This window comes from Plecotus auritus, assembly GCF_963455305.1.
Source record: "Plecotus auritus genome assembly, chromosome: 3".
Lineage (NCBI taxonomy): Eukaryota > Metazoa > Chordata > Mammalia > Chiroptera > Vespertilionidae > Plecotus > Plecotus auritus.
Window position 1 is genome coordinate 201198868 of NC_137772.1, and position 576716 is coordinate 201775583.

Genomic DNA, 576716 nt, shown 5'->3' on the forward strand with positions numbered 1-576716 from the left:
AAAATATATATTTTATTGATTTTTTTACGGAGAGGAAGGGAGAGGGAGATAGAGTTAGAAACACCGATGAGAGAGAAACATCAATCAGCTGCCTCCTGCACACCCCCTACTGGGGATGTCCCCGCAACCAAGGTACATGCCCTTGACCAGAATCGAACCCGGGGCCCTTGAGTTTGCAGGTTGACGCTCTATCCACTGAGCCAAACCGGCCAGGGCTCAAACAGACATTTATTACTGCCTACTAAGTGGCGTTCTAGGTACCGAGGATATAGCAATGAAGAAAAGAAGCAAAAGCTCTGTTCTGTAGAACTGATTTGTTAGCGGAGAGCATAGATGTTAATCATGTGAAAACATTATATAATTTTAGGAAATGTTGAGATCCTCAAATAAAATAAAGGGGGGGTATGCTCAGGGTTCTTTTGGGTAATGTAATCATGGAAGACCTCTTGGAGGAGGTGGCGTTTGCATAGATACCTGCCAAATCAGAGGGAGTGGTCCATGAGGGAACAGATAGCAAGAGCAAATGCTTAGCATCTTTGAGTAGTAGCAAGAAGGTCAATGTGACTGGAGTGAAATGAACATAGAAAATTAAAAGTTGAGATTGGAGAGGTAGATGGGGACCAAATAATGTGGAACCTTCTAGGCTATGGTAAGAGGCGTAGATTTTTGTTCTGTGTGATGCAAAGTCATTGGAGGATAAGCCTTACAGGCTTAAGGGGCAAGAGACATTTAGGTGGCTGTTTCAAAGCTTAGGTGAGAAATGATGGGGATTAATATAGTAGATGTGGAGATGGTGGGCAGTGTTGGACTCTAGATATATATTCATTATAGAGCTGACTTAACTTGCAAAGGGATTGCATATGGAGGGGGTGTGGGAAAGAGAGGAGTTGTGGATGACGTCGCAGTTGGGGAAATGGTGGTGCTATTTACTGAGATACGGAAGCCTGAAGGAGAGTAGTAAATCTGGTGTAGAAAAAAATGCAATATTTTTTTGTTCAAATTATTTTGAGGTATTTCTGATTTAGAAATCTATTTGTGTCTGGAGGTTGGAAGAGGTCAGGACTAGAGATATAAATTTGAGAACCATCAGCATAAAAAGATGGTATTTAAAGCAAGGAATCTGAATGTGATCATTTAAGGAGTGAGCCTAAGTAGCTGGGAAAAAAATGTTAGGTAGTAAATCCTGGTGCATGATACTTGTAGAAGTTATGGAAAGGAGGAGTGGCAGAAAGGAGACAGCAAAGGCTGACCGTAAGGGAGGAGGAAACCAGGATACTGCAGTGTTATTGAAGATAGCAACAAAAGTGTTTCACAAATATGAGGGTAGTCAACACTGTTGAATGCAGATGAGAGGGGAAGATGAAATGGTAAACTGACCATTGGATCTGGTGATATGGGGGAATCATTGGTGACCTTTAAACAAGCAGTTTCAGTAGAGGGTTAAAGGAAGAATGGAATGTGAGTAAGTAGTTCTGCAAGTATTAAGATACTAGAGGCCTGGTGCATGAAATTCGTGCAGGGGTTTGTGTGTCCCTCAGCCCAGCCTGCACCCTCTTCAATCTGGGACCCCTCGAGGGATGTCCAACTGCCCGTTTAGGTAGGATTGGGCCTAAACGGGCAGTCGGACATCCCTCTCACAATCCAGGACTGCTGGCTCCCAACTGCTCACCTGCCTGCCTTCCTGATTGCCCCTAACCGCTTCTGCCTGCCAGCCTGATCACCCCCTAACCACTCCCCTGCCAGCCTGATTGATGCCTAACTGCTCCCTTGCCAGCCTGTTTGCCCCTAACTGCCCTCCCCTGCAGGCCTGCTCACCCCTAACTGCCCTCTCCTACAGGCCTGGTCCCCCCCAACTGCTCCCCCCTGAAGGCCTGAGTCCCCCCCAACTGCCCTTCCCTGCAGGCCAGGTCACCCCCAACTTCCCTCCTCTGCCAGCCTGGTCACCCCTAACAGCCCTCCCCTGCAGACTTGATCACCCCCAATTGCCCTCCCTTGCAGACCTGGTCCCTCCCAACTGCCCTCCCCTGCTGGCCATCTTGTGGCAGCCATCTTGTGTCCACATGGGGGCAGCCATATTGTGTGTTGGAGTGACAGTCAATTTGCATATTACTCTTTTATTAGATAGGATAGAGGCCTGGTGCACGGGGCCGGCTGGTTTTCCCTGAAGGGTGTCCCCGATCAGGGTGGAGGTGTCCTTGGGGTGTGGGGCGGCCAGGGCAAGGGGCCTGTGGTGGTTTTCAGGCCGGCCACACCCCCCGGCGACCCAAGCAGAGGCCCTGGTATCTGGGATTTATTTATCTTCTATAATTGAAACTTTGTAGCCTTGAGTGGAGTCCAGTGCTGGCCAGGGTGTGCAGGAAGCTTGGCTTCCTCCATTGTCGGGGAAACCCAAGCCTCCTGCTCACTCCGTGGCCACAGCCATCTTGGTTGGGTTAATTTGCATACTCGCTCCTGATTGGCTGGTGGGTATGGCTGGTGGGTGTAGCGGAGGTACGGTCAATTTGCATATTACTCTTTTATTAGAAAGGATGAATGCTGCAGTCCCCATCCTCTTTTGTACATACTATATAAACTGGGTCTTTCTCCCTGCCTTCCTCCCCCACTCCCTCCCTCCCTCCCTCCTTCACTCTTTCCCCCTTCCTTCCTTCCTTCCTTCCCTCTCTCTCTCCCTCCCTCCCTCCCTCCCTCCCTCCCTCCCTCCTTCCTTCCTTCCGTCCTTCCTTCCTTTCTCCCTCCCTTCCTTCCTCCTTCCCTCCCTCCCTTAATCCTCACTGAGGATATTTTTCTCATTGATTTTTTAGAGAGTGGGAGGGAGGAAGGGAGGAGGGGGAGAGAGAGAAACATTGATGTGAGAGAGACACATAAATTGGTGGCCTCCTGCATGCGCTCTTACAGGGGTGGGTGATCAAACCTGCAACCCAGTTATGTGCCCTTGACCAGGAATCAAACCAGTGACCTTTTGGTGTATGGGCTGATATTCTAACCACTGAGAACACTGGCTAGGGCCATACAGGTTCTTTCACCTGTTCTTAACATAGTATACTTTTTGGGGGAGGGTGGATTTAATATTTTTTAAAAATTCTTTATTGTTGAAAGTATCACATATGTCTCCTTTTTCCCTCATTGACCTCTCCCAGCCTGCCCCTGCCCCCCAGTACAGGCCCTCCCCCACCAGCCCCTGCTTGTCTGTGTCCATTGGTTATTCTTATATGAATGCATACAAGTCCTTTGGTTGATCTTTTACTCCCCTGCTCGTCCCCTGCCTTTCTTCAGGTTTGACATTCTGTTCGATGCTTCTATGCTCTGAATCTATTTTTGTTCATTAGTTTATATTGTTCATTATATTCTACAAATGAGTGAGATCATGTGATACTTATCTTCCTCCGACTGGCTTATTTTGCTTAGCATAAGGCTCTCCATGTCCATCCATGCTGTTACAAATGAGTTCTTTTTTTTTTTATAGCACTGTAGTATTCCATTGTGTAGATGTACCACAGGTTTTTAATCCACTCATCTGCTGATGGGCATTTAGACTATTTCCAAATCTTAGCTATTGTACATTGTGTTGCTATGAACATAGGGGTGCATACATCCTTTCTGATTGGTGTTTCTGATTTCTTGGGTTATATTCTTAGAAGTGGGATCACTGGGTCAAATGGGAGTTCCATTTTTAATTTTTTTTGTTGTTTAAGATATTACATGTATTAGTACATATATCTCCTTTTTTTCCCCCCATTGACCTTCCCCCAGCCTCCCTTACCCCCTGTTGCATGCCCTCATCCCACCCCCCGCCCCCCAGTGTCTTGTGTCCATTGGTGTGCTTATATGTATGCATACAAGTCCTTTGGTTTATCTATTTCCCTCCTTCCCCAACACTCCCCAGCCTTCCCGCTGTAATTTGACAGTCTGTTCCGTGCTTTACTGCCTCTGTATCTATCTTTTTATTCATCAGGCTATAGTGTTCTTTATTTTCCATAAATTAGTGAGATCACGTGGTATTTTTCTTTCATTGCCTGGCTTATTTCACTTAACATAATGCTCTCCAGGTCCATCCATGCTGCTGCAAATGGTAAGAATTCTTTTTTATTGCAGCGTAGTATTCCATTGTGTAGATGTACTATAGTTTTCTAATCCACTCATCTGCTGATGGGCACTTAGGCTGTTTCCAAATCTTAGCAATGGTGAATTGTGCTGCTATGAACATAGGGGTGCATATATCCTTTCTGATTAGTTTCTTGGGATATAATCCTAGAAGTTTGATTACTGGGTCAAATGGGAGCTCCATTTTTAGTTTTTTGAGGAAACTCCATAGTGGTTGCACCAGTCTGCTTTCCCACCAGCAGTGCACGAGGGTTCCTTTTTCTCCACATCCTCACCAGCACTTGTCGTTTGTTGATTTGTTGATGATAGTCATTCTGACAGGTGTAAGGTGGTACCTCATTGTTGTTGATTTGCATCTCTCAGATGATTAGTGACTTTGAGCATTTTTTCATATGCCTCTTGTCCTAACATAGTATACTTTTTATATATTTTTAAATTCCTCCTGGTCTAAATGAGCTCAAGTGTTTCTTGGTAATGCCCAGATTGGATATAGTACTCTGCATGTGGTCTGTCTCATGTAGAGTATATCAGGAAGATGTGCATTTCTTTTTTTGATGGCCACATTGAACTTTTGATTGATATGAAGTTATCATCTAAGCGCTCTAAATTTTTAACATGTGTACTATTTCAAAACTATTTCTCTATTCTATTATTATATAGACTTAAAAAAAATCCAAGTACTGGACCTGATGGTTGTCACTTAGTAGCACTTTATTGTGTTTGATTAGCTTTCTTTGGTCTACTTTGAGTCCAAATTCTGTCACTCATGGGTTGATGTCATCCTTTTTTAAAAATATATTTTATTAATTTTTTACAGAGAGGAAGGGAGAGGGATAGAGAGTTAGAAACATCGATGAGAGGGAAACATTGATCAGCTGCCTCCTGCGTACTCTGCACTGGGGATGTGCTCGCAACCAAGGTACATGCCCTTGACTGGAATCGAACCTGTGAGTCTTCGGTCCGCTGATGTTCTCCACTGAGCCGAACTGGTCTGGGCTGATGTCATCCTTTTATAAGCAGGTTCCTTTGCCTTCATACAAATCATTAATAAACATGTTAGTTGTTTCACATATTTTGTAGAAGTGGATGGATATAATTATGTTACTAATAAGTATAAATGTTGAAAGGCCAAAGGCTGTTTTTAAATACAATTCAACACTGAGCAAGGCCCCACAGAGTCAGAGGGTCCAGTTCTTAAGATCTGAGTCAGGTGGATGCTGTTGTCACCTGGATGTGTCTGCACCAGTTCCCCAAAGCTCTCTCCAAGGTGCATGGGTTCGTTCTTCTGATCCAGATGTGAACCTCCCTGACTGCACCATTATTTTGTCCACCATTCTCTGTCATCGCCTCATCGATCCCAGGGGAACTTGGTCAAATGGCCCCTTGAAATAAAAATTCCTTATAGTTTCATTCCTCTGAATCAACAGTGAAGCAATCTTATTAATAAGGGTTATAAAGTTGTATTAAAAATAAGGTTAATAATAATTTATAATCATTAATATGTATTTACCATATTCTGGTGTTCCGAGTGCTTTAATGTATGTTTTCTCAATTAACCTTTATAATAATCTAGTGTTACCTAGGAGGCTTCATTTTGCAGATAAAGAAATTGGTCATCAAAGAAGTTAAATAGTTTATTCTAGTTTTATGAGTGCTTATAATGGCAACACTAGGATGCAGACCACTGACATGGGAGCCTGGAAATTGGGACCTAGGCAGGTCATTGAAGCAGTCTGTTGATCATAGGTGATGGAAGTAGAGGAAAGCTGAAGTTTGATTCTTCTGTGGATACCCAGCTTTGTTCAGGCCTAGCATAGTCTCACCACGTATGTGGCAGAACACTGCTTTCAGGTATCCATCCCTAGTGGAGAATCTCTTCTTTAGCATGTCATGGACCTGACTTTCCCAGACTCAGAGTTGGAGCCTCAGAGGTTATGTTGTTATGGTGCTGTTATTACTGGCAAATGGGTGGGGCTAGGGCCAAAATAGACCAATGGTGAATTTGGGATCATTTCTTCCTCCCTCCCCTCCCTCCCTCCCTCCCTCCCTCCCTCCTTCCCTCCTTTCCTTCCTTCTTTTTCAAAGCAACTACACTATTTGTGTAACAATCTGTTTTAGAGCTTTTCTATGAATCTGTGCAAGTTAGAGTTGGTCATATTCCAGTGTCCAATTTAGATGTTCAGTCCTCTGAAGAATTAGTGATAGTGATTCTTAAATAAATATTCAGGTTATTTAAATATCCTTAAAATCAAGACTTTAGTATTAGTCAGACTTGAGTTCAAGACCTAACTCTGTATTTACTAACTGGAAATGTGGACAAGTTGTTTAACCTCCTATTTATTCACTCATCCATAAAAATGGGGAAAAATGATAAGGCATACTATATATAACATTGTCATGGGGACTAAAATAGTTCACACACAGCAAATATTTAGCACAGGGTTGACAGATCCTAAGAAATTAATAGACATTAGCTATTGTTGTTGAGTTGTTCTGGGTCAGTACCTCATGTATTAGTTTAAATCATTGACTGCTTCTTTACTGTCCCACCCCCCTTCCCTTCTCCATACAAGGATTCAGTTTCATCTTAGCTATGCTTGCCTTACCCTTTTCAGTTTAAAGATCCTTGATGGAGGAGATAAAACGCAAGATAAAAGTTGAGTTCCTCGGCCTTCTCTCTGTCATCTTTTAACTTTCCATCATCATACAAAGTTATTTCTATCACTTCCTGGATCGTTCTCTTTTTAACACAGCCTTGACAAGTCTTTTACTATTTTTTTTTTATCAACCTTAGGTACTTCTCTTACAAGTTTATTCTTATGTTTTTTATAACTGTCATGTTTTTATATATTATGAGTACAGCCTTATCTTCTATACATTTTGTTATGTAATCTGATTTAATCACAGGACTCTCTGGGTATCCATATGTCTCTTTGAAATATATTCTGCATTGGGATTACTAGCTATTATGCAGTCAGAAGCAAATCATTTAAAGCAGCACATTTCTTTTGAATCACATTGATGTTTTAGAAACGTCCATAGTTTTAAATTGGTCACTTTCAACTTTTAATTTTTCTTCAGAAATCATGTTACTAAATTACACATCTTACTCTCCACAGCATCCTCTTTCTAAGCTAGTATAAACCCCAGTGGGATGTGGTCATTTTCTCACAGGAATATCATCAGTTTTATCTACATCGCTATGACAAGGACAGACAAATTACATCCTACAGGCCAAGTTGGTCTGCTATTTGTTTTTGTAAATAAAGTTTTATTGGAACACAGCCATATTCATTTGTTTACATATTACATATTGCCTATGGCTGTTTTTGCACTGCAAGGACAAAATGGAATAACAGTGACCCAGGCAGAGACCATGGGACCCACAAAGTGTAAAATATTTACTACAGTATCTGTCCCTTTACAAAAAGAAAATTGGCTGGCCCATTACTAGGGCTTCCTGGAGGAGGAACATTAAACCCCCTGTGGTAGCTCTCCTCAAAGATTTCTAACCTTCTGGGAAATACTGCTGTCAGAAGGAAAAATCAGGTGCCACATTTTAAAAGAACTTATCTACTGGCATGTCTAAGTAATTGAAATCTCGTATCGCGAACGTATCATGCCTTTCTGCCAGTTTTGTGATCTCTTCCAGGAAATAGCTTCAGTATCCTCTGTCAGGCTGCGGTGCTCAGTGGTCTGCTCTTGTTGTGACATTATTTTCTGTCTTTTAAAATCTCCCATCCAAATGCTCTCAGCCATGTATCCTGGTTTGTGGGTTTCCATACAAGTCTACACTTCTTTAAACGCCTTCTGTTCAATTTTGTCTTTTTTTTGTGTGTGTGAATCCTCACCCAAGGATATTTTTCCATTGATTTTTAGAGAGCGTGGAAGGGAAGGGGGAGAGACAGAGAGGAACATTGACGTGAGAGAGACACATTGATTGGTTGCCTCCTTCACGTTTCCTTGACTGGAATCGAACCTGTGACTTTTCAGTCTGCAGGCTGACTCTCTAACCACTGAACAAACCGGCTAGGGCAAGTTTGTCTTATTTTAAATGCAAGCAGAGCCAGGTAGGAGGTAAAGTCCTTGACTTTGTTCATTTGCCACAGCCTTGCTCTGCTCCTTGTTGCTTCAGTTGTTGGACAGTTCCCTGTTCTCATCCAGGTTCCAGCCATGGGGCAGGATGGTATTGGGGAGGAGCTGGAGCAAGAGGGTCCTTGCACAGGGTGGTCTCTGAGTGTATCAGCTGGAGAAGGAACAAACTAGCTAGGAGAGCATCTGCGTTTGCTACCTGGAAAGAAAGGGTAGGGTACACTGTTGAAGTGGCTTAAGAGAACATCAACAGGTAGGGGTCAGTAGTCTAAGCCAGTGGTTGGCAAACTGCGGCTCCGTGAGCCACATGCGGCTCTTTGGCTCCTTGAGTGTGGCTCTTCCACAAAATACCATGGCCTGGGCGAGTCTATTTTTTTTTCTTATTAAGGTATTATATGTGTACATATCTTACCATTGTGGGCGAGTCTATTTTGAAGAAGTGGCGTTAGAAGAAGTTTAAGATTAAAAAATTTGGCTCTCAAAAGAAATTTCAATTATTGTACTGTGGATATTTGGCTCTGTTGACAAATGAGTTTGCTGACCACTGGTCTAAGCATTAAGCAAGGTCCAGAACAAGAGAGATGACCCTGGAAGTTAACACATGTAAACCAGGGTTGGATATTGCTTTTAGCAGTTGACATGGCTTCTTAAAAATGCTAGATCCTAGCTGTTCTCTGACCCAGTTGTTCTATCCCATCAGCTCCCACTTTCTGCCTTCTCTTCACACACCTCCCTCTCCCATTGCCCTCCAAAGGTGCCCTAGCTGGATTTGTCTCCTATCAAACAGGAAGCCGGGAGCTTGCTTATTCTTGCCTCTTTTTCATCACCTCCTCTGATTCTCAGTGATTAAAATTTATTCTTTTTGTGTACCTCGGTTTTCTTTATCCATGAACCTTCAAACTGAGAGAAGAAAATATTTGAGTCAGGAAAAGAATGATGAGGAAAAAAGAGTTAATGGATTAATGGCAAAGCCAGTCATTCTGTATTTAACAATAGGTCGTTCATTCACAGTACTTATTGTAAGAACCATTAAAGTCATCAACAGGTCATTAGTGCTGAAGTTGAACCAGCTCATCAAAATCTCACTATTAATAGCTTTCAGAGTGCTCTCCTCAGTCAGGAATTAAAGGTGGAGCAAATGGCTATTGGGGTCCCTTGGTTTTAAGGTACCAAGGGAAGTTTGGGGTCCTTCCCAAAAGTGGGAGGCTAATGTTGTGAAGGGCGGTGAATTGAGTTTGCTCATAAAACAGCTCCTGGTGCCGCTGTCAGGGCAGAACAAAGTGGATGAAATATGACCCACTGAGCCATGAACATGCTCCTTTTAAGAATGGTGGGAATCAGAAAGGAGCCTTGCTTTGAAGATTCTGTCAGCAAATACCTCAAAAATGACAGCTGTCCTACTTTCTTTTGCAGTCCTTTTATGACGCAACAGCTCTCATTTTGTTAGAGCCTTTTCTAACAACATACTCCTAAATTACCCCTAAATTTCTTCTCCTTATGCCTACTCTATCATAGGCTGTGTAGAGGGTTTTGCAGAAGCCAGAATTCTGGATGGGTAAGTCACACAGGAGGCCTTGAACTTAGTTTATAGTCAGAGACTAGGAGGTGCTGAGTGCTGTGGCTAAGGTGGAACCAGGCAGAAAAACTGGGGTACACTAGTCGAAGGCATTGCTGCTGTTTTGGCCATTACACAAAAATGTCCTCTTAGTGTAGGGGTGGGCTTGCTTCAGGTGTACATTGGAGGAAACCTGGATTCTGCCCTTCATATGTTGTTAAAGCAAAGATTTCTATTTTACTTTGAGGTATTAGGGTGGGGAGTTAGCATTTCTATTATTATCTTCATTTTCCTTGATCATTATCATTTTAAGGAAGGTTTTGTACCATCTATGGATGGAAATAGTACTTTTGTACCCTTGCCCCTAGCTCTGTAAAACTGAGAAAATTGAGAAAAATGTAGGTTAGCATTTAGAGAGGGTAAGAAGACTTTCCACAGAAATAGAAGGGTTAGGGGGAACATCATGTGCTTTGGAGGAATATGTGGAAAATTGTCACGATGTGAGAGATTACATGTAGATAGCAGTAGAGATACAGAGCTGGATATACTCTCTGTTTGCCCCTCCCGATGCATTTCTTATCCTTTCACTCTGCTTGGACCATTATGAGGCTGAACCTAGTTTACCAGAGCAGTGGGCTCCCTGCGGATCTGGTTAGGATTGGCCTATGGGATGCATGGCAAGAGAGAGCATCAGGAGGGTGAGGCTGAATGACAATTCCCCCAGTTTCCTTCGTTCCTTCTGTGCTGTGGGTTGAGAATGGTTACATTCTTCTCCCAAAGACCACAGCTCCTTTAGGCGGGTCCCCTCTCACAGGTCCAACTCCTGCTGGGTTCCATTATTAGCTCCCTTACTTTGCCTCTGCAGGGATCCAGGGCTAGTTGCCAAACCCAGGGTGTTTCCGCACCCCTGTTTGATTTTCCTTGACCCCACGCCTTGGAAAATCTCTTTGCTAAACTCTCCTCAATTTCCCATTTGGGATTTCCATCTCTTTTCTATTGGGACACTGACTAATACAATACTAGATACCTTATAACATACCTACTGCCATGTACCCCTTTTATATGCTGTATGCAGTGTATACCTGAAGTCTTTCTAAAACATTAACCGTGATATGGCACCAGCAAGCTTTCTCAGAGGCATTGCTCGGAGATTCTGGGAGGAAAGAAAAATAGGGGTTGATTTCCCATTCTTTGTAGGCGGGCAGCAGATCTTAATTCTCTCCAATACTGAGAAGGAAATTCCACCTTCTTTTCCAAATTCTCCCTGCAAGAGAGTGGCCTTTTTAGTTGTTGACAGGGCAGCTTCCTCTCCTGGCCCCAAAGCAGTGTAGGCAAGTTGTCACGGAGGCAGTGTGAAGTTTTTGGGGTGACAGAGAACATCCAGTTTGGCCAAGGTTAAACTGACATCACTTTGGTCTTCACTTCCTCTTTTGAGCCTGGGCAGTTGAGGTATGGCACTGAAGAGGCTCTTAGCCTCAAGCAAAGACAGAGGTCTCTGTACACACCCTTCCCTCAGGAGAGCAGGGCTGTTAGAAAACAAAGCTAGTGTATCTTTAACATTCATCATCCCTTGCCCTGGATAGTCTGATTCATTTTTATTACACCTCTCCAAACTCCATTGGGTTTATTCTTTCCCTACTCTCGCTCTTTAAAGCAAGTATGTACCGAATCATTTAGACAATGTACCATAGAGGTCACTGAACATGGTTATACTTTGGTAATGTCTAATGTGTGTACTTTAAGCAATACAGAACTTTAATGGCATGAAAAGTGCCTCATCTCATTGCAGTCTCATGTCTGATTCTCTGCTCTCACTTCAGTTCTAAGATTAGGTAACTTGTTCTATTGTGTGAGTATTAGAATCATTTCTTTTTTCTCGGAAAAAATGTTAATGTATATTTTATTCAAGTTGAATCAAAACACTGTGATTTTTAGATTACTTGCTTTGTTTCTTACACTATTGTCTAAAAGTATTTTGAGAATTGCTGAAGAGTCAGGTAAATAATGTGTGCTCCAGACTTAGTAGAAACTGCATCTCTATCGGTTGGGCTTTTTGATTGCGGTCCACAGGAGATGATACTGTCTAATTTATGGGGGAAAGAAAAATAAATATATTAGATTTGAAGGGAAAGGAAAAGGCAAAAAAAGCCACAGTGCTTCCAAGGATCTGGTAGCAGGAATTAATAAATACTCTTTTTCTCTCCCAGGGATATACTACTGGAGCAAATGATGCTGGATGGTGCTTTGGTTTTTAAAGTCTTCATGATACTCTGCTTAAGATTCAAATTACAGGAAGAGGGCACCTATATGGTCTAGCATGAGCCACCTTGTTTGACAGTCCCTTGGAGAGTTTATCTACCGGGAGATGGGAGGGGCTGTTTCTCAGAACACCACATGGGTGTTGTTACCATGCACAGGAGAATGGGTGCCTGGCAGGCAAAGCCAACAGATGTCCACTTTAGCATCCCTCCTTAGTCTTCTGTTTATCTCTCTTCCAGATCATTAATTAAGATGTTAAATAAAACTGGACTTACCACGGGTGCCACAGGCTCCCCACCGGGCATTCCTCTGACTATGTACATTATCATCGAGAATTGTTCATTTGCCTTCAGTCAGGTTTTAGCTCTGTGACCAGCTTCACACTCTTGCCAGTTTGAATTTCATGTAAAGGGCTAAACTTTCATGAGCTGCTGTATCAGTTTTCTTTCTAGAGTCAAAATGTATTATTTCATTGATTGTGTGCTCCTCTCTACTAATCTTGTAATCCTACCCCAAATAACAGTTCAGTTTGGAAGACTGCCACATGGCCCAAACATCACCTTTTCCTAGCCAGCTTCCATTGTATGAGTGAGGACCTGAGCTAGGGCTAGCAGGGCACCCTCCTACCTGCCATTCTGGCTAATGAACTGGAGGCACAGTTTCTATTTCAGATGATCTGCTGAACCACTGAGGAAAGACTGAATTAGACTCAGTATGGTTGTATAATCTAAGCATGTTTTAGGCTATTCAAATCCAGGGAAAATTGGTAAAGATAACAGCTAATATTTATGGGGCATTTATTATGTGCCAGGCAATTTGTGCTTTGCCTGTATCATCTCTCTCGAACCTGCATCCTAACAACCCTTCGAAGTAAGTACAATTATCCTCATTTTCCTGATGCACAACCTGAGGCTTAGAGGCAAAATAACTTGTCCAAGGTTACACCTTTACTAATATATATTTTATATATTTTAACTTCTATGCTATGATGCGCTCGTGCTTGGTAAATACTTACCCACCTATCCATCTAGTCACTGATTTTTCAATTGAGCAAATAAGGTATGAATTCTGTGGGCCAGGCACTAGGGAAGGCATGTGGTGCAGAAGACACAGCTGATTAGACATGTTACTTTCCTGCCATGTGGGGGCTTGCCTTCTAGTAGGTAAGACACGGTGTCTGTGGAAACTGTTCATTGAGCACTGCATCCCCTGACTGTCCTGTTCACAGGGGGTGTGGACTTTCAACCTGCCCAGCTTCTGTGCCATCTACAATCCCTTTTGGAACAGGAACACAGGAGAGACTTAGGTGTTCTAAGGAGGGAGATAGATAGATAAATATATAGACAGATGTGCCTTGTGTCTCTAACTCTTCCACCAAGATACTCATAATTGCAGAGGATGGAAACATCCGCAGGTTCTGAGAGTGCTGTGTAAAGTTCTGCAAGAGTTACTTGCTCATAAGTTTTGTATTTTATACTAAAATTTTGTTTTAAAAATGTCCTTTTCCCAATAATATTCCAATGATTATTTTAAATAAATTCCTAAAAGTAGATACTCTAAAAGGATGGCTCAAGTAGTATGGCTCAAGCTTATGTACCAGGTTTCTCTGTGCTTTTATAAACCCAGTGTCCTCAGGGGTTGGGACATGTCCTCTGATTGAGAAGCATAGAATAAACCAATGGATCAGTGAGAAGTCACAGAAGTCACCACAGGTATTTTGAATAGGAAGTGGTTTAATAGGAAGAATTCGAGGCTTTCAAAACCTTTGGAAAGCTGGGGGGAGTGAAGGCCAAGGAAGCCCTGTTCAGGAAAAAAAATAAGTGCAGGGACTGCAGTGAAGCAAAGTGGGTGATTCTCAGGAGAGGCGTGAGGGGTCTTTCTATCATCCTAAGCATCTTCAGAGATAAGCTCTTTAGGGGAGACTCAGGGTGGAAAGCTGAATTGACTGAAAGGATTTGTAACATTTCCTCTGCGGGAATGTGATCTTTCTCTGTTGGTAGAAGGAATTAAAAGCTCCAGCCAGTTCATCTGCTACATCACTGATCTCATTTATAAGATTGCTTCTGATATGAACACAAAGAAGGTCTTCTATTTATTTTTTTTTAGTTCCTGAATTCCCATCAGCCCTCAGAGTGGGGGACCTTTTCCCAAGAAGACTCTCTTCTTCAGCTCCCAGTTTTCAAGCAAGATTTTGGCTCAAAGCTTTCTTTGGTTCATTTTGGTATATCCCTACCTTTTTGTAAATGGACATCACCACTTTTTACTCAAATGAATTAGTTTCAGTTGATGGACCATCTTAAAAGATTGTATCACATGCTTTTTGTTATTGTTAGGGTTGTCATTAAGCCTGTAAGAAAAAAAAAATGGCCTTCATGTCAGACAAAGCTATTATTTCCAGAATGTTGGAACCATTCCAAAAGTGTGTACTAGGGAATATTAGTTTATAAAAGGGTGTGAATTTTAGAAAAGTTGTGAGAGGAAAAAAGTGACTGAATTTACATGGGTGATTTATTATAATACTTGGAATAGAACCTATGAAGAATAGTTTAGCCCAGCCGGTGTGGCTCAGTGGTTGAGTGTCAACCCATGAACCAGGAGGTCATGGATCGATTCCCTGTCAGGGCACATGCCCAGGTTTCAGGCTCGATCTCCAGTAGGGGGCATACAGGAGGCAGCCGCTCAATGATGTTTCTCTCTCATCATTGATGTTTCTATCCCTCTCTCCTTCTGCTAAGTACCAAACTTAGACACTCTGACTCAGAAGATTGGAGGCCAGGACATCCAGGTCTACATGCCCATTTGTCTGAAGATTTGTTTATTTGTGTGTCAATACATTAAAATCAGGGAGATGTAGATCTTTTGGGTTTTGCTTGTGGAGGGAAAGGTCTTAGGCTCATTCTAGGAATTCCCCAGAATGGAGATTTGAAAGCAGGCGAATCTCTGTTATCAGCTGGAGTTATCTGCATATTTGCATAACCCATGGACATAGATAATAGTGTGGTGAAGGCGGGGCCGACGGTGGGGGGGGGTGGTGGTGGGTGAGGGGGGAGGCAGGTGCAGGCTAGAAGGGGTCAATGGGGAGAAAGGGAGCATCTGTAATACTTCCAAAAATAAAGATAAATAAAAAAATAAAAACACTTCCCAGGAACAACCAAAAATGTCTTTAACTTTGAATTGCATAACAATTGAGAGGTTATAATATGAGAGGTTAATATAATTTATGTGACATCTACATCAATCTAATTTTCTAAATAAAAACTTGGCATGTGTGAAAAAAAGAAGTCTTTATTCCTTTTGAGAATAAGTGAAGTATTAAGGAAGTGAAATAAATAAAAATAAGTTGGTCGGACAACCGATAGCTTTGAGTGGGTAGAGAGATTGAGAAGGATCCTGGAGAAAGAAAGCTGACTTTCAAGCCTCTGGTTCTAAAAATATACCACAGGAAGGGGGACCTAAGGAATCCTCTTCCAGCTTTATTTTGATAAAGTCAGTCATTTTGGAACTACAAATCCTGTATATAAAAGGAGAACCCAACTTTATAATAGGTGGCCTGTCAATCCATTACACATAGGCGTTTAGGGGAGGGAGTAAGGTAACCATTCTTTAAATACATTTCCTTTCCCCTTAATCAGCGTCTCAAATGTGAAATGAAGAGAAAATGAAAGGGAACTGGGGTTGGTCAGTGTTGAAAGCTGTGTGGACATTTTACTTAACATGTTCAGATTTCAGTCCATCAAACTCTTACTAATGAATAAAGGCATGATATTTATCAGTTTAATTTAAACTAAGGTTTATGAACTACTCTTTTTCATATGTGATCATTTATATCATTGTATTTAATCTTCCCAGCAATCCCCTGACGTATTGCTATACCCCTTTTACAGATTAGAAAACTGAGGTCCAGAGGAGTTAACATATATGTCTTTTTAAGTGCACACAAGGAGAAAAGGGTAGACCTGATATCAAAAGCTAAATCTGACGATGTCTGGTGGCAAGTCCAATACTGTTTTCAAAGTGCCGCCCTACTTGGTTCCAATTTCTGGGACCTTGAATTCTATCATTGATATTGCCAGCTGACCACTTTGATGTCTTTATTTGAGAAAATCCACCCAGCATGTCCAAAAAAGCCTGGTGAGGTGACCTAATTTAAAAGAAGATATAAAAAACTTTACCAGAAATCTGGTATTTTTCTAGCATCCTATATAATAAAGAGGTAATATGCAAATTGACCATCACTCCAACACACAAGATGGCCGCCCCCATGTGGACACAAGATGGCCAGCAGGGGAGGGCAGTTGTGGGTGATCAGGCCTGCAGGGGAGGGCAGTTAGGGGTGACCGGGCCGACAGAGGGCAGTTGGGAGGGACCAGGCCTACAAGGGAGGGCAGTTGGGGGCGATCAGACCTGCAGGAAAGGGCAGTTAGGGGTGACTGGGCCGGCAGAGGAGGGCAGATCGGGGTGACCAGCCCTGCAGGGGAGGGCAGTTGGGAGTGACCAGGCCTGCAGGAGAGGGCAGTTGGTGGGGGGGGACCAGCCCTGCAGGGGAGGGCAGTTGGGGGTGACCAGCCCTGCAGGAGAGAGCAGTAAGGGGTGACCAGGCCAGCAGGGGAAGATAGTTGGGAGGGACAAGGCCTATAGGGGAGGGCAGTTGGGGGTGACCAGGCCTGCAGAGGAGGACAGTTAGGGGTGACCAGCCTGGCAGGGGAGAGCAGTTAGGGGCAATCAGGCTGGAAGGGGAGCAGTTAGGCATCGATCAGGCTGGCAGGGGAATGTTTAGGCAGTGATCAGGCTGGCAGGCAGAAGCAGTTAGGGGCAATCAGGCAGGCAGGCTGGCGAGCAGTTGGGAGCCAGCAGTCCTGGATTGTGAGAGGGCAGTTGGACATCCCTCGAGGGGTCCCAGATTGGAGAGGGTGCAGGCTGGACTGAGGGACACAACCCCCCATGCACAAATTTCGTGCACCGGGCCTCTAGTCTATACACTGAGTGGCCAGATTATTATGACCACCTGACGTTTCTAGCCAAACTAGCCAAACACAGCATCGTATGGGATATGGAAGCTGAAGGCCTGTTCAAACACCTTTGCTGTCCGCAGTTACCAAGATAACATGTCTCCAATTCACACAGGAACACAAGGATTGGACAGTCGAGCATTGGAAAAAAAGTCATATGGTCCAATGAATCACATTTCCAGTTGCATCATGCACTTTTGGCAGAGTTAGAATTTCATAGAAACAGCATGAAAGCATGCACCCCACATGCATGAGTACAACCTTCAAGCTGGTGGGGGCAGTGTTATGGTTTGGGGCATGTTTTTCTGGCATGATCTGGGCCCTTTAATTCGTGTGGAACAACGTCTGTATAGGACAACATACCTAAGTATCATTGCCTCTCAAGTTCATCCTATCATGTTGATGGCGTATCCCAATGGAGATGGCTTCTTCCAACAAGACAGTGCGTCATGCCACGGTGCTCGTATTGTGCAGGAGTGGTTTCAAGAACATGAGGGAGACTTTACCTTGCTTAGGTGGCCCCCATAATCACCAGATCTCAATCCAATTGAGCATTTGTGGGACAAAGTTAAAAGAGCCATCAGGCAGCTGGTTCCACAACCATCAAATCTCACAGAACTGGACAGTGCTATTCATCAGGCATGGTGTCAGATTCCTCACATCACCTTTCCACATCTCGTGGAGTCAATGCCAAGAAGAATTGCTGCAGCATTGAAGGCAAAAGGTGGCCCACCGAAGTACTGATGGGGTGGTCATAATAATCTGGCCACTCAGTGTATATATAAAAGCCTAAGTGACTGGCCAACTGGCTGACCGGCCAGTAGCTATGATGTGCACTGACCACCACGGGGCAGATGCTCAACACAGGAGCTGCCAAGTGACAGCAACTTTGTATAATGTCCTCTTGCACTCTGGGACCCCTGGAGGATGTTGGACTGCCGGTTTTGGCCCAATCCCCGCAGGCCAGGCCGAGGGACCCCACCTGCTGGAGGGACCCCGCTCACTCCGCAGGTGCCCTTCAAGCCCCAGCCCTGCCCCAGGTGTAGCTGGCCAGGGAGAGACCGCTGGAGGTTGGCTCCAGGGAGTGTCCAGCCTCTCTCATCCAGTCCTGTCCCGTCGGCCACCTTCTAATTAATTTACTTTCAGTGTGCATGAATCTGTGCACTGGGACTCTAGTATCCTATCTAATAAAAGAGTAATATGCAAAATTGACCATCACCCCAACACACAAGATGGCCACCCCCATGTGGTCAAAGATGGCTGCCCTCATGTGGACACAAGATGACCCCCACAAGATGGCCTGCAGGGGAGGGCAGTTGTGGGTGATCAGGCCAGCAGGGAAGGGCAGTTGGGAGGGACTAGGCCTGCAAGGGAGGGCAGTTTGGGGGCAATCAAGCCTGCAGGGGGGACAGTAGGGGGGGACCCAGGCCTGCAGGGGAGGGCAGTTGGGGGGGACCAGGTGAGCAGGGGAGAGCAGTTAGGGACGACCAGGCTGGCAGGGGAGGGCAGTAAGGGGTGATCAGGCCTGCAGGGGCTGGCAGTTGGGGGGGACCAGGCTTGTAGGGGAGGGCAGTTGGGGTGACCAGGCCTGCAGGGGAGGGCAGTTGGGGGGTACCAGGCCTGTAGGGGAGGTCAGTTAAGGGTTACCAGGCCGGCGGGGGAGGGCAGTTAGGGGGAATCGGGCTGGCAGGGGAGCAGTTAGGCATCGATCAGACTGGCAGGGGAGTAGTTAGGGGGTGATGAGGCTGGCAGGCAGAAGTGGTTAGGGGCAATCAGGTAGGCAGGCAGGCAAGTGGTTGGGAGCCAGCAGTCCTGGATTGTGAGAAGGATGTCTGACTGCCCGTTTAGGCCTGATCCCAGTGGGCAGTCAGACATCCCTCGAGGGGTCCCAGATTGGAGAGGGTGCAGGCTTAGTTCAGGGACACCCCCGCTCCCCATGCATGAATTTCGTGCACTGGGCCTCTAGTAGAATAATAAGAAAGCAGAAAGAAGCATTTTTGTATTTTTACAGTTGTCACTTAAAATGAGATATTTTCACATGACAGAACAAATGTTTTTTTATCCAACAAATATAGGCTAGTTTTGAATATATTTTTATCTGGAATATTAGTTTCCCATGAATATTCTAGCTTCTTTCTGCACTTTTGGATAAAAGTAGCTTCTTAAAACTTGATCCCCTAAGCATAGCCTAGAATAGGGGTGGGAAATGTCTGGCCTGTGGGCCATATAAAGCCCACAAAATCATTTGATCTGGCCCTGCCAAGGCAATCGGGGTGAGTTAATTAAATGCTTGACCAAATATAGCAGGCTGATTTTTAAGTTGATAATTTTGTATGGCCCGAGGATGACATTATAAATATCCAAATGGCCCTCGGCAGAATAATGGTTCCCCACCCTGGGCTTAGAAGATCAATGTTAAGAGTCTAATGGCATGTCAGAAAAACTTCCGCCAGCCCACATTTACCTTGATCATTCCTGTCTCCTTTTTCTTCTGCATCACTCTATTGTACTGTACTTTACAGCCGCTTTTAGCCTCCCGACATTCCTCTCATTAAATTAACTGTCATTTAGCATCTCTTCTCTTTTTTAAGTACTGCAACAATTCCCAGCACAGCCAGCCCATTCTAATGGCCACCAGCTCCCTCTGAAATCTTTCCATCATCATCCAATGATGAGTTGGCTACCGGCAGTAGCATCGTAGGGTCTCTTCCAAGAAACAGCCAACGCTGTTCACATACATGGTGGGTTGCTGGGCCTTTGTAAAGGAAGCAGCAGCCTCCATTAGTAGGATCATGGGATTTTGTTTACAGGGTCTGATTTGGAGCCTTTTAATAATGGGTGTGACTCAGAGGAACATGACGTTCTCAGCTTGGCTGCATGGATTGGGAAGAGGACGAAGGGGGTCAGGAAAGACCAGGAGACTGAGAGGCTCCAAAATGAGATGGGGCCAGTTTTCAGGCTTGCCCCCAGGGTAGAAGGCTAATTTCACCTTTTGGGCTTTTGCCCACCCCCCTTTCCCATTCTCACCTGACATAGTTATGTCTATTCTTTAGTCTCAGCTCAGAAGCTTTCCTTGGAAAGACTTCCTTTTAAAAAAAAAATACATTTTTATTGATTTCAGAGAGAAAAGGAGAGGGAGAGAGAAATATAAACATCAATGATGAGAGAGGATAATTGATTGGCTGCCTCCTATATGCCTGCCCCTCTCCGCGCGCCCCCCCCCCCCACAGGAATTCAACCATAACCTTTTGGTTCATAGGTTGATGCTCAACCACTGAGCCACGCTAGCCAGGCTCCTTGACTTTCTTGTGGCACATGCTGCTCCATTCTCTGTGTTCCCAGACAGTTTTTGTGGACTGTGTACCTTGTATGTAGTAATTACTTGTTTATAGATTTGTCTCTGAGCTTGAAGCCCCATTGTCATCTGTGCCTTGCTGGAGCGTAGTAAAGACTTGATATATAGTTATCAAATGAGCAGATGGGGTTCCCTCCGGTCCCCAATGTTCTCCTACTTGGGTCAGGGTTGTTTGTTGTTGTTGTTTTTGTCTAGGGTACATGGCTGAGAACAATCCACACAGCACATTTTATATCCTGGGATAAAAGTCATAAAACTACGTAAGACTCAGGAATATCAAACAAGAGGATGAGTCTTCTCTCTCAGTCCCTTCGGGCCAGTTTCAGTTTGGCAAAGACGATAATTTGTGTATGATTTCAAACCTAATGAACTTTATGATTTAAAGTAAAAGCTAACTTAATATTCTTTATTGCTTCTTGGAATCTGATCTTGGCAAGATTACTGTACAAAATATTGTGAAGTAAGGTAATTCTTGTGGAATTTTGACTGAACGAAATTGAAATGCCAGGGATCTCATTTTCCAAAAGGTCCCCGGCGTCTTGCCCCTCATCGTCAGTCAGTGCACAGGCTTTTAGTTGATGGCTTGAAAGCTCTGCCCTTTGGTGAGATATCCCACAAAGTATTCCCACCACTGGGAAAAACCCTCACAGACTGTTAAAAAAAATACTTGCAATGTACATGCATTTCCCCCAATGCAGTGAGCCAGAGGAAATGTTGATTTCACCTGTATGATAAGAACGAGTCTTCTAGTTGCCTAGTGACTGAAGGGACAATGGACCAGCCTTTGCATGACCTCCTTTTCCTGCTCCACCAAGCTGGCCTGGATGGAAGTCGCAACGCAGACACTAGCCAGCTGGTTGGAAGTTCAGGTGTCTTGCTCTGAGGAGTGGCTGGAGTGAGCACTTTGGCAACAACTGGGGGTGGCTCTAAAGCTGTGTTGTTCGATACAGGATACAGTAGCCACAGGTCATATTTGGCTATTTGCATTTAAATTAATTAAAATGAAATGGAATACAAATTCAGTCTTTTAGTGGCTGAGCTGCATTTCAAGTGCTCCGTGGCTACATGTGTTGGACACCGCAGACATAAATTGCCATCACTGCAGAAAAGTCCTCTTGGGTTGTGCTGCTCCAAGGACCTGGAAGCCTCTAACATTATGTCTGCAAGATGCCCGACTTTTCCAGAATGGCCAGGAACAGTCTGGGAGGCACAGCTTAAAACAGAGAGGGAGGTGAGGAGTAGTATTGGTTTGCCTGTGGCCAGGGGTTGAGTGATGCCCTTGGGTACAACTAGCAGATTTGAAACATGGCTATTGGAGAGGGAGGAAATGGTGTGGTTTAGACTCAAGTTGAAATCTAAGTTATTGTGTGACGAATGTGTGCCAGGACCTATGCTGGTTGCTTTAACCTTTGTTACTTTATTTCTGTCTCTAGGATGTGACTACTTGCCTGCTTTTTACAGATTAGAAAACTGAGGCTCAGAGGCATCAAGTACTAGTAAAAGGAAAAGGCCACACAGTGGCATGGCTCAAATTGGGACCTCGTGCTTCTGAACTTCAGTGCTTCTGTGGCTTTAAGGGGAGGGGAGGGAGCAGAGTGCAGGTGGGCAAAGGGCCAGTGGTTAAAAGAGGAGGTGTTAATTTGAAGAAACCAACCTGGTTGCCTTACCCAGCAGTCCCTTGGAGCCTGGTTAGTGCTCAGCTACCTGCTAAGGGTCTGTTGTCCTGGGCTGATGCTGCGTGGATTTTTTTTCCCTGGCAAGTGTAATGAATCGAATAAAGATCTGCTGAATGTAGATTTGAAGATTAAAATATAATAACAATAATGATAATAATTATTACATGGTAGGTACTGTTAATTATGTCAGATATTGTTCTAAGCATTTTGTATGAGTTAACTGATTTAATCCCCCTAACTACCCTATGAGGTAGATGCTGTTTATTACCTCATTTTATAGATGAAGAAACTGAAGTCTGGAGAAATAAAGTAAATTGTCCAAGATCACACAGTGAGGAAGTGGCACCTTAGAAATCATTATGTCCACTTGTGGCTGACTCAGATGGCTCTGGGGCAAGGTGGGGATAGACATGCCCCAAGTCACTGAATGTAATGCTGTAGGGACAGTGGCAAGTTGGCGTGTATGTTCAGACTAGTGTTTCATATTCACATTATGCAGCAACAGCAGCACCTCTATGGGGCCCAGCCAGCACTCCCCTGCAGGTGGCATACTGCGGACAGGCAGTGAGTCTGCAACTGTTTGTCCCACGTCGAAGCAGAGGCCTAAAGGGATGCAATGTGCCTTGCGGAATGAGGGCAGCACCAGCCGTCCAGTACCTTTGTAAACCCTCCCCTGCCACTGCAGTTCCCACCCCTTCCCGGGACAGCTGGTTCTGAAAGGGGACACTGCTTAGAAGTCTCTAAGGCACTCGTGTGGGTCAGAGTCTGAACACCGTCTCCTGTCCTCCATTTCATGTGTGTCTCGGGCGGTGTGGAAGTAGGGTTGCCATAAGAAGGGCATCGAGGGTATTGACTAAGAGAATCTACTCTTTAAAACCACGTCTTCATGCTGGTTTCTTCCTGTGCTTGAGTGAGGCATTTGTGTTAGAAAAGAAAAGGATATGTGGTAAACAGGGCTCCCTCAGGACTAAAGCTATAGCTGGGATCCTCCATCCAGGCTGTGGGCTCTGGGAATTGAGTTTGTACTCCTTTTACATGGGCTCTTTGACACCCACTGCCACTGCTGCTCTCAGCTCCGGTGGAAAGCGGAGGGCTGGTTTGGAGGGCTGTCATTTCTTTCTGATGGGAGGATTGAGGAGCGAGGTGAATATCAAACCCACCAAGCATAGGGCTTCAATTCAGCCGAGACGAGCGGGAGCCTGCCTGCCTCCTCTGCTAAGCAGAGGCCAGGAGGAGGGACCCCGGGATTTTTAATGCCCATCCTGACCCTCTTTCTCTTCTGCCTTTTGCTTCCCCATCTTGGGAGACACCCAAACTGACACTTAGATTGCACTTTACAAAATGTACATGCATTGATTCCTCCCAAATAAGTTTGGGCAGGATATTATAGTCAGCATATTTCACAGGTGAGGAAACAGAGACTCTTAGATGCCACGTCATGTAGCAAAAAGTAGTTTGAACCCAGTACCCCCAAATCTTAAGGCCATGATCCTTCTACCCTGTAGTCACCTTCACTCTTATGGAGGGAAGTGTGAATTCAGACAGATCTGGGCTACCTTAATTTGGCCACGTCCTCATCCTGTGCCCACGAGTTCGAGTTCGTAGTCTGAGCAGGAGGCTCAGGCGAGCCTGTTCCTCTCAGAGACTTGCTGTACTCTCTGAAACCTGAAAGGTGGTTTCCTTCGATAGGATTATTAATTCCTACACACCATTTCCTGTATATGCTAAACATGTGAAAAGTAACTCACTGCCCCTCCCACTTCATATACCACTCATTTCCTCCTTTCTCCTTCATATACCACTCATTTCTCCTTTCTGATGATATCCCTCTTTTTTGCTTTTCTCTTTCTCTGGTTTCTCTGTAAGTGGCAAGAGACCCCAGGTGGTTATTATTTGCCACATGCAGTTGTTAAATTGTATCCAGAGTGAACATCAGCCTGTGATGGAAGAGCTGCAGCATCAGCTCCATGTTCATGACACTCATGCTTCCCAGGAGCCCTCCATGGCAGGTGCCCTCCCAGGTCAGGTGCAGCTGCTGAAGGGAGAGGTGGGCAGCAGACCATGTGGGTTGTGGTACATCCCTACCCCCTTAGTGGCCCTTGCCCTGGCCTTGCATGCAGGGCTGTTTTCCTCTCTGCCTGACTGCCCTGCAAGTAATGGCCGAGCTTCCTCACCGAGCTCCCCCCCCGCCCCCGCCACACCCCCCGCCGTGCCAACATGGGCAGTCAAGTCTGCCACTTTCTAGCTACAAGCTTTCTTCATGAGGAGATGGAAGGAAACAGAGAAGGAGGAGAATGAAGGAGCCTGAAGTGAACAGGTACTTGAATACCTTCCTCTGTGTGTCTGCAGCTCCCCTACCTCCTGGGAGGGAGAGACCACAGCGATGACCCCCGCCATCCCATGGGAAATTTCTGCCACCCTCCTGTCATTGTGTGTGAGCCCTGGGCGGGGGTGGGGAATGAGGAGCCTCAGGCCCAGACTCAGAATCCTGACAAAGGGAGAGAGAAAAGGTCATCTTTTTTCAATGCCAGGAAGGCAAGGGACCCTCCAGGAAGCAGGAGATAGGATTTTGATTTATTGTCTGAGGTGAGCAAGTAGCCAAGGAGAACTGTAAAAAATAATAAATATTGACACAAACTCCACTAAGGTTGTGGGTCGGTTCCTGTTTTCCACGCTGTGAGGTCAGGGCAGACTTTTGGGAAGAATTCACTTTCCTGGCTGAGGTCGCCTTGTAACTCACTTCTCGGGGTTCTCCCCCTCCCTCCCTCCAATGTCTACTAGAGAATCTGATCCTTTCTTAAGGCCCCCTTGAAGCTGGATCACCTATGTGATCCTCCATCATTCCTTTATTCAAAAATATCATTTTATTTTGGCTCATTATCTCTTAATTTTTTTTCTAATAAATTCTGTGCTAAATGCTAGAGATAGAAAAAGGAATGGGACACAGTTGTTTTTTGGAGTTGTTCCTGGTCTAGTTGAGGAGACAAGGCTCAACACGGTACCATGTGTCATAGCAGTGTCACAATTCCATTTTCATCCGCGCCTAATACCAAGGCATTAGAATTGCATTGACTTTTGTAAACACTCTCTGAAAGAAATTCGAGGTGTGTGTCCTGTCAGCTTTATAAGACTCTAAGCTCTTCCAGGGAGGAAACACAATGTAATTTATCCATCTATAGGGGCCGGGAGGAGGGCCAGCCCAGAGAAGTGCAGGGCAGGTTGGAATTGCCAGTTGGGTAAAGGGGATGCTTATACAGGCTAGACAGGGAGAGAAGGGAAATATGAGTTAAGGCATGGAGATGTCAGAGTACACAACAAATTTGGGAATCTTCAAGTAAGGGGTGATGGGTGAGGAGTGGATAGGTTCCTGGGGGGTCATGCTGTGAGAGGGAAGTGAAAATCTATGAAAGATGCAAATCACCAAGATCATTTTCTGTCATGCTAAGGGATTACTTCGAACTACATCCTGGAGAGCTGCGGGACTCCACTGAAGAATCCTGAAACAGAGGAGTGACACAGTGAGGTGTACATTTTACAGAAACACTTCCTTGGGAATCAGCGTGCAGGAGGGTTGCTCAGAGCGGTGTGAACAACTGGCCGAGCTCATTGAGAGGCCTTCCCAGTGATCCCAGACACAGAAACACGAAGGTGTGAGCCAGAGCTGCAGCAGGGAGATGAGGTCGAGGGAGGACTTGGGTAAAGGGACTAGCTGTGGGCAGAGAGAAGGAAGAGAAGAGACTGCATTTGCTAGAAAAATTGTGTCCACACGTTTTTCCCATTTCATCCAATTCAATTCTCATCCTTGCACCTAATACCAAGCCATTATAATGGCATTGACTCTTGTAAACACTCTCTGGAAGAAATTCGAGGTGTTTATTTGTGTGTCCTGTCAGCTTTATAAGACTCCAAGATCTTCCAGGGAGAGCACACAATGTAATTTATCCATCTGTTATGTGCAGCATTCAGCACACCAGGGATGCTTAATAAGTATTTAATAATAATAAGATCTGAGCCCCAGGAGCATTTTTATATTTGTCAGTGAAGGAATAAGTAGGTTTGGAAGCTGTTTGTGTAAGTTTAACTTTTATAAGAAAAAAATCTCCATTATTTGAACTGTTGAACCTATTAAAGCCCATTCCTGAAATATAATATAAAATGGCACCTGCTCTTCGTTTTTCTAGGTTAATATTTTAGTTGGATTCATTGCAGATTGTTTCTTAAAATATAGGAGGTGGTTTTCTTTGTTGCTCTGTAATCTCTGACAGCCAATCAACGTGTCTTTAGAAACAGAGCTTTTTACAAAGATGGCTGATATTTTCTAATTCAGGTAACTTTATTCTTTTTGGATATTTATATAAATCAGAATAGCCACCATCAGTTTGTCTTTTATTTGCAACATCCTTCGTACTCACTTCGTTGTCACATTTACCTTTATTCCTCCTGGGTATTCCTCCACACCAGACGACCCTCTTCTCCTTTTTTTTCCTGAGTCTTTCTAGTCTCCATTCCAATTTAATGACCAGGAAGGTGTATTTTTTTCACCGAGTCATTGCTGGGCACCTGATTGTGCCAAGCCCCTGTCTGTTACGATGCATCCAATTCCTATCCTTTCCCAATACTTGTTTTAAAAAATATATTTTTATTGATTTCAGGAGGAAGGGAGAGTTAGAGAGAGCTGGAAACATTAGTGATGAGGAAGAGTCATTGATCGGTTGCCTCCTGCACACCCTCCATTGGGGGACTGAGCCCATAACCCGGGCCTGTGCCCTGACCGGGACTCGAACCGTGACCTCCTGGTTCATAGGTCAATGCTCAACCACTGAGCCATGCTGGTCAGGCTCCTCAAGACTTTGATAAACTTGATCAGAAAGTTTTACTGGATTTAAGAACAAAAGCTCAATTTTTCCTGCTCTCTCCTGCATTTGGGCACCATATCTCTAGGACTTACAACATATCCAGCGTGTAACACATAAATGGGGGGTTATTATTACTAAGCATTGCCATATGAAAAATGTGCTTTGGCATCTCTGTGTTGAATCCAGGTAGTCCTTATCAAAAATAAGTGCTCATGAGTGTGCAGTGTCCATTTTTATGTACGTGGGTTGTTCTCACAGCCAGTCCACGGTTTTCATATGGACTTCTACACCTACCAGAAGCTGTAAGTCAAGTTTATATGAAGCATTATTTACCATGGCCTGCCTGTGCCATGGCATTTGGAGCTCCAACATTTATTTTTAAAATATATTTTGATTTATTTCAGAGAAGAAGGGAAAGGGGGAGAGAGAGATTGAAACATCAATTATGAGAGAGAATCATTGATCAGCTGCCTCCCACAAGCTTCCCAAGCCTGCAACCTGGGCATGTGCCCTTGGCTGGAATCGAACCCAGGACCCCTCAGGCTGACGCTCTATCCACTGAGCCAAACTGGCCAGGGCTGGAGCTCCAACATTTTGCCTTTTGTGCTGCCCGAAGGTCAGTGCTTGGATCCAGCTTCTAGAAGAGGGAAGGAGAGAAGGCCCTGGTGCCCATGACTGTTTATCCTAAGCACTGTGTGCACAGGATCCCAGGGCTCCTCATCCTGATCACTCCCACTGCTTGTCTAGTGTTTCCTGACTCCATAAGAGTGGCCTTTCTCCTTTGGAGCCATCCAGGGTGCTTTGTGTTGCTTAGTTATCAGACCACTTTGAATGCACTTTCTTCAATTCCAGGCAGTCACTAAGTAGACTGGGGTGCATTTTGTGAGAAGTCTCATGCAAGAGGGAATGACTTAAAACCAGTCATATAAAAAACTGTAGAAGGAAGTGGGGGTATTTAATGTGTAGGAGAGAAGGTCAGGGCAGGACATGACAGTTTACTTTATGCATTTGATATGTTGTCATATGGCAGAGGGTTAAAGTTGTTTTATGTTTCCCCAAGGACAGAACTAAGTACAAGGTAAAGAAAGACAGAGTTCAGGTCATTATATGGAAGGACTTTGAGGGTGATAGTTAAGAATTTTTGCATTGGATATGTTCATAGCTGCACAATTTACAATAGCTAAGATTTGGAAACAGCCTAAGTGCCCATCAGCAGATGAGTGGATTAAAAACCTGTGGTACATCTACACAATGTAATACTATACTGCTATAAAAAAAGAAGGAACTTTTACCATTTGCAACAGCATGGATGGAACTGGAGAGTATTATGCCAAGCGAAATAAGCCAGTCGGAGAAAGATAAATATCACATGATCTCACTCATTTGTGGAATATAATGATTAACATAAACTGATGAACAAAAAGATCCAGAGACAAGGGGCAGGGGAGGGAGGGTTAGAGATCAACCAAAGGACTTGTATGCATGCATATTAGCATAACCAATGGACATGGACACTGGGGCGGTGGGGGCTTGCCCTTGGGGTGGGAGTGGATGGGGGAAGGGGTCAATTGGGAAAAAGGAGATATATGTAATACTTTAAACAATAATAAAAAAAAGAACTTTTGCATTGGAATCAAACTTCTTGAGTTGAAATCCACCACCTGCCAGTTACTAGCCATAGCAATTTGGGTAAAAATTTTAACCTTTCTAATCCTTAGTTTCCTCATCCATAAGATGGGAGTAATATTCATATCTATCTCATAAATTGTTTTGGTTATGCCAGTGAGTGCTCGAAAATGCTGGCAAGTAGTGACAGTCTCAACTGCCTCAAGATAGTATGTGGGTATAATACAGTTTCCAGCATTTCCTGTTATAATTGAGCATTAAAGCTTGCTTTTTCAGATTTGGAATTCTTTGGAATATTTGTGTGGTTTTCTTATTTTTCCCTTGGCTGAGGAGGGTTGGTGGAGAACTGGGAAGGTTTAGTTTCCAGAACAATTTAAATGGTATAGATATTCCTGTGATATTTAGGAAAAAGAAAGTATATAGCATCATGAATTCAAAATAACTGGAACATGGGTAAGATGCGTTAGAATGCCATTCTGACCTGGTGAAAGTTGAAATAAGATTTTTTTTTTTAAATAAGTTTTAGGATTTTTAAATGTCATACACATTTTCAACACAGGCATTCATAAACAGTGATATGTAAAATGCCATTCATGCACACTGTTTTAAAGAAAAGGAAGAATTATTTGATCTTGAATTTTAAGAAATATTGAAATAATAAAGTATCATTTAAAACTAGGGGCCCAGTGCATGAATTCGTGCACCTTGAAAGGAACTGTGGACCACAAGGCTGCGGTGGGCACAGGGGTGGGTCTCGGCCCATCCTCTGCACCCCTGCCCAGCCCCTCCTGCCGTGACCCCCGGTCCCCTCACTACTGACAGCCCTGCTCCTGCTGTCGCTGCTCCCATGTGTTGAGCCCCGCTCACACCTGCTGATGGTGCCAGAGCCACCGCTGGCACCCACTGTCAGTGTCAGCCCCGCTCGCATCTGCAGCTGGTGCTGGAGGCGCCACTTGCACCCACTGCCGGCACCTGGCGCCAGTCCCAATCGCTCGGTGCCGGCAGTGGGTGCAAGAGGCGGCTGCCAGCCCCAATCGCCCCTCAGGAGCAGGTTGAGGTGGAGAAGCCCTGAGGAGTGATCAGGGCCAGCAGCTGCCTCTCTCATCTGCTGATGGCGCCGAGTGATCGTGACCAGCGCCAGTGCCAGCAGTGGGTGTGAGCAGCGGGTGCAAGTGGCAGCTCTGGTGCTGGCTCGCGGGTGCGAGCAGGGCCAGCGCTGGCAATGGGTGCAAGAGGCAGCTCCAGTGCCAGCAGCAGGTGCAAGCGCTGGGTGGGACCGCGGTGTGTAGGAGCAAAGAATTTTCAGTAACCACCAGAAGCTTACCCTGATGATAGCAACTGGCACCCCGCCTTAGTCTGGTGCCCCTGCTCATCTGCTCCACCATCCTGCTGTGGCTGACGCCCACCATGTTCCGTGCATGCCCCCTGGTGGTCAGCGCACGTTATAGCGACCGGTTGTTCGGTTGCTTGGCTGTTTCGGTTGTTTGCCGTTCGGTCTATTTGCAGATTAGCCTTTTATTATATAGGATATTATATAGGATTGTTTGATTCCTTGTTTATCCTCTTAAAAATGAGGTTTAACACACAGTAAAGTGAACAAATCTGAATAAAGTATACAGCTTAATGAATTTTTACATATGTATACACCCACACAACCACCACAGATAAAGATATAAAACATTTTCAACAAGCCAGAGAGTTCCCTCATGTCCCCTTCTAGTCCCACCCTGTCTGATGTAACCACTATTCAGACTTCTGTCAACCTTAGATAAGTTTTGCTTAACATCTTGTCTGTGAGATTCTTTTGTGTTGTTGCATGTAACTAGTATATGCAAAAAGCTTCTCATTTTAAAATGGTTTTCCATGTTACAATAAATCTTTGGGAGAAATGTGAAGCTGGAAGAAGTCTTACTCAGCTTTATGTCCATGTGCTTTGATTTACAAATGAAGCATCTGACACTAAAATATATTAACTTATTAACTTGCAAAGTTAACTAACGGTCAAGTACCATGGACAGCAATATCTTTGTGGAGACAGATCTATTGAAAACATTATTCTCAGTAAGAGCCATAAACATAGTGTCTGAATTATAGATACAAAATGTAAATTATTTAAAATTACAAATTACTGAATACAAATTAATCCTATTCATTATTGGACTGGCTTCTTGGGTTGTATATACATTTTGACAATGACATTTTTCAAACAGTTTATTCTGACAGTCTAGATAAGGAAATTATTGCCATCATGTCACTTTATACAAGTCATAAAGCCCTATGTTTAACAAAATGGAATTGATTTTGCCAGACTAAATCTTTTTTAAATGTGTTTTTATTGATTTTTAGATTTTTAGAGAGAGGAAGAGAGAGGGATTGAGTTAGAAACATCAATGAGAAACATCATTGATTGGCTGAATCACAAATAAGTAGAAAACCTTAATATTATGATAACCTTTAATATATTTAATTGGAAGTTAAAGAAATTATTAAAGAAAATGCCAGGCTTAGATGGCTTCATTGGCAATTTTGTCAACACTTAAGGGAAGTAAAATTTCACTCTGGAGAATATAAAAAGAGATGACAATCCCTAATTTTGCGTGTGATCATATAAACTTCTCACTTAAACTGCTAATATTGAGAATTAAGTAATTGATGTTATACTATTGAAGCACCTTTCTTTTCTGGGGAAATGCATGGTCATAATACAGAAGTGATAACAAAGATGGTTGGATTTGATTTTCTACTATATATATAACTAGAGGTCCGGTGCATGGATTCATGCACTGGTGGGGTCCCTCAGCTTGGCTTGTGCCCTCTTGCAATCTGGGACCCCTCGGGGGATGTAGGACTGCTGGTTTCAGCCCTGTGGGGATCAGGTGGCAGAGGCAGGAGAGGCTCGCTCCATCGCAGCTGTGCTTGCTAGCTGTGAGCCCAGCGTCTGGTTCCTGTCAGTCAGCTGAGCGGCACTCCCACTGTGGGAGCAGACTGACTACTAGGGGGCAGCTCCTTCATTAAGCATCTGCTCCCTGGTGGTCAGTGTGCATCATAGCGACTGGCCAAACTGTTGATGGGTCGAACAGTTGACCTGTCACTTAGGGTTTTATATATATAGACTAGAAGCCCAGCACACAAAATCGTGCTGCCCCGCCCACCTGCGCCCGTCTTTGGTCATTACAGCATTAGGGTCACAGGCCTTTTATAATATAGATAGGGGATATATATATATATATATATATATATATATATACACATCCACAATAAATCCCACATGTAGGTAAAGATCTTGAAGAACTTCATGCATTTTTGTACCAAGGTTCTTGGATAAGAATTGACATAACAGAATAATTTGGAATCAAATTGGAATCAACTCAAAGGTTTTATCTACATTCTAATGTAGATAAATAAATAGAAATATATTCATAGAAAGGAACAGTAAATAGCAATTAGGGTCAATGTATCACAACAGCACCCAACAATGTGGCTAAGTCTCCCAACTGTGATAGAGCAAAAGAAGCAAAATATGAAATGATACATATGTTATTCTATTTAAGTAATGATATAAAACAAACAAGTAAACCATACTACTTAGGGATTGTAATTAAGTGAAAATTATAAGGAAAAGGAAGAACATGATTATTATAATACTCAGTAGGCTGATGTTTCCATCATTGGTTAGGGAGAAGGTTATAACAAGGGAAGGGTACCTGGGGGCCTTTTGGGGTAGTTATAATATGCATGATATATGATTTTTTGATCTGGGTGATGGTTATAGGAGGTGTTTGCTCTAGACTTATTTGGAATAGTGTACATAAACATTATGTGAACTTTTTATATGTGCATTCCACAATAATAAAGAAAGGAAGCCCTAGGCTGTTAGCATGTTTAGTATATATGAAAATAAATAGTGAAATGATATTTAAGAGTGGTATGAATTAATTCAACAAACAGAGACAGGGAAAGATCATTCTGGGGTTGGAACATCATGAAATCAGCATGAAAGTGGGGAGACATGCCTGTTTGAGTCCCATCAGTAGTACCTGTATTCTTTAGGAGATGGTCAGGAATTGGAGGAAAATAAGGCAATTGTATAGGTTAGGGATATATCATGTGAGATCGTCCTAGATTCAGAACTGTTTTGAAATTATTTTTCAATTTAAAAAAAGAAACCTCTTTGCAGATGCATCATTTTGTACAAAGCACATCTGTGGATTTCTTGAAACAAAACATGATGATAGTTATATCCCCATTACCATCAGATAGCATAAGAGATGTTTTCAGTATCTTAAAATGCTATTCTTTTAGACCACCTAACAGGAAGTGGGTAGTTGGCAGTTTCCCTATTTGATTTATTTAATTATATATGAATTACTTTGATATAGAAAAGAATCATATCAAATACTTATAGATTTGTAAATGTGTATCTGATACTTTTAAACATTATGCTATGTTGCCTAGTAGAGCAGCTTGGAGCAAAAGAAGTAAATTTTCATTTGGATTGAACATGGCTTACGTAAGACACCTCCCCATTGTCCTGTGACTAAATGCTCTTCAACTTGACTTTGATCCACTTACTTCTATGAGGTCATAGTGTCTTGTCTTATTTCTACTGAACATTATTCACACTTTTTTTTTTTTCTTTTTTAGGGCTGTTTATCCATTTTAAAGAACTACTATTTTATTTATATTATCTTATCATTATTATTTTTTTACTTTGAAAGAGTTAGGGGCCCTGCATAAGGTAGTCATATATTAATTTAATTAATGTGGTCTTGATTCCAGCATCCAAATCTTTGATAACATATTTTAGGTTGAGTCAGACTATGTTGGTTCTAAATTTTTCTCCGCCATATAAGCGAATTTAACCCGAGGCAAATTATTGACTTCTCTGAATTTTAAGTTTTCTCATCTATAAAATGAAGAAAAATAATTCGTACATAAGCCTGGCACAGTATTTCACAAAACATAATTATCAGTAAGTGGTGGTAGTAGTAATAAGTAGTGCTAATAGTGGCTGCTATTGTTTGCATCAGGGAATATGCGAGGGAATGCAAGGGGCAGTTAAGGAAGGACTCCCGTTGTGCTCTGTGTGGTGACTCCTCCCCACCTCCAGCAAACAGGATGATCTGGCCACACTGTGACTATAAAATGACAACAAAGAGAAGTTCTCCTCTGTTGGTAAAAGCACCAGCCTAGGAATCAGACAGGCTTTGTTTCAAATCCTTACTCTGACTTTTATTAGCTGTGCAACTTTTGGCTAGTAACCTAATTTATCTCTAAAAAGCTTTGACTATTAAATGAATATCTTATGCATAAATGACACATCATAGTGGCTGGCATATTCAATAAATGTTTATTTATTATTATTTTCCCTGGAAATAGTTCTATTAATCAAGAATATAAGGAACTAGGAATAATAATCTGGAAAATCCCTCTGTTTCAGTATCTGACCTTAATGGATGGTCCCATTTGCAGCCTGTGGGTTTGGTTAGCTCAGAAAGGAGATAAGAGTAACATAAGTAACATCCTATACAATAAAAGCGTAATATGCAAATAGACCGAATGGCCGAATAGTGAACGACCATCTGGGACCATGCTATGACACCCACTAGCGCCAGGCCAGCCAAGGTGGGTGTGATACAATTGGTTGGGGGCCTGGCCATCACCCCATGATCGCCCTGCAGAGGGAGGCCCAGGCCACCAACCGGTGGGGCGATCAATCGGGGAGTTCCATGATCACCCCAAAGAGGGAGGCCCAGGCCACCAACCGGCATGCTGTGGTAGGTGGGTGGGGCCTCTCTCTGTGAGGGAAGCCCAGGTCCCGGGTGCTGGCGGCCAGAGGGAAGCCCCAGTCCCAGGTGCTGGAGGGAAGCCAGTGCCAGCAGCTGGGGGAAGGAAGGCCTACTCTTGTACCAATTTTGTGCATTGGGCCTCTAGTCTGTGTATTCTTATTGTCTTTGTTTCTTTCCCATCTCTCTTTTCTCCTTATTAAAAACAAGCCTTGTTGGCGAGGCCAGTGCTGGTTTAAGGTAACTCTTTGTTTAATATGAAGAGGATAGCAGTGAGAGGTGGAAGGTAGGAGAATGGACAATAAGGATCAAGTTATATTGTGAAATTTATCATCTTCATCATTTTTAAGTTTGTGCTACTGTAGTGTTAACCATATGACATAGTGTGCAACAGATCTCTACAACTTTTCTTGTAAAAATGAAACTATACCCATTAAACAACTCTCCTTTCTTCACACCCCTCAACCCATGGCAACTACCATTCTATTTTCTGTTTCTAAGAGTCTCATTACTTTAGATACCTCTTATAAGTGGAATCATGCAATATTTGCCTTTTTTCAACTGGCTTATTGTCCTTAACATCTTACCTAATAATAGACAAACATGTACATTGACCGTACCTCCGCCATGCCCACAGCCAATCAGGAGTGAGTATACAAATTAACCCGACAAAGATGGAAGGCCTGTGGGCAGCCTGCCCAGGCACAGACACCAAGCGGCCAGGAGTGGGGCGGGATGCTGGCGTTGTCACCTGGACAACGAGGTCTGATGGTTTGCCCACTGTATCTGCCTCCTAGGGGCGTGCCTGCGCTGGTGGCTCCTACACTCCGTTCCAACCACTGAGGAGTGGTCAGACCCCAGGGCCACCGTCTCTGCTGAGAACCAGGAGGCCTCTGTCCTGAGGCCCAGGTGAGAGCACGGTTCTGCCTCCTGCTTTCAGACCCACCAGGACACAGGAGCAGAGCCTGGCCTTCATGGTCTCTCTGGAAACAGCCTCCCTGGGCAGGTGAGCGGGCTGGAAATCATGCCTTGGGCTCCACGCCTTCTGGCAGGCGGGGAAAAGGCAGCTCAGCTCCTCCTCCTCTCCCCAGTCCCCTCGCTTTCTAACCAGGGGCCTCACTGGGAACTTAACTTTCTTTGTTAAACAAGGGAATTCTGGACAACAATTGTCCGACCTCTGCGAACCCAGCGGGAAAACATGTCCGGGCCGGGGTGTCCCCGCAGGCCCAGGACCAGGCAGTGACTATGCACAAGCACACACCTTTCTTCCTGTGGAAGATGGACGGCTGCTCAGAGAACTCTGTCGAACAGCAGGGATTCGCTGAGCAGTTCCCCGGGCATCTGGCGACCAGTCCACCTGCGAAGAGGTTACAGGAGAAGGGTGTCTCTCTGCCGCAGGCGCAGGCGCAGGCACTCCTGGCCAACCCCTCTGACACACCCAACTGCGAGGTTTCCCATGGAAACTGCAACGCAGGGTGAGACCTGCATTTCCTCACCATGGAGCTCTCTGAGAAACTAAGAAAGAGGCTTCCAAAGCTGTGACTGTGAGCGCTTCACGCAAACCCACACGACCGCCTCCCCAGCCAGCACCCAGCACCTGCTATCACCCATGGGTCTTCCATGTTCTCTTCACCCAAACCTATGATTGCACAACTCCATCGCTGTGAACTTAGGGGACCGTGATGGAAGAAGGCACCATGACTGCTCCAGGGACGCAATAGTGGGGCAACTCAGGGTGCAGAGAACTGGCCGCATTCCCAATGCCTGGATCTGGTTACTGTGCGGGATCAAGGCTCCGACTCCCCAGGCCGTGCCTTCCCTGTAAGCTACGCACAGCCCCAACAGGCACCGCACTGCTGGGCAGCACGGAGCAGATGTATGAAACCCCCCAACCAAGGAACGAGCCATTCTCAGGCAGCTGGTCATGAACTGGCCACTGTAGGGATGGCCCTGCTGGCCATCCCCATACTCAGTTGCCTGCTGAAGTCTTGACCCTATGGTTTGGTTCACTCCTCTTCCTCCCCAGCCCCTTCTAGAGACCTGAACTTACATATAGATGATCATCTGAAGAAAGAATGATTAAAAATTTCCAAATTTAGCAAAATATAGTAAAAAATATAAACCCACAGATCAAAGAAGCTCAGTGAATAACAAGCACAGGACATAAAGAAAGCTACATCAAGACACATAAAAATCACATTACTCAACTCCAATGATGAAAAGAAAAATCTTATAAGTAGTCAGAAGAAAAGAGACACACTATACACAGGAATAAACATAAAGATTACAAAAGATTTCTCATCAGAAACAGTGTAAGGGAGAAGATAGTAGAGCAACATCATTAAAGTACTCATAAGGGGGAAATTCTCTCAATTTATAATCTAGACTGAGTGAAAATATTTTAAAAAATAATTAAAATATATTTTTCATATATAAAAGATTGAATTTTTAAAATCACCAGCAGATTTTTAGTGTAAGAAATGTTAAAAGAAGTCCTGCAAGCAGAAATAAAAATTTTCCAGATACAAATAACAATCTATGCCAAGAAATGGGAAACGCTAAAGACAGTAAATGCATAGGAAAAAATATAATAGAAGTTTCTTATTATTTAAATATATTTAAAGATAATTAACTATTTAAACAAATAATAATGTAATATCAGTTTTATAACATCTGTGAAAGTAAAATACATGACAACAATAGCACAAAGATTGCCCGGGAAAAATGAAATTTTGTTATAGTGAAGTTTCTATACAAGATGTGAAGTGGTACAATATCCACTTGAAGACAGACCATGACAAGTTAAAATCCTATATAATCCTATATAATAAAGAGCTAATATGCAAATAGTCATCACGCCCTCATGCCATCACACCATAATGGCTCAGACACTCAACACTGGAAAGAGAGGAATGGGGACCAGCCAGGCTGCAGCCTGGGAGAGGGACAAGCCACCCGCTCCAGGGTCCTGGGTGCCAGCAGATGCGCCTGCACCTCTGGCCCAGGAGAGGGACAAGCCGCCCGCCCCGCAGTCCTGGGCGCCAGCACAGGGATCGGGCCTAATCCGGTGGTTGGACATCCCCGAAGGCATCCCCGATTGGAGACCATGCAGGCTGGGCTGAGGGAACCCCCCCTCCATGCACGAATTTCGTGCACCGGGCCTCTAGTTCATCTATAATGTCCTCAAGGTTCATCCATATTACAGTATATGATAGGACTAGAGGCTCAGTGCACTGTTAGGATCCCTAGCAGCTGCTGGCTGGGGCCTCCCTCCCTTCCCCCAGCTGCCTGCCACCGCTGACTGGGGCCTCCTGCCGCTGCCACCACCAGCTGGAGCCTTCCCCCCTTCCCCTGGCCAGCTCTGCCCCCTCGTTGGACTTCTGGATGAACTCCCAGTTGAGGGGATAATTTCCATACTACCATTTTATTATATAGGATTTTCTTAGTTTGGTAGGTCTATTTTTAATTTTTTGAGGAACTTATGTACTGTTTTCCATAGGGGCTACACCATTTTACATTCTTACCAAAAGTGCTCAGCAGTGCATAAGGGTCCTAATTTCTCCACATGCTTGCCAACACTACTTATATTCTATCTATATCTATCTATCTATCTATCTATCTATCTATCTATCATCTATCATCTCTTAATTTTTGTAATGGCTATCCCAGTGGGTGTGAGGTAATATCTCATAGATTTGAATTCTACTTCCCTGAGGATTAGTGATGTTGAGCATTTTTTCTTATGCTGTTGGTCATTTTTATATCTTCTTTGGAGAAGTATCTATTCAAACGCTTTCTGCATTCTTTGGGTTATTTTTTGTTTTTGTTTTTGAATTTAAGGGATTCTACTTATTCACCCTTTTATGATATATACTATAGGCCTGGTTCACGGATTCATGCACCAGTGGGGTCCCTTGGCCTGGCCTGTGGGAATCAGGCTGAAACCGGCTCTCTGACATCCCCTGAGGGGTCCTGGATTGTGAGAGGGGCGGGAGAGATCGTGGGAGGGCTCCAGGACTTGTCTGCCCTGTCTCGCCCAGTCCTGATCTGCCAGACCCCAAGCAGCAAGCTTACCTACTGGTCAGAGTGTCTGCCCCCTGGTGGTCAGTGCGGGTCATAGTGACTGATCAAATGCTTGAACGAACGGTTGGACACTTAGCATATTAGGCTTTTATTATACAGGACTAATAAGTATTTTCTCCATTTCATAGGTTGCCATTCATTTTGTTGATTATTTCCTTTGTTGCACAGAAGTTTTTTTAAGTTTCATGTAATCTCATTTACTCTTTGTTGACTGTACTATTGGTGTCATATCCAAAAAATCACTGCTAAATGTAATGATGTAAAGTTTTCTACCTATGTTTTTTTTTTTTAAATAAGAGTTTTATGGTTTCATGTCTTGTATTTAGGTCTTTAATCCATTTTGAGTTAATTTTTGTATATGGTGTAAGGTAAGGGTATAACTTTGTTCTTTTGCATGTAAATATTTAGTTTCCCTAGTATTTGTTGAAGAGACTATCCTTTCTCCATTGTGTAGTGTTGGCACCCTTGTCCGAGATCATTTGGACATCTATGTGAGGATTTACATCTAGGGTCTCTATTCTGTTTTTGGGGTCTATACTATATGTCTTTCTTTATGCCAGTGGCATACTGTTTTGGTTACTGTAGCTGTGTAATGTGTTTCAAAATCATGAATTATGAGGCCTTCAGCTTTTTTTTCTTCCTCTTAAGATTTTTTTGGCTATTTAGAGTCATTTGAAATTCCATATGGATTTTAGGATGGTTTTCCTATTTCTGCAAAAACAAATAACACCATTGGGATTCTAATAGGGATTGCATTGAATCTGTGGATTGCTTTGTATGGTATGGATAGTTTCACAATATTAAATCTCCCAATTCATGAACATGGATGTTTTTCCTTTACTTGTTTTTTTCTTTAATTTCTTTTATCAATATTTTGTAGTTTTCAGTGTATAGGTCTTTTTGCCTCCTTGGTTATTTATTCCCTAGTATTTTAATATTTTTTAAATTTTATTTTATTGTTTAAAGTATTACAAATAGTAGTACATATATCTCCTTTTTTCCCCCCATTGACTTTCCCCCAACTTCCCCCACCTCCCATCGCATGCCATCATCCCACCCCCCCAGTGTCTTGTGTCCATTGGTGTGCTTATATGCATGCATACAAGTCCTTCAGTCGATCTCTTTCCACTCTCCTCAACACTCCCCAGCCTTCCCACTGTTATTCGATTGTCTGTTGTATGCTTTACTGCCTCTGTATCTATCTTTTTGTTCATCAGGTTATAGTGTTCTTTATTTTCCATAAATGAGTGAGATCATGTGGTATTTTTCTTTCACTGCCTGGCTTATTTCACTTAACATAATGCTCTCCAGGTCCATCCATGCTACTGCAAATGGTAAGAACGCCTTCTTTTATACCACAGCGTAGTATTCCATTGTGTAGATGTATCATAGTTTTTTAATCCACTTATCTACTTTTGGGCACATGGGCTGTTTCCAAATCTTAGGAACAGTGAATTGTGCTGCTATGAACATAGGGGTACATATATCCTTTCTGATTGGTGTTTCTAGTTTCTTGGGATATATTCCTAGAAGTGGGATCACTGGGTCAAATGGGAGTTCCATTTTTAGTTTTTTGAGGAAAATCCATACTGTTCTCCACAGTGGTTGCACCAGTCTGCATTCCCATCAGCAGTGCACAAGGGTTCCTTTTTTTCCGCATCCTCACCAGCACTTGTCGTTTGTTGATTTGTTGATGATAGCCATTCTGATGGGTGTGAGATGGTACCGCATTGTTATTTTGATTTGCATCTCCCAGATAGTGACTTTGAGCATGTTTTCATACGTCTCTTGGCCTTCCTTCTGTATTCTTTCAAAAAGTTTCTATTTAGGTCTGTTGCCCATTTTGTTTTTTTTAATGTTTTATTGATTTTTTACAGAGAGGAAGGGAGAGGGATAGAGAGTTAGAAACATCGATGAGAGAGAAGCATCTATCAGCTGCCTCCTGCACACCCCCTACTGGGGATGTGCCTGCAACCAAGGTACATGCCCTTGACCGGAATCGAACCTGGGACCTTTCAGTCCACAGGCCGATGCTCTATCCACTGAGCCAAACCGGTTAGGGCGCCCATTTTTTTTTTTTATTGGATCATTTATCTTCCTTTTATTAAGTTGTATGAGTTCCCTGTAAATGTTGGAGATTAAGCCTTTATCAGTGATAACATTTGCAAATATGTTCTCCCATACAGTGGGCTTTCTTGTTGTTTTGTTGATGGTTTCTTTTGCTGTGCAAAAGCTTTTTATTTTGATGTAGTCCCATTTGTTTATTTTCTCTCTCTTTTTTTTTAATATATTTTATTGATTTTTTACAGAGAGGAAGGGAGAGGGAGAGAGAATTAGAAACATCGATGAGAGAGAAACATCGATCAGCTGCCTCCTGCACACCTCCCACTGGGGATGTGCCCACAACCAAAGGTACATGCCCTTGACCGGAATCGAACCCGGGACCCTCCAGTCTGCAGGCCGACGCTCTATCCACTGAGCCAAACCGGTTTCGGCTGTTTATTTTCTCTTTAGTTTCCATTGCCCTAAGAGCGGTATCGGTGAAGAAATTGCTTCGGCATATGTCTGAGATTTCGCTGCCTGTGGATTCCTCTAGTATTTTTATGGTTTCCTGTCTTATGTTTAAGTCCTTTATCCATTTTGAGTTTATTTTTGTGTATGGTGTAAGTTGGTAGTCTAGTTTCATTTTTTTTGCATGTATCTGTCCAATTTTCCCAACACCATTTGTTGAAGAGACTGTCTTAACTCCATTGTATGTTCATGCCTCCTTTGTCGAATATTAATTGAGTATAGTGGCTTGGGTCGATATCTGGATTCACTATTCTATTCCATTGGTCTATATGTCTGTTCTTGTGCCAGTACCAGGCTGTTTTGAGAATAGTGGCTTTGTGATACAGCTTGAAATCTGGTATTGAGATCCCACCTACTTTGTTCTTCTTTCTCAGGATTGCTATGGCTATTCGGGGTCTTTTTTTATTCCAGATGAATTTTTGGAGAGTACTTTCTAGGTCTGTGAAATAAGCCGTTGGTATTTTAATGGGGAGTGTATTAAATCTGTAGATTGCTTTGGGTAGTATAGACATTTTAATGATGTTGATTCTACCAATCCCTGAACATGGTATGTTCTTCCATCTGTTTACGTCTTCCTCTATCGCTTTTTTCAGTGTCCTGTAGTTTTCCACATATAGGACTTTTACCTCCTTAGTTAAGTTTATTCCTAGGTATCTTAATTTTTTTGGTGCGATGGTAAATGGGATTGCTTTTCTAGTCTCTCTTTCTGTAAGTTCACTATTGGTGTATAGAAATGCCATAGATTTCTTGGAGTTAATTTTGTATCCTGCTACATTGCCGAATTCATTTATTAAGTCTGTTAGTTTTTTGATGGAGTCTTCCGGGTTTTTTATGTACAATATCATGTCATCTGCAAATAAGGACAGTTTTACTTCTTCTTTTCCAATTTGGATGCCTTTTATTTCTTCCTCTTGTCTAATTGCAATGGTTAATATTTCCAGTACTATGTCAAACAGGAGTGGTGAGAGTAGGCATCCCTGTCTTGTTCCTGTACTTAGGGGAAATGGTTTTAGTTTTTGCCCATTGAGTATGATGTTGGCTGTGGGTTTGTCATATATGGCTTTTATTATGTTGAGGTATGATCCTTCTATTCCCACCTTGCTGAGAGTTTTTATCAAAATTGGGTGTTGGATTTTGTCAAATGCTTTTTCTGCATCAATTGATATGACTATGTGGTTTTTATCTCTGTTTGTTAATGTGATTTATCACGTTTATTGATTTGCGGATATTGTACCATCCTTGCATCCCTGCAAGGGGTTACTTGGTCATGGTGTATGATCTTTCTGATGTAGTGCTGGATCCTATTTGCTAGAATTTTGTTGAGGATTTTGGCATCTATGTTCATGAGGGATATTGGCCTGTAATTCTCTTTCATTGTGTTGTCTTTATCTGGTTTTGGTATTAGGGTGATGCTGGTTTTATAGAAGGAGCTTGGAAGTGTTCCTTCCTCTTGAATTCTTTGGAATAGTCTGAGGAGGATAGGTTTTAGTTCTTCCTTGAATGTTTGGTAAAACTCCCCTGTGAAGCCGTTTGGCCCCGGGCTTTTGTTTGCTGGGAGCTTTTTGATGACTGCTTCAATTTCTTGCAGAGTTATTGGCCTATTGAGATGTTTAGATTCTTCCTGATTGAGTTTTGGACGGTTATATTTTTCTAGGAATATGCCCATTTCCTCCAGGTTGTCCAGTTTGTTGGAATAGAGTTGTTCATAGTATTTTTTAACAATCCTTTTATTTCTGTGGGGTCTGTTGTTATTTCTTCTCTTTCATTTCTGATTTTGTTTATTTGTGTCCTCTCTCTTTGCTTTTTGGTGAGCCTGGCTAGAGGTTCATCAATTTTGTTTATCCTTTCAAAGAACCAGCTCTTGGTTTTGTTGATCTTTTGGATTTTTTTTTTTGTCTGTATGTCATTTATCTCTGCTCTGATCTTTATTATTTCCTTCCTTCTGCTTACACTGGGCTTTTCTTGTTGCTCTCTTTCTAACTCTTTGAGTTGTAGGGTTAGGTAATTTATTACCATTGTTTCTTGTTTTTTGCAGTAGTCTTGTAGAGCTATGAACTTCCCTCTCAAGACTGCTTTCGCTGTGTCCCATAGATTTTGGATTGTTGTGTTTTCATTGTTGCTTGTTGCCATGATCTTTTTTATTTCTTCTTTGATCTCTCTGGTAACCCAGTCATTGTTTAATAGCCTGCTATTTAGTCTCCATGTGTTTGATTTTTTTGGATTGTTTTTATTGTAGTTGACTTCCGGTTTTATAACATTGTGATCCGAGAAGATGCTTGATATGATTTCTATATTCTTGAATTTGAAGAGACATTGCCTATGACCCAATATATGGTCTTTCTTTGAAAATTACCCATGTGCACTTGAGAAGAATGTATATTCTGTGGCTTTGGGGTGAAATGTTCTGAAGATGTCAATTAATTCCATCTGATCTAATGAGTCATTTAGGATTGATGTTTCTTTGCTGATTTTTTGTTTAGAGGATTTGTCCAGTGGTGATAGTGGGGTATTAAAGTCCCCTACTTTGATTGTATTGCTGTCAATCTCTCCCTTGATATCCTCCAGGAGTTTTTTTATGTATTTGGGTGCTCCTGTATTGGGTGTGTTTATGTTTACCAGAGTTATTTCTTCTTGTTGGATCGCTCCCTTTAATATTATGGAGTGGCCTTCCTTATCTCTTTTTATGTCCTTCACTTTGAGATCTAATTTGTCAAATATAAGTATTGCTACCCCAGTTTTTTATTCATTTCCATTTGCCTGAAAAACCTTTTTCCATCCCTTCACCCTCAGTCTGTGTGCATCTTTTTTTCTGAGGTCAGTTTCCTGTAGACAGCAGATATATGGGTCATGTTTTCTTATCCACTCAGTTACCCTATGTCTTTTTTTTGGGACATTTAATCCATTTACATTTAAAGTTATTATTGATAGGTACTTGTTTATTCTTTACCTCTGTGTTCCTTCTTCGCTTCCTATTTCTTCTTTTTACAGCAGACCCTTTAGCATTTCTAGCATTGCTGGTTTGGTGATAATAAACTCCCTTAGTCCTTTTTTTTCTGAAGCTCTTGATTTCACCCTCAATTTTGATTGATAGCCTTGCTGGGTATAGTATTCTTGGATTCAGACCCTTCCTTTGCATGACTTTGTATATTTCATTCCATTCCCTTCTTGCCTGATGTGTTTCTGTTGAGAAATCAGTCACTAGTCTGATGGGGGATCCTTTGTAGGTAACTTTCTTTCTCTCTCTGGCCGTTTTTAAGATTCTTACTTTGTCGTTGGTGTTTGCCAACTTAATTATAATGTGCCTTGGCATTGGTCTTTTGTGATTCATTTTGTTTGGGACTCTGAGCTTCTTGGATTTGTGTGAGTTTTTTATTCCCTATATCAGGGAAGTTTTCTGTCATTATTTCTTCAAATAGGTTTTCTATTCCTTGCTCAGTTTCCTCTCCTGCTGGCACCCCTATTATGCGGATGTTGTTTCATTTTGTGTTGTCCCAAAGTTCCCTTACGCTCTCCTCCTGATTTTTAATTTTTTTTTCTAGAAGCTGCTCTGCTTTGGTATTTTTTCCTACCTTGTCTTCCAGCTCACTGATGCCGTCCTCTGCTTCTTCAAGTCTACTGTTGATGCTTTCTATTGAGTTTTTTATAGCAGTGATGTCATTTTTCATTTCTTCTTGGTTCTTCTTCATTTCCTCTTGGTTCTTACACATATTGTTGAATTTGTTTTCCATTCTTTTCAGCCACCTTATGACCATTTCTCTGAATTCTTTCTCTGACAGGTTGCTTGCCTCCATTTTGTTTACTTCCTTTTCTAGTGATGCCTGCTTTTCTTTCATATGCGGGCTGTTGCTTTGTCTCCCCGTGATCTCTATTCTCTGGGTGTCTGGTTATGTAGTTCTTTCTCTCCTGCATTGATTTAAAGGCACAAAATACAACACAACATGGCACAACACACAAGGCACTGAACACAAATGTATTCACGATATTTATAACCTCAAATAAAGGTGACCACCAGAGAAAAGAGAATTAGGGCATAAAAAAGAAAGAAGAAGAGAAAAAAAAAGGAGTGCAAAAATGAAATTGGGAAAAGGAAAAAACAAGAGTTAAAAGAAAGAGAATAAAAAAGAAGCGGGAAAAGAACTATTTATATGGGGAGAAAACTCCAATAGAACAGCCTCTAATACCAACAAATGCCAGCAACAAATACCTAGAGATGAATGCAAACTACAAACAACAGCTAATATCAAGCAAGGCGAGGGAAAACAGAAGCAAAAAACAAAACAAACCAAAACGAAAAAGTGAAATAATCTCACAAACAAGCATAAAAAAAACAATATAATCAACAATCAAGCAAACAACAAAAGGACAGAAAAAAAATTTGGTTAGTGAAGAAAGAGAAAAGAGAGGTGTGTATGGACTTAGAGCAGGGGATTGGAAATTAGATATATAAGTAGGGTGAATTTTTCTTACAGGTGGTAAAAAGAAGGAAAGAAGGAATAGGGAAAATCTAAAGCAGGAATAGGGTAAGAGAAACAGGACAACAAAAGGGGAAAAGTGAGGAAGAGAGTGTTGGCATAAAGGTAAAGTTGAGAGAGAGTAAAATGATGCTAAAGGAAAGATGAAAACAGAATGTAGAACACTAATCCCAAAATAAAATAAAAAGAAAAGAAAATGACCCTTTTATAAAAAAGGTATAATAGTAGTAGTAATAATACTGATTATAAATAAAAATGTAAAAATTAAAAAGGTAAAATCAAGTGAGGAAAAAAGAAAAAAAATTTAGTTTCTTAAGTAAAAGTTGAAAAAAAAAATAAAAATGTTCAGTAGTGAAGGTCATTCACTTTCTCTACTGTTCTGTTTGGTTAACTACTTCCTAGTCAGGACAGTATTGAAGTTCCCTGCGTTCCACTGCTCCTCAGCGTTGTAGGCCACAGTCCTGATTTTCAAGCAGGCAGTACTTCTTTGTTTCTTATACTCCTTTATTTGTGTTTACACAAGAGTCAATTTGTGATTCAACCCCTAGGTGGCAATGTTTCTGGATTGACCTCTGGGTTTATAGGTCCTCTCTAGCTAGTGTTTAGATTTTGTTTTCCCTGTGGCACTTAATACCCGTTTGGCTGCCCCAGAGCTGGTTCTCTGATTGTTATTCCCAGCTCTGATCCCCAGGTTCCACAAAAACAACTTTCCCCTGCAGTCTCTTAGAGTGTCCCCAATTGTCAAAAGCAAGGATTTAAAGAGGAAAAAAAAAAAAAGAGAGAGAAAAAAGAGCCAGAGTAAGTGCGTGAACTCTGGCACTGCAGCGCAAGTCTGTGCAGTCTTTTTTCCCCTTGGTTCTAAGCAGCCGGCACACTTAAAATTTTTAGGCTGCCCTTTTGAGCCCAGTTCAGCTATGGGTTGCTTTTTAGAGTTCCCTTCTGTTAGCAGCCCTGCAGATCCTCTTCCACATTCGTGGATCACACCATCCCCAACGGCCATGGACTTTTCTGGGCACAGACTTCCCTGGATCCTCCAGCTCCTGCTGTGCGCATTTCTCTCTCCTGCCCAGACCACAGACCTTACCCTATCCCAGGCGAAATCTGACCTTTCCGTGAGGAGGCGCAGAGCTTCTCCGAATCCACATGCTCGTGCCACTTAGGGACCAGTGTTCCCAGGTTTGCAGCTGTTTACTGGGTGTTGTTGTTGTATATTCTCAGGATTTTCAGGCTTCCGACAACATCCACTTGCCCCTTCAAGATGGTGCGGTCTCCATGTCAGAGCTAGTCGCTCCTGGAGGGATCCCAGCAGCAGTGGAGGCTGCCCGGTCAGGGGAACCCTGTCTGGCAATCCCCCACAGTCTCCTGAAGTATAGCTGTCCCTCAACTCACAAACACTCCCTGTGGGACCACAAACTCTCCCTTCGTTCTCTCACTCATGCACTATCTTGTAGTCTGCCTTCCCATTGGCAGCCATCTTCCTTCTTATTTTAATATTTTTGATGCTAATATAAATGGGATGGTTTTCTTGATTTTTTTTTCAGATTATTCATTGTTAGTATATGGAAAAATGTTTTTTTTGTGTGTGTGTGTGTGTTGAGTTTGTATCCTGAAACTTTGTTTAATTCACTTAATAGTTGTAATAGTTTTTCTGTGGAATCTTTAGGGTTTTCTATTTATAAGATCATGTCACTGAGAACATGGATAATTTTACTTCCTTTTACCCCATTTTGGATGTCTTTTATTTCTTTTTCTTGCTTAATTGCTCTGACTAGAACTTCTAGTACTGTATTGAATAGAAGTGGTAGGAGTGGGCATCCTTGCCCTATTCTTTATCTTAGAAGAAAAGCTTCCAGTTGTTTTTTTTTTTTTTTTACCATTGAGTTTAAAGTTAGCTGTGTGTTTTCTATATATGCTTTTATTATGTTGAAATACTTTTTATCTCTATATTTATTGAGTATGTTTATCATGAAAGAATATTGAATTTTGTCAAATGCATTTCTGCATCAGTTAAGATGATCAGATGGTTTTTGTCCTTTATTCTGTTAATGTGTTGAGTACATTTATTGACTTTTGTATGTTTAACCATTCTTGAATTACAGGAATAAACCCTACTTGATCATGGTGTATTTTCCCTTTAACGTGCTAAATCAGTTTGCTAGTATTTTGTTAAAGATTTTTACATCAATATTTATCAGGGATATTGGTCTGTAGATTTCTTGCAGTATCTCTGTCTGATATTGGCCTCACAAAATGAGTTTGGAAGTGTTCCATATTCAGGTTTTTGGAAGAATTTGAGAAGTATTGGTATTAGTTCTTCTTTAAATGTTTGGTGGAATTCTCCAGTGAAGCCATCTGGCTTTGTTCAGAGGTTTTTCACTTCTTCTTCTTCTTTTTTTTTAAATTTAATAAATCTTTATTGTTCAGATTATTACAATTGTTCCTCTTTTTTTTTTTCATCCCATAGCTCCCCTCCACCAGGTTCCTACCCCACCCTCTGCCCTTACCTCCCCCCCACTGTCCTCATCCATAGGTGTACGCTTTTTGTCCAGTCTCTTCCTGCACCCCCACTCCACTTTTCCCTCAAGAATTGTCAGTCCACTCCCTTTCTATGCCCCTGATTCTATTATATTCACCAGTTAATACTGTTTCATCAGATTTTTTATTCCCTTGGTTTTTAGATTCACTTGTTGATAGATACGTATTTGTTGTTCATAATTTTTATCTTTATCTTTTTCTTCTTCCTCTTCTTAAAGAATACCTTTCAGCATTTCATATAATTCTGGTTTGGTGTTGATGAACTCATTTAGCTTTTTCTTATCTGTGAAGCTCTTTACCTGACCTTCAATTCTGAATGATAGCTTTGCTGGGTAGAGTAATCTTGGTTGTAGTTTCTTGCTATTCATCACTTCGAATATTTCTTGCCACTCCCGTCTGGCCTCCATAGTTTCTGTTGAGAAATCAGCTGACAATCGTATGGGTGCTCCCTTGTAGGTAACTAACTGTTTTTCTCTTGCTGCTTTTAATATTCTCTCTTTGTCTTTTGCTCTTGGCATTCTAATTATGATGTGTCTTGGTGTGGTCCTCTTTGGATTCCTTTTGTTTGGGGTTCTGTGCGCTTCCTGGATTTGTAAGTCTATTTCTTTCACCAGGTGGGGGAAGTTTTCAGTCACTATTTCTTCAAGTAGGTTTTGAGTATCTTGCTCTCTCTCTTCTTCTGGCACCCCCATAATTCTGATGTTGGTACATTTGAAGTTGTCCCAGAGGCTTCTTACACTATCTTCAACTTTTTGGATTCTTTTTTCTTTTTGCTTTTCTGGTTGAGTGTTTTTTGCTTCTTTGTATTCCAAATCTTTGACTTGGTTCTTGCAATCCTCTAGTCTGCTTTTAGGTCTCTGTATAATATTTTTTATTTCAGTCAGTGTATGCTTAATTTCTAGTTGATCCTTTTTCATATCCTCGAGGGTCTTGTTAAATTTATCAGCCTTTTCTAGGAAATTCTTGAAAAACCTTATAATCGTGGTTTTGAACTCTATATCCAGTCATTTACTTTCCTCCATTTCCTTCATTTGTGACCTGCCTCTTTGTCTCCGCATTTTGGCTGCTTCCCTCAGTTGATGGAGTGGCTTTGTGTGCTAGGTGTCCTAGCAGGGCCCAGTGGCTCAGTCTCCCCAGTTATCTGAGGTGGACACTCTTGGTGGGCCCCTTTGTGGGCTGTGTGTGCAGTCTTGTTGTAGTTAAGCCTCGATTGTTGTTAGTATCACTGGGGGGAGTTGACCTCCAGGACAATTGGCTGTGAGGATCAGCTGTGTCTCCGCTGGGAGAGCTTCTGTGCTCAGCTTGGATGGGGGGGAGTCTCAGGTTGAAGCAGACAGCCTTGGTTTCCCGTCAGCCCTGCCCTATGAGCCCCCTGTGTCTCAGTGTCCTGCGGCAATGGCTGCACGCACCTCTGAGAGAAGGCTGCCCTTGAGTTTCGCCCGCTGCCAGACAGTCCAGTGTCTCCCCGAATGAGTCTGGGTACCCAAAGTCTCACCCGGAACTGGATTTCAGTGCAGTTGGGAGGTTTTGTTTCTTTCCCGAACGAGAAAGCTAGTTGTGTGCTTGCTGCCTTCCCTCTCTGCGCCCGCCCTTTCCACGCGCGGGTCTCCGCAACTCTGTCCTCCACAGCTCCTCTGGGTCTTAGTGTCCTTTTATCTTTCCTTCTAGTTGTAGAATTTCCACTCAGCCAGCTTTCCAGTGGTTCTGGACGATGTCTGCTCTGTCTTCCAGTTGCAGTTTTGAAATAGTTGTGCAAGGCAACATTATAGGTGTTTACCTATGCCGCCATCTTGGTTTCTCGGTTTTTCACTTCTGATTCAGTCTCATTACTAGTTATAGGTCTGTTCAGATTATTTTATTTCTTTATTATTCAGTCTTGGTAAGTTGTATGTTACTAGTAATTTACCCATTTTTTTCTAGATTGTCCAATTTGTTAGTGTACAATTATTCATAGTCTTTAAATATTATTTTTATTTCTCTGATATCAGTTATAATGTCACCTCTTTCATTTGATTTTTGTTATTTTATATTTTAATTTTCTCTCTTTTTTCTTAGGCTAGCTAAGGGTTTCTCAATTTTATTCATCTTTAAAAAAAAACCTTAGTTTTATTGATTTTTCCCCCCTGTTTTTATATCCTCTATTTCATTAGTTTCTGCTCCAGTTTTTATTACTTTCTTTTTTTAAAATTTCTTTATTGATTAAGGCATTACATATGTGTCCTTATCCCCCCATTACCCCCCAGCCCCCCCCACTCATGCCCTCACCCCCCTGTGTCTGTGTCCATTGGTTAGGCTTATATGCATGCATACAAGTCCTTTGGTTGATCTCTCCCCCTTACCCCCACCCTCCCCTACCTTCCCTCTGAGGTTTGACATTCTTTCTTTTGTTTGCTAACTTTGGGTTTAGTTTGTTCTTTTCTAGTTCCTGAAGGTATAACATTGGGTTGTTTATATCTTTTTTCCTTTTTAATCTAAGTGTTTATAACAATAAACTTAACTTTTAGTACTGCTTTTGCTGCATCCTGTAAGTTTTTGCATGTGGTATTTTCATTTCCAATAAGGACAAAATTATTAAAATAAACTGGGTGGGCCCAGGACGGATTCTCTAGTAGAACTAAAACAATAATAATAACAAAAAAACAACAACAAAAAAACCCCCATACTCAATTGTAGTGATTTTCCCATGAAAAAGTGCTCATTATATATCTATCATCTATCTAAATATCTATCTATCTACCTATCTATCTATCTTGGTCCTTTAAAATTACCCAATACTACATTCTTGTTTTCTTGAGGGGTATTCCAAGGCCCAGAGATATTAGTGTCTTAATGGTATCTCATAGCCAGTTACTTGCAAGGGGCTAAAGGCTCCTGACTTAATGGGTGAGCCTATGAATGCTATAGACTGAAAACAGAATTAGAATGCAGAAGGCATTAGGAGACCTTTCTTGGGAAATGATAGGTAAGGAGATTCATATTCTAATTTGTACTCTTGTCAAATATTCAAGATTTGGGGGTCTTCTAGTTGTACTCTTCACAATGGTGTTTCTCTCCTCCATGCTTGCTCATTTGTAACTTTTGGCTTTACCAGGGCACTGGGATTAGGGGTAGGGAGTCTTTTAAAAATTTCAGCTGGTCTGCAACTGTGATTTGCCTGTATGAGAGAGATGTGAATGCGGCTATGTGAGAAGCTCTCAGGAAACATGCTCTGGCAATCAGGCACTTAAACACATCAGGCTTTTCCTAGTTCTTGTTCATATCTCAGAGAGTTTGGGGGAGGAGGAGAGGCAGCAAAATTATGCCTCTTTTTAGGGCAATTGAGAAGAATGTGAAGAACATGGGAAGGAAAAATTTAAATGTCTGTAATATCTTAAATAACTAACACTCTCATGATCATAATCATTAACATAAATAGTATATGTTATGGCCCTGACTGGTTTGGCTTAGTGGATAGAGCGTTGGCCTGTGGACTGAAGGCCAATGCTCTATCCAGTAATGGCTTGTACCTTGGTTGCGGGCACATCCCCAATAGGGGGTGTGCAGGTGGCAGCTGATAGATGTTTCTCTGTCATCGATATTTCTAACTCTCTATCCCTCTCCCTTCCTCTCTGTAAAAAAAATCAATAAAATATATTAAAAAAATAGTATATGTTATGGGGCAGAGGTGCCAGACATCTTTTTGGGTGGTTTACATACATTTCTCATTTAAATCTCACACGAGTTCTACAAGGTAGGTATTATTATCTCCATTTAAGAGATGATCAAACTTTGGCTCTGAAGGTTTAAACAGCTTACTCAGGGTAACTCAGCTAGTGTATGTCAAAGCCAGGCTAGCTCTGTTCATAGTCCTTGCTAAATAGTGAAATATCCTATATAATAAAAGCCTAGGTGGCGTCGCGCCCTCGTGCAGTGCTGTCGCCGAAGTCATCATAAGATGGCTGCCACAAGATGGCTGCACACACAGCGGAGGTGGGGCCCGGTGGTCACTCTGTGCGGTGAGGCCTGGGGGGTCCCACGGCTCTGCGTGGCACAGGGGAGGCCGGTCCCGGTGTCTCTGTTGCCTCGCGTGGAGGAGGCGGGTCCCGGCAGAGGAGGCGGGTTGTGACAGAGGAGGGCAGTGTGGGGTATCAGGCCGGCAGGGGAGGGCAGTTGTGGGTGATTGGGCTGGCAGGGGAGAGCAGTTGGGGGCAATCAGGCCAGCAGGGGAGCAGTTAGGCGTCAATCAGGCTGGCAGGGGAGTGGTTAGGGGGCGATCAGGCTGGCAGGCAGAAGCAGTGAGGGCCATTCAGTTAGGCAGGCAGGTGAGCGTTTAGGAGCCAGCAGTCCAGGATTGTGAGAGGGATGTCCGATTGATCGGGCCTAAACCGGCAGTCGGACATCCCCTGAGGGGTTCCAGATGGGAGAGGGTGCAGGCCGGGTTGAGGGACACCCCCACCTCTAGTGTGGTATATAACTCAACTTGCCCATAAAGCACTAATAGCCCCCCAAAACACATTTTGTATTCTGGACTTTTCTTTTTCAAGGACTTCACTTGTCCACAGAGCCATGAGATCACCGTGTAAGTATAATAAAGTAATGGAATGGCTTTTTTTAGTATGACATGGAAATCATTGCCATGTACTTTTACATTACATTTATTTTGGAGGTGTGTTTCAAATTTTACACATGTTACTACTGCTGTAATGATAGTTCTCTAAAATCATTCGTATTTTCATACCTTTGGATTCTTTGCATGCCCTCACTTGTCTCTGGTAATACTGCGGACCTTCTGAAGGAATAACTCCATTGCTTTGCTTTTCTGATTGAACACGCTATCCTCTTCTTGATTCTGTTCCAAATGTCTGCCCTGATCTTAGGTACAGTCCTCCATGGACTTGCCATAGCCAAACTCATCCTGCACCATACTTCATCAGTTCTGTACTTCTGTCCCAATATTCCTCACTATTACTCATTTCCCTTGGCAAGATCCTGCTGTTCTCAGCTCTGAGTTTATTGCCAGTTAAAAGAGCCTTTGCACTGGTAGAACCCTCTGTTACAAACTTCACCTGTCCTCTGAAATCACACTATGATCCTCTGTTTGCATACATTACTTTCTATTGTGTTATCAATATTGAGTTTCTATATGTAGAAAATATTGGCATGTGAAATATGCCTATATAGTATAGATGAAATATAGAATATGTACCATAATTTGCATACATATCTATATATATAAAAGGCTAATATGCAAAGTGTCCCCTTGGGAATTCGACTGGGAGACAGGCAGTTTGATTGCTCGCTGTGATGTGCAGTGATCACCAGGGGGTGGTGTGGAATGAAGGAAGGTCCTGGCCGGCAGCTGGAAGGCCCCAATTGGCCCTGATCTCTGGCCAGGCCTAGGGACCCTACCTGTGCATGAATTTTGTGCACCGGGCCTCTAGTATTTAATAAATGCCTATTGGATACAAAGGGAGCTTAGATGTCCTGCCAAAGAGTTTTAAGTAATGATTTAGTCTACCTCTGCTACATACAGTTATACCCTGATTAATAGGCACAAGGACCTTAAGCCAAAAGACACCTCCTTCCAAAGTTAGAGGAACTGAGAGTGCATAAAAAGATCTAAAGATCTACATTTTTCTGAAGCCCTCAGATAACAAGCTTAATAAGTGACCTTGAAACACTTTACTTATGCTAATTGTAGCCACCAAGAATCACAAAGCAGGGATAGTAAAATATTAATTATCTGCAGAGTTCAGTTTACATTATTAACCCACTTTTCTCTCATTTCTCAAGAACTACTGAAATTTTTGACCTTTCAGATTTGGAAAGAGCTGCTTTGATATTAGAATACCAACAAAGCAAACACTGCTTTAGCCTCTACTTTCAATTTCTTCTGCTAATTGAGCGATTAGCGACCAATCAGGACAATTATATACAAATCGAAGAGCTCAGCCACACACTTCCAACAGCTTTTGAAGTCCCTTCATATTGCAAAATTGTTAAAGTTGGAGTGATCATTTCCTGAATAGGGTAAGGGTGGAGTGTTAATTCAACTTTATTTGATACAGACAATAGGGTGGTGAAGGCCTGGGGCAGGGGAGAGGGGACAGGTGCAGGCTAGAAGGGGTCAATGGGAAAAAGGCGGGACATATGTAATACTTTCAACAATAAAGATTAAAAAAAAACACCAACTTCCCAGTTTCTTACAGTCATAGCTTGGAGGTATAAACTTGGCAATGAAAATTAGTGGAAAATCTCCAAACAGGTATTCCGGCCATACTGGCGTTGCTACTGGCTGGCTAAGTGACCCTGAGCATATTTTTTAGCCTTCTAATTTCTTTGGGCCTCACTTTCTTCATCAGGCAAGAGAGAGGATTAAACTAAGCCAACCTAAACAAATCTTAGTTACTCTTATATTCTTTAGTATGTGTCTACATGAGGTACATGCATTCATGATACACAGTATACACATGCCTTTATATGCACACAAATGAGGGCACAGCACTTTAAATAAACTTGATAACTCAGAATTAGATCATGACTCTCACTTTACAGAAATGAGGCTTTCCAAAATGATTCATTGTGAGTTCTTTAAGTCAGAAATAGGAAACATGTAACTCTAGATAAGATTTATGCATGTAACTTAATTTTATTCAGCTAATGGAGTAAATATTTCATATTCTTGCAATCGCTAAATCACAACATGGCCTTAAAAATTTAGTGGCAATACCTAAAAGGGGACAGGGAGAGACTGATACTCCATTAATCTGTTTCTCTGCCTTAGTTCATTTTTAAAAAAATCTTTTTCTATAAACTACTGGTATAAATACTTGAAATATATGTAATATATAACTTTGATAAATTTTTCTGATTATTAAAGTAATATGCTCACTGTGGAATTTTTGGAAAGAAATGGAAAAGTTAGCAGAAGGAAGAAAAAAAAATCACTCAAATACTAACAGTAACTGCTGTTAATAATTTGGTATATTTCTTTCCAGCATTTTTCTATGCATTTTTATATAGATGGGATCATACCATTCTTTGTGTTGCTTTTTTTATTGAACATTACAGCATAAGAGTGTTTCCATGTTATTAAAATTATTGGTAAACATAATTTTTTAGATTATGTAGCATTCTGTCATGTAACTATAACATAATTTACTTAACCACCTTCTTACTGTCAGCCACTTAATTAATTTTAATTTTTCACATTATAAATGATTCTGCAGTGAATATTCTGGTATATAAAGCATTTCTGTCTGTATTTTACATAATTTCTTTAGGATAGATTTCCAGAAATTGAATTACAGGGTCAAAGGTATCAATATTTTTAAGGCTCTTGATCTATAATGCCAAATGGCTTTTCTAAAATGTTTTTTTTAATCACTTTACACTCCCTATAGCAATATGTGAGAGTGCCTTTTTCTACCATATCCTTGGCTATTCCTCTTTAAACACTAAATAAAAAACTCTTCTTGGTAGGTAAAAATTGTACCCTACTGCAGCGTTAATTTTTATATCTGTAATTACTGGTGATATTGAGCAAATTTTCATGCTTGTTAATCATCTGTAGCCTCTCTTTTGTGAAATTTGTGCTCACATCTGTAGTATATTTTAAGTTTATTATATTTATGAACATAATTTTGTGTTATCAGTATATAAATCAGATAATGCAAACTTCATTCTTCCTTTAAAAATGTCATATTAAGCTGCTTTTTTTGTTCTTATTGATTTTTTTCAATTGATCATAGTTTCTCAAAATTATAGTTTTTAAATAGCAAGCTGTCATGATGTGGAATAAATTATAGAAATGAGTTTTATGTGCAGCTTTCCAGGTATATGTCTATTAAATAAAGTGAGATATGTTTATGCAGCTCATTTCACAGATTTCCAGGTAGGCTCATGTGTGGAGTCTGAAACTTCCTTAAGTTTTTGCAAGTTGGCATTAATTACTAATGATTAAACAAAGAATTTAATTATCTACTAATTTGGTATATTTATTTTTATGGATTATTTGATTTGGAATTTCATGTTGCTTCTTTCATTAACATCACAAGTTAAGGATTTTTCCATGTTACTAAACACTCTTTGGAAATATATTTTTAAATGGTTCTGTTACCACTTTTTATCTTCCACCACCTTTTTTTCTGTACATTCTTCACCAGCATAGGAAAAACAGAAACACACATTTCTTTGGTAGTTGGCCATGTGATTAGAAATTCAGGCCCCATGAATATTTTATTGATAATAGTGGTGAATAGAATGTATTTGCTCTTTTAAAATATGGCTGCTCAGATGTAATTCAAAAGCTGTTTGAAACAATTTCATCAAATTTATTTGTACAAAAGCACTTAGATATGGTCCAAGTGCTAGTCATTGATCAAGGTTGATCAGGTAATTTGAATATTGAACAGAGCCTAGAACCAACTGAATGATTCTCAGGGGATGGGGTTGGGGTGTTTTTGGTCAGGTCATAGCTCAACTCACTGGTCCCTAATGGCTGTTCTCTCCTTGATGGCTGTTGCTCTGAGTGTTGAATCCACTAGTTCCACGAAAGAGAATATACTTTCAGAATGCTAAGTGAACAGTTTGGATCAAGTTTTAGGGTTCATCCTCTTAAATTTTAGCCATATTATGTCTTCCTGGAGATCTAATTAGATAACTTCACTCACATAGGGTCTTCAAGATGACTAACTATGTGATTAGTGTGGGCCATAGTTGGAACTCTTGTTGCAAGTCTGGTGCCCCACTATATTTTCATGTACCACAAGGCTTTTGAGAGTGTTTTGTGTTTACTAAGAGAAATACCATCCAATGTGGTGCTCTCTGCCTGCCTCTACCACTTCTGCAGAACCAAGAGGGATGAAAAAATTGTTGGAGAGTAGAGAGAATGGGAGGTATGGCTTCCTTCTGGCCTGGGTGCTGTTTTGGCTCACAGTGCTTGGGAATCTTGGGCTCCCACCAGCCCGCTGGATCACATAGAGAATTTCATTTTTTTTTATTCCCAATATAGGAGGGATAATCCAGCTCATGTGATATTTCATTGGGAGAATTTGAAATAGTTTTTAAAAATAGTGTTCTTTAAAAAAAAGGGACTAGGACTAGAGAACCATGAGGATATTTTATTGAATTTGACATATAAGCATAAAATGCAAATTAGAACTGGGCTATTGGGAGATGGAACTTCTGATTCCCTTCTTCTCCTGTGTTAGTATAGCCCCAAATGAAAACCTTTCTGAGTGTTAATTTAAGGATCTCACCTTGGTTCTTTGGGACAGTTGTGTTTAGCCTACGAAATTTCAGTTCAGTTCATTTAACAATTATTTGTATGTGAGTCACTAGGATGGTTTCTTTGGGTTTGAATCTGGTCTCTATCATTTTTAACTGTAAGATCTGGGACAAGCATGGTTGTCATGAGGAACCAGTGATGTGCTCATGCTGAGTACTAAACATGGTGCCTGGTGCTAAATAAGTGCTAAGTGAATATTAGTTACTAGTGGTCTGGTGCATGGATTCATGCACATTGAAAATAAATTAATTAGAAGGTGACAGGCAGGGCAGGACTGGGTGAGACGGGCTGGACACGGCCTGCGGTCCCTCCCTGGCTGGCCGTACCTGGGGTGGCGCCATGGCTCGAAGGGCGTCTGTGGAGTCAGTGGGGTCCCTCCGGCAGGTGGGGTCCCTCAGACTGGCTTGCGGGGATCGGGCCGGAACTGGCTCTCCAACATCCCCCAAGGGGTCCCGGAGTGCGAGAGGGCACTCTGCAAAGTTGCTGTTGTACAGGTTGTGGAATGCAAATGCCAAGTGTGCAGTAAACCAGATTCAGGGCCTACAGTGCCCCAGCAACAACATAACCCATGGCTGAAGGTGGAATCGTGTGACCCCGCGAGGAATTGGACTCCCTCCTCTCTGGTTTCGGGGTGCATCACCTGAGAACCGCCGCTGCCAAAGTCACCTCAGCTCGGCAGCTCCTGCGTTGAGCATCTGCCCCCTATTGGTCAGTGTGCGTCATACCTATTGGCCAGTTGGATGGTTGCTTATAAGGCTTATCTTACCTTTATATTTTTGATAACTTAAAAGAGTGCATTGTACATGGTAGGCCAATAATTGTTGGCTTTGATTAGTTTCTTCAGTAGGTTGTCTTGGGTCCAAGTATGTTTTTCCTTGTAGCGTTGATGGTTATGGTGATGATGGTGGTGGCTCTGGCCACATGTGTAAGATATACGTAATTCACTATTCTGAGGCTAAATAGAGGATTTTGTTTTTCAGGAGACAGTCTGATACCTTTTACCAGCACAATTGTAAATTTTACTTTACAAAGCTTCATAAACTGCATTTATTTTTCTTTAGAAAGGGTGTGTGGCTACATCTATCTGCACAGTACATGATAACATTTACATTTAGAATTACTAAAGAGACTGTCAGATTCCATGAGCTTAAGGATAAAATTTCAAATTGGCAGTGAAGTAGTGCGACCCTCATTGTATTTGTAGCACACCTGTCGAAAGGCACTATATAATGTTTTGGAATGACCATTGTAAGTTTAAATGTAATTCGGTGGAGTCCATAATTTTCTCAGGGCTTTGAAGCTTAGTGAAGTTACAAGCTGGTCAAGACCTTGAAGGGAAGAAGGGGAGAGCATTGATGCAGGGGGATGCAAGGAAGATGCTCTTCCTTCTTGAATAGGAATCACAGTCCCATTAAAAGAAAAATGCCAGCCCTAGCCGGTTTGGCTCAGTGGATGGATCATCGGCCTGTGGACTGAAGGGTCCTGGGTTCCATTCTGGTCAAGGGCACATGCCCAGGTTGCGACCTGATCCCCAGTTGGGGGGGGGGTGCGGTGTGTGCAAGAGGCAGCTGATCAAAGATTCTTTCTCATCATTGATGTTTCTATCTCTTTCTGCCTCTTCTTTCCTCTCTGTAATCAATAAAAATATGTTAAAAAAGAAGAAAAGAAAAATGTCAGAGTCTTGGCAGAAAACACTGATTTGCATATTATTCACATGCATTTGCATATTGAGTTCAAGAGGCTCTGTCTTCAAGTATGTAAAATAAATAGTGTAATCTGCCGCAACTGTGTGGTTCCAATCCAGTCTCCAGGGCATTGCATAAGTCAGTGGTCGGCAAACTCATTAGTTAACAGAGCGGCAAACCGCGGCTTGCGAGCCGCATGTGGCTCGCAAGCCGAAATTTGCCAACCACTGGCATAAGTGAAATACATAACGTGTTTAAAGTCACATTTCAGAAGATAAAAGATGTCAATCAGCTACAGGTGGCTGCATATCAGTAATATTGACAGGAAGCAGAGATTATCTGGCTTGGCTACAGTGCAAGACTGGGAAAGCCATGCCCTCAAGTGTCCTCATCTACAGAGGAAGCCTGCTTGGGTTGGGGCTAGACCCAGGGAGTTTGCAGCTTTAGAGACGATGGTGCCCAGGGTACTGACCAGGGCACTACCTCCCTGCCATATTGGAAAGTCTTCATGGTGCCTAAATGGCACTGCCTTCTCTTAAATACTAATTGAGCTGGGTAGGGGTCACATTGTGTATAGGGTATTGGTGAGCAGGGCTGTGCACCAGACACCTGCCATTCACTGGATTTCACCAGCTCTTCCAGTTTAGTTAGAGAGACCTAAATAGTTAAGCTGATTCAGGTGACACCAATGAGATAGGGAGTGATGTGAAGGAAACAAAATCCCGTATTATCTACAAGCCTTTCTACAGCTCCCCACTCTTCAGTAAACATATACTCTAGGTCAGTGGTCGGCAAACTGAGGCTTGCGAGCCACATGCGGCTCGCGAGCAGCGGTTTGCCACTCTGTTGACTAATGAGTTTGCCGACCACTGACCTAGACTCTCGACTCCAATAATTATAGGCTGTTGTGCCGCAGTTTGCCGACCACTGCTCTAGGTAAAACACTAAGCACGCCAGTGTTTGCTATGTAAATGTTTCTTAATGACAAGTTCCCTTAGATTATTTCCCAACCAGATTGGTGCCCCTCAGCTTCTCTTAAATGGACATTCCAGTGCTGCCACTGGGCAGATGGAGTGGCAGTGATGGCACCAACCAACTAGTTAGCGGCAGATAGTTAGATTTCAAGACCCAGTTTAGGCTCTGCAATTTACAAATCCCCAATAAGGCTTTCATCAGCCAAAGAGTAAGTAGGAGCCTGGTGCACAAAATTTGTGCACTGGAGGGGGGGGGGTCCCTCAGCCCAGCCTGCCCCCTCTCACAGTCTGGGATCCCACAGGGGATGTCCTACTGATGGCTTAGGCCCGCTCTCCTTGAGCCACAGCTGCCAAGGTGTTTTCATGAACACAGACTCCAGTCCCTTCACCACGAAAAAATGTCTGTGTCCGCTCTGGGCCTGCTCAAGCTGCGCTGCAGTGGCTCGGGCATGACCCCTTGTCTGTGTACGCTCTAAGCGTGCTCCAGCCGTGCCATGGTGGCTCGGGCATGCCCCCCTGTCTGTGTCCGCTCCGGGCCTGCTCAAGCCACGCTGCGGTGGCTTAGGCACACCCCCTGTCTGTGTCCCCTCCCACCAGCTCCTGTGCGCATGCAGCCTGTTGACCATCTGGTTGTGACTGGATCACTGTTAGGACCAATTAGCATATTACCTCTTTATATATATATAGATGTGTAGGAGATTCAGAGTTCACAAGTTCCTGACATATTTTGCTTTCTAGAAGTGACAGGCAGGTGGGCAAACTTTACAGGATGTTAAAATCAAAAGGGTCTGAACAGACAAATGGGACAAGAGGAAGTTACTGAAAGAGGCAGGGATATACTGGTGACAAGGAATGCCAAAATATCCAGGAAAGGACATCCATTCTTAATCAGTATTGAAACAATGTCTTTAATGTTTAATGTCCATAGTCCTTGAAGATTGACTTTAAGATGTCATGGGATATTAGTGGAGTAGGCATTGAGTAAAATGGGGGATGCAGATGGTGGGTAAGGTCAGGGAAAGTAGAACCAATCCAGCAGTAGAGATAGTTTCATAAAGAGATGGGTTGGAGGATGCACCAAATCATAGGATCCAAATAAGTAACAAGGAACTCAAGTCTGGACCCATCCCTTACTGAGAATTTGGAGAGCCTTGTGTTCTCTTAGAAGGAATAAACTGGCAAGAGTCAAGCAGAGGGTCAGGGATCTAGTTGGTGGACTGGAGTTTAAGGCAAGCTTCCAGTTGTAGTAGGAGAATGTAGATCAGAGAGGCAAGGTAGGCCAGCTATATGGTCAGGATCAGCCCAGCAGGGGCTGCTGGTGGGCCACAGGGTCTCAGTTCCTGCCAGGCTATGAGTACAGAGTTAGGGTAGGAAGACCATTTTAGTCCTAAATGGAGAGTCCCAGACTATTGCCTTAATCAGGCTTTACTTAGGAGGTTGGAAAGGATGAAGTCTGCTGACCAACAAGGCTGAAGAATGACAGTGAGTGATGGTGAGCTTTGTTCTCCTGATTGTACATCTTTGTGCCTGTTACTCCTGAGTGTTTTAGCTTCCCAGGCTCATAATGTGAGAAATGCACTTCTTTTTTGTCCTGTGAATGAAAGCTAGGTGTATGCCCATTTTATTAGTGTCCAAATCCATCCTTGGTGCCATTCCATAAGCTCCAGGAGGTTGATAACATAAGCAATTTGGAAAATATGGGTTTGGCATGGTTTTGGGGAACAGAAGTACTTCACTGCTATTCACATTCCAATTTCACATTCCAGCCTCTCTCTTCATTTTTAGCTAAGTCACTTACCCTATTCTCTTGGTTTGTCCATTTATAAAATGGGTGTTTAATATATGTATATTTTACGCAGTTTTGTGAAAATTAATTAGGTAAAGGTTATAAAGTAGTTGGAAGATACACGAAATCTTAAGTTGGCTAATTACATTGTGCTTACCTAAAATTTCTTCAGCAGACTCAAATACCAAAGGTTTTTTATACCTTTTTTTTTTTTTTTTTTTTTTTTTTTTTAGCTAGAGACGTTATATAGATTCATTTTGGAACTCCTTTTATACTCATTTTACTTATTTCCTCTTCCTCTCTCTTTTGTCTGCCTTCTCTTTCCAATGCCAATTCAGCTGTTTTATTGTTTGCTCAACTGACTTGAAATTGGGACAATGGAGTTAACAGGCTTGTAAAAGTGAATGAAGATGGACTGTGAACTTCATCAGTCAGAGGCTAAGTCCACAGTCACTCAGAGGGCCATTGACACCAGGCATTTGAGGACATGACATGATTTCCTTCACTTTTCAGAGAGAAGGTGCTATATAAATACCACAAAGCAGGCTTCAGAAGTAAATGCCTAAGAGCTATTGGCCCAGGGAAGCTATTGGCCCTCTCTCCTTTTCAAGATTGTTCCAAAGATATAAAATACATGAGTTCTACAAACCCCCAGTCTTCGTTACTCACTTTGATAATCATTACTCACTTTGCATAATTATTACTTGTCCTAGATGAGTGGGTAAGTGTAAGTAAGACTGAAATAAATCCCCAAAGTGTTCTGAAAACAGGTCACATTAACTAAGAGTTGAATTACTCTTTTTATTTAATTATTTTTTCTGCTTCCATTCATGCTATCTTTTGCTGATATTTTTAGAGGGTTTTTTTTTTTAAATTCTATGCCTTATGCCCTTATATGTTATTTTATTTAAAAAATTAGTTTTAGAGAAAATAAGCATTCTTTTTATTTTCATGAAGATTTCTCTGTACTTAATTATGAAGACATTTAAAAACATCAGTAATGATTTATTTTATCAAAGTTCATTGAGCTACATAAACACTTATAATGTATGTATGTATGTATGTGTCTGTGTAAATGTTACCTGTTTTTTAAAATAGTTTTTAAAAAGTGACTTATTCAAATTTTTAAATGTTTTCTTCTCTATTCGTATTTTTGTTTCTTCTGTAGCCCTGAAAGTTTTTTCAAATGCATTTCAACTTTGTTGGTAATAATTTTCAAAGTTTGAATATTTTTTTCTGTTCATCAGATTTTTTATTTGTTTGATTTTTAGATACAGTTGTTGATAGATATGTATTTGTTGCCACTTTTGTTGTTCATATTTTTTTATCTTTACCTTTTTCATTTTCTTCCTCTTCTTAAAGAATACCCTTCAGCATTTCATATAATACTGGTTTGGTGGTGATGAAATCCTTTAGCTTTTTCTTGTTTGTGAAACTCTTTATCTGACCTTCAATTCTAAATGATAGAAGCTTGGTTGTAGATTCTTGCTATTCATCACTTTGAATATTTCTTGCCACTCCCTTCTTGCCTGCATAGTTTCTGTTATGAAATTATCAGACAGTTATATGGGCACTCCCTTGTAGGTAACTAACTGCTTTTCTCTTACTGCTTTTAAGATTCTCTCTTTGTCTTTTGCCTTAAGGCAGTTTTCATAATTTTACATGTCTTGGTGTGGTTCTCTTTGGGTTCCCCTTGTTTGAGGTTCGCTGTGCTTCCAGGTAGGGGAAGTTTTCTGTCATTATTTCTTCAAATAGTTTTTCAATATCTTCTCTCTCTCTTCTTCTGGCACCTCCATAATTTGGATGTTGGAATGCTTGAAGTTGTACCAGAGGCTCCTTACAAAAAGAATTTTTGGATTCTTTTTTTTCTTTTTGCTCTTCTGGTTGGGTGTTTTTTGCTTCCTCATATTTCAAATCATTGATTTGATTCTCGGGATCCTCTAGTCCAGTGGTCACCAACCTTTTGGACCTCAAAGACCACCAGTGGTCTGCAGACCACCGGTTGGTGACCGCTGCTCTAGTCTACTGTTGCATCCCTGTATATTATTTTTTATTTCAGTCATGTATGCTTAATTTCTGACTGGTCCTTTTCAATTTTTTTTGCATTCTTACTAAGATCCTTGAAAGTCTCACTAAGTCCCTTGGAGGTTTCTAGAAGATTCTTGAGTAACCTTATAACTGCCATTTTGAACTCTATATCCAGTAGTTTGCTTTCTTCCATTTCTTTCATTTGTGACATGTTTCTTTGTCTCTGCATTTTGGTTGCTTCCCTGTGTTTGTTTCTATGTATTGGGTGTGTGCTAAGTCTCCTTGAGTTGATAGAGTGGCCTTGCATAGTAGGTGTTCTATTGGGCCCAGTGGCTCAGCCTCCCCAATCACTTGAGGTGAACACCTTGGAACACCCTTTGTGGGCTGTGTGCACAGTCTTGTTGTAGTTGAGCCTTGATTGCTGTTGATGTCACTGGGAGGAATTGACCTCCAGGCCAATTGGCTGTGGGGACCAGCTGTGACTACAGTGGGAGAGCTGCTGTGCAGGAGACACCCCTATAGAGCAGGACTTGCTTCAGTGGAGCTTTGGTGCTCACTGAGTCTGCCCCTTGAGAGTGTCACTTAGGGATGTGAAGAGTTATAATCTGGTATGGTCTGACACTGACCACTGGCTACCCTGGCTCTTGGGTCTCCAGGGATGTGCAAAGCCAGCCACTGTCTGGAGTCATCCAGCAGGAGCTACAGAGAGATCTGCAGATTCCTCCTCTTTGCATTGGGTTTGGAAGTGCCCAGAGGACTCCCAGCTGTGAAGCAGGGCAGGCTAGTGCTGGTGCTGAGTCTTGGGCCTTTTATTGATAGGTTTGGGGCTCCCTGATTCATCTGCAGCTTGTTTGACAGGTTTTTAGCCTGAGAAAGGACAGGCCATTCATATGCAAAAGCCACTACACACAGCTTGGGTGGGATCGTAAATTGGGTGGGGTGGGGTCTCAAGGAATCACCAGGGCGGAGCAAACAGAAGTGGCTGCCAGTCAGCCCTGCAACCAGGGAAGTCCTAGCATGGGAACAATGCGAGCACCTCCATCTGGAAGAAAGCTGCCCCCAAGTTCCTGCCCTGGAAGAAAGCTGCCCTCAAGTTCCTGCCCCAGTGCTAGACAGTACAGTTTCTCCTCACATGTGCCTGGGTCCCCCAGAGCCTCGCCTGGCACAGGAGCTCAGAGGAAGTGGGAGCTTGTAAATTCAGTTTGAGGTGCTGGCCTTTGAAGAGGAGCATCTGGGACTCCAGCAGCCTGTGTGACACTCTGTCCCAATCTGCACTGGTTTTTACAGTCCGTAGTTCTTTCTGTTTGTACGGACTTCTTTTCCCAGCTCTGGGACCCTGGGCTGGGTGTCTGGTGTGGGTCTGAGACTCCTTGCTCCTCTGGGCAGCTTCCGCAGAGGCAATCTCCCTCCTGATTAAAAAAGTGGCACACCTGGTTGCCGACAGCCCGTTCTGGGCTTCCACAGCTCCTACCAGTCTCAGTGTGCTTTCTTCTTTACTTCTCTAGTTGTAGGACTTCCATTCAGCCAGCTTTCCAGCAGTTCTGGATGATGGTTGTTCTATATTTTAGTTGTAATTTTGATGTGGTTGTGGAAGGCAGCAAGTACAGGCACTTACCTATGCCGCCATCTTGGTTCTCTCCAGGTTGAAATTTAATTGCTTTCCTATGCTGGCATTTGAGAGGCTGTGTAGGGTTGAGATTAAGAGCCTATATGCTAGAGACATCTGCCTAGGTTTTATCCCAGCTCCTCCATCTAAAAGCAGTGTAACCTTGGGTTAGTTACTTAACTTTTCTATATCTCACTTTATTCATCTGTTAAATGGGATTAATAATAGTGTCTGCCTCCTCAGCTTGGGTAAGATTAAGGGACTTGATACCTATAAAGCACTAGAACATGCATATCACACAGTGACTACTGTGTAAGTGTCAAGGAGTTAGGATTTCATCTGTGCACTTCTATTATGGTACTGTAATGCCTTAAATTATTTGGTTGAGAAACACGGAAGCTTCTGGAGTTGGCTTGGGGTGAAAGGGATGTATTATAGGGCAAGGAGTATGGGCTTCAAAGCGAACCTGATTGGGGTTGGGGGAGGATATTAGACAGCCTGTAGGAACAAAGGCAACTACTCCCCTTGTCTCCTTTCCCCATTGGTTGTAGGAACTCTTAGACTTCTTGTCTCTGCTTCCCTGTCTCTCCCAATCTTCTGTTTCTTTTTGCCAGCTGGATCTCCCTACTTGCTCAACAGCACCCCTCAGCTCAAAATCACTTTCCCCAAATGATAGCCTTATCATAAGGCCAGTCTATGCAACCTTGCAAGTCCATTGCCTACAGATAACTTATTTAGCTTCTCTGCATTCAAATTCCAGTTTTTCTAATTGATCAGGGACCCAGCCCTGGTCCAGTGAGCAGAATAAGCATGGTGATGTGGCGCTGTGAAAAGATGTATATTGTGTATTTCTTCTGAGGCAACGTCAATATGAATTTCTCTGTGGCTTTTCAAAGCCATGAGATGAACTGATTTCAAAGAGTTCTGCATGAAAAAACAAAACAAAACCAAACTTCCATTTATAGGAAGCAGAGATATGTAAAACATAAAAATTTAGTGCTGTAAGTTACAACCTATCCTTGTTTTGATCAGAACATACAGTTCATTAGGCTTTGTTAGAGTAGAAGTCTTTTAGTTCTTAGGGCAGAATATATAAACTAAGCTGATGTTGTTATTCATATGGAAGTAAAAAGTTAGATTTAAAATATAATAAAATTGAACATGTCTAAAAAGAAGAGTTGTGCATGAGATGAACTGATCTATTCAGTTTTATTCCCTTAAAATATGCTAGTTGTGACCATGGTTTGGAAAATACTGCTCTGAGATATTTGTGTACTGGGGATTGGGCTGGGGAGCAGTTGGCTTTTCTGCACTCCTCCAATCCAGGCTTCTCCATCTTTAGTGCACAGCAGCATCACTTAGGCATTTGTGGAAAAATTCAGATTCCCAAATTTTATCTCCAGAGACTGCATCACCTGACCTGGGTATCTACAGATTTTACCAGGTGATCAGATATTTCTCAGGCAAGTTGCTTTTAGATCATACTTGGAGAAACACTTAAGTAGGCATGAATTCTTTAATAAACAGTATACCTTTCCTGCCCTAACAGGTTTGGCTCAGTGGATAGAGTGTTGGCCTGTGGACTGAAGAGTCCCAGGTTCGATTCCAGTCAAGGGCATGTACCCCGGGTGTGGGCACATCCCCAGGAGGGGGTGTTCAGGAGGCAGCTGATCAATGTTTCTCTTTCATCGATGTTTCTAGCTCTCTATCCCTCTCCCTTCCTCTCTGTAAAAAATCAATAAAATATATTAAAAAAACAAAACAGTATACCTTTCCCTTCTTCTCCGCCCTCGCCCCCCCGGTGCATGAATACTTTATCTTATGAACAAATTCTATTCCAAAAGTCAGTTTCTGAAACTCCTGTTTAAAACTTAAGACTATCACCTCTTTTAGGAAGGTTGGTAGATTTCTAAGCCAACATATATCAAAGCCTATTTAAACTAGATTTTATTGTCAGCACTTCTCAGACCCTATAGCTGGCAGCCCTGGTGACTGAGGTTGGACTCAGCAGGTGGGTCATAGGCAAGGGACAGTGATGGAGGCCCCCACCATAGTAAAAGAGAATATATGTGGAGAATGAAGTGGACATGAAATAAAAGGAGTGAACTTTCTCACAATTATGGGAAGAAAAAGTCAGTTTGGGGGAATTTCTAACCACACCCAAGTAGAGAGGAAGATCTTAGGTATGCATATTTGTGCTTTCAGTGTAGAGAGAGATTTCATGCTTATTTAGTTGACACTTAAATCAATTTTTTGGCCCTGACTGTTCCATTTCTATGGGGAAGGAAATTGACTACAAAGGGATACAGGGAACTTTTAGGGTGATCGAAACATTCTGTAAAAACTTATAGAATTGTATAGTTAAAAGGGTGAATTCTATTTTAATGTATGTAAATGATACCTGTAAACTAGACAAAAAAAAGAATTTTGTTATTAAAGTTTACATACTGATGTATGCATGCATGAATAATTTGCTAGTTTTGCTTAGTAATAACAAACCTCTACATTTGCATAGTACCTTTCAATTTATAAGCTACGTTCACATCTATTTTCTCATATTAGTCTCATAACCCTGTGAAATAGGCGTTCTTGTTCACATTTTAGAGATGAGCTACCTCTGAGGTTTAGAGAGGCTAAGTAAGTGATGTTAAGAAGGTCTCATAAGAAATCTTTTTAGAAATCCGTGGCTTTTCCCACTGTTAACACCTTTAAAAAATAGATTATATTTGCCAGTTTTGAAAAAAATTGTTGGTTTTGCTTATGGCTGACTTGGGTGCTCTTTCTTCCCCTTGATTAGCAGGGAATTCCTGCTATGGTCCAGAACAATTCCTTGGAGCTTCCTGGTGCTTCACGCAGTCCCTGCCCTCTCACACATCCTCTGCCAGAACTCTTCCATTTTCTCCAAAGTATAGCTCTCCTGGGAAAATGCTCTTGACAAGCCCAGACTCACCTAGGGTACTTATTATGTCTTCTTCCTCTTGGCAAATGTTATACATACTATAGTTTGTGTTGTGTGTAACTAGTTGATCTCTACATTATTTTTTCATCAAACTGTTGGAGAGATTTGTGTAAGAAAACATTGACTTTGGATGAGGAGATAAATGGAAATTTGTGGAATTGGTATGGGAATCAAGGAGAGCGTGGCTGGTAGATGAATTAGTGAATATCAAGTGTGAATGATTAATTAGGTGCAGAGGTAAAGGTTTAGCATCTCCTTTCATTAAACTCTATGGAGCTCAGAGTGGATCAGTTATGTTTCTATCAAATTACATCACTAATGTGCAAGAGAGAAACATGGATTGGTTGCCTTCTATATGCACCCTAACCAGGGATCAAACCCACAACCCAGGTATGTGCCCTGACTGGAAATTGAACCACCAACCCTTTGGTGCATAGGTTGACACTCAACCAAATGAGCCACTCCCACCAGGCTCTATGTAGATACTTTTTTAAAAATATATATTTTATTGATTTTTTTACAGCGAGGAAGGGAGAGGGATAGAGAGCTAGAAACATCGATGAGAGAGAAACATTGATCAGCTGCCTCCTGCACACCCCCTACTGGGAATGTGCCTACAACCAAGGTACATGCCCTTGACCGGAAGTGAACCTGGGACCCTTCAGTCCGCAGGCCAACGCTCTATCCACTGAGCCAAACCAGTTAGGACTCTATGTAGATTCTTAAGGAAAGAGGAGACTAGGAATGAATATGTCATCTTTTAAAGAAAAAAAATGTAGTTTGGTGCAGGAGAAGAAATTTCTGATGGGGAATATTTTGATGTGGGAATCAGAGAAGAAGCCAGAGGGAAGTTGGTTGTATAAAAACATTAGGACTTTGCATCAATTGATACAGAAAGAATTTGGTGCTAAAATAGAGGGAGTAGTGGGTTTGACTTAGACCTGAATATATATTAGACAAAGGAAAATGACAAGGGCACATGAAGAGCTGTGAAAATGTTCAGACATGTTAACCTTGAAGTGACACCAGGCAACTAAACAGATGCAAAAAAGTGTAAAACTAGGCCTTTCTTTAAAGGTTAGGGATGAATAAGATTTGAATCACTGGCTCAGTTGGGGGACAGGAAAGTGTAGGGGTTGTGGTTAAATTCTTGGCAGAAATGAAACCCTCTGAAGAGACAAGATGAGGAAAGAAAAAGAGTGGTCCAGAGAAAGTGAGAGAATAGATGAAGAGGCCCCAAGACCAAGGAAATGCAGAGAGGTTAAGCTTTGAGAGAGATAGTGAAATAGAGAAGAAATAGGTGATAAATCTTGTCAAGCACAGCCAGGAAAGATTAGAGCAGCAGAAAAAGGGAGGCAACTGGAGCTGTTCATGAACATATTGTTAGTGACTTGTGTCAAGGTAGTTTGAGTAAGATGGCATGGATAAAAGTGTGAAGTCACTCAAAGGGAATTCTAGAAGAGGAAATTTTCAGGAAAGGAGAAGATAGGTTTAAGAAGCAAGGTGAGGAATGGAATGAAGAGGATAGAGTACAAAAGGCAAAATGAATGAAAATGAGATACGTTCTCTCTGTCTTTAATACACACACACACACACACACACACACACGCACACACATGAACACATGCACGTGTGTACCCATCCATATTCACACAAAACCTTATACCTATACATTAGGCAAAGTGAGGCAAGGAAGAATTTGAAAATTGGAAAAAGGCTACCTAAGGATGAAGGGTGTTTCAATGAGGCTTTGGTATAACCTTTGTTTTCTTAAAAAAAAAAAATTATTGAATTTAGTATTGGGGTTGCATCCTATCTAATAAAAGAGTAATATGCAAATTGACCACACCTCTGCCTCACCCACAAGCCATGCCCACCAGCCAATCAGGAGTGAGCATGAAAATTAACCCAACCAAGATGCCTGCAGCCATGGAGCAAGCAGGAGGCTTGGGTTTCCCTGGCAATGGAGGAAGCCAAGCTTCCCGCACACCCTGGCTGGGCCTGGATTCCAGTCAAGGCTACAAAATTTCAATTATAGAAGATAAATAAATCCCAACAAAAATGGTGGCAGCCACAGAGCTGGAGAGAGCAGGAGGCTTGGGTTGCCCCCGGCGATGGAGGAAGCCAAGCTTCCTGGCCTGCCTTGGCCTCCACTCAAGGCTACAAAGTTTCAATTATAGAAGATAAATAAATCCCAACAAAAATGGCTGCGGCCATGGAGCCAGCAGGAGGCTTGGGTTTATCCGGTGATGAAGGAAGCCAAGCCTTCTGCCCGCCCTAACCTGCCCTGGCCTCTGCTCATGGCTACAAAGTTTCAATTATAGAAGATAAATAAATCTCAGATACCAGGGCCTCCACTTGGGCCACCGGGGGGCGTGGCTGGCCTGAAAACCACCACAGGACCCTCGCCCAGCCCACCCCATGCTCCAAGGGAACCCCCACCCTGATCCAGGACACCCTTCAGGGCAAACCAGCCGGCCCCCACCCATGCACCAGGCCTCTATACTATCTAATAAAAAGAGTAATATGCAAATTGACCATCACTCCAACACACAAGATGGCTGCCCCCATGTGGACACAAGATGGCCAGTAAGGGAGGGCAGTTGGGAGGGACCAGGTCTGGAAGGGAGGGCAGTTGTGGGCGATCAGGCCAGCAAGGGAGGGCAGTTGGGAGGGACCAGCCCTGCAAGGGAGGGCAGTTGGGGGTGATCAAGCCTGCAGGGGAGGGCAGTTAGGGGCAATCAGGCTGGCAGGGGAGCAGTTAGGTATCAATCAGGCTGGCAGGGGAGTGGTTAGGGGGTGATCAGGCTGTCAGGCAGAAGTGGTTAGGGGCAATCAGGAAGGCAGGCAGGCGAGCAGTTGGGAGCCAGCAGTCCTGGATTGTGAGAGGGATGTCTGACTGCCTGTTTAGGCCCGATCCTACTGGGATTAGGCCTAAATGGGCAGTCGGACATCCCTCGAGGGGTCCCAGATTGGAGAGGTTGCAGGCTGGGCTGAGAGACACCCCCCCCCCTGCCCCATGCATGAATTTCATGCACCGGGCCTCTAGTTGGTTAATAACATTATATAGGTTTCAAGTGTATAATGCTATAATACATCATCCATATATTTTATTGTGAGCTCACAACCCAAAGTCTAGTCTCTCATACAGAGAACAGACTGACCGCTGTCAGAAGGGAAAACCTTTAAATGAGCAAATGAAAGTAATAAACAGGAAGAGTCGAGGGAGTAGACTTAAGATAGAGATGAGAGGAGAAAGGCAGGACTCTGGGATCATTGTATTTAGGTTCATCTTACCACTGGGAAATGTTCACATTGTGAAGAGAACAGTCTCCATGAATACTATTTCAATCAAAAACACTTCAGTGAATGGTATTTCATAAGCACTTCTGTTTCTTAATCATTATAAAACTGGGGTCTTAACTTCCCAACAGTGGCAGTTTTATCGGGAGGCAGACAAGGAATTTCCCTGCTGTAATTAGCTAGCCTCCTTGATTTTCCAAACAGCTTTTGAAGGCAGCTGCCATCTCATTCACCTTGGAAGTTTAAAATAAATGGAATTTAGTGGTCAGAGATCTGTTCCTTCTCCTCCCGCCCTCCCATCATTTCTTGTCACCACTCGCTGCCAAGTGCCTTAGCTGAGCACCCAGATTTCTCTGTGTATCTTTTCAGCTTTATCTCACAGCTATCCTTTTCATGAACTCTTACTTGGCACGGGCCATGCTGTGTACCATTTTTTATCAACTTTGTGCCTCACTGCTTTTCTACCTTAGTGCTGTCACTTCTGAGCCTCTGCTCGAACCAGCGCCTTCACCTTAGATGCCCTCAGAGCTTTTAGCCCAGATAAAGTTGTCCTCACTTTCAAGCTCATAGCAGTTTCTCTCTGAGTGTCTTCATACCCTGGAGCACCTTCATGCCATCTGAAGGTCCAGTGTTGGGTGCGGATGTCCTCTCTCCATGCTGAGTGGACAGTCTTGTGGACAGATGCCTGACCTTCACTCCCTGAAACACTTGGCTGTGATTTCCTGATGGGACCTCAATAAGGATTTGGACTTCTGAGAGGAAAGGGATAGGAGCTGGTATGAGGTTGTAGCTTGGGTTTTTGCTTTCAAAATATAATTTTTTCCCAGGTTTATTGACATAATTGACATACAGCCCTGTATACATTTAAGGTGTATAGCATAATGACTTCACTTATATTGCAAAATGATTACCACATAAGTTAACGTCCATCATTTCATATATCAGACTCTAACTTCAAGTGGGAAAGTTGCCGAGTCCCTGAGTGTACTCCCTGCAGCTGGAAGTGCATATCCCTGCCCTGTGTGCTGGCCTGGCCTGGGGCTGAGCTGAGCCAGGGAGGAGCTTATCTGGACCCCAAGGGGCATGGGAAGGAGGTGCAGGTTGTGCTGGCTGCCCCCTGCCCTGCCATTTCTATGGTGACGTGAACATGGCAATTTAGGCCTGATGTACATTCTCTTCTAACAGTGTAAGCATGCTGGATTCAGAGAGCAGCTACTTGCTTTTTAAAAACAATATAAAATGTGAAGGATGGCCAAACTGTAACTATATTATTATCACTACAGCAAGGGATTCACAAATATTTTTTTTCATTCTTTTTCACTACTTTTTTTTTGTTGTTAATCCTCGCCTGAGGACTTTTTTATTGCTTTTTAGAGAGAGAATGAAAGGGAGAGAGGGGGAGAGAGAGAAACATCGATGTGAGAGAGACATTGATTGGTTGCCTCCCCCATGTGCCCCGACCAGAGGCCTAGAGTTGAGGATGGAACCTGCAACCCAGATATGTGCCATTGACCAGGAATCAAACCAGAGACCCCTCGGTGTGAGGGTTGGTGCTCTAACCACTGAGAACACTAGCCAGGGCATAATTTTTCCCACATATTAAAAAAAAATACAAATACAAAAATACAAAAAATACAAATAATAATTGGCATATTATTTCCTAGAAATATAACCTTTATGCTTTCTTGCACTGCTGTATTTCTTTGTTTATACGTTGGCTTATAATTTGACAGTGAAAATTGATTCTAAAACTTTATTTTTTCCTGAAGTGGGTTTTGACCATATCAAAGAGAAAAGAGAAAGGAAATAAGGGCTTTGTTGCCAGTTTGTTTCTTTGGCCATATAAAGTCCTATTTAACGAACACATTTCCTTCATGAAATATTCTGCCTTTTCTAGATTGTGCTTTGTAGTCATTCTGATAATTGCTTGGTGTATTTTTCTGATCCCCAATCCTTCTACATTCCTCACTCTCAAAATGCTGGCTTCCCAAGGCTTTTCTCTTGAAGTATGCTACCGATGTTCATTTCTTCTTTGCAGAGGGCCAGGCACCTGGAGAGCACCACTCCTCATAATGCTGCTCACCAGGATCTGTGCACAAGAAGAGAGCATTGTCAGGAAGGGCCATACCTTATTCAGTGGCGCCTGGTGGTGGAATTCAGGTCCTGCTTTTGCTATTTGGAACCCGAGAGGTTCCTAGGCATTATTGTGGAATGCAGGAGGAATCTGTATCATTCATGATCAGAGCAGGAAACAGATGGCACCCTCAATTTGTTTAACTTGAAGAGGGTTTAGAAAAAAGACTGCCAGGTTGTGGGCAATGCACAAGTAGAGGTGTCCTGGAGCTAGAAGCAACTTGGTGGATTCACCACCACCTGTGGTAACAGAGGAGGAAAGTGGGAGCAATTTTTGGAATCTGTAGGCAGAGCTCTTTGGAGAGAGCAAGGAGAGGGATGTTTCATGGAAGCTATGATCTTTAGTCAAGCGATACATCCAACCTATAGTGGACCCACAGGGAGGAAGCACGGAGAGTAGGTACCCCAGTCTCAGCCTTCTTGTTCCCTCTGAGCTCCTTCTTATGCTCTTTATTAGTCAAACCCACCTGGAGGCCAAAGGACTAGGAAGTCCATTGATGTGCTCCAAACAGGCCTGACTCCGGCATTCAGAGTAGAGGAGAGAGGTGATCTGAAGTGGGGAATGGAAGACAGAAAGATTCACAGAATTTTAAAGTTGGAAGAGACTTTGAGAACAACCAGTTCATTTCTCTTATTTCACAGCAAAGAGACTGAGCCACAGAGAGGTTGAGTAATTCTGAGTCCTGTGGCTTGTCGGTGCTGGGATGTAATAGGGCCTGAGGTTTCCTGGCCCTCAGCTCTGTCTCTTGTCTTCTTATATAGTAATTTGAGAGAAAGGGGGAGAGAGGAGGAAGGGCAAGTGAATTAAAGAGCTTATGTTTCAACTTGTGATTAATACTCTGAGTAGGTGCTCAATTTCACACGTGTTATTAGCGGGGTTTAATCGAGTTCAGAATTTAGGTAGGATTGGTTGTGTGATGAACAGATGTGTATATTGATGGCAATAATAAAGATGGCATTTTATTAGCAAGGAATGCATGACTGCATCTAGACTTGGCCTGATAACCAGGCAACTCAAATGGTGTGGCTTTTGTACCCTATTGATTCTGGCCTTGCTACCATGCTCTCTGTGATGTCTCTTATGGCCTCAGAATCTTGTTTTAGATCTAGGCTCTGAGTTGAAGACTGAATCATGTTTATGCTTCATCATCAGAACCTCCTTAGAACTCAGAGACCAAGGAAAAGAGGGCTAATTTGTACACATTAACATATGTCACTTGTATAGGCATTGTTTTATACATACATGTACAGGTACAAATAAATACTCAGATATACAGGCAATTATCAGCTAACAACATTGACCTAGGAATGATCCCTACATAATATCAAGAAATTGGAAATGGCATTGCTACTAGTATTTATGGTATTTCCCTTTATGTTATAACCCTTGGGAGTGAAGGACCTAAAACAATGCCTTCATTTATGTGTCAACGGAGATGGAGAGAGGTAGCTCATTATTGGTCTTCTGAGGTACTTAATCATTGGTTCATTCATTAATGTCACCAACAAATGCTCATTGAGCGCCTACCATATGCCAGACACTCTGCTAAGTACTGGAGATAAAGAAAACAGATATAATCCTTGCCCTTACTTCATCAAAGTTTCCAAGAAAAGCTATCTTACTAACCAATGTAGTGAGGGTGGGTTCTTTCTTATATTCCATGCAGGGAGAATCACAATTGGTGAGTAAAGATACGGATTTCTTTTTTCTTTTCTTTTTTTTTTTTTGGCGACCACGGCAGGACACGAAAAATACGGATTTCAAAGATAATAAATGACTATTTTGATGGAATTGAAGTTGTCATATTACTTTGCACAACATTACTAAAATATATTTTAAATCCTAAAGCCAGCCAGCACCTACTATTTTTTTTGTTTGTTAATCCTCCCCTGAGGATATTTTTTCCATTGATTTTTTTTTTTTTTTTTTAGAGAGAGTGGAAGGGAGGGAGGGAAGCAAAGGGAGAGAGAGAGAGAGGGAAGAGAGAGAGAGAAGAGAGACAGAGAGAAACATCGATGTGAGAGAGACCCATCAATTGGTTGCCTCCTGCTCACACCCCAACTGGGTCAGGGATCAAACCTGCAGCCCAGATATGTGCCCTTGACTGGGAATTGAACCTGGGACCCTTCCAGACACTCTAACCATTGAGCACACTGTCCAGGGCAAATTTGGTGGCTATTTGGCAGCTGGTAGGGAAGGGAGGGGGGATTTAAAATCTATTTTAATAATTGTTTATATTGAATATCAGGTTGTTACTTATAGACTAATTTTTTAAAACAACTAATTTCTAAGATCAGTAGAATGGTACTAAAGTTAGAGATGGAGGTGAGAGGGAAGGAGTCTGACTCTTGTAAGTAATTCGAGGCAAGAGAAGCTCCTTATCTGCCTCTGGACAAAGTCTATTAAAATTCAATGAAAAATATCAGGTGCCTGCTATTTGCTAGATGCTTTCAAATAAATTGTTTAATTCTGTGAGGTGAGGATAATAATCCCCATTTTATAATGAAGAAAATGAGGTCCAAATAATTTAAGTTACTGCCTCCCCTCTCCTCAAGGGAAGTAAGTGTTAAAGTCAAGTTTCAAGCCTAGGTCTTTTGACTTCTAGGTCCTTGCCTCCTTTACTGTATCATAATCCACTTCTAATTAATATTTTATCATTGTGACAATTTCAGTCTATCGTTTTCATTACATTTCCTGCTCATCTATTAGCACTTACTTGTTACTCTCCTTCTCTCCCAGACAGGATTAGGGGGCCTCCTATGGAGCACTGGGCATGCTCTATTATAACTCATCACATTGTACTGTAATTTCCTGTTTGTCTGCCTTGGCCACTAGGTTAAAGGCTGCTTGTAGATTGGATCCCATTCAGTGTTGGAACCCACCTCCTATCACATTCCCTGGCACATGGAAAACATTCAATAAACATTTATCAAGTGAGTCAATCTTCACAGCAATCCCATGAAAGCAGTTACTATCTCCTGTTTTACAGTAGAGGGGCCTGAAGGTCAGAGAAATAAAGAAACTGATTTAACATCACACAGCAAATTAAGAGTAAATATAAAGCCCATGTTTTCAACTCCAACGATTACCATTGCTCTGTCTGCAGAAGAAGTTTTGTGGAGGGTTGCAGTGGCTTGGAGTATACTCAGGCAGTAGAGCAGATTACTTGGGGGGACTTGGACATGGCCTTTTTCAACACCCCAACTTTACTGGTAAATCTATTTTAGCACAGGCTGTTTCTACTCAGAACACCATCCCTGGCTTACTGTTGTCCTCCCAGTATCTTCCTTGTGCCTCTTCCCCAGGTGAGATTTTCCTGCTGCTCTGTTCCTGTGCTTCTCTTTTTCTGACCCACCGCCCATTTTCACTGCTCACCCTCTCCCCCCGCCCCCTTAGTAATCAGTGACAAGCCAATAATTTTTGTTAACACTTGAAAATGCTATTTTGCTGTTAAACCAATAAATTTCCCTAATCTGCTGCCAAAGGGTAATAATCAGAATCTGGTTTCAAAAGGTTTGGATTTCAGCAGGGCTGCCCACACTGTCCTTTGAGGCATATAAATTAATTATAATTAAGAACCGTGTGCAGATGTTAGGAGAGAAACTTTGAACAATTTTGGTGTCTGCTCTTGCAGAATATTAAGGAAAACATGAGTGGCTGTTGCTGGTGAGAATACAGATAATCATCCATGTTTGTATTGAAAACCTCTATTAAAGTGTACACATATGAAGTGATTCATAATCCTTTACTAGTTATCTGTACAGCTCTTGTATCAGGAACTTGGGTGACTGTAGAAGTGATACTTCTGCTTTGCACAGACGGCAGGAAAGAACAGCTCAGAGAGAACAGCCTGCTTTTACCACTGGAAGTGTTGTAGAACAAGGAAGAAGTTCAGGTCTGCATGGACCCAGTATGAACAGAAGGCTCTTATTTCAGCAGAAGAATTTATCTGTCAAGAAATTAAATGCCCCATTGACCTTTGCAATGATGAGGCCAGCTTCATCTAGGCCTCTAAAGGACTGTGGTCATTGGAAGTGCATCCCTACCTGCACCACATAGGAGGACTTGATGGTCAAGGGTTTGGATCATTTTTACCTGTATCTTTTCCCTCTCTCCCATCTCTCCTGCTCTTCTCTGATCAGATACTTTGCCATAAGTGCCTTAACTAAGCCTCTCTTTTCTTTGACTTTGTCTTGACATTATTTGTTGTGGCTGTGGTATGTTGGAATGCATTTGTGGTTGGCTCTGCATAAGAGTGCATTTAGATAAGTAAATGCCCCAGCAGGACCAAGGAGCACTGTTTATTGCCATGTCAAACACTACATTAAAAATGGAGTCAGCATGTTCGTAAGATGTCTAGGTAGACTTTTCTTTCTTTACTGGTTTTATAGGTACACAGTCTCAGCACCTGCGTCTACTCCCCACACTACCAGGATTTCTTTGTTCCTTTCTGAAGAAAGAGTAGGGGCAAGGAAGCTCAGAGCTCTAAAAGAGTAATGAATGATGATAATAGTGTGAGAAGGAGAATAACAACAGTGCAGAGAGAAGTCTTAGGTTCTAAGTAAACTGAAATGAAAGGTTGGTACCTTTTATATGTTATTTTTACAGATTTAGATGATGTTTAGCAGACCCTCAATGCATTTGGAGGATTGAAATTGGGTTTCCAAAAATCCTGCATGTATCAATGTATTTCATTTGCTAGAAATAGATATTGGTCTTGTACATCAAAATGACATTTAAATAGATGTTTGACATCTGTAATACACTCCAGCTTCAAGTGGTTGGTGAACACATGCGTTGCCCAAGCTAAGCATTATGACTCAAAAGCACTTCTTTGGTTCAACATTTGCTCTGTGCCTATACATTTTAATTTAGAAAATATAACTTAAAACCCAAAATTGACATGGAACTTAAAATTTAAAAAATATGTTAATTAAAAAATGTACTTTGGATCTGTTATGCGGAGTTGAGTTCATCATACTTCTTAGTTCATGGCACATTTTCATTATTGGTTCACATAAGGACATCTTGTTTATTTATTTAGTTCTTTGTGTACCTTTATTCTTCTGTATGCATTTTAGAATAAGTTAATAAAATTCTTGCCGTAACCGGTTTGGCTAAGTGGACAGAGCGTCGGCCTGTGGACTGAAGGGTCCCAGGTTTGATTCCGGTCAAGGGCATGTACTTGGTTGCAGGCACATCCCCAGTGGGGGGTGTGCAGGAGGCAGCTGATCGATGTTTCTAACTTTCTATCCCTCTCCCTTCCTCTCTGTAAAAAATCAATAAAATATATCTTTAAAAAAAAGAAAATTCTTTTAAAAATCCTATTATCAATAATAGCAATTGCCTTGAAGTTATAGATGAATTCAGGGGAAAACAACTCTAAAATACTATGTTATCAAACCTGTAAATATGGTATACTAGAGGCCTGGTGCATGGATTCGTGTACCAATGGGGTCCCTCGGCTTGGCCTGTGGAGAGCAGGCCAAAACCGATCTCTGGGTCCAGAGTGTGGGTGAAGTAGATTCGGGGCTGGCAGTGCCCCAGCACAACCTAACCCACAGCCGATTCCACGAGGAATCGGCTTCCGTCCTCTACTGGTTGGAGTGTCTGCTCCCTGGTGGTCATTGCGTATCATAGCTACCAGGCGAACAGTCGAATGGTCTGAGAGTCACTTAGGTTTTCATATATATAGATAGATGATTACATCGTTCAGGTCTTCTTTCATAGCCTTTAATGGAGTTTCACATTTTCTCTGTTAGATGTCTTATGCATTCTTTAGTTGCTTGTGCTATTATGACTATTATATTTTTTAGTTGGTTAAAAGAGAGCTATGAATGTTTTCTAAGAGTATCATTTATCTAGCAACCTTGCTCCACTCATATTAATACTAATTGTTTTTAAATTCTATTGGATTTTTTAAGTAGATAACCATATTATCTTCATATAATGCTAGTTGTTTTCTCTTTCCTTCCCATTATTAAAACTTTTATTTTCTTGACTTATTTTATTTACCATAATCTCCAATAGCAGTGACAGTACTAACCTTGCCTTTTTCTCAATGTCAAAAAGAGTGTGATCAAGAGTTTTTGGTATATACTCTTAACCAGGTAAAGATTGATGATCTCCTTCATTTCCTGTTATTGCATTTTGTTTTGTTTTGTTTTTTTAAAAAAACATGTCTTAACATTTATATCATGAATAGATTTTTCCTTAATTAAATATGTTTCTGTCATTTTTTTGAGATATTTGTGTAAATATCTCCTTTGGTTCATTAATGTGGTGAATTATTTTGATGTATAGTCTATAGTTAAGCCATCCTTGCATTCCTGGTATATCATGCTTGATCATGTTATTTTTAAAAGATACTGTTTATTTTGGTTAGCCAATATTTTTTTTAGGTTTCCCTCCTCTTTATGTTCATAAGTGAAGGGGAACTATGATAATCTCTTATTGTACTATAATTATCTGGATTTTCTTCTTTTTCTATTTTGTTCAACTTGTATGAGCAAGGCTTATTTATTCTCTTAAAAGTTCAGTAGATTTCCTTTATGAAATCATGTGCACTTGTTTTACTTCCTTTTATTTTGACAGAGGTGGGTTGGTTGAGTGGGGAGTAGAGGTGGGAGATGGTTATTTGTGGATTAAGATTGGCGACCTTGAATAACCATTTTATTTTCTTTAATGGTTAATGTTATATTCAAATTTTCGTTTGAACCTCTTTTTGCTATTTTTATTACATATTTACACATAACTTTAAAAAGCAACCATTTTCATAATATTATTTTATTATTTTGAAATTTTTATTGTATGTTGTTCTTTTTCCATTTTTATTATGAATTTCATTTGTAGTTTCTCTGTTTTACCTTGAGTGGTCTTGTCAGAACTTTATTGTAGTCTTTTAAAGAATCAGCTTTTTTCTTCCTTTCTTTGCCATCTGTTTCATTAATTTCTGCACTTTATTATTTAATTCCTTCTTAGGGTTGACTCTGTTAATTGTTCAATAAGTGAAAATTTAGTTACAATTAATTATTTTGTATTTTAAATTTTTCTTATAAGTGAATTTAAAGGCATAGGTTTCTCTTTAAACTCTTTTAGTTGTACACTAGACATTTTCATATTTAATATTTTTATTGTCATTCTGTCCAAAGGATGTTTTAGTTTCTCTTTTGATTTCCTTCTTAACCTTTGTTATTTAATAGAAAGTTTTTAAAAATTGTTGGACATGTGATATTTTTAGCTACTTTAAAAAATTTATTTGTGATTTAATTACATTATAGAAAAATGGCAGTTCTTTTATATTGATTCTTTGGAATTTATTGAGGCATTTTTGTAGATACAATATTTTTTACATACTTAAAAGAATATGTAGTCTGTGTTGTATGCAAATTTCTAGATATCTGAACTAGTTCAAACTTATTACTCATGCTTTTTTTTTAATTATTTATTTCTTTGTTTATATTTTGTCTATTGGATTTATTTGTTACTCCCCATGGTGATTTTAAGTATTGCTTTACACACATTAAGCCTACATTTTTATATTCATATATGTTCATGATTTTTGTGTCTTCTGGGTACTAATATGTGTAATATGTGACATCTTTCATTGTCACTTTTGATGTTTTCACTTATATTGTCTTCATATTAAAAATTTGGTAGATATTCCTACATTGCCCTCCAAAAAGGTTATGCTCTTTCTACTTCACTTGACATATACTGTATGAGACTCCTTGTTTTCCCATATTTTCTAAAGTGACAAATTTTAGGCCTGGGGAACTGGACCTGATACATAGTTCTGGCACTTTTAATCTTCATTTTACTCACTGCCTATCATATCTTAACCACAATCTCCTTAATTGTGTTACTCCAAATAGTGTCCTGACTGCATTAAAAGGTAGTACTTGGAAAATTTGACTTAATCATCTATTTAAATCACATTTTATTCTTTCTGTTGGGGTTGCCCAAGGACTCAGTTTTTTTTTTCTGAGGACAGGGTTGGTCCAGATTCTCATTCAGATGTGTCTTCCTTTGGAATCTACTGTGGACAGCAAAGTGTAGACTGCTTCCTGCTATAGTTACCATGCACCAACTATAGGCATGAATGCAGGCTAGTGTGGTCTTTTGCTTGCTCTAGGTCTGGGGACCACTCAGCTCAAGCCTCAAGGAGGCAGAGGGCCAGGAGGTGAACAGCTGATTCTCTGATCCAGCAGCTTTGTTCTTGGCTCTGTTTGTACACCCTAATGCCTGAATTCAAGGCCTGGTTTGGGGGTCTTGAGCTTCACTGGTTCCCATTATCAACCCTGGCCTGAATGACTATTGAATTCTGCTACACAACTCGTAAACTGTCAGTGGAGTTCGCTGCTACTCTGAGGCCATTATATGACATACTAGTGACCTGGTGCATGAAATTCGTGTGCATTAATAGGTGATTAATTAGAGGAAATAATTTAATATTGCTGTTTGCCCTTTCTCTATAATAGAAGTGTCAGAGATGAAAGAAAATTAGTAAAATGTATATGAAAACCTTCCTCCTGTCAGAGTCTGGGCCTCACCACGGGACCCAGAGTCAAGTCCCCACCAACCCACATGTGCCTCAAAATTGCATGAGACCCAGACCCAACCAGCACCCCCGCATTGGGCTAGATCCAAACCCGGCCAGTCCCACCCTTGTCAAGCCCTACCGAGCAGGGGGTGTAGCCTCAGGTCCCCTGGCCCGGCGCCAGGATGGGGGGGCGTGGCCTGAGGTCCTCTGTCAAGTCCCGCCAGGTGGGGGGGCGCAGCCTCAGGTCCTGTGGCCCGGTGCTGGGGCGGGGGGGGGGGCGCGGCTGAGGTCCCCTGTCAAGCCCTGCCAAGTGGGGGGTGCAGCCTGAGGTCCCCTGTCAAGCCTTGCTGGGTGGGGGGGCGAGGCCCGAGGTCCCCTGTCAAGCCCCATGGGGGCGGGGGAGGGCATAGCCTCAGGTCCCTGCTGATTGCTTGTTAAGGCTCCTTAAGGGAACTTGGCCTCAGCTGTGGGTGCAGTCATCTTTGTGATGGAGTGATGGTCAATTTGCATATTCCCTCTTCATTATATAGGATTCTCCAGGGCATTATAACCATCAGGCTCTATCCTCCTGTGAGGCTCCTCTTTACATTCCTCTTAGCCTCTGTCTACCATTCCATTACCCCCACCTCCCACATGCTGACTTTGTGCTTTCATAAATAGCTAGGATCCTTGAACAACTTAACTTCTATAGAAGCTTAAAGGTAACATCCTTTTCTTCAAAGCACTTCCATATTATTATTTGATCCTCACAAAAACTTTTTCAGGTATGTAGGTTAGTACATTATCCTGATTTCACCAGTGAAGAGATAGAGACAGTGATTAAGTGATTTGCCCATCCTCAGGCACTTAGGTAATATGGAACTGGTATTAGAACACAGTTTGTTTTTGTTGGTGATTTCATTCATTCTTTTCTTAATTTTTTTGTTCATTCATTTATATACTCAGTAGAGGCCTGGTGCACAAAATTCGTGCACGGGTAGGGTCCCTATGCCTGGCCGGTGATCAGGGCTGATCAGGTTCCCCGCCCCCCCACCTCCTCCTTCCTTTGCTGCCCACATGCCACCACCGCATGGTTCCCCCACCCCCCTGCTTCCCTGCCTCACTTTCCCCCCGACCTCCCCACCTCCTCCTTCCCTTGCTCCTTTAGCACCCCACCTCCACAGCTGGTCGCCCGCCATGTTCCTCACTGCCCCCCTGGTGATCAGCACACATCATAGCAAGCGATCGAACTGCTGGTCTCTCAGTAGAACTCCCGAGGGTACACTTTGCATATTAGCCTTTTATATATATATATATATATATATATATATATATATATATATATATATATATATATATATATATATAGTGAGAGGCAGCAAAATGGAAAGAGCAAGGGTTTTGGAGATAGACAAACTTTGGTTTGAAACTTGATGACATCTCTTATTAGCTGGGTGAACTTGGTCATATACTTACCCTCTCAAAAGTTGTTTTATTTGTAATGTAAGGAAAAATTATGACTTATAATGTTTATATGTGATTTGACACTACATGAAAATTACCTAGCAATAATGGTATGTGGCATATGGTAGTCTATAGGTAAAATGTTACTATAAGTATATAATATGTAAAATAGGTTATTATAGTTTAAAAATGGTCAAATATTAACAATTTAATAATGGTAGAAACTCAGTGGCTACCATTTATTGAGTCCTTCCCTATTGTATATGAGGCCCAGCTATACCCCAAAAATGCAAATAGGAATGAGACAAGGTCTTCTTTGTGTTTCTGTATCTTCTACTAGACCAGTGGTCGGCAAACTCATTAGTCAACAGAGGCTGTGGAGGGTAGAGCCTGTCTTAGTAGCATCCCCAACACTAACAACAATGTCTGCTAGGTAGTGGGTGTTCAATATGCTTTCTTAACTGAAAAGTTCCCTGCCCACCAGGAGATCACCAACTAGTTAATTACATAGCCATATAATTGTAGTAAACTTTTACAGGTATTTAGATAGACACATACAGGCTATGGTGATAGTGAAAATGAAACAATGCTCAATTCTACTGGGGGAGTGTGAACCACAGTGGAGAGGAGGGGGCAAAGCATCATAGAGCAGGTGCATTAAGATTAACCATGGTCTGTCTGTGGAAAAGTGCAAAACCAATTTGCTTATCTTGAACTACGTGCTTTCTCTCAAGGAAGCCCCTTCTAATGTGTGAAATTGAGTTTGTATTCAAAGAAGCTTCTTTGTTTGTCTCACAGTCCCTCTCTTACTGGTATCTCCCATAATGTATTGCTTTGTAAAGTGCTTTGCTCTATTCTGAGTATAAAAGAGATGCTCAGGAAAACCTGATTCTATTCTTTGAGTGTCACAACTAGCCATTGCATAACGAAGTGCAATATATTGTGTGAAAAGAAATAGAGGAACACAAGAGATATTTTAAAGAGAGTAAATAAAACATCAAAATGGGAGCATGTAGAGTGCATTAAAGTTAATGAACTGTCATGGCAAAGTGGACCACTTTTCAGTGTGAAGGAAGCTGATTTAGCGACTGGTATCTAAATGATTAGAATCCATTGCAACGAAGTTAGCTGCTGGTCTTGCCAAATTCTAAATCTTTTGGTTCTCCTTGAGAACCAGTCCTTGAAATTGAACAGATTATTATTATTATTATTTTGTCAATAGCTCTTTGAGATGCTAAACCCATTGGTCTTTGAATATTCAGTGCTGCTCAACTGTGGTTAGCACTGCTTTGCTATATAGAGTTGAGGAGGAGGAATTCAGGCCCTGGCTCTAATGCTTGATTGGGACTAGTTAATCAGCATAGGCTTCCAGGGCTCCTGTGGTCATTCCCTGTTTCCACAGAGACACATAGACCAGAAAATTGTCAGGAGTCAACTTTGCTCAGGTGTGAACCACTGAGCTACTCATCCTATTTGTAAGAGATAGACAAGGCGATTGATACAGGTCTCCTTCTTGGCAGTGTGGAAGGATGCCTACAATGGCAAGAGTTCCAAGGTGCTTTCTGCCAAGAACTGGATTGGATTTTGTGCTTCTTCAGCCACAAAATGTCCCCAGCATCTTACTCCCATATCATTAATGCCCTTTGCAGTCAGTCTGCTCAGCCTGAACATCCTTATCTCTCTTTACTCAGCACCATCATTATTGTTTTATTTTGCTAGCTAAACTCTCAAAGTTTATAGATCCCTAATATATTAATGTTTTTTTTTTTCAAACATGCAGGTGATATTAGGTGGCATTTTCATCCTTGATTATGCTCTCTCTCTCTCTTTGGAGAAGAATGAGAATTGCTGATTCTGGTTTTGGGTGCAGTTTGTAGAATATTTCCTTGGTGTATAAAAATGCTAAGTTTATATTGGCATGCTGGCATTTATTGACCTTGGGAACATTACGTAAGAGTTTTAAGCTTCAGTTTCTCCATTTGATAAATGGGGATAAAATGACTAATTTATAGGGTTTCAATGAGGACCAAAGAGACTCCAAATGAGGAAATGCCTAGCACAGTACACAGCACATAATAGAGGTACAATAAATTACTACTTAAAACAAAGCAGAACAACTGAAGCAGGACCAGTTCTACTTAAATAAAAGGAGCTGTTGGGAAACAGTGAGGAATAGGAAGAGAAATCACAGAGCTCTATAAAGAACCATGTCCTCAGTCTTGTGCACAGTGTAAGGTTTAGAGGCATGGAGGGAAGTAAAAAGTACGAGTTTGTTGTAAGTAAAAGATGGTGAATTGTATGGAAACATGGAAAGTCATTTCAGAGAAGTCACTGCTATAGGATGCCACGAAAAATTTTCCAAAGTGCTTCTAACATGCCCTGAGCCTGGTGCTTCAGTTGGTTGGAGTGTTGTCCCATACACCAAAAGGTTGGGTGTTCAATTTTTGGTCAGGGCACATACTTAGGTTATGTGTATGGGAGGCAACTGATCATTATTTCTCTCTCTCTTTCTACCTTTCCCTTCCTCTCTCTCTAAAATATACCCCCTCCCAAATATCCTTGGGTGAAGAAAAAAAATAGTGGCTCTAACACTATCATGGTTATCAGTAGTATTTGTTGAAACCATCATACTTTGATGCATGAACTAATCAAAATAAGATGACTCCTTGTGGTAATGGGTGATTTGAGAAGCAGTGTGATGTAATACAATGGAATACAAATTGGCCTAAAAGTCAAAAGTTCTGGATTCATATTTGTTTCACGGAAGTGATTCATGATTTTGGATTTCTGAGCTTCTTTGAGACTTAGCTTTAGCATCTATAAAATGGAGGTAACAGTACCTTTCTTATTTTCCTCCTACTGGTTTATTGTAAGGACCAACTGAGATTTTTTTAAGTACTGCCTACATATTGGCTGTTTTTATTATTATTATTATTTAGTATTAAGAGCCCGATACTGAAAGGGCTGCTGAAGAATTTTCAGGCTCTTGTCCTCTTTGAGGTGAACATGAAGTAAAGGCAGCAAGAATATGGGGCTTATGTATCTGTAGCTCTCTATATCTAGCTTATCCAGACCATGTTTTGCTGCTAGCCTCTGCTAAGCCCATTTTACTGCTCCCTTTGCCTGGCCTACACCATCCCCTCAGCCCAAGAGCAGTTCAAGGATGAATTGTGATAGGAGTGCCAAGGATCATGTAGCAACAGCAAGACCCCCCTCTTGGAGACTCCTGCGTTTGTGCACTTGGCATTACTGCCTGGACCACTTGCATCCTCGTTGCCTCATTTGTCTCTGTCTGTTTGCTGCTAATGGCTCTAGCAATAGCATCTTTTATTTTCTTGCTCAAGGATGTTGATGCTTCTGAAAGCTTTTTTCTCTCACGCTGCTGAGAAAACACGGGATTTTAAGAGACTAGGCTAAAGGTCCTGTAGTGTAGGTTGTGATTTAACCACTCTGTCTTTGCGTTTTCAGGGAGTCGACGAGTTGAAGATGAAGCCCAGAGCAGAGTGCTGTTCTCCCAAGTTCTGGTTGGTGTTGGCTGTCTTGGCTGTGTCAGGCAGCAGAGCTCGTTCTCAGAAGAGCCCCCCCAGCATTGGCATCGCTGTCATCCTCGTGGGCACTTCAGACGAGGTGGCCATCAAGGATGCCCACGAGAAAGATGACTTCCATCATCTCTCTGTGGTGCCCCGTGTGGAGCTAGTAGCCATGAATGAGACCGATCCAAAGAGCATCATCACCCGTATCTGTGACCTCATGTCGGACCGGAAGATCCAGGGGGTGGTGTTTGCTGACGACACTGACCAGGAAGCCATTGCCCAGATCCTTGACTTCATTTCAGCCCAGACTCTCACCCCCATCCTGGGCATCCACGGGGGATCCTCTATGATCATGGCAGACAAGGTAAAAGCAGGCTGCAGCGAGAAGAGTCTCGTTGGTTTGAATCAAGAACTAAATGATCCATTTGTTTTGATGCAAAACTGAATTATGAAAGATGGAAGGTTGTTAACCAGAATGCACTGAGTGGATAGACCAGGGATTAGTCTAATATCTTGGAGATGAAAGGGAGGGAAAGATGATGTCATCTAGTTATGCACAGAGTTTTGCACAGCTTTGTGTGTCCATTTCTTTGTAAATGGATTACCTGAAATGACTAAGAGATAGAGAAGCTTGTGATCCATTTTCTTCAAATACACATATGAATAGCTCCTTCAAAATTTTGTTTTCTTAATTTATTTTTTTAAATCTTCACCTGAGGATGTTTTTTCCATTGATTTTTAGAAAGAGTGGAAGAGGAGAGGGAAAGACAGAGGGAAATATCAATGTGAGAGAAATGCATCAATTGGTTGCCTCCTGCATGTGCCCCGACCAGGGCCTGGGCTGGGGAGGAGCCTGCAACTGAGGTACGTGCCCTTTACCGGAAATGAACCCAGGACCCTTGGGTCTGCAGGCTGACACTGTCTACTGAGCCAAACCGGCTATAGTGCTCCTTCAAATTTTTAAAATAAGGTGTGCTCCATTCTTCCTTCTTAATACATATTGTTTACCCATATCAGTTTCAAGAATATGCAACAAAAACTCCATTGAGGTGGGTAATATTTCTCCTTGAGGATACAAACATCACAGAGAAGTACTTCTTGCTAAGGTGTCCATGCTCATCACACATCAGTCTATATATTTGAGTGTATTTTAACCCATAGAACCAGTAGCAGCTTCATTTCCTCATGCTTACATTTGAAGGCAATGGTCTGTAACCTTGTTTGCACGTTGGAATCACCTAAACAGCCTTAAACACTACCAATGCCTGGTTCCGCCCCCAAAGATTCTGATTATTGGCCTAGGGCAGTGGTTGGCAAACTGCAGCTCTGTTGACTAATGAGTTTGCCGACCACTGGCCTAGGGTACTGCCTGAGGTATAGGATTTTTAAAAGCTCCCTGTTGATTCTAGTGTGCAATTAAGGCTGAGGACCTCTGCTTTTAGGCCTCAAATACATCCTAGTCACTCCTACATTAATATTGGATTGTCTTATGAATAGATGCTTATTCTCTAACCACAGAAAGTTTTGTTGTGGTTATGTTTTGTTTTCACATTTTAAACTTATTCAGTTATTTTTCCCTTGCTTGATTGCTTAGGTACAGCACTTCTCAATACATATTGTCCTTCACAGTTATTTCTATCTCAGATGGATTCATTTCACAAGTACAATACTTTTTTTCTTTTCTTTTTTTTTTTATCACTTTGAGTTTTTAAAATTGTTTCTACCTTTTCATTGTCATCTTATACTTCTTAAAAAATCCCTTTCAAAACTGCCTTTTACTTAAAAGACATGCTGTAGGGTTAAAGATATTTGCGAATACCTCAAAACCTAGCACAGACACCACAAGCATGCTCCTTGGCCAGTTGAGACCCATTACAATGCAGGGCTTACCAGAGTAAAGTAACCTTGCTTGATCACTATTGCCATCTGTTGGCAGCAGGCAGAGATGATGAAGTGGAGGAAGTTCGGTAGTATCTGAGAAAGATATTGAAAGGGAAAAATGTTAGAATCAAATGCTGGCAAGAGAAGCCCTTGCTAAGAGAATGGAGATAAACTTAAGCAGAATGGAAAATATAGACCGACTATGGCAAAACCTACTGAGTGTTTTGTTAACATTTTCCTAAGCAAGTTATATTTTAGCAGCGGTATTTCATCTTCTTTTTTTAAATTAAATCTTTATTGTGAAAGTATTACATCCTATCTAATAAAAGAGTACTATGCAAATCACTCTGCTACACCCACAAGCCACGCCCACTCTGCCACACCCACAAGCCACGCCCACTCTGCCAGAACCACAAGCCAATCAGGAATGAGTATGCAAATTAACCCCAACCAACATGGCTGCGGCCACAGAGCGAGCAGGAGGGAGGCTTGGGTTTCCCCGGCGATGGAGGAAGCCAAGCTTTCCACACACCCTGGCAGGCCCAGGCCTCCACTTAAGGCTACAAAGTTTCAAGTATAGAAGATAAATAAATCCCAACAGAAATGGCTGCCACCACGGAGCCAGCAGGAGGCTTGGCTCTACTCCAGGCTACAAAGTTTCAATTGTAGAAGATAAATAAACCCCAGATACCAGGGCCTCCGTTTGGGTTGCTGGGGGGCGTGGCCAGCCTGCAAGCCACCACAGGCCCCTCGCCCAGACCGCCCCACGCCCCAAGGGAACCCCCACCCTGATCTAGGACACCCTTCATGGCAAACCAGCCAGTCCCCACCCATGCACCAGGCCTCTATCCTATCTAATAAAAGAGTAATATGCAGATTGATCATCACTCCAACACACAAGATGGCTGCCCCCATGTGGTCAAAGATCCTGCCCCCATGTGGACACAAGATGGCCACCACAAGATGGCCAGCAGGGGAGGGCATTTGGGAGGGACTAGGCCTGCAAGGGAGGGCAGTTGTGGGCGATCAGGTCAGCAAGGGAGGGCAGTTGGGAGGGACCCAGGCCTGCAGTGGAGGGCAGTTAGGGGTGACCAGGCCTGCAGGGGAGGCCAGTTAGGGGTAACCAGGCCTGCAGGGGAGGGCAGTTAGGGGCAAACAGGCTGGCAGTGTAGCAGTTATATATCAATCAGGCTGGCAAGGGAGTGGTTAGGGGTGATCAGGCTGGCAGGCAGAAGCAGTTAGGGGTAATCAGGAAGGCATGCAGGTGAGCAGTTGGGAGCCAGCAGTCCTGGTAATCAGGAAGGCATGCAGGTGAGCAGTTGGGAGCCAGCAGTGGGATCGGGCCTAAACGGGCAGTTGGACATCCCTCGAGGGGTCCCAGATTGGAGAGGGTGCAGGCTGGGCTGAGGGACACCCCTCCCCCCATGCACGAATTTCATGCACTAGGCCTCTAGTAAGTAATAAACTATTAGCAGTGGTATTTTGAGGGCACAATATGGCACTGAAAAATGCCAAGGTGGATGAGCCAAAATTTTGAAACAAATAAGAGCCCATTTATTTTGAGAGCAAGAAGGTAAAAATGATTTTTTTTTCTTATATGGGCTATTGTGCAACCTATGCTATTTTAGATCCACCCCACCTCACCCCCAGCCCTAGTAAAAGTGGTTATTGGTTAAATCAATTGGTTGCTTCTCTGTTATGTCTCTTACAAATGTTTAATAATGATATCATAATATGAACTAAGATACAGATCACGTGGACAGACTGGGCTCTTTTGTCCACTGATGTATCGTAGGTGCTTTAGAGTATCTATCATATGCTGGGCACACAGTGTTTTGCACGCATTGTTTTATATAATACTAGAGGCCCGATGCATGAAAATTCGTGCAAGAATGTGCCTTCCTTCCCCTGGCAGCCAGAATCACCTTTGCTCCGGCCCGGAGCCACCTTTCCGCCTTCCCACGCTGCCCAGAGGCCCGGAGCAGCTGGGGCGGTGTGGAACACCTGCGTCCCGCCATGCCCCCAGCTGTCCCTGTGTATGCAAATTAACCCGCCATCTTTGTTGGGTTAATTTGCATACTCACTTTTGATTGGCTGGTGGGCATTGTGAAGGTATGGTCAATTTGCATCTTACTCTTTTATTAGTGTAGATTCTTATAACCCAGTGAGGTGAGCTAAATGGTATTTTTAATCCCCATTTGACATGTGGGGAAACTGAGGCTCAGAGAGGTTACTTAAGATATCCAAAATGACTTAGCTAGTAACTGGCAGCCAGGACTATAACATTGGTTGCTGGCTCCATGTGCTCCATCTCCTCTCAAGAAAATGGAGAGGCTGGTTAGCATCTCACATAACTTCCTACTCTTTACTTTCTCTTCTGTGGTGGACATTATCTGCCTACATGTAATTCTCCCCTTGTTTCATAATGGCAATAGTGGAATCTGACTAGAGGAGAGAATGAGTGAGAATGTGACTAGCACTTAGGGGTAGCACACTTCCATCGAGGGCCCATTGGTTACCCCTTCTAGGGGGAAAGGGGGATTGAGGCCAGAAAGGTGGATTCTTCTAGGTCACTGTAGTGAGATCCCCCTCTGATCTCTTTCCCCTGAGCACTCCCACCATTGCAACCAACCCAAATATACCGCCTTATCTTTTTTCTCCATTATAAAAGGAAGATAGGCAATGATTTTTAGGCAGTTTCCTAAAAGAGCCTAAATAATATCTGATTTTTGACCTAAAAAGAAGAGTTTCTGAAAAATAGGTAGGAAGAGGAAAAGGAAGGGAGAAGGTCCTGATAGCATGGAAGCCAGAAAGCTAATGGCTCAATCACAAGGGGTCAGATGCTTGACAGGGTAGCTGGTGGCTGCAGAGAAGGGCACAGCAGGAACCCCCGGCCCGAGAAGGGTGGGGCCATGATTCCAGGGAACTGTGCAGAGGAACGTTCTCAGGCTTAAACGATTTGCATGAAGGTAATAAAAAGAATCTTCTAGATTTCAGAGAAATAAGGTTTTGGGTCAAGTTTCAAAAATGGAACACCTCAAATTCTAAGGTTAGTTTTTAAAAATAGAAGTTTATTTTTAAGTACCGTGACCACATTCCACAAACATAGAATGAGGACACAGAGTTCCACGACTATGAATCAACTATGATGCAACAGGACAAAACATTTGAAAGTGGAACTGATGCAGAAATTCTGAGAAACACAATTCGCTTTAAGGTATGGTTGCCATCCAAAAGATGAGAAATTAGCCTTCCATTTTGCTTCCCCCTTCTAGAAGATAGCTAATTGCCTCTCAATTTTTTTGTTGTTAATCCTTACCAGCAGATATTTTTCCATTGCTTTTCAGAGAGAGTGGAAAAGAGGGAGGGGGGAAAGAGACAGGAGAGAGAGAGAGAAGAGAAACATCAGTGTGAGAGAGACATCAATTGGTTTCCTCACACATGCACCCTGATAAGGCTGGGCTCTAACCTGCAACCAAGGTGTGTGCCCTTGAATGGCAGTCGAACCTGTGACCCTTCAGTGTGTGGGTCGGCACTCTAAACTGCTGAGTCACACTGGCCAAGGCTTACCTCTCCATTTTAACTTAGCTTTTGTTTTGTCTGTTTGTTTGTCTGAGGTAGAATGCACTTATTAAGTGTCCTTGTGAAAGACTGCATTATAGGGATGAAGTCCCTGATTCAAGGGATTGGTGATGGAAGAAAGACAGCATGATTATAAAACTTTTTGACAAAAATAGTGAGACACAGATGCAGCATCTGGTCAAATGGCATGTGCTCACTTTTTGTATATGTTGATGAATCAGTACAAACATTAATTAGTGCTCTGCTTTCCCAGTGAGGAAGTGCACCTTCTACTGTGGCCAAAAGAAGCATGGGAACCAGAGAGCAGAGCTGTTCAAAGATCAGAATTTGGAGTCAGGGGGTTTCAACCATCACTTCCTAGATGTGGGGATCTGGACTATTCACCTATCACTGTAAACGGTTTCTTTGCCTGTATAATGGGGATAATAACATATTCATCATAGGATTTGTGAAGATTAAATAAGATAATACATAGTAAATGCATAGTAAATGCTTCACTAAGTATCCAGCATAACATTCAGCAGGCTAAGCTGAAGGTTCTATGGAGCAGTTTGAAGAAAGGGAGGTTTCATGATACAGGAAAATAATGGGAATTGAACAGCATCACAGCCAACTGTAGAGACATTTCTGAACTGGAGACCAACTACCTGTCTCCTACAATGGCTGTGAAGTATGGGTGGGAGCCATGGCCTGCCCCACCAAGGCAGCCGAGGCTCATCAGTGATACAGCCACACGGGCATGTTCGGTTAGAGACGAGCTCTAATAAAGAACGAACTGCTGGCACTTGTAATGGAAAGACTGCTTACAATAGTAACAGAGATGGTTTAAAAATGAATGAGGTGATTTTTGGCAGTTCCTCACCTGAATATAGGGAGTACGTTTTATTTTTTCTTGTTATAATTGTTTTTATTCTCCCTGAAATTCTGGACTTAGGATGCCCATCTGAATCCAAATAAGAAACTAAAGCTGGATGTATTTCCATTTCTTTCCAGGAGGTTCCTTGCTGACTTGCTGAAGTTTTTCCTGGGTTTTCATATTTTAGCACAGAGAGGTTAAGTAACTAATTTGGGATATCACAGCTTATGAGCAATGGGACTGGGAATCGAATCACAGAAGTACCCATTTTGAAGCCTGTGCTTTTTATGTATACAATTCTGCCTCAAAAACATTATAATAAGAATTATAAATTATAAGTTCTGAGTTTTAGATTCCAATTTCATGAGCTTTGGAAATTTCGGTAAACAAAGCACTTAAGCTACATGATACTCAGTTTACAGTTTATAAGATTTAAATTTTGTTTTCTGCTCTACCCACTTGACAACATTTTGAAGAGAAAATGAAATAAAATATGTGAAAAATTATGGAGAAACACTGTTCAAACATATACTTTCGATGAGAGAAATAAGGAATGGTGATGGAGAAAGGTCGGTTTATTGACCTTTCTTTGTTACTGGCATTAGGACCAATGAAAATTGCTTGGGCAGGAGGTGGGCAGGAAAACAGAAAGTGGAAGGTACAGTGAGATTGGACAACAGGATATAAGAACCATTCTTTAAAGAGGGCCTGGGGGTGGGGGTGGGGTGGGAGAGGGCTAGAAAAGTTTAATTGGCGGGGGGAGGAGGACCTATGTAATACTTTCAACAATAAAGATTAAAAGAAAAATAACCTGCAAGAATGGGAGAGGAAAAGGTATGCTGAGTAAGAGTCAGGGCCTGGAAATAGATGGCTTGCTCAGAGTGCAGTACAGTAGCTAAAATACGCACCAGACTCCAAACCTTGTTTCTCATTGACGGACATGTTAAAATAACCTTACTCTAGAATCTATTGCTCTGTTTCTCACTTGCTTGACTGAGACTTGCTGCTTTGAATAGCACTGTGCAGAGAGCCACATTTTGGAATCCAACTGACCCCCTCTTTTCCTGATCTCCCCATATCTCTCTCCCCACCCTTCAACTGAACACACCAAGTGGCAAAGTATTTGGAGAGAGTAGATGAGCTAGCAGTAGTGTGTGACACTGTAAATAGTCTCTGGCCTTCCCATTGCTCATGTGGGTTTCCATATCCAACACAATCTTGAAACCAAGAGACCTGTAATACTCATACATTACTCTGTACCTCATGGCCAATTTTGGTGTTTTTAGTTTTACCATGCTTTTAGTTGTTTGTCAGATGGTATTCTCAGGGACAGAGCAAACTGGTATTTGGGTATTTCTTGGATGAAGAGGATTAAGTCATAGAGGTGGGAAAGGCAAGAGGATAAAGAAGCTAATAAAGTATGCCAACTTGAAACACTTATTCTCAAATTGTGCCAGGCATGATGTTAATGACCATTTTAATTCTTATGCAATGCTGTGAAGTAAGTAGTATTATTTCTTTGGTTGATGGGAAAACTAAATCAGAGAGTTTATGTACCTGGTCAAAGTCACATAGCTAGAGATAGAGTGGGACTAGGATCTGATTCCAGGGATGTTTGACCTTAAAAAACTTTTTTGGTTGACTTTTCACGTCCCAGTCCACACCCTGAGGCAATCAGAAAAAGCTAGGATAGAATGGCCTGCCTGGAGGTCTGGTACTCCTCACCCATTGTCCCTACTTCCCTGAACTGTACTTTGGGGGAAGATGGGTGGGCAGTTCTCTCTAACAGGCTGTAGACATTGCAGTGATGCAGCCCTTAAGTCTGTTTGAATTTCAGCCTTTCCACCTGCTTCTGTGGAATGTGTTTCTCCTTGGCCAACATAACCTTTCTTTTAAAATTGCAGCCAGGGTTTGCTTTTAAGGGACTGGCTACTTGAAGTTCAGGTACAGTTTTAATACTTAAAAAAACTAAGGCCCCAGAAATTGCTTTAGGCATTCGTAGAAATAAGGATGCTTGGTGCTAGAAAGTAACACATGAGCCGTCACTTTTCATGCATCCCCCAGGAAGGTGAAGAGGAAGGTTGTGGCACAGTGCGAAGAACAGGCAGCCCTTGAAGCCAATAGGCTTGAGCTACATGCATTCCCAGCCATGTGACCTTAGTTTTGCTTTTAAACATTTAGCCTCAAATTTTTCATTTGTAAAACGGGGACAAAATAACACCTGGAGCCTTATGAAACACTGTCTCCAGAGCTTGGTAAGCAGTAGGCCCTCGGTACACACTATCTTGTATTTTCATATACCAGACCTTATGTAAATCACTGAGGAAAATGGCATCTTAATGTTTTCCTGTTGACTGAAAGAAGAGTTTGTGATGATAATACCCATATATTAGGCCTGATGCACGAATAGCGGCTCAGTGGGTTCCACCTCTATGGTGATGCAATTACTGATGGTCACATGATCAGGTCTTATGGAGGTTCTCAAAGCAGAGACATACAGTGATTTCAATAAACAGATACACATAGGATATAAGCAATGAAGATAAGTCTAGAGGATTAGCAAAGAAAGCATAGCAAAGTAAAATAGTGTCTGAATCCAGGGTCACTCATAGATTTGGAAGTGTTGATATATAAGAAGAAGTGAACTATTAAATGAGAGAGATATGAAAGTATTAGGTAAGAAGTGGTACTATATTATAGGCACAGGAATGCAGTTAATTTGTTAAATGTCATCAGATGATTTTTAATTAATGACACTGATGTTGCTGAAAAACTCGTTGGATTATGATTTCTATACCACAAGTATATTTTTATTCCCCTTTCTGAGACTTCTGTGATTCTTTTGCCTTATTTATAGATATTAGATCTATAATTTATTCAAAATTATATTTTGACTAGAGGTGCAGTGCATGAAATTTGTGCATGGGGGTGTGTGTGTGTCCCTCAGCCCAGCCTGCACCCTCTCCAATCTGGGACATCCCTCTCACCATCCAGGACTGCTAGCTCCCAACTGCTCGCCTGCCTGCCTGCCTGATTGCCTCTAACTGCTTCTGCCTGCCAGCCTGATCACCCCCTAACCACTCCCCTGTCAGCCTGATCACCCCCTAACCACTCCCCTGCCAGCCTGATCGACGCCTAACTGCTCCCCTGCCAGCCCAATTATCCCCAACTGCCCTCCCCTGCAGGCCTGGTTGCCCCTAACTGTCCTCTCCTGCTGTCCTGGTCCCCCCAATTGCCCTCTCCTGCTGGCCTGGTCACCCCCAACTGCCCTCCCCTACTGGCCCAGTCACCCCTAACTGCTCTCCCCTGCAGGCCTGGTCACCACTAACTGTCCTTCCCTGAAGGCCTGGTCATCCCTAAGTGCCCTCCCCTGCTGGCCTGGTTGCCCCCAACTGCCTCCCCTGCTGGCTCGGTCACCCCTAACTGCCCTCCCTTGACAGCCTGGTCACCGCTAACTGCCCTCCCCTGCTGCCCTGGTCGCCCCCCACTGCTCTCCCCTGCAGGCCTGGGTCCCCCCCCCCCCAACTGCCCTCCCTTGCAGGCCTGGTCATCCCTAACTGCCCTCCCTTGCCGGTCTTGTCCCTCCCAACTGCCCTCCCCTGCTGGCCATCTTGTGGTGGCCATCTTGTGTCCACATGGGGGCAGCCATCTTTGTCCACATGGGGGCGGCCATCTTGTGTATTGGAGTGACAGTCAATTTGCATATTACCCTTTTATTAGATAGGATTTTATGGTTTAGAATAAAATGTTATATATTGTTATTTTATTCAAAATTATATTTTTATTTTGTGATAGACTTAAAAATATGACATCACAATTATATTTGAACACAGTGGTGCATATATTTTTTTGAATTAGTGTTTTGGGTTTTTTGGATAAGTTCCCAGAAGTGGAATGAATTGCTGGGTCATAAGACAGTTCCATTTTTAATATTTTGAGGTAATTCCTTACCTTTTTCCATAGTGGCTGCACCAGTCTGCATTCCCTATGTTCATTGTAGCATTATTTACAATAGCCAAGATTTGGAAGCAGCCCAAATGTCCATCAGTAGATGAGTGGATAAAAAGCTGTGGTACATTTGTAAAAAAGAAGGAAATCTTTCCCTTTGTGATAGCATGGATGGACCTGGAGAACATTATGCTAAGTGAAATATGCAAGTCAGACAAAGATACATGCCATATGATTTCACTCAGATGTGGAATCTAATGAACAAAATGAACTAACAAGCAAAATAGTGACAGACTCTTAGATAGAGTAGGCTGACAGCTGTCGGGGGGAGAGGAGCTAGGTGGGCGGGGTAGAGGGACTGAGCAAAGAAGAAAAAATAGAGAAAAAACTCATGGGCACAGACAACACTTGATTGCCAGAGGCAGAGGTGGTGAACGGAGGTGGAAGAGGGTATAGAGGGGATAAATGGTGTTGGAAGGAAATGGGACTTCAAGTGGTGAACACACAATACAGTGCACAGATGATGTGTTATAAAATTGTGCACCTGAAACCTGTATAATTTTGTTAACCAAGTCACCTCAATAAATTTGATCAAAAGGAAACAAAATCTCAAAAATATATTTGATTCTAAGGATCCAGTATGCATGAGAGTAATATTGAAGCCAATTTTTATTTCACTTTTTTTTTTTAAAATATATTTTATTGATTTTTTACAGAGAGGAAGAAAGAGTGATAGATAGTCAGAAACATTGATGAGAGAGAAACATCGACCAGCTGCCTCCTGCACACCTCCCACCGGGGATGTGCCCGCAACCAAGTTACATGCCCTTGACCGGAATCGAACCCGGGACCCCCCACCCAGTCCGCAGGCTGACGCTCTATCCACTGAGCCAAACCGGTTTTGGCTATTTCACTTTTTTGAGGATAAAAATAGTTAATTGATGTTGTTCTGCTTTACAGGGACAAAGAATACCCCAATTATCATGGGTCATTATACAGTTACAATGAGAAAGGGAACTAACATTGATTGATCATTTATTTTTGTCAAGCTCTGAGCTAGTCATCTTACATGAGCTTACATATGTTGTTTCATTCAATTCTTTCATTGAATTTATGAGGCATGTATTTTGCCTCCATTTTGCAGGTGAGGATATTGTAGATCAGAGAGGTTAACTGTTTTGCCCAAGACCTTTAGGTAGTGATTCATTCACAGTGGCTGGTGCTTATTGATATCTCAGAACAAGGTGCCTGGAGATGGAGACCCCTGGGGTGGTTCAGTGATGCAGTGATGTAAAGCCTGACCTCTGGGGTTCTCTTGGCATTTTTGTCATGGTTGCAAGGTGTCTGCCCTAGCTCTAGGTATCCTGTCAAAACTCAAAGAAGGACACGCCTGGGGCTGGGTATTAGATCAGGAAAAGTCTTCCCCATATCTTTGATTGCATGAGCCCAGTATTAGGTGGCCAATCCTGGGGAGAGAGGGTGCGGGGCTTTCTGGTGGAGGCAGAATGTGAGCAAGGGTTGGAAATAGGGGTTAGTCAGCAGTGTCTCTCAAAGTAAGTAAGTGGCAGCTTGGAAATTCAATCAATATTCGTATGATTCTAAATCCCAAATATCTCTCATCTCTCATTTGTCCTGCTTCATACCAAACACTGCTTTTTTGCCCTTGGCCCAGTTTCCTCATGGGTCCTCCAGAATAGAACCTTGATTCATTTGTTTTTTTGCTTTTCCCCTTAATTATCAATTTGTTCCTCCCTGCTGGCATCTTCTTTCTAGCTTAGTGGTCCTCAAGAGATGTTTGGAATGTATTGGGGAAGGTCGTTTTTTTTTGTTGTTGTTGTTTTGTTTTGTTTTTATGTCATAATGACTGGTTTTGCATGTGTGTCTGTGTGTCTGTCTGTGTGCTACTGCCACTTGGAGCCTGCAAACCAGGCATGTTAAGTGTCCTGCAGTATGTGTTATAGCACTTAACAGTCAAGAGTATTTTTACCCAAAATATCAATTTTGTCCTCATTGAACATGCTCAAATCTCTCTGAGTTAACAAACAAACACGAAAGCTTTCCTTGATGTGGGCTCTCCCTCCTTTCTCTCCTTCATTTCACAGTTCAGCTCTTTAAAAGGTAGTCTGAAATTGCTGTTTTCACGTCCTCATCTCTCACTTTCTACAAAATGCCAAAACCAATGGACTTTTTAAGTCTTTCTTGACCTCCTGTAGCATTGAACACTGTTGACCCTTTTAGTGCTATTCAGGGACAATTTTGATGACAAGAGTAATTATATTTGTCACAAGTTTGGTGACAGTGGGAATAGAAAAAGTAGAATTTAGAATATGGGTGGGTCATATAAGTGGAAATGTCTAAGTAAGCAGTTGGATTTGAGCCTGGAAGAAATAGAGTGATTTGGGCTGGAAATAAAGATATGAGCCTCATTTAGTAAGGAGGGGTTAGTTGAAACAAGGAGGATGGGTGAGATGCCTTAGAACTGACATGTGGATTGAGGAGAAAAGTGTGTCAAGGACAAAACCTAATTTTTTATTCTAAACCATAAAATCAAACCCAATCAATTGAGGGATGACCAGAGGAAGTGGAGATAATAAGGAGCTAAGATAGAATTATTAGAGAGGTAAGAAGAGAACCAGAAGAAACAGGAAAGAGGGGCAGTATAGAAACCAAGAACCAGGGAGCGGGCAGTATAGAAACCAAGAACCAGGGGAGAGGGCAGTATAGAGACCAAGAACCAGGGGAGAGGGCAGTATAGAGACCAAGAACCAGGGGAGAGGGCAGTATAGAAACCAAGAACCAGGGGAGAGGGCAGTATAGAAACCAAGAACCAGGAGAGAGGGCCATATAGAGACCAAGAACCAGGAGAGAGGGCAGTATGGAGACCAAGAACCAGGAGAGAGGGCAGCATAGAAACCAAGAGCCAGGGGAGAGGGCAGTATAGAGACCAAGAACCAGGAGAGAGGGCAGTATAGAAACCAAGAGCAGGAGAGAGGGCCGTATAGAGACCAAGAACCAGGGGAGAGGGCAGTATAGAAACCAAGAGCCAGGGGAGAGGGCAGTATAGAAACCAAGAACCAGGAGAGAGGGCCATATAGAGACCAAGAACCAGGGGAGAGAGAAGTATGGAGACAAAGAACCAGGGGAGAGGGAAGTATGGAGACCAAGAACCAGGAGAGAGGGCCGTATAGAGACCAAGAGCAGGAGAGGGCCGTATAGAAACCAAGAACCAGGGGAGAGGGCAGCATAGAAACCAAGAACCATGGAGAGGGCAGTATAGAAACCAGGAACCATGGAGAGGGCAGTATAGAAACCAAGAACCAGGGGAGAGGGCAGTATAGAAACCAGGAACCATGGGAGAGGGCAGTATAGAAACCAAGAACCAGGGGAGAGGGCAGCATAGAAACCAAGAACCAGGGGAGAGGGCAGTATGGAGACCAAGAACCAGGAGAGAGGGCCGTATAGAGACCAAGAGCAGGAGAGGGCCATATAGAAACCAAGAACCAGGGGAGAGGGCAGCATAGAAACCAAGAACCATGGAGAGGGCAGTATAGAAACCAAGAGCCATGGAGAGGGCAGTATAGAAACCAGGAACCATGGGAGAGTGCAGTATAGAAACCAAGAGCAGGAGAGGGCCATATAGAGACCAAGAACCAGGAGAGAGGGCAGTATAGAAACCAAGAGCAGGGGAGAGGGCAGTATAGAAACCAAGAGCAGGGGAGAGGGCGGTATAGAACAGGGGAAGACATAGACATAAAAGAAGTTCTTGCAGAGGCAGCGGTGTGAGTTATTTAGCCACAAGCCAAAGAAGCCACCAGAAACTAGAAGAATCAAAGAAAGATTCTCCCTTAGAGCCTTCAGAGGGAACACGACCCCACCAACCTTGATTTCAGGCTTCTGGCCTCCAGACCTGTAAGAAAATAAACTTCTGTTGTCTTAAGCCACCAAATGTGTGGTAATTTGTTATGGCAGCCCTAGGAACGTAACATACACATCAGAGTTAAGAGGAGGATCTCTGGGATCTCACTGCCTAGGTTGTTTCCGGGCTCCACCATTTACTGTGTGACCTTTGGCAAATTACTTAACTTCTCTGAGCCTTAGGTTCCTCATCTATAAAATAGTGATAAAAGTAGACTCTATTTCTTAGGGTTATCAGGTAAAGTTATTAAAAGTGCTTAGAAAAGGCCTGGCTAATAGTAGGAATCAGTAAGTGTGCATCTGTGAGAGGTATTCAGTAAGTCTCAGTGGATAAATGAATGAATGAGGATGGTGATGTAAACAGAAACACAGGCCATCAACAGGATGATCTAACGTCGGATGATCTAATGTCACCTGTAGTAATTGGGCCTACTCTTTGGGAGCTCTCTGCAAAGGTGGCAGGAGCTCTGAAATTCTGGCCCCTCCCAGGCCTGGGACATGCCGAAAGGTGAAGTGTTGATGTTCTGTTTAGCTGTTCTACCACTGAGGCCTTGGTGGAACTACCGCGTAGTGAAGTCTGTCTTTAGTGTTAGTTCTCCCCTTTCTGCACTTTTCTGTACTTGTTATGTGTTTGCTTCTTTGTTTTGTATGCATATGCATGTGCTTTCACATGTGGTTGTCAGTACCTTTATCCTTCCCAGTGCCCAGGATGGTGCCTCTCCCAGTCCTGAGGCTGCCCTCCCAATCCAGAGTTCTCATGCTCTCAGGGTTTTTTCTTCACTCTCAAACCCTGCTCATTTTCCTTCTATATTCCCTTTCATTCTATACCTTTCAGAGTTTTTATCACCACTGAAATTAATCACAATAGGTTATTTACTAGCTGTCTACCCCACTAGACTCCAAGTTTCATAGGGCAGGGACTATGTCTTTTTCATTTTTGTTCCCTTAGATCCTAACATATAGCTTGGCACATAGTGAGCCCTTAATACATATTTATTAAATGTGTACATGGATTAATTATTTCAGTGCAGCACATGTCAGTTGCAATGAAGAGAAAAGTACTTTAATCTCAAATAAAAATGATTGGTAGGCTTTCTCTCTGGTTATAGGCAAATATATTCCTTATCTCTCTCTAGTCACCTGTCTCCATAACCCTTTCCTTCTTCACACCTGCCTGATACCAGCAATCAGCAACACTCACATCTCAAGTCCACTTTCTAGCAGGCAGAAATGGCAAAAGAGCTATCTCAGGTTAGGAGTGCAGTCTGAGGTAGCAGAAGAAATTTCTTTCATGCAAAGCACTCGGGCGCCAGTGATAATCTTGACTTCATTAGCCCTCTTTCAAAGGAGGAAACAGAAAGAAAGAAACTTTTTTTAAAGTTTCAAAAGACAAAATATGCAATTTATCTAACATGCTAATTAGCAAGATATCACCAACTAATTTCATCAATGCAATTAAGTTTCCAAAGGTAGTAGCAAGAGATTTTGAAACTTCCTTTAGCAAACAACATTCTTGCTCATTTACATATTCATTTATTCAAAAATATCTATTATGCATCTCCTGGGTGTCAGGAACTGCTTGAGGTCCTGGAGATGTAGTCAATATGAGAGGCATGTCCTCGTGGTGCCTTGACTGACAATAAAGGAACACATAAATTAATATTATTTGAGGTGGTGGCAAATGCTTTAATAAAAAGAGCAGGAAGGCACTATCTTAGATAAGGCTGTCGGGGATGGTCTCAGAGGAGGAAGCACTTGAGATCTGTATGATGAGAAGGATCAAGACTTGTGAAGATCTGAGGAGCAGCAACATTTTGTCAGAGAGAACAGCAATGCTAAGGCCTTGAAGTGGGGGCATGTATGTTGTTTTTGATGAGTAGCAGGAAGGTCAGTAGAGCTGGAGTGTGGCAGGCCATGTGGGCAATGGCAGAAAGTAAGGTGGAAAGGTATTCTAGGGCCAGGTCAGGTGGAGCCTGTGAGTCTTATAGAATTGGATATTTAAATTTCACCTGAGAAGGTATAAGTGATATAACTTGATTTAGCATCTTTTTAGATGGAAGTTAGTATAGTTGGTGGAATATATACCATGACTCTTGGCTCCACCTTTTAGCAGCTGGGTAACCTCTTGCCATGTTGTGTGAATTGTGTGATCTGTTTTTTCCTCATTTATATGATGGGGTCAATACTCTTCAACCTTGAAGAACTATTCTGAGATAAAATGAAATAACCTTGTAGGGACTCATTAGTCTTTCAGGCACATATCTGGTTTTGAATAAATGGCTGCCATTATTATTTCTAGTAGTGTTGAAATACAAATTCCTCTTGAATCAGGCATCATTTCCTTTTGTATGTCTATGAACTATGCAGTTTTTTTACTTAGTTGTTTTCACAAAATTTGTTCATAGATTTGCAAACAAATTAGCAAAGCAATATAGGAAGGTAGAAGCAATGTGATTGACATTACTCTAACTAAATAGCTACTTATCCTTTTGGGTTCTTGGGATTGCCAGGCACTAGCGTCTCATGGCCAGTTCCCAGACTTATGTCTACGTAATTGCAGCCTGTTATAATTTCCCCTCTTTCCAAAAGGGGGTGATGGCATTGAGAAGACTGCACAGGGAATGGAGCAGCTGGGATAAGGTTTTGGGGTGAGGGGCATGGGCATTGACAGTGGGAGATAGTGTAATGCTACCAGTGAGTGTAGTCTGCCTTGAACTGAAAATTCCTGGCATACCCCCAGGTCCTCATGGCCTGCCACCATGTGTTTTGGATGTATTCTGTTGCCTTGACTACATGAGGTCCAGAATTATAGTGAGCAACAGCCTTCAACTTTTCAGTATCACATTGCTAGAACAACAGACTCCATGGAAGGCCAGGCTTCACTGTAGTTTCTGTATGCAGTTTCTGTATGCTGTTGCCACCCACCTCTCTCTCCTACTCCTCCTGCCTATCCTTATTCCCACTGCCTTCCATCTGTATCCTTTCTTCTTTTGCCTCCATAGATCCATTTGAGCATAAAAATTTCAGCTCCTTCCAACTCCTTTGGCTTTCATTCTTTTACTATTCCAGTCTTCTCATTGCTTATATAAAAGCAAATACTGTAAATTCTCAAATAATAAAGCTGCGTGACATAATAAATTGAAGGGATGATGGGGAATGAAGGAGTTCAAAAACATCAAGAAAGGGTGAAAGGAGCTTGATGTAATTTCTATAGTTGGGTTATATGGCAGTGGTTCTTAAACTGAGTGGACCTTAGAATCAACAGAGAAGTTTAAAATTATTATTATTATTATTTTAAAAATATAGATCCTCTGGTCCCATTCTCAAGTATTCTGATTTTATAGGTTTTGAGTAAAGCCCCAGCAATTGCTGTTTTCACAAAGTTCTCCCAAGGGATTCTGAAGATCTATTTGTTGGGTTTTCTTTTTATGGTCCCCAATGCAGTGCATTCATGTGGCTGCTTAAGAATGATTAAGAGGGAGGAAAAGGAGTAGGAGAGAGATGAGAAGAAGCTAAAGGCAATGAAGAAGAGAGCAAAGGAAACCAGAAGTGAGGGGGCATTGTGACAATAACTAGAGGCCATAGAGTTGGGGATGGGAACAGTCAACCACCAGATGTCAGGTTCAAGGACTGTGTTGGCTCTGACTTGCAGTTGGAATGCAGGCTAAGAGTCTTGGCTTAGAATCGATTAGCATGCTCTTTTTGTTGTCTTTTGAATCCTGGGTTTCCAGGTTTCTGGGAGATCAGGGTGGGTTAAATCTAGAATTTTAAAATTAGTTAGGGCAGTGGTCGGCAAACTCATTAGTCAGCAGAGCCAAATATCAACAGTACAACGATTGAAATTTCTTTTGAGAGCCAGAAACCGACTTCTGCTCATGGGCCACGAAGTTTCAATCGCACTGTACGTGCGCGCCCGCATGTGGTATTTTGTGGAAGAGCCACACTCAAGGGGCCAAAGAGCCGCATGTGGCTCGTGAGCCATGGTTCGCCGACCACTGAGTTAGGGCTATTCTGTTACCCCCTTAAAAAAACAAGTGCCCTCAATGTGGTAGTTCTACACTTTATGTGGGATATTGCTTTACCTGCCCTTAGCCAATGTAACCCTCCAAGGAGCCCAGGATGTAGGCAGTAGGAATATTCTTTTATAGATGAGGAAGCTGAGGATTGGAAAGGAAAGTTATGGGCCCACATACTGGTAGTGGCAGTGTGGAAGTGGGAGCCCTTGTGTGACGACAGTAACACCCATGGACTTCAGCAGTATGCACTTTCTCTTGAACACTTTCATTTACATGGTCTTCTTGGGGCATCTCACTTAGCGTGGGAAGGAAATATCCCAACTGTCCAAAGAAGCTGAAGGCAACGAGGAAGAGAGCAAAGGAAACCAGAAGTGGCCAACTGGCCTTGAGTGAAGTGGATTCCTCCCTCTCCCAGTGGATCTTGAAGAGGACCGAAATATTCAGCACAAGATCACAGCTCTGAAGGAAAAAAGAGAGTGAGATGAGAGACAAGAAGTAGAAAGGGAAAGAGCATTTGATGAGAAAAGGACACAGGGGTATGAACAAAACTGTGGGGCTGATTCCTAGTCTGATGGGGTCTGGACTGATGCTGCACAAAAGCTCTAATTCCTTCCCAAGATCCAAGAGTGGACCTAACACCCTCCAGCCCCTCTACTACCAGTATTGTCCCCACCCAGGTGGATGCCCTGAGTTTGATTCCTGGATTAGAGCAAACTCTTCAGTCACATTTCTGGGACTAGGGGGATATTTTTTCTTAGTTTATTGTGTATCAGAGAAAGTGAAATCAATTATACATCAATCTAAGATTCCATCTCAGTTGAGCAGTTGACAAAGAAGGAATAGTATCCTTGCCTCATGGTCTCGATGATTGTAGCTCTTGGAGCACACTGTCTCTTTTTACTTCTTGAAGAGTCTCAGAAAATCAGCTGTAACTGTCCTTAGCTTGCACACTTAGCAGTTCCTAGAGATAGTGCCCAAAGGCTGCTTCAACTGGCCCCCTCCTCAGCCTCTTCCTGCTCGTACTTCTCCTGTTGCTGGGCCTTCAGCACCTACTCTCCTTGTCAGTTTCCCCAATGACCAGATGACCAGAGGCCTGTTTATGTGCAAGCATGGTGTTCAGGTGTGTGAAGGTTTTCTGTGTCAAGGTAGAGGGACAGATATTTAGATCGACTCAGGCAATGAATGAGAGAGGCAAATTTATCTCCCATTGTAAGAGCCCTTTCCAAAGGAAGAGTGCCCCTTTTTTCTCCTCTCATGATTGGGACAGCACAGAGCGCACACAGCACACTCAGTACATATTTGTTGGTAATGATAGATCCTTTGAAATCAGATGGGAATATGCCATATGCTCTTGGAAAAGGGCCTACATTGCAAGGTGGGATGGATGAGTGAGATGTGTTTTTGCAAGTTCTTTTTATCTGTAACATCTGTGATCCTGTGAATAATTCCCTCCCCTTGGCCCCAGCTGGCCGCTTGCCTGGAATCTCTGCCAGACACCTCCTCTGCCCCAGCCCCTCTGAATGGAGATCACAGAGGGTCTTCTACTCTGGATGGATAGCTCTGGAAGCCAAAGTTGATATTGAAAGCAGGAAAGAAGATCTGTATCCTGGGCTTGGAGCCAGGGATATGGGAATTTGGGTGGAAAGTGTGAATGCACAATTCTCAGAACTGGGTGGGAGAGGAGTAGGAAATGGCTCAGACCAACATCAGCTGAAGTTGTCCAAAGCAGCAAGAACAACAGCTCCAGTTGTACTGAGGTAGCCCCTGAAAGCTTTTCTCAGGCCAAATAGGGGCACAGGCTGAGCAGCAGACCAGGACAGGGCTGCTCTGCAGGGAAGAGAATGAGGGCAGCAGCCTTTTCCCAGAGACAAGTAGCCCATCTGTATCAGAAGCTAAGAGAGAGAGAAATCCTTTGCTGGTGAATGCCTTGGTCTCTGATTGTTATTGCTCTCTCAGACTAAATTGGGGGCTACTTTTATCAGGGAAAGTAATGTGCCCTTCAGGGTTCTGTAACTTCTCCCATTTGTCCTTGTAGTTTCTGTGCCTAAGCAGAAGTCTCATTGGTCAATGAGAGGGACCTAACATAGAGTAGTGAAGGTATCATTCCTGTTCTTTTTGGAGACCAGTTCAGTGATTATTGTGAAAACTAGCCTGTTATGTAGAGAGGGGGACTCAGACAGGGTTTACCTCTCTACATGCTCTAGTGCAGTGGTCGGCAAACTGCGGCTCACGAGTTACATGCGGCTCTTTGGCCCCTTGAGTGTGGCTCTTCCAGAAAATACAACGGCCTGGGTGAGTCTATTTTGAAGAAGTGGCATTAGAAGAAGTTTAAGTTTAAAAAATTTGGCTCTCAAAAGACATTTCAATTGTTGTACTGTTGATATTTGGCTCTGTTGACTAATGAGTTTGCTGACCACTGCTCTAGTGGAAGGGCACTTCCTCTTCCTTTGGCATATTCCACTCTTGTGTTCCTTTTGATCCAGTTGAGAGGCTCCCAGTCATTACAGTAGAGGTCTCTGAGCTTCTAAGAATTGCAAATATCTGGAGCTGGTTTCCTGTTGCTGGGAGTTAGCATCAGGACTTGAATAGGATTTCCCCCCCCTGTGTTTCTGGGACTTCCAAGTAGCAACCATGGACACCTTTGCCATCCTGATGTCTATGATCAATCCTGGGAAAAGTTATGCAATTGGAAAAGAATGTATTTTTAATTATTTAAAAAAATTCCCTTTCCTTATGTTGCTGTCTTCTATTTGACAACTGCCTTTAGTCATCCAGTGCTCTTTTTCTGCCTCTTGACTTTATCCAACCCCCTGCATTACCCACTGATGGGGCTTCCCAAAGAAGCACTATGTGATTCAATCCTGGGTCTGTCCTCCACAGAGCCCCCCCTTCCCCCCCACCAAGTATGTCCTCCTTACATGTCCCTGTTTCATTTCAAACTGGGAGACGGTCTATAAAATTAAGTCCTGCAAGAATCTAAATAAGACAAGAGTAACTGTTTAACCGCTTCCTAGGGCATTTATATTTTAACTCAGAGGAAGAAATTTGTACTGGTGGAATTTTAGATACCACATTGGGCCATAAGGGAAATATATATTTAAAACAGAAGGTAGTTTCCTGACTCCCACAAATCATGCCATTCACAGGGAGCCTCTATCAGTCCTAGCTTGAGACTAGGGTCCACTGGAAGACGTTGCTGTAAACAGAAACAGTGGAGGGCAGCCGCTTGAGAAGGATGTTGGTTATTTCTGGCCAAGCAAGAGACAGCACAGGACCTGCCCTGGAACCTTGGAGAACATTACGGCTACTCAGGCAGAGGCCTTATGGAGCTTGTTTTGGGAGTAGAAGAGAATCAAGTAGAAGTGGGAATTCCAGATTAATCAATGCACTCTAGACTGCTTTAATTTTCCATAATATGAAGAGGGCTCAAATCCTGCTTTCTAAACTAAGAACTCTTAGCTGCCTTTTACTGCCCACAGAGACTCAGCTCCTAACTTGTCTGTGTCTGGGTCCTTTGTTTCTCCCTCTCTTAGGTGCCCTGATTTCTCCTTCTCTCTGTCCTCCATTCCCTCCTGTCTCTACTCGCTGCTCCCACATCATCTCATTTCTGGTTCACGTTTCTCTGTTCTTCTTTCACCTTGTCCTCTCCCCTGTCTCCTGTGACCTACTCTTCCCTGTGACTTACACTTTATGTGGTACACGCAGGCATCTTCATGCTTCATCCTGTCAGTTTCGAGGTCCCTCAGTGGCCTACCTTTGGACCTGGCATAGTTAAAAGTTCCCAAGTGGTCTGATCTGGACTTTTTGGGGCTATCAAACATTAGCTTTATAGTCTGTGGCATGTTGGTTCAGTTGGTTAGAACTGGCATTGAATGAGGCCAGTCAAGGATATATGTCCTCACTCTGTAGGACCCTGCTAGTTCTCTTCCATCTCATGGCAGAGATGACCTCCAGCCCTTGGCCATGGAGGGTGTGGCTAAGGATCTGTGGCTGGAACAATGCTAGCTTATTGATAAGGGACATCAGTAATAACATTATACATATTTTTTGTTAAAATTTTATTTTGAGATTATCATAGATTCACATTTTATACTTTTAAAGGTTTAAAAAAGAGTTTGATCTCAATATTGCTGGCAGAATTCAGGCACAGACAGATCTGGACTTAGATTCTGGCTCTTTTGCCTATTAATTCTGTGGTTAGTTAGCTTTTCTGTGCCTTTGTTTTCTTAATGTGAAGCAAGAATAACAACACAACACAGGTTTGGTTTCTTTCAGTCTCTCTTTACCTGCGCTCTTTTCTCTTTTTCTTCAGTTACTAGATCTATTCTGTTACACTGTTTTCTTGTTAATAGTCCTTTTATTTTTACCAATGCCTCTAGAAATCCACCCTCCTTTCTCTCTTCTCATCTTTTTCTCTCCTCCCCTCCCATCCTCTCTTCTCCCTGTTTTGTGCTTCTCTAAACATTTTTGTGACTCTTAGCCTGTCACTCATTCTTAATTTCTTGCTTTCTCTTTTATCAGCCTCTCATTGAATTTTTACTTCCTTTCCAAGGCACGTTTCCTGATCCATTTCCCCCTGTCACTCACTGTTCCTGGGCCCTTGGTGGCTTCCGGGAGAATATGCAGCTCTTAATTATTTATAAGCATGAGAGAATAATTACAGAAATGATTTAATTACTTTTTAAACATAGATCCTAACAACACTGGCTGGGCTAGATAATGGTGGAGTTGGAACATATAAGCAGGAACATTTGATATGAGGTTGGATTGAGTGGGTTTGAGGTGGGGATGCAGCTATAAAGAGTCTACAGAAGATTTAATCTCATTTATGAAAATGAAAAAAACACCCCCCCCACAACAGACAATTATATACAGCCATGATTATATAAAATGGGAGCTACATGTCACCAATATCAGAATCAAGGAAGAGGGGTAGTGCTAATTAAAAAAAAATATTTTGGATCACATAGGTAGTATTATGATGGAATACTGCTTCTTATTTTGGTGGTGGTGGTAGGGAGAGACTTTATTCTTCTTTTGGCTACTCTATGGTATTGAATGGAAATAATCATTTAGTAGCAATTAGGGTCACGGTGAATAACACCGAGGTTGAACTACAAAGTCAGGAAGCCTGGTGCTCATCCTTGCTTTATAACCAACCATAGCTGTTTGACTAATCTAGTCCCTTAATCTCTCTTAGTTTCACTTTATTCATCTGAAAAATGAAGGGATTGGGATTTATAACATGAAGAATACTTCACCAAAAGAGAATATGGCAGATAAATCAGATGAGGAAGACCGAGATATGGGAGGCCATCATGGAAAGTTTGCAGTAATGAGCTTTTGTAGCCAATCCATTCTAGAATTTTCTCTTATGATGTCTAAGCAAAGAAGGTATTGATTGAGGTGAGGTGAGCAATTGGATAAGAGGAAGCCAAAGAAAGGTACAGGAGTAGCATGAGTAGATTAAAAGTAAACAAAGCAAATGAGAAACAGTGGCACAGTGTGAAAATGTTTGTCAAATTTTGAGTTTTTAAGCTACATCCTTTCTGACAAATTTTGAGGCTTGGCATGCAGTGGGTGCAGCTCTTTCCATGCAGTGAAGAAGGGATTGGGAATTCCTAAAAAGGAGCACCCTATTCTCATCCTCTCCTTATCCTAGTCCTTACCTCTTCACAGAAGTCCGATGAATGTGTTACCTTGTTATACCTGTCAAAGACCATTTGGCCTGGAAGGGGTCACAGAGATGAGTGTAATGCCCTTATTTCATGGTAGAGGACACCGAGGCCAAGAAAGATTAAGTGACTTGCCTGAAGCCATACCTCAGTTCTCTCCTGGAGTTGGCCTAATTTTCCAGATTACCAGGTCAGTTTCCGGTAGGACTTTCACCTCAACAAAATACTAATTCTGTGTAGTAGTTCACAGTCCAACAGATAATATGATATAATGAGTTGCTATCTCTCCCCTTTCTTGACTAGAGGTGAGTGACAGGAGCAAATTGAAATTAGGATGGAGAGGGAGAGAATGCTTTTTAAAAAAACAAAAACCTGTGTTCTCTTGTATCTACATTAAATGTGGTCTGAGATAATTGATTTAAAGTATATTAATAAATCTGTCGGATATGGATAAAAGTAAATACCATTGGGTGAATTTTTGGACTGTATAAAATAGAAGACCTATATATTGGCAGTTGTATGAATTTATGATAATCACAGGCAGGCAGATGGAAAGAAGATTTGGATAAAGTAAATTCTGTCTGGTTGAGACTCTTTAGTGACCAAAGAAAGCTTTAGAAATCGGTGTCTCCCACCTACCTACAGGCTACCGACAGGTCTTTCCTTTTCTCCAAAAATGAGATGACCCCTTTTACCTCTCAATTTGAAGCATTTCTCTGAGATGCTGAGTTCAGAAGGACTCAGGTATGCATGGAAATTTGTCTGCAACTGGGGATTCATACTGGAAGAGCAGGAGGCTTCCAGAAAGAACAGAGAGGGGACCAGGAAAGAGATCAGAAAGAAATGCCACAGTATATGTGGTTGGAGATAAAAACTGTATATAACCAAACCTCAACTTCTATGATGTTTGGCAATTTTTAAAGTGCATTTATATACTCTCTCTTAATTCAATACAATTGTGCAAGATGGGAAATAGAGCCTGAGATTGTCTCTTTGAAAAAATGAAGATAATTGTAATTATCTTCCCCATTCTCCAGATAAGAAAACAAAGACTCTGAGAAGTTAAATAACATATAAAGACTGAGAAATTATGAGTGGCAGGTCTAAGGATAGAGTCTAGGTCTTTTGGCCCCTAATCTACAAGAGAGGACCAGGTAAAGCACCCTGAAGAGGGGTTAGTGGCAATGAGCAATCTATGGTGTCAGGTCAGGTCAGGGAAGTCAAACAGACTGCAGAGGGTTTAGCCATGGAAATTCTTTGTAGACATTGGCTGATGACGTTTAAGTTGACCGAAGAGCTCCCATGGAACTGGAGATAAAGAAGTTACTTATAGGGAAGGAAAAGGGGCTGTGGTTGTATTAAGTCTATATGCTGAAGAACATAGGATGGGAAATTCATAGGTTAAGACGCACATAGAGGAATTTTTAAATAAGGACATGAGAATTAAAGCTCAGCATTAGTGAGCAAAAGCCAACACTGTTCAAGTAAAAGATGGTAAGCCCAACTCTACAACCCCTTACCTTATCTGCCATCTCCTTGGGAGAAAAAGAGCCACTATTAAAGTTTCTTACTAGGGTACACATAAACCAGAGTATGTTGGGACATTTTCCCTTCATTAACACTTCATTAAGCTTTGTCAGATACAAGCCTCCTAGCCAGATCCTGGCAAGGGACTCTCACCGAGGTGATAATGAGGAGAAAAATGTACTTGGTTCTGGCCTACTCCAGAGTTGTTGAATGTAGACTAAAATATATTTGATAACATTGGCTGTAAAATGGATATTAAACATCATTTTACACTGAGCAGTGTAAACAGAATACATAGGCGCAAACAGAGAGATGTATGTCAGTATATCATGACACATTTCAGAGAGATTTGCTACAAATGAATGATAAAAATCCGAGTTGTGTTGGATTTCGCAAATGATAGGATCCCATAGATTTACAGCTTGTACCTATTATCTTTAAAAAATGCCTCTTTCAAAAACAGACATAATAATCTGTGTGACTTTCTCGGGATATTGGTGCTTCTGGACCTAATCAATGTCTTCTGGCTATTTACTATTTATTAAGTACAACGTGTTCTTAGAATTAAATAGTGCTCACTTTCTAGTAGCTTTCTAGTGTTCCTAAAACTCCTGTTGCACTGATTTAATGTATTATGAAAGCCTGACAGTGCAGACAATTTAAGAGGGAAAAACACACACGTATATTTAATCTTTACTTTGAAGAAACATTTGATTTGGTGAGCTACAAAAAATTGGAAAAAATGTAAAAACTGGATCAAATGTGAATGGCCTTTGGAAATATCTGATGTGGACCCAGTTAGCTGGATAATTGCACTCTGAGTAATCAGCAAACTGGTGTGTGTGTGTGTATGTGTGTATGTGTGTGTGTGTGTGTGTGTTGTGTGTGTGTGCTGGGTGATGTAATACGGTGTTTTCAAGGTGTTTTTACTTAGCCCAGTGTTGATACTATGTAGTTTAAAAAAAAAGCAGTGTGTGACTGAAAAAAATTTTTCATATAAAAGGAAAAATGTCACCAGTCAGAAGAGGTGTTGGAAACGGAAAAGTAACATTTATGGAACACTTGGTATGTGTAAGAACTTTGTATGTATTATCTTATTGTAATTCTCTTAATTATTTTTGCTGGTAAAAACCCATCACTTCCCCAGGCCTCACTTTTACCCTATTTCCATAGTGCACTGTAGAAGCTAGCTTCCTTTTAAGGTCCATTTTCACAAAAAAATGTTAACATTTTGATAATTTTATCAAATTATCTAATGTTTAGCTTCTTGGAAAGTGGTCTAGGATTAATTTATTCATTCATTAAATATAATTGAGCATTCACTATGTGTCAGACCTCATACAAATCACCGAGAGTACAGTAGTGAAGTTGAAGGAATACATGGACATTGGCAGGATTTTAATCAACAGTAACACACAGGATGTTTCACTAAAGGGTAAAATGCCACAAAAATTAGGTGAGGAAGACTGACTTTGAGAGACTAAACTGAGAGGCTAGCATGAAAAGTGTGCACCAACAAGCTACAAAAACCAGGGGCAGTAAGGGCTAGATCACTTTAAAGGCTTGCAGCACCGGGCTAAGAAAAACAGTCTGTAAAACTGCTGATATAGATGTTGGCACTTAGTAGGTGGTTACCACCAGTGTTAGTTGGATATGAAAAAGAAGCAAAGAAATGAAAACAAAAATCTCAAGTATAACACAGTGAAAATTCAATGTGACTGAATTTAGAATATACTTGAGTGGTGTCATGTTGGAGTATGATTTTATGAAGCTCCCCCAGTGACAGTCCATGCTGAGCCTCTGGTGCCTATTGTTTAGAGGAGAGGTTTCCTGGTTTCATTTTTTAAAAATCTCTATTGTTGAGATTATTACAGATGTCCCTCTTTTTCCCCCCATTGCCATCCTCTACCTAGTTACCACCCATTTTGCATCTCCACACCTCCTACCAGTCTCAGTGTGCTTTCTTCTTTACTTCTCTAGTTGTAGGACTTCCATTCAGCTAACTTTTCAGTGGTTCTGGATGATGGTTGTTCTGTATTTTAGCTGTAATTTTGATGTGGTTGTGGGAGGCGGCGAGTATAGGCATTTACCTAAGCTGCTATCTTCAAATCCGGTTTCCTGATTTCTTGGTTTGCAGACTAATTATTTGATTAATGATGATGGCAACGGTGGCATGATGTAGCATGCTAAATTTTTATTTTCCCAGTCAAATATATTTAAAAACGCTACACCACATTTTTTTTTTAACAAAAAGAAAGGACATGGACATTGAAAACTAAACAAAAGTAGGAAGTAAAAGACAGTCCTTTAAATAGAATACATTTAGCTGTATAAACAATCACTGCATTATTCTTATTCTTCTTATTGCTGTGTGGGCCCATGATAACTTGATCATGGATTGTCATTGATCCATGGAACAGTGTTTGAGAAGCAATGGTGCAGATATTATTGCTTGAGGCCGCGTTGCCAAGGAAATTACTTCTAAGAGCTGTGGCTCCAGATGCGTCCTCTGAACTGTTGGTCTGGAGCCTGACAGGTTGGGGGCTCGGCTCACATCAGCAAACTGGTCTCTCTGACAGAAATTGCAATGAAGAGTGTTGCAAGGAGGTTCCCTGCGATATCATACTCCCCTTTCGGTGACTGACTGATGAAGCCAAGGCACTGGGGGGAGTGATCGATGTACTCTGTCTTCACTTTAGCAAGCCTTTTATTTCTGTCCTGTGTGACATATTTATCAATAATCAGAGAAAATACATTCTATACACAGATTTCTGGTTGGAAGGTTACTTTAAAATTGTGGGGCAGAGGAGAAAGGGACATCTTGGGTTAGAGTTCTGACTCTGTCCTGGCCAGCTGTGTGCTCTAGAGCTAGTCGCTTCCTTCACTGGATCTAGGTTTCCTCATCCATACAATGAGAATTATATCCCCTGGGACTCACCAAGTTGTCTTCTCTGTTCAGACAACCAGCAGTAACTTTCCATTTACCCACAACTGACAGCTTAGGTTAAGAAAAATATGTTTCTTTGCTTTGAGTTAACATTACATCAGCTCATTGATGTAGGGTTATCTCATGCTGCTCCCATACCTATTAATAAAAAGAGGAAAACTATGATGACTTAACACCTGAATATAGGGTATTATGTCATACTCATAGTGAGGGATGATTTTCCTTTACTTTTTCCTGATTCTAGCCCCTAAAGAACCAAGTGATTATTCATAGATTTACTTTTTTAGAAAGGTGTAAAAAAATGACAGGGTAAACAATTCAAATCTCAGAGAGGGAAACCCCCCATAAAACAGAAAATGTAATATATCAAAGATAAAAGCAGCTATGTAGTATTATTTTAAAATTCAATTAGCTCAGAAATACCCAGTGATTTGTAGACAGAGGTGGAAAATGATCTCACTTGAATTGAACAGGGACTTTGCCGAGTGCTTTATATTTTATTTTACTACATCTGATTATATTATTTCATTATACAATATTATTTAACATATTACCTTAATTATGTCACTTTGATTTTACTATTATCCTGTGAGATATTATTACCCACAGTTTATTTTATTTTTTTAAATACATTCTTTATATATATATATATATATTAGAGGCCTGGTGCACAAAATTCATGCACCGGGGTGTGTGTGTCCCTCAGCCCAGCCTGTACCCTCTCCAATCTGGAACCCCTTGAGGGATGTCCTACCTGGATCGGGCCTAAACAGGCAGTCAGACATCCCTCTCACAATCTAGGACTGCTGGCTCCCAACTGCTCGCCTGCCTGCCTTCCTGATTGCCTCTAATCGCTTCTGCCTGCCAGCCTGATCACCCCCTAACCACTCCCCTGTCAGCCTAATTGATGCCTAACTGCTCCTCTGCCAGCCTGTTTGCCCCTAACTGTCCTCTCCTGCAGGCCTGGTCACCCCTAACTGCTCTCCCCTGCAGGCCTTGGTCCCCCCAACTGCCCTTCCCTGCAGGCCTGGTTGCCCCCAACTTCCCTCCTCTGCTGGCCTGGTCACTACTAACTGCCCTCCCCTGCAGGCTTGATCGCCCCCAACTGCCCTCCCCTGTGGGCCATCTTGTGGTGGCCATCTTGTGTCCACATGGGGGCAGTCATCTTTGACCACATGGGGGAAGCCATCTTCTGTGTTGGAGTGGTGGTCAATTTGCATATTATTCTTTTATTAGATAGGATTAGATAGGATAGAGGCCTGGTGCATGGGTGAGGGAAGGCTGGTTTGCCCTGAAGAGTGTCTCAGATCAGGGTGGGGGTTCCCTTGGGGCATGGGGTGGCCTGGGTGAGGGGCCTATGGTGGTTTGCAGGCTGGCCACGCCCCCTGGTGACCCAAGCGGAGGCCCTGGTATCTGGGATTTATTTATCTTCTATAATTGAAACTTTGTAGTCTTGAGCAGAGCCAAGCCTCCTGCTGGCTCCCTGGCCACAGCCATTTTTGTTGGGATTTATTTATCTTCTATACTTGAAACTTTGTAGCCTTGAGCGGAGGCCAAGGCAGGCCAGGGCTGCCGAAGGCTTGGCTTCCTCCATCGCGGGGGGCAACTCAAGCCTCCTGCTCTCTCCAGCTCCGTGGCTGCCGCCATTTCTGTTGGGCTTTATTTATCTTCTATAATTGAAACTTTGTAGCCTTGAGTGGAGGCCTGGACCGGCCAGGGTAGGCGGAAAGCTTGGCTTCCTCCATTGCCAGGGAAACCCAAGCCTTCTGCTCTCTCTGTGGCTGCAGCCATCTTGGTTGGGTTAATTTGCATACTCGCTCCTGATTGGCTGGTGGGCGTGGCTTGTGGGTGTAGCAGAGGTATGGTCAATTTGCATATTACTATTTTATTAGATATGATTTTATTGACTTTTTTACAGAGAGGGAGGGAGAGGGATAGAGAGTTAGAAACATCGATGAGAGAGAAACATCGATCAGCTGCCTCCTGCACACTCCCTACTGGGTATGTGTCCACAACCAAGGTACATGCCCTTGACCTGGGACCCTTGAGTACGCAGGTCGATGCTCTATCCACTGAGTCAAACTGGTTAGGGCTATTACTCACAGTTTATACAGGAGAAAACAGGCCAAGAAATATTAAGTGGTTGTCAAGGTTGCATATCAGGAAAGAGGTACAGCCGAGATTTAACCAGGCATCTCTGACTCCCAGTCATGAGACTGCCCCTCATTGACACATTCTCTTACTGACACTTCCCAATGCAGAGGAAGTGTCCAGGGCACTTTTCTTAGCCCTGGAATTCCCTACCTATCTTACTCTACTTTTTTCTTTTTCCTTTCCAATGACATGATGTTGAGTTCCTTTCCAGCTGTATTTTTCTAGAATGCCTAGATTCTTACCAAATGAGCAGGTTCCAGAGGGAGTGAAGGTGGGCCTGATAATGGCGGGGGGAGGTGGTGAAGTGGGCAGAAGTGAAGGTTCTGAATGAAATAGAGGTGTGCGCTGAGCTTTCAGAATGTCCTCTCAGAACTGAAGTGAAACATACCTTGCCATTTGAATTATAAGTGGTCTGGTCCTTGATTAGAGGAAAAATGGGTTTTTCTCTGGTGAGGTGGGGAGATGAATTACATTTATTATATAGACTCAAGTATAAAAATATTCCATGATTTCTATATAATATAAATATATACATGTGTGCAAATTTCCACCCCCAGCCCCCATCTCTTTCACTTTAGATTTTTTATGTTTTATATTCATTAAGTGAGCTGTACTGGTTCATTCAATAAAGTCAAAGCTTTGTCCTGGTTGTTACTCACCAAAGAAGGTGAATTTTCAATAGCTAATTGATGTTGTTGTGTGGCTTTTAGTAAGCACATTATTCTTGGTTCTTAGGCTTTTATTTTGCCTGTCCTTGTTTCTCTGAGGAGAGTGGACAACAGTGGCATAAATCTGAGGCATGTCGTCAAAAGACCTTTGTCTGACACCTGGGCGTTCCATTTGGCTCTGCTTCTCACCAGCTGCATGACTTGAGCAGATCACTGAATCTCTCTGAGCCAAGGTTTCTTTGTTCATAAAATTATAATGAATGATGCAATAATTAAAATGATATAATATACATGAGGATGCTTTGTAGTTGCAAGCACTCTACGAGATCTAGATGTTATTACTATCATTAGAAAGAACTGGAAAGACTCAGGGACATTCACCATGATGATTATACGTGTGGTTCTATTTTACCTGGTTGAACCACTTTCAGATTTTCATCATTTGGAGATGGCTTTAGCCCACACCTTTCCTCTGAGTTAATAAATCATGGTAAAGCTGCTCCTGGGCCTGTCACTCTCACGCAGTTACTTCTTAGCCCTTATCCAATCCGTGTCTCTTGTTTCATGGATGTCTGTGCATATTACACCATATAATTAACTTTAAAGGATGAAGATCCGGTTACTGTCAAAACCGTTGGATTTTTTTGCTCCTTTTGTAGATTCATTCGTCGTTTTGCACGTGCATGCTTTACCAGGCCAGAGCTGACTTCACCTCGGAGTGCGATGAGTAAATGTTATGAACAGAGTCCTTGGTGGCACCTTTTCTGCCACACTTGGCAGAGTTGATGGGTGAAAGGTTGACAAAAACGTGGTTCAGGCATTTGGGGGCCTTGCTAAGTGCAGATTTGATGAGCTCCCCAGAGGGGTGCCTCCTAGAATGTCAGATTGTCAATGAAGGAGAGTATGTGAGTGCTGGGGTCCCTGGAATAACCCGAAGGGGGCAAAGAGATAAGTTTTATGCCTCCTTGCCTGAACAGGGTGCCAGGAGCAAGCTGGTATCTCCTTCCATATGACTCCCCTGAAATACACTCCTCTCCTGAGCAGAACATCTGGCTTCTCCAACCACTCCCCCCTCTACGTCTTGTCTGTTACCCAGCATTGAGGCCATGTTAGAAATTCTCCTGTGTCACACTCGCTCATTAGTGACAACTGGTGTGTTGACCCTATTAATTCTTAAAGAGGTGACAGGAGAGGGAATAGGTAAGGGGGAGAAGAGACAGACATGAACCTCACAGGAGGTGGGCGCCAAAGGGTGGCAGAGCAATCACAAGGGGCTGTTTGAGTGCTGTGATGAAACAATGCATGGATAATCCAATTAGTTTAAAAATGCAGCTCATTTCAACTGCGGAATGGAGAGAGATCTAGAAAAGTAAGAAAGGAAGAATAAGAGTCAGGTAAGAAGAACAGTCTGAGGTCTTGGGGGCTGGGTGTTCCTGATATGTAAGTTCTTTGGATCAGATGGACTCTGAGTGGGAATCTTTCTCAGAGAGGGAGGCACCTGAGGGAAGGAATTATCAGGGGCATTAAGGGTGGACAGTGGATCACACAGGCGCTGGCTGTGTTTGGGTTTGGTTCTAAGTGGAATTTTAAGTAATAAATTTGTTAAACACTTCTGATTTTTCTCTTTTTTCCCTCACATTTAACATTCATCTCATTCTTTCCTATTCTCACCCCTCTGATATGCAGCCTTTAACTTGTTTAATTTTCATAAAAAGGAATGGTTTCAGTTCTCCTCTTGTATCCTCCTCCTAAATCTTTACATCCTTGGTAATTCATGGAGATTCAGCTGGAGAAAAAGCAGAATTGCAGTCAAGGAATACATGGTGTGTCTTCCATTAAACAAATACTTACATTTATGAGAAAGGCAGTGTGCTCGCAGCAGCACCAGGAGAAACTAGGGTGAGCTGATCTCTATCAGCTACACCCCCTTACCCCAAATAACCTCCCCCAAATAAGCATACATAATAAATGCAGAAACTGTTTGCTATGAAGTACATCCTCAGCACACTCAGCACCGAGCCCTACCTTCCAACCAGACTGCCAGCCCCGAGCCCCTGTGTGTGGAAATCCTGCGCCACCATTGGGAGGAGGCTGGTGGTTAAGTGTGGTGACTTTGAAAGTCAAAACTGGGTTCTGCCTTTGGAAGTTAGGCAGTTGCACAACCTCTCAACCTCATGCTCCACATTTTAAATCAGGGTAATAATACCAACCTTGTGGGGTTGACAGAGCAGGAAATGGTTCATAGTCCTTGGCCAGATGGGAACCCTTTTTTTCCCCCAATATGTTTTTATTGATTTCAAAGAGGAAAGGAGAAGGAGAGAGATAGAAACATCAATGATGAGAGAGAATCACTGACGGGCTGCCTCCTGCACGCCCCACACTGGGGATCAAGCCTACAACCCTGGCATGTGCCCTGACTGGGAATAGAACCATGACCTCCTGGTTCATAGGTTGACACTCAACCACTAAGCCATGTTGGCCGGGCAGATGGGAACCCTCTTTTAATTTCAGCCTGCTGATGGGCCAGGGCCTCACTCCTCCACATATATCTCGTTCAGTCCTCATAATCCTGAGAGGTGGAGATGATCGTACAAATGAAGAGATTTAGGCCTCTGGGAGTATGGCTGGAGCCAGGCCATGCATGTGTGAAGTGTGAAGGAGGACATATCACAGGCCATACACGTGTGAAGTGTGGAGGAGGACATATCTCCCCTAAGGTGGAGGGGCAGCATGGGGAGAGGGTGCTTATGATGAGAAAGGCATGGTTTCCTTCATCTTGGGATCTAGTGATACCTCCTAAGGACTTCAAGGCCTCTGCCTTGAGGCATGGCCATACAAGACAAGATGGAACCCATTTTGGGCTGTGGGGTGTATATGGAACAGGAAACTTTGTGATAGAGCTCAGGAGAGCAAGTGGAAATTTCAGCTTCATAGGCTGAGAATAAATCTAGAGACAATGATTTAATGTAAGCTGATACACTAAAAAGGGAAAGAGGGTAGGCCTGAGGATAACAATATGCATCTGCTTTTATACTTTTGTTGTTAAGTTAGGAGGAAAATGCATTCTCATCGGGTTACCTGTGACACATACCACTCCCACCTGGGCCTCTGGATGGGCATGGGGCATGGATCATTTGCTTCTCCTTCCCCCTTTCTGGCTTGACCCTCACCTGCAGGAACTCTGTTGTCTGAGGAGAGCCTACAGCCCTAACAGAGGAGGACTGGGCACAGGCAGGGTAGGCAGGAAGGCCACAGGGATCAGGAGAGAGACTCTTTAAAAGGAAAGGATGCAAAGTAATGTGGGAGGCAATATGGTTGAGAATTAGTTGCAAGGTAAAATAAATGCTGAACATTAAGTGCATAATTTGAGTAATTAATGGTCCAGATGGGAGAACAGTTTTACATTCTTATTCATATTCTTCAAAGGTTCAGAGCTACTCAGTAAACTGTTTCCTGAATTCCTGTCATCACTGGCTTGATCCCAAGTATAGCACATGATATAACTTCATTTAGGCATGGTTTCCAGGTGGCTTTTAAACTTGTTTATAAATGAAATGTTTTGTTTTTTTAAGAAATTTTATTTAGGTCAGAATTCCCATCCAGTGGGTTATAGGTGTGGCCAAATTATCATTCTCCTCATCACTCAGAGCTGCCCCTGTGTCCCAAGACCACATCATCTCGGGGTGCTGGGAGGAGGCCTTTCACAGCAGGTAGGTTTGATGTTGGGCCGGCAGGCAGAGCTGAGGAAGAAGGTTGAGAAGTACTGGGTTAGCATCTATATGCCTTTGGGACAATCTTTCTTAAGATACAGGTTAACTATGTGCAAATACAGTCCCCAACTGGCCCCAATCAGAGAGGAATGATCCAGTTCAGTACTTGCAGCTTCGCTGTTTGAAATCTCCCTTGAAGAATGGCCAGGCCTTGGGCAGTATCTCCCTGTGGCCCAGGGCAGACTCCAGGCCTCTTTCTCTCTCAAGCCCCCTGCACTCTTCTTTCTTCTTCATAGTTGAACTATTTAACATGATGTTTAAAGGCATGCATGGCTGCCTTGTGGAGATTCAGAGTTGCCATGGTAATGTGGCCTGTTTCTCCAAATTAGGACATGTTCCTGCTGCCTTTTTTAAAAAATGTGATATGTTTTCTCTCTCACACAACTCCTTTGCTTCTTTAAATCCTTGTCTTTCTTTCTCCCCCAGAATGCTAATTTAAGTGCCTGTCCCCAGAACTGGATAGGTCCTCAGCCTAAGGAGGCACTTTCCTGAGGGTTCGCCCATACACTCCCTCTCCTGTCCTCTCCCTCTGGGGCTTGTTTGCTCCGGTGCTGTTTCAATGATCTTTAGAAAGACCTTTCTGCTACATTTGCTCCTGCCTGCTCTTCTGTGTGGGTGGGGCTAATAGCACACGAACTTCTGTTTTACATGAAAACCTGTTGTGAATGGAAGGAAGGAAGGAAGAGACAGCTATAGCTTGGATTTTAAGTATTATTTCTCAGAAACATCTTCTTCGGTAGAGCCATTTAGGGTTATGTGCATATGATAAACGAGGGTGCATGCACCTTGTCTTTTCCCCTTACAACTCATTTTAGGGTCCTAGGAAAATAGGAGCTTCAAGTCAAGCAAGCTCTATAATCTGAGTTTAAGGACAGAAATTTGTCAGTGCTTAAAAAAGAAAAATAGGGTAGGAGATGGAGGCGTTCCCTTCCTTCAGAATTATTTCTGTTTTCTAGGTTATGGATAACTTTGAGCCACTTGAATTACAGTCTGTGATGAAAATGGAGGAAGAAAGAGAATAAGGAAAGAGACAGATTCAGTTCTCCTTTCTCTCACTTTTATTCCTGGTGCTCTGTCCTTGGCACATGAAGGTCAATTAGAAAGCGTTCCTTTGGCCCAGGCTTCAAGCAGAGGAACATTTTCGAATCACGTGAGGAGTTAAAAAAATGCAGATGCCTGAGTCCCACCCACAGAAAGACTGATGTAATTTTTCTTGGTTGCACTCAATTGTATTTTTTTTAAAAAACAAAAAGCTCTCTGCGTGATGATAATGTAAAAGGGAAGTTGAGGTTTACTGACTTAGATGGCAATTGGTTTTGTAAGGTAGTAATCATGGCTTCTACACACTTGGCCATAGAGTAGCCATCTTGGGAATCCTTGGGAAAGAAGGGCACATAATTCTCAGATTTTGTTAGTTCAGACCTCCCCCTCCCTTGCCTGCATATCAGTTTTAGACAATGGGAGGTCCTCGTGAAACATGACCGTTCTTTGACCTGTGAAAGGGGAAGGGAGGTCATCACACAATTAACTAGGTATATAGGTGGGCACTGTCACAGGGCCAAGGTCTACCAGCAGATGGGGGTGGGGGAGGTCAAGGTGGGAACCCAGGCAATGTCAGGGTGGCTAACGTGAGGGCGAGGAGAGAGAAATAAGTGGTGTTGTAGTCACACTGAGGTCAAAAGACGATGCCCTTAGTGGTAAGCCTGAACGAAACAAGACTTGGCATTTTTTATTTGCTTCTGGAGCTTGACCTAAAGCTGTGATGGAACTTCCTAGGGAGAGTATTTTCTAGTTCTAGATATTATCAAATAGGGAAGCTGTGTTTTCAGTCTTCTTTTTCTTGCCTTTGCCTGTGATCAATGGAAATAGGTATAGCCAAAGGTACTGAACCTTCAAATAATAGAATTTTGATCACATTGAGAAAACATCACTAGAATGACCATCTGTTATTTTTTTTTCTTTATGATTTCCATGAGGGAGGAATCACAGAAATGTAGGGAAGGCCTGATACCTGCTTTGTCAGAACCTCGTTCCTTCATCTATAAAATGGAGTCGAATGGGATGCTGTGGGGCCATTGGGAACTCTTTTTTTTTTTATTATTAAGGTATTATATGTGTACATATCTTACCATTGCCCCCCCCCACCCCACTCCCATACATGCCCTCACCCCCCAATGTTTTGTATCCGTTGGTTACTCTTATATGCATGCATATAAGTCCTTCGGTTGAACTCTTTAGTTGTAAGGATGTTGTTTCCATAAGTCTCATGCTGACACCTACCGTTTGCTGTAAGTTACCTATCAGATGGCAACATGGTGGCAGCCCCTGTTTAGACCAGGATGGGAGATAAACCAAATGAGAGGATTCCCAGTTTGGAGACTCTTGGGTTCAGGGGTCATTTAAGAAAACTCAATTTATACAGAACACATTCTATGTTAACTTAAAGAACCAGACCTAGGAATCAGGGAAAAGGTGTAGAGTAAAATTAGCGTAAAAAGAACAAGGTTCTGAAGAGAGAGACAGAAAGAAGTTTCCAAGGCCCATTATGGCTGTCCTAAGGTAGGTTCTAGTGTGTTTATCCTCTTGTGAAGAGCAGGCCTGGAGAAAGGGGACTCTAGTAATTATATTTGAGTGCCTACAACTCTTTGAATGGATTGATTGAAATTGTGAGATATCTTAGCAGTCAGCCATCTTCCAAGTTCAGGTTTATGGTATGCTCATGGGTGAATACAGATCCACATTTCCTCTCTACTTTCAGTTCAAGAGACGATAATTTTTAACACCATACCATATGCAAATACTTTGCTAGGCATTTTTTCAGTAAGAACTACACTATTAACAATGACTATTTATATACCATACAGTAAAAAATAAGCAATTTTTCCATTCATTCCCCATACTATTCAGTCATTTATGTAATAATTATTCACTGAGCACCTGTTATGAGTGTGCTAGGCACCACAATAGAGAACACAAAAAGTCACTTTCTTAATGTAGTTTGCAGCTGAGCAGGTCATTAGAGAATCACCAGTAAACTAAAATTCCAACTGAAATAAGTACTAGGAATGGGAGGGATAGGGTGACCTAGTCACAAAAGTCAAGAAGGTGTCAGGATGAGTAGTGCCAGCTGGTCACAGAGAGGAGAAAAGAACATTCTAGAAAGAAGAAATAGCATATGCAGTGGCCATGTTGGGGAGGGTGCATAGAGCATGAGAGCTTGAAGAAGTCCAGTGTGGCTGGAGCCAGAAATCAAGGATACAAGTAACTACAGCACAGAGCAGGAGATGATCGCTACCTGCAGCGTGCTTTCAGAGTTCTGTGATGGAGAGACCCCAGCTGGTGGAGAACAGCAAGGAACCTCTTCTTGAGTGCCATTTGAGTGGATAAATGTAGTATTTTTGAAGAAGGGCGTTGAAGGATGGGTAGGCTTTCTGTAAGTGGAGATGGAGTGGAGGGGAAACAGGCAGAAGGAAGAGTAGAGGCTACAAAGCTTGGCATGCCTGGGAGGGTCAGCAGCTATCCATTTTGGCTCTCTTGTAAGTTAGATATGGGGTAGTAACAGATTATAAAGATGATAAGGTAGAGAATTGACTTTATTCTTTGGGAAGCAGTGCATTTTCTAACCTTTGTAAAAGAATACAGAAAGCTCAGTTTCACTGACATCAAAAAAATCTAAATTCATACAATAATGAGATTCTGTATTTTATCCAACAGAATGATAATTTTAAAAAATTAAAATACTAAGTGTTGGTGAGAGTATGGAGAAATAGACACTCTCATAAATTCAGGATAAAAATATAAATTGGAATAACCTTTGTGTAAGACAGTTTGGCAATAAAAGCCTCAAAAATATTATACCCATTACAGCTATTCTACTTAAGAAAACTGATCCTATGACATTGCCAAAAGATTTATTTGAAAGATGGCCATCATAATATTATTTATCATAGTGAGTAATTTGAAACATTTTTACATGATCAGTGATGGACTGCTTAGATTAAATTATAGTATGGAAGATAAATAGCTACTAAAAATCACATTACAGAAGAAAAGAATATTTAATTAAATGGGAAAATGTCATTCTATAAATACATGAAAAGAGCAGGTTATAATAATTAGTCAACAAATGCTTATGGAGTTCCTACTATGGTTAGAACACTGTGTTAGGTACTAGGGACAGTATAAATAGATTGATAGGCCCTACTCTAGATGCTTATATATCCAGTAGAGATGGGGGTGTGCAATCTGAAGGTTTTATCCAGTAGTGGTTGTGGTGGGGTATATACTCTGCAAGATGATACCCAGTGTGGTGTATGTTTGTAAAAAATGAATACTCTGAAGATATGAGCATTTAAAAAGGTTGATCTATAGATACCAAAAGCAGAAAGTTATTATGCCTGAATGAAGGTAATACAGATGTTCTAAGTGTTCTGTATATTCTTTATAATTCCCCAATTTCCCATAATTACTAGATATTGTAAGACTCTTACAAGGATAAAAAATTATAAGAAAGGAACACAAAGGTCTTAGGAAAATTACTAAATTCTTATGGACTTCATTTTCATTTGCAAATACTACCTCTTTTTAAGTTTGTCCCTCTGCGTCTACTGGCCACACAAATAAAAATAAGCTAATAAAAACATGTCCCTCCTCAAAAAAGTACCTCACCTCTTTATATAGAAGCCTATATTTTGGAAGAGATGCATGAAAGCCTTCTCTTAAAAAGGCAGATTCCCCTGAAAAACTTAAAAAATCAAATGAAAAGCAGAGTATTGCTTATTAAATTTATTTGGGGCCTGATGACTTGTTTCTCTTATGCCCAGTCAGATTACTTTTTGTTTCTGGATATGTCAGCACACAGTCTTTATAAGGTTGAGGAAGAAAAAAGACTAAACATATTTAATCAAGGAAACGGCCTGGCCTTGCTGGCCTTGTGCAGAGACAGGGGCTTATCGTATTGGTGTGCTGACTGGGTCTAGAGGGAATTGTGGGGGCAGCCACCGGGTTCCCCCATATGGGTCTCTTATTTTCCTTTCTCTTCTCCTTGCCTGTTCGCAGTTTCTTGTCTTTCTCCTACTCAATTTAAGTTCTTTTAAATCTATCCCATTTATCAAGTGTTGCTGCTTCAACATATTGCTAGTTTTAGCTCTCCCCATTATTGGCTTTGCTCACCTCTTCTGTTCTTTCATGTCTGTTGGTCCTGAACTGGCATCTCCAGTGGCCAGAAGAGGTATTGGCTCCTGATCTAGAAGAGAGAGAGGATTACCAACAATTAGAAAATACAGAATCCTCCCACCTCTGACATCGTTATTGGGACTATTTAGAATTTACATGCAGTGGTTTGACAGGGAACCAGAAAATTCAACTTACTTACCTGTGTTTTTCACTATAGAGCTGTGATGGGTGGGTGTGGAGGTGGTGATGACCACAGTGTTATATGCATTAGGACTTCCCTGCTAGGTCTCATTTCTCCTCCTCCTGTCAAAAAAAAAAAAATTCTCTAAAAGGGACATTCATTTAAGCCTGCCTCAATAAGGAAGAGGCTTTTAATCTATAGGATTTACTAGTATATTGCCCTGAGGCTTAGTTTCTTAGCCTGGGGGATAGAATATGTAATGTTTGATATATATAGTATGTAGTATATATTACATATCTATATATATAAAAGCCTAAGCAACTGAATGATTGAAGGACCGAATGACCCAGTCAACCGGTTGCTATGATGTGCATTGACCACGAGAGGGCAGGCACTCAATGCAGGAGCTGCCCCCTGGTGGTCAGTGCGCTCCCACAGTGGGAGCGCTGCTCAGCTGACCAATGGGCACCAGATGCAGGGCTCATGGCTGGCTGCCGCAGCCCAGAGACCACAGTGGATGAGCCAACCGAGCAGCTGTGGCAGCAGGCGCAGTGGGGCTGGGATGAACAGGAGCAGCAGGCAGGAGCATTAGGCAGTGTTGGAATGCTGGTTTTGGCTGGATCTCCGCAGGCTACGCCGAGGGACCCCACTGTGCCCTGGGCCTCTAGTATTATATAACAATCTATTACATACAATATATTACATTTAATATATTGTATGTAATAATAAATTCTTTCCCCTTCTTCCTTTGATAAGGTGTTGTGAAGATGAGGTAATACTTCTATTTGCTCCAGAGAAGATTAGGGCTTTTGTGTGTTTTTTCTCCAATGATATTCTCTGTAGTTTCTCTACAATTCTCATTTTTATTAGAAAATGAAAGAAGTGGTATCTTTGGATGTTTTATAGCATCATAAAGCTAGAAGCCATATGTCAAAAAAATAACCAAAACAAACTTATTCCTTAAGGTAGAACATGAGTAAGTTAATCTTATTTTAGTTTTTGCAATACTTATAGTCTTAATGAGTTATAATCCAAGTCACAAAAATAATATAATTTGCTCATAACAGAAGGTATAAGAATGAATTTACTTGCTTTGATTTTGGACCTCTCCCTGAGTTATTCTTAGATAATCCTTTATATTATTAGATACTTCCCATTACAAGGGCCTCTCCTTTTGTCAAATATCTTGTCTGTAGGAGTTTAAAAGGATTCTGGCTTGTTGATAGACCTTGAACTTTTTTTTTTATGACACAGTGACAGTTTCACTATCTCTGTTGTGCAGATAGTGGGTCTCAGGTGCTTTATAGACTCAATTAGAACTGTCACCCATACTCTTGTCTCATCTCTCACCTCACCCCCTCATCCGCCAGCAAACAACACCACTTTCTCATTCCTTTACCTTCTCACAACATATTGGGAAGAGAAGGAGAGGACACTTTATTTGAGGTGGCTCCTTTCTTCAAGACGGAGAGCTATGTCACAGGGACTCCATAGTATAAGCATGGAACAGCTACTTCTGAAAAGGGGATCTTCCTATTCTGCCCACTGAACTTAGGGGTATCCTCATCTGAGAAACAAAGAGAAAGGTTTCTGAAATCTGAACAGGTTACCAGGGCTGGCATTCTCTTACCTCCCGCACCTCCCTCTTAGAAACTGACATCACAGAGGATTTCAATTTTAATTTGGATAAAGATTAAGTCTCAAATATTGAACCAAAACTTAGCAAAATCTGTATTATCGTTAGGTCTTCTCTCAAATTTGCCATAGGACTGCAGATAATGAAGCAGGAGTGGGAGTATTGAAAGAACAATTGGAGAGAAAGGATTTTGGCATCCTTTAGGGCTTAATTTTCTTCCTGTTTTTTCTTTTCATTGAATACATGGGGCATTCAATAGAGATCTCAAAAGGGCTATGTCTTAGAAGCAAGGTTAAATTAGTGCTAAAATAAAGGTTATTCAAAAATGCTATAAAAGAAACAAACTAACCTGCAAGTAACTACTTGCTAGAAAAAATCCTACATTTTAAAAGAATTTTAAAATAAAATACACAATAGGAAAATATGTACTATAAACAGAAAAAAACCTACAATAAAATGGTAGAAACAGATACAGAAATAACAAAGATGTTCAAAATAGAAGTAAAGGATACTAAAAGAGCCATTATAAATATGTTCAAAGATGTAAAGGAAGACATGAATATAGTGAGGAAGAAAAAATGAAACACATATTTAAAAGACCCAGTGGAATTGAGAAGGCGGGGGAATCCTTAATATTTGAATTAAAAAATAAACTGGTTGGGATTAACAGTAGAATAGACATTGTAACAAAATATAAAGGAACTAGAAGAAATGGCAATAGAAACTATTCAAAATTAAGCACAGAGAGAAAAAAGACAGAAAAATATGAAAAGTTTCATTGATTTGTTTCATGTCACTCAGTCCAACATGTATGTAATTTGAGGCCTAGAAGAGAGAGTCAAAGAAAAAAATATTGACAGAATTAATGCCTAAAATAGAATTTCATATTTGATAAAAACTATATGAAAGTATTTGATTAACATAATTTATGAAAGTTATAAATCCAAAGACTCAAGTATTTCAGTAAATCACAAACAGAATAAATAAGAAGAAAACCACAATAAGCTACATCATAATAAAATTTCTGAAAACTAGTGATAAAGGAAAAAATTTTAGACACAATCAGAGAAAAAAGGCACATTACATTCAGAGGAACAAATATGAGTAATAGCAAATTTTCATCAGAAGTATGCAAGCCAGGAGAAATAGATCAATACCTTTAAAATGCTGATTGAAAAAACTCACATAAGAATCCTATACTTTAAAAATATCTTTTAAATATCTTAAAAATAGTGACTTTTACAGAAACAAAAGCTGGGGTAATTAATCAGTGGGATGCTTGTTCTTAAGAGATATCAAAGAAAGTTTTTCAGACAAAAGAAAAATGGTATCAGATGGAAATGTGGATCTAGACAATGGAATGAAGAACATTATAAATAGAAATATGTGAAGAACATTATAAGTAGTATATATTTAAGAATATATTTGAAATTAATTGTGTAAAGCAAAAATAATAATGTGTTACAGAGTTTATGATATATGTTGAAATAAAAAAATATCACAGTAGCCTTATGAATGGAAAGGGTGAAAGTTACTGTTGTAAACTTCTTATACTGTGTAGTGATATAACATGATTTGGAGAAAGAGTGTAATGATTTAAAGATATATATAGTAAATCCTAAAGAAACCATCAAAACAATGGCAAAGAATATAGCTAATAAGCCAATGGTGGAGATAACAGAGCATTATAAAAAACAGTCAATCCAAGAAAAGTCTAAAACAAAAAAGAAGCAAAGAATAGACATGAAAAATAGAAAACAAATAGCAAGATGATAGCTTTAGATCCAGAAATATTAGTAATAATACTAAATGTAAAAGATCTAAATACTCCATTGAAAAGCGCAGGTTGTCATATTGGATAAAACCTAAGACCCAACTATATACTATCTATAAGAAACCCAATTTAAATATAAAGATATAGATAAAAGGAAAAAGATGAAATAAGATATACTATATAAGTGCTAATCAAAAGAAATTTGAATAGGCTATACTAATATCAGACAAAGTAGACTTCAGGACAAGGAATATTACCAGGTCTGAAGAGGAATAGGACATAATGAAAAATGGCCTATTTTTTTCAAAAAAGATATGCATCTAATCACTTCAAAATACATGAAGTGAAAACTGTTGAAACACTGATGGAAAAGAGAAGTAAGTAAGTAAGTAAAAAGAACTACATTTATGTGAAATTTCAACACTCCTCTTCAGCCATTTATAAAAGAAGCATGGCAAAAACATATTTAAGGTATATGTGACTTATCTACCACCTTAACCTAATTGATTATAGAATATTTAGTTCAATAATGGTGGAAAATATATTATTTTTCTAGTACATATGTAATATTTACAAAAATGGACAATATTCTGGGCCATGAAACAAGTCTCAATAAACTTAAACTGATTGAAATCTTACAAAATGTATAAATATCCAAATGGCCCTTGGCAGAAAATGTTCCCCGGCCCTGAGTTAGAGCTTTGCCTACTGCTTAACTGACTGAAAGGGTGGAACTACCTTACACACGTCTTTCAGAATCTATTAGATTGGCTCCTTTTGACCAAATATATTAGAAGGATGGTACCATTATTTTTAACCAAATATGTTACAAGTGTTTTTCCATAATTTTTTCATAGAGCTCCCTCCCTTTCTTTTTGCACATCCAAATTCCCTTATGAAGCTCCTATGTTAACAATTCATAAGACTTTAGGCCTAGCCCTTTAAGAAATATAATACAGAAAGAAAAATAGACAAAACAGTTAATTTAATTGAATCTCATACCCCAATTTTCATTTGACTTGTTATCTTATACATATTACTAGTTAAGACATATTTCATACCTAGGATTGACAATATTTATGGGCAGCTCCTTACTGCTTCATTGCCTCCCATATTTATTTTGTATAATTGGAGAAAGTTAGGAATGTTTAAAAGTCTTGGAAACTCCAAGGAATATATTTCCTTCATGTTAAGTTTGGTTAGTAGAGAAAATCTGGCTCTGAAGAGGATGGTAGGTTTACAATTCCTGTGGATTCAAGAGTTCACTTGATTGTAAGCTGTTTGAGGCTAGTGGCTATATCTTAGTCATATATGGCTCCAAAGAAACATTTCACAGTGGCGTGTACTAAATTTGTTCTAAAAAATAATTATGGGTCTCTGGTTACTATAGGGGCCAGGATTGATCCCAGGCAAATGATAAAACAAGGGAAGTTTGTTTTTATGCTCCTTCCTTCCACTTTTTTCATGTAGCATCTTCTTTTCTGAAGTCTGCTTTCTTCCCTGGCACCAGTCCCTTTCTGTTGCTCAGCGCCATTTACTAATCCTTAATAACAATGAACTGATCATTAGGTTAGTCTTTGGATGTGATGTATCTTTCAGATGTTTAGATTTTAACAACATCCTCTTGAGGGCAGAGGGATGCATTTCAAAGTTCAAGTTTGAGGCCAGCAATGGCCTTCACCAAGTATACACTGTATGGTAAAGTGTGTAAGGATGGACAAATCCTTTCCTTCTTTACTTTAGTACTTGGTTTCAGAGAAAGAGGATGCGTTTGATTGAGGAGTGGGAGAAGCTCCATGTAAGAAATGACATTTGGCTGGGCCCTGAACACAAACAATGAGTTTTTCCAGTGAAGATGTGGTACATATATGCAATGGAATACTACTCAGTCCATTTTTGTGGGCGGGGAGACCAGTTATTAGTTTAGTAATCAGCCAAGAGATAGTAAAGGCATAGCAATAAGGAAAAAGGGAAAGAGGGATCGGCGTTTAGGTAACTAAAAGATAGAATGGATAGTATTTAGTGAGCAAGTTCTCATCCTCATCCCAGTTCATTTATTCATTAATTCAATTATCATTTATCTGGCCCTCAATGTAGGCCAACCATTATGCAAAATACTTGAGAAACAAAAAATACATGGCTCCTTTCCATAATAAGCTTGAAGTTTAGTAAGGAAAATTGACATTTAACAATTGAAATGCAATGCAGTGCGTACTATAGTAGAGATAAGCAATGTGTGCTGTTAGAATACAGAGGAAAAAAAAGGTTCTAAGAAGCCCTATGAAGGTAAATTCAGTGTTGAACTCATGGTTATATCCCTATCATGTAGTAGAGTTAAGGAATCTACCAGGTGCTTAATAAAAAATGTATTGAATAAATATTTGAGCTTGGGTGGGTGGACATAAAGGCAGGAAAATGACAATTTTTTCACTTTATTGTATATTAGAGAAGGAATCTTTCTCTTGTTTTTGAAAATGGATGGTTCAAAATATATAGGACAGTGGTTGGCAAATTGCGGCTCACGAGCCACATGCAGCTTGCGAGCCGTGGTTTGCCGCTCTGTTGACTAATGAGTTTGCCGACCACTGCCTTAGGGAAAAACACTTAAAAACATTTTAATAATGTACTAATGTCTTTAACCTGAAGTCAAAACTTCTGGGTAAGGGTAATGCCTTACACAGTGGTCGGCAAACTCATTAGTCAACAGAGCGGCAAACCGCGGCTTGCGAGCCACGCGAGTCGCAGTTTGCCGACCACAGATATAGGATAAAGAAGATGTGGTACAGATATATAATGGAATACTACTCAGCCACAGAAAGGATGAAATAGCGCCATTGGAACAACATGGATGGACCTTGAGAACATTATGCTAAGTGAAATAAGTCAGTCAGATAAAGCTAAGAACTACATCATTTCATTCCCATGTGGGATATAAAATTGAAACTCGTAAATACAAAAAGCAGTGTGGTGATTGACAGTGGGAAGGGGTCTAATATAAGGTGACAGGAGAAGATCTGACTTTGGGTGGTGGGCACACAGTGCAATATACAGATCTTGTAACATAGAAACCCACACCTGAAACCTGTATGTTCATGTTGACCAATGTCACCCCAATCAATTTAATGAATGAATGAATGAATGAATGAATGAATAAATAAATAAATAAATAAATAAATAAATAAATAAATAAATAAATAAATAAATGTATATAGGATTGTCTCTAGGTGGTGAAGCTTAGGATAGCACTAGGTACTTGGTTATGTATCTTGTTTTCTCTTTTCTCTTGGTGCTTGTGTGGATTCTGTTGGGGGTTGTAGGCCTCTGAGAGCTAGCTACCCAGAGTAGGGTCAGAATAACTATTTGTTTCCCCTTTGTTAGCCCTTGGGATTTAGCTAGTGGTTTGGAACATTCCTGCTTATTGTATCAAAGGTAAGGACTCTCTAAGGGAGAGGCTGTGTCCAAATATGGGCTAGAGAATAAGGAGTGAAGTATCTACCCAGGGCCAGAAACCTAAGTAGGAGAATCCTATGAGGAAGGTGAAACTTCAGGGCAGGTTGCTTATGTTGCATATTGATTTCTCCTGTTCACCAGAAGAATCTCCATTTAATTATCAACTCTAGAAGTTCTGGACTTCATTTTATTAAGGGAGGTAAATTGAGTTCATTTTCTCTTAATTGCAACTAAAAAGTCCAGCAAATTCTGATAAACCAAAGATATTTTTGTTGTTCAATTATTGTTAAAAACTGACTTAATATGAATTCATTTGGCAGCAAAATCTGACCTAAAGGGATGTGAAACTACTTATAGTCTTAACTAGAGGCCCGATGCATGAAGATTCATGCAAGAATGGGCCTTCCTTCCCCTGGCTGCTGGCAGTGCCTTTGTTCTTGCCAGAGCTGCCTTTCTGCCTTCCCACACTGCCCAGAGGCCCGGAGCTGCTGGGGTGGTGCAGAATGCCTGCGTTGTCACCATGGTGATGACACAAGCATCCCACCCTGCTCTCAGCCACTTGGTGCCTGTGTATGCAAATTAACCTGCCATCTTTGTTGTGTTAATTTGCATACTCCTGATTGGCTGGTGGATGTCGTGAAGGTACGGTCAATTAGCATGTTACTCTTTTATTAGGTAGATGTAATTGTAAAAGTGTTTCTATTTTTTTTTGTCAGAGAAACATTTATGTGTTTGATTATAGAGACACCCCTCAGGTGCATTTACTAAATATTATGCACCCCCATATTACTTTTTTAAATCTGAAAAATTTCATATTATAAAGCACATCCTTCTCCTAGAGTTGTGGGTAAAGGATTGTAGATTTATATTTTCTTTCAGAGACGAGTAAAGGCTTTTGAAGAAGGTAGGTGGGAGTTCAGTTTTGAGGATGCATAGAATCTTGTTTTGCTTCCCAGCTGGAGGTAGTATTATCCCCTGTATTAGTGTGTTAGGACTAATATAGTAAATGCCACTGACTGGGTGACCTAAACAACAGAAAAATTTGAATATATATTTTTATTGATTTCAGAAAGGAAGGAAGAGGGAGAAAGAGATAGAAGCATCAATGATGAGAGAGAATCATTAATTGACTGCCTCCTGCATGCCCCCTACTGGGGATCCAGCCTGCAACCCAGACATGTGCCCTGACCGGGAATTGAACCATGACCTCCTGGTTCATAGGTCAATGCTCAACCACTGAGCTACACTGGCTGGATCAGAAAATTTTTTCTAATGAAAATTCTGGAGGTTAGAAAACCAAGATCAAGGTGTTGGCAGTTTTGGTTTCTCTTGAGGCTTCTTATTGTCTTGCAGAAGGCTGCCTTATTGCTATGTCCTTCCATGTTCTTTCCTCTGTCTGTGCACGCCCCTCATGTTTGTGCATAGCCTGGTGTCTCTGTGTGTCCAAATATTCTCTTTTTAAAAGGACACTGGTCAGATTGGATTAGGGCCCACTCAGATAGTCTCATTTTAACTCGATCTTTAAAGGTCCTGTCTCTAAATAGTCACACTCTGAAGTGCTGGGATTAGGGCTTCATCATATGAATTTTAGAGGGACACAATTGAAAATATGTGAATGTATTTCTTTAGAGGTTCTAATGATTGTTGAGTGTTACTCTCACTTAATGGATAGGAGCCAGAGCTGCCAGTATGTAGTGTAAGAGTGAGCCCTGCATGATGAAGAATGGTCTGCCCCGAAGGCCAACAATTCCTCTGGTGTGAAATCCGGAGGGAGCATTCAAAGGACTTGGAACAGTCCCGGGCATGGGGTTTGTCATTATGGTCCATCTTTGATGGAAAGTTGAGGCCTGGTGATCTTTAGATAATGAATGTTCTCTTCTTAAACCAACTTCCCACTCGCCCTCTTCACTCACTTTTCAGTTAGTTCCCTCAGGCAGTATTCCTGGACTCTGTGAAGCAGATGTAATAAAAAAAATAGATTTAAGTACATGGGGTTTGCATTGGAGTTCTGGCTCCTCAGTCTCTAGGAAAATTGAGAAATTTACACTTTCGATGTTTCCCCAACTCACCTTAGACTCTTTGACTAAAATAACACCCCCTTTTAAAAATAAATTCTGCCTTGCCTCCAGGCTTACAGTGGTATGAAATAAAATTGCATGCAGAGCTGAGACAAGAACTCAACAACCAGGGCACAAATTAATACCCAGAAATGTACTTCTGGCACGTATGGGCTCTTCCTGGAATAGCCTGTGGTTCCAGCACGTCCCCTCTTCTTTCCCGCTGGGCCCCTTGCTCTTTCCTGCCCTTTGGTAAACATGAAGGGAGTGGGGATATTCAGTCCCTTTCATGTTTAGAACATTGAAATGCTTTCCAAACATCATCATATTCATTAGAGCCGCCTTAGGCTGTTAATGACATTATAAACCAGTGCCGCACACAGATGTTAAGAATAACTACAAAATGTATCTGTTTCACAGTCATTCACTGCCCAGACAGTACTCCATTTATGTTTTCTTGAGTCATGCTGCATTATTCAGTCTTCTTTATACAATTTTGACATCCAGGAGAAACAAAAAACTCTAACAATTGCTACTACAATATAAAAATAAAAATGAATAATTCAGAACGCCTGTCTTATTTTCCTCCCCCTGTCTGACTGACTGATCCAATGTTGCTTTCCATTTCACAGTGCTCAGTAAGGCAAGCAGAGGAGAATTTTCAGGTATAGAAATAAAAACATGGAGCATTTTAGTTGTTTGTCCCAGAAGAACCCATTCCTGAGCTGCCAGAAACTCTTGGACTGACTTTAATTCACTTTACTTATATATGTGGGCTCTACTTACTCTCAACCCATCATCACATTATTCTGAGGAGGCTAAAAAACCACAGTCTTCTTTCTAATCAGCAGTTTTTGAAGCCCCCCTTTATTATTATTTTTTTCTCAACTATTTAACCAGCAACTGTAGCTTCAGGTTCTTCTCAGGTCTAATGCTTTTGTGCATTTGTGCATTACATATGTGATAGGGTCAATGTCCCAAGTTCATTCTATCTGAAAGCAGGAATGGGATTCTGAGGGTCCTAGCAGCAATTCCCTGGCTGCACCAGGAGCCTTTCTGATAACGCCCTGTCAAGTTCTCGGGCATTTCTTGGCTAACAGGCTTCCTGACCTTTCGCTTGCTCCTGGTCAGTGGGCATGGCTCCAGCTTGGCTTGAGTGTACGATGCAGAGCCAGATTCCGGACAAGTGCACCACTGGCTGGCTGTCACTCACCCCCTTGGAGGGATTTGAGAAAGAGGCACAGGGATACATAGCTTGCTAAATAACCCATGTTTCCTTCAGTTGGAATTTTCTACCTGATATGAGGCCATTTCCAAACTTTTATTCTTCTTTCAAAATCATGACCAAGGATTGGAAATGGATAGGAATTTTTTTTTTTTTTTTTTTTTTTTTTTTTTTTTTTTTTACCAAACCTCCAATTGGCCATTAATGATAAAGATTAGGGAAGAGCTTCTTGTATATTCTAATGGTTAATTAAATTCTTCATATTAGTATAATGGCATTCCAGGAAGACAGAACAGGATAAAAGAATCCATGCATGGTATTAGTAGGCTCATCTCTTTAATATACTACTTGGCAAGATTTTTATTTTTGCAATTTCAAGTTTAGGGTTTGGGGCCTTTATATTTTTATTTTTCTCTTCTTTATCCACCACCTCTCTCCCACCCCCAATCAAAGAAGAACAAACATCTGATTCTCCCCCACCCCGCTTCTTTCAAGGACATTGATGTATCCTCCTATATATAATAAAGAGGTAATATGCAAATTGACCCTCACATCCTCACAAGATGGCTGCCTATGACTAGGCCGGCAGGGGGGTTAGTGAGGGATGACCAAATAACTGAACAAACAGGCTACATGGGGCAACCAGGCCGGCAGGGGGGTTAGTGAGGGACGACCAAACGACTGAACAGCAGCTTCCTGGGGCAACCAGGCTGGCAGGGGGATTAGTGGGGGACGATGAAATGACTGAAGAGCAGGCTGCATGGGGCAACCAGGCCGGCAGGGGTATTAGTGGGGAAGACCAAATGACTGAACAGCAGGCTGTGTGGGGTGACCAGGCTGGCAGGGGGGTTAGTGAGGGACGACCAAATGACTGAACAAGGAGGATACGTGGGGCAACCAGGCTGGTGGGGTGGGGGGGACAGTTGGGGGCAACCAGGCTAGCAGAGGGGGGCAGTTGGGGGCAGTTAGGCTAGCAGGGGTTCAGTGAGGGGCAACTAGGCTGGAGGTGGGGGGGCAGTTGGGGCGACCAGGCCAGCAGGGGGGGCAGTCAGAGGTGACCAGTCTGGCAGGGGCGGGGCAGTTAGGAGCAACCAAGCCAGCAGGAAGGGGGCAGTTGGGGGTGACCAGGCCAGTAGAGGGGGGGCAGTTAGGGGCAATCAGGCTGGCATGCAGAGGCAGTTAGGGGCGACCAGGTAGGCAGGCAGGTGAGTGATTAGGAGCCAGTGGTCTAGGATTATGAGAGGGATGTCCGACTGCCGGTTTAGGCCCGATTCCCGGGAAGTTGGACATCCCCCAAGGGGTCCCGGATTGGAGAGGGTGCAGGCTGGGCTGAGGGGACCCCTCCACCCATGCACGAATTTCGTGCACTGGGCCTCTAGTATTAATATAAACAGGCAAAAACCTGGTTAGGGCCCCTCTTTCTCAACATATCCTTTAATCATTTGTGAGGGGTGGGGTCATGTGATATGGAGGTGGGTGTGAGAGTGAAAAAGGGAGAGATGCTTCAGTTTCAGAGGGCCTGGAGGCAGTCACAGAGAGCTGTTTCCATGGCAGTGCTATGGAAACCAGGTTCTGTCGCTCACTCCTTCCCAGAGTAGAATTTCCATGCTGCATATAGCATGGGCTCTCAAAAAGCCTGCTGGTGTTTTATATGAACTAGGACTTTATCGTTGTGACCTCATTGTAACCTATCATTTGGGCCTCTTATAAGTGGGAGGAAATGGGGAAAAAATAGGAACCTACTTCAAAACCCTGGTAGAAACTCTAAACCTTAAATATTTCTGTGCATTTTCCAGTAGGATGGAGAGAGAAATTAGTTTTACTGTATATCAGTTGTCATTTCCACATGTATCCATTTTTTGGGGTTTCATTCTATAGCATTGTCATATCCCATAGTATTAAAGATGCCAGCTTCTTGTACCATTATTTTTCTCCATAATCTGTAGGACTAAGGACCCTTAAGGAACCAGACAGCTCTTATATTGAGAACACATGGTGGTCTTATCCTTCATACGACTTGTATGTATGTGTTGATTATCACAAATGCTGAGCAGATGAAAGACCATGGATGATTCTTCTTCACTCTGCAAACACCTCTCGAGTATGTGCACTCCTGGCAGCGGGTTTGTGGCATCATTTCATACATGGAGAACTGCAGTTGTGTTTGTGTTTGCATGTGAGTTGGGTCTCCTGACATAGGTTGTTGATTTATACTTTCAATTATCACCTGCTTGTGTTCTTTTAATGGAAAGATTATTGTGTAAAGAATGACGTCAAATGAAGCCCATGAATCCAAGTAGCAAAGAAAAAAATGCTAACATCTACAGATCATTTTTAGAAGGGGAGACAGAAAATACATGAGTATTTTAATCCTTTCTGCTTCAAAGATAGACATAGTGGGCTTTAATTGACACCACCCGGCAAGGTGGTTTGCAATGAGAGCTTGTTTTGTTAGACTTTTAAAAAAAAAGGCTTTTTTTGTTTGTTTTACTTCTCGAGCTCTCAGATTACACAGAATCATTCTCAAAGGCCCATTACTAGACTGAATACGTCTTTTCTACAACATCTTTAAATTTCTCTAGTACATTCCCCAAATCTCCCTTCTCTAATGACTCCACTTCCCTCCTCAATAAACAATCCACCCTTAATCATTTTTAATCATTTTCTGCTCAAGGAATTTGTGAATCCCTGGATACTCAGTGTTTGCTTTATTCTTATGGTGTTGGAAGTTCATATATATATATATATGTTCTGAATGGTGCTTAATATTAGATTCAGTGCTGAAATATTCTTGTCATGTGTTTTTTGTTTGAGAGATTTTTGCCTCGTGGTTTAACATCAGTAACACTATATTTACTCATTGATCTGAGGAATGGTACCTTGAGTAATGCTTAAATATTTGCTGCCCACCTAATGTTATCCCTCAATATTCATTCGTTTGCTTGTTCCCTCATTCATCCTTTCTTCATTCACTCAACCACAGATGGCTTTGCTGTGCATAGCATTGTGCCATGTATCAGTCATACCAAAGAAGCCGAAGATACCTTATATCAAGCTGAACCATATGGGGCTTCTGATAGTCTACTGTGTTTGACCTGGAAAAGGGCAAGTTTATATGCTTTAAGCTAAGGTAAAGGTACAGTATAAAAAGATTTAGAAAAACAAGACTGACATTTAAAGATAGATTTACAAAAAAATCCAAAGAGGTGAAGGTTAATGGAAGAGTTGAAAATAATGTTCAGAGACAGGAGGAACTAAAAAATAAGAGTCCTGACCTTCTCAGTTTGTCACATGTAGTTATTTCAATTAGTTAAAATTAAATAAAATTAAAAGTTCAATTCTTTAGTAGTATGAGCCATATTTCAAGTGCTCAATAGTCACACGTGATTAGTGGCTATCATACTGGACAGCACAAATAGAGAACATTCCTGTCATCACCAAAAATTCTGTTGAACAGTACTGTAAGGCAGAGAGGAAATTGATCATGGAAGAAAAAAGAGATTGAGAGAACTTACACTTCCTTAGGAATGCATATCTGTAATGGTACAGAAAAGGTTTGGTGACTTGAGGGAGGGTCTGGTTATTCACTGAAATTCATTAGTTCTCTTCTTAGTTATTAAGCCTTGTGGTTGTTACATAACTGTTAGTGGCCCCAGTGAAATTGGCCACAAATCCTAGAACATATAAAATAAGCATCATATTAAAGAAAACACTTGCCTTATAGTAATTCTCTCCTTTGCTGGCCATCTCAGCCAATCCTAGTGGCTAAATGTAACATAGGCGGTCTGGTTTGGCTCTTGGCTCTCTTTATGGTCCCTCTAGCTGAGAGTTAGTCACACCGAGTAATGTGCAGAAGAGGAAAGCTGTCATTTGCGATCATCTTTTGAGAGTTTTGTACTTTAGGCATTAAGTTCCTAAATCTAAACACTTCCCAGGGTGCCTAGAAACTCAAATGTTTGATCCCAGGTCTGTATCTTGGCTGTCTCCTTTCTTGTGATATTTATCTGTGGTAGGTTTCTTATTTCATCTGAAAAGAACCATTTTGGGGAATCCTCAAATGGTGACACATTCCATCATTTTCAACTCTGAATCAACTGATGTTGCATGAGAACACATGTAGACAGAAGCAAAAAAACTGTCAACCTTGTCATTTTCAAATATCCCCAAAGGTGATGCTGTACAGCTTAATTAGAGCAAGGCTGAGAAAAAACAGAAAACTTCTTGAGAAGATATTGTTACCTGTTCTATGAAACTGGATACACCTTTACTAACTTAGATGTAATCACATCAGAAAAGGAATATAACCCTAGCCAGTTTTTCTCAGTGAATAGAGTGTCACCCTGCAGACCAAAGGGTCCTAGGTTCGATTCCGGTCAAGGGCACGTACCTTGTTTGCAGGCTCTTCTCCAGCCTGGGCCCTGGTCAGGCTCAGGCAGGGGGTAACCAATGGATGTGTTTCTGTCACATTGATGTTTCTCTCTGCCTTTCCCTCTCTCTTCTACTCTCCCTAACAGTCAATGGAAAAATATCCTTGGGTGAGGATTAACTAAAAAAAAAAAAGGAAGAAAGAAATATATTTGGCTGGTATGGCTTGGCTCAGTGGTTGAATGCTTTGACCTTTGAACCAGGAGTTCATGGTTTGATTCCCAGGCAATTCCTGATCAGGGCTCATGTTTGGGTTGTGTGCTCGATCCCCAGTGTGGGGCATGCAGGAGGCAGCTGATCAATGATTCTCTTTTATCATTGATGTTTCTATCTCTCTCTTCCTCTCTGAAATCAATGAAAAAAATATTTTTATAAAAGGAATACATTCTAAATTCTTTACTGCATTTACTGTACACCTTATTAAATAAACTAGAGGCCTGGTGCACAAAATTCATGCACGGGGGGGAGAGGGGGGCGGTCCCTTCAGCCCAGCCTGGACCCTCTTCAATCCGGGACCCCTTGGGGGATGTCTGACTGCCGGTTTTGGCCTGATCTCAGGGATCAGGCCAAAACCGGCAGTTGGATATCCCTCTCATAATTTGGGACCACTGGCTTCTAACTGCTCACCTGCCTGCCTGCCTGATTGCCCCTAACTGCCCTCCTGCCAGCCTGATTACCACTAACTGCCTCTGCCTGCAGCCTGATCACTCCTAATTGCCCCCCCCCCCACCAGCCTGGTCACCCCCAACTGTCCCCCCTGCTGGCCTGGTCGCCCCCAACTGCCCCCCACCGCTGGCCTGGTTGCCCCTCACTGCCCCCCCCCCTGCTGGCCTGGTTGCCTCTCACTGCCCCCCCCGCCCCTGCTGGCCTGGTTGCCCCTAACTGCCCCCCCTGCTGGCCTGGTCGCCCCTCACTGCCCCCCTCTGCTGGCCTGGTCGCCCCTCACTGCCCCCCTTACTCGCCTGATTGCCCCACGCAGCCTGCTGTTCGGTTGTTACTGTGAGAGCATCGTGACCAATTTGCATATTACCCTTTTATTAGTATAGATTGGCACTTTGGAGTTAGGCAGGTTTGGGTCTAAGTCCTATATATGTCCTCTGGCAAGTGCCTTATTCTTTCTGACCTTCAGTTTCCTCATTTGTTATGGAACCTTGTAAAGTGGTCATTAGAATGAAGTAAGAATATGTGTAAAGCACTAGAAAATAATAGGTGCTCTTTAATTTTAGCTATTCTTTTTTTAAAATATATTTTATTGATTTTTTACAGAGGAAGGGAGAGGGATAGAGAGTTAGAAATATCGATGAGAGAGAAACATCAATCAGCTGCCTCCTGCACACCTCCTACTGGGGATGTGCCCACAACCAAGGTACATGCCCTTGACCAGAATTGAACCTGGGGCCTTTCAGTCCACAGGCCGTGCTCTATCCACTGAGCCAAACCGGTTAGGGCTTAGCTATTCTTATTACTCTTATTTTGTTGCTGCTGTTGTTATTGCTGCCACCAAACATTTTGTCCTTACCCAATTTCCAATTCCTGATACCTAGAGTCCCAAGAATGTAGTAATGTTTAGGATCTACAACAGTCTCACATGCTTGTTTTGCCATCTGGTTCTCATTTTTGCCAACTCTTATTCTATCCTTATATCATAATTCTTATATTCAGTATTCAAATGGATGACTCTTTAACTTTATTGCTTGGTTTTTACTTTTCTTGATTTCCAGTTTTATATAAAATTTCCCCAAACTTCTCAATTGCTTACCTCATAGTCTGGATCCCAGTTTTCTATGCTTCAAGAAATGCCTTTACTGATCTCCACAGTCACTTTTAGGCAAGCCCATTATCTTTCCATTTCTAATGCAAATGGTTTAATGGTTTTAAATACCAAGTGTCCATGATGGACACATTGATCAGCATATCTATCTTATTATTAATTTCCTTGGTTTGCTTCCTCACTTCCATTTCTTTCAGACAGTGTGATTTAATCTCTTGCAGCTGCCTCATATTTAATAGAGAAAAACACAGAATTCTTTTATTTTATTGGCACTTTTTATTTGTTGGATTTTATACTCTTCTTTTATTGAATGCAAAGCATTGTAGCAGAATTTTCCTCATGGAAAATGTACAAAGTTGAAATAGATTTAGTAGCAGGTAAGAAGGGGAAAAGTGAAAAAGAAAAGATATGTACAGATAATAATAGAGCTTGGGAAGAGTAAGTAGAGGGAAATGCAATATAATAGATGAATAAAATTTAGTACAAGTGCCTGACCCCAGAGATTATTTCAGTCATCATTTTGCTAAGAATTTTGTTCCCACCTGGAAGAAAAGAATGCTAACACTGTCTTGCAATTTCTTCTGCTAAGCAGACCTCTCAAAATGGTGCTACAGTGTCTTGCACCATTACAGTTTGGGGCTTAGCAACTATTTGTTGAATTGATATTTATGGTTGAACAGGTTGATTAACTGAAAAATTTAACTCTATGAATACCACTGTATCTTAAGAGTCATAAGACATAACTTGCTTTTTTCTGTTAAGACTTCTATAGAACAGTAGCCATGACTCATGGAGTCTTCAAAGAATCTAAAGAAAGCTGTGTATCCGTATTCAGAAAAGTACCCACAGACCAAATTCTGCACCCATTTTCAGGAAATTCATGAATCCCTTTGAGGCTCATTCATGAATCCCAGGTTTTGCATCTCCACTCCACCCTATATAATAAAAGGCTAATATGCAAATCAACCGAAGGGTGGAACGACCAGTTGCTATGACACATACTGACCCACCAGGGGGCAGATGCTCAATGTATGAGCTGCCCCCTGGTGGTCAGTGCGCTCCCACAGGGAGAGTGCCACTCAGCCAGAAGCCCTCAGCCGGGCTCACAGCTGACGAGCTCAGCAGTGGTGGCGGGAGCCTCTCCTGTCTCCTCAGCAGCACTAAGGATGTCCAATTGCCAGCTTAGGCCCACTCCCTGCGATTGCATGAATTTTGTGCACTGGGCCTCTGGTATTTATATATTTTCCTTGATGGTCTTCCCCACTCCTTATCTCCATTCAAAGATGACCTCAGTGCCTGATTCCAAACCAGAAGTCTTAGTGTCATTATCCACTCTCTGCCCTCCAGGCAGGCTAGTGTTCTAGTTCCCAGATCTTGCAGCTTCATATATTTTATGAAGGAAAATGCCTGATGTAGTACTCAGGTAAGTAATATTGCCCAGAATGTCATTGTGCAGGCATAGGGAGACTCTTCCTTGATGTTTCTGTGGCATTATTGACCATATTGTTTTTAAAGGACTGGGTCATCTGTAAATGGGAGTGGGGCAACAGGGAGGATTTGGTTTTTATACTGCCAGCTCTATTTTTCTTCTACATGTTCCTCACTGTCTCATTCCCTAGTTATACATGTCCAATATCCATTTACTGAAGTTAGGCCACTGTTTTTGGCAGTGTTACCGGAGCTGGCAATGGCTAATGATTAGATAAATGAATCTTACTGCTGGATCTGATAAATTACCCTACTCAGTGTGACAGGTAGCTAATGTTTTGTTGCTCACTGGTACCTTAATCCAGTTCATAGAGTCAGACTTCCCTATACATCGGGAGACTTATTTGTGAAAATGTTTTAGGGGTTCTGGGAAGGAGGAGAAGACAGACTTCCTGTGACCCTCTTCTCATACAGTATGAGCAAATAGCCAAGAATTCGGATATATTGGCACCTCAGAAAAAGAGTATTATTTTTTGTTCCTCTGATTTCATCTGGTACTTGGAACAATCAATATTTTTGAGTGTTTACTGTGTGCCAGCCACTGTACAAGGAATTAGGAAAATAAAAACTCTTAATAAAGCTATAAAATTTGCCTTTCAGGTACTTATAGCCAAGAATGAGATAAAAACATACAAATAGATTGTTTATTTAGTAGTAATGGGGATTATTTCATTTCTCAAGGGCCAGTGTGAAGGGAGGCAGGCTGCTGGAAAAGTATGCAGGCTCCACACTCCAATAAGAAAACCCTTTAGAATGACCATATGTTCATTCAACTATAATTATTCAACAAATATGTACTGAGTGCCCATTGTAAGCTAGACCTTGGGGCTACTGACTGGATAATACCGAATTAATGAAACTTACTAGTACATTTTTATGAGGGGGACAGACAGAAAACAGACAACACAACAATACAATCTGTGACAGGATTAAGTATTATGAAGAAATTAAAGCAAGGTAGAGAATAAAGACTAATGGAGGCTGGGAAGGGAGTTCATTTAGACAAGATGGGTAAGGAAGGTCTCTTTGAAGAGTTGGCATTAGAGCAAAGACCTCAGAGGGGAGAAGAAATGAGGAGCTTTCTAAGTTAAGAGAAACCCTGAAGTGGGAATGAGTTTGGCAATTGGAAGAAGAGCAAGAAGACCTCTTGGCTGGAGCAAAGCAGGGATGGGGGCAGCAGATAAGGTCAGGGAGGTAGGCTGGGCCCACAGACCAGATCAAAAAGCCTGGATCATGTTCTAAGTGTGCAGAGAAAGAAGTGGAGGGCTTTATGTTGTTAAAAGAGTATTCTGAGTGCTGGATGAATATTAGGTGGTGAATGTGGGGGCACAAACAGTAGAATAGGTGGCCAAATTAGGAAAATTCACTCATTGATTCAGGATTCCTGTAGTATGACTACATCATAACTGATCCCTTGAGTTTGAGGAATTCAACTGCTAGTGGACCTTGCTTATTTCTCTCTTCTTTCCCTCCTTAAACCCTTTTAAACCCTTTTTAAACAAACCTTTATGGTGACCAACTAAGGTGGCTGATGTTTTACCTTATGAACTCTTTCTTCATCTTTGGCATGTGGTTCCCTCTTAAATAAGGATTTTAGGATTTTGAGTAATACTAATTGTCACTATTTTTAAATGTCTCCTATATAACCAGATGCTAGGCATATATTATCTATTTTAACCCTTACAAAAACTGTGCAGTGAAATTATTATTACTCTTATTTGACAAATGAGGACACTAAATTTCAGAGAGATGAAATGTCTCAGGCATGGCTACACACTAGTACGTGGTTGCTGGGAATTGATCATAGGCCTCTTGGCCTCAAATCTCATAGTCTTTCTACCACATCATGCTGTGTCTTAGAGTTGAAGGACATGAGGAGCATATTTGAGAAAGTTAGGAAATTGTTTTTTTCTGAGACTGGTGTTATTCAAGAGTAGTGGTTCTCAATGGAGGGTGACTTTGTATCTAAGCAACATTTGGAAACATCTGGTGACATTTTTCGTCCTTACAAGTTGGGGTAGGGAGTGCTACTGGCATCTTGTTGGTAGAAGCCAGGGATACTGCTTAGCATCTACAGTCCACAGGACAGCCCCCAGATGAATGAATGAATGGTCTTGCCCAAAATGCCAGCAGTACCAAGGGTCAGAAATCCTGTTCTAGAGTTATTTTTCTGCATTTCTGACCTGTCCATAACTTTAATTAGTATACATCTCCTAGGTCATCAGTCATCACTCAAATTATATATATACTTTTGCTCTTGTTTTAAGGAGAAATTAGGATCCAACTAAAAAAGAAAGACTTCTGTTGTCAAGTTGTTTTTTGTTTTGTTTTTGGACAGTGAATGGTTGTCTCCTAGCACCATTTATTTACTGTCTGATGGAAGCCTAGGCTCTGATTCCAGTCTAATGGAATTCTGGCTTCTGCATGGAACTACCACACTGCTTCCTGCTGGGCTTCCTTTGGAGTGGGGTAGGTCAGGCTATTAGCACTGGGAAAAGCCTTCTACTAGAATGTTGTGGGAATTGGGAGCAGGTCAACCCTAACTCCCCCATGCTATCAAACTCAAAGTGAGCCCAGCAGCTCTGAGATTTGGATCATGGTCTACTAAGCAAATAGTCCTCTACCAGATATCATGCCTTCAGAATTTAAAAATGATGATACACACTGATGGGAGGACAGACTGTCCCCATGCTCCTCCCCCAAAAGTGCACGTACAATCTTTATAGCTTTCTCAATCTAGACACTACCATAGTTAAGAGCTGCTGCAATGTATGGTCCCATATAGGTAGCAAGTTCTTCACACATTTGATTTTAACTTTATAGTATATAAAGTCATCCATAGGCATTATTTGTCTCACTGGGTCAAGAGGCTCATTAAATACTTAAAAGATAAAATATTATACTTTATTTTTTTCTGCTTCCTAATCTTCCTATCAGAATGATATTATTGCAATTAGCTAGTTATTGATAATAGAAAAGGAACAAAGGAAAGGCCAGACATCATAAACCGACATGTCATTTGGGCAGCTTCACCAGAAAGCTGTAATTTTGTATTCCCCAGCGAATCATATAGGAAAGATAGACATATGTAAAGTTGGGACGACATAGGGAAAGTACTTGCCTGTGAATTATACCTGGGAACAGAGATGGTTGGCCAGAATGGGCATGGCCACTGCAAGCACTGGAACATCTGGGAATACATATCCCCTAAACAACGGAGTTTGAGCTCTTGGGCTTTTGTGCTTGGCTCTTAGTTTGTGGGGCTTCCTTGCTCCTGCTTTCTTGCATTCATCCCTGTGGACCCCACATGCAATGGACTAATGGACTATAGTGGGGAAACACAAGCTAAGTTAGCCATGCTGGACTGGAACCACCTCCAACATGGAAAGGAAACTGGACACTGGCTCTGATTAGCTCTACTGAAACCCCAGCTACACTTCTTTTATGACTGGATTAAGAGAAATGGGACTGGAAACCCAGGGGTGTAATTTCTTGGAAATAAAACTTTCCACCATATGTCATCCTTCTGTGGGGGCCTCTAGAAATGCTTATTCCAGCAATACCCTAAGAACCCCACTTTCATGAGCAACCAGGGGAGACGAGCCCATCTCCTACCCTGTAACAAGAGGAGTAGTAGTCCACCGCTGGGTGAATTGGTGGAAGCCCTGATTCCATGGCTGTCTTTCTCTGGGAGAACATGGGTGAGGAAGCAGGCTGGGGGTCCTTGGCTTGGTGCCTTTTTTCAGGTGCCTCTTGGCATATTTACTTTCCCTCTGACTTGCCTGACTAAAAAAAAAAGAAAAAAAAAAGCCTTCTGCTTAATAAATGTCTGCTTGTAATATTCTGAAACAAGGAGGCTAATCAAAGGCCCTGTTCTGCAGAACAGGGACGCTAAATGACAAGATTAATTTCCGTAATCAAGCAGCTTAATTTAGACGTTTGGACATTTTTCCCCCTCTGTGTTGCTGATTGAAATTGAGGCAAATTTTGCTGTGGTGAGACTCTATCCTGGCCTAGGAAAGCTTACTTACTGGGACTAGAAGAGGGGAGGCAAGGTGACTGTGGTCAGAGTGGAGATGAGGGCACCTTTAGTACATTTAAGTGACAGGCCTATATTGCTCAAATTAGAGTTTGAACTGAATATTTTTAGATCATGAATAACATATGATAATGACCAGAATGCTTATTGTTTCTTAGTAAAGCAAACACCTCACAATGGGGATTCAAGCATCTTTTTTTCTCTTGTGCTATAGTTAGCATTGAAAAGTATTACTTACTTTTTTAAAAATATATTTTTATTGATTTCAGAGAGGGAGGAAGAGGGAGAAAGATAGAAACATCAATGATGAGAGAGAATCATTGATCAGCTGCCTCCTGCATGCCCCACAATGGGGATTGAGTCCACAACCCAGGCTTGTGCCCTGACTGGGAATCGAACTATGACCTCCTGGTTCATAAATCAGTGTTCAACCACTGAGCCACCCCGGCTGGTCAGGAGAGTATTACTTTCAAGGAAGGAAAAAACACACCAATCCTGTATTTTGGGGTAGCTATTTGGAATTCTTACCTTTAGGTTTTTCTAGATCAAATCTTATTTAGGTTATGAGGTTATTGTATGCTGATCCATGAGCCCTGGTTTCTGGTGGTAAATGTGGTCAGGTGGGCAAATCTGTGGGCAAGAAGCTAAATTATCTGTGGATTTAACACTGACATTGCTTTTGATCCTCTGTGAGTCATTGAATCTTTCTAGGCTTCAGTTTCTTAATTGTAAAATAAAGATGCTAATACTGATCTGCCTCACAGAATAGCTAACAAATGTATGTAATGCTCTTCCCAAACACAAAGTACTAAATAAATACTAAAAGGTGAGATCAATTGACTCCTAAATAACATGTATATAGGGAAAATAAAATCAAGGCCAGAAGAGACTGAAACTCACTGCCAAGAAGCAAGGCTGTGTGTGTTGGGGATAAGAGAGGGGGAATCTTAATGCCCTGTAAACACATGAACACTAGCTTAGCACAGTGAGGTGCTCATGGATGGAGACACTGCTGTGCACTGAGCTCTAGCCTTTACGACCAGTATTTTAGAGAAACGTGATTGCGTTCATTTTTTCATTTAAAAATTTTTATTGAGTGCCTATTATGAGCAAGGCATTATTGCTTCAAGACACTGTACAAGACCTCATGGAGTTTAGAACTTATTGGAGGAGATAAGAAATATCCGAGAGTATATATAAGTCTCTAAGAGAAACACTGTAGGTGCTGTGAAACTAAGTGTTATATATGAATGCAGGGGGAAGAATTAATTAGTGTGATCGGAGAAGCACACTGAAGGAGGTGGCATTTGAATTCCAGCGGTTTCCATTGGTAAGGGCAAAGGCAAGGAGGAGGCCAGTCTAGGTGGAAGGACCAGCATGACCAAATATAAAGTGTAATCATTTTCAAGAATGAGGAGTTTAGACTTCTTTCTTTGAGTTTGTGTTGAAGGGTTGAAGAGAAAGGACTAAAAAATAGGTGGGAATAGATTGTGGAAAATCCTACCTGATTGTGGAGAGCTTTAAAGGCATAAGCATATATAAAAGTAAAAAGTTTAGGAATAATAACCCCAAATTTTAACAAAGCACTGGTTTTCCTGGGATGTGATAACAGGAAAGAGTGAAAATCTATTTAATAAAATCTATGTAGTGCACAGGTTGGACAGAATAGGCTATTGAGGATTAAAGCAGCATTTAAGATGTCTTATCCTTTATAATAAAAAGCTAATATACAAATCAACCAAACGGTGGAACCACCAGTCTCTATGACATGCACTGACCACCAGGGGGCAGACCCTCAATGCAGGAGCTCCCACAGGGGGAGCTGGGCTCACGGCTGGCAAGTGCAGCGGGAAGTGCTAAGGATGTCCAGCTGACTGCGGTGGAGGGAGCAGGCCCAAGCCGTCAGTCGGACATCCCCCGAGGGCTCCTGGACTGTGAGAGGGCCCAGGCCAGGCTGACGGACCTCCCCAAGTACACAAATTTCATTCACTGGGCCTCTAGTCTAAATATAATATGTCACTAACAAAAAACAATCTTAAGAAACTACAAGTTTGACAGGTTCATACTTGAATGCATGTTCCAGTAAAAAGATATAATTTGCAGGTTCATAGAAAGATGAAAATGGGTAAATAATGAATAAAGCACTTAGTTAAATGACAGTTCATACTGAGTACAATGTAATTCCATGTACTGTACTTTACACAGACACAGAGGGCATAAATGACTGGTTGGGACAAACATAACTGTAGGTTCACAGGCAGCAAGGAAAAGGCCCATCTGGCTTTACTTTTTCCCTTAGTTGCGACTTGGCAGTGGGTAATCCTGTGTGAATTGTTGTTCCCACATGAGTGTGTCTTCATTTTTGGCTCCCCACTGTCCCTACCCCCTTCCTCTCTCATCATAGGTTTTAGGGTGCTTTGCTGTGTACTCAGATACAGAGTGAAAGGCATGTTAAAAAGTATTTTTATACCTGTTCAGAAGCTCTCAAATTTTATTTCAATTTTTGCATTGGTTCAAAAATATTTTGGTTTGGTTTATAAATGAAGAACTCTATTTATTTATTTATTTAATCTTTATTGTTGGAAGTATTACATGTGTTTCCCCTTTACCCCCACTGACCTCTTCCAGCCCGCCTCTACCCTCATCCCAGGTCTTCATTCACCACCCTATTGTCTTTGTCCATGGGTTATGCATATATGCATACAAGTTCTTTGGTTGATCTCTTCCCACCTACCCACCCTCCCCTGTCTTCCTTTTTTTAAAAAAAATAGCATAGTAAGATTGATGAAAAAAGTCTAATTTTAGAGAATAAGCACATTATGGACTAGACAATAGGGAGGGAAACAGGGGTTTTGGAATATGGTTTCTAATCTCAACTCAGCTAGTTACTAGTTTTCTGGATGAGGCAAGTCACTTAATCTGTCATCCTCTGCAAGAACATGACAGTTAGAGATGGTGTATGAACAGAGCCCACCCAGCCCTGTGCCTAGCACAGGACATGCACCTTATTTTCTTCTGAAATTAGTACAACTTTAATTATTTTTTTTTATTACAAAAGCAATGTATGCACAGCAGCGAAAAATTGGAAGAGAAGGGAAAAATTAAAGTAGACATCATCTCTCCAGATAGTAGCACTATAAACATCTCTCAATGTGAGTTATGTGAATAAAAATGAGGTCACACTATGCATATTGTTTTGTATCCAGTCTTTTCTATTTATTAATATAAAATGATCATTCTTTCCTGTCAACACATCCTTCTACATCATTTCTAAATGACTACTACATAGAATTCTTAATTTTAATTCCCTATTCAATATTGTACATTATTTTCAAATTGAAGGATTTTACAAATAATACAATGATGGATATCCTTGCAGGTAAATCCTCTTGTCTATCTTTAATTATTTCTTTAGTATAAATTTGTAGAACTGGATTTACTTGGTCAAATAATATCAATTTTTTTTTTACTTTAGATATATATTATCAAATTGATCTCCAGAAATTTTAAACTAGTATGTGTGCTTGTATATGTGTGTATGTATGAAGAGTATCCATTGCTCTGACTTACGCAATGAAGAAAACATTTTTTTGGCATATTTAAGAAGGTAAAATGTTATTGTTTAAATTTCTATTTTGTTGATTTATTAGTGAAGTTGAACTTTTAAAATGTGCTTTCTACCCACGTGGTTTTTAGTTTGCTTTTGTGAATTGTCTGTTATTCTGATAGGTCCTTTCAAATGGCAGCTTGTTTTTGCCCTCCCTGTATCTGTCTTCATGATTTTGATTTCAAGTATTATTCTTTGTTTACATGTTTGATTTTTCAACTAGACTTCAAGCTCTTTCAGGACAGCATCATCTTATTTTTTTTCTGTCCTGAGCACCCAGTCTAAACAGGGCTCAGTAAGATCTAGTAGGCATTAGTGAATAGATGGGTCAAGCAAATGGAAGGGTAGATGGTACTATATGAAACTGAGCCCTCCCTGTATGGTCACCCAGACTCAGCAGAGTCAGTAAGTGTAGGTAACAGGTCTTGTCTAAGCCTTGCTCCTAAGCAGATCTCAGAGCTTCCAGGGACCAGACTAAAAGGCTTTCTCCGACAAAAAGTAGATGACATCTATAATAATAAAAGCGTAATATGCTAATTAGACTGGACAGCCAAACGACCTTCCAGACATCATTCCAGATGTCCTTCTGGAGGAAGCTGCGGCAGCAGGGGCTGAGGCAGATGTAGTTAGGGGCGATCAGGCAGGAGGCTAGTGGCTAGGAGTGATCAGGCAGGCAGGCAGGTGGTTAGGGATGATCAGGCAGGCAGGCAGAGGTGCTTAGGGGAAATCAGGCAGGCAGGCAGGCAGAATGGTTAGGGGTGATCAGGCAGGCAGGCAAGTGGTTGGGGCAATCAGGCAGGCAGGCAAGCAGTTAGGGGTGATCAGGCAGGCAGGCAGGCAGGCAGAGTGGTTAGGGGCAATCAGGTAGGCCAGCAGGCCAGCAGTTAGGAGCCAGCGGTCCCAGATTGCAAGAGGGATATTCGACTGCCAGTTTAAACTGGCAGTCGGACATTCCCTGAGGGGTCCTGGATTGTGAGAGGGTGCAGGCTGGGCTGAGGGACACCCCTCCCATGCACGAATTTCATGCACTGGGCCTATAGTATAAGATTAAGAGGACAGGAATTCTGATAATGGGCAGAGTGGTCAGTACAGGTTCAGGGGGAGGTTGAATGAGGGACAGCTTGTCATCAGGGCTAATTTTCCTTTGTTTTGTCAATGTTTTACCTGTATGATACCCTCAAGTTGTTATATCTGATTTCCTCATTGATAATCTCACCCAGAAGGAACTCTTTGGAGTATGAAGAGTCTGTGCTGTATTTACTATTGAAAAGGTCATTTTCATTTGGCCAAGACAATTTTTTTTCATGTTGCATGGTGGAGCTATTTCTACATGCTTCACTGGCATGTTGTCATGAAGTTCTTTGTTCCTTTAGTCATTTGAGGGGCTGGATCTGGTTGTGTAGCACCTCCTGGTAGTATTCTCTTGGTTTCTTGCTTTCTCTCTTGGAATTCTTTGGAGCTCCCTATATTTATAGGAAAAGTTATAGGAATGAAAAGAAGGAAGGACATTGACTCTAGATAATAAGTCATTTATAGATTCTTATAGAGTTTTGATATATGGGTCACAAATTGTGTTCTGAACATATTATGGAAGAGTGTTTTGTACAGTTTTTGTATGTTGGTAATATTTGCACAGTATATTCCACATGTGCTTAATAAACATTGACTACACTTTTATATAGAACTTAATTCTGAATCTGTATTTGCTATCAAGTATATGTTGACATGACAGATTTTGGTTTATTACAAATTGTATGTATTTTTTGCCAATTGTTACTTAAGTAGGGACATATAATTTTATAAATCTCCCACTTATTTTAAGCTTTCAACCAGAAACAAAAGAAAAAGAAGATCAAGTCCCTTGAGGAATGCATTCTTAATTTATATTAACTTTTAACATTTGCAGATCTACTAGAATATTCTCTTTGAGATAAATAGTATATAGAGACCTTACCATCTTACATCATTTAATTACATATTTACACCTGAATATAACAAGTCATTTAAAATATGTCTATGCAGTACCAAGTGAATTTTTTCCATTTATTTGATTTATTGGATCATTGTGGACTTCCAAGTCTTAAGACTTAGGTTCATGATAAATGTTTTTTGAACCTGTGACATCCAGTTTGATCATCCATAGAAGCACAATTCATTAGGTAATAACTGTTTATTTTTTCAGTTTAGGAATGTGATGCTCAGCCAAAACCGGTTTGGCTCAGTGGATAGAGCGTCGGCCTGCGGACTGAAGGGTCCCGGGTTCGATTCCGGTCAAGGGCATGTACCTTGGTTGCGGGCACATCCCTAGTGGGAGGTGTGCAGGAGGCAGCTGATCGATGTTTCTCTCTCATCGATGTTTCTAGCTCTCTATCCCTCTCCCTTCCTCTCTGTAAAATATCAATAAAATATATTTAAAAAAAAAAAAAAAGAATGTGATGCTCAGAAATACAATGTTAATCTCATCTTGTTATTTCTGTGCTTGTGACACCAGAGATGTTTATACCATATGGAAGCCCCAGGAGTGGGCATAGAGTGATAGTTTAGACAATTAGTGGATATTTAAATAAACTTGTACTTGAAGAAATGTCAGGACAAATATTAATAACTTTGAAGCAACTTTATTTTTATTTATTTATTATGATTTAAAAAAAAAACTCCTCACCCGGAAATATGTTTTGTTTTTAAATTTTATTTGAGAGAGAGAGAGAGAGAGAGAGAGAGAGAGAGAAACATCAATGTGAGAGAGAAATATCCATTGGTTACCTCCATATGCGCCCCAATCAGGGATTGAACCCACAACTAGGTATGTGCCCTGACCAGAAATCGAACCTGCAACCTTTTGGTGTATGGGACAATACTCCAACCAACTGAGCCACCCTGCCAGGGCAACTTTGAAGCAGTTTTAGCAAAGACTGATAAAAAATGATCATATGTTTGGATAATGTGAGTCAAACTAAGGTTAACAAATACCATTGATGAAGATAGAGCTGGGATAAGAAAATGTACTGTATATAATTGTGCTCAATGAATATTGTAAATATACCATTGTACCTATAGGACTTTGACAGAAGAAGGAAAGTAGAGGCTTAAAAGGCAGCAGAAAGTGGGGTGTCTTCAAGGTCAAATTGAGCCCAGCTGTAGCAAGTCATTTGGTCCTAAAGCTGTTGCAATAGAGAAATGTTCTTTAAGGGACCATAACTTGGACATTCCATTGGGTGAAGTATTGGAGGATGAATCAAGGAGCAAAATGGCATGCATTGGTTGGTTTGAGGGAGCTGCTTTGTGTTCCTGTTAACAGAATTCTTATATTCTGATGGTGATCTTTCATCACCATTGAATGAATGGCTTATATTGTTCATTAGGGCCCCCTGGGAGAAATAGAGTATTCTGGAGGTGACATCTTCCAGGCAAGCAGCAGGTTCTCAGGTCTGGCAAATTTTTGTATTAGGATCCTAACTTCCTTTCCATCCCTACTTAGCACATTCCCCTGATACTCTCTTGAGCTCTCTCACCATGGGGGGCATCTTTAACTTGCTTGTACCCCCTGCCATCTTTTGACAGTCAATTTTTTGAAAAAACAATCCAGGATGCTCCTGACCACCGCCCCTCCTCCTTCCCCTCTCCTCCCTTTTCTCCCTCTCTCCTGCTGATTTGTTATTATGTACTGCAGCTGCCCGAAGGATTTTAAATAGACCCATAATGGCACAGCAGCGCCTCTTGGAAGTTTAAATATAACCTTCTTGTTAATCTTGTCTGTGCAGCAACAGGACAGCACCTGGAGAAGGCAACGGGCTAGAGATGATCTGGGTCTACCCTGAGATCACAGTTTAGCAATCTCTCAGGTGCCCTAAGATCTGAAAGCTTTTGGACTCAGCCTAATGGGGGCTATACCTCAGTCTAAGTGGATTTGGTGCTGGATTGACAGTCCCTAGAAATGTAAGCACAGTGTAATACCAGAGTGAAAGAGACAGGGCAAACCATGGCGAAAGCCTGAAATTCCTCTCCCACTCTGCCCAGGTCACTCACACTTGGACACCCTCAGAGGTGGAATGTGTTTGGTCTCCTTTAGCTTCTGCCTGTGTGGGGGGCCTGAAGTGTGAAGGGCTAATTAGTGTCAATTACTTGAGTGGCCATGATTCTTAAGGAACAGAGGTCTAAGTCATAGGTGCTTCCAAGCACAGTATACAGGCCTCAGACAGCTTCCAGGGGATGTGATGGCGTGGCTACCCTGACCCAAAGTGATGAAGTTGTTCATGAAGGAAAGAAAGCTACAGATTCTGGCTCCAGTTCCCAAATTTGTCAATATCTTCTTGGATTTAATAAATGTCAAGCCCTAATACTAATTCGGTCATTCAGTCAATATTTATTGAGTACCAGAGATTGTAGGGAATGTTCTGAGATCAATGGAAGAAAGGGGCTGGCAATGAAGTACCTTGTTAAAGTCAAGGAAGACCTTATTATTGGGATGATAAACTGTTAAAAATTGAGGTTTTTCTGCAGTATGTGTCCTAATAGCCATCTGGTTCAGTTTTTTTCCTATTGAAATGTTCTAGGATGTATGCCTCATCAAGGATGGGAATAAAACAGGGAAGTCAGTTAATGAAAGCGAATTTAAATTCCATAAATTGTAAAGAACTATGCTGAACTCTTAGTTTAGGTAGAAAAGATAAGGTGATAATTATTATCTTAAGATAGTTTACAGTATAAGAGGGGATCCTGAACAGATAATAATAAGCCCATCAAATATTTTTATAGTATATGTTGGAGTTCATTGGGCATTCACATACATAGTTCTATTTTATACTTATACAACCCTGTGCGATGGACTTTGCTATCCTCATTTTATAAAAGAAAATAACTAACACAAACAGATTTAATAGTTTTCCCAGAGTCAACCACATAGTAAATGGTGGAACCAAGATATCTATCTCCAAATAAGATTGTGTATTTTTTCATCTTTGAATCCCTATGGGCTGGTATAATGCATGCCACATTGCAAAATTGATACTATTTTTTAACTGAATGAATGAAAGACACCATTCATTCTTTTTCATAACATTGCAATAATATATTCATTTTATTTATTTATTTAAATTCTCACCCAAGGATATGTTTTTATTGAGTTTTAGAGAGAGAGGAAGGGAAAGAGGGAAACATTGATGTGAGAGAGAAACATCAATCACTTGCCTCCCATATGTGCCCCAACTAAGGATTTAACCTGCAACCTAGGTATGTACCCTAACTGGGAATGGATCCCACAAATTTTTAGTGTAGGGGATGATCAACCAACTGAGCCACTTGGCCAGGGCTCATATATTTGTTTTACAATAAACACACAAAAAAACATTTTAAACATTTTAGTAGAGAGGTTACTGAGGAAGGGGGTGAGTTAGGAATAACATGGGTTACTAAGTAGAAGTGTGAAGGGCTAATTAGTGTCAATTACTTGAGTGGCCCCAGGAGTGGGCATAGAGTGATAGTTTAGACAATTAGTGGATATTTAAATAAACTTGTACTTGAAGAAATGTCAGGACAAATATTAATAACTTTGAAGCAACTTTATTTTTATTTATTTATTATGATTTAAAAAAAACTCCTCACCCGGAAATATGTTTTGTTTTTAAATTTTATTTGAGAGAGAGAGAGAGAGAAAGATAGAGAAAGAGAGAGAGAGAGAGAGAAACATCAATGTGAGAGAGAAATATCCATTGGTTACCTCCATATGCGCCCCAATCAGGGATTGAACCCACAACTAGGTATGTGCCCTGACCAGAAATCGAACCTGCAACCTTTTGCTGTATGGGACAATACTCCAACCAACTGAGCTTACAGTCGATACATGTGTGCTATTAAAGGAAGAAGTTAGACACACCTTGATCATTAGAGATTCATCCCAAGTCATAGTAGTCACACCTGGGAATATGGGAGACATCCCAGGTCAAGGTTGGGCGTAGCTGATCATAGCATCAATATTTTCAGGGAACTTGTTAGAAATGCAAATCTTGGGCTCCATGCCAGACCTTCTGAATCATAGCTGTGCCTTAAAAGATGAATTGGATGTGTTTGAGTAGGGAGACATTTTACCATGTGAAATCTGAAAGTTGTTGGAGGTAGGAGATAGAATGATGGTAAGGAATTAAGCATTGCCAGAATATCGTTGTAATAAAGTAGCAGAAAGTCAGAGAGGGCAGAAAGGATCACAGGAGAGCTTATATCCAGCTTGTGCCTTCATGTGGGAGTGCAGATAAACCATTCAAATTGGACAGCATTATTTCATAAGATTTCTAAGAATAAAGATCACACCAAGTCATTTAGTTTCATACCCATTAAATAAGGACCTTACCTGTGTGTCATGAAACTGTCATTTCAGTTTATTTAATAACTTTTAATGCTCTATGGGATAGAGACCAATCATTTGTCACTTTACTCAAAATATATAGTTTTCTACCTACCTGCATGGCGCCGAGCTTATTTGAAAATAGCTAGATAGGTCCAAGCCATATTCTGGGAACCATTAGGGATTAAAAAAAATTGGTATAATTATGTCTAACATGAGTGCAGCAGACTAAACCAATCCTTGTCCAAATGGCAACTGGTTTCTCTACTTTTTGCTCTCATTTTAGGGAAGGTACAATTGATACCTATTTTTAATCATCTATTTATGTTTGTGAGTGAGAAATACAAAAGCTGGCTGCTGAATCCTCCTTTAAGGAGCGTGCTGTCTAAATAGAGAGAAGTGAAGGCATCATATGCCTTGTCATCATAAAATCTTTGAGGAACAAGTGAACTAGGCAGGTATGACAGGTAATTAGGAAAACTAGGGTCTTTTTGTACCAGTTTTGCCACTAAACTTGTGTTCTTGGAAAACACCTTAGTTTTTTCAGGTCTCAGTTCTTCTTCTGTGAAAACAAGGAGTTTGGACTGGGAGGACTTTCAGGTCTTTCCTGTTCCTGCTTCCACGCCTGCTGGGAAATGGCCAATCTCATGGTAGAGTGATGGGTGGGAAGAGGAGTAGCTGACCAAATGGGAGAGACTGGACTGCTGCAGAAAGCCTGTTTATCTCATAGAAGTTTTTAAAATAAGTTGATCTTTCTTTTCCTTTATAAGGTGACTTAATATTTGCATTACTAATTGCCTGCTTTCAAGGTTAATGGACATTTCAATTTCAAATTGTCCTTAAAAGCTTTTCTGAATTGGGGAAGGGCTTGTCTGGTCATTTGCAAGCCCAGCTGCAGTTGATCCATGCCTGTGCCCTGTGGTCACAATTATGCTCCCCTTTGGCCTTATTTCCTCCACTAACAAAGTGAAGTTAAAGAGAAAGGAAGCCAAGGAGTCTGGCTGAGGACTCCTCCAGGATTTCCAGGAGGCTCTGGAATGAATGGGGTTGGGACTCAAAGTCTGAGGTTCTGGTCCTTACCTTCTGGTCAGTAGCTGGTCAAGTTTTTAGAAAATGACATATTTTACAACATTAAACCATTCATTGTGCCCCAAGAACTTCTACATTCCCATTTATCTTTCTTTGGCAATATCAGAAATAGACGTTCCATTAATAGCTAACATTTATTGAATTCTTTTTTTAAATATTTTTTATTGTTTAAAGTATTATATGTAGTAGTACATATATCTCCTTTTTTTCCCCCTTGACCTTCCCCCAGCCTCCCCTACCCCCTGTCGCATGCCCTCATCCCACTTCCCAATTGTCTTGTGTCCATTTGTTGTGCTTATATGCATGTATACAAGTCCTTTGGTTGATCTCTTTCCCCCCCTCCCCAAAACTCCCCTGCTTTCCCACTGTAATTTGGCAGTCTGTTCGGTGCTTTACTGCCTCTGTATATATCTTTTTGTTTATTAGGTTATAATGTTCTTTATTTTCCATAAATGAGTGAGATCATGTGGTATTTTTCTTTCATTGCCTGGCTTATTTCACTTAACCTAATGCTCTCCAGGTCCATCCATGCTGCTGCAAATGGTAAGAATTCCTCCTTTATTATAGCAGCATAGTATTCCATTGTGTAGATGTACCATAGTTTTCTATTTATTGAATTCTTAATCCTTGTCCTGTACTGTAAAATACTTTCTATGCATTATCTCATTAAATCCTTACCTAATGAATTATGTATTGTTATGTTCATTTTACAGGTGGGAAAACTGGGGTTCAGAGAGTTTATGCTAGCAGGTATAGTTGAAGTACATAGGAAGGTCAAATCCAGTTCTTCTGAGTGTAAAACCTCTGTGTGTGTTTTTTAGTTTTGTTTATTTTATTTTTTGCTACTGCACCAACCTGATTTCTTTCTCGTGAAAAGATCCAATCCATGTTTTAATGATGATAACCAACTTCTTATGTCTACCTTGCATTCTTAAATTTAGATATCATCTTGTTACATCACTTAGTTAGCTTATTATCCACTAAATGTTCCTATATATTTTTTCCTCTGTTCAGTACATATTGGCTCAGCCTCTTTGTACTAAACAGTAATTGTTTCTGTTAACTTTATTCTCTTGGTTCTAACCATGTCATGATTATGTGCTACAGTTATTTCGAATTCTGGTGGGTGAGCAGAGCTGAGTTCTAATTGCTCTTTTAAGTCCAGAAACATCAGAATGGCCCAAGGGATTCTAGGGCTCTGTGGCCTTACCCAGCCCTCCTCAGAGCTGGCTCCAGGCATAGGGCGGCTCCGCTCCTGGCCAGGAGAGCTGGCAGTGGAGAAGTGGAGTGTGTACCTGCAGTGCAGTCTGGCTTCTGTGCCCAGGAAGATGAGGTGGCTCAGTGTCCATCTGGACTCAGTGATCACCTCCTGGGAGGACAGAGTCTGAATTAGCTTGTCACGGCTGAACAGAAAAAGGCACTTGTGTATTCTGAGGCTTGGCGACTAGAGAAGCACTTGCCAGCATTTTGCTGAGTTATATCTTCCTACTCCATGGATAACATTATTTATTTTTAGCCTCATTTCTTCTGATTACTCAATTGTCTTGAACAACTTCATGAGAAAAATGACATCTCTGTCAGACTGTTATAGAGGAATTTCTTGCTGGAGCTGTACTGAGATAAAAATATTTTATTTTCCTGGATGCCACTGAATCTTTGTGACCTCTTGGGTTTGGGAGAGGGAGGTGTCACAATAATGGAATTTGCTAAGAGATGAGAGTTTTTTTCTGGTGATAGCTCATCCTAGTTCAGTGTTTAATTTAGTAGAGAGGTTCCTTTGCAGATGCACTGAAATGGACCTACTGGCCTGTTGCCATAGAAATGGAGAGGGTCCCTACTCAGGGACATATAAGTATGTACACTGCTCTCCTTTCCTTTGCTTTATCTTTTCCCCACTTTCATTAAGGAGCCGAAGGCATAGACTTCAAAGGAATTAAAAACCTGCCCCCCTCCATTTCTACATCCCCAAAAGTCTGATAATGAAGAGGAACTTACTGATTGTGCTCGGATACTGAGATGGGTTTTGAAGAGCCCATTGAAACACTCCAGTCAAATAAGGGGTCAAACCATGGAGAAAGCTAAGGTCAGAAAGGGCTTATCCAACCTGCGGTTGTCAGGGAGGAGAGGTGCCGAGGCTGGTAACTGGAGTCCTTGGGATTGGTGAGGAGTGGATTCACATAAGAAAATATGGGCCAAAGAAGAGTGTGAGTGAAACAGAACCACAGCTGGCAAGGTCCTCATTGCACAGTTCATTCTGTTTGGAAAGGAGGGAGGGTACCAGATATTTTTTTTTGGAGGACAAGTGTGCCCTGAAATTTTCTTGAGAACTAAAGATGTGTATTTTATAAATTGATCCAGAATATTTAGGTACACTTTGGGATTCGTTTGTATTATAGATGTCACAAATGCAGTTAGGAATTTTACATGTAACACTGATTTTTGAGGCCTCACCACTTTGTGCATGTGTAATATTAGAAAGAGTCCAGATCACATTGGTACTTGCTTCCTTCTCCTCATTTAAGATGACAATACCTGACAAAGTTGTCCTCTGGGGAGTTTTCAGGAGGGTTGTGCCACAGGTTCACAATCAGTTCCAGAGCTATATTTGCTGGGAATGGCTGCTGCTTGGTGAGTTTTTGCGTTTTACTTTATTATCACTGTCATTTCCTCTTTTTTTTTTTTTTTCATGCTGTCTTCTCCCACTGAGACCACAGTTTCACTCTGTCTATTACAGTTTCCCACTAAGCACCTGCCTCAAGTGCACTGGAGCCTTCATGATGCTAAAACTTCAATATGGTCTGTGTGAAGTGTCTGGGAGGCAGATTCTTATTCCCCATTATGTTACTCACTGATACCAAGGCTGGGTGTTTGTAACATAATTTCTTCAAAAGTTTTAAAAATATATTTTTATTGATGCCAGAGAGGAAGGGAGAGGTAGAGAGAGACAGAAACATCAATGATGAGACAGAATCATTGATCGGCTGCCTCCCCGCACTGGGAATCGGGCCTGCAACTTGAGCATGTGCCCTGACTGGGAATAGAACCGTGACCTCCTGGTTCATAGGTTGATGCTAAACCACTGAGCCACACTGGGTGGGCACTTTTAATGGTTTTAATGAAACAGCTTTTCAGTATTTACTTCCATCTCCTTCTTCATTCTCTGAGGGATCCACAGGTCAAGCTGGGAGGAGGTTTAAACCACTGGCTCCTCCCATCCTGTGACTATGGCTTTGTTAATGGATTGAACTTACTTGATCCCTCTTTCCTTGTGATAAATTCTCCCCCAGGCTGTTGCTTTATTTTTCACGAAAATGGACTTTTGCAGAGCCCACCCCTTCAGTTTCCAACACATGCCTAAGCATTGCAAGCACCAGTGCTGGCTCCCTCTGGGACGTGACCTTCAGGGGTCCAGGCCAAGAGCTGTCCTCAGGAAGTTAGAGTCTGCCTTCAGTTGTGGTGGGCAGCTGAGGCTCATTGAAAAGAGCACCAGGATGGAGTCAGAATGTACGTTCTAATCGCAACTCTGACACCTACCAACTTTATCCACATGGGCAAGGCCCTTAGTATCTTTGAGCTTCAGTTTCCTCATCTTTATATTTTAGTTAAAAACTTCTACCTCACAAAGCTGTTGAGAAAATTAAAAAGCTAATAGTGGTATTTTTAAAAAATATTTTTTATTGATTTCAGAGAGTAAGGGAGAGGGAGAGAGAGATAGAAACATCAATGATGAGAGAGTATCATTGATTGGCTGCCTCCCACACGCCTCCTATTGGGGATCAAGCCTGCAACCAAGCAAGTGCCCCTGACCCAAATTGAACCTGGGACCTTCCAGTCCGCAGTCTAATGCTCTATCCACTGAGCCAAACCAGCAAGGGTGAGGGTGGTATTCTTATCATTAACTCAGACAATTGTAAGAAAATTATAGGAAGAGGAGTGCCTTATAAAGTTCATAGTACAATCTTGTGGTTCATTTTGTCATTAAAAATTCTGTGACTCTTCCACAAGAGGTGGAATGTTACCCCTGTTGTCATGAACAGAGTCCATGAAGTCCCTTCATCCTCTCTGCACTATCGTGATTTTTTTATAACTATTATAAAGGGCACTCCCAAGCCACCTTCTCCTTCCCTGACCTGGGGTCCGGGCTCTAACCCCCGTGTCCTTTTGAAGGCGATTTCTGTCTCTGGGGCAGAGCTCCAGCCTTGCCACTCCTGCTGCAGCACCAGTCCTGGCTTTGCTCTGCCTTTGCTCCTTGGCCCTCATCTCTGGGTCCTTATTTCAACTTTACCCTTGCCCAGACCAAACTGCCCACCTTAGGTCCTGCTTTCAGCACTAAAACTAGGGTCCCCAGAACAGTTCTAATTTCACTTTATCAGCTTGAACAGGAGCTGGTATCTTCTCTAGGTCCAAGGCTCCTACTGCATATTTAGTAAAATCACTGCCTAGCACCAGTGGGAAGTGACCATGTCACCCCTCTCCAAAGGAAAAAAAAATAAACAAAATGATTCTCCACAGAGAGTTTATGGGAGATGACATTATAGAATGTAATAACCCTGAAAATTATGGTGAAAATAATGGGAGACCTCTGTGGCCCTGCTGGTGCTGTCTTTAACTGTAGATATCTGTTTGGATCTTTCAAAAGGGAAATAAAAACATGTTCATCTGGTTCAGGAGGACTTGTAATTAGGGAACAGTGTTAAAAATTAAGGTCTCAGAGAGAGATAATTCATATCAGAAGGGGTTGAGGATGAGTAGGACAGCAAGGCCTGAGGAGCCAGGACTAGAGGAGACAGGAAGACAGAGGAGGGGCAGAGGTTGGTTCAGAAAGTTGGGGGTGCTGCTAAGGGGGCAGGTCCCTGCAGGGATAATGAACAAGGGATCAAAGGCCCTGCGAGCTGCATGTTAGAGATTTACTGCAAGGGACTGTCTGTGATGGGCAGGTAGGTAGAAGCCAGTAGAGCTGAAGATGGATTTACACCTGGACTAGATGGTACTTTGCATGCCCCAGTTCCATGTGAGCTCAGAAGTTTGAAAGCTGGGCAGATGTCTCAAATGAGGAGCTTTCCCCAGCTGATACCTGAAGTACCGAGTGTATCAGGTACTTTATAAAGAGAGTGATGAGGGCATCTTCACGATTGAAGCTCATGACAAGCTAACTAACATGAAACTCTACTTCTGATTTGTCTCTATGGTCATGTGTGTTCTGGTGTCCCTTCACATTTTAGAAAAAAGAAACAGTTGTGCACATAAATGCATTGCATCAGGAGCTCTGTGGCCTGAAGATGGAAAGAGTTCTGTGGAAGAATAGAAAGATAGCTTTTCCCACTTATAGCCGGGATCCCTCTCCCTGATTTTACTTCTGGGTGATGGTAATAGCAAGTTGATTTCAATTGACACCACTGGTTTTGGGGAATGCTGGAAGACATCCTGTTTAATCAGATTTAAAAAAGTAATAGCAGCTAAGATTTATTGAGCACTTGTATTCATTGCTTTGTCAAACTCCAATGCATAGCCCTGAAGTATTTAATTCTTGAACAAGGATTATTATTATTATTATTATTATTATTATTATTATTTATTATTATCACCAGTTTACAACTGAGGAAACTCAGGCTAATAGTGGTCAATTTCTTAAATATTCAGAGCAGCTATAAAGCTCTTCTTGGCTGACACACAAAATTATACCAAGATATTTACCATCAAAACATTCCTCTTCATTTTAGGGTCTCTTGAGATTTGAGAAGGACAGGGCCAGGAGCTGCAAGGAAGTGGGCATCCTAAGCTGTCTTCACCAACTACTTTGAGCTTTAGCCGTCTTCTAAAATCCTGTGCTTGAATATGGAAGGAAGGTGCACACTTAGTTTAATAGTAACATCCTTTTCAGTTATTGCCACTTAAGATCTCAATTACAAGGTACCATTATTATATTGCTGTCAGTGGTTTATCTCCTGTTACCCTGGTTATAGAGGCTGTTGTTGATTATAGGAGTTCAGCATGTGAGGCTCTGAATAAAATGCTATTTGACTGTTTTAAAAACATTCTCTCTTGTTTAATGAGGATTTTAAGTGTATAAAGGGGGGGAAATCACGACTCTTTAAGAAGCCTTTGGCAAGAAGCTCCAGAGGTTGAGCTGGAACTGACTTGAAATGCGGAGATGAGCTATTAATCAGTTGGCCAGCAAATGAAATGAGTTCAACATTTGTAGGAGGTTTATTGCTCTGTTGTCAGTTTCATCTTCCACTTGCTTGGAGGCAGCGAGCACAAAAGGCCTATAGACCCAAGGACAGCCTTCCTTGGAGAGAAGGGAAATGGTCTCTCCTAGCAGTGAAGTGAGTTCCAGGAGAGTCCTCAGAATTCAAAGGGAGATGATGGGGATGAAGCTATGGATACCTTCCCTCAGATAAACAGCCTCTCTGGCTGGGAGAAGGGTTTAACTCTCACAGGAAGCATTAATACAGAGAAATTAAAGGCCCCTCAAAGAAGGGAAACCAAAGTTTTAGAAGAGGCACATGAAATAGTGTTTCCAATAGGCACCAGGAGATTTCTGTGTCTAAGTAGCTGAGTGCTTTCTGGAAATCACTCAATTTTCCCATCCCTTTATGACCTCATTTTTAAAATGAGTAGGGTAGATGATTTCCAAGGTTTTTAAGTGCAGAAACTCTATGGTTCTAGAAAATTCTTGGCAAGAGTGATTGTATTGTTAAAGTTTTTATACCAAGATTTAAAAATTATATCTTTCTGAAATTAGTATATAATGGTTATAATTCATAGAAATGCATTATTATTTTATAGTTATATTGGCTTAAAATAGTTATATTTGCAACTGTCAGGGAGGAAAACAATTTCCTCCACCCTTCTAAGTTCTTCTGGCTGGTCTAAGAATTAAATTGATATGAGACAGATTAACAGGAGAAAAAAAAACACAATGTAATTGTATACATACGGGAAAATGAGAAAGATCTAGAAGACAGGTAAAATGAGTTATATATGTCATTCTAGATTAAGAAGAAGGAGGTAGAGGTTTAGAACTTCAGAGGGAAGTAAGGCAATTCACAGGAAGATGAAAAGAGTTAATGTTTGATAAACAAATGTTTGCTGGGCCATACAGAAACAATGGGACACAGAGAGGACTTTGATCAAACTGGGTTTGCTCTTTCTTCCCTATCACACACACTAGTTCATTTTAAACTATAGTTACCTGTGTGATCACTCCCTTCCTCGAGCAGGTCCTCTATCTAAATTCCTTTAGGCAGTTAGAGGGAAGGTCAAAGGTTCTTTCTGTCTTTTGAACCTTGATTCTTTTCAGCTGAAAGTATTTTCCTTGCCAAAGAAACACATTTTGGGTTGCAAATTTTTCTTTTCTACACAGTTAACATTTTATTTATTTATTTATTTATTTATTTATTTATTTATTTATATTTAAATGCTATTTTTTTCTCCTTGATTGAAAAAACAACTTTATTGTTGAAAATATTACATATGTCCCCCTTGTTCCCCCATTGACCTCTTCTAGTCCGCCCCAGCCATCTACCCCAGGCCTTCACCACCCTATTGTCTGTTTCCATGGGTTGTGTATATATGTTCTTTGGTTGATCACCTTCCACCCACCCACTCTCCCCCACCTTTCCTCCAGGATTCCACACAGGGTTAACATTTTTGAACACTGTGATGGTCTTTGTAATGTCCTAATGTTATCCGGTCACTTGTGAGAGTGAGGTGGAGGTTCTTGGTGCACCGCTGAAAGAAGCATTTTCAGAAGCCCCCAAAGGAGGACGGTAGTGGAAGATTTTGAAACATGAACTGGAACGCGTGATGTTCCTCTGGGCAGGATGATTCCCGAGTCCTTGTCTGGTGGAGTTGAAGAATGAAACCACAGACAAAAGGTGGTATAGTAAAATATGGAAATTTATTTAGAAACAAGCACAGACTCCCATGTGGGGATGGGGAGAGAGTCCCACTAAGTCCCTTTATTCCAGAGTTTATAAAGGCTGCAGTTCTTTGTGCCCTGACATCCCCACTGATTGGTCACTATCCCCTCTGATTTGATCACTATAGCAACTTCAGAGCTCAAAACTCACTTGAGATACATGAGGTTCTTCTCTTCTTCTCCCTTATTGTTTTTCTATTCCCTTTGGGCTTTCCTTTTCCCTCTCTCTTTGAGGGGTTTCCTTCCCTTTATTCTGTAAATGTATACCTTCTGCAGCTCTCACTCCCTTATTCTATGGAAATGTGTACCTTCTGCCACTCTCAGCTCCCTTATTCTATGGAAATGTGCCTTCTGCTGTTCCCAGCTCCCTTATTCTATGGAAATGTACCTTCTGCAGCTCCTTAGCCCTATGCTTTTTCCATGGACCCCTTAATTCCTAAAATTTCCTAAAACCTGCCTATTTTACCCCTAAAAACTCCTTTCAATTTTACTGGCATGGAGTTACATTTCTCTGGTTCCAATGTCCCATTTCCCCCAAGCCAGTACTGAAAGAGGAGCAGCTGGGAGTTCAGCAGAAGCTAGAAATGAGGCCAGTGTCCAGAGCTCCCGCTCCATGTTGCAGCTGTGGTGTGGTTCAGCATTCATGTCAGATTAAAGCCCACTAGTCCATGTGTGGAGCTTCGCATGGCCATGAGCCACGTGGGTGTGGGGAGAGCATGCCCCTGCAACAGGATTCACAGGAGCCCAGTGCCCTGGAGCCAAGAGAGAGTGGCCCCTTTGTCTAGAAGTTTATGTATTTAGATTTTGAGCTCTTGCAGTGGCCATGCCAATCCTGTCCTGTTTCCAGGTGTGATTGACTGGCAAGCATTTTCCACGTCACTGGGATCTTACTGGGCATGTGTCTAAACTGCCTTTGTCTAGTCCAGTGGCTCTCAACCTTTGTAATGCTGTGACCCTTTAATACAGTTCCTTATGTTGTGGTGAACCCCAACCATAAAATTATTTTCATTGCTACTTCATAACTAATTTTGCTACTGTTATGAATCGTAATGTAAATATCTGTGTTTTCCGATGGTCTTAGCAGCGGAAAACACAGATATTTACATTACGATTCATAATAGTAGCAAAATTAGTTATGAAGTAGCTGTTATGCCCAGATTTCGTGATCCCTGAAGACCACCAGGGAGCTGAGTCCGATGCAAAAGCAAAGAGCCTTTATTCAAGCTAGCTCGAGCTCCCCGTCCACCACACTCGCCTATGCAGCGGCAGGAGGCAGAGAGAGAGCCCCAGGCCCCAAACGCGCTGATTTATAGGGGGCCTGGGAGAGGTAGGAGGGGTGAGGTAGTGTGGCCTCCGCTGATTGGTCGGGGTCAGGTTGCACATGGGGGCAGGGCGCGGCTTACTTTCCTCTTGCATTTCTATTGGCTAATTCAAAAGTGTGGGTTGGGCTCTTGGAGAGGTTCTAGGGTGGGGACCTGACTCCACGAGATGGAGGACATGAAACAAAGGGAACATGGAGTCGGTCTCTCCCCACCCTTTCAGTAGCAACGAAAATAATTTTATGGTTGGGGGTCACCACAACATGAGGAACTGTATTAAAGGGTCGCGGCATTAAAAAGGTTGAGAACCACTGGTCTAGTCCCTTCCCCATCAATCAATGGGGAATAGACTTGAAGAGTGTTAAATGCAGCTTTTTGGCAAAGCTGTGTAAATGGCACACCTATATTATTTGGTCTTCCCTTTCACTCCTTTCCTCTTAAATAATAACCAGTTATTATAATAGCATCACTAAGAGTACAGTTCTGTCCTCTAAACTCAGCATCTTTTCTTAGGAACAAAGTAGAAAGCTTCATCACACACCATCTTCCTTCCTTTGATGTCCCCTGACTTTGGGAGAAATATTATCTTTTCATCTCTTTTACCTGAGCCTTTTTCCAGCTGCCAAACTGCCGCAGCAATGACCCTGAGGCAACCTGATATTTTTTCCTTCCCTTCACCTCCCTTGGCTCTGAGAAGTCAGGCTATTAGTCCCAAGAGGACTTAAGATTCAAGGGGGCTCCAAGGGCTTATAGCTCAGACAAGCTTGGGGCAAGACTCTTTCTATTGCAATATGATAAGTTGTTATTTTCTGGCTGGCCTGAGATTGCAGTCCCCACTTATTACCCTGGGTCATTTGGAGAATGGTTTTGGAATTCTAAGTGATAACTTCAGAGTTGGTATTTTAGAATGTGATGTATTTGTAGATTGGGGACTGACCAACCAAGAAGGTGAGATCTTTATTCTTAGAAATGTGTTTATCCCAATTGTCCACCTTCCCATTTTCTCTTTCATATCTAGAGAGAATGAAAGGATGTTTGTCACCTTGTTTACAAAGATTGCTCTCACCAGCCTAAATTGTATATTCAAATATGTTGATGATTCTGTTACATGTGCTGGAGTTAGTAGTCTTAGTGATAGGCCTTAGGGGAATAATAGGAGATATGAAATCCTTAGATACTTTGCAAGTATTACGAAAGCTCATATTTCTTGCTCTTACCCCCTCCCCCCGAGATCTTTTTCTAACTGAGTTGGCTATTATTTGTGTTTCATGTCACTGATACTGACTGCCCTTTGGCAGAGGTGTACAGTGGATAGGGTCTAGGACAGAAGCAGTGGCTCTCAGTCAGCCTTTGGGGAAAGGACATCTATACTAATAAAAGGGTAATATGCTAATTAGTCCAGATAGACCAGACGTCCCTCTGGTCAAAGCCATGGTGGTGGGAGCTGAGGCAGAAGCAGTTAGGGGCGATCAGGCCAGGAGGGGAGCAGTTAGGGGCATCAGGCAGGCAGGCAGAGGCGGTTAGGGGCAATCAGGCAGGCAGGCAGAGTGGTTAGAGACGATCAGGCAGGCAAGTGAGTGGTTAGGAGCCAGCAGTCCCAGATTGCAAGAGGGATGTACGGCAGTCGGACATCCCCGAGGGGTCCCGGATTGGAGAGGGTGCAGGCCAGGCCGAGGGACCCCCACACCCTCATTCATGAATTTCTTACACCGTGCCTCAAGTCTATATATAAAAGCCTAAGCGAACATTATGACCAGTCAACTGAAACCGGTTGCTATGACGTGCACTGACCACCAGGGGGCAGACGCTTAATACAGGAGCTGCCCCCTGGTGGTCAGTGCGCTCCCACAGAGGGAGCGCCACTGGGCTTATGCTTGTGAGTGCAGCTGAGGCTGTGCGAGCCTCTCCCACCTCTGTGGCAGAGCTATCAAGCTGTGCAGCAGGGCCGGGAAGAGCAGGAGTGGCACAGCACCCAGCCTGGCTTGGGCTCCTCCCTGGCCTCCTGCCTGCTTCGAGCACTGCTACATTCCCCGAGGGGTCCCCGATTGCAAGAGGGCTCAGGCCAGGCTGAGGGACCCCACCCGTGCATGAATCCGTGCACTGGACCTCCAGTCTAAAATAATACAGATGTTTCTAGCTAGCAGATGCACAGCCCTAGAATTTGAAGACTTCTTTTATTTAAGGGCATTTCTAGCAACAAAGACCTGTATTACTTCCCTCTCTCCTAGATTGTATAAAATAGCATCTTTACCTTTTCTTATGACACATGTGAGATAAGTAGTGAGGGATTCAACTTCTATACAAGGGGCTTCTCATAAACTCAAGAAAGTTTTTCAAATAATAGTCAGTGGATAGATACTTTTCCGGCTTAGGTCAGGCCTGACCCCGTGTTTCATCCAATTACTTGTTATGCCTGTCTTTATAGATCTTAAAAATAACACCTCTTAGATAAATCAGAATTTGGGGAGGTAGAGGATGAACATAAAGCAGCAGGGAAGAGCTGTCTATCAAAGGTGTCTTGGAGGAGGTGGATCACTGTAACAGTTTTTTTTCTCCTTTGAAGTCTGTATTTGTTATCTGTCTTTTGTGGAGAGTCTCAAACTGGGAGAACTAAGGGCTCTTGAATAGGCCCTTTCTCCAGCTCCCTCTGCAGCCCCTGCTGCTCTCCGTGACAGCCCCCTCCCACTGCGCAGCTGAATCCACAAAGAAAGGGAATGGACAACAGGCACAGCGGCAAAACAAGCTGTGTCAGTTTCCCTCTCTTCCCCTTTGAGTTAGTGAAAGAGCTATTTCTAAGCTTACACGGTTTACCTGGGTTTGTACTCAACCAGGAATTTCGTCTTTCTTTCTTTTTCTTTTCTCCCATCCCTGATACTTGTGGGCAAATCTGGTCCATTCCTGGCTCACTATTCCTTTCTTTGCCCCTAGCTTCTGAGACTAATATACACAGGCCAATTGCAGGCCTGCTTTCTTAAGTGTGTAAGTGGGTCCACCAGGACTAGGGTCTACCCTGGTTGACGTTGTATGTAATTAAAAGGGAGTGCAATTTTTCAAAAGCAAGTGAGTTCTGCTATGTGGTGTTCTTTGGGAGACAAGTCCATAAAATAAGGCAGAATGAGATTAGCATGTTTAAGGCATCAGTTCTACATATGTGGTCCCAACTGAATTGAACACAATTGGGAGTATGAGGAACTTAGTTCAGTTGTATATTAAAAGGGTTACTAGGTGGACTTTTCATGACATTTGAATCAAATGAAGCCAAAAATTTATTTGGTTTTATACATAATTTCTTCCTCTAGTCTTGGCATATTGGCTGAATAGCTATGGATGATTATAGCAGCAGGAGAAAAGGAAATTTACTTGCTTGGTTTTGTTTAGCCATTCTTACTGACAAAAATGGGCAAAGGCAAAACTCTCAGCAATTATATTTTCCTGGGTGGCACAAAAGTAGCATAAAATTGGAAAATTCAAATATTTGATTTATGATATAGTACTGCTGATAACTGTGGTGTTGGGGAAATCATTTAACTACTTTGTGCTCTAGTTTAATTTATTATAATAAATATAGGAAATTCAAATTAAAACATAATGTAGCTTAGTATATATTTACTCCTGGATACTAGATTCACATTTTAACTCGGCCACTTAATAGATATTTGACACTGGACTGGTTACCCTTCTGAATCTCAGTTAACTCATTTGTAACATGTGAATAGTAGTAATAGCTATGACATAGGATTGATGTGTAATTAAAAGAGAATGCACGTAGAGTACTTAACATAGTACTGGCTCATAGTACATGCTTAATGAATATTATTATTGGTGGTGGTATTATTATTATATCATTTTTATTACACGAAAATATAGTGGAGGATTAGGATCACTTCCTAGAGTGGGTGGCTTTGAATGAGATTTAAAAAAAATCATTTTTGTTTTTCAATTAGAGTTGACACACATTATTATATTACCTTCAGGTGTATACCCCAGGGATTAGACATTACATAACTTACTAAGTGATCATCCTGATAAATCTTGCACCAATCTGACACCTGAATGAGATTTTGATTGGTAGGAAATTGCAAGCATATGAAACAAATTGGACAGAAATATAAAGGTTTGTTTGGTGAATGGAGGAAGCAGGTCGGTGTGGCTGGGACAGAGACATGTGGGATTGTGGTTTGAGGCCAGACTGGGAAGGAGTGTTCAGGTGAAAGTATGACAAGTGTGATTGGCCATAGGAGTGGTTCACACTTTATTCTGTTCTGTGCATGTGTGAAAGCTTTAAACTTTTTGACGAGGGGAGTGACATGATCACACATATGTTTTATGATGATGACTCTTACATATTATACAGATGAGTTAGAACACAGATAGATGCTAGAGGACCATCTAGGGATTGATTTTAATAGAAAAACTGGGGCATAAATAAAGACTTAGAGAGGTAGTAGCAAGTAAAGGGAAAAGAGAAAGGACTCATTTAGCCATAAATTATTATTGAATTTATGAGAAGAGTTCTTTTGCAATTTATTTTGAATTAAATTAGTAGAAGCTAAAATACATCATAACATTTAAAAACAAGGTCATAATAAAGAACATAAAAGCATGATTTAGTGTAGTATGTCAGTTTGCTATTTTTGTATTAATACCAATATCTAGACTTAGTGGCTTAAAACAGCAGCCATTTTAATTTCTCATGAGCCTTGGAGTCAACTGGACAGTTCTGGACTTAGCTGGACTCACTCATGCATCTGTGGTAGGCTTTGGTTGGGTTGGCCTCTTTGAATAGCTTGGCTGAATTCTCTCATTTTTGAGTGTTGGCTGGCTATAGGCTGATCTAGGATGACCTCAGCTGAGAGAGATGTGCTTTTCATCATGTGGTCTCTCACCCTCCATCAGGCTAGCCTGGGCTTATTATCAAATCATGACAGGTTTCCACAAGAGAATGCTCTTGAGGCCTAAGCTTGAAACTAGCACAGTGTTACTTCTACTACATCATATTGGCCAAAATAAGTTAGGCAAGTTCATACCCAGGGGTAGGGAAATAGACTATACCTCTTGGTGGGAGGAACTGCAAAGTCACATTGTAAAGAAGTCAATCCAGAGAGGCTATGGATCAAAGTCATGAACACATGTAGTCTATCACATGGGGACAGCTCATATTGAACTACTTATTCACTTGACAAGTATTTATTGAGCACTCACTATATTCAAGTCATTATTCCAAGCATTTTTTTTTGCCTCTAAGAAGCTTCCTATTAAGTAGGGAGACAGACATCTGTAGCTAGCTAGCTAGGACACAGAGGAATATGTTCTATATTGGTTATACATTCATTCCTGCCTTCCCCTGACCTTCAATAAAGACATTGAACCCTCAGACTCAGCCTCTCCTCATTTTTGAACTAATCTATACCAATTCTGGGCAGCAGGAAGTTTCTAGAGCTTTGCTGCTTGGAATGGGCTTCTTTGTTTATTTAAAATAATTTCATTTTACTCCTTTTTTCTGATCATTTACTTCATTACAATGGAACATATTTTGTCCCAGGGAAGAGCTCAAAATCCTTCATCAGTCGCTTCAGGTATTCACAGTCCTCAGTCAGCTACCTTTGTCCATGTGCCCCAGATTTTTAATGCCTAAATCATGGTGTCTTTAGTACCATGCTGTTTTAGCTTTTGAAATACTTCCTGTTAACACCCACCTGACTCTGCCTATTGCTTGGAACAAAGAGCTACATTTCACCCTACTGCCTGTGGTTTTCTAAAAATCTATTCATATTAGTATTCCTCTTGTCCTACATTTTGGAGATCAACAGAATGTTTGCAACTCATTACATGGGGAATCCTGTTGCTTATAAGCAGAAAGTAGGTATTGTACATGGAATTACCAACTTACTTTCTTCTTTATCACTGGTGTAAAAGCCCTTTGATTATTGGAGACCTAAATGCATTTTCAGTAAAGGTATTGAGTGAAGTGAAGAAGCTATTCCTATTTTTTACCTTTGTATTATGTAAACTTGACCTTGAGTATATAAATTGTAGTTTTTTTATATTAGTAGATTTAAAAAATTTCCTATTTGGTCTTTGGAAAAATTTGATTTATTTTTGGGACAACAGTAGCCTTGGGTCAAATCATTGGTACTCTCTAAATGTGGGAGGCCTCTGGGTCCTTACACAGTATATGCCCCTTCCTATGAAGACTGGACTGATCCTCCACATCTCCATAGACTAAAGGATGGACTCCTTCCATATCTCTATCTTCAGAATTCCTGACCCACTGCTGAGCTGAAGGTTTGTCCTTTAGTGGAGAGGTAAGATGAAGCTAGAGTGTGATAGGAGGTAAAATATACAGATGGGTATAGAGCAAGCATGTCAAACTCCTGGCCTGTGGGCCGCATGCGGCCCACAACGAATATTTTTGTGGCCCAGCCAATATAACGGTATGTAAGAAACATTTTAATAAAAATTCCATAACTTAATTTTTACAATATCCTGTTATACATAATTATTAATAACGAACTACAACATTCACTAATAACTAATTACTATAATCATGTTGCATTCATTTCCCTTACTCGCGTTAGGTGCAGGCGTACCATTTCTCTCCACTAATACTAGCAGCGACTATTTTAGCAGCCGATGGCCACATCATTAGTCTTGGACTGACTTGTTTGGTGTGTGCAACAGGAAATATTTCGCTTTCAGAGAACAAGAAAAATAGGTTTATTTGCATTATGCTTATTAGTTTGTGCAGTTATTCAGTGTCTGGTAAGTTAATGTTCAAGAAAAAATATTAATTTTTATTAAAATGTTCTATTATTTTATGTTAATCATTAATCATTTATTTTAGCCCTTTGTATTCAGCATGTTTCTATAGAAATAAACCTATATTTCTATGAAAATTGAAGCTTTTGCCTTTTTGCAGTCCACATAAACCTAAACCTTGCTTATTTGGCCCATGTTAGCTTTTGAGTTTGACATGCTTGAGCAAAGAGCCTCCTAAGTTTGATTCACCAAAATGGAAGATAGCTCAAGGATGATGCACAAAGTAGAACTATAAGTTAGTTAGAATTCTTTTATCAGATCTGTAAGAAATAAGTCTCATTATGTTATTGTCTCATTATGTTATTGTCAGAAAGGGAGCCATATTGAATCATCTGTTTTAAAGCCAGAGGAGCTGAGAAATAATCTAGAAATCTTTCTGTATTTTATTGTAGCCTCAAGTCAAAGACAAAAGTGATATCTTACAATCTGACAAATGTATCCTTTGAGAGGAGGAAAAGTATAATACTGTTCTTAACCTCAATGGCAAAGATAATCTGGATATAGAAGAGGAACGTTTGCTCTCAAGCTGCTGAGAGATGTTGACAGTCACAAAAGCCTAGTCTCTGGCTGCTTTCAGGAGAGAGCGAGAAGGAGGGGTATATATGTGTCAGAGAGAGAGAATCTTGAGCAGCTTTCTCTTCCTTTCCCCTGTGTCACCAAAATAGGCAGAAGAGCTGAAAACTGTTCATTTTTCTTTGTAGTCTGTTTCCTTCCCTCGACAGGCCTGCTGATTGACTGCGTTTTCTAATTATAGAAAAAGTGAAGCCTATTTTATCAACTCAAATAAATTCTGATCCTATTTTATGTTCATCCTCACTAGCTTAAACTCCAGCACATAGCTCTGTTGACATAATTGATCTACAGGCACTGAAGAACTAAGGTTTGACTCTAGTAATAACACACATACTCCGTGAGAGGGGTATGTATGTGTAGTTACCTCAGATTTATGTTATAGTGTAGGAAGAACTGACTCACTGTTCATATTTTATTACACAAATATCATATTGATAGGGTCTTAGAGGGAACGTTAAAGGTCATTTAGTTCAGCATCTCACTCATCATAGGAATCCCTGACACGTGGCCCTGAGACTCATTCTGTTGGAACATTTCTGGTGACAGGGAACTTACTTGGATGGCCAAGAGAACCCATTCCATTCAGGTTGTGAAAGGTTTTCTATATATTGAGACAAAACCTACTGTGCTATAACTGCCACTGTGAGAGTCATATTCTATTCTCTGATTTTATTTTTAACTATTTTTTTCTTCATGTGACTGCCTCCAGTCACATTATGATGACTCTCTGGCAGTTCTTGAGTTTTCTTTTTCAAATGAAGCAGCCTAAATTTCTTCAGCTGGTTCTCCAGTTCAGTGATTTTTATATATTTGATCAAGCTATCAATGATCCGTTTATCATTGTGTTCTGTTTATTGTTGAATACAATAGAATTATCAACTCTCTTGTTGAGCATGATATCCTTCTATTAAAGTAGGTTAAGTTTGCATTCGCTGTTTTGGCAGCCTGGTCTCCCAAGTTTACAATTATCTAAGATTCAAAGTAATCCAAGCCTTTCCTGTACTCTCCTTGTACAATTGGTATTGAATTTAACCCAGTTCAGTATTTGTTTAGGCTGATTTCATCTTTGGCACCTTCCCCCCCGCCCCCCCCCCCCCCCCGCCCCGACATCTTTGCTATTCTTCCCAACTTTCTATCATGTGCATATTTTATAAATTGGTTGAACTCTTCTTTCCTATGTTGTTGATAAAAATGCTGAATTAAACAGGATTCAGTCAGGATTAAGCTCCCCCCCCCACCCTTTCATCAGGATTTCATAAGGATCTTTGTTGAGCATCCTGCTGAAATATTTGGCCACATCTGTGATCAGAAAATATTCCTCTCCAAGAACAAGAAAATATAGGCATACACTATGTGCACAAAATTGCTTCCCTTGTTGTTGCTTTTTTCTCCTTTTTTGCAAGTTTCATGCACTGTGCCACTTATATTTCTTGGTAAAACCTGCTCTTAGGACACCTTTTCTGAGCTCTAAAAACGTATTTTCATCTACAGATAATATACAACGTAGCTCTGAAAATATTTTTGCTCTTAGATTATTTCTTACTCTTGACTTTGTTCTCTATAAATTCTCCTGCCATGTAGTTGTGTAGATTCTTGTGCTCTGTAGACAATTTTATCCTTAATAGAACTGGGTTCTTTAGATTTCCTTCCCACCATTCTACATCTATCCACTAATTCCCACTCTCCAGTCTTTAATATTCCCAGTTCTCCCAGCATCTACAGGGTTGTTTTGAAAGGAGTTTTGGGAACCATGGTGCATCTGCTATTTCTTGTAGTTGAAATGAAGTTATGGCTGGGTATGGATACACACCTGCTTAAAGGCCACATAAATAACATTCTATAATATTTGGAAGGGTAAATCATGGTGAATGCTTTTCTCTGGCTGAACCTTTATGAAATACTGGCTAGAATCCAGGCGTAGAGATAGAAGTTGCTTACATAAACGAGGAGACTAGTTTTTAAAAAAATAGCTCTTTGGTGAATAAGGAATTAGACACCAGGTAGATAAAAATTATACTTCTCACTGTGTCTGTACTTGGGCTGTACTTGGCTAAGTGCACTTTTGTGTGTTACCTTTGGTTTGTCTAGGCCAGGATAGACATTATCTAATTAGTTAAAGATATGGACTGTTCTAGGTCATTATTTCTCCAACTGAGTAAAGGCAGTGGCTGGGCAACAAGTTCCTAGAAAGCAAAGTTTCTTGATGTGACAACATTAGTTTTTTCTAGATACTGAATAAAAAATTGAAAACATGCTAGTATTGAGAGATGAAATGGCAAAATAATGCTGGTGATGACAATAGCTAATATTTATTTAAGTCTTATTATGTTCTAAGAGTTGTGCTTTCTCATTAAATTCTCATAACAATCTTATGAGGTGTGTACTGTTATTATTACCCTTTGACATATGAGAAACTGAGGCACAGAGAGGTTATTTACTCAAGATTAAGCAGCTAAGAAGTGATAGAGCTATAAGCAGCTGAGTTAGGCAGTCTGGCTCTAGAGCTGCACTGGCCAGTACAGTAGCCACTGACCACATGTGGCAACTGAGCACTTTAAATGTTACTAGTCTGAATTGAGGTGTGTTATAAGTACAAAATGCACACTGGGACCTGCAGATTTCATATGAACAGAAGAATGTGAATCATTCCATTAATAATTTTTTATATTGATTATACATTAATATAATATTTTGGATATATTGAGTTAAATAAAATATAAAAATTAAATCACCTATTTATTTATTTTAAAGTGTTTACTAGATAATTTAAAATTACATAAGTGGTTCACATTCTATTTCTGTTGGATAGTGCTATTCTAGAGATTAACTTCTTGTTTGGAAACAAACTTCAGTTTTGGTAACATCCATAAAGTTAAAAAGCAATGAAGAAAGTTAAAGAACAGAACAGCTTGGTGAGTTGAGTTGGGTAAGGAAAGGAGGCTGTTTAGAGGACATGTTACACCTGGAACCTGGAAAGGCCACAGAGTCAATTTTGGGCAACTTTGAAGTCATTCATTTCTACCGGAAATTAAGAGAAAATATTTGGTCAATAATGAATTGGTTTTCTAGAGACCAAACGAAATCTCAGAGCATTGATCTTGGGCCAATATATAAAACCAAATGTGAACAGTCACAGAAAGGGAAGGATGACTTAAAATAATGGGTTTCAGGTGGTTTTACAACCGAGAGGACTGGGGAAAGATGGAATGATATTTTTAGTCAAGTAAATGGGATCAAGTAAAATCATTCCTGATGAACTGCCAGACTGAGGTTCAGCTGGTGAGCACAGTGTGGTTATGCAGTTATTAAACTACAGTTGGCCCTTGAACAACATGGATGTGCATTGCATGGGTCCACTTATATTTGGATTTTTTTCAATAAATTAATGATTGGCCCTTTTTATTCCCCATTTCACATCCACAGATTCAACGATTCAACCAACCATTGGTCAAAACCAGTATTTTTCCCGTGGTTGGGAAAACATGGATGCAGAGGGCCGCTGTATGCATTGTTCCGTTTTATATAAGGGGCTTGAGCATCCACAGATTTTGGTGTCCACAGGGAGTCCTAGAGTCAATGTTCCGAGAGTACTGAGGGACAGCTCTACCCTCAGGTAGATGCTCAACCACTGAGCTATGCTGGCCGGGCCATACTCAGACTTTTTATTGGGCAGGGGGTCAGCACCTCTAAACTCTGCATTGTTTAAGGGTCAACTGTATTTCTATGCTAGTCAGTAAATAGTGGCTGCTCTGAAGCTGGTGAGTGCACCCAATCTTTCCTCCAGGCTTTCCCATGAGTCAGGACCTAAAGTGCTAATTAATGCCTAACCGAACAGGTGCCTGAGACCTTGCTCCACACCATCAGTTCTGATTGGCTGGCAAAGTTGCCAGTTGTTAAATATTTTGCACATTATCCATGCTTACATGAAACTATAACTTGTAACTTTTCTAATCCTATATAATAAAGAGGTAATATGCAAATTGACCCTCATGCCTTCGCACAAGATGGCCACCCCCATGTGGTCAAATATGGCCACCACAGATGGCCAGCAGGGGAGGGTAGTTGTGGGCGATCAGGCCAGCAGGGGAGGGAGGGCAGTTGGGGGTGATGGCCTGCAGGGGAGGGCAGGTAGGGGCGACCAGGCCTTCAGGGGAGGGCAGTTAGGGGTGACCAGGCTGGCAGGGGAGGGCAGTTAGGGGTGACCAGGCTGGCAGGGGAGGGCAGTTAGGGGTGACCAGGCTGGCAGGGGAGGGCAGTTTGGGGTGACTGGGCTGGCAGGGGAGCAGTTAGACGTCGATGAGGCTGGCAGGGGAATGGCTAGGGGGTGATCAGGCTGGCAGGCAGGCAAGTGGTTGGGAGCCAGCAGTCCCGGATTGTGAGAGGGATGTCTGGCTGCCAGCAGTCTGACATCCCCCGAGGGGTTCGAGATTGGAGAGAGTGCAGGCTGGGCTGAGGGACATCCCCCCTGACCCAGTGCATGAATTTTGTGCACCAGGCCTCTAGTTTTATATAATTTGCACTGTTATGTACTATAAATAGAGAGAGTTATATTCTCCAGAATACCTTTCTGAGAGAGTAACATATTCTTCAGAAGAAACAACTTGAAAAATCCACTTGGGATAGAAGCTGAGTTTGAGGGACTTCAGTGTAGTAGAAACTGTTCTGCTGATATAGGAAGAATTACATGAGTAAGGTATAAATAAAAACATATACTGATATGTCTATATGCATCTATACACATCTATATACATCTATTTATCAATCATCTATTATCTATCTATTATCTATCTATCTATCTATCTATCTATCTATCTATCTATCTTTCTATCATCTATCTAGTGTTCAAGAATAGGAGGACCATTAGGAAGAGGGGGGAAAGCAAGGGTGTGCAACAGCCATGGAGATGGTTCAGGTCCACTACAGCTATAATGTGGCCCCTACTCAATCATATGTAAAATTTCTAAGTCTGCAGGATAAATGGACAGGTGGATTTTTTTCTCTTTATGTAAAAACAAGTCATGGCTGGACTTCAAATTTTAATTATCTGGGTAGAATAGTAGCAATCAGGGCAAACATAAGGACTCGGAGAGAGGTTAAGAGAAAGAAACACAGAAGTTATGAAAGTTTAGGGAAGATTTTTGACTCGGTCAGTCTAAGCCCTAGTTAGTTTGTCTCAGTGGATAGAGCGTCAGCTTTGGACTGAAGGATCCCAGGTTCGAATCCAGTTAAGGGCACATGCTTGGGTTGGGGGCTCGATCCCCAGTAGGGGGCATGCAGGAGGCAGCCAATCAATGATTCTCATCATTGATGTTTCTATCTCTCTCTCCCTCTCCCTTCCTCTCTGAAATCAATAAAGAATTGTTATTTGGACCAAAATTAATGGTACTGTCCAGGAGTGGGGCATACAACCTGACATGTGGCTATACGCACATACTTAGCACCTTAAGTACCCATTGCATATGTTCTAACTATCAGTGTTCTTTGGAAGGGGAACAAAGGAAAAAGGCTAATGAATCCTAAGGCTTTAGAAGAGAAATTACCCCAGGTGCTAGTGATAGGAAGATACCAAATGATGTGGTACCATCTCTTATTTAGGGGTCTTGTATCCCAGTCACTGTGGATCTTGCAGCCATGATTATTCTTGTTCTGCGGAGGGATGAGGGTATTGTGGAACAGTTCATGTCACTGGGATAGTGACTTCCACCTTTCCTTTTCCCAACTTGACTTGCCGTTCCTGCAGTTTCCTGGCACAGGTGAGGTGGGCCAAGATTGACATGGAAAAGAATCCAGACAAAGGAGGCTGGAAAGTACTGAGTGATCAGGATGTAGACAAAAGTTTGGTAGGTAATCACTTGGGAAAAAGAAGTGTTCTTAACAAAGTTGATGGGAGGAAGCTCTTGGCTCCATTTCACTCCTATTCTTGGCCTCATTTTTTACTCTCTGTTATCTCTGTGTTGACTCCCTGTTCTTTGAACTAAAGGGGGCATCCCAGAGGTGACTGGGGCTGAAGCACCCATACCCAGAAGCTGTTCTCACTCAGGTTCTTCTTCTCTCCCTCCAGGTCAGGGCAGAGACAGGGCCACTAGGTTAATGGAATGGGGCTCAGGATGATCTTGGCTTTGAGTCCCCTTTGGGACTCCCATTAGTGTGCCCTTGGTCTCTCCTTCCATTCTTACCTCCCCTACCCTGCTCTCCACATCATCATGCATTTTGCAGAACAAACAGAAGAACTGAAGCCATATTTGTTCAAGTACACAGGTGGGGATGAAAGGATTTGAAAATGAATATGTGAATTTTAAGAAGTTTGGGGGTCTCATTTGTTATTTCCTTTTCTTGCTTTGATAATCTTGTTGCTCTCATTGTCTTTTACTTCTCTTTATTTTCTTTCCCATTCATCTTTCTAACCTCAAGTTTTCTGTTTATTTTCTTCTCTCTAGTTTAATATATATTAATTCCTGCTCACCCCAAACCATAAACTTTTATTAGTATTAATCTAGTTCATTTTAGTTCTTTCCCAATAAAATTACAAGAAATGAAGTAGCACATGTGCACTGTAGTTTAAGCTTGTATTAATTGTTCCCTCTCAGTAATTTTCAAGGTCTTCACACTTCCCACCTGTTTAAGTCCAAATTTTGGCAACCAAAATTCCCAGTTTTCCCATTTTCAAAATGGGAAGAAAAATATACATGGCTAATAAACATGAAAGATGTTTGTCCTCACCATAATGAAAGATATGGAAATTAAAACAACAATGACATTACAGTTTTTACCTACTGAATTGGCAACAATTTTAAAGAATATATTAACTGTGGAATGTAGTGAGATCAGCACTTTCTTACACTGCTATAAGAGTCTACAATGATAGGACATTTTTGGGAAACAATGTGTAAGAATGTATTAATAACTTTAAAAAGTTATCCTTGACTGATTCTCCTCCAATTCTACTTCTAAGAGACTGTCTTTGTGACATCAGATATGCAGACAGAGAAGTGCAAACAAATATATATACTATTTCCTGAGCACTTACTCCACCACTACGCTAAGTACTTCTCATGAATCATCTCATTTACCCCGTGAGACAGGTGCATGACTTACACATTTTAGTGACCCAGAGAGGCTAAGTGACTTGTCTAAGGAAACAAACAGCCTATACATGGTAAGTAAAGTCCATTCCAGCATAGACAGTCTTACCACAGAGCTCCTGCTCTTAACCCACCATGCTCAATGCAATATAGTGCTTACCTATTGTATGATTTTTTTTATTTACCTATTGCTCCTCTGCTAGACCCCATGAAAGCATAGCAAGAATCTTCAGTATCTGTTCCCATTTTCCAAACCCAGTGTCTGGTGTTATTTAGTTACTTGATAAATATCTGCTGAAGGAATAGTCTAACTAAACCTTTATTATCATCAAAACCAACTCCTCACTTCTTTTGAACTGCTCCCACCACTCCAATTGGCCTCTCACATTTTTTTTTGGGGGGGGGGCTTCTAGTTTTTATTTATTTATTTATTTATATATATATTTTTTAAATTTTATTTTATTGTTTAAAGTATTACAAATAGCAGTACATATATCTCCTTTTTTTTTCCCCCATTGACCTTCCCCCAGCCTCCCCTATCCCCTGTCACATGCCCTTATCCCACACCCCTGCCAGTGTCTTGTGTCCATTGGTGTGCTTATATGCATGCATACAAGTCCTTTGGCTGATCTATTTCCCTCCTTCCCCAACACTTCCCAACCTTCCCCCTATAATTTGACAGTATGTTCGGTGCTTTACTGCCTCTGTATCTATCTTTTTGTTCATCAGGTTATAATGTTCTTTATTTTCCATAAATGAGTGAGATCATGTGGTATTTTTCTTTCATTGCCTGGCTTATTTCACTTAGCATAATGCTCTCCAGTTCCATCCATGCTGCTGCAAATGGTAAGAATTCCTTCTTTTTTATAGCAGCGTAGTATTCCATTGTGTAGATGTACCATAGTTTTCTAACACACTCATCTGCTGATGAGCATTTAGTCTGTTTCCAAATCTTAGCTATGGTGAATTGTGCTGCTACTCTCACCTTTTTAATACCTGGCAATAATAATCACCACCACCACCCCTACCGTTGCCACCATCATCTTACTTCTCCATGAAAATTTCTGATTCCTGATCATGTATGATCCCTTCTTCTCCCTCTAAGCCCCATAACTTTTTTTTAAAATTCATTTTGTGATAATCACATTATTGTCACTTGTATATTCTGGGTGTCAGAACTGTAGATTATTTTTTAAAAATATATATTTTTATTGATTTCAGAGAGGAAGGGAGAGGGAGAGAGAGATAGAAACATCAATGATGAGAGAGAATCATTGACTGGCTGCCTTCTGCGTGCCCCCCACTGGGGACTGAGCCCGAAACCTGGGCATGTGCCCTTGGTCAGAATTGAACCTGGGACCCTTCAGTCCACAGGTCGACGCTCTGTCCACTGAGCCAAACCAGCTAGGGCTGTAGATTCTTTTTGATTAGGGATAATTTCCCATTATTTTTTGCATCCTCCTTAGTGCCTAGGACAGGGTCTTTCATGTGGTGTGTGCTCAGAAGTGATTAAATGCATGTTATGTTTGTAGAGGTAAATATAGGGTGTCCCAAAAAATGTATATACACACTTTGAATAATTACCGGTATAAAGGAAGTGTTTGTTAAAATACATTTCATTTTCAAAATTGAGCTATTGGCTGTTAAAGTGAGTATACATTTTTTGGTATACCCTGTATAAGACTAGGATATTCACAACATATGTCCCCCAACTAGAGCTCTTGATATAAACAAAACGAAACAGAAAAACTTTAGTAGAGCTCTGCATTATTATGGCACCATTTAAAAAATTATATTTAATCTTACTTTCTGCATTTGACTGGGCAAGACTGGTAACCTGGAAAGTGTTAATCCCTTTTGCTATGTTCCAGTTAAGGCCTGTAAGAAGAGCAGATTAAATGTCTGTTCTAGACTCAACAAATCTACTACTCCCATTCATATCACTCTACTTTACATCCCTGGGATGAGCGTCTCTGATAAAGTTGGCTTGGAATCATATCCATTTCTGAGTATTGGGCAAATGAGTTATAATTAAGTATCTAGATTTTCACCTTTCGCCTCATTACACTCCCCCCGCCCCATTTTTTAATAGGAAAAATTAACTAAATTGGACCCAAAGCAGTTATATCTTTATCTAATGTGTATAACTGGTTTTATACCCATTTGTACCAGTAATCAGCTGAGGTAAAAAGAAGGGTTATACCTTTAAAAAATTTTACTATTAAAAACTCTGTTCTACCCATATAGCAGGAAAAGCAGTGTCACCATCTGAAGGTCTTTCTAATATCCATGCTAGATTATTCAAGAATTCTAGAAGTTTACTTAAGACATGAATCAGCCTGATTTCTAGACCTCAGATGGAGAGAGAACCAGGACTCTGAGCAATGTAATGTTAGATGCTGGCTTTTTTTCTACATTGTCTTGAGCTTCTAATGTTTCAGGTTACATTCATTTGCTCATCCACTGTTCTCAAGATAGGACCATTGTTCCAGGATGTACATCTGGAAGGACCTCCATATTCAACTTGATGTGTTGAAACTGATCCTCCTCCATGACCTATAGTTCCTTATGTGGAGCTAGGTTCATGTAGCAGATTTCCAATTGTCTCATGGAGTGACCTACCATTTCCCTTTCCTATATCAAACTACAGAAGAGTTTCTAGCAATTTTGAAGGAGTTTGAGGGCATCGATCTCTTTTCTCTCAATAGAATCCTTGACTCATTCCCCCAGTTCTTCTCCAGGAATCAATGTTGTTCATATCAAGAAGGATACTTTTGTATGTTCCTAAAGTCTTCTTTTACATCTCCCTGAGGAGGCGTAATGCTTTTGGCAATTTCTGGGAAGAAGCAGATTTTTTTCCCCAATGTTTCTCTTTTACTAAACAATGTTATATTTCCATGTCACCATGACCCTCCTCATGTGTATTTCACGATGGGTACTCTGTATGTATAGATCTTTCTGTGCAAGTGTGTGCATTTACAAGCCACAGTTAGCTATTTCAAATAATATAAACATAAAATTTTAGGAAAATATAGGCCTCTAAATAGAGAAACATTTGTTTCTTTAATAAAACTATATAGTTTATACATGACTGGATTGGAAGGAACTCACCAAGTCTGTGTCTGTGAGTCCTTGAGTGGGCACTGGTAACTTCTGAAGTTCTAATCATCCCTTTCAACCTAACATCCAGTGGATTCTAGTTGTTCAAGAGTGTTTGAGTATGAAATTTACCCACAACTGTAACCATAGCATAACTAGGCCCTCCCAGAGAACAGACCTTAGAGCATGTATTTCACCATTGAATGGTGTAGGTAAGAACAAAAGTTATAACGTTGCTAAATGAGAAAACATTAGAGAACTGGGGGTGGCTTTGATGTTGTGGAATGGCATTGGAAAATGTGATTATTTTTATAGATCTGTGAAGATATTTGATTTGTGAAAGGAAAAACTATCCGTTTCAAGGCCATTTTGTTGCTTATGATAGAAATGTACTGTGTGTTAAATGATTCAGATATTTAGAATTATAATTTACTAGAGGCCCAGTGCATGGATTTGTGCACCAGTAGGGTCCCTTGGTCTGGCCTGCGGGGATTGGGCCGAAATCAGCAGTCCGACATCCCCTGAGGGGTCTGGATTGTGAGAGGGTGCAAGCCAGGGCGAGGACCCCACCAGTGCAGAATCCGTGCACTGGGCCTCTAGTATGCATATAAGATCTTTGGTTAATCTCTTCCCACCTTCCTTTCTCCCCATTCCTTCTGAGATTCATCAGTCTGTTCCATGTTTCCATGCCTGTGGTTTCCACTTCTGCTTTGAGCATCTGGCCCTGGTGGTCAGTGTGTGTCTTAGCTACTGGCCAGTTGGCTGGTTGCTTAGGCTTTTATATATATATAGACTAGAGGCCTGGTGCACAAAATTCGTGCACAGGGGTGTGTATCTCTCAGCCCAGCCTGCACCCTCTCCAATCTGGGACCCCTCGAGGGATGTTCAGGTAGGATCAGGCTAAACAGGCAGTCGGACATCCCTCTCACTATCCAGGACTGCTGGCTCCAAACTGCTCACCGGCCTGCCTTCCTGATTGCCCCTAACCCCTTCTGCCTGCCAGCCTGATCACCCCCTAACCACTCCCCTGCCAGCCTGATTGATGCCTAACTGCTCTCCTGCCAGCCTGTTTGTCCCTAACTGCTCTCCCCTGTGGGCCTGGGTCTCCCCAACTGCCCTTCCCTGCAGGCCCAGTCACCTCCAACTTCCCTCCTTGCCGGCCTGGTCCCTCCCAACTGCCCTCCCCTGCTGGCCATCTTGTGGTGGCCATCTTGTGTCCACATGGGGGCAGGATCTTTGACCACATGGGGGCAGCTATCTTGTGTGTTGGAGTGATGGTCAATTTGCTTATTACTCTTTTATTAGATAGGATAGAGGCCTGGTACACAGGTGGGGGCCAGCTGGTTTGCCCTGAAGGGTGTCCCGGATCAGGGTGGGGGTTCCCTTGGGGTGTGGGGCGGCCTGAGCGAGGGGTCTGTGGTGGTTTGCAGGCCAGCCACGCCTCCCGGCGACCCAAGCGGAGGCCTTGGTATCTGGGATTTATTTATCTTCTACAATTGAAACTTTGTAGCCTTGAAAGGAGCCAAGCCTCCTGCTCACTCCGTGGCTGCAGGCATTTTTGTTGGGATTTATTTATCTTCTATAATTGAAACTTTGTAGCCTTGAGTGGAGGCCTGGGCTGGCCAGGGTGTACAGGAAGCTTGGCTTCCTCCATTGCCAGGGAAACCTGAGCCTCCTGCTTGCTGCAGCTCCATGGCTGCAGCCATCTTGGTTGGGTTAATTTGCATACTCGCTCCTATTGGCTGGTGGGTGTGGCTTGTGGTTGTAGCAGAGGTATGGTCAATTTGCATATTACTCTTTTATTAGATAGGATTACTTCTGCCTTATTACTTCTTGCTCTTAGTTAAGGCATTTACCTGTGCAGACATGATTTAAATACTGCTTCTTTCTCAGTAAGAATTATTTTGCATACTCTATATATGTACCTAGAGAATATTATATCCTAAAATTTTGATTAGCTGACATTAAATGGATACTTCAGTGGGTACACACTGGCTGATGAGTCATCAAAGAGAATTAAGGAAAGTGTGTGGGGCTAGTGACCTGGGAATAAATTGGGTAGCTTTAGTCTTTTTTAATGCTCAGAACAAACCATTATATGCAAACTAGAGGCCCAGTGCATGAAATTCATGCACAGGTAGGGTCCCTAGGCCTGGCCAGCAATCAAGACCAATCTTTGGCATGACCGGCAGGGTGATCAGGTAGCCTCCGCTGGCACCCGCCTTGGTCGGCCTAGTGCCACTCACTCACTGGCCCTGTCCCCCTGCCACTGCCACTGGTCACCTCCCTCTGCAGGGTGACTGGCGTGATGATCGGGGGGCCCCCGTTGGCAGCCATCTTGGCTGGCCTAAAGCCTATGGGCTGGGGGAAGCTCCTGCATTGAGTGTCCCCTGGTGGTCAGTGCGTGTCATAGCAACTGGTCATTACGCTGGTTGTTCTGCCATTTGGTAGATTTGCATATTAGGCTTTTATTATATAGGATGAGCCAAAAGCTAATGGTATTCCTAAGTTTGGGAGAGGAACTCAGATTGGGGCTAGATAAAATATTCATGATGATTACATGGGAAGAAAGGATTAGTTTTCTCTAACATAATGAAGAGGAATTGTGTCTGGTAAAATAAGGTAGCTTGATGGTAAAGAGCCATCAAAATGGCACCTGCCAAAGAGACTCAATGGAAGCTCTTGCATCTGAGACCTGATGGTGGTTAGGAACAATAGCTGAAGAAGATAACATTTATGAGACAATAGAACCAGTATCATCAATAATGAGGTATTAATATAATGCTGAGTTGGTGAATGTTCTTCAGACATATGATTGGACAGTAGGAAAGAAGAAGGAGGCAAGAATAGGTCTCTTAGGCCTGAAATTGTAACAACTATTCAGTTAAGTGAATGACATTTTGTTAAGGGAAAAATCAGTGGGAACCATGTCAAGATCTCAGAAGGTAGAGTGTTTTCACATATTCAGAAAGCGACATCTTGGGAACCCAACTTGAAAGCTATGTTTGATCAAATACAACAGATGTTTCAACAGTGAGGACCATAAAACTGATGATGAATTTGTCAGCTTAACCAGTTTATAAATATGTATGAAATAAAACTTTTCCTTGCTTATACATTTGGTCATAATATGTAGTAAGTAGATTCACACTTAATGAATCCCAAAATTTACTGTGTGTTAGGCACTGTATTGGGCACTCTCATGTTATTTTCTCATCTGATCCTCTTTACAACTATAGAAATTAAGAATTAGCACTTTTGCTTTCTAAAGAAAAATAAGGGTTAAGTAAATTAAATAACTTGCCTGAAAATCACACCGCTAAAAAGTGTTCAGATTTGAATTTAGTTTCTGCTTCCAAATCCAGTTCTTCTTCCATAGCCATAATATTCTTCTTCTTTTTTTGTACTTACTGCTCTGCTATCTTGTAAATCTTTCTTTTAAAACCATGTAAGTTTATAAAGCGCAAAATCTAAATTTTAGATTTTTACTTGGCGGTCATTATGAATTTGCTACGGGAAACAAGTTATCAATATCACAAAGAAGGTTGAGGCACCTGAGGATGAAACTCAGTGAGCAAAAGTTTGTATAAATGTCTGGAGGGCAGTGCCCCTTATCCCTATCAGACAGAAACCCATCACAGAATTTCTTCAGACCATTATTCTCAGGAATCAATAACATATATCTACCTCTGTGTGTGGTTAAAATGGGGGAGTGTTTGGTATGTGCTAATCCTAAGGGCTAAATTAATTTTTTTATTTGACCTTTAATCTTTTATGCTAACAAATAATTTTATGTAAGCTCATTCCACACAACAAATTTTAGTAAAATCTGTTAAATACTCTAAAACTAACCTTTTGACAACCGCTATGCCACTATTTTACAGAGAGTACACTTAATATTTTACCTTTTTATATTCAGATACATTAAGTTCTTTTGGAGGACAAACAGGTCAGTGTGAAATGCCTGGCAATTCAGAAGAAATGGAACTCTCACTTTGACGGGTAGAGCCAGTTTTCCCATCCTAATTCTGAAGAATATGGGAAATGATTTGAACAGACGCAGATCAGCATTACGTGCAACTTGAAAAAGTTGAAGACTGGGATGAATTTGGCCTCGTTCAGGGCATATTGATAAAGTACTTGAAATAGCAGAATAAGATGGGATAAATTTTATTTCTTGCAACTGGGTCTCTCTGAAGGATATCTTGGTCTGTATTTTAAAGCCCTTCCATGTTTCCTGTGCATCTGAAGACTTCTACTTTTGGCTTCCTCTGCCATCCCATAGCTTCTGTTTTATCATTGTTTCATAGTGCTTATGACATTGGTTTGCCATGGCTGCCAGTCAGTTTCACATTGTAGATGAAATACCTGCCCATTCATTCTTTCTTGTGGACAATGAATAATAGTTAAAATTTTAGAAACCAGGAGATACATTTAGAATAGCAAAAATTCAAACAAAATAGGCATTCAGATAAAATAAATAGCTCACTTTCTGCACTGTTTGATGTTGGCCTCATGCTGCAGGAACAACCTTCCTCAGGGCTGAGTAGATGTTGGTTTGGGTTCTGGGGGCCTCAGAGCACATGGATGCAGCTGTCTCATTACTGTGTGTTACATGGCTCTGCTCCTCATTATTTCCTGTACACATGCAGTCCACGTGCAATCTGAGGTACCTGACCAGCCTTATTTATTTATTTTATGTTGTCACACAATTGCCAGCATCTTCAGATTAATGCCCGTGAAAGGGATGTGGTTTTGTTAGCATCTATGACATAGCTTGCTAAAGCAAACAGGCTTTTCTCCAGGTAAACTGTAAATCATCAAGTAAATTATTTGATGTTATCTCCAAGTAAATTGTACCTACTTGCCGTGCCCAGTTCTGTGTTAACCAGGTATTGTAAACTGAATAAATAGTAATGGCTGGATAGACGGAAGGACAGAGAGAGGGCTGCTGTCAGTGTGTAATCTTGCCCTTTCGGGGATGTGCCTGAGAACATGGGATGGTGTGTACTGAGTTCTGGGGTATCAGTGTAGCCAGCTTGCCATCCATCTTTAGGACTGCTTGATAAAAAGCCACACTTGAATGAATATCACAATCAGCTAGTGGATGAGAGCTGAATGGGAAATAAGAGAAGGGCCTTGGCAGAGAGGGTCTTGTGTGAATGGCTTTGTGTTACTTGAAATGATCGGTCCAGCTGCCCTTTTGCTCCAACAGTCTCTGGCCAGGGATGAAGCCCGATTCTTTCCAAGGTGAAATCAATCTAAGAGGACATTTTCCTCATGAAAACTGGGAGCTGTAGAGTAATTTCCAATGATGATGCTATAAATCAAGAAAATAGTACATGCAACTCATGGTAGCCTTTTTATTTTTATTAGCTCTTTTAAAAATCCTATGTAATAAAAGCCCAGCGACCAAACAGTGGAATGACCAGAACAACCAGTCGACCAGTTGCTATGATGCACACTGACCACCAGGAGGCAGATGCTTAACACAGGAGCTGCCCCCTGGTGGTCAGTACACTACCACAGTGGGAGTGCCAATTGACTGACCAGGATGAGTGACTGCTCCCACTATGAACCCTGGGCCAACAGGCAGAAACCTGGGCTGTGATTGTCGCCTCCTCACCCCAGGCTCCTCCTCCTCATTCCAGCCACCTCCTCTGGACACCCTCAGGCCGCGCATCACTGCTGCTGCTGCCGGGCTTGCAGAGCTCACTCCAGAGGCTGGAAGACAGGTTCATGGCCACTGCAGGACTGAGGCCTGCCTACTCTGCCACCTCTCAGTGCTATTGTCCCTGGGCCTGGCCCCAACTGGGTCCCCTGGAGAGGCGAGTGCTCTGGCTCCATGGAAGATGCTGGACCAGGGAGCGGCTGCTTAGAGGGCAGGTCCACAGCCGCTCAGCTGACCAGGAGGAGCAGCGCTCCCATAGCAGGCCAATCCACTCAGGCCACACCCCCCCATCAGTGCATGAATCCTGTGCACCAGGCCTCTAGTATCCTATCTAATAAAAGAGTAATATGCAAATTGATCATCACACCAAGACACAAGATGGCCACCCCCATGTGGTCAAAGATGGCTGCCCCCATGTGGACACAAGATGGCCACCACAAGATGGCTGCCACAAGATGGCCTGCAGGGGAGGGCAGTTGTGGGAAGTTAGAGGTGACCAGGCCTGCAGGGGAGGGCAGTTGGGGGGGACCAGGCCAGCAGGGGAGGGCAATTGCAATTGGGGGGACCAGGCCTGCAGGGGAGGGCAGTTGGTAGCCAGCAGTCCTGAGTTGTGAGAGGGATGTCTGACCGCCCATTTAGGGATCGGGCCTAAATGGGCGGTCGGACATCCCTCAAGGGGTCCCAGATTGGAGAGGGTGTAGGCTGGGTTGAGGGACACCCCCCGCCCCCATGCACAAATTTCATGCACCGGGCCTCTAGTGTGTGTGTGTGTGTGTGTGTGTGTGTGTGTGTGTGTGTGTATATATATATATATATATGTATATGTGTATATATATATATATATATATATATATATATATATATATTGATTGATTTCAGAGAGGAAGGAAAGAGGGAGAGAGATAGAAACATCAATAATGAGAGGGAATCATTGCTTGACTGTCTCCTGCATGCTCCACACTGGGGATTGAGCCCGCAACCAGGAATTGAACCATGACCTCCTGGTTCATAGGTCGATACTCAGCCACTGAGCCACACCAACTGGGCTTTATTAGGCTCTTTTAATTGGTAGGAGCAAACACCAACTACGTTGTTTCAAACAAACAAACAAACAAACCACCAAACAAAAACAAAATACCAGGCAATTTATTATGAGATGTGTCTGGAGAGAGATGGAAAGCTGTGAGGAGGAACGAAGACCCTTCCGTGGTCCCCACGGCTGGCTACCTGCTGGTCTCAAGGATATCTTGGTCTGTATTTTATAGCCCTTCCATGTATCCTGTACATCTGAAGACTTCTACATTAGGCTTTGTCTGCCATCCCGTAGCTTCTGCTTTATCATTGTTTCACAGTGGTCATGACATTGGTTTGCCATGGCCTCCAGTCACTTGCACATTCTAGAAGAAAGATCTGCTCATCCTTTCATTGTTTTTGGTTCAGATTCCTGAGAGAGGTTTGATGAGCTGGGCTGTGTTTTCTAGGTGGCCCAGAGTTTAGGCACTAGCCAGTTTAAGGACGGCTGCTTTGTTAAGGTACCTACTTGTGGCTAACAGTACCTGTGCTGTGCAAAAAGGGGCTGAGCCTGTGGGCAGGGGAGGTTAATCTAAGAGGAAAATTTGGCATGGTGGATGTGATTATTCGACATATCAAAGAAGGAAGCTTAACTGATTCTGCCTTTAGAAATCATTCACTGAGCAAGATGGAAACGCTCTTCCAGAACATATTTAATAAATACAGCCAATTTGGTATCTGGAGATTTTTACTGTGGCCAAAGCAGGAGGATCTTGACATGTATTCATGAGGGAAATGAGGGACACATCTGGGAGTTATTCTACCTTACAGTAGAAAATAATTAAGAAGTTGAAAGAATTAAGGAGATGAACTTACTCTTTGTCACTGAAAATCTGAATTTTGTTTTCACACTATAATTTCTTTACTGATTAAGGTATTACATATGTGTCCTTATCCTCCCATTAACCCCCAACACCCCCACTCATGCCCTCACCCCCCTGTTGTCTGTTTCCATTGGTTAGGCTTACATGCATGCATACAAGTCCTTTGGTTGATCTCTCCCCCTTACCCCCACTCTCCCCTACCTTCCCTCTGAGTTTTGACAGTCTGATCTGGATCTGTTATTGTTCATCAGTTTATGTTGTTCATTATATTCCATAAATGAGTGAGATCCTGTGATATTTATCTTTCTCTTACTGGCTTATTTCACTTAGCATAGTGCTCTCCATCTACACAATGGAATACTATGCTGCGGTAAAAAAGAAGGAATTCTTACCATTTGCAACAGCATGGATGGAACTGGAGAGCATTATGCTAAGTGAAAATCTGAATATTAAAAATTTGCTGTAAAAAGGTGACTGATTTGATGGAGTTCCTTGGTAGGAGGTCTTTTATGGGCTCTGTCTACATAATTTGGATAATCTTTGCACCACTGTGGAACTCATAATTATGAATACAAGAAGATATATCCTTATAAGCCAAGACATTATTCCTTTTTTGTGTGTGTGAAGCATAACCTGCAAACTAAATTGCTGATTTCTAGTGACATTGTTAATAAGTTGTAATATATGTTATATATGTAACCAACATAGGCATCAACATACAGACACAAATACTGTGTCCCACTCCATTTACACCTGGAAGCACCTCTAGTTCAGACTGTGTCTAGTTTTCTTTGGCAAAATGTGAGAAACTGTGTTACTGTGTTAATACTCAGGGAGTCCTTTGCTACTATATGGTAATTTAATTTCATGGGGCCAAAAATATAAACAGATTTTAAACTATACCCTTGATTTTTCAGTAAGAAAATAAGAAAGGACATTATGTTTCTTCAATATACATGGCTGCAGTTTTGAGAACTGATAGTATTTAGGTAGTTATCTATGTATTTTTTTATTAAATAAATGGGGCATCGGCACTAATACATTGAACTGAATAAAATTTGGCATCAGGCTATTTTTGTGAGGTGCTTGGGTTTACATTGCATTCCCAGGTCATCTCTTTATAAGAGCACTAAAATAATTGATTGATCGCTTGACCAATTATTGAAAACCGTTGGAGGGCCAAAGGGAAAAGGCCAATGTAAAGAAATCAAATACATTGAGAGAAGGGAAAGACTAGGAATTGTCATTCCCCTAGCTTTTCTGAGGGAACACGAAAAAGAAATCTTAACAAAATCAATTTGCAATCACTTGAAAAGAAGAAGGTTTTTAACTGGGTAGTTTGACTTCATAAAGGACAGTCCTGTCCTACTAATCTAATCCTTTGAGATGAAAATGAAAGGCTGGGTATATCAAGGAGAAAGATTTATATATAATTTCATTTAGACTGTGGAATGCCTGAGATAGTGGGCATCAGCGGCTCATTGTCCACCTGAGGACAGATAGAAGACTGAGTTCAAGACCAGTATCACTTATATTTCTATCCACAGCCTGATACTTGGATTGAAATGCATGGGCACTTCATTCGCTCACTGCATAGAGCTGGTGAGAGAATCAGCAAAGAAAGAGAGAAATAGAAAGAAGCTTTTAAATATATAGCTGCCCAGCCATACTGCTCTTCGTTCTCATCATTTCTATGACACATATTCTAAACTTCATGTTATCATTTATCTTAGGAAAGTCATCAATTATTTTGTATAATTTGGTCTTATTTTTCAATTAGCTCACCCTAAGGATGGGGATGATGACTTATACTTTATCTCTACCTCCTATAGCACCTGATAGGCATTTAATAAATATTTGATTGATTAGTAAGCAATCAATAAGATCATAAAGAACTCATTGTATGACGTTCAATAGAAAAATACTGTATTGCAACAGTATGTACCAAGACCCCTACTAGTTAGCTGTGCCAGTGTGCTAATGGATGGATGCTTAAGGAGTGAAGCTTAAGGAACCCATGAAAATGATCTCTGTACTACTAGGCAGGGGTTCGACTTTTACTAGATGACTGTGGTTCACAATTAAAACAGGAGGAGTAGGATGGCGACCAGCAGGAAGGTAGGGAGGGAGAGAGTGTGAGAGAGTGAGGAACCCATAGAGGAGAGTGTAGATGTGTGTGGTGTGTGTGTGTATGAGCTAGGGACAGTTAGATTCTGCAGGTCCTCCAAGGGGCTGCCAAACCGGGCAGTCTTAGACAGCGGAGCCCTGCGCACAAAGCGGACACTTCTGGGTGGCCGGTGCGTGCACGGAGACCACGCCATCTTGAGAAACAGAGCTGCTTGAGACTAGGATCCTGGTCTCAGACACAAACCAGGACCCTGCAGCCACTGGGGACAGAGAACTGCGACCACAGCTTCAGATCAACAGACAACAAGAATTCAGACTTCTTGGCAGCAGATTTCTCTGAGTCAAAGAGCCTATCCCCCTCCCTGCAGGCTCTCGGATAGCGCCATAGTAACTGATAGACCCGCCCCTCGCTTGAGCCACAGCGCCCCTATGGGGAATTTGAGCTTTGTGGGCAGCAGCTCCCCTATGGGGAATTTGAGCTTGAGAGAGCGCTGCTACTGGAATTTGAGAGACTGGAATCTGCTCCCCGCAACGCAGCAATTGGGCGAACAAACCCGAAGCCCACGCAGGGTGGCAGTGCCACCTGACTTTGATTCTGGGCAAGTGCACACGGAAGTCAGTTTTCTGCAGCGCAGGCATGCCACAGAGCTATTGTGCAACCCAGTCCCCCATGGTGACCTGGACCCAGATTCTCCCAGCAAGAGGCAGCACTGAGCACCACCGACTTGACTCTGTTTCTTACCATGTGCACCTGGGATCCTTGACTCACAGCGCATTCACACTAAGAGCCAGTGACTCCAATTCTTGGTGCATGTGCACACGGGGACCCTGATTCTCAGAGAGAAGCTGCACGAGGCAACAGAGACTCTGATACTTGATTCTTGGTGCAGACACAGGGAAACTCTGACTCCTGGCACTCGCTAGGGGACTCATTTTCGGCACACGCCAACAGTGCGGTGCAGGTAGGGTCCCTGATTCTAGGTGCTCACATGAGACCACACTGAATGCTGGGAACAGTGACCCTGGGCAAGCCTGTTTCCCACCAACCCAAGGCAGCCACAGGTCCTAGTGTCGGAGCACTTCAGTGAAACTCAGGTGGTGCGAAGTTCCCACAGCACACAGCCCAGGTCCATGCAACTCGAAGTTTGAACCTTCTGGTGATAGTCAGAATGGGGAGACGACACAATCCCCAGAGGAAAGAAAATGAGGAGTTGCCAAGAAAGGAAATTAGTGAAATTGAAGCATGCAACATGACCGAAAAAGAGTTCAGAGTAATGGTCGTGGAATTTATACATCGGATGGATGAGAAAATCAACAACCTATGCAAGAATCAGGAAGAAATGAAAAGTGATATAGCTACAATCAAAAACACCATGGAAAGTTTCAACAGTAGACTAGAAGAAGCAGAGGACCGAATTAGTGAATTAGAAGATCAGGTACAGAAACAAGCCCAATCTGAACAGCAATTGGAGAAAAAAATTAAAAAGCAGGAGGAAAGCCTAAGGGAGCTTTGGGACAACATGAAACGAAGTAACATACGTTTAATAGGGCTGCCAGAAGGACAAGAAGAGCAGCAAGGATTAGAAAATCTATTTGAAGAAATAATGACAGAAAAATTCCCGGATATGGGGAAGAAAAAAAGTTACACAAGTACAGAGAGTCCCAAGCAGGATCAACCTCAAAAGACCCACACCAAGACACGTCATAATTTCAATGGCAAATATCATCGACAAAGAGAGAATCTTAAAGGTGGCAAGAGAGAGACAGAGTTACCTACAAAGGAACCCCCATCGGATTATCAAATGACTTCTCAATAGAAACACATCAAGCTAGAAGGGAATGGAAGGAGGTATACAAAGTGTTGCAAAGCAAAGGACTGAATCCAAGAATACTCTATCCAGCAAGACTATCAATCAAAATTGAAGGGGAAATCAGGAGCTTTGCAGACAAAAAAAAAAAAAAAAAAAAAAAAAAAAAAAGTCTAAGGGAGTTTATCACCACCAAACCAGCAATGCAAGAAATGCTAAAGGGAATACTGTAAAAAGAAGAAATAAACAGGTAAGAAGGAACACAGACACAAAAATAGATATGACTACAAACAAATACCTTTCAGTAATAACTTTAAACGTAAACGGACTAAATGCTCCAATCAAAAGACATCGAGTGGCTGAATGGATAAAGAAACACAACCCATATATATGCTGTCTACAAGAGACCCACCTCAGAACAAGAGACACACAGATTGAAAGTGAAGGGATGGAAAAATATCTTTCAGGCAAATGGAAATGAAAAAAAAGCTGGAGTAGCAATACTTATATCTGACAAAATAGACCTCAAAGTAAATGCCATAACAAGAGATAAGGAAGGTCACTTCATAGTACTAAAGGGATCGATACAACAAAAGGATATAACCCTGATAAACATATATGCACCCAACACAGGAGCACCCAAATATTTAACAAAACTCCTGGAAGATATCAAGGGAGAGATCGACAACAATACAATCATAGTAGGGGACTTTAATACACCACTGACATCACTGGATAAATCCTCTAGACAAAAAATCGGCAAAGACACAGCAATCCTAAATGACTCACTAGATCAGATGGACTTAACTGACATCTTCAGAACATTTCACCCCAAAGCCACGGAATATATGTTCTTCTCAAGTGCACATGAGCTTTTGCACAGCAAAAGAAACCATCAACAAAACAACAAGAAAGCCCACTGCGTGGGAGAACATATTTGCCAATGTCATCACCGATAAGGGTTTAATCTCCAACATTTACAGGGAACTCATACAACTTAACAAAAGGAAGATAAACAATCCAATAAAAAAATGGGCAACGGACCTAAATAGACACTTTTCGAAGGAGGACAGAAGGAAGGCTAAGAGACATATGAAAACATGCTCAAAGTCACTAATTATCTGAGAGATTGCAAATCAAAACAACAATGCAGTATCATCTCACACCCGTCATAATGGCTATCATCAACAAATCAACAAATGACAAGTGTTGGTGAGGATGCGGAGAAAAAGGAACTCTTTTGCACTGCTGGTGGGAATGCAGACTGGTGCAGCCACTGTGGAGAACAGTATGGAGTTTCCTCAAAAAACTAAAAATGGAACTCCCATTTGACCCAGTGATCCCACTTCTAGGAATATATCCCAAGAAACTAGAAACATGAATCAGAAAGGATATATGCACCCCTATGTTCATAGCAGCACAATTCACCATAGCTAAGATTTGGAAACAGCCTAAGTGCCCATCAGCAGATGAGTGGATTAAAAAACTGTGGTACATCTACACAATGGAATACTACACTGCTATAAAAAAGAAGGAGTTCTTACCATTTGCAACAGCATGGATGGAACTGGAGAGCATTATGCTAAGTGAAATAAGCCAGTCAGAGAAAGACAAATACCACATGATCTCACTCATTTGTGGAATATAATGAACAACATAAACTAATGAACAGGGACAGATCCAGAGGCAGAGAAGCATCGATCAGACTGCCAGAGCTCAGAGGGAAGGTAGGGGAGGGTGAGGGAAAGGAGGAGAGATCAACCAAAAGATTTGTATGCATGAATATAAGCCTAACCAATGGACATGAACAACAGGGGTTGAGGGCATGAGTGGGGAGAGGCAATTGGGGGGTTAATGGAGGGATGAGGACACATATGTAATACCTTAATCAATAAAGAAATAAAAAATAAATAAAACAGGAGGAGTAGATGGTTCAGATGGGAGCTGTGGCGGTGACCAAAGCAAGTTTGAGGGTGTGTGGTACAGTGGCTGATTGTGTACACTCTGAAGTCAGACCTAGCTAGATTCTCAAATCAGCAGTGACCTCGAATGAGTTGCTTAGCTTCTCTAAAGTTCACTTTCTCTATTGGTGAAATGGAGAGAGTAAGTAATAGGGTTTACTTCATAGGGATATGAGAATCAATTGACATAATGCATCTATAGCACCTAGCATACTGTAAGCAACGCAATATTGTAATACGAAGCATACTGAATGAGGAAAAAGGGGAGTTGTTTCACACAAGATTATGACAAACCATCAGTTTGGTTTATTTCCATAAAAGTTTTGAGGGCCTATTATGTGCCTTTCACGAAGGAAATCACGAGGGCCAAAGGGCTTAATCTGCAGCATAATGGAATCAAGATACACACAGGGAAGGGTTCCTGCAAGTCAGGATTGCTGGACCCATTGGCCTATGTATGTGAGGAAGTTGTGGAATTTTCCTTGAGGATTTGGAAAATAATCTAGTACCACCTCACGTTCTCCCAAACGAGTTTAATTGTGGTGCTATTATGAACTGGGTCGGTATCATCTCCAGACCCTCTGGTTACTGTCTGTTCTTTGAGATCTTGAGCTGTCATTACCTAACAGTTTAAACTGTGCCTATGAAAGATCAACAAATCGGCACTTTTCAATAGTAACCGGCTAACATCAAAATGTCATTGCTGAGCCATAAGGATGCCCCCATTTTGTTCAGTTAGCAGAGATCAGAATTCACAGCCAGCTAATGTGAGTCTGATAGCTTCAGCCGCGTTTTTACCACCAGTTCTAAACAGAATGAGACTGTGTCTAAGACTCATACTTGTCTGGGATGATTCATCTACAGGCAGAGGCCCCACTGCGAAGGATCCAGATTAGAGATTAATAAATGCTACATCTGATTGTAACATAGCTCTGTCCTCCAGAGAGTCTGCTGAAGGTGGGTGAAAGGATAAGCGCTGAGCTCCTTTGTGTTTGAAATGCCAATTGGCATTTTTTTTTAAAGAGCTCTTTTTTTTCTGCTTGCATGCTTCCACCAGAGGAAAAATATTGAAGTGAAATTCTGTGAACTGTAGAAATGTTGGAGACTACTGAATGTGGTTTAAAAACAAATACTTAAACTTCAAAATAAGAATGAATAAATGGGCTATCCCTTAACTTGTCATGTTCTTATTTGCAGGAAAGATCTTACCAACTTTGATATCTCCCTAGAGTGATGGCTGTTGCTCCTCCCTGCTTGGCCGCTTCCAGAGTCAAGCTGAGATATTGACAGCATTTCAGCTCCCCAAGCCCCAGTGGGGAGAATGGAAACACTGGTTGGGCTAAGGGTGGAGGCCAGTGAGGACATTCCAATGGGGTCTTTATCCGTGGAATGAGGACTATGGGAAAGGGGAGAGCAGAAGGAAGAAGCCCAAGCCTGGGCTGCAGGGCTGATGACAGCAGTGAGCACACGCTTTCCAGGAATGTTGGTGGGGTTGGTATTGCTAAGTCAGAGGAGACAGGCCGGGCCACAGAGAGAGTGCCTTGACAGTGTGACTGTGTTAGAAGCTTGGTCCCTGGTATTCTGTACCTTCTAAACCAGGGGTGGGGAACTTCCTGCCCGCAGGCCATATATGGCCTGAAAAATCATTTGGTCTGGCCTTTCCAAGGCATTAGGGATAAATTAAACAAATTTTTAACCAAATATGGCAGGCTACTTTTTAAGTTGATAATTTTGTATGGCCTGTGAATGATGTTATAAATCAGGGGTCCTCAAACTTTTTAAACAGGGGGCCAGTTCACTGTCCCTCAGACCGTTGGAGGGCCGGACTATAGTTTAAAAAAAAAAACCTATGAACAAATTCCTATGCACGGGCCCGGGACGAGTCGGCTGCTAAGCAGGACAGGCAGCGGCACACGGCAGGCCGGATAAATGTCCTCAGTGGGCGGCATGTGGCCCGCGGGCCGTAGTTTGAGGACCCCTGTTATAAATATTCAAGTGGTTCTTGGCAGAAAAAAGCTTCCTCACACCAGTTCTAAACCAACTATTCCTTCTTTGTATGGATAAAGAAATGAATATGCTATTTTCTAGGAATATGGTCAAAATTGTATGATAAAAATCATTTTAGTGTTCTCCCTGTGTCAGGCTAGGAGCTGGGTAGCAGTTCTAGTAGATTGTGTTTTACTCTCAATAATGAGACTTCACCCACTCATGACTCCAGAGCGTCAGGGAGAGAAAACAAAGGGTAAGCAATGGGAACTCTGAACTCTTGAAGATTCATTTTCAGTGCTAATAGCCAATAACCATAAATGAAAGATAGCAAAAGTACGAGTTTAATAATTCTGGAAAAGGGCATCAATTTTCAGTATAAAATGAACAAAGAAAATCTCAAACTTGGATGCAACCAGGCAAATACTGGAGGTATACTGATATCTAACAGTGAGCCTAGGGAGGGTCAGAAGGCTGGGGATCATTGGATGTAACCTGGCCATAAGGCTGCCTGCCACAGGGCGGGGGCTAGCAAGCTGCGAGAAACCAATTTTAAACCAGGTGACCCACTTGGCATGATTCAGATTGGTGGTGCATGCAGAGGTTTGATATACTAGTGGACAAAGCAACATAAACCTATTGGCACTAGTAACATGCTAATCACCTCATAGTTCAGGGCAGGAAAGGAGTGTCAGATCTCAGCTGGCACCTGCAGATGTAGGGAGCAGGGTCCAGCATCAAGGATATTCGCAGTTTGTCAGAGGCTGTGCGAAATAGTTACAAGTTCTGAGTAGGGTTCCTCATCCATCCAACAGAGATGGAATGGAACAGGACATGAGGAAGAACCTTAGTCCTTTGGATTGGGCACATGGCAAGGCTGTTGGGAAGGAAGGGTTCTGGGTGGCATGTTTGCACCAGGCAGGCTCACAGTGGGTATACCAAATACTGGGCTTAGATAAACACTAATATAGATATGGGCATTTTATAGGATAAAAAGAAAGCCAGCTTTGGATGTTGAAGAGTCCTGGCCAGTCATGGTTTAAAGATTGGAGGGCAGGCCAGTTCTAAGTCCTACAGTGGTGCGAGGCCAAGACAGGCAGGTGCTAACAAGCTGTTGAAGATGTGTGTTTTTCATCTGCCTGTGTGCAATTTTGTTTTCATTTCTGGAGCCCTTCAGAATGTGTTGCCTCTTTTAACCGAGGACCAAAATTGGTTTGGGAGATGTGAATACATTCAAAGCCGTGCTGATTGTAACAGCCACACTTCGCTTACTGTGAGGCAGTAGTGATCAGTTTTCCAATCCTGGGACTTAGGAAAACCGACCCCTGCATGTTTGGTGAGAAAAACCTTCTTAGAAAACTTCCTTTTGCCATTGAAGACAATGGCTTGTTAACCTGTGCCCCCAGAGCAGGATTGATCCAAATTGTAAAAATTCAGTGATGCTGTCTTTCTGTGTAGAGCAGGAATAGAAGGACAAAGAGATCTTTGTTTTCCGGAGACCCATGTGTATGAATCAGTATCTAGAAACAGGGCTTTTGTTATTTTTAGCAGCAAATGAGGTGCTAGCACTCATAGGTTGATCAAATATAAAGTGCATTTTCTACCCTTTCAGCTGGTACCTCCTCACTTCTCTATTCCCATCAGTATATGAACGTGATGTTCTGATCAAATACATATGAAAAGATGGGAAGGTTAATTTATTGGAGACAAATATAAACATCTCTACTTTGAAAAATGCTGCTAGTACATCAAATCCCATCACGAGCTTGTATTTAACCCTGTTCTTTGATAATTATCACCATTCTTCTGTAATCTCTACCCTCTCAGCCTAAGTTAAATGGGAAGATTTTTGATGGCATAAGCAGTTTTGGATTTTGTATTTCACACACAGCAAAAAAAAATAAAAACGTTTTGTTTTCCCTAGATGATATGGTTTAGTTTTATGATGGCTTTATTTTTATCCTAGAAAATGCCCAGATCTGTATTAGTGTTGAAGACACTCGACTTTGTAAACTTATCTAAATAAACTTGATCTGATGTTGATAATCCTATGGACTAATTCTGCTAGTTTCATTTTTACATTATTTTTCTTGATCCATTTCATTTTTTCCAACTGCATCTATTCACCTATCTTCTTCCCTTGTGTTTATTTAAAAATACATTTATTCAGTCACAGACTTGATCGTTGCTGAACTTGACAGCTTGCTGTTTTATAGAAAAGAACCTCTTAATGAAAATACAAGTCAATTCTTCTGAGAGTTGTTTTGATATGCATAATGGAGCGGGCCATTTAATTTAAAATGAAATGAAATAACCTTGTTAGGGTTTTGGCAGTCCCAATACCTTACAGAGGAGCACAAACTCATTCCAGAAGTTCTCTTGGTATTTTCTAGGCCCTTTGTTCCCTGACTTTAATTCTATAATTCACTTGGGTATCCTAGTGAGAGGGGATCTGCCTTTTTGTTCTTTCCCTCTTATTGCCCTATCTGTTGCTTATAAGCTTTCTTCTTGCTGTAAAATTGTCTCTGAGATCCAGAATAGGAAGAGCCTTGTAGGCATTCTCAAAGTGAATACCTTTAGATTGTTTCTCAGCTGTGGCTTAAAGTTGATGATTGAAGCACATCCAAAAGGGAGACTCAGTCAGCAAGGAAAATGGGGCAAATTCAAGGAGAAAGCAAATTTATCTTCTGAAAGAACAAATATGAAAAAGAATGCTGGATTCTGCTGGGAGTTGGTTAGTCATCTCAGAATGGCTCTTAAACTAGCCCAATCTGCTTGAATTTCTGTTCATGGGCTTTTGAAAACCCAGTGTGTTCTCCTTTGTATTCAAAGGTGTGTTTTTTTTAAGGGTCTGGCATTTAATAGGCAGGAAAGATCATGATTCTCCACCAGAAGCTTCCATTGAGTGTTTCAGTCATGATATTTCTGATTAATGACTAGGCTGGAGAACATCAGACATTTTTCTCTGTCTTGCAAAGCATTGCTTACAAAAGTCAGACACTATTCAAAACCAGCAGAAATAGCTAACACCAGCCTCAGTCCACCTGAAAAAGAGACAGTGTGGAGTCAGGATTTATAATAACCAAAAAGGACTCTCTTGGAATTAGGTGGGGAGGGAAAACCTTCCCTTATCTGGGGAGAGGAAAAAGATTTTGTCTCCCATATTCTGCTTCTACTCTGAGCTCAGTGTGAGAGAACTAAAGAAGAAGTACCCAGACTTCTCTGAGGGCAGCCAGGGTAACCCTGTCCTCTCACCCCATCATTTCCACACTTGTCTTCTGAATCTGGTGGTAGTGGAGAAAGTTTTCAGCAAAAGCCTAGCAGTTCTAGCCTTGCATCAGACACACAGATCCTCCTCTAACTGAAGTTAGAAGGAGAACACACGAATTTTCTTTACTCATGTACCAAGAGAAGAGTCTAGAAAGAAAACCAGATTTATTTCATCTAAATCTACATCAATGTCCTAGCAGGATCATAATCCCTCTGATGTTATAAAGTACTAACATTTGAATAATGTGAAACACTTTATGATACAGGAAAGATATAATCTCAATTGGATAACCAACAAAGATAAATCAGATTTGAGGATTATCTAGTTGCAACATCAATTACCACATTATTTAATTCAACAAATACCTGCTGAGAGCCCACTATGGGCCAGGCAGGCCTCATTCTAGGTGCTGAGATATAATAATGTACAAACAAATAATGATCCCTGCCCTCTTGGTGTTTAAGCTCTAGTTGGGAGAAGCAGTATGTTCATAATAAATATATCAAATAAGTACTTGTGTAGTCTGTTAGATAGTGATAACTACTATGGCAACAAGAAAAAGTGGACCAGGCTAAGGGCGTTAGTATTCCACTACAGGGTCAGAATTTGTCTTTGTTGAGAAGGTGAGGTTTTAGCAAAGACTTGAAACAGGTGCATGTGTTAGCCCTGGGGATTCCTGGATAGCTGGAGGAAGAGTGTTTCGGGGGAGGAAATTGCTAGAATAAAGGTTTGGAGCAGGAATGTGTGAGTATGTTCAAGGGAGTGCATGGAGCAAAGCAGGGGAGAGAGGGAGGATGTGGGCTCTGTGGGGAAATGGGGGTCCAAATGAAGGACCCTGGCTTTTCTTTTTAGTGAAGTGGGCAGCCATCAAGGCAGAGAATAGCATCTTATGACTTAAGTTTTAAAAGGATCATCCTGTTTCTTTGTTGACATAGACTGTAAGGGGCTGGGGTTGAGGCAGGGAGGACAGTTAGGAGGCTCCTGTAGTGGTTGGTTAAGGATGACGGTGGCTCAGACAAAGTTTGTGAAAAAAGGTTATATTCCAGATACATTCTGAAGGTCAGCAGTCAAGGTTGAGTGATTGGATAGAGGGTTCCAGAGAAAGAGAGGAGTTGGAACTGGAGGGATAGCATTGCCTTTAACTGCAATGGGAAAGGCCGAGTTCAGTTTTGGGAATATTGGAGATGTTTCTAAAGATATCTGAGTGGGCATGCAGAATAGGCAGTTTGATATAAAAGTCTGAAGTTTTGGAGAAAGTGTGGAAGTGTTTGGCATATAAATATGATTCAAATGAGGGGACTGGATGAGATATCTGAGGAGGTGAATGTGGATAGGAACAATTTGAGGGCCAAGGATTGACCCTGGGCACTCTAGCTTTAAAAGCTTAGAAGAAAGAGGAGGAACCAGCAAAGAATACAGAGGGACAGTGGCTAGTAAGGTAGGAGGAAAGTCAAGAAATGGGAAGCCCTGGAAACCAAGGGAAGAAAGCATATCTAGGTGCGAGTGACCCTTCAGCCATGTCAAATGCTGCTTATAGGTAAGGACTGCAGATGGGTGCCGGAGCTGGCAGCATCAGGGTAACCTTGCCTTTCACAAGAGGGGTTTTAGTGGAGCAGTGGGGTTGTAAGTGTGGTTGAAATTAGTGTAAGAGAGAATGGGAGAAGAGGAAGTGAGTACAAATGATGCTTTTAAGGGATTTGCTGCAAAGAAGAGTAGAGGAGTGGCCAGTACCATTTTCTGCCTCTGGCTGGCTTCAAGAAGGACCCCCTCACATTTTATACAAGTGCAGTTAATATATAACTATTCAGACATCTGCATTTTTATGAAGTAGATTTGTACCATCAGCATAGAACTTTGGAACCAGATGAAATTGTCAAGCTCATTTCAGTTAATCTCCCACCTAATAAAGGAATCTTCCTCATAATACTAATACAACACTTTTTATATACTATTTAGGGACCCAGAGATGATAAAGCATGATGCCTGCTCCCGAGAAACATATATTTTTAGTGGGAGGAAGCAGGCATATATGCTTCCTGTGTGATAAATGTTATGATAGAGGCACATACAAAATATTTTGAAAGCACAGGGGAAAGAAAACAAACTTGACTTGGAAAAGTTAGGCAAGACAATATGCATAAAAAACTGACATCTAAACTAGATATTAAAGATGAGCCTGACATTTTCCAGACAGAGTGCTGGGGGAAATCCCTTTCTCAGATGATAATCCAGCTTCTGTTTGATGCTTATAGCTACAGAGAGCTCACTACATTATGAGGCCAATTCCATTTTAAATAGCTATAGTAGTTTCAAATCCATTTCTTATATTGAGCCAAATAATGCTTTCTAATATTCCTACTCATTAGTCCCAGTGTCCTCCTCTGGAACTGATGGTCAAAGACTTATCTTTCAACCATATAGGTCATTTCTGTATTTGAAAATAGATATTATGTTCTCTTTTTAGTCATCTCTTTCCATGTTGAAAAAAAGGGAAATGAATAGTCTGAGGTTGTGTTCCCTGGGAAGGAGACTCTGGGACCGAGATGGGTGGACAGGTGGTTCATTAGGGAGTGCATTTGAGATCAGTGCTATGAAAGGGAAGGGAAAATGGGCAGGAGTGGGCAGAGGGAAGGTGGGGGTGCAGTGCAGTTTTAATTGGAGCTCAAGCCAACCCTATTGGGAGTTCTGAGGGTAGACTCATCCTTCAGAGCTGTCCAGAGTTAGAGCAAGGACCAGGTCTTTAATTCCATAACAACCAGTCATTGGGCCAGTTTACTCCAGCCTGAAGGCATGATTTTGGGCAAGATGGTTCTCTCTGCTGATGCAATCCCCAAAGTGGGCTGGTGGCTGAAACCTATTGCCAGGACATTCTTAGCAGCTGGAATCATTAGTCCTTTATTTCTGAAGTGGGTCTTTGAGGGATCTGGGTGATGCAGAAGAATAGAATGTACTGCTAATTCTTTTGGCAGTTATTTTCTGAGACAGATAATACAATGCAAAGGTACCTGTATTTTTGTTTCTTCTTATTAGAAATCAAACACCATGAACATCAAAGTGATGGGAGTTCAAGATAATGGTTCCAGAATGATGAGGTCTAATGTGCAATTGAACCTTTCCTGGGCCAATTGCTCACCTCAGTTATGATGGCAGGAACGCTTTAAAAATACTCTCCAGGCAAGTTGAAGAAGTACATTCATGTAAAAAATATGACTGGGACTCTTTTCTAGGAGGAGGAGACTACTCCAAGACTCCATGCACAACACCATTTTGTAATGATATTAGGAAATCAAATGTAAGTGGGGAAACATAGTGAGCTGCAAACTGAATTATATCCCTGTCCTTCATCCCAGAAGATGACACTTCCCGTGGCGATCACAGTGCATGCTGGGTGTCTGCAACGATGAGTGTGTGACCAGCAGTCCTTTCCACTCCCTGCATACATGAAGATTGCTCTTTGATTTGTGTCTGTGGCCATAATTTGCAAAGCTTGTCACTGATGGCAAGTTAATAGTTAGCCCAAAGCTTTGTTTAAAAAGGGCTGAACCATTCCCGATTATTGTACACCAGATTGCTATGTCAACTAAGTTAATAACAAGGGACCACATATTATACCAGGAAACATTTGCCCAAGCTATAACTCTGTCTCTTGATGTCTGTTTGGCTTCATTTATCTCCTCTTGATGCTACAGATAACATTGTCATAATAAAGAATTCTTATTTAATGAAGATTGTCAAGATAAAATGGTGGGACTGGACATTGATGGGAGCAGAAGATTCAGAAAAAGGATGATTGTAGAGGATGATAGAATTAGAAGTAAGGTGAGGATGTGGTAGGAGTGAGATGGACCCACATTATTTTTTCTCTTTTCTTACTTTCCCCGTACATTGGCTTTCTTCACATAACAGCTGGCAGTTTCTTTAGGAACTCATTTATAATTGTGAGAGAGTTTTAACAGAAGACTAAGAGAGGAGAGGGCCAGGTTGGTATATAATAGATTTGTTTTCTTTTCAATTCAATCTCATTACCATAGGCTCATTTACTATGGGCGTTTACTGTCAAGGCTAACTTTCCATGTGTATTTGAACCAGCAGTGGTTTCACTATAGATGGAACTATATGGGTGATGGGACATGTTCATTTATCATAGAATGGATAGACTTGTTTAGAATTGGGACCCCTTTCCTCGTAAGCCTGTACATTTTAAGGTATATTTGGAAGCCTTTGCCACTTTGTTATATCTACTGGGCTTGTGAAAATTCAAGTGATAATATGTCTCATCTGAGAATCACCCAAATTCCCTTGAGCTGGGAGAATAACAGGAAAAACAAATGGCTATTTATTTAAAGTGATAGCCATTCTGGGATGGTTGTTCTGTTAGTCTCCTTCCTGTCCTGTTGTGCATCTCTGTAAGCTCCCTGACAAGTCTTGGAATAATTAAGCATTATTGTTTTGGATTCCCAATATATCTTATAATTAAGGATAAGGTCAGCTTCACCAGAAGACCAATTCTTGTATTGCAGTAGGAAAAAATCAGGAGCAGGGGCTGGCCACAGTTTGGAATATGCATACATGAAATTATTATTTTATTCCAAATTATTCCCACTCCCCTATCTACCCAATCTTGGTGCCCACAATCTCTACATTTCTGAATTGTAGGGTCCAATGGCTCCTCTTTGACCACACAGTTAAGCCAGGGGCGGAAGCCATGAAAAGCATCATTTTACCCTTAGCAGAAAGAATCGCGCCCAATGACTAAGCATCTACTGTTTCATTCTGGATAGCCTGTGGGAAATGTGAAAAGTTCATGCCACACAAAGCATCCGTAGTGCTGGCAGAACAGAGGGGCTGGCAGCTTTCATTGCCAAACCAGGGTCTTTGGACACCAGGTGGATATTTCTTAACCTGCATTTTTCTTTCAATAGTGGGTGCTGCCAAAATTCTCAGCAATCTCTCAGCTGTACAACAATATGTTCCCAAACTAAGAAATAACTATATATATATATATATATATATATATATATATATATATATATATATATATATATTAAAAGCCTGGTCTCTTGTAATTGCACTTGGAAGCTCTAGTCTGGGAGGTAAAAAACTGCCACTTTGACAAAGACTGTTTTGTTATCCTGGGATTGTTATAAAATGGAAACAAAACATCAGATAGAAGAGATGTTAGGGGCACTGACCAAGAAAAGGGATGTCACCACTCAAGAGGAGGTCAGAGGAGAATGAACTGACAGAAGAGGACAGGGGTCTTCATTTTGTGGGTTCAGATTCTTCCAGCTGAATGGTAGATAAAATGCAAAGCTTGACATCTCAGGACAACAAGAGAAATACAGCTTTAGATGGGAGACATTTAAAATGGCTCCTTCCTCAAAAGGGAAGAAAGAAGATGCTCAGAATTGACAGAGGTGACACATAGGTCAGACCAAGACCTGCAGCATTATATACATAAGAGAAAGAATAATCTTCTGTATGTTGTTCTAAATAAAGCTTAATCACATAGGAGCTTGGATACAAGTCATTCTAACTTGAGTCTTAGATATACTGTTTGAACCTTCCTCTAACTTGCATATCTCATGATCAGAGTAGAAGATAGAGGTAAAACTAACTGTGCTATTGATTTAGCAGATATACCTTTATAGAAAATACTAGAGGCCTGGTGCATGAAATTTGTGCATGGAAGGGAGTGTCCCTCAGCCCAGCCTGCACCCTCTCCAATCTTGGATCCCTCTCTGGGATTGCTGGCTCCTAACTACTCACCTGCTTGCCTGCCTGATTGCCCCCTAACCACTCCCCTGCCAGCCTGATTGATACCTAACTGCTCCCCTGCCAGCCTGGTTGCCCCCAACAGTCCTCCCCTGCCAGCCTGGTCACCCCCAACTGCCCTGCCCTGTAGGCCTGGTCTCCCTCAAGTGCCTTTTCTATAGGCCTGGTTGCCCCCAATTGCCCTCCCCTGCCGGCCTGGTCCCCCCAACTTCCCTGCAGGCCTGGTTGCCCCCAACTGCCCTCCCTTCTGGCCCAATCGCCCCCAACTGCCCTCCCCTGCTGGCCATCTTGTGGTGGCCATCTTGTGATGACGTGGGGGCGGCCATCTTGTGATGACGTGAGGGCATCGTGCAAGGGCGCGAGGGCCACCTAGGCTTTTATTAGTATAGATGTTTTTACTAGAGACCTGGGGCATGAAATTCATGAATAGATAGGGTCCCTAAGCCTGGCCAGCGATCAGGGCCAATCGGGCCTTCTGGCTGCTGGCCAGGGCCTTTCTTTCCTGGCTGCCGGCTGCTGGCTGGGGCCTTCCTTCATTCCGTGCAGCCACCTGGTGGTCAACGCACATCATAGTGAGCGATAGAACTCCCGGTCTCCTGGTCAAACTCCTGCAGGCACACTTTGCATATTAGCCATATATGTGTGTATATATATATATATATATATATATATATATATATTGACCAAACCTTATACTATACGTGCTTCTCCCTAATACACATACTGAGGATGCCTATCCCAGCTTCATAGGTAGGCCTAAGTGGAGATAGATGGTCTTTTGGATCATTCACTCTAACTGAGGGATACACATCCACAACTGAGAGCACAAGAGGCTTGAAAAGTGGGAAGTGTGTGTGCATGAACATAAACCTGACCTGAGCTGACATGAGGCCATTTATAGACTTTAAAAAAAATCTTTATTGTTGAAAGTATTACATATGCCCCCCTTTTTTCTCCCATTGACCCCTTATAGCCCACCCCTGCCCCCCTTTTATAGTCTTTACTCCACTTCATATTTGATTTTAGGAAGCTGCCTTGGGCTCTGGCAGTAGCTCTAAAATATTTCAGACAAAGAGAGTATAGACCTATGTTGAATTTCTCTGGAGTTTAGGACATAGTTTTAGGAAGAAAGGTATTAAAAATGTTTACAATTTGAACATATCTAATTTAAAAAAGTAAAACAATGGACACAAACATTTCTGTCCAGTTTATTAAAATTTTCCTTTGCCATCTTTGGTTTGATTTCTCTCTCTCTCTCTCTCTCTTTTACATTTTTTACTATTCTAGGATGAATCCTCCATGTTCTTCCAGTTTGGCCCATCTATTGAACAGCAAGCTTCCGTGATGCTCAACATCATGGAGGAGTATGACTGGTACATCTTTTCTATCGTCACCACCTACTTCCCTGGCTACCAGGACTTTGTGAATAAGATTCGCAGCACCATTGAGAACAGCTTCGTGGGCTGGGAGCTAGAGGAAGTCCTCTTGCTGGACATGTCCCTGGATGATGGAGATTCGAAGATTCAGAACCAGCTCAAGAAACTTCAAAGCCCCATCATTCTTCTTTATTGTACTAAGGAAGAGGCCACCTACATCTTCGAAGTGGCTAATTCAGTAGGGCTGACTGGCTGCGGCTACACATGGATTGTGCCTAGTCTGGTGGCAGGGGATACAGACACAGTGCCCTCGGAGTTCCCCACTGGGCTCATCTCTGTGTCCTATGATGAATGGGACTACGGCCTCCCTGCCAGAGTGAGGGATGGAATTGCCATCATCACCACCGCTGCTTCTGACATGCTGTCTGAGCACAGCTTCATCCCGGAGCCCAAGAGCAGTTGTTACAACACCCATGAGAAGAGGATCTACCAGTCCAATATGTTGAATAGGTGAGTATGGCACAAGGAGCACACTGTCGGTGGAGGTCAGAGTTCAGCTTCCAAAGCTGGGGCTGGACATTCAGAAACAGTAGGAAGAACAGTTCAAGATATCAGTGTTGAAGGCTGGGCACTGGATGGCAGTTATTCATGGCGGTGTGAGTGTTTCAGATCCAGAGCTTACTGTGGCTGTGTTCTTGTTCTGAGAAATATAAAACTGCTCCCACTTATTGAACACATACTATGTGATAAGTATTACTCTAAGTGTATTGCATTTTTTACCTCATTTAATACTCAAAGCAACAACTCTAGGAAGCAGGTTTTAAAAATTGTTTTCGTTTTACAATATAAGAAAATAAGGCCTGTAGGTGTTAATTGTCCAAGCGAGAGTTTCATTTGGAGTTGAACCCTCTCTGGGCACCACATACTTGATCACTCTGAAAAACACCATAGGCATCGAGACAAGGGAGCACCAGCCCACTTACCCCTGGAGTGCTGTTGTACTGGGAGGAAATGGAGAATGGGTTAATGGGTGTGTAGGCCATGAAGAGGATGCTTCCCTTGGTTTTTCTCTCCTTTGCTTCTCCTCTCTGTACCTTTAAGAGTGAGGATGCTGCTATAAAGTTGTCTTTCATGGTGGCTCTTAGTCTGATTTATTCAGTAAGAAGATAAGGGTAGAGTTCTGCTCCCCTGACTTCACCTCATAACCCAGGCATAACCGCAACCTATCCTCAAAGGGTAATTATGTAACCATGCAGAAAACTCTATAGGATGCTTTTATGGTTTAGTTATTTGTATAAAACTGTCACATGTGCAATTATAAAAAATCAAACAACATAGAAGAGCACAAAGAAGAAAGTAAAAATGACCTTAAATCCAACTAATGAGAGATAATCATGGTTGAAAGATTTAGTGACCATCTTTCCAGACATCTCCCTGTGCATGGATACCTATATGGATATAAATCTATAATTTTATATAAATGGAAATGTATACATGTTGTTCAATAATCTGACTTTCTTTTACTCAACAATATGTTTTGGGCATCCATTGTAAATTTATCAACTATATCAGACACATAGCAAGGTATTCAGAAAAACTTAATACATGCTCAGGTACCCACCATTCAGCTTAAGAAGTAAAATATTAGAAAGTGTATCTGGGGAGGTTGACATACATTTAGTGGTGGTTGAATGTGTACCTACTTATCCTTGGAAGGGAGTTGGACTGTTGCCTCTCAGCTAAACTCCTAAATTTAGAGTTGAAACTAAAACTGGTATTAATGTGGCTGCATCTGTGATCCAGTCCTAATATTCTCTCACCTTGAACTTTGCTCTTCCTGCTTCCCTAGTTATCACTGCTTGTTCAGTAGTGACTGTCTTAGTTTTCTTCCTACCTCTGGTAATTCTGCCTCAGGCTCATTGGCAGCTCTTCTTCCTTTACACATCTCTTAAACACTAGTGCTTCTCAGGGCTCTGTCCTAAACCCTTTCTTTTCTTATCCATTGCCAAGGATACAATTAATGTCTATGAGTTTCCCCAAATCTCTGGCTGCAATCTTTCACTTGAGCCCCAAGTCTGTATCTCTAACTGTGACTAGATATGTTTCTTTAGAACACGCCATATCCGAAGCTGACCTGCTTTCTCCTCCTACTTCTTAGAGCCAAATCTGCACCACCTATAAAGGGGGCATCCTATTGCCCAGTTGCCTAAAATAAATATTTCCAGTGTCCTTGATTCTATATTCCTGACACCTAATAGCCAATCATGCCATTTTCTGTGGATTTCCTCTGGAGTGCTTTCACTTATTTTCATATTCATACCATACCCCAGCCCATCTCTTCTTACCTGCATTGCTGCAGGGCCTCTTAAATATCTTCTGGCTCCCTGTTCTGCCTCTTTTCAATCTACATTGCAGCCAGAGTGGTCTGAAATGAATATGTGATGTCATCCCTCTCCTGCTCACTACCTTTCAGTAGGTCTTTATTGCCCTTGCAATAAAGTCCCATCTCTGTAATGTGGTTTACAAAGTCATCTACAGCATGGGCCCTCCTGTCTTTCCAAAATGGTCCCATGCTACTCTGTGCCTTAAGCACTGCGTTCCCACAATACTGGCCTTACTTTAGTTCTTTGAGAATACCCTCTTCTCCCTCACTTCCAGTCAGTGTGCACTGTGTAAGCCCTTCCCACCAATACACAAATGCAGATGCTCCTTTACCTGTCTCAGATTCTCCATGCTTCAGGTTTTAGTCTTGGCATCGCTTCCCCTGGGAAGGCTTTCCTGAGCCCTGGACTAACATCAGCCTGTAATATGCCTTCACTGCATCTTGTGCTTTTCCAATAAAGCCACTCTTCAGAATGTTATCATTTCATGCTTTATTATCTCTCCTTCCCATAATTCTGGGAAAGCAGTGACCTTTCTGTCTTACTCATATCTATGACACCCACTCCTAGCATAGTGTGAGTCCCAAGGAAGACACTTGGAGTAAATGAGTGACATCCTCCAAGATGCTGAGCTGTCCTGTGCATACCCACCCTACAGGAGCTTTCTAGTTCTGCTTCTCTCTGCAAGATAATAGAGGTTTCCTTTAAAAACTCACTGTGTGGTCTTTTCTGTACATTCATGTTTTCTCCCATTGTTTTTAGTGTTAAATTTAAATCTGATTTAGATTATTTTACCAAATGTTTGTTCTTTAAAAAAATGCTAACAATGAAGGAATAAAACATTTGCTAAACAACACAAAGAAATCAAGTGGGCGTTACCTTAAAGTCCATAAATATGGTCCAGAAATGTCTGCTTTTATCTTAAATCTTCCTCTGTGTAAACAGGGATCTGTACATACTATTATTTCCCATTTGGCTTCTTTACAGTAGAATGTAAATGTGATTTCTCAAGCCTGGCCTCTAACCACTATATCTTTAAAACCATAGTTGGTTTGAAACTTTGTTACCATCTCTTCTAGCCACTGGGAAGGTAGCTCTCCTGGGTTCTCTATCTGTCTTCCTTAGAGGTTATTGTCAAGATAGCCACACATGCCCACCTCCATCTTCTCAAGTACAGCAGTCTACCCCTTGCAGGTTATTCATAAATTCCTTGAGTCCCAGTGTGGAGGAGAGAGAAAAGGTCCACCTTCACTCAATTTCCCAAGTATACTAAACCGTGTCTTCTGACTCCTGCCCTAGTTCCATGATTTCTCTAGAGGTCTGTATCTAACAGTGTGGGACATCTTCTCTGGGCTTTCTCCCTGTCCTTATCCCTGCATCCCTCACTCATTTCCACTGTCTTTTCCTTCCCTTCCTCCCAAATGCAGCTTCTCATGGTTCTTGAATCCAATCCCTGGCCTCTCTTGGAAATGATTAATCTGTTTTTCTATCAGGACCCAGAAAGTATTGATGCTGACTAACAGGGACAAGAAGGTGCTATCCTCAAAGTCTGAGCTGTTATCAACAGGCACAGCACTCAAAATCATCTACTTATTCCTTCTACTTATCCTGTCTGAAATCAGACTCTTCCTCCCTTCAGAGTTCTGGTCTCACTAGGGTTACTCTTTTAAATAACAAACCAAGCAGCCACACCATTTAGCCACAGCAGGAAATCTTTGCAAAATAATATTGTTGCAAATGGTTGGTTGTTTTGTGAGGACTGGCCTCTGTTGTCCTACTGCTCACCTCTCTGTAACAGCAGTGGGAGGAAGGCCCCTCAGGTGGTATCTGGGAGTGACCCAGCCCTAGGAAGACAGATTTGGGAAAGGGTAGACCAGTGGTCAGCAAACTGCGGCTCTCGAGCCACATGCGGCTCCCGAGCCGCGGTTTGCCGCTCTGTTGACTAATGAGTTTGCGGACCACCAGGGTAGACTGTTGTCCTCTTACCTTCTGAACACCCAGAAGCATTAATAGGCCTGTCCTCCCCAGAAGCATTATAAGGAGAGGTAAAGCCTTCCTTTATACCTGACTAGCCTGTGGCTTGCCTTTCATGTGAGGCAAGTTCCTAAGTCTAGATTTAGGAAACAGGGACAGGAGGCTCTGTGATATCCCTGAGTGCCCCAAAGAGACGCACATTTGAAGTGATTCACTTGTTACTGAAGTAAGACTTTTTTTTTAAATGACATGTAAGCATTCTCAGAGAGGATCCTTAAAATGAGCTATTTTAGTTCACTATTAAATAAATGTTATTTATCACATGTCAATCCAAATTCCTTACTGATTATTTCTTAGCTGCTTGAAGCTCCTTCGGCTAGACGTGGTGACTGTTTCCAGATAGGCCTTAGACTGCTGGCCAAGGTTTTTGACCTGAGTAACCAGAAAAATACAGAAATCCAGTTAAATTTCAATTTCAGATAAACAATAGATCATTTTTTTTTAGCAACTGTCACAAATATTGCATGGGTCATGCTGATACTAAAGGATAATTTTGTTGTTTATCTGAAATCCAGATTTAAAAGGGCTCCTGTATTTGTTGCTAAATATAACAACCCTATTTTGTACACTAACAAAAATGAACTTTCTGTTGGAATTTTGTAGCTTTCACTTATGCCTTATTAGTAAATGGACTGCAGTGTCCTATACCAGCAATTTTCAACGCTTACTAAAATTCTGTGGCACACAAAATATATTTTTTGTTGATCTGATAAAAAAAAAAGGGCATAATTTTGATTCATTCACACTGAGCAGCTATTGTTGTGTTGGCTATTGACATTTTTTACTTAACAGTTTAAGGGAAAAGAGGTCAGTGTTCCTGACTAAATAGTCAGGTATTGCATGTTTTAAACATTCTTGTGGCACACTGGTTGAAAATCACTGCCCTATACCATAGCCTGAGACATGCTGAGGGAGTTTTATTCCAACTGGGAACTTGATTTGATTGAAAGAGTTAGAGACTTTCTTATGTGTGCATTCTCTAAGTGAAGGACTTTCTTAGTTTCTGAGAAAAATCTGAAAACCCTTTGGTTTCAGATGATCTGAAAGGGTTGAGAAAGGGATTTGGCCAGTCGTCTAAACCCTTCTTTATCTCCCTGAGCTAGAGAAGAATTGTTAACTATTAGTAGGCACATGTCTAAATTTTTCCTTTATCGCTCCCTGGGGTGGGTGGTAGTTAATGGTTATTTTACTTTGTTAATGTCCTCTCCAGTACCCCGCTGGTCTGGTTCTGCCACTCAGGTGATGGTGCACCTGCCGCTCACCTCTAGGCTCTCTTTATGTCCTGAGGACCAAGTGTTCCTGCTCTTCACACAGGGCAACTTTTGAACTTGTAGAAAAAGCAGATGCTCTTTCAAATGGCTGGATCTCAACATAGAACCTCTTCTGAGTCTTGCCTAATTATTTTCCCCAGTGTCCTCAGTTTTCCTACTCAGCACATGCTTTGCACCCACCCATTCCAATTCTTCCTTCTCTTTTAAAGTGGCCATCTCAGAGGCCAGAATCCTCCCCCTGGCCTAGCTTTTGAGAGATGGGGATAAGTGATGTGAAGAAAGGTGCTTTCTAGGTTCTCATAAAGAGGCTGTGATGAGCAGATCTTTCATTATCCTTGAGGCAGCCTTCCCAACCTTGGAACAGTTGTATTAGCTGGATTGCTCCCATGGGGTGCCCACTTGACTCTCTTGGCCTGGAAAGTGCTGAGAAGGTAAGAAATAAATGAGGAATTGAGTCCATTAGTTTTTAGACACTATGGGCAAAATTTGCTTGGTTAGTACCCATCTCTGGTTGTTATTAATGTTCATGGAGTGCCAAGCATAGGCAGATTTATGGTAAGACAAATATATATTATAGGTGAACTTAATGTAATTTACATGTGAACCAATCAAAGGCTCTGTGAATGCATAGTTATAAGTGGACCATCAGGCACAGTGGCCCTTCATCTGATTAAAGAAGTCCACTGGAAAGCTATGTTTTCATACAAAACTTAAAGACACACCTGTGTATAGAGAGAGACGTGTAGAAGGAAATATAAATTGGGGGAAATAACCAGAGAATCTAATCACTATCCTAAAAGACATATTCAATGCTTATTGTAATTCAGGCAAAGCAAGCTTTGACTATGCCTGGAAGAATGATGGAATGTAAGGATTTTCAAACTCTTCTGTTTTCTTCCAGTCTTTCACATTTTCCATATCAGATAGATAGATGGTCATTTTATTAAGTGATCATTGCTTCTTTCCTTTAAATTCAAACCCATTTACAGCATTCTCAATGTTTAATGTGGAGAGCTCTACATGATTCTTTCTTTAATTGCTATTTAATTCTGTGGCTGAATTGTAGAATTTAAAACTTATCCATGCCATATTTGGTGTGTTTTTTTTCTTCCATTTTCTTTCTCTTCTACTTCCTCCCCACTTTTTACATCCCCTTCTTCTTTCTTTAAAAAATATTTACAATTTGGAGGAGACGGCAGATGACAAAGAGGGGGAGTGAGTGGGAAAAGAATTCTGTTTCGCTTAGAATAACTTTTGGGGAGAGGGAGAGGTACATAGTACTGGGAGAGAAGACATAGGTGGTGCATTGTCTGTAGGGATAGGATGGTCTCAAAGAGGAAAGAAGCAAGGTCAGAGTAGATCAGTGACTCTCAGCGGAGAAAGCAGACAGGTCACAAAGGATGTGGGTCGGTGGCAATGGGAAGGGTGAAGAAAAGGGTCATGAGGTATATGCCCAGAAGCAGCCCCTTTGTCAGCGGTCTGAGGAAGTTATTACCTCCGGCATTGGTTACCTTTCTGAATACTCACTGCACACCAGAATTGTGGGTGATATAATTTGATACTTGCAAAAATCCTGATCCATGCAAATGTCCTCAGGATTCCCTGATCCCACCCTCCCAAGCACTCCCTATGCCCACCCCCTGCTTTATTTTCTCTGTAGCTCTTATGTGACAAACTGCATATATTTTATTTTTAAGTATATTGTTGTCTCACTCCTCTTGGTTGAATTCAAGCTCCATGAGAGCAGGACATTTTTAGCCTCTGTGTTCCCAGCACAGTGACTGATAGGTTGTAGAACCTTGATAAATATTTGTTTGCTAAAAGCATAAATGAAGATAGGAATCATTATCCCCATTTATATATTTGTAAGAAACCTGAGATCCTCCAGCTTAGGCTGTGTGATGGTGTCAGAATCTAGCCTGGGTCTGCCAGGGGAACCTGGATATCAGTCCCTTACTGGGCTGCATATTAGCCAAGCTTTAAAGAAATATAAGCCTGGCTGGTGTGGCTCAGTGGTTGAGCATTGACCTATGAACTGGGAGTTCATGGTTCAATTCCTGGTCATGTGTCCGGGTTGTGGGCTTGATCCTCAGTGTGAGGCATGCAAGAGGCAGCTGATCAATGATTCCTTCTCATCATTGATGTTTCTATCTCTCTCTCCTCTTCCTGTCTGAAATCAATAAAAATATATTTTAAAAGTAAAGAAATCTAGGCTTCCCTTAAAATCAAAGCATCAGAGTTGGAAGAGTCTTTTGCTGCTCACCTCATCCAACCCTTTCAATACATGGATTCTCACAGAATAGACGATAGAATGATGAATGGATTTATAACTTTTTGAAAGCAAAATCTCAGAGTGGTCACTCATCTGTTCAAGGCTGGATGGGCACAGAACCCAGGTGTCCTCATGGCAGGAGCAGTGTTCTGCACAGAGCATGCTGCCTCTTAACTGCTTGACAATGTCCTCAGAAGGACTGGCAGGCAGCCAGGGTTTTCCTGTTAGCCTTTGCTCTGGTCTGGCAATGTCCCCATGATTCTTGCTCCCTTGGTTCTTACCCAGACAAGGGTGCAATTTCATAGTTAATAGGAATTGAAGGTGGTGTTATTTAGGAATTGAGTGGGATCATTTCTCCATCTGCTCTCTCTTCCCACCAGGAGATAAAGGCTGGCTGGGTGCGGATAAGAGTGGGGGCGAGGTGCCAGGAAGCTAGAGTGCTGTCATTTATGGTTACTGACATGGGCTGGAAGCTTGAGTGAGGGCTGGACCACAGCCGGCCATGGTCAGCTTAACTAACAGGAGCTTCTTGAGAGCGGAGGTGGTTTTCTAGCTTTTGTACCTACATATACAACCTCACATATTTTAAATAAATAGTGGTTTCAACCTTTCTCTTTGTTTCCTCTCCACTGGATCTGTCAGGGGTGCATAGGTGATCATCTGCTGGAAGAAATCTCTGGGACCTGATGTGGCTGATAAGGATTTGGAAGAAGCAGGGTTTCAGCCTGCCTGATTTTCAGAAGTGGTTGCTAAGGGATCTGAACCAGCACTGCAGACAGAGGCACATGTAGAAGCTGGCAAGAGGGTGGCAGCAGGAGCTGGGTAGAGGAACCTTCCCTTGACTTTCAGGCTTTTATCAGTGGCGCATTCTCTTCCGGGAGGCCCTGGTGGAGTTAGTGTGCCCAGACTGGCACTGGTCCCCAAGCTGGGCTGGCTGGTCACACATGAGGGAACTGCTGCTGACAGATTAGAGCTCCCTGCTGCTGAAATCTGTTCCCTCTTGTCCAGCTTCCAGCAGCAGCAGCAGGCCGGGGGCTGCCTACTGCCTCCCTCGCTGCTCAGGCTTTTTCTTTTCCTCATTCATTACTGATTCACACCTCCTTTTTCTTTCTCCCATTTCTTTCCCTATAGGGTGTTCTGTTCATTGATCTTTTGCTGCCCTTCTCTTCTCCTCACCAGCTTTCATTTAAATTTTTCCCGACTTGAGCTTTCTGTGTTCATAAATGACTATGTGTGGGATTCTTGCACATACACATACTCATGTGTGCATGCAGTATATATCCATTCAACACATCTTTATGTATGTACATTTACATCTGTCAAATTGTGTAGAGCATTGTTGACAGAACTGGATTAAAACACTTTTCCATATTAAAGTTGATGGCATGAGAAAAGTTGAGTATGGGATAAAAGTTGGGAGGAATCCTTTAAAATGGCTTGTCTGGAATTAGCTTTGGTGAATATCCACAAGGTATTTCCTTCCAATCTGATCCCATTTTTAAGGTCTTGATGGCTGTAAGGATGGTTGCTAAGTAACCCTATCACATTTATTGTTTGGGCAAAAGAGGAAGACACAGCAGTCAAGTGGTTCTATATACTTTTAAGAATCCTTTAATGTTTTACTTTTCTAAAGGAAATACTTTCTGTGTCAAAGCAACAGAAATATCCATGGAAACCACACTGTGAATATCATATCATATTGTATCATATCATAAAATAATATCATATTCATTCTAAGTGGTCTTTTTCAGAATTCCCCTAAAAGGATCACAGATGGAGTCCAGATGAGGATATGTGTCAAAATACATTTAGTGTTTGACATAAAATTTGATGATCAAAAACTTCAAGTTGTTCAGTATTAGGGCTAATAATGAGGATAATAAAAGTGACCATTTTCATACAGGGAATCCTCATGTCTGTCATCTCACTGAGACATTACAACAAATTCGTGAGGACTTCTATTCACTGTATGGATTGGTTCTAGATATCATCAGAGAAAACTTAGATTCTTTCTTCCTTTAATTTTCCAGCAGCATTTCCAGACACTCACACCCATTTTTCCCCCCTCCTTGAACAACAATCTAGGAACTTTTGTTTAAGCAACAATAGAATATAGTTTATTAACATAGACTTTAACATGTCAAATTTCTCTCATTTTTGAATGTAGAAGAAAAGCCAAGTGTATGTTATAGACTATAACTCAAAATTATGAGTAGCCACAGGCTGCACAGTGTCATTATTCTCACTGCTCTCTTACCACACTTCAAGTGTGTTCACACACAGACTTCCTTGTTTTACCTGGAAGAGGAGAGGTCACATATTCAACAGTCTGGTGTATCTGGAACATAGCCAAGAACCACGAAAAAAGCAGAAAAGGGCTTTGAGCAAAAATCACTGACACAAAATTCTTGTCCTAAAATGAATGTAGTTTATTTGAACTAAGAGTTCATCTACTCTAATTTTACACATATTTCTAAGAAGTTTGTGGACAGTTGGAGTATATATGGCATAGAGAATCAGTAACCCAGTTTAAACATGATACATAAACATATTTAAGTGGTCTGTCTACAGCTGGCTTGGTACCTGCATGATCACTGGGACCCAGACTTCTGCTAGCTTTCTACATTTTTGTTTGTAAGGTGTGGCCTACATCCCCAAGCCCAAGAGGGCTGCTAGACTCCAGTGTCAAGCAGCAAATTGAAGTTAGAAAGAAAGGAAGACAAACACTTTTTTTTAAAGAGAATACCCAGGAATCCCACACTTTGCTTATAGCCTGTTGATCAGAAATCAGTCCATGGCCACACCTAGCTGCAAGGGAAGCTGGAAATTGACTTTATTTTCGTTTTTGACTGGGGCAGTAATATGCCCAGTTAAAAAGCAAAGTTCTGTTAGCTAGGGAGAGTCAAGAGTCAAGGCTGTCTCTTTGGTAGGCAGCCGGTAGTGTCTAAGATACTTACTTATCTGATTTTCTAGATGACAACAGCTTAGAAATAACAAACATGATGGGAATTAGGTAGGTAAACTGACAGCATTAAGAAATAACAAACAGAATAGTAAAGTGCAGAAGGTACTGGAAAAACCTAACAAAATACCTTGAAGGGAATATTCATCTAAGACCATTTGAGCAAACTTCCATATTCTCCCACAAAGCTTATATCCCCTTTAAAGCCTCCCTCAATAGCAAGATAGCATAGTCATTGTTAGGTCATCAATAAGAGCTTAAATTTCATTGACTATATTTGATTTAAGAAGTCAGAGAACTCCATAATAACTTTCTGAAATTTTCCATTTAAAATGCTTCCTATAATCAAGAAAAAGCTTGGTACTTAAAAATACTAAGCTTCAGCAATTTAGAAAATTTACCTTAAGGTTATTAAGTGACTATTTTGTGCCAAGTCCTTTATAGAGCTTTATTTAATCTCAAAAAGTATTGTCCAGAGGCATTATTACTTCCATTTTTCAGAGGAAGAAACTGATATCCAGAAAGGTTAAGTCACTTGCTTACTTCACTTACAGATAAAGTTGGGTTTCAAATCCACATTTTCATGAATTCCAGGTATACTTTGACCCCGTTGTCCATCTTTTGAGAACTATCTCTGTAGCTGAGTCAATTAGGCATGACTCTGATGTGTATGAAGACATTATTAATCTGCAGACAAAGTGGTTTTTAATAAAGAATTTCTTTTCTTAGCCTCTGTGCTGAATTCTTGTCCTGAAGCCATGATAAATCTAGCCCAGGAGCAGCATCAGTGCACACATGTTAGGGATGTCCCATACTGAGCCTCTTCATTTCCCGCTCCGTCCTGAAGTGTGTCTCATCTCTAGTTACTGGCCCAGCTGTAATCTCAATATACTTCCTTTTCTGTTTGGAAAGGATGATTATTTTTTTCTTATTTTATTCCTGTACATTCCAAAAATCCTTTAGCTTTCACAGGGAAAAACAAGTTATTGTTTTTGTAGACCTGAGAGTCCTTGGAACTGAAGTGAGAGCAGACTTTCTGTTCTAAAATCTGTGGAGGCTCCTGGAGGTTACGGAGACATTGGAAATAATGTCAGGGACATGAAATAAAACTGAACAAGACCTTGGTCTCCATAATGATTTACAAAGGTCCTCCAGGACCACTGTTCCTTTGTGACAGGTCGGATGAGTCTGGATTTGTTTAAGGCTGATACTCTGCCAGAGATCGGAGAAAAGTAAAAACGGTGTTATTGAAAGTAAAAGAAATGTGACATGTAGAGGGCTGCTTTTCTGTACCTCACAATATTATATTTACCGATGGTTGCCTTAGTGACACATTCAATTGGTATTTTGATCCCCTATGAGGTACTGACACCTGTGTTAGATGCTGGGCATATAGACAATACACATCATCCATTTAATTGGCTTCAGGAGTGTGGCATCCACAGAAAGTTCTTTTGATTTGCTAATTTGGACTTATTTTTCTTGTAATCCAAGTCAAATTGCCTAAGAGGCTAGCAGAATGAGCCTAAGAAATGAAGATCAGAATTTCAGAACACATTGGTTAAAAGTACCTAGAATTTCCTGGTACTTCTGACAGAAGGCCATGAAGGGTTCCTTCTGAAGGAGAACAAGACAGTGAACTTAAGGAGAAAAAAACCATTCTGATACAGCTGATTCTAGCTTAATTCTTTGCGATCTCATTGTCACAGATTATTAGCCACCCCCAAACTCAAAATACCTCATAAAAGAATATTCTTTTGAAATACATCAGAATTCCCTCCCCCACATGCACACACACGCACTTTGTGTGCTCACTCACTAACAAGTTTAAAAATAGGAGTCATGGTGTTGCCATGACTCCCATTGCTACTCTGCAGCCTCTCCCTTTGATGTGATTTCAATTCTGAACACGATTTAGCAAGGACCTGGCTCAGAGCGGCCTCTAGCGGCTCAATCCTTTGGGAAGTTCTTCCTTCCTGGAATATTCAGTCCAATTCCAAAATTAACCCATACCAGCCAAGTTGAACACTTCTGTGTAATGAACTGTTCTCTCCACGTGATCAGCTTTGTGCAGAATCTTTCTCAATGACTATGAGTAACAATCCAGGTGATACTTACTGTGTGCCCAAAACTGTGGCCAGCTGTCCAGGAGTTCACTGTGTTGCTGTGGAAATGAGACCTGCACCCCAAAAACACTGAGAGAGACAGCAGGGAAACTGGGTGGTGGAGATATGATGGCGAATGAAGTAATTCAAATGAAATATGTCTACTCTGATGATCAAAAGTCAACATTTTCCTTCTTCAGATAGAGGAGTCTTCTCAAATGTATCACCTGATGCTGATTCCACAGCCTCAGGGAAGTGTTGATGTGTGACTTGTTCCCATATTGTCTTAGTTCCCTATGTTTTGAGTTCCCTGTGTCTGTGCTTCTCAGTACGGACTGCGTGTTATAATTTCCTGGGAAGCCTTAAGAAACCGTATACAGAGCTCAAGGTCCCACCCTGAGCAATTCAGATTTAGTTGGATAGGAAGGGGATAGGGTCCTGGCAACAGACATGCATTGAAACCTCCCAAGTTGATATTCAATGGCAGCCAGAGTTGCCCATCACTGTGCTCAATTCTGCTGTCATTTTTGTGGTTCCAGTGACCAGAATAAGGTGAAGGGCAATGATATCATTTGCATGAATTTGAACTTGGTGCTAATAAAACAATTCCTTCCTTTGATTATCTCTTATGACCAGTCTAAAAACTGTGAACCCTGTTAGTGCTATGAAATTCAAGTTTTGGAATGGATACAGGATGTGGACATTTCATCAGTGGTGATCCTCTTGTGGGTGGTCATGATGTTCTAACATGGATTTTGGTCCTTTTGCTGGCCTCCACGTGTCTATTCTATGCAGAGAGATGAGTTTTTGTCAGTAAAGCTGGCAGCATGAACATCAGAAGAAATCTGACTTTAAATGGCATTTTAATTCCCCTATACATAGACTGATTACAAACCCAAAAGAAACAGAATTTTAAAAGCTTCAGATTCAGTGTCTGCTGGCCCTGATGAGAAATTTATGCTTTGCTAAATTTTGGAGTGCACAAGTGGTTTTGAAATGAAAGTTATTAGCACTAGGAAATGATGTTCTTTGTATTACTACGCTGTTATTACATTTAATGGAATTGCCCCTAAAGCATTACAGAATGAAAGGAAAAACAGAGTTTAGAATCTGGAAGACATGGGGTGAGGGTCAAAGTAAAAACATTAATGGTGGGCCATCTTGATCTCACAACTCTTACCTGAAATCTGGGAGAGACCTATAGGGAAATCAGTTAAGTCGGGCTTGACAATGTTCTAGCAGGAGTTTGCAGGTGATTTCATAAGGTGTGGCATTATTGTGGTTCTGACTGTTATGAGCAAATAAGAAAGCTAGGCTAAGGCATAGCTTTGGAATTGTATTAAGGGAGGGTATAATATTTCAAAATAGAGTAATGCTATCTATTTGATTAAAGACTGCCTGGCACAGGAAACTTTATGTTTGTCCAAAGGAATAATAAGAAGAGAAGGAAACACTACATTATTGTTAAAGCTTTTTGTGATTTGTATGAGAGAACCATGACAGTCTTCAGAAACATTTACCATGTACAGTATTTGATTACTAGGTGATTGCTATCATCACCTTTAACTCCTATCTTCCACCCACCCAGCTATCTCTCCTGCACTTCTCATGAAGGTGCTGTAGGGCCATCAGACTTGGGCTTCCTTGAGAGAGCAGGAAGGAATGAATCCAGGACACTTGTTCTTCCCCAAACTTCAGGTTCCAGATCTGGGCTATGACATGGAACTTTCTGGCATTTGTTCACCAACAGCATAACATAAGGGAGGAACTAATTGCTGTAAAGAAGCATTTATTAATTGCCACACCATGTGTGTACCACTTTGGGGCTCAACCAGGCATGTTTTAATATTGAGTTGGCTCCTCAAGGTTGAAAGGAAAATGCCTTTGCAGGCAGTCAAATCCTTATTTTGCATATGTCAATGACTCTTCTATAAGGAGGATTATGTGTTTAGTTGTTTGTTTTTAAGTATATATAGATTTTTCCAGATTTCATATCAGGGACGCACAAGACAACATTTGGGTCTGGAGGTGAAAGGTGGATGAAAGTTACAGTACTACACTGTAAACCTCAAATAATGATGGGCCTGTGAATCTTAGTGACCGAGAGCCGTAGCCATTCTTAATGTCCCTTGTACTGTATAGGGATTTCCTTTCCATTGCTGGCATTGTTTTTCTCTTTCCTGAAGTGATATTGACTTCATTTCATCCTATATATTTAGTATTGTCTTAAGAGAAAGGGCCGCATAGTTCATCTCCACAGCACACCTCACTGTGCTGTCCACCATACTTACACGGTGTCTAACACGGGTAACCTAGAAACTCCACACGCTCTCCTGGAGGAACCGAAGGTATATCTGAGAGTTGAGTGTCTGCCTGGTGTTTCCCCCCCCTTTTCTGTGGGAGATGATAGTTCATATATCTCAGGGTAGGAAGACTGAAATGTATTTCTTTTTCTATTTCAAAGGTAAGATTGGAAAGTGGGAAAAGAAAGCAAGTGCAGCATTTGACTCAGCCTTTGAAGTCCTTTGGGTCCCGTGTAAAGCCTGTCAGCCCTGGTGGTGACACGTGCTTCAGATTGTGAGGCTTATATTTTCTTCCAAAAAAAAAAAATGCCTGTCTCTTCATTCCTTCTGAGCACTGGGAAAGGATCCTATTTCTCCACACTTGGTTTTACCAGCTGTCGAGTGAGTCACTCTGGTTATTAGTGAACAGCAAGGAAATATGTCTGTAAAAAAAGAAATTGACAGGAGATATAAAGAAGGCACAGGACAGATCTGAGGGAAAAGAGACACTGGAGCAATAACAGTAGGGCATGATCCTATAATGCCTAGGTGCTGAGCCCTGGATCACAGCACCCCGCAGGATGCCGTTGGTCCAGGCTGCATTGGCCCGTTGTGATACAGCAGAGATGCTGCTGAAGGAGGGGCAGCATTATGGTAGGAGAGCAGTCTGCCTTAGCATCATGCATTGATGAGAAAATGAAAACCCTGCTTCTGCGAATCCAACTCAGGGGTGAAGAGGTGGTTCCCCTGGAGGGGTGTGTGCTCAAGATTCCTCGAATATATTGTGCTTTCCTTCACAAAAGAGAAAGAATCAGGGCCTGATCATACATGAATTCCAAAAGCATGACGAAGGCCCCAGCAAGCATTTTCCACTGGATGATGAAATCCGTTGCCTTGGCATCTATCGCTACTTTTTTAGATAGAGACATTGTCATAGTGGCTTACGTAGTCTTTCTCAAATTAAGTGGAGGATGAGGAGGAAATTGTAATCCATCATCCCTTATTGGATTAAATGAGATTTCACGATGCTGCAAATAATGAGGATTGGATGTCTAGAGCAGAAAGGTAATTTTCCCACAAATCTCTGATGGCTCCCTTTTATCCACTGGTCAGCATGCCATAAAAGACTGCATATAACTGGGCCTCACTTCATGATTTGAGCCTGTCTTATCTGCCTCCCTCTTCCAACTCCCCACTTTGCCCTTCATATGTACTGTTTGTGATCTAGTAATGTCAAATGGCATGACTGGCATTCTCTAAATATGACAGTTGTTTTTACTACTCCACGCCTCTGCAAGGGCTGCACTCTCTGATGCTCCTCTTTCAGTTCCCCGGGTGAACATATGAATGTCCTTTACGATCTAACTCAAGTGTCACCTCCTCTGTGAAGCCTTCTCTAACAGTTCCAGGCAGAATTAGTCATTCCTGTCTTTGTCCTTGCACAGCCTGCACTCATACCTCTATTATAACACTTACATGTACAAACACTTTAAATTAAAAGTATATCTGGGAGTGTCTAAGGCTGGGAATGTCTCATTCATTTTTGTAGCCACCCCAGGACTCATTGCACAGAACACGCACACATTTTTTTATTGAATGAAAATCTGAGTGAATCTATAAAGATGAAAGGTGGGGCTTAGGCATGTGGAATGAAAAGTGATTATTCTTTTAAAAATTAAATATGCCATCCTTCATGTGTGAAGGTGATTTTTCTGATTAATTGGCAGTAAAATGTAGGCTTCAAACTAGTTTTCTACATTTGCTTTATGTGCAGAGAATGTTCACATGGTCACTCTTGCCTTATAATCAGCAATGTACTTGGAAATTATTCCTTGCTGCTCTTCACTCCTTTTATATACTGTCAGACTCTAGCAATTCTTGCACAGTTCCTCTAAGTTAAGCCATTCTTTCCTCTCTACTTCCATAGTCACTGTCTGTTAGCTTGTGTCTAGATTTCTATAGTAAGCTGATCTGTGTTTCTCATCTTTAATATCACAAATATTATCTTACCTACTTCTCAGGTTTGTATTTTTAAAATATCGTTTGGAACATTTCACTCATGTGATTAAGGACCTAGAGAGACTTATTTTAGCCAAATTGAAAACTAGCATGGTAGTCATCCTCTACAAATATTAAATTACTGATCTCAAACAGGGATTTCTTTTCTAGCCACACCTCTCTCAACACCTCAGACAATGTGGAGTGTAAAGTGGAAGGGGTACTCTACTGAGAGACAGAGAGCATGGTTCAGTTCCAAGCTTTGTTACTATCAGCTGTGGTATAGCATATTTTACCTTTTCAGACTTTCATTTTCTCATCTGTACGGTAAAATAATGTCTCAGGAAAGATGCTTGCTTAGAAAGAATTTGGAAGAGATGAACCTTACGTTCCTTCTGATTTTAAAGTTCTTTGAATCTTTGATTTTATGAGGTATTGAACTTCTATGACCCCTTCCAACCCAATAATGACTGAAGTAGCATGAGTAGGTTTTGAATTCAGAATCTTGGCCTCATTCCTAGCACACTATTGTACAGCAGCTGACCACGCACCGGAAAGGGCATGAAGAGGAAGGACCTCTGTGTTAGGCCTGCCTTGTCTATGGATACATACAACACCCAAGGCTGTCCTTTTTCAGGTAAGTTTTAGTTTTTCATTCAGCCAAGCTTTTGATTCACTTAATAAAGGAAAATAAATGGGTCAGATTTGATTTTCTTTGATTGAAAAGATTTATTTTATATTCCTCCTGCCTCAGCGAACACTAACCTGCAGTTATTCACAGTCTAGTTACCCAATTCTGGGCTGAGTTCCTTGATTCTGTTTTCCTCTTCTTAGGCCCAGTTTTTGGTAGAGCATTTGCTTTTTCAGAAATACCACCTGAAGATGAACAAGAATAAAGGTCAGGATGTGAACCTCAAACTGCTTCTTGTCAACTTTTATTTGATAGGGTTCTACTAATGGAATTGTTCAGCATGCCCGAGGTTGGATTTTCATGATATAATTCCATAAACCTTGCCCTCTAGTATGTTTCTTCATTTTATGAAAACGTCATAGTTATCCTTCTGGTTGCATGTGTTAGAAATTTGCAAGTCATCCTACATTATTTTCTCTCCCTCACTCCCTTCACCTAATCAGTTTTCTAATTTTACTGGTTCCATAGCAAAATATATTTTAAATCTATCCACTTCTTTTTTCATTTTTTTTACAGTCCTAGTTAAATTAGATGTACACGCACTTGCTCACGCGCGTGCGCACACACACACAATATATGTGATTACTTGTTTATTGTCTGTGTCTACCTCTAACTAGACTATTAACTCCATATTGCCAGCGATGTGTCTGTTTTACTTACCATTGCATTTTAGTGTTAGCACTTTAATAGGCTCAGAGCAGGTACTCAATTAATATTTGTTGAATGAGTGAATTAACTTAAGCTAACTGTAAAATGAAGCTTTGAATTATCTGTGGACTTCATTTCCTCTGGGCCTTTGGATTATCTGTTTATGACTTTTTTCAGGTTCTGTTCTTTGATTCTTTGTATTTTCAATAAATAGTTCAGCACCTGCTCAGTGCACAGAGTTGTATTTGGTGTGAGGGATAACAAAACAGAAAAGACATGTTCTAATATTTTGCAGAACTTGAGTTTAGTTGAAGAAGCAAAGCCTGCACATACAAAAATATTGAGTAGAAGTATGAGACAGAATATGAGTAAGTGCCTCAAATGGGTAATGCAATTTATATGCTATAGTCAAGGAGTGCTGGCTATGTAGGCTGAAGTTGCAGCCTTGAAACATCATGGAGGGATTGGAGGTAGTGAAACTTGACCTAGACTTTGAAGAATAAAGAATGAGAGTTCCAAGGTGACATTTCTCCAAGCGGCAGTGATAGCATGAACAAAGATTTGGACTTGACACTTGACACTGAATGTTCAGATATGGGTTATATTGGGATCAACTTAATCTGTATGGAATTTTAGATAAGTAATGGGAAATAAGTGTGGAGTTACACTGAGATGGTTGTTTTTTAAAGGCAACATGCTACAGTTGGAAAGGCACCATATTGAGAGTTGGCATCTCATTGTGCAAACTTAACCAAGTCATTGACTCTGTCCAAATCTCATTTTAAAAGTGTGGTAAAGAGCATGCCACACTTGCTCTTAACCACATGTAAAAGGTAGGATTACATCAATTTTTAGCTAGTAAATGCTATGTTTCTATAAAGTAGTTGAAATAGACACCACTGAGATACCTTTCTGCTTCATAATCTTCTGTATATGGAATAGTCTACTTAGTTCTTCAGTCTCTGGCTGGGGCTGATGAGTGTCACTGCCAACCAGAAGGTCATTAGTATACCTTGACAAGTATACTAACATCACTGGAGTTTATCCTGGGAGGTAGCCATAGGAGAGACTTGAGGAAATGGTTATTTTAAGAAGATTAATATTATACCACTGTGTAAAAGAATGGGGGAAAAGTGACACAGGATGGGAAGACAAGTGGGACCTACTCTAAATGCAGGGTTACAAGGGCCGGAATTTTGGTGGTCTCCAGTATTGCAAGATAATTTTGAAGGATACTTCTTTAGGATCTGGTCATATAGAGATAATACGGAAACTAAAATAGGACTGGAGTTTAGGTTTGGAGATGGCAAAGATGATGATGGATCAATAGAAATTGAAAGTTGAAGTGGGAACCTGTTTGTCACTGAAGCTGCATTAAATTCTGAGCTGAGGCCTGGCCATGTTAGTGAGGATGTTTGGAAGTGCCTCCTGTACAGTGTGGAATATAAAGTTACAGATTTGAAATTCATCGTGATGCTGATGTCAGTGACCAGCTGAGAAAATATCAGTTCTCTCAGGAGTGTATGGAGAAAAGTTAACTGTGATGTAGACTGAGCCTTGAACACACATTTGGAGGAGGCAGAATATTCAGCCCAGGTCCCATCCCTGGAAGAGACAGTGAGAAAGCATGTGGTGTTCAGTTCTGTAAGGGACAGAGGATTACAGCTGAAAGAAATGCCTTTTAAGAAAAGAAAAGGAGTAAATAGTGTCAAATGTAGTAGAGAGGGCAGACATTGGTAGACCATGCATATCTTTATTTTTTCTTTTATACTATTAACTACCGTTGATCAGGAGTGGTTATTTAATTTTGTTTATTATTCAGGTCAGTGGCCTAATTTTTTCATCATTGTATTATTATTTTTAAACGGCATAGGTAAAGAATTAAAGGGAAAGGAAGGGTTCAATCATTTTTGCTCCCTATTACAAGCTATAGGAAAAGGTTGGTAGGGAAGGACCTTAATACTCACTGTTGGTGAAGTAAAATTTTGGCCCTTTGCACAATATCAGAAACCAGAGGGGTCTCTTAACATCCTATGCTTGTTAGCTGAGTAGCCTTGGCCCAGTTACCCAACCTCTCTGAGTTTACATCTTTATCTATAAAAACAGAGATAACAGTAACTGTGTCCTATTGTTTTCATGCTGTTTAAATTACAATGTAGGCAAAGTGTTTAGCAGAGGCTGAATACAAAGAAAGTGCTCAAAAAACATGGTAATTGTTTTGTTACTATTATCTTATTTTACTTGTTTTGGGGGGGTGGGGTTGGGGACTCTTTCTGCTCATATTGACACTAACAACTAGAATTAAATAGAAAACTGTATTTAGAAAGTGTAAGCATTAAACATTGTATTTTTTTCCTTATTTTTCCAAGAGGGACAGATTTCCTGCACTCTAGTTTTGTAAGACACAAATCTAATAAAATCTAGTTATTTGCTCCTGACGCTTCCCTGCCATGGGCTCCCAGGATTGCTTTGTAAAGCGTGATGATAGCACATTTGTGTGGAATGCTGAGAAAGGGGCCTGGAAATGCCACATGGTGGAGGAATAAAATTCTCTTAGTCTCTCAGTTTGAAGTGTTCTGATGTTGAAATGAAGAAGCATCCTGAAAGAGAAAAAAAAAAAGAAGTATATTTTTGAGAGCAAAGATGCATGTGCTGACAATTTAGATTTTTGCCCAGAGATGCTGGCATTTTCTTTCTGGGGGCGGTTCTTATGTTTCCAACAGTGTTCCCACTGCATACCATGTTCTCTCCTCCTCGCTCTTCTCCTCCCACCCCCCTCCCCATATGTCTTTCTTTTTGTGGCGCCCACCCTATTCCTGGTTTCTTTCTGTCTCTCTCTTCTCTTGCAGGTTATTTCCCTTCAGTAACAAAATGAATCCTGTCATAGACCAGAGGATTACTTCCCCAAACTCACTCTCCATCACTTCCGCTATCGCTTTTCTGAAAGTTCTGCAATGAACTAGTGATCTGGGAAAGAATTTTCTCTGCATAATTCTATTGTGTTTCTCCCATCTTTCTTTTTCCTCTGATAAGTCGCTGGACACCGTCTTCTCTCTCCATCTTCCCCAAGTTTCATTCCCAAGAGCTCTTCCTTCCTCCTCCTCCAAGACTTTCTCTCATGAATCTGCTCTTCCCAGCTCAAGACTTAATCTGGCTTTAGAAATCTCTATCATTCAAAAGCTAGGGCAGACAGAGAACTACACAGAAATGGCAAGGACAGAAGAAATAAAGGTCTCTGAGAATAAGTTTGGACATGGATAAAGATTACCGGAACAGCCAGATGCAGCTGTAAGGATGGCAGTGAATTATTTGGTACAAAGAATGATGATAGATGACATGACTCACAGGGACTAATTTACATTAGGTCCCATCCCCACCCCAATTCAGGGAGTGAATGTTAGGTTATTGTTAGCATATTTTGTTTCCTTGTTTTGAAGCACAGAGTAGCTCGTGCCAAATAAGTGACAGAATAAGACAAAACATCTGTCTTAGATTTTAACTACATCTCTGACTTCATCTCTTTCTCAGATGGAGACAATGCCCTGAATAAAAATTCCATTGTATTATGCTATTTGATTTGTGTGAGAAGACACTTGTGTACGGAGAGCAGTTTACTATTAGATGATGAGGGAGACAGGGTTTTCTTTTGAATGACTGAATAAAGAGTTGAAAATAATTAGATTACAAGTTTGTGCAAAGAAGAGTCCAAAGAGAGAATTCATGGGTAAGAATGTGGTAGGCTATTTTGACAATCTGATCAGAGTTATACTAGTTTATAGGTGACTGTTGCTAAAGGTGGCAATAGAACATTGTATTCTGTCCATTCATCTATTCATCTATCTAATTTTTATTGAGCATTTGCTGTGTACATAGCCAATGCTAGGGGCTGTGGAGATCTACCAAATTTACACTTGCTTTCTGCTGTTAAAGAATTTTCATATTCTCAATATTGATGCACACACAAAGAATGTATGAATTGGCATCTCATTTTGGGCCTTTTATCCACGTTCCCTTTCTTAAACTTGTCTTTGAATCTAAAAACTACAGCTCTCTGGGTGTCTCCTTTGGGATTAAAGTGCCACAAGAAATGCTTGCTTGAGATTCTTAAAATTTTGATTTAGTTTGTACTTTTTAATATGTTTTAGAAAACATTCTAATGCATAGGAAGTTGCGGGTGATAAAACGTTGGAGAACTATCAGACAGTGGTTCTCAAAAATTAGATCTAAAAAAGCTCCAGCCTTCAATATCTCTTCCCAAAAATTTCAGTGACTTCTGTACTCCAGTATTAGTCCTGCTCAAAACACAATCCTGAGAGGGCTACTTAGTGAATCGTTCTTAGAGGACAACCCGAGTCCCAGGATCTTGAATGAAAGAAAAATGGTTGTAGTTTAAGGAGATGGCAAAATCATTTACTCATTCACTATTCAGTCACCATTTGCTGAGTGCCAACCATGACACTGGCTTTGCGAATATTGAGATATAAGACAGGGGTTACTGCTCTTGAATAGCTCACAATTTCCAGTGACAGAGGTGACTGAGAAAACAGCCAAAATACCAAATATGATCATTTTGCATGAGATTTGCCCGTGATGCTACAGTAAGGGCTGATATGAAAGAGTAGGTGAAGGCATGCTTCTCCATGCCCAGGGAAAGGGGAACATTTGGAGGTATGTTTCCATGATCCCCCAGTTTCTCCATTGTTAACAGCCTTACATTTTGTCCCACAAAACTATTATCCAGAGATGTTAATAATAAGAGCATGGTTTGCATCTCCTAGGTTCACCCATTGCTTCCCCTATCCAGCAGTGATCTCCGCACCAGCTCCTCCCACCTGGAGAAACAATGACCTTCTGAGCCTATATCATTATCACTATTTCACAACCTCCGCAGAAATAATGGGTAAAACTGTGTTTTTTTTTTTCACAGTTTTGATGAGGATTAATCATTATCATTATTGCAATAAGAGGATTGATATGCTTCTTATAGTTTGCAGGACACTGCTTCCCATTAACCAATTAGATCTTTCAGAGGTGAAGGAGCATGCTGTGGCCTCACAGCGAATGAGGACGCCCCGGAACCTGGGTCACCCGATCCTAAAACCCCAAAGGACTAGATGTAGATCCTTATAACTCAAATGTTTTTCTATACAGCCTTGGTAATTCAAGATCCGCTTTGATATTATAAATCGACAGATCATTTGAAGAATTAATGGGGAGCCATTATTAAAATATAGCCTAGATGTGAAGACTGCTTTTTGGAATCATGGCCATGATCTGTCTATGGCAACAGAAACATTGAGCTGGAAATCAAAAGACCTGCATACCGGCCCTTACTCGGGTTATATTGCTTCTTGGTGTCTTAGTTTTCGCCTCTGTACAATGAAGGGAATGTGTTAAATGGTCCCTATGGTTAAGAGCACAGATTTTGGAGCTGGGTTGCCTGATTCAAATCATGGCTCTGCTGCTCTCTAGTTGTGTGGCTTGAAGCAAGTTATTTCATCTTTTTGAGCCTCAGTTTCCTTATTTGAAAAAATTAGGATAATAACTAACTGTAGAACTATAGTACCTAACTTACAGAATTGTTATGAGTATTAAATAAGTTAACAATTTTAAGTGATTTGACAGGTGCGACTTAGGGTAAATAATATATAATTGTTTCTTGAATTAAAAAAAAAAATTTTGGTCGCTTCCGCTCTAGGGTGTTATGAGTTTTGAAACTTAGTTATTACTGGAATAGAGAAAGAATGTACAAAATACAAAGGAACTGGTTTAAAGAATGAATACTGAAATGGCAAAGAGTTATGATGACTTCAGCAGGAAACTGGAGAAAAGGTTATAGTATAATAAGAAATCAGCTGTTTCATTGGTACAGGTGGAAATTCATGGGCAAAGATCTTAATAGGGAAGCGAAGGGAGGTGGTGTAATGCTTTGGACCTTCCAGAAACAAAGCAGAACAATTGAAGATGTGCTGGTAACTTGGGTCTGGTCCAGTTGCCTGGGGTGTCATTGTCAAGTTCATTTTTTGTTTAATAGCACCTGGCTTGCTCCTCTACCTGTTCTCATTTCTGTAGTTGCCCTCGTTCTGGGCTCTCTCATCCTGGCACTGTCACAAAAGTTGGTGCTTCTCCTCACAAGCCTTTGGTCCTTCTTCCTTGAAAATTGTTCCACATATACTTGTTTGGTAACTATTACTTGTTAAGCAGAGGGAAAAAGAAAATAGCATGGTTGCCTGCATTCCAGTTCTATGAAGTTCCCCCATGAACTGGTATATGTAAATAAGTCCACACTAGAAGGAGGCAGAAGCCTAATGATGTCTGTGTCTGTGATCTTGGCTTTCTTCCTTCTTGATCAAACCCTGTCTCTTGCTCACGCTATGGTACAACCTGCAACTCCTAGCTGCTAGTTTAACTGAAGAAACAGTTGTTTAAAACAGAGTTCCTAAGCCTTGGCCTCCTGATCTGTGTGACACAAGAACACCTTGCATGTGTATTGTGATGCTTGAATAAAGTAAAGTGTGTGAACTCATCAACTACAGCACTCCCAATCTCCTGCCTTATTCCTCCCCTTCCCTCTCACCTGCCCACCCTCCTTCACCCTTCCCCTATCACCCTCCTCCCTCTCATTCTTCTTTTCTTCCTTGTATTCAAAGTGATAGTCTGGTGACTAGTTTCTGGTGACCTGCCTTTGATTTCCCCAGAAGGAGATCTCATTCCTCCAGGGGAATTATCCTGAGGTTAGATCATGACAAGAGAGGAAAACAGTGTTCTAGAAAATGAGAAACAGAGTCATGCCCAAGGAAGAGTGGGTTCAGAAGGGGCTTTGGTAGGCACAGAACAAAAGAGATCATAACTGATATATGTGCATTATTGTTCTGTCTCAAGGAGTTGTTTGCCCTTAACTGCCATGTGAATTTACTGATTCAAGTGAAGGGAGAAACGAAGGGAAGGAGGAAATTATCATCTCTTGAGGATCCACTGTGTCCTAGACACTATGGTAGAAAGCATCAGGCAGTGATTTTTGGAGTTAGTGGTAGGGCCAGGCGCAGCCTCAGGATTCTTTAGCTTGCTTTCATTTCTACTCCTCAGAAGCAACTTGTCTGAGCCTCTGTGCGGAGAGTTTATGTGGCAAACAATCTTTTGGAGCAGAAATTAAGGACTAGAAGAGTGAAAGGGCAGGAGAGAAAGCCACTAAAAAGTACTTTATGGAGCTGATAATGCCTGTGGGTGGCTGCAGCTTGATCCCACCAGCACTTTCTAGGAGAGCCCTATGAAATGTATCTCAGAAGAGAGTTTAATAGTCAATTCTCAATTTCACATAGTCCTTCCAGTGTAGCATACCCACCTCCCTAATCTTTGGACCCCTTTTCCAATATCTTGTCAAAGTCATTTCATTATCTAATGCTTCATTCACTAGGTCACCAGCTCAGGGGCCTATTAGGGGCGCCTCTTGGAGTGTTTGCCACGAGTGCTGCCATGTCAGTAAATTCTACATTCTGCCCTTCCCACTCTAACTCCCCCCACCCCAATCCACTCCCACACGTGCTCCCTGCTTTCTGAAGATCTGTATTAGCCAGGTCTTTCCACTGCAGTTCCTGCAGTATGTAAGCTGTTTCCTCCGAGCTATCAACCCTATCTAGGAACTGTGTTTTCCAGCTGTACTTGTGCATGGCCTGACTCTAGTTTTTTGGCCTGGAAGGGATGGAGGCAGACAGGGGCACATATCTGGGAGGACATGCATCCTATTGAAGGGCACCTGCCTTAGATGAGGTCTTTGCAGAGTCTCCAAGGTCAGGTTTCCTTCTGGCAATGGCGGGGCATGTGGGGGATGAGGGCAGAGGACAGGAGCTTCCCTTGCCTTCTAAGCCTTCAGGAAAATCCTCCCTCACTGTCCACCCAAATGTCCCCATGTGGGTCTCAGGGTCCCATTCTTTTCCTATTAGAATTTTCACATAGGAGACATTCCAGGGTTTTGCACTTAGTCTCTCTTATAGCATTGTCACTGTTACAGTTAGTTCCTGGTCTGATTTTTAGGAGTCTGCCCTGTGGCTACAGGAGATGGGAGTCTCCTTAAACATGGCCTGGCCCTGGCCAGGTGGCTCAGTTGGTTGGATCATTGTCTCATGCACCAAAAGGTTGTGGATTTGATTCCCATTCAGGGCACATAGCTAGGTTGTGGTTTGATCCCTGGTCGGGTGTGTACAGGAGGCAACAGATTGATGTTCTCTCTCTCTTTTTCTATAAAATCATTAAAAACATATCCTTGGGTGAGGGTTAAAACAACAACAACAAAAAAACACCCACGGCCTGGAAGGCTTTCTGGATTTCACAGATTACCTTGAGTGGCTAGTTGGCTGACTTGACCCTTCCAGTTTCTTTTTTTAAGACTTACAAATATGTTGACAGAGCCAGTCAACTGCCCACATGTTGCTCAAATACTAGAGCCACCGTACAACCCAATATGTCACCCTCTACTTCCACCTTATCCCAACCCACCACAGGTGAGAATCTTTTTTTTTAAATATATTTTTTATTGATTTCAGAGAGGAAGGGAAAGACAGAAACATCAATGATGAGAGAATCATTGATTGGCTGCCTCCTACACGCCCCACACTGGGGATCAAATCTGCAACATGGGCATATGTCCTGACCAGGAATCGAACCGGTGACCTCTTGGTTCCTGGGTCGACACTCAACCACTGAGCCACATCTTGCTGGGCCACAGGTGAGAATCTTAGTATTTGTGATGCTAGTGCATGCCAGTAGTTCCACTACCCCACTTACCCCCAGCAGTGGGGTCTTTGTTGAATGCCACAAATCCATCAGGAGCCACTCCTGACACCTTACCTTAAGTCAACTTACCTTGAGTTCCCTTTAAGGCAGATCCTTAGGGAAAGACTTATATGTAGGCAGTTTTTAAAAAGTGATTCCAGGAAGCAGGAATTAGGAACCAGAAGAATGAGATAGGGGAGGAGAGAAAGTTGATGCAATCATACTTGGTTTGAGCATTGCTGAGGGCAAGTGGTTCTTTATCCAGCCTGAATCCTCTCAGGAGTTTTTAAAAAATGTGCCTTAGAACTGTGTGCTGAAAAACAAAAGAAGGAAACATTTATTTATAGGCTCCCATTCACTCTCCCACACTTCCGGGTTGCACATAGCAGTTCCTTGACTAATATAGTACTTCACGGTAGCAGAGAGACCCCAGGGCAAGAAGCCAGAGCAGGACAGGATGTGCCTGAGAGGAGGTACTTGGGGAAGCTGGCTGAAGCCTGGGCACAAATGTCACCATGTCCAAGAACAGGGGAGGTGAGAGGATTGGAAGGGGTGCACCAAGTGGTGCCTGATACACAGCCTGTTAAACAAACTGCCTATTTTATGCCTGAGTTGAAGCAGTTGACCACCTGCAGCTTCTCCTCCAAGCTGGAGAGGCACAACCATGATGAAAAAGCTACAGGTCTCAAGTTGTGACTTGTCCTGCCGCGTTTTCTATCACTTTAACTTTCTTCCACTCCAAAGTCACTGAACACTCTTTATTCTCATGTTAAACCCATGACACATCCTCTTTCTCTAACTGGCACTTTCTGCTGGTAAATCTGCCTCATTATTCATTGAGATAATGGAATTATTCTGCCGGGAACTTCCTCATTTTGGTACCACCAGACCTACCAGCCTACCCGCATCAGTATCCATGCCTTCTGCCTTCATCTCAGGCACTGTGGATGACATCCCTCTGTCTATTAGAGACCGACTCTTTACAGGTAGCAAGGTCTTTGAGAAAGCAAAAGAGCTTGAATTCAGATCTCTGCAATTCTTAAATTTTGGATTCCAGCCTTTTGCTTTCTCAAGGGCTTGTTATTTCTCCCTCTCTACTATACTATTTTCACAAGGCACAACCAGTTAAAACACCTCTATCCTATCTAATAAAAGAGTAATATGCAAATTGACTGTACCTCTGCTACACCCAACAGCCACGCCCACCAGCCAATCAGGAGGGAATATGCAAATAAACCCAACCAAGATGGCTGCAGCCACAGAGAGCAGGAGGGAGGCTTGGGATTCCCTGGCAATGGAGGAAGCCAAGCTTTCTGCCTGCCCTTAAGGGCCCAGGCCTCCACTCAATGCTACAAAGTTTCAATTATAGAAGATAAATAAAGCCCAACAGAAATGGCAGCAGCCACGGAGCTGGAGAGAGCAGGAGGCTAGGGTTGCCTGCAGCGATGGAGGAAGCCAAGCTTCTGCAGCCCTGGCCTGCTTTGGCCCCCACTTAAGGCTATAAAGTTTCAATTATAGAAGATAAATAAATCCCAACAGAAATGGCTGCCGCCACGGAGGGAGCAGAAGGTTTGGCTCCACTCCAGGCTACAAAGTTTCAATTATAGAAGATAAATAAATCCCAGATCCCAGGGCCTCTGCTTGGGTTGCCGGTGGGTGTGGCCGGCCTGCAAACCACCACAGTCCCCTTGCCCAGGCCGCCCCACACCCCAAGGGAACCCCCACCCTGATCCGGGACACCCTTCAGGGCAAACCAGCTGGCCCCCACCCATGCACCAGGCCTCTATCCTATCTAATAAAAGAGTAATATGCAGATTGACCATCACTCCAACACACAAGATGGTTGCCCCCATGTGGTCAAAGATCCTGCCCCCATGTGGACACAAGATGGCCACCACAAGATGGCCAGCAGGGGAGGGCAGTTGGGAGGGACCAAGCCTGCAAAGGAGGGCAGTTGTGGGCGATCAGGCCAACAGGGGAGGGCAGTTGGGAGGAACCAGGCCTGCAAGGGAGGGCAGTTGGGGGCAATCAAGCCTGCTGGGGAGGGCAGTTAGAGGTGACTCGGCCGGCAGAGGAGGGAAGTTGGGGGTGACCAGGCCTGCAGGGGAAGGCAGTTAGGGGCAAACAGGCTGGCAGGGGAGCAGTTAGGCATCAATCAGGCTGGCAGGGGAGTGGTTAGGGGGTGATCAGGCTGGCATGCAGAGGCGGTTAGGGGCAATCAGGAAGGCAAGCAGGGGAGCAGTTGGGAGCCAGCAGTCCTGGATTGTGAGAGGGATGTCCAACTGCCCGTTTAGGCCCTATCCCACTGGCATTGGGCCTAAACGGGCAGTCAGACATCCCTCGAGGGGTCCCAGATTGGAAAGGGTGCAGGCTGGGCTGAGGGACACCCCCCCCCATGCACAAATTTCGTGCACCGGGCCTCTTGTATTAAAATAAAACAAAACCAAAATTTCTTGACAACACATCTGCTTCTATCTACCTCCTTATTTTTCTGTTCCCCTTAATAGCAAAACCTCTTGAAAGAGTTGTCTGTAATCCCTCTCGCTACTCTCTACTTCCTTTCCTCCCATGCTCTCCGAATTCACTCCATTTGGGTTTCCATTCATACCACACTAATGGAATGGCTCCTGAGGCTCTTGCCAGAGTCACAGTGATCACTGTGTTGCCAAATACAGTAGTAGTTCATAGTCATCTTGTCCTCTCTGCAACATGTGATGCAAATGCAGCCCTCTTATTGAAATACTTTCCTTTCTTGTTTTTCATGAAGCCACCCTTGTGATTTTCCTCCCATCTTAATGGGTTAGTTCCTTTTGATCTTCTTTGTTAACTCCCAGCCTATATATGTTGGCTGTCCAAAGGGCCCTGTTTGGGACTCCCTTATTATTATTATTTAATTTTTTATCCTTAAATGTACGTAGGTTTCATTAGTGACTTAATCAAGCTGACAACTTTATATATACTCTATACACAATGACTTTCAAATATTCATCTTCAACTCAGACTACTTCTCAGAACTGTAAATAAGACTATATAGTTACCTACCAGACATTTCTTCACTGTGTCTGGAATGCACCTCAGACTTCACATGGCCAAAACACAAATCTCTCTCCCCTTACAAACTGCTCTCTCTTTAGTCTTCCACATCAGTAAATGGGCAGCCAAGTACATCCCATTGCTCAAGGTTTCCTTAAACTACTACTTTTTCTCACTCCCACATCCACACATAAGCAGCAGCTGTTGAGCCTGCATTCTCATCATATAAATGGCTCTGCTCTCCTTCCCACCAATCACCCTCTGCAAGATGCCAGCATCCTTTTCCTGGATTACTGCAGGAGACTCCTAGTCACCCTCTCCACACAGCATCCAGAATGAATTTTAACAAGAAATCAGATGACGTCATTTAAAAATCCTCTCATGACCTCCTCTGACACATATAATAAGGAGTTAAAAACCTAACACCTTACCCCGCGTACTTTGTTACTCTCTTTCTTTGGTTGGTGTGTTTCTGCTCCATGGCTTCCTTTCTTTTCCTGGCAGTTGTTGAACATGCTGCCTCCTCTTGGTATATTCACTTAGTCAGCTCACTCCTGCCATTGAGAGCTCAGCTTAACTGTTATTTGCTCAGAGTGACCTTTCCCGCCTACCCTGTTCACTCTATATAGTATGGCTTCAATTCTCCAAATAACTGCTCTCATTAGTTTCTATTTTATTGTCTCAACTTTATGGGGGTTGTTTATTTATTATCTGTCTCTCTTTAGACTTTAGTGTCATGAGTCCACGGTCCATGTCTAATTTGTTTATATCTATTTCTGAAGCACTTATCTCAATACATGTTAAAGAGTAAGTAGGTAAAAATTGTGCAGTTGCCGAAACCGGTTTGGCTCAGTGGATAGAGCGTCGGCCTGCGGACTGAAAGGTCCCGGGTTCGATTCCGGTCAAGGGCATGTACCTTGGTTGCGGGCACATCCTCAGTGGGAGGTGTGCAGGAGGCAGCTGATCGATGTTTCTCTCTCATCGATGTTTCTAGCTCTCTATCCCTCTCCCTTCCTCTCTGTGAAATATCAATAAAATATATTTAAAAAAAAAATTGTGCAGTTACTTAGCAAGGGCAACTTTAAGACAAATCCTTTAATCTTGCTCCTTATGACCAGATTTCTGCTCTTCCTATGTGGAAATTCTGGGAGCCCTTACTTTGAGTAAGTTGTTCTCTCTCTCTCTCTCTCTCTCTCTCTCTCTCTCTCTCTCTCTCTCTCTGTGTGTGTGTGTGTGTGTGTGTGTGTTTATTACTTTACCAAAATAAACTTCAGGGGATAAAGGGTCTTTAAAGAACGGTTATAGAATTGCCATAAGGATGAGGGCTTACCCCAGGGTTTTCTAGCCCTTCAGAAATCTGCTGGTGGAAGGACTTGACTTTTCTTCAACAACTTACTTTCTGACAACTTTAATTGTGAAACTTTAATTGTCCTGTTGGTGAATATTCACAAGCAAATAATTCTGCCCCAAATTAAATGCTTTTCTTAAAGACCTTCAGGATGAGTTTGGCCATAGTCTATTTTACTTTTCAGGTACCTTAGTGCTTCTCTCTTTCTCTAGTGTAAGTCCTGTTCACTGGTGTAAACAGTCGAACACAGTGCTAGAAAGGGCATGCCACTTTGTATTGCTGATGTAAGAAAAGAAACTGCTCGGTTAACTATGCCAGCACTGAGGAGCCAGATGCTCTGTGACAGATGCCAGGCCATAGGTGCCTGGGAAGTGATATAAGTCTGGGGATTATTCACATGAGAAGGTCATTTTATAAATTAGATAAAATAGCCTCACTCAACATTTACCTATATCTCCATTAATCTCAGGAACTGAGACTCAGACCTTCCTTCCTTCCTTCCTTCCTTCCTTCCTTCCTTCCTTCCTTCCTTCCTTCCTTCCATCCATATTTTCTCTCTCACTTCTTCCTCCACACTATAAATGAATTACACCATCCTTGTGGCTGGCTCTTTCCCAGCTTCACATGGGAACCCATGGTTTGGGTTAATGGTCCCTTCTATCCATTCAAAGGTGCAGAAGGGAGTTGAACTGGAGCTTCTCCACAGCTCATGAGGTAGTGTTGTGATTAACCAGTTTGAGTACTTGCACACAGAGGCTGTAGCATTTTAATGGACAGGAGCCTCAGTTATGAGAGTGAGTGCCTTATCAAACTGCCTTCCACTTACATGGAGTAACAAAGGAATTGTCTCTGACTCTGTGGCCCTAAGACAGTGACATTTCAAAAGGGACGGGTTAGCATGAGAATGGAATTTTTGAAACAGATGTGATATAAATGTGTCAAAAGCAGCTATGTGAACTTGATGTCTATGTTTTGGACTTATCACAAGTTTTTATGCGTGAAAAAGAAACCCTGTGACAATGAATAGGAATGTTGGTGTGGCTTTACTGAAATCCCTGCACACTGTACAGTGACAGTCTCCTGTTCAGGTGCCTCTGTGTAGCTTCTTGTAGTGACATGGAGGCAGACTGTCATTTTGGAAGGATGTCCCTTGGCTGATGTTCCATACAGAACAATTATTTGTTAAAATTTATTGGTGAATTTCAACATTTTCCTGAACAGAAACTATGTGCATGCATTGGAATTTATAATGAAGTAGAGGAGTGGTTTATTGACATTTGTCTAATTAGTGTGGGTAAGTGAAATAAGGAGTAGGTCTACACTTGAGCATTCATTCAAATAGGAAAAAGCAAACACAAATGAGTGACAGGATACCCTGTGCATATATTTATACAGGGGATTGATCCAGGAAGGGGTGGGTGGATCAGTGTAGGCGGGAGGTAGGAGTGTTGGGTTGTATGCAGGAGCAGCAGCCTCTGCTATTGGGTGGTGGGCATAGGTCAGCTTCTGGTCTCTGGAAATGGAAGAAGGTGAGTGATGATGGGTGGAGGTGAGTGTGTGTAAGCAATTCCAGTGTGAGAGGGACTGTATGGGAGGATTTGTGTGAGAGCAGCTGTGTAGGTGGGTGGGTGGGTGGATGGTGGCCTCTAGCCAACACCATGACTTAGTTGAGACTTAACATGTGTCTGAGTAGGTAGGGGCAGTGCTCTTGTATATTTTAGAATAGGAGCCTTGGTAGAGAAGGGCATCTTTAGTCATTATGCATGTGGCTGGTTGGAGAGAGGTACTCATTGAGGCATATTTTCTCCTCTGTGTTTCCACCAATGGCTAAAGGGAACCAGTAATTGTACCTTTTTGAAAATTAAATACATCAAAGCCACATAATCAGTGATAGCCCCGTGGTGAATTAACTTTCTCATCTCCACTAAGCTTAACCTCATGTAACAGAGTTTGCCTACCAGGGAAATCACATGATTGACTAAAGGGACTTCCAGTCCCCCTTTAGAAGCTGCTGTGTGAGGCAGCATTATAGTTTCTCTTATTTACATTTTTATCATCTCCAGTCCCACAGGAGTTTCCTGGAGAAGCTTCCCAACACCATAAACTGCTGTAGGGCAAAGCAAGAAATTTACACTTGGGTATAAGCCAGCAACAACGCCTGCTCTCCCCCTCTCTCCACCCATTCATCTGTGAAACTGCCTCAGTCCAGGTGTTTGCCCTTCTTTCCTTGGAACTTCCTCCCTAGCATGTGAGCGCTTGTGTGGACTTCCACAGTTGTGATTCTCTCCTTAAATACTCTTGGTTGAATTTCTTGAATGATCAGCTGAGGGATTTTGTCTCCTCATCTTAGAAGGGGAAAAGGAAGAGGAGGAGTAGCACAGTGTGTGGCACACAGGCAACGAGGTGCTATTCTGGGAACTGAAGTTCTCCCGCACCCTTCTGAACAATTGTACAGGAGCTGCTGCAGCTGAATCCCCATTAGGGGGTAGAGAGAGAGAGAGAGTGTGTGTGTGTGTGTGTGTGTGTGTGTGTGTGTGTGTGTGTTCTGTGGGAATCCCAGGAAAGGAGGCTAGGGTTACCATGTCAAGCAAAAATAATAACTAGTTGCTCATAACAGGCAAAGAGTTTCTTCCCTCCATAAGGAGAAGCAAGAAATCATTATTATAGATTCAAGAGACAAAGGAGATCGTGGAGGAGAGAGAAGGGGAAAGGTGTTACAGAAGAAATGGGAGGGAAGTGCCCAGGTGTGTCCTCCCTAGCTGAGGGCGGTGCCTGGGTGTCTGACCATAAGCTCCTATGCTCCCTCTGGAGTTCGTTTGCTTATTTCTTCTTTTAAGGGAAACTGTGGCCATAAGGGAGCTACCTCAGGGGACAAAGAGAAAAAGGTATTGTGATTTGCAGAAAAAAGAGGAGACTGTTTTCCATTTTGAACCCCACCCCGCATTCATCCTCAGGCTATGCTTTCACCTCTAGCTCCATTGCTTTGCTATTTTTCACTTTCGATTTATGACAGTGAAGGCATAGGTAGAGTGGTTTGAGGATGGTGAGGCATTGGAAATCTTTAAGAATAAGGTGACCATCTGTCATGGTTGGCAAAAGGAGATGGTTCTGGTGGGTTTCCTGACTTTTACTTTATTATCATTCAACAAGTCTTTACTGGGCAAAGATTCTGTGCCAGGAATCCTACTGTACCAGCCACAGAGTTGGGCACATTTACAGAGGTACCATAACATACTGAGTTTGTGACACCATATTGTTGGGCAGTTGTTACCATGCCATTGTACAGAAGAGAAAACTGAGGCTAACAGAGTCATGTGTCCAATGGTTGGTGATAGAGATAATATTCCAAGCAGGTCTTTCAGAGTTTCAGTCAGGTTATCTTTTCTTTTTTTTTTTTTTTTTTTTTTTTTTTCACTGCCTTGCTTTTATTTCAAATCAAAATTTTGTTTTAAAACCTGGAATTGCTGTGCTCTGCTTGATTTTTAAACTGCAATATATTTTGGAGTTAGCCAGACCTGGTTATGAATCACAATACATCAGCACACCTAGCTATTTAATTTGCATAGGAAGATGGTTTGGCTATTGGTGTTGGGCACACAATGCAATATACATATCTTGTATCATAGAAATGTACACTTGAAACCCAAATGATCCTGGAAACCAATGCCACACCAATAAATTTAATAAATAATAATAATTTGTAAAAACTATCTGCACCTCAGCTTTACCAACTATATAGAGGAGATATTAACACCTAATTTTTAAGGTTTCTGTGATGATTGAGTGAATAGACAGACAGACAGACAGACAGACAGACAGACGGATAGATAGATATAGATCACCTAGTGCATAACACACTTATTAGATAGGAAATACTAGTCCTCTTTTCTTTATTCCCCTTTCTGTTGAGAATCCATTCTTCTTATTTTATGTGGTTGTACAAAATTTAGTGGTTTTCTATAGTTCTTATTCTTATGTCAGAAGAACCAAGCCATTATATATTTAGTTATAACAGGGTAGTTGTAGTATACAGAGGTGATGAATAGGAGTTTGTCAGTCACAGAGACCAAAGATTGTAGAACTAAAACCACAATGTGTGGACAGGACAGGAATAGTGACAGGGATACTTGGCAGTCTAAATCCCCTTATTCTGTGCTCTCCTGAAGCATATTATGATATTTATTCCCAAAGGATAGATTAATCCTTCAAATGAAATTGGGGGGAGGGGAGAATTTCTTTCATTGAAAGCATTTCTTTCTTTCTACTTTTCTTTTTCATCTTTATCCCATGTGCCTGTCTTTTATCTTTCTTGAAAAAATCAGCATCAATCTTTTATATGATGATGCTTCTCACTGCATTGTCTTCAAAAGCATCTTGCATTTCATCTGCCATTGTCCACTGTGACAATGAAGTCCATGACCCAGTAAGTCATGGTCCCCATGAAAGAGTGAGATATTGATCATCAGTAAAACCTTGGGTAAGGTGCCATTATGAGACTGCTATGGACCCTGAGAGCTAAGGGCTTTTTCATAGTAGGCACTGGATCATGGCACAGGCATTAATTTCAATATATTATTTAAGTCCTTTGTCCTCCATGAAGTCAGCTCTGACTTCACCTCCCCACACTGTGCTCTCTGGTCTCTAAACTTACACAGTATTTATTGCCTGTTGTATCACCTAGTCCCACTTCTGCATTTAATCAATGCGTGTTCATTAAAAGGTAGTTTCATTTAAAACTTTTTATTAGGTTTGCTGTAGATACAGAGGTAAATTAGATATATTATTATCCCCAAGGGTTTTTCAATCAGGTCATGGTTTAGCTAACCAACTATTCATTGATATTTTAGTTATAGAGTATTTTTATTTAATCCTACAGAAAGGATTTTGTGCTTGTTAGCTCAGTCATTTTGAACTCAGATAATTATAGACAGTGTAATTATTTGGGAATAAGTATTATGAAGGAAGTAAGCAAATATGGGAAGAAATACACCTTTGTTACTGTTTTGCAGGAGGAATCAAATTTCTTTGCTTCTACATACCTTCTGATTCAAATTCAGTGGATATTGACATGAAATATTATAATGGCTTAAAAAAGAACTTGCTCTTATAACATCATTATGACCATTTTGTTTTGCTTTGTCACCAGGAGGTCATGTTTTGCAGTATGCTTTTGGAGATCATATAATCTTGAATTGTTCATTTGCAATATCAGAGTCAGGTTCCCTGAGATCATTCTTTCAGAGCACAAGCCCCACATTTCTTAAAACAATAAGAAATGTACAATAAGTAAGTATTCTAATAATCATAGAAATATAGTTTCAGAATCATTTATTAATTTACTTAGTCATGTACTTATTCGTTCATTTTGCAAGCATGCATTCATTCATTCTAAACATTTACTAAGTGTTTATTGCATATTGCTTGTCTTAGAGGTTGGGGATTAGAGACAATTCTTTAACCTTCTATGCAGGACTAACCCTAAAAAGAACCTAAAAATAATGACTAAGAATCTTTCTCATTATTATTTTATTAATTCCAACCAGGAAGAAAACTATTTCTCAGTCTAACAATGAATAAGTTTAACTTAAATGCTGTTAGCTAGACTCCTGAAATTCACTCTCTGCCATGTTTGTATTGTTGTAGGAGAAGGGACTATGACATGGAGGATGATAACTGAGAGGCTTCAGAAAAATGAATACACACATAATCATTATTTTCAGAATAGTTCACCCTGTCAGATTATTTTGTAACATTTTGGCTCAGTCTTATTACTGAGCATCATTGTCTTCCTCATTACTATTACCATCATAACCTCTACCACCACTATCATCCATGAGGCTCATGGTACACCAGCAATGCACTAGGTACTATGAATAGGAAAGTCTGGATCACTGTCTTCAGGCACTTGGTACCCAATTTATCTTAATAACGTGGTTATAATGCAAAGAAACATATTTCTTAGAATTCTGAAATCCCTTGGCAAAACTCTTTACTTTGGTTCTCTAAAGAATTAGGTATTTTGTTTCATTAAATATAGTCTCAGAACATTTGATCTTTTCAGTCTACCATATCATTTTTGGGATAGGTAGACTGGGCACCTTCCTAGGGTTTTCCCTGGAGCTTGTGATTAAGAGGCAGCATCAATATTATTCATTAAAGTTCAGGACCCACAGAATGCTTAGAACCCAGCAGGACTCTGTGGATGGAGGCATTTTACAGAGAAGGTCCGACTTCCTTTTCAAAGAACTTGGAGTCTAGGTTAGGTTTAAGTCATAAGCATGGAAACAATATTTCTTAGAATCACAAAATCCCTAGGGAAGTGATTTCTCCACAGTTGCTCTAAAGAAAGAAATGTTCTTTGTTTAAAACTCTCCTCCAGATCAAGACTGTCCCCTTGCGCGCCCCCCCCCCCCACACACACACACCATACCAGAAAAAACATCTTACTGAATAGATCTGCTTTTCTCCTGTTTGCTGGGACTTATTAAAAGAGCTGACTACAAACAGATTTTACTGTCTCAGTGTACTCTTACATCAGGTAGCACCCAATAAGACTTGACAAGCTGACATCTCTTATCCATCAACAGTGATGGGTGGGGAGGGACAATGGGAAGGAGAGAATCTTATTCCCACCCACATTTTGAGAGGCAGACTCTGGTCGAGTGATGTAGGGTCCATTTTTAGAAATCGATTTCATTTCTGAGTCGGAGTTTTAGACCTTTTGCTTTTGGACTATAGGGCTAGAAACAATACCCACCTTGTCAGTGCTAGACAGAAACTAAAAATTACATGCCCTTTAGGTCACAAAGGAGCAGTAAGTACGGGTTATTCGGAGGAAGGAAAAAAAATCTTTACAAAACACTAGTGACAGAGCATCTTAAACACTCTGTATTGTTCTACAGCCAGGCACCCTGACAGCCCTATGTTATTGGTAATGATGGCAAGCTTTTCTTCAGAAGAAGGAGAGATCTTATAAAGCTACCTATCCAAATATGTAAGCTATATAATGCCAACTTTTGTCCCATCCTCTCCCTACCTTTATTTCTTAAGCATTGATGACACTGATTTCAAACAAACAATAAAACATACAAACAAAGCAAAACTATAATCAGGTTCTGAGTTGTTCACTTACAGAATTTTTGTTTACTTGTGGAATGAAATATAAATGCACATGCTTTCTTCTTCTGTTAAGAATGTTAGAAACACTGATGGCTCATTCCTAGAAAAGAAATAATTGATGGCTGCTCTTTCTTTGAAAAAATATGAATACTGATTTCTGCCTAGATAATTTTCAGGACAATTAGATTTTGTTATTTGTTTGGAAAGAAGTTGGTGCTTCTTTAGGGGGAAGTCACACTGGCTGTCTTGTGTAATTGGGGATCTCTTGGATGTGTGAGATTTAAGCCACTAAGGTCAATGTTCTTTGAAGATCACTTGCTGAAATTATTAGAACTAATGGGAATGGAGGTTTTGGTGCAATAAAATCATCAATGTCTGCTAATTATATGTTTGCTAGGAACATAAAAGTAACATATCAAATGGATGGGGAGTGAGAATAAAAAGTCATGTTATTAACTTTGAATGGCTTTCAACCAAGGATGTTAAATGAAGTACCTAACATTTCTCAAATGTTATAAAAGTTTTGTATTTTTGTATCTTGTTGACTTCCTGTTACCTCTTGTACTTTTAAAAATTACTTATATTCTATCTGTTTTAGTTGTTTGGTATTTCATTACTTTACATGGTAGGCATCTTAAAGGGAGGACTATATTCTATCTGTCTTAGATTTCTTATATTGCTTAGCACCTTGCCTTGCACACAGATATTCTTAGTTAATATTATTGAAATGAAGAAATATTTACTCTATAATATATTCTGAATTTTAATTAAGCACCAAAAGAAGCTATGTCCAAGAACTCATTGAAGATGTGAAGGTGACTGGACCCTTAGGAGTTATTGACCATATTAGATTAGGCTTTAAAATTTTGAAGTTAAAAAACGCATGACTTGCCCAGCCCGTGTGGCTCAGTGGTTGAGTGTCGACCTATGAACCAGGAGGTCACAATTGGATTCCTGGTCAGGGCACATGCCCAGATTGCGGGCTTGATCCCTAGTAGGGGGCTTGCATGAGGCAGCCTATCAATGATTGTCTCATCATTAATGTTTCTATCTTTCTCTCCCTCCCTCTTCCTCTCTGAAATCAATAAACAAACAAAACAAGAAAACACATGAATAAGTTATACTTTATGGAAAGACTAGAGGCCCGATGCAGGAAATTAATGCAAGAGTAGGCCTTCCATCCCCCAGCTGCCGGCACCGGCTTCCCTCCGGCACCCTGGACCTGGGCTTCTTTCGCAGCCCCAGCTTTATCCGGATCACCAGAAGGACATCCAGTCTAACTAGCATATTATGCTTCTATTATTATAGATAGTTCAAAAGCTGATAGAAAATATTGGCCTGGCCTGATGTTTAGACTCTAAAATATCCTTGAAAGATAAAATTATAATGTAAACAAGGCACACTAAGCATTTCAACATATATTTTAGGTATGTATTCAGTGAGTTTTGACAAATGCTTTCAGGGTTAGCTCAAGTCATCAAATGTTGCCTCATGCCTCTTCCCGGTCAATCCTCCATTACCCCTACCTCCCCCCAAAGGTAACCACTATCTGATTTATTTCCCAAAGATTAATTATACCTGTTTTAGAACTTCATTAAGTGCAGTTATACATTATGTATTATTTTGTGTCAGACTTCCCTTGCTCAATATAATGTTTTGAGATTCATCCAATATAGGAAATTGGAAGGCTGGAAGAACAAAAAGGAACTACTGAGAAATACTAGTAATACCACCAAGAATAGCTGTAATTCCTAAAACTAGGGTTTTAGTTATCAGAATTTAGATTAGAGGAATGTGTATATTTATAGTGCCCCATGACTCTGGTGTGATACTTAGAGCTCCAAAGAGTAGGTACTGCCCAGTCTCTCTTATTACCTTAAAGTCACTGACACTATTTTTCTGTTTTGGCCGTTATATTTTTCATTTCTAAAATTTCCATTTACTTTCTACTTTAACTTTTGTTTCAAGTGTGTTTAAAATTGTTTGTTTTAACACTAGTTGGGTTGGCTCAGTGAATAGGACATTGGCTTGTGGACTGAAGGGCCCCGGGTTCGATTCTGGTCAAGGGCATATATCATGGTTGCAGGCTCGACCCCCAGCCACAGCTGGAGTGTGTGCGAGGGGCGACCAATTCATGTGTCTCTCTCACGTTGATGTTTCTCTCTCCCCCCGCCCCCCCCCTCTCTCTCTCTGTCTCTTCCCCTCCCACTCTCTCCAAAAATAATGGAAAAATATCTTTGGGTGAGGATTAAAAACAAAACAAAAACAAAAGAGAATCTTATAACTGCCAGCTCAGTTCCCAAACCAATTCTGATGGTAAATTGGCAGCCATATCATTTTTGCTCTGTTGACCTTTTTGTCCAGGATAGCTGGGCTAAGTTTGACAGAACTCTCTGTCTGCTGAGTCACAGCCTGCTCTACCTTACTCTTACTGCATAAAGCCTATGTCTTTCTTGGTGCCTGCTGACCAAAACACCACATCCATCAGGCTTCTAGCTTTGCTTGGAAAGTCAGGTTGGATTCACACCAGAGTAAGTCTCAACCAGAGCTCTGTGGGAGACCAAGAAATCTGTTCCTCTTATGCATTAGTGCCCAATAACCCTGTTTAAAGGGTTTTTATTTTATCTCAACGCATCATTTCCCAATCAAAGAGTTTTTGTCTCTTTCATTTCTTTTGTTCAGGAATTGAATAGAAATCTCCTCAATAACATTCCAAAAACCTAAATTAGTCCAATTTTTTCATTCTACTATCCACCAAGCATCAATATTTTATACATCCTCACATTCTCCATCTAGCCCATGACCATCATCAAATCAGTGCTAAATGGCAATTACAGACTTTATGACTGCTGTGCATGGACACAAGAGGTCTGGTAAGTGTTCAGAAAATATACCTTGGCTGCCTCGAATTAATTGCTCATTTAAACTACACTCCAACTTTTCTTTAGACTTCTACAACATCCTAAAGACTATGGGAAGATGATATTAATGTCTTGTAAATTATATAAATGTATAACAAATTGGCATCTCTTTGAGTATTATCAGCCCTTTTTATTACTCTTTGGCATCATAGCTGTTCAATTTCAGCTGTGAATGCATGGAGAGGATGTAGGGATTGAATATGAAAGGATGTCGAATGCTTCTCCACTATTACAGGCCATTGTTTAAAATATATCCTTTAAAAAGTGAGGAGACCTGCTTAACTGAGTATTGTCTGGTATGGAGATCTGAGATGACATCTGATGCTGTGGTAGATCTGATGCTCTCCTTTGAATGACTCTCTAGGATGAAAAGGGGACTACAAAACCTTCATTAATAGGTGAGAGGTGACAGGATTGATAGTTGGTAGATTCTTCTGGAATGAAAGCAAAATGAGACTTCCATTTACCATCTCAGTAGGGAATTAAGGCTAAGGAGCCAAAACAAAACCATAAGAACATTTTCATTTTTATTATAATCTTGTGTTTTAAACATTTATTCCCCACTATGTGTAAGTCCCTAGTGATTAAGAAAAAGATCTTTGAACAGAAATGAGCAATATTCTGGCCTTCATGGACAGCAAGAAATGAAGGGTTGGAGAGATTGATTTCCTCTCTAGCCAGGCTTCAGTGAAGAGGTTTCACAAGGAATAATGAATGTGTTCTTGAGAAGAGGGGAAAGGAGCCTGCCTCAGCGGGAGAGAAGACAGCCATGGGAGCTGTCGGAGTCTAGGAAGAGGCTGGCCAAAATTTCTTCTTACTGTAGTTGACTGCCAGTCTTTTGTCTCTGTGGCTATCTGGAGCTGAGGCAAGCAGGCATCACAGAGCTCTGATGGATACAGTGACACAGATACAAATGCAGTGATACTCGGAGAAGATGTATTCTGGTTTGGTAAATCTTCTTAGGGAAGTTGCATCTGAGTTGGGATATTAAAGGTGGTTAGGAGTTTGATAGTCTGACATGGACGTTTGGGGTGGGAATGCTGAGCTAAAGCTAGAGGAAGAAACATTTGAGGCTTCTTTGGGGAATACAGCTATTCGTGTAGCAATATAGCTGGGCTTTAGATCTGTGGGAGGCATATTGGTATATTGGAAAATATGGTTAAATATGAGTTTACTTTGACCTTTTTTATTTTCTCTACTAATTGAGTTCTGCTTAGGTCACTAGAAGAAACTTTATTTCATTTCTAACCATTTAGTCTCCCACTGGGAAAGTGTGAGTTTATGCATTTTTCTTTTGATCTTGACAGTGCTAGAATATGATTGTATTGGAGGATGGCACTTCTGATGTCTACTCAGTCCTTAATTCTACCACTACCCCCCCCCCCCTTTTCCTCAGCCTTATTGATCCTCAGCCTTTTGCCAGTTCCAATATACTTATATGATAAATGAGATAACCAGTTAACACTGTGAAAGTCATCAAATCAAATAATTGGAAGGGACCTCAGGAGGTCATTGTGCCTATGGGTTGCTATTATTCAAAGCCCACCAAGGTAGAGTTGTTTCTTGTCTCCTTGCAGCACTCTGGAGATGGAGACTGAGAGCTTCCCCAAAGTAGTTCATTTTAATAATGAAAAAGCTGGAAGGTTCTTCCTTGTGTCTAATTGAAATTCTTCCTGATGTAATTTGATATATTTGCTCCTGTTTCACCCACTGGGGCATGTATTGCTAATGATTACTACACCACTAATGACAACACTTCATGAATTTGAAGACAAAATCTCATCACCTTTCTATTCTCCTACCCCTTTTAGACTAACTAACTCTAGTTTTTCACATTGTTCATCAAAGGGGTTATTTTCATATACTTAGCTAGCTTTATTAAAGTTCTCTGAACTCTTGAGTTTCTCTATATTATTTTAAAATAATTACTATAGTGAACAGAAATTTAAACTGAGTGCATAATAACTTTGGGAGATCTCATTGATGACTTTCAATGGGAAGAAGGTCATGGGCCATTTTCAGTGAAAATAAAAATGATTGGTGGTAGGATCAGATTTACGTAGGGCAGTTGGCCACAACAGACTTAATATCACTACGATTTACCTACATTTCTTTGGAATACTTTTGGACATAGTCCTGTGACTTTCTGTCATGAAATTACTTTAAAATTATAAATCCAGAGAAGGTAAGGCACTATGCCTTGTAGTGTTCATTTCTTCTTTGATCAATTTGGGAGTGTTTTTTAAAAAAGTATTTTAGAGTACTTTGTACAAAGAAGCTAAAATAATAGACATAATGATTACTACAAATAGAATATATGGCATTAATTTCCTCATGAAATGGCTTTGTGGTTTATGGAGAGGTTAAGAAGAAAATATGTAATGGAGATAAGCTAAGGTAGGAGAGCAGGAGAATACAATTCAACGTTCATTAGGTATCTCCCATGTGTAAAGCACTAGGCTAGGTATTGTTATTATACAAAGGTGGGAACAGGCAGCATATTACCATCATGGGAAAGGTAAAATAATAGATAGGATGGTCAAATCAAGATATGTTCATGTGATGACCCTGTAGGGAACCTGGGCATTGGAGAAGGAGCAGTCTGAGAAGGTTTCAGTTGTGGGGATAACCACTGAAATCAGTTACTTGGTACTATTTGTCAGGCAGAGGAGATTGGCTTCTCAAAATCTGGGGCTAAGTAAGAAATGAGACATGAAAGCATCAGTGATGTGCATTTTATTTATAAACAAGGAAATCATTGTAATAATGATTAATATTTTTGAGCTTTTACTATACCTCAAAGTTCTAAGTCTTTGTACATGTAGTCATTCATTTAGCCCTCACAACAGTTCTACAAGGCACACCCTGTCCTATCACCATTTAACAGAGACATGGATATAGAGATGAATAGAAAGAAGAAATCTCATAGGGATACATGTAGTGACAGGGAAGGAGTTCACTTGGAGAAGCTAGATTAGGTGGGTGTGTGAATGCTTCTCGGGTTGGGATGGCACTGGGGGATGGTGCGATAACCAAGAAGGACTGGGATGCTGCTGACATTATTAGAGCACATGTCTGAAAATAGGTGAGTGCAGGATAAGAAATATCTGTTGGTTGTGTCAGGATTCGGTTTGAGTCATGGAGAGAAGGGGGGAGCAGCAGCGTGTGTAGGGATTGGCCATCTGAGCAATGTGGCTCACAGGAATCAGGTCCTGTCTCTTTTCAGCAGCCTGGACTCTTCTCCCCCATTCTTTCTCTTTTCCCGTCTAGTATTCTGTTCTCCTTTAAGACCTCTCAGAGACTGTTTACTCCTGGCCCCAGCCTTGGCTCTGCAAGGCTATGATGTGGCTTCCTATTGGCTCAAATCCTTCTGACTGCATTGTGCCCTTGGAGCGTAAATATCACTGCCAGCCGCCAGTCTCAGCCTCCTATCTCTCCTAGCTGATGACTGTAATACCTTTTTCTTTTCCCATAACTGGAAATGCCACTCTCATAAACCCATTATTACTTTCTTATGTCTCTGACGAATCTCAACCCCGCTTTCATTTCTCCCAAGTCTTCAGAATGCCTTTCTTAACCCATTCCCATCTTCACTCATCCTGCCTTCCCCATCTATTCAGATGACAGAGACAAGTGGATACATGAACCTGTATACTCAGTGGATTTCTATGTGAATCTGAATGTGATTGTGAATGGAAGTGACAGTGTAAAGCACATACAGATTTAAGGGTGTGTTTGTGTCCATTTATATATGTGTATATGTGTTCTTGGGTTGGAAGAGGCAGCTGGGGCAAACTGATTAAAGTCAAAAGAATGGTCTGGTCAACCTTACGTAAAATAAAGAAAAGGTTAACTATGAAAAGATGTGCAAGGGATGGTGATTATCCAGTTTTTGTAAATTGCAGCTATCCTAAATTTCCATTATGAAGAGATTGATTAAATTTTGGTTAACCATTTAATGAAATAGTATGAGTTACAGAAATATTATATGCATACTTCTTGCATGTATGTATAGAGAAAGAGATGAAAATATTAAGTGAAAACAGGTTAGAGCAGTTGTGTGTGATATGTTATTTTTCATTGCATTTACATATTTATGCTTGCACAAAAATCTGAGAAAATTGCTAAAATAATAATATGTTTACCACTGAAAAGTGAAATTGTTTTCTAAAATGCATTTTCTGATTTGCCACAGTGAACATGTAGTATGTGAATAATAAAAAATATGAAGCTGTGAGACAACAACAGTATTTTATGAGTAACAAGTACAAAGAGTGGACGCACAGGAAAGAAGGGAGGGTTTCAAGGCCTATTAGCCTTTCTTCCCTCCTCCTCCAGCTGGATCACTTAAAGAAAAGCTCACCCACCGCACAAATCTCTTCCTAAAAGCTCTTCCCAAATAGAAGTTGATTCAAAATAATAAACAAATACCCCGGGAGGGCAAAGATTTACCAATCATGCACAGAATATTTTAGCCCACAAATCACCTTGGGGCAAATTAGAAAAAAAATATGCGTTCTTCAAAAGACTATGCTACTGTGTGCTGGAAAATTGTAATGAAAACACTAATGGACAATATTCATACTATAATGATCCTCTAAATTTGTACAATGCCCTCCTTGCACATTCATGAGCAACATTCCTTCACCATTTTGTGAATTTGTAGCATGTAGGTTGCTTTTTTCCTAGTCTGGCTTAGACCTTAGCTCTAAGGAATGGGAATTTTGATTATGTGATATGACAGGAAAGGAGGAGTGAACAGTGAATTTGGAACATCTTGCAAAAGATGTCTGATAAAGCTCTGAATCCAGAAACTTGGGGCAGCCTGAAATAATAGGGTATCAAACCAAGTGAAAAGAGGAACCTGGAAGGCCAGAGCATAAGAGAGTAGGAAGGAAAGAGATGGAAATCCAAAAACTGTACTTCAAATTCTTAATGCTGGCCTGTGGTCTCCTGTGTTAATGAGAACATGGGAAGCCATCCTTTAAATCCTCATGTGGCCTTGGAAGTGAGCTGAATCCCTGGTTTATAATGGAGCTGCCTCCCAGTGATGGATAGACTTGTGCTAATGATGTGTGGACCCCTATAGAGGGCAGATTAATGGGATCTATTCCTGTGTTCAAATCACAATGATCATTTAACAGCTGTGCTTCTTGGTTTATTTTATTGCCACTCATGATGATTTTCAGTCTGGATATTTTCATCTGTCACTGGTGCAGACACGTTTCTGATGTACTGAAGTCAAGAGCATAGAGCAGACCAGGAAACCACTAAAAATCTAAGCAAACAGACACCATGTGTATGCTCTGGCTGTTTTGTCATATGACGAAGGTCTTCTTGGCTCTAAGCATTTATATATATTTATATGCATATATTGATTTCAGAGAGGAAGGGAAAAGGAGAGATAGATAGAAACATCAGTGATAAGAATCATTGATTGGCTGCCTCCTGCACACCCCCTACTGGGGACTGAACCAGCAACCTGGGCATGTGCCCTAACCAGGAATCTAACCATGACTTCCTAGTTTATAGGTTGATGTTTAACCACTGAGCCATACCGACAGGGTGGCTCTAAACATTTCTTATTGTTACCAGTACATAAAGTTATCAAATAAAAAGAAAATACCTTGATATTCTCTCTTAAAGGGAAAGATTTTGAGGAACATATTTTTGAAGTAGTAAAATTATAGACATTTTAACAATTACCTTGGGTGTGATGGTTGTAGCTGAGGAGTAATGGGGTTAAGGTCCTATGGGAAATAGTTCCTGAGGATAATGGAAGAACTATGATACACATGAAAGAGATCCATGAATTATAAAACACTCATTAAACAAATCTTAATTAATGTGATTATTCGTTGGCAAATTGCTGTGATTCTGTTATTGCAGAGATTATTCAAATTGAAAAAAAAATCTTGGAGTTTGAATTGATCAGTATTGGTTTGTATAGCAAAGTCTCTACATTTACTTGGTCAAGGAGCTGCATATCAATTTTCAGGAGGCTTCGGGGATTCTTCTCACAGTTCCTGTAAACCTCTGCTTTGTCTTTCATCCACAGGCCACTGAACTGAGGTTGTGTTCAGGAGGATAGGTAGAGTTCTTGCCCAGATCCTTGAACGCTGGGTTTGAGGAAAAGCCACAGGAATTGGTGACAGTAGTTCAATGTGCATTTCAGCTGTGCAGTCTGGGCTTCTTGTGGTAGATTAGTCTCACCTCCAAAGCAGAACCTCCATTGGGATCTGGCCTGGACAGTGCAGTTATAGTAAGTTCAGTTAGATCAGGCACTGCTGCTGCAGTTGGAGAGATGAACTTAGATGCTTTCAAGACCGAGGAGGGAAACTGTATCTATTTTGTTTGCCACTGAATCCCCAGAGCCTATCACATAATATTGCTTGATATTAGTTAAATAAATAAAAATATTATAGAGGAAGGCCAGTGGGGTATTTGAGCAGAATATGAACAGAAGTTATTACTTTGATGGAATTATAGTGACCTGTGAATTTTTAGACTCCAAATTTCAATTTTGTTATTTCCCTCAGAGTTGGTCAGAATCAGGGCAATAAACCATCCTAATCAACCTCCTAATAGAGTGAAGTGTAAACCAGTTGCCAATTACTAATATAGTTTCTGTTATCAATGGTTCCATAATAAATCACCTCCAAACTTTCTGGTTTAAAATAGCAACAATCATGTAGCTAATAGTTTTGCAGTTTGGAAAGGACTTGGTAGGAGCAGCTTATTTGAGCTCTAAGTGGCATCAGTTAGTGTTTGACTAGAGCTGCAGGACCACACATTAAGGTGGCTCACTCATAAGGCTGGCTAAACGGTGCTGACTGTCAGCTGGGAGGCACCAGGACTCAATTCTCCTTCATGTGGGCCTTGCCTCTTTTCTACTTGGGCTTCCTCAAAGCATCATGGCTGGTTTCACCGGGTACAGTGTCACTTATGCTATATTCTCCTGGTCAAAGCAGACACAGGTCCAGCTTAGATTTAGAGAGGGAGTGGGTTATAAGAATAAATTACCTCTTGATGGCAGAAGTGATAAAGAATTTGTAGCCAGTTTTAACGAATTCCAAATATTTACTGAAAAATATCTATTAAAAAGATGTGGTAGTGAAATTGATTGTTCATTATATTGTTTTCCTTCTAAAAAAAAGTCCACAGTTGGTCAAATTACATAGGTCAAGAGGAGGGGAATGGTATTTGGCTTTCTTGAAATTCCAATCAGTTCCCCTTCTAAATCCTGCCAAATCGATATACAATCTAAGTAAAACCAGATGATACTTATTATACAGATGATACTTTAAGAAAAGTCCCAGCCTGGCGGGTGCCTCAGTTAGTTGGGCATCATTCCATACACCAAAAGGTTGTGGGTTCCATTCCCAGTCAGTGCACATACCTAAGCTGTGGGTTCTTTCCTGGTCAGGTCATGTATGAGAGGCAACCCATCAATCTCTCTCTCTCTCCCTCTCTCTCTCTCTCTCTCTTCCCTTTCTCTCTCTAAAATCAATAAACATAACCTTGGGTGAAGATTAAAAAAGAGAAGTCTGAGTGTGCTGGATACCTCCCCCACCACCTGCCCCACAGGCAGACAGCATATTGCTGCTCTTCCTCTTCTATTGAAATGCTGGAGCTGTCACCGTTCAGTTACAAAAAGATTCCCTGGTACATTTGGAAACATAGGAAAAGGAGTGAATTATGTGGTTGGAGGTGCTGGTGTCACTAAAGTTATGATTATTCATATTAACTATAGTGTTACCTGCCAAATGTATTTGGATAAAAAATTGTTTGGTTTCTATTCTTCATGTTCTTCCGGGTGAATTTCTCACCTCTACAGTGACAGAAAAGTCACTGGTTCTTCATATACATTTGTTCTTCTTTTACAGTCTTCAGACAGAAAGTGTTCTTTGTTAAACAAGTTGTATATGTTAATTCATTTGATTCTTTTGAAGATTTCTTATACCATAAAAATTACCTTGATAAAAGCTCCAGGTTATGCTTACTCTACTTAGATTTAGGAGACCCTAGTAGCAACCTTTTATTAATTACCTATTAGTGCCAGACAGTATATATGTGTTACTCTGTCCACAGTCCTTAGCACAACACTGCACTGGGGGGTATTTGGGAGAGAGGGCCTATAAGAGCCAGCTTGCCCCAGGTTTGCATAGTAAGTGCTGTCCTGCAGGTAGGATGTGAACTTAGGTCACCTTATTTATTTTTTTTTGTTTTGTTGTTTAAAGTATTACATATATTAGTACATATATCTCCTTTCTTTTCCCCCATTGACCTTCCTTCAGCCTCCCCTACCCCCTGTCGCATGCCCTCATCCCACCCCCGCAGTGTCTTGTGTCCATTGGTGTGCTTATATGCATGCATACAAGTCCTTTGGTTGATCGATTTCCCTCCCTCCCCAACACTCCCCAGCCTTCCCGCTGTAATTTGACAGTCTGTTTGATGCTTTACTGCCTCTGTATCTATCTTTTTATTCATCAGGTTATAAACGTTATTTATTTTCCATAAATGAGTGAGATCATGTGATATTTTTCTTTCATTTCCTGGCTTATTTCACTTAACATAATGCTCTCCAGGTTCATCCATGCTGCTGCAAATGGTAAGAATTCCTTCTTTTTTATAGCAGTGTAGTATTCCACCGTGTAGATGTACCATAGTTTTCTAATCCACTCATCTGCTGATGGGCATTTAGGCTGTTTCCAAATCTTAGCTATGGTGAATTGTGCTGCTATGAACATAGGGGTGCATATATCCTTTCTAATTGGTGTTTCTAGTTTCTTAGGATATATTACTAGAAGTGGGATTACTGGGTCAAATGGGAGCTCCATTTTCAGTTTTTGGAGGAAACTCCATACTGTTCTCCACAGTGGCTGCACCAGTCCGCATTCCCACCAGCAGTGCACGAGGGTTCCTTTTTCCCCGCATCATGGCCAACACTTGTCTTTGTGGATTTGTTGATAATAGACATTCTGACAAGTGTGAGATGGTACAGCATTGTCGTTTTGATTTGCATCTCTTGGATAATTAGTGACTTTGAGCATGTTTTCATGTGTCTCTTGGCCTTCCGTCTTCTTTTGAAAAGATTCTATTTAGGTCCGTGGCCCATTTTTTTTATTGGATCATTTATCTTCCTTTTATTAAGTTGTATAAGTTCCCTGTAGATGTTGGTGATTAAAACTTTATCAGTGATAACATTTTCAAATATGTTCTCCCATGCAGTGGGCTTTCTTGTTGTTTTGTTGATGGTTTCTTTTGCTGTGAAAAAGCTTTTTATTTTGATGTAGTCCCATTTGTTTATTTTCTCTTTAGCTTCCATTGCCCTAGGAGCAGTATTGGTGAAGAAATTGCTTCAGCGTATGTCTGAGATTTCTCTGCCTGTGGATTCCTCTAGTATTTTTTTTTTTTAAATATATTTTATTGATATTTTACAGAGAGGAAGGGAGAGGGATAGAGAGCTAGAAACATCGATGAGAGAGAAACATCGATCAGCTGCCTCCTGCACACCTCCCACTGGGGATGTGCCCGCAACCAAGGTACATGCCCTTGACCGGAATCGAACCCGGGACCCTTCAGTCCGCAGGCTGACGCTCCATCCACTGAGCCAAACCGGTTTCGGCTCCTCTAGTATTTTTATGGTTTCCCATCTTATGTTTAAGTCCTGTATCCATTTTGGGTTTATTTTTGTGTATGGTGTAAGTTGGTGGTCTAGTTTCATTTTTTTGCATGTATCTGTCCAATTTTCCCAACACCATTTATTGAAGAGACTGTCTTGACACCATTGTATGTTCATGCCTCCTTTGTCAAATATTAATTGAGCATAGTGGTTTGGGTTGATATCTGGATTCTCTATTCCATTCCATTGGTCTATATGTCTGTTCCTGTGCCAGTACCAGGCCGTTTTGAGAACAGTGGCTTTGTAATACAGCTTGAAATCTGGTATTGAGATACCACCTACTTTGTTCTTTCTCAGGATTGTTATGGCTATTCGGGGTCTTTTTTTATTCCAGATGAATTTTTGGAGAGTTCTTTTTTTGGTCTGTGAAATATGCCGTTGGTATTTTAATGGGGAGTGCATTGAATCTATAGATTGCTTTGGGTAGTATGGATATTTTAATGACGTTGATTCTACCAATCCATGAACATGGTATATTCTTCCATCTGTTTACGTCTTCCTCTATCTCTTTTTTCAGTGTCCTGTAGTTATCCGCGTATAGGTCTTTTACCTCCTTAGTTAAGTTTATTCCTAGGTATCTTAATTTTTTTGGTGGGGTGGTAAATGGGATTTCTTTTTTAGTGTCTCTTTCTGTAAGTTCACTATTGGTGTATAAAATTTCCATAGATTTCTTGGCATTAATTTTGTATCCTCCTACATTGCTGAATTCATTTATTAAGTCTATTAGTTTTTTGATGGAGTCTTTTGGTTTTTTTATGTACAATATCATGTCATCTGCAAATAAGGACAGCTTTACTTCTTCTTTTCCAATTAGGATGCCTTTTATTTCTTCTTCTTGTCTAATTGCAATGGCTAATACTTCTAGTACTATGTCAAACAAGAGTGGTGAGACTGGGCATCCCTGTCTTGTTCCTGTTCTTAGGGGAAATGGTTTTAGTTTTTGCCCATTGAGTATGATGTTAGCTGTGGGTTTATCATATATGGCTTTTATTATGTTGAGGTATGATCCTTCTATTCCCACCTTGTTGAGAGTTTTTATCAAGAAAGGGTGTTGGATTTTGTCAAATGCTTTTTCTGCATCAATTGATATGACTATGTGATTTTTATGTCTCAATTTGTTTATGTGATGTATCATGTTTATTGATTTGCGGATATTGTACCATCCTTGCATTCCTGGGGTAAATCCTACTTGGTCATGGTGTATGATCTTTCTGATGTACTGCTGGATCTGATTTGCTAGAATTTTGTTGAGGATTTTGGCATCTATCTTCATGAGGGATATTGGCCTGTAATTCTCTTTCATTGTGTTGTCTTTATCTGGTTTTGGTATTAGGCTGATGCTGGCTTCATAGAAGGAGCTTGGAGGTGTTCCTTCCTCTTGAATTTTTTGGAATAGTCTGAGGAGGATAGATTTTAGTTCTTCCTTGAATATTTGGTAAAACTCCCCTGTGAAGCTGTCTGACCCCGGGCTTTTGTTTGCTGGGAGCTTTTTGGTGACTGCTTCAATTTCTTCCATAGTTATTGGCCTATTGAGATGTTTAGATTCTTCCTGATTGAGTTTTGGAAGGTTATATTTTTCTAGGAATATGTCCATTTCCTCCAGGTTGTCCAGTTTGTTGGAATAGAGTTGTTCAAAGTATTTTTTTTAACAATCCTTTGTATTTTGGTGGGGTCTGTTGTTATTTCACCTCTTTCATTTCTGATTTTGTTTATCTGGGTCCTCTCTCTTTGCTTTTTGGTGAGCCTGGCTAGAGGTTCATCAATGTTGTTTATCCGTTCAAAGCACCAGCTCTTGGTTTTGTTGATCTTTTGTATTTTTTTTTGTCTGTATGTCGTTTATCTCTGCTCTGATCTTCATTATTTCCTTTCTTCTCCTTACACTAGGCTTTTCTTGTTGCTCTCTTTCTAACTCTTTGAGTTGTAGGGTTAGGTAATTTATTACCGTTGTTTCTTGTTTTTTGCAGTAGGCTTGTAGAGCTATGAAATTCCCTCTGCTTTCGCTGTGTCCCATAGATTTTGGATTGTTGTGTTTTCATTGTCATTTCTTGCCATGATGTCTCTTATTTCTTCTTTGATCTCTCTGTTAACCCAGTCATTGTTTAATAGCATGCTGTTTAGTCTCCATGTGTTTGATTTTTTTGGATTGTTTTTATTGTAATTGATTTCCAGTTTTATGCCACTGTGATCTGAGAAAATGCTTGATATGATTTCTATCTTCTTGAATTTGAAGAGACTTTGCCTATGACCCAACATATGGTCTATCTTTGAAAATAACCCATGTGCACTTGAGAAGAATGTATATTCTGTGGCTTTGGGGTGAAATGTTCTGAAGATGTCAATTTATTCCATCTGGTCTAGTGAGTCATTTAGGATTGATGTTTCTTTGCTGATTTTTTTTGTTTAGAGGATTTGTCCAATGGTGATAGTGGGGTATTAAAGTCTCCTACCATGATTGTATTGCTGTCAATCTCTCCCTTGATATCCTCCAGGAGTTTTTTTTATGTATTTGGGTGCTCCTGTGTTGGGTGCATATATGTTTACGAGTTATTTCTTCTTGTTGGATTGCTCCTTTCATTATTATGAAGTGGCCTTCCTTATCTCTTATTATGTCCTTCATTTTGAGATCTAATTTGTCAGATATAAGTATTGCTACACCAGCTTTTTTTTTTCATTTCCATTCACCTGAAAAACCTTTTTCCATCCCTTTACCCTCAGTCTGTGTGCGTCTTTTTTCCTGAGGTGAGTTTCTTGTAGACAGCAGATATATGGGTCGTGTTTTCTTATCCAATCCGTTACCCTATGTCTTTTGATTAGGGCATTTAATCCATTTACATTTAAAGTTGTTATTGATAGGTATTTATTTGTCGCCATATTTATTCTTTACCCCTGTGTTCCTTCTTCGCTTCGTATTTCTTTCTTTTTTTTTTTTTATAGCAGACCCTTTAGCATTTCTTGCATTGCTGGTTTGGTGGTAATAAATTCCCTTAGTCCTTTTTTATCTGTGAAGCTCCTGATTTCACCTTCAGTTTTGATTGATAGCCTTGCTGGGTACAGTATTCTTGGATTCAGACCCTTCCTTTGCATGACTTTGTATATTTCATTCCATTCCCTTCTGGCCTGATGAGTTTCTGTTGAGAAATCAGTTGCTAGTCTGATGGGGGTTCCTTTGTAGGTAACTTTCTGTCTCTCTCTGGCCACTTTTAAGATTCTTACTTTGTCGTTGGTGTTTGCCAATTTAATTATAATGTGCCTTGTCATCAGTCTTTTGGGGTTCATTTTGCTTGGGACTCTGTGTGCTTCTTGGATTTGTGTGGGTTTTTTCTCCCTTATATCAGGGAAGTTTTCTGTCATTATTTTTTCAAACAGGTTTTCTATTCCTTGCTTAGTTTCCTCTCCTTCTGGAACCCCTATTATGCAGATATTGTTTTGTTTGGTGTTGTCCCAAAGTTCCCTTAGGCTCTCCTCCTGCTTTTTATTTTTTTTTTTTCTAGAAGCTGCTCTACTTGGGTATTTTTTCCTACCTTGTCTTCTAGCTCACTGATGTGGTCCTCTTCTTCTTCTGGTCTACTCTTGATGCTTTCAATTGAGTTCTTTACAGCAGTGATGTCATTTTTCATTTTTTTCTTGGTTCTTCTTCATTTCCTCTTGGTTCTTACACATATTGTTGAATTTGTCTTCCATTCTTTTCAGCCACCTTATGATAATTTCTCTGAATTCTTTCTCTGACAGGTTGCTTGCCTCCATTTTGTTTACTTCCTTTACTGGTGATGCCTGCTTTTCTTTCATATGCAGGCTGTTTCTTTGTCTCCCCATGGTCTCTCTTCTCCAGGTGTCTGGTTATTTAGTTCTCTCTCTCCTTTCTGTGGTGGAGTGTAGAGCTCCTCTGAATCCGCATGTTTGTGCCAATTGGGGACCGGTGTTCTGGGGTTCGCAGGTGTTCAGTGGGTGCTGTAGTTATATATTTTCATGTTTCCTATAACATCCACTTTCCCCTTCAAGATGGCACGGTCTACGTGTCCGAGCCGGTTGCTCCAGGAGGAAACCCAGCAGCAGTGGGGGCTGCCTGGTCAGGGGAGCCCCGTCCAGCAGTCCCCCACTGTCTCCTGGAGTATAGCTGTCCCTCAACTCACCAACAAACGCGACCCTCAGCTGTTCTTTCTATCTGTTCCAGGACAAGGCTCGGGACTCATCTGTCTATTCCGCTGCCATTTTTTCAATCCCTAGTCCACGTCGCTTTTTTTTTGCGAGGCTCCCTGCGGCAGACAAGGGTCAAACGGCTGCGGCCGGATCGCAGGTGGCTGCGGCTGGATCGCATGCGGCATGGCAGCCCTGCTCCAGTGAAGCTGGATCGAGCTTAGGTCTTCTTAACTCTACTGTCTCCTCATTGTTCTCTGCAAGCCCATGTCAGCCATGATACATTGAATTTTGCCAGTTTACATCTCAGAGCCACTTACCTTCATTCCTTGAGCCACTTGGTTCTAGTCTCTAATAGCTGACTAAATGATCCATGGTACCAATTCCATTTAAAAAAAAGATAGATAGATAGATGATAGATGGATAGATAGATAGATAGATAGAAACATTGAAAACAAAAGAAAATTAGTTTATAACTCCACCACCATAACACAAATACTTTAATTTTATGGTAATCTTTGACCAGTGCCTACCTATTTTGATATAATTGCCATCACAACATGTACCAAATTTTTCATATTTTTCAGACAACATTTTGATGCATAGATATTTTCCCAAGTGTCTACATATTACAATAATAATTTTATTTGAAATGTAATATTATGTGCAGACGACCAAAGTAGATAATTTTTGTTTTTTAAAATATATTTTTTGTATACAAAAGTAATACATGTACATTATAGAAACATTTGGAAATTTATAGAGCATAGGAAGAATATAAAGATTTTTATCACACAGAGATAATATTTGGAGGTATTTTCTTGCAGGCTTAAAGATATGTTGTAAATATATTTTCTTTATATGGACACACATGTCATTTTATTGTATGCAAAAATGGGATCATGCTATCAAAACAATACCCTGAGCTACTATTTGTATGATTCCACAAAGGAATTCTTTACCTGATGCCTTGCCTTTCTATAGGGACTCTCCTTTTTTTTGGCGGCAGCGGGGGGGGGGGGGGGGGAGGAGGGTGGTTTACATTGTTTCCACAAGGTAGGAATTTTTTGGGAATTTGAGACATTCCTGGATGTAAAATTACTTCCTCCCATATTGGTCCCCACCAGTATAGAACAGCATGCATGTGCATCCTTAGCAGCACGCATTGTGCGTTCATTGCCTCATAAACCATGGAGAAAGACTGATAATGATGTGGGGAGGTGAACTCTAGCTAAACACTGAAGCTGGAAGAAATGGTGCTCTTCTGTGTAACTGCAGTTACCTCTGAATATTGTCCCAGCCTCTTATTTAGGACTGTTATATACCCAAGGAGACAGAGTGGCTAGAGTCTTATTTATCATCCTACATGTGAGATGAGAAAGTAACTCTTACCTGTTAACTTTGGTGCATATTTCAAAGGGATGTGTTGAATTAGGTATGGAAGCTTCTTAGTTTCCAATAGTAGTGAATACTGTATAACATAGCCAAATGCATTTTCTAGGATCCACATTTGCTTCTTTAATTAACTACGGAACAATAGAGTTGGTGCAGGTTAGCTGTTGTTTTTTTGCTGTTGTTGTTCTAAAGAGTGGAACATAGAAAATTATTTTAATGTACAAGAAAATACTGAAAATACTTTCTGCACAGATTTAATGGATGTTAACATTGGCCATATTTGCTTCAAGTCTCTTTAAAAGACAGTATTTCATCCACCCTCAGTACAATGTTGGGGGGAAAAAACTTGAGGATGAGGAGCGTGGGGGTCGGGCTTCCCCACCCTAGTTCCTGTTCTCAGAATGTCACTGTCAAATGAAAAAAAGTTCCCCTATTGACTGCAGCACCCACAGAAGAGAAAATGGGCTAGAATAAAAGGAAAGATGCAATCCGGTGTTATCCAAAGCCAGTAGAGTAACAAGGGGAAAAGGGTAGGGACATGGGCTCAGTTAGATGTTAATTGCACCATCTGTGAGTGTGTCAGAAGCTCTGATAGACTCAATAGACTGTATTTCCCTCCCCCCCCCCCCCATCACATTTAGAGACAAGCTGCTTCCTGAACTGGATGAGTTTTAAGGTTATGGTTGCACATTTAAGAAGTGAAAATTGAGGCTTTTCTCATTCTTTGCCTCTGAGTTGTGGGAGTAATTCATGGCAACTCAGAATTTATATCTTGGAGCAAGCTTGCTTGATGATTTGTCCTCATTGCATTTTAGGGGAAAAATAAGCCTCATCAACCAGAGCCTGATTTTCCAAGAGCCCATCATTCAGTCACTTATTATCCACTTTGTGAAGTTTCTAGGTCTTTTGCTTTTCACCCTTTTCCCTCCTGTTGAGATTCAGTCATTTTGCAGCTTGTTAGGACTTCCATCAGCAGGTGTGGAGGAGCAAAGAGAAAAACTAGAGCATTATCAAGTTTTGCTTTATCATAGGAGCTCTGCAGAAGAATCAATGGGGGAGAATTTTGAACCCTTTGCCTCTGATACAATTCGGAGTTATCTGTTGATTTTGGTTACGTATGCCCTCCCTGTCCTCCATCAGTGCTGATAATGAAGAGTTGACTTGCAGAAAAACAGGGTGGAAGGGGACTGCAAATAGAGCCGAGAATCGCAGTGAGCCATGACTTAAACATGGTCCTGTAATATGATGCTGTAATGAGAGGGAGCCGACTCCATATGAGTTCATTGAAGTGTCAAATTGGTGTGCAATCTTTCTTCTCATTCAGGGTAGGTCAGGCACATATTAAAGTAGACATTTTCAGTGGGGGTGCAGCTGTGTGGTGGGATAGAATTTCGAATCACCAGGACAACTTTTTCAAATTATATGCACAGATATTTCTGCATGATCACATTTGAAAGGAGGTCAGGGTGTGGACTTGGGGAAAATTACTGAGGCAACCATGTAATCTTATATCCCACCATATGAAAGAGATGGCAATGATTCTGAGAGTGCCTGAGTGAGAATAACGAAGTTGGTTAAAGGGACTTCAAGAGGTGAAAGGAATCAGAATTCTCAAACCCAAAGAAAGGAAGGTTCCCAAAGTATTAAATCACTTCTGTCAGACATGTCAAAGGTTACTCCTGGGATGCTGGCTCCCTCAGGTCATCCTCCACACTCCTGCCAGCATGATCTTCAAGCAAACAAAATGGTTATGCTGCACCCCTCTAGGTCTCTATTAATTCTCCAAGATCACTTTCCTTCTTGACTCTCCCAGGCTTCCTTCTCCATCCTCTTCCAGTTTTAATAAGAACCAGTCAGTTCACCACTGACCTTGAAATCCTAAGGAAGTTGTGGTTAAATAAGAAAGGTCAGAAATGCAAGGTGTCATACAGAACTCAGAGCTATACCTCTTCTCCCTGTTATGAGAGGGAGCAATATATGCAGTTATATCCACTGCATTTCACATTCTATAACCATCCACTCTGTTCCCAATGGTTCCTTAGATTGTCCTGCATTCAATCAGCATTTCTAATACTATGTTTCAAATTCACATTGCTTCTCTTATCTAGACTAAGGGCCCTTTAATTTGTCTTCATGCCAAACATTATTTCTCATAATAAAAAAATTAATTAGAAAAACTAATTGGATAACTTATCTTTCCTATTTGAAAACTTTTCTTGGATATGTATTCATAGGGATATGATATAGCAGCGATTTTCAACCAGTATGCTGGGGCACACCGGTGTGCCACAAGAATTTTTAAAACATGCAATACATGACTGTTTATAGGGGGACTGACCTCTCTTCCCTCAGATTGTCAAACTAAAAATGACAATAGCCAACACAACAATAGTCATCCAGTCTGAATGACTCCAACTTATACCTATTATTTTGTCAGATTGGAAAAAAATGTTTTCTTGGTGTGCTGCAGAATTTTAGTAATTAGTTTATGTGTTCCATGAGATGAAAAAGGTTGAAAAATGCTGGGATAGAGCATCATGTTAAGACATTCACAAATGGCCCAGTCTCCCTTTTCATCCATAAAACTTGCTGCTGCTTTTCCCCACTCCAGCCTCTTTTCTCCAGCCTCTCCTGCAGCAATAGCTTCATCTCTCTTTTCTCTCCTAAGTAAACAGCTCATTCTTTTTTTTTTAAAATATATTTTATTGATATTTTACAGAGAGGAAGGGAGAGGGATAGAGAGCTAGAAACATCGATGAGAGAGAAACATCGATCAGTTGCCTCCTGCACACCTCCCACTGGGGATGTGCCCGCAACCAAGGTACATGCCCTTGACCGGAATCGAACCCGGGACCCTTCAGTCCGCAGGCCAACGCTCTATCCACTGAGCCAAATCGGCAACAGCTCATTCTTTAAGACCCAGCTAAAATAGCTCCTCTGTGTGAAGCCCTCCCCACCCCCCCAACAGCTTCTTTGTGTCCTCTGTGCTCTTGTTTTCTTGTAAAACTGTTAAGAGTACTTAACACATCATATTTGTGGGGTGTTCCTCTCCTCAGCGGTGCCCATTATTGGGTCCCCTATTACTATGTATGTTCCTGAGAGACATATCAGTGCCAGGCCAGTATTTGGAAAGGCAGAGAGGAGGGAAGGACAGACAGGTGAGTGGAAGTTATGTACATTTCATACAGTGGTTTCCTGTCCTATGAATATGACTGTTGGGACACACCCAGAAAATATAGGTTGTTTTATTTTCTTAGGAAATGCTTATTTCTTGTCTGTTGTCTCTTGGTGAGTTGAGTGGAGTCGATGTGGAAATCTTAGGGATCCCTTTGCTGCTTTTCACAAAACACCAAGTTTCTTGTTCCTTGCCTTCAACATCACTTTAAAGCCTCTTCATTCTTTAAGCAGAAGGATCCATAAGTCTTTTGAATGGGGAAGAGTAAAAGGAAAGGCAAATATATATATATATATCTCCTATCTAATAAAGAGGGAATATGATAATTGACCCTCATGCCATTGCAAAGATGGCAGTGCCCACAGCCAATAAGGAGGGAATATGCTAATTGACTGCCAGGCCCTCAAAAATGGCAGCGCCCATAGCCACAAGATGACTGTGCTCAGTCCACTCAGCCCCGCTGGGGTGGCAGGCACCCAGCCATTCTACGTGCGTGCCTCTGGAGTCCCCTAGTCCCCTCAGTACCCCAGCTGCCCAGGGCCAGTCTGAGGCACAGGCAAGCCTCGGATAGCGGCTGCCCAGCCAACACCCGAGGCACAGGCAAACCTCAGATGACGGCTTCCCAGCCACCCAGGGCCGGCCCGAGGTGCAGGTAGACCTCAGATGGTGGCTTCCCAGCCACCCAGGCCGCCCGAGGCTCAGGTAACCAGGGGTGGCCGAGGCTTGCGCTGCCGGCAGTGGCAGCAGCAGAGGTGTGATGGGGTGTCGCCTTCCCCTGATCTCCGGGTGGCCTCCCACCATTGAGGGCTCCCAGACTGTGAGAGGGGCCAGGCCGAGCTGAGGGACCCCCCCTCCAGTGCATGAATTTTCATGCACCGGGCCTCTAATATATATGTGTGTGTGTGTGTGTGTGTGTAAAATATATATAATCCTTTACTTAACTCATGGAAAGGCTTTCTTCACTTTATCCAGTTCCCCACCTCTGGACAAAGGAATGGAGAAGTTTCTCAAATCTTTTCAGAAGAGGTCTCAAATCTTTTCAGAAGAGGACATTTGTTTTTTCCCCATGATAATTCTATGTGTCCTTGGGGCCTATTTGGGGATTGAAATAGAGGGCAAGAGTAGACATGTGGTCAGCAGTATTAATTTTTTAATAACCCCAAACTGTGGGAAAGAGTTAGCATAGTAGGTTAAAAAAGAATAATTTGGCCCTGGCCAGTGTGGTTAGAGTGTAAACTGTGCACTGAAGGGTTACAGGTTTGATTACAGGTCAAGGGCAAGTACTTGGGTTGCAGGTTTGATCCAAGTCCTCGTTGGGGCATGTGCAGGAGGCAACCAATTGGTGTCTCTCTCTCTCTTTCCCTCATCCCTCCCTTCCACTCTCTCTAAAAATCAATGGAAAAAATATCCTTAGGTGAGGATTAATAACAACAACAAAAGAATAATTTGGAGATCAGACAGACCTCAATTTTAATGACCAGTCTCAGTGCCTGACATATAATAGGGCTCGATGATCACATGTTGCATAAACTTGACATTGTTCTTGTGAGATGCCTCGCCTAGTAAATTTTACTTTTTTATAGATATTATTTAGTTAGTTTAAGAAGAGGTTCTTCATGTTTGTTCCATAAATCTGAATCAGAAGAAGGGTGGTGTTATTGAAAGGTAAGAGAACTAAGTTTAAGGTGAATGATATCAAGGGTGTGCTGAACCTTCTGTGATTTTTGTGGTACCATTATAATTCAGGGAAGGACCCCTGTGGATCAATAGGAAAATAAAAAAAAAGAGTGCTTTTATTTCTCATTCAAAATTATGCTACTTATTTTAATAATCTTTAATGTCACTACTATCTAAGCTCACCATGGTGAATAATATTCTTTTTCTCCCTGGTTCACCTCTTTTTCCATTCCCCCAACATGTATAGGAAAGCAATTCTAAGAGCAAACTCTCATAGGCAGGAATAGTTGGTGACCAGTGCTGGCCTCCGACTCATTTTTCACTGCAGAATAACACTTTTTCTGGCGTGGTTAGTGTGTGAGGGCACCTATCTGCCAGGCTGGATCATTCTTCCACTCCTGGTAGTGAAGAAAGGCTCCCCACCTCCCCACTCTTCAGTGAAGCAGAGAGTCCCAGAGAGCAGGAAGAGGGGAGTGTGCTTCATTGATGGTTCCACATTTATCTACATGGCAGAACCACCACAGGGCTTTAAAATGCATACTCTCAAGCTCTCTTCCTGCATACTGAATACCTGTCTCTGAGGTGTGGTCCAGGGATCCTTATTGTTAACCAGTTCCCCAAGTGAGTGTCAGAGACCTAGTTCAGCCTCCTGGTGTAGACCTCTGTGGGGAAGCCGGTGTAGCGCACATGCAGTGGGAGGGCACAAAAATCCTGGCTTTCTTGATCATTCTTACCCCCTAAAGTCAAGGAAGAACTATATATTATTTGCTGGGTGATATTAAATGTCTCAGAAAAAGATCTTTCCAAATATCTAATTGTTCCAGAGACATATTGACTATGTCTATGAACAGCTTCTGCCTGTGTTACAGGGATAGGTTTCACCAATGGGTAGGCAGCCTAGCCCACTGATGTAGAAACTTTGTACCTATCTTTATACATCCCACAATATTTCCATCAATGTTATTTTCCCTCTTTAAGCCACCTGTAAAAATTAAAATTTTTTTTCTGTAAAAATTGCTGAAAAAAGTTGGGAAATCAAGCTAATGGCTACAGGGAAATTATTTACTTCTCTCAGGATTTTTCTCTTTTGGCTTTACTAAGGGCTCTTAAGCATCATTCCTATCATCCTAAGACACTCCTGGATAAAATTTGAATTTGGCAGCAGACACAGTTGAGTTGCATTCTCACTTAAACTGGAGCTTTGGGTATGGTTAGAAAAAGGAATGGGAAGAAGAGTTAAACTTGCAAAGATAATTCATCTCTTCTAGGAGCTTTCTATCCATTGCTGAGTTCTTATCTCCTCTTCCCACCAACACCTACTTACTTGGATCTTGGATCTTGACTTATTTTGGCAGTTCCCTATACATGTACTGTGGTTGCCATGGAAATGTTATCCAGCATGCTGCATGCTGTTTCATCTTCTCTTCCTCTCTTAATTTCTTTCCAGTCTTATACACCCACCCTAACCCCCTTTGTAATAGAAAACATCAAACATCTTCAAGTTGTTTTGCTTCTCTCCCCTAGGCACATTGAATGTATCTTAACTTCATATCATCAGAGCAACCTGGTAGTAACTGGAAGAGAGGAAAGGAAATTCACTCAAATACTAAATTCCTCTAACTTATGCTAGGGTGTTCAAGGACTTGAGGGAATTCAGGCAACTGTTAATCAGATTAACTTCATCTGTTTTCACAGGGATTAAACCTTTGCTGAGGTTCAGAGATATATTCATTACACCTTTCTGATTTTCACCTGGACTATTGCTTTGTGTCCTCATGTTATTTACAAAGGAGAGAGTCTGAACTGTTCTCAACTCTTAATTTCCCATCCATGAAATAATCATGTTGTTCATTATCTGCACTGACCCATAGACATCTCTGCAGATATTGATATGCTGGATTATCAAGAGTCGGGCCAAATGAAGACAGTATCTTAGTGTGAATGTCTAATATTCACCAGACCTTGTTTTCTGCTCTTGCTGTGGTGTGGGGGGAGCTGGGGAATGGGAAAGGGTGAGAAAGGGATTTTGTGTGTGCCTAACCATATGAACACTGAGAAAAAAGTTATCTCCCCCCTCACCAAGAATACTTTCATTTTTCTCAAAAATCAAAAAAAATATGCCTGACCGGTGTGGCTCAGTGGCTAAGCATCGACATGTGAATCAGGAGGTCATCGTTCAATTCCCAGTAAGGACGCATGTCTGGGTTGTGGGCTTGTCTCCAGTGTGGGGCATGCAGGAGGCAGCCAGTCAATGATTCTCTCTCATCATTGATGTTTCTATCTCTCTCCCCCTCTCTATTCCTTTCTGAAATCAGTAAAAATATTTTTTTTTTAATTTGAAAAATAGTAGAGAACAAATAACAAATTAAATCTCCATTTTTCTCTGGTTTCTTTTTAAAAGACATTCTCATTTCACTGTTATAAGCAAAATGAGTTTTATTTTTCTCTGCTTCTAAACTTACAAAGTGAATTTACATGGGTAAAAAACATTAAATATTATTTTTACATATATTTTAGAATTCCCCAATGTTTTTATTTTTCAAACCAAAAAAATCATTGACAGCAATACCAATATTAAGACTTCTTTTTCATATGGAATATGATTTGAATAAGTTGCAGACATGTTTTTATAGATAATACTAGAGACCCAGTGCATGAATTCATGCACAGGTGGGGTCCAGCTGTCTCAGTTGGGGCGGATCAGGCTGGGCCTGTTGGGAGGAGGAGAAGGCAGGAGGTTGGCCAGCCAGCCCATCCCAATTGGGGCCCTAGCAGAGCAGGGCTGGCTGTGGGGAGGGGCTGTGGGCAGTGGGCCGGCTGGCTCTGCACCCAAATGGGTTGGGCGGGGGGCATGATCAGGGGCAGGGCCAGCCAGGGGAGGGGCTGCGGGCTGATTGGGGTGGTGGGGGCCCAAAAGGGGTAGGGCCGGCCCAGGGGAGGGGCTGTAGGCAGTTGGCCAGCCGGCCCTGCCCCCTATTGGGCCAGTTTGCTGGCCACTGTGGGCATCATAGTGACCAGTCATTCCAGTCGTTACAGCATTCTGGTCACTGGCTATATATATATATATATATATATATATATATATATATACTCAAAGGGGAGTAATTTAAAAAGAACTCTTGTAAGATTGAAGTCAGCCCAATGTTTTGTTTTATACATTTTTAGAAAAGAAAGATTGTAGGTATATAGTCTTTAGAAGTTATTATTTTTAAAAATCAATTATCAGAAGAGTCAATTTTTTCACAGGAATTAATAGTCAATGCTGGTATAAGTATGCAATATCAGTTGTGTGTGTGTGCAAATATGTATGTAAGAGAATGAGAGGAGAAAAAGGGAGCGACATAGAAGGGTGGATGTGGGGGTGGGAAGTGAGAAAGCAGAGGAGAGGCTTTCAAGACTAGTCTCCTGGAGGTTTGAAACAAATCAGTAAGAATTTATTGAAAACTTGCCACAAGCAAGGCATTAATTTGTATTCTGTAAAGGATAATAGAAGGGCAAGATTTGATTCTTACCTTCCAATAGAATATTGTCTAGCATGGAGAACGAGATACAGACACATATATATGTTAAGTAACAATTGGAGCAAAAAAGACAGGTCAATGATAAATTAAATGCTGAAATGTAGACTGGAGGCTCGAAAGGGCAGGAGTAGAGAAGAGGAGAAAGGGGCCTTGAATGGTCAAGAAGGTATAGAGAAAGGCTAAACATTTATCTGAGTCCATAAGCATGAGCAAAATTTGAATTACACTCAACTGAGAGAAAAACGGAAGAGGCAGGAAAGTGCAAGTAATGTTCAGGGGACAGTGAAGAAACCACTTGTCTTATCAAGGATTCATACAGAGGACAAGATAACTTAAACAGAGATGGGGCCAGGATATAGAACACCTTGACTAAGGGCAGGTGTTTACTCTAACTGAATCTTAGAGATTTTTGAACAACAGTCACATAGTAATGAGAAGTCTTAGAGTAAGATTAAGTGCAAGTGGCATTTGGAATGTGGAAGGCAATTGCATTAAGGCAGATGGCCCAGGTATCTGGGTATGAAGGGACAAAGGCCTAACCTAGGATGAAAGTTGGAGTAGAAAGGAAGGGACAAATGCAAGAATTGTTTTGTAAAAACAGGAATGTTTGGGAGGACTTGTTGGGTGTGGGAAACTAAGAAAAAGAAGATGTCAGGGTTACCTGGGAAATTTCAAAGCTAAAGGAATAAAGCTACGTATGTATGGAATGTCTACTATGTACTTGATAAACATTAACTCAATGAGAGAGGAAATTAGAAAGTCATCTATTTTGAGGGAAAAGATGAAACAAATCCATTTCTAGCACTAAGAGTTTGTAACAGAGAAATGCAAATAGAAATGGCCAGCATGGGATGGAAGTGGGGGATGAGAAAGAGGTCATCAGGGTGGCAGGCATAGAATTGGGACTCACCTCCTTCCAGGAAGAGTTGGTCTCCTGAGAATGGCTGAAATGAACAGAGATCTGTACTGAATTTCCTAAAAAACCTCAAAGAAGGGTAAAGATAAATAAAAGCAGCCAGCAAAGAAGGCAATGAAGGTAAATCATAGATAAGGAGAAGAACTGCGATAATGAATCTGATGGGACCTGTAACGAAAGCATTTCCAGAGGAAGGGGCTGTTCTACAGTGTAAACCCATGAAGAGACCAGCGGGATATGCACCAAGAATAATCTATGTATTTGATTGTCCAGATCATCACTGTGGTTCTGCATCCCTTACTGAGGATAACTGAGAGTTGATTGTAGCTCCAAAGAAATATTTTAACACTGTATTTTAAGTTCAGGGAGAGCTTGGATATTCTATGCCAAACCAGGATAAACTTTCTTCCAATCTTAACTGAGCTAAATAAATATTCTAACTCTTCTCTGCTTCTGACAAGAATTCCAAGAATATAGTCCTAGACCTTTATACTGACTTCCTCCCAGAGCATGATCTGAGAATTAATTCCTCCATAAGTCTAGTCAAGCTAACTGCCTTGTGGTTTGTCTCCTGTTTTCTTATAAGGCAAATTAATTCAATTTCTTCACTTTTTTGGGGTTAGTCCTTGTGAAATATGACAGGTCGACAGCCCTTAGAGACAGGAGTTCTATTGTTATTCTATGAATGTGTCTCCTACCACCAATGTGTCTAGTCTTTCTTAGGTCTATAGAGAAACTATGTGTTTTGCCCTATTCCCTGTAGACCTCCCTTATGATGCTAGCCTTAGGAATAGTTAAGAACAAATGATAGACTACTGATTGGTGGTATAAATAGTGACTAAGAGCCCAGGCTCTGGAACCATTTAGATCTGGGTTTAGATTTTAGTTCTGTCATGTTAGAGGTCTGGGACTTCTTTGTTTCCCTCTCTGCTATTTCTCTGGACGACATTATTCTTAGTGTGAGGCAGTAGAAGGAATATGGGTTTTTAGAATCACTCAGAATTGAATGGGATCAACTCCCAGTGCCACCAACCTAGACATTCAATATAATATGATCCACTATTTTGTAGCACTGCTGTGAGAATTTAAAATAATACAAAACATCTAGAACAGAGCTTGGCATGTGCTCAATGAATGGTAACGTTGTTAGAGTTTTTTGTTGTTGTTTTTGAGTGACTCAGAGCAGAAATATGACTTCCAAGCAATTTCACATTGCTTATAGGCCAGAAAGCTATGATATTTATGTACTTCGAGGACACAAAACTCTGAAAAGGGGGGAAAATATCAATCAGCTTATTTTGTTCATAATGCTAACCTACAGCTGACATCTTAACTGATTTGACTAGTTGTAAAAATGCAGCTCATAAGAACAGCCAGCTTTTTCATATTCTAAAGATGAAATTATAACTGTGAGGGAGAAGTCAAAGCTATGCCATAATTTTAAAGCTCTAAGAGTGGTAGCTTGTTGCCAAAAGACAAAGAAACCTGGCTTGGTCTGGGCCATGTGAAGTCTGACTTGATATTAGAACATTCAGGTAGAATGGTCTAATCAGAAATATCAAACTGAAGGTCAAGAGAGAGACGGGCCTCTGATAGCAACTTTGGAGGCCTTGGTGTGGAGTTGAGTGTTGATGGATGCTATGCTGTGAATGAGTCTCAGAGGGAGAGAACAGGAATAAAAAGTGAGTCTTGGCCCTGAAATTAGGGAGTTTCAAGTGAAAATGGATGGAAAAGGAGAGAGAAAGAGTCTGTGAAGTATAGGGAGAAACAAAAATTATCCTACTTTAAACAACCAATACACAAGTGAAAGAAGGGTTGCTGAAAACTTGGGCATGTCAACTCTTAGAAACTCTATAATGTCAAGGAGAATGCCAATGAAGCAAAGTCTACTGATTTTATTTTTGTTGACTTTGCCTTGATTATTGATGACATACATTGTAAAAACAGTTTTAGTAGAATGATAGAGGCAAAGGAGTGAGTTGTGGTGAGGAAATAGGGGCATCAGTGTCAATTTTTTAAAAAGTAATTGCAGTAAAAAGACATAAAAACTGGAATTACTTTTCACAGGTTGGAACATAAATCTCTTTGTGACCTGCCTTGGTCAACAAATAGTTAATGGTATAAATGCACAGTAATTTCAGAAGCATTAAAGATCATGTTTCCATGGAAACAGCAACCTACAGAGAGAGAAAGAGCTAGGATTCTCTGACAAAGGAGGAACAGCAGAGTTCTGTCCCCCACACACTACAGCAGGGAGAGATGATTACACGTCTCTTTCATCTTCCCTGAGAAGGTGCAGTTGGGGTTCATGGTGCTGTCCTGTTTAGGAAGGGGGAAGAGGGAAATGAGCTTAGTTTGAAACACTCTTGCTCTCACTTTGCTTTAAAACCTGACTCAAAGGTCAAGCCCATTTTAGAATACTGGAAAAGACCAATGGGTGTCTTTAAGTCACTAGCTAAAATTAACTAACTAACTAAATATGTTTGATCTTCCCCCAACCGCTGTATTCTAACCTGGTCTAGAAACAGTGCCATAAAGGATTGTTAGTTAGAGCAACTCTTAAACAATAACTCTAGAAACATAGGATGGGTGTTTGACCAGCACCTTCCATTATGGTTTCCATCTTGGTGTATTCTCCTTGATTACACACTTCATCTCACTGTTATCAAGCCTATGATATCCCTTTTACTATTGACTAGTATACATTTCCTACATCTTCAAACCCAACCATACTTTTAGGGATGGGTCCTCCCACTAACTTTAGCCCCAGAAAGCTATTCCCAGACTGTGGTACAGGAGCCCCATTAACAAATTCTTCATTGCTAACTTTCCTGACACTTCACTTTCTCTACTCCCATATTATATTCCACTTTGCAGCTGGGATGTGGGTACATTTTGTTCTGCTGGTCTTTCCTTGGACCCTAGACTCAAGAAGTCATTTTTTAAGTTAATCTTCACCTGAGGATATTTTTTCCATTGATTTTTAGAGAGAGTGGAGTGGAGGGAGGTGGAGAGAGAAAAAAAGAGAGAGAAAGACACACAGAGAGAGATGTGAGAGAAACACATTGATTGGTTGCCCCCCACATGTATCCTGACCGGGGCCAGAGAACCCAGGCATGTGTCCTTGGCCTGGAATCGAACCTGAGACCCTTTGGTCCTCAGGGTAATGCTCTACTACTGAGCCTCACTGGCCAGGGAAAAATCATTTTAAGTCCTATGAGAAAGGACTTTATCCTATGGCAGGTGTGGTTCATAACTGGCTCTTTTGAAAACAGAGATGTGGTTTTGAAGGAGTCAATAGCCTTCACCACTCTTTGTCATTATAGCATGTCATAATTATGGGATGCCCATGACCCTAAAGACATAATCTTCACACAGGCATCATGCATGTACTCTCTGTTGGAAACCATACACTGTCTCTGGCATATCCTTCCTCTTTGACCCTCTCCCCCTTACATTCAATTATATTTCTTTCTAGAAATCCCCTGCCAACAATTACTGGAAGACTAAATTATAGCGCCCTTTTTCCATGAATGTTAATTCCTCACAACATCCACTCTCAGTCCCTGCAACTGAAGCCATCTCACTAATTTGTTTGTTCACCTCTTTTGTACCCTGTAGTAGAGCTGTTGGAGGGAGTTGTGAAATTAAGCATATGGTAGCTACAGAGGGTGTAGGAGGTGTGAGTATGGAGGTATTGCCAATGTGTTGATTTTGTTGACTGCCTAAGGTATCAGAGAGAGTAGAGAGGGGCTCCAGTACAGGGAAGAACAAATTAAGGACATTGGAGAAAGGTGAAAAGGGAGAGAAAAGCTTCCTTATTCATTCGGATTGATATCATGCTCAGGTCACTTTGGATTCTAGACGAAGGGTTTCTTGGGTACACAGGGGCAAAAATAGGTTTACAGCTGTGCATATGCAAAACACAGAACTTATTCTTGTGTCATTTAAAATTAATTATTGTATTATTTTCCATATGAACAACTGTAAACCTACTTTTGCTCTCTCTGCCCAGGGTTTCTTTCAATAAGTCAGAAAGCTCACCTGACAGAAGAGGCTTCTGGGCAAAGTTGAATGTCCTAGAGCAGTGGTTGGCAAACTCATTAGTCAACAGAGCCAAATATCAACAGTACGACGATTGAAATTTCTTTTGAGAGCCAAATTTTTTAAACTTAAACTTCTTCTAATGCCACTTCTTTAAAATAGATTCCCCCAGGCCATGGTATTTTGTGGAAGAGCCACACTCAAGGGGCCAAAGAGCCGCATGTGGCTCGCGAGCCGCAGTTTGCCGACCACTGTCCTAGAGAAATCTTTGCCAGTCATTGTTCAGCTGGTTGTGGCTTAGTCCCTGAATAGCATTGCCAGCTCGTGAACTAAAATGGGTGTCAGAAAGGAAAGTATTTACCAGAAAATCATTCCTAGGCATAAAAAAGAAATAGCAATGTACTCAGTGATCAGCTAGCCTTGAAGCTGTTATGGCATTTTCTCTGGGAATGTCCCACCATTGACTTTTGATGGCCTGCACTGGGCTGTATTGCTGCATACTGAGCACCTAGTCTATAGAAGAACAAAGGAATTTTATTCAGTGCTTTTAAAACAAAAAGTGATTTTTAACTTATGCATAGCATGGAAATATGAACTTAAAAGGAAAAAACTCCAGCGGTAATAACATTATCCAGAAGGGTTACTTGGTTCCTTCCCACTGGGTCGTTGCACTTGTCTGCCTCTAGAAAGTGCATTTCCTGTAGCACCTTAGCAGGTCTTGCTCACAGCAGAGGTGACTAAGGGTTGTGGGTGAGGACAAGGAGGATTTCTTTTTCATTACTGAGTTCTATGCACAGTTCCCTGAATGAGAAACAGCTTTAGCACACTTAATTAATTGGCATAAAAATGTGGCATCGCTAAGTTCTCTTAGGAACACTCAAGATGAGTGTGCCTCCTGCAAAAGAATTTTAAAGAGAATTACATAGTGTTAAAGCTGGATTCTGGGAGGTCAGATGGAGGTCATTTTGAGGAGTCATTTATTTTAGACTAAAATGATGGGGATATGAGCTCATCTTTTGCCTTCCTTGGGAAGTGAGCTTTATATTGAAGTAGTATGATTAAGCGATTCCCCACTGCAAAATTCCTTACAGAGGTCACTAATCATGGTAGAAAAAACAAATGTTCCCAAGCCTTAAAAGTTTGGAATGTTGTGGGAATGAGAGGACATGTACTGGCCTGATGGTTCAGTGGTCCCCCTTACCTACAGGGGATATGTTTCAAGAACCCCTGTGAATGCCTGAAGCCACAAATAGTACTGAACCTTATATATACTATGTTTTTTCATGTACACATATACTTATGATAAAGTTTAATTTATAAATTTGGCACAGTCAGAGATTAACAACAATAACTGATAATAAAATAGAACAGTTGTAACAATATACTGTAATAAAAGTTATGTGAAAGAAAAATAAGGGTTACCTGAACACAAGCCCTGTAATACCAGGACAGTCTCTTTGATACCTGAAGCAGCTACTGTAAGTGACTAATGGATGAAGAGCATATGTAGCTTGTGGATACGCTGGACAAGGGGATAACTCACAACTCCATGTGGGATGGAGCAGGATCATATGAGATCTCATCATGATGCTGAGAATTGTGTGCAATTTAAAACTTATGAATTGTTTATTTCTGGAATTTTTCATTTACTCTTTTGCACTGTGGTTGACCATGAGTAATTAAAACATAGAAAGGAAAACCACAGATAACAGGGTGGAGGTTGGGGGTTGGGAGCTACTAGTACTTTATTATGGAAAAACAGAGGCCCAGGAATTGGGAGACTTGAATTTAATGTACCAAGGAATTGGCAGCATCTCCCCAGGCCTCAGTGTGTTTAGCTCTAAATATGAAAGGTTAGACTGTGATCCAAAAGTTCCTGCAAACTGTAGCATTCTCTGATATCCAGGTGATATATTAAAAAGGTAATCACAACAGTAACAACAGCAGCTAAAACATAAGGCTTATGTGTACAGGTGCAGATAAGTGCAGTTCAAAGTCTTCTGAGTACAGAGGATCATTTAATCCTCACAATAATCCTATGAGATAGGTACTATTATTAGTCACATTTATGGTGAAGAAACTAAGGCAAAGAGAGTTTAAATAATTTATAAGGTAACACAGTTTCCAAATTGGTGGATGAAAGACTTGATCATCAGAGTGCAATGTCCTTGCTCTTACTTACCATATTTCATGGCCTGTTGTTATTGTGGCTGAGTGTGTGTTTACTACATACTATATTACTTTCCTCTTGCTTAACTGATTCTGTTTTTCACTTTTATTTTCTTTTTACTCATTTCTCATCACTGAGCATTTTGAGGCATTGTTCAGGCCTTTTCATTCAGTTGAGTGTAGTACATATCTTACTAATGAGAATAAGCTTTTGGGCTTGGTCCCAGTTGGACCTATCAGTAAGTACAGAGGAGGATTGTCCCCTGGCTGTGGCTTGCCACATTGATCCCATTTGGTGAAAGGGTACTAATGGGTAGATACAAGGCTGTCACAGCTGATGGCAGGGCCACTCAATGATTACCATCTTTCTGGAGGAAGATTAATGTATTCTACCTTCTTATATTCAAGCAGAGATTGTTGGGCACTGCCCCACAATACTTCTCTATGTTCTTGCATTTCAGATAAAAGAAATTCAGCCCATCTGGCATGGCTCAGTGGTTGAGGGTGGACCTATGAACCAGGAGGTCATGGTTTGATTCCGGGTCAGGGCATATGCCCAGGTTGCAGGCTCAATCCCCAGTAGGGAGCATGTAGGAGGCAGCCAATCAATGCTTTTCTCTCATCATTGATGTTTCTAACTCTCTCCTTCTTCCTTCCTCTCTGAAATCAATAAAAATACGTTTTTTTAAAAAAGTAATTTATGGCATTCAGTCATGAAGCAGAATTCAGGTAATACCTCCCAGAACACTTTCATTGTTAGGCATAGGAACATGAGAAGACTTTTCCATTGCAATAGATGGTGAATTGACACACCACCGTTTACCCCTCAATGATAGCAGTTCAGCCTAGACTGCTAAGGGGCCAAAGCACAATCTCACCACCAGCAGGAGAGAGGAAGTTTATTAAATGTATAAGTCAGTCTTCAAGATATTTTTAATATCTCATTAATTTAACACTATGAATTTAGAATTTAAATAACTAAGATGTGGACTAGCCTGAACTTGAACCTTTTGTGATTTGAAATGAACTATTTTATACCAAAATAAATTAATGTTATAAATACCATTTCAGAGAAAAATTGTAATCCACTGGAAGACAGACTATTTTTAACCTGTCTCAAGTAATTATAAATTAATATTACAATGTGCTCTTTAAATTTGTTTTTCTTGAGGTTCTTTACTAGGTATCACTTTGCAGAAATAAGAGAAAAGGACTGAATTTGACAGCTTAGGGAACTGTTATTTCTAATTATTTTATTGAACAGCATAATTTAATATTTTTATATATGACATTATATGTGAAAGGAAACCTTTAAAACTTCTGCAAATCCATTTTCCTTAAGAAGAAAACTGTTGTTGGCAAGAATAATTCATGTGCCTTGAAAACACTGACACATAACTTAGGAACTTATGGATCTAGAATTTGAGTAGAGATGGTCTGACTGCACCATCCTTGTTCTTAAATACCACTATGCACTGACTGTTGCTGCTCCTGGTGGTGGTGGTATGATGGTGTGTGTGTGTGTGTGTGTGTGTGTGTGTGTGTGTGTGTGTGTGTGTGTTGCATACTGCATTCCTTTCCTCTTCCAGTGACTATTTTTTTTCTTATTTTCTTTCTACCAGTATTTTGGGGCATTGCCTATATCAGTCATTTGAGTTTAGGATATCTTACTAATGAGATATTTCTTCTGGGTTTGACCCAGAAGGGCCCATTGGTAAGGCCAGAGGAGAATTGTTCCTTGAATGTTGCCTGCCACAGTGACCACATTACACTGGATTGGTTGTTTGGGGTTCATTTTAATAACTATGAATTTTTAAGTTGGGGGAAAAGTCAGAAATTTCTATTTAGTCTACCAAATTGAAACATTAAACATCTACTTTTAAAATATCATTACCTCTTTCTCTCAGTACTAGTCTCTAATTAGGGAGCTTTTAAATGATTTAAAGTCCACTATTTCTAATCCTTTAGGTAATTGTTTTCTACTCTTTCAAGAGAAGACATGTCCACAAAAATAGTAATCTCTTTTTTTTTTCCTATACTCAACAGAGGATATATATATTTCTTTAATTGGATTTAGAGACAGAGGAAGGGAGAGAGAGAGAAACATCGATGTGAGAGAGAAACATTAACCAGTTGCCTCCTGAATGCACTCCAACCGGGGATGGAACCCAGAACCTGGAATTGTGCCTGGACGTGGAATTGGACCCACCACCTTTTGGTGTATGGGATGTCACTCCAACCAACTTAGCCACCCAGCCAGGGCAAAAATAGTAATTTCTAAAAAGAGACCAGAGAAAGAGTTTTTGAAAATCTGCGGTTTTGCCATAGGTGGAGTTTAAAATGTAATAGCCACAGTATTAATCAGATGAAATGTAGAGACAGAGAGCATGTCAAATGAGCATCCCTGAACTTCCCTCATAGGTAGGTACTCTGGTATTTTATAGGCTGATGAGGGAGCTGATGGCTTTAAAAGGTAATTGACACACCAAAGACATGGTTATAGAGTTGTAGATTTTTCAGAGCTGGGACATTATAAACAAGGGCTCAAGAATTAAAGTCTCCTACCTGGAACTGTGTTCCTTTATTACTCTCTCATAATAACTGGAGAATGGAAACTCAGAGCTATGAACCATTTCACCATTTTTGAGGTGTGGTGGTGAGTGGACAGAGTGCTGCACTGGGGGGAGGCTGAGAACCCCTGGATCCTGTCTCCAGCAAAGCCACTAAATACTTCTGAATATCATCTGCTTTATCTGAAAATGAAAGGATTGGGTGAGATAAGTGACTTACTTATCTTATTACCACATTAATGGACATTAACAACAACAAAAAATATAGAGGCTTGTACAAAATGAGTGTTGTTGGTGTCAGGGCTCTTGGTTTGCTGGGAAAATTCTAGCTGAGCCCTTTGGGACACCTCCCACATGGGGCATACTACTAAATCATTGCTTTAGGTATCAATGTGGTGCAGTGGATGAGCTCTGAGTGTCATGGTCAAAGTCAAAGAGACATAAGGGCTTTTCACTTCAGCTTGACCCCGTTAAACCTACTGGAGTATGACTTTGGCAATAAAAATCAAATATATTGTCTCTGAGCCCTTCAGGGTTCTGAGGTTCTTTACAAGCAGGAGTCAAGGGGGAAATGAGATGGATTTTATTTTATGCAGTCCATATTAGGGATCTACTAGTCCAGGGCATATGTGACACGAGAATGCTAAAATGCACATTTGGGGCTCTGCAAATCTGATTTCACTTCACTTGGTGATGCAGCAGAAAGAACCATGAACTGACTATCAGAAGTCCTAAACAAGCAGGTCAAGTTCACCTTGGAAAGTTGGGTAGCAACTTAGGACCTATTTTCTCCTTTCTAAAATTAGAGTTAGCAATGGATAATTTCTGAGTTTTCTTCTAGTTCTAGCAACTTGAGATTTGTGTAATGTTAGAACTTTTGAGACAGGCCATCAGGGTTCTTGTTGGTCAAACTATATCCTGGAGACAAATCAAGCTCTAGTTTTTATATACCAAACCTTGATAAGGCTTTCAGTGGATTAGAGTCTTATAGACAGAGCCGGTGAATTTAGCTGCCACTTGAAGCTAGGCTTTCTGATTGCATACTGAGGACAACACATTTAAAGTAAAACAAAATAGCAATGGTATCTCTAAATCTTATAGTTAGCCCTTTAGCGAGGGTTTACACATGGAACTGTTAAGGCTTTAAGTCATATTCAAAACTGACAAAGTGCAGTCAGATCCAAAGGTGGTTGGGAGATTTCATGTCTTATGGAAAGTTAAATGGATTAATATCACCACTTGACCTGGTGTATCTTCCAAATGTGGAATGCAATCTCCATTCCTCCTCTGTGTTCCATTGATAATTGAGTCTTGTTAAATGCAATCACACACTTTTCCCGAGGTCCAAAATAAGATAGGTTGTCAAATCATGCCACTGTATTCTTTTTCTGAGCATCTTTTTATTGTATAAGCTTATATTTATATCATATTTTACATAGTCTTCTTATTCACTATTTCATGTGATTATCACAATAGCCTTATCTGATAAACTGTAAGTAAAAATGGTATTTCCATTTTAAAGAAGAAAAGCTGAGGTTCAGGTGCCAAGGTCACATGTCTAGAAATGACCACACTTTTCATTGCCGATGAATGTATGGTTCATTCTGCTATTCAAAGGGCATCTTTGTGCAAGGCAGGTGAATATTTGTAAGCTCCTCACTAATAGCTGCATGTTGGCATGTCAGAGGGAATTACTCAGAAAAAAAACATAATGTGAATGATTAATCTAAGTAGTGCTAAAGGATATTAATGATTAAAGAATACTTTGGAGAAGAATATTTTCTATATTGTCATACAATTTTTAAAATATTTTTGATGAGTGCAAAATATGCAAGAAATACCTAGATAAAATAAAATGAAGCTGTAGAGATGGAAGAAGATGAATATCTCAGAAATAAAAAAAATTATAAGGAAAATCAGAGGATCTGGAGCAGAAATAACTAAAGAAATTTAACTATAGTGCAATTACATTGCTCGTTACTGTGGTTTATTTTCTCAAAGTTTGAATTTCTCAATGAATACACTGAATTCAATGCTGTCCCTTTCAAAAAAATTATCATGAGAGGCTATATACTTATTCCATTCATACTGCCTATTACTTAAATTATTTCTTGAACTTCACTTTTATAATTGCCTTCTGAAGTGGACACTTTCTTTTAAATACTCTCAGTGCTATTTTAGATAAAGTCAGAATTATTCAGAGCAATAGAGGTAATTTATTACTCTCCCTTCCTCTTTTCTTCCCTCTTTCCTTTTCTCCCCCCTCTGATTATCCTTTCCTCCCTCCCTCTCTCTCTTTCCCCTTCTTCCCTTCTTCTTCGTTCCCATTCTTTTTTCCTCCTTCTTCTTCCCCTTTATTGTTCTCTTCTTTAAAAAAAAGAGATGAAAGTAAATTTGTTGCATCTTATAAACCTCTGAATATTTCTAGAAATTATTCTGAGCAATGCAGTGTTGTTGTAGTAACAACATATTTCCCAAGTAAATTATGTTAGGTACTCAAATTCTGGTTTGTTTGTTTAAAATATTTTATTTTATACCTTTGTAATTATGAATTGAATGATATAGGGATTTGTTTGAAGTTGTTAAAAACTATAGGAGACATGACTGTTATCTTCTAACTAGTGATGGGCTTGAGCAAGCATCACTGAGTGAGAGATGAGGAGCAGTGCAGGGTAAGGAGGGGATGCAGGCCATGTGGAGCATTGGGTTGAATTAGTGGTGCTACACTTTTATCAATTGGAAGTTCCCAGAGAGAGCAGCTAAGGGATAATGGAGGGAACTTGAAGCCATAGCATATGATAACTACATGAAGGATCTGGGGATAATAAACCCAATGTGGCATATGAGAATCAGGATGTTATGGGAGAGAGGACATGGAATTGGGAATGTGGCTTAAAATGTTATTTCTGCTTCCAATTAGCTGTGGAACATTGGGCAAATAATCCGACCCCTCTTATCGATCTCATTAAAAATGCGCAACTTAAATGAGCTTAAGCTTTCTTCAAAGATTAAAATTTATTTTATAAGGGATGCATGATAAATGTCTTCAAATACTTCAAGAGCTCTCATGCGAAAGAAGGATTAGACCAAAATTGTACAATATCTAAGGAGGAGACCAGGCTCAAGGGCTTGCAGGGCAGCAGTGAGATGGCTGCCTTGAGGGTGGAGAGTAGTGATGAACTCCCCATCAGGGGGAGTATTCAAAAAGAGCTGTGAGGTCCAAGTGTATGATGCTATAGATGGGAAGTATAAACTGCAAGAAGTGGTGAGCTAGTTGATTATGTATGTTTCTTTGAATTCTGAGATTCTAGGATCTCTACTCAGAGATCTTAAGGGTTCTTCCTGGTTACATTTGTGAAGCTACACAAGACCAGAGAATGAGAGGCTTAAAAAATCCCTGGCAGCCCTAGAAGTGAGAAGAGATCCATGAGAGTTTGGTTTATGATGCTTAGTCATCTTTATCATTGCCTAAACCAAGGATGGGGAACCTTTTTTCTGCCAAGGACCATTTAGATATTTACAACATTATTTGCTTAAGATAATTCAATTAACATAGCTTTAAGTTGCCTCCTGATGCTTTCTTCTTCTCCCCTTCAGTGTAATATTAGGAAATCATTGTTGGCTATATCTCCAAAGCCCTTTAGGACCTCATGTCAGTGATAAGATACCCCTTTGCTTCTTAGCAGAGGCACATCTCACAGTAGCATCAGGCTGAGGCTCCAGAATAGCATGTCTTGTGGACACAGGTAATCATTATTGATTCTTTGGGCCATTATGGTAAAGGGACATTAATTACCGTCAGCACAGTTGAACTAATTTGGTTGTAATGAGCATGCCTGTGGAAATTCACAATGAGGGAACTTTTCAACAGATCAGAGTGGCCAACAAGGTAGAGTGTAGGTGCAGGTGTTGTGGAGAAAGAATTTCATCGGTCTGACTCTAGTTATTTCCAGAGTTTCTGCTATGAGCCTGTGCCTAGAACTCTGTCTCTGTGAAATGCCTCTCCCTCATTCTCCCTTTGCCCCCAGCATTTTCTGTTCACAGTGTACAGTACAATAGTCCTGGTTCCCAGGTGCATCTTGTGGAACCAGATCCCTGACTGCTTGACTCATCTCACATCTCTTAGAAGTATGGGCTAGGCTGGATCTTAGCAAGAGTTCAAAAGCCTATGAATATCTCTGGTAAGGGGTGAGACCCTAAGCTCCAATATGCCACCTTTCTTAGCAGAAAGTTGTCATGGTACATTCCCACTTTCTTTTCTTGTTTCTACCAACTTTATTCCACTGCTTTTAAAAATAATTGTTAACACAATGAGGGTGCACTATGCACCAGGTCCCATGGCGAGTTATCTCATTTAAGCCGATAAATCCAATAAAGTAAATTTCTTTATTGCCCCATTTTTGTAGATAAGGAAGAAGAGTGATGTTCAAAAGGCTAAGTGATTTGCTCAAAGTCATAGCTATAGACTAAATTCAAACACGGTGCCCTTATTTCAGATTATTATATTATCTTCTCACTAGAGGCCCAATGCACGAAGATTAGTGCAAGAATGGGCCTTCCTTCCCGCCCCTGGCCGCTTGTGCCTGTGTATGCAAAGTAACCCTCAATCTTTGTTGGGTTAATTTGCATACTCACTCCTGATTGGCTGGTGGGCGTCACGAAAGTATGGTCAATTTGCATCTTTCTCTTTTATTAGTGTAGATATTATTCCTATGATGTGAAAATTTGATGACTTCATTGAGTAACCAAAAGTTTGAGGGGTACCACATTTTCACATGGTATTTATATATCTATCTATGTGTCTATCTCCATCCACCTTTGTCTCTTTCTTCCTAGCTATCTTGTTCTTGACATACTTTCTTCATACTTTTAACCTTTCTTTTATTTTATCTTCACAGGTATCTGATCAATGTCACTTTTGAGGGGAGAAATCTGTCCTTCAGTGAAGATGGCTACCAGATGCACCCGAAACTGGTGATAATCCTTCTGAACAAGGAGAGGAAGTGGGAGAGGGTAGGACATGTCTTTGGCAATTCTCAAGCACACTAGAGTGGAAGGGGTGGAAAGTTTGCAAAACATTAAATAAAAGCAGTTTCTTGGTTTTGCTCTCTGAGGCAGGGAGCAAGAAATCAATACTTTGAGAACACAGAAGAAGCCATTTCTCAAACTTGTATCTTCATTTTCTTGCTACATTGGTTAATCAAATGATTATTTTTTTTATGTATTGCCCTTTTTATTAGTATGGTGTTGTCTGAATCATGACTTTGTTTTAAAGAAAGGTTATGCATGTACCATGTAACACATTTTGGTGAAGAAACCATGTCAGTGATACAATTTAGAAGTCATGTCCTACACGGTACACTGAGGAGGCCTAATTTATGAGCAGGCAGGTGTGAATTTACAGTGATGAGGCCTGCCATGCAAGTCTTTTCTCAGGCTCTCTCCCCCTGCCAGCTAGCTAATCACAATGCCTAAAATTCTACCATTAGAAATTATGGCCTAGGTTTAATTCCCAGGTCCTCTATTAACCATCTTATCTACTTAGGGACCTTGTACAGATCTCTTCACCACTTGTGCCTCCACTTCATCATCTGTAAAATGGGAATAATAATAGCACCCACCATTATCACAGGGTTGTTATGAGGATTAAATATTATTATACTAGTGGTCTGGTGCACGAACTTCATGCGGGGGTGGGGGGGTGGTCTCCCTCATCCCAGCCTGCACCCTCTCCAATCTGGGACCCCTTGGGGGATGTCTGACTGCGGTTTAGGGATTGGGCCTAAACCGGCAGTCAGACATCCCTCTTGCAATCCGGGACCGCTATCTCCTCACCGCTCACCTGCCTGCCTGCCTGATCACCCCTAACCACTCTGCTTGTGGGCCTGCATGCCCCCAACTGCCCCCCCCCGCCAGCCTTCTCACGCCCAACTGCCCTCCCTTGCCAGCCTGATTACCTCCAACTGCTCCCCCTGCCGGCCTGCTCACCCCCAACTACCCCCCCCCCCCCGCTTGCCTGCCCACCCTGCCAGGGCTCTATTATCAATGGTGCTCAGAGGGAGGCCCTGCCCACCAGGCCTGGGCTCACCATTGATCCCTGCCCATGCAGAGGCCCTGCCCACCCTGCTGGGGCTCTGGGATCAATGGCAGAGCAGAGGCAGGTGTTTCCCACTGGCCTGTGCTCCGCCATCAATCCCCACTCACAGGGAGGCCCTTTCCACCCAGCCTACGCTCTGTGATCAATTGCTGCCCACTGGGAAGCCCTGCCTGCCCTACCCACCCTGCCAGGGCTCTGTGATCAATGTTGTGCAGAGGGAGGCTCTGGCCACCTGTTGGGGCTCTGGGATCAATGGCAGAGCAGAGGGAGGCCCTTCCCACCAGGCCTGGGCTCACCATTGCTCCCCGCCCACAGGGAGGCCTGCTCACCAGGCCTGGGCTCTGCGATCAATGGCAGAGCAGAGGGAGGCCCTTCCCACCAGGCCTGGGCTCACCATTGATCCCAGCCCATACGGAGGCCCTGCCCACCCTGCTGGGGCTCTGGGATCAATGGCAGAGCAGAGGCATGTGTTTCCCACCCGGCCTGTGCTCCACCATCAATCCCCAGACGGTCATCCAGAAGGTCTCCCAGTCTAGTTAGCATATTACCCTTTTATTAGTATAGATTTAAACAACCTGAAAAGGTGTCTGGCACATAGTAGGCACTCTACAGGTATTAGCTTTTATTATTGTTCCTGATTCCTATTCAAGTACAAATGGTCCTGAGGGTAATGCCATCACTGGTATTTCTCAAAGTGTGTTCTGTAGGACCCTGGTCCCTTGAGATGCTTTACTGAAAAATGGTTCTGCAGATAAATAAGGTTAGGAGATGCTACCTACTCTTTCTCATCCTGAGAGATTCTCAGAACATATTAGCATTTAAAAGTTCAGAGGTATCTTTTAGCAAAAAAAAACCCCACAACACAACATATTTTATATTATTTAACTTGTCATTTCCCAAAATTATTTTAACACAACACCCCTTTGTTCCTGAAATTCATATTCTGCGAAACACATTGGGAAACATTGACTTAAGGCAATTTCTACAGACTCCATGGACCGATAGGCTGAGAGCAGGCTTTAAGATGTCAGCGTGACTCTGACTAGGATGGAAACCAAGCTATATATTTTGACAGAGTAGCCAGGAAAAGAGGCCAGAGATCAACTTGAAATTCATGGCCTTGTTACAGAGAGCCCTGGACAGATAGTATATGACTGCTCACCTGGAAACTGGGCTTATGTAGCTCAGGTACTGGAACCTAGGACCTTATTCTTCAAATTGAAAGACCTCCATCTGTCATGTTTTTCCTCATTTCAGGGACAGTATAAGGCTTACATTATGCCTGGTGTTCTTGATTAAAGTTGCCCTCCCTCCTCTGAGTTATCATTTGTTCAGAAATGGTTGTTCCCTGGGCTCCTGCTCTTCATCCCAATCAAGCTGATTTTCACTGCTGCTGTAGAGACAAAATAATTTAAGAAGGATGCTGGGACCCTCGTGTGTAATAGGCACTTCTGTACATCTCCAGAAGAGGAGTTATTAATAACTGAGGCTTCAGGCATGGATCGGAAGACGTCCAGCTGGGGTAGCTTTTGTGCGGTAGATTCATGATTACTGTCTCAAGTATGGGGCATCTCAAACTGTCCTTTCTTAAAGAGACACCATTTACTGTCACCCGTGCTGACTTCTCTTCCTTAGGCTGGAATCTGAGGCCTGCAGTTCCCACCCCTTTCCAAAACTAGATTCTCGTCCCTGGAATTTGGATCCTCTCACTTTTTTTTTTTTTATCACTTCTACCTTTATTCTAGCTCTTGAATGTATTCCTTACTTTTTCTATTATCTAGGAACAATGTGATTGTGATATGTATGCCTTTTTGCCTCTTGATTCCCACATTTGTCCATTCAGATCAGCCCTTAAACATGGGTGCAGAATAGGCTTCGTAAGGCATGATTCTGATTATGTTTTTTAATTGCCCAAAACCCACTCAAAGGTCCTGTGGTTTATGGATTGGCTCTAAACTTTACTTTTTCATTCAAGGCTCTGGTCTACCTTCCAACTCCTGTCTTTCTCTTCTTCTTTGTTTCCCATCTCACCATCAAGCTATACTGAACTCCTCTCTGTCCTGAGAGTATGCCCCTGTATGTGCAACATGTCATGATGTTTCCTTTTCCTGGGATGAATTGTACAATTATACAAATAATAACCAGCCTTTGAAACTCAATTAAAATGTTGCTGTCTCCTTCCCTGATCTTTGACCGAAATTTAATCTTACTCCCTCATCCCTTGTAGCGTTTGCCCATACCTCTGTTGTAGCACTCATCACATCTGCCTCTGTTAGGGCTGTGTGCATGCATGCTTCCGGCGGCCAGAGGATGTCTTTTATTGTGTCCTCGCAGAGCCTGGAAGAGTGTGTTACATTGAGCAGTTCAATAAGTATTTGTCCAATGAATGAGAACCATTACATAACACAAGAGTCTAAAATCCATCATTAAGAATCCAAGTTTATGCTATTGCCCTTAATACAGTAGCTGGGTTTTTGTTGTTGTTGTTGTTTCTGGTGGTAGGAAATAAGATCTGTGTGTAGGCTGAGTTTTCATAGATCATACTTTAAATATACTAATGGAACTTATTACTTAAAGAAATTCGGTGGTTAATCATTTTGTAAAGCATTTGGAGAGGGGTTGAAATCACAGAATAGAATATTTTCATATCGACTTGGTTAAATCAGGGAACACTGCTGGGGAGAGATCTTTAGTGTTCACTGAGTTCACAGAGCCACGCAAGTTCTAAAATAGGAAGCTCTCGTTAGGGCTCTCTTGTGGGCAGGAAAGGGTGGCAGGAGCCAGGCACAGTTCCAAGGCATGTCTGAGATGTGGTGAAACCACACTGTGGGAAGTTGTACCTTTTCTTCCTCAGTAACCCAAGCCCCAGCATCATTCTGCATTCTCAGGATTCCTGATACCACTCCTGCAGTTCCCTCCTTGTGGTCCAAGGGAGATTTAGTATCTGTGGACTCCAGAGAGGCAGGCACCAGGGTAGGATCTTACAGTGAGGAAATGGATACTGGGAAGATAACTTGGGGTGGTGAACACACAATACACTGTTCAGATGATGTGTTGTAGAATTGTGTGCCTGAAACCTGTATAATTGTGTTCACCAGAGTCACTCCAATAAATTCAAAGAAAGGGGGAGGGGAAAGAAGATAAGCAGGAAAGGAATCTAGGTTTGTGGAAGATACATTGGCTAGGAGACTGGACTCTCAGTCATGCTCCTAACTGGCTGTGTGACCCACTCGTTTCACTTTTCTAGATCTTTCTTTCCTGGTGTCTAAAATCGAGGCAAGAGATTAAGAAGATTTATAGGGTCCTTTCCAGCTCTAACTTCTGGGATTAAAAATCCACATTGTAAACAGGCATTTGGAATGAAACTCAGGTGAGAGCTGGAGCATACAAAAGAAACCGGAGTCTGTCTTTAAGGACAGTAGCTCCCAGGACAAAGTGTCGTTCTTGCCATTTAAATAAACATCACCTCCTCAGAAGGCCCTCCTTGTTGACTTGAGACAAAGTAGCCACCCAGTCACTCTATCACAACAGTTTATTTTAATTTTAATTTTCTTCAATATACTTATTATCTAATGTTTGCTCATTTGACTGCTGTTTGTTTATTGCCTGTCTCTTCACACCAGGATGAACACTCGATGGGAACAAGGACCTTGTTTTTGCTTTCTCTAGTTCTTACACTAAGAAGAGTGGACACTCGAGAGATAATTGTTAAATAGATGAAGAATCCATAGGCATAGGAGATTTAGAGTATTGACCAGCCACTTTACTTCTACACGAAAGTCTCCCATTTAGATAGAGTGGTTTACTGAAGGCAGTGTGAGAGCAGGTACGGTGCCCGCCTTCAGAGTGAGTGCTCCGAGTGCCAGCAGAGAACTGGTGGAGTCTTCAGTGGGCTCACTGTCCAGTGGACGCAGGCCTGACCACGGTGAGCAAGCAGGTCCAGGAAGGTGAACGTGTGATGGGATTTCATAGGGTTCCTTCAGGATTTTTAAAAGTAGTCTCAAAGGTACTATATTATAATTGTGGTTTATTTTCAAAAGACTTGAAGTCCTGGCAACATAGTCTATGGGACTGAGCATGGCTTTGGAAATCAGAAAGAGCCCAGTTCATGTGGCCATTTATCAGCTGTATAAACCAAGCCACTGATATTAGCTGAGTCTCTTTCCATCTTGTAAAATAGGGCTTTATGTAAGGCTGTTATAAGATTAAAGGAGACTTTATAGTAAAACAACTGTTAGTAGTGACTGAAATATAGCCAGTATCCAGCAAATATCATTTGGTAGTTCCTACTCTCCTAGTGTAATTTTTTAAGGTAATATTTACTCATGGCTTAAAGTCAAATGGTATTAAAAAAAAAAGTCAAATGGCCCAACTGGTGTGCCTCAGTGGTTGAGCATTGACACATGAACCAGAAAGTCACAGTTTGATTTCTGGTCAGAGCACATTCCAGGTTGTGGTCTCAATTCCTAGTAGGGGGTGTGCAAGAGGCAGCCAATCGATAATTCTCTCTCATCATTGATATTTCTGTCTCTCTTTCTCCCTCTCCATTCCTCTCTGAGATCAATAATATATATATATATATTTTTTTTTTTAAAGAATGTCTTCTTATCATCTGTGATCCTTGGTTCCTTCAGGCCCCTCATAGAGTAATTATTATTTCTAATGTCTCATGTATTCTCTCTGAAAATACTCCAAGCACATACAAATTTTATATATGAACTCACCGACCTTTTTTAAAAACAAGTAGTACCAGCTCTTGTGAACCTTTGATGGGATACTATGTAAGGAGCCACTAAGGAGGCATAGGGGTGCGGCTAGCATAGCAATGGGATCTCTAGATCAGATTATGTTCACAGAAAGCCAGTACCTCAATCTGGTATGTAGGAATGTAGAGAAAAACATTTAAAAAGGAATGCACACACACACACACACACACACACACACTCAGGCATAGCATGGTAAGTTGGAGTGGTGAAAATTAATTGTGTGCAGGGTAGGTTCATTTGTAAGTGGGGAATGGCTTCATAAACTTGCATTAAAAATAGTCTGGCACCAAGAAGCAGTTCCAAAAAGAATGCAGGCTTCTGTCTTTATCAGAGCCTCTCATGATTTGCTTCATTGCTACTGCTCTCTGCTTCCATTTAAATGATCCTAAAATGGGGATAATAAAAATGAAATGCAGTGGGGGTGTGTTCTGGATAATGACTTCAAGAAATGATGATGGTGCATTTTCAGACTATAAGATGTAAACAGGCCTTAAAGGGACTGTCTGGGCCAGAATAGCAGAAGGCTAGGCATGGTTTCCATCTCTGCTTGTCTTTGCCCCAAAGAGGCAAAATATGTACTTTAGAAGCCCACTCCCTCTTCCCTGCCTCCACCTACCAGAAGAAGACCTTCCTTACATAGGTCATTCTTGGGTCATTCTTTGAGCTCCACAATCCCCAGTTATCATTTTAGGCTTGCAATACCCAAGAGACAGCACTAACTCCAGGTATGGGTGCTCTAGTGATAATAGCACCGAAGGACTAGGGTGACCCATTTGGTGATAATACAATAGAAGTCAATCACTGCTATGACATATTCCATTTGAAAACCATTGACTGACAAAATAAAACAGCCTCTCCATCCACTCACATGACTATATGCGCGTGCGCGCACGCGCACACACACACACACACACACACACACACACGCAGACTCACTCATGTACAAATGGACAGACTGCTCATGAACACAGAGACCACATCTGTTTGGTTTTCCACTATGTGTCTGTTCCCAGCATAGTGCAAGACTGTAAAGTAGGCCAGTAAGTATCTGGTGATGCCCAAACACACCTGTACAAGCCATGTTCTGCTCCCAGCTTCATAGGAGAGGCCAGGGAATAGCCCTGCTCTTTCCAGACTCTGTGGAAGGTGTCTGAGGAGGTGAAACAAGCTCCTCATGCTCGACATGTTTGTTCTGGATCTCCAGATACCGCTATTTGACAACATGCTATTTTTGCTGACTTAGAACTGAGTACTAATATGCATTATTGGATTAAGGGATTAGAAAACAGGATCTTTGGAGAAAGTCTGTGGGAATTAGGGTCATTAAGGGGGAGAAGAAAAGGCACTGATGTGATGACGTTCCAAAGGTTGGGATCAGCTGTTCACTTTCTCCTCTGAGACAGAACCAGAGTAAGTGGGCTTAAAATCAAGCAGAGGGGATTTATATGAGCTATAGGGAAAGTTTCTTAATAGAGAGATGTGTTGAGTATCAGAACTGTTAACAACAGGAGGGATGACATAGAATATGTTCTTATCACTCTGTAATGTACAGTCCTGCCTCCGAACCAATACATGAACTACATGATGTTGAGAGTTTTCCTTCCTCCCTTTCCTCCCCTTTATTTTCTTCTCACACATAATTATTGAGCACCTACCATGAGCCACCATCAGATTAATGTTGTAGTTTTCCTAGTGTCTGAGGGCCGGGTAAAGGACACTGCAAGGAGAAGAGTGCTTATTGTGACACTTAACATTTCTATAACCTAGGTTGATTGTTAAATTTTATTATTTGGTATGGAATAATAATTGGGTGGATGTTTCATATTGCTTGATTAGTAAGGCTGTGCTCATAAACATTTTCTTTATGACGATGACTTACAGACAAGGTACCAGATTACGTATTTTTGGCTATCTTTCTGAGTTGTAGTTATCATAGGTTCTCACATCCAAGAGTCCCATTCTTCTTGTTCTCTGAGCTCCAAGAGCCAAGCCCATCCTCTTTGCCTATACTGGTTTTGGGGTTCCAGAAAGAGATCACTGGGGGCCAACACCTGGGAATAGGAGGTGTGCCCTTAACCCACAAACTCTCAGCACTGCTGTTAAACTTAATCCACAAAGTGCAACTTCTACCCCCATGTACGATTGTAAAATAATTTGAAGAGAAGAGCAGGATGTAATGAGGAAATAGACTTCAGAAATGTCATTTCAAGAAGGCTGGTTGTCTTTGTATGTTTGTTGTCAGCCACTGAATGAGGGATAAAACAGCAAGATAATATTGATCAACTCTACTTTTGAAACCTGCACATGCTGATGGGGAGAAAAAACAGAGTTGAACCCAGAGACTGGAGTCTGACTTAACATTGACTTAAGGAAGCACGGTAAAGAGGAACGTGTCTCCAGAGCACAAATATGACTTTCATCCATCTTGTTTAAATTTTATTAAGATTTTTATTTCATGACAGTTGTCTATGGTTGGCTCCTGAGTCCTCTGCACTATCTTTCTAATTCCTAGGTGATAATGTTTTGTCAGTAGTGGTATTGAAAGAAATAGTAGTGTAGAGGTTAGAGGATTCTTGTGTTAATATAGAGGTTAAAACACATTTATGGTTTTCTTATTATGAAGGTAATTGATGCTTATTAAAGACACTAGAGGTCTGGTGTACAAAATTCGTGCACAGGTGGGAGGGGGTGTCCCTCAGCCCAGTCTGCACCCTCTCCAATTTGGGATCCCTCTCACAATCCAGGACTGCTGGCTCCCAACCGCTCACCTGCCTGCCTGCCTGATTGCCCCTAACTGCTTCTGTCTGCCAGCATGATCACCCCCTAACCACTCCCCTGCCAGCCTGATCGACCCCTAACTGCTCCCTTGCTGGCCCGATTGCCCCTAACTGCCCTCCCCTACCATCCTGGTCACCCCTAACTGCTCTCCCCTGCCGGCTTGGTCGCCCCCAGCAGCCCTCCCCTGCAGGCCTGTTTCCCCGCCACCACTACCCTCCCCTGCAGGCCTGTTCGCCCCTACTGCCCTCCTCTGCAGGCCTGGTCACCCCTAACTGCCCTCTCCTGCTGGCCTGGTCCCCCCCAACTGCCCTCTCCTGCAGGCCTGAGTCCCCCCCAACTGCCCTCCCCTGCAGGCCTAGGTCCCCCCCAACTGCCCTCCCCTGCAGGCCTTTCCCCCCCCCCAACTGCCATCCCCTACAGGCCTGGGTGCCCCCCAACTGCCCTCCCCTGCAGGCCTGGGTCCCCCCCAACTGTCCTCCCCTGCAGGCCTGTTCCCCCCCCAAGTGCCTTCCCCTGCAGGCCTGGTCCCCCCCCCCAAATGCCCTCCCCTGCAGGCCTGGTCACCCCAACTGCCCTCCCTTGCAGTCCTGGTCCCTCCCAACTGCCCTCCCCTGTTGGCCATCTTGTGGTGGCCATCTTGTGTCCACATGGGGGCGGCCATCTTTGACCACATGGGGGCAGCCATCTTGTGTGTTGGAGTGACAGTCAATTTGCATATTACCTCTTTATTATATGGGATTATGAGGAATAAAATAAAAGTTACCTGTATACACATCTATAAAGAATTAGCATTTATATTTATTCTATTTCTTACTGGTGTTTTATTTCTGTGCATATTGTATTTATAGTATGTGTGAACTCAATGTGATGCAATAGAACTGGGAACTTAATACAGGATGGGGAATAAGTAGGTTTAGAGTTCTGAGTACATGAAACACAGAGTTTATTCTTGTATTATTATTTATTAATTTTGTGTTATTTTCCATACGAACAGCTGTAAACCTACTTTTGCTCCACCCTGTATGTGAACAGTTTGCAGTCTGCTTTTATTCTCTTACTATGATATGATAGACCTTTTCCTCTTTTATGAATATTATCCAAAAGCATGAAACTTAATGACTACCTAATAGTCCATTATTAGGATAGATCATGCTTCTCCAAGCTGATCCCTTATGATTAGATATTCATATGTATGTTAAACAGAGACTCTGCTTCTCATATGAAAACAATTTCTGAGATTTTGATAGTCCAACTTTGATGCCATAACACTGTTTTTCAAGGAAATAAGGTTTGGCCACTTTCTTTGTTATCGAATAGCCCTGAATGTTAAAAAGACAGCCCCAACTGCCCTCCCTAATTTGAGAATTACTTAGGTTATATTCAGTCACTAGCAACCAGTGGACGCATATGCAGTTGGTGGGGAAGGCGCTCCTCTGTGATTCTTGGTCTTCAGTCATGAGGATTTTTCTCTTTTGGATCTTTTGATTGGATGTGCTGTCCTCTAACTTTGCTGATAACAATATATTCTCTTTGGTAGTTACATCACACAGAGAAAGGGATTAGCTATGTGTTCTGTGTCTGCAATTTTTATCATATGGGACTATTTTCTTGAGGGTCAGAGGCTTGTAAAATTCAGGCCCGTGTTCTCAAGAAACTAGTAGGGCTCATGTTTGATGTGACATTCCTTCTGGTGCTATTTCTTTTCTTTCTTTTTAAAAATATTTTTTATTGACTTCAGAGAGCGAAAGAGAGATAGAGAGGGAAAGAGAGATAGAAACATCAAAGATGAGAAAGAATCATTGATCAGCTGCATCCTGCAAGTCCCACACTGGGGATCAAGCCCACAACCCGGGCATGTACTCTGACCAGGAATTGAACCGTGACCTCCTTGTTTGTTCATAGGTTGATGCTCAACCACTGAGCCACAGTGGCCAGGCTTTCTGGTGCTATTTCTATTCTTTCTGCCACAAATGACCCAGGAAGAAGGGAGAGCAATCCCTTCCTCTCACCAGTGGGTATGGCATGTGGCTAAATCACATACCCACAGGCTGATGTGCCTAAAGACTGACTGGGACTTGATAGCAGGTACTACTCTTTTTATACCTTTATGTATTCCCCACTATACAAGCTACTCTGTGCATATATTAATATAATATTGACATTTTATGGGATCTCAAGTTTTACATTAAAGTATAATATCTGAATGTCCTTCATATACAAGCAAGCCTCTGTTGATCTAGCACCAGGAGATCTTCCATTGTGAGGTTTTCCTGCAGTGATGATGGATTTGTACTAGTCCACACACAGTCTCTCTCCATAATCCCTGTTTATAAGAGCTGGCCAGGAACAGGGTAAAAGTAATTCATGTACACAGGGAGAGAGGCTCTGACCTTGGCATGTTAACTCTGTTAATAGAACTGCAGAACAAGATTTGAAAGGAAGTGTTGGCCACTTAAGACAGTAAATTGTCTTTAAGGATTAAAGCTATTAATGAAAAACATGGATATAAATCTTCCACAAGAGCCATAGATCTCAGATTATTCAGGACAATTGTATTATTTCCTCTATTAGCTTAGTTCTGTTCATCATACACACACACACATACATCACATTCAGGGGGGGGAGAGAGAGAGAGAGAGGGAGAGAGAGAGATATGAAATCTTAAGGTGGCTTGGAAGCTGTCACCTCACCTGTGATCCAAGGTCCAGATGTTCCCTGCCCATGAAGATGTCCCACTGCTGCTTCTAAAGGCATTTCAGGTCACAGCTCCATCAGCTAAATGTTCAGAAGGTTTAAATGTGAAGTGAATCTGTGCCAGGGGAGCAGTGAGAGGGAAAATGTGATCCTGGGGAGGTAAATACAGAGGAGAAGGGCACACATAGAGGGCAGTGGTCAGGAGAGAGAGAGATTTTAGGGGGAAGGAAACCATTCTTCATGCCATACTTGCCAGGTGCACAGCATTCCTGTTTACACCAGCCTCCTCTAGGTATCCTTCCACATTCTTCTTCTTCAACGGTTTGGTGTGAAATATCTTCTAAGATCATTGTTTTCGGCTATTCTTGGAATAATGTGTGCCAGTTTTCTCTATTCAGTCCATAGGGAAGGGAGCTTGCTGGCAAAGGAACAGTATATCAACCCTCAGGTAGAATTTCTGGTGGATAGTTAAGCCACCTCAGCATTCTCTTTATAGACTAGTGAAAAAATCTGTTTTCCCAATAGGAGCTGGGAAAGATGTATGATTCTAGAACAGTCTATCTAGCTGGAGATTAAGGGATTTTAAAAAGATTTGGCCATTATCACATCTGACATTTATATAACACCTTACTAACAATATGGTGAAAAACTTTAGTATATATGATCTTGTTTTGATTTCTATCTTTGGGAAATACTTGTATAAATAAGTAAACTGAGACTCGGAGAGCTCCCATGATTTGCTGAAATTCACTCAGCTAAGCGGTGGCAGAGCTGGCTGGAGTCATTTACATCTAGCTCCATTTAAGTCCAGGAGACTTTGTGCCTTAACACACAGAGTATGAGAGCACAACTAGGCTAATAGGGTCAAAGCACAGCAATCTCAGTGGGAATAAGTTTGTAGACCAGAAGACATCACACCCTGGAAACATGTGGGCCCCATCACTTAAGAGTTTTTAAACTAAGTATTAAGAAATGGTCCTGACAGGGCAAGGGGAGTAGTTAGCCCAGACAGTTATTGGCTGTTTCAGTGTGACATTTTCCTGAGATGAACAAAAATGAAAAATGAAGAAGGGAGGGAGGCAAGAAAGATAAAGACAACAAAAAAGCTTTTCTGTATCCCCTACATCCGTATACCCTCTCACTGTCTTTTATTAAACACACACTCTTTTCAGTTGAGAACAAGAACCTGTCTCCTCAAATGGTGAGGAAAGAAGATCTTTCTTTTAATAACAAAGGCCATAACTACCTATAAAAGCAGCTGTCTAGGTCCTGATTGCACAGAACGATAACTCTAGGAAAGAGTTACCTTATGCCTTAAAGCTCCTCTAAAATGCAGCCACCACTGCAGTCACTGTAGCCACATAGCCCTGTTGATCAGACATCTGCTGGAGATGCAGATAAATGCAGAAACACCAGGGGGAATTTAAAATAGTTGACCTACAAAACAGTCCTTAAATCTGAGGAGGAGAGTGATGTGAAATTTTAACTTTGTTTTTCATAAAACAAAACCAGCCAAATATTTTGTGAACTCAACTAGCTAAGAGAGAGAAGTTTTGGGATTTCATAAAACTAGGTGAAGTTTCATTTATGATAGAGAGTAGGAGCAAAACTCAACAAATAAGAACACTGATCTTCTGTGATTCATCATTGTCACTTCATGTTTCTCCAAGTGTGATTGTAGGTTTCACTGTGGTGTATGAATTAATTTAAGAGGGATACCTATCTTTCATTTAAGTAACCATCTATTTATTTTTATAGTTGTTTTCTATTTTTGGCTAGTGTCCCATCTCATATTTACAGTGATATGCGTTTTTTTTAATAAATGTATTTTTAAAAGGAAGGTTATTTCATATATTAAGTTAAAAATAGTATAGGTGGCATATATATATTTTTTGAATTAGTATTTCCAGTTTCTTTGGATGAATTCCCAGAAGTAGAACCATTGGGTCATAAGGCAGTTCCATTTTTAATTTTTTGAGGTAACTCCATACTGCTTTCCACAGTCTGCATTCCCACCAACAGTGCATGAGGGTTCCCTTTTCTCTACATCTTAGCCAACACTTGTGGTTTGTTGATTCTGATAGGTGTAAAATGATATCTCATTGTGGTTTTAATTTGCATTTATCTGATGATTAGTGACCATTGAGCACTGTACCTCTATGTTCATTGCAGCATTATTTACAGTAGTCAAGATTTGGAGGCAGCCCAAGTGTCCATCAATAGATGAATGGATAAAAAAGGTGTGGTACATTTACATAATAGAATACTACTCTGCCATAAAAAAGGAAGGAAATTTACTCTTGGCAACTGTATGAATAGACCTGGAGAAAATTATGCTAAGTGAAATAAACCAGTCAGAGAATGACAAGTACCATACAATTTCACTCATGTGTGAAATTCAGTTAACAAACTGAACTACCAAGCAAAATAGAGACAGACTCATAGATAGAGAGCAGGCAGACAGCTCAGGGGGAGGGGTGGGGAAATGGAGGGGTGGAGGCATTGAGAAAAAAAGAAAAAAGAAAAGAGAGGGAACTCATGGACACAGACAACAGTGTGGTGATTGCAGGGGCTGAGTGGGGGGGGGAGGTGGAAGAGGGCATAGAAGGGATAAATGGTGATGGAAAAAATAAAATAAAATTTTAAAATCTTTTTTCCTAAAATTACTTGCATGACCTTTAGTTTAAACTTTCTGTAAAATCCTATATAAATGTTAAAATAAAAAATAGTAACAAAAAATAAAAATAGTGTAGGTGGTACACAGATGTGGCAAAAGTTGTTACAGTGGTACTTGAATGAGTGAAATTTGGAAAATGCTTCCATAGGACAAAGTGTGCTTTCAACCCTGGCTCTCAAGACACGGCATTCAAACCTACCCTCCCATCTTTCCCCCCTTCACCTCTGCATTTAGCTTAACACGCCAGTGTAACTGCAACCAACGCTTCTCTAACACCTCTTGTACTTTTGTGCCTGCGTGCCTTGGCTGATGCTCTCCCTTTAACCTTGGATTATTGAACTGTTCAGTGAGGCATAGTTTAAAAGCCAAGAGGCTTCCTATCTTACCTCTGCTTAACACAGTGATTTATCTGAAGAAATGTAAATAGATGTTGCTCTCCCTTTCTATGCTTCAGTTTCCTCATCTATACCAGGTAAAATAGGAAGAATAATAGTCTACCTCAAACTGTTGCTATAAGGAATAAATAAGTTTTAATTCATGTAAAACTCTTAGTACAATATCTAGCATGTAGCAAGTGTTATGCAGTTGTTCAGTTAGCTCACTTGAATGTATTTTAAACCAATGATTATACAATTGAAATTGTGTCTAGAAATAAGAAAGTGGAGGAAAATGATCACAAAACAGAACAGAATTGGTTTGGCCTCAAGCTACTAAAAGGAAGGAGCTAGGAACAGCAAATAGAATTCTCAATGTGCTTGGTGATAAATAGGCAATGAGCAAGCTTTCTTCCTCTATATATGAACAACTTTTTGCATAGGGATTACAAAAATTAAGTCTTATAATAAGAAAATGATGGCAAAGTCTACGACACAGCACAGCAGTCTATGCTTCGGTCCATCCCCCAGAAATCAGGGAGTTAAAACCCTCGGCTTAGATTTAGTACATTGTGGGTTCTCAGTAACCATTAAGGGTCAACCAAACACACATTAAGCAATAATGACAGTTATGAAACCGTGTAATGCGTCCTCGTGCCATTCGATCTCCTTGGGTTCATTTCATTCTTATAAATTACCACTTTGTGGTTGAAAATAAAGAACTGCCCATCTCCCCTTTATTACTTCCTTATTGTGTGGTGGGTAGATTGGCCCCCAGCCATTAAAGGAAAACCTTCCACAAAGGAAAGTGGTTTATGCTAAAAGATATGTCACAATCTGGGTTAAATTTAAAGGAGATGATGGTGAAATGGAGAGTGAATGATAGTAACAATTGACACCGAAATAGTGTTTTACAGTTTTCGCCCGTGGTTCTCAAAGTGTAATCCCTGGACTAACACCTGGGAATTTATGTGAAGAGTCAGTTCTCAGGTCCCACCCCAGACACTCCAGGGTTGAGGGTCAGCAACATGAGTTTTGACCTATAAAGCACAGTCATTTCCCTTTCACGAAGAGAAGTATCTATGTAATGGATATTTAAGACTGCCACCCTGTCATTGTTCTCTGTTCTCATTTTATTTCCCAGCCATTAACTTTAAAATAAAACTGAATCTTTCTCTCTCCAAAAGTGGAGGACAGAGTCAGAAGTCCAGCAAGAAAGAGTTGAAGCCTTTCCTATTCACTCTAGGAGATTCTGAATTATCTGTGGTCTTCCACAATTGCCATAGAACCTCCCTGATATTAGGCTGACTGTCTGGGTTTTTTCATCCAGTAAATATCCCCCGAGCCCCTGCTAGGTGCTAGGCACTGTTTTGGGTATTGGAGGAACAGAACGAAATAAGACTAACAAGTTTCCTGTCCTCAAGGAGTGGTGAAGAGGTCTATCCATACAGTTGCCAAGAGTAAATTTCCTTCCTTTTTTAACAAGCATATCAACAAATAAATAAATATAATCATTTCAGATGGCACCAAGTGCTGTTAAGGTGGTCAGATAAGATACAGTGGCTCTCAGACATGGCATGGCAGCCCCCCCACAGGGGCTTTTGAAATGGCTTTATTGTTTTAAATAAGTTGCCAGTTAAATTTCCAAGGAGTTTGTCCAATGGCTGTTGTTAGAACTTTAACTGGTAACTTATTTATTTATATTAAAAAATTTTCAAATTATTCCCATAGATTCTCTGTTTACACTTTACATAGATACTATTTACTTTAAATGCATAGAGTCTACAGATCTACTTCTGAGCCACAGGGGAAATGTGTGTATATTTTATCTTCCATTTTTTTCCATTTCTACTAGGTTTTAGAACTTGGGAATATGAATTTTATTCTAACTTGACACATCAGGGTATGATCATTCTAATATTTATATTTCATTTTCCCAGAAAATCAAGAAGCATTAACTTTCATTTGTTTACTAAAAACAGATTGCATTTAGTAAGTTACCTACCCTAACCTGCTGTTTTAAGTGAGCATGACATTTGCAGCTATTGTGGCAATTATTGTACTTCCTCAGTTGTCTCCATTGGACCCTGTCGTCACAATGTAAGGACCTGGTGAGGATGTTTAGGAAAAATCATAACTAGCAGTCCACAAACTGCTTTTGGATCATAGACATGTTATATGTGGCCTGAGAATAAATTGTCATTTAGCACTTAGACATTTAGAAATTTCACTAGAACTGCACATTTCTGGATTTCATGAAAATGAACAACACTGGCAACAACACTGGTTCACATTCCGCAGGGGCTGGGGGGCGGGGGGTGACCCTCTTTGGATGGAGTACAGGCCCTCCAGTTCAACACAGCCCCCAGGTGTCCCAACCCTTTTATTAATTATCTACCTGGTTCTTATAGACTGGACTTTGCAACTCCCAGGATAGCGTTGAGTTCAGAAAGATTCTGTCCCTCCTTAAAATCTAAAATGTGTACCTTGGAAATGAGTACATTCAGGCATAGGGAGTTGGGTATTTATGGAGCTGACACAGCCTTTTGATTGCTGCCTGCAGTTCACCTTGGAGCCTCTAGGAGACCTCTGAGAATTCTGAGTGCTGTCTCCATGCATCAGGACACAGGAAAATCAGTTCTGTATTATACTGAATCCCCCAGTTCACCCTAGAATGGTAGAAGGCAAAAGACACTACACATCCAAAGAGCTTTCTATTTGTCGGACAGTGAAATACAGAAATATAAACGTTTCATGCCTTAAAAAGATCTTAGGCATATGGAGGGTGTGAATTTATCTTTTTTCTTCACAAAGTAACAAATTATTCTTTAGTGGGAGAATATCCAGGGAAGGCTTCATAGGCATGAGCTTTCAAGGGGAGTATCAGTGATTCAAGGGCATTTACCTGGCAAAGAAAGGAAGGCATCAGCAGATGAAAAACTCAGCCAGGAGATCAGAAAAATGAAAGAAAGGGGGTGGGCAAATGAAAGGAAATATGTGGAGTAGGAAAAACTGAAATTAGAAGTGAAGGCAGGACAAATGCCACGTCTTAGGAACAGAAAACTGATTGCTGATAGTAGTTAAAGAGATAGTGGCAGAGTCCAAGTGGAGAGAGCGAGCAAGATGATTGCAGTCACACTAGACTGATTAAATAAAGCAGAGAGAGAGAAAGGGAAGAAGCAGAGTGAGAAGAGAGGAAGTTGAAGTTGTCCAGGCAGAAAAGCCACACTCAGATGAGATTTTGAGCCTTCAGGATGGAAGGAAAGGAGAGTTAATAATGAAAGTAATGGCATGTGCATCTTTTTCTTTGTGCAAATGCTAATAAGGTTGTAAAGGGGAGTGCTGGGTGTTTTTTTTGTTCTGGAGACAAGATATTTCAGATCTCCCCTCCCCCCGCCGCCACCCCAACTCCAGAAATTTGAACCACTCCATCTCAGAATGGAATTTCCTATACCCAAAGAACTACCATGAGGATATGGAGAAACGGGAACCCTAGTACACTGCTGGTGGGAATGCAGACTGGCACAGCCATTATGGAAAACTGTATAGTTTCCTCAAAAGATTAAATATGGGACTGCCATTTGACCCAGTGATCCCACTTCTAGGAATATAACCTGAGAAACCCAAAACACCAATCAGAAAGAATATATGGACTCCTATGTTCATAGTAGTGCAATTTACAATAGCTAAGATCTGAAAACAGCCCAAGTGCCCATCAGTAGATGAGTGGATAAAAAAAGTGTGGTACATTTACACCATGGAATACTATGCAGCAGTACAAAAGAAGGATATCTTACCATTTAAGACAGCATGGAGGAACCTGGAGAGTATTATGCTAAGTGAAATATGCCAGTCGGAGAGACAAGTATCACATGATATCACTCATATGAGGAATCTAATGAACAAAATTAACTGATAAACAAAATAGATCCAGAGATATAGAAAATAGGGAACAGACTGTCGAATCTCTGAGGGAAGGCGAGGGTGGGTGGGAAGAGATCAACCAAAGAACTTGTATGCATATATGCATCACTCATGAACACAGACAATAGGGTGGTGAAGGCTAGAAGGGGTCAATGGAGAAAAAAAGGGGACATATGTAATACTTTCAACAATAAGGATTATAACAAATAGCCCTAGCCGGTTTGGCTCAGTGGATAGAGTGTTGGTCTGGGGACCAAAGGGTCCCGGGTTTGATTCCAGTCAAGGGCAAATACCTCAGTGGCAGGCTCCTCCCAGGCTAGGCCCTGGTTGGGGCGCATGCAGGAGACACCCAATCTATGTGTTTCTCTCACTGAGCCAAACCAGCTATGACTAAACAGTGGTTTTAAATGTATTGCACACAAAATTCTGAGGCTCTTTTTCAGAACCAGAGGACTCCTGTTTCATCTGGAGTAATAAACCTCTCTTTTATGTAATAATTATTTTTCATTTGTGTCTGATTCCTAAAGTACAGTCATTTTTCATTAAGGAAAAGCTAATAAGATACAGCATGGCATAAAGAAGAAAATAAAATTCACCTCAAAGTCTACCACCCAGAGATAATTTCTGTTTACATTTTGGTCCCTATCATTCAGTCTTTTTCCTTCTGTATTCATATCCATTATAAATGTGCTTTATTAATATAAAGGTATATTTTTATAAATTGAGATGATATTATACATCTTGTTTTGTAATCTACATTTTCCTTTAACAATATGCTGTGAGTGGTATATTATAAATATATATCATTAAAATACAAAAATATAAGTAGGACATAAAACATATCATTAAATATGTATCTATTTATTACATAATTTTTAGTGTTATATATTATCCCTTTATTTAGAAACTATGTCTGTATATATATAAGTTACAAAATTCATCCCTCAACTCCCACCCCCATGCACAAGGTACAAAGTATTGGCTATGACTCATTGGTTTGAGTATGTTGACAATCAGAAGGTCTGTCATTGTTGGCGTTTGTGGTCTGTATCATTCACTTCCTGGGGAACTGCTGGAGGGGGAACAGATGCCAACAGGTGTCTTGGAGGATGCCAGCACACCTGCCTGTGTAGGCTCTTCCCATATCGCTGAACATGAACTCTGCTCCCTTCCTAAGCAAGCACCGCTCTCCCGGGACTGACGTTGTTGTGGCAAATCTGTCTCTGGGTGCTCTTTTCTAAATGCCTTTTTAAACATGCTCAATAATAGATGAGCACCTGGGCCCTTCTTCACCAGGGAGAGCTCGGGCCATTTTCAGAACATGAAAAGCCTATTTGGACCTTGGGAGCTAATACTTGGAACATCCCCAATTCCCCAGGACACCATTTTAATAACCAAGCGCTCCAGGACAGCAAGTGGTTTGCCTGGTGGGTCTTATTGCTCCATTTCCTCTTCGGGTTGCTTTTTCAATCTTGGACTCAACTTTCACTAAATCACTATAACCAGTCTGCTGGCAGGGACATTCCCAATCCCCTTCTCTGCCTTCCTTCTCTGTTCCACCTCCCCTCCCTGCTGCACGACTCATTTTGGTTCTAGGATTGGAGAAATAGGGAGTCCATTCCCCTGGGCTTGTCAAGTCTTGGCTCTGCCATCAATCTGCAGGGTGACCTTGGGCAAGCCACTTACTAACGCTGGGCTTCCGTTTCCATATGTATAAAACAAGAGGGTTGTGTTCAATCCCTAAGGTCCCTCCTAGTTCAGACAATCTGTGGTTACAAGTCCCCTTTTGGATTTTCCATACTGTCCTATGTCATATTTTTAGTGACTACTATTTATTCATTAATTAGTTATAAGAACTGTTTATTTTTAGAACTTTCTTTTGTAGATGGGGGAGCTCAGTCATTTGGTTCCTTGGGCTTTATTAACAGCTACCTTCCAGGAGGGGGTTAGGAAGGAAGTTGAATTTCTCCACTGTCCCGCTTCTCTTGCCTCCTCAGTAATTTGCAGCACTAACGACCCAGAGCAGCCTTCTTTGGGACCTTGCTGCTGAGCAATCAGAGAGAAACCTCTGACTGTCTTCCCTTATGCAATAGGATCATTTGTACTCCTTCATGAAGAAGACATTGGTGATTGGAGTCAGAGACTGTCAGAGTTGCATACACAGAGACCACCGAAGTCCCCACTGTAAATTATTATTATTTTTTTATTCTGTGTTTCTGGATATTGTTTTGCAAGTGACTACTTATCTCTTCCTCTGTGGTCCCCTTCTTCAAAATTGGAAATGATCTATAGGGCTTTGTTGTTTCCTTTTTATAATTTTGAAGTCATTATTGTATTCTGGGACTAAATTGTATGTATGTTCATGCTCTGGCTTACCATTTGTTCAACACATTTTAAATTAGTGCCTGTGGTGTTCTGGATTTTGTTCACCAAGAAAGGAATGTGAGGGAAAATTGACAGATAGATGGAGAAAGAAAGAGAGATATTAGAAAAAGGGAAGATACTCCAAGAGAAACTAGAAAAACAGGGAAGACATTTCTCAAAAGGGGTAAGAACTGTGAAGACTCCACCCAGGGCAGAAAGCAGGGGAAAGGAAAGGCCTCAGAAGATGTAGGGAGTCACAACCCTAGTTTGCACCAATTCTTCTTCTGTAGAAGATTCTCTAAAGCAGTGGGAACCCTGGCTGACAGATAATAAAGTGTTAGTAATAGCTATCTACCACTTTTATAATAGGTCAGTGTTTATAAGTCAGGCACTGTTCTAAGCAGATTACTTGTATTAACTCACATTAATCTTTATAACATCCCTATGGTGTTGCTATTTAAGACGAAAAACAAACCACACACACACACACACACACACACACACACACACGCACACATAGTCATGAGGACCAGAGAGGTTTAGTGGTTTTCTGAAGGTCACACAGCTAGGAAGTGGAGGAGCCAGGATTTAGACTGTGCAGTCCGGTTCCAGAGACTCTCCTGACCACGCCATGCCACTGAACCTAGCATAGGGAAAGATCTGCTCCCATGCTGGTTCTGTAGGGGGTGCAGTGTGGATTCATGCGCACTGGCTCCTGAGTGTCCTGATGCCTGCTTCCCTTTCCCATCAATTCTTGCTGCTCTGAAATTTAAGCCTCATGCACAGTGTTTGTCAAATGTGTCCAGCGTTTTTGCTTTTGCCTCCGGCATTGAGTACAGTCATCGCTGGTTGGGATTTGTGGTTCTCATTTGAGCTGAGGCAGGTAAGAAGAACAAGCCTGAGCAAAGCCGTGGCATTTGGCCCTCCAGTTTGCTGGTACGCAGAAAGAGATAAGAGCATTATGTGGCATTTGAATACCTTGGATATCTTGTACCAGGTAGTTTGCTTGATTGAATGGTGATTCCCTCAAAATGACATGCAACTAACTCCCCATTAATTTCTAATCTTTCCACATGTCTCAAAAGTGTAGTGCAACTAAACAAGTAATAAAACTGGCCTAATTTAGGTAATTGCCAATTTATTTTTTTTACTCAGGGGTGGTGAGGGGAAGGCTGTGGGAGCCTGAGGGCTTCAGTTCCACTTCTCAGTGGAACTATTGTTTCTTATTGTTCCTACCCTCTCTGGGAACCTCTGTTTCTCTAGTTTGTAGGGAAGTAGCCAGAACTTGGGGCCAGATAGTCATCTTCAACCTGAGAATTCTTCTTAAGCCTCTGGCTGGGGTTTGCAGAATTGGAGGCAAAGCTAGCTTTACCTCCTCTTAGTGGTCAACGGTGGACGGAAATGTCGGGACCTTATTTATCTGGACAGGACCAACCCAGAACTGGACTCCAGATCTTTTACAGTTTCAGCTACAAAAGAGAACAGAGTCAGCACTTGTATAGAGAAACTCGGCAAAAACAAAAATAAACTGTCAGAAACAGAACCAGTTGACTCACTGGCAGCAGGCAGTTTGGGGGAGCCAGTGCTGGGAACGCCCTGTGCATCTCGAATTTGCATCACCCTGCAAGGCTATTATCTGAAAGTTTAAGCAGAGACCGTCAGATATAAAGCATCAGCAACAGATTTCTTTTTATTTATTTACTTTAATTTTATTTTGTAATTGCATTTTATATTTTGTATTTGTTTTAGGTGTACAGCATCGTGGTTAGACAGTAATATACTTTACAAAGTGTTCCCCCCAATATTTCCAGTACCCACCTGGCACCATACATAGTTCTTACAATATCATTAGCCATATTCCCTATGCTGTACTTTATATCCCTGTGACTAATTTGTAATTACCGATTTGCATTTCTTCATCCCTTCACCTTTTTCACCCAGTCCCTCAACGCTTCTATCCTCCGGCAACCACCAGTCTTCCTATGAGTCAGCAACAGATTTCTTAAAATATGTGCTCTATGTCAAGAGTCTCACTTGGTCTTTTATATGCAAACAAGCACATGGCATTAGCTAACCATCGCTGGGGTCTTTCATTCTTCAGTTTCCCACTTCTCAGTATTCACACATTCTAAATATTTCCCTACAGCTTCTTTGCAAAGACATCAGGGAAGCTTTTCTTTCTCTTGCCACCTTCTGGTTCACCTTTCTATCTAGCCCTGCAGCAAGCTCTTCTTTACATCTCTCATCATGATCATTCCAGAAATAACATCTATCTTTTCTCTCCTGCCTTTTATCTGAGGATTCCCACTGAGCCCCTCTAGCAGTGAGGTCTGGTCAGCAACCCCATGTCTCCAGCAGCATTCCTCAGCTTTTGGGTCACAAAGGGAAAGTACTGGAAACACACTCTTTGAGAACCAGAGGAGAGTACAGGAGGGAGGTAGCAGAGTTGTGCAATCATTTTTGAGGTGATTTTTTTAAACAAAATCAGATACTTATCTCTATGTCTGGCTCAACAAATAGAAATTCTGGTGTAAAGGAACCATAGGCCTCTATTGCAGAAAAGGGGAAAGATGACCAATTAATGGTTAGAGACACAACTTGCCACTGTAAGTGGATGGAGACATATTTACTTGAAACAATGGATTATTATTCGACTTTACAAAAGAAGGCATGTCTGCAATATTCGACAATATGTACAAACCTGGAGGACATATGATAAGGGAAATAAGCCAGTCACAGAAGGACAAACATTGCATGAATCCACTAATATGAGATACTTTAAATAGTCAAATTCATAGATTCTAAATGTGGAATGGTGGTTGCCAGGGGCTAGGGGATAGTGGGAAACGAGCAGTTGCTAATCATTGGGCATAAAGTTTCTGTTGTGCAGGATGAGTAAGTTCCCGAGATCTGCTGTGCAACGTGGTACCTATAGTTCACAATATGTATTGTGCACTTAAAATGTGTTAAAAGACTTGATCTCATGTTCAGTATTCTTACCACAATATAATAATCTTTTAAATTTAAAGATTAAAAAAGTTTTAAGAGACAAACTTATTTCAAGTGGTTAATATAGGGTCACACTGTATACTGGAGAAACAGAATGGAAGTTGTCTGTTAACACTGTACGAAGTGCTTCCATTATCTGTTACTGCGACATCCTAGCTCTCAGTCCAAGAAATTGTCTTATTACCTCCTGACCTCTCTTTGACAGTTGACATGAGTGACCCCTCTTTTCTTCTGGCAATGTCCATCCTCTCTGTTTTGTTTGTCTCTCCTTCCTTTCACCCTTCTTCTCACTCCACCTACGCTTGTTTATTGGTATGCTCCAGGGTTCCATTCTTGATCTTCTCAAGGACCTACCTACATAGACTTTGTAGAACACACATGCCTAAAAGCAATGATTTCCAAATCTCTATACCCAGATTTTTCTCCTGAACCCTGCACTTATGTGCCCAACCACCTTCTTAAAATCTTCACTTTTATGTCCCAAAGATACCCCAAGTTCACCAAACTCAAAACTAAACTCCCATCTTCTCCCCTCTCTTTTCAATGTTCTTCTCTTCTTATATTATTAACCTTGCTACCACCATCTACTCAGTTTTCCAAGGTAGAAACCTGGGAGTGATTCTCTTTTTCATTTATCTCTTTTATGTACCTACTTATCTTTATTTCCTCTCTTATTGCCTTTGTCATTTATTATGTGAATTACTGCAATTGTCTCCTTCCCCTGACCATGATCTAGCCCTATTCTAATCTGTCCTTCACACTGTCAGAGGGATCCTCCTAGAATATAAAATTATTCATGTCAGTTCCCTGACTGTAAATCTGCAATAGCTCTCCAGTGATATCAAATGAAAACTGAAAAAAACTACCAAAGAGCTTTGATTTTTATTCTCTGGCTGCAGACTCCTGCCTTCCTCTTCTTTCTCATTTTCTATCATTCCTCAACCTAAACCCAAAGTTCTGTCCATAGGAAACTGATTACGGTTCTCCAAATCTACCGTACTCTTACCACCCTGCACTTACATATGCTTTTCCCTTTGTCTCTAAAGGGTCAACTTTTTGTCTCCCCACCTCTGACCATTCTACTTGGCTACTCTTAATGACTCTTCAAGGCTCAGTTCAGATGTTGCCAGCTTTGGTGAGTTTTTCCTGACCTCCCTGGATTAGAAACTGAATATGTGTATTCCTAAACCAACTGATACATACATTCATCCATACATGTGTACTTGCTCATTTTACACATCTCTTTTCCCCTGACTCTGAGTTCTGGAAGAGTAGAAATTGAGTCTTTTTTTATATCCTTAGTGTATAATGCATCCTGGTACATGGTGAAGTTTCAATAAATGTTAAATGAATGAATAAATGAAATCCTAAATTTTCTTATTTAATCCGCATCACTTCCCATTGGGTAAACAGTATTCCAACTTTATAGATGAGGAAACGCAGATCTGCAGAGGTTACATAACTTGTTCAGAATCACACAAATATTAAGTCACAGAGCAATGTGGGTCCGTCTGAACATCATGGGGATTTTGGTTGGGCTGGTGGACTAACTTTATCTATTGGTACTCTAAAACAACCTCTGATGTAGAACAGCGCCCAGCATGGTTAGGAAAGTGTTAGGAAGAGTTCATATTAAGAAGTATAGGGTCAACATGAGGCCAACAGGAAAATCAGCAATAGGTCCTAAAGTCCAATGAAACAAATGGACTTTATGTTGGCCTCTATTTTTGTCCCAGAATTTCTACAAATGCTAGAAAATCAACACCAGCCAACCAATCAGCTAACATTCACTGAACCATCATTATATGGTTGGCTTTGGAGAATATAAAACTAGGATAGCCATTTCTTTTTTTCTTAATCCTCACCGGAGGATATTTTCTCATTGATTTTTAGAGACAGTGGAAAGGAGGGGGAGAGACACAGAGAGAGAAACATCAATGTGAGAAAGACACATCCGTTGATTGCCTTCCACATACACTTTGACCAGGTCTGGGGATCGAGTCTCAACTGAGGTATGTGCCCTTGACCAGAATCAAACCTGGTACCCATCAGTCCCTGAGCCAATGATTTATCCACTGAGCCAAACTGGCTAGGATAGGATAGCTGTTTCCTGAAGAAGTCTGCATTGGGATATTTTTCTTCCCCCTCTCCTCTAATTTTTATCTTTCCCTCAGAGGAAATTAAACTTCTTCCTAGGTTCCTCTCCCCACTGAGTTTGGGGAAAGATGGAGATCTACCTGTTTACACATGATTGATGACTAATTTTATTGATTATATGCCCCATTTGAATGGAGGTCAGGGTAGCTGTGCTTCTAGCTATTCAGAATACTGTCTGGTTCCTTTTCACATTTCTGGATCCATATTACCTTTCCTTCTTATAAGAAAATCAGGTCTTGTCATTCTTTCTCTTTTCTACCACATTTCATCCTGGCCTGGGGTACTGCCCTTGCCTTGAGTGCCCAAGGTTGGCATAGGTTTATTGAGAGATGAAAAATATAAAATGATATAAAATGGCTATGCTCTGGAAAGTCTTGACCACTGATTCAAAGTGATTTCTTTCCATTTCTACTTTGTTCATAAGGAGAGTCCTTGCATTAGTAATCAGTTGAAAGAACCTGAAGAGTGTGGAGCCTCTATCACAGAGCACAGATAGTGGTGGATGCTCAGGGAATATCATGAAGTCTTCCTAGAAGTGAATTGCTGGTTATCTCAGAAGGAAAATAGTAATGTGAACAGTTTTTCAATTGTGTAGTTCATGCCCATGTGCAAGTGTTAACCTATTAAAGTGAGAAGGGTACTTAGAATATGTATCTTCAACCTCTTATTTTACAAATGAGAAACATAAGGCCAGAGAGGTTTGGATGATTAGTATAGTTTAGTTGATGGGGAACATAGGGTTCTTCTTCCAGATTATTTTATTAGCAGTCTTTTCTGGGGACTTTGTCCCTCAGACAGACAGTGCGCTGCTCACTGGTATTCTATCTTGATATACATCAGTATTCCTCAAGAGGGTATGCCATGGAATCCTAGTCTCATGTGATCCACTATGAAAAATTGGTTTCTTGCAAGTTAACTTGGGAGATGCTATCTACCATATTATCATGTGGAAGAGTTATAATGTACATTAGAAAAAAATAGTGAAAAAAAATGTTGCCCATTGAGGCCTTTTATTTGCACATATGTATTATATCCCTAGAAAAAGAATCCCAGGATTTTCCCTCCTGTTTCCATCTTGCTTCTTCATGGTCCACAGTGCCTGCCGAGGTTGTCAGTATAATGAAAGCAAACTGATGGGATGCAAGCAGGTTGTCCTGCCATTTTTCTAGATCTTAGAGTTGCACATCAAATCTGGGGCTGATTACTCCACACTAGTTCAACCTACCTGTGAGGTTCACAACAATTTTCCCAGCTCTGTGGTCATCAGTAATTTCAAATTTACCGAAGTCTTCATCACAGTTAGAAACCAGATGATGACTTTGGAGCACAGCCTAATAAGAACCTGGTGTTTCCCTCTATTTTCAGCATTGTTGATACTCAAGAGCCTCAGCCTCACCGTTATGGCAGCATGGAAAAATGGAGGAAAGAGGACCTAAAAATTCTCATAGCAAAGAAAATGGTTTAATTTTTTTGTAGCATTTGTTCAAACATACCATATTTTTCCATAGTTTTTTTTTTTTTTTTTGCGGGGGGGTCCCCCTCCACTAAGCACTTTGAATCCTATGGAACTGCCTCTGGAAACCAACGAGCAATCAGTCCTCAGTAGTAGTTGGTCTCTTGTTAAAAGAGGAAGGTAGATCAATGAGAGGTTTCAGAGGAAAGCCTTAAAATAATCAAGGAAAATAAGAGAGTCGAAGAGCCAGTGCTCTTCCCTCTGCTTTCTGTCTTCCCTGCCTGCCTTCCTACCTTCATTCCTTCCTTCAAAAAATAACCCTTGAGTGTTCACTATCTATGGACCACATAACATGCTTCGTATATATCATCTTACTTGTTTTTAACAGCTATCTGGAAGGCCCAAATGAGGAAACCGAGCTCAGATATAGTAGGTAACTTGCCCAAGATAATATAAGGAAATTAGTGGCAGAGCCTAGCTTCAAACCAGTGTTTGATTAAAGCTAGCATTTTGACTCTCGTGCTATTTTCCCCAGGTTATTTCTTCTTATCCCTTTCCTTGTTTCTTCTCTCCCTTGCAGTGACAACCAGGTATAAACGTTAAAACCAATATCCTAATAAGTTAAAGGAGATACTGGACTCTAAAGGAGATGCAACAAGAAGGCTCTTACATCTCCTGTGCCTCTTAGGTATTTAATTTAGCGTGTAATTTAATTTTCTTTAACTAGATCACAGGATCTAGTTATCTGTATTCTTAAGTACTCATTCCACACTGTCTATACATGCCTTTTACTTAAATGGTGAAGATGATAAAGTGGAAAAGTGTTCATCGATCTCATACTCCTTTTCCACTAGACCCTGCCTGTTATCATAGGAGGTAACTGCAATAAGGTCTTTCATCAAAGGAAAAGCAGTGGGAGGGATTTGAAATTTTCAGAGCAAATGACAGTCTTTCTCTTAGGCCTTTTCCACCTGTCGCCTGGTCTTCTCCAAATGTGTGGGAGGCTGTTTAGTTATTGATGTGCATGCTTCTCTGTCTTAGAGGATTATAGACTCTGGGAGGCTGTGGACTACATCTCACCTGTTTTCCTCTTAGCACTCAGCCCTGGGCCTGGCATGGAATAGGGTCACAACTGTTTGTTGAATTCTTTCTGAAGCTGTGCTTTAGAAATTGAGGATTATGATAGACTAGATAGAGCTAAGGTTTATACTACTTCCTAGGTATGCTCCCATGTAAAGTGGCATGTCAAAATTTTGACACGCCTAGTTTATTACTGTTCCAATAATTTAACTGAGGTGCATATGAAGTAACAGTCCAACTCTGCCTAACAGTTGACAAGCCCAGCCAAGCCTAACCAGTGAAATTTCAGCCTCTATAAGCCACATCAAACATAAGCCTCTAAGATATCCTTAACTTTTCAAGCTCAAAGTCAGTGTTCTTTCCCCCAACCCAAACCAGTTGTATTGAAGCAAAGCTGCAGGATTAATTGTTGCCCAGCATCAACTCAAAGTATGGAACCATATTAATCAGTTTCAGGCTTCTGCCTCTGGGTATTCCTGGTGGGAGGCTTATTATATCCTCAGAACTTTATCCTAGGTGGTGCAATTCTGTTTTGAAAGACATTCACTTAATATCCCTTTTGAGTGGGTGAGAACCTCTTTCCAACACGGCTCCCTCCATTCTACTCTGCCTTTTTCCTGTCCTCCCTCCTCTCTTTCAGGGTGAGGAGTGTGCAGCCTTCTTCAACAGGATGGCCATGGAGGGGTGAGGAACACATGACTTGAGTTCTTCAATTTTTAACTTCAAGACCATGTACAGTATAGGTTCATAACTGCCAGAAGTCATAGTGTGACCCATACCTGGTAATATCTCATCAGTAATGTCAGGTAATGAGAAGGGAAATGTGGAAAGGCAACGTAGTGTATTGGAGAGCATTTGACCTTTGGGCTTTAATGAGACCTAAGTTTACATATACGTCCTATTGCAAAGTCACTTAAGTTCTCCAAAGCTTGCATACTTATGTTCTTCAAAGCTTGCTTTCCTCTTCCATGAAATAGAGATAACAGTTGTATAAGTTTTCTATTGCTGCATAACCAATTTTCACAAACCTGGTGGCTTTTGCAGTGCACATTTATTGCCTCACAGTTTCTGGGGGTCAGGATTCAGGCATGTCTTTAACTGGGCATTCTACCCAGGATCCTATGAGGTTGCAATGAAAGGGTCAACCATGCTGTGTTCTCATGGGTGAGGAAGACTTCACTTCCAAGCTTATTATGTTTTGTTGGCAGAATTCACTTGTTGGTGGCTATTTGACTTCTTACTGGATGTTGGCTAGCGGCCACATTGAACTCTTGGCCATGTGGCCCTTTCCATATGCAGTGGACAATATGGCTGTTTGCTTCTTCAAGGCCAAAAGGATAATTTTTCCCTCCAGTATCTTAAGAAATTTTATAAAATAGCATAATCATGGGAGTGATAATCACATCACCTTTGCTATTAGCATTACCTAATCTAAGGAGTGGTATTCTGTCATCTTTGCCATATTCTATTTGTTAGAAATAAGTCACAAGGTTAGGTGATGGTACAAGGTAGTGGTAACTCTGGGGGGTCACCGCAGGGCTTATTCACCCTAAGAATGTCTACCATATTCAGTTACAGTGAGGATTCCAGGAGATAATCTATGTAAAACATATAACAAATATGAGTTTCTTTCTTCCTATCTGGAAGAGACACTAAGGCAGGTGTTCTGAGAGTATTAGAGGAGACAAAATCAATGGCTAGAGTTGGAGGAAGAAAAATGTGTAATAAAGGAAGAACTCAGGAAGCAGAAGATATAAGGTTCTGTTCATGAGCATGTCATTAGAAACATCACATATATCTCTTCGGATTCTTTTCTTTTTTTGTAATTTCAGGAAGAGGAACTTCTGATCATTAACCTCCTATGATTTACTCTGTGTCAGGTTCTTGTTTTTGCTCCATGTAGCAGCTATTGCAGACTGCTCCCTTGTTTATTAGTGAGCATTATCTGGGGAGTTAAAAAAGAAAAACTTTCAGTGTTTTAATTTGTTAAACAAATTTCTGAGGTGAAATGATGCTTTTGAGTTTCTTCTAATCATTTGTTTCAAATATGTCTTTCTTTTTACTCTTCCCCAGATTTCTCAACTAGCTTTTCAGATTCTACCCTTTTTACCTCCTGCTGTTTAAACATTTATTTGTGTAGATCTTGCCTTGCAGGAAAATTCAAGTGAAACAGAGAAATCAGTGAATTGGAGGATAGAGATGTTAAGGAAGTTCAGGAAAGGGAGCTGTTTGACATCATTCCTCCTACCTAGAGGCCTAATCCAATATCAACTGGGAAAGAAAATGAAATATTAAGGCTTGGGGGTGGAAGCGAAGGAGGAGAAACAAGAGGAACAAGAAAAGCAGGAGGAAATTATTTATTTTTGTGCAAAATTATTATTATTTTCCAGACTTAGAGCCAAGTATCTTTAGAAAATAGGCTTTATATATTTCTTAAGGAAAATTATTTACATATTCCCAGTGTAAAAAAAAATTAGAACTGCTTTTCTCTCCAAGGACAGTGTTGATGGTCCTTCATTATTGAAAAAAGAGATGGTCCTTCATTGTGTGACTAGGCACTTTAGTTGATTGTTGATATAATTGATAGTATTTTCTTTTATAGCATATGCTGTACTGAGTTTGACCAATAAGTTAGTTTGCCAGGGTTGCATGCTACATGGAAAGAGCTCAGAACTTTGTGTCCAGAAACCCAAGTTCAAGCTTCAACTCTGCCACAAGCGAGCTCTGTGACCCTGGGCAATTACTAAACCAGTCTGGACCTCTATTTCCTCATTTTATATTTTTTTTGGGGGGGGGGATTCTGAAATAGAATATTGGTTGTTAGTGTGATCACAAGGAAATGACATGCATTGGAGCACCTTGCACATAGCTACCATTCAGATATGTGAGAATACATGGAGAAGGATTACATAAGCAAATGAATATGTATTTTTGGCAAATAAATTCTAGACAGTGTGCAGAGCCAGTCTAACAGTCACTTCTTAAATGTGTTCAAAGTTATAATATTAAATAAGTGTCATGGGAAAAGCTTATGATAAAGAGTGCATGTAGTAATTTGCTACTGAGAATAATTAGGTTCTTAATCGAGAGAATCACAGACTCTCAGATCTGGGAGGCACATTTGTGGTCATCGGATTAGACCCCTAATTTACTAAGTTCTAAGCTCATGGAGGTTAGGTGAATCAACCAAGGTCATACACTGACTGGCAGAGATGGAACTAAAAGTCAGGGCCTTGCCCTCCCCACCGAGTGCCCCCTCAGTGGGTCATAGTGTGCATATGAGTGATTCCCAGGGAAGAAAGGTAAAAATAGTTACTGATTTTTACATTCCAACTAGTGAGATTTTATTTTAAAAGAAAGAGTGTAACATTTTTGAGCAATGAAGTTACTTAATTTTATTTGTATAGAACTACAACCTTGAATTGCCAAAAATGTCACAAATTCTACCTGGATGATTCCAGATTCTGAAGAGAGAAGCATATATTTTCAAAACTGAACTTTGTTAAAAACACATACATTTATTTTGACAAGTAAATACATAAAAATGGTGTTGCACAGGGCTCGGCCCTGGATTCACTTCTTGTTGAGATTGTTATCAAGGACTAGGATGGCACAACAGCATACTCATTAAGTTCATAGACCAGACTGAATTTAAAGTGGAGGCTAAAGCCTTGGGGGATGCAGTTAGAATTGGAAATGACCTCAACAAATTGGACAAGTAATCAGAAACCAACAGGATGAAGTTCAGTAAAGACAAGGGCAATAGGAAGTCGAGAACTCAGAGAAAATAAAAATAAGACAAGTCTGAGACATGGAAATGGCAGGTCAGGCTGAGAACTACCAAGAGATATGTGGGTTACTGTGGACTTCAAAGCAAACATGAGGCAATTACCTACCAGAAGATGCAGTTTGCAACAAGGCAGGTCAATGTATATATTTGGGGTCCTAAATTTTATGGTTAGGAGAACTACTGGAGTTTTTGTGGAAGGTTTCCCTCTTAGTTTCCTTATAATTGAATTATGTCCACCAAAAAGTAATCTGGTATAAGAGATAGTAGTTACTATTGCTCACAATTTTTTAAACTTCCAATGAAGACAAACTTCATAATCTTCTGGCTGGCTGGGTAGGTAGCAAGTGTGGTCCTTACCTACTAGGTAGGCTTCTTCTCAGTTCACATTTGGTTGCTGGAGGTACAGGGCAACCTGGCCATTGCTTGACCCTAAGCTCTTCATTCTTAATAGGTGGTTCAGAATAGTCTGGAAGTATGTAATACAGGATGGGGCAAAAGGAGGCTTACAGTTGTCCATATGAAAAATAATACAATAATTAATAAATAATAATATGGGAATAACTCTGTGTTTCATGTACTCACAAGTGTAAACCTGCTTTGGCCCCACCCTATCTTGTTATTGTGACCACTCTTTAAAATCAGCATGTCACTGAGATGCTTGAACATTTTGTCTACATCCAAAATGCTGTAATGTCTAATTATTTCCACATAAAGTGGAATAGAGGAGCATAGGACATGAGGTGAATTCATTCAAATACCATGACATAGTGAGGGTGCATGAGCTGGATGCTGAACCAGGACCAGTCACAACAGCTGTGAGGAGTAACAGAAAAGGTAAGATTAACAACAGCAGGGCAAGAGACCAGGCAGAAGTGGGGGTCTTGCTTATGATTTTTTGATGTTCTCCTTCCATATGAAGTCCTAAACTGATTTACACAGGTTATCTCATTTAATATTCAAACCTAAACATAAATACAGTTGACATCTGTATTTCATGGATGAGAAGACTGAGGGAAGGAACAGGATGGTAACTCATCTAAGGGCACACTAAGTGGAAGAATTAACATTGAAACCAGAGTTGCATGACTTCAACTCAAGTAAGTTGTCTCTAAAATCTAAAAGAGAAAAAAATATGAAGAATAAGAAATGGAGAGTGTAAAGAAAAAAACATGGGACATTTAAGAAGTAAAAGGAAGGGACAGGTGAAAAGAGAATATGAGTAGAGTCAGGATAAAAGGAAAGAAAGGAAGGAACAATGACGGGGAGCACTAGGTAAGAAACCGAGGAAATAAAAAGGCTGCAGTGAAATGAAGGAAAGGAATTGTGAAACCCCAGCAGAGGACACAGTATGCTTCTGACAAGAGTGTTCTGAGTGTTGATCGAGACATCTTTCTTCCAAGACATATTGTACTTTTCCAATCCTGGAGTGCTGCGTCTCCTTGAGGATTGCAGAATTCACAGAAATTAAAGAGAACCTGGTGAGTGTCCGTTGGATAGCAAGAGAATGATTAAAAGGGCAGAAAATGGAGCACATGTGGGAACTTGAAAGAAAATGGGAGATTGAACATTGAGAAGTGACCTATTAATGGTCTTCAGGTATGAAAAAGCTATTAACACTGACTGCTGAAAACGGCAGAATTTACCTGGTAGTAGAATAGACCTCAATGTGTGAACACTGTGGTGAACACTGTGACAGCTTTTACTGCCTCTACCACTGCAAAACCTTTTTTATTTTAGTGATCCAAGGCATTAGCTGCAGTAAGGTCTGCTATTGACTGGTTGTCACAGTGAATCAAGAAGCATTGTTACTGAAATTTCGTAGTATAGGCATGATCAGAACCAGACTGTCTTCCCAGGAAAGCACATGGCTTTGGGGAGACAACTGGGTTTCAATCTTGACACTGCAACTTATTAGCTCGATGACCTTGGGCAAGTTACTCAACTTTCCTGAACATCGTTCCCTCCTCAGTATAATGGAGAAAATGTAACATCTCACAGTGTATGTAGACCTTCATCAGGGCTTGGAAGATGGGAGGTATTCCCTAAATGTTATGTTTCATTTCCCTTTTCCTTCCCATGGGGTACAACAAAGGTGAAGAGAATGCTTCATCTTCACCATGGGTTGTCATAAGTACAGGGCCAAGAGTGTTGTAAGAGGGGTAATGTCCTATGTCCAGAAAATTCAGACCCATTTCCATTTCATAGCCGGGATAGGATGGGGCTTGTGGTGGCAAGGTCACTAGGAGTACACAGTTCTCTGAGTATTGTGACTTGCTAAAAGATCCCTCCATCCACATTTGCCAAGTGGTTCTTCAGCATTAAAGGCTGACATCTGTGCTCTGATTCTTACATTATTAAGACAGATCATTTTGAAATGAGAGTTCAAGTGCCCTCCCATAAATGGAGATGGAGTTCTACACTCTGGAGATGTGTTTAACTTACAAATTTAAAAGTCCCTTTCTTGTGCGTTTGACTGAGAGCCAAATTGAAAACTATGAACTCCAATTTTGACTTTCTTCAGGAGGAAGGCATGGCTTTTCCCCAGATGTTACTTTCCCCCAGTTCAGTACCTGGTGCCCAGTGATTGCCTCTGCTAATAACCTCCTTCTGTCTGCGTGTACTTGTCCATTCACATCATTCAGCATGCACTTAAGCATGCATATGGACATACCTTGGCCTGGGTTTACTCCTTGCAAAAAACGAAAACTCAGAGTCCTTAAAGTATATTACTGTTGTGTCCAGGTATTGTGGGATATCTTGGACTAGTCTCTTAGGAGGTTCTTTTAGTTACCTTATAAACCATAGTGCAGAAAATAAGGCCAGGGGAGGTGTCCTTGTCTGGGAAGTTACATCCTCTGTATTTAAAGCCATTGGAAATGGGCTTTTGCTTGGTTTCATTGAGCAGATCTTTTTTTGTCGCTTTGTTTTCTTTTTATATTATCTTGGCTCAGGTCAAGCAGTGCAGAACTTTCACCATCTGGGACAGTAAAAATGACAGCAGGTCTTTCTGAAGAGTAGAAACCTTCTTTTCCACTTCAGTGGGAAATCTAATCTGTGTTTTTTAAATCCCCTTTGACGATCAGACCTGCCCACTTATTTACAGGTTAGTGGCATCATTTTGGCCTAGACTCTTAACCAAGCTCTGTTTGAGTTATCGCAACAATTTATTGATGCAGCATGGGCTTTATTTATTTGGTAGACAAAGTGGAAGGTAAAGGGAAAAGAGTACAAAAGTACTCTTAGGTGGACTGTATGAATAGGCATTTTAATATATACAGCTTCTATGTATAGATCACGGGACTAATGTCCTGAACAACAAAGAACACCTTTTCATCAGGGGTCTGTTTACACTTAGGTTATGAAGGATAATTATTTGTTAGGTAAGGCCCTGTGTCATGATTATGATCATTTTGAGAAAATGCTGACTAAACCATGTATTATTTCTTTGCATTCTGAAAGTGCAAAATGTATGAAAATTCTGACATTTCCTTTCACTGGTAGATACCAAAACTTTACTGGAGACAGAGCATCTCATATAAGAAGACCAACTGATGTCTTTCTTAAGGAAATGTACACAGTGCACAATTAATTTCTCATTGTCCTTTTCTATACTCAGATTTTTCAACATGCCCAATATGGGCCATGAGTGTTATAACTAAAAATATACAAAGAGGAGCCCTGAGCATAATTATGAGTGGAAATTATTCCTTCAGGTTTCAACTTAAACATCAGTTGCTCAAGAAAGCCTCCCTGTCCCTCAGTCTAAGTTAGCTCCTCTTTACCTTGCTCTGCCACCCTGCCTTTCCTTCTTAGCTTTCAGATCATGTAACTTTATTGTCCATTGTCTGTATTTGCTCAATAAGGGCAAGATTATACTATCCAATCCCTTTACTTGCAACATCTTTATGTAGGGATATCTCCCAAAATTGTATCTCTAGTCTGGCACTCTCCCCTGAATTTAGACACTAATGGCCATCTACTTATTGACATTTCTATTGGGATATCCAATAGGCAATTCAGACTTAGCCTACTTCAAATCAAGTTCTTGATTTTCTCTGCAGGTCCGCTCCCACCCTCCATGTTCCGCATTTTAGCCAATATTTACTGAGTGCTTCCTACACCCTGTTCTAAGTGCTTTACATTTATTATTAACTTCTTTCATCTTCATGAGATAGATATTACTAATATCCTGACTTCATAATGGATGAAACAGATACAGAGATAACTTGCCTGAGGTCACAGGGCTCATAAGCAGCATATCTGGGCATCAACCTCAGACCTCCTGGCATCCATGTTCACACTGGCAACTGTCTGTTCACTGCATTGCACAGGGTCTCAGTAGATGGCACCATCATTCACCCAGTGACTCAGGCTCCAAACTGTTGGTGTCCCTTGTTAGGGCATCATAATGCTGGGGTTCTTTTCTCAGCCTTACAAAGGGTTCAGCATTCTGGAGAAAGGGGCTGCGCATAGATGATTAAGAAGGAGTCCAAAGACGAAAGATATTTTTGAAAGGCATTGGGGGTCAGAGGAGCTTCAGCTAAAAGAAACTGAAGACTCTCCCTTGACCAAGGACCTGTGCTTTTATTCAACACGATTTATCCTAAGGCATGGTGGAAATATACACTTCAAAGGGTATGGTATCAAAGGGTTTATACAGAAGCATTATCAGTTTGGGGAATAGCCTACAGCTGTTCAGGTGTTTGGCCAATAGGAGGCAATAAAATGCCCTGAGCTGTCCGGCAGTTACCAATCCCATTCAGGTTTCGGGGAAGTGCCATTTAGCCATTTCCAACAGGTAAACTACATATGTGTGGCTCAGCCATTGTTGAGCCCACCAAGTCCCATCAACCTTTTGATGGAACTCTTGTAATTATTACATGCTGGAATTGGTTCTCGGCACCAAACCTCAGAGCCATCTTCATTTCCTCTTGTTCTCTCCACTCAATATCAAATTCATCAGCAAATTCTGTCATCTTTATCCTCCAAATATATCCTGAAAATACCAAATTCATACCTTCCCTATTACCTACCATGACGGACAAATTTACCATCTCCTCACTCACCATCTGCATCTACACTTGCTCCCCATAGATGATTCTTCATGTAGCAGCCAAAGTGCTACCTTCAAAACTAACTGTTCATGTCAGTTATTAGCTCAAAATCCTGCAATGGCTCCTTCAACAAACACAACAATCCAAAGCCTTACTATGTGGTGTGTCTCCTCCCTCCCTCCCTCTCCAGACTCATCTCTTGCCGCTCTTTTCTCAAATTCCCATCTCCAGTCTTACTGGATGATGTGCTATTCCTTGCACACTCCCAGGAAGGTCCCACGGCAAGATTTTTGCCTTTGCAGAGTCTTCTGCCCGAAATCCTCCTCCTTCAGATACTCACATGACTCTCTCCTCATTCAAGTCTGCTCTCCTTTCCCCTCTTTAGAGAAGACTTCCCTGAGCACCCAGAGTAAATCTCATCACACACCATCTTTTCTCATGTTTTAATTCTTAATAGCAACTCTCACTAGCTGACATTTTCATATGTATCTGCTTATCCCCTTTCTCCCTCACTAGACTGTAAACTTCTGGAGGGCGGAGCCTGGATTGTTCATCTAGATCCCTGGCACCCAGAAAAGTGCCCTTCTTCTGATGGGAGTATAATAGTACTTGTTGAGCGATTGGATGAATGGATTAAATAACAAACTTGTATTCTAATTACAGGTATCAGTACATGTAATTATGTCTCCACCATGAAATGCCCGAGGTGTAAAACACCTTTTCAAGCATAATGTGTGGGAACTGAAATATACTTATTTCCTCACTGCATCCAACTGCCTAAATGAAGTAGAATGTCTTGCTTAAAGCAAGCAAATGGCTAGATTCAGGCACCAAGTTATAGATCCCAGGTTCACATATTTGCTCATCCTTCTGTGCTCACATTCAAACTCTTGATTACTACTTATGTTTGTTGTTTCCAACAGACACTGAGTGTCTGTTGATCCCAATTAGAAAGTTATCTTTGCGGAAAAGCAGCAGGGGATTGTAAGTCCAAATGTGTGATGCTTTTCCATCTTCCTCTGCTCCGCCCTGAACTAATAAAATGTCTGGGAAAGTGCTGGCAGGGTAGTGAAAAGGAGAAATGAGATAGGTGACTATTCTTCACCCAGAGGGAGCTCTTAAAGAGGGTCTTTTGAGTCCCCTTCTTTATAGAAGAAGAGGAAAAAATGCAAATGGCTCTCTCCATTTCTAGTTCCTCTTTAGTCCTCCTGACTTTGTTTCACCATCCTGCTCTTCTTAATGTGAAGAGAAATCTCCCCATAGTCCTCTACATTCTATAATTCTTTTAAACCTTCTAGTATGTTAGTAGTAACATCTCTTCAGATCCCAGGACAAATATTCACACTAAGTAAAACAGTTGGTGCCCTACCTTCCTGGATCCTCCCTTGGTCCAGGCAGCAGAACAAAATTGATCACTTCCTGGTAAGTGGTTTTCAGGCATTGGTATTAACCAGTGATATTGGCTAAAAGGTGGGACTAAAAGAGACCAAAGGAGCATCATTTGAAGGCCCCTCTTTTGCTGAATTTTTCCAGAACCTCCCAATAACACTCATGTCTGAAGGGCTATATGGGTAGTATTCTACAGAACTCAAGGAAAAATCAAAGAGTATGTGAGTAAAGTTAGTAGGATCCTCAGAAATTACAGAATGCATGATAATGGGAAATAATGAAACATAGTAACTACTTTCCCCTGGGCCTCACATACCCTCCCCAACTATGCCTAGTATGGCAGGGACTGTAGCTATTTACCCAAAGGTGTTTGCTTTTCTTCCTAAGTATACAGCTGGACTCTATTCTCCAGCTTCTCTTCAGTTAGGCATGGCCAGTACAATGTGATGGGTGTCAATTGCAGGCCTGGCCCATAAAACCCCACACATAAACTCAACTACACTCCTTTTGTGTCTGGGTAGCTGGAATGGAGACACCTCCATGGAGACCAATTCTCCAGTAGCCTGGGTCCCAAATAATTGCATGGAGGAGGCTGCCCTGCCAATCTCATGCAGTTTCATGAACTAGAAATGAAATTCTGTTGTGTTGGAATTATAATACATTTTACAGCAGGTACCCTGCCATATTAATACACCAGATGTTATAAGTTGTTTTTCAGTATGTGTATTTATTTTTTCTCCATTTGATTATAAGCATCTTGAAACCAGAATCTGTGTTGCTGCCTTCTGTAGCCCTCGCAGGCCTCACACAGAGTCCAGCACAGGACACATAGTAGTTACTGGTCAGAGAATTTATTTCTACCTTCTATTCCAGGGTGAGTTAAAAGATGAGTTAGGAACATAGCCGAATCATATATGGGTTTTTCATTTTGCTTTTAGATCTGTCTTGAGTATGAAGAATCTCTTATGTATGTATAGCAGCTCAGAACTGACATGGTCAGCAAAGTGTGACATGAATTTTTTGTTATCTATAAACGTATTATCTGCTGTGACCCACTCTTCCATCCTTTTGGCACATTCCTCTAGTCAACAGCTGTGTGGTAGGCACTGAGAAGGGCCCTGAGCCAAGTGAGAATGAGAAACAGGTGGGGGTGGGTTTGGGGGTGGGTGCTTGTGTCACTGACTGGGTATGAGTTGTGAATACATTCTGCAAACAAAATGTTATCTGTTTTACTATTCTATGCATCTTCCTTATTTTCTGAGGCATAACCAAGGGTTGATGGTAGGAACAGTTAATACCAGGCAGGGTACTGAATAAACCCCCATCATAGGAAAAACCTGGAACTTTTTCAAAGCAGGCACTTACCTGTTTGGCACCAGATCCCTTTAAGGGAACAAAGGCAATTTATTTCCACCAGTTAGCTGTAGGTCAGGCAGGTGGCACATGGTAAATACGAAAATCCTCATTGTAGACGGTTTTTACCCTGTGGTCCTTGATTACTCCAGAAAACCCTGCCAGCCTTCGGAATCAGGGGCCAGTGTCCTCATGAAGCTCCTACTGCCATGACCTCCCACTCTGCTGCCTGACTCTGAAGACCCACTATTGAAAAATAGTAGTCTGAACCAGTGCTTCTCAAGCTTTGGTGTATACCAGGCTTGTTAAACCAGGATTTCTGGGTTCCAACCCCCACATTTGCTGATTCAGTAAATCTGGAGTGAAGCCTGAGAATTTGCATTTCTAACAAGTTCCCCAGGGATGCTGCTGCTACTGATCTTAGGACCACACTGGGCACCACTGGTCTAAACCCCTTCAGCCTCACTCCACGATGACGGAGGAGTCTATAAGCATGCAAAAGTGTGAAGCTTGGCAAGGCGAAGGATCCTGCAGTGAGATCCCCTTTCCCATACAGCCAGCTTGAAGCTGCGAATCGAGAGTAGATTTCCTCAGGGCCATTCAGTGAAATATCCCCTAACATCATTGTGCCACACTCTGTCTTGTGTATCTCCAAATCTGGTCCCTCATTTTCCCATTAGTAAAATGCAAAACGAAGAGATGGGTAGGTAAATTGTCCTCAATTATGCTGCCCATTAGAATCACCAAATAAATCCCTATATTCTGTGGTTTATACTACATCCTGCTTAGGAATGTCAACATAACTAGTCAGGCACAGGGCTCAGGAATGAGCATTTTAGTAGCTTTACAGATGAATCTAGTATAGATCCTGGTTGGAAAACCATTGAGGCTCTCTGGATCACATCAGACCTGAGAGTCTATGTTTGGCCCCCTACCCTAGTGGAATCTGACCTTGTATGCTGTCCCTCCACCCTCTGCCCAGCTCCCAGCCCTCAGTCCCCAGCCCTCAAGTCACACTTGCCTCTTTGCCCTGACCCCTCACTCACTTCTCTCTGTGCACATTGTATTCTGTTTACTGTGTGTCACAAAGTCACTTCATACCTCATTAGCTTCCTCTGCTTCATTAGGCAGAGGACAGGTCCCAAACAACGGCAGCACACATGGAAATTCACTGATAAAAAATTACACAGCAATTTAGGAGTGCTCTGAGCACCCCCAGAAAATGTTAACCGTGGAAGCCGAGAAGGTACCCATCCCTGGAGAGTCACTTTGATGCAAAGTCACACAAGAGCTGGAACAGCACACGTCTCATTTAACACTGACTCCAAGTAATTCATTCTCCTAGGCTGGCCCAACCCCATTTTGTTATGATGCCTACAGATTTTGCACATGCTTCACATCGATATCAAGTAACTCAGGTGAAAGGGCTTGTCTATTTCCTAAATAACCTTTTATCCATTAAAAAGGCAGCATTAACGAGAAAACGGAGGCAGTGGTGTGGACGCTTTGGCTTCCCAGAGCACTTTCGCGGCAGCTGTGATGAAAGTGGGAGTGAACGTGGTGGCTCTGCAGGGTGGGAATTTGAGTGTTGCTTAGGTTTTCTACTGCATTTACCTTAGTGGGTGCACATTGGTAATTTCCAAGTGTGAGTGGGCTATAACCTAACTTCACTTTCACTTTAGTCTGACTCTTCCTAACTTGAGCTAGAAACACTGGAATCTTCTTCTTTTCTGGACTGCACTTGAAGCTTTCATTGGTGGATCCTTTTCGGTTCAGTTGTCATTCTCAATAAGGTTTTAGTTAACCTTTTTCCCAATAAAATGGCTTTAGTTAAGTTGAGGGACAATTTAGTGAAGGCGGGGGGCACTGAAGAAATTTAGTAATTTAATTCTACCATGTGTCTGAAGAGGCATCCCAGGCCGGGGATGGGTGCTTTTCTGCTAATTAATTCTCGTTGTCAGGGATCTGGAAACCCGCCTCTTCAGCCTCATCTGAGTTGACTAATTAATTAAGCTGTGTTTATAAACAGACATTTTGTCCTCCAGCACTTTTTTTATCATCTGTTTCTTTAGCCACAAGCTGGTGACCCCTTTTAATGGTAAACTACCTGGCCAATAATTTTGCTCTCCTACAGCCTGAAGAGGTTCCATTTGGAGGCCTCCCAGGCTTTGGAGGGAGGCAGATAAGGATTTGAATCCAACTTAGCCATTTATTAATTATGTGGCCACAGGCAAATGACGTCATATCTCAAAATGTCATTCCCCATTTTCCCCTGCAAATCCTACCACTTATCCCAGTGTCTGGCTCATCGTCAGTATACTAGTAAATACCACTAAATAAATAATTACCAGCACCTCTAAACACTAGGTGTTTTTTGTTGAATGAGTGCACTTATACTGCCTTGCTTTTGTGCAAAGAGTATCCCTTTTCAAGATACTTCCACATATATTACCACATGTCACTCATGAACCCCAGTGGGTAGTTTTGGTACATGTTGTTACCTTTGTGACTTACAGGTAAAGAATCAGGTTTGTCAAGGTTAAGGAACATGGTCCCATGGCTGGTTAGAGGCAGAGCCTGACCTAGTCTTCACACACTTGACTTAGTATTCTTGTTTTGAGACCAGGATATTCCCCTGACCTTTAATGGGTGATGTAAAAATAGATTATAAACACTGAAAAAAAAAGTTACACAAGATGTCCCAATAGCACCTTATAAGAGAAAATGATAAAATATCATTGAAGCTAAAGGTGTTGAAATAACTATTAGAGCAACATGGTTTGATACACAGAAACATGGAGACAGTTTCACTTCTGGCTCTCCATTCTATAGCATCCCCCTTACTGATCCACCACCTTTGTTGGTTCATAGGTAAATCATTAGTAATTGCTGTAACCCAAACTTATTAACCAATATCAATAACATCAATACTTATATTTGGACAGTGTGATGTACATTTGATTCTCCTACTAGCTCTGTAAGACTAGTAGTCGTAACATATGCAGACATACAATATATAGACAAGTACATACGTATATATCTTCCCTCTTTGCTGATAAACTCAGATTCCAAGAAGTAAAGTGATTTGTCACATTCACAGGGCTTGTCAGTGGTAGGGCCAGGCCTGCACTATAGAACCTCCAGCTCTATGTTTAGCACTATTTCAACAGTACTGCAATTAAGAAGGACTTACGTCAGCACTGTACTTATTTATATTAAAGAACTCTAAAGAACTTGGTGCTATTTTGTCTATTAATTTTATCTCTGTCTTTCTTCTTGCTTCTTATCTTCTTCATTGGTTTGGCCCAATATGTGTAGCCTTTTCCCAAAGTGGATATACTTTAGTTAACCTCTGCTATGTAAAACCACCTCAAATTTAGTGACTTGAAACCACTATTATATTGTTATTCATAATTCTTTGGGTAGGTAGTTTGAATTGGGATAAGCTGGGTGGTTCTTGGGTTCGTCTCACATGGGGTCACTCATCTGGTGGCTCAACCAAGGGTGGGTAATCCAAAATGGCCTCATTCCTGTGTCTAGCTGCTGGTATTGGATATCAGCTGGGCCTCATCTGCATGTTTGCTCATCTTCAAGGAGGATGGCCAGAGCCTTTTCAGAGTTGTCAGTAGCATCCCAGGAAGGCCAGGTCCATTACATTGTCATTCATCAAGTCTCTACATATGTCACATTTTTTGCTATCCTGTTGGTCAGAGCAAGTCACAAGGCCAAATCTAGAGCCATTGAAGAAGGGATTACATAAGAGCATGGATACTGGGATATATGATTCATTAGGTACTACTAATATAATCTACTGTAAATGGATATAAAAATAATATCTACCTTATAAGACTTCTGATAAATTTGATAATGTATGTGTATTGCTTAGCATGGTTCATAGGTAAATCATTATCTTGACAACCACATAGTAAATGCTTAATAGAATCACCATATATATTATTATCTGCCAAGAGCAGGTTCTCCTTTTGAAATCCTATTCACTCATTTGTTTAACTAACACTTACTAAGTTTCCACTGTGGTACTATTACTCCTATGCTAGTCATTGGGGATACAAAAAATAATAATAAAACCCAAACCCTGCCCTTGAGGAGCTCATAGGCTACTGGAGGAAACCACACACATAAGCAGTTAAATACAGTGTACTATGGCAGGTTCAGTGTCTGAGCTATGCACAAGGTGTTTGGAGAGCACCAAAGAAGGACACCTAACTCCTTAACCCAGCCTGGGTGGGTGAGGAAAGGCTTCTTGGAATAGATCTTACATGTGCTAATCTTAAAGGTTGAGTGGGTGACATCCAGAAGATTAGGGGTTTAAAATAGGGAATTCCAGCATGAGAAAAGCCATTCAGGGAAGAAACAGCATAGTATGTTGTTATCAGTTAAAGTCTAGGAGTCCTTAAGAGATAAGACAAAAAGAAAGCAGAAAGGCAAGAGGCAAGAGGGAAAAAAGAGATGGGGGACTAGAGGAGAAGAAAGAAGGGGAGAGAGAAATATCGACGTGAGAGAGAAACATCTATTGGTTGCCTTCTGTATGTACCCTGACCGGAGACAAAACCCAAAAACTGGGCATGTGCTCTGACTGGGAATCAAACTGGCACCGGATGGTGCTCAACCAACTGAGCCACACTGAACAGGGCAGATTTGTATTTTTAAGAGATCATTCTTGAGGCCAAGTGGAGGATGAACTGGAGAAAGATAAGATTGCAGGTGGGGAAACCAATTAGTAGAAATCCAGGCAAGAGATAGAATATCTGAGAACAAAAGCCAGCATGCAATCCTTTCCTGTCATTTCTACCCTCCAAAGCTAAGGGAAGGAATGTCAGTGAAAAATGGAATGACTTTGTAATCCTAGTATATGACAGCATAATCCTGAATATTCCAGAAAAACTATTTACTACATACTTAACAGGTATCCTTGTCCATAAAATTGGCATTTTCTGGCTAAGGAGGGGTGGTAGACACCAGCCAATCTTAGAATGAGTGTTATTATTAGGGATTTAGTGCTCTTTTGCATGGCCTTAGCAAGGTGTGATGAATCTATTTTATGAATTCTATGAGGTGCCTTTTTGGACACACTTCTCATCTTTTATGATTTTTGTTCTTTTCTCTTTCTTTTCTCTGTGGTCTAGTCTTATTAAATTATGATGCATTTTCAATGACTTTGACCTCTTCTTTTTGTGCTCCCTTTTTGCCTCGGTAATTTTTATGTGTATTTTCAGTGTTTATGCCATGTTTCTTTTCATATATATTTGCAGCCTTATGCCTTGGGTTTCCTGGGTGATCATGCTCTCAACTATGCCATTTTGTTGTCCCTGAAAACACATTCACAATCATTCGAGTTTACATTCAGATTTGTGGTCTGGAAAACACTGTCATTATACTTACGCAATATGTTCCTTTTTCTGAATGTCTCCCATTACTTTTCTCTTTGGCCTTTGTGCCTGAACACCCTGCAATGCTAAAAACAGCTCTCCACAATCTCACCTGATGAGGTCCTGCTCCCAGCTTGGCCAATTTTTCTAGCTCCTGAAAATGTGCTTGAAAACCTGATTTTGCTTGTTGGCATGGTTGGTTTGCTGAATGTGCATCCATTGGCATCATTTTTCTTAGTGTCCTGAGATGTACCTGAGAAAGATGATAGGCTAGTGTGTTTAAGATTTATAGATATTTTCCTGAACTTTTGGAGATAACCTTGTCTTTAAACATATTACATACATTTAAAATTTAGAGGAGGATCATGAGGAGGATGTGGTGAAACTCACCAGGAGACAAAGGTCAGAGTGAGCTGGGATCAGTCCAGTCAGCATTGTTTGAGGAGCAATATGGTTGTCTCTGGCTCCCAAGGGTCTTCCATGATAACATGGTGCCTTCTAGATGGTGGCACTGCTACCACGTCATGCTTTTCATCCTCCTGCTGCTCTGGATCCATGGATCTCTAGTGGTGTGGCAGGCCCAAGGCACATGGGCTGCCTAAGGAGAACAAGACAGGTGGACTATTCTGGATCATTTGCTGAGAATTATTACTACATGCCTGACACTGTCCTTATGTATCTTATCTAATATTTGAGGCAATAAGAGGAGTGGCAGAAAGCAAAGGCTCTGATGTCAAACTGCCTGGCTTCAAATCACTTGCTTGTCTTGGGGAGCTTCTTACATGGGGATCTTATAGGAACCTTCTGGTTATGAGCTCTTAATCTTGGGAAAGGATTTGTGAAGGGGTCCATGGGGGTGGAAAAGGAGATGGAAGGCACAAAACTGAAAGGACTGTGTAAAGCTTACCCTGACATTTTGAAACAAATTGAGTTGAAAGTTTGAGAAGTTGGAGTTTGCTCAGTATTTCCCCCTGCCACTGGCATACAAAAAAAAAGCCTATGTTTCTGGGAGGAGGTGAGGCACACAAGCATTGCACTGATGTTCTCAATGGTAGGAGTGATGGTCATAACCAGGAGGGGGGAAGGAGGAGAAAAAATAGCACCAACTTGCATAAAACCATTATTTACCAGGCACAGAGATGAAATAACTCACCTCGTCAGCACCCTGCCTGCTGCTGCCATCCCGCCTGTCTGGCTCCCACATGGACTTCAATTGCCACTTGCCATGCAGCTTTTGGACACAATCATCGATCATAGTTTCTGGGAGGCTAAGGTGAGGGCGGGAGGCTGTACGGCAGAGACATGCTTTTCTCTCTCAGATCACAGTAAGCTAAGGAATAAAGGGGTCAGAAACATTCTCCTAACAACATGGTGTGGGGAAAGAAACATGGGCTTTTAGAGGCAAACAGATCACAGATAAAATCCTGGCTCTCAGTGAGCCTCAGTTTTATTTGCCTGTATTGTGGGCACAGCAATATCTACCTTTTGGAAAGTTAGTGACAATGAAATACCATAATCCTATGTGACATGTCTGGCCCAGAGCCTGGCCCATAATAGCTACCGCTCCTCTAATAATATCACAGGTCAGTTCATGGTGTTATCTGAAATGACCGTAACTTTCCTCTGTGCTGAGAGAATCAGCCACTTCGGTCCTTGACACCAGATTCTATTCCAGCTCACCGCTTTCCCATTCCCTCACTCTGCTGAGCAGGAGATGTGGAGGGAGAAACAGTGGAGAACAGGGATCACTCAGAGTGGGAAATGCACAGTCCCCAGGGAGCCCCAGGCTCTTGCAGAGGCAGGGGTCAGCCAGGGATAGCAGCTGAGGCCTGAGCTGACAACCGACATCTTAGCGTCACTGGGAGAGCCACACAGGTGCCAGGCTGGCTGGGCCTCCCTTCCACCTGTGAGCCCAGAGCCATCAGTCCCCAGCTCAGTAAGTGCAGAAGCACAAATAGGCCAAGGCAGTTGGGGATCAAATTTGAATATGGAAATTATTTTCAAAGGTCACTGAGTTTGCAATGTTTAGGAGAAGGAGCATCTGGCTGCTCCACTGGCCTTGTTGGATGATCGGTGTAGCAGATTGCACCATTGTACTTACACAGTCCATGTGGAAATGAGCCCATCCAGGGCCCCTTACAATCCGGAAGGCTGAAGAGACAGAATGACGAGAGGCAGGAAGTGAGGCTGACTTTACCTCCTGTGGCCCCTTCTCGAAAGAACACTGGAGCGATGTCTAGTGGAGACTTTGTGGAGGGTATGATGTATTTTCCCCTCCAGTGACATCAGTCGATAATTACTGAGAACACACTTGTTCAAGCCCGTAGAAGGGACACAAAGGAGGTAAAATAATACAGTCCCCGCCCTGAAGTGCTTAAGCCATCCAGAGACAGGATTTGTGTATCAGGTATAACTAACATTTTAGTATGAGAGCCAAAGGGAGCGCTTGACCCACATAATTATTACAGAAGAGCAAATGGAGCTTTTTCCTCTGGGCAGCAGTGACCAGGCATGGCATCATGGAGGGATGAGGCCTGAGAGAAGCTGAGCAGGGGGCAGAGCATTTGAAAATCAGGGGAGGGGCTGACAGAGGGAAGACTGTGCGGCGAGAAAGTGAAGCTACATGTAAGAAACAGCTCCACGTGCAAGTACGAACAGAGAGCAGCCTGAGAGAGGGGTAGAGCTTTCTTTCAAAGTGAGGTAGAAACCCAAATGCCCTAAATAAAAAGACATTTTACTCCACAAGAAAAGAGGTAAAAGTGACGTTTTGTGCATAAAAGATACAAAAATAGTCAGGAGATGAATCTCCAAGTGAAAACACTATTTCCAGCATATCTGACAGGTACAGTGTACCTATCATGCTACACCAGGAGCTCCCTTGGAGTAGATAAGAAAGACAAACAGCTCAATAGAAAATGGGTGAGGGATGTGACTAGAGGGTAATAGAGGAAATCTAAATGGTGAACAGATGCGCGAAGGTGCTCCAGCTCACTGCAAGTCAAGGAGATGAAAATGAGAGCCGTTACGTGCCATCTTTTATTCCTCAGATTGGCATACGTTTAACAGTGATAAGCGTCTGGTGCTGGTGAGAATGTGAGCATGTGAGCAAGGAGCCCTCTCGTGCTTTGCTGATAGGAATTTCAGTTGCCGTCCATCTTTGGTGAAGTGTTCTGGCAACATCAAGAGCATTCAAAAACATAAATATCTTTTTATTCTGCTTTTTCATTATTGGGAATTGGAAATAACAAGAGATGTCTTATGTAATTTAGTTAATTGTTTTTGAAATATCGTAAATATTTATCAATAGGATTAGGACTAAATAAATTGAGGCACACTCATTATATGGACTGCCATGCAACTCTTAAAAGGAGTTAGATCTGCCATCTGTTGAATTGGAAGAAAGCCTACGATGTACACTTAAGTGGGAAAAGCAAGTTGCAGAGACGTGTATAATATGATCTGATTTTGGAAAACAGACATACATACACACTTACACATTTGTATGAATATAGAGAATCGATAGCCATGCAAAGGCTTGGGTGGGGATGGATAGAAAAAAAAAGATGGAGCAAAATGAAATATTGTCAGACACACAACCTTTCAGAGTCCTCAGAGCTAAGTTGTGCAGCTTTGGGGGAGGAGAGATGGGAGCGCCCCCTATCCTGCGATCTCTGCTGTTAGGCGTCTCAGGCCTGAGCAGGGGAAGCACCAACACATGCCAGCCAGAGTTAGTGGCTTTGAGAAGGGGATGCAGACTCAGGATGCCCTGCACAGACTCCGCCTGTCCCCTCAGTTTGCCCAGGGAAATGGCACATCGTTTTAAATTTTGCATTTTAAAAGCCAGATGAAAGCTTAAAACAAGCAGCAAGTGTGTAGTGTTGAATCTCAGATGTCATCTCAAGCAAGAAACAAAAATGCTTTGATTTTTTAAAATAACCTTTGATGCCTAAAAAGGCTCTAATGAATGCTTTCATTCCAGGATCTCAAACCATGACTTTCTGTGCAGACCAGGGAGGCAGCCCCGGGGAGACGGGCACCCTTTGCTCTTTGGGCAGAGACTGCATTGGCATTCACAGCAGCCTCGCCCTGCTGGGATCCCCTCTCTCTCCTTGGTGATGAGAGGGTCACCGGAGGGACAGACAAACACAGGGGCTTTCAGGAGGCATCCTGTCCCTGTGGTCTTTTCTTATGGGTGGCCTTGTAAGAGTGCTAATTGGTGCCGATTTCACTGCCAGTAATGGAGGAAATATGTTAGGAGAAGGGAGACTTTGGAGTCTAAAATCAGCACAGATTGGCCCTCTAGGATTTTCATAAGAGAAGGCTTATGGAATGATGTGCTGTGGTTTTGCGAGGTAGACTTCCTTCTGAGGAGAAATTCCTGGCTGAGCAGGTGCTCAGCTTGTACTGAGAGAACCAAACCAGAAACCCTAAAATGACTCCATGTTTTTTCTGAGAAAACTAATCAGCGATATTTTTGTTTCTCTTGAGAAAGATGATTTTGGTCCTCAAGAGATCTTTTTAAATGTTAGTGTAGCTGAAAACTGCATTTTTATAGACAGATGTTGCTGTTAAATGTGCTTGTGGTAATGATGTTTGTTTAGTGCTTATCTCTAAGGAATTCAGGGCACTTTACAGCCACTTTCTTCATTATTTCTTAAGGTTTATCTTTTTCCTGATCATATTTTAATTGTGACTATAACTTCTTCATTCAGTTTTTCTCGTTGGATTTTCTCTGAAAGATCTCCCACTAACCTCATTTCCTACTACTCTCTGAATTTCCAGTATCATATACTCAGTGTCTCAGGCTTCTCTTTTTCTATTTACTATTCTTTGTCATTCTTAAAAACTTTCCCATCTTTAATATTTTCACTGTATTTCCTCCTTAAAAGAAGAATTGCTTAAAGCATACCTTATTCTTCTACATAAATAATCCCTATTTTATTTTAGTTATTCTCTTATTTCTATCTTGTTACATTAAAAAGATGAAGTAACTCATTTGAAGTAGCTAAACATGTTCTTTAATGTGAGCACTGTGTATTGGCATTGTGAATCTGATATTCCTAGCAGATTATTTTTCTAAATTGTTTTCTTCTTTTAATCCTCAAGGGATTTGTTAACTTGCTTTCTCACTGCAAAAATCCATGAAGAAACAATAACAAAAGAATAATGACTTATGACAAGTTAGTCTTTTGTATAAACAAACAGATACTCCCCTTCCTTCAGGAATTAACCACCATGAACACCTTTCTTTTTACTGGGGCCTAATCAGAGGGAAGTAGGGTAGAGAGTCTCTGTCCTAAAGAGATCCTGGGATCACGAGAGTGTGCAGGAGACACCTTAGAAATCACTCCCTATTTGACAGGTGTCGAAACAGAGCTCATAGGGTGTTAGAAATGTGTCCAAGGTCACAGAAACATTTAGGGCATGTTTACAATTTAGTTTAGGAGAAAAGACACTTGGAATTTAAAGTCACTAAATAAAGCATGAAATAATGAATGATGTGGTTGCTCTGGGTAGAGGTGAGCTGGTGAATGTTTAACAACTGGAGGCATGGGTGGAGAGAGGAAGCCCTGATTTGTTCTGTTTCCATTTTCAGGGTGCCCAGGGCCAATTTCAAACTACCAACCAGACACCAACAAGTTGGGAAGAGATGAGTACAATCTAGTTGGCTCTTGAGAGTGATAGATATCGTCTGGCTAGCGTGATCAGGCCTTTAAAGAGGAGGAGAACTGGTCTAGACCTGTGGTTGGCAAACAGCGGCTCGCGAGCCACATGTGGCTCTTTGGCCCCTTGAGTGTGGCTCTTCCACAAAATACCACGGCCTGGGCGAGTCTATTTTGAAGAAGTGGCATTAAAAGTTTAAGTTTAAAAAATGTGGCTCTCAAAAGAAATTTCAGTCGTTGTACTGTTGATATTTGGCTCTGTTGACTAATGAGTTTGCCGACCACTGGTCTAGACCATTCCTCCTCACACATCGTCTCTTTCAGCTGGGAAGGACTATCCCTGGTCTCTCCATCAGGCAACTGTAGGAATGCAACCCTGGCTCTTGCCTTGGCCTCAGTGGATAAAGTGATAGCTCTTCACCTGATGAGCCATCACTTACATTTCAAGGCCCAGCTTAAAGATAAGGAACTTTACCAAGCTTATCCTTATCTCTGACCCTTTCTGTCATTACCACTTCTACTCTGAATCCCAGATATAAATAAATATATATATATATATATATATATATATATATATGCCTTTTATTAGAGCAATTACCAAAGCCTAACTTGATATTATTGTCCATGGGTGGTATCTTTCCCCACTAGACTGTCCTTGGAGGACAGGGACTATCTTACCCTTGCATTGCCTGAGAAGCAGTACTGTGTGGTGGGTCAGATCCCAAGCTCTGTAGCCAGCCTGTTCAGCTTCATATCCTGAAACTGCACTCACTCACCTCGAAATTGTGAGCAAGTCATCAAACCCTCTGTTCTCATCTGTAAAAATGAGAAATTAGACAGTAATCTCCATCTGACAAGTGCTGTGATGATTAAGGAGATTACTAGGTGCATTCAGTGCCTAGCACATACTAAGCCTTCAATTAATGTTCTCTGGTATTGTTATCTCTACCATATAACCCAGTGCATGGCACAGAATTGGTGTGTAGTTGTTGTTGGTTGACTTGCATTAAAGTGAAGCAAGGATGTGATCCAGCTAGCTTGACAGGAAGTTGGGAGAGAGTGTGCTAGAGGGGACTACATGGACAGATTACTGTTGGGTAAACGAAAATGATATTATAAACAAGAATTTTAAGATCAGAACCTAGTTTTCCAGCTGTGGCATGATGAACACTGAGCAGAGTGGGATCATCTATGCCCTCCCCTCATCCATGTGCTTGACACACTAAGCCTATAAACATACCATTTGTTACTGCAATAGCTTATGTAGTCTGCTGTAAACTTCAGTATCTCCTTTTCAATACTGTGCAGTTGCTTTTAAAAAATCTAAATGCTAGACTTTTAAGTATAAATACTGCTAGATTTCATTCCATTTGTTTCACTCTATTATGCCAATTAATTCACATTGCTTCCAACCTTGATTCTGCAATGCTGTGTATCTTCTACCCTGTCTAGCTCTGTATGTACAGTTTTATGGTTATGACTTCTATTTTGTTTTTTGAAACACTATACAGGCCACTTCTAAGAACAGAGCTCTCTGACATGTCACTAGAGACCTCTTTAAATGTTGGCACTGATTCATTACAATATATATTTTTAAAATATGGATTTTACATTCCTTTCAAATCTAGCAAAGTATTTAATAATCTATATTATATTTCATCTTGTTTATAAGGGTGCCGTGAAAATGTTTGCCAGAATGCTATGTCTGCAGCATTTTTGAGTCACAGATATAGGGAATCTATCAGAAAAGAAAATGCAGCTAGCTTATTGAAGCCTGTTCCTGATTTATCCATGTTAGCTCCCAATACCAACAACTGCCTTTTCCAAGTTGAACAAAAGATTCATGTTTCAAAATGGTGAAGTTAACTTTATCAAGGTAGATTAGGCCTAATGCACATACCTGTATGAGAAGTGTGGACACAATCCTGAAGGTGATGGGAGGTTGTTGAAGTTTTTGAGTAGGTGTCCTATGATGAAGTAATGTTTAAGAAGAGCCATCTGGCAGCAGCGTCCACAATGGACGCCAGGAGGAACCTTATGCCATGTTTGAAGTAGCCTTCAATAATCCCAGAAGGAGCTGCTGGGCTACTGGACTAGTAGCAATAAGGGTGGAAGAGAATAAAAATGGATTTAGAAGGAAAAAATGCAAAGGGATTATGGGAGGGGAAAGTTAGCAGTAGAAAAACATAACATAAAAATAGGTACTTTAGAACTTCCCGACCTTTTTCACATCATTGAATATGCAGAAAATAATATCAGTGTGGCCAGTGGGGTAAATAGGGCTGGTTGGAGATGGAGGTGACCCAACATCATGGGTCTACAGGGCAGGGTCTTCTCTTCTCCAAGTTCCCACCCCACAACCGCAGGCAGAAGACATTGATATCTTCACATGGCTTAGAAGCTATTTGGACATTTCTGCTTTAAAAATAAGTAGTCTTAGCAATATGAGGGCAAACAGACTTGCATTGAAATGAGGACCAATAGTACAGATAAGACTAAAAATATAAAAGAAAGCCAACCCTTGGTTCTGAACCCGGAAGTGACATATAGCTAACACAATTGGGAGAAAACTAACTAGCAATAGGATTAATTCCAAACAAGATGGCCCAGGACACCAAGCTGTTGCCTGTGTTACAGTGACACAGTTAGACAAGGGCAGTGGCTGTGTAGGCCTAATTGTGCCCGGAAGTGGGCAGCACCTTCTAGACAGTTTGGAGGGGAGTACAAACCACACCTAGGGAGGCACTAAGTAGCATCGAAGTATAGAACAAGCAGAAACAAAGGAGAGGATTTGGGTTTTGTATGAATATGGACATTTAAGCCCATTAATCTAAGCCTGCTTAAAAATGTATGAAGCTCTGCCCAATTTTTTGCTCCTTATTGATTTAATGCATCTTATTGTGTTAATACATTGAGTAGTTTTGTAGTCCTAGCGCTTTACCTGTGCAGCTAATTTGATTGCGGTATGGAGGAAATTATAGCTTGGGAAAATGCAAGAGCTTGCAATCCGTAATTCCCTGTGATAATCCAAGATTTTTAGTTATAGAAAATTAAAAGGTGTTTCCTCTTTCTTCAATAAACTTAATGTCAGAGTGGGAATGAAAACCCACCAACACAGTCATACAGATTCTATTATGAAAACAGGAAAGAATGGCTCTTATAAAAAATAATGGAACCCACGCATTTCTCCTGATGATTGGTAGCAGGTCCACCAAGAGCATGATTCCAGGGGGCACCCACCTTTCACTTTGGAGTATGTGTGAATGGTGCTCCCTGAAGTTGGCTACACAGCCTGTGTGGCCATATGTGGCAGCTCACAGAGGGACCTATATGATTCATCCTGGGGCTTTCACCCATCCCAGCAGGTGCATGTCTGCATTGACCTGTGGCATTCATCAGCAGCCCAGCCACACTCCCTTCCCAGCCAAGCTGAGTCAGTATTCTTTAATCCTGACTTATCATTTTATATCAGTTCAGATCTATTCAGTTTCCTCGTGGCTTCCCACTGGACCTCTGTTACAAGCCAAAACACATCATTCTGGCTCATTTGTTTCAGTCATTCTGTTGACCTTTTCAAAGCGATTTGCTGCTCTCACCAGCATACGCATTGTCATAGTTAAGTAGAAAAAACCAACAGTCACACAAGCAGGAAACTGGCATCTTCCCAGCACTTGGTGTAGGCTTCGGTTTTAGCACTTACCCCCACAGCACCATAAACATTTATTTACATTTCTGACTCCTTCACTCAGTGTGAGGTGAATGAAAGGCAGAATGATGCTCCTTTGAGCCACAGGTCTTAGTGGGTGTCAGCACATAGTAGGTCCTCTTGTAATGTTTGGTAAGTAGGGGGGTAAATGAATAGATTGCTTTTCTTAGATTTGGACACAGTAGTCTTATTTTGAGCATATGGTTTAGAGATGATTCTTCTCTCTATTATGTACAATGGCCTTTGTTTAAATCTTCCTGGGTGAGGCTAGGAGACGTTGCTATGTCTCCACCAATGGTTTCTGGGTCTTTTGTTTATCCCTGTGCAGGTGGGGAAGTGGAAAGACAAGTCCCTGCAGATGAAGTACTACTTGTGGCCCCGAATGTGTCCTGAGACAGAAGAGCAGGAGGATGACCATCTGAGCATCGTAACACTGGAGGAGGCTCCGTTTGTTATTGTGGAGAGTGTGGACCCTCTGAGTGGAACCTGCATGAGGAACACAGTCCCCTGCCAAAAACGCATCGTCTCTGAGTACGGCACCTTCCCCAGTGGCTTTGGATGGCATGGGATAGTCAGATTTGACCCAGCTGTTAGCACCTGGCCTGCCTGGGACTTGAAGTGTAGAATGAATTGAGCACCATGCCTGATTTTCATTTACCATTGAGCAATAGGATTACTGACAGCCCTGTGGTCTGATGTCGGATTCTGTCCAGATCATGACCTGGGAGAATTTCTGCCAACTATACTAATGTTTCTTTGGCCTTGTCTGATCTCAGCGTCTAGAATCTCCAGTTTGTGGAGATTTAAGTTTACATTGGTAATGAAATATATTTGGGGGAGTCAATGTGTCCTGAAATTTTGAGATTTAGAAACATTTTAGAAATCATGAAAATGGTTCCCTTTGGTGAGGGTGGGAAGTCCCTGAAAGGAAGAATAAGAGGCCTCTAAGAGAGCAGGCAGATAGCTCTGGTGGTGGTGTGGATAGGGGTGGAGATGATGGGATTAAGCAATAAAGAAAAAAGAGAAAGAACTCATGAACATGGACAACAGAGTGGTGATTGTAGGGGAGAGGAGGTTGGGTGCAGGTAGAAGAGGAATAAATGGTGATTGGGGTGGGGAGAAAATAAAAATATTATAACCCCCAAAATAAAAGAGGCCTCTAAGGTGCTGGTAGCTTCTCTGTATCTGGATTTGGGTGCTGGTTAAATTGGGGCATTCGGTGTGTGAAAATTCATCCAACTGAACCCTTAGGACAGGTGTACTTTCCTGATGTATATTATACTTCAAAGGAGCATTAAAAATTGTGAGAAAATCTGGTTTGCTGCAGTGAGTTAATGAGAGAATTGCAGCTCTGTGGTCTGATTTATTCCCTCGCTTAGGCCTGATATAAGTTGTAATGGCAAATATTTTGCTTCTTACATAAAGGCTTGTTTTTGTTTTGTTTTGTTTCTTTAACTGTTTAGGAATAAAACAGATGAGGAGCCAGGTTACATCAAAAAATGCTGCAAGGGCTTCTGTATTGACATCCTTAAGAAAATTTCCAAATCTGTGAAGTTCACCTATGACCTTTACCTGGTCACCAATGGCAAGCATGGGAAGAAAATCAATGGAACCTGGAATGGTATGATTGGAGAGGTGAGTATCAGGAATTAAGGGCCATTTCCAGATTATGACCTGGAAAATTTTCAGCTAACTGTATTAATGTTTCTTTGGCCTTGCCTGGTCTCAATGACTAGGACCTCCAGTTGATGGAGATTCAAGTTTATACTGTTTCATTTAGATATCAAAAACACTCATTTTACAAATCTTAGAAAATATAAACTAGTAAATAGAATATACTCTTCCCACTGCACAAAGAAAACCACTATAGGGCCATGAGTTATTTCCCTTGTGGAGGCCCCTCCCCTTCCTGAATGTTCTAATGGGAGCATTGGGTATTTCTCCCCAGGTGGTCATGAAGAGGGCCTACATGGCGGTTGGGTCACTCACCATCAATGAGGAACGATCCGAGGTGGTCGACTTCTCTGTGCCCTTCATAGAGACTGGCATCAGTGTCATGGTGTCACGCAGCAATGGGACTGTCTCACCGTCTGCCTTCTTAGGTACGTGATAAGCTTGCTGATGCGAAGGAAATAGACATAAAGGCAGGTAGATGAAATGAGGCACAGTAAAGGCAGGTGGCCAGGCTCTTTCAGCCAGGAGGTGTTTTGCTGGAAGCTTAGCTCAGCCAGGATTTCATTGGAGGGGGCGGGGGGGCTTCACAATTGATTATTCTCCAACATGAAAACTGAAGAACACTACCCCCAAAAAATAGAAAGGCATGATACCTTATAAGAAAACTAGAGGCCCAGTGCATGAAATTCGTGCACCGGGGTGGGGGGGGTGGGGGGCGGTCCCCTCAGCCCAGCTTGCACCCTCTTCAATCTGGGACCCCTAGGGGGATGTGTGACTGCCGGTTTAGGCCTGATCCCACAGGCCTCAGTTTCCTCAACCATAGAAGACATTTCAACTAGCCGATCTTTGAAGCTGCTTCCTGCTTTAATAATTTCTAATTGTGAATATCATTGAAGTACCTATGACAGGGGTGGGCAAACTTTTTGACTCGAGGGCCACAATGGGTTCTTAAACTGGACCGGAGGGCCTGAACAAAAGCATGGATGGAGTGTTTGTGTGAACTAATATAAATTCAAAGTAAAGGAGCGGAGGGGAGAGCAAGAGAACCCTCCGCTCTTTCGGCTCCGCGGGCCGGATAGAACAGCCCAACGGGCTGGATCCGGCCCACGGGCCGTAGTTTGCCCACGGCTGACCTATGACTTCTAATAAATATTGACTAAAAGAGAGAGATTTGTTGTTCCTAAACCGGCAGTCAGACATCCCTCTCACAATTTGGGACTGCTGGGACTGCTGGCTCCTAACCACTTGCCTGCCTGCCTAATTGCCCCTAACCACTTCTGCCTGCCAGCCTGATCACCCCTAACTACTCCCCTGTGGCTTGATTAACACCTAACTGCTCCCCTGCTGGCCCAATCACCCCCAGTTGCCCTCCCCTACTGGCCTGGTCACCCCCAACTGCCCTCCCCTGCCAGCCTGATCTCACCCCCAATTGCCCTCTCCTGCCGGCCTGATCTCGCCCCCAACTGCCCTCCCCTGCTGGCCTGATGGCCCCCAATGGCCCTCCCCTGCTGGCCTGGTATCCCCCAACTGCTCTCCCCTGCTGGCCTGATGGACCCCAGCTGCCCTCCCCTGCAGGCCTGATCTTGCCCCCAACTGTCCTCCTCTGCTGGCCAATTTGGTTCTGATTAGTCAGTTTCTATGCCAGTCAGCATCAAAAGCTCTGCCTCCAGGCAGCCATTGGCTCCTCACAGTTGACCCAGATTTGGTTCTGATTGATCAGTTTCTATGTCAGTCAATGTCAAAAGCTCCGCCTCCTAGGCAGCCATTGGCTCCTCACACTTCACCCAGATTTGGTTCTGATTGGTCGGTTTCTATGCCAGTCAGTGTCTCTGGGCCTATCAGTGGGGCCTGATCAGAAAGGTGGGGCTGATCAGCAGCCCTGGTGTAGGCCTAGAGAGAAATGGAGTCGTGGCTGCTGGCTAGGTCTGGAGAGAAAGAGAGAGGCAAGTGCTGATCAACAGCTGCCAAAGAGGCTACGGATCAGACCCTGCTTCTCTCTTCAGGCCTCTCTCTGGACCTGATTCGCAGCCTCCTCAACAGTCAGTGCTGGGTCACCAGCCTGCAGCCATAGCAGTCCAGCGCTGACTGCTGGACTGACTTCCGTTTGGTCGAGCCTCTGGTCCTTGTGGATATGACGGACCCAGGGTTTTTATATATTAGGATAGTGCTAGAGTGGTAATCAGGGGTCCTACTTTAGTCCCATTCCTGCTACTTAATCATCATTTGACCTTGAGCAAATTTTCTTTATCCTTAGACTCAGCTTCCTCAACCATAGAAGACATTTCAACTAGCCGATCTTTGAAGCTGCTTCCTGCTTTAATAATTTCTAATTGTGGATATCATTGAAATACCTATGACTTCTAAAAAAATATTGATTAAAAGAGAGAGATTTGTTGTTCCACTTATTTATACATTCATTGGTGGTTCTTATATGTGCCCTAACTGGGGATTGAACAGCAATCTTGTCATATCAGGACGACACTCTAACCAACTGAGCTACCCAGTGGGGTGAAATACCAATGATTCTAAATTTTCTTAAAGAATTGAGCTAGTGCTACCTAAAAAGGTTTTCTGTTTCTACATTAGTTTTCTGAGGCTTTGTCATATAAAGCTGATCTGATTCTTCTTCCCATCTCACCCCAAGCTGCCTCGTACCATTCAGTGCTCCCCCCTTCACAAACTGGAGATTCTAGTCGCGTAGGTGTTAGAAGCTTTAGATATAAGACTAGGTGAGGCCAGGATTTCAATTAGATGAGCTCTCTTATGAGCTCATGCCCTATTTTTTTGGCAGGAGCTATGAGAACAAAGGGTTGAAAAATAAAGTGTCACCTTGAAAACAGAACACTGGGATAGGAGACAGGAAGCCTGGTTTGGACATAAGCTGTAAGCCCTTGGACAAGTCACAGTCTCTCTAACAGGCATCAACTTTTTTTTATGAGGATGTTGGAATAAACCATGACTAACATTTCCTTAGGCTCTATGGGGGAGGGGTGATATTCAATTAAAGTACTGCAAAGTGGTGTTAGAGGTTCTGCAGTTTTCTATAAATTACTCAAGATTCTCAGCCAACCTTCTTACTCACAGTGAAGCCAATTCTGGCTCTTCCAATTTTATATGAAATGTTATTAGATAGCACACACTCTATGTCTGCATTAATCCTCATAGCAGCTTTATGTATTTTATTTCCTTTTTCCTTTGCAAGGTTAATTGGAACATTAAGATATACAAACAAAACTACAGTTTAGGCCCAGCCGGCATAGCTCATTGGTTGAGTGTTGACCTATGAATTAGGAGGTCACGGTTCAATTCCCAGTCAGGCCATTTGCCCAGGTTGTGGGCTCCATTTCCAGTGTGGGACATGCAGAAGGCAGCTGATCAGTGATTCTCTCTCATCATTGATGTTTCTATCTCTTTGTCCCTCTCCTTTCCTCTCTGAAATCAATAAAAACAAACAAACAGACACACACACAAAAACAAACAAACAAACAAACAAAACACCCCACCACATTCTAATTCTAACCACCTATGTCAGCATAGAACTAACCTTACTTAGCTTCTAAACTAGAAGAGCCAGTGATACATTGGGATAACCCTAGCATGACATAGGAATGCCACACAGGGTGTGTGTGTGTGTGTGTGTGTGTGAGTGTGTGTGTGTGTATAGCAGTAAGTTAATTGCAGTGGTAAGAGAAACCAATATTTATTGAACACCTACTATGTGATGTGGCAGGCATTATTGTACAAACTGTGACTATATTATCTCATTGATACTATCATTATACCCATTTTTTTGCTTAAGAACTGAGTCTCAGGTTAAGCAATTTTCCAACAGTCTCTCAGCTAGTAACAGGCAGATCCACATATGGCTGCCTTCAGAGCCTGTGTTCTAATACACAGTTTGAGCTCTAAAATGTGGTGGTCTGCCCTAACTGATTTGGCTCAGTGGATAGTGTCGGCCTGCCCACTGAAGGGCCCCAGGTTTGATTCCGGTCAAGGGCATGTACCTTGGTTGCGGGGGTGTGCAGGAGGCAGCTGATGGATGTTTCTCTCTCATTGATGTTTCTAACTCTCTATCCCTCTCCCTTCCTGTCTGTAAAAAATCAATAAAATATATTTTAAAAAAATAAAATGTGGTGTTCAGAGACTAAGATGTGAGATAATACAATGGGAAAGCACAGTCCTTTGCCCTCACTGACCTCACTTCATAAACTGGTTCTAAAAGGACCATGACCTCTGAATCTAGTTCACTGCTCTGTAAAATAAATATGGTAAACCCAAAATGAAAGAGCCATTATAAGGATTGGATAAGGTATGTGGAGAAATCACTTTCTAAATTGCAAAGACAAATACAAATATGATTGTTGTTGTTGTTGTTTTTATACAGAAAATTTGCCTAAGCTTAAGGGGGGGGGGGAAGAAAGCATAGAGAAAGTACTTTTTACTCAGTTATTCCCTAATCTTAAACAAAAGTGAAATCAGGATAGCATTGCAATCAATTGGAGCCAATGGGGAGAGATGTTCTCTACTCCACTGCTTAGAGGCTTTGAATTGTACCTTCTACCCCCATCTCTGGCTGCCACTAAAAGGTTTTCCATTTCACAGCTGGCATGCCTCTTATAAAAGTCCTTTTCAAATTGATTAAGTGGCCAGGCTTTTATAATTCCCTTGAGAGTTCACAAGTAAAGGTTTCAAGTAAGAAAATATTTTCTAATTTCCAGCCATTTTTCCTTTTTTTTTTAATTTCATCTTTATTAATGATTTGGAAGATGGAGAAAGAAGCATATTATGAATTCACATAGTTATGAGTTTACAATGTGATGTATTAGCTAAAAAGGCCAGAACTATTTTGAGACACAATTGAGGGAGCATTGTATCATGGGACTGAAGAGTGTCCCTTCTTATAGGCCTTCAGAAAGACGGCTACTGGAAGGTAGTATTCAATTTCTGGACACCTGTAAGCCAGAGAGATTTATATCAACTGGAAGGAACTCAGCAAAAGCGATTAAAGAAAATGTAGTGGAACATTATTGCCCTCTTGCCTGACCTTGTCCCATCAACTATGTGACCTGATGATAGAGCCTGGCTTGTAGTTGTCTGGTTAATTATAGCTGAAGCATGTTCCTTGTCATCTGCTAAATTCCCACTGTTGTAGATACTGCTATTCAATGTGGATGTGTTTTTGAACACTGACATATTCTCACACTCTAATGATGTCTAATAAAATATATACATCAAATTGGGTTAAAAAATGTAAGTCTAGGAAAGTTTAAGAGAAGTGGGGGATGGGAACTATTAGTTGTACGTAGTTATTATAGAATCAGTTCAAGCCTGAAATAGTAGCTAAGTCTGTTGAGAATGAATTTGGCTTGGGGCTTGTGAGCATTGGTGAAGACTTTTCCTAGGTCTCCACTGTGTGGTGTGGCCATGTAGATGACACCATAAACCAAGAATCAGTCCACTATGATCCATTTACTCCATAGCTGGTACGTCTTCCAGTTGTACCATTTACCGAAAGACCCAGATACTGGTCCAATGCATAAACTATCTCTATAGTCTCAAAATTTCATAGGCAAGAGGCTGTACTTTTTATGTGCTTGAAAGAAAATAAACCTTGTCTTGCCCAACAGATAAATGGAGATGCTCAGGCATAGCCTCTTATTCCTCCCCAGTCCAGGCCTTGGTTGTCTGAAGGGATGTACACACCTCTAGTTTGTTTCCCCCCCCCCAAAAAAAAATGCATGTTGCGTGAGTGAATAAATAGGTAAATTAATTAGAATCTCTTTGTTTTCTGTTTTAACCCTCAGCACTGATTTTTTTCTTCCTTCCCCAGAGCCCTTCAGCGCTGATGTCTGGGTTATGATGTTTGTGATGCTGCTCATTGTCTCAGCTGTGGCTGTCTTTGTCTTTGAGTACTTCAGCCCTGTGGGTTATAACAGGTGCCTCGCTGATGGTAGAGGTAAGGCCATTAAAACCGCTGCATTTCTGCATTTTTCTAGCTCTCAATTTTGAACCTCTGTACCTTTCATTTGCTATCTTCTCCTTAACTTACCCATTTCTGAAAATGAATCCTCCGCTTTCTATGTCACCAGCTTGAAGATTCATTAGAGATACCCCAATTAAGATGTTAGTTTGAATCTATATGTCCCCACCCTGGCTCAAGCCTGATCCCAAACCCAGTTCCACCCATAAGGAAATGAGAGGAAAGCTGGAAGGAGATACCTGTAGCATAGATGTGTAAGAGGAAACTACTTTTATAACCTTAGGTTAAGAGCAGGCTACGAGAGTAGTTGTGGCTGAAAGAGTTCTCCATAGCCAAAGGATCACCACTGAGGTATAACATCTCCAACGCACATGTCCTGCTCTATCCCTCTGCCAGGGAATATAGGAGTTGGACATTTGAAATACAATGGCCAGGAGATAACAGTTCTCACCCACAGCTTCTACTGGGGAAAGTCCAGTTTCCTGGCTAGGTAAGTCCAGAGATGTGAGGACTGCCTCTGTGTTTGAAGCATTTATGAGACTTCACAAAAAAGTTCACTATCTTTAGGAAGGGGGTGATGAGGTCCTTATAAATAGCTCTTCTAAAACTTTCTGACACCCTAGGGTTAGAAAATATTACTCCTTTTCTGAGAGTTTTATCCTGGAGTTAGACCTTCAAGATAAAAGATTCTTAGATTCTTAACCCTGGATACACATAAAAATTATCTGTGGGACACAAAAAACAGGTGCGTGGACTTCATTTTTGAATATTCTGATTCACTAAGTCCAGAGTGAGGCATTAGAATAACAATCCCACACCACACCAGTTTAATAAGAATCTCTGGAGATGGGTGCTAGGCTGCTGTATTCTGGAATAGCTCCCTAGTGCTTCTGTTGACTTCACAGTCCATGCTGTGACCCACCACTGCACTGAAGTATTTCCAGGTGCCGACCTACCTTCTTATCTGTTGTGTGAACTCTGGGTGGAAGTTTTGCTGCCTCCACAGCATGGTACTGTCCGGGCTTTCCACCTCTGCTAGAGGGTCATCCAGAAGCGTGACCTGCTCCCCATCCCAATGGGCATTGGTAACAAGTGAAATATCTGAGAAGCACATGACTACATACATAGGCTGACCATGTCAAGAGCTAAAGTTAATGTGCCCCCTCCCCTACGCTGGAAGAAAATAAAGGAGGCAAAAATTCCAATATAAAATTCAGAGCAAGGGCTTACTTTACAATTACTTTACTAAATGATGCTTTGTCTTCACAATGGCATTCAACATGGGGCCACTTTAAATATTAAGACTCCTTGAGGCATTTTACAATGTATAAAAATTTTATTTATAAACATCTTTTTAGTTACACATCTGTTCCATGAAATCAGGTCTGCATGCACAGATGTGTGTGCACAGTTAGATATTAGGCTCGACATGTATAGTCACCGGTGATTTAGTTGGCTGAGCAGATGCTGTAGGATCACAGATAGTATCGTAAGACCTGAGCTAATGTGTTGTAAAACTGTGCAGGCAGATGTTCATTTCAGCAGTGGAGGGGCTACACGCAGACCTAGGCATCAGGCAAGATCTCATCATCGCCAAGCAGAGAAAGCAATAAGGTCACAAGAAGATTATCAGCAGAAGACTTGACACTATCTTCATACAGGGGAAGAAAGGTCAAGGATAGCCTGCCTCAGTGCCCACAGCTGCATGTGGCAAAGCTAGGGGTTTATGACTACCTGTCTGGGCTTCCTGACATTCTTCTGCACAGGAGCTGCTACTGTAGGAAACCATTTGGGAAGTGTTGGCATTGGAGAGGGGTCAGAGTTGTCCTTGAAACATTCAGTGCTTGATGCTAGACGCTAAGAAAACACCAGGATAAAGTGCATTGAAAGCCATTTAGCATCCATGTGAATAAAATTGGTGGAGGTCTATGACAATGGTAGAAAAAGACCCCACACTTCTTGCTGATCTTTTTGAAGTTGAATTATTTCCTTGGTAGATAGTAATGTAAGTTTTAGGAACAACAGGAATAGGGACATGTGTGTGATGATAATGGGGTGGTTGCCTTTGTTATTTGGATTTGATATGATCTTGAGGGTCTCGATCTTAGGGGAAGAAAGCTGGTCCCTCCAGTGCTCTGGCTGAGTCATGACCATTAGTTGGAACAAGATCCCACATGCACCCAGGCCTCTGCTTTTTCTCCTGAGGAACTTTCTTATGTCTTTCAGGGGGTCCCAGGAGAAGAGAGACACAAGCTCTCTACTTAAAAGCTTTCTGTGAAAGGGCTGGGTCTTGGTTGAAGGGTTTCCTCCTCTGAGCAGGAACTTACCAGTTCTGTGTGCTTGTAGGTTTCAACAGAACCAGTGACTCTGTCTTAACTTCTGTCTTTGTCTTTTGTTCATTTCAGAGCCAGGGGGCCCATCTTTTACCATTGGCAAAGCTATTTGGTTACTGTGGGGTCTGGTGTTTAACAACTCCGTCCCGGTGCAAAACCCAAAGGGGACCACCTCCAAGATCATGGTGTCAGTATGGGCCTTCTTCGCTGTCATCTTCCTGGCCAGCTACACTGCCAACTTAGCTGCCTTCATGATCCAAGAGGAGTATGTGGACCAGGTTTCCGGTCTGAGTGACAAAAAGGTAAGAGGACCATTTAAAACCTTCTATCTTTCCCTCAATTTCATTCTGAACCATACTCAAAGTTCTCACATACCTGTTAATTTTTCTAAATCTTTAGAATCCACAGTTCTTTCTTATGTTTCCTTCAATTGGAGGAGGTCTTAAATGGGAGCAGAAAACAGTATCCCTACTGAAATAATATTACTTCACATTTGCCTTCTGATTTGTGAAAGGTTGTTATAAGTACACCCTGGGTTGCAAATAAGGGGCTTGGTATGTTAGCAGCTTTCTGAGTACGTGGTACTTGTTGTTGGATACACTTGGGTGGCCTATCCACATGGGGCTTCTGTTTGGTGTTGTTAGAGGGCTGCCCCATCCACCCACGCTAAGAGCACTGGCCCATTGTGGCCTTCGTTTTCCTCCCAGTGGGGTTTGCTGTGGGCTCTCCCTTTGTTCTCCTGCACACTCGTGTGTTCCCATGGCTGAGCAGGAGGGTTGTTCTCCTTGTGTCCTGAAGAGAAGTAACTTCTATTTAATTTGATTACCCTGTATAATGCTGATGAATGGGTTGCCCCCATACCAATTGCGGGCCTCCATGCTGGCATGTGCAGTTGAGACAGGAAGGAAAGTGTCTGCTGGCTTCCAACTTTTCTAGGTACAGATGTGCAGAACCCATTCTGAATGCATCTGACTCTCTAGGTCTGCCAGAAGCATCATGGCTTCCATGGCAGCTCTGTCTTCTGAAACCATGATAACCAGATGGTGCATGACCAGTAATAGGAGCTACCTTCATGGTGTGTCCAGTAAAGCTCCTGGGTACCCCCATGATGATTCTGTAGACTTGTACTTATAATAAATTTTCTATTCTGTTTCCTTAAAATGTAGAAAATGTTGATTTCCCACCCCTTCCACCATGATGAAGCCATGAAATATAGAGATGTATGTTTAGACCAGCTAAGTCAGACAGTGAATGATTTATCACATGGATGCAGTTTCCCCAAAGATAAAACTTGAAATACTTAGCAAATGGTTTGAGAAGAATGGAAAGGAGGAGATATTCTCTTCAGGGGCTCTATTCTGATTTCTCCATCTGCTGAACACTACTCACTAAGAATATTCAAAAGCATGTGAGAAAGATAAATAAGCTTCTTAGGGGAATGAAAAAACTACAGATTATATATATATATATATATATATATATATATATATATATATATTCACTCACTATGTTTACCTCATCATGTTATTTCATTCTCTGAATTGTCTCCCTTTTTACTTTATTTTTCTTTCTTATTTAAAAAAATATTTCCTCTCTGGTATTTCTTTCTCCCTTATTTTTAAGATTTGTTTACTTCTCTCTTCTAACTCATAATTTATCATGCATTCATTCATATATTTATTCATCTATTTTTAAACCTTTTCCTCCTTGTTCCTTTGTCTACATCCTTCCTTCATCATTTTCTCCCCAACCCCCTGTTACAACCACTACTTTTTGTGCCTCTTTCTGTAACCTGGGCAGTAGTGGGGCTACGCACAGCTGCTTCCTCAGGGCTCCATGCTGGGATGTGGCATGGCTGGGGTGAGGGTGGCCGAAACATGACAGATCATGTGCCTATGTGTGGGTTTGTCAGAGGTAAGGCAGGCCATGTCCTCACACCAGGATATGGCAGAGGTGTGGTGGATCATGTCCCCACATAGAATATGGCGGGACCCTGTTTCCATGCAGCAAGCAGCATGGTAGAGGTGTGGTGGGTCACAGACCTTCCTGGGGCTCTGGGATGTAAAATAGGGACTCCAACATATTTATCACCTTGTTTTATTCAAATGTCTGAGAATTGCTTAGACACTGTACTTATCTTTCTCAGACCCTCATGGGCTACCCAGCAACAATGGAATGATCTATTGGAACTAAGCATAATTGGGATGGAGGGGGATTGTTTTCCCTTCTGTGGTTTTGAAAGACATATCATTCTAGGCTGCTGGAACCAGAAATACTTCACCCTGTCTGTCTTCCATACCATGTTGCCTATGATCTGAAATGTTTGATCTCATCAGTTCTTTGCTTAAAGAACTTCAGTGGCTCCACTGCTTACAGAATAAAGACGATTTTTTCATATGTGGCTTTCAGAGCTTTTACAGATGATTCCCCATGTGTTTCATTAGCCAATGCTTAGATTCTTTCATTCTACAATTCTAGGCATCCTCCACTCCTTATCCTCCCCAACCATGCCTCTATCCATGCATCTGCTTAAAATGTTCTTCTCTTCACTTCATTTACCAAACTCCTATTGGAACTTCAGGACCCAGATTAGAGATCACTTCATTTGTGGAGCTTTCCTTAGCTCATCTGGGCAGTTACTCATTCTCTCATCTGTCATGGCAATCATTCATACCTTTATCATAACTCTTGTCTTCCACATTGTACTGTAATAACCTGCAGGTCTGTACTTGACTATATCTCATTCTCTCTGGTCATGATCTCCAAAAGGTCAGTGGTCATAACTTGGTTAACATTTTTTTAAGTCTGTGGGGAGAGAGGGAGAGAGGGTATATTTACAGAAGAGCCTCTTGTGCAGAACCGAGTTACTAAACATTATAGGCAAAGAAAGCAGCAAGAGAGCCAGAACCCTTTAACAACTGTTTAATTTGAAAATGCTTCAAAATGTTTATCTCTGATACATTTCAGAACTTTGCAAATGACAAAATAGTGAAGTGTGAGCATCCTACCAGAAAGTGTCAACATAATTTACATAATTATAGAAAACATTTTTAGTAACTAATGACATATAACTATATATCCATGTCAGGAGCAGTAATATAAATTAGAAAGAGAGTTTTTTGAAAGTACTAGTACACTGAAAATGTCAAAATTCTTATTGTTTTTTTACTTAGAACACCTAAAGAAAACATAGACTTGGGACTAACTTTGCATGAGAGGAAGTATATTCTGTGCATTTAGAAAAAGAAAAGAATAAAGTCATCAAAACAATATTCAGAATAGAAATGAGGTGATTTTGAAGATTTTTTCAGTGTAATTAAAGTTTCATCAAGGAAAGTAACAGTTAAAATGAAGAAAGATTTCTAAACTTATTCTAACTATGACAGATGACATATCTTCTATTAACTCAGATCAAATGATAAATATCTTAGATTATGATGGAAAGATATTTGTAGCCATTACATTTATATATTTTTGAAAAATTATCTTCAATTTTATGGCAGAGACATGTTCCCATATCTCATTCATGTTAAGGCACAAAGTCAGAATGCTCAGAGTTAAATTTCCATGAAAATATATTTCGGGGCTTCTTTTTACTGGATGGCTTCCATTTTGCAGTAGCGCATGACATCAGTGAATTCAGAATTACCCCACTACTTGCTATAACTAAATATGGGTGCAAGTGCTAACATTTAGCAGCCTTGCTGTACATTCCATCAGCTCCCCCGTGGGAGGACGATGGGAGGAAGCTGGTGACATCTTTCTTCTCCTAACAAAGAGCCCACAATGCTAATTCTCATGTTTCTCACCTATCCAGATGGATTTCTCCTTTCGCAGTCTGCCAGCCACAGTATGGAGGGGAAAGAGCTTGGCCAGGTGAAAGATGGGACATATTTGCTGGGCACTGGGCACATTAAGTATGTCACAGATATGTTATATGTATAATCTTCATACAGGTATGATTACTCCCATTTTACCAGTAAGGACACTGAGACTCTGGGAAGTTTAGTGAAGTCCCTAAAGTCACACTTTATCAAGTGACAGAGCCAAGGTTTGAGCCCCTGTGTGTTTGGCTCTAAAATCACTTTGCCAGGATGTCTCCCTTATAGCTAACCCCAGACAAGGCTATGGCATAGCTAAGGATTGGGATTGACACCCCTACCCCCACTTTATCATTTCATTGCCTATATCTCCTTTAAGGACTTACTGTCTCAGCTCCATTTAACCCAACCCTTCTCAGGGCACAGTACACTACCAAGACTAGTATTCCACTTCTACTACTACTACCATTACTGGTAATAATAATAACAGTTAACATAACCTCAACAATAATATCTCTGCTGACATTTCTTCAGCTCTTACGAGTCAGGCATAATGCCAAATACATTACATAGATTACCTTATGTAATGGTGCTATTAATATCATCATTTGTACATGAGGAAACTGAAGCTTAGGAGAGGTTAGGTAATTTGCCCTTCTGATGTTTCTGGCTGCCTATAGCCTCTAAACAGTGTGCCATCCTGTTCAGATACCCATGGTTTTTCCAGTTAATCCCCCTCCTACCTATCCTCTCATCTACCTTGTCATGGCAAGTTTATCAAGTTAGATCCTTTTCCTCTCCTAAAAAGTAGCTATCTGATTAACAGGTCCATAATAAGTAGATAGTATTTTAACATTTGCACTTTCTATAATATGTCTTTCAGAGGTTTTACTTTAAACAGAGAATAATGATGATTTCTAGTAATTGGGCAAGGTAATGGCCTTCAAATTGACTTTAGTGTGGTCCCATTGTGACCCTGAGGTTTACTCCGCTGTTGGAGGGTGGGAGAGGGTGGCAGCAGGGGAGAGAGAGGTCAATTATGAAGTCAGGGGTGAAGAAAGCCTGCAGGGAGACAAAGGCTGCTAAGGTCACTGGGGGCTGCCATCTGACCACCGGGCTCCCGAGGGTATGTGGCTCTGTCCTGCTTCACACATTCCTACCGTCAGTCTGATATACACCCACATCATATTTTGCAGTTCTGTTCCATAAGGAACTAGTGGAACTTTATTAACTTCAGCTTGTCACAGAGGTGCTCATCTGGTTAATGAGGGCAGCATCTCTGCTTGCATCATTGGAGGTATGATTAGAGTGGCCGACTAACAACTAAATGAGAACCCCCCTGGCTTTTCCAGGTAATGATGATTCAGAGTCCCATAGAGTCTGGAAGTCACCTCCTACCCTTTTGGGATAAAGGAAGGGTAGGGCTTTGATTAGTCAACATGCAAACAAATAAGTAAAGAGGCATTTTTTGGAAGAAAATCAGCATTTTACACCACAACTACACTGAAATGTTGGGATGGTGTCTGAGCATGTGTGAGGAAATGGGCCATGCTTTCCACCCTATTAACTTTAGGCTGAAAGCCAGTGGGAGACAGCTGACCTCACGCCTGATCTGTCACAACCTGGTTTTGGCCCAGACCATCTTGGTCAGACCATGCAATACTGGCCTAAAAACAGCTTACTAGGGAAAGCGACAGGCATGACTAAGTAGCCAGGGAGCTAGAAATGAGGGCCTGGGTGGGACCTCCTGGTAGCTAAGCAAAATGAAAGACCATGATTCATTGTTCTGGAGCTGTCAAGCAACTGGTCATCTCGTAACTGCTGGTCAAGAGTAGGTCTGGAGGAAGTGACAAGAGAAGAAAACTCCCCAAACCCTGCCAATATATGGAATACACTACATGCACGGGTAGGGCAAGGGATGCCTGCCCCTTTGTCTCTTAATTAGCAGAGCCAATCTGACACGATGCATGGATTCTGCCCCTCATACTGTGGCTCCTTCATTCTTGCCAGGGTGGCCTCCATCCATATAGATCCAGAACAAAGCCTTGGGCTTGGCCAGTCCAATGTCTGTCAGTCAGGTCAGCTATCACCTCTTCTCTGGTTTTATTTGAGAACAAGACTTCTTATGACTCGTCAACAAGCCCTATGGATCCTAATTCCTAAGTCTGTCTTGACTAAGGCAGGAAATCCTTACCCTCGGCTCAGCATCCAATGGCTTAGCAGTGGTTACTCCTAGTCCCATGATGCAGATTCCCTGGTATTGACTACTGTGCAGGCCCCATTGTCCTCTTTTCCTCCTTCACAGCATCCGGCTTCACTTAGTTCTTTCTCTTTTCCTTGCTCTCTGACATTCCATGTTTCCCACACAGGATTCCTCACCTCCCAGCTCTGCTATGCTAATGGGGACAGTAGTGGGTTGAATGATGGCCCCCCCAAAATGATACATCCACATTCTGACCCCTAGAACCTTTGAATGCGGACCTTATTTGGAAAAAAAGATATTTGCAGATATAATTAAGTTAATGACTCAAGATAAGATCATCCTGGATTATGCAGGTTGATGCTAAATTAGTTGCAAGGATCTTTATAAGAGAAAGGCAGAGAGAGATTTGACACCTAAAAGGAGAGGGCCCTGAGAAGGCAGAAGAAGAGTTTGGGGCTGTTGTGGCTACAGGGAATGCCTGGAGCCACTGGATGCTGGGAGAGAAAGGAATGGATTCTGCCCTTTAGCCTCTGGAGGGAGCACAGCCCTGCTGACACCTTGACTTTGACTTCTGGCCTCCAGAACTCTGAGAGAATAAATGTGCATTGTTTTAAGCCTCAAGTCTGTGGTGATTTGTTGTGGCAGCCACAGGAAACTAGCACACTAACTAATACTGACTCCTTTTATAACCCGTACTCTGAGCTTGGTGCACCCTGTGCGTCTCCTACTCATCTCAGTCTCCTTCACCAGCCCCCCAGCCCTATCCTTCCAAAGTGGGTATTTCTTACAGCAGGATCCGATTCCGTTCTCCTCCTCACTAATCTCCTTTGCTTGAAAGAACTGATCTACACTGAAGATTTGCAGAGACACGTTTTACATGCAGGAAGATTCTTCTGCATGCTGGTTAATTTTAGGGAGAGGGTGAAAAACCTAAATGCCATTGTGTGCTCCCTTCTGCTCTGTCCTTGAGCCTGATTAATGATAGTTTCTCACAGTATGTAGTGTGGCATCTGTGTGCACACTTCCCACACAACCTTCTAGACCTCTCAGTAGTAATATCGCTGGCCAAGGGGATTGAAGACATGTTTTTTAAGATGTATTTTTTTCATAACTCTTTTCTGGGCAAAATATTATTGCATCCCTTTCACATTCTGGATTGTTCTGTGTTGCGCAAATCACAGAACTGAGGGACTTTGGCTGATTACCAGGTACAGTTGATACTTTTTGTCATCAAAGACGACCAGGTGTAACTCTATCCTCCAAAACTACATAAAGGTAATGAGATAACTGGGTAACTAAGAACTTGGTACTTGCAAAGCTGCATAAGGATCACCAGTTTCCCATGTGCATGGAACATAAGTTTTACAAAGTGGATCTCAGAAAGGTTTTCTTTCTTACCTGGAAAAAAGAAGAAATTTTGGTTCATTCTGCTGACACTAGAAGAACCGTCTTTGTGAAATGAAACAAAGTGAAAAGTAAGTGAGGGAAGAAGGAAGAAAAGCATCAAAACCCAATCCTAGGTTCGATCTACTCTGTATAACTCTTTTTAGAAAGGTGTTACTATGCAAGACATTAGAGGAATGGAAAACTTCCTGGACCCATAAAATAGTTTTAAATGTACCAGGTTCCATTCTGGTCAAGGGCACATGCTCAGGTTGCGGGCTTGATCTCCAGTGGGGGGCATTCAAGAGGCAGCTGATCAGTGATTCCCTCTCATCGTTGATGTTTCTATCTCTCTCTCCCTCTCCCTTTCTATCTGAAATCAATAAAAAGATATTTAAAAAAGAGAAATAAATGGTTTAGTCTAAGGGGAGGCTAATCTTTTACATGTTCACTAAATATTGACTTATGGATTAAGGATTTTTTTTTAAGACTTAGTGTTTCCCTTCTGGACAACAAAGTTTGAGTCCTTTGAGACACATTAATGCAGCCAAGATAATTTCTATGTGGTCAAAGCTATTGGGCCTCAAATGAATCAGATTTCAGGGATGTCAGAATTATGTTTACAGTGAAAATTATGGCCTGGGCTGGCTCTGGGCTTTTGTGGATATTTCAGCCTTTTTGCCCTTCCAATGTCCCCTTGCTTTGATGGCAAGAGTAGACAAAGGTCTCAGTGGATTGTGTGCAGCTTGTTATATTTTTGGAAATTTTCTGCATAGCTGGGTACGTGCTAGGGCCAGTGGGGTCTGAGAGTGCCTAAGGCCTGGAGAAACCCAACCATTTAGTTTGCAATTTGCAACCAAGTTTTCCCTTCCAGCACAGGTCACAGAGGGCCATGGCAGGGCCACTTACACTCTGTAAACACTGTCATCTTGGACATCTCCTCTGGTATTTTATTCCACTTATATTCAGAGGCTTTGATTTGTAGTGTCAAGGGCATGAGCTTCAGGCCCACAGGATCCTGAGAGCTGCCCTAGTGGGAAGAAGAAAACAAACAGGCAGGCAAGATCCCTCAGGTGCAAGCAGCTTAGACTTCCAGGAGGAAGAGTCAGGATGAGGAATGTCAGGGTCTCAGGTCCCCCCTTTAAAAATTACAGGGTTATTTTATATGAGTAGTTCTTTCTGTTGTAGGGATCCAAGGAGGAGTGGCTGCCTAGGAAGGGTTGGGGTAGAGCGGAAAGTTGACATCGAAGTCATTTGGGGAACCCTTTCAAATTAATTAGGCCTCTGTTCAGCTGGCTGGAAATATAGGTACAGGTGGTGAAAATGCCCACCAAGCAGGGCCTGTCAGGAGGAAGCCAGAAGAACCAAAAGTATAAAATGTGTTTTGAGAACCCTTTTGGTACTTTGGGGGAAGGTTATTGGAGGGATGTGACATCCCCCCCTTTCTCTCACTGCCTTAAAACCTACCAAAGGGGCTTTGAGGAGACCATTTGGAGAGCTTGGTATTCATCCCCTGCAGTTGGAATGGAGAGAGGCTAGCATTTGACCCATACCTGGGAAAACTAAGGCTGGCAGTTCTTGGCTAGAGCAGATCACCTAGTAGGTGGGCCAGACTCTGACCAGTGACAGGAAAGGTCTGTGTTTTTAAAGATCAGATTAGGCCACATGGGAAGGAGAGAGTCAGTGTGAGCCTGGAGTGGAGGGAGGTATTTTTAAAAGTACCCTGTCCAAAGGACTTCCTGCTCAGGATGAGGCAAAGGAAGCAGGACTTTTTCTGGAGGGGTGTCACTCAATGGAGAAGCTGAAGGGACTGATGTAAGCAACCAGCTGTACTGAGAGAGCTGCAGACCAAGGTTCTGAGAGACCCTGGCGAACCCATGAACTTGCCTGACGAGAAGAATCTTCTTTGAACACCAGCTATGCCTAGAGAGCAGCAGTACTGGACCACTACTGTGTCACCCAAATGAGTGCTTCTGCCCCTTATGGCTCCTCCTTGTCCTGCCCCCATTGTCTTTCATCCCACCCCAAAGAATGGGAGGAAAGCGCTAGAATACAGAATCTAGAAGAGCTGGTTTCACTTTGGTTTTTATTTCTTGGCAAGCTGATTGCCACTGGGATTCTTGGGGCATATCTGCCTGGTTTTCTCTTCCCTTATCACTGAACATGTATTGTACTATTTAATGAACATATACTATGTGCCAGGCCTACTGTTACACTCTTCACATCTGTTACTACTTTTAATCCTCATGCCCATCCTTTGAGATGGATGTCATTAACCTCATTTTACAGATGAGGTGATACATGTAAGTGTTAAGCAAATTCCCTGAAGTCACACAACTAGGAAGTGAGGGTGACAGAATTTGATCCAGGGAGAGCTGACTCCACAGCCCACAGCTATCCTGTTATACTGCACTGCTATAGCCCTGTGTCTTTATGTGAACACAGGAAGGAGGTGCATGGTTCTAGAGCAGGGGTGGGAAACCTTTTTTCTGCCAAGGGCCATTTGGATAGTTATAACATAATTCATGGGCCATACAAAATTATCAACTTAAAAATTAGCCTGCTACATTTGTCAAACATTTAATTAACCCACCCCGAATGCATTGGCAGGGTCAGACCAAATGATTTCATGGGCCTTATATGGCCCGTGGGCCAGACGTTCCCCAACCCTGTTCTAGAGGCATTGGCTTGATGCAGCAGAACCCAATCAAGCCCCCTGCCATGGGGACTCTCTCTGTCCTGGCTTCTGGATTCTCAAGGGGGTGCTTATGAGCCCCCATAGACCCTTAGGCCAATCTCTACCCAGCTGTGAGTGCACAGGAACCTAGAAGAGACTTTTGTTCACTGGAATCTAGGAGTATCTTAAACAGGGCTCTGTTGTCTTCATTTCTGTACATTACAAACCACTTATTTAATGAAGGTTGACAGGATGAATGGATCCAAGAGATGTGGAATGTTGTCAGGTGCCATGCTTTCTCTCTTCTAGAAAGTAACCAATAGACTTATACTGAATCCAACTAGAAAGAACAAGATGCCGCTCCCAGGAGCCTCCCCTTTAGGGAAAAGGAAAGAAGACAGAGGAAGGAATTGGAGAGGAGGGAAATGCACCCTACTCTATCTCTCCACCTCATCTTAGGAGGAAAATAAAGCAAGAACAGTATCGATTATTTTTCAAGTACTTTTGGCAAGGAAACCAGGGATAGCTTAAGTCTACAAACCATCCTGATATTAAATTTGCTAAATGCCTAAATCCTTAAAACTTCCTCACACATCTCTCAGGTTATCACTAGCATCACAGTACACTCTGAGTTAAGTATACGCCAGTTCCATTTCTTGCAAGAACTGATTGCCAGTAGGCCCTGAGATGGCTGGAACTCAGCTTTTGTTGGACTGAGTCCAAAAGAGATGTTGAGCTGGGTGTCATCCTGGCACTGAGGAAAGAATGTTGTGATGTCCATTGATGTCTCCTAGTGGCCTCAAATACAAATTGAACAAGCTGCCTAACAGCATTGCAATATGAAGGACACTGTAGCCACGGACCTCCTGGGCAAAGGAGCCTCTGGGGAGTGAGCCTTTTATTGCTCCCAGAAAAATAAAAACGTACTTGAACACACAAGGTTATCTACTCACACGCCTTTACATGATACACACACCCATTCCCAAAATCACATGCACACACCACATAGTGTGCAGATGCAGATCTGACTGGGAACACTGAGCACTTTTTTGCTTTTTTCCTTTTCTCCATATAAAAGAAAGTCAAATTAATTGCAGCCAATTACATACAAATCCCTTTCTGTCTGCCAATCAGGCCTGCCTGATGGGAAAGAGGTGCTCTCACCTACTTCATTATGCAAATTGATATTCAAAGGCTGAAGAACAATGCAGACTTCAGCACAGCAGTGATTTTGGGATGCTAAGAGGAAGCTGCTGGGAGAGGAGTTGGTTTAACCCTGTGATGATGATGAGAGGGCTGAGAGGGCTTCAAGTGGTGATGGAGGCAGAGTCCAAGTACCCGTTAACTGATGTGAATTGGGCGCTGACATGGAAGGTCGCCCTGAGGTCGGACAAGATTCAGGATGATTTGGAGTCCAAATAGTCTAGACAGAATAGCTTGATTCTTTAAATACCCCTGTGTTCTCATCTGTAAGTATGGGGTCAGGTGTGGCCATAAATGAACCGATACTCAAAACTATTTGTAGTCAAGGGCAAGCATGATCCGTCATTCACAGAAACAATCAACACACATGCACATGCACACACAAGCACAGAGGCAGATATCAATGAACACTGATATTTCTTATTATGAGATTATTTTGTTTGGAAAAGGCTTGTAACATTCAGCCATGTGTTCATTCGGGAGCTACTATATACAGAGAAAGAGTTATTTCACTTCTCAGTCATCACAGTTGTGAGGACTTATGTCTCTCTTGCCTGCCCCACCTTGTTATCTTGTCCCAGCACTTCAAAATCTCCTCTTGAATTTGAATTACAATCTTTGCCTCTGACTCAAACTCAAATAATGGAAAATAAGCTTTTAATAAAATTATGCAATTGTCACCCTGGTCTTCTCTCCTGGGGATGTTACAAGCCAGACAGAGCACATAACAGTATGGGCATTTATGCTTGGCAGCTGTGGTCTTGGTGACATGGAGTAGGGCTAGGAGGTGTTTGGTGTTGGGAAGCTGGGCAGTTTTCCAGCTCCTCCTGAATAGTCTACAGATTATGACTTCAGTTTGGGTTTGTCTACAGATTATGACTTCAGTTTGGGTTTGAGTGTGGTAAAATCACACATCACCTAACACACTCCATGATGAATCCCTCCAGGATGCGAGTGGCCATTCTAACACCACCCCACTGTTGTTGGTACCAGCCACTCCAGGTGGCTTACTGTGTACACATAAAAGGAACAACATGACATCCTTGCAGCCTCTGAAGGTTGTGTCGTTCAGTGAAGAAGGAGAAATCACAGAAAAAAAATGACTCCCAAGGCAGTCCGCAGCTGGGCCGATTGGTCTGCATGGCCACTACTCTTTTAGGATGCCTTCCTGTGCTTATATTTCTAGTTTAAGCATTTATATCAGAACAAAAAATAAAAATAAGCTATCTGCTTCTTAAAATGCATTTATCTTGGGGGCATTGAATGAATGATGGTTCAATCAGTGAGACATTTATTTTAAGGTTGTATCCATAGATGTGATCACTTTGGATGGAAAAAATGGGGCATTTGATTTTGTGAAAATGGATTGTGTAGAAAAAAAGAGGGACTGTCAGGTTTGGATGCCCTGGAGAGAAGCTCAGGAAAGGAGAAGGGCCAGAAGCAGAGTGTGAATATGGAGAGTGTAGTGCAAGAGCCAGCCCTAAACCCATGCCAGGAGATTCCTACTCCTTTTCTTCGATACTTCATCACCCATCCCCTGCCCCTCCCTGATCTTCAGATACCCACCCTATCCTCCTGCAACAGCCAGAACCCACCGCTGTCACCCTCCACTGGAATCATTGATCCAATGTCCATTTCCTTCACTGCACTGTAAGCTCCGTGAGACAACAGACATGATTTCAAAAACTGTCTATTCAGCTCCTGGGACAGTGCCTGTTACATCATAGAAGTATGTTAAGTGAATGAATGTCCCCAGAACATGAGCTAACAATATTGACATGAAAGTTATGCCCTCTTATGGATGAAATTGCCTTTAATGAGCTATCCATTTATAGTATTGTTTCTCTGGGGAAATGTATTTCTGTTTTTTCTGAACAGCTGATTTATAAGTGAACTCTTGAGGATGATGTGTTCATAGGTTAGAGCCTGCCTATTCAAAACTGCAATTCCAAAGCCAAAAGATAAATTAACCTTTATATGGTGTGTTCTTTTGCAGTGTTAGCAACCATGGCCCGCATCCATGGTAATCACTATGTAAAACCGCATCAACAGTTACAGTCTCAGGGAGTGGACCAGTCATTAGTGACCATGGGCATTCCCTGGGCTAGATGATTTACATTCTTCCCCTTATGTACTTCTCCTTCCAAACCTTTTTGGCAGATGCTACCTTTGCTTTACAGAAAGAAAACTAAGATTCAGTCACTTCAAAGTATGTGAGATGGCTGGGCTCCTAAACCCCTCCAGTGCCTCAGTTTCCTAATTATAACATGGGGATAAATATGTTGCTTACATTATAGGCTGTGCTGATTAAAGACTTATAATATCCATAAAGTGCTTAGAAACTGTTCCCCTGCATTCTAATCCCTCATTAAATGTTAGGGCTCAGATCCTTCTGCAGATCCAGGGTTTGTGCCTAAATCCTTCTCACAAAGCCCATGCTGTTTCCAGTTAGTGATTAACATGTACTTTGAAAGCCATAGAAAAACTGCTACCAATCTACTCCAGAGCCCACATGTTGTCCTCCCTCCACCCACCCTGCTCCCTGTACTTGTCTGTTTCAATGAGATTCCAGGAAGTGGGTGGGGTGTGGAGGACAAGAAATGTGAATATGTGAGGGCTGTGAAGGTGTGCAAGGGCCAATGGAAGAGTCGCTCTCAGTGCTTAGACTATCTGAAAGTAGCTCTGGATCCAAGGATGCTGGAAGAAGGGTATCTGCCAGGTGCTGGGTACCTTTTTGCAATCATCCTTGTGGGTCTTTTGAGAGAAAGCACTTAGCATCCTCCTAGGTGCAGAGTAAGAGCTCAGTGAATGTTTCTAAATCTGTGTCTGTCACTCATTGCTGTGATAGGAAACAATTACTTCAGCCCAGCCGGCATGGCTCAGTGGTTGAGCATCCACCTCTGAACAAGGAGGTCACGGCTCAATTCCTGGTCAGGGCACATGCCTGAGTTGCGGGCTCAGTAGGGGGTGTGCAGCAGGCAGCTGATTGATGATTCTTTCTCATCATTGATGTTTCTATCTCTCTCTCCCTCTCCCTTCCTCTCTGAAACCAATAAAAATATATTTTAAAAAACCACAATTACTTTAATTATGTTTTTATTGTACTACTACTGCCCCCCCCCCACCCCAACTAGTTTCTTCCAGGAGTGGGGAAATTAGAGAACTCGGTTTGTCTTAAAGTCTTCCCTGCTTGCGTGGTCTGTATTGACAAAGAATTGTCTGTCCTTTCAGACTCCCAGGAAAAGTAAGCCTAACTACTACTACTTCCTGCTCTCTTGGAAACTTAGAAAAGAGCCTTAGCTCTAGCTGGTTTGACTCAGTGGATAGAGCATTGGCCTGCAGACTGAAGGGTCCCGGGTTCGATTCCAGTCAAGGGCACATGCCCGGATTGCGGGTTCGATCCCCAGTAGGGGACATGCAGGAGGCAGCTGATCAATGATTCTCTCTCATCATGGATGTTTCTATCTCTCTCTCCCTCTCCCTTTCTCTCTGAAATAAATTAAAAATATATTTTTTAAAAAAGAAAAGAGCTTTAGCTTTGCTGCAAATTATTGATGAAGCAGGGAGTTTATAACATTCCCAAGTTTATCATTAATGCCCATTTTTACTAGTTTAACCATAGAAAATATATTGTTATTTTCATAAATAGTTGCCACTCTATCATCATTTATTCACTGATGAAGGAAACACTGAGGCTCCCTAATGACCCCATGATTTGGAAAGTTTCCAGAATGTCAAGTTTGATGTGGGTTTAGGAGAACCTGAGACGCGATGGTTTCAGTCTCCGAAGCTCCTATGCTCGCTGCCCAGCCAGGGAGCTGTCTTCCATCCTCCACACCATTTAGAACCTCTACTGGCCAAATCCCACTTAACATACACTATATTAATGAACCTTAACCTGTATATCTGTATGTAATGGTATTCTCTAAATCAGGGGTGGGGAATCTTTTTTCTGCTAAGGACCATTTGGATATTTATATCATCATTCATGGGCCATACAAAATTATCAACTTAAAAGTTAGCTTGCTATATTTGGTCAAACATTTAATTAACTCATCCCTAATGCCTTGGCAGGGCCAGACCAAATGATTTATCAGGCCATATAAGGCCAGATGTTCCCCCACTCCTGCTCTAAATAATCAGTTTCATTGCTTTTCAGTTTCATCACCTCATCTTCATTTATTCATTCAACACATAGGCCTTAATAAACAGCTACCATACACCACTTAACTAAGACAGGAGATGGGAAGATCAGACAATGTTGTGCAAGCACGTTATCCCTAACCTTTCTGTCAGCACTGAGCTCAGTGTCCAACCACACAGTTCACCTCAGAGTCCTAGCAGCTGCCACACTGTCCATGGCTAAGGCCTAGAGGCCCTGGGATTAGAAAGACCAATAGTCTCTCCAGAAACCCCCTCCTGGCCTTTGTGGTTAACCCTCTGTTCATCTTGGATTCTGCCTCCTTACAGAATCCTGTCCCTCTCCACAGTTCTTTGGATTAACTAAGGCATCTGTTGTATCATCTGCCTGGCTTTTTATTTAAATTGTTATATTCTCTGCACTTAGCATAATACTTAGCACATAAGGGCAATTAATTCAACAACTGTTTATTGGATGGTTACTAGTTACCCTGTGAGTTGGGTTGCCAGATTTAGCAAATAAAAACACAGAGCACCCACTTAAATTTGAATTTCTGATAAACCATGAACATACTTTTAGTATAAAGTATATCCTGCAACTTCAAAGACATGCTACTATGAGGTGCTGGAGATGTGCTGAGGAGGTCTCGGGTCATAGTCCAGTGCAGGAGGCAGACATGGTTCTTAAAATGTAAGATGGCAGGTCCTGTGATAGAGGAATTTTCTTGGGGCTCCTTCCAGGGTGAAATAAACACTGAATGTCAAGTCCTCCCACTGGCACGGGCCTGACCACAGCCTTCCCACCTGCCACATTGCTCCTTAGCTTCCCCTGAGAGGCTCCCGTTTAAACAGTAGCATGGTGTTCACACGGGCAGCTGTGCTCCACTAAGGCTCCGCAGCTTTTCCGACCATGCTGTTGACGAAGCCAGTTCCTGTCTCTTCTTATTCTAGGGCTGCATGATGTTACATCCTGTGAGAGTTACTTTGTACGCTTCCTAATGAACTTCATTCTCCTCATCATGCTAGACATATTGTTTTGATGTTTAATTCTATTTCCCAAATGGCCAGCTATCCAATCCAATTTAGTGTCAGAAGCAGATTTAAAGAGAAAGTTTTTCATCCTATCATCTAAGTTGTTTAAGAAGATGAAGCCTTTCCCTGTGTGTTTCTTAAGTTACCCTAGACTCCTAACTCAAGCTGGTCATGTCCACCGTTTCACCAAGTGTCCCACCTGCCTCGTCTGAGAGGCCTCTGGTTTGATAAAGAGAAACTTCTTTCTTTGCATCTTACTTTGGCATTGGCTACAGAGGTTTTCTCATTTTGTTAATTGGTTCCTGATTTGGAATTATAGAATAATTTTGAAGAAGACTAACTTCTTTATAACCCATTGACAAAGTAAACATGACATATGTACTTGACCATCAAAAGGACCCAGCAGCCTGGTATCTTAAAAGAATCATACAGCTCACTATGGAAGCCTTTGAATAATGCCCTACTAGGTAGCTGAGAAAATAGCCCCATTAGTATGCATATTTCCTTCTAACTACTAGTATGTCCACCTAGACAAAGATTTTTAAAATGTCAGTGTAAAATGGACTCACCTCAATTATTTTCAAAAATAAGTGTGTTGTGATTTATAGGCAAGCCATCCTGCCAGTAATCCTATCTCTTTAGCCATTTGCTTATTCTAGAAAAAGTATCTTTTCTAAGCCTGGGGTGAAACAAACCTTAGTTTTTGTTTTAAGTGGAAAAACATATTTTAATATGTTTATCTGATGCTAACTTGAAGTTGTTCCACTGAAAATTTGCCTCAGACCAAGCTGATGGGGCTAGCTTCAAAGAGGAAAGCATGTAGAGGTGGTACATTGTTAGAGACAAGAGTTTCCAGAGAACAGTGGGCATTGTGTCCCTAAAGACAGTCTAAGCTCAGCACATCCTGTAAGAGATGAAAGGACACGGGACAAGTCTTACGGCCAAAGTTTAAGCATCTGATCTAAAATCTGGAAGAGGCCCTAAAATAGCTTTATCTCATGCCTTCTGTTTTTCTTTTGTTTTACATTAATGGAAATTGATATATGCTGTGACATACTAATATTTAACATATTTACAATGTTTATTTGTCTCTTCCTACTGGACTGTAACTTCCACAGGGACAAGAATTTTTGTCTTTGTTTACTCATATATCTTCAGTAACTGGCAAATATAAGTGCTCAAACATTTGTTAAAGAATTAATTAATGAACCATTTAGTCAATGAATAAATAAGTACTGGATGAGAAGATAGTTATATAAATCATACAGTGTTCATAGTATAAGCTGATACTTTTCTTTCTTATTAGCCATTTGAACTTGACAAACAGTGAGAGATAGTTTCATAACTAATGGTTGGGGAGAGAGAGGTAATATAGATAAGAAATATTTTACATTCATTGTCTCAGATAAAATTTGCTCATCTTGAGTTTCTGCTATGAAATAATCTAAATTGAGCAGTTATTTAAAAAGAACAGTGAGTAAATGGGGTATCCAACTGTACTACTATTGTAGCTTATCAGATCTTAAATTATAAAGTGATTTCAGGGCTTATTTGGCAAGATACTTGCTTTCTTTGAAGCTACTGATTGCTCCTCATCTTGTGTGAGAGGAGTACAGTAGGCCCCTATGTGTGTCCATGCGCCAAGCCTGCGCATGGACACACATAGTTAATCTTATTCTCTGAATAAGACCTCAGCTTCTCAATCAGTGTTCACTGAGTGCTTTCTCCTTTCCAATCCCTCATTTAACAAGAGATAGAATAACTATCACAATGCCACTTCCACTTTCATAGGGGAAAAGATATGCATGGTAACAAAAGAAGTTTATATAAAGGAATGATTAAAAGTAAAAACAGTTTTTAAGATCTTCCTGAAATAAGAACATATTAAACACAATCTCTTAAACCATCTATTATCTTTTGTATCTAAATGCCTGCATAGCATTCACATCTCAGTTCCATAATGTATATAGCAGGTGCCCATTGCATATGTCTGGATGAAGGGTAACCCTAAAGAGGAATGTGAATTAGTTTAGAATGATTTCCAACAGAAGGGTTAAAGGTAAAAGGAATTTTGGACTTTACACTTAGTCAACTGGAAAAAATTGAATTCCATTCCTCTACTAATAGGGTTGTTGATAGTTTACTTCTGTAGCAATCACTTTATAATAATTATGTTAACATTTTAATTGGAGTCCTATTAAGGATGACTTAGGCACATTGGACTTTCATGACCCCAAAAGGAGTGGGGTGTGGAGGCATCTGCCTTCCCTTGCCATTGGCTCTAGTGCAGAGCCTGGTGCCGAGTGGGCACTCAGAACCTATGTGATGACCGGATGGAGGCAGAGATAGAGGGGACAGGAACAGAGAATGTCTGTTTGAGCTTGGATAGCCAATGAACTGCCTAGGCCTCTGCTTCCTGCTCCATGCAGAGAGGAATTTGTTCAATCAGCTTTCTTAAATTTGGTTTCACAGTTTCAGAGACATAATGGCTATTCTTAGAAAAATGTATGGTAAAGTTTGTTGAGGAAATGCTATGTCAATGTTAAATAAGTTTGTTTTTTCCCACAAATGATTTGTCAGGGCTCTCTCCTGTGAGGGTCCATTGTGAGCCCCAAAAGGAGATGCAGTTTGCACAATAGGATCCCTGAGGGTCCCTCCCAGGGATGATATTCTGTCAGTTGGAGTACCCCCACATAGGGCTGACTTTATTGACCAAAGCAGGAAGTTCTGCTGTGCTGAAATGAGTCAAAATGTGACCGTGTATGCACATGCTGGCATTTTCATTTCTCAGGATGGAATTGAGTGATCCAGTTGATTGACAGGAGATCAGAAGTGTGCCTGTAACCCTAACATGCCTCTCCCTGGATCTTCACTCACCCCAGGCCCTGCCTGGCATAGATCTTTGGCCATCCAATCCCAACTCCAGCTTCACAACTCTGAAGAATATTGTCACTGTGATAGGAACCTCAGGTTATCATGCTAACAACAGCAGCACCCCTAAATTCATTGGGTCATCTTGCATATAGAAACCCTGGAAGTAACCTTCAGTATTCTCCTGAAAACTGTATATAAGGTGTTGGGGCATGCAGTGAAGTTCTGGCATCTCAGTTTCCATAGTGAATCCATCTGTAACCTTCACTTAAAATCTTCTTTTAAGGCCATTTCTCCTTGCTAACACCCACAGCTTTTATAAAATATCTGTGACCATCCCTGCATTCTCACAGGTCAGTCTGTGGAGTGGAGTGGTGGCAACCACACATCTTGTAACAGTCTCATCTAAGGCTAGGCCACCTGTAACACACAGGATGACTTAAGGATAAAACTCAGATGCCTTAGTTCTTAAGCCTCTGTTTCATTCCATCTCCATGTTATCATAATTATCTCCAACTCTGTCACATTTTTGGTGCCAAAGAAATATTCATATGCTTTGTCAAGTCCTAAATTTGACAAGCTCTTTTGGGATCTCAGATCTGATATATTTTTTGAAGGGAAAATGGAGAAGGTGCCAGGAAAGATGTCCTCAGCTAGCATGAAGACATATTAACTCCTTATTCACCAGGGATGCCAGAATAACACTAGATCTGAGAAATATTAATACTCAATTGTGTGTTGCATGATAACGCATTAACCAGTAAGGAGGGTACCTTGAATTTTTTAATATAATAAATGTATCTACATTTGTGCTATGAAATTTACTCACTCACTCACTCATTCATTCATTCATATTGAGAGCTTACTAAGTGCCAGGTACTGTTCTAGGCACAAGAGAGATAGCAGTGATCAAAACAGATAAAAAGATATTGTCCTTCATATCACTTACATTCTAAAGGAGGTGGAATGAAGAAAACAAGTTAGAAAGGTAATTATATACAATATTAGAAGGTGTCAACTGCTACAGAAAGAGGTAAAGCAGAGAAGAGATATAGTGAGTGTTAGCAGAGGACTTGCAACTGTAGTTGTGTGGTCAGGGAAGGCCTCAGTGAGGAGACCATCAAGTCTGACCTGAAGTTAGTGATGGAGTGATGGATATCTGGGGCTTTCCAAGTAGAGAGAAGAGCAGACTAAGACAGGAGTTTGCCTGGTGTTTTCTAGGAACTATGAGGAGGCCAGCGTGGCTACTGAAGGGCAATGAGGGAGTGTAGTGGGAGATGAGGTGGTGGGGATGAGCTCGACCCTGCCACTTCCTCTCCTGTCTTCTTCTGAATTGGATTTTGCCAAGGCTTCCATTTTGATGTCTTGTTCATATATTCCATTTTTTCCGAAAATAGGCCAGCCCCTTAGTCATTTCCCAGTGAATGTCCCTCCTCTAGTCTCTCTATTCTTCAAGCCATATGCTTGAGCTGAGTAATGATACCTAAGTGTTGTGATGTGCACACCTCATCCTTCCCCAGCCTGACCATTCAGCATGCTCTGCAGTATGGCTACTCTCTATGCACCAACTCTGTTCCACATACATGTACGAACATTCTTTCCAACTTTGGTTAAGACACGGTGCTCAGGTCCTTCTGCATCTTAGCTTGTGCCATTCCTCTTGCCTTGAGTGCCCTGCCCACACCTCTGCTTCTATAATCTCCAATCTCCATCTCTGCTTTCTCTCCATAGCTTCCCTATCACTGTCCTCCCATGATAAACTCCACTCCCTCTAGATTTCCATTGCCTTTACTTTCTTTACATCCTGTTTGGAACTTGGCATACTCATTTAGTCATGGGATTTTTCTGTTCTACATATGTTGATTGAGCATCTGTTCTATGAACATAGAACTCTGTGATGAGTTTTACAGTTAAGTGTCAGGATTCTGCCTTTGAATCCTTGCTTTGCTCATTTCTAGCTGTATGGCCTTATTCATATTGCATACCTATCTGCATCAGTTTCTTTGTCTGTTAAATGGAGGTAATAATACTTACTTCATATGGTTATCGGGAAGATTGATGAGTTACTTAATGTGTGATACATTAACAGAGACTGGTTAGTTGCTGCTATCATTTTATTATCATTGTTATTTCCAACTGAACTGTAACTTAGGGGTTATATCTGTTGCCTCATTTCATTTGAGATATTCATTTTATTTTTTTTCCAAATTCTCTTTATTTTTTTAAATATTTTTATTGTTTAAAGTATTACATATATTAATACATATATCTCCTTTCCACCTCCCTCATTGAACTTCCTCCAGCCTCCCCTAACCCCTGTCACATGCCCTCATACCACCCCACACCCCAGTGTCTTGTGTCCATTGGTGTGCTTATATGCATGCATACAAGTCCTTTGGTTGATCTATTTCCTTCCCTCCCCAACACTCCTCAGCCTTCCTGCTGTAATTTGACAGTCTGTTCAGTGCTTTACTGCCTCTGTATCTATCTTTTTATTCATCAGGTTATAATGTTCTTTATTTTCCATAAATGAGTGAGATCATGTGGTATTTTTCTTTCATTGCCTGGCTTATTTCACTTAACATAATGCTCTCCAGGTCCATCCATGCTGCTGCAAATGGTAAGAATTCCTTCTTTTTTATAGCAGCGTAGTATTCCATTGTGTAGATGTACCATGGTTTTCTAATCCATTCATCTGCTGATGAGCATTTAGGCTATTTCCAAATCTTAACTATGGTGAATTGTGCTGCTATGAACATAGGGGTGCATATATCCTTTCTGATTGGTGTTTCTAGTTTCTTGGGATGTATTCCTAGAAATGGGATCACTGGGTCAAATGGGAGCTCCATATATAGTTTTTTGAGGAAACTCCATACTATTATCCACAGTGGCTGCACCAGTCTGCATTCCCACCAGCAGTGCACGAGGGTCCTTTTTCTCCGCATCCTCGCCAGCACTTGTCCTTTGTTGATTTGTTGATGATTGCCATTCTGACAGGTGTGAGATGGTACAGCATTGTCGTTTTGATTTGCATCTCTTGGATAATTAGTGACTTTGAGCATGTTTTCACATGTGTCTTGGCCTTCCTTCTGTCTTATTTCAAACAGATTCTATTTAGGTCCGTGGCCCATTTTTTTATTGTATCATTTATCTTCCTTTTATTAAGTTGTATAAGTTCCCGTAGATGTTGGAGATTAAACCTTTATCAGTGATAACATTTGCAAATATGTTCTCCCATACAGTGGGCTTTCTTGTTGTTTTGTTGATGGTTTCTTTTGCTGTGCAAAAGCTTTTTATTTTGATGTAGTCCCATTTGTTTATTTTCTCTTTAGCTTCCATTGCCTAGGAGCAGTATCGGTGAAGAAATTGCTTCGGCATATGTCTGAGATTTCTCTGCCTGTGGATTCCTCTAGTATTTTTATGGTTTCCCATCTTATGTTTAAGTACTGTATCCATTTTGAGTTTATTTTTGTGTATGGTGTAAGTTGGTGGTCTAGTTTCATTTTTTTGCATGTATCTGTCAAGTTTTCCCAACACCATTTATTGAAGAGACTGTCTTGATTCCATTGTATGTTCATGCCTCCTTTGTCAAATATTAATTGAGCATAGTGGTTTGGGTCTATATCTGGATTCTCTATTCTATTCCATTGGTCTATATGTCTGTTCTTGTGCCAGTACCAGGCTGTTTTGAGAACAGTGGCTTTGTAATACAGCTTGAAATCTGGTATTGAGATCCCACCTACTTTGTTCTTCTTTCTCAGGATTGCTGTGGCTATTTGAGGTCTTTTTTTATTCTAGATGAAATTTTGGAGAGTTATTTCTAGGTCTGTGAAATATGCAGTTGGTATTTTAATGGGAAGTGCATTGAATCTATAGATTGCTTTGGGTAGTATGGACATTTTAATGATGTTGATTCTACCAATCCATGAACATGGTGTGTTCTTCCTTCTGTTTATGTCTATCTCTATCTCTTTTTTCAGTGTCCTGTAGTTTTCCGTGTATAGGAATTTACCTCCTTAGTTAAGTTTATTCCTAGGTATCTTAATTTTTTTGGTGCGATGGTAAATTGGATTGCTTTTCTAGTCTCTCTTTCTTTCTGTAAGTTCACTATTGGGTATAGAAATGCCATAGATTTCTTGGCGTTAATTTTGTATCCTGCTACATTGCCGAATTCATTTATTAAGTCTATTAGTTTTTTGATGGAGTCTTTCGGGTTTTTTATGTACAATATCATGTCATCTGCAAATAAGGACAGCTTTACTTCTTCTTTTCCAATTTGGATGCCTTTTATTTCTTATTCTTGTCTAATTGCAATGGCTACTACTTCTAGTACTATGTCTAACAGGAGTAGCGAGAGTGGGCATTCCTGTCTTGTTCCTGTTCTTAGGGGAAATGGTTTTCGTTTTTGCCCATGGAGTATGTTAGCTGTGCGTTTATCATATATGGCTTTTATTATGTTGAGGTATGATCCTTCTATTCCCACCTTGTTGAGAGTTTTTATCAAGAAAGGGTGTTGGATTTTGTCAAATGCTTTTTCTGCATCAATTGATATGACTATGTGATTTTTATGTCTCAATTTGTTTATGTGATGTATCACATTTATTGATTTGCGAATATTGTACCATCCTTGCATTCCTGGGATAAATCTTACTTGGTCATGGTGTATGATCTTTCTGATGTAGTGCTGGATCCGATTTGCTAGAATTTTGTTGAGGATTTTGGCATCTATGTTCATGAGTGATATTGGCCTGTAATTCTCTTTCATTCTGTTGTCTTTATCTGGTTTTGGTATTAGGGTGATGCTGGTTTCATAGAAGGAGCTTGGAAGTGTTCCTTCCTCTTGAATTTTTGAAATAGTCTGAGGAGGATAGGTTTTAGTTCTTCCTTGAATGTTTGGTAAAACTCCCCTGTGAAGCCGTCTGGCCTCAGGCTTTTGTTTGCTGGAAGCTTTTTGATGACTGCTTCAATTTCTTGCAGAGTTATTGGCCTATTGAGATGTTTAGATTCTTCCTGATTGAGTTTTGGAAGGTTATATTTTTCTAGGAATATGTCCATTTCTTCCAGGTTGTCCAGTTTGTTGGAATAGAGTTGTTCATAGTATTTTTTAACAATCCTTTGTATTTTGGTGGGGTCTGTTGTTATTTCACCTCTTTCATTTCTGATTTTGTTTACCTGGGTCCTCTCTCTTTGCTTCTTGGTGAACCTGGCTAGAGATTAATCAATCTTGTTTATCCTTTCAAAGAACCAGCTCTTGGTTTTATTGATCTTTTGTATTATTGTTTTTTTTTGGTCTATATGTCATTTATCTCCGCCCTGCTCTTTATTATTTCCTTTCTTCTGCTTACACTGGGCTTTTCTTGTTGCTCTCTTTCTAAATCTTTGAGTTGTAGGGTTAGGTAATTTATTTCCATTGTTTCTTGTTTTTTTGCAGTAGACTTGTAGAGCTATGAACTTTCCTTTCAATATTGCTTTCGCTGTGTCCCATAGATTTTGGGTTGTTGTGTTTTCATTGTCATTTGTTGCCATGATGTTTTTTATTTCTTCTTTGATCTCTCTGGTAATCCAGTTATTGTGTAATAGCATGCTGTTTAGTCTTCATGTGTTTGATTTTTTGGATTGTTTTTAAGGTAGTTGATTTTCAGTTTTATGCCACTGTGATCTGAGAAGAAGCTTGATATGATTTCTATCTTCTTGAATTTGAAGAGACTTTGCCTGTGACCCAACATATGGTCTATCTTTGAAAATGACCCATGTGCACTTGAGAAGAATGTATATTCTGTGGCTTTGGGGTGAAATGTTCTGAAGATGTCAATTAATTCCATCTGGTCTAGTGAGTCATTTAGGATTGATGTTTCTCAGGGGTGGGCAAACTTTTTGACTTGAGGGCCACAATGGGTTCTTAAACTGGACCGGAGGGCTGGAACAAAAGCATGGATGGAGTGTTTTTGTGAACTAATATAAATTCAAAGTAAACGAGCAGAGGGGAGAGCAAGAGAACCCTCTGCTCTTTCAGCTCCGTGGGCTGGATAGAACAGCCGAACGGGCTGGATCTGGCCCGCGGGCCGTAGTTTGCCCACGGCTGGTTTAGAGGATTTGTCCAATGGTGATAGTGGGGTATTAAAGTCTCCTACTATGATTGTATTGCTGTCAATCTCTCCCTTGATATCCTCCAGGAGTTTCTTTATGTATTTGGGTGCTCCTGTATTGGGTGCATATATGTTTACCAGAGTTATTGCTTCTTGTTGGATTGCTCCCTTTAGTATTATGAAGTGGCCTTCCTTATCTCTTGTTATGTCCTTCACTTTGAGTTCTAATTTGTCAAATATAAGTATTGCTACCCCAGCATTTTTTTCATTTCCATTCACCTGAAAAACCTTTTTCCATCCCTTCACCCTCAATCTGTGTGCATCTTTTTTTCTGAGGTGGGTTTCTTGTAGACAGCAGATATATGGGTTGTGTTTTCTTATCCAACCAGTTACCCTATGTCTTTAGATTGGGCATTTCATCCTTTTATATTTAAAGTTATTATTGACAGGTACTTATTTGTTGCCATTTTTATTCTTTACCCCTGAGTTCCTTCTTCAATTCCTTTTTTTTTTTTTTTTTTTTACAGCAGACCCTTTAACATTTCTTTTTTTTTTTTTTTAAATATATTTTATTGATTTTTTTACAGAGAGGAAGGAAGAGGGATAGATAGTCAGAAACATCGATGAGAGAGAAACATCGATCAGCTGCCTCCTACACACCTCCTACTGGGGATGTGCCCGCAACCAAGTTACATGCCCTTGACCGGAATCGAACCTGGGACCTTTCAGTCCGCAGGCCGACGCTCTATCCACTGAGCCAAACCGGTTTTGGCATCCCCTTTAGCATTTCTTGCATTGCTGGTTTGGTGGTAATAAATTCCCTTAGTCCTTTTTTGTCTGTGAAGCTCCTGGTTTCACCCTTAATTTTGATTGATAGCCTTGCTGGGTACAGTATTCTTGGATTCAGACCCTTCCTTTGCATGACTTTGTATATTTCATTCCATTCCATTCTGGTCTGATGAGTTTCTGTTGAGAAATCAGTTGCTAGTCTGATGGGGGTTCCTTTGTAGGTAACTTTCTGTCTCTCTCTGGCCACTTTTAAGATTCTTACTTTGTCGTTGGTGTTTGCCAATTTAATTATAATGTGCCTTGGCGTCGGTCTTTTGGGGTTCATTTTTCTTGGGACTCTGTGAGCTTCTTGGATTTGTGTGGGATTTTTCTTCCCTATATCAGGGAAGTTTTCTGTCATTATTTCTTCAAACAGGTTTTCTATTCCTTGCTCAGTTTCCTCTCCTTCTGGAACCCGTATTATGTGGATGTTGTTTTGTTTCGTGTTGTCCCAAAGTTCCCTTAGGCTCTCCTCCTGCTTTTTAATTTTTTTTTTCTTAGAAGCTGCTCTACTTGGGTATTTTTTCCTACCTTGTCTTCTAGCTCACTGATGCAGTCCTCTGCTTCTTCTAGTCTACTCTTGATGCTTTCTATTGAGTTCTTTGTAGCAGCGGTGTCATTTTTCATTTCTTCTTGGTTCTTCTTCATTTCCTCTTGGTTCTTACATATATTGTCAAATTTGTCTTCCATTCTTTTCAGCCACCTTATGACCATTTCTCTGAATTCTTTCTCCGACTGGTTGCTTGCCTCCATTTTGTTTACTTCCTTTACTGGTGATGCCTGCTTTTCTTTCATATGTGGGCTGTTTCTTTGTCTCCCCATGGTCTCTCTTCTCCAGGTGTCTGGTTATGTAGTTCTCTCTTTCCTTTCCATGGTGGAGTGTAGAGCTCCTCTGAATCCACGTGTTTGCGCCAATTGGAGACCAGTGCTCTGGGGTTTGCAGCTGTTTGTTGGGTGCTGCAGTTGTAGATTTTCAGGCTTCTGATAACATCCACTTTCCCCTTCAAGATGTCATGGTCTCCGCGTCCCAGCCGGTACTCTGGGAGGGAACCCAGCAGCAGTGGGGGCTGCCCTGTCAGAGGAGCCCCATCCAACAGTCCCCACAGTCTCCTGGAGTATAGCTGTCCCTCAACTCACCAACAAACACTCCCCATGCGATCCTCAGCTGTTCTTTCTATCTGCTCCAGGACAAGGCTCGGGACATGTCTGTCTATTCTGCCACCCTTTTCCCCCCGAATCTGAGATATTCATTTTAGAACTCACTGGCTTATGCATAGATTTTACCCATTAAATATATGTTAATCATGATATTTGATGGTCAGACATAAGACTTTGCAAAAACACCTAAGACTTCAGGTACAGGTTATGTTTTAGTAAACCCACTTGCTTTTGTAGCTCAGGGATCAAAGCTCAGTTAGCTAGCACAACATCCCCAGTTATAACTTTCATGAAAGTGAGTCTGACTTTCTAATCTGTTGCTGTATCCACAGCTAGGTTGTTCTATGAGTAGGATCCTGGGTGCCTACCCTTGGCCCCAGTTTTTAAAATGGAGGATTTGTAATGAAATGCCATACCTTATTTCTCCTCTTAGAACATTGTTGAAATTCAGTTTCAAAGTTTGTCACTCACTTAATAAATGGGGGATCTTTGGTTTGAGCTTAGATCTTTTAAGCCCATAACACATGTATTTACTTACTGTTTTATCATTAAATTGCCCTTTCAATGTAAGCACAGACTACTTCCTTCTAGCCATCTGTTCCAAGCATTTATGGCCATAGTGCCTTCAAAAAGTCTGCCTTGTGTCCTGGTCTGACCTACTTCTTACCCCTTTGGGCAAATAAGGGATCATGATGGGAGAGGGAGGAGGCCACCTCCTCCTGTCTTCAGACATTGCTCAGAGTCTGAAGTCACACACACATACCTACTGCATCCTAGTTAGGCTGAGGATATTGTATGGGAAGATTGAGTAGCGGATAGAATCATAATAGATGCTTTACTTACTTTGGAATTCATGGGAAAAGCGAGAAGATCTAAAGAGAGAAATACAAAACATGATGCACTTTGGGGTGGGGTAGGGAACATATGACCCAGCACTCCCACTCCTGGGTATTACCTTAAAGAAGTGAAAATTTATGTTCACACAAAACACTATACCTGAATGTTATAGCTGCTCTATTCATATTTACCCCAAACTGAAGGTAACCTAAATGTCCTTCCATGGGTAAATGGATACACAAACTGATACATTCCTACAATGGAATTCTACTACAGATACAAGCAGAGCATGGATGCATCTCAAAGGCTTTATAAGTGAAAAAGGCCATCTCAAAAGGTCACATACTGCACGATTCAATTTATATGACATTGTGGAAAAGACAAAACGGTGGGGCTAGAGAACAGCTCAGAGGTTAATGGTCAGGGGAAGGTGATTATAAAGGAGTAGCTCAAGAGAGTTTTGGGGGTGAAGGAATTGTTTTGTGTCCTGGTTGTGGTAGTGGTTACAAGATTCCATATACGGTTAAAATTCATAGAACTGATGGGGGTGTCATGTTTAATAAATACATAGGTTCATTTGGGGAAGATAAAAGTCCTAGAGATGGATGGCAGTGATGGTTGCACAATAATGTGAATGTGCTCAATGCCACAGAGATGTATACTTCAAAATAGTTAAAATGGTAAATTTTATGTTATGTTTACATTATCACAATTTAAATGAGTGAATGAATGAATGAATAGATAAATAGATAGTAGATAGATAGAATAACAAAATTAATAGAACTGTACATAAAAATAGTAAGTCAGCCCTAGCTGGTTTGGTTCAGTGGTTAGAACATCAGCCTGTGGACTGAAGGGTTCCGGGTTCGATTCTGGTCAAGAGCACATGCTAGGGGTTGTGGGCTTGATCCCTAGTAGGGGGCATGCAAAAGGCAGCCAATCGATGATTCTCTTTCATCATTGATGTTTCTATCTCTCCCTCTCCCTCTCCCTCTCCCTTCCTCTCTGAAATCAATAAAAAAATATATTTTTTAATTAATTAATTAATTATTTATCCTTTTTTTTCTTTTTTTATTGATTAAGGTATTACATGTGTACATATTTAAAAAAATAATAAGTCAAATACTTAAAAAGTACTCTGAAAACAGAGGGTATTGATGGTGATCACAGAGATAAGGGAGGATGTTGGGGAGGTAAAAGAGTGGTCCCTTCAGAGTTCTGATGTTCTGCCACCCCTCATAATTGGTAGCACAGGCCAAAAGCGGGCCTTGCATCCTAAGCCTCCCCCCTTTTTCTCTTGGGTGCCTCAGAGAATTGAGTGGCATTTGGGCATTGATTCTTTTTGTTATTCAAATGTAAAATCAGGAGTAATGGAATGAATATTTATGTGTTGGATTGTCAAGCTTTGAAGACAAAAGTCCCCCAATTCCGTGTCTCATGCAGATGGACCTGCAAACAGGACGTACAATATCCATCTCTGCAAGGTCACAGTGCTGTGTCCTAATCTGCATGTGCTGATCAGACTCCGACTGAATGAGAAGAGCCTTTTTTTCAGAGGAGCCAACTACCCATGACGGCATTTGCTCGCCCTCTTCATTGTAGTAGAGCTGCTTTCATTTGTGTGCTGTCATTCACGAGATCTAACTCTGATTGACCTCGTAAGGACCTGGTGGTCAGTACAAGAGCCTGGATGCCCTCAATGTTTAGGAGAGTTTTTGTTCTGTTTTCAGAACCTGCTCTTTCTCCAGGCTCTTTGTAACACAAAAACTCAGCCTTGACAGGGCCAGAATTTTTCAGTTGCTACTGATAATGATGATGATGACAATGACATTAATAATAATGATAATGTAACAACAGCTAACCTAGTGTACTTTTCATGTGCCCAGCACTGTGTTAAGTATTTGCCCAGATTAACTGGTTGAATACTATGAACCTTATTACATAGGCCCTATTATTAGCCTCAATGTACAAATGTGGAAACTGGGGCATAGAGAAGTTAAATGTGTTGCTTCAGGTCACTCAGCTCTCAAGCAGTGGAGCTAGAACTGGATCTCAAGAAGTTGGCTTCAGAGGTTCTGCTGTCTCTTATCCCCTCTAGCATGAATGTTAAACTCATTTGTACAGAATTCAATTCCCTTCATGATCCAGCCCTGCCCCCCTCTTCAGCCTCATTAGGCTCTTGCAATGACAAGCTCTCGTGGTCTGTGATCATGCCCAGGCTCTCACACTGTTCTGTCTGCACACCCTGTTGCCTCCATCTGGAAACCTCTTTGCTCCTCTTGTCTAACTGGAACACTCTCCTTTCAAATCTTAGCCCCATGCAACAGCCTCTGTGACCCTGTTCCGGACAGTACCCTTTGCTCTGTGCACCCTCTGCCAAATGCATATGTTGCTCCATAGCACCCATCACATTATTCATTACGCCATAGCCACACCAAGCTTGTCCCCTTGTCAGGCTTTTGTGTTTCCTGTTCCCTGGGCTCCATACATATTCCCCTGATCTTTGCATGTCTGCTCCCTTCTCATCGTTCAGCTGTCTGTAGAGAGACGCCTTTTCAGGACAGCGAGTCTAAACTTGTTCTCCTACCAATAACTCTCTATTCCATATAATAGCTGTTTCCATTTCTTCACAGCACTTCATTTTCACTACTTGAAATTATCTGTGTTCCAGTTATCTATTGCTGCACAGCAAACTACTCCAACTTAGTTGCTGAAAGCAAGAACCATTTCATTGTATTTCACAGTTTTGTGGGTCAGATATGTGGGCAAACCTTGACTGAGTGATTCTTTGGTTTGTGTGGCATCAACTGAGGTCACTCAGTGTTCAGCTGGTGGCTGGGCTGGGCTGACAGGTCCAACATGGCTTCACTCTAATGCCTGATGACCTGGCTGGAAAGACTGAAATGCTGGGCTCAGCTGGGACTGTAGGCAAAAGGACTTACATGTGGTGACTCCAGCATGGTGGCCTTGGGGTTGCTGGACTTCTTAGAGGGGGGACTGCTTCCCTCGCAACGAGGTTCCAAGAGGCCCAGGTGGAAACTGCAAAGCTTCATGTGATCTAGTCCCAGATGTCCCAGCATGTTACTTCTGCACATCCTCTTGGTCAAACAAATCACCAAGGCCAGGTCAGAATCAAGGGGAGGGGACATAGACCTCACCTCTCGATGCAACGAGTGGCAAAGAATTTGTGGCTGACATTAGTCTACTACATTAAATTTTTAAAGAAGTGAAAAAATAGGCTTATCTGCCCCACTTCTTTACAATGTTAATTCTTTGAAGGCAGGATCTTATTCTTCTGTAATACTGCATCCTCACCACCCAGAAAAGTGTCTACACATGGTAGATGCCAACAGATACTTGCTGAATTTCTGTATGAATGAAAGAACAAGCAAATAGGCAAATGAATTAATGAAAAAATAAATGAATAAAAAATTAAATGAATGCTTAGATTTCTGACAGTCTGGTATATAAACTTAAAAAACAGATTCTGATTTTTTTTTTCATCTTTTATCCTCAGTTCCTGATATAGTCATCTGCATTAATAGGTGCTTGGTAAATATTTGCCAAATGAATTAATGCATTTTAATTATTATTGTTAAAGGAGATAATATGACATTCCCAGAACATGCATAGGTGTTGAATTAGTAATGCCTTATACATAGAAAAGTCAATTTATATATTTATTTAGTAAATAAAAATGAAATGGACCAGATCCACACTTCCCTGACTTCTTCCCCTCTCCCTTTCTCTCTGTAACAGGCCATGTAAGAGGCTCTCTAGGGAGAAGGCAGCAGCCATAACAGAACCTTCCAGTCTGGTCACCTTTGGGTGGGGGCAGGGACCTTTACTCCTGGCTCCTTTCTCCTTGCATGACTTCCAAGTCTAATTCACTTTGAGGTCATTACGATGAGGCTGAGATGATGATCTGAACAGCTCAGAGGGCTAGATGCTGACTCCCTGCCCCTCTCAAGGAGGAGCAAGTGAGAGTATAGCTCTCATAACATTCTGGCATTGTTTTGCCCTTGCACAAGTGTGTGCTTACAGTAAGTGCTGAAAGCCATGTGTTGGATCCAGAGATGAGTGGGAGTTGGCATTTGATATGCCATCACTCCCCAGTAAGCAGGAATGGGACTTGTGGGCTAGCGTTTGAGCCGCCTAGAAAAGGCTCAGCTCTTGAGGGACAAGTCCTTCTCGTTCACCACATGGCCTCAGACAATTTACTTGAACTCTTCAGAGCTTCAGGTACCTTCCATTTTGTGTTTTTATTTCCCTATTTGATTCTGTTGTGTGTGTGTGTGTGTGTGTGTGTGTGTGTGTGTTTTGCTTTGTTTTAACAATCCCAATCTGGGCAAGTCTAGAAAAAAATTCCAAGTTTAAGGAAGCCCTGTTTTGACCACAGGTGTCTAGTAAGAAAGAAGTACTGTATATGAGCTTCAGTTTTATATCCCACATATGAGTGAATCATATGGTTTCTAGTTTTTTCTGTCTGGCTTATTTCACTTAGTATGATGTATGAATCTTGAGAATAATAATATGTTGTTGCAAATGGCACTATTTCTTCCTTTCTTATGGCTGAGTAGTATGCTATTGTATACTAGAGGACTGGTGCATGAAAATTCATGCACTAGAGGCAGGGGTCCCTCGGCCCAGCCTGCCCCCTCTCACAGTCTGGCAGCCCTCAGGGACAGGAGGCGACCTGGTGATCAGGGGAAGGTGATGCCCCCATCACACCTCTGCTGCTGCCATTGCTGGCAGCGCAAGCCTTGGCTAGCCCTGGTTACTTGAGCCTTGGGCAGCCCTGGGCCGCTGGGCAGCCACCATCCGAGGCTTGCCTGTGCCTTAGGCCGGCCCTGGGTGGCTGGAGGGCTGAGGGGACTGGGGGACTCCGGAGGCAGGTGCACAGAGTGGCTGGAACTGCCTGGGGGCGGGCCCAGCGTGCTGTGCACCAGCCGCCCCAGCGGGCTTAGGGGACTGGGTGCTGCCATCTTGTGGCTGTGGGCGCCACCATCTTTGAAGGTGTGGCAGTCAATTAGCATATCCCCTCCTATTGGCTGTGGGCACCACCATCTTTGTGAGGGTGTGATGGTCAATTAGCATATTCCCTCTTTATTAGATAGGATATGTACCACATCTTTATGTAGTCCTCCATCAAAGGACACTTGAGTTATTTCCATGTCTTGGCCACCGTGAATAATGCTGCTGTGAGTATAGGGGTGCATATATCTTTGTGAATAAGTGTTTTTAACCAGAAGAGGGATTGATGGGTCATATTCTTATTTTTTGGAGGAGTTTCCATACTGTTTTCCATATTGGCTATGCCAGTTTACATTCCCACCAGCGATGAATGAGGGTTCCTTTTTCTCCACAACCTCTCCAACAATTGTTATTACTTGTCTTGTTTATCATAGCCATTTTAACAGGTGTGAGGTAGTATCTTATTGTGGTTTTCATTTGCATTTCCCTAATAGCTAGTGAAGTTGAGCATCATTTTATATATCTGTGAGTCAGAGGGAAGGGGGTGAAGAGGTAATAAAGGGTAAAGGGGACCAGACATATGGGACAGAAGGTGATTTGACTTTGGGTGGTGGGCACACAATGCAATATTCAGACTATGTATCATAGAAATATACACTTATATAAGCTTTTTTAAATGTACTTTTATTGATTTCAGAGAGGAAGGGAGAGGGAGAGAGATATTGAGAGATCAATTATGGGAATCATTAATCAGCTGCCTCCTGCACACCCCCCACTGGGGATTGAGCCTTCAACCCGGGCATGTGCCCTTGACCAGAATCGAACCCGGGACTCTTCAGTCCGCAGGCCAATGCTCTATCAACTGAGCCAAACAGGCTAGGGCCACTTATATAATCTTATTAAACAATGTCAACCCAATAAAATTTAATAAAGTAAAATAAAGAAGTACTGTATAAAATTCCCTACTTTAAAATAAGACTGGGCTTTTTAACCCAATGCTGGTCTCCTTGATGTATTAGATTTTAAAATTTTTATAAAAAATTGTTTCTTGGGGTCAAGAAATAGATTTTAAGACTCCTGGGTCTTGACAGTATTAAATTTTTGTCCTTCCCCAAACCCCAGAGAGTATTGATTGCCTCTCAGGTTACAGAAGTGCTACGTAATGCCTCACAGCTTGGGGTGTTTTATTACATGGCATTTATTGGAAGCATCCGGTATTTGGAAGATTATTTTTAAAAACCTGTGTTTTATTTAAACATCACCAAGCTAGGACAAGAATTTTCAAAGGAAAAGGCCAACTCAGTTCTGCTTCTGCTTTGGCTTCTGCTTCTGGGGCGATGCACTCCCCCCCACCCCCCCACCGTTGGTCCCCAGACTGGCCTAGTTTAAGGAACAAATTAGAGAACAAGAGTTTTCAATCTTAGGGAACATTGCCTACCATAAGACAATTTTAAAGATTAGAACTTCATCCTTGTAAAGGCAGTTAATAATTTTTGAGACTCCACCATGTGCCAGATACTGTATTAAGTGGTTTCCTATACATTATCTTATTATTCATGAAAAATAATACTTAGAGGAAAATGGGACTTCGTGAATATAGTAACTTGCCCTTGTACACACAGCTGATCAGAAACAGAGCTGGGATTCAAATCTACTAGTATGTCGTCTGCCTCCAAATTGTCTGCCTTCCATGGGACTATGTCTTTGCATTCTTCCAGGGCTGACTGGTTTCTCTGATTGTTTTCTTAGGGAAGGTGCTTTAACTGTAAGAGCCTTGCTATGTTCTTATTTAATTCCTTCAGTGTTTTAATTGCTTTAATTTATTTTCAAATATTTTCTCCCAGTCACTGGCTTTTCTTTTCATGATCCTGTGTTCCTCAAAGAGAAATTGTTAATTTGATGAAGACCAGGAGTGTGTGTGTGTGTGTGTGTGTGTGTGTGTGTGTGTGTGTGTATTGTGCTTATGGTATTGTATTTAAGAAATCATTGTCTAACTCAAGGTTACAAAGATTTTTCTCCTAAAAATGTTATAATTTTAGTAATTATATTTAGATACAACCCACTTTGAGTTAATTTCTGTATACCTTGTGAAGTGTGGAATGAAGTTCTGTTTTTCACATATGGGTATCCAATTGTTCCATCACCATTTGTTGAAGACTGCCCTATCTCCACTGAATTACCTTTGCAATACGCACGTGTTGGTCTGTTGGTGGGCATGTGTTGGTTTATTTTTTTACAGTGATCTCTTTACTATTTCTATTCTAATGTCACACTGTCATGTACTAAAATAAGCCATGAAGTCGGATAACATAATTCCTCCAGCTTTGTTCTTCTTTTTCAAAGTTCTCTTGTCTATTGATGTCCTTTATCATTCCTTTAGCTTTTAGTTATTCAGGCATGTGGTTATAAAACAGCATCTAGAAATCTAAACATAACTTAAAATTCAAAGTTATTAAAGAGTAATATGGAAACTTTCCATAATCCAGCTTCACCAGGAAATTAGGCACTCTGGGTACTCCAGATTCCATTTGGTTAATCAAAATTGTTCCATATACCTTTCATGGATTGCTAATTTTCAAAAAATTAGAATATAAAAATTTATACCAGAATTGATGTTCAACAAGATACTTTGGGCCCTAGAGTATCTTAGTGACAGTGAGCATTGGTTGTCAATGTCCTGGCAAAGTGGAGAATTACTGATTAAAGGGAGTTTATTTGGTTACATGCTGCCTGCAGTGGTATCTTTTCTACTTGTGACTTGGAGAAAACCTTTTTTCAAGTGTCTGAAGTGTTATAATTGAGAGTAATGTGCATAGCATTTCAATCTATGAGCCTTATCCTGATATAGTCATCTGCATTAATAGATGCTTGGTAAATATTTGCCAAATGAATTAATGCATTTTAATTATTATTGTTAAAGGAGATAATAAAGGTGATTAGTGCACATACTTGTTCTCTTTAAATTTGCTACCTGTTGGAGACAATGAGTTGTAGTATTAATTGATCCCTGATAATGTTAGCCACCACTGCCACTGTGTGACAGTTGGCAAACTACTTGTTCTCTTCTCAGTTTCTTCATTTGTAAAATGAAAGGTTTGAACTAGCTAACCTTGAGTGGCTCATCCAACTCCAAAAATTCTTTTGACTTTTTTGTAGTAATTTCATTGACTTAAAAACCACAATCCTTTTCAAAATAATTAAACAAAAACTCTTAATGGCAAAAAGCACTGTGGTAAGTCAGACCAGGAGCTTTTTAAAAGCTCTTTTCAGAAAGTAGTGATATTTGATATATTACAGATTGCCTAATACCATTGCATGATTCTACTTTTAACTATGACCAACTCTGAGAAAGTAAGATGGCATTTATGGTTCCTGGTACTGTGACATGTTGTGGTTCTTGAACCCCATATTCTGAGATTCTCTTTAGCTTCTCAGATTAAGAAAAGGAGAAAGAATGGCTCTAAGAGAATTGCCCTAAGAGAATTACTCTAAGCCCAGACTATTCCAAAGGTTCAGTGTACTCCTGAGTTGGCAGGTTAGATTTTCAAATGTATTTCCCAAGTACATGGTATAGTATTGAAACTACGAAGCCTTTTAAAAATATCTACATCATTTTCTAGGCCAAGGCATAACAGAGCTACTCTTGTCATATTCTATCTGTTCGTTGCTATATAGGATGGCCCCCCAAAATGTATACACACACTTTGAATAATTATAAAGGCAATGTTTATTAAAATACATTTCATTTTCAAAATTAAGCTATCAGCTGTTAAAATGTATATACATTTTTGGGACACACTGTACTAATAGAATGAGAAGCTCCAAGAGCATTAAGTTTGCTAGAGAATACAGAATATAAATATGAATTAAAATAATAAAAAGAACACTTATTGAGCCTATTATTAAGCACTTATTGTATGCAAGGTGCTGTGTGAAAAACTTATTATACTTTATATCACTTAACCCTCCCAACAATCTCAAAAACTCAGAGAGTTCATGTTCCTTGAACAAGGTCACACAGTAGTAAGTGACAGAGCTGGTCATCAATCTATATCTGTCTCAGTCATGGAGCTTAAATTCTTAGTGACTACATCAGAAACTATCTCTCATAACTTAATCAGCTCATTTAGAGAGTAATAGAATTTGTAGTATGAATTAGAATGATCTAAACAAAGAACACCAAGGACTGATGGTTCACTTTGGGTAGACTTAATGGAAGAAAGAAGGTTTCTTTCTTCATAGAAGGTTTCCTGAGAAATTGCTTTGAGTTATATTTTGAGACGAAGAATATGACTTGGCCTAGAGAGAAAGGTGAGTTCATGCTGAGGGGACCTACTATAAAGATACAAATGATACGTTTAAGGAGCAACACACAGACTTAGTCATTGCAGGGCAAAAGCCAGAAATAAAACTGATGTCATGGGGTGAAAATCCAAGAGATTTCACTTTATTCTGGTAGGCACTAGCAAGTCACTCTCAGTTCTTAAGCAAGGGAAGAAACGTAATTAAATCTGTATTTGATTTTAAAATTTATCCTACAACTTATGTAGGATGAACGTGACCTTAAACTGCATTAGGGAAGGTCAAGAGAAAATTTCTTAGTAAAATGTATTTGATACCCAGCAAATTATTTTTAGGAGTACTATGTAGCTTGCCTCATCAAGGTCCTGTGGCCTTAATAGTGCAGGGACAACATATTTAGCCCCCTAAATAAGAGGCCTGGAAACAGATTTTACACGATGTTCAGAAATAAAGGTGATTAGTGCACCACAGCTTGTTTCCATCGTCACTGGTATTGTGCAGTATGCATAAAAGGAGCACACAGGGGTTATAGATTAGTCAGGCAAATAACTCTCAAATTGAGTTAAATTGAAGTCCACTTTTGGGTGACTCCTGGGTGAGGGCTAGTGTATTTGGTGAACTATAGTTGGGTCTGTTCCATTATAAATCCACTAATGCTAACTTTATATTTCCTCACATTTTCTTTCTCTTTCTCTCCTTTTCTATCTCTCCAGTTTCAGAGACCTAATGACTTCTCACCCCCTTTTCGCTTTGGGACGGTGCCCAATGGCAGCACAGAGAGGAATATTCGCAATAACTACGCAGAAATGCATGCCTACATGGGGAAGTTCAACCAGAGGGATGTGGATGATGCGTTGCTCTCCCTGAAAACAGGGTAAGAACTGCTTCCAAGCTCAGAGTCCATGATATGTTCCTCACATTATTAAACTTACATGAATCAGACGTAATATGTTGGGGTGCCATACAAAGTTATGGCAGGGAATACTTCACTTGCTCTTCATGGATTTCCAAGTTAAATTTGACAGTATTATTCAGGCCAGTGTACAAGGATTCCTATGCTATTATTTACTTCTATGTATATGTTTTACAAATTATATTCTACTTGCATTAATGTAACCATGAAACAGGAATTTGAAATAGATATAAAAGTAGAAGCGAAAAGTCAATGATAAGGTTCATGTGTTACACATGAAATAAAGACCTGTTGAACAAGAGGTGAAAATGATGGTTCTAGTATCTCATAGACGAGGGAGAAATAAAAGGAAAAAAAGGGTAAAAATGTTTAGACAACAAACAATAAGAATATGTTGACTGATCTCCCATTCTGTTTCTGTTGTTGTTATTCTTTGATCCAGCTCTATACTCTAGGGAATATTTGTTCTTTAAAAGGAGCTCATGATCTGCAAATGTGTTGGCTTGCATAATCCCAGCCACATAGATCTCTTTACTCATTTGGCCTCCTGAAACCACAGTTGAGCATTATAGATGTTGGGGTTTGAGGGGTCAAGAGTTCCTGTAGCTAATTTCCTGTATTGTATGATAACTAGCAATAGTCGTACCTTTGGGTGGCTTCAGTTCTGGAAGAGCCACCAGATGCATGGTTATCTAAATACTATTATTTAGGAAGAAACCAAGATTGTGGCATAGGTAAACACCTAAACTGCTGCCTCGCACAACAATTTCAAAACTACAAAAGACAAAACGGACATCATCCAGAACCACAGGAAGGCTGGCTGAGTGGAAATTCTACAACTAGAAGGAAAGAGAAAAGCACACTGAAACTCACAGGAGCTGCAGACGGCAGAGGTACTGAGATGCTTGTGCACAGAGGACTGGCAACTGAGTGCATGGCTGGCTTTATCAAGTGGGAGGGAGGCAAAAGCTCCCAACTGCGCTGAACTCCAGTTCCGGGTGAGACTCTGGGGACCCAGACTCATACGGGGTGAAACTGGACTGTCAGGAAAGAGAAAAGCACACTGAGACTCAGAGGAACTGCAGAAGGCAGAGGTACTGAGGCACGCGTGCGGATAGGGTGGGCACCTGAATACGCGGCTGGCTTTCTCAAGCGGGAGGGAGACAAAAGCTCCTGACTGCACTGAACTCCAGTTCCAGGCGAGACTCTGGGGACCCAGACTCATTCGGGGAGAAACTGGACTGTCTGGCAGCGGGCAGAACTCGAGGGCAGCTTTCTCTCAGAGGTGCTTGCAGCTATTACCATGGGACACTGAGACACAGGGGCCTATTAGGGCAGGGCTGAGGGGAAACCAATGCTGTCTGCTCCGCCCTGAGACTCCACCCCATCCAAGCTGAGCACAGAGGCTTTTGCAAGTCTTGTCTCATAAGGGTGTCTCCAGCACAGAAGTCCTACCAGCGTAGACACAGCTGATCCTCATAGCCAATTGGCCTGGAGGTCAATTCCTCCCAGTGATACCAACAACAATCAAGGCTTAACTACAACAAGACTGTGCACATAGCCCACAAAGGAGTGCACCAAGAGTGTCCACCTCAGGTAACTAGGGAGGCTAAGCCACTGGGCCCTAAGGACACTTAGCACACAAAGCCACTCTATCAACTGAGGGAAGCAACCGAAATGCGGAGACAAAGAAACAGATCACAAATGAAAGAAATGGAGGAAAGCAAATGACTGGATATAGAGTTCAAAACCACGGTTATAAGGTTTTTCAAGAATTTTCTAGAAAAGGCCAATAAATTTAGTGAGACCCTTGAGGATATGAAAAAGGACCAACTAGAAATTAAGCATACACTGACTGAAATAAAAAATATTATACAGAGATCTAACAGCAGACTAGAGGATCGCAAGAATCAAGTCAAAGATTTGAAATACAAAGAAGCAAAAAACGCTCAACCGGAAAAGAAAAAAGAATCCAAAAATTTGAAGATAGTGTAAGGAGCCTCTGGGACAACCTCAAGTGTACCAACATCAGAATTATGGGGGTGCCAGAAGAAGAGAGAGAGCAAGATACTGAAAACCTATTTGAAGAAATAATGACTGAAAACTTCCCCCAACTGGTGAAAAAGACTTACAAGTCCAGGAAGTGCACAGAACCCCAAACAAAAGGAATACAAAGAGGACCACACCAAGATACATCATAATCAAAATGCCAAGAGCAAAAGACAAAGAGAGAATATTAAAAGTAGCAAGAGAAAAACAGTTAGTTACCTACAAGGGAGCACCTCTACGATTGTCAGCTGATTTCTCAACAGAAATTATGCAGGACAGATGGGAGTGGCAAGAAATATTCAAAGTGATGAATAGCAAGAACCTACAACCAAGATTACTCTACCCAGCAAAGCTATCATTCAGAATTGAAGGGCAGATAAAGAGCTTCACAGATAAGAAAAAGCTAAAGGAGTTCATCACCACCAGACCAGTATTATATGAAATGCTGAAAGGTATTCTTTAAGAAGAGGAAGAAAAAGAAAAAGGTAAAGATAAAAATTATGAACAACAAATACATATCTATCAACAAGTGAATCTAAAAATCAAGTGAATAAAAAAATCTGATGAACAGAATAAACTGGTGAATATAATAGAATCAGGGCCATAGAAAGGGAGTGGACTGATAATTCTCAGGGGGAAAGGGGTGTAGGGGGTGTGGGGGGTGCGGGAAGAGACTGGACAAATATCGTACACCTATGGATGAGGACAGTGGTGGGGGGTAACGGCAGAGGGTGGGGTGGGAACTAGGTGCAGGGGAGCTATGGGGGAAAAAAGAGGAACAATTGTAATAATCTGAACAATAAAGATTTATTAAATTTAAAAAAATAAGAAATAAATAAATACTGTTATTTAAGTATTTCGGTATAATATGACTCTTTTTTAAAATTTATTTTGTTGAAAATAATACAAATGTATCTTCCCCCACCCCCGATTATCCCCTTCTAGCCCACCCCACCTGCCCCCTGCCCTAGGCCTTCACCACACTATTTCTGCATCCATGGGTTATGCATACATGCATATAAGTTCTTTGGTTAAGCTCTTCCCACCCACTCATCCCCACCTTCATATGACTCTATCTTTATCACCATAAAGTCACAGCAGATTTTCGAAGATGGGATTTGAGCTTGGGGATAAGACTGGGTTGATTGGTCTGGCCCTTGGTACACCACAGTTATTAATCATATCAAAGCTTTCTACAGGGTCCTCATGGACCTTTTTAAATATGGTGCAAGTCTTATCATACCAGAAAGGGCTTATTTTTTCCTGAGGGGTAATAAAGCTAGCTTTACTTACACAAGTAAAGGATAATGCATGCTTTTCTTGAAGGCCTCTCTATTATCCATATGGTTATGTCTGAATTTCTTCCTCTACCTTTTATGTGCTTGAATGTTGGTTTCAAATATTGATTTATGCCTTCCCACTCTTATTCCTAGTCTACTCACTTCCCTACATAATCCCTTCTTGCAAAATACAATAAGCAGGGGTAGGCAAAAGTAGGTTTATAGTTATGAATATACAAAACACAGAGTTTATTCTCGTATTATTTGTTTATTCTTGCATTTACCATACAAACAACTGCAAACCTATTTTGCCCACCCCTGTAAAAGGAGGTTCTTATATACGCTTAGGAATTTGAGAGGTCTGAGTTCTTCTCTATGTTGCAATCTCTTGTTAGTTTCACACATTTGCTCTTAACACAAGCCTGTGCTGCCACCACCCCAACTATTCCTTTTTCCTTGTGCGGCAAAGCAGAATATTGAAACCTTTCTGACCACAAAAATAGCACTGCACATCTATTGAAATACATACACCTACACTTATCCCCACTCTGGACTGTAATGAACTGGAAAATGAAAAATGTTATATAAATCTAACCCACACTATTTGTTGTTATCATTGTGATGGTTACTTTTCATTATTTCTGTTATTATTTTTATTGATTCCTTTTTACTTCCTCTCCCTTTCAGACCCAGCTTATAAGTTGGCTTCAGGCCAAACTTACATTCTCATCATTCGCAGTAGGAGGGAAAGAACTCCTCCTTTAGACTTGAAATCACATAAAGAATAACCTGGGGTGTAAGCTTTAGATTCTGGCTGAGTTCCAACTTGAGCCTTTTTTGAACAATTCTCCCCACAGTTTTCTGGAGCCCTACTGCTTCATATTAATGTCCCCATAGGTAGTTCTGTACTAAAATTCCTCCACTGGATTTGGTCTCTTTGTTTCTTTCCTGCACAGGAAACTGGATGCCTTCATCTATGATGCAGCAGTGCTCAACTACATGGCAGGCAGAGATGAAGGCTGCAAGCTGGTGACCATTGGCAGCGGGAAGGTCTTTGCTTCCACTGGGTATGGCATTGCCATCCAAAAGGATTCAGGGTGGAAACGCCAGGTGGACCTTGCTATCCTGCAACTTTTTGGAGATGGTGAGTTAACAAAAGAAAAGTGCCTTATTAGCCTCTTCTGATGGCCAGTCTGAAACATCAACCTGATTTCTCCATTTTGCTAATTCCTGCATTTCCAGGAAAGCATGTCACAATACACTAGGCGATTTGAGGGTTTGTATTAGTTTCCTAAGGCTGTATAAAAAGAACCACAGAATGGCTTAAGCAACAGAAATATATTGACCTATAGTGCTGGGGGCCAGAAGTTCAGGATGAAAGTATTTGTTGGTTTCTTCTGAGGGCTGCTATGGAGAATTATCACATCTCTGCTGTCAAGTTCCGGTGGCTTTTCCCTTTGTGCGTGTTTTTTTCCTTTTTGTATCTATGTCCAATTTCCCCCTTTTTCAGGGCATTAGTTACATTAGGTTAGGGGCCCACTCTATTCCAGAATGACCTCATTTTAACTAATTACATCTGCAATGACCCTGTTTCCAAATAAAGTTGACATTCCAAGGTACTAGGGTTAGGTCTTCAACATGTGAATTTAGGAGATACAATTCAACCTATGACAGGGTGAAAGATAGGACAAAAGATTAAAGTAGTTGATCAAGGAGGTATGTTTCGGAATTGCAGGCTATGATCAAACCTCCAGGGAGTAAGAGAGGCTGATATAAGATGTTCCAAACAATCATCTCATATGTGGCCAAAGTGGATGGAACTTTGGAAAGGTCTCTGCTCTGTATGTACCCAGAGAAAGGGTAGAGAAATCAACTTGTGGCCATCTACGCATTCTTCCCTCTCTCCCATCATGCTCTTTCAGCTGGAAGAGGTAGAAGGCAGACACCATAAGGTATTCCCCAGTGCCATTCCAGCAGCAGACTGAGCAGCCAACTTGCTTTGAAAAAAATCTCATCTCCTATTTCAGTATAGCATGTTTTCTGCATCCCTTTTCACCTTATTGTCCAAAGTACCTCCTCCTCCTGTTGGCCTCAGAGAAGGTAATCCAGTTACAGTTGAGCAACTTGCTCTACTTGGTCCCACAGGCCATCAACCAGGTGGTTCTCTAAATTATGTCTGCAGAATCGTTGCTGTTAAGGCATGAGATAAGAGGCAGAAGAGCACAGCTGGATTTTCAGACTCCAGGTGAAGTGGTTGCTCCACTAGTTAGGAAAATCATAGTTTGGTCAAAGAAATGAATATAAGATGATTTGATTGGTGTTGGAAAGAGGAGGGGTGATAGCTGAGCTGTAGTTAACTGGACATTTTGGTGTGAGGGCTTCTATGATTTTAGCAATAACAGAAATCTATCTCTGAGGAAGAACACCAATAGATACGATTTGAAAAAGTGACCAAAGCTCTAGTCAGGTTACACAAAATTCAGATTTTTAGCTAAACCAGAACTATTGGAACAGGCAGTTCCCTTCATGAGATTTTCAGAATGTTGCTCATCTAGAATTAGATGCATTCTAGGGCATGTAGTTTCTTTCATTTCCATTTTGTTTAGGTTCTCTAAGTCCTAGTATCTAGTGAAATGGATAAGGATTATTGAAACCTGACATGAATTGAGTCCATCAAAGCTCCCTTAAACAATGTGAAAAGGAGGCAGGTCTGAATTTGGTGGTCTCATTTTATTCAAGCTCACTTCCCTTTACTCTTAATGTTTGTATTTTCCTTGGCAACAAAAGACCAGTAAGTGTGAGGGTCCCTAGGGAATCAGTCAATCTCTCTGCTAATCTCGGTCTTTCCTCCCTTTACCCAATTGCTTTGCACATTTGTTTAAGAGCAATTTTCTGAATCATTTGTTTGATGATGTTATTCCTCACTGTCTACAAAATAAAGTGCCAAATGCTTAGTCTGATGCACAAGCCCTCAGCAATCCTGCATCAACCTTTTTTATTCAGCTTTCTTTGCCTACTTGTATTCTGTTTGAACTGTTCCGTATGCCTTTCCCTAAATAAGCCTTCAATTTTCCACCTTCCTTCCATTGATCCTGCTACTTCTGCTGCCTGGAGTGCATTTTCATACAACATACATTAAAATACACCCACTCACCATGCCCACCTCCAAGTCTTATCTCTCTCATGAACACCTACTGGCCACTCACCTACAAAATTACTTGCACTAATTTGAACTCTTGTTACTTGCATATAGTTTATCATATTGATTATGTATATGCTAATTTACACTGGCTAGATAACGGAAAGCAGTTAATGTCTCAGATCTTTGTATTTTCTGCAGTACCTTCATTAAGTTTTCAATGAATACTTGTTGAATACAATAAATACTTGTTGAATATAATAGTATTAATGAAATTACTGTTGACTCTCTATTAATTTTCTTTATGTCTCCCTGTCTCTTTCTCTCTCATGTTTTTCTCTCTCTTCCCCAACACCCCTCTTTCTTCCTTATTTTTACTCCTCTGCTCTTTTCTCTTTACCTATTCTTCCTGCCCTGTTTCCAGGGGAGATGGAGGAGCTGGAAGCTCTCTGGCTCACTGGCATTTGCCACAATGAGAAGAACGAGGTCATGAGCAGCCAGTTGGACATTGATAACATGGCAGGAGTCTTCTACATGTTGGGGGCAGCCATGGCTCTCAGCCTTATCACCTTCATCTGTGAACACCTTTTCTATTGGCAGTTCCGGCACTGCTTTATGGGCGTCTGTTCCGGCAAGCCTGGCATGGTCTTCTCCATCAGCAGAGTAAGTGGGCTGATTTAGGTGCCTAGAGCCTATAAAAGACAGCTTAGTCTAGCATTGTGCAAAGCTGAGAGACCCAGGATGGCACTGACTCCAGCCTGTGCTGTTGAAGCAAGAAACCACATCATGTATGTTTCCCCAGTAGGGTTGCATGACATAATTTCCAGGGGCTTAAAAAAACAGGTGCTGCTATTTTTTTTTTCCTTCAAGAAACAGCTTTCTGTGTAGGGTTTGGACATTTGGTTCTCAATGAGAACTGGCAGATCTGTCAGAATAAAAAAGTTGGCCTTTTACCAAATGCCTTTCATCACCATTAGTTAATTCTGTATAGGCTGCCATAATCATTTAATCCTTTTTAAAAAATGATATTTCTATTCAGATAGAGAAATGTAATATGTCTCTCTTATTCTAACATACAAATGTATATTATTGTTTTACTAGAGGCCCAGTGCATGGATTCGTGCACCGGTAAGGTCCCTCGGCCTGGCCTGTGCCCTCTCGCAATCTGAGACCCCTTGGGGGATGTCAGAGCACTTGTACATGTATTCGGCCTGATACTTGCAGGTCAGGCTGAGGGACCCCACTGGTGCACGAATCCATGCACCAGGCCTCTAGTATGCATATAAGATTTTTGGTTAATCTTTTCCCGCCCTCCCCCTTCCCATTTCCCTCTAAGATTCATCAGTCTGTTCCATGTTTCCATGCCTGTTTATTGAGCGTCTGCCCCCTGGTGGTCAGTACATGTCATAGCTACCAGTTGAATGGTCAAACGGTCACTTACGCTTATATATAGAGATTGTTCCCTTCTGTGTTTTAACCATGTGTGAGTTACAGGGAGTTAAAGAACTTAACAGAACCTTCAGAAATAAGTCCTGACCCATAAGAAATTTACATCTAGAAATGTCCTTAATTGGAGCAAAGTATAACTCTGAAATTGCTCTTTATTTAGACTTCTATGTTTCTAGTCCAAACTAAGGATTTATAACATTTTTAATAGAACATGTCATAAGGAAGAGTAAGAAAAGAGGAGGAGGAAAGTAGACTTCTCATTAAATTGTTCCATCTTTTGGTTGTTTTCCTGTAGTATTTCAGTGATACAGAACAATTTCCTCTCGGCTATTCAGGCTATTCAGTAACATTGGACCAGGATGACAGAACTTGTGGACCATGAGTCATGTTGATTCCTTGTGTGGCCCTTCCCTAAGGTCCTAGATAGGGTGATGGCAGAAACAATCGGAGCTGTTGACCTGGAATAGAAACCCCATTCATAGCCCTTCTACATAATCAATGCCTCTGTCCAGGAAAAATGCTTGGCATTTTCTCCTGGCCATAATTAAGAATGGTTAGAAAGGAGGCCTGACAAAGTGAGTATCCTTACCTTGATCTATGTTGCTGTGTCCTCTGGGACAGTGAGGCTCATCTCATCTAAACCTTTCTTCTTTGCTATTTAGTTATCATCCTCCTTCCTAACCTTCTCTCCTCCCATCTCCATCCATTGGGACAACTTCCCTTTTCAAATTGTCCCCCTTCTTTTAAAGACACAAATCAAACAACCTCCTCTTCAAATACTTTCCCTTGCCAGGGAGAAAAGTTCCAAATTTGTCCACGTTTCAAGGCAGGGGGCAAGATATTAGCAGGAGGTTGGCTTGACTTTTAGACTTGAACCCAACCCATTCCTTCTCCTGGGTAGTGGTGTTTAAGGTCCTGCATAGAGGGATTGCTCAATCAATACTAATTTGCTAAGATATTAATTAATATTTATAAGATTGAATGGAAAAAATATAAAAAGAAAAGCAGGAGCTAAAGAGAGAACATATAAAAGAATTCAACAAGGAAATTATTTATTCCTATTTAGTAGTAGATCTCTGTCCCAATTTTTCCCTCCCATGGTGTGGGACACAGCAGGAGAAAAATCTGTCTTTGACCCAAGGGCTTCCTAATTCTCTCTTTGAATTTAGTTCATGCTTGGCTCAAGAAGTGAACTGCTCAGCTGTTATTTGGTGATCAAAATTCTAAAAGCTGCTCAAAATTTGTCAGAGCTGGAAAAGAATAGCAATTGTAAGCTGTGGAGCTTCCCTGTGGTTTCCTGCCAGCCAGTGTGGCCAGCCAGGGCAGAGCAGGCTCAACATCTGTAGAGCATTGCTACTGGTTTCCAGGAGGCTGACAATATTTTCTGCTATTGGCCAATACCATGCATCAACTTTAAGATGTGAATCCTGGGCATAAAAAGGGACATCAGTGCAAGTCACTGAGGGAGTCAGGGCAAGAATGTCTTATGATTTTATCCTCTTTGCTCAAGTCACTTGTTGTAGTCATGCACCCTCTCAGATATTCATCTAGGTCACGACCTTAGCTCCTAATTTGAGACTTCTAAATGCAGGGGTATAAATCGTGCAACTTCTAGCCACATCTTTTTATGAGTATATTAAGCTATCCGTTTCATATTTTCCCTGATTTTTCTTATCATTAGGCATTTAGTAGTGGGGGTAGAGGAGGGTTCTTTACAGTCATGTTTTAGCCTCACTGGGGACCTAATCCTTCCCATCCTGCCTGTTCTGCAGGGTATCTACAGCTGCATCCATGGAGTGGCTATCGAGGAGCGTCAATCCGTGATGAATTCCCCCACCGCGACCATGAATAACACCCACTCCAACATCCTGCGCCTGCTCCGCACAGCCAAGAACATGGCCAACCTATCCGGGGTGAACGGCTCCCCACAGAGCGCCCTGGACTTCATCCGCCGTGAGTCCTCCGTCTACGACATCTCCGAGCACCGCCGCAGCTTCACGCATTCCGACTGCAAGTCCTACAACAACCCGCCCTGCGAGGAGAACCTCTTCAGCGACTACATCAGCGAGGTGGAGAGGACTTTCGGCAACCTGCAGCTGAAGGACAGCAACGTGTACCAAGACCACTATCACCACCACCACCGGCCACACAGCATCGGCAGCACCAGCTCCATCGACGGGCTCTACGACTGCGACAACCCGCCCTTCACCGCCCAGCCGCGCTCCATCAGCAAGAAGCCCCTGGACATCGGCCTCCCCTCCTCCAAGCACAGCCAGCTCAGTGACCTGTACGGCAAGTTCTCCTTCAAGGGTGACCGCTACGGTGGCCACGATGACTTGATCCGCTCCGACGTGTCCGACATCTCCACCCACACCGTCACCTACGGCAACATCGAGGGCAACGCGGCCAAGAGGCGCAAGCAGCAGTACAAAGACAGCCTGAAGAAGCGGCCGGCCTCGGCCAAGTCCCGCCGCGAGTTTGACGAGATCGAGCTGGCCTACCGCCGCCGGCCGCCCCGCTCCCCGGACCACAAGCGCTACTTCAGGGACAAGGAAGGGCTACGGGACTTCTACCTGGACCAGTTCCGCACGAAGGAGAACTCGCCCCACTGGGAGCACGTGGACCTGACGGACATCTACAAGGAGCGGAGCGACTCGGTCAGCGGAGGAGGGCCCTGTACCAACAGGTCTCACCTCAAACACGGGGCCGGGGACAAACACGGTGTGGTCGGCGGGGTGCCGGCGCCTTGGGAGAAGAATCTGACCAACGTGGAGTGGGAGGACCGCTCCGGGGGCAACTTCTGCCGCAGCTGCCCCTCCAAGCTGCACAACTACTCCACGTCGGTGGGAGGGCAGAACTCTGGGCGGCAGGCGTGCATCCGCTGTGAAGCTTGCAAGAAAGCGGGCAACCTGTATGACATCAGCGAGGACAACTCCCTGCAGGAGCTGGACCAGCCGGCGGCCCCGGTGGCCGTGACGTCCAACGCCTCCACCACCAAGTACCCCCAGAGCCCGACCAACTCCAAGGCCCAGAAGAAGAACCGGAACAAGCTCCGCCGGCAGCACTCCTACGACACCTTCGTGGATCTGCAGAAGGAAGAAGCCGCCTTGGCCCCACGCAGTGTGAGCCTGAAAGACAAGGGCCGGTTCGTGGATGGGAGTCCCTACGCCCACATGTTTGAGATGCCAGCTGGCGAGAGCACCTTTGCCAACAACAAGTCCTCAGTGCCCACTGCCGGACACCACCACAACAACCCCGGCGGCGGCTACATGCTCAGCAAGTCGCTCTACCCTGACCGGGTCACGCAAAACCCTTTCATCCCCACTTTTGGGGACGACCAGTGCTTGCTCCATGGCAGCAAATCCTACTTCTTCAGGCAGCCCTCGGTGCCAGGGGCGCCAAAAGCCAGGCCGGACTTCCGCGCCCTTGTCACCACCAAGCCAGTGGTCTCGGCCCTTCATGGGGCTGTGCCAGGCCGTTTCCAGAAAGACATATGTATAGGGAACCAGTCCAACCCCTGTGTGCCTAACAACAAAAACCCCAGGGCTTTCAATGGCTCCAGCAATGGTCATGTTTATGAGAAACTTTCTAGTATTGAGTCTGATGTCTGAGTGAGGAAAGAGAGAGGTTAAGGTGGGTATGGGAGGGTTGGGCTGTGGGCCTGTGGTGGTGGGCATGTCACGGAGGGTGACGGGGGTGAACTTGGTTCCCATTTGCTCCCTTCTTGTTGTTTTAGTTTATTTATGGGATCCTGGAGTTCTGATTCTTTCGGAGGGCAACCCTGGTGACCAGCACCATCTCGGCTCCCTTTCCAGTTCGCTCCTCTTTCCCCCATCTGCCAGTCATTCCTGTTCCCAAGAGAGGATGCAGTGGGCTCGCTCAGCATGGGAGGCCAAAATGGAGAAAGGAAGTGGCTGCTTGTGAGCTTCCTGCTAGCATGGAAGGACTCTGTCACCCACTTTGAGTGAAGCAAGGAGAAGCAAAAGGAGGCCACGTGAGCACAGGATAGCTCTTCCCAAACTGATCTTTATGTTTAGATGAGGCAGCAAAAGCATTCAAATAAGACCATTTAGCATACTTGCCTGTGAATGAAGAGAGGCTTTTGCTAAATTCTTGTGGCTTTGATGGCATCTGTTTAGGAATCATGTGCCAAGCAGAGGCGGGGAGGCCATGTGTGTTGGTATATAAGCCAAAATGTTTGCTTCAATTCCATGAGACTCATTAGTGGTGAACAAAGGTCATTGGTGGATGATGGGAAGTACATCATAGCAATCTTTCATGGTGCCTTAAAGGCAAGAGAGGATGGACTGACTGTGTGTGCATGTGTGTGCAAATACACTTGCACATATGTGATCTGTACACACACACACAGTCAGGGGCCTATAGTAGAGAAGGCAACCAAGCCTCGTGTTTCTTTCAATATTCCTGAGTAGTGTGCTTGTTTTGGCTTATATACAAGCAGAGATGGTCATATGTTAGCTGAATGTTGGCTGTCTCATCCCTTCACCCTTCCTGAATGAAGAGAATGGAAGTTCTTGTCAGAGAAGATTCTGTGGTCTAGACAAAAAGGTGGTAAACAAGCCTACAAGAGCAAGGTACAAAAGTGATTTCTCCAGCTGCCAATATTTTCAACTGGTTTTGGCCAAGAACTTTACAGGAAGGCTAAAGGGAAGTAGAAATAGCCATGATCCTCTAGAGAGCAAAAGATTCTATAAAGCTCTCTTGAACTTTAGACCCTCAGCTGGTCAGGGTTTGGGGAGGAGCTAAGTAAGGCTTTGGAAAATTGGGGAATAGTTTGTGGTAGGGTAAGTGAGAGAGGGGGATGTTTTCAATGCTTTGATCCCTCCTTACTTAACCTGGAGCTAGGAGAGCAGGCTTGTTCCCTCAGAATCCATCACAACTGGCAGGTAACAAGTAAGAGGAATGAGCTCGCTCATGAGTATAGTTCAGGAGGTATGGAGGGAAGGAAGAGATTTGGAAGTGGTGAGGAGAGGGGCACACCCCTACTAGCCATTGGGTCTGGCTTCCTGAGAATGTGACATTGAGCCCAATGTGACCACTCTTGGTAGAAGCCCTTCCATCTTCCTGCAACACCTTTCTCTCCCAGAGTATACCATTCAAGAATAAAATATATACATGTAGAAAAACTCCAGGAATGAGGGTACTGGCAGATGTGATGCCCCTTTCACTGAAAGTCGGAAACTTGAGAAGGGAAATGAATATTTGTCACTGCCGGTCCTGAAACTCTGGGTCAGTTTCGCTGTCCTGCCGCCCTCCCCTTACACAGGTGGCAGTCACAGAGCCCAGGTCTGTTTGGAAGCTTGACTGCAGGACCTCCATGTTGCACACAGGACACACAAACCAGAAAGGTGCTCATCCTCCTCTGGAAGGAAGCTGCCATGTCTCTTCAAGTCACACCCTCCAGGGCTGCTCTTTGCCTTCTGTTTGCCCTGACTCACCACCCTTCCTCATTCCCCACCCTTGACTGCTATCCCCACCCTCCTCCTTGATTTTTTACCTCAGTATCTTTCATTTTAAAGCCAACTGAAGGCCTTGTAAAGCTTTGTTTTCTTTCTAAAATGAACCTGGGGACAAGGGGCTGAACCTCTCACAAGTTTGGAGAGAGGAGCACGGAGTGCTTTACTTTAGATTCAAGGAAAGACTTTGAGAGAGAGGACAGAGGGTGTGAGACATCTCCAGGAGGAAGAAGGAGAAGGGCCACATAAACATTGCTTCACCCTGACTCTGTCCAAGGTCAGGGGCTCCTCCCTCACTCTTCCTCTTACCTCACCCCATTCAAATAAAAAACCAAACCAACTAACCTAGCGAACAGCAATCTAGAACAAAGGGGGCTCTGTTGGTCTCCACTGGTGACAGAAATCAAGATGGTGTTTATTTCATATGTAAATATTTTGTTTTCTAATTAATTTTGTATAGATAAAGTGTTCTCTTGTGAGTATTCAGGGTGTTGGGCTGGAGGGGGTGGGGAGGGGATGGGAGTGAAGGGGGGAAAGTGTTCTGTTATGGGTTTTCATTTTCCATTGGGGAGATTGTTTGTATGGCTTTTGCTTCAGGGTGTCTGGAAAAAAGTGAATGCGAGTGGAGGCCACTGTGGTGAAAAAGCCAGGGAGAGTCATTTGTGTCCATGCTTCCCCACCTCTCTGGTCTTATTGGTCTGTGAGAAGTGTTCATGCCCATCGGCCTGGGCTTACTTAGCACAGGGTCCGGTTTGGCTCTAAGCAAACCCCAGGTCCAGCTCCTAACTTCTAGGTAGATATAGATCACCAGCAATCCATGCAAAGTCAAGCTGGTGGCACCATATTTTCCCTGCCAGTATTTAGGATAGGGAAGATTCTCAAGAGGACTTAAAGCAGAATGGAGGTCAAGTTAACCTGTCATTTCCGGTGTGGCTGAGAGGTTTCAGGAAGCTCAGTCCTAAGGGCTCTCCCAGCAGCCCCCTCTGATGTTTAACAACCATCTCAGTCACTTGGACTCTTCTTTCTAGTACCTGGGCACTCACCCTCTCACTGTCTCCTCCCTTCCTCCATGGAAATCACACCTAGAAAATCCCCACTAGATCTACTTTTGGAAACATGTTATCTGGTTACAGGGAGGTAGCACTGGATGCCTGTCTTACAAATTCACATGGTTTTCTGAAAAGATTACCAGATATGCTCAAAACTCAGTGGCCATATCATTCTCTTAGGTTTCAGAAGTTGGTTTTAGAGGTAGAAGGGCACGTATGTAAAGTATGGTGCCAACAGTGACTTTATATTTGTCTGCCCTCATTTCTGCCACCACGCGGGGGCTGTTTGCCTCAAGCCAGGTATTCTTAACCTGACCTTGGGTTAGCCAGGCAAATTGAATTTCTTTCACTGGACTTCTGGCTTTGTGAATGAGGGCAGCCTCTCTATGTTTACCACAGGTGAAATTTCCAAATCCATTTACCTGTGATATTACATTACTTTTTTTTTTCCTATCTTCTATTATCAAATCTGTCAGCTGAATCATTTTATTTTCCTTAACCCCTTCTTTGGCCCCAGTTGGTCATCTCTCTTCAACTGGATATTTGAATTAGGACCAAATAAGATTTTCATGGCCTGCTCAAGAAAACATAAAGAAAGGATGGCTGAGCATTGTTAAGTTCTAAGTGTTACTTCATTCCAAAATAACAAACCAGTAAAATGCATGAGGATGAATTCAGCAGTAAGCCCCATCTATTCCACAGATGGACAGAGACCCAGTCTATTCAAAACTGTGAGATTCCACTGACACAATTGGAGCAATAGTTGCTCCAATTTTCTTCGGAGTCCATGCTTCCCATCTTTGTGTTCTATCATTTCCTTCCACTGTGGAAGTGGGTGGGTGGGTATGGTCCTATAACACTCCTTTCAGTGGGCTGCTTAAATCTCAGTGTTTCTATTGACCTCAAATAATCTGACCCTTGAATTTGCCTGAGTCAAGAATGTGCATACCCTTCAGAGTGATGCATGTATAGTGGGTCTTGTAATTTCAAAGTATTTCACTGTGTATTCTCAGCCAGAATGCAGGAAACATTCTTGATGTGGATTCCCCTGTGCCGGCCACCCATGTTGTGATTGGGGGAGAAAATCCCAAATGATTCCATTAAATGTTGGTGGTGTCAGTAGTGCCAAAATGCATGTATAATGTGATAAAATGAGAGTCATCTATAATTAAGTGAATAGTACCCACCCACTCTCCCTTTGCATCTAAAGTTGCCCAAAGGGAAACTCTCTGCATGAGAGGTGAAGAAATGTATAACCAAAACTGCAGTGTGCTGGTCACCTGCACCTCTCATTTAAGAACTAGAGTTTCTTTGGGGTTTTGTTTGTTGTATGGTTGGTTGGTTGGTTTAGTTAGTTCAAGATTTATGGACAGAATAACCAGATGGTTTGGGCAATAGCCTTTGGAGAAAGAAAGCTATTCTAAAATTACTTTATTCTTTTAATCCCAAACTCGCTATAAAAATCCTAGTCATTGCTTAACACCTGTGTGTGTGTTTGCTGTGTTAGGAATAATTTAGATGTGTGCATAAATAATGCAGCTGCAGTGCTATTGATGAATGCATTAGGCGTTTCCAGGTATTGTGGCCATAAATTATGTGCGCTCTGAGCCCAAAGCCATATAAGAAATGTGTGCTCAGTAGACTGCCAAATACTTTGGTAGAGCATTTGCTTTCTTTGCTTGAGTGTCAGAGACTATCCTTCCTGTCTAAGGAACTCTATATGGATGAGAAGCAGTTAAGAGTAGATAGTTATACTGGAATGTGTCTGGCCTTACAAATGGTATATGGTCCATGGTGTGATTTCAGAGGTCCTGAGAAGACCTTCACTTTTCATTCCCCATCCTTCTCCAAATACTGGCTTCCCACACAGATTTACTCCTTTAGCGCTGAGCTGCTCATCTGTCATTTAAATGAAACCAAGAAGGGTGATATATTAAGCCATATTAGGGATTTATACACTATAATACCTAATGTACATTAGGTTTCTCATTTATTTTCCTGGGAATAAATTAATGATACAGGAGAAGAGAGAGAGAGCAAAGAACACTGAGAGTAACAGAGTAGGGAGTAAAGACACAGGTTCTAGAGTATAAGGACATTCCCATCCTCCATCTGCGTTTACTTAAGGTTCATGTGACATGGGATTGGGACTCCTAGTTAGGAATTATTTTCAATAAGCAGTCACATGAATATGTAGTTTATGAATTTATAAGTTCAGTACCTTATATGGTGGGTTAAGGACTATGACTTTTTCAACAGAAAATGGAAGACTGATGCTTCTCCTCCATTACAGGAGTGAGCAGCTAGAAAAATCAATTGAATTAATGTTATGATAATAAAAAGTTACTGTCATTATCTGTTCTCTGTTCCAATTCAATTAATCTTCCAATTTTGCTGAGTTGTTCTGTATGTTTTACTTCCCAACCTCCAATGATCCCAACATACACTTAACTAACTGTTAAGGAGCTACTGGACTACCATGTGCTACTTAACCAGTGGGCAATTCTTTTTTAGACCTACCAGATATTTGGGGCATCACTAAAATGTATATTTGTCATTCTGAGAACTTCTACTGATCTAGATGGAAGATTCCATTCTAATTTGGAGATGCCAGTATTACATATAATCACATGATAACAGAATACATCCCATCTCCATCTCCTTCCAGACATGACTCAATCATGCCTTATGGGTTCTATGGCCATGAGAATAGATAGGTCAAAATGATAAGGCAAAATGAGGAAGTAAAAAAAGTATATAGACCTATCTATTCTCATGGCCAAGAACCCCATCAATAAAACCTTAAAGTCAGTACTATTTCCATGCCTTGGAGAGAGAGAAGTAGGTTAGTGAAGTTTGGGGCCTCTCATTTACAATATTGAAGCAAGGAAAACGAATTTTGCCCCAAGAGTGACGGGTTAGGATAGCAGTGCTGGAATAAGTGAGGAAAGTTAGAAAGCATTAATCCTTCTCTGCCAGTGTGGCCATTTGCATCCACTTCAGATTCATCACTGAGAGTTTCTGGCACTGTTTCATACTTCTAAACATAATTGCTGGTGTAAGTCGGAGGGTGAGGACTCCTGAAGATGGAAAGCAAAGTAGAATTTCCCATAGCCTTGAGACTGGGGGATAGAATATATACTTTGGCAAAGGTAAAATAAATGGAACTCAGTCTAAGAGTTAGGGTACAATTAAAAGCACAACACTAAGCCCACTATAAAACTGTTACTTTAAAGATTTAGTCTCCACATTTTAAATCAGAATTCTCTTCATTTGTAATTATTTTAGCATTGTACTTTAGGAAGTGGAGCAGATTCCTGTACTATGTAGGACGGGAAAAAATAAAAGCTCTTTAACATAGTTAAATATGTTAGTTAAATTAAACCAATGTTTATTAAGTATATACTATGCCCTGGGCTGGTGCTGTGAAGAATAGAAAAGATTTTAACATGGCGTATATTATGTTTATATAATATATGAACACAAGAGTATAAAATATTTAAATGTATGTAGTATGTATGTATAAATAGCTGTGTATAACTTAGTATATTTATCCATGCAGGTTTAATGTTTTCTGGTTTCAGGGTGTGCATCAAAGATATTACCCATTATGTTATTTTTAAAAACACTGCAGAGATTCAGCTTTCCACATCATGGCCAGCCCTAGATTTCTTCTTCTGAGAATTATTTCAGGTAAAACTCTGAAATTCCCTTTCTAGCCACAACCTTGTATTTTCTATATCTTATCTAACTTCCTTCAAGCTCCCTCTGTTGTTCTGATCTATAAAACCCTCTGACTTCATGTACTTCCCCTTTGGTCTAACCCCATGTTCACCGCATCAACAGTACTGTCACCAGCAATGTCTTCTTTCCTTTCATCTCCAAGGTCTTAAACCGATGCTGAAGAGCACAAACTTGACCCATTTAATCTCACCAGAACCCTACCCAGCTTGGGCATCTTTTTATATCTCCAATGTTGATTCCATGTCATATTCTCCAAGTGTTTGTTAAGTTTATTTTTCATTTTGCCTTATCATTTTATCTACTCTGTTTCAACAGGCAGTCTTTCCTATCATGCTACGAAGAAAAGATATCTAATTTACGAATTCTCATGTAACTTCTCCTCTCTACTTTAAATTTCTTCCGTCCTCCCTCATCTTTTCATCCTCTCTCCCTGTCTCTGGTACCCACCCTTTAACCTCTTATAAGTTCCACTCCAGCCAATAATACTTTTGTCTGTTGCATTTTTGATTTCTTCCACACACCTGCCTAGCAGCATCTCTAAAAACAAATCTTACAACAATCTTGAAAAACAAACCTCTCAATCCAATTAGATTCTCGAATTCATGTACTATCTCCATTTATTTTTTTTTCACTTCCAAACTTCTCAAAAGGGTAGTCTTTCTTTTTTTACTTCCTCATCTACTGTTCGTGAACTGAATTTTAAAATTGGGCATCACCCTACCACTCTACTGAAAGTATTCTATGGCAACATTTCAATGAACTTTTGTTACAAAATTGAAACCCCCCTTTTTTCTTATTCTTCAGCTTCATGGAGATTAACCTAAACTTATGCTGGAGAAGCAGCCCATTCTGGTTTTCATCCTAACCCTCTGGTCCTCTTTCTGTGTCCACCATTGGTTTCTGCTCTTCCTCCCATCTCCTCAGCATTGACTTGCCGTGGTGCTCTGAGCTTGACACTCTTATCCTCCTTATCTCCATGCTTCTGTAGCAATATCTCTGTCTTCTATGGCTTCAGCATTTCTTTGAATGAGAATAAATTCCAAATCGTCAGCCACCTTCTGTTGGTTTTCAGGGATGGTCTTGGATCTGACTCAATATGAAGTTAATTGTTCAGAAGGTGGTTGGAAATACGTGCATTAAGCTGAAGTGAGAAGTAGGGTGTAGGACTGGAAATTTAGAATTCATCCTCATTTGAAGAATAAGATATTTGTCTCGTAACCATCCTATACTGACTTGTTTTCCCACTTCTTACTTTACTTACACTGCTCCAAATTCTCTCCTCTCTATCTCCTATCTGATACCCTTCTTACATCTCCTTCTATACAAATCTTCAAAGAACAAATGGACCACTATATTACTTTCCTTCACTCTTATCCAGGAAAAAAAGTAGGTACTTTTTGAATGCTGATAACACTTTAATTGTATCTCTCTAATAGCAACTATCACAGGCCATCTTAATTTATAGTTATTTGGTTCTATATCTCATCTCCCTCACTAGACTAGATTATAAGCAACCTGTGGTCAGGGATCATATATGTACTCATTGTTTTTATCTCCTTAGCATCTACCAGTGCATCTTATATATGGAAGGCACTAGTAAATATTTGATATTATAAATTATAATTGAAAAGGAATCACTGTTTTAATCTCAGGATACTTGACCTGAAGTAAAAATCTAAGAATGAATCCCTCTGAAGTTACCTCTCTATTTCTACACCTACCCACAATCACAGCAATACATCACATGCCCACATTTCCATGTTACATATTTTTCCATGTTTCCATATTTTTCTATGACAGTCTTTCAGTTAGTAGAGTGTACTTGGAATACATGTATGCAAACAAAGTAAGTGGAGAGACCATGGAGGATACTGATTAAATGTTAGGTATAAGGAGCTTTTCAGATGCTTGGAGAGGAGCTTGTCTCTCAGATCTGATAGACATACAGCTTCAGGAGATGTGGTCACTGGAATATGAATGCCCTGCACTACCTGCTTTTCTTAGATACAGATATTACCTGTTTCCAGAGGGAGTATTTAAAAAAAAAACTTCTGTAATATTCAGAACACTTTGTGTAGTTAACTCCCAATGTCACTGTCACATTTTAATTATAATTGATCATTTTATTTTAAATCAAGGGCTATTTTAAAGCTCCCTTTAGTTGTGACATAAGAACCGTCTGCAAACCAGAGACCAGGCCATTACACTGCCTCTCCTTGAGTTGTGCTATCAGTAACTTATAAATTGCTTCCACAAATTCACCCAAACAACACAATTATTGCACCTAATTTGATCCCTTTGCCATGCGCTCCCTCATGCTTGTGCATCTCCCCAACACATACACACACACACACACACACACACACAAACACACACACACACACACACACACCATACACTCCTAACAAATAGATCCCAAATTGCCAATTTCAATCACTTTATGGAGGAACAGGGATACATTCTTGGTAGATAAAAGTGTTCATTTAGAACTGGGCAGACGTATTATACTTTATTGAGCTACTCTTTTTTTCTTCTGCTCTGTCTTGCCTGTGGATCACCAACACCTACAGGGTTGACAGAAATAGCCAGGCTTTATGTGACGGGAGCATTTTGTTTGTTTGTGATGGACCAACCTACTTGTTGTGCCAACTGTGTCCCTGCTTTGCTCTGGAATCTGTGTGGTCTTCTGATGTCAGGTTCATGAATCAGTGCTGGGAGGATGGTGGAGCAGAAGCCAGTCTTCCTAGGGACAGACAGTCCCCTTGCTTAGACATATTCAGATCCATGTGTGCTCACATCTCTTCTTGACAACACCATGAACAAGGGTGGAAAGATATGTCCTCAGTGGGGTGGGAATGGTGATATGTACTTTAGGTGATTCAGTAGTTTTTTTTTCTCTCCCAGGGTCAGGAGCAAGGAAAATATCAAAACTTCACATCAGCAGGAAGCAAGGAGGCTAGAGAAGCATCCAGGTAGAACTCTTACTGATAAAAACACAACATAGTAAAAATACCCTTTCTTTGATGTGAACACAATTGGAAGTCAACCAGGGCACTTACAGCTGTGTTTTTCCTCATTCACTTGTCATCTCTTTGACTTCTCTTATTACTATTTCTCAATTTAAGAGTCTTGAGGTATTCTATGTCCTGAGTCAGCTTCAAGTAGCTCACCCTCAAAAGACACACACACACACACACACACACACACACACACACACACACACACCACTGTTAGGATGAGAAGCTGAAAGAGCACAGAGCTTGAACATGTGCAAAACTGGGTACTTTAATGTTTCTAAACCAGAGCCCAACAAGTCTGATACAATCAGCACTCCCATGTTTTAATGACAGAGGACAGAGCTTGCTGTGCAAGACTGGGTACTTTGGGTCCCAGCAAAGAGAACAACATTGTTACTGATTGCTCCTGAGACTCCTGGACACTTTCAATGATCAGGGAAGTTATATTGGTTATTTCTTGGTAGCAGGCACAAGAAATGGAGCACATTTTCTACCCAAAAAAAGGAGTAGAAAACTTTCCGTAATAGAAGTTGAAGGCTGAATAACAAAAATGTTTTGAGGGGTCATTCCTTAAACAGTTTTAGCTTAATTCCCATATAAAAGGCCCCGAGCTATGGCAGTTTGTAGCCTGAATCTGCATCTGTGGAGAAGGATGGAGTTTCTAGAATCACCAGCAGCCCACGTAGGCCTCCACCATTTTGAGCCTGTGGTATATTCTGAGTAAATTAAAGTAATTGATATGTGGATGTGGAATAATTTACCATAACCACCAAATGGCCTCCTTTGGCAGAGGAATGTTATCATCTTTTAATTTTATATATAGGAAAGTTGGAGCACAGCAAAATTTGATGATTGAATAGGTTATTCTTGGCAGGCTATATAAGAAATTCTTGGCAGAACCAAAACTTGTCTGACTTTTGAACTCTCAGCCTGGCCCACTGAGTAATGGTGCCTGAATTGTCCACCCTACCGTGAGTGTTCAGCATCTAATTGGATGCTGATTTATCTAAATCTTTCCCATGGAAATTTGTCTTCTTCACAGACCCATACACACACACACACACACACACACACACACACACACACACACTTCACTTGAGTCTACAGAACCAAGTTAAGTAAGAACAAAACAAGAGCTTTGAAAACCAGAAGGGGTAGACAAGTTTCTATAATAAAGAGAAGTTGAAGGCCGAATAACATAAGTATTTTTGAATTTTGTGGGGTAAGACATTGTGGAAAATTATTTATTATTAAAAACTTTTTATGTAGCGTGTAACTCACACAAATAAAAGCTCAAGAAAAACTAAGAGGATTTCTTCCAGAGTGTTCCATGGGGAAGGCAGCCTTCAGGAATGTGTGCAAAGAATGTCCTGATACTCTGAAGGTGTCAGTAGTTTGGGTCAGCCCAGAGTAAGGAGGGCCACCTCCAGAGAGTATTCCCTTGATTCATTTTCTGGGGACTACTACGTAATTGAGTCAAGTTCTAACACCACAAATTGGATTCTAGTATTAAGGCATGAGTTAGTTCTGGTAGCATAAATAAAAATATTAGGAAGACTCACATACAAATGAATTCCAGAAGGAAGGATCTATATCCCCCAGAAACAATAATTATTGCTTGCCTAAAACCTGAAGGAAAGGTGGTATGGGTATTATAAAGATTAATAAAGATCTCCTGAGGATTCTTATGATATCTGGATTTTATCCCAAGATTAAAATGGTGATTTCTTTAAGCACCCAAGGACCAGGGAATCCTACAACCACCTTTTCTTGTAGTCTACCTGTTCGCTGATGAATGGGTGTTACTGAGGAAGTAATCATCAGTCCTTCCAAAGAGTTCAGTGACTTTAGTTTGTGTCATAGAACATTCTCTTTAGAGATTCTGCTGATTCTAAGAGCAGTGAAAGAGCTCTAAGTGTCCTAGCTTAACGAATAATTTTTTTTCCATTTCATCCTGTTCCTAGAGGGAAGATAGGAGAGGAAGTAGGAAGATGGAAAAAGTCCTTAAATGGGTGAGTGGAGAGACTTCTATACTATCAACTGCACAGTGTAGTCATTCCCAAGAGCCTGGTTCAGAAGCCTGGCTTCAGGAGAGGATATGGGCAAAGTGAAGAGTTAAGTTTTATCTCCATGCCTGGGAATGGTGTTGGAGGGGCTACTAGAACCCTCTTTAAGCTCAAAGTTTAGAATCAGGCCAATTACAAATATTTCTCTCCTTTTTTCCTCCCAGTAAGCCACATGAAATCATGATGGTATCATAGTAAGCTAAGAGAGAGGGGCAGGGATATTCTATCTTGACCTAGGGTAGCTTCATCTTTCACAGGAGTATCATCACAAATACTTGGATCACAATGTTCCTTGATGACAAGTAAGAGGGCCAACAGCTGAGAGCCTTTGGAGCATCTCAGTCCCCTGAGATGACCACTCCCTGTTATGCTATAGCTATATTCATTGGAGAAGGAAATCACAGGATTCATGGGAACCCTAGGGCATGAAATAACAGAGAGTCATTTAATCAAAATGTCAGAGCTCTTGTGCTTACTTTTCAAGACTACAGTAGTAATAGAGACTGCAAGTCTCAAGCATAGCTACCAAGAAAACAGTTTAGGGAAGCATTATGGAGGGACAGTTTCACAAAGATCCTGATCTGCACAAGACTAAAGCTACTGCTAAAGCCAATGTCACATGTAAAATGAAGGTACCTTCCCATTTGAAGTACATTTAGTGCTGGGCACTAAGTGTCTTATAGAAAGGCAGAATGGTTTAGATAAAGTCAATTTCAGATCCCAAGGCACTGCTGAGCAGCAGCCTTCACATAAGCTCAAACTCCTTCTCACAGCCTGGGGGCAGAATATAATTCCTCTGATTTTATGGTTTTGATTTATTCCCAAGCTAAGCTTGTCCAATTGGTTATTGGCTTGCACCTTTCATTTCCTTGGCCTCTTGCTTCCTGTAGCTTACATGAAGGAATGATCTGTATAATTCTGTTTGGGTAAGACCTGGTGGACAAGAAGATAAATGAGACTAAAAAACAAAATAACTATCTTCTGGGGCAGTTATGATTGTATTGTGACTTCCTTTGTTTCCTTTTCAGTATTCTTTGCCACATGATGAGAAATCTATCCAGTCTGGTCATTACCAATCAAATATTCTATTGGCAAAGTTTGACATGAAGAATGAATAGAATCAGCATATTTCATTTAATCTTGACAGTCTTTTGGTTTATTATTCTCTCCCCCAGAGTCATCTCTTCTTTGAGGCATTTGTCCTCTTTCCTCTCCTGGGAAGTCATGATTCCACAACAAATTTCAGTCATTGGTGCTGAACAAAAACAATGATAGTTGTAATTGTAAATAGACCAAAATGCCCATGTGAGATTTATCATTGAGAATAGCCTTCCAAATTTCTCACCTCACAGCCTTCTTGGCAGCTCTCCTGGTTCCCCTTCAAGTCTTGGTTCCCCTCCTCACCTTCTTTCCTATAAAGGTGGGATGTATTTCTTAAGCTGCATTATCATCTATCCTATTAGATTGTTAAAAGGAACCCTTGGTAGTAATTTCTCATGATTTTCTCACTGTATTTTAACTTGGGAAGATGGAAAAGGTAAAAAGAATGATAAGCACACAAGAAAGGTTTTATTACCAGATATTTCAACTCAAGGTCAAGTGCTGGGGAAGTGGGTGACCTCCAGTGATAGCCTGCGGTTTTGCTAGTGGAGACGGGTGTGCTCTGGAATATTAAGCAACTTCTGTAAGAGTATGCACCGCAGCTTTCACAGAGGTACCTGTCATGTGCATGGGAGCATTTTGTGGTTGTTATTGTCTTCTCTCTTTTATTGTTGCAAAGCACAGGCCCTGCAGGATGGGAGAGGCTTGAGTTCCAGTTTGAACATGCTGGTGACAGAACAGCCCAAACACCACTGTGTTTCTAAGTGTATTTCACCCAATGAGCTGTTGTTGCACATTCTTTCTTTAACCATTAATATTGTGTCTTCTGTTGGAATGAGAGCAAGAAGGTGGACTAGGAAACAGATTCAGTGACAAGCAGACAGAAAGGTTTGTTCTAAAAAGAATGCTCTTCACAGAGCTGAGAAGAACCTAGAAGCAAGGAAGGGAGAAGCCAGGACAGAATGGTTTGGGGTAAAGAGACAATGACCCTGGCATGCAAATGCTCTGGTTTACTCTGTAAGGTTGGTTTGTTGTTCCCTATCAGCTCTGGCAGAAGGAGAAGCTGTGCTGCTGATGACTGTTCAGGAAATGGAGACAGCCTGACTTTAGAGAGAGGCATTGTCTTCCAGGAAGACGCTGATGAGCATCACACCTTAACTTTTCCAAAACTTGCCTACAAACCTTTAGAGCAGCCCCTCTCAAGTGATTTATATTCTCCAGTTAAAAATATTCTGAGTAGAAGGCCATTATGATTACACTTACTTAAATTGGGAAGCCCAGGGCATTGTGGGGATTAAAGCACATCTGGGGAATAGAGTTAGTAGAACCTTATGCTCAATTTTGGAATGATTTTGGATCACAAAGTTAGGTGACCTCTGAGAAAGAAACTCTTTAAATAAAAGTATATCTCCCCATCTCCAGTGAAAACACCCAGTTTATAATCTGATTACTATTTACTTCAGGAAGGAAACGGGTCGATTAGATTATAAATAAACATTTACAAATTGATTTCATCCTGAGTATTACACATATTAACATGGAATTTACTGACTTAGACATGATCTTTTAAGCTATAAAATATTATTGAAGGGCAATAGATCAAATGTTCTGAGCTAAAACGTTAACTAATCCTCTGAAACATTCAGAGTCTCTATAAATTCTACTGTATCCACAAAGGATTTGGGAGTTAGGCAACAGAAAGAGAGGTTCAGAGAGCTGTTGACTGAGACTCGGGGTCATTTCTTAATGATTAAAAATAATAATAAACCTAAATCTTCAAATTATAAGAGAGCAGAGAAAGTGAGCTCTATCCTCATTTAGATATTGGATTAAATATCCAGAATTTTTTTCCTCTGAAACTCTTCTTTGGGAGAGATTTGGCCTGCAGTGCATGAGAATGTTTTAGAGACATGATTTAGTCACACATTGATATTTACTGAGTGGGAACCCCATGCCAGGGATACAAAAGTGAACAATCAGGCCCTCATGAAGGTTACATACTTGAAAGGAAATAGACAATAAACAAATAAACATATTTCATGTCAGATACTGCAAAGTGCTGTGAGAAAAATGAGGCAAATTAAGGGAGTAGGTGGGTATATGGTTGTTACTTTTTATAGAGTGGACAGGAAAAACTTCTATGAAAAGGTAATGTTTGAGCAAGGCTTAAAGGAAATGAGGGAATGAGACGGGGCTTTCTATGTGAAAGGTTCTTCAAGTGAAAATAATTACAAAGGCCATGTGGTCAAGCCCCATGCTTGGAGTACTTGAGGAAGAGCCAGGAGGCCAATATTTGAGGCCAGAATGTGAGAGGTGAGGTCAGAGAGGTGTTATTGACCTATAAGGCTTATACACTAAATACTGGTAAATATTTGGGTTTCTACTAAGAGCAAGATGCAAAGTCACTAGCAGGTTCTGAGTAGAGAGTGATATGAACCTGGACTTCCATTTAAAAGGAAGCATTGTGACTGTTGTATTGAAATATATATTGTGAGAGGGTGGGCAATAGAAAAAGCAGCTAGACCAGTTAGGAGGTTACTGCAATAATCCAGGTCAATGACTATGGTGCTAACAAAGGAGGTGGTGAGAAGTGGTGAATTCTGGAAATATTTTTAAAGGTTTGCTGATGAATTAGATATCAAGTGAGAGAAAGAAAAGAATCAAGAATCACCCTAGAATTTTTGGCCTCAGCTACTGGAATTTTGGAGTCACCATTAATAAGGTAAGAATCCTGCAGGTGAAGTAGATTGGGAAAGAGAATCTTATAGCAATATCCCCATCAGACATCCAAATGGAAATGCTGATTGGCTCTATGAACCTGGAATTTAGGAAAGAGGTAGAACCTGAAGATATAATTTGTAATTCATAAGCATTTGGATGGTATTGAAGCCATGAGGCTGGATCTAGGGAGTGAGTGCAGATAGAAGAGAGCTTCCAGGGTGTTCAGAGCCCCAGGAGATGAGTAGGAACCTGCACTGGGAGAAGTGGTCAGGGGTAAGTCAGGCTCTACTAAGTAGAATAAGATAATCTGGAAACATGTAGATCACTCCATTGATGACCTGGAAAAGTTCAGCAGACTGCTGGTGACAAAAGCATGATAGGGGCGGGTTCAAGAAAGAGTGGGAGCACAGAAAGTGAAGACAATAAGAATAGGTAACTCTTTCAGTTTGGGTATAAAGGGAACATAGAAATAACAGTAGATGGTAAATGACGTAGGTCTGAGGAGGGATTTGTGTGTTTTTTTTAAGATGGGAGAAATTATACCTGTTTTATACTGATCAGAATGATCCAAAAGAGAGAGGAAAATTAATGATGCTTAAAGAGAGGGGATAACTACTGGAGTGGTGTTTTTGATGAAATGAGAGGGATAGGATCCAGGGCACAAGTAGAGGGATTGGCTTTAGGACCCTCCCTAAGGTAGTAGCAGGCAGATAGTATATTTGGGCACAGATACAGGTGCATTGGTAAATGTGATAGTGGGAGTATGTATTTTCTGATTGATAATTTTTTTGTTAAACACAAAGGTATTTTGTCAATTGAGGCTGAGTATTGGGGAATGGATATTGGAGGTCTGAGAAGAGACTAAGTAATGAATTACTTATAGAGCTATCTAACAGAAGAGTAAAGAGACAAAGGATATGTAAGAGACATGCTAAGTGGCATGAAACATTTGCTTGAGGTTTCTATGGTCATGCGTTTTAAAGAAATTTAAGAAATTTTCTTCAGCTACTTTCAGCTGCTTTGATAGTGTGGCAAACTGGATTTAAGCAGGTTTGAGGGTTAACCAGGTGAATTTAATGAAGGCAGCAAGAGACACGGAGTTAAGGGCAATGCAAAGTCAGCATTAGGGAATCAGGAATAATGAAGTCTGCAGTGGTCTGCAAACTCATTAGTCAACAGAGCCAAATATCAACAGTACAATGATTGAAATTTCTTTTGAGAGCCAAATTTTTTAAACTTAAACTTCTTCTAACGCCACTTCTTCAAATAAACTCTCCCAGGCCGTGGTATTTTGTGGAAGAGCCACACTCAAGGGGCCAAAGAGCCGCATGTGGCTTGCGAGCCGCAGTTTGACAACCACAGTGGTAGGGGAAAGGGATTGAGATGCAGGCTGGAGTCACAAAATTATTGAATCCGGTTGCAGGAGTAATCTGGAAACTGAATTAGAGAGTGGGATACTGGAGGCTTTGATAATGGAGAGGTTGTAGTTATTGGTAGTGATATAATCTGGGGTCGATGTGGGAGGTGGGCAGAGATTAGGTGTTGGAAAAGGTTATTGAAGGAACAGAGGCCAAGAAACTGAGATGCCAGGATGTAGGAACAACGGTTGTTCATCTGACTATCAAATCAACAAAAATTTTGATGAGAGTGGTATTGAGACAGTGACAGGAATATCTAAATTACTGCTTAAAGTAAAGGAAGCAACTAGTATAGTCTGATATGCTTCAAAGCTGAATTGTTGTTTTGGTTTGATTTTTAAGGAAGAGGGAATGGAAGATAGTCCAAAAGTGGCAAGGAAGGTGCCTCTTCCACCTCTAGGCCCAGTGGCATGGAGAATATGGGACAGAGATGCCTGCCCCTGATAGGATCCCCAAGGAAGAGCCACATTTCAGTGAGAGAAAAGAGGTAAAATTTATTGTCAGGATTGTGGCTGATGAACCCTGGATTCAGGGGAAGATTTGGGGAGTTCATAAAAGATGGGAAATGAGCACAGATGGGGGAGGTACCTGGTCACTTGGGAGTAGTAGTCTGAGTGATGAGAGATATTCTGAAAGTCTTAGAGTTCTCTTGGTGACTATCCCAGGCAAGACTTTTGGGCATTTGGATCAGTCAGATGGTCTCTTTGTCAGATTGAGGGGGTCAGGCTGTGAGTGCTCAGGGGAGGGTCTCACCAGCAGAACACACAATATAGGTTCCTCTTCTTCAGTGCTAATGTTTGTTTTTTTAACTTCCGCTAAAAACACTTGCCATCTGAGGCAGGTCACAGCATAGAAGTCAGCAAATGTGATCATGGGGTAAGGCTGCATTTTGATTATTTGCCCTGGAAAGAACACATTTGCACAGTAAATCTTGTCCTTTCTATTTTCAAAGCTCCCAACTAAGTTAGTTTCCTTGGGGAAATCATAATTCTTTGTTCACCTTTTTCCTCGTTTATCTTTTTTAAAAATCAAAGTAAAAGGATTAGAAAGTAGCTTTGCTTCTGCCCAGTTCTGCTAAATGAAAGTTTTCTCTGACTGATCATTTTTATTTAGTATTTTCTTTTGGGACAGAGACAAACAGTAGGACAGTAGCATAAGGAAATGATCAAAAGTCTTCAAAAGCCTTGGGCAAGAGGTTTGATCAGGAGAGAACTGGGTGGGGGAGGAATTTGAGTGGGGCTACATGAAAAGGGAACAAGTTAAAGCTTTTAGGGAGAATCTGAAAAAAAATCAGAAATTTGGCCAAGGGAGGCAGGGTGGAGGGAGATCAACAGTGTTGGCATTTGGAGATTTAGCAAGAGCAACCTAGAGTCTGACCCCAGAAACATTCCACATACTTCAGACACAGATGGTGTGCTGATTCTATTTTCTTTCCTGTGCCCTTAAAAAGAAACAACACCCATAATTTGAAAAAAGACAGAAGCTGTTCCACCATTTCTGGTGCACTATTTCTCCAAGCTTCTGCAGAATCTAGAACAGGGCATGAACTTGACCACAATCTCTGCTGCTACTGGCTCAACTTCTCTGTCCACGTGCCTCATCATGTCCCACCTGGCATTTTCCCCAAAAGATTAAGTTGTGTTCATCCTGGCTTGTCTCATGCTAGAGCTTTGGTTCTTGTGTTGGAAGGATATTGCAACCAATTCAAGGGGTTATACTGTGCTTCACACACTGAAAACTAAAGAAGCCAATTAAAGAAGGAAAGAAGAAGCTGACCTGGGATGGTGTTGTCATGCCCTCTGCTTTCTCATCTCTGGGAACGCAACCTTTCAAGGGCAAAAACAATGTGGCTTCCATTGCCTCTGCCTCAGATTTCCCCTCCTTCAGGTTGCCTCCCACCCTAGTTCAGTGGGTGCACCTGTTTTTTAAGGGCATTTACAAGAAGTGGGGAATATCTTCATGGGAGCTTTGTTTCCCAATGGCCACCCCAGCATTCATACTTCAGAGTGGCCCTGATGCTTGTGGGAACATTTCAGGGAACTAGATGGCATGTTACAGTGCAGATCAGAGAAGGGACGGGAGAAAGCAATGAACTTTTGTCCCTAAGGGCAAATCTCTTTTCCTCCACTTGATAGGGGACAGTGCTCCAGCAGTGTCATAATTATACTTAGTCACAGGATTGGTGCATGTGTGTGTGCCTGTGAGTGCGTGCACGTGTGAGTGAGTGTGAGGGGGTGATGATGGAAACCACAAAATATGAATCCTTTGGCTGCTTGGGTTACAGACTCAGAGACAAACCCCTCCCAAGGCAACATGGCAAAGGGGACCCATTCAGAGCTTTCCCCATTTCTGGTGTGGTATCCTCCCCAGGGAAGACGCAGAAGGCTCAGACTTGCCTGGATCTGTGAGGCCCAGATCCCACCCCCTCCCTGGGGCCGGCTCTCCTTCCTCTTAACTCTCAGATCCCCAGCCCATCCACCTCCAAGTTCTTTTCTGTTTGTTTGTTTTGTTTTTGTTTTCTGTAAATATATATTTCTTATTTTGGACGTGCAGGGATCAATTGAGATTCTGGAGTGGGGGGGGAGGGGGCGGATGACTGGGTCTTTTTATTTTTTCCTTTCTCTCTTGGATTTTGGTGTTTGAACTTGAAAAAAAAATAATCACAAGTATATATATAAGCAAATGACTTACCTTAAAAAAAGAAATAAGTTGATTTCATTCTTTTGATTTATCTTGTTTCTCATTGGGGTTGGGTGGGGGTGGGGGGTCTTTTGGGTGGAGGGCTTTTTTGTGAGCTGTATAGATTTCCAGTTTGGACTTGTTCAAATGATGCAGGAACAAAAATCAAAATGAATTTAAAAAAAGACACAACATAAAAACCAGAAAAACTTTGTGATGTATAAAAGCTGTAAATAGTCAGATTCTTTCTCTTTTCTAATGGCAAATTATTTCTGTCACTTTATATTCAAAAAATAAAGAAACTTACCACAAATTATCAGGGTAAAAAAAAATCAAGAATCAGAGTTGTTTCCTTTTTCTTTTCAGGGGAGGGGTCTTTGTGCTTTCTTTACAGTGGCTTGGGAAACCTTGTTATAACAAGATGCTCTTTGGGAAAACTTCTTTCCAGTGGTTTCTGGTTGTCAGTGTTCACCTGGTTCTGGACTGATGGATCCAGTTGAGTTAGGAATCTGTTTCTACTCACTGATGCTATCGTCTCTTGGTAAGGATTGGGGAGATTATAAGATTATGATCTTAACATAATTTCTTAGTTTCCATAAGATTCTTTACTACATAACTGTCATCTACTTTTTTCTCAGCATGGACAATTTTAAACGTATTAAAAAATAGATGGAATGGTATGATGAACCTCTGTGTAATCATCACCAATCTTCAACAATGATCAATTTATGCCAGTCTTGTTTCAACCATATCCATTTCCCCTTTCTATATTATTTTGAAGCAAATTCCATAATTGTGTAATTTAATCTGTAAATATTTCACTATGCGTGGGCTCTGTTTTAAAGTTACTATAATATTATTATAAACATCAAAATTTAGCAATAATTCCTTGCTGGCAAATATCTAGTTACTGCTCAAAATCTAATTGTCTCAAATATAGTACTGTTTTACAAGTGTTTATTTTTTTTTAAATGTATTTTATTGATATTTTACAGAGAGGAAGGGAGAGGGATAGAGAGTTAGAAACATCGATGAGAGAGAAACATCGATCAGCTGCCTCCTGCACACCCCCTACTGGGGATGTGCCCGCAACCAAGGTACGTGCCCTTGACCGGAATCGAACCTGGGACCTTTCAGTCCGCAGGCCGACGCTCTATCCATTGAGCCAAACCGGTTTCGGCTGTTTATTTTTTTTTTAATTGTAAACTGGATAAGGTCCACAAAATTAGTTGCTATTTCTTTTTTTAAAAAAATATATTTTATTAATTTTTTACAGAGAGAAAGAGAGAGGAGAGGGATAGAGAGCTAGAAACATCCATGAGAGAGAAACATCGATCAGCTGCCTCCTGCACACCTCCTACTGGGGATGTGCCCGCAACCAAGGTACGTGCCCTTGACCGGAATCGAACCTGGGACCTTTCAGTCCGCAGGCCGACACTCTATCCACTGAGCCAAACCGGTTTCGGCTGTTGCTATTTCTTAAATTTCTTTTGAACCATAGGATCACCCCTTAACTCTTCTTTTTCTTAAAATGTATTTCTTAAAGAAATGGAGTCTTTTGTCTTGTAGAGGTTTCCACAGTTGGATTTTGCTGGTGGTGTCCCATGGTAATATTTAACATGTCCCTCTGCCCTCTGTATTTCTTATAAACTGGTAATTGTATTACTCTTTAATGAATTCTTCTTCCATTGTTTAGAGGTATCAGGAAAGCAAAATGGCCCTCATTTTAACCAGTGTGCAGTGTATTTCAAAGAATTAGCTGATCATATACATCTTCTAGATGGACAACAGTAATGAGGGTCTATTTACAAGGTGACTAAGCCCCTCCCACAACCAAGACAAGCAACAAAGACTTGGTCTGGCTCCTCAACCTGTCCTTTGAGCCATTACATTTACGTGAATGGTCTTTTTTTTATCTAGTCCCAGTCCGTCACTGACTGCATATATGGGTACTGGATGATTTCTCTTACTATACTTTGATTTCTAAATTACTCAAGTTAGATTATATTTCTCAAAATAAATGAAAATAACATAGATAGGTTTAGCTTTCCAAATTGAAATCATAAAGCACATTCCAGCATGGCTTTATTACGAGCCATGTGCTCCCCCTTTAATCCTCCAATAATGTTGTTTTGTTTTAATGTGGATGAGGGAAAATAATTACTTCCCAGCAGGGTCACTGTCTGTGTAGAGTTTCTCCCCACGTCTGCGTGGGTTTTCTCTAGGGACTCAGGTTTCCTCCCACATCCCAAGGCGCACCTGAGGTGAATTGGTGAAGGTTCTAAATTGTTCTCATCTGAATGGGAGTGGGTGTGGGTGTGGGTGTGAGTGTACCCTACAGTCAAAAGGTGTCCTGTCTAGCAAGGGTTCCCACCTTGCAGCCTGAGCTGCCAGGACAAGGCTCCAGCTGCCCATGATCCTGAACTGGAATAAGCAGGTTGGAAAATAATTATCTTACTTCTTTTTACTAATCTTTCTTGAAGGTGTGTATAACTCACGTTTATTTCAGTGTTTAATATTAGAAGTATTTTGGGTCTTTAGAAGTTTGGTGATTTTTTGTGATCAGAAATACATGTGGGAACTTGACTCTTGTTTGCATCACAAATCCATTTCATTATATGTGGTCTCAATTAAAGTTGCAGTTTCCAATAACCTACCAACGAGGTTAAGTGAGGACTTACTGCACTGGAGGGGACTTTTACAGAGAACTAGAAGCCCAGTGCACGAAATTCGTGCACAGGATGGGGGGTGTCCCTCAGCCCAGCCTGCACCCTCTCCAATCTGGGACCCCTACCAGGAGCAGGCCTAAACGGGCAGTTGGACATCCCTCTCACAATCTAGGACTACTGGCTCACAACTGCTCACCTGCCTGCCTTACTGATTGCCCCTAACCGCTTCTGCGTGCCAGCCTGATCACCCCCTCACTACTCCCCTGCCAACCTGATTGATGCCTAACTGCTCCCCTGCCAGCCTGCTTGCCCCTAACTGCCCTCCCTGCAGGCCTGGTCCCCCCCAACTGCTCTCCCTTGCAGGCCTCAGTCCCCCCCAACTGCCCTTCCCTGCAGGCCCGGTCGCCCCCAACTTCCCTCCTCTGCCAGCCTGGTCACCCCTAACTGCCCTCCCCTGCAGGCTTGATCACCCCTAACTGCCCTCCCTTGCAGGCCTGGTCCCTCCCAACTGCCCTCCCCTGCTGGCCATCTTGTGGCAGCCATCTTGTGTCCAGAAGGGGGCAGCCATTTTTGACCACATAGGGGCAGCCATCTTGTTTGTTGGAGTGATGGTCAATTTGCATATTACTCTTTTATTAGATAGGATGGTTAGTAGAACCCAACTTATGGCTGAGGAGCCTTGGGGAGCTGGTGTGTGGCAGGGTCCTGGCTAGAGGCCAGCACTCCAGAGACCTGGTTCAGGGCATCTTCCAGGTGATGTGGTGTCTCTTTGGAGTTGTTCTATCAGAGGGATTTCTTGTGATGGTTCCTCCTGTATTTCCCTCTGCACTGAAACAGAAAGTCTCTTTTCTCCCTGAACGTTCCCAGAAGTAGACAAGCCCTAACAAAGCCAGAGTTCTTTTGTTATAGTCTGTTCTCTTCACTTGTGGAGATACCACCTTCAAGTCCAAACTGTTCTTTGCCATAGAATTACTTTAGCAAGAATCTGAAAGTTCTGTGGTAGGTTTGATTTGAAAATCTGAGACTTGATTTACAAAAAAAAAAAAGTTGGGAAAGATAAAAATTCCACTCAAATCTTGGCTCTGCTTTTAAGAAGGGGGAGGAAACTTAAGAGCAGGTATCTGACTGCTGGTGGGAATACCAGCAAGGACTTAGTTGAAGCTAGGATCACAACCAGAGCACCTCAAAGTAAAAATAAATAAAAAGACTGAACTAATCAGGTCACCCTGTAGGAATTCTCGAGACTGTAGCAGGTGTGAGTTCTTTATCCTGTTTGCTTGCCTACCTCCTGGGACCTCCTAATTAATTAGCTCAGAGCACCTGTGTTCTTCATGTCTCTGTACCACCCTGAATCCCACTGTAAGGGACTGTCAGCAAGAGCAGTCTAAAGATGCGTGGAGGAGGCATGCAGTCCTGTCCTGGTCAGCTGACTGTCTCAGGAAGATGGGCTTCCCCGCTGTTCCAGCATTGATATCCTTTCTCTGCACTGCCACTCAAACACCTACCTTATCCTTTTATAAGCCCAAAATAATCCTTTCACAAATATGTTCTCATGAAGCAACTTATTGTAGAATTCTAGAGTGACCAAGAGAATGGGAAAGAGCTCCAGAAAGGTGGTTCTGATACAGAATCTGGGAACCTGTCAAAAAAATTAGGCCATAAAAAAAGAAAAAAAATTAGGCAGAAATTGTAATTTGTGGTCTTCAACACATCATTTCACTTCAGTGCACTACAGTTTTCTTACCTCTAGACCCAGACATCAACCTGCCTGCCCTCCCCTAACAAAAGTCACCTAGAGCAGCAGTTCTCAATTTTGATTGCATATTGGAAGCATCTGGTGTGCTTTGAAAATGTTGATGCCTGGATCTCATCCCCCCAAAGATTCTAATTCAATTGTTCCAGGGTGCAACTTGGGCATTGGGCATTTTAAAACCTCCCAGGTGATTTTAATACACAGATTGAGAACGACTACCACTATAAATCTCAGTGTATGAGGGGAAAGAAGGTTTCATATTTACTTGGAATTCAACTCTGTGCTGCAGCTGCTGCCTGTTATCACCCTTAACCTCACTATGGACCACCACTCAGTTCTGGATGGTTGCCCTCTGGAACACCTGGAGCTATAGCATGCATACAAGGAAGGCTCCATTTACTGTCATACTCTGGTTCTTAAATTCTGTATTCCACCTCAATACGAGGCTAGGAGAGACACTCTGAAAAGTTGTTTATCTAAAGGAAATGCTACACGTAAATTTTAAATTTGAGATGGACATTACCTATGACTATTCCCATGATTGTGGGAAGAAAACCAAAAAGTAAACCTGTTACAAGATGTTGGTTTCTGGATATATATATTGTAATTCCTGTGTTTACTCCACTATTTAGAAAATTTTCCATCTTCCAAGGATGCACCTCTCTTCAGCCTTCCACAGCTTGAGTCTGATTCTCCATCCTCTTCAGTCAGGGAAACTTATCCTAACTGGTGATGTCTTCTGCCTAGGAATTAGCCGCTTCCGATCTCCCAGGTCAGTGGTCAGCAAACTGCGGCTCACGAGCCACATGCAGCTCACGAGCCGCGGTTTGCCACTCTGTTGACTAATGAGTTTGCCGACCACTGACCTGGACTCTCAATTCCAATAATTACAGGCTGTTGTTGTTCCTTGTTATTAAACCCCCATCCCAGTGGTCGGCAAACTCATTAGTCAACAGAGCGGCAAACCGCGGCTCGCAAGCCGCAGTTTGCTGACCACTGTCCCAGGTGATCCTAGGTGTAATCCTCAAGTTCATGCCCTATAATCTGAATAGTTCAAAGCAGTCTGACATCACAAGGAGCTTCATCAGGACAAACAAAGGTGGGCTTTGGTCACTCACATTCAATCTTCTTTAAGGCTTCCCCACTAGAGTAGGAAGCAGGTTTTTCCTGGTTGACCAGTAGGCATCCCAGGTATCATCCTACAGATACTGGAGTCTAACCCAAAGGTCAGAACCTGGTGCCCCGCAGGCTGATTCTAGCAGGAAACTGGATTTCTTTGGACTGGCACATTCCTTTGAATATTGACATTTGAATGCCTCTAAATGTTATGTGTTCTTGAGTTTAGCACAATCCCTTCATTTTTCATGACCTGTCTTATCTTAGGAGGTAGTTAAGTTAGCAACACTCTCCCCGTTCCCTACCACCTGCCCTCAACACACACATGCACAACTCCATTCTCCTCACTGCGGCGGCATACTCAACAGAGTTGTGTTTCCACCATGCAATAGCACTTCTTGTTTAGGGAGAAGCAGTGACCATGTTTTCTTCTTGCTCTCAATCTTTGTACCTATGTCCTGCTGATCACTAATAAAATGGGCCATTACCTGACTGTCCACACCATTTAAGTACACACACCCACAAACGCTTTGAATGTCAATTTTTTTCTCTTTCTTTTGCCATTTCTTCAGATTATATTTAATATTTACTTAACATTTCATGGTCAGTCTTTATTTGGAGAACTGCAAAATGGAGCAAGAGACTTTTATAGGATGGAGAATAAAGAACAAGGGCCCTGGCCAGTGTGCCTCAGTTGGGTGTCATCCTATGCACCAAAAGGTTATTGCCGGTTGGATTCCTGGTCAGGGCACATGCCAAGGTTGCGGTTTCAATCCCAAGTAGGGCTTGTGCAGTTGGCAGCTGATCAATGTCTCACTCTCACATAGATGTTTCTCTCTCTCTCTCTCAAAAAAAAAAAAAATCAATTAAAAATCTTTAAAAAAAAAAAAAGAACAAAGAACAAGGAAGTCAGTATAGAGCCCAGAGTTGGCATGGTGTCTGGGGACTGGCTGACTGGGCATGCTGCATTTCTGGTCAAGAAACGCATTTAGAGGGACATGAAAGTTACCTAAGTTTTGGTTTGCTGACATGGCACCCTGGGCAGGAGCTATTCCATCTTGGGCCTAGAAGTTTATATCAACACTATTAAATGAAAGACCCGCAGGTCAAAACCAGCAAAGCTGGTCCCACACAACCCATTCTCATCATGAAGTCAAATAGCCTTACGAAGATGCATTGAAAAAAAAGTAAACATTCAATGTGAAACTATGCTGGAAACTATACTCAGGATAAATGTGATGTCATATTATTATGACTAGCAATGGCTTAGTATTCACTTGCCTGATTCTGATACTCAACAATTAGTCACGTATACATACTTAGGCACCAGTCTTGGAACTCTTGTCCCTTTGGACCCTGTAATACTCTACTCTGTCTGAAGTGTCACAGTTAATAGCCCTGCAGAGAAATTCATGCAGAAATAGTCTTTGCAAGTGAAAATAGCCACCACCTCTATCACTACAAACATCATCTATTGAATACTTAATAGTTACAAGCACTATGCTAAATATTTCACATATATTATCTAATTTTTTGTTCATAATAATGTTACAGATCATATATCCCTCTCCATGTCTCATTCTACAGAGAAGGAAATCGAGGGTTAGTGAGGTTACTTAGCTTGCCTGGAGTTGCTCAGGTGGGACAAACCTACCTCACCCCTGAACCTCTCCCCAGGAGAGCCTTGGATGGCCCATAATACCCCAAAAAAACATTATTTTTGTGGTAACCTTCTTATCACTGACGAGTCCAGACGTTTTCAACTCTGGCTGCATATTAGAATTACCTGAGGAGATTTTGAAGATACAGATGCTAAATACTCAGTATTTTGTGAAAATTCATTGTATGATGCTAATATCGAGCCAGGGTTGGGAACAGTAGTTTCAGTCAATGCCAGAAAATAAAACCAGGTCAGGAGATGGAGAGAGGCTGGAATAAATTTCTACAGCCCAGTGAATGCGGCGGGCTCATGGACGGAATCCATAAAACCCAGAAATATGTTTTTACCCCATATATCTTTGGGGGATGTGTCAGTTACTAAGTTTGGCCTCCAAATTCTACAGACACCCTTCTTGCCCAGCTTTGGATGCTGGAGCTGGTCCCTGCAAGCTTCATTTCTCCTTTGCCAGCCTCTGCCAGCAGAGGGCACTGGAGGGAGGCTGGGAGGAAGATGGAGGAAGGATTTTGTTCAGTCAGCAAGTGGCTGCTTCTAGTGCAGCTGGCCGTAGGTCTACACCACACCAGTGGGCAGTTAACATGGTTCCAGAACAGCCTCCAGCTAGTGTCTTCATGTGTAGCCAGGTGTGCCCTCCCCGCCCCTCCCCCACCCCCCCACAGCAGCCCTGTTTTCACTGAAGGGGCTGAGTCCCGGCCATGCAGTTCTCCGCCAAGTGTAAAGTCCCTTCCTTGTCACGCTTTCTCAGTCCCACAGGTGGAGGCCCGTCTCTGCAGAGTTCAGTTGCACTTTCCCAGTAAACAATTACTCAGTAAACAACTCTTTAAGTTAATGATAGACTTCTGCTTTGCCTCCATTGCTATGTCACCATGGTAAGAGAATTCAAGTCAATTATCTTGCAAGCTGCATATAATTAGGAGACATTATTTCCTGACAGCTTTATATAGACAATTATATTTACATAAGCTTGGTTACATAATGTATAACTTACAATCAATTTTCTGTGTAGCTTGTTTAATAATATGGTTTATATAAGTAGATGTTTATAGGTTTTCATGTTTTATATTTATCCAGGTGGCAGTGGGGGGAGAGATAAGTCTTAATTATTTTGTCTGTGTCTCTTTTAATGAGGGTAAGCTTATTGGGAAATTTTGATAAAGATGGTCCATTCCAAGTTAACAATGATCACAAAAATTGGGACAAGCTGTCGAGAAGATTCCCAGACAAAGCCTATGTGAAGTTTCTCAGGGAAGAGCTGCTCCCACTGCTTCTGCTTATTTTTCACTCAGTTACTCAAATATTTATTGTCTAGCAAGGGCCAGATGTCATTCTAGGAGTCAAAGATACAGCAGCTTGGAAAACAGAAAAATCGTCCTGCCCTCGAGGAACTCAAGCTAGCACTTAGTTTGGTAGTGTCTTGAAAAACCATACATGGCCCCAGAGAACCCAGGAGTGAATGTCTAGGGCACATATACTTAAGGAGATAGATCCAGTCCCTTATCCCAGAAAGTGTTACCTGTGCATGGGGTGCCAGCTTCATTATGGATGCATTCATTCCTCTTCAAAGGAGGGATTCTCTTTCAGATAGACTCATTTTGAGGGATGCTTCCACAAAACATTATGAAAACCATACCTGAATCGAAGTGAGAAACAGATACGCTCATACGTCAGAGTGTAAGAACTCTGCAATTGGGGTAGAGGGCTGGGAGAGGCGAGATGGGTAGAGGTGGGTGACTTAGGAAGAGAAATGGCATTCTGTTCCAATTGTCTGTTGAGTCTCATAGCATTCCTGATAGGTAGGAAGACAGAGAGTATCATTATCATGCTACAGATGAGAAAACTGGGGGGGAAAGTGACTTTTCCAAGGTCATACAGTGAGTGAAAAGTGAATCCCAGGTTTTCTAAGCCCGGTATTCTCCCCACCACACCATCCTACTTTCATGATGATTGGCATGAGGAATTGTGGGAATTTATGAAAAGAAAACATGTAACATAAGGTGCTGAGGATGATATGATGGAAGTGAAGGTAAAATGGAGCAAAATAGAGAGACAGATGCACATCCTGCCTCGTGACTTTGATTTAGTCACTATTACAAAACCTTCACATGAAGAAAACAGTTTGGCAGGTCCTCTCTAAACATTTACCCACAACAATGGAACAGCACGAATCCATAAAATGTGCGTCGGCTCTTTGTCTTACCACCACGGCGTCATGGTGCCGATACCTAACTACACAGAGGAACCTGAGAAAAAAACAAAGTGAGGGCTGCACTTTAGCCACCTTTCTGCTGGTCTGTGATGTGGTTTTCCACAGAGCTGAGCCTGAACTGGAGCCCTAATTGCAATGTTGCTCCCCTGTCATCCTGCTAAGTCAACAAGTACAGATGTTTTCCTCGGGGCAGGAAATGTACCAGGTTCTTGCTGAGCCACTGCTTTGCCAGTACCTCCTGGTGTTTCAGGCTCTAAACTCTCTCTGCCCCATCCTGTAGAATCTATAGGGTTGCAGTCCTCTGTCTCCCACATAATTCCACAACTCATGGCCATTCTTCTCTAAGTGGGACAAAAAAATGAATGATGGAGCCTGTATGATGCCACATAGCCACTGTAGGAATTCAACCACCCAAAATCCAGAGTTGGCCATTGAGATACTCCCACACCACACTGACCAAGAGTGACAAGGGCTCGGGCCCTATGTGTGAGAAGATGAAACTCCCTGTTTCTCCCACTGTCGTAGCTCTTGCGCCTTGCTGTCCCTCCTGTGAGCTCTGAGCCACGTGGTCTTTACCTTCCCTGGTGAATAGCAAAGAAGCAGGATTGGAAGGAAGAATTGCAAGCACGAGTAAGGGGAGGGAAGGCAAAGGCAACAGCTCTCTTAGGGAGGAGACCTTCCCAAGAGAGTTTGGAAAAAGGACACAATGCCTCACTACACGATTTTGTGAGGATTGGCAAAAGGGACGGTGAAATAAAACCAAATATAGACACTGACATACACCCTTCCCTATGATTAAGTCACCCTTCCCAGTAGCAAAACAAACCAACAAAACAAAAACGTAGAAAGCCAAACCTTCCTCTCCTTTTCAGCATGAAGGTCAATGTGAGATATGGGTCAGATTTCTATTTTTAATTTGAACCCTTGCTTTTCTGTCTCAGTCTCAGATTTCATCTTTAACATGCTTCAGGCTTAACTTCATCACCATGGCCTGAGAAGGCCTGGGAAGGAAGATGACAGGAGTTCCCCAAAGTGGCAGGATCAGACAGTCCCATGACCTCAAGGACACGCTTTCCATGTGAGCACGGGCCAGCCAAGCTCTCCCCTCCAGCTGCTTGCCCTTGGAGGGCTGGCTCATAAAAATAGAGCCTGGAGGCATGTCAACCACATAGATGCTTCAGGGAAGACCACGGGCACCTCTCACACTAGCCTCTCCCTGTGCAGCCCGACCCACACTCCCTCCAATCTGTGCGAAGTTCCGCAGCCACTCAGATGAGAGCCCTGGTTTCTGGGCTACAGTTCATAAAACACTCGCAGTCTTTCGCCATCGCCATAGCGGAGGACAGAAAGCTTTACCCCCTTGCATCCCGTGGGAAAGGGGCAGCCACTGCACCGTGAGCCTCCATCTCACAGCAGCCGCTGCATTCACATGGGGCCGGCCAGGCCGAACTTCCTGTTCTTTTCCCAATTACTCTCAGCCAATAGGTCCAAGGCAGGCTCCAAGCTTAGCCTTTGCAATTAGGGGCCTCACGTAGCTTTCTATTTGGATGGTTGAGAAAGGAAAAATAATAACCTTGCCTTGCTCAGGCCCCTGCAGTGTCCCCGGGCTTCACAGCTTGTGTCTCTCAGACCCAGTTAGTGCCCTTTCTGTCCTCGTACAAATGCAATGCCTTGCCTGGTGGAGCCTAGCAGGGGTGAACTATGCCCACAGGAACAGAGCCCTGCTGCTGAGGGTCAGCAACAAGCAGGGAGCTGGGCACAAAGGAAACCGAAGCGGTGGCCAGGCAGGTCCACAGGGAGAGCGGAATGCCATTAGTGGGAATCTGGCTGCTCCTGAGCTACCCCACCCGCCCCGCCCTGCCTCACCTTTTGAAAAGCACAGCAGGGTCTTTAATAACACTTCTGACATAACGGGCCTTTTGTGTGGACAGACCAACTGTGTTTCCAGCACAGTCCCTTTCAGGCCTAGAGTTCAGTGCACATAACAAACTTTGTCTTCAGATGTGAATGCTGCAGAGGGTGTTGGGGAAAACCACCATTGTCTGCTGTCAACAGAAAGGAGAAACTGAGGCGCTCCTTGGTTCAGGGTTTTGTCCAGGGTGACTCAGAGCTCAGGAGCAGTGATAAGTCCTTTGACTCTGACATGGATGTTCTGTTGTGCAGCACGTTGCTGAGCAGCTGTTTTGTGTCGCTCCACAGCTCAGCTGTTCCGCAGGATCCCCAAAGGGAGGAGCCAAATGGGAACAGGTTTCTGCTTCAGTATCCTAGTCCTGAGTCTTTCCTACTGGAGCTTTGCACACAGGCCCTCTACAAAACAAACACACACTCCTTTGTGTGCATGAGTTTTTCCTCCTTATAGCCCATTTCACTTTCCGGTGTATTCAGGCTCAAAGCCTGAGTCATCTTTGACTCCCCTGTGCCCCCCATCCCAACATGAATCAGTTGCCAAATCCTGTCAAATCTGCTGCTGAAATATGTCTGAATGCCTCCCCTGCCCTCCCTCAGTCTGGGTCAGGCCCTCCGGGTCTCTCCGGGACAATGGCAGTGCTGTCCTGAAGGATCCTCTCCCCTCTCAGCTCCTCATGTCAATTCCTCCTTCAAACCTGCAAGGCTGACCTGGCAACACAACATGACCCTGGCCATTTCCCACCCTAAGCCACCCAGGGCTCCCTACTGCTGTCCCTGACATGCTGGTCTGGCCTTACTCTTGGAGCCTCCTTATCTAGTGTTCCCTTACACAGTCTGAGCTGAAGCCCCCCGACTTGCTTAAGTTACTATTCTTCAGTCGCACCCCATACTGCCCCACTTTCATGGGGACATTCCCATTTACACCCCGTTTAGGAAGAAACACTCCTGTGTTTTTCCTCTACTATAACACCGAGCACTTCTGTGAACACCAGCTGCACATTCTACAGCTCATTCAGTGCTGGCACTGTCTACTGGAGACAGCGTTCAATGTCACAGGTTAAGGGCTCAGTCCCACAAGGCTGTCCCCTCCCCAACTTCCCATGCCAATCACTCATTCAGGCAATGAGGTTGTCACCTGTGCTGCTGGCTATAAATCAAAGGTTCCCACGACTCCCCTCCCCCTGTTAGGTTCAATTCATTTGCTAGAGTGGGTCACAGAACTCAGGAAAACAGTTTGTGTACTAGATTACCAGTTATATAAATGTACAGCTCAGAAACAGCCAGGTGGAAGAGATGTGCAGGGCAAGATATGGGGAAGAGGGTGGAGCTCCCTGAGCTCGCTGCCCTCCCAGAATCTCCATGTGCTCATCAACCCAGAAGCTCTCCGAACCATTGTTTGCCCTGGCCTGTTGGCTGCTGGTTTGATTCCCTGGGTGCATGCCTGGGTGGCATACTAGGGGCTGCATCCCTGGTAGGGGACATGCAGGAGACAGCTGATCTATGTTTCTCTTTCTCTCCCTCTCCTTTCTCTAAAAATCAACAAAAACTATTTTAAAATGGTCATTTAATAAACAATAAAAAAGAACACCATTGTTCAGGATTATTTTGGAGGCTTCATCATATAAATCATTCATTGGCTATTAGCTGTTTAAGCCTTCAGCTCCTCTCCTCTTCCCAGAGATGGGGGGAGGAGAGAGGGTAGATGTAAAAGTTCCATCTATATAGTCACCTGCATGGTTATGGCTTTCCAAAACTGACCTCATTAACATAAACTCAGGTATGGTTGAAAGGGACTTCTTGTGAATAGCACAAGACACCTTTATGTCTCTTACCACTCAGGAAATCACAAGGGTTTTAAAAACTGTACCAGATATAAGGATGAAGACCAATATATTTTTATTCATATACTAGGGGCCCAGTGCACCAATTCGTGCACCTTGAAAGGAACTGTGGGCTGTGAGGCTACGGTAGGCACAGGGACAGGTCTTGGCACATCCTCCATGCCCTCACCCAGCCCCTCCCACCCTGGCCCCCAGTCCCCTGTCTGCCAGCAGCCCCGCTCCCACGTGCTGACAGCACCTGCCCTGTTTGCACCTACTGAAGGCTGGGAGTGATTGGGGCTGGCGCCAGCAGCGGGTGTGAGCGGGGCAGGTGCCGTCAGAGCTGCTGCCCCGATCACCCCTCAGGAGCAGGGGGAGGTGGAGAAGTCCTCAAGGGCAATCAGGGCCAGTAGCTGCTGCTTGCATCTGCTGATGGCACTGAGCAATTGGGACCGGCACTGGGCACCAGCAGCGGGTGTGAGAGGCGGTTGCCGCCCCGATCTCCCCTCAGGAGCAGGGGAAGGTGGAGATGCCCTTAGGGGCGGTTGGGGCTGGCAGCCACTGCTCACACCCGCTGACGGCATCGAGTGATCGGGGCCAGTGCCAGGCGGGCGATGCGCGGTAGCAAAGAATTTTCAGTAACCACCAGAGGCTCACCTTGATGGTAGCAACCAGTGCCCTGCCTTGGTCTGGTGCCCCTGCTCACCTGCTCCACCATCCCATCAAAGCTGACACCCACCATGTTCCACACACACCCTCTGGTGGTCAGCACACGTCATAGCGACCGGTTGTTCAGTTGTTTGTTTCACCATTTGGTCTATTTGCATATTAGCCTTTTATTATATAGGAAATTACAATATCCCACTCCTCTAAACCATAAAGTGCCACCTCAAGTGTCACCTCTTCCATGGAGCATCTTCCAGTCACTCCAATGAGTGGCCTTTCCTTGTTGTGATATCCACATGTCTCTCAGGCCACTTGTTTTCTAACAGTCAGGGCCTGCGTGAGAGAGGCCACCACCAATAAGGTTCTGTTCTCCAGGCTGTGAGCAAGGTCTCAGCTTGGCGGTCAAGTTGAGACAATGCTTGTTAAAGTAAATGAAAAGTTTGGGGGCAAAAAAATGTAACTTTGGCTTTCTTTGTATCTTTATTTTCCCTTTCTCATTTATCTCTTCCTTCATGCACATGTTTAAGCACCTACTATGTGCCAGGTAATGCTTCTACTGCAGCTATAGCACTACTCAGACCTGACATAGAACCCTTCCCAAGTGGCACTTAAGAGTCACTAAGGGAAACAAATGGGAAACAAACATGGAAGAGATTTTCTGTGCCCAGTGGTGATTAGTGCTGTGAAGAGAAGTAAAACAGGAAAGGAGGGAGAGAGTCCAGGGAGAGTGGCCAGGAAGGCCTCCCTGAGAAGGTTCCATGTGGGTAGAGTGGGAGAGCATCTATGCAGAAGGAATGGCCAGTGCAAAGGCTTGGAGGATGGGACTTGTGTGGTGTCCTGGGGAAACAGCAGGGTGAGATGGACCGACAGGAGAAATGGTACATGTGATATTCTCTCTTTTTCCCTCTACCTTCACTGTCTTCTAAGAGATGCTCTCCATCATGGCAGAATCAGTAATATCAGAGTCAACCACTTGGCGTTATCCAACCCTGGATTTCTTTCTCTGCGTCTCAGTCATGGAATGACATAGTAGACTTGGCTAAGTGACATATAAAAGGGCGTATTTTCTTTGAAAAGTCCTCATTTACTAGTTAATTGTATTGCTAACAGAGCATTTGGAGAGCTGCTGAGCTTTCTCTAGCACCCAGTCCCTGTGATGGATTCCCAGGTGCAGAATATCCAGATGCAAACAGAAATCCGAGAGGGACAGAGAAACCACAGGAGTGCTGTGACAGGAGGGAGGACCAGGCAGCAGCACAGGCTGTTTGGACACACATTGCTGGGTTCCTGCATTGACCTCTGCTGAGGCTACATCCCGGGTTCCCTCTTCACCTCTGAGAGGAGATCTCACTGGTGGCCTGACCTACCTATGTCTCTCCAGACCTTCGACCTATCTGGATGTAGCTTTATTCCAGGCCTCTGTCACGCCAATGGTTTGGTATAAAACGGTACTCACTGCCTAGGAAGATTCGGTGGCATGAAGCTGTGGATTATGTTCAGGTCGCTGTTACCGGGTCCACGCATGTAGAGTGTTTGCGTCAGCACTCATGGAAATGTTGGCTGGACTGCAAACAGTCCTGCTTGAAGTTGAAGGTGCACATTGCCCCTTAGTTTAAGGATTCCTATCTAACCTTCAACCAAGAATCACACTTCACTTTTCACCTCATTGCATCTAGTACCAAGATCTCTGACCTGATGGCAAGTAGCCTTGGGCATTTTTCCTTTGCCTTCATGATAGCAATAGCCAAACCAACCACAGAGGTGTGAAAACACATACCTGGGTCAGATAATCCTCACCATGCAGAGGGTAGCTATTGTTATCCCCATTAAATAGAGGGAAAATTATTAAGTAAATGACTCATATTCTTTGTATTTGTCATCTCTATTATTATTGCATGCTTGTGTATTTCAGGGATAATTGAGATGACAAAAAATATCGGTCCAGCACTTATTAAGTGCCAGACAGTGGGTTGAGTACTTTTCATTTTTAGGTTTAATCACCCAGTAACACTATGAGGTAGGTATTATTGGTCTCAGGTTCATCATGGAGGAAACAAAGCTCAGAGAGGTTAAGAAACTTTTCCACAGCTACACAGCTAGTTGACAACAGAACTGGGATTCAGGCCTGTCTGACTCCACAGCTCACAAGCTCCTGCAACACCCACTGCTCCTGAATTCCAAGAAGGAAGAGACCACAGCATAGGAAGCACCAAAATTCCAAGTTGATGTGAAAAACAGCATGCTGGAACCTTCAGGTGAATGGTCACCCTTCCTATGGAGTGTGCCAACAGCACACTAAGGGGGTTATTCCCAAGGTGGGCAAGGCAGCTCATATCCAGAAACAGATGATAAGAAGGTAGTGAAAAATAAAGCAACATGGGAGTTCATGAGCAAGGTCATTCACTCAAAGATCAGAGTCATTTTCTTTCACTTGACCGAGCCTCCAGGTAATGCAGTAGATCTGGTGTAGCTGCTCACCCGACGGCAGCCCACAGCCCCTTCGCTCTCCTCCGGTGCTCATGCTGCAAGTTGTGTTTCTCCTCAGCCTGGCTCACTCTTTTCCCTTGTACGCAACCTCTCCTGTGCTGGGCAGTGCCCTTCCCCAGTCCTGGGTCCACTTTCAGCTATAATCCGATCTCTTTTAGTTCCCACCACAGACAAATCTCTGGAAAAGGTGGCCAATACTAACATCTACTGAGAGATAATTAGGTACCATTCACTGGCCAAGTGGCTTACATTATTTTTCTCAGTTTCTCACAAGTACCCTATGAGATAGATAATATTATCATACCCATTTTATAGACTGGTGAACTAAGACTAGACTAACTCAGGTTCAACTTATCAAGGCCATATAAGTAAGAAGTGTCAGAGTCAGCATTCAAACTCAGGTCCTTGTAAAAGAAGGATTTTCATCCTTTGTTGTTGTTGTTGTTCATTATATATCCCGAGGACTTAGACAAATGCCCAAAATAGAGTGCATGTTCAATCAATATTAGTTGAATGAATGAATCTGTTGCCAGAGTCTCCTCCTCAATCACAAAACTGTGTGTTTCCCAGACCTGCGATGCTAGGCTGCCTGTTCTTGCAACCTGACTTCTTCCCACCTCCCTACCCTTGGTCTCACCCCTGAACCTGCTCTGCTCAAGCCAGTGAACACTCCCTGGGCTTCCTTAACTGTTGAAAAATCCCTCGCTGTCAGTCTCTTTCCTTTGTGGTGTCCTAATGGCAGTCCCTGACAATTCTCTTCCTACCTCTCTGACTGGTAGTTAGGAACTTTGTGAAATAATATATGTAGAGGGCCCCCTGGGAAGGCACATGGGCATTTCTTTAATTATTGTCAGCTGAACTCAGGGCGATAGGTAGAGCCACGCCCTGGGAACATGCTTCCCCAAAAAGGTTGGACATGTTATCAGCTTGGCCTTCATATCAGCCCAGGTGTCGGCCTATCGGACTTTGGACTTTGATATGTAAATCCAGGCAAGCACCAGGAATGCTAGGGCCTACTCAAGAATGCAAATAAGCTCCTTTGATCCTAAGTTTTGGTGATACTTCCTGGTATTTGGGGGTATAAAATAAATGCTCTGAATGGGCTCCGGGGTCCCTGCCTCTCCATCAGAGAGGATGGCGTCCCACCTGGCTCCCAGCTTTGTTTCTATTTTTCTATCTGGTCTCTTTCTTTCTTTTATTTCTTAATCTCCAGCTCCTCCACTCAGAATCGGACCCGTTCCTTTTCCATGCTGACACGGAAAAGAGAGAACACCTCTACATATATGTATTTTTTTTTCTCCATGCCACCTCTTAAATATTGGGAGGCTCTTTTATTACAACACACACAAACACACACACTCACTCATACCTGAGGCTTCAACTACAAAACGGAGGCTATAATTTCCAGATCTGTACCTATAAGCAGACTTATGTCCAAGTTCCAAAATAATTGAGATCTTTTGGTGGCCTCAAATGCAGCCTCTTTAAAATAGAACTTACTAGTTTGTCCCCCTGCCTGCTCTTTCTCTGGTCGTCCCTAGCTTGGCAAATGTCACTACTATGTGCTGGGCTCCCCAGAGCAGAATTCGAGCACCACTGTCCACACCAAATAGTACCTCATTCCTGTCCACTCTGCTGGCTATATAGCTCTCAGACCTGCCCTCATCTTCTCCCTCTTCCAGTGTTGCTCCATTGCTTCCCTACCACTCCCACTCACCATCACTGCTATCTCTCTGAAACACTCCACTGTGGCATTCAACCACCGAGCATTCTCAAACAGCTCCCTGTCACCTATAGAATGAAGTTTAAACTCTTTGTATAGCACAGAAGCATAATGAAGCCTCTTTCCCTCTCCCTGCCTGTGTCCCGTCAGTCTCCCCAAAGCACCATCCATTCCACTGCAGTTCATTTTATTGAACGTCCCATGATCTTTCCTGCACCAGTATTTTCTTCTAATTAGAACCTTCTCCTCTTCCCTCCCACCTCTCCTCCACCTTCTCCATGTCTCCTCTCCAGATACAATCCTTTTCACTCAGCAAGACTCTCTGGTCCCAACATCATCTCTTCTGTGAGGTCTCCCTGACCCCTTTCACTTCAGGCACAATGACGGCCACCTCCCTTTGCCCTCCCACAATGGCTGGCTCATGTTTCCTTTTGGGCACTATGATACTGAATTTTAAACCGAAGGCAAAGACCAGATATCTTACCCAAGCCCATCATGAAAACTAAGCACAATACTTAGCTTCCACTTCTATTGAATAAATGAGTTGGTAAGTTTGGAACTAAGTAAAGGAGTGGATAAGAAAAACTGAATTCAGGGTTCTGCTTACTGGAAGTTGTTCAGTCATTGTGATAGAAATGAGGAAAGATTCTTGGATGGGAGAGCAATTTGGCTCAGAGACTGTTGACTTCCCTGAACTTAATTATATTTCTTTTTCAATTAGAACTGTCTTAACTAACCCTCCAGCAGTTCCATAGCTGGGTTACTTATAACTCAGAAGGGAATATGTCATTTAACTTATGCTCAGCATGTGTAATTAACAGCAGCCTCCATGCATGTTATTCCCCTATATACACGTTAGGAATCTTCTTTGTTAAAGAAATGAAACATGAACCAGTGGCTGGGGAGCACTGGGGAAGGATGGAGTCATTCACTGATTCCAGCCATGGGAGGCAGTAAACCACATTGGTCAAAGCAGGGATTTCATCTGTGAATCTCAACCCATTAGTAAGTTGTGAACGCAATTTAGAGGTCTGTCTAGCATTTGTTTTCTTTTCTTTTTGTTTTATAGAGAGGGAAGGGGGGGGGAGGAGAGAGAAATATTGATTTGTTGTTCCACTTATTTATGCATTCATTGGTTGATTCTTGTATGTGTCCTCACCTGGGATTGAACCTGTAACCTTGGTGCTCTAATCAACTCACCCAGCCAGGGTCTGACTAGCATGTCTAATGAAATAAAATAGAATAAAATCAAACAGGAAATGCCAAAGAACATTGCACATAGCAAAGGTAAGTATTACTAGTAGTTTGTGAAACTTTCAGATGAGTGTGTGTGTATTTGTCACAGGTGGTAGTGTACTATTTCTTACTATGGGTCACTGTCCAAAAGTTAGAAAACACTGGTTAACAGCATAAACTTTACTGAATTTTTTGATAATTAGCTCTGCTTCCAACTCCCTGGGTGACCTTGGACAATTGTTTAACTCTCTAAATTTTGGTTTTCTCTTCTATAAAATGGGAATAAGAGCAACACTCATTTTTTAGCATTATTATGAGCAGTAAATGTGTTAAAAATATGTAAACAGCCCTGACTGGTTTGGCTTAGTGGATAGAGCGTCGGCCTATGGACTGAAGGGTCCCAGGTTCGATTCTGGTCAAGGGCATGTACCTTGGTTGCGGGCACATCCCCAGTAGGGGGTGTTCAGGAGGCAGCTGATCAATGTTTCTCACTCACCAATGTTTCTAACTCTCTATCCCTCTCCCTTCTTCTCTGTAAAAAATCAATAAAACATATTTAAAAATATATATGTATTTTTTGTTTTTGCATACAAAGGGTCTATCAGCACTGTGGCTAATATGGTCACATCTTGGTGATAAAGAGTCTGAACATCTATATTAATGGATTGTCAAATTCTGTGCTGCTGTTTTTTTGCCATTCTTCTTGTCCTTTACATTTCAGTATAGAATGGGTAAAGAATTTGAAAGGCACTAAGACCCAAACCAAAGAGCTTTTCAACTTCTCAGCATCTGAATGTAATGCAGTGCAGAAGCTTAACATTTCTGGATGACTGGTTCCAGGATTTTTTGATGATGTTTATACTTTCATAATTACTCTGAGAGCAGCCAGAGGGAACCATGGTTAGAATTTCTGATCTATTTGATTGTTTCTAATAAGGTTTTCTTAATTGAGTATGGTTTGTGTAAATTCTTCTTCTTCTTTCAGAACTAACATAGGATGTGGGGGTTAAGACCTGGGGCTCTAGAGCTGTACTGTCCAAACTACTAGCCACATGTGGCTATTGAGCACTTGACATGTGGCTAACTACAAACTGAAAAGCGCTAGAAGTATAAAAAGCCCACTGAATTTCAAGGGGTAGATAATGAAAAATTAAAAGAATATAAAATATCTTGATAACTCTCACATTGATTACATATTAAAATAATTTTTGGATATAGTACATTAAGTAAAACGCATTCTTAAAAATAAATAAACAAAGTATGTGGAATAGTGCTTGTCACACAGTAAGAATTTATGGGTTTTAATGTTATTATTATTTTCCATAATGAGGAACTAGACTGGAGTTGAACTATTAACCTTATAAAGAAGAAAGAATAGATTTGCAGAAATTCTGGTTCGTAGATATATATGAATTCATATCCAATGTGAGCAATATAAAATGATGCTCCTAATATGTTGAGTCATTAATTCAATGGAACAGATATTTATGGAGCATCTACTACACATTCCCTGTACTTCAGAGATTAGATTCTAGTTTTGTATCTAAGCTAAGCCTGGACCAGAATACCAAGTTGTGTAGTTATGGTCCTTGTCCTGAGCTCTTAAAACCTAGTGGAGAAGTTAAGACACAAGAACATAAATACTATATTAATGGTATAAGTAGTGCCATGAGAGATAAAAGAAAATAACTTCTGGCTAAAGACATCAGTGTATGGAAAGATAGAGATAACAAAGGAGGTGCCAGTTGAGAAAGGACTTGAAGAATAGGTACAATTTAAATGAAAAAAGAAGGAAAATATCCCGGGCCAGGAGATGACACAATGAAAGGTATGGAGATGAGAGATTGCAATGCTAATTTAGAGAACAAAGCAGCATAAAGTAACTATGAGGACTGTAAGAGGTACGAAGGGAACGTGAGAGACGTTTGTTGCTTTTCACTTTGTTATCAATGATAATTCATCTTCTCTAGAACTTCAGTCTCAAGCATCTGAGCATATCATTTCATTCTTCCAGCTCAACTTCTCTCCCAATGCCACTGCAGCAAAGCTTTTACCTGGGGTAGTCTTCCAATCCACGGAACCTGCCACTTCTCCTGCTCTCCATTACTACCACATACTCCATCCCACCTGTGCCGAGCATCATCATGATACTCATTCCTTCACAAGCATCGCTAATGCCTTTGCCCTCCACTTTCTCTAGAAAACTTCCCAGGCAAAGTCTGAGTCTGGTTAAACCAAATTGTTTGCCTGCTTGGTGCCTGCTCCCCAGCTGGTGAACTCTGAAAGGAAAAAGACATACTATGCTCTTCCACCTTAAATTCACATGCACAAAGTAGGCACAGTAAGAGATTAACAACAATAACTAATGATAAAATAGAACAATTATAAAATATACAGTAATAAAAGTTTTATGAATGTGATCTCTCTCTCTCTCTCTCTCTCTCTCTCTCTCTCTCTCTCTCTCTCTCTCTCTCAAAATATCTTTTGAATTGTTTATTTCTGGACTTTTCCATTTAATATTTTTGGACTGTGGTTCACCACAAGTAACTGAAACTATGGAAAGCAAAGCCACAGATAAGCGAGGACAACTGTACATGTGGAGCTGAGAGAAGCAGAGTTCCCTCACCTCCTACAGAGCTATTTCTGTAGTGGGAGATTCTGAACTTGGTCTTCTCTCTACAAGGAGTTGGGCTGTACATACTTTCCTGCAAAGGATTCTGAGCTCTTGCAAGACCCCTCCTATTGTGTCTTGGTCCATCCCCATCCTTGGTGGGGTGTCCACATCTGCCTTTAGAGTGGGCTGTTCATAATGCTCATCAAATTTCCTTGGCCCTAAGCAGGCACCATGCTCTAGTCCAGACCTTCTTTTTCCTCCTCCTCCATTTGAAGCGTCTATCATGAAAATTGCCTACATGTATGAAGAAAGCTTAATTTGAAAATGTCCATCCTGTGTCCACCAGGAGCCTGCTTTCTGTCCATCTGTTCAACGCAGCCACTGTTGAATTCCCAGGTGTTGCAAATGAGTGACCGTGCTATCCTTCCCAGGTGTCATACCAGTTCCATTATGACTGTGGCTTTTGGAGGAAAGATAGACATGAGTGATGGGAATTTCAGGTGCCTTGGCCTAGTAGGAAAGTTTGCATTTAATTATATAGGTAAGAGGGAGACTTTGCAGGTTTTTGAGCAGAAGAGTGACATGGTACCTATTTTCAAAAATAAATCTGGCAGTGATATGTAGAATAAATTGGAGCAGGGAAAGGAACAGTTGGTTGGAACATGGTGTTGCAAAGCCAAGGGCTTGCAATGTTGGCACAGACCATGTGGATTCATCAGCACAAACCATTCTTGCTGCCAAAAAGCTGGTCAAAGAGCACAGCTAACTGATGATTGATTTGTATTAGGATAGCACTTAAAATATGTGCCTACTCTAAGCTGCTTTTACCTTCATATACTATCTTAAGAAAAAGCTTCCATATATCTGTCATTACTGAGTTAGTGGCCTCCTTGGTGCATTTAAGTTTCTATTTTCAGACTTGAATGTCCTGGGCCAGTAACTTCATTTCAAAGGGATGAAGATGCTATGTCATTGTGTTATACAGGGTTGAAGCCACACAGAACTTTCTTCTTTTACCACCAACCCTATGTCTTGGCTCTTCCCTCTCTGACCCCAGTCCAGGGAACCCCATAGAACAGGAAAACTACCCTTTCTCTCTCTCTCTCTCTCTCTCTCTCTGCCTATCCTCCTCCTTCAGGCCTTCTATCTCCCCCAGGTCAACTTAGCATTCTCTAGGGTCACATTGGGTTGTACTTTGAGCTCCGATCCAGTACAATGGCAGACAACTTCAGGGGCAAATAGCTAGGGATCATGTCCCTGTGAGAGGAGCTTTTCTTATCCCTTGGCCAAGTCTTGCCATGATCTACAACCACCATCTCTGCTGCCTGAATATAGTGTTATTCATGCTCAGGACACGAGAGCCACAGGTCTAGGTACTTGTGAATCAGAGTCCTGTGTTTCACATAGTCTTTTCATCTCTTTAGTCAAACAAGAGTAGAAAGGCCTCAATACAATCCTTCCAAATTGTGGCTCTAGAAAGCATTGGTATAGAAAGTAGGATGTGTTACAATAAATTGTTTTGTAAACCCACATTTTAAAGATTGTAATGATTCGGGGAAAAAAATGCTAACTCATCATTCAGGCTGCATTCTCCCTTCCTCTACTAGCTCTTTAGCAGCAAGTCAGCTTTCAAAATCTTCCCTCTGCCAACTGCTTACTTCAAGCAGGGCCTGAAAATCACCTCCTCCTTCCTTCCCTGGCTTTCTGTCTTTCTCTCTCATTCTTTTTCTGTTTTTTCTTGCTGAGTATTACCCTGCTTCTAGTTCTTTCTTTAACTTCCTGCCTTCTTCTCACCTCCAAACAAAACAAAACAAAGCACTCTGCTCCCTTTAGAGTATTTCCTAACTCCACACATGGCAACTTCATTTACCCAGAAATCAAAGGAAAACCCTGGAGGTTATTCCAGATGGTGGTTCTCAAGAGCAGGCAGGTTTCAGGCTCCAGCCTTAGCTCCTGATGCAGTAACTGATTCAGAAGTTCTGGGACAGTATCCCAAATTTGCATTTCTAACAAGTTCCTAGGTGACCCTGATGCCGGGCTATCACACTTTGAGAACCATTGTTCCAGGAACCTTTCTCCTTTCCTCTTTCCTTCCACCCAACAAATAAGTGGCCAGGTTCTATTGGCTTTTGTCTACAAATTTGTCTATCTCCTCCCTATCACCACTGCTCTGGTTCGAGCTTTTGCCATTCTTTCTTGAACTACTATAATCACCTACATGCTGGCCTCTCTACCTCCAGTCTTGCCCTTCAATATCTACTGCTAGTGAAATGCTTTATTTCAAACACAGATCAGGCATCATGTGTCCCTGATTAATGCCTTCAGCAGCTCCCACACTACCAACTGAACAATGTTCAGCTTTTTAAAGATGGCATGCAATGCCCCACATGACCTGGCCCTGTTTATCTCTCCATTCTCATTTTCCAACACTCCCTATAGGAATACAGTGCTAGAAATTTCCAGCACATACTCTGCAGTCTCCTGTTCTCTTGAATGCTGTCATTTTTTCTAGACCACTCTTCCTATCTGTGCATCTTGGCTCAGGCTTCAGTTGTTCAGGAAGCCTTCTTTAAATCCTCTGGTGACCTCAGTGACCCCATGCTGTTCTTCCAGGGTTCCCCAGCACACCTACTTCAACACTACTCCTTAGCACATTATATTAAAACTAGAGGCCCAGTGCATGAAATATTAAAATTAGAGAGCCTGCACCCTCTCTAATCTGGGACCCCTCAGGGGATGTCCGACTGCCCACAGGGATCGGGCCTAAACCGGTAGTCGGACATCCCTCTCACAATCCGGGACTGCTGGTTCCTAACCACTCGCCTGCCTGGCTGATTGCCCCTAACTACTTCTGCCTGCCTGCCTGATCACCCCCTAACCGCTCCCCTGCTGGCCTGATTGGCACCTAACTGCTCCCCTGCCGGCCCGATCACCCCCAACTTCCCTCCCCTGATGGCCCTCAACTGCCCTCCCCTGATCTTATCATGACATGGGTGCAGCCATCTTGTGATGACATGGGGGTGGCCATCTTTGTGGCGGCCATCTTGTGATGACACAAGAATGAGACGCTAGGCTTTTATTAGTATAGATGTTCTGTTTGCATGTCCTCTTGAGGCAGGAAGGTAAGGGAGTTTTCTCTCCAGCACCAACTCAGTGAATGCTTGCTGAACTGAATCTCCTCCCCCAAGTTTCTCTTCTCCTTCAAATGGGCCTCCTCCTGCTCTTCTCCAACATCCACTTCCCCTTGATCTTTACAAAAAGATCAAACATCTTGGAAAGGCCATAATAGCTGAGCTGCAACCCATCAGTGGCCTCTCTTGGTCACTCTGTGAAGCCTAGTTAGATTTTCTCAGGTATCCTTAATAAAACAACAGTTCTGCTTTGCACAAAAATCAGCCTTGCTCTTCAAAGAGCTTGTGGAGCTTTACAGCTCTGGCGGTGGTATCCCAAATGGAACCCTGTGAGGTGAGGAGAGGCTGAAAAGAGATTAATGTTGCACATTTAAAGGCCAAAACCCAAATCAAATACATTTCTTTTGCTGTGTTCATGAGTCGCTGTGGCTGCAGGAATCTCCAGCTCTGCAGAATTCAGTGTTTCATTTCTAAAGTTGGACCAAGCCAGGCTAGTGTGTGCTGATTCATGAGCCAATGACCCCAGAGAAACTAGGTAGAGACAACAAAAATCAGGTACAATCAATCTTTCATGATGAAATGTTTTGTTTGTTTCTGCCCCCAGATTCTTTCTGTTTTAGCTTTCTGGATAGGGAATTACATGCCCAAAGGAATATGCCCATAATGTCCTAATCATCTATATGGTATTAATAGATAATAATTTTGATGCTAAAAATGTAAGTGGGAAAAATTGATGAGATTGGATGGAGGCTAATATAATATCTGGAATTAAATTTTTTAAATAGGCAAGATGAAGAAATTTTGGAAATTAATCAAGCAGCTGACAATGTTTCATTGAATCATTTTAGGTGCTTAGTAGACACTGGGCACATTCTTCTATAGGCATATGCAAATGTATGAACCTCACATATTAAATAGCAGACTAGGGGATGAGAAGTGCTTTAGGTATATAAAATATTATTATTTTCATTATATTTTTATTGCAAACTTGAACACTCTTTATTGGAGTCATTATTTGCTTGGAAAAATTTGCTTAGTTTGGCAATTTTCCACTACCATTATGAATTTCTCTATGTCAGGCCACAGGGCCTCTGGAGAAGAAAAGGGTACATAATGCAGATAACTGGATGGAAGAATCCTGTTCATTATCAGAACTTCTCTGGCCTGACTACTGAATCTTTTGGTCATGAATTGTCTGAGCCACGTGTCCCACACCTTCCATTTCTGAGAAATAGTCACTGCTTTCTTCACTGGGTGGTCAACTATTGGGAGACTAACAAGACACTCAAGGATTCTTGCCAGCAGGAACTGCCTTAATCTATAAGCACCAGACACAAGGGAAGTTCTGGGTTCTTTGTTTTAACAACTTACTGAGGAATGGCTGTGGTTGCTGACCTTGAAATATAGATGGAAATTCAACTCAAGGTGTGATATGATCTGTGTTAGCATTCAAGCAAAGCCTTTCTCAAGCACTCATAAGAGGACCACTAGTTGGATCCTTGTGAACATACTCAACCAAGAGGAGGAAGAATAGATGAGTGGTTCTTGACCATTCTTTTTTGCCCCTTAGAATTGACCTTGGTTTTGTTTTCTAATGCCAAGCCTGGAGTCCTGTTACTCTTTTGTTTCTGATAGTCTCACTTTCTAATTCTGGATTTACAAATATGAATAAGGAAATGTCCAACCAAGTATTTAGTGCTGACTGGCTTATGAGGCATTGATCCAATAGCTAGGGTCTTCATAGATGTGAATGATAAGGAACTTAAACCAACAGCACCCAATCCACTTGGCAAGGGCTTTTAAACAATGGTGTATGGGTATTTTTACTAATGAATATGTTACAAATAAATACATTTGGGCTGATCTACTTGAAATTTGGCAGAAATGACTCTCCCAAATTTAGCAAAGGGCTATTAAAAGATAATGAATTTAATTAATGAGTTTTACTTTAATTCAAAACAATTTTATTAATTTCATTTGTTTCTAAATTGTTTCCTTTAAAAAATAATTCCATTGAGTTGAAAGGCCTGAATTAAGTCTTTTTTGTGTATTGGGGCAGATCACCCTCACCAAGTCAGACACACAGATTGGGCTGCAATTGGGGAAGCCATATTGCTTGGCCTGTAAAATGCACACGACGAATCAATGTCATTATGATCGTGAGAGGAAAAAGCAGAATAGGATAAGAACACTTGCTTGGAGTAACAATAACCTTAAAAAGTCCAAGGCTACAGAGAGCACAGTAGAACATCAGGGAAGAATCCTTGACGTTTTACTGTTTTAACACTCCCCATAATCCCTTCTTCCTTTCTGATTCCTAAAACAGAATATACATCAACAATGACCATAATAACTACAATTTAAGAAGCACTGTATAGGGCTGGTCTGTGTGGCCAATAGCAAATGGCAGGAGTTATGGAATGTCACTTCCAAGATAGGTTATAAGGGAGTGTGCCTTCTCTCTTGGGTCTATGTCTCTGTGTCCAAATATCCCTGTTCTTATAAGGACACCAGTCATACAGTATTTAGTTCCCAGCCTATCTTAACTTAATTATATCTGCAAAGATCCTATTGCCAAATAAGGTCATATTCACAGGTACTATGTGGACATGAATTTGGAGGGACACTATTCAACCTGTGTGACCCAGATCTCAAATATATCCCCTTTCTGTCATCTATTCAGGGCAACTCTGGTCCTCGAGTTTGGGAGTCTTGCCTGACACCCTTCCACAGACTCGGTTTCTATTTTTTGACCTCTGCTTACCTGCTTTCCTAAACTGCCTCTGCCCAATCTCTTCTAACTAGCCAGAGGTGCAGAGAGGATAGCTGATACAGCTGTGGCCTCGAATTGAGGAGATTAAGGATCTTACTACAGGCTTTATTGCTATGATGTGGTTTTAACTTCCTGGGTTATCTTTTCATCCATCTATAATATGGCCAGGTATCAGGCACATATGTCTGCTATGAGTAAGTGGTGTATCGGATACACAGAATCCCTTGAGCTCTAATGCCACAGGTAATCTCGAAGTAGCTGGCAATGTAATCCTCCAGTATTTGCCTCTTCTTTCCCTTCACCAGATTAATCTGATTAACATTGATATCTTAACCTTCCAGATGCCTCTATCTTAGCCTTCTAGTGTCTCCTCCTGTTTGACCAGACCCTGCTAGGCACACACAAGGCTCCTAACAGAGCCTGGTCATCCCCAGAACATCCTTTGTGAGGACATTAAAGCATTTGGTACCAGCATGCCTCACCCCACACCAAAAGGCCTTGCCCTCCATGGAGGGAGCATGCAACCAGGACCATCTCCTCATTCTCCTCAATCTTGCCCTATTAGCCTCTCCTTTTCCTCTGAAAGGCACTGGGCTTCCTCTGCCCCTTTTAGCGTTCCCTGTCCTGTTCAGCGCCCACTGCCACCCTCCCCAAGAGACCTTCTGTGTCTAAGCAAAGCATTGCTGATGCTCTGTGGGCTTGAGAAGAGCTCATCGCAGCCCAGCCCCTGAAAGAGAACAGTGAGAGGCTGCTGACCCTGCCCAGCTTATGCAGGCTGCACTGCTGTGAGTTCCTTCACCTGCAACCTTCTCTCAGCATGCCTCCCTCCAAATAGGCAGCGACAAGTGGGCTGTGTCAGAGCAGACTGAACCTGAGCACTGGATTCCAGCTGGGAAGCCTCGGGGAATCAGGGAGTGCTGCCTGTTCCCCTGGGAAGCCACGCACCCCTGGATTTCCAGTTCTGTTTCGGTCTCTGGTAATTCTAGGGCAGGCCAACACATGCAAGCTCAAGGTTCGATTTCTCCCTCCTCCTCCCTTCTCATGCTTCTGAAAACATGGCGCCTAGAGCTTGCAGGGCAAAGCCCATCCTTACTTCAATGAAATGGGAGCTCAAAGAAGGGAGAGATGAAACTCTGAGCTCCTTCTATTAATCTAAAAAAATGCCTTAGTCCCAATTTCAGAGTGGGCCCATCATGTCACCTAAAGAACTGGATCTTCTTGGAGGACCAGGGACATATCTCTGTTCTGGGTCCAGCGGAGAATCTGGGAAGCCAGCACACAGTCCACATGGAGGTGGCTTCTCTACTCAGCACAGCCCGGAAGGCTGAGGCCAGGCAGCAGGAGGCCTGCGTCAGGGGACAAGGTGGTGACGATCTGATCAAAATCACAGCCTTCACAGCATCCACGCTGGAAATGTCAGGTTTTTCTGCAGCAACACAAGGGGAGGGTTTTATTCACCTTTTGTGAAACAAGAGAAAACATCTGACAGGAAAAAGAGAATAAGGATTGTGTGAAAACCGAGTTGTTTGAGGAGGAAGCAGAGCTCAGCAGGAGACAACCTCAGTGCTGTGGAGTGACTTGTGGAAACTGTGTCTTGACTGTGTGAGCTGCAGGGCTTGCGCTGGGGCCTGGGCATGCTCAGAAGTGATGGGAAGGCAGCCAGGAGGCTGAGGGCGGCTCCCCACAGCTCTGAGGGGCAAGAGCAGGTGGTTTAGGAAGAGGAGACAAAGACATAACCAGTTCCTGTGGCTAATGAAAGACTCAAAACCTTCAGAAAGGTACAAGAACAAGAAGTGGAGGGTCAAGGCTCATGGGGAAGACTCACCGTGACCACCTGTCTGGACTGAGAGCCTGTCAGGGTGGGCAATGGGTCAGCCTACTGAGGGGGACAAAGCAGGCCGCTCACCTTCCTGTGTGATGGGCTGAAAGGGATTTAGACTCAATCCTTATAACTTTTCTTTCCACCATAGTCCTTACCACAGATTCTGCACATACATGACGTAGTATATGTTTCACTTGTTTGTTTGTCATCTGCCTCCCCACCTCCTCACTGTAGTGGAAACTCCACAAGGCAGGCTTTTTGGTTCATTTTGTGCTAACTCCAGGCACACAGTGGATACTGAAAAAAAAATGTATTTGGAATGGATGACTAAATGAATGAATACAAGAAGTCTATAATTGTAAAACACTAAAGACTTCTCTTTGAGCAAAACCTAGTAATACATACTCTTTTATTTCTTTACAAACTCACTAGTATCCAGTGACAAGGGTGAGAACTGTTTAAAAACAGAAGGAAAAAAAAGTCAGAAATCTGTATTGTACCACTTCTCAATGCTCAAAGTAAGTAACTAAGTCAGCTTCTACCCTGAAACTAGAAGAGTCATTTAGCTTCACAGAGCACTACTTTCAGGAATGTGAGGAATTTTGTTCACTGTCTCCACCTCCAAGGACTCCTAGCTGGGAAATTTTCTTTCTATGTTAAACAAGATAGATAAGCTTAATCATTAGCACCACTGGAATCTGAAGATATTTAGTTGTTGGCTCTATGACACATTGTTTTTTTTCATATTTTATGACCTCTGAAACCAGGCTGCATTGTACAACATGGTATCTTACAAACAGGGGGTGGGGCTGGCGGCACCTGTGACATTATCATTCTCTGTGCATGTACAAGATTTCTCTTGGCTATTTATCCCATTGCTACTTCAATTGGTTGTTTGTTACTCATTGTGCACTGCGAGTTCCACAGTGATTTGGCTTTGAAATGAAAAGTTATTGTGTACACCCAGGAAGGAACAGAAACAGAACAGTGGGACATAAATTCGATAATATTGAAGCAAATGTTTGACATGAGAAAAATGACCACAATTCTTCATTTTCTTGCAAAGCAACACCAGGTACTTTATAAGACATAGGAAGGGCCCAGCCAGTGTGGCAGAGCGGTTGAGCATTGACCTATGAAATAGGAGGTCACAGTTCAATTCCCAGTCAGGGCACATGCTTGGGTTTTGAACTTGATCCCCAGTGGGGGGCATGCGGGAGGTAGCCAATCAATGATTGTCTCTCTCACTGATGTTTCTATCTCTCTCTCCCTCTCCCTTACACCCTGAAATCAATAAAAAAAATATTTTTAAAAAACACATAGGAAGGAAGATGTCTAATACTAGATTAAGCTTCGTTATGTCAGTTCATTGATGTGAGCATGAAAATCAACACACACTAAGCAGGAAAGCACCATTTTGAAAATTTGCAGGTGTTCAGCAGCTGAGAAGAAAACCCCAGAAGAAATCTTTTAAGAAATTCTGCATCCCAATGATCCTCACAGCCCAAAAGCTGACACTGTATGGAAAAATACACTCATTGATAACTTAGAGTTGAAAACAATATTAAAAAGTAAAATTCTCAATGTATAGCAGTTTTAGGAATTCCTTAACCAAATAATTTGGCTTATACTTTCTTTTTTATGTATATGTGCACAAATATAAAAAAATATCTAATTATGTTAAATAAGCTAAAGGAGCTCTTTTAAAACATTACAATAAAAATTTAATGTGATAATGCATTGTGTCATAATTTAATCTTCAGAATTTTTTTCTGAAATATAAAATCATAGCTGGGAAGTTTTTAAAATAATGTCTTAAAGTTTATGATAGGCTAGATTTGATGTAATATGGTATATCATATTTTGGACTCTTATCAATCCTATTTTTTCTGACTTCATTGTTCAATGATAATTTTTAGATTCTTAAACAATATCCACAGTCATTTTGTTCATGAATTTAAATTCTACAAACACACATAATAGCCTGGTAAAATTACCATAGAGCTGTGGTCAAATGCTTCAGACTAATTTGGGGGATTTTTATGGTGACCTGTTGTGAAATTGCCTTATATGTGGAGTTTGTGATGAAATACTAGGAGTTTAACTCTCAAGTGAATGAAACATATTATAATGGCAAAAAAAAAAAAAAAAAAAAAAAAATCCTAGCCATGAGGGTGTGTTACCATGCATTTCCAACATCAAAGGCATGGCCTCCAGTATAAATGTTGTCTGCAGCATGTAAGCACAAAATCCTCAGTTACTTAGTAGAAACTATCAAATTTTTTTCTCAGAAAACCAGCATTTCGTTACTGGAAGGCAAGCTTGTTGTCAGCTGGGATAATTCCATGTGATTCCTCACTGTGTACCTTACCTGGCATAGTGCCTGGCACATGGCAGACACTTAATAAATATCTTTGAATAAGTAAATAAAAATCACTCCTGCTTAGGCTACAGGGGATCAGCCATCAGTTTTTAGAGAGACTATGTGGGATAGTGGAAAGAACATGGATTTTAGAAGAAGACAGATTTCCCTTCTGGCCATTTGTTAGTAGAAATAGAGCATACTCACTGGGTTGTTGGGAGTGATAATACCTATAGAGCACTTAGCATGAACAAAGGGTGTATAGAATGTGCTAACATATGATGCTTATCCTTACTGTTATGATAGAATGTGACAAGTACTCTTCTAGAAATAAAACCTAGGTAAAATGGACTTTCTTCAATAGAGTCTGTCCCTCTGAAACCAGGAATCACCAATTCTTTCTTCAGAGACCTTTCTTGTTCTTTAAATATGTTTCTCTTTTATGACCTTTGGGTTTCCTCTAGTTTTTCATCTTATTTGCAAGGTAAACACATCTAACCTACTGTGGGCTAAAGTCTAATCAGGCGCTCCTGGAAGTCAGGCTGTCTGTGATGCCTCCCCTAGAGGTAGACTTGCAGAATTTCCCACTAAAGAAGGATGCTCACTGGGAAAATGCATATCCATGCTACAAATGGCATTTCTAGTCACTTACTAAACTCTGATCATTTGGTATTTAAAATTGAACTCCATGGTCATCCCCTAAAGATTATTTAATTCATGAATTATTTATTGAGCAACTACACAGATTGGTATTATACGGAATTGAGAAACATATGTAACAATACTGGTTTATGCCCCAATGTGGCTTACAGTCAAATAGGAGAGGTGAGATATATACACAATTAACTGCATTATGCAATAGATTATTTATAGGTAAATACTATAAAAGAGATACAATTGGCTAAGGGATCTCAGAGGAGAGGCAGTATATATCCACTTCTGGAAATCAAAAAAGTCTTACCATTTGAACCTGTGCTTAAAGGATGGTAGGACTTCAACACGATTTGATCAAGGCAAAGGCACTCCAGGCAAAGGTAACATCCTGAGTCAAGATATGAGCATTGTAGGTAGCAGAGAGTCTTCCCATTTAGCTGGAACATGAGTCTGGTGAGAATGTTAGAAAAGGAGGCTGAGGGCAGAGTTCATGGTTTCTTGAAAGCCAGAAGTGTGGATTTCATATCTGTAGATAATGGTGAGCTGCTGATGACTTCTGATTAGGGAATAATCTGGCCTGTGATTTAAAAAGATTACCCTGACAAGAGTGCACAAAGATAATTGGAAGAGGAAGAGACTCAATATATATATTAGTCAGGTTAGGCTGAATAACGAAACAACCAAACAAAACTGAAATCTCAGTGGCTTAAGTAAACACAGTTTATTTCTCTTCCCTGTCCATGTCCACATCACATTGTCAGGGCCTCTGCTCCACCACATCATCATCGGGACCCCATGGGCATGAACTCCACAATCTAGGATGACGTAACTAATGCTCTATCACAGGAGAGAGATCAGGAGACACTGTTTCCTTCTGCTCTTATCTCTGCTCAGATTTCATTGGCCAGGGAAAGTTATGTGTCCACACCTTGCTACAAGGAAGCATCAACTACAGAGGAGCATGATACGGATGAACAGTAGTAATGTACCATGCCAGGAGAGAAGACATGAGTCAGGAGACTGACACCACTGTCCAGGAGAGAAGTGATGAGGTTCTATACTAGAATGGTGGCAGAGATCATGGAAAAGAAGGAAGGAACTTCTAAAACAATAGAGATAGTCAACAGGAAAAAGAGTCCTGGAAGCTGGTGCTAAGCTTTTGAATGTGTTGGTTGTAGAATTCTGAACCAAGAACATGAATATGTGAAAACTATCCTAGGATCCCCTGTAATTTTCAAAAGCACCAAGAGCAAGAGAATGGGGACTGTCCCCATTGGAAAAGGGCTTATTTTATTATGTATTCACCAAAAGCCAATAGATCACTCAACAGTTTCACTTGGGGGCTGAAAAAAGTAATTTGGGGATGCTGAAGGTCATAATAAAAAATAGGTTTACAAAGGGAAAAAAGAATATTCTTCCAAGAAATAATTATATACCTTCAGTTTCTGATAACTTTATTGTAGGGATGTGATAGTTGCTACATGGATTTAATAGTCTTAAACTTATATTTGAGTTAATAAAGAGTATTAGAGCCCTAGCTGGTTTTGCTCAGTGGATAGAGCATCAGCCTGTGGACTGAAGGGTCCCAGGTTCGATTCTGGTCAAGGGCACATGCCTGGGTTGCGGGCTTGATCCCCAGTAGGGGATGTGCAGGAGGCAGCCAATCAATGATTCTCTCTCATCATTGATGTTTCTATCTCTCTTTCCCTCTCCCTTACTCTCTGAAATCAATAAATATATATTTAAAAATAAAATAAAATAAGAGTATTAGATATTTTAGGGACTAGAAATTATACTTTCTACCCATAACAAAGGCTATTCTGAGGGGTCAATTAAAGAGGTGCTGAAAAATATATTGATATCTTTATTTTGGTTTTACATTTTATACTGGAGATTATGTTACTCCTACAATTAATGCTTAATATCAGCTCAGGACAAATGACTCATACGTTTTGATGTGTTGATCTTTCTTTTTAAGATCTTTTCTAAATTAAATGTGAAATTTGAGTGGAGTTCAAGTCTCTCTTAAAGTCTGGTAAACAACAGCAATGAAAAGAGGTCAAAACCTATTCTATTAATAAGTCACATAGGCAATATTTTCCATGATAAGCCCTATCTAGTTCCTAGTGAGCAGTTAAGAGTAGGTGACACTATGAGACTGATCTTCCTTTTGTTTCCCTGGACTTCTGAACTAAACGTGACATTTCCAGGCTACACAAAAGTGAGGTCAATGGTGCTGTTTGCTGAGAAAGCCTCACCGAATATGTTACTGGTTATCTCCCATAGAACACTCTTTGACTCACATGGCTTCAGCTATGACCTTTAATTCCAGGAGGGTCCTGTCTAGAGGTGATACTAGGGAGGAAATAGAGCCAAAGAGACCAACTGTGTCCTCAGAAAAATTGGTTCCACCCACCTTTCCTGACTTAGCAAGTAGGACATTTGCCTCACTGTATGGGTAAATGGCCTATATCCTCCTCCCTCAGCTGATGCCAAGAGGGAAAATGGAAAGTTGCTTAGTTGAACTATCAGGTGTGGGTGGACCATGGGCTTGGCCTTGTCTATGTCTTCACCTGCACACAGCTGCTGCCAGTAAGACTCAGAGACAAACATTGCCTTTAATTGTCCTTTCTCAGGGGCTGCTTTTTTTTCCTAGAGGCAGACTCCACTAAGGCATTTCTGAGCTGAGTCCAAAAGACCCAGAAAATATGGAAAATGAGAGAGCCAGGTTTTCTGGCAGGGGAAAGGAAACCAGCTTTTGTGCTCAATGAGGGGCCTATCACAAATGAAGTTCAAGTGCATTGTGCCACAGCTAAGACAATGCCAAGCTGGTTGGAATCCATGGCTAGCTTTCTAGACCATCAATAAAGCTAGAAGTACTGCCACAGTGCTCTCAGCCTTCATCATCAGGGCTGAACCAAGCACAGATCTTTCAGCCCAAACTGTCAGGTGGGCAGGGATACAAGGATGCAGCAGGTAAGGGACAATGACACATTTAAGAAGAGAAAAGCTCATATACATGTCATCTATATATATAAAAGCCTAAGTGACCGAATGACCGGTCACTATGACACTGTATTGACCACCAGGGGGCAGACACTCAACACAGAAGCTCCCCTCTGGTGGTCAGTGCACTCCCACAGCCAACCTTCCCCAGCCGGCCAACCTCCCATGGTGCCTCCCCTCAGCCCCCGGGCTGGGATGGGGAACCAGGGGTCGGTGGCGGTGGACACAGCCCCTTTCCCAGGGGGGCTGAGAGCCAGCTCCCTCCTTGGGGCCTGCAGCCAACCTCCCATGCCCTGTCCCTCCCCTGGCTGGCAGGCCCCGATCGGCCCACTGCCTAACCACCACAATGGCGGCACAAAGGCGAGGGAAGGAGGAGAGGGGACAGTGGGGAACTGCGTGGTGGCAGGGCACCAATGACGGCGGCAGCAACATCCGGTATCCGTTCCTTCCACGCTCTGCCCTGTGACTATCACCTCCTCTCCCACCTGGCCCCAATCGGCCTGGCCCCAATTTGCCCTGATTGCCCGCCAGGTCTAGGGACCCCACTCGTGCATGATTTCGTGCATCAGGCCTGTAGTTGGTTTATAAATGCACCTGAAATCACTGAGGCAAAGCAGGTAGATATAGTATGTCTCTGTTCTTGACCACTTCCTTCAGAGCTCTCTTCCAGCCCATCCTTAATGTTCATTTGTACCTTATTGTTATCAGCACAGGAATATTGGGGATTAGGAATGAGCATTTAGGATGAAGTGTCCGAGGTCCTGCACCACTCTAGAAAGAGTCTTGGTGCAGATATACTAGCCTCCCTGCTGGTGACATGGAGGAAATGAAATAAGACACTGCACTATGCAACTCACCAGTTCCAGGTTATTTCACCTCTTTTGACAATATTTGACTTTAAGTACAGTCACTCTTAGTTGCTGATTAATTTCTATAAAATTATTGTGGCCCTGATGTGGCCCCAGCTATACATTTGGACCTTAGTTTGGTACTCTGTCAACCAATGCAGGGTTGGCAAATTTGAGAAATTAAACCTATTCTCCTGTGTTGAGGTTATATGTGTGTGAGCTGTAGATGCCTACAGCGGAGCCCTGGGGTCTCTTTCTTAAAATATCTCCTTCCCATTTTAACCCCATCAGGAAAACTTTTTAAAAATTTGCAAGTATTTAATTCAAACCTATCAAATACTTGCAATGTTATGGGTGATGTTAATCTTGTTGCTTTCCTACTAGCTAAGAGAATACTACTTTTTATTGGGGCTGGCAGGTTTTGCCAGTAGGGCAGGAGATGGTGATTGCTCTAATGGGGGATTTTGAATATTTGGAGAGCTCTGGGAACTGGTGTTGAGTTGGAGATGGGAGAAAAGAAATTACCAAAGACAGACTTTCCCTACTTTTCTGTCTCATCTATTTTAAATTCTGATGTTTATATGGTATTGCAAGCCCTTTATTTGTTTATTTGTATCTTTATTTGTTGCATAGCCCCTATAGGTATTGTTTGGTCTACCAGGAAGAAGTGGCCATTGCCCCCTGAAAATGCTGCAAGAGGCTTGACATTACAGGATTTTTTTCCTGCAAGCTTTATATAGGGCATGAGGTATCCACTCCCTGGTGGCTATTGCCTATCTCAGCAAAGAATCATAGCTTTGCAAATATGGCTGAAGTCTCTCAGAGTAGTCCAAGTCTTTTTCTAGAATGTTTATCTGCTGCCATCAAATGACTATCAAAAGACTTTCTCAAGAAATCCAGACATACTGAGCCATATGCATTATACTGTTGGGACTCAGGGTATCTCCTAACCTTGGGTGGAGGGAAATATTTCTGAGGTTCTTGTTTTTTGGCATGGACATCTCTTAGTCCATTACTAGATCTCTGTTACCAAAGTGTTAGCTTAAGTGGCACTGAGATAGGTGCTCCTATTTTCCCTACTGTTCAGAGGAGGAAACAGAGGGTCAAGGAGGTCAAAGAACTTGTGTAAGGTCACACAGCTAAAAGATTGCAATGCCAAAATTTGAACTTAAGCAGACTTACTCCTGAACACATCTTCTTAACCACTAGCCAGCCCTGCCTCCCTCAGGGCCAGGTTTGACCCTCTATGTTGAAGCTCATTGTTCCAGGTGATCTAAAGGTCTGAAATGTCTACACCGGGGCTCTCAGAAAACTTCATTGGAATTGTTTTCTGTTTGCTTTTCCTCAGCTGTGGGCCACAATGTCTCCATTTACCATCAAGGTCTTTTATCTGGTTTCTTACAAACTAAATTCTCTATTCACTGGAATAGCCAGATATACACTTTTTCCATATTGATGCAAACAAGGCCCAAGTTAAGCAGTGAATTTTTTAAAGAAAATTTTATGAGATTTCCTAACCTGATTGGGCATAAAATCAGTTTAGATAGAGTTGCATCCCTACAACACTGACACCTGTCTCTATTCAGCTTAAAAAATGACATTCTTGAGCTGGTGAGAAATTGGATAATAACTATGAATGCATTTTGAAAGGCTAAAGGGACATTCCAGTAAACGATGGTCTTGTTATTTAAATTGCCGCTGTGTACGCTACAGTAAAAAAGAAGTTCTTACCATTTGCAACAACATGGATGGAGATGGAGAACATTATGCTAAGTGAAATAAGCCAGGCAGAGAAGGATAAATATCACATGATCTCACTCATTTGTGGAATATAATGAACAACATAAACTGATGAACAAAAATAGATCCAGAGACAGAGAAACATCGATCAGAATGTCAAACCTCAGGGAAGGTAGGGGATGGTGGGGGTAAGAGGGAGAGATCAACCAAAGGACTTATATGCATGCATATAAGCCTAATCAATGGACACAGACAACAGGGGGGTGGGGGCATGAATGGGAGGTGGGGGGTAATGGGGGAATAAGGACACATATGTAATACCTTAATCAATAAAGAAATTTTTAAAAATAAAAAATAAAATAAAATAAATTGCTGCTATGATATAGGACTTATTGTACTTGATAGAGTTTTATATAAGTATTTTTTTTTCAAAATGATCCTTTAAAATTGGCAACCCATGATATATGGATTGACCAGAACATGAACTAGCATAATAAATATAAGTGGTAATACTGAGTAACAGAGAGTTTTAAATAACTTGAGAATTTCTTTCATAATTTGTAACTACCAAATTAACAGTATTCAGAGTTAAATTTCATAAAATTATATTACTTTACCCCCAATTTCTAACAAATTCATGTTTATTTTTAGGAATATACATATACACATATACTTACAAAATTCTTGTCACTTCATTTTCCACACAGAGTTGGTGTGAAGGAGAGGTTGAAAGCTAATTTTGAGGTCTGTTTTGACAGATGGTTCTGTTTTGGCTTACTTTTTATTGTATATTGGCATGTTACTTAGCCTCTCTGAGCCCAAGTTTCCTCATCTGCAATATACTGCCAAACTTATAAGATTTTTGGTGAGAATTAAATGAAACTAAACCACTTAGCGTAATACCAGGTACATGTGTAAATATTTAAATGAGCTATTATTATTTTAGAAATACTAAGAATGAATAATCTTCTTTTGGCCACACACATTTTTTAATATGTTTTTCTATTGATTTCAGAGAGAGGAAGGGAGAGGGAGAGAGGGATAGAAATATCAATGTTGAGAGAGAATCATCAATCAGCTGCCTCCGGTTGCCCCCCACTGGGGATCAAACCCACAACCTGGACATGTGCCCCAACCCAGAATTGAACCATGATCTCCTGGTTAATGGGTCAATACCCAACCACTGAGCCATACCAGCTGGGCCACACACATTTGATCCATTTGCTAGCATATTGCATTCAGTATAACCAATATAAATGCTATTAAATGATATTTCCTGTATAGCCTTGAAAGCAAATTTCCCCAATTCTCTATTTTGAAAAATACCAAACTGATAAAATAATTGAAGAAATAGTACAGTGAAAATTCATTTATATCTTACTCAGATTCACCAGTTAACATTTTGCCACGTGTTCTTGCTTTCTCCAAGTCCCCACCCACCCACTCTATCTCCCACCAAACCATCTCAAATTAAACTGCAGATGTCATGATTAAAATTTACTCCCAAGTACTTTAACAAGTATTTCCAAAGAGCACCATAATAATTCCCAGGCAATTTAACACTGATATAAGAATATTTTCTAATGTATAGCTCATATTCAATATTTCAATTCTCCCATGTATTACAGAGATTTTATTTTTTTATTTAATCTAATTAAAGATACATTGTGCATAGTTGATATATCTCTATAACCTCTTTCAATCAAGAACAGTCTCCTGCCTATTTTTTCATCGTTCATAACATTGGCATTTTAAAGAGTTCAGGTCAGTTATTTTGTAGATTATTGTACAATTTAGATTTATATGATTGCTTTGCTATTATTAGATTAAACGTTTTTGCCAAGAATACCATAGATGATGTTTTGAACTCTTAGCACATCAAATAAGGAGACATAGATTATCAGTTTGTCCCATTATTGTTGATGCTAAGTTATGTTCAGTTGGTTGGGGAGGTGCCTTCTGGATTTCTCCATTGCAAAATGGCCCCTGTTTTTATTTGTGCGTAATATATAATCTGTGGGCTGATGCTTTGAGACTGTTTAAGAGTATCCTGTTCCAATAACATTCACCCAGTGGTTTTATCATCTTTTGATAACTTACTTTGTTGATTATAATAAGATGGTTACATTATGATTCTATCATTCCTTCTATATCAGTTAGCTGGCATTCTTCTCTTAGAAGAGCCTACCCCTCTTTTTGTAGAATATTGTGGACTTAGGGATTCTTTGTTTAATTAAGTATATTATTATAATCCATCACTAATATTCTTCTTTTTGATGCTTAAAGTTTACCAAATTTTGGCCATTGTGACTTCCTTCAAGTTGTATCCTCTGTACTACTTTTAACACATTTCCATCAGTTTTTGAGCAGTTCCTTGAACTTCCTCTTTCCATGCCCAGAACTGGAATTCATCTACAATCACTCCATGTGGCCCTGATTTTTTTTAGTGGCAAGTACTCAAGGCTAATCAATAATATTTTATACATATACTAGAGGCCTGGTACACGAATTTGTGCACAGGTGGGGTCCCTCGGCCTGGCTGGTGATTGGGGCAGATTGGGACCGGCCAGCTGGGGGAAGGGACTGTGGGAGGTTGGCCGGCCACAGGATGTTGGCTGTGGGAGTGCACTGACCACCAGGGGACAGCTCCTGCATCTGCCTTCTGGTCGTCAGTGCGCATCATAGTGACTGGTCGTTCAGTTGACAGGTCGTAATTGTCGCTTAGGCTTTTATGTATATAGATATGCCACTACTTAATCTAATGCCACTGCTAATTTAATTGAAAGAGGCATTTTTGAGGCCATCACATTTTGGGTAGTTGAACTTCACACTGATGGTCCTTCTGAGTTTGCTTGAGTGGCAATTTTGCACAGTGGAGTGTATTTGAGAGAATGTGGAACAAGGCCTAGGGAAGGTTCTTTTTGGATGATCAAATACAGTAATGTGACCCAGTGCCCAATGGATTTTTGCCTCAATGCTAATCAAAGCCATAAATAGCTATATATATATATATATGCTGTGTGATTTTATATTTATGTATGTATGTAATATATATAATCTCACTAAATATGAAAACTGAGAATCCTTTCAGGTACTTTCAGTAAATTTCAACCACTTTTCAAGTCTTTGGGCCAAGAAGAGGAGAAGCAGAGCTAGGGGGTCTTCCTGCCTTGGCAGTCCATCTTGTGCTTTAGTCGGAGCTATTTTCAGAGTTCAAGTATATTCATACTAGAGGCCCAGCCCACAAAATCGTGTGGGGGTAGGGTCCCTAGGTCTAGCCTGCAATCAGGGCCATCTTCTGCCCACTCGCCAGTCCCCAGTCCAGCCCCGCGGCTGCCACCCACCCAAGTTCCTCGTTCGCCATCTGGTGATCAAAAAAACAGCCCACTCTGCCTTAGGTGCCTTGTTCCATCAAAGGGCACCCTTTGCTCCCTTTAAAAAAGTAAAATAAACACCCTCTCTCTGCACCTGTCTCTTCTCTCGCTTGTGAATCTTTTCACAACTGGCATCACCAGCCAAAACCCTAATAATGATGTGGGAAACTCAACCAGAAAGGGCTATGCCTGTGGGAGGAGGTGCAGGGAACCAGGGCTGCCCCTTGCTCCTGCCCCGCCCTCGCTCCCTCTGTCCCTGCCCTCGCTCCCTCTGTCCCTGCCCTCGCTCCCTCTGTCCCTGCCCTCGCTCCCTCTGTCCCTGCCCTCCCTCCCTCTGTCCCTGCCCTCGCTCCCTCTGTCCCTGCCCTCCCTCCCTCTGTCCCTGCCCTCCCTCCCTCTGTCCCTGCCCTGGCCCAGCTGCCTGGCTTGGCCCCTCCCCCACCACGGAACTGCTCAGCTAAGGCTCTGGCCCGGCTCATCCCTCAGGAAGGAGCATGCGCAGTTTCTTGCAGACCCGGAAGCGGCTATGGAGTAGGGTGGTGGTGGATTCTTCCCAAGGAGGGTGTTTGTGCTTTAAAGCTGATGTTCTCCATCCACTTTCCAGCCGTGAAGGCTGAGGGTCGCTGCAGGCGCTGAAGTCCTTGTTGAAGTCCCCACTCTGGAGCCTCTCACAGCAGTGAGTCTGCATCCCGGGAGGCTGTGCAGTGGAGGTGCCACCGTCCTTTTGGAAGAAACTGAGGATTGATCAGAGCCTGCGGGCCAGGGACAGGGACCAAGAGGTCTGCCTTCCACCCACTCACCAGTCCCCAGTCCTGCCCCGCCGCCACCCAGCCCAGTTCCCTGTTGGCCATCCAGTGATTGGAGCCTGCAGAATGGGGGGAGGGAGAGAAAGGTGGTCAATGCACCTCATAGCGACTGGTCGGTCGGTCATTCCAGTAGTTATACCATTACAGTCACTGGCCTTTTATTATATAGGATACTTTGCTCCCAATCTTGCCAGCTTAGCAGAATGCTTTTCTTTCAGTCACCTCCCAGATATTTGCTTTGGGCATCTTCTGTTGGGTTCTTAATGCTCACTTGATTTCCCTGCAGTAGGCAACTGGCATCTAGCCCATGCTTAAGCTTAGAGGACAGTTGGGGGTAAATGTTCTCCTGTTTGGTACAGTAGTGAAGTTTTTTTGCTCTTATCTCCTGAGGCTGGCAGTGAATCTCCTCTGTTTCACTTCTCTCCCAGGACCCTCGTCACTATTTGTCAATGTTATTCTCAACTAACATTTTTCTCTGTATGTATAACTGAAAACTTTTATCATTGGAGGTTTTGTGGTTAAGGTGATTCAGTAGGTTTAAATTAAAATTATTAGCTCTTTAGTCTCTAATATGTGTTTAAGCTGACTATAAAATTTATATGCAGCATTAGACTCCAGCATCCTAAATGACCTTGGTCATTCCCCAAAATTATACCTGTTATTTCTGTCATCCATTCTAAGAAATTGTGTGGCCTTTTGTTTATAGTGATAATATATTAGGTTAAATGTAAAATTAAGTGTCTTCTAGCCGTGTCCATATATAATCCAATTCTTGCTTTTACTTGGAATTTTACCAAATGAATTTGTACAGACTGAGAATAGCCATAAGCCCAGATCCCAGCAGTCCCACTGAGCATGTAGGAGTCTGTCTTAAGGTTTAAGGCTGTCTGTGTGCCAGGTATTGGGCCTCTTTTCAGAATTCTGGGGAAGGTTCACTCTGCCTCCGTGAGTAATTCCTGCTTTCTCAGTGGGCACACAACCCTGTCTCTTCACATTCCTCATTGTACCAGTCATTGAGTCATCCTGGAATTCTTTGTCTCAGAAAAAGAGAGACAAAGTACTTTAGGAAATCCCCAAACACTTCACCTGACCCTGCTCCCCTCTGAGACTTGACAATTAAACTTCTCAGGTGGTGTTAATAGAAATGATGTTGCTGTTATTTTTGAGTTACAGGCTGTGGACTCTTTGTCTGTGAATTGGGATGTGTTGTCAGGAGCCAGTGAGCCCTGCTAAGGTACTAATTTAACAATGTGTAGGTCCCATGGCATGTGTATGACTCCCACAAAGCAAGATCTCATCTAGATTGGCATAACTTACAATGGAGTTCCACTGCGGACAATCTGCCCACACTGCCAACAAAGACATGAACACACATTGTTAACACACAGTCTCGGTGAAAGGGACTGTGTCTGGATCTGACTACTACAAAGAACACACCAGCAAACATATACTGAGGGGCTGTTGGCACAGCAACATGCTAATAAGAATCAGTGTGGTGTATGAGGAAGAGCAGAATGAAAAATGAGAAGGTCCCACTTTTAGACTTGTATTCAAACACAATTCAGGCTGAGCATCAGAGAAAGTGGAGAGCAAGTCTGGAAGAATAGACCTAGGTTAGGGATCATGTGTAGATAGACCTCATGGTCAGTTATGGGTGGCCTGGGAGGATGGGCCCTGGTAGAGTAGTCATAGACATAATGCCTGACACAGGGAAGGAACTCGTTAAACATCTATTAAAGGAATGATGTTGACAGAATGCCTTATACTAAAAGAAATGAATGTGTTGGGGCCTAGTGAGTGAGCAGCCCTACACAGTGATGCTGCTGAGTCAGCATAGGGGGTGAAGGTCATTGGAAACTCATTGGTGCCTTTCCTAAGGTTACTTCACAAAACTCCTCTCTTCTCAGCATCTTTCACCATCTGAAGAGGGCCTGAGATGCATGATTCATTGAGACAAAGAGCTTATAGTTGTCTTCCTATGGAAAAAGGCCACAGAGTTTTTTCATGGAAAGATGACTAAGTTTGATTAATTAGAACATAAGGATTTAATGTATAATAAAATGGAATCCAAATGCATATATTTCAGTGGTTAAATGTGAATCCTACATATGCACAGTATATTCTGGTTCTTTTGATGAAATTTCCCTCTCTGATAATTGGTCTCTCAGTATTGGGTGTGAGATCCAATGTGGCTGTGAGAATCTTGATGAGGGAAGGCACTCAGAAGCCCTGGATTTGTGGTATGTTCTTCCCATAATTAGTCTTATGCTTTATAGTAGGTAATACATCTCTCCTGAATATGATTATTCTTTCTTCTGGTGCATCAGTGACAAATTTCTGTGATTATATGGATAACATTAATAATCACAAATATGCTGATAAGAACCTCTTTCAGTTAATGATAGTAAAGAGCAAGTACACTATAATTATGACATAAAGTGAGGTTATGGAAATTTCATAATATTGGCTAGAATCCATTTGCAAATATGATGTCTATCTGTTCAATCATTTCAAAGTAACATTTCATGTTTCTAATTGCATCCTGAGAAGCTCACTCCTGTTCTTGAACAAGATGGTAGGGGAGGGGTTTCAGCCAGTCCCACTGCACAGAACCGTGTTAGGTAAAGGCACAAAAGACTAGGAACTGAAGCCCAGTTCAGCTGTTGCCCTGCTGAGTATAATCCACCTCCTCAATATCTACGGGCTATACACCCCAAGAGAGCAAAGGCAACACCTATCTGTTCATATCTGAAATTTGCTACAGTGCTGACACATACTAGATTCTCCAAAAATATTTATTGAATGCAAGTCTATATATATATAAAAGCCTAAGCAACCAAACGACTGAACGACCGGTCAACTGGTCGCTATGACACACACTGACCACCAGGGGTCAGATGCTCAATGCAGGAGCTTCCCTCTGGTGGTCAGTGCACTCCCACAGCCAACCCCCCGTGGCCAGCCAACCTCCTGCAGTCCCTCCCCCTGGCCAGCCAGCCCTGATCGGCCCTGATCTCTGGCCAGGCCGACAGGCCCCAGCTGTACACGAATTTGTGCACTGGGCCTCTAGTAAATAAATAAAAAGTCTGATCTGAAAAGCCATAGAAAGGGGCTGTCCTGAGTGAATGATGGAGCATGACCTTGGACATAGGTTCTCCCATTCACACATACAGTCTCCTGTCTTGGCCTAGAACTCCCAGAGCCTATTTCATGTCCAAGAAGCTTGGTCCATCTCTCAGCTGGTAGTCAATAAAGCTCCTTGACATGTTAGCTGATAATAGGGCATAAAGTCTAAACCTTCCAGACAACTCTTAAAAGTTCAAAGGAATGGATATATTTTTGGTGCTGGGACTTCTGGCATTTTGATCACAATGTTAGAATGATCCTCAAATCACACCATGTTGGTGGTCATTGTTCTGCCTTCTTCTAATGCAAGCCTGAACCTGTTACCAAACATCCCTGAGCCTCAGTTTCTTGATTGTGGCTGATTATACTCTTCTGAGGACACCCCTTAACAGTTTTTATTTTTATTTTTAAGTAACTTTTTATTGAAGTATAACATACTTGCAGAAAAGTGTACAAATAATGAGTTTAATTCAATAAATTTTCACAAAGAGACACCCACCTCCCCCAAATAACCAACACCTAGATCAGTGATTTTCAACTGGTGTGCTGTAAGAATGTTTAAAACATGCAATGCTTAACTATTTAGTCAGGGCCACTGCCCTCTTTTTTCTTAGATCAGCAAATTAAAAATGATAACAGTCAACACAACCGTAGCCATCCAGTGTGAATGAATCAAAATTATACCTACTGTTTTTGTCAGGTCAGCAAAAAAATAACATATTTTTGGTTGTTCCTCAGAATTTTAGTAATCCTATCTAATAAAAGAGTGATATGCAAATTAACCATCACTCTGTTATACCCACAAGCCACGCCCACCAGCCAATCAGGAGCGGGTATGCAAATTAACCCAACCAAGATGGCTGCAGCCACGGAGAGAGCAGGAGGGAGGCTTGAGTTTCCCTGGCAATGGAGGAAGCCAAGCTTTCTGCACACCCAGGCCGGCCCAGGTCTCCACTCCAGGCTACAAAGTTTCAATTATAGAAGATAAATAAATCCCAGATACCAGGGCCTCTGCTTGGGTTGCCGGGGGGCGTGGCTGGCCTGCAAACCACCACAGGCCCCTTGCCCAGGCCGCCCCACACCCCAAGGGAACCCCCACCCTGATCCGGGACACCCTTCAGGGCAAACCAGCTGGCCTCCACCCATGCACCAGGCCTCTATCCTATCTAATAAAAGAATAATATGCAGATTGACCATCACTCCAACACACAAGATGGCTGCCCCCATGTGGTCAAAGATCCTGCCCCCATGTGGACACAAGATGGCCACCACAAGATGGCCAGCAAGGGAGGGCAGTTGGGAGGGACCAGGCCTGCAAGAGAGGGCAGTTGGGGGTGATCAAGCCTGCATGGGAGGGCAGTTATGGGTGACCAGGCCGGCAGAGGAGGGAAGTTGGGGGTGACTGGGCCTGCAGGGAAGGGCAGTTGGGGGGGACTCAGGCCTGCAGAGGAGAGCAGTTGGGGGGAACCAGGCCTACAGGGGAGGGCAGTTAGGGGCAAACAGGCTGGCAGGGGAACAGTTAGGCATCAATCAGGCTGGCAGGGGAGTGGTTAGGGGGTGATCAGGCTGGCAGGCAGAAGCAGTTAAGGGCAGTCAGAAAGGCAGGCAGGCGAGCAGTTGGGAGCCAGCAGTCCTATGAGAGGGATGTCCGACTGACATTTAGGCCCAATCCTACCGGGATCAGGCCTAAACGGGCAGTCGGACATCCCTCGAGGGGTTCCAGATTGGAGAGGGTGCAGGCTGGGCTGAAGGACACCGCCCCCCATGCACAAATTTCATGCACCGGGTCTCTAGTTAGTTTATATGTGCCATGAGATGGAAAAGATTAAAAATTACTGAGCTAGGTCAATAAGTAAAAACTTACTGGTACCACAGAAGCCCACTATAACCCCACCTGGTTACTACTATCCTGACTTCTAGTAGCATAAGTTAAGTTTGTCTATTTTTTAACTTTACATAAATTAAACTTATATAATTTTGTGCCTGGCTTATTTTGCTCAATACTAAGCTTGAGATTCATCCATATTTGTGAATAGCAAAAGTTTGTATAATATTCCACTGAATGAATGTAACCATATTTATCTATCCATTTTACTGTTGTTGGACAATTGGATTGTTTCTAGTTTGGGATTAGTGATACTACAAATATCCATATACATGTTCTCTTGGTGCCCATAGGCTTTTATTTTGTTGGGTGTATTTATATAAGTGAACTGCTGAGTTATGAAGTATATCATGTTTAGCTTTAGTAGATACCAGAAAATAGTTTTACAAGTGGTGTATACTGGTAAGTGTACACTTCTATCTGCAAAGTTTAAGAGTGGCTCCACATACAATACTTAATACTGTAAGACTTTAAATCTTAGCCATTCCAGTGGTGCACAGTGGAATCTCATTGTGGTTTTGAGTTGCATTTCCCTTATAACTCCTAAGGCTGTGCTCACTTTCAAATGGTTAGCAACCATTTGGACATCCTTGTGAAATACTATTCAAGTCTTTTACCCCTTTTTCTGGGAAAGTAGTTGCCTTTTTATCTCTTTATAGGGGTCTTTTCTATATCTTGGAATAGAAAAGATAAAAATATAGTGTAAATATGTTCTCCCACTCTGTGGTTTGCATCTTATTTTTCTTAATAGTATTTTAATGAACACAAGTCCTTAATTTTTATGACCTCCAATTGGACATCTCCCCTTTATGATTTGTGCTTTTCATTTTCCATCTAATAAATTGCACCCTCTGCCAAGCTTATGCAGATATTTTCCTATGTTTTCTTCTAGATGCTTTGCAGATTTACCTTTCACATTTAGATCTGCAATCCATCTAGAACTGATTTCCATGTGTGGTGTAATGTAGGGTAAAATTAATTTTTGCCATTTAGATATCCAATTAACCCAGTACCATTTATTTACTGAAAGAATTATCTTCTCCACACTGCACTACATTGTTCCCTTGTCATAAATCAAGTGACCTTATATATATTGTTTATGTTTAGACTCTATTCTGTTCTATTTGTCTATTTGTTTATTTCTGTGTCAGTACCATAGTATCTTTATTATATCACTTTATAATAAGCCTTACTATACTAGTACAGTAGTGCAAGGGTTCCAGCTTTGTTTTTCTTCAAAAATGTCTTGCCTTTCCTTATCCTTTTGCATAGCCATATAAATTTTAGATTCATTTTTCCAGTTTAGACATACACACCTCTGCTGTAATTTTGATTATGATTATGTTGAATTTACAGATCAATTTAGGGAAAATTTACATTTTTACAATATTTCAATACATTAACATGGTATATATCCTCTGTCCCAGAAGGAGAAGAGAGAGAACAAATGATCAAGAACCTATTTGAAGAAATAATGACTAAAAACTTCCCTGATCTGGTGCAGGAAAAAGACACACAAGTCCAGGAAGTACAGGGTCCCAAATAAGATGAACCCAAAGAGGCCCACACCAAGATACATCCTAATTAAAATGCCAAAGTTTAAAGACAAAGAGAGAATCTTAAAAGCAGCCAAAGTTTAAAGACAAAGAGAGAATCTTAAAAGCAGCAAGAGAAAGAAAGTTAGTTACCTACAAGGGAGGTCCCATAAGACTGTCAGCTGATTTCTCAACAGAAATATTTCAGGTCAGAAGGGATTGGCATGAAATATTCAAAATGATGAAAAGCAAGGACCTACAACTAAGACTACTTTACCCAGCAAGGCTAGCATTTAAAAAAAATTGAAGGAGAAATAAAGTGTTTCCCAGATAAGAAAAAGCTGAAAGAGATTGTAACACCAAACCAGTATTACAAGAAATGTTAAAGGGATTTCTTTAAGGAGAAGAAGGAGGAAGAGGAGGAAGAAAAGAAAAAAAAAAGAGGAACATAGTTAAAAGAATAAAATAGCAATAAATATGTACCTATTGATAATCACTTTGAATGTAAATGGCTTAAATACTCCAAAAGGCATAGGGAAGTGCCTTTTGGGATAAGAAAACAAGACCCATATATATGCTGTCTATAAGAGACCCACATCAGAATGAAAGATACACACAGACTAAAAGTAAAGGGATGGAAAAAAAAGATATTTCTTGCAAATAGATATAAAAAACAAAGCTGGGGTAGCAATACTTATATCTGACAAAATGGACTTTAAAACAAAGGCTTTAGTAAGAGGCACAGAAGGACACTACATAATGATAAAGGGAACAATCCAATGAAAATATAGCCCTTGTAAACATTTATGCATCCAACATAAGAGCATTTAAATATCTGAAGCAAATCTTGATGAATATAAAGGGAGAGATTGACAGTAATAGAGTCATAGTAGGGGATTTTAACACCCCATTGACATCAATGGAGAGATCTTCCAGTCAGAAAATCAACAAGGAAATGGTGGCCTTAAATGACACACTAGATCAATGGATTTAATCAGTATCTTCAGAGTATTTCACCTCAAAGCAGCAGAATATACATTCTTTTCAAGGGCACATAAAACATTTTCTAGGATAGACCACATGTTAGGACACAAAATAAGTCTCAATAAATTTAAAAAGATTGAAATCATATCAGGCATCTTCTTTGACCATAATGGTATAAAACTTGAAATCAATCACAAGAAAGAAACTGAAAAACACACAAAGATATGGAGGCAAATAACATGTTACTAAACAATGAATGGGTTAACTATGATATCAAGGAATAAATCAAAAGATACCTTGAAACAAATAAAAATGGGGACACAACAACCCAAAATCCATGGAGTAAAGCAAAAGCAGTCCTAAGAGGGACATTCATAGCATTACAGGCCTATCTCAAGAAATAAGAACAATCTCAAATAAACAATTTAACTTTACACTTAAAGGAACTAGAAAAACAAAAACAAAGCCTAAAGTGAATACAAAAAAAGGAAATACAGTGGAACCTTGGTTCTAGAACTTAATTTGTTCCAGAAGGCTTTTTGAGAAGTGATTTGTTTAAAAAACGAATCATTTTTTCCCCTTAGAAATGATGTAAATTGAATTAATCTGTTCCAGACCCCCAAAGATTCCCTGTTTTAACCTTTTTTATATATTGTACATGTCTAATATACTGTTTACAAATAAACACTTCTTTTCTTAAATTTATCTAACCACCCCTTACTAGCCTTAAATAACTTTCAGCATGCAGCATCTTTACTTTTTTATATATCACTAGAGACCCAGTACACGAAATTCGTGCATGGGCTGGGGTGTGTCCCTCAGCCCAGCCTGCACCCTCTCCAATCTGGGACCCCTCGAGGGATGTCCGAGTGCCTGTTTAGGCCCAATCCCAGTAGGATCGGGCCTAAATTGGCAGTTGGACATCCCTCTCACAATCCAGGACTGCTGGCTCCCAACTGCTCACCTGCCTGCCTTCCTGATTGCCCCTAACCTCTTCTGCCTGCCAGCCTGATCACCCCCTAACCACTCCCCTGCCATCCTGATTGATACCTAACTGCTCCCCTTTCAGCCTGATTGCCCCTAACTGCTCTCCCCTGCAGGCCTGGTTGCCCCCAACTTCCCTCCTCTACTGGCCTGGTCACCCCTAACTGCCCTCCCCTGCAGGCTTTATTGCCCCCAACTGCCCTCCCTTGCAGGCCTGGTCCCTCCCAACTGCCCTCCCCTGCTGGCCATCTTGTGGTGGCCATCTTGTGTCCACATGGGGCAGCCATCTTGTGTTGGAGTGATGGTCAATTTGCATATTAATCTTTTATTAGATAGGATTGCCTCTGAAATGCTATCACCAGCTAACTGCTTTTCCTTTATCAAATCAACAATTTTTCTACCTCTTTAATTGTCTGTGATTATTGTTTTGTGAGCACTTTCACACCCTTATCAACATTAGCACTCTTGATGACCTCTTTTTGTTTTAAAATTGTGCTAATTGTTGATTTGCTAGCGACAAAAGCATCCTCTCTTTTGTTTGTTGCCTAAGAGACATTTTTTGTCATGCTGAGGTATCTCATGAAAGGGTTCTCAGGTGGAAAACCTGAAAAACCAAAGTTTTGTTCCACAATCGAGACACTTTTCCTATGAACAACTTGGTCAAAAACTGAATTGTTCAAGATGGGAGACATTTGAGAATCAATGTTTGACTTTAAAAAAGATCAGAGAAGAAATAAATGAAATAGATTCTAAAAAACAATGCAAAAGATAAATGAAACCAGTTGGAGGATAGCTCTGGTCACCTCCACATCCATGAGCATCCCTAGTAATGTCCCACCATCCCTTCCATGGCCCTGCCTGTTCCTATCTACAGTTTATGACCCTGCAGAGTCATCCTCTGTGTCACTCAGCATGTTTAGATCATATGCAGCCCCAGGCATTCTGGTCCCAGTTTTCAGTGAGTCCTGGTGGGAACCTCCTCCAAGCAAAGTGGAAGGTGAAGATCTAATCTACTGCAGGAAGAAACTTTAGCTACCAACAGAGTGACTTACTCCAGGTTCCCACTCCTCTGTCACCACTTTTTTTTTTTTTTTTTTTTTTTTTGTCACCACCTCTTTAGATGAATAGGAAGGTTTCCAACCCTGCTGTATGCCTACTTTGTTTTTTACAAGTTCTATTGCTTTTTCCTGGTCAGATCTGGTGACTAGTTTATAGAGTGAGACCTCACACACTACCTCTCCCTCACATCCTTGCCTCTGTTTTTTCACTCCACTAATTCCCTGGCAGTCTTGTCCATTTTCAAACCCTATTCTGACCCTATTGCACATTTGGACTCATGCTCTGGACAAGAGAAAGGCCAAGTCCCAAGACCTGGTCTGTAGTGGGTCCTGTCACATGGATCTTCAGTAGCAGAATTCCAGGCTCCATCACACACATACCCAACTCACTGTGGGGCCTGGGGGACAGAGCCCTCTAGCCTGCACCCTCCTGTGGTAGGAAGCATAGGCACGCACTACCAGCAGAATTCTTAAATTGCTTATCAGTAAAAATTTTCCCTCTTGAAAGAGAAAGGTTGAATGGAATGACAGATCACAGGTTCATTCTCTCCTTTTGTGTCTTGTCTGGTCTCCCTCCCCTCTCTTAGCCCTGTCTGGGGCTGATTTCAATTTCTCAGACCCTGAAGGGAGAGAGAAAAAAAAGCAGCAACCCACAGGGCTGCAGAGAACAAGCAGTTATTTGCAAGGAGGGAAGGAGATGCAGTGGGGGTTTTCATGAATGAAGATGGGGGCTGCAGAGTGGGGGAGTAGGAGGAGCCCCCTCAAGCTCCTCTGAGCTGAGTCCTCCCTCACCTTCATATTCATTCCACACATGCCCTGGGACATGAGCTGCTGCGAATAATTAATCTTTATTGTCTGCAGACACTGTGTTCTGCTTTTGCCTGACTATCAAGTCTCCAGTACAATTTTGGATTTAATTACAGCTCTATTTCGAGGGAATAAAAAACACCCTATGTCAGAGGCACAGATAATTGGTGATGCCAGGTGGAACTGAGACATGGGTTCTGGGGACCAGAATGGCTGCTTCCGGCTGATTCAGATCTCACAAACCATTCAGCTGGGCTTTGGTTGGGTTCGGGCCTCCCTCTACCCCAGCACCAGAATTAAATTTAACCTAATGCTGGGGTATAGAGATGGGAGGAGGTGACTTTGACATGTGCATCATACCAGCTCCTAACCATTCTCCCCAACCCCAGCTGCTCCTTCATCCCCAGTGTCGTTATACCAGGCCAGGATCTATCACTATGGCCTTGTCACAAGATTCCTTCGGCCTGGGCAAGGGCCTGGATTTCAGCTTTAGACTTTCCCTGATTCTTGTGATTAAGTTGTTTGTCCTGGGGCAAAGAGGCTCTGCTTCTGAGGGTGAGACCAATGCTTCTGAACAGGAGGCACCAGGAGATGTGACTCTTGGCAGGAGCAGGTTGGATTTTGGGATCAGCTTTGGGCAGCTGGTCCAGGAGCGTGATGTCTCATGGATACAGAGAGAGAGGAAAGTGATGGGAAAAGAATTAGGGAAGAGGGGACCAGAAAGGAGAGGAGAAAGAAGAGGATGTTTTGTCTATCACAGAGAGCCTGGGTCAGCAAGAGAAGTAAGCAGGACCCAGAGTGGCACAGTTAGGGCCAGACAATAGGGAAGACCACAGTTATGGCCAGACACCTGAATGTTTCCTTGATCGTCCCAAGTGGCCAGCAAAGTTTAGAGAGGTGACATGAGTCAAAGTTGGAGGTGTCCAAGAGAAAGTCTCTCAGCTATAGGAGTTAGTTATTTATGGGTAATCTTGACTAGGTTAGCTTTACAGTTTTGCATGAAAAGTCACAATTTGTGTCCATTTTTTGCACTAAGACCTAAAATTATTAGCCAGCATTTAAAAAGTACAAAGGGGAGGGAAATAAGAAAGGCTAAAGCAATGGAAGCAGAGGGGAAAATGCAGTTGACAAAGGGGGACCAGAAACTGATGATTGCTGTGGAATCAGGGAGAGGAGAGACCCTAAGATGTACTAAGTTAAGAGAGAGAAGTAATGAAGAAACTGAAGTGGTGACAGGAAGTGGGTCAGCTGCTGAGGTTCCAAGAGAGGCAGAGACAGAAAAAAAGAGAGAATGATGAACAATAATGTCTTCCCCAAAATCAATTATGTTTGCTTCCTCCTCTTGGTCATCATCAGCCTCCTGTCTTAGCCCCACTAATGGCTGCCATGTTAGCTACACTTGGAAATATCAATCGCCATGTATTCTATTGTATCTATGTGAATGGCTCCCCTTAGAGTTGTGCACTGAGGTTGTTCTGCCTCCACCCCACCCATTGTCCTTTAGTTAACCTCTCTTGATGTGCTCTGGCGGTGCTGATGGCCTAGGGAGCAGCATGTTCCCACCCAGGGATGTGAATGCCTCAGAGCTGGCCATGACATTAGAGGACCAGTCCTGACCAGGCTGTGCCAGGCAACATCCTGGGTACCATGTCCCATTGTGGAAAATACCATGTCCACAATGGTATATATGAACCTACAGGCCTTAGGTGATTAGAAGAAGAGAGTTTTCCTGCCATAGCACTCAGTGAACAGCATTAGGCAGTTTTCATGATTTCATGTGTCTTTTGTCTTCCCAATGAATTGGTAAGCTATTTCAGGACTGGGCTCTCTCCTGTAAAGTCTCTTCAATTATAACATTTTATTCATGTGGATGAGAAATATTGAATTCAGAAGGTGTATCACAAGAACAATTGTTTCAATGGGAAAAACAGGTTAAGGACTAGAGAAATTCAGCCTTTCAATGAAAAATAAATATTTTTCCTGTAGAAAGTTTTCAAGTAAAGCCTTTTTTATAGCTGTAAGTGGGTAGCTGTAAAACCCAAACATCACCAAGCAAATGTAGCTCTGATTACATAGAGCTTTTGCTAAAGAGACATGCCCAGCCTTTTCCTTTATCAGCCATTATCCTAACACAGGCTTTGTACACATGCTCATCAACTGATCCTGTGCATTTGTCCCACAGCACCTTGTGGGACCTGCCTTCTGGCAGGTGCAGCAGGTATTAGTATATGCGGCTCAATTTGTAGGATCCAGGAAATGGGCCTCTTGCCTCTTTGCATAACCCTCCTCCCAACAACCTCTCCCTGTGGGTACTTTAACCCTCTTCTGTACAGTATGCTCTGTTCCTTACTCTGAGATGGAGCTTACAGTATGGAAACCTCAGGCATGGGCATAGATTGAGACTAAAAAGCAAACACAGGGTGGAGTGCTCAGAGCAGGAGGGGCAAGGTAAAATTGCAGCCAGCCTGACCAGTCTGTGACTGAGCCTGATTTCCTTGTCATCTCCCACTGCAAAGCATCTCCTTCCCCCAAGCCTCTCACCTGCATCAGCTCATACTTAAAACTCAGCTCTTTATTCAGGCATCACCCTTTTGTGGTAGGTGTAAGCATCCTCCCTCTGTGCTTCCACCACTGTCTTTCCCACATCACATTGAATGTTTCTCTGTTGCTCGTCTGCTTCATTGTCACATGAGCTACACCAAGGGGAGAACTAAGCATTCTTCCTCTGTGTTTCCTATACAAATGCCTGTACACAGTGGGCACTTGATAAATGCTTCTTTTGAGCTGAATTTAAAGATGGTATAGTACAGTGGTCGGCAAACTGCGGCTCGCGAGCCACATGTGGCTCACGAGCCATGGTTTGCCGCTCTGTTGACTAATGAGTTTGCCAACCACTGGTATAGTAGAAAGAATATGGGCCTAGGAACCAGATGTGGCTTTCATCATAACTTCAGAATTTGCTAGCTTTGTGATTGTGGGAAAATGGTATAACTCTGAGCCTCATCAGCACAAATGGGCATATTAAAGCAAACCTCAGGTGGCTGAGGGGACTTTGTGAGATAATGAAGACCTCCGTCAGCACAGGTGTTCCCTCGTCGTGTGTAATACCACAGGGAAACCTATGGTGGAAGCTCATGATGACTCATCAGCCTTCCAAGTATGTGCTGTGCATGCAGCTGTTTATACACCTTCTCCATGGAAGGCCCAGAGGAATTGTCAGCCAGTCCAAATCAGAAATGAGAATAGAAGGTGACCAGTTTGGAGGATGTCTCAGCCCTGCAGATACACAGCGCCTTCCAATCTCCTTGTCTCTTTCCTTAGTAACTATCTTGAGTTGTGTTTTATTATCCTCAGGTCTGAAAAAATCACTTGAGCTTAAAACTTAGATCTCAAACTAGATTTAAATCTCATAGCCTCTGTTCTCCCCAGGAGTTTCAGGGTGAGGTGAGGTAAGGAAGTGTTACTGAATGTTTGTATGCCCCCAGATTTCACATGGTAAATCCTAACGCCCAATGTGTTGGAATTTGGAGATGGGGACTTTGGGGATAATAAGGTCATGAGGCTAGAATCATCATGAATGGGATTAGTACCCTAAATATAGATACCTCAGAGAGTTCCCTCATTCCCTTGCACCATGTGAAGATGCAGTGACAAGATGATAATCTATGAACCACAAAGCAGGTCTCACCAGACACTGAATCTGCCAGAACCTGGATCTTGGACTTCCAGCCCCAGAACTGTGAGAAATAAATTCCTGTTGTTTGTCAGCCATCAGTCTAGGGTGTTTTTGATATATCAGCTTGAACAGGATAAGAGAGAGAGGTTGGGGGATTCTACCCTGGTTGCACATTTCATAAGCAGTTCTGGAGTGGAGAGGAGCTGAATCTAAACTGGGAACATAACATTTCACCTCTCTCTCCCAAGTCTAGCTCCTCCGGGGTTGTACCAGGCAGGGGGCTCAGAAAGGAGGTAGTGCTGCTAAATGGTGACAAGTTGATGGGAGAGCTTCCCCTGGTCTTGAACTGAAATGCTTGTGCTAAATCTCTGAGTGTGTTTTCTTGGCCAATAAGGGTTTGGGGTATGTTTCTGGAGTGTAGAACACCAGACAGGAAATAGCATGTGCAAAGGCACAGAAGCACAAGAAAACCTGTTCAGCTCTGAGGCAGATAGCACTTTGGAATGGCCAAGGCGGTACTGGTATGAGGGGCTCATAAAACAGGCAAAGGTCAGACTGGGGGAAAAATCAAAAACAACCACACTTTCCTAGCAGGCAAAATAAGCTGGGTTTTATCCAATAATGATGGGGAAATCAATGAAGGGCATTTAGGTGAAATTGTGGCAAATTGTGAAAATCTCCTAAGTAGGCCTTGGAGGACATATCAGAGAGGGCGAGATTGGAGGGCAGGAGACGGGTCTCGTGGTTCTGCTGATGAGCTTGACTGTGGTGCTTTGCAGATCCTGCATCCCATGATGTTCTCTGCCAGATCCCTTCAAGCAAAGGTCCCCCTACTAACTTCCAGGTCACTTCCACCTGCCCCACTTGCTGCAACTTTCTTTCCAAAGCTGCCTGAACACAGGTGGGCTAGGGAAATTGTCAGATGCACTGCTCCAGGCAGCCGTGCTGCCAGCAAGAGAAGGGAGGCCTTCCTTTTATGGAAGGCCTGGGATTCTTCCTTGGCAACAGCTCTAAGGTCCTTGCTTAGTAACGGAAGATTTCCCCCTCCCACTTTTCAAGTTCTCTCAACAGGAGCTCCCACGCAGGCCCCACCAACTCTCAGCCTGCCAATGGCACCCCCTACTGAGGCTGCAGAAGGAACTCTCAGCTAGGTCCCTTTGAGCACATCCTGATACACACACACACACACACACACACACACACACACACACACGAAGAATGACTCTACCAATGGAGAGAAATGCACGTTGGGAGGCGAGAGGACAGCACTGGAACCAATGTGATGAAAGGCATTGACCTGAAGGTGTTGGAGCCACACAAGACCATGCAAAACTAGGGAATCCTAAATTCCTACTTTGCCTCATACCTACTTAGTGAATTGGACAGATTATTTAACCTCTCTGAGCCTCAGTTTCCCCCCAACTGTAAAATAGGAACAATACTTACCTCTCAGGATTGTTTTGAGAATTAGAGATAACATTATTGTTATCAACATTCCTGCCTGTATCAGCATTTGAGACCTACTAAAAGGATCCCTTATCTCACCTTCCACCCTAAGATGTTTTTAAATATATTTTTATTGGGTTCGGAGAGGAAAGGAGAGAGAAAGAAACATCAATGATGAGAGAGAATCATTGATCAGCTGCCTCTTGCACGCCCCCACTGGGGATCCAGCCCTCAATCCAGACATGTGCCCTGATTATGAACCAAACCATGACCTCCTGGTTCATAGGTTGATGGTCAACCACTGAGCCACAGCAGCCGGGCAGTAAGATGTTTTTAATGTTTTATTTATTTCACATGTTGAAACCCTACTAAATTCAGAGAATTGTCATACCCATTATAGGAGATAAAATATATAAGATAACCCTATACTGGGATTGTTTACTAAGAATGTCAGATGGAGTGTTTTGCGTAGAAGCTAGATTTTAATATTCAACTCCATTTATACCTCCCTTAATATGTCTTTTCAGACTTGAATTTTAGGGCCTGTGGTTGGTCCCCTAAGGGTAAAGGAAGGATAAAACTACATTGTTCAGCTTAACCCTACACCAGAAAATCTTAATATATAGTGCTTTGGTAATGTTTATAATTGTGAGTGGAAAAAAAAGGTTCAAGTTATTATAAATCAGCCTGGTGATGTAATAGGAAGAACATTCCCCCCACCCACCCACACACACCACACACACACACACACACACACACACACACACACACACACACCACACACACACACATACACACACACACACACACACACACACACACACTACCACCACTACTTCCTTGAAACTTAGGAGGTGAATTGCTAAACACAGGATCTTCAGAAAGACATTTGACTTCTTTGCAAATGGAAATTGAAATCTGCTGTCAAATCATGGAAGAATCATTGAATCCAATAAAATAATAGTCATAAATCCTATCTAATAAAAGAGTAATATGCAAATTAACCATCACTTGGCTATACCCACAAGCCATGCTCACAAGCCACGCCCACAAGCCAATCAGGAGTGAATATGCAAATAAACCCAACCAAGATGGCTACAGCCACAGAGAGCAGGAGGGAGGTTTGGGTTTCCCTAGCAATGGAGAAAGCCAAGCTTTCCGCCTGCCCCTGCCGGCCTAGGCCTCCACTCAAGGCTACAAAGTTTCAATTATAGAAGATACATAAATCCCAACAGAAATGGCTGCCACCTCGGAGCAAGCAGAAGGCTTGGCTCCACTCCAGGCTACAAAGTTTCATTTGTAGAAAATAAATAAACCCCAGATACCAGGGCCTCTGCTTGGGTCGCCAGGGGGCATGGCCGGCCTGCAAACCACCACAGGCCCCTCACCCAGGCTGCCCCACGCCCCAAGGGAACCCCCACCCTCATCCGGGGCACCCTTCAGGGCAAACCAGCTGGCCCCCACCCATGCATCAGGCCTCTATCCTATCTAATAAAAGAGTAATATGCAGATTGACCATCACTCCAACACACAAGATGGCTGCCCCAATGTGGTCAAAGATCCTGCCCCCATGTGGACACAAGATGGCCACCACAAGATGGCCAGCAAGGGAGGGCACTTGGGAGGGACCAGGCCTGCAAGGGAGGGCAATTGTGGGTGATCAGGGAGCAGGGGAGGACAGTTGAGGGGGACCAAGCCTGCAGGGGAGGGCAGTTAGGGGTGACAAGGCCTGCAGGGGAGGGCAGGTGGGGGGAACCCAGGCCTGCAGGGGAGAGCAGTTGAAGGGGACCAGGCCTGCAGGGGAGGGCAGTTAGGGGTGACCAGGCCTGTAGGGGAGGGCAGTTAGGGATGACCAGGCCTGCAGGGGAGGACAGTTAGGGGAAAACAGGCTGGCAGGGGAGCAGTTAGGCATCAATCAGGCTGGCAGGGGAGTGGTTAGGGGGTGATCAGGCTGGCAGGCAGAAGCAGTTAGGGGCAATCAGGAAGGCAGGCAGGTGAGCAGTTGAGAGCCAGCAGTCCTGGATTGTGAGAGGGATCGGTGGGATCGGGCCTAAAGGGGCAGTCGGACATCCCTCGAGGGGTCCCAGATTGGAGAGGGTGCAAGCTGGGCTGAGGGACACCCCCGCCCGTGCATGAATTTCGTGCATTGGGCCTCTAGTATTTCATAAAAGAAAATGCTAACTCTCTAGCAGAAGGTGATTGGTAACTTAAACATAAGCCAGACTTTATATGGAAGAAGGTTGGATGGCTGATATGTGAGATGGGGAAAGCATTTCAGGCCATAGAAGTTGGCAAGTGTCCCTCCTGGCATAAAGCAGGAGCTCCCCATGGCTTGTAGAGAGAGGACAGAGGCCTGTGCTTTTTTCTGTCAAATGAAGTGGCCCAGCCTCTCTTCTAATACCCACTGACTGCCTCTGGCCCCTTTTTGCAGCGCCCAGATTAGTATTCTTTGTTCCTTGTCACTAACATTTCAGTAAGACTTGGCAGGCTACTAGCTGGTCATCATCTCCATCATCATTATACTGTACATGAAGGTCCTTTAAAAGAGGTTGGCCACTGCATTTTAGGTTTACATTTGAAGCTCTTAATCTTATAGTCTTAGCTTTTCTAACCCATCAGTATCTATACTAATAATAGAGGAATATGCAAATTGGCCGGGATGCCATAATGTAACGACCGAACAGCAGGGACCTGAGGCTGCATGGCACCTGGCCAGGGCGGGGGACCTCAGGCCATGCCCCCCCACCTGGAGGAGCTTGATGGGGGACCTCAGGCCACACCCCCCACCCCAGCACCAGGCCAGGGGACCTCAGGCTGCATCCCCCGCCCAGCAGGGCTTGACAGGGGCCCTCAGGCTGCACCCCCCACCAGGTGCCAGGCTGGGGGACCTGAGGCTATGCCCCCAACCCAGAGGGGCTTGGTGGGGGTGGGGCCAGCCAGGTCTGGGTTTCACCCAATGGGGGTAGGGCCGACCAGGTCTGTGTCTCCTGCGTTTTTGAAGTCTGTGCGGGTGGTAGGTGGGGACTTGACTCTAGGTCCCGCGGTGCGCACCAGACTCTGACAGGAGGGAGATTTTCATATACATTTTACAAATTTTCTTTCATCTCTGACACTTCTATTATAGAGAAAGGGCAAATAGCAATATTAAAATATTTCCTCTAGTTAATTCCCTTTTAATGTGCACAAATTTTGTGCACCAGGCCACTAGAATTAAAATAATAAAAAAAAATCATTGAGGATCCATCCTTTTGCTAAATACTTTACATCTGTTACCACACTCAATCTCCACAACAACTCCATGAAAGAGGTTCTGTTATTATCCTCATTTTACTAATGAGGAAACTGAGGTATTAAGCTTGAGTATCTTACTTGAAGTCACACAGTTAGTAACTGGAAGGCCCAGCTTTGACAACCACGCTCTTAACCACTCCCTTCTGACTATGGAGTTAGAACCAAGTATGGAAATCCCTTTATGGGAAGGTCATCTTGAGGTCATTAGGGGATTCGGAAAGTTTTCTGGAAAGATGAACCTTCTTGTTTCATATGAGTGGGAAACCTGAAGTTGAAAACAGAAGTGATGACTTGGTGGGCACCCTGGTAGGAAGAGGGCTGGAATGCACTAGTCACACTCATCCTGGTACCAGGTCACTGAGTGGCCTTGGGCATGACAACCCCGTTGAGCCTCAGTTTCATCCTCTGAAATATAAGAAAATTGGAAACAATGTCCTTTAATCTCCTTTCAGATTCAGCTGGAAATTGATGTGATTTTGGGGGGTCATGTCATTCTCAAGAAACCATAGAGGCCCCTTCTCTTGGAGGAAGATCTTCAACAACCTCTTCTTCACCTCTTTGGTATTTGGTTCCAAAACATTGAGTTGATATCTGTCATTAATCATAAGAAGATATAGACAGAGAGGATGAGGAAAAGGGAGAAAGATCTCTAGAAGCCCCTCCCTCCTTTCTTTTTTTCCCTTTAACTTTTCCTTCTGGCAGCCAAATAACAGAACTTGTCTCTGAGAGGCTTTCGTGGTGTATAATTTAAGGCCTATAAATAGATGACTGTTATTAACAAGCACACACACACACACACAACCACACACACACATTTTTCCCTATATTCAGACATCAGCAGAGATACTGTTAATAGAAGAAAAGAGATAAGCTGTTTAAAATGGGAGGCACCTTTTTCTCTCCTCTACCAGCTGGATGGCTGCATCTATTTCTTCCTCTACCTTTTGCTCTGAACTCATTCTATTCATCTAGGTTTTATTTCCATCTCCATTCCTTTTATGCTGCTAAACCCCACCCTCGATTCTCTTACCATGTTTTTTTTCTAATACTTAACTGTCTGCTCTAATCTTTATGCCTTAGTCTTTTCCTGATTAATGACCAGTTTCTGTACCCCATTCAAAAGGCAGTTTGAAACCTTACTAGTCTTCCCTAAAATTCCATCTGACACAGGACACACTAGTATGGATATAACCACATTGGTAGAAAGAACTAGAAGACAAGAGTCACAGAGCTTCACATAAAAAAAAAAAAAGAAACTATATCGAGAAACAGAGAAGATAGGACTGACAATAAAATCTGCATGTCAGCTACTACTTATTACAGAAAAATTAAAAAGATGGTCAGGTCTGGTTGGATAATATAAAATGACAGATTCATTGATGATTAATATATTAGAATGTCCATTTATATGGCATAATACAGATTCCAAGGACCTTTTAAGTACATTATTTCAGTTGATCCTCAAACTAATAAACTAGAGGGCAGAGGGGACATTGAGAGTGAGTGTGTTCTCTTCCCTAAGATACCATAGCCCGTGATGGCAAGTCCGGGGCCAACACTGGCTTTTGTGTGACCCTCAGGGAGTACTCAGGCATATGTCTTATCACCATCTTAGTATTTATCACCATGATTTATGATGATCTGCTTACTTGTCTTTCTCCTCCACTCTTCTGTGAGTTATTTGGTTGAATTCCCTGTGCTGGGAAAGTGCCTGACACAGGGAAGGAGGGCAATAAACATTTCTTTAATGGTGGAGTAAAGGAAAGGACAGTTCATGCATCTCCCCGCAAAAGCCAATGTTAAACTACGTGGTAAACAAAGTAAAGTTTGACTTGGGACACCTTCTTGCATCACCTCGCACCATCCTGTTTGCTTATAGGCTGACTACAAGAGCGACCAGGACTCACACTCCCCTTTCAACCAAATGGCTCCAGCCCTATAAGCTCTCTTGTGTCCATTCAGACAACCTCAGCTCATTTACATCACATCCCCAACACGAGCTGCATTCTGCCTTGTGTTATCAGGCCTTGCAATGTCTTTCCTGCTACCACATATTTTCACCTTCTTAAGTAGCCAAGTCTTATTAAATTAATAACAAATTACCTCATTCATTAATTAAAGGAGGGGAACTAATACGAATGAAAGGTCAATTGTATGTTAAGCATTATCAGAACCTCTAAAGATTTATCCTTTAATCTTCATTTAATTGATAAGGAAACTGAGGCTCCAAGAACTTAGAGAATTTATCAGAACACGGAATAGAAGGAAGGAAAGATGGTACAGGTAGTAAGTGATTGATCTGGGCTTCAAGGGCAAGCCTTTCTGATTCCAAAGCCCAAGATTTTTCCAGTAAATTAGCCTCTTCCATAATTCTAATTCCAATGGGAATGTCCTTTCGAATTCTAAGACAACATGACGGACTTACGAAATCAATGAATTGAAAAATCTGCCCCTAGTCACCAGGCACATGTAATCATCATAATAATTCTTTGAAACGAGTTTAATCTTTTCTCTCATAGAGTATGAGGAATAATATGCATAGAGCTTATCCCTAATGCAGTTTTATTTACACACAAGGGGGCCTGTTATTAGTTCCATTTTTCAGGCTACACATAAAGCAATTTCCTGTGTGACCCATGGCTACCAAGTGAGTGTAGATGGCTCTGGGGATAAGAGGCTAGTTCCCCCCGATGAGATGCATGTACCCCGGTCCTTTCACTAGCCCAAAAAATGAAGTTTCTTTTCTTTGAGTTTTAAAATAGATTCGTTTTCATGTGTCCAAAAAGAGACCTGGGAATCAGCTGGCACACTCTATCAGTCAATGCTTCAGCCATTGCCCATTGAGTTCCAAGAGGATCCTGGAGTTCTGTAAAGTCCTAATGAGCCTTCTGAGCAGGCAAACAAAGATGAATTATTTTCTCTCTTGTTTTGGTTGTCAACTATGCTCTCATTCTCACTCCCCCGCTCTTCCTGTTTGTTCTCACTCACACCCAGGTAACTCCTGCTGGTCCTTCAAAGCCCAGGATTCCTCATCTCCTCCAGAAAGTGACCTCTGACTGTAACCACCTCCTACATTGCTATCTTCTTTGAATCTTCGTTTCCCTCGTGGTCAAGCCTTTTTCGTTGTTTCATGTGTTTTTGATTGCTTACCAACTAGATTTTCAACATCTTTAAGATATAAACCTAAACACTAGAAACACTTTAAGTGGAGAAAAAATAAATTTCAATCCCTTGAAAACTGGAAATATACTAATGCTATGTGTGATAAACTGCTATTAATAGATTGATGTAAGCCTGTATTAATCTAAATTAATACCAGAAAGAATTCTTCATTATTCAAGTTTAGCAGACAACAGACTTTTGGGTTCCTGCCAACTGGACCAGTGTCTCTTTGAAAGCATGCATTCATGACAAGAGGTCAGCCTAATGAGGACTTTGATCTGACATGAAGAGCCATGATCCCACACAGCTTCTAAAGCCACAGGGGAGTGGGGTCTGAGGCTGACGCAGAGCTCCAGCTACCTGCAGTGTCCTGGGCACCACCCTGTCTAACTCATCACAGCACATTTAGGCTTGTGCCAAACGAGGCTGGAACTCGCTGCCTCCTCTTTTCCTGCAACCTGCCCAATGCCGGGCATCTGGGCTACAGCTCTTATCCAGGGCTGGTCACCACCCTGGAAAAGATGTCACTTGGATGGAGGGTTCCCACACAGGGGGTTATGCACTCTGGTGAGCACCAGGAAAGATGCTATATTTGGAGACTAGGGCTCTGACATCATTTTCTCATGGCTGGGGCACATCCTGTATATGGGCTTTTCCACCCCACCCCCAGCCTCACCCCTGTCTCCCTCTTCTTGCTCAGATTGTGTAGGACACAGGTAGAATAACAGGTGGCTGACAGCATCACAGTCACAAGCATAAATTGCCCTCTTGGGTGTTTGGATTTTAATGTAGGAAGTTATGTATTGGCTAAAGATAACATTTTAATCAAATGTCCTCTAGAACCAGACCACAGTGGGGCTATAACATTACAAAAGAAAAGACAGAGAAGTCAAGATCTAGAATTCACATCAGTTAGAATCTCCTGGTTTCCAGTTTTCAAAGCTGTAGGAAATTCCTGTCCTATGTGTCTTGTAACAAGACTATCAGAACTACTCTTTAGAATAACAAAAGCTTTCCTGAGGGAAACTGTCATTCCATACCTGGCTTTCAAGTGGACGAAATTATGTGTGTGAAATTAACTGCCTAGGCCTGCAGGGATTAGGGAGTTTATAGATAATTCCTGTTTCTGTTCTTAAGCGAATGTCTTATATTTTTGTTTTATCCCTCTGCCTGTATACGTGTATCATTCAGTAGACAACTATTGAGCCTAGAAAAATTAGCAATTGTGCCTCTATCATCTCTTTTTATTTTTTCATAGTTAATGTTTAGAAATATACTTTTGAAATGCTAAGAGACTCTGAAATATTTAATAAACAAACTATTAGGTTGAGAACCTAAGTGTCAAACTACAAAGAAACAACATAGTGATTTGCCATTTGCTAAACCGAATATAGAGCTACCTTGCAGGAGACAAAACAATTCAAAATAAACTCTGCCTGACAATAGACCTATGAGCAGATCCTACAAAAGGGCTAAGTCACAACAGTAAACAATAACAAGAATAGTTTCCATGTTTGAGACAAGCTGGTTTTCAGTCTGAAACACCTTTCAGCGGCAATGATCTCATTTCATGCTGTAATCACTGATATGGGCAGAAGATATCATCCCACTTTATACGTGAGAAAATTGAGTCTCAGAGAGGTTTAATAACTTGCCTAAAGCCACACAGCTAAGAAATGATCAAGCCAATGCTAAAACCACATTTTTTTTTTTACTTCAAATTCAGGGCTGTTTTTACCATACCATGCTGCAAGTGGAAGGCATTACATAACCTCCAATTGTCCTTCATTTCTAGGTAATCAGGGAATATCTCCTGTGGCACCTTCTTTTCCTGGCTCACTTAGCCTCGATTACACATTTTTATTACCACAGTGCTCATTTGATAGTAACTCTATTGATCAGGCCCTTATAAAACAAACAAACTAAAACACTTATAAAACAAACAAACTAACTAAAACAACACTTTGCCCTGGCCAGTGTAGTTCAGTTAGTTGAATGTTGTCCCATGCACCAAAAGGTTGCTGATTTGATTCTGGTCAGAGCACATACCCAGGTTGCAGGTTTGGTCCCCAGTTAGGGTATGTACAGAAGGGAACTGATAAATGTTTCTCATATATATATATATATATATATATATATATATATATATATATATTAGATGCCCGGTGCACAAAATTTGTGCACGAGGGAGGGGGGTGTCCCTCAGCCCAGCCTGCACCCTCTCCAATCTGGGACCCCTCGAGGGATGTTGGACTGCCTATTTAGGCCGATCCCACTGGGATCAGGCCTAAACGGGCAGTCGGACATCCCTCTCACAATCCAGGACTGCTGGCTCCCAACTGCTCGCCTGCCTGCCTTCCTGATTGCCCCTAACCACTTCTGCCTGCCAGCCTGATCACCCCCTAACCACTCCCCTGCCAGCCTGATTGATGCCTAACTGCTCCCCTGCCAGCCTGTTTGCCCCTAACTGCTCTCCCCTGCAGGCCTGGGTCCCCCTCAACTGCCCTCCCCTGCAGGCCTGGTCCCCCCCAACTTCCCTCCTCTGCCAGCTTGGTCACCCCTAACTGCCCTCCTCTACAGGCTTGATCGCCCCCAACTGTCCTCCCTTGTAGGCCTGGTCCCTCCCAACTGCCCTCCCCTGCTGGCCTGATCGCCCCCAACTGCCCTCCCTTGTAGGCCTGGTCCCTCCCAAGTGCCCTCCCTTGCTGGCCATCTTGTGGTGGCCATCTTGTGTCCACATGGGGGCAGGATCTTTGACCACATGGGGGCAGCCATCTTGTGTGTTGGAGTGATGGTCAATCTACATATTACTCTTTTATTAGATAGGATAGAGGCCTGGTGCACGGGTGGGGGCCAGTTGGTTTGCCCTGAAGGGTGCCCCGGATGAGGGTGGGGGTTCCCTTGGGGCGTGGGGCGGCCTGGGCGAGGGGCCTGTGGTGGTTTGCAGGCCGGCCACGCACTCTGGCGATCCAAGCGGAGACCCTGGTATCTGGGGTTTATTTATCTTCTACAATTGAAATTTTGTAGCCTGGAGTGGAGCCAAGCCTTCTGCTTGCTCCGAGGTGGCAGCCATTTCTGTTGGGATTTATGTATCTTCTATAATTGAAACTTTGTAGCCTTAAGCAGAGGCCTGGGCCAGCCAGGGTGTGCAGGAAGCTTGGCTTCCTCCATCACCTGGGGCAACCCTAGCCTCCTGCTCTTTCCAGCTCCGTGGCTTCCACCATTTATGTTTGGGTTTATGTATCTCCTATCATTGAAACTTTGTAGCCTTGAGTGGAGGCCTAGGCTGGAAAGGGCAGGCGGAAAGCTTGGCTTCCTCCATTGCCGGGGAAGCCCAAGTCTCCCTCCTGCTCTCTGTTGCTGTAGCCATCTTGGTTGGGTTTATTTGCATATTTGCTCCTGATTGGATGGTGGGCGTGGCTGGTGGGCGTGGCTGGTGGGTGTGGCCGAGTGATGGTTAATTTGCATATTACTCTTTTATTATATAGGATATATATCTTCCTCCCTTCCTCTCTCCCTAGAATCAATAAAAACATATTTTAAAAAAACCAACTTTCAGCTAAGAATTTCAAAGCAATTTTACCCCAGGGAAAATCCAGGCCCTGAGGGGCTAAGCCATTTTATTTCAGTTCCCGTGGTAGCACTATAAGAAGAACAAAGTGTCTTATCTTCTTCCATCCTCTAATGAATCCCAGAATAGGGGTCGGCAGCCCATGACAGAGATGTCTTGCTAATGCTGGATATTGTGTCAGTCAAAGGCAGAACCATCAGACAAAACCCCTTGTCAGGGCTCCTCTTTCTCCTCAAATTCAATGAAATATTTGTAAAAAAAGTTTAAAAATGGAAAAGTGCTATATAAACATAAAGCATTATTGTCACCTTCATATTTTGGGGGCACTAACAAATGCTTTTTATCTTACTCTCCCGCATGCTGCCTCCGCTGTTTGCCAGTCCAGCACCTGTTTTGTATATAGTAAAAACAGGCCAATATTATTATTTATTTTTACACCTTCAAGATATTCTTTCTAGGGGTCCTAAAGCTGAAAAGATTTGTTTTAATTAACCCATCATCGTGACATGCCAAAAATGCTTGGGGCTCATACAGTAAACCTTGTTATAAGACTGACCCTACCTATGCACTCAAGAGTACTTAAGACTCTCTAGAGCTGTTAGTTGTTTGTAGAATACAGCTGCTAGGCTGAGGAATATGAGTTACTTTTTCTTCTCTAATAAAACCCTGTACAGTTAAAAAAAAAAAAAAAAGAATACAGCTGCTATTTCTCACTTATCCACATACGGTTCCTCCTTCTGAACTATCCTGCACTACTACACATTTGTCTGCCAAGTGTCCTCTACAACAGAGCTTAGGAGTCATCTCCTCTGGGAAGATGTCCCTACTGAAGACCCCCCAAGTCCATCCCTACCCATAGACTAGCTTGCCCCTCCTGTAATCAATGATGTCCTCCTGCTTCCTCACTCTGGTGTTAAACTCTTAGAAGCCAGCATATTATTGGGTTCTGTATCCCAGCACCCAGCACAGTGCCTGGCACACTGGTGGTGCTCAGTCCATGCTTGTTAAGTGAATGATTGGTGCCAAGAGCTGTTGCAAGAGAAACTGGAATGATAAACAAAAAAGGCCTACTCAAGACATTCTCTCCAAAAGTCTTGGACTCTGGTGTCCTCGGCTCCCACAGGGATAGTCCTGAAGTATTTCCTATGTCTTCCTTTCCAGGAAGTATAGCCAGGCCATTCAGTAATTTCTGTGGGTCAAGTACCTGCCATGGCTATTTGTAAATGGAAACTGCCATTCAGTGATGATAATTTTATCTTCCTCCCCCTATTTTAAAAAAGTAGTAATGTATGGGTACACATACAGAAAAGCACATAAATCCATATATACAGTTTAACAAATACATGAATACAATAAAGAGAACACCCACATATCCACCACTTAGGACAAGAAAAGGAAGACTGCCAGCATCACAGACAATCCGTGAGCCCTTCCTAACAACAACTTTTCCCTTTCTTCTTAGAGGTAACTTCTGTGCTGACTTTTATGATCAAAATTCTTTCTTTAAAAATATATTTGTATTGATTTTAGAGAAGAAAGGAGAGGGAGAGACAGAAGCATCAATGATGAGAGAGAATCATTGATTGGCTGCCTCCTGCGCATCCCACTGCGGATTGAGCCCGCAACCCAGGATGTGCCCTTGACCAGAATCAAACTTGGGACCCTTCAGTCCGCAGGCCAACACTCTATCCACTGAGCCAGACCAGCCAGGGCGATCAAAATTCTTTTGTCTTTTTTTGTATGTATGGGTTTCACCACTCACATATGCAAACTCTAAACAATAATGATTTGCTTCCCGTTTTTGACGTTTGTATAAATGGAACCATTCTGTGTCCTCTCATTCAGCATTGGGTTTGTGAGATTCATCCATGTACCTGCATGTCTCAGAGCACCGTTATTGCTGTATAGTATTCCATTGTTTGAATAAACTACAAAGCAATCAGCTGTTCTATTCCTGATGGGTATTCAGGTTGTATCCAAGTTGTAGTTATAACAAACAGTGCTGCTATGAACATTCATGTGTTACTTGGTGCACATTTGAACAAATTTACTAGGGTATGTATATATTTCCAGGTAATATATTAAATAATGCCAAACTGATTTCCAAGTGGTTGCACCAACTTACACTCTCATCAGCAGCCTGGAAGAGATCCCGGTGTTCATCACCTCTTCATTATCAGGCTTTCCGAACTTTTGCCCATGGAATGGGCATGGCAGGAATCCCATTGTCATTTCGTTTGTTTTCACTGATTAGTAATCTTATATTTAGTGACAATCATATTTGCTTCTATTTTAGCCTTTTACCCATTTTTCTTATTGGGTTTCCTGCCTCTTAGTGATGTGGGAGAATCCTTTAAACATTTAGAATATTAGCCTGTGGTTTGTTATGTATGTTGCAAATATTTTCTCCCACTCTATGGTTTATACTCTTACCATATTCATGTCGCCATTTGATAAAGAGAATGTCTCAATTTTTATGTAGAAAAAAATATTTAAAAAATTTTGATAGTGTTTTTTGGTCTCATTTAGGAAATCCCCAAAGACCATGACAATATCTTTCCTTATTGATCTTTTCTTCCACCTATAATCTTTTAATCACTGAAATAAACACTTTTAGCATGGTTTGAGGTAAAGATCCAACTCCATTTTTTCCATGTGGATAACTAATTGTCCTAGCAATTTCTTTAAAAGTCTTTAGAACTACTTTTCTCTCTGATCTTGATATCTGGTAGAGCCAGTGAGTTCTTCTTCAAGAGTGTCTTGGACAATCTTATTAGTTCTTTGTATAGCCATTTAAATTTTAAAATCTGCCTGCCAAGTTAAAAAAAAATCAAACAAATTCATGAAGTTTGCTTGGTTTTGCATTCAATTTATAACTATTTGAGGACAAGTGACATCTAGTCTGATTCATAAACTTAGTGTATCTCGCCACTTATTTAGTTTTCTTTTATCATGTTTCTCAATAACACTAAATAATTTTCTCTGTAGACGTCTTAGACAAAAATATTTTGTTAGCTTTATTTCCAAGGATATCATCTTGTTTTGTGTGTTTTATTCTATTGTAAACAGTAGCTCTTTTATTTAATTTTCAATTTTTTGCTCAATTATATGAATTAAATGTATTGTTTTAAGTATTAAATGTGAATACTACAACCATGCCAAACCCTTGTAATTATTATAATAAACTCTCTATGGATTCCTTTGAATTTTCTACACATAGTTATATCATCTGTGAATAGTGACAGTTATTTCCCCCCACTTTCCAATTCTTATACCTTGTATTTTTTTTATTGTTTTATTGAGCTGGCAAGGAACTCCAGAACAAAGCTGAATAGAAGTAGCAATAGTGGGAATTCTTACCTTGTTCTAAATTTCCAAATGAAAACTCCTAAGGTTTCAACATTGAGTTTGATCTTTGCAAAAAGATAGGAATAGATACTCTATAAAATTAAGGAAATTATATCCTATTCCTATTTTGCTTTGAGTGTATCATGAATGAATATTGACTTTTCCCAAATACTCTCTTTTCATATCTGTGATAATCACATCTTTTTTTTCTCATTTTTTTCTGTTAATGTAGTGAATTACATGAATTGCTTTCACAAAATTTCACTAATCTTACATTACTAATATAAGCCCAAATTATACCTGATGTATTTTTATGTATATTGCTTGATTTGGTTTACTAATTGTAGTTTATGTTTTCATTAACATTCATGAGTGAGGTTGTGCTCTAACTTTTCTTTCTCATTTCACCTTCTAAAGACTTTTCATCCTTTTATCCTTTGTTGAGTGTTAGAATCAAGATTACAGCTAGTATCACAAAGCATAATGGAAGATTTTCCCTTTTGTTATATTGTCTGAAGGAATGAATATAAATTAGAAATATTTATCCCTCGAACATTTATAGAACTTATTTGTAAAATCATCTGGACCTAGAGACTTCTGGATAAAAACTTTTCTTTTTGTTTTATTAGTTAAAGTAAAATTCAAAATTTCTTATTTCTTCATGAGAAGGAATTTATATGTTATATTTTTCCATGAATGTGTACCTTTCATATTTATTTTTGAACATATTGGCATTAAGTTTTTCATATACCATATTATAATCTTTTCAATGTGTGCTAATGTTGGTTATTTGTACATTTCTTCTTTATTTTCTTGATCAGTCTCACCAGCCCTTCCAATTTTACTTAATTTTCAAAGAACCAACTTTTGGTTTTGTTTGTTCTTCTTATTATATTTCTATTTTGTATAATATTTTTTATTCTATTAACTTATCTTCTTAATTGCTTTCTTCAACTTTCTTTGGTTTTATATTACTTTGTTTTTCCTAGTTTCTAAAGTTGAAATTTTTAGCCTTTCTTTTTTCTAATCCATCTTTATAACATTTTAACTGCATCTCTTGGTGTTCTGGTAACTAACTTGCAAAAAAAAAAGGAAATGAGAAAGAAAAAAGCCTTCATTTGTAGTGTGCCAATTCCATACATCTGTGTTGTAAGGACTCCCCTGTGACTGATTTCAAGATGCTAGTGGGTTAACCATCAGCTGAAAATTTTCCTGAATATTTGACAGTCAGTTCTTGTAAGCAGATACAAACCAACTCTATCATGCCACTGGATGTATGTTTCAAATTTTAAATAGTATTTTATAATTGTTTAGTCCAAGTATGTTCTGATTAACACTATACTTTCTTTTTTGGCCACACTTCTTTGATTATTTAGAAGTGTTGTGTCCAAATTCCCAAACACATTAGAATATTCTAATTAATTTTTTATTTTTATTTCTAGCTTAATTGAATTTTTATTGGAGATCATGATATATATAGTATCACTTTACTAAAATTTGTTGAGGTTGACTCAAGGTCCAGAAATAATTGATTCTTATAAATATTATATTTAACCTGAAAAAAATGTGTTTTCATATTCTTAATCTGTAATTTTCTGAAGCAATGCTCTATATCTCTTAATTAGATCAAATTTTTTATTTGGTTTAAATCTTTTATTATTATGATTTTTTTCTGCAAGATGTATAGATGCCTAAGAGATGTATATTAAAATCTCCCACTCTGATTGTTATACTTTCCCACTTGTACTTCTGTCAATTTTTACTTTATATATTCTGAAGCCTTGTTTTTTAGTCTTTTTAGATATTTAAATTATAATATTTTTGTTAATTAAAATGTGTCATTGTGAAATAATACTCTATTTCTAATAATATTTCGGCTATTTTGTTTAATATGAATAAATCCTTCTAAGATATCTGTTGATTAGTATTTGGCTGCTATGGTTTTTCATCCTTTTATCTTTCATTCTTTTGTATCCTTTTGTTTTAGTTATGTCTTTTAAAAATAGTATATACAGAAATATAAATCATATATAATATAGCCAGGAAATCTTTGGGGTTTGTTGTTTATAATGGAGATCTTAATCCATTTAAATTTTTGTAAGTTCTATTTGTGGCTTAAAAAAAATCTACCATCTTATTTTGTGCTTATATTTGCCCTACTACTCATACATTTTCTTTTCTTTATTTCCTCATTTTAGTGTTATTTGTTATCATTAATATTTTTCTTCTATTAGTTGTGAATTATATACTGTTTCTATTATTTAGTATTTACCCTGAAATGGCAACATTTATACTTAATTCATAAAATTTTAACATTAATCAATACCCTGATGTTCATTACAGAGAATATAAAAAACTTTAGAGCATTTAACTCATTTTCCCTCATGTTATTCTTCCTGAATATTCTCCTTTTTTTCTTCTTTTTGATTTCATAAGACGTTACTATTATTATTTCAATAAGCAAGTACACTTATGTTAGAATATATTTTTATAATTGTGTCCTTCCTTTCTTCTTGCAAGAAGACCTGCCTGAGGACAGATATGTGTCAGAAGGACTGGAAATGTAGGACAGATGGTGGGACAAGACTTGTGGTGAGCGAGACTCAAGGAGACATCTGAGAGCTAATGCTCAAGGCTGAGCTCAGGTCAGAGTTAGGTGAGAAGACAGAAGTCGAGGGGGTCTAGCCAATGTGAGAGAGCAGATCTCAGGTGAGCATTTGTAACCAGGGATCTGGACAAGCAAGAAACAGACAGATATATCAAGTTGTCCTTACCAGAGATAGAAGGAAGCATCATCACAGCCAGCAGCCCTATACGTTGAAGGAATACCCAGGACAATCAGGGAGCATCTTAGACACCTTTTGTTGAGTAGGGCATAAGTCCACAGATGTGGTAAGTCATGTTAGGGAGCTAGAGGCTGAAGAGAAATAGGGGTCACAAATAAGAGCAGATTTTATTTCATCTGTTGACAGTTTTCTGTTCAAAGTATTGATGTCCAGAGCATAATGCATTGCCTAGCACTTAATAGGCACTCAATAAATAGATAACTGTTAATTTATTTTCTGACTCTCACTGAACTAATGGGATTATGTGCCAGCCTTAATGTGATAAAAACATGATTTTTTCATGTTTCTTCACCTAAAGGCACTAATATCTGGGGGTTACAATCAGTATTTAACTAAAATGTAAGGCAAAATAACAGAAGTTAAAATGCCATGATGGTGCCATTAGCTCTGCCTGAGACTATCAGGAATGGAGAAGGTGGCAGGCTTGTTTGAAGGGTCAATTATGGGTCATCTTCATGACAATGACAGCCCTAGGGGATATCGCTAATATTCTGAACCTGCTCTTCCTAAGTTATTGGTACTGGGGATCAGGGCAAGGACTTGCTCTGTGATACAGAGTCACCAGGAAAAGCCTAAAAAACAAGGGATATTGCTCCTTCAACTCTCTCTGCCTCCTCCACCAGCCAACTGGGAGTACTCTTTTCATTAGTTTCTTATGAGTTTCCGTCCCATCTTGTGATGCTTGTCACAGTCTGCCTTATAGTCCAGATGGACAATACCTAGGGCATTCTAAGTTTCTGAGACTATGAAATGAACCAGGCAGATTCTGAGGATCCCAAAGCCCTTGATGACAAACATCACTGGGATCTACCATTAGCTGGAGGGCCAGCCATGGCTGACACCACTTTTCCCCTCCCAGCCCAGACTCTGATGGGGGAGTTTCCACTGCACCAAAGAAAGCAAGTGATGGGTGTGGTGTGTAGTTTCCACATTCTTTATGCAAGAATCCTCCAGGCCTATTCTGACACTCTGCTTTTTCATGATCCCATGTTAGCACCAGAGAAGTCCCCAGAGGGGAAGCACACATACAGCCTGCCTAGGATTCTCTCACCTACATCTTTCTGCCTGTCAGTGGCATCCCAGAACCCCAGAGTGAGCTCCTATTCTGACCCCGAGGCCACATAAGCATGGCAGCATGAGCAGGGCCATTGGATTATTAGTGGGTCCCCTGTGCTGTCAAATAGAAGGAAAAGAACTTCCCTATGACAGTTCCCATCTTCTATTTTTTTTTAATTCTTTATGGTTTAAAGTATTACATGAGTCTCTTTTTTCCCCACATTGACTTCTCCCCTGCCACCCCCTCCCCCAAGCACAAGCCCTCACCCCCCTATTGTCTGTGTCAATTGGTTTTGCTCATATGCATGCATACAAATCCTTTGGTTGATCTCTTACCCCCTTAAACCCCACCACCACCTTCCCTCATAGTTGTACAGTCTGTTCAATGCTTTTATGACTCTGGTTCTATTTTTGTTAATCAGTTTATATTGCTCATTATATTCCACAAATGAGTAAGATCATGTGATATTTATCTTTCTCTGACTGGCTTTTTCACTTAGCATAATGCTCTCTAATTCCATCCATGCTGTTACAAATGGTAAGAATTCCTTCTTTCTTACAGCAGTGTAGAATTCCATTGTGTAGATGTACACAGTTTTCTAATCCATTCATCTGCTGATGGGCACATACCTTTTCATCCTGCCTTATAGCTGCACACATAGTTTATGCGTGGTCATGCACAAAGATTAGAAGAGTTTTGAGGGTGAAATCATGTCACATTTGTATCATCACAGGGTCTAATATGGTGCCATTCATCAAGGAGGAGTCAAACAGTAGGTCAGTTGACAAATAGTTATGGTTCAGTGTTAAATGCCAGGACTGTGCTACAGTCAAAGATGTTCTATGAGAAGAAGCTTGATCCTGAGGTTTGATGCATGTTCTAGTTTCCAGGGGCTGCTACAAAAAAGCACTACAAATGGTGTGGCCTAAAACAGAAATGTATTTCCCACAGTTCTGGAGGCTGGAAGTCCAAGTCCAGGTGTTGGCAGAGTTGGTTCTTTCTGAGGCCTGTAAGGAGACTCTTCCAGGCCTCTCTTGTAGCTGCTGGTGGTCTCAAGTGTCCCATCACTTGTAGATGGTATGTTTTCTATCTTCACAACATCTTCCCTCTGTATGTGATGTCCAAGTCCTCATTTCCTATGTTTATAAGGATATAATGTACTAGTATTAGGATCCATCCCAATGGCCTCATCGTAATCATTTGCAAAGACCTAATTTCCAAATAAGTTCACATTCAAAGGTACTAGGCTTTAGGACTTTTGTATTGGGGGGGGGGGGTAGACACAATTAAGCCCATAATGAACAGTATCTGGACTCAGAGGAAGGGCATTCCAGGCTGTAGACAGAAAATGAGCTAAGGCGTGGAGATGGAAAGGGAAGTGATTTCATATGCTTAAAAAAGTGATTGGTTTCACATGACTGTGGTTAAGGTTATATAATGAATATAAATGCATCTGAAGAATGAGCCTATGAACATGAAATTTGTTTAACTAGTGTAAATTCCCAGTGTAGACTCTGACTCACTTTATTTCTCTGGTTCTACATCTGCCATTTTTATTTATTTATTTGTTTGTTTGTTTGTTTATTTATTTATTTATTTTGCATTTCAAGAGGTTACAGTTGGCATGACATGCTGCCTAAGTACATTCAGCATCTCCTCTTGTTTTTGCAGAGGTGAGGCACTTCTGGATGTGATAGGGCTCCCTTTGAGACAGGCTGGTGGCACCTTTGATCATGAAGAGAGAAGTCAGCACAGATGGGCTCTCAGAAAGGGAGATTGAAGCCTCAGCCATCAACTCCTAGAGCATTATGTAAACCATGCTTATTACCTATTCTGCAAGCACAGAATTCTGTCCTGGATTGACTGCTCCTGGGAGACTGGCATCTGCAGTCTGCTCCAGGCTAAGAGTAGAGTTTGTCACATGTCACCTTCACTCAAGCACCACCTAATCCTTCAGCATGCCCCAGACATGACCCAGCTGCCACTTTTGAGAAACACCACATGGTCACATGCAAACAATGGACACTTCACAAATGGTTTTGTGTTTTTTCTTTGTATCAGTGATGGAGGTGATGAGGGCCAGGGTGCAGGGCAGAGCTCTGATGGTGATGGTCATAGTGCTGGCAATAGTGATAGTCGAAAATATAGGGTCTTGATCCATTACTTTGATGAGTGTATATAAGCCTGAAGCTTGGTGAGAAATGGCACCAGGATGTAAAACGTCTTACATCCTTTCTAATGCCTGGCCCAGAACTCTTCTACAGTATCTGCCAACTAGATAAATAAATATTCAATATGACCAATTTCTATCAAGTTCAGAGTTCCATGCTTAGGAATTGAATCCTCCCTCTGCAACTTATGAATGTTGTGACCCTACAGAATTTATAGCCACAAATCTTGACACTATCTGAACATCATAAGCCATCAATTAAGGAGCTCTATTAGTAGCAGTATTATCCTAATTGGAATTTATTTTTTTAAAAAAACTAAAGTCTCTACAGACTAGTTATAGAGGCTATGACCCTCCTTCCCACTTTAAATGCCAGCGTGGCATTGGGTGAACTGAGGAGGTGCTAATAGGCCTCTGCAGTCAACACCCATCTGTCTCTGCCCCTACACAATGCTAACAGTGGCACTGCGATGAGAATGGCAAGTTATAAATGACCAACATGCCAATAAGTGACTCAGCAATAAAGAACTGGAATTATTATTATTCATTCAATAAATTGAACCTCCTTAGCTGTGACTAATACTCCTAAGCCCTTTATCTCAGCCCTAACCTCAAACACCACTTTCACCTCCCTGTTGCAGCACTTCTCAGAGAGGGAGGAGGAGAGAGAAGGTGCAGAGAAGGGTCAGGACCTCACCTCCAGGAATTCTTTGTTGGCTTGAACTGGATTGCCTTCCTGACTTTTCCTCATCTATTTCTTTTTCTTTTCTTTTTTTCTGCTGCTTGTCTGCTTCTTTCTATCCTCTCCCCACTCCCTCAGTGAGGTATTAAACTAACTCATCTCATTTCTCCCCAGGTGAGGAGGGGGACCATATTCAGGAAAAAAGTTCATTTAAAAATCCTTATAAAGGTATTTTGTATATTTCAAGAGACTGTTAAGTAACTAGCTCAGAGGGAAAATCCTGCCCATCCTGGGTGTTAGGTCAGAGATTATTCATCCAGAATGAAAGTTCTCTCTCTCTCTCTCTCTCTCTCTCTCTCTCTCTCTCTCTGTCTCTCTCTCTCTCTGTCTCTCTCTCTCTCTCTCTGATAAAGAGAGAGAGAGAGAAGGCCATCAGATTTAACAAACCTTTATTAAGCAGCTCTTGGGGGTGAGGTGACAGTTTAGGAGAGGAGGCAGGTGCACAGTCTAGAGCTGTGCCCTAGGCAGGGTGATCAATGCTCTGATGGAGGTAAAACATTTTGCTGTGAGAACCCAAATGAGTCCAGCTGGGAGGCTTGCAAAAGTCAGCTGCAACCCATTTCAATCAGAGCTTTGTTTTTCCCAGCTTTGTCAGTCGCTGATTGTCTCAATTTTGGTTAGCTCTGAATCAGCTGTTAGCATTGTGGCACTCACCAGACCAGCTATGCTTCTATGTTTCTTAATAATAGCTCACATTTATTTAGTGCAGCTTTTCCACAGCCTCTATATGCATTGTTCCGTTTTATCCTCCCACTATCCCTGTGAGTTCACTCTGGCAGAAACCAAGGACGGCTCAATGCTGAGCTCAGTGCTGCCGCCCAGTAGGCACTCACTGTGTCTGTGTGGATGGTGTTGTCTGGCTAGCTGGATGAGGAAATTACCTATTTAGGTTAAGTGATATTCCCAGAACTGGGACTGGAATCCAGCCTTCCAATATTTCTGTCTACTGTACCTCTCACTCTGTCTTGATATACCACATGGTCAAGGACTAGTTATTCTCAAGGTCGAATTAGACTCTTCCCTCAAATTCCAAAGTTTACTAGAGTTGGCATATTTTTTAATAGGGCCCATAATTTTGTTCAGTTTTCATATGGATTTTCAGATTTCGAGAGAACAGTCAAAGAAACTTCTTTCATCAGTATCATCACCATCATTATCAAAATTCATCTAGTAAGAGTATAAGACATATTGAACATTGGCATTGATTAAAGTCACCTTTTTGCTCCTCTATCCCTTTGCCAAATGGACTTCTCACTCCGAATGGCCCTAAACTTCAAGCAAATTGATGTATGTACATTTGATATTATATCTATACCAAAATTTTTATTCAAAAGATGATAATAGCCATAACCTTAAAGACATTTTTAAACATCACTTAATACCATTTTTGCATATCACCTTCCCATGTTTGCTGTAATGCACAGTGATGGTTATAATTATGGTTTCAGGATATTTTTTAAATCTTCTTTCATCAGTTACCAGTCTATCATATTTCCATATTGCTCCATAGACATTATAATTGTCGTTTTAATAATCTCATATGTCCTTTCACAATGATGCACCATCGTTTACTGAATTTTATATCGCATTGTTGGGCATTAAGTTATTTCCAGTTATTTGTTATTATAGATAACATTTCTATGGCCAAACTTGATTTATAAAATTCAACAATGTTCATAGTTAGGATATGGTTAATATTGCGTTATGGATACTAGAATATTGTAAGACACCTTTTTCTCCTTCAAGAAGTTTTCATTTTTTTTCCTGGAAGGAGATAAATGTGCTGAGGCATGGAAGCTGTGTGAGAAGGTACAGTGTGATATCTTCACACTGAATAGACACTAAGAGCTGTGAGTCCTTTGAAAAATGTGTGAGTCAAGGGACATGATTGAAAGGTAGACAGAAAGGATGAAGTGCAGGGTTTTCTTTCTCTGTTCTTGCCTGTCCCTGAGGACTGGGAGCCTGCTCTCCCTCTCTCTCCAAGCAAAGCTACACTACACTTCACTTATCTGCCGACTGATTACCAAGTCCAAATAAATCAGTGAGAGGAACAAGCGAGCCCCAATCTGTCAGAGGGAGGGATGAGATGAAGGAGTCTGGGGAGAGAGAAAATCACTGAATTGGTCTCAGACCTAGGGAGTGCACTATGTCACTGAGTGGGGATCGGGTCCATCTGATGGAGGGGCCTACACTAAATAGAGCAGAAAACAGCCTCGGGACAAAGGCATGGGCAAGATGTGCCAAGGGGAACAGGTGTTCCTGTTTGCCTCGCTCTTTAGATGCAATGTAGTAAAAGTGTCTGGAAGCATATTAATCCTGATGAAGTTTCATATCCAGGTAACCACCACTTACCAGTTATCTAAGGAGCTACTGTGTATTGGGAGCTGAGATAGGCTTTAGAGTGCATATATGAATAAGATGTGGCTATTTTGAAGGATCTTATAATCCACCAAAGTAGACAGACTTACCAACAACTATCTATCTTATCTATAAGAGCACAATTAAATAAGTACTAACCCTGGAGGAAGAAGTGGTGCATCCTAAGTGAGGTTCAAGAGAAGAGTCTGAGTGGATGTGGCATGGGAGTAGGGCTTTGAAGCAGAGGATAGGAATAGTCTGAGAATGGAGCAGGCAGTAGGAAGACATCAGTTTAGGCAAAGACCTAGGGGCATGAATGAGCAGGGTGTGCTTGAGTAATCATGAGTGGTCCATTATGAGGGAAATAGAAGCTCTGCCCAGAGATGTGGTGTGGGTGCTAGGATGGCAAAGTAGGTGGGACCAGGTCAGAGAGGGCCCATCAGTGCCAAGGGGTGTGAACTGACTTCCTTGACCGTGGAGAACTATTGATGAAGCCAGTAAAGTTCCCCAACCCTGAGAAGCCCCAAACTTAGCTTGGGTTCTCTTCCAGCATGCTATTACCCACAAACTTACTCCCTGGCTATGATCCTCACTGGGGCCCCACCGGGCTCTGGAATGCCCTGGAGCAACTGCAGCCTCTGGCTCTGGCCAGCCATCGTGGCCCTTTGCCCTGCACACAGGCAAGCATGTCAAACTCACGGCCTGCGGGCCGCATGCCTCGTTTATTTAATGAGGCATGCAGCCCGCAGGCCACAAGTTTGACATGCTTGGGTTAGAGCAGTGGTCGGCAAACTGCGGCTCGGCTCGCGAGCCACGGTTTGCTGCTCTGTTGACTAATGAGTTTGCCGACCACTGGACTAGACTAAATATTTCCGTGTAGTTGCAAGCTGTGAGGATTAGGCAATTGTGGCATATTGTGTGCAAAGAGGTAAAGGGTAGTATATGACAGTGGTCGGCAAACTCATTAGTCAACAGAGCGGCAAACCGCGGCTCGCGAGCCGCAGTTTGCCGACCACTGCTCTAACCCAAGACCTTATAAGGATCTAACCGTTAGAGCATCTGATTAATTAGGGCAGTGATTGGCAAACTGAGGTTCACGAGCCACATGGGGCTCACGAGCCGCGGTTTGCTGCTCTGTTGACTAATGAGTTTGCTGACCACTGAATTAGGGGAAGAGAGAAGTCTAGGGTAAATCTCAGATTCCTAGACTCCATTGTGCACCATCTTCTGGATCTAAGTCAGCCATGCCTTTCCCACCCAGTATTGGTGCAGAGAGCCCCACGTGACTGAGGCCACCACGTCTCTGAGAGATGGCTGAGTAAGCCTTGCATCATCTAGGTCACCAAGGAACCAAGCCACTGCATGACTCGGAACCAGCACAGCCCAGGAAAGCAAAGTCAGGAGACTTCTTAAGGAACCCAGCTGGCCCTCTGCACTGTCTCCAAACCACGTGGCATTGGGCATTGTGCCCGGAAAAAAGAGAACCAGTAGAGAAACTTTGACAGTTAGGAGCAAAAAAACAGAAAAGATTTATTTCCCAGTTCTAAAATCTAAGACTCAGGGAGGCCTCATTTACATGGTGCATCTCTAAGAGACTGGTTCACTCAACTAAATTTAATTGAGTAATTAATATTTGTACAGCATTGTATCGAATGTTGTTTCAGATCCAAAGGTGAAACTGACACAGCTCCTTCTCTTAGGAACATACAATGTTCAGTAGAAAATGAGACATGGCCCTCCGAGAATGCGGGTAACATACCATAAATTTTGAGAGGAGGAATTGATTTCCTCCAGCTTGGAGAAAGGGGTGGATGGAATGAGGCTTCAGGAAGAAGGAGATATTTGAATCAGGGGAAAGGAGGCATTGAGGCTGGGGTGGAATTCAGGCAGGTGTAAGATGTGGGATGGAGGAAAAGCATTCCAGGTGTTGGGGACAGAAAGGTTAATAGCCCAGAGATGCAAAAGGGCAGACCAATATGCTGCTGGAGATCAGAAATGCTGCCTTTTGTGTCTGTATCCTCAGTGCCTTGCCCCGCGGTTCAATAAATAGATATTGAATAAATGGATGAGTGGTTGAATAAAGAAGTAGTTTGATTGAGTTGAAGCAGAGGGAACATGAAAGGAGTAATGAGAAATCATGTCACAGAGGCCATACCTTGAATGAATGTGGACTTCATCCTGCAGGGAATAGAGGAGCTACTGAAAGGTTTCAGCAAGGTTAGGGCATGATGAGTTGTGCTGCAGGCAGATTAACCCGATATGTGAGACTGATTTGAGTGAGGCAGAGAGACCATTTGCGATGTTATTGTTGCAGTCCTGGCAAGAGACAATAAGCACCCAAATTAGGGCAGCAGCAATGGGAATAGAGGAGGGGACAGACATAAGAGATAACAGGAAGGAAGAATTGACGACAGGTTGGGGTGGAGCATGGGAGGGAGAGAGAAGCAATGATAACAGGGAGATTTTGAGCCTGGATTGCAGGTAGGATGGTGATACCATTAACAAAAATAGGCTACAGAGGAGGTGGTGCAGGGTTGAGAGAGAAGATGACAATTCTGTTTTGCACACACTGAGATGTGGAGATGTATTCTTTTCTCCCTGGAACATGAACCAACTCTTTATCAGGAAAATGAATGAGGACGGTGAATGGCCTCCCCAGGCCAAGTGGTGGCATCATTCCTCTTTTATGGACTAGGTCAAGGCCCAAGTCACTTTCTGAATGCTGATTTTTACCGACAAACTCTAATTGTGTTTTCCACAGAAGATATTTCTGGAAAAAGTATCCTTTATAATCATGATTTGAGATTTAAAGAAAACTCTCCTGGTGTTCTTCCTTTTCCTCATTATTAATGAATTAGGAGATACTCAAACCTAATAAAAAAAGCACATAAAAGGCTCATAAGCAGCCTTCAGAACTTCTTCACCAGTCAATCACTTTCATTTTATAAAGCCAGAATTTCCAGTTTCTAAATATTATACAACAGCAATATTTGACTGCAGTTTTAACACTATTTCAGCAACTACAAAAATACTGAATAAGTACTCTCTATGGACTGGTACTATACCAGACACTAAAAAATAGTGATAAAAAGAAAAAGGCCACAACCTAGTGAGTGGGGATGAACAAATAAAATGATGTATACAGACAGTGTGGTATGTGCCATAACAGAAATGTAAGCAAGCAAGAAATCTAAGGGTTATTTATTATCTTTGAAGAAGGGATTGGGGAAGACTTCATAGAGAAGGTGACACTTACCGATGGATTTAGAGGACTATTGAGGAACACTAATGGGCTAGAAGATGAAAAAAATGAAGATGATTGTAGAGTTTGGGTGGAAGGAAGATGAGAGAATTAGGGGGCAGATCAGGAAGGACCATTGTATATGTGAAATGCTGAGAGACATGGATTTTATTTTGATGAGCTGGTTAGATTTATACTCTAGATCAGTGGTTGGCAAACTCATTAGTCAACAGAGCCAAATATCAACAATACAACGATTGAAATTTATTTTGAGAGCCAAAATTTTTAAACTTAAACTTCTTCTAACGCCACTTCTTCAAAATAGACACGCGTAGGCCGTGGTATTTTGTGGAAGAGCCACACTCAAGGGGCCAAAGAGCCGCATGTGGCTCGCGAGCCGCAGTTTGACGACCACGGCTCTAGATGGATCATTATAGCAGCCTTGTGGAGACTGTCTTTGAGGTATGTGAAATGGGGCAAGGTCAGTAGTTAGATGTACTGCCATAGTCCAGGTGACGATGGTAAGGGTCAAAGGAGATAGACAAGAATAAAACATAGAAGATAGTTTTAGGAGATAAAATCAATTGGACTTGTTGATTAATTAAGGAAAGAGAGGAATCTAGGGTAAATCTGATTCCCAGATGATGACCCTATTTTTGGGAAAAGAAAATATAGGACCAGCAACATTTAAGGAGCAGATAAGATTTTGAGGTCAGATTTGGATACATTGAATTAAATACGAAATACCTTTAGAGCCATTTGGTTGTAGCTCCCCAGTACATAAATATATATTTACACATATTTGACCCATAAGAGAAAAATACATGAAGCAACTTTTTTTAGGCATTGTAAAATAGGAAGCAAGGGATTGTGATCCTTGAAAAAAGGGAAATACACATGGGCAGTATGTGGTATCTTATGATCTAGCCTCAGTCACATGGTGTCATTTGGTTTTGCTGTCACATACCTCCTCCCAGGTTCAAGTAATAGACATAGACGCTACCTCTTAATAGAGAAGCGGCAAGGTTCAAGAAGAGAATGTGGGACTAACGGTATTTCCGTAGCCACTTTTGGAAAATGCAATCTGTCATACATACCTTATGATCCAGCAATCCCACTCCAAGAGATGAAAGTATATGTCTACAAAAAGACTTGTATGTAACTATTCATAGCACCATTCTTTATAATATTCACATTCAAGCCAAATGTCCACCAGCAGGAAAATGGATAAACTAATTGATGTATATTCCTACAATGGAATGCAACTCAGCAAGAAAAAGGAATGAATTGCTGAGACACACAATAACATGGATGATTCTCACAGACATTATTCTGAGCTAAAGAATGAAAGAGTACATCTGTATTAGTCCATTTATACAAAGTTTTAGAACAGACAAAACTAATATTTAGTGGAAAAAAAATAGTTGCCTATAGGACATGGCAGTATTGACTGGGAAAGAGCATGAGAGAATTTTCTGGAGTAATGGATAAATAATGTCTTAAGAGTATGGCCCGGCTGGTGTGACTTAGTTAGTGGCTGTTAGTGGTTGAGTATCAACCCATGAACCAGGAGGTAGTGGTTCGATTCCCAGTTAGGACACATACCAAGGTTGCAGGCTCCATCCCCAGTAGGGGGCAGGCAGGAGACAGCTGATAGATAATTCTCTCTCATCATTGATGTTTCTATCTCTCTCTTTCTCTCTTCCTCTCTCTAAAATAAATAAAAAACATCTTTTTAAGAGTATAAAATATGTACATACACATATCATTTATCAACACTTAATGAATTATACATGTAATATCTGTGCAGTACACTGTTTGTATATTTTACCTGAAAAATATATAAACAAATTGAACTCTAATTAGTAAATTTAGTTTTAGCAGTGGTACAGATCAGGAATTCTGAAACTATTTTCTATTTACTCTAGGCTGGAAGAACATCAGCAAATATAAAGCCAGGTTTCTTACTGTTGGAGAAAAGAATCATACATACAAAAAAAGGAGAAATAATGTGTCATGTGGTTCACAGGATTTTACTACATATGTATATATGAATCTATCTTTCTGTCATATATGTATATATTCTGGCTCTGTCTCCAAAGAAGCCTAGAAACAATGATACACCAGGAGCACTGAATTTATGTAGAACCCAAATCTTGGTTTCTAATGACCATCCTCCATTTAAAGGAACCAGAGTTCCTTGGAGAAAGGCTGATTTCAGTCAAAGAAAGGACAAGATGAGCCTGAAACATCTTGTTCCATAAGAAAGTAAGAAAATGTTCAAAGAATGGTAGAGATATAGTAAAAGAACACAGAAGCCAGCTCAAAGGAATTCCCACTGGCCAAATCAGGGCAATGTGAACATCAAAAGGAATAATGACTATAATTGATTATAACTCACTGAATAAAATAAGAATTCATAATTTTTGCAGATATTAATAAATATTTATTTAAAATGTAACACTGCATTGGAACTCTTTCTTCAAAAGAGTTCCAATGAGTAAATATGGAAGAAAGAAAGGAGTTAAATGAATATTAAAACTAATGGGTGAAAGTTTGACGAAAGACAAGCTATTTCCATATCTTCAAAATACCCATAAATTACATATTAGTTACAAAGGAAGAAAATGTAACTTAACAAGTGAAAATGGGCAGATGCCACCTTGACCCGGAAATCAAATTTAACATCACAGGTATTAGAACAAACTGACACCATAGAGAAAATGCACATTATTGTGACACTGCTGAAATTAAGTCAACAAGGAACAGAAATAAGTATAGATTGTGAGAGTAAAAGTCTTTATTGGACTAGATCAGTGGTCGGCAAACTGCAGCTCGCGAGCCACATGCGGCTCTTTGGCCCCTTTAGTGTGGCTCTTCCACAAAATACCATGGCCTGGGTGAGTCTATTTTGAAGAAGTGGCGTTAGAAGAAGTTTAAGTTTAAAAATTTAGGCTCTCAAAAGAAATTTCAATCGTTGTACCTTGTTGATATTTGGCTCTGTTGACTAATGAGTTTGCCGACCACTGGACTAGATGAATGGAGCTCTGTGAGATTTTTTTTTGAAGAAGTTTATGGAAGCCATACAAATGCTCTATCATGCTGGTTAGAATCTCTTAGTCACTCTGAAGAATGTTGGGCTCTTAGGTGAAGTTAATTCTCTTGGGTTTGGGTGGAGGAGTGAGTAGGATGAGATAGGAGAGAAGATGGAGATGTGAGGTCTCCCAGGAGTGGCTGTGCTTAGAGAGGCCAAGAATCCACGCTGGGAATAAGTGATCTAGCCTTCCTCTGTTCTATGAACCATTATCTACTGCTGACCCATCATTTGTCAAGGAGACTTTTCAGGTTCTAGTTCAAGGTCAGGCTTAGAACACTACACTACTCAGCTCCAACTCCATTATAAATGCTTTTAATAAGTGTTATGAAAGCTGTAGCTGGTTTGGCTCGGTGGATAGAGCATCAGCCTGTGAACCAAAGGGTCCTAGGTTCGATTCCCACCAATGGCTCTACCTTGGTTGCAGGCTCTTCCCCAGGCTGGGCCCTGGTCTGGACTCATGCAGGCAGCAACCAATTGGTGTGTTTCTCTTACATCAATGTTTTTCTCTGTCTTTCCCTCTCTCTTCCACTCTACCTAAAAAGCAATGGAAAATATTCTCAGGTGAAGATTAATAAAAATAAGAATAAAAAAAATGTTACAAAATATTTTAGATGTAACAAATTATACAAAGAATAATTGTGAATTCCTGTGTGGGTTAGTTTTATGTTACTACATGGCCAAGTCACCACAAACTTAGCAGTTGAAAACAATACCTATTTTTTAGCTCACAATTCTGTAGGTCAGCAGTCTAGGCATGGTGTGGCTGGGTTCTCCTCCCAGGATCTCACAACACTTACACTGAGTGGCCAGGTTATTATGATCTCTGACCACATAATAATCTGGCCACTCAATGTATTCCTAATAATAAAAGGCTAATATGCAAATTATCCCTTCGACCAGGAGTTCGACCAGCAGGCAGGCCAGCCAACCACCCATGCCCACTCTTCTTGGCCAGGCTGGCTGGACCCCACCCATGCACGAATTCATGCACTGGGCCTCTAATAATCTGGCCACTCAGTGTATATATGTGTGTGTGGCCAGATTATTATGCATTCAGAGATCACAATAATCTGGCCATTCAGTATAAGTCAAGGTATCAGCCAGAATCACTGTTCATCTCATCTATAGATCAAGGTCATTTTCCAAGCTCATCCAGGTGGTTAAAAGAATTCAGTGCCTTACAGTTGTAGGACAGAGGTCCCCGTTTCCTTGCCAGCTATCAGCTGGGACTCAGCTCCTAGAGCAGGGGTGGGCAAACTTTTTGACTCGAGGGCCACAATGGGTTCTTAAACTGGACCGGAGGGCCGGAACAAAAGCATGGATGGAGTGTTTGTGTGAACTAATATAAATTCAAAGTAAAGGAGTGGAGGGGAGAGCAAGAGAACCGGATAGAACAGCTGGATCCAGCCCGCGGGCTGTAGTTTGCCCAAGGCTGTCCTAGAGGCTACTCTCTGCTCCTTGCCACATGTACCCTCCTCCTTCAGTCCAGCAACAAAGAATCCTCCTCATGTCAAATCCCACCCATGCTTAAATCTTTCCCACCATGATGAGTCCAATTCCTTTTTAAATGGATCATCTGATTACCTTAGGCTCATCTAAGATAAACTTAAAACCTATCTCAAAGTCAACTGATTTGAACCTTAACTTGGACTTCCAAAATCTCTTCACAGCAATACCTCAATTAGTGTTACATTGAATAACTTAGATTAGGTGTGTGTGCACCAGGTAGTGAGAATCCTGAGGACCCATTTAGAATTCTACCATCCACACCATGAAACCACCATTCAGCTGGAGAAAGAATATTCTGATAAGCTGACACCCGTGTCTGCCCTCCCTCCCCTACCATACTGAATGTAGTGTTTTTCCATTCTTTATGCTTTTCTTATATATGTACTAGAGGCCCGGTGCATGAAATTCATGCATGGGGGGGGGGCTCCCTGAGCCCAGCCTGCACCCTCTCCAATCTGGGACCCCTTGAGGGATGTCCAACTGCCCGTTTAGGCTGATCCCAGTGGGCCTAAATGGGCAGTCGGACATCCCTCTCACAATTCAGGACTGCTGGCTCCCAATCACTTGCCTGCCTGCCTGCCTGATTGTTCCTAACTTCTTCTGCCTGCCAGCCTGATCACCCCTTAACCACTCCCCTGCCAGCCTGATCGACGCCTAACTACTCCCCTGCCCGCCCAATTGCCCCTAACTGCCCTCCCCTGCCGGCCTGCTCACCCCTAACTGTCCTCCCTTGCAGGCCAGGTCGCCCCCAACTGCCCTCCCCTGCTGGCCTGGTCACCCCTAACTGCCCTCCCCTGCCAGCCTCGTTGCCCCTAACTGCCCTCCCTTGCTGGCCTGGTCTCTCCCAACTGCCTTCCCCTGCAGGCCTTGTCCGTCCCAACTGCTGTCCCCTGCAGGCCTGGTCACCCCCAACTGCCCTCCCCTGCAGGCCTGGTCCCCCCCAACTCCCCTCCCCTTTAGGCCTGGTTGCCCATAACTGCCCTCCATGCAGGCCTTGTCACCCCCAACTGCCCTTCTCTGCAGTCCTGGTTGCCCCCAACTGCCCTCCCCTGCTGACCATCTTGTGGCGGCCATCTTGTGTCCACCTAGGGGCAGCTATCTTTGACCACATGGGGACGGCCATCTTGTGTGTTGGAGTGACGGTCAATTTGAATATTACTCTTTTATTAGATAGGATATGCCCCTAACCAATGTAGAGTCTTTGTTTTTTTTAATATAAAAAACATGTTTTAAACCAACATATATATTCTTTTGCAACTCTTAGTTTTGCTATTTTCCCTGAGCATTATATTTATGAAATTTATCCATGTTTATGTGCATAGCTTTAGCTCATTTCTTTTCCTTTTTTAAATTTAAATTATTTATTGTTTAAAGTATTACGTAAGTCCCCTTTTTCCTCCATTGACCTCTCCCAGCTGCTCCCATCCCCCAGCACATGCCCTCACCCCCCTAATATCTGTGTCCATTGGTTATGCTCATATGCATGCATACAAGTCCTTTGGTTGATCTCTAACCACCACCCCGCCCCCCCGCCACCCACCTTCCCTCTTAGGTTGGATGGTCTGTTCGATACTTCTATGACTCTGACTCTAATTTTGTTCATCAGTTTATGTTGATCATTATATTCCACAAATGAATGAGATCATGTGATATCTATCTATCACCAACTGGCTTATTTTGCTTAGCATAATGCTCTCTAGGTCCATCCATGCTGTTGCAAATGGTAAGAGTTCCTTCTTTTTTACAGCAGCATAGTATTCCATTGTGTAGATGTACCACCGCTTTTTAATCCACTCATCTGCTGATGGGCACTTAGGCTGTTTCCAAATCTTAGCTATTGTAAATTGTGCTGCTATGAACATAAGGGTGCATATATCCTTTCCAATTGGTGTTTTTGGTTTCTTGGGATATATTCCTAGAAGTGGGATTACTGGGTCAAATGGAAGTTCCATTTTTAATTTTTGAAACTTCCATACTGTTTTCCACAGTGGCTGCACCAGTCTGCATTCCCACAAGCAGTGCACAAGGGTTCCTTTTTCTCCACATCCTCGCCAGCACTTGTCGTTTTTTGATTTGTTGGTGATAGCCATTCTGACAGGTGTGAGATGATACCTCATTGTCATTTTGATTTGCATCTCTCGGATGATTGCCCCTAACTTTGAACTTGTTTTTATATATCTCTTGGCCTTCGGTATGTCCTCTTTCGAAAAGTGTCTAGTTAGGTCCTTTGCCCATTTTTTTTTATTGGATTATCTTCCTTTTGTTAAGATGTATGAGTTCCCTGTATATTTTGGAGATTAAATTCTTATCAGAGATAACATTGGTATATATGTTCTCCCATGCAGTGGGCTTTCTTGTTGTTTTGTTGATGGTTTCTTTTGCTGTGCAGAAGATTTTTATTTTGACATAGTCCCATTTGTTTATTTTCTCCTTAGTTTCCATTGTCCTAGGAGCTGTATCGGTATAGCTGATTTATTTTCATTGATATATAGTATTTTATTGTATGACTATATCATGCTTTATTCATCTTTCTATTAATAAATATATAGATGGTTTTCAACTTCATGTGATTTTGAACAATGCTGCTATGTACATTTCTATATATGTTTCTGTACATGTTACTAGGTATGCAAGCATATACCTAGGGGAAGAGTTGCTAGGTCATAGGGTATATACATCTTCAACTTTACTATATACCAGCAAATTGTTCTCCAAAGTACTTGCAGCAATTTGCTCACCATTCTAGCTGTTAGTTTTTAGTATTACAAATGATCAACTTACTGTCATGTATTGTATTTCAGTATTACAAACTTATAGGTCAGGTATTATTATCATCCCTATTTTACAGATGAGAAAACCAGGACTTAGATACTTAAGTATCTTTCCTAAATTCCCATAGTTAATGACAGAGCCAGAATTTGAATTCATCAACCAGAATCCAGTGAATATTCTCTTAATCACTACACAACACTGACTCCCTCTTCCCCCAATGAAAATGAGGTAGAATGCAAGAGGGGAGAGTGAGAATGGGTAGAACTGAGACCCAGATGTGTGTCCCTCCCTCAACCTCATCCAGACATTCTTGGGATTCCACCTCCTGGAAGATGAGGCTAAATCATACCATGTAGGAAGAAAAGTTCAAAATGATATCCTTCTTATAATCAGGGATATTTACCTATGTCATTCATGCCCTATAGACACATGCTCTACAGTTCTGAAGTCAAGCAGATCTTGATTTGAATCACACTCCACCACTAGCCAGGGGATTTTGGAGCAAGTCCTTTACCTTTTCCAGTCATCAGCCTGTTCATTTATAAAATGGGATAATGATAACAACTACTGAACAATCTGATATTCAGTTGAGATAAGTGAAAATTCTTGCAGCAAGCCTGGCACAGAAGAGGCACTCAGTGAAAGCCAGGGAATTGAATCCTTGCGGGTAGGAGATTTCAAAGCCTCAGGAGTTCCGTTCAGTCTTTGAGATCTGGATAAGCTAGGCATTAAGGGTGCAGTAACCCACTCACAGTAGGACTGGTCCCGGCACTATCAGTAGGTCCCAGGAAGGTCTGCAGCAGTTACATAACTATGGGAAAGCATGTGGAGTCACATGGCATACAATGACCTCAGGAACTCTGAGCAAGGGAGTGGAATACCATGTGCTGTTAGCCCTGATCTATGGCCCACATCGTTCCAGCAAGCAGAGACTGGATCTTCACTCATCCACAAGTAAAGCCATGCATGTGGTTGTGCCTGATCTGGTGAGGGAGAGACTGAAAAGCAGCAAGGGCCTGCAGAGAAAGGCATTGACATTTGCTTTAGCTGAAGTCAGAGATATGTTGACAATGTCTTATGGGGCAAGCAGAGTTCACCTTTCTAAGGCAGCTTCTCACTGACATGATTCAGAAATGCATACATGCAACTTTTGTCTATTTATTCTACCAACTACCTCTTCTTAGAAGGGGTGGGGAGGCAACCTGGGGGCTGAATTATGCTAACTCTAATGCCTCCAGACCTGTGCTTGGTGCCATATAAAGAGCAAAATGAGCAAGACCTGGCCATGGCTCTCAGGGACCCTGGCTCCTGCTCTGTCCAATACCATTTGCAAGGGCATTCCACAGCTGTGTGCTCCTGGTCTATTCATTCCTCCAGGATTCTCTCCCTGCTGGAAGAGTCTCATCTCAGGAATGAAGACCTCTGAACCTGTAAGATAGATAACCCATTCTCTTGCTCCTGACTATAATGCCTCTTACTAAGGAATGCCACTAGCATTGAGAATTCAGATAAGCAAGGGAGGTAAAATGATGGGATGATCTGTTGGTAAAACCCCAAGCATGTAATTGAGCCCTGGTCCTGGCCAGGCTGTAGAACAAGTGGGAGGATAGTTTTCATGCATCACATCTAAGAGGGAAGGAACCATGAAGGCAAAGGCCCAGAATTCAAGTGCATCATCTGCCTAATCCCACTATAGGTTTTAGCTGAAACTAGCCTCATCTGGAAAAATCTGGCTCCAAACTAGATAGGAGGTTTCAAATGCCCTGTACCCTGGTGAGGGTATGACTGATTAGAAAAAAAAAAAAAAATGGAGCAGTGCCAAAGCCAAAAGTCCAACAGTCAGATGACTAAGTCATTGGGGATAATGGAAAGACCTACCTCTCATTCTGCAATGGAATGCTATTGAAACCCAGTAGTCAAGTCTTCAACAACATGAGCCATTAAAGTTACTAAAAAAATAGAGAAGAAGGAGAAAAAAAGAAGAGGGGAGGGGAGATGGTCCTGCTTCCCAGGCACATACCTCAGGATCCTAATCTTTTAGGGAGGAAATATCACCTATTCATATGACCTTTTCTGTGTGAGAATGGAAAAATTTGGGTTTGTTGTTTTCAGACTTCAGGTGATAGAACTTTTTCTGCTGGGATTGTGCTGGAAGAACAATGGCAGCGGGACGGTCCAGGTGTAGGGTGTTGCCTCAACACCAGTCTGTGGGAAAATAGTTCTAAGTGATAATAAACTACCCTTGGGGTTAAGCCCCTAATTAGAGAGGCAGATGGCCCTGGTTCCAAAATGTTTCTCTGTGCCTCTATCACAGTCTGGCTGTGGGTGAGTCACTTCTCAGAGCATTTCAGCTTTCCATCTGCAAAATGCAGGGACAGTCTGAAACCTGAACATGAGGAGGGGAGGGAGCAGGAAAAGTCTAGAACTTCAGATTCAGTTTGGCTTCAAGAAGAAGCAATCAAGGTATCCATTCTTTTCTTTGATTGAAAAGTATTCACTTCTATATTGGGTGACAGATTTTGCCCCAGCTCCTACCTAGGCCTAATTTCTCTCCAGGGCTGAGTTCCATAAAAGATTTGGTCTTTGCAAAGGGTAGCAGAGTTTAGAAAACCAATCCTTCATCCTAGCCTCCCAAGGCATGATTTAAATAGTGCCTCAGCAAAATAAAAAATATGAGCACATGTTATTACCCTTTGGGGTCTCTGGCAGAGTCAAGGCTATAAAAATATTGGTAATGTTGATTGAGTTTTTTCTGATTATAAAAGTGATAGGTGCACTTTTTTTAAAAAATAAGTCCTCAAAACCCATAAAGAGGGTAATAAAAATTATCCATGAACAACGGTTAATATTTTGGTTTCAATCTCTCTATATGTAAATAAAATAATAAGGTCACATTATGTGTATCCAATTTTACATCTTATTTTTTATACTTTATACTGTGAGCATTTTCCAGGGTCATTAAATATTCTTCAGAAACATGATTTGTAATGGTTTTATAAAACTTCTTTCTAGGGTACAATTATAATTTATTTAACCTTCACCCATTTGGAGACATGTATGCATGCTATTTCCTATTTTTCTCTCATATAAATAAGGATGTATTTAAGGTTTTATATGTGAATTTATGATTATTTCATTAAGGTAGACTCCTAGAGGTGAAATTACTGGGTCAAAACTAGTTGGCTTTCCATGTCAAAAAGCAGAAAACAAAACTCAAACTGGCTTAACAATAAAGGGTTTGTTGTCACATACAAATTAGAATTCCAGAAGTAAGCCAGCTTTCAGGTTGACTGATTCACTGATTCGGTGATGTGGTCAGGAATCCATTTTCTTTCTGTCTCATCTGTCAACAACAAAGGCAACTCTATTCTTGGCTGACTTCCCTCCTGGTTGTAGGATGGCTACCAGCCACAGTCAGAGCTACAGACTTTCTCAGTCACATCTAGTGGGAGAGAATACATTTCTGTCTCTACAGTCTAAGCCAGAGTTTTGAGATTCACCCTGATTGGAATATAGATCCTATGCTCACCCACACACCAACGACTGTGGACCAGGGTTTCAAATGCTCTACTCAGCTTAAATCAATCAGAGACTATCCATGGAGGCGGCGGTGAGGTGGCGGGGGGGGGGGGGGGGGGGCGGGCAACTTCCTCTAAACATGTGGACCCTTGGAGGAGGATGAATATAGACAATATTAGGAAGAATGGCAGAAATGAGAGCTAGATATTTACGCTAAGAATGAATTTTTAAGGGATTTGATGTGAATTTCCAAATTATTTCCCATAGGGTTGTACCAATGCAAAATCAGCAGTGTGTTAGAAGGTCTGCCTGACTGCACTCTCATTAGCACTGATTATTTTATTTAAAAATAAAATTTTAACTACCCAATTCCAATTTGATGGGCCCAAATAACAATACATCTCTACGTACATTTATATTTCTTTGTTTATTATATGTGCTTGTGGCCATTTAGGATTTCAAAGTTAAATTCTGACTATAAATATTCTGAATAATTCCAAGCCTCAGCTGACCTACTCTACATTGAATAATAGATGGGACCCTGTCTCTACCAGTGAGCAGAGTCTGGGTTTAGCCTCTAGCTCTTAATTAATGTTCACTTAGTGAGGGCCTGCGCACCCATAATGTCCACTGTTCTTCTAGGAAGATGATTCTCCCCTAGCCCCAGCCTCAATTCCTACTTTGCTCTATAGGGTCCCATTGAGATTGGCGTTCTGATATTTTGCTCCATGTGGGAGGGAAGGCTGAGTAACTTTAGACCATTTTCAGTCTCAGTCTTTTGTTTGGTTTAAGCAGGGAAGGAAAGCTCTGTTCCCAAGGCCCTGGATTGCTGTGCTCTGAAAATCAAAGAATTTCCACTGAGTCCTCTCCTTATAGACTGAACCTCTTAAAATGCCATTTCAGCCCTGCCAGTGTGGCTCAGTGGTTGAGCATCAACCCATGAACCCAAAGGTCACCAGTTCAATTCTCAGGGCACATGCCAGGGTTGTGGGCTCGATCCCCAGTAGGGGGTGTGCAGGAGGCAGGCAATCGAAGTTTCTCATCGATGTTTCTATCTCTCTATTCTTCTCTCTTCTTCTGTCTCTAAAATCATATTTTTAAAATGCCATTTCAGCATCTCAGACTGGACCAGTGTTTGTAACATAATTTGACTGCTTGCAAGGCCAGCTCTACAGGCAGATCAGTCTCTCTAGAACTGGCCTTCATGACTCTTCTCTACTTCCATCTCCCTGCAGCCTACCATTGCATCACACCCTGCATTTTTCTACAGCTGACCTGATGCAATACTGCCAATGGCATGGAAGTCTCCTCCTTCACCATCAACCACTGCTTGGCCGCTTTTGGAACCCTCTGCCACTTCCTTTTTCCCAGGAATCCTATGTAATAAAGAGAGAATATGCTAATTGACCCTCACGCCATCGCAAAGGTGGCAGCACCACCACCAATAATGAGGAAATATGCTAATTGACCCTGCCCTCAAAGATGGTGGTGCCCACAGCCAATAAGGAGGGAATATGCTAATTGATTGCCATGCCCTCAAAGATGGCGGCACCCACAGCCACAAGATGGCAGCGCCCAGTCCCCTCAGCCCTGCCTGGGTGGCAGGCATGCAGCAAGGCCGGTCCACCCCGCGTGCCTGCCTCCGGAATCCCCCAGTTCCCTCAGCCCCCCAGCCACCAAGGGCCAGCCTGAGGTGCAGGCAAGCCTCGGATGGCATCTGCCCAGCCACCCAACGCCACCCGAGGCTCAGGTAACCAAGGCTGACTGAGGCTTGCACTGCTGGCAGTGGCAGCAGCAGAGGTGTGATGGGGGCATCGCCTTCCCCTGATCACCGGATCGCCTCCCACCCCTAAGGGCTCCCAGACTGTGAGAGGGAGCAAGCCAGGCTGAGGGACCCCCCCTCCAGTGCATGAATTTTCATGCACCAGGCCTCTAGTGAAAGTATAAAAGAGGAAAAGGTATGTATCATTAATAGGTAGAAATGGGCTCCAGATTACAATTTGGCTACCAAACAAGTCTCTAGCAAGAGTCAACAGGAAGGGAGGCTCAATTAACAAAGTTGCGATATTCATGATAGCAATATATGCCATGCTGAGCTCAGACTTAGGCTGCCCAGGCTTTCCAAACAGAAAAAAAGGAGTTCACAGGCACTTTAGAAAAGTCCCCCCGGATGTTTCTGAAATGCATGGAATGCTGTAGCTAGCAGAGACTTTAAAGATCATCTCCATTCATTCTACTTTTCAGTAAAAAGTGCCAACCTTGAACTAGTTGCTGTGAATATAAACATGAATCAGTCATGGCCTCTATCCCCAAGAGTGGAAAGGCCAGGACAAACAAATGTATGTAAAAAGTGATATTAGTGCTGTGATAGACATATATTCATCTGAGGCACAGAGAAAGGAGAGTTCAGACCAGCTTCACAGAAGAGATGCCCTTGAACTGAGTCTTGACAAGTGCACAAGTTTTCTCCAGGGACACAAAAATGGCATGGGATGTGCTAAATATGGAGAGAGGCTGGGAAAGGCTGAAAGGCATAAAGCATGCTAGTATATTCTGACAAACTATAAGTAATTCGATGTTATTAGGACATGGGTCATGAGGAAGGAGGTATAAGAGATGGAGCTGCAGAAATTGATCAAACAAGCAAAAAAATTGTTGAGTATATACTGTGTGCCAGAAAAGAAAGGACATATTTATTTCAGATGTCTGTGTGGAGATTGAGTGAAGCTCCATAGTGAAGGTGAACAGGAGGTTATTGTCACAGTTTAGGTATAAGATAGAAGAGGGAAAGCATATGAGAGATGGTGAAAATTAGAATGCACCAGACTTGGTTACCAGTTGGATGGGGAGACTAGGGAATAATGAGTGGTACAGGAAAGCTACTAACATTAAATCATTTATTCATACATTCATTCAATCATTGATTTATCTACTCAAAAAATATTTGAGGGCTTGTTCCTTGCTAGTTGGGCTTGAGGGATTCTCTGTCTTTATGAAACCTACAGATAATTAAACAAGTGATAAAATAAGAATGATTAGTGTTATGATAAGGGAGGTGCAGAGAGATTAGGGGTGATTAGTCTTGTGTAGGGGAAGCCTAGCAGAGAGAGTGATGTTTACACTACTACATGAAAGATGGGTTAAAGTTAGTTAGGTAGGGACAGGGGTGAAGGAAAAAGTGTTCACAGAGAAAAATAATTTGTGAAGGTGAAGATCTGGAGGAAAAGAGTGTGGCACATGTGAAAACGGGAAGAGGAGAAATATGACTAGAGTGTAGAAAAAGAGGGTGAGAGACAGGATTTGAGGCCACAAACAAAGCTGGATCCAGAAAGTAAATGCTTGGTAAGCAGCTGAAGAATTCAGACCAGATCCTAAAAGGCTGGTAAACAATTTTTCAGAGTGCATAACATGCTGTAAAGTCTCTGAATTCTGCAACGTGGCTTGTTGATTAGATGTGCATTTGGAAAAGATGATTCTATCTGCATTGTGGAGAACGATTTGAAGAGGAATGAGACTTGAGGCAGGAAGACCAAATAGGAGATTGATATAACACTCTAATGAGATCACAACCAAATTAAGGGAGCTAGCTGGGTAGTGCCTGGGCTACCAATCTATGAGTGGAAATGAAGCCTCACTAAGTTTCTAAAACATCAATGGAAATGTGTCAAGATAGAGATAATTGTATATTCCTATAATGTCCCTGCGAAGCAGAAACATTATATATGATTGAAAAGAATGCTTTGATAAGCCACTATGGTCATGGGGAACACCTCACTGCCACTAGGGGAAGTGGTAGACTTACAGCAGATGATTTCTGAATTATTTCATGGGAAGTATGCAAGTATGGGGCCAGGGCTGAATTGTTGAAAAATAATCTACATATATACTAGTAAAAGCCCAGTGACCAGAACGACAAAACAACCAGAATGACCGGTGGCTATGATGTGCACTGCAGCAACCAACCAGCCTGATCCAGCCCTGATCAGCAGCCTCCCAACGCCTGCCCCCCACCCCACATCGGCCCCCAACACCCCAATTGGGGGCAGGGCTAGCCGGCCAACTGCCCATGGCCTTTCCCCCCGTCAGCCGCTCAATGGGCCCCCATGGGGTGGGCCAGCTGGACCCCACCATGCATGAATTCGTGCACCAGGCCTCTAGTAGAACAGAAGTCAGCAAATATTTTCTTTAAAGAACAAAATTGTAAATATTTCAGGCTTTGTTGGCTGAATATGGGTTGTCACAGCTATCAAATTCTGGTGTTGTTTCATGAAAGCAGCCAGGGACAACACATAAATGGAATGGGAAAAGGATGTGTTCCAATAAAGTTTTATTTACAAAACTTGTGACCAGCCCACTGGCTTTAGTTAACCAACCCCTGCAATAAAAAATAATTTGAGCTCTCCTTCCAAGGGTGTTCCTTCCCTGTGCTTTCCCTCTAAATAAACAGTGAATTTATACTTAAACAATGTTATTTTGAAGATAAGCCAAAAAACGACCCTGCCTGGAGAACCCACTCACTTGCATCCACCGTGGAACTGATAGACAACAGTGATGTGGATTATGGCAGTGGAGGAGAGAAGTGGATGAACGCAAGGTCTATTTAGGTGGTGGCATTATTAAGGCTTGGTGATTGGTCAGATGTGGTGGCACAGAGGATGGAGTTAAAAAAGACTTCTGTGTTTCTGGTTTTTCCTACTGGTAGCATATGGGGTGATAGAAGAGAGGGAGCTGTTTGGAAAGCAGGGATGAATAGAGCACTTGAGATGTTTTTAATGGAAGTGTCTGAATGACATAAAGATGAAGATAAACTCTCTAGTAAGAAGTGAGATTTCTGAGCCTGGAGCTTAGGAAACAGTTCTTGGGCTGTAAATATAGGTTTGAAAGTCATCAGTCAGAAAATGAGTGAAATAATTCAGTAACCAAGAATGGTAGATGGCTAAGAACAACCTCTGGAAACACCAGCATTTAAGGGACAGGTAGGGAAGAAGAACCAGGGAAGGCAATGGAGTAAAATCAGACAAGTGTGGAATACCAGAGCCAAGGAAAGTGGGTTTTAGGAAAGGAGAGTGGTCAGTAAGGTTCAGTTTATAAAGGGAAAGGGAGAGAGCAGAGCTAGAGAGAAAGGGTAGTCCTAGAATGGTAGAGACATAAGCATCTAGCAATGCCCTCACTCCCACAGCTCACTTTATGGAAAGGAACACAAACCTCCTAATTCTAATCCTGGCTCCCATATTCCCTTTCCTCTTTCTGCAGCAGAGGCAACTAATGAGCAGGAATAAAGGTCTCAGGATTAACATCCAGGGCCCAAATGCAATGGGGAGGAGGGTTAGGAGAAACCTGGCTTTTCACCAAGAGTACCTGAGGTGCTGAGAGATAACTATTAACAAGAAACAGACATAAGTAGGAGTTCCCTTTGCTTGCTCAGACCTCCAGAATGTCCTCTTCCTGAGGACCAGGACACCCTGATGGGCCTGGCTGATGTCCCTGCCTGCCTCCCCTAGCCATCCCTACCATCCCTTACCATCTCTTCCTTCAATGCCTCCTCCTCTGGGACTGCCACTATTTCCAAAAACGCCAATGCTGGTCAAGCCCAGGCAGACCAATAGGAACCATCTAATTTATCAAAGAAGCAGGGGGACAAAACTAATTAATTCCATCCCCTGTAAGGTGAAGAAAACAGAAGTTGTAATGAGGAAGCCCTGGCCTAGCTGCCCCTGCTATCCAGCAAGAGAGAAAGTGTTAATTGCAGCAATAAGCCCCTGCTGAGGTCCAGCAGGATGAACATAACTGACTTTCCAGCCTGCCAAAACTCTTTCCTCTCTGCCTTCAGTCTCCAGGAGGGAGTGGGGAAGAAATCCTGGGGGGCCATCCACCCCAGAAACTCAGCATTCAGCCCACACCCTCTTGGTACTGTGCATAAACTTAATGGGGCAGCTCAGTGGGATGCACTGGGGATGAAGAACTGAGCCCATTACCCCAGTAGAGCTTGAGGGAGGCCCCTGGGAATTGGACTATGGTAGAGATTTTCTTGGGTGTGGAGCTTCCTGGTACTCATCTAGAGGCAAGATACAAAAGGGGGTCTTTTCTCTGAGCCGCCGGTGAAGTGGCTCTTACATTGAGGGAGTTCCAGTATTGCCTTTGGAGCTCCTTCAGATGTCAGTGATTTGTGGTCCCAAAGTGTCATCATTAAACATCACATTTAATCACAAAACATTAGTGATTTGAGCATTTAGAAGCACTACTGGTCCTAGTCTATAAACTGGGGAAGGTATAGGATTGTTTCTTACCTACATTGCCATGGCAACCAGCATGCAGCCTGAGAATAATCCTGGCAAAGTTCCCAAGCATCTGGTGGGCAGAGAATGTTTGAATCTGTGTGTAACTAGTTTATTGAGCAGTCAGAACTCAGTGGGGTGTGTGCATAAAATAATTGTATTTTTTCCAGTCACTGCTTCCATCTTGCTCTGTACCCTTCTTTTCCTAATGCGTCACACATCCTTCAATAAGACTTTGGGCAGATTCCTTAATTTTCTAGTCCTTTGAGGCTCTTAAAGTGCAGCCCAGGTTAAAGTTTTAGCGGAATTAAACCATGCCTCCTTCCCCTCCCTTTGGCACAAGTTTAAGCTGCCTGTTAGTTTCCTATGGCTGCAGTAGCAAAGGTCCACAAACTGGGTGGCTTAGAACGACAGAAATGTATTGCCTCACAGTTCTGGAGGCTGAGTCCAAAATCAAGGTGTTGAAAGTCCAGTCTCCATCTGAACATGCTAGGGAAGGCGTCTTTGCCTCTTCTAGCTGCTGGTAACCCCAAATGTCCCCTGGCTTGACAGCATAACTCGTCTTCTCATGACATTCTTCCTGGGTCTCTTCACATTGTCCTCCTTCTGAATATGTCTGTGTCCAAATTTCCCCTTTTTATAAGACACCAGTTATGTTATTTAAAGCCCACACTAATGACCTCATTTTGACTTGATTACCTCTAAAGACCCTATTTCCCAGTAAGGTCCCATTCTGAGGTACTGGGATTTAGGATTTCAATATATCTTTTGGGGGTATACAATTCCGCCCAGAACAAGCTGGGACCTAGGACTCTGATCTGATTTTGAGCCACCTCCTATACCCTAACCATGCAAATCCTGCCTCTTCTAGCACTGCCGGGGTGGGAAGGAAGGAGAGAGAGAAGGACAGGGGTCTCTACATGGCTGGCCACTTGTTGTGGTCCTGTCTCTGCTGCTTGTGGCTGCTTCCCTAGTTTACAAAGACTGGTCATTGCAGCCCTCCCTGCAGTGAGTTTCCAGTAACGGGCTGTCTATCCTCAGACACATATGTGAGTTCTTCAGAGTTTCCTATGAGACTCCACCAGCACAAACCTTGATAAAGAAGGATCAGCTCAAATTTGACCTCATCTACTCCACCCTTGGTCCTCCAGCTCTCAGACCCACATGTAAGACATAACTGACTTGTCTCTACTTGGTTAATGTAGAAAATTTAATAAATTATTATCCAGAATTATTAAAGCTATCCAAGGGACAAATTGCCCTTTCCTTTACCCCTTTTCTCTAAGGCTAATGATTGGTTTGGAACATCATTTGCATGAACTAAGCACTTCTCACAGCAACAGTTGAAGAAATAATGGTCACAAATTGCTAATTATGGGTAGACATTAGTAAAGGGGACAACACATAATGAAAGCTACTACTTATTGATTACTTTCTCTAAGCAGGCACTGTGCTGATGATAGGAACTGTTACTACCCCTACCATAGAAAACTACTTAGATTAATTAAGGGCATGCCTAAGATTAAACAGCTAGGAAACTCTGCAGCTGAAAGTTGAACACAGGCAGCCTGATTGCAAGCTTACATTTTCATCACTCCAAATTCCCACCTTCCTTGAGATCCATACCATACACAAGCCATCCCTGAGTCCTGATGACCCTAGGGGACTCTCCTAGAACATCATCACAATCCCCCCCATCCTCTCACTCACACAACGATGCCCACATCCACAGAACACTCAAATCCATGCTTAGTGTCATTTTTTTCTCCCCACATTAGCCTCTGGATCTCACTGCCCCTGACCTCTAAGGAATCCTAAGAATTTGCATTTGCCTGAACTGAACAGAGCTATAGTCTCTGCTAATGAATGTGGTGCTTAGAGTGGAGTTCATCAATGTTTTAGGTTTAAATAAGGTTTAGGGGACAGAAAACAAAAATAGACACATACAGGGAGGAAAAAATTGTTCCCTAAACAGAAACCAAAGAGAAAGGGATGGGAAAAAATTGTCACATTAGTGCTTTTTACCTCTCAGAGGACAATTTGAAATATTCAGGCTACAGGAAAACCTATGCCATTTAACAAAATCCAGCCTGGCCGGTGGTGCTCAGTGGTTGAGTGTCAACCCATGAGCCAAGAGGTCACCGGTTCGATTCCAAGTCAGGGCACATGCCTGGGTTGCAGGCTTGATCATTAGTAGGGGGTGTGCAGGAGACAGCCAATCAATGTTTCTCTCTCATTGATGTTTCTATATCTCTCTCCCTCTTCCTGCTTCTCTCCCCAAAAAATAATTTTTAAAAAAATCCATGTGCATTTATAATTAGTTCTGGTAGTATTTGTGTTATGTTCAAAGCACCTTTGAATATAAACTTGGGAGAGGCAATAGAATGGAAAAGAGAGAACAGAAAGCTGACAGAAAGGAAGAGGAGAGAAAATCCAGATGGAGGCCAAAGAAGGAAGGAGAGAATTTGTGTTCAAACTCCTCTGGTCCTTTCTCAGCGGACCGTCACCTGCCATATGAAGACAACCATTGTTAAAGGCTCCAGAAACACTTATCTAAATGTCTGACCACAATGCAAGATTATATATAAATTGATGAAGGAAACAGAGACTAGAGCAAGAGAGTTTTGGGCAAAGTGAAAAAGAATGTCCTCAGCTCTGGTGTATTTGGGTGAAAAATATAAGTTACAATTCACTATAAGTAGCAATGCTGGGACCTCTTACAATAAAGAGAGAGGAAGCACATTTGCCCTCTGAATGAAATAATTATGCAGAACACACATGCGTGTGCACACACACACACATACATACATACACACACATAAACCCTCTGACTCACACTTGTTGTTCACCGTAGTGGTACCTTATTCCCTCATATTCACAATTTAATGTTCAATGAAGATGCACTAACTCATTTTCATTTTCTAGGGGACATACTAGAGGGAGTTAGGTCCCCAATAGTGGTCAATAGGTGGTTAGTAACAAAACTCTCACAAGTAGAAAATTCACTTGAATACATGTTCAAGGAGAAAAAATTGATGTGAAGACCTGGTTCACTATATCATTGAAGGGGAAAAAAGAGTGCTGAAACCTCAGGCATAGATTGCTTTCATTTTTCAAGCACTTTGAGAAACCTACCATCATATCATTTTCAAAATCTTAGTTTAGAATCTATCAGTCTTTACTGCCAGGAAGGACTCTTTTATATCCAACCTAAGTCACTCCTATCAAAGCATTGATATATATCCTAACTCAACAATCATTCACAGATATAAAGCTACTACAAAAACCACCCCCTTCAATTTTACCTGTTTTCCAATTTCTCAATCATCCTTCTAACTGGATACTAAAATATTCTTGCTGCTCCACTGAACCTGTACTGTTCCCCTGAAGACCTCCATTGGTTTATTTATACACAAAATTATTAGAGTACTTACCAGTGTATCAGATCTCACTAGGGATACAAACACAGGGGTACAATACATGTTCCCCACCTTCTAGAAGCTTATAACCTATGGCTTCTAACTGTTAAATCAGAGTATTATAAAAATATTGAGTTACACACAAACCTGTAGTTTGTTTAACCCACTCAGCATTTTTCAACCATACACAACAGAGCTATTGATATGTTGAGCCAGGAATGTTAGTGGGCTTGCCATAAGCTGGGATTTATGTCCAATTACCAGGTTAGTTACCTTTCAGGTAAGTTGCCTTTCAAAGAACCATATCTGAATGCAAGTCAGTGAACACAAAATTGTCATTTGTATAAATTATTGTGCTTTTATTTATTATTATAAAAAGAAAATCATTTATAAACCTTTGTACTTTGTTACCAGTAGATACAACACTGTGAAACACCATAGATGAACACAATTTAATCCAACCCAATTTCTCACCAAGTTTGGGGTTTTATCTGTGATATCTATGACGTGGCTATATAGTCTTTGATCAAAAAGTCCTGGGACCAGAGGGTTCCCTGCCTAACTAGACCCCTTCTGTAACTTTTCAAAGCTGCCCTCCTTAACTTCTGCGGAGCAGGACCTGCTGTTGAACAGCCAAATCCTCTCCACCTCTGAGTGACAAACGCTCTCACAACTCTGCTCCGATTATGTTTATCCCATCTTAGTTGAGGTCTAATTTGCCAACTCTAAATTTAATTGTAGCCTAAAATTCAGACTCCACCTCCATCTCTGCTCTCGATATTTTCTCTTTGTGGCCACCCATTTCAACTGAAGCCCTCTCGTTTCCCACCCTAGCTTCTGTTCTGAGCTTTAATACTACATTTGCCTTTGCCTCTGAACATTTCTATGTGAAAGTCCCTTTATCCCTTTCTTTATGACGGAAATCTAAAGTTCCCCTTCCTGGTCCTTAAACATCTCTATCTAACTTGCCTATTAATATTCCTGGAATATAATGGGCACCCTATAATTACTTACTGGATATTATTACCCCACTTAAAGCTGTAAGAAATCTGAAGTCAGGGATCCTATCTTATTTATCTTTGTATTTTCAGCATCTAAGCCCAGCATCTGGCAGAGAACTGGCATTCAGTAAATGAGGGTGCATGTGTGTAGGTGGGTGGGTGTCACTGAATCCTCCTGAAATTCAGGAGTGAAACATTCAAGACCCACATTTGACCATCTCTCCCTTCAACCCCATACTCACCTCGCCATGAAACTTTCTCCTTTGCAGTTTCACTCCCATATGTCTTCCCATGTTCCACTGTAAATGACCATCACTGCCCTTATTAGCTGCCCCAGCCACATTGGACCTCTGTGACAGCCTCCTGGAAAACTGCTCCTTTTTAAATATATAATTAATTTTTTATTGTCTAATGTTTTACATATGTCTCCTTTTCCCCCAATTGACCCCCCCAGCCATTCCCACCCCCGGCAAGCCCCCACTGCCCCAGTGTCCATTGGTTATGCTAATATGCATGCATACAAATCCTTTGGTTGCTCTCTAACCCCCCTCCCCTGCCATTTGTCTCTGGATCTATTCTTGTTCATCAAATTATGTTGATCATTATATTCCACATATGAGTGAGATCATGTGATATTTATCTTTCTCCGACTGGCTTATTTCACTTAAAATAATGCTCTCCAGTTCCAGGAAAACTGCTCTTTTTAAAGGCATTCTTCACTTCACTGTGGGACAAATTCTTATAAAACATCATGGCCCTGTGGAAAATCCCTAGTGACTCTTTTTGTGTGTGTGTGGTTTTTAAACTTTGTTCGTTTGTTTTCATATTTTTCCTTTTTTAAATTTATCTTTATTGTTGAAAGTATTACAGATGTCCACCTTTTTTTCCCATTGACCCCCATCTAACCCAATTCTCCACCCCATCTTCCCTCTGAGATTCGTCAGTCCAGTGACTCTTAATTGCACAGAGGGTGACATGTAAACTCAACAGTGCAGCTTTCTTTGCCTTCCTAATCTGGTCTTAACTTTCTCTGCTGGTTTACTTCTAACTACTCAATTTTCTAATTTTTATCTGCTCTAGCCAATCTGGTTCATTCATTTTCCTCTGACACATGTTCTTTTACTGCCTCTTTCTTTTACTGACATCTTTCTCCACTCTTCCTCCCTAATAATGTCTTTCCTCATCTTCCATTACCTTCTTACCACTCCTACCCCTTCTTCAGACACAAAGTAAAGTTCTACGTTTGCTGAGAAGATTTTTCAGCCCACCCTCTTTGAATTCTTACAGCTTTTACTGCCTGTATCATTCCTTGGGTAATTAATCACAATGTCTTCTGGCATCTCCTGTGCTGCCTTGTCTTAAGCTGCTATTTATCCCTTGTAATGTTATTTAACCTTTCACTAATTTATGCCTTGTCTCTACAACTAGATCACAAACTTGCCAAGGGCAGAGATTCTGTCTTATCATTTTTTGTATCCTCCATAGTATTTAGTACAATATCTTATGCATAGTAGGCACTCAATAAATATGTTTATTTATGCTTTCCCGTCCTTCAAAGTCCAGCTAAATGCCACCTCATTCATAAACCCTTCCCCTATGACTCCAGCACACATTTGTTTCCTTTTCTCCAAGTCCCCTCATGCTTACTGTTCGTCCTCCTCAGTGCCTGCATTGTAGAGTGCAGTCCTGTTCATGACATTGTGTGTAGAAAATGTGTTCATGCTCCTGAACAGTTTGTTTCATGAGAGCAGGTTATTCTCTTAGAACTCTCCTATATTCCTCTCACGGCTAGGCACTGCAAAAGTTCTCAGGTTATCCATTGATCTAAAATAGTTTCAAATTCCAATTGCGTATAATCTGACAAGATTGACATTGACATACACCAATAAGGTTTGAATTGGATATGAATATAAGTGTTTTCACACCTTGATAATACAACTTATTAGTAGGCACTTATAATGTTACATATGTACATATACAATAGGACATATATATTCTGTGTCTGAGTTTCTACTGTGATGAAGATATATCAGGGCACTTGCTTGATATCTACTTGGCAAGATGGAAACAGACCTAAGCAAACATACAGAACCATAGAGTGTGTTGCAGAGGCTCCCCAACCTGTGGTTGGCTTATAGAGCCTTTTACCCACTGGTAGTTGCTCCTTTAGAAGTCACGTGTTCAAAAGTTGGCTCTAATGGCTAATATAAAATAAGGCTTAATCTCCAAATCCTTTGTATTTTATTTGATAATAGATTTATTCCTGATTTATTCATTACAGGAACTGTGTTAGCACTGGTTGTACCAGGGTGAACAAAGTAGAAATGGTCCATGCCCTGCAGGAGGAGAATGACTAAGCAGATAACCACAGATTGTGGAATACATTAATAAGAAAAATAACTACAATTATTCAATGTGGGTGGGAAAGGATGGATTTTCAAAACAGCACTTTTAGACCACCTTGAAGAAGGCAGTCAAAGGAAGATCTGGGCAAATATCAGTCCAGTTCATAAAGCCCCTGAGGTAGACTTAAAGAACCAAAGGGAGAGCAGTGTGGCTGAAACACTGTAAATGAAGCAGCTTCTATAAGGGACATACGTTTAACACGTGAAACACAGTGCAGCCTTTGATCCTCCCTGAGGGTCAGACTCCAAGCCTTCCCCAGCTCTGCTCTGCGAGCGGTGACTCTGAGGGCACAGCATTGTGCATTGTGGTTGATAAGGAAGGCAGCTGGAGGCAGAGCAAAGACATAGAACTTCGAGACAGAGACCAGTTGACTTCCTAATTCTTTCCCTAGATAGCTGTGTGACCTTGGACAATGTATTTTACTTCTCTGAGCCTATTGTTGCCTGTAATAAATGACTGACTGATTCATTCAATTCAACAGCTATATACAAAGTACCTGCTGTGTGCTAGGGTATACTCTAGATATAGAATAGAGAAAGAGGGATATATAATTTTCTGTATAAAATAGGGGATACCTACTGTGAAACAGGACAAAATCCTGGCCTCAAAGAATTTACATTCTAGTGGGAGCAGGGAAACGATAAACTCTCTCTCTCTCTCTCTCTCTCTCTCTCTCTCTCTCTCTCTCTCACACACACACACACACACACACACACACACACACACAATGTTATGGGTCAATAAAGCAGGGAAGAGGGGCGTCATACTGAAGTATAACAGGGAAAGCCTGGTGGAGAAGGTGACATTAAGCACAGACTTGAGAGAGGTGGGAGTGGGGGCCAAGTGGGTCTCTGGGGGAAGAATGTTCTGGGCAAGAGGAGAGCCACCAAGGCCCTGAGGCAGCAGTGCCATTATGTTCTAGAAGCAGCAAGGAGACTGGTGAGGCTGAAGCAGAATGAGGAAAAGAATGAGGAGACCAATCATAATTGATCTTAAATTATCTTCCCCTATGAAATGTGGCAGTTCCAAATATCAGTCCAGGGAACTAATCTGCAAAATTAGTATCCTCAGATGCACAATTAAAACTGAGATGTCAGAGTAGGATGCAACAACGTGAGCATCACAGGCTCCCTTAATTCCAAGTGACAGAGTGTCTATCCCAGGAGCGGGTGGTAAGAGACACATGGAACGCCATGAAGAGACATGAGACATAGGCCAGCAGCAGCAGGAGGCTTGAGGAAGAGAGAATGTGGAGTATGACAGTGAGTGATCACGGTAGCAGACAAGGGTTAAAGTATACGAATGGTAGACAAAATGCTGTGAGCCCCAGGGGAGAACTCCATCAAGGCCCAGTGAACTGCAACTTCTTGCAAACAGTGCAGGTAATTGACTTCAGCCAGTGTGGCTTCAAAGAAGTAAGTTCAAAGACTTTGTAGATATATTTTTTTAATGAAACAGAAATGAAGGGAAGAAAAGAAGTTCCTAGCAAAAGGAATTCTTACCAGGAAAGAGAATCAACCTGAGTAAGTCTAAGTCTAACCCAGAGCCCTTCCTTAAACCCCTCCTGACATGAGACACTCTGCCAGGTGGTTGGCAGGTGTTATTTCACTTAGTCAGTAGGACAACCCTATCAAATCGGCCTTTTCCCCATTAGTGGGTCAGAAATGTGTGGGCTCCTCTCACCCCTTGTCTTCAGAGGCTGAGCTTCCTGGCCTGTGTGCGCTGGCACTTGACTGTGCCTCGGCCAGAGTAGAGATTTGGTAGGATATTCCCCCTCCACGGTTGGGGTGGCCAGAGGCCCTGGGAAGTAGCCCTGAAAAAGCCTGGCATTCATTTAAAGGTTCTTTAAATGAGGGAGAAAGGGGGAGAAAGTTATAGTTAATATGAAATAACTAACTGCTGAATTGCTTGTGTTTTCCAAGATAAAGGGCTTGTGGGGGAAGAGGGTGACCCTATTTTCTGAGCACCCAATGGCTATACGTTTTAGGTTTGGAGGCACAAGGTCTGAGCAATGAGGATGTGGACAGTGATGTGGAGGCCTGCAGGTGCTGGGGTGAGGGGCCGAGGATGTGGGAAGTGAGAGACCAAGGAAGCTCAGCCAGTGAGTCTGGGCACTGTGTGAAGCAGAGAGGGAGAAAAGATGCGATTGGCTAGCAAGGAGATGGAAAGACTTGGGAGAGAAGACATGTTTGTGGAGGCGTGTAGTGTTTTAGTGTAAAGGCGATATAAAAACCTCCTTCAAAATCATCCGTAAACTCGGCATGGTTCTGCTATTCTATGGTGGGGGTAGATTCACTGGGTGGAGAAAGAAGTGTTGAATCCTACTGACTGGGGTGAGAAAAGCTTAGCCTGCCTGAAAGAGTAGAGCGAGGATATATGCAGATGGGGAAACTGAGGCTGAAAATGTGTACACTTCCTTCCCAGAGTCACACAGGAACAAGCTGTGGAGATCTTGCAGCTTCCGAAGCCCAAGTTCTTTCCACTCCACTGTGCTGTGTCCTTGGACCATTTGGGATGGTAACTTGGCAGTTACTCCCAAATCTCTGGCCTTGAAATGTTTTGTGTGTTTTTCCACCAACCTGGCTACTAGGTACAAGCAACATCTGTGCTTCTTCTTCTTTTTTTGTTTGAACACAAAATAAGTTGAAAACAGAATTAAGTTAAAATAACAACAACAACAAAACTCTTAAGGGGATATGATTGGAGATAGGGTCAACATCAGTAAGAACATAAATGTAAAAAACAGGATGCTCAATTTTATTATAAATTGTAGGAGATGGAGAAAATACAGCCTGCCGATGGTCTTCCATTTAGTAACAAACGAAGCAGAAGTGGTCCTCAATGAGAAATAATTGAGAGCAGTTAGGAAACAATAACTTTGTAGATCAGAAAATGTGTATTTTCCAGAGATAGCATATTTTGCGATATAAACAAATTATTAGTGTTGTTTTTAAAGTTGGCTTCCCTAGAATAATGCCTGAAGGCTGGGCAGTGAAAACATGAATCAGGACCTGGAGCCCGAACCCTTTCTGGTATGTCCCTGTCCTCAAGCTTCTTCTGGGACCGGGTTTATGTATCATTTGAGAAGTAAACAGCTTACCTGAGGGAGCAATTTCTGCAACTGCTGGCTGGTGTATTATTTTCCTCTGCTGCTTACATAGAGGTGCAAGGAAGTGTGGGAACTGCTGAGAAGAGCCTGCATCCACGGCAGTGTGCCTTAACATTGTTCCGTACTTACTTCCCTTCAAGGATCTGAAAAAAGCAAAAGACATTCCTCATCATAAAACAGCACAAAGGCACATACACAGAAGGTATGCAAATAAACCGTCAGAGAGTGGAGACTGTGGGATAGGGACAGCAGGGCATAGAACTCCTGAGGGTTTCTCAGAGTGACCTAAGACCACTGAGATGCTAATTAAAAATCAGGCAGGCTCCTTGCCCCACCCCACACCTACTGAAGAAGAGTCTGTGTTAGATTCCAGTGTCTGCAGTGTACCCCACTCTCCAAGTGATTCTTTTTTTTTTTTCACTTACAGTTGACATTCAATATTATATTAGTTTCAAGTGTACAGCAATGTGGATAGACATTTATGTAAACTAGGAAGTTATCTCCCCATAAGTCTAGTACCCACCTGACACCATACATAATTATTACAATATATTGACTATATTCCCTATGCTGTATTTTACATCCTGTGACTATTTTGTAACTGCCAATTAGTACTTCTAAATCCCTTCATCATTTTCACCCATCCCCCAATCTCCTTCCCTTCGGACAACCATCAGTCTAGTCTCTGTATCTGTGAGTCTGTTTCTGTTTTGTTTGTTCATTTTGTTGTTTAAATTCCACATATAGATAAGATAATATAGTATTTTTCTTTGTCTGCCTGACTTACTTCACTTTGCATGATATTCTAGGTCCATAATACTCTAGGTCCATCCATGTTGTTGCAAATAGTAAGATTTGATTTTTTATGGCTGAGTAATATTCCATTGTGTACCACTTCTTCTTTACCCAATTGTCTATTGGTGGGCACTTAGGTTGCTTCCATATCTTGGCTATTATAAATAATGCCGCAATGAACATAAAAATAATCTATTTTTTAAATTAGTGTTTTGGATTTCTTTGAATAAATACCCAGAATTGAAATCACTGAGTCATAGGCAGTTCTATTTTTAACTTTCTGAGGAACGTGCATAGTGTTTTCCATAGTGGCCTCACCAACTTGCAATCCCACCAATATTACATGCTGGTTCCCTTTTCTCTACAACCTTGTCAACACTTGTTGTTTATTGACTTATTGATGATAGCTATTCGAACAGGTGTGAGGTGATATCTCATTGTGATTTTCATTTGCATTTCTCTGATAACTAGTGACATACAGATGTCTATTGGCCATCTGTATGTCCTCTTTGGAGAATTGTCTATTCAGGTCCTATGCCTATTTTTTAATTAGACTGTATGGGTTTTTTGGCATCAACTTTCCAGGTGATTCTTACATGCACTAAAAGTTGAGAATTGCCCTAACATGTCTGTGAGCCCCAGGTTGAAAACTGATTTAGAACCACCGAAGTATGCTGGTTTATACTGCAGATTAATACTCAAGAAACTGTAGTGGAGTAGAGATAGGATGAGATGAGGGAATCTGCATCTTAATCACCCACATGATTCTGGTGCAGGAAATCCAGTATCATATTTTGGGCAATGGCCCTGGAGAAATTGGTTTTGGAACTTTCCACCTGGTTAGGGCTGAAGCTGACTCAGATACCCAGGTTTCTTCCATTATAGATTCTCATTTAAATATCCCTCCCAAGAAAAGTACCTGTTCCTCATCTAATTTTCCAATATCCTAACCCAACTGAGAGTGATATTGACTCATAAAATGTTAATTTTGTTATGTCAGATAATATAATTTCAAATATATTTATATTTGTCAGGGTCCTCTGATATCTTAAAGCCCTAGTAGGACCAATAGTTTTCAGGCAAATGATGAGAGACAGATAACCTGGTTGCTGAGACCTATAAGTCCACCACCAGCAGACTTGAAGGGTGGAGGCTATGACTTCTTAGTGTTGTATGGGCAACTCTGTACAATTCTTAAAACACAATCAGTGCTTGGTAATTGTGATTTGATCCTCAGATTCATTAAGCATGGATGTGTACCCACTCATGTCATGGGTCACATTTTTCAGTGCCCTCTCATACATAGTTCTACACCTGGGTAATTCTAGAAGCAGATTGGGAGATCAAGGCCTTTTTCAGAGTTGAAGGGTATGCTGCCCCTTTCAACCTCATCTCAGCAACAATTCAGTCTCTAGAAACACAGGTGGGAATAGTCTCCAACAATTTAGTTCTCTTCCTACTTTATTTCCTTAAGAGGAGGAAGGTTGTTGAAGTAAAAAGAGATTAATGCTGCCACTCTGAACAATTCTTAGAGCCAAATGAATAGTCTGGCAGTTTTTGTGCTTCATCTGAGCAGCTGGAAGACTGCAAGAGAGTAGACAGTTTCAAAAAGCAATTGGTCTCAAGAAAGTTACCTTGGAAACTTAGTTTAAAATTGGCTTGAATCAGAAACCAGCCTCATTGATTAAACACTGGCTGTAAGACTATAGGGTAATGATAAATTGTCAAGGAGCCCATTTGGGGGTAAGTGTCTAATTGGTGCCACAGTGTTTGGGGTAAGAACCTGTCTTCCTTTACAGCTTTATTAATGACCTGGAAGTGGTTGGAAATGGTATGTGCCTGCTCAACAGGGAGCTAGTACAAGCCAAAGAACAGTAGAATAATGATACAAATAGACTAAACAACGTGGAAAATAGCCCCCATGATGTTCAGCTTAGAAAAATAAACTAATTTTTTTTAAAATAAGGGCATAAAGGGAAGCAAGGGGATTAAAAAGTAAATACTTACTGGATATAACAAACCTAGAAATACTCAGGTAGAATAGGAAGAGTGCAGCTCTTTGGAGTGCTGGACAGCCAGAGGTCAGAATTATTTTAGGAGTCTAAGAAGGAAGGTGGGAGTAGGTCAAAGCTGCCCCTTTCCAAACTTTCACCCCTGCCCATGGCTCTAGCAGTCCTGTGGGCTCTCTATGGGAGTCCTGAGTGTAGGCTAGAACAGGAAGTCTAGATCGATGCTGATATCTCAAATGATGGTATTTCTGTAGCTGGTGTGTGGATTCCTGACATTGTTAAGTTAAGAGAAGTGTTCCTGGAATAAAAGTCAAGAATTGGGACATCAAGACCCAGTTGATGATCAATGAGGACACTCTTGATGGATCCCCAATGTCTTGGATCTAGTGAGAAAACAGAGCTAGACAAGGACACCCAGACCAGGCTAGAGGGTGTTTCATCCTTACATGGAACCATCTTCCACAGAGAAAACTGAAGGGCACATCAATATTGGAAGAAAAGCAAAAGAGGAGCTTAAATAAAATTATGTGGAAATAATTAGGTAAAATCATAAAACTAAATATAGAATGCTGTAGACTAAATATTCATGTTACCTCCAAAATGCATATGTTGAAACCTAAGGCCCATTATGATGGTACCAGAAGGTGGGGTCTTTGGGAGATGATTAAGTCATGAGAACATGAAGGGTAGAGCCTTCATGAATGGGACTAGTGCCCTTATAAAACAGACCCGAGATCCCTTGCAGCTTTCTCTATGTGAGGTTACAATGATAAGACAGCCATCTATGTACCAGAAAGTGGATCTTCACCAGACACTGAATCTGTCAGCATCAGAGAAGTAAATCTTTGTTGTTTATAAGCCACTCCGTCTGTGGTTTTCTGTTTAGCAGCTCAAACAGACTAAGACACAGAATAAAGGTAATCATGGATGAGATGCCCAGTAATGCTCAGGAGAAAAGGACATGTCAGTGTCCACATTGATTTTGATGACTTCACATGTCTATGTTTCAATGCCTAGATTCAGCCCAAGAAATAAGTGGTTTGAAAATTTGTCACAAAGAATAAATACTGCATCATAGGAGTGATTGAAACTCAAATGCATGGACCAGTTGAGTGACACGAGTACTGGAATGAGAGCCAGAAGAACTGGGTCTGTGAGGCATATTCCTCTGCCACTAATATCAACATGGCCATATCAACTTGTTCTAGATCCTGGTTAAAGGAGGCTAAGGCCTATAGCAAATAAACCCCCAAATTTAATACAATCAAAGCTTAATCCTTACTCATATAAAATCCCAAATGTGTTTTCTAACTTAAAGGTTGCTCTTCTTTATGAAACAATGCAGAGATCCAACCCCTTTCATCTTTTGGCTCTGCCACTTTTAGCACACAGCTTTCCAGGCGAAGCTGCCTGTTTCCTTCAAGCTAGCAGAAAAGGAAAGAGTTTAGCGGGCCCTGCCTGCGAGGTAATCATGGACCAGACCTGGGAGTGGAGCACATGCTTCCTGTTCAAGTGCTGTTGAGTAGAACCTGGGCACATGGCCACACTTAATCCCAAGACAGGCTGAGAAACAAGGTTTGGTGTGCGGGTAAATGAGGAGCCAGTTTACTGAAGCACCAACCACTCTCCATCCCTTCCCCCTTTAGCCAAAAGATTTTCAGCCACACTGCAAATATCAGGGTAAGAATGTTTTACTCTTTGGGATATAGCTTAAGGCCATTAGCAAAGAGAAGTGAGTCCAGGGAAATAGAAAGACATTCATGTGTGTTTAGATGAGTTCACTATACATGGAGCTTGGAAACTGAGGGCAGAAATGCCAAGGGGAGTGTATTAGGTTGAATAGTGTCCCCTCCAAAATTCATGTCCACCCAGAACTTTAGATATGACCATTTTTGGAAATAGGTCTTTGCAGATGTAATTAGCTAAGATGAAGTCAATACTGAATTACAGTAGGCCCTAATTCAATGACTGGTGTCTTTATGAGAAGAGAAAACAGAAACACAGACAGACACAGGGAGACAGAGGCAGATACCGGAGTGATCCGTCTTCAAGCTGAGCAAGGCCAAAGATCATTGGCAACCACCAAAGCTAAGGAGAAGCAAGGAAGGGTTCTCCCCAGAACCTTCAGAGAGAGCATGACTCTGTTAACATCTTGATTTTTGACTTCTAGCCTCCAGAACTGTGAGGGGATACATTTCTGTTTTAAGCCACCCAACTTATGGTACTTTGTTGGCAGCCCTAGCAAACTAATGCTATGAGTGATACATTCCTTCCATATCCACGTAGTTAAGATCAAAGACAGTGAAGAACGTTCCATCCTGGCATGCCAGCAGGTCACCGGGGAAGATCCAAACTGGAAACAGTTCTGTGGCTGAGAACACTACTTGAATTGGAAACAAGAAAACTCACCAGGGGTGAAGGAAACTCTTATTCTAATACTTTTATATTAGAGGCAGCATAGTAGTAATACTATTTTAGGCAACCCTAAATCAGTAAACCTCAAATTGGAAAGACATGGTCTAACATAGAGTTCCTAAATTTGGGAATTATTTAAATGAAAGGTCTTCATAAATATAAAAATTAAATTATACCATTTTCATTAAATATAGTATTAATTCCCTTTGTCCAAACAATAGTTATATTAACACTTAATAGTCCAAGAAAATCTAGGTGGAAGCTGGGCACCAGAGATCAATCTCTCTGTGATCCAAGGCATCAAGCCAGGTTATGAGCACATTGACAGGGGCTGGAATGCTAATGGTTAAAGCCATCAGGTGGGAAATGATAACAGTCTTTTCTTAAATCTAACACTTCCCTAAAATTTCCCCCAGAATTGTCTCCTAGCAGTTCCCCAGTAAAACATAGACACTGTTCCTTGAAGAGGCTATCAGGCATTGACACCTTACCAGGGATTGGTTTATCAGATCCTTTCCCATCTTGAAAGCAAGCATAAAATAAGGGGTGGGTGTAAGGATGGGAACAGGGATGGGCGTAGTGGTGGGGGTGGGATGGGGATAGTGGGGAGGGGCTCTAGGTATCTAGATTCCAAATGAAGACACAAGACTAAGGGAGGCAACACAAGGCAAGAGGAGGAGCCAAAGGGAGAGGTTTGAGGAGATCAAAGTAAACTTTGCCGACCTCACGATTCTGCCATCTGGAGCGCTGGAATTTCGGGCATATGCAATTTGAAGGATCACGCAAAGCTAGTTTTAGTGCTGTAACCATAATGTCTGTCTTGCCTCGGTTTGCTAAGTTATTTATCTCAGAACAACAGGAGGCAGTGAACGCCACAAGTTATTTATATAAAATGTTTTTGTAATTGCTTTTCTCTTTCAACCTGCAGCCTGTTATTCTCTCATTTTTGTTAGACAGAAAGAAAAAAAACTGTATTTCTCCCCAGCAGGTGCACCCTGGTCCTGCCTTCTCTCAGCCCAGAGTTGGGTAGTCTGATGTAGATGAGTCTGAACTGCCTGCCCAGTGGTTGGTATTCTGAACAAATCTTGGGACTGGATCCCAGTTCCAGAGCCCAGTTTGGCTGGCCTCCAACAATCAAGGCCCAGCTTAACTGTCAGGGTGCAGAGCTGAGAGTGTGGAGAGGTACACAGCAGCTCAATGCAGACCTTTCACACACATGAGAGTTCAACCTTATGCTAGAGACACTGTCTCACACACGTTCCCAATCATGAGAATCAGCTAGGATGTTTATTTATAATATAGACTCTGAAGCTCCACCCCCAACCTGCTAAATTAGAATCTCAAAGGAAGGGGGTCTATGAATCTGTATTCTAGCAACCATATCAGGTGTTCTAAGATCAAAGCCCTGAGAACACATCCATGGGCAACAGGGAGCCAGGAGGATTTTAGGCAGCTGTGAGAGGCAATCAGATATGTGATTTCTAGGCATCAGTCTGGAAGATGCGGGGAGATAGGTTGGAAGGTGATGAGACCATTCGTGGAGAGACCATTCAGGGGGCTGTTTCAATAATGAAGGAGAAAAAAAAGATGAAAGTCTGAACAAAGGGGAGAAGAAGAAGGAGAAGGAGAAGGAAGAGGAGGAGGAGGAGAGGAAGAGGAAGAAGATGACAGTGGGAGATGGAGGAGTATAAAGATATTAGAATCAAGGGGACTTAGTAAATTAGTAGGCAGCTCTCAGAGGTCCACCAGCTCATGCTGAGCACTCCTCAAGGCGAGTCTTGATTTACCCAGTTCATTAAAATAAGAACCTGTCGGAAGCAGCAAGTTTCACGGTACTCTGCCAGAAGTCTAAGTGTGCTGAAATGTGTTTTTTAACTTCCTGACCCATCTCCTGTCAGCCATTCTCTGGTTTCCAGCCAGCGGTATCCCTTGCACATTTCTAACCTTCCTAGCCTGACTCTAGCCTTAAGCTCTCTTGCTTCACCTTCCAGGCTACTGTTTCTACTCTTCCAAGGACTTCCCTAGCCTACAGGGTCAGGCACTGGGTGGACCCTGGAAAGATGGTGTAACAATTCCTCAGGGCACTCCTGGTGCCCAAAGCAGTGTTGAGGGCATGTAGGTCCTGTTCTAGACCCCACACCTGGCTTGCATTCGGGGGTGCTTATGTCTCCTGCCTCCCGGGACAGCCTCTCCTGATGCTGGACCTCAACTCCTGCACTTTCAAATCTCCCCAGCATCTTTTTTCCCTCATGGCCATGCCTCCTAATTTTTTGTTGCTTCTGTTATTGACTCTGTGACTGACTGTTCTAATTAAATCACCATAAAACCCTTTGTGAGGTTGTTTTCTTTAAACCCCACATTCATTGGGCACCATCTGTGTTATTTAACCCCCACAGCACTCCACCCTGCTGTACAAGGTGGTCCAACAAAGGGAATCGGGGTGTCCCATTGGTTTGCTCCTCAGGGATCCTGTCAGGTGGGGTGATCACGGGTTATTACCTGGTGTCTGCACAGAGGGCAGGAGTGACCTCCAGAGTGATTCTATCTGACATCACAGAGGTAGAACGTGGGCAGGGTGGGTAGACTTTTCTCCCCTGCCTCTTCTCTATTATTTGACTGTCTGGCCTTATTGTTTACTTTTGTTCTTTTCCACTTAATCCTGATCTGACAATGGTGTAAAGAATGGCTGAGGAATATTTCAATGTTCAGAGAGCATGGGCTGAGTGAAATTTCCAATGCTCTGAAAAAAAACACAACAGGGTAGAGTGACAAAGAACAGAGGACAATCTCTTTGCCCAGGAAGGCAGGGCAAAGAAGGAGACTCAGATAAGGCATTCTCTCCATCCCTTGTAGCAGATGTGGGCCAGGTGGCTGGTCATTAGTGTCGTGGCAGGACACCCATTCTACAAGGTAGGCTGTCAGAGCTTCAGACTGTGCCAGGGTGTGGCAGCCACAGAAGCCTTTGGCTGTGCCTGGCTTTTCTGCAACCCTGTAAGACACTGAGAGCTGTCATAGCCATGAGCTGGATCCTCCCAGCACACTCAGGCCTCCTCTTGCTATGGACACCATTAGGCAGTGACCCTTTCCTATAAGCAAAAAAAAAAAAAAAAAAAAAATCATTTACAGAACAAGAGATAACGGCTTTTCGTTTCTTTCATCTTCCCACTCATTTTTCTTCTGTGTCTCAGATAAGGGAGGCAGAGTGTTTTAATTATGTTTTCAGTATGAGAATACCGGCTCTTCTATTTGTGCTGTCCAGAGCTCCCTCTGGGCTCCTGAGCATCCTCATGGGCCTGTTTTCTTGGAAAGAAATGCAGCAGCTTCTCTTTCACTGGAAATGACGCTTCCACCTCATGCAGGCATGGGGAGAGCTAGTGGTCAGTGTTCAATATGCTTTCTGAAGGAAGAGTCTCAATTGCACGTGGAAACTCTGATCTTCTAAAACTGATACAGTCACATATAAACAGGGTGAGGCTCTATCTGGTGCAGCCCAGATGGCTAGTTGCCTTGCCAGGGTGCTATAATAGTAATCAGTGCATTGTATTTGTGCAACCTTCTCATGTGTCAAAACACCTTAATATCTGTGATTGCATGTAAACCTTCTTGAGCATTTCTATGAGATGGGAGGGCAAGCATAGTTATTCTTGTTTTGAATATAAAGAAACTGGGAGCCGTAGCCAGTTTTCTCAGTGGATAGGGCATTGGCCTGCTGACTGATGGGTCCCAGACTTTATTCCAGTCAAGGGCACATACCTGGGTTTCAGGTTTGATCCCTGGCCCAGGCAGGTCAGGGTGGGAGGCAACCAATCAATGTGTCTCACTCATCTCTCTCTCTCTCTCTCTCTCTCTCTCTCTCTCTCTCTCTCTCTCTCTCCCCTCCTCCTCCTCCCCCTCCTCCTCTTTCTCCCCTCCTCCTCCCTCCTTCCCACTCTCTCTAAAAATCAATGGGAAAAATATCCTGAACTAAGGCAGAGAGAAAGATAAAGTAATCTCACACACACACACACACACACACACACACACACACACACACACACACACACAGGATCAGACTAGAACACAGCCTTCCACATCCCTCCTGCCTCAGCCGCCTTTGCATCTGAGGGCTAAGTACCAAGTCCTTTGGCTTACACCTTGGATTTGCTCCTCCTCTCTCTGTTTTCTTCCCCACTGCCAACCGGTCACTGTCAGGTCCTGCCAATGCCGCCTTTGTTCAGCCTTCCTCATTCACCTACTCCTCACATCTGACTCCACCCCAGTATAGACACTCAGTACCTCAGCATTTGGGATAACACCCTAACTCTTCTGTTTAGATCTTGGCACTTGTGCTAGAATCTTATTCCTACAATCCCATTTGTTTACCTTCCATGGTGCTCTCTTACTATTCAAGGCTATCACTGTCTGGCCCCAGCCTGGCCCCCAGTTAGTCACGTCTCCATATCAACCCTCTGCTCCCACTCAACTGCCTGCCCTGCTGGATGGTTCTCCAACACGTACTCATCCCTGTTCCTGAGTAGCTGGTGCAGTGCTGGCTATAGTGCAAGAATATGGGTTTCCTCCCTGCTTGGCCTGTTAATTGCTGTGTGAGTTGGGTTACTTAACCTTTCTACCTGTCAGTTTCTGCACCTAGAAAGTGGAACTGATACTAATACTTGCCCATAGTATTATAAAGATAGGTGCTTATCATGATGCTTACCCACAGGAAATGGTTGGTAAATATTAGTTATTTTTATTATTTCCTAACTCTACGTCTTTGAAGCCCACTTTGCTTCAATACTAGAGCCAAAAAAAACTTCTTTGAAAGTCCAATAATAACTAACAGTAATGATGACAATAGCTAACACATATGGCCTTTCTCATTTGCCAAGCTCTGTTATACTTGCTTTACAAATATCAACTCATTCATTCTTCACATCACCCCTAACATCATAATTATATCCACTGTAATGTGAGGCAATCCAAGGTCAGAGACATGAAGTAACTTCCCCAAGTTTACCCAGACTTGCGCTGATCACCTAACTTATGCCATCTCCCCTGGGTTTATGTAGGACAAGGATCAGGCTCCAGTGTATTGCCTTTCACCTGCCAGATGCTTGGGGATGAATGTTTTTGTGGGGGATGACGATATAGCTCCGAGCATCTTTCTTCTCTCCTAATCTAGGCAGAGACTGGATTAGTCTCCAACCCCTGCTAATTTAGTGGTGTAAAATAATACAGGCATGCCACATTTTATTTCACGTTGCTTTCTTTATGCACCACAAGTATTGCATTTTTTTACAAACTGAAGGCAAGACCCTCCATCAGCAAGAAGATGACAACTCACTTTTTTGAGATACTTGCTGCATTATGGTGGTCTGGAACCAAACCACAATATCTCCAAGGTGTGCTGTACAGATTTACATTATCTTTCAGTTCTGCAGATTTGAAGTCCAACCTAGGTCTCCATAGCTAAAGTTAAGGTGTCAGAAAGGCTGTTCTCCTCTCTAGATGCTTCTGGAGAGATCTGCTTTCTGGCCTTTTCCAGCTTCCAGAGGTCATCTGCATTCCTTGGCTTGTGGCCCCTCCCTCCGTCTTCACAGCCAGTTGGTCAAGTCCTTCCACACCACATCACTCTGGCCCTGTTTTCTGCCTCCTATTCTACTTCCCTTATCATGACATTGGGCCCACCTGGATAATCCAGGGGCATCTCCCTATTTTTAGGTCAACTGATTAACAACCCTGATCCATTTGCAACCATAATTTTCCTTTGCCAAATAACATGACATATTCACAGGTTCCAAAGTTTGAACATAGGCATCATTGGGGATCCATTTGTCTGTTTACCACAATCCCATTAGGAATTAAAAGTGAAAACAATACTGAATCATAAAATAAGGACAAAGAAATCTGATAAAATGTTAGACTTATCCATATTACTACCTTGGTGACCCTTAAAGAAATGAAATATATTTTCCAAAATCACATCCTTGGCTGCCCCTGATGTGTGATACTCTACATGCGGGCCTCCTCTGGCTGCTAGGCAGTGCAGCATCCGCTGAGATCCTGCGGAGGGCACAGACAGCTGAAGGGAGGAGGACACGGCTAAACCCCATCTTTCCCACCTCCAACAGCCGCCCCACCTATTCCCTGGCCCTAAATGGGAAGAGGAGACTGGAGAAGACAGTAAAAGTAGAATGCAGCAGAAGATAACACAATGACCCTCCAGAAATGAGTGGATGGATTTAGGCCCCCCCTCCAAAATAGTGGTGAGTGGGCATCCCATGTCCTTGCCCCTTGCAGTAGCTGGCTAAGGTGACAATGTGGCTGAGGCTCACGAGAGCCCTCAAAGCCAGGGAGCAAAGTTCCAACAGGCCCATGACAGCAAGGAGACAGTGATTGGTGGGATGAACGCACAGAGAAGATAAAGCCAATGGTCCTCTTCACATTAAATGCTTTTCCGTTTTTATCGTAATTAAATGTTTTTAAAATGTTAATGGAATAAATTGAACTTGACTTCCCTATTTTCTCCAGATCCTGCAATTATGCTCAAGGCCTGTCTTGAAAGGATGCCAGAGGGTGATGGATTAAACCTAAAATAAATCAAATTTCCCTTGCTACAGAGTTAGGGAAATACAATAAGCATCTCATCCTGCCTCTGGTGATGGAAGAGTTGCCTGCTCCCCGGCTAGGCACAGCCCGAGGAATGAGCTTGCTAATATAGTGTCATAAACCAAACTTCATCAAGGCAATCCACCACTGTTGCCACAGTGCAGTGAGTGAATGGGCCTGGGCAGCGCTTCTGCCGAGCTGCCTCCTCTTGCCAAGGCTCCCTCCCAGTAAATATCTAGCTAGTGAGCTCTTGGAAATGAGCTGGGCATGGTGCCAGCCAGACTTCCAGCTTGCCAGGATGGGTGGTACAGAGGGCCAGGCACCTGCTCCCTCTTCCTCTCACTGGTCTGGAGCTTTTGTGTGGTGCTTTACACTGGGGGCATCTCTGGGCAGGATCCAGGGGAGCCAGTAGCCAGTCTGCTCCCAGGCCTGAGTCAGCAGTGGAGACTCCGCCTGTGCCTGAAAATACTGAAACCAGAGTCTGGGCTGGAACAGAGGCGAAATGGAACCCTGGGCCCCTTCTTGGGGTTGGTGACTGTGGAATCATCTGAGTTTATTAGGAGTGGGATTTTCCCTCCACCCACAGGATTTGGGCCAGGCAAATAAAATAAATGCATGTTCTCTACGCTTAACTGTCCCAAATTTACCTCTGCTCCTCCTGCCCTTATGCTCTCTGTTCTCCCCTCCCCTTAAAACCTTTGGCTCTTCTTCTTCTTTCACATTCATATACTAGTACACTTTACTGGTAGATCTCCCAGGGGGGTTGACATAGAACAGGACTACTGGTTTCCTTAAACCAGCGGTTGCCAACCTTTTGGACCTCACAGACCACGAGTGGTCCGCAGACCACCGGTTGGCGACTGCTGACCTGAGTCATGGATAATAAACTTGAATGCAGCAGCATGAAGGGAGGGCCTTATACCAGAAAACTCCAGACAATTTTTCTCTACATTCACCTTTGGTGCCCAGATATTCAGCTAGTTACCAATGTGTATCCAACCATGTGTTTCTCTCTTTCCCACAACTAGACCATCTGAGTCCTCGTTGCTCAGCTGCATTGACCAGTCTAACATGAACTTGCTAGAGAAGGATGTCACTAACCAGCTCTGATTTGCTCAGTAGACCCATGTTGGATCCAAGGGGTCCTAGAGTCTTTTTCTAGGTGCTCATAAACAAGCCTTCAATGATCTCCTAGAGTTTTGGCCGTGTTTTAACGTCAAGATCACAGGTCTCTAATTTCTAGAATCAGCCTTGTGGGCATTTGGAAAATCATAGTCCTCTCTGGGGATGGACATAACTAAAAAGGAGGTTGCTCCTGTCTCTTCAAACTGCAGCCTATATTCTGGTTAACTAGTAACTATGGCAGAAATTTGGAAGGCAGACCATCATTTGGCTCCTCTCTTTGATTTTAGGCCTGATGCCTTTTTCCACAGGGTTCTGCCCTTTCCTCCAAGTTGTATGGTAGCCTTCAGCCACTTATTTGGGCTCCCCATAGACAGCAGTGATGCACACACAAGGAAAAAAAGATAAGTTAGTGATGCCCTTCCTGTGGGCTGTGCTTGGTGGTCCTGGGACTTACCCCTGGCCTTAGGTGCGCTTGGTACCGTGGGTGAGTACAGGACCAAGTGAACTCCCAGAAGAAGCCTCGTGTCTAGCATTTGCCTTGACCTCTCAGCTACTTCTGCCATTCTTCACATCTTGAGCCAGTGCTGACCTCAGCCCCCTCCCCTGACGCTTCATGTCAGTGTCTTCAGCAATATCCTTGCTTATCAGGGTCACATGTTAGAAGGACTGAGATGGGACGAAGCTCATGAAATAATGGGAAAGGGATGCAGGAAACCATGCACCCCAAAAGAAAACAACACCTGCAACTTACCAGGGTAGGACTTGGGTGTGAGGAAATGAGTCAATGTTTGGGCACCAGAAGGTGAGGAGTTATTCCTGGATTGGCAGAGAGGGGGAGAGTGGGGAAGGTCATTTCTAGAATTTTAAAGACATTGAGGCAATTATTTCATTGCTTTAGGGAAACAGTTTGGAGAGGATGGGACAGAGGATAAAAGAGCTTGCCAGCTAATTCTGAAAGAAAAGAAAAAAAAGAACCAAAAAGGCTTCCTAGAGGTAGGAGGATCTCTCCCTTACTCTTTCGTCACCTCCCTTTACAGGACCAGCTACAGTATTTCCGCCCTTATCTGGTCAGAAGAGTCATTTTAATTTGTGTTAAAAACAATCCTAAGTAGTGTTTCTCAACATGAGCTGTACATTAGAATCACACAGGGAACTTTGTAAAACCTTGATGCTAAGTCACACCCCAGACCAATTAAATCAGACTTTCTGGGGTTGGAGACCAGGCATTAGTAATTTTTAATTTTTAAAATATACTTTTATTGATTTCAGAGAGGAAGGTAGAAGGAGCGAGAGATAGAAACATCAATAATGAGAGAGAATCATTGATTGGCTGCCTCCTACATGCCCCCCACTGGAAATCAAGTCTGCAACCCAGGCATGTGCCCTGAGCAGGAATTGAGCCATGACTTCCTGTTTCATAGGTCAATGCTCAACCACTGAGCCACAACAGGGCCATTAGTAATTTTTAAAGCTCCCCAGGAGACTCTAGAGCTGCTTCCAGTGTTCAACTAAGGCAGAAAATCATTGTTCCTGAATTTCCACCAAAACCAAAAGAATCAGCCTCTCCAGGCACAGGGCCTAGAAATTAGTGTTTTAACCAGCACCCCGTGTGATTATAATGATTACATAAGCTGGAGAAGGCCGCCCTGTTGAGACCTCTTTCTCCTTAGAGGCTGCCCCTAACACTCTTCATTTAGATTTTGATCCATTTGCCAGGAAATAGAGGTGGGAAGGATGGAGTGCCTCACTCAACACACTGGGATGGCCCCTGAAGACTGGTCTGGAGGAGGCCTCAGGAATTCTGGAAGGGTAATTACTTGGGAGCCTGACAAATTGACAAATGAAGTAATTTCCATTTCAAACAGAAAACCAAGATGAGGTCAGATGCCTTTCCTGGGAGCAGGAGGAGGCAGCAGAGTTAGAGCTGCTCCAGGGACTAACCCACAGTCTGTTCCTAACTATTGCAAGGCCTTGGGGGAAAAACAAATGAAGGCTCCAGGCCCACACTCCTTTCTTTTCCAACCAGCCCCCAGAATGGAATTTCATCCAGAGCCCCAAACAGCTGTGCCTCAGACCCAGGCACACATCGGCGTGGTTCACCCTCAATAGGACAGAGCCAGGAAAGACACCCACAAAAGCTCTAGAATGAGCCTGAGACCATTTGGGCAGGGAATTCTGGGTTTCAGGTATAGAGGGTGTCATACAGAGCAGGGTGGTCTAGAGTGTGGCAGTGCATGTGGGCTCCTGGTGGGTACATCCTTTGGCCCAGCCGACTCCTTACTCTGTGGGGAAAGACAAAAACAGAGGAGGGCTAAAGTGGTACCTTCAGAATCACAGAGCCCAGGACAGGGGCCTGGTTGCCCAGGTCTTAGGGCATTGTCACACATGCACACAAATGAAGGAAATCTCTGTGCCCAAGGTCTTGGCCCATTCTCCTGGAGGGGGCAGAGCTCTCCACCACGTAGTTGAGCTTTCTGGTAGACCTCATTCTCTGACAGGAGGTCCATGCAGGATCCACAGGTCCTCACCACCCAAGCCCCAGAAGGGAGCAAGACCAAGCTCCTCTTGTTGTCTTCTCCCTACTGATGGATACTTGCCTACATCTCTGAGAGGGTCAAGTTTTCTCATTGTGAGTGCTTTTCACTTTTCTCATTCTTGACAATATCCTCTAGATCAGTGGTTCTCAACCTTTCTAATGCCACGACCCTTTAATACAGTTCCTCATGTTGTGGTGACCCCCAACCATAAAATTATTTTTGTTGCTACTTCATAACTAATTTTGCTACTGTTAATGAATCGTAATGTAAATATCTGTGTTTTCTGATGGTCTTAGGCGACCCTGCTAGCGGTTCTCAACCTGTGGGTCTAGAGTCCAGACGCAGGGGTGGGCAAACTTTTTGACTCGAGGGCCACAATGGGTTCTTAAACTGGACCGGAGGGCCGGAACAAAAGCATGGATGGAGTGTTTGTGTGAACTAATATAAATTCAAAGTAAAGGAGCGGAGGGGAGAGCAAGAGAACCGGATAGAACAGCCGGATCTGGCCCGCGGGCCGTAGTTTGCCCACAGCTGGTAGAGTGTAGATGCTTCCATTCTTCTCTTGTGTCTCCGATCCAGGCTATAGCCACACCTGACTTTTGCATACTGCCCACCTGCCTTTCTCCTGCTCAGCCAGGCTGTGTCCTGTGGCAGACTCTTCCCACCTGAGAGTGCCTTTCATCCCTTAAAGGGAGCTGTGTGCCTCAAAACTCCTAAACAAACCCACTCTCTCCTTATCATCTTTGGCTAATATCCTGGCCTCATATCCACTCCCTTGACCTCTCTCTTTACCTTTATCCTTTATTATATGAGAAGAGGCTACCAGGTAAGGTGTCTGATAAAGAAAGCCAGAACTTACACTTCCACATAATTGCTACCTTCAAACTAGTCATCTGTACTTATTTCAATAACGCTTTCCTTACCCCCAAAGCTGTTATTGCAGCTTCTCTTTTGAAATTGCCTTTGGCAATTATAGCACATACTTTTGAATATCCTATCCTAGTTCTGGCCTGCCTCTGTCCACTGGTCATGCACTTAATGCTTTGAAACATCCCTCTATTTCCTTTGGAACAGAGGTGGTCAATGAAGTAAGCCCTGAGTAATCAAACTAAGATTAAAAAAAAAAAAAGTGAGTTCTAGGTACTTATCCTAGAAAAATAATCCTGGATTTGTAGAAAGATTAAGTAAAGTGGATCTCCAGAATAGTATAAACAATGACAAAAAAGATACATCCAACAAAAATATTCAACAACAATACATACTTACTATATTTATCCAGTAGAATACTTGTAGCCATCCACTTATGAAAGACCACATAAACTATGAAAATGTAATGGAGAGGGGTTGGGGATAGAGTGGGGATAGAGTGGAGGGACGGTGCACCATCTGACTGTGGTGGTGACACATGTGATTACATTGTCTAGGACTAAATTCACAAACACACAAATGAATACAAGTAAAAGTAGGAAGATCTGAACAAAATGCGTGGATTATATCAATGTCAATATTCTAGTTGTAATAATACACTATAAACTCTGCACCCCGGTGCCTCCCTCAGCTCAGCCTAGTCTTCGTCCCTGTTCTGAAATATTTTTTTAGTGGATTAGGGATAAAAAGGCTGCGGGGAGATGGGCAGTCCATAGCCTCCCACTCTGCAAGTCATGAGACTCTGCTGTGACTTCCTTCTTCCCTGGGCTGATGGAGGAAAGAGATAAAGAACAGGGCCCAGGACATACAAAGCAGCTCAAGGTCACCTAGGTATTCGTGGTATAAATAAATTTAAAGAGAATAATGGGAACGGACTTTTAAATGTTGCCAAAATGTTCCTGTTTCTATCATATACAATAGTTTTAGTAAAGATTTATTAAGTGTCTACTATGTGCCAGGCATTTTTCTAGATGCAGGCAAGAGCACCCTCACCTACCTTAAGTTTTTCTCATTTGGGGATTGTGGCCTTCTGTGTAAGTACCCAACCACAGCTAATTCTGGGCTGAAACAAGACTGTTGACTTTGGGCAATAGTTTAAGCTCTGCATTGTTATCTCATTTTGTCCAATCTGACAGGCTTTGGTGTGCGGACAATCGATGGGACTGCAAAGTGTTAACAGGTAGAGAGGAAGAGGGGAGCAGAAAGAGCTTCCCTCCCAGATGGAGTGATTGATTTACATTATTTGCACAGGGCTCTAGGGGCAGTGGTCACTATGGGTGCAAGCCTGGGGCCTTGGCAGCAGGCAGCCTTTGGTGTAAGCCCCATCTCTGCTTCTTAATAATGTCCATAGGATTCAGTTTTCTCATATGTAGCCGAGGTACAAGTCTATACACCATCCGAAGTTGCTGTGATAGTTGTATACAGTAAATAAGTCACAGACCAAAGCATTGAGCACAGCCGTAACCAGATGGTAGGCAGTGAATGAACGGAGCTGCTATCTTCCTTACATGGAAGCCTCTCAGGGCTGCAAAGCACCTTTTTCACGAAGCATATCCTGCCACCATTTGGAGAAGAGACCTGGTGTGTCTGCCTGAGATTATGCACAAACAGTTGGACAGTGCCATATAGGAAGGGCCTTGAAGGCAAATAAACTTTTAAGCCTGATATTTTCCTCTAGACCCTAAGTTGGACAAGGGGCTGGATAAACACTTGCAGATTTTAATCTCATTCAATAAATATCCATAGATCCCAAGGCTATGCACTGAGCTACTGCGGTAGAGGGTGGGAGTTCTGATGACTCCCATTTCTCTTTAGGTTCAAAAGAATGAGACTGTGAACAACTAAGAGTTCCACATAGAATAATAAGTTCCATGTCAATATAGGTCCATGAAATGAACTGTGAAACACATTTTCAATTTTCTAATCCATTAATTGAGTTCCCACGAAGGTAGTGGTAGCTTACTGATTGCCTGTGCTATGCCAGACATGATGTGCTAGACCCTAGGCTTCCAGAAATAAATACTGAAACTGATGTACTTAACTATCTCTTGGTCCAGTAAAAGAGACAAATAAATAATTATAATGTTAGTATAAATACGTACTAGGAGAGAAATGTGCACAGGGCTCACAAGAAAAAAGAGAGGGTGAATTAGAAAGACTTCATTGAGGAGGCTTAAAAGATCAGTACAAGTTTCACAGGTGGTCAAGAGGGGAAGGCACTACAGGTAGAAGTATCCACAAAGTAAGGGAATGGCCCCGACACTTTGGCACTTTCGGGGACGGGCAGACTCTGGCTAGATTTAAAAAACAGAGAATGGTGAAATATGAGGTGGAAATGTAAGGAAGACCAAGGTCATAAAGGCCTTATCATATCAGGTTTAGGAGCATATGCTTTATCCTGTAAGCAATAGGGATCCCTTGAAGGGAGTTAAGGAGTGACAATTAAATTAACCTTCTAGGGGGGGAAAAGTGATTTGGACACAGGAGATGAACTAGAGATGGAGAAATCAATTTTCTTACTGGCCTGAATCCATTTCCATGGTGATAAAAGCTTGAACTAAAGCAGTAGTCCAGGAAAAGGAAGAAGGGGAGGGAGTCAAGAGATATTTGATGATTGGAATTTTCAGAACCTGGGGAGTGGTAGGATGGAGGTGATGAGGAGCTTGGGAATGATTTTGGCTGAAGGCATGAAAGAATACATGAGATGGCAGGGTTTATAGAAGCCAGAGGAGTAGAGGAGGAGAAAACAGCTATGAGGATAAAGAAGCATGTGAGTTTTAAGGAGGGTGTGAAGATCTGGGAGAGAGGTATGCAGATCTGTGAATGGAATGCTCTCTATCTTCAAACTCAAAGGATGCCCAGGGACTTGTGCTGTTCAGCCACATGAGAACAGGCCTTTTAAGAACTTATCTTAGGCAGTGAGCCACACAATGTGCACATGGCCTCCTCCCTCTGTCACATTTCCTAAAGACTCTCACAAGAGCCCACTGTTGGCAGAGCCACATTCAGAAGTCAAACTTGATAATTGATGCTATAATCCCCTGGATTCCCTCATTAGCAGCTGCTAATGGCTGGCGTGTTAAGGATTCAATTAGGGCTCTAATAGGCCCATTGTAAACTGAATCCCTTCAAAGGGAAGGAAGAGCTGTGAGAGATGACTACAGCCAACAGGGAAGGTCCCCCTCCCCATGTCTCAGACTTGGGTGCCCTGGGTCTGGATTAGCACTCTCCAGAAGGCCAGCCTGGTGGCAGGATATTGAATTGCAGAGGGAAAGAAAAGGGTCTGGGAGAGCTTCTAGCCAGAAATCTAGACTCTTTTTCTGCTGGGGAAAAGAAAAAAAAAAAGGTTTCTTCCAAGCCTAAAGACCCAGGTCTAGACTTCCAGCTGTGGCCTACTTTCTCCCAAGCCAATAACTATGGATTATGTCTTTGCTGGACCTCACCCCACAGCCCCAACTCAAAGGCATATTCAGAGAACCTGGAAAGGACTCACAAAGATTGCTATATGCCCATTGCTATATGCCTAGTCCATTTCCATCTCCCTGCCATCTTTTTCTGCTCAGACAGTGTATTTTTTTTTTTTTTTGAGAAGATACAGTTTGAGATTTGAAATAAGTTTCGTGGGGGTGAGAGTGTTGCCACACTGGGACCTCACACAACTCAAGAGGTGTGGCCTCTTTCTTGTGGTTTTTGGAATTAGCTCTAAAAAATCTGACTTATTAGAGCCAAATCTCTCACCCGCAAAACTTGAATATCACTGGCAGCAGGCATCCCTAAGTAGAGGGAGACCAGTGTGTATTTCCCAGGGGTGACTAGAAGAATAGTCACAAAGTTTCTTAACCAGCTCCATAGTTGGTCAGTGGAATTGCAGGCAGGTGCAATTTTCTCAAAGAACTGTTTCAGCATCAGACTTCAAGATCGCCACCTCTATTTCCCTTCATTTCCTCTATCCTTTATTCTTTTAACCCTCATTTCTGGGGGGAAAAAACATCAGATAACATATATGTAGATGTTCCTTAAAACATGAAATATCTTATCTCATACCCACCATCCTTTTTCGTTTCTGTACTCAGCTCTTCCCAGCCCCCAGTATCACACCCAGACCTTGGGATGGCCCTGGGATTCACATCGTAAACTTATTACCACAGAAAAACTAGAAACCAGGGAGTTTAACCATGCTACATACTGTTCTTAGCATTTTCTTTCCCATCCCTGCCTGTCTTTCTCACCTCAATTTTCTTCTACAGCTGGTGGGATGCTGCTCTGTCAGACTCTTGCCAGAGTGATGCTTGAAATATGCAATTTCCCGTGCTTCCTAGTCTTGGATAATTCAAACAGTAATCCTATCTGCTGGAACACAGGGCAGGAAACAAACTGAAGACACTATGAAAGGCTTCTCTGAGATCACCTAGATGCTAGGACAAAGAACCAACAGAGAAAACAGCTGATCCTAATATTGACCTAGAGTAGCAGAGAACATTGAACTAGGATCTCTATGTACTTCTGTAAATATTGGCTACGTTCTGTCTCCCCTCTGGAGTCATCTATAAAAGGAGGAAATTGGTATGTTCATCATTCTATAACAACTACCAAAGGAATGGAGGCCCTTGCCTTTTCTAATACCCTAGGATCCCAGGCCTGCTGCCCACCTTCCTGTGTATAGCCAGAAAGAACCTATAGGGAGGGCTCAAGCCCTGAGCTCAACCTGTCAGAGCTGCCAGTGCTGGGAACACACCCTGAAGATCCCAATACTTTGGCACCACAGAGTATGTTAAAGAAAAACCTGTGTATAACTAAACTGTCTTATCTACCAGGATTCTAGCGGGGGAAACTTGGGAAAAGGTTGTTAGGAGGTCACAGAAGTGAACCGTGTTACCAGTGATGTAATCTACAGAGTTAGTGGTAACTATACACGTGTGGAGGCAGATTTCTAAGATGATATTCACCCCTTGGCATCACTCCCATGATTATGCTACATTACATGGCAAAGGGATTTGCAGCTGTAATTAATAATCAGTTGACTTTGAGATAGGGAGGTTATCTAAGTGAGTCTAACCTAATTCCCTGAGCCATTTAAAAGCAGAATGCTTCCTCTAGCTAGTGGCAGAAGGGGAAAGGAGAGCAATGAGAAGGGTGAGAGAGATTTGATGTGAGGGAGAGTCTCTGTTGCTGAGATGGAGGGGACTACAGGAAAAGACTTGAGTAGAGTGGTCTCCAGAAGGTGACAGCCAACAGTCAGCAAGTAGACAGAGACTTCAGTCCTACAACCGCAAGGAACTGAATTCCGTCAACAACCTAAATCAGCTTCAAAGCAGATTCTTCCCCAAAGCCTCCAGACAACAGTGCAGCCCAGCCCCTTGGTTACAGCCTTGTGAGATCCTGAGCAGCTGGGCCCACCTGAACTACAGAACACTCTGATAATATATGGGTGCTGTTTAAGCCACAAAGTTTGTGGTAATTTACTACACACAAATGCAGTACTTAACTCTGACCCTCTGCTACTCTGTCCTTGCTGAATAAAGAGAGTGGGCATCCTGGATCTGGCTTAAGAGCTGCTCTGTCAAAAGAGGAAGCCCAGTGCAATTGAAAGATTCCCAAATTTTAATGTCAGGAGCCTGGGTTCCTGTTCCTCCCTTGTCACTTGCTACCTCTGTTACCTTGATGAAGACACATAGTGTTTCCTTAACTGTAAAATGAAAGGCTGGACCTGATCGGTGGATCTCTGATCTGCTTCAAGGAAACCCGTCAGGGGCTGTACAGGCCAGAGGTGGGCAGGCTAGGCTCCAGAACCCCACTTCAAAGAGACAAGCTCTTCTTTGAACTATTTCACACACAGGGCTTCTGAGTCAGATCTTATTAGGAGAAGGGTTTCTGTTGCCAAAATAATATTTGAAAACTGCTGAGCTGAGTGATTATTAGAGACCCTTCTGGCTCTCATGTTTTTCCAACATGAAGGTCAAGTTCAGTGGAGCAGCAGCTGGAACTGTGGACAGAGTGGTGTGGATCTGGGCTTGAATTAGTGCACATACTAGTGCAAACAGACATTCTCTCTCATCCAAACCATCTACTTCCATGTCTTTTTCTCTGGAGGCCTGAACTTTTGGGAGCTAGAGGTTTAAACTGGACAGATTGCAGTTCAGATCATGGCTCCACATTCAAATCCTGACATTAGTAAATATTTTAAATTCTCAGAGCTTTAAGCTCTTAACCTATAAAATGGTGAGATCACCTATTTTGCATGGTTGTTGTATATATTAATTAGTGCTATGGACAGAATGTTTATGTCCCGCCTCACCAAAAAATGCATATGTTGAAATCCTAACCCCCAAGGTGATAGCATGAGAGTGTGAGGCCTTTGAGAGGTGTTTAGGTAATGAGGGTGGAGCACTCATGAATGGCATTAGTGCCCTTTTATAAAAGAGGCCCCAGAAGTCCCCCTAACTGTTTCTGCTTTGTGAGGATACAGTGGAAAGACAACCATCTTTCCAGGAAGTGGGCCCTCACCAGAAAATGAATCTGCTATCATCTTAATCATTCCCCAGCCCCCAGAACTGTAAGAAATAAATTTCAGTTGTTTATAAGCTACCTAGTCTATGGTTTTTGTTTATAAGCTACCTAGTCTATGGTTTATAAGCTACCTAGTCTATGGTTTATAAGCTACCTAGTCTATGGTTTTTGTTAGCCTGAGTGGACTAAGACAGTTCATGTGGTCTAAATTGCTACCACAGCCCTAGCCGGTTTGGCTCAGTGGATAGAGCATTGGCCTGTGGACCAAAGGGTCCTGGGTTCGATTCCAGTCAAGGGCATGTATCTCGGTTGCAGGCTCCTCCCCAGCCTGGTCCCTGGTCAGGGCTCGTGCGTGCAGGAAGCAACCAATCAATGTGTTTCTCTCACATCAATGTTTCTGTCTTTCCCTCTCTCTTCCACTCTCTCTAAAAATCAATGGGAAAATATCCTTGGGTGAGGATAAACAAAAATAAACAATCAAAAATTCCAAGAACCTGATATAAAATAAATACATAAATAAATAATAATAAATTGCTACCCCAGATAGACCCCAAAATATAATGGCTCAAAAATCTTAGAAGTGTTTTTTCTTCTTCATGTTAATAATCTAAAGCAGGCCAGTTTCAGTGCTTTCTGCTGCAAGTATTCTTTTGGGGATCCAGGCAGATGGTGGCTCTATCCTATTCAACTCATGCCTCCCAAGCTGAGTTGGAGACTGCCATTCTAGCCGTGGGGATGGGGCGGTGGTAGGCAGGAGCTATTGAAGGAGGTTTTACAGCCAGGTCTTCAGGGGGCTCAGATTACTTCCACTCGAATTCTATTGGTGAGAGCTTAGTCACATGGGCACACCCAATTCCAAAAGGAGCCAGAAATTAGTCCTTGGCTGGATAATTACCTCTCAGCTAAAATTCTATTATCCAGGGTTTGCTGGGAAATTAGCAGTGGTTGCTATCATATTATACATAGAAAATTGCTTACTACCTAGAAAGCTGGTGCTCAGCATCTCCCAATAGGCCAAACTTTGCTAATTAAGTGTGTTTCTATGTGAGGTACGTGGAGGTGACCAGCATCATCCCATATTCACATTTCAGAATTTTTCAACGCTGATTTTAATCTACTTCCCCAAATGACTCTCTTTGGCTACAGCCCCCTTTCCTAGACTGGATACATCTATCAGCTGATGCCCCTCACAGGCCTCAGTCTCCCCTCATTCTCAGACTGCTGCCCTCACAGGCCTGTCTGGAATTGGGCCATTTGAATCTTGTCAGCCCTGTTCTCCATCACAGAAGGGTTTGGTAGGAGTGTGCCAGGCAGGCTGTCAGCCACAAGCAAGCTTTCTGAAAAAGATATGCCAACTGCAGCAACAGAAAATGCAATTCCCTTGAATAACTTTGTTAATATCTGAAAATTAGTTCTCTTACTCCTTATCGTGCTACTGGGTATTAGAATACAAGAGCAAGGACAGGGGCAATGGCGAATTAAAATGATGTTCTTCTCATAAACGGCACGGTTATGGAAGGGCAGGCCCTCCTACCTATAATCTTGGGATTTCCAGAGGCTCCCTCTTTCATGAGACCACAGTTGTGTTAGGGACAGTTAAGGGAAATTTTCTGGGATTTTTTTTTTCTTTGCATCAAGCAACTACTGAGAGTACACATTTAAATTGCATTCTTTGAAACCCAAACCCAAAAAACAGCTGCTGTGAGCGGAGTTCTGTGACTCTGGTTTCAGATATAACCCCCACAAACATGGAACACTGGATGTGCCGATTCTGGGATAACAGGAGGCTGTCGGTTTCTTTCTTTTATTAAAAAAAAAAATTTCTTTATTGATTAAGGTATCACTTATTTGTGCTCATCCCCCCATTCCCCTCCTGAACCCTTCCCCACACATGCCCCACCCCCCTGTTGTCCGTGACCACTGGTTAAGGCTTATATGCATGCATACAAGTCCTTTGGTTGATCTCTCCCCCTTACCCCCACCATCTGCTACCTTCCCTCTGAGGTTTGACAGTCTGATCGATGCTTCCCTGTCTCCGGGCCTGTTTTTGTTCATCAGTTTATGTTGTTCATTATTTCCCCTAGATGAGTGAGATCATGTGATACTAGAAATACACTTATAAGAACCGAAAATGGGACAAGCAATAATGGTTATGCTGAGAGGCAAATGAATCAGTCTGTAGTGAGTTTCCTTCTGGGCCAACAGTTCTTTTGAGTCCCAATTTCAATGTCAAACAGTTCCTTATGTGTACATGTCAGCAATGATATTTCAGTTCTGGATTGGTGGACTAATGGTGGTAATGCAGGTCCGACCCTCTCTGGTTTGGTCCTGGGCAACCTGCAGCGACACACAGCTGCTGGCTGCTAGTATGGCAAGGCATCGTCAGCGTCTTCCATCTCTGGACTGTTTCTCTTCTGTCTTCATGGCTGGAGCAGTCCTGTCAATTCCTCTCTGTTGCAGGAATCCACATGGTCTTGGAGTTGTTTTCTGAAAATATACAAACATATTCTCGACCAAAAGTTAATAAAGGAATCTTTTCTATAAATTTGACTTGGGATCCTTTTTCATTTTTTTGCCCAAACGATTTTCCTTTGGCTTGTTTTGACACCATGTGTGTTTTTCATGGCTGTCTTGCTGTTGTCTGTGCGATTTCTTTCTTTCTTTCTTTCTTTCTTTCTTTCTTTCTTTCTTTCTTTCTTTCTTTTTCTTTTAATTTTATCTATTTATTTATTTATTTTTATTTATTTTTTTAACTTTATTTTTTTAATATTTTTATTGTTTAAAGTATTACATATATTAATACATATATCTCCTTTTGTTTCCCCATTGACCTTCCCCCAGTCTCCCCTACCCCCTGTTGCATGCCCTCATCTCACCCCCCACCCCACCACTGTCTTGTGTCCATTGGTGTACTTACATGCATGCATACAAGTCCTTTGGTTGATCTATTTCCCTCCCTCCACAACACTCCCCAGCCTTCCCGCTGTAATTTGACAGTCTGTTCGGTGCTTTACTGCCTCTGTATTTATCTTTTTATTTATCAGGTTATAATGTTCTTTATTTTCCATAAATGAGTGAGATCATGTGGTATTTTTCTTTCATTGCCTGGCTTATTTCACTTAACATAATGCTCTCCAGGTCCATCCATGCTGCTGCAAATGGTAAGAATTCCTTCTTTTTTATAGCAGCGTAGTATTCCGTTGTGTAGATTTACCATAGTTTTCTAATCCACTCATCTGCTGATGGGCATTTAGGCTGTTTCCAAATCTTAGCTATGGTGAATTGTGCTGCTATGAACATAGGGGTGCATATATCCTTTCTGATTGGTGTTTCTAGTTTATTGGGATATATTCCTAGAAGTTGGATTACTGGGTCAAATGGGAGCTCCATTTTTAGTTTTTTGAGGAAACTCCGTACTGTTCTCCACAGTGGCTGCACCAGTCTGCATTCCCACCAGCAGTGCACGAGGGTTCCTTTTTCCCTGCATCCTCTCCAGCACTTGTCATTTGTTGATTTGTTGATGGTTGCCATTCTGACAGGTGTGAGATGGTACCGCATTGTCGTTTTGATTGGCATCTTTCAGATAATTAGTGACTTTGAGCATGTTTTCATGTGTCTCTTGGCCTTCCTTCTATCTTCTTTCAAAAAGATTCTATTTAGGTTCGTTGCCCATTTTTTTTTTTGGATCATTTATCTTCCTTTTATTAAGTTGTATAAGTTCCCTGGAGATGTTGGAGATTAAACCTTTATCAGTGATAACATTTGCAAATATGTTCTCCGATACAGTGGGGTTTCTTGTTGTTTTGTTGATGGTTTCTTTTGCTGTACAAAAACTTTTTATTTTGATGTAGTCCCATTTGTTTATTTTCTCTTTGGCTTCCATTGCCTAGGAGCAGTATCGGTGAAGAAATTGCTTCGGCATATGTCTGAGATTTCTCTGCCTGTGGATTCCTCTAGTATTTTTATGGTTTCCCATCTTATGTTTAAGTCCTGTATCCATTTTGAGTTTATTTTTGTATATGGTGTAAGTTGGTGGTCTAGATTAATTTTTTTTGCATGTATCTGTCCAATTTTCCCAACACCATTTATTGAAGAGACTGTCTTGACACCATTGTATGTTCATGCCTCCTTTGTCAAATATTAATTGAGCATAGTGGTTTGGGTTGATATCTGGATTCTCTATTCTATTCCATTGGTCTATCTGTCTGTTCTTGTTCCAGTACCAGGCTGTTTTGAGAACATAGGCTTTGTAATACAGCTTGAAATCTGGTATTGAGATACCACCTACTTTGTTCTTCTTTCTCAGGATTGCTGTGGCTATTTGGGGTCTTTTTATATTCCAGATGAATTTTTGGAGAGTTCTTTCTAGATCTGTGAAATATGCCGTTGGTATTTTAATGGGGAGTGCATTGAATCTATAGATTGCTTTGGGTAGTATGGACATTTTGATGATGTTGATTCTACCAATCCATGAACATGGTATGTTCTTCCATCTGTTTACGTCTTCCTCTATCTCTTTTTTCAGTGTCCTGTAGTTTTCCGTGTATAGGTCTTTTACATCCTTAGTTAAGTTTATTCCTAGGTATCTTAATTTTTTGGTGCGATGGTAAATGGGATTGCTTTTTTAGTCTCTCTTTCTGTAAGTTCACTATTGGTGTATAGAAATGCCATAGATTTCTTGGTGTTAATTTTGTATCCTGCTACATTGCCAAATTCATTTATTAAGTCTAATAGTTTTTTGATTAAGTCTTTCGGGTTTTTTATGTACAATATCATATCATCTGCAAATAAGGACAGCTTTACTTCTTCTTTTCCAATTTGGATGCCTTTTATTTCTTCTTCTTGTCTAATAGCAATGGCTAATACTTCCAGTACTGTGTCGAACAGGAGTGGTGAGAGTGGGCATCCCTGTCTTGTTTCTGTTCTTAGGGGAAATGGTTTTAGTTTTTGCCCATTGAGTATGATGTTAGCTGTGGGTGTGTCATATATGGTTTTTATTATGTTGAGGTATGATCTTTCTATTCCCACCTTGTTGAAAGTTGTTATCAAGAAAGGGTGTTGGATTTTGTCAAGTGCTTTTTCTGCATCAATTGATATGACTATGTGATTTTTATGTCTCAACTAGTTTATGTGTTGTATCACATTTATTGATTTGCAGATATTCTACCATCCTTGCATTCCTGGGTTAAATCCTACTTGGTCATGGTATATTATCTTTCTGATGTACTGCTGGATCCGATTTGCTAGAATTTTGTTGAGGATTTTGGCATCTATGTTCATGAGTGATATTGGCCTGTAATTCTCTTTCATTATGTTGTTTTTATCTGGTTTTGGTATTAGGGTGATGCTGGCTTCATAGAAGGAGCTTGGAAGTGCTTCTTCCTCTTGAATTTTTTGGAATAGTCTGAGGAGGATAGATTTTAGTTCTTCCTTGAATGTTTGGTAAAACTCCCCTGTGAAGCCGTCTGACCTCGGGCTTTTGTTTGCTGGGAGCTTTTTGATTATTGCTTCAATTTCTTCCATAGTTATTGGCTTATTGAGATGTTTAGATTCTTCCTGATTGAGTTTTGGAAGGTTATATTTTTCTAGGAATATGTCCATTTCTTCCAGATTGTCCAGTTTGTTGGAATAGAGTAGTTCATAGTATTTTTTAACAATCCTTTGTATTTTGGTGGGGTCTGTTGTTATTTCACCTCTTTCATTTCTGACTGTTTATTTGGGTCCTCTCTCTTTGCTTCTTGGTGAGCCTGGCTAGAGGTTCATCAATCTTGTTTATCCTTTCAAAGAACCAGCTCTTGGTTTTGTTTTGTATTGTATTTTTGGTCTCTATGTCATTTATCTCCGCTCTGATCTTTACTAATTCCTTTCGTCTGCTTACACTGGGCTTTTCTTGTTGCTCTCTTTCTAACTCTTTGAGTTGTAGGGTTGAGTAATTTATTTCCATTGTTTCTTGTTTTTTGCAGTAGGCTTGTAGAGCTATGAACTTCCCTCTCAAGACTGCTTTCGCTGTGTCCCATAGATTTTGGATTGTTATGTTTTCATTGTCATTTGTTGCCATGATGTTCTTTATTTCTTCTTTGATCTCTTTGGTAACCCAGTCATTGTTTAATAGCATGCTGTTTAGTCTTCATATGTTTGATTTTTTTGGATTGTTTTTATTGTAGTTGATTTTCAGTTTTATGCCACTGTGATCTGAGAAAATGCTTGATATGATTTCTATCTTCTTGAATTTGAAGAGACTTTGCCTATGACCCAACATATGGTCTATCTTTGAAAATGACCCATGTGCACTTGAGAAGAATGTATATTCTGTGGCTTTGGGGTGAAATGTTCTGAAGATGTCAATTAATTCCATCTGGTCTCTTGAGTCATTTAGGATTGATGTTTCTTTGCTGATTTTTTGTTTAAAGGATTTGTCCAATGGTGATAGTGGGGTATTATATTCTCCTACTATGATTGTATTGCTGTCAATCTCTCCCTTGATATCCTCCAGGAGTTTCTTTATGTATTTGGGAGCTCCTGTATTGGGTGCATATATGTTTACCAGAGTTATTTCTTCTTGTTGGATTGCTCCCTTTAGTATTATGAAGTGGCCTTCCTTATCTCTTGTTATGTCCTTCACTTTGAGATCTAATTTGTCAATATAAGTATTGCTACCCCAGCTTTTTTTTTTTTTTTTTCATTTCCATTTGCCTGAAAAACCTTTTTCCATCCCTCCACCCTCAGTCTGTGTACATCTTTTTTTCTGAGGTGGGTTTCTTGTAGACAGCAGATATATGGATCGTGTTTTCTTATCCATTCCGTTACTCTATGTCTTTTGATTGGGGCATTTAATCCATTTACATTTAAAGTTATTATTGACAGGTACTTATTTGTTTCCATTTTTATTCTTTACCCCTGTGTTCCTTCTTCGCTTCCTATTTCTTTTTTTCACAGCAGATACTTTAGCATTTCTTGCATTGCTGGTTTGGTGGTAATAAATTCCCTTAGTCCTTTTTTGTCTGTGAAGCTCCTGATTTCACCTTTAATTTTGATTGATAGCCTTGCTGGGTACAGTATTATTGGATTCAGACCCTTCCTTTGCATGACTTTGTATATTTCATTCCATTCCATTCTGGCCTGATGAGTTTCTGTTGAGAAATCAGTCACTAGTCTGATGGGGGTTCCTTTGTAGGTAACTTTCTGTCTGTCTCTGGCCGCTTTTAAGATTCTTACTTTGTCGTTGGTGTTTTCCAATTTAATTATAATGTGCCTTGACGTTGGTCTTTTGGGGTTCATTTTGCTTGGGACTCTGTGAGCTTCTTGGATTTGTGTGGGGTTTTTCTTCCCTATATCAGGGAAGTTTTCTGTCATTATTCTTTCAAACAGGTTTTCTATTCCTTGCTCAGTTTCCTCTCCTTCTGGAACCCGTATTATGTGGATGTTGTTTTGTTTCCTGTTGTCCCAAAGTTCCCTTAGGCCAGCCGTGGGCAAACTACGGCCCACGGGCCGGATCCGGCCCATTCGGCTGTTCTATCCAGCCCGAGGAGCCGAAAGAGCGGAGGGTTCTCTTGCTCTCCCCTCTGCTCCTTTACTTTGAATTTATATTAGTTCACACAAACACTCCATCCATGCTTTTGTTCTGGCCCTCCGGTCCAGTTTAAGAACCCATTGTCGCCCTCGAGTCAAAAAGTTTGCCCACCCGTGCCTTAGGCTCTCCTCCTGCTTTTTAAATTTTTTTTCTAGAAGCTGCTCTACTTGCATATTTTTTCCTACCTTGTCTTCTAGCTCACTGATGTGGTCCTCTGCTTCTTCTAATCTACTGTTGATGCTTTCTATTGAGTTTTTTACAGCAGCAATGTCATTTTTCATTTCTTCTTGGTTCTTCTTCATTTCCTCTTGGTTCTTACACATTTTGTCGAATTTGTCTTCCATTCTTTTCAGCCACCTTATGACCATTTCTCTGAATTCTTTTTCTGAAAGGTTGCTTGCCTCCATTTCGTTTACTTCTTTTTCTGGTGATGCCTGCTTTTCTTTCATATGTGGATTGTTTCTTTGTCGTCCCATGGTCTCTCTTCTCCGGGTGTCTGGTTATGTAGTTCTCGCTCCCCTGGTAGAAATTCTTAAGCTTGGATGCTCTCCTCCAAAAGTTCAAAATGCAGAATCAACAGCAAGAAAAGATATTTAAAGCTGTGCTTAGAAATGACAGAACCCCAGAATTAGACAAATTTACCAATGACGTCACAGGCAGCACCCAACGGAAGATGGAGGCTGTCAATTTCCACATGGATGCAGTTTAGCTTTAGAGCGAGGCAGGGGGGCACGCCACTGTGTCAGCACCCAAGCCTTGAGATGAATAGGCAACAAACACCAGCTTTGGACATTTCCCTTCTGTGGCCCACTACCCTTCTCCAAACTCTTTATCAAGAAAGATTGGTATGCTTTTAAGAGTCCGTGGCTGATTAGCTCTATATTGTTGCTCTAAAGAGTTCTGGTTTTTTTAAATTATCTTAAAGAGGAAGAAAATTTTAGGCATTGGTGGGACATTGGGGAAATAAATTATTTCAGCCTCCCCCAACACACACATGCCCCTCAATCACACAACTGAGGTGATGGCCTGTTCCATCTCATCTCAGGACTAGATCCACGGGGTGGACCAGTCAGGGGTGGGACAAGTCACCTTACTACTTAGGGTGGCAGCATTGAGGAGACTAAGTGATAAAGACAAAAGTAACAGTGAAAACAGACAGGGGGATGGAAATCAGGTGTTTGGATTTGAAGAAGCTTTCTGCATCCCTGGGAGGACAGTTGGAAACCACCCATCGCCTTGTGCCCCCTTGTCTTCCAGATGTGGAAACTGAGGAGCTGAGGTGTTGAAAGCTCCCCTCTCCCACCACAGAGGCTCGCCAGTCAGCAGGAACACGAGGCCAGAACCCAGGCCTCTGTAGCTGGACTCTTCCTCTCATTTGAGAGGTGCCTCCTCCAAACTCCCAAGTTTCATGGACCTTCTTTGTAGCAAATGAGGTAAGAAAATAACATGAAAAGTCTTCACCTCTTTGGTGCCATTTTCATATTGATTGTCCCTCTTTCTCAGTGGAATCAAAGAGCGTCATTTTCTCTGTACCTTCTCTGCTTACCTGATGCAAACAGAATACACCTCTTCTACCCTTTTCTCCTTCTCCCTTTAGGAGTTTTGGTTTTCCCCAGGATGCTCAAGCAACGTCCAGGCCTCAGGAAAGTACAACCTCTTTAGTATCTCTAGCAGTAGACCTGGGAATTAGGAGTAATTTTCTGGAACAATCTGAATGCTCCTAAACACATTCTGCTCAAATGCATGAGCTCCTCACCAACAAACTCCACCGAAACTAGAAAGAGGAATTGCTGGGAGGAGACAGGGCTGGGGACTGCAGGGAGGACTGCAAATGAGAAGGGGGTTGGGGCAGAAACTTAACGAAGATGTGAGGCACCAATGCCAACAGATGTGTGAGAGGTGTTAGTTACAGGACCAGGGAGCATTTCTGTCATTTTCATAGATCAAAAAGAATTTCCAAAGAGCTCCTCCATAATTTAGCATCATCCAGTTTTAAAATGCAAACTTCCTTTACTTTTTAAAAGCACTTTTTTCTATCTAGCTTTCGATCTCAGGGTTGGAAAGTCAGAGGAGGGTTCTCACCCTATTCTGTAACTAAAGAGCTCTGCTGGGAAGGGTTGGTGACTGCCAAAGTCCTCAGTGGCATGGGCTGGTCTCCCAAATCTGAATCCTGCTTTTGCAAATAATGTACTTGCATTGTCTACCCATTCTGATGTCTCTAAGATGATGCCAAATTAGAGGACCTGCAAACTCCTCAGGCTCATCTACAATTTGCAGACACACCACAGGCTGCCAAACCCCAGGGGAGCTTGAAGAAGGGTTGAAAGCCTCCCCATCTCAGCAGTCATGTTGACAATGCCCACAGAAAGCAGAACACTGAGGGTTCCCATGGCCTGTGCTCTGCCGGTCTACTAAGAGCTTTGAAGTGGCAAAAACATAGGACCTGGCCAGAACTGAGATATTGGGGGATATAGGAGCAGAATGAAATTTTTAAAACCATGTACCACCCTGCCCCGTGTGCCTCAGGTGATTGAGCGTCATTTCATGCACTGAGAGGTCGCTGGTTCAATTCTCAGTCAGGGCACATGCCTGGGTTGTGGGCTCAGTCCTCTGTTGGGGGGCATGTAGGAAGCAGTCGATTGATGATGTTTTTCTCTCTCTCTCCCTCTCCCTTCCTCTCTCTTAAAAAAAAATGAATTAAAAACATATTAAAAAAAAAAAAAAAAAAAAAAAAAAAAAACATGGACAGCCCATCCAAAGTGCAGCTGGATGCCATGCCAAGAGAAGGAGGGCGCCGAAGGCAAACAGCCCTGCCCTCTTTGCCTCCTTGCTGATGAAGGGAATTTAAGCCAAAAGAACAAATGGATACACCAGAGATTCTTTAAAGTTCTCACTATAATTATGTAGCCTTGGGAGATGAGGAACTGTAAAGTTGGCTAAACATTGGACATTTTCCCAAAAGCATAATTGTTTTAGTTTCTTTTTCCCCTTAGGAAAAAAAAAGAAACAAAAATCATATTAGTACTGTATTTACGACTTGGAGAATGAGTATGTTTCGACTTAAAATATACAAAAAATAAGAGGCAATCTTCTAAGGGTCAGCAAAACCTAGCCAGAGACATATTTTTATTTTTATTAGTTAAACACCGGCTTCTTAAGTAAGGTAAATAGCTCAGACAATAATAATAATTAGATTCTGATCTGGTCTTAAGAAGAAAGGAGTCTTAGAAAAAAAAGAAGCCCCCATTCTGCAGAGAGCCTCTGCTCTGCTTGGTTAGCGGGAAAGAAGGGGGCAGGGAGAAGAAGACGGGTGTGGGCAGGGGGTAGTAACTCTAAATTAGCTGTACCCCCATCATGGATTTAGGATGCTATGGAACACTTTCTTGTTTTGTTGCTGCTTTGAGGCTCAACTCACTTCTGATGACTTTCCCTACAAAACAAAAACATGGGGACTCCATCTTCCTCAGAACACCATGATGTATCAATATGCTTTCACATTGGAGCCAGGAGAGATTAGGAGCAAGGTGGATGACTTTACCAACACCCAAACAATTAGGCCTCCTTTCTGTTTTGTTCTGGAATTTGAAACATTCAGGGCCATTGAAACATTGATGACCTGGGGAGGATTTGGGTAATCTGGTCCTTAATTTCTCAGGCTGACCCTGAAGCCGCCTGTCACAAGGTGAAGACACACCCATAGACTGCTGCCTGGTCTCTCCTTCAGACTGACCTCAGGAGCAACGGGGCTGCCCCAGTGAGGGGGCAGGGAGGAGGTACAGAAGTTTTAGGTTTCTGCTCAGGGTCTCTGAAGTCAATTCCTTAAGCACAAAAAATTCTTAGATATTTGTTAAAACTGGTGTAATCTAGAGCCTTAACTTGGATCTGTATGAAATGAAGCTCTCACTCCAGTCATATGATTTCATTTCAGTGGCAAGCTCCTTGTCACCGCCAGAGTTCTTAAGGGCCTTCTTGGTGGTTTCCAATGCCAAAGGCATACCTCCTCCTCCTCTTCCTAGTCCTCTCCCTCTAAGTGCCTTTCCTTAGGATAAATTGTAAAAATTCGCTCTTAGGTCTGGCTTCTGAGGCACTGAACCTACTTCTGAGAGGGTGTGAGATCATCAGCTCATGAACTGTACTCAAGTTCCCAATTACAGAGCAGGCAGGAGCTCTGTCCAGTGCAAGAGATAAAAACCCAAAGTCCTCTCTAGCTTCTATCTAGACCCATCTACTCTATGTCCAGCTTTGTGCCTTTTGTTTAACAAGAAATCTTTATTCTTTCCTGTCTTAATGACTGTTTCATATTCTGTGTGACATAAGCACCAAGCTGGGAATTTGGAGTCCTGAATTTTACTCCCAGCTCTGCCACAAATGTGCCATAACCTTGGGAACAAGCCATGTGACCTCTCCAAGCCTGAGTTTTCTCACCTGTAAAATAAGGACACATAGTTATACTACCTTTAAATTCTTTCCAGCTTTAATGTTATTGGAAAATCAGTTGCTCCCATGGTACATTGTTCATCCTTCTCTGTAGATCTTTTATTAGAATTTATCTCTTTATAAACCTACTAGAGGCCCGGTGCATGAAAATTCATGCACTGGAGGGGGAGGCCCCTCAGCCCAGCCTGCCCCCTCTCACAGTCCAGGAGCCCTCAGGGGCAGGAGGCAACTGGTGATTAGGGAAAGGCGATGCCCCCATCACACCTCTGCTGCTGCCACTGCTGGCAGCGCAAGCCTTGGCTGGCCCTGGTTACTGAGCCTCGGACAGCCCTGGGTGGCTGGGCAGCTGCTATCCGAGGCTTGCCTGCACCTCGGGATGACCCTGGGGGACTGAGGGGACTGGGTGCTGCCATTTTATGGCTGTGGGCACCGCCATCTTTGTGAGGGCATGATGGTCAATTATCATATTCCCTCTTTATTAGATAGGATTTCCTTACTGGACTGTGAGGCCCTCAAGAATAAGGACTGTCTCCTAATTATTTTTGTTGCCTCTGTAGGGGGTGGGGGGCGGGGAGGAGGGGCAGGGACAGAAGGAAAGGGACGTTGAGCTTCCAATTAAGTGGAACACTGTGCTACACATCATACATAACCATTTATTTTAAAACCCTCAGTATAATAACAATACCAAATCGAATGAGAGATTAATTTATCCAGGTCAGAGAGCTGAACCAGAAATGAAATCCAGGTTTCCCCTCTTTGCCTACTGTCCCAGGACCTAGCATGGAGTGGTAGGGCTGCCAAATTTCCCCAAATATATCAAAGATATATAGAAGATGCTCAATAAATACTCATCAAGTGGATATTAAATAAATTTTTTAGTTTGGCTTTTGATCAGGCTGGGTGGGCCTTTTAACCTTACCTACCCTGAGGTGGGAAGGGGGCAGAGTTGAGCTATGAGCAGGAAATGAGAGCAGAGTACAATTTATTACAAGGACTTAGGAGTTCTTTAATTAAAAGAGGGCAGAGCTCTTACTGTGTATGAAGAAATAATGATGAAATATTCTCAAGGTAAGTCAAGGTCCCGGGTAATTCACCCTGAAGAATAAGCTAAAGCCTTAATTTGCATCATCACTCAACCTATAAATTCATAGAGGACACAATTGTTTTCACAGCCCTGGAAGGTCACATTATTCTTTCTTGCTCTGGTGCCCCTCACAATTACATACAGGTGAGCAGGCAGGGAAATCTATATTAAAGTCTCAAAGTGTGAGGGGCTCCCAGCTCCAGAAGCCTGCAAGGCATTTGGCTGGAGACCATGGCAAATGCTCTGACTCCCATCATGCAGCCCCAGCAGCAGAGATATCGGAATTGAAAGGATTACTGTCTTCAGGGCACTCTAACTGAGTACCAACACCTGAGAACGGATCTTTGGTTCTAGTTAATTTATCTTACACACAAATAAATTCCAAGAGCCAGCTGAGTTAGTGTTTGCCTCAGGGGAGAAAGGAAAAAGAAAGGAGATCATCTGTTCCTCAGGGAGCCTTGGGATTGTGCCTGAAGCTCTTAACCCATTCAGGATCCACAGAAATCTCTCACTGGAGTCTCTAATAGTCCCTCAAGCAAGGAGTGCAGCAGTAGAGCAGTGAGGAGGAGGATGGTCGTTTCTGTCTGGTGGTGAGTTAATGCCTGCCTGCAGACAAAGTGCCGAATAAATATCACCTTGCATTTAGTGCTTTTAAACAGTAGTTGGTTAGGAGATGGGGCTGTTTGATATCCATTTGTGAAACAAACACATCCCAATACTTCAGAGGGATGGACTGTGGGGTAAGGTGTCCTATAATTCTAAAATGCCACAGAATGGCCCTAAACTTTGATTGCCTTCTTCTGCTTAACTGAGGAGTGGATTTTGTGCATCCATTCACTACATAAATCCTTATTCAGTGTCTGCATGAGAAGTAAAATATCATGGTGGATAAGAACATGGAACTCTGGAACCACACTGCCTGGGTCTGAATCCTGGCTTAACCACTTATTAAATCTGTGACTTGGACAAGTTGCTTATAGTCTCTGTGCCTCTGTTACCTGATCTGTAAAATGGGAATAATAAAAGTACAGACTTCAGAGGGTTGTTTCAGGATTGAATTAGATAATATGTAAAGCACTTAGCACACCTCTACAACATAGTGAGTGCAATATAAGTGTTTGCCAAGTGCTGGAGCCAGACCTATCACCCAGGCTATTAAAATCCATAGGAGAAAGAGAGATTTCCTGACACTTCTTGTTTGGGTAGAAAGAACAAGGAACACCTACATCAGAGGTTTATGGAAGCTTTATAGTGTGATATGGTATTTATCCAAAAGTAAACCAGAGAGTTCTGGCAGTAGAGGAAAAAATAATTTTCTTAAAATGTTAATATATATGTAAAATTACATGTATTAAGAAAAATATATCTAGCATATTAAATCTTCTATTTTATGGATATTATTACTTGGGAATAAGTTTAAAAAATACTTAAGTTGATTTAAACAGAGGACTTTTAGGTGCTCATAGGATGATGGTAGCTGCTAATATCTAAATTTCTCACATATCCTTCAAAAACGAAGTAGACAACAGCAGCACAAATATAGTTAAACCTGTGCCCACAGTAGCATCACTAGGAGACAGAGTATAGTAGATTAGAGTTTATTATTGTTCAGCAAATATTCGGTTTCCCCTTCCACCTAAGACTCACCACCATCATCATTGACATTGAGATGGTGGTGTGACTTTCTTCAGCCAATTACATGTTGCAAAGAAGGTGCAGGAAGAAACTAGATATGTGCTTGCATGGTTGGGTTTGGTCTTTTGAACTCTGGCCTTTTGCCATTAAAAGAATATGTCTTATTTAGCAGCTGGTCTAAAAATGATAAGAGACACTTGCCAAAGACTTGCAGCTTGTAACCAAACACAGTTGAACCTAACCTACATCAGCTAAATCCCAGTCAACTTTAAAAAATGTAAGTGAAAAATGAATGTTTATTGTTTTATGTTCCTGGGTTTTAAGGTTGTTTGTTTTGCAGCAATAGCTGACACACAGAAATTAGTAACAGAAGTGGCATGCTGCTGTAACAGTAACTTAACATTTTGGGTATTAATTTTAGAACGAGGAAGTAGGCAATGAAGAAAGTGTTATGTAAGGATGAAAAATAGTGATGTATGTTATTCAACAGCAAATTAATTCATAAAATATCACCTTAGATCTCTTAGAAGAGAGAAAATGTACCTAATAAATACTTAGCGTTGGGTGAAGCAGTTTTGAGGCAGAGCGCTGAAAGTGTGAGCTGATGCCTACTAGTTTCATTTGCTAAGATACTACATGAAAGTGATCAGGTCAGAACAATACTAACCAGTTTGCAAACAATATTTAGAGGAAAATTACAGGGTTGGAAAATAAAAGTGCTTATTACTAAATCAAATTTTTGC

The 576716-nt window shown here is 41.8% G+C and overlaps 1 protein-coding gene across 1 annotated transcript; it reads left to right on the forward strand.

The window, feature by feature from the left end:
- Positions 1 to 87190: 87190 nt before the first annotated feature.
- On the forward strand, positions 87191 to 407897 carry GRIN2B (glutamate ionotropic receptor NMDA type subunit 2B; the record flags this gene model as incomplete). The annotated part of the gene is made up of 12 exons (XM_080661135.1): positions 87191 to 87601; positions 213028 to 213626; positions 293135 to 293249; positions 348283 to 348485; positions 349418 to 349589; positions 349903 to 350056; positions 355459 to 355584; positions 358014 to 358243; positions 396170 to 396330; positions 400655 to 400842; positions 403262 to 403500; positions 406059 to 407897. 12 exons carry the CDS (start codon positions 87191 to 87193, stop codon positions 407895 to 407897), a joined length of 4437 nt encoding a protein of 1478 aa, XP_080517261.1.
- Positions 407898 to 576716: the final 168819 nt, after the last annotated feature.